Source organism: Akanthomyces muscarius, chromosome 2 (assembly GCF_028009165.1).
Source record: "Akanthomyces muscarius strain Ve6 chromosome 2, whole genome shotgun sequence".
In the NCBI taxonomy this organism is placed as follows: domain Eukaryota; kingdom Fungi; phylum Ascomycota; class Sordariomycetes; order Hypocreales; family Cordycipitaceae; genus Akanthomyces; species Akanthomyces muscarius.
The window spans coordinates 3265614-3729866 of record NC_079242.1 but is presented as its reverse complement, the minus strand read 5'-3'; the positions used below and the strand labels follow the sequence as shown (position 1 = coordinate 3729866).

The window sequence follows — 464253 nt, the reverse complement described above, 5'->3', positions numbered from 1 at the left end:
CTAATCATATATATGTTAAATTAATTTTTATTAGTACGCTTATACCAAAGTTTTGTATGTGGGGGTGGTGTGCCGGTACGCGGGCATTTATAGGTAACTAAGGAGGGTGCCGCCATCTTAAACTTAGCCAAAAGTTGATTTTGTGAATTTTGACAAAAGGGTAGCTCCACTCGCCCGTACCTGGCACTGAGAATCCAGAGTACGCCGATCAGCGCCCTGCCGATGTGTCGCCAGCATTTCAATCCTTCTTCCTCGAGCGCGATGACTCTGCAGATGTCGATCCCGAAGAGGATGCGCAAACAGACCAGGATAGGCAGTGGTGTAACGAAATGGGTCCGGCCATGGTTGTCGGTGTGTGCCTCATGTCGACAGGCCAAGTATGGAGTCGATACTAAACGATGCATCGCATGTCATCGCTGTAGACGCGAGCTTGTACACTGGCGATCACGTGGGATATCTTGGGCACTTCAAAATTGCCGTTGATACCCTCATGCCGAAATGTTATGCTGCTCTCCGGCGCTGCGAGCTAGTCAACATTTCCGTTGCCGTCAACACAGACGGCATATAGAGAGGGATCGAGTCCTTTAACGTTGATCGGGATTTTGAGCACACTGGCAGGTTAAAAAGAATGCTTCCACCTACAAACAAACTGCTACCGTCGTATTGGTATCACTGGGGAATATCCCAGCTTTCCTGTGCACAGTTTGGGGAAATAACATTGGTTTGGCCAGAGGAAGCCCGACACGATGCGATCGTCACATGTTTGATTTGCATGCTCTGAGACCGCCAAAGCTCACACTCGGCGACACATCAGAGTGTTGGCCACTCATGGTGTAGATATGGTATCAGCGCGAGAGATAATCCGGGCAGGCTTGCGGCGCACATTGGCAAAGGGGGGTGACGGAACGGAATCTGGTATGTCTTGCGCAAGGGCCGGGATGGGCCGGGATGGGCCTGGATACGTTGTTGGAGTGACCCAAGGTGAGTCGTTATGACGATACTCGCGCGACCGAGGTAGAAGTGACGTCGAGTGAAACGCGACCTCTGTGGGCTTGACAGATCAGCGATGCAAGCTATTGTTTCTTTGGAGGAGCAGAATTCCCATTGCACCGACAGGGCTGGTCGCACGCAGCGTACCGGGGTTCCGGGGCTGTGTCGTGCAAGTGTACAGCCAAGAGCGCCATGCTGCAGAGATGGGGCCAGTTTATGACGAAAGCCTTCATTGCCGAGGGCCTAGACAAGAGCAATTCTCTTGGATTGAACCAACTTGTAAGCCATTGGTAATAGTATTGAAGTCAGCATTGCAAATGTTGCATCGAGAACAGCAGCTGCCTGTTTAGTAGCGAATGCGATGTCTTTCGCATGAAGAGGATTATGGTCCAGGGTTCTTTTACAATGCCCAGACCTGAATATCTTTCCGGTGATCCAATGGCAGCATTCTGATTATCCACTACGTCGACGTTGTAGGGTTGCATTGCATCGAGCTCGGCTTGGTCTGTAGCAGCGTGGCAGCCTGGATCTTGAGCTATTGCAATCTAGGTCTCCATCGATGCAGAAGGGAGTTTGGTCCGCGCTGCAAGGATCGAATTGGCTGGTGCGGGGTTGAGTGAATTCTCTGTATTTCAGTCCATGGTTTTTCAGCTCGAGGATGGTGCGGGAATTGACAACAAAGGTGATGCCAATTTTGTCCGTGAAGAGATGAAGGAGGCTGGCAAACGGCGAGTACCAAAAAGCACAGACCTCAAGGTGAGAGATCTGCTGAGACTTGCAACCGATGGTAAGGCAGCACTCTTACAGCGGTGTATGGCGCTACAAGGCATGCGCTATCTGGTGCCACAGCACTGCGTGCCCCTGTAAAAGTAAATCCTCTCCTCCCAGCCAAACAGACAAGCAATGGCCCATCGGCACAGTCTGCATTTCAGCCCTCATGCATTTCATCTAATCCATCAGCTGCCTTCGGACGAAAGCTCAAGCCACTCCCGCAACAGACTCCGGATCAGGCCGTGGAATCATAGCCGTTCAGCGCGATCTTGGCCGACCATGGCCTGACCATTAACACAATCTACCAGTAGATGCTAGAGGTACACGGCCAGCCGCACCGTCACCGTCACCTCTAGGGTGCAGCAGACGACCATTCGGCATCCATCATGTCTCGTATAGATGCACCTGCATATGCCAGAGTGGCAAAGCTGCATGCAGACACCCTGGTCCTACGGTGAATCCCACGCGCTGTGCACAGGCTTTTTTCGCTCTGCTGCACTGTTGCATGTCGCCCGTATTTGCTTTGTGCATTCGTCCCACCAAGCCAAGCCGCTGTCGCCTCCATGGTCAGGCTTGTTACATCCGCCTCACCTTTACTCGCTTCTCTTCTTCGTCAATATGCACGCAGATCCTGCTGCCACCTTCTGCATTCGTTCTATTGTTTTGTTCTCGCAGCTCTCGCTCTTTACATAAAGCGTTGATGTGTCTCGCTTTGTCCTCGGGCTCTCGTGCCATACCGGTCCAAGCGCACCCGCTGTGACATACTTTTCCCTCGCGGCCCAAAAAATCGCAATTCCTTCTGAGCTTCGGTTTCGATCTGGCAGACTCCTTTACACATCTTGTCATATTTCAAAATGATCAAGTCCGTGGCTCTGGCCTTGCTGGCGCTGGCTAGCTTGGCCGCCGCCGACCCGACATGGCCTGCCGCGACCGACGACCTCGAGGAGATCATGTACCAACTCAGCTCCTTCAAGGCGCGCAAGTTCTCCGATACCGTCTCCCCTTGCACCAACGAAGCCTCTGGGCCGGGTCGCCAAAATGCGGCCGAGTGGCTCCGCGTCGGCTTCCACGACATGTCGACTGCGAATACATACTTCAAGACCGGTGGCCTCGATGGCTCGCTGCAGTACGAACTCGACAATGGCGACAATACCGGTCCGGGACACAAGACGACGCTGGAATTTATGTCCAAGTACGTCTCTCCGCGGACTAGTCTTTCGGATCTGATTGCCGCTGGTGTGTATGCCTCGGTGCGCTCGTGCGGCGGCCCCATCATTCCCGTTCGTGGCGGAAGAGTCGATGCCACAGAGGCTGGCAATCCTGGTGTTCCGCAGCCGCAGAACTCTGCTACAATGTTCAAGCAGCAGTTTGATCGCATGGGCTTCAACAATGTGGAAATGATTCAGGTCACGGCTTGCGGCCACACACTCGGTGGCGTCCACAACACTGAATTTCCCGAAATCGTACCCGACGCCAGGCTCAACAACGGTTTGGGTGGTAGTGACAGCACTCCTGCGGCTTTTGACAATAAGGTTGTCACCGAATACCTGGACGGCACCACCACCAACCCACTCGTTGTCGGACCCGCGGTCAAGATTAACAAAAATTCTGACTTTAAAGTTTTCGACTCGGATGGCAACAAGACCATGGAAACTCTGCGCGACAACACCAAGTTTAAAGAGGTCTGCAAGAATGTGCTCCAGAAAATGATTGAGGTTGTCCCCGCCGGCGTCAACCTGACAGAGCCCATTGTCCCATACAAGGTCAAGCCTGTCGACTTGCAGCTCCTCCTCGCCGACGGCGGTGCCAACTTGCACTTTTCCGGCTATATCCGCGTCAAGACCACTGATCTTCCCCAAGGCAGTATTAAGGATCTCACCATTACGTACAAGAACCGCAACGGTCAGTCCGAGTGCGGAAATAACGGCTGCGGCATCACGGCCAGCATTCATGGCCTCGGCAAGGGCTTTGATGACACTTTTGGATTCTTTCCCATTGACGCCAAGATTCCCGTCAACACCGGCATTTCCTCTTTCACCGTTGTCATCAACCATGCCGACGGCACCAAGCAGACAGCCGACAACAACGGTCACGGCTTCCCCATTCAGGACACGATTCTCTTCCAGAAGCCACAGAGCTGTATTCTGGGCTCTACTGGAGCCACGACCCTCGTCGCTGCTGTGCGCAATGATGCCGTCGTCAACGGCGCCAAGGCCACAATTCACTATAAGACGGCGCAAAAGGACAGTCCTGTTCCCAAGATCAGCTCTACCACGTTGGACATGACAAAGGGACAATGTGTGGGCCGATACACTTTGTTCGAGGTCGAACATAGTATTGAAGGCGGCATGGCGTACCAGTCTTTTGTTGAATTGAACAGCGGTGACGCGTTTGATTCTTTCAACGGCGTTACTGACATTGGCGGATCTTGCTCTTCTTTCCAAAACCCCATGTCTTGCAACACTAAGAGCAACCGCTCCCTGAACCTGGCCAATCGCGCCAGGACCGCTGATCCAGCTTCGCCTCTAGTCTCAGTATTTGTCGACCCTACTCCTAGTCCTACCCCGACGCCAGGGCCAACTGACAATTCCACTTCGCCTACTCCCCCGAGCTCCACGCCGCCCTCTACGCCCACGCCTGCTCCCACTCCTACGCACAAGACTGCGCTTGGCGGCTATACCATGCTGTCTTGCTGGGCTGAGGGTAGCATCCGAGCCCTGTCTGGTGCCTTCACTGCTGACGACACCATGACGAATGAAAAGTGCCTGGCATTCTGCAAGAGCTACAACTACTGGGGCACCGAATACGGCCGCGAATGTGAGTTCACTTTTACTACTCTTCTGCGTCTTTTTGTAATGCCATACACAACGATTTATACCCAGGCTAATGCAAACTCTAGGCTACTGCGGCAACTCTCTTGGCGCCGAATCCAAGGCTGCACCGCTCGAGCAGTGCAACATGCCCTGCGGCGGCGATCCCACTGAGTACTGCGGCGCCGGCAACCGCCTGGAGCTGTTCTCGACCACGGCCAGCATCACCACGCCCACGGGTACGCTCGCACACAAGCCCACGATCGCGCCCTACACCATGGTTGGGTGCTGGGCCGAGCCACCCACAAATCGCGCTCTTAACAGCGGCGGCAGCTCATCCCCGGCAATGACCAATGAAATGTGCGCCGATTATTGCAAGACTTATCGTTACTTTGGTACCGAGTACGGCACCGAGTGCTACTGCGGCAGCTTCCTCGCTGATGACAGCAAGACGGCGCCGCTCACCGATTGCAACATGACCTGCGGGGGAGACCAATTTGAGTACTGTGGCGCCAGTAACCGCCTGGAGCTGTACATGAATCCCAACATTACTGGCGGCGCACCCGAGCAGCCCCCGGCAGCGGGTAATTTTGTGCTAGTCGGGTGTCAGACGGAGGGCAATGCCACGCGTGCGCTTGCGGATACGTCCACGGCGGCGGATAACATGACGAATGAAGCTTGCGGGACGTTTTGCAAAGACTACGAGTACTTTGGTACCGAGTACGGCCGCGAGTGCTACTGCGGCAATGCGTTGGCGGCCTCATCGGCGGTAGCTCCCAAGGGCGAGTGCGTCATGCTGTGCGCGGGAAGCAACGTCGAGTACTGCGGTGGCTCGAACCGGTTGTCCGTGTATAAGAAGAAGCCACCGGTGACGCCGCCCCCACCCCCGCCGCCGGCGCCGGCGCCGGAGAAGGGAACGGGGCCGGGTAGCTAACGGCCATGATGTCTGTACATAGATGATAATTAATGTGAGCATGACTAGCAGTGTGCAAATAGTTTGTCACGATTTCTGAGACCTTTCCCGGCTGGTGAATGTAGTTGGATGCAACAAGCCGCCCGCCGTGCAGGTGGGGGGAAAAGGCGCGCCGCTCTAGTAGGCTAAAGACTTGTCATATGGATAGTCTTCAGTAGGAATTAGTAGGGCACTGTTTTTAGTTTCAAATACAGATTTGGATTTCTTTCCTTGTTCCTCACCATTTCACCGGTCGTATTTTCCGCCTTTTTTTATTTTGGTATCTCTTGTAGCGGGCCGCAGGCCGCTTCTCTTTCGCCGTGGCCGAAGCACTTTAACGTGACCCCACGTCGAAAGACGCGTCGCGGGGTGGTGCGTTTCTTCAAAGCACCATCAAACAGCACGGCCAATCTGCAACGACAGCACCCGCTCATACTGAGAGAAAAAAAAGAGCAAGTACAATGGCCGACACAATAGAAGACGACAGAGATGTAAGAGCTCCATTACTGCAGAAACCTCGAGAGCGGATGGCGGTGGTGGCTAACAAGAAGAGAAAAACAGCGTCTCAAGTCAGCGCTCTGGTACGCCGTCGGGCAAATCGTCGACGAGGAGTGCATGCGCCGCAACCGCAACGCGACGCCCCAGTTCATCGGTGCCCTGACCGAGCTCGTCTGGACCCAAATCGGTATTTTCTTTTCCTCGCTTCGCTCGATTTCGCTGGATTATAGTTTAATTCTTATTCTTCTTTTCAACTGCAGAGAATGTCGCCATCGACCTCGAGTCGTTTGCCAACCACGCCGCCCGCAGCGTCGTCACCACCGAGGACGTGCTGCTGCTGGCGCGCAAGAACCCGGATCTGCAGCAGCTCATGAAGGAGTACATTGACGAGCGCAAGACGGAGCGTGGCGTGCGCAAGCCGGCTGGCGCTGCGGCGTCGTCGGGGAGAGGAGGACGAGGAGGACGAGGAAGGGGGCGTGGAGGTGCGACGAGGATATCGGGGCGGTGAGATGGCTGTTTCATCCAATGCCTTTTGCTACGATAACGAATTGATGATCTTTTCTTTGTGAATGATTTTAGTGATTTTTTTTTATTTTATAAAAAAGTAATACAAAAGGTAAACAAGGGGAAAGTAAACCAAAAAGCATGTCTCGGAAGCATGCTGCGCAAACGCGGTTGGCTATCATGAAGGCGGCGATAAGCGTCCGAGTCGGAGCGTCAAAGACAAAGGTATGGGAGCAACATCAAGGGTCCAGACACGGCCGATCTCCGTATCTCGAGTCGTACACGTATTTCCAGCGACCAATGACACATGTCATTCCCTTGTTTGTTTATTCCTGGATACGAATTGACTTTTTTCTTGTTTCCTTTTCGCTCTGGCAACCCGTAATCGTTGCGGTGACCGGGAAAGTTCTGAGTCACTGATATCAGAGGCGCGGCAAGCCAGGGCAACGCTTCCTATCTGCGTCACACAAGGTTCATCTCTCAGAATAGACCAATGTTATCTCTTTCATTAGCAAACAGAAAAAGCCTAAATATCCCCAAACCGAGATGCACACCCCGATATAGCCCTGTCAAACGTGAGCACTCCCCACACGCTCAGCCCCCGCGCGACCGATAACACTCCCCCCCCCCTTCCAAGCATCCCGCTATCTAACCTCGTTTTCCTATCTCGATAACAAGGGGGCGTGCAGACAAACAACAACATGCAAGGTTAAGTCTTACGTCGTCGACCGATATTTTAGGATGGCTTGTGCCTGTCATCGACGACAGACGCAAAACCACCCATCCTAGATTCTCCTTATTTATCCAGAGAACATTTAAATCGGTCTTCGTGCGACACATTTCTACACGGGCGTCACTTTTATTAACTAAATAAAAGAAGAAGGAATTCCAAAGGAAAAAAAAGTCGTGCGAGCCGTGTTTCAGGCTCGCGAAAGTCTCTCGTTGCGGTCTATCCTCCGTCAGACCAAGTCCTCTCTATGGGGGGTATCTCTATATCGTATATCATAAATCGTAAATCGTAAAACAAAGGGGTATCCCTTTTCCTCCAACCCTCCTTTTGTCGTAAAATAAATGCTTCTGAGGGATCCAGCCCTGCAGATGAAATGCTGAGTGAGTATGGAAAACATTGGTCCCAGAAATGCTCGTAGTAGTTAAACCGCGACATTTAAATCCAAGACTCTGAACGGTCTTTGTCCGCATTAATACCTAAGATGAAAAGAGGAAAACGAAGCAAGAAAAAAACGCCTGCCAGTGGTTTTGTGTCTCGCAGACACACAAAAATGCAAAGATGAAAAACAAAAAAGCAACAAATCTTTCTCTAAAAGTTCTTTCCATTCCGGTGGGGTGTTTTCGGTGCTCACGGTGAGCACAAAGTAGACGGTTGTCGTCGAATAGTGATGCCTCGCGGCTCCGAATCATGGTCGTCGTAGGTGATCTCTCGTCATTAGTTGAAGAAGAAAAGGAAAGAAATCGAGTTCCGGGAGAGATGTGTCGTCGAAAGTGTCGTGAAAAGGAAAAAGAGTGGTCAAGCTCTTTGAAAATGGGGTATAGGATTGAGTAGGCATGGCATCCCTAGACTTTGATGGCGGACTGAGGGCCGTACTCCTGGACGTAGCGGTCGAGGAGCTGCAGGGAGACGCCGGAGCCACCGCAAACGATGAGAACAACATTCTTCTGGGCCCACTCGGCGTCGGACAGACCCTTGCCCAAAGAGTCGCGGAGGTCGCCGCGGTAAGCTGCAGCCAGGGCGGCACCGCAAGAGACCTCGACAAGGAGACGGGCATCGTCGGCGAAGCGAACGCAGGCCATGGCGGCATCGGCGTCGGAGACGACCATGCTGTGGGTGTTGGGGTAGTGCGCCCACTTCCACGTCTGGGCGGAGACGCGGGAGCAGCCAAGGGAGACGGCGATGGAGGTGATTTCGGAAAGGGTGAGGTGTTCCTTGGCAGCGAGAGAGGCGTTGAGCGAGTCGGCGCCAGCCGTCTCGACGCCGACGACGTGGGGCTTGTTGCCGGACCAGGGAAAGGTCTCGATGCCCTGCATGAGGCCGTTGAAGAGGCCGCCGCCGCCGACGGAGCAGACAATGGCGTCCATGGGGACGTCCATCTGGTCGCGGAGCTCGGGGATGAGGCTGGCGGCGCCGTCCCAGATGTCCGGGTGGTCAAAGGGCGGGACGAAGACGCCGTCGGGGTCGTTGGCGACGAGCTCCTGCTTTACGTACTGCTCGGCGGCGAAGAGGTTCTTGCCGACCTGCTGGACGTGGGCGCCGAGGGCGATGAGCTTGTTCTTCATGAACTCAGAGGTGGTGAGGGGCACGACGACGGTGCAGGGGCGGTCCAGGGCAACGGCCGACGTGGCGCAGGCGAGGCCGGCGTTGCCGCCGGAAGCACAGTAAAAGTGCACATTGCCGGGGTGGTGGGCAACGGCTCGGGTCATGAGGTTGCCAATGCCACGGGACTTGAAGGAGCCCGAGGGCTGGAGGTTGTCGAGCTTGAGGTAGATGTTGCTGTTGTTGGTGTTAGTGTGGGCTGCTTATGCAGGCAAACGGAACGAGCAAGACTCACCAGCCAACGGCACGAGAAACGGCAGTGTTGTAGACGCAGGGCGTCTTGACCCAAGGCAGGGTGCTTTCACCACCGAGAGATCCCATTATGTGAAGAGACGTGTGTTTGTGGGTGAGGGTATACGGGCGTTGAGGAGGGCACGTATTAGTGTTGAAACTCGGTTGACGAGTGTTGGAGAAGACTAGAGGACCAAAATAGTCTTGTTTTGTTTTTCCAAGAGGTTGAAATTGGATAACAGAAAGAGAGAAAATGTAAATAGGAGTAGAGGAGGGAGAGGGAGGAAGAGAGGAAGAAACTGGGGAAATCGAGAATAAGTAGGTCTAGAGTGTTGGGGAGGTGGCCGTTTGCTTTGGTGGTCAGAGAGTCGTGGGCGTGGCCTGCCGTGGCGGGAGACGAAGAAAAAAATAGCGAGGGCGGCGGTGCGAGGGCGGCGACGGAGGTGTGCGGTTACGAGGCGCGGAAAAGCTAAGTACCTTTTATATGGCATCGAAGTGCAAAAGATACTTGGCGGCATACGGCGAAGAGGATCCGTGGGAAGCCGACCCGGGGGGGCGTGTGGCTACGCTCTCGTTGCTCGCCGTGGGATTGTCATGGTGTGTGCCAGGTGTGGCCATTAAAGTGGCTATCTGGTGGAGAATGAAACAAGAACGATGTGAGAATAAAGTTGGTATTATTATTGCTATTAGCAGTATCATTACCCATGATTTTCTTGGCCGGATCACGGCAGGTGTTGAGCGTGGCATCTGGTTGGGTGGTGGTGGAAGCGGTGGTGGTGGTGTCAGTGATGGTGGTGTCGCAGTGCAAGCCTATCTGTGTAAATCTCAGGCACATCTCGCAGCTGGTTGCGCATTACTCCGTATGTACCGTGCTTGTTGCAGCGCGTCAACAGGAAAAATCAGCAGTCTTGCAGGGCCAATTCGGATACCTTGCCTCCCGTCAGCAACTCAGAAGCCATGCTGCGAATAATCCGTACCCTCGCCTGCTCGGTTTAAGCCAACAGCGGCGCAGACCTTTCCACTCATGAAGTACTCAGTAGTTAGCTTCCGAGCCTGGGTAGAATTTTTCTCGCCTCTTCGTATGCACAATCAGAAATATGTTAAGCCTTTTTTGCCGCTAGCAGAATAGCACACACTCCCCCCCGCGTGATTCCCTTGGCTGGCCTCGTTCTTCCTGGCGGTCCAAGTGTGTGAGAGAGCGCGGACCGAGTCTAGTCCCAATCAGGTAGCACATGTCAGCGACGCGGCAACAAAAATAAAAATCGAAATCGGTGATGCTTTGACCAAAAAGTGTGACAAGCAAGACAAGACAGACACATTTGACTCAGGAGTCACAGGCACAGGGAGGCAGGCCATCGCCGCGTATCGGAGCACGGCGGCCGTGTCTGCTCCTCTCCGAAACCATATCTATATCAACAAGGACAACGGCGTCTGATGGCTTGACCAGCTCGAGTGCCACGAAAAAGCTACGGGCTGAACTCGTTTGATCTCGCACCGATCAGGTGACCGGCCGACGATGCTCGTCGTTTCCTACGCTCAATTCATAACAGCGAGATTACTCCAGACCGGGACCGTGCCTACCCCAGCTTCACACGCCAGAGCGGTAAGACGACTTTCCATTCCACTGCGCCGCCGACAAACGGCACTGGCTTTGCGATGGGTGGTCTGGTGATCTTGTGATGTTGGGAGACGGAAAGTCTAGGAAGCATCTAGCATCTCACAAGCGCTTTTCACAAGCTTTTGACTCTGACTATTATAGCTCGCGACGTATCGCTGCACGTCGGATCACACATGCAAAATGTCATTATCTTTGTTGTCAATGGACAGACGTTGTTAATTTGTGACTACAAACAAAGCCATCGACATCCATCTCTCCGTCTACTCCGCGCTCGCGACTCCCCCACCTCCCCCAGACGCTGCAGCGGATTAGTCCAAACAAAGCAAGCAACAGATCTGAATTATTGACGTCGCAATAAAAAAAGTATTTTTTTTCCACTCGCATGTTGGACCCGGCGTTGGTGGAGCACACACCCGTTGGCCCCGTCGATTTTGGTTACGTATTACGTTGTTATAGGGTAACAGCATTGACAAGTGCGATCCACACAAGACTTCGCTTTACACACATACATGGCACGCAGAGCTGATACCAGCTTCCAAGTTGTTCCTGGTACGTACTTGGTTCTATTATTCTTAGCTGGAGCAAAGCTTCGCGCGCCATGTGCCGTCGCGGGCGGACCAGTGCTTGTATGCATGTCGTCGGGCTGCAGCTTTTGATTGGCCACAGGCGACCAGAAAAGCATGCTCCTAGTGTCGACATGGCAAATCCAGCTTGCATCATAGTCCGCCTGCCATTGCGCCTCATCGGCCAGCTGCGACGCCATCCGCGTCGTCCATCTTATCTTCTGAATTCTCCGCATAGTTGAATAATATATTCGAGTACAGTGACTACCGAGCTATCACTGCTCGTGTTTGTTGTTGTTAACGTTATACAGGATCAAATTGTCACCTGCCGTCTTGGTCTCAGCGCACGCTCTCCTCTCACATAGCACCAATGCTTTGCCTGGGGTTGATATAGCCTTGTCAAGTATTTAGTCGCTAACCTGCACAAAGCCACACCTACCCCCGGCGCTGTCCTCGTGAGCCAGACCGCGGCCTCGACCGCCCATGCTTTCATTGCTTGCTTCTGGAAACACTGTCCTCCAACAGCGGCAATCGGGGCCCCCAGGCTGTCGGCAGCCTGTCTCTCAACAGTCTCACTTGAGCATGACATTGCGGCATCCCCTGTGGACACGACCGAGATTCCATTTGCTAACAAGTTGCCCATTGCAAGACAAACCCCCTCACTTTCGCAATTCATGACTGTTCCGTTACTTCAAGAACCCCGCCCGCCCATCTACAAATCACGAAACGGTTAAAGCAGAAAACCAGCTGTGGAATATCCGCAGGCGGGCGTCGGCGGAGCCTTGCAACCACGCAAGACACACCCACCCGGACCCATCCGGGGTTGGAGACGGAGCCGGTGGTGTGGATTCCCTTTCTTCTGGAAGTCCTTACTAAAAAGTGTGTGCTAAGAAGAATGCGTGACCAGTAAAAAAGCCTACGGGTAGATTGGAACGAGACTAAGAAAAAAAGGCGAAAAACTAAAAGATGCCGACCTTTGTCCGAGTCCAGGCACCGGCCCAGCCAGCCCGAACCGTGTCTAGACTGTGACACGGGTACTGTATGACGCCCGCGCGTTTCCCACATGCACCTGTAGAAGTCGAGCAGATAATGGGGGAAATGAAAAAAATAAGACGCAGATAAAGGGGAAGGAGTAATGGCGTCAATCAATGCATTTTCAATGACTGATAATACGCCTGTCGTCTTGGACCGCTTCTGTGGGTGCAGCAGTGCTTTGACTTTGTGACCTATATGACCCTCCTTTGCTCCCTCGGCAGTTGAAGTAATAATCCATGTGCCATTATTATCGTCATCTACCATCAAGGTATCGCTTCTACGGATCGGAAAAAGGGAGCAACCCGAGAGCAAAGATACGGAACAGAGGGAGGGTCGCTGGGCGAATCATGTGCAGCTGCTGTCGCGGCTCTGGAGTGCTGCCGCCTAGTGACTGCTGAGTGCGCCGCGGCTAGCAGGTGCTGGGTGTAAACAACCCAGCTGGTTGTGCGTTTGCACCAGATGGGAGCATACTTGAACATATGATAAATAGTTTTTTTTTTTTAAAAAAGAAATCTCCTTCCAGTGGAATTAGCGACTCGATTCTAATTACAAAAAAAACCCAACTGCCATGCGTGTATAAAGCTGCGCATCAACGCCGAGCCTGCAACCTCCCACCTCCACCTCTCAACCACACTTCATGAAGATGCCACTTCTTCATTTCTTCTTCACCACCACTCATACAGGCCTTTTTAATAAATCTTCTGCATATTAAGCAGCTCTTTTTCTTTTCCCTTTGCCACCGTCTTTGTGACGGTGATTTGCACTGAAGCGGTGAACAACCATCCTACATCCAGTGCATTGTCTCGAGTCCACTTACATCGCTCTGACATCTCACATCACCGCACCTTTGTCCTTTTATTTCTTTCTAATTTTTCGCCATTTTTCTCTCTTCTTGCATTTCTTCCTCATCAGACTAAGCCACTTCAAACTTTGCCCATTTCTCTTCCTACATCTACACCATGACTTCGACAACCACCACGTCTCGGCGATTCAAGCTCTTTGGCTACTCAAAAAACATCGAGCCATATACCAAGAAGCGCATTATCGAATTTGGGATGTGCAACCTTCATGCGAACCTCAACAGAGAATACGATCCCGACCGTGACGATGAGCTCCGTGCGATGCGCGCAGGGTCCAACATTTCCGACTTTGACAACACCGAGTTCCGCATCCAGAGGCAAAAGGTTGACCTCACCTACGTCTACGAGAATGTCGACATTGAGATGCCCACCGCCGCGCAGCTCCGTCGCATGCCCGGCCCCGTGCGCCGCAACATGCGCGTCGTCCCGCAGACCCCGCGCGCCGAGCTCTACAACCGCGGCCCGGCCGTGGCGCCCACGCCCAAGATTCCAGATCCCTACGACGACTCGCCGCTCTGGGGTTTCAGAGACAAGTACATGTACCGCGCGAGGATTGATCCTGAGGAAGCAAAGGAGGCGAAGAGGCAGAAAATGCCAAAGGAGAACAAGAAGAAGCGCAAAGCGCGCGGCCGAAACCAGTCGGAGCATCCAGAAGAGGCCGACATTGAGATTGGACATGGTCGGAAGAGGCCTCGCGTTGATGAGGAAGAGCAAGCGCAGATGGAAGAGGAGCAAGTGCAGGACTACAACCCTGTGCATCTTCCACCTACTCCTGCCACGACGCCCGGCTTTACAGCTCCGTGCGACATGCCTGTGCAGTCGATTGAGCAGACCGACGGGCAAGTGGAGGCTAACATCGAGCTCCTCGCAAACTTCAACAATACCCATTCAGCGCCGACTGCGCCTACCGAAGCCAGAGCTACTACATCTACCTCTTCGAGCTCGAGCACCAGCCCGCCTACTCGGTCGAGGGCCGCACCATCCTCCAGCTCCAGCTCCAGCTCCAGGCCCAGCCCTACTGTTGCTGTTAAAGGTGGAGGTAGAGAAGCAAGAGGAAAAGTGCTAAGAGGTGGAGGCGCCGCACCTGCACCATCCTCGCCTCTAAACCCACCATCCCTAGGTTCTCTGGAGCCCGTCGTCGAGGCGTCGTCGTCGTCGTCGTCGTCGTCTGCGCCCGCCGCGACTGTAGACCAGGGTCCTCCGCAATTCGCCAGGCAAGGCTTCCTCGCGCTGCCGAACGAGGTGCGTCTGCAGATATACCGACACCTCCTCGTCCGGACTGAGCCCATCCGCGTGCACGCCAGCTAGGAGCTGGTGTACCGCAACCAGAGCCTCGGCCTGCAGCCCGCCATTCTCGGCACCTGCACGACCATCTTCCGCGAGGCGGCGCGCACGCTCTACGGCGAAAACGAGTTCCTGTACCTCCTCCGCGACGGCGCCAACCACGTCGCCGACGTCACGGCCGTCGGCCAGGACGACGCGCCCAACCCGGCCAGCGACGCCGAGGAGGACCCCGAATGGGGCCCCGCGCGCCGCGCCACCCGACGCGGCCGCCGCAGCGCGGTGAAGCCGCTGGAAAAGTTTGACATCAACCTCGACCGCTACATCAGGTACGTCCGGCACATCTGCATCGAGGCCGAGCACAACCGCTTCGACGAGGCGGCGCAGACGCGCGCGGCCAGCGCCGTCAAGGTCTTTACGGACCGCTACCCGGCGATGCCGGCCGGCAGCTTCTCTACGCGCCTCGCCAGCCTGGAGCTGCGCGTGGTGCCCATGTGGGAGGCCAACGTCGGCGAGCTCGGCGGCGGCGGCGGCTTCACCTTTCTCGACTGGTTCGACGCCGACACGGGGCTCATGCGGAGCATCCGCGACCTCTCGTGCGACCAGCTGACGGTGCGCGTCCTGCCGCCGCCCGGCAACCAAGCACGGGGGTCGCGCCGCTTGCGTAACGCGGGCGGCGGTGCCAGCGTCGTCGGTGGACCGCCGACGTTCACGCACCATGTGAGCATGCACGACTACCAGGTCGGCCGGCTGGTGCGCGACTTTGGCATGGTGGATGTCTGGGCGGGCGACGGTGCGATGCAGCTCGGGAGGGAGGCGCGCCTGGGCGAGATGGAGGCCGGGTTCAGGAGGCTGCAGCGCGTGCTGGAGGGGGTCTGCCGGGACGCCACGTATGGCGAGCGTGGCTGTCCGCGGGTCGTCGAGGACGGGGAGGATGGGGATGGGGATGGGGAGGGGCAGGATGCGGACGGAGGGGATGGTGTGGGGGACGATGGACCAGCAGATGACGACTTTGAGGAGGAGTTATTGCTGCTTGACAATGATGATGAGGATGATGAGGACTACGAGGACTAATGGTGAAATTTTGGGAAGAGAGATGGCATTGGTTGCTTCCGTTTATGAATATGGTTTTCGCTGTTTCATTCATGTTCCTTGTCTTTTGCTAATCCGTTTATTTCTCTCATTTTTGTTATTTCTTTTCTTTCTTTATCCTGGTCTAGATTGAGACAAGAGGCCCACTGCATCACAGACTCGTCTTTTTTTACACCCATTGATAGCATCTTGGCTGAATAGCTTTACACAGAGTTTTTACGGAGCAACAGGTACCAAGTTAGATGAACAATTTTTTTCATTTCAGATTTTGAAATCATCATAAATAGTCATGACCACATGTAAAGCTTTTTTCTTGCTTCTTCCACTACTGCCCTCCCCTACGACGTCTCAATCTTGACCTTGCTCACGTCGAGCGTCTCCATGTCCACCAGCACAATCTCCTTGCTTGTCACAAACGCTGGCACCGCGACGAGGCGCACGCTCTGCCCGTCGGGTCCGTGGATCATCCGCGTGCCAAACTCGGGCTGGTTGCCGACAAAGTACAGGTGCGGGCAGGCCTTGAGCACAAACGGGTCGTCATCCTGGAACGGGTAGCTCCCTGCCGATGCCATAATTAGCACAGTCTTTGATAATGGCAAAAGAAAATCCAGAAAAGCCGTCACTTACATAGTGTGTCCGGCGCAGTCGGCGCGCAGCACCGCCACCGGCACATGGCCTCCATCATGCCCAGCCTGTCGTCGCTATCGACATACTTGAATACGTCGTCTACATTCTGACCACCCGTGCCCAGCACGCGCCAGCCCTCAACCTCGGCCTCCCACGGGTTCGTCACGCTGTCAAACCACCCCGGCACGCCCGTTTTCGTCGGGTCCGCGCCAAATGCACGCGCCGACGGGAACAGTGCCGTGTGCAGCGGCTGCTGGGGGTAGCTCGCGTTGGCCGGGTCCTTGGCGCCGGGGAGCAGCGTCACGGGCATCGACGGCAGCAGCTCGCTGACAAACTCGTCAAAGAGCTGCGAGGGCAGCGCATTGTACGCGCTCGCGTCGTAGCCGTACTTTTTGCTGCTCGCCACCGACTTCTTTTCGTCCTCGGCCGCGGCGGCGACGGCTTCCTTGGTCGTGCTCACCTGGCTGATGGAGTCGCCTGCAATGATGAGACGGCCAATATGCGAGGCCTGCGACTGGGCACCGGCGCTGAGGCTCTCGCCGAGAAGGTACTCGAGCAGCAGGTTGACCTCGACGGCAGCCGAGGCGTCGACGCCCGAAAACGACAGTCCAGACACGATGGCTATTTGCTTGTGGTTGTTATTTGGCGAGGATATGCTGCCGTCTGTCATTTCCGTATCTTCTTGCTTGTGCTTGCCGTTGGTCTTGGCGCCGGCGCCGTTGGACGCGCCGCCAGAGAGCGCCCAGCGTTCAGGCTGGGGCGGCAGATCGGGGAACTTGAGGTCCAGGACTTCGAACTCGCCGCTCGTGTTTTCCGTACCCATCACGGCAATGATGCAGCCCGTCACCAATGGGACCGTCTTTAGAACGTCGCCGACGAGCCGGATGCGGCCCGAGTCGTCTTCGAGGGTGACCTGGTCGCTGCCGTCGTCCGAGTAGTATTTCTGCGTCGAGATGGGTGCGGATAGCCAGCGCTGCAGAACGGGTCAGTCAAAGGGGCCAGGTTTAGTTGATTTGCGCCACCAATGCGCAGCTTACATCTTTGGATACGTCTTCCAGGATATTGGGCTTCAGCGCCATGTCCATGTAGACGGTGCCGGCCACCCAGCACAGCTCGCCCTGCCGCACGTCGAGGACGCGGTCGACCTTGCTAGCCGTTTCGCCGCCAATGGTGGTGCCGTCCCACGAGGCGGCCGCGACCTGCTCGACGGCGGGCTTGATCTTGGTGAGGCGCAAAAAGTACATGTCGCCGTACTGCTGCTTGTAGGAGCGCTGCTGGTCGAGGGTAAAGGTCGAGAGGGGCTTGTAGGAGGATTCGTCTCGGGGCGGGACGGAGAGGGGCGTGTCTCTGGAAGGGATGATTTTCGTCAGTACAGTTGTCATTGTCGGGAGTTTGGCGCCGCGCAAAAAGCGTCGGCGCACTGGGGATGGGAGCAGCTCACGATGGCTTTTGGAGCAAGCTCCCAGACACCTCCTCGAGGGTCACCATGGCGGGGTGATTTGGAAATGTGCGGTGGAGATGTAGAAGGCAGAGAATTGTTCAAAGGATGAGAAGGAAATAACACAGATTTCAAGGTCACAAATTGTTGTTGCAAGCAAGCTACAGTCGCAAGCTGGGTGGTATAAAGAATAAAGTGCAAGGTACCCGCGTTTTACGCGACGCCGGGTTGGCGCGTAAAGTGGCACCGCGGGGAGGCTGGCTGGGCGCAGGCTGTCAAGACAGACGATAAACTACCTCTGTGACCGACTCAATTTTTTACAGGCTATTTTCTGCTTTCAGTCTTGCATAGATAATGCTTACTTTGGGAGCGATAAGTTCTTGTTTGAAATTTATCCCCAACGGTGGCATAGTAATCGCGACTGAATGTCCGCTTCGTTGCAGAACAGCTCCTTGCAGTCATTGGTAGCGTTCATGCATCATCTGTGTAAAGGAAGCCCTGGATTTATGAGGCTTCCCTTTTCTGAAGAAGAAATAAGAGGTTTATGTCGAGGGATTGATGGCGCGGTTTCAATACGACCCCAAGCTTAACTGAGAAGCCTTGCAGGATGGACCCTGATCTGCATGCATCAGACGAACTGGACCAGAAATGGTCTCTGTCGAATTGGCAAATATAGTCACCAATTTTGCACCTTGGCCAATTCCATATCATCCCACAACTACCTGTGCCTGCATCACAGTGACTGACTTCTGCCGTTCTCCCAGCCTGAATCGTAGTGTCGCCGTCACTGCCCCGCGTTTGCTACCCCACCACATTGACCGCCGACGATGGTCTGACTGGCAAATTTTCTCCGACATCGAACGACTCCTCTACAAATCTTCTCCCTTTCCATCTTCTCACCATCGTCCTTTCACACCTCCCCCCCCCCCCCCCCCCCCCCCATCTCCTCCTTCCCTCAATCCTCAATTCCCCCCACTGTCGCCGCCACCGCCATCATGCCCTCCAAGCAGAACCCGCCGTCCATCGCGGTCAACGACCTCTCCTACACCTTCCCCGACTACTCGACCGGCGTGTACAACATCACGCTCGACCTCCCCCCGCGCTCGCGCACGCTCCTCATCGGCGCCAACGGCGCCGGCAAGACTACTCTACTACGTCTCCTCGCCGGCAAGCGCCTGTGCCCGCACGGCACCATCTCCATCGGCGGCGTCGATCCCTTCCACCAGGGCCTCGAGGGCGTCACGTACCTCGGCCTCGAGTGGGTGCTGAACCCGATTGTGCGGACCGACATGGGCGTCGACGAGCTCCTGCGCAGCGTCGGCGGCGACGCCTTCCCCGCGCGCCGCGACGAGCTCGTCGCCATGCTCGACATTGACACCAACTGGCGCATGCACGCCGTCTCGGACGGCGAGCGCCGCCGCGTGCAGCTCGCCATGGGCCTGCTGCGGCCCTGGACCGTGCTCTTCCTCGACGAGATCACCGTCGACCTTGACGTGCTCAGCCGCGCCGAGTTCCTCGCCTGGCTCAAGCGCGAGACGGAGACGCGCGAGTGCACCATCGTCTACGCCACCCACATCCTCGACAACCTCGCCGGCTGGCCCACGCACCTCGTCCACATGCACATGGGCGCCGTCAAGGAGTGGGACACGGCCGACGCCATGCTCGCCACCATTGACGGCACCGTCGGCGATACCGGCAACTCGCGCCTCGGCGAGCTCGTCATGACCTGGCTCCGCGACGACTTGAGGGCCCGCGGGCCCCGCAGCGGCATCAACCGCGGCTCCGAGGGCAAGACGTATGGCTTTGGCGGCATGCGCGTCGGCGGATACGGAGACGAGTCCAAGCCCAAGGCTCATTAGCCCTTTTTCTCCTCTTCTCTTCTTCTCTTCTTGTTTTATTCAACACATTTTATTCGGCAACGCATCATGACTACGGACGTTTCTAAACTTTAACATTAGAAACACACAACTTTTTGGCATCTCGGAAACAACAACAACCTGATTTTAACAATAGGCTTTGCAGCATGGGAAAGGGCATAGACAAACACGGCACACATCATTCAACGGACGGTGCTTTTTGACGGGCGTTTTGACATCTTGGGCGGGCGGAGCGCAGACCTCAACACTGCAGACTCATACGCTCTCCATGATTTAGTTTTTGGAGTTCTTCAACATTTAGCATGATGCGTGGGTTAGGAGCGATTCGGCTTGCATTTTCCTTTCTTCTTTTTAAATGATACCCTGTACTTCAACAAGACGGGCATGGAACATGAAAACACATGACAGATATACAACATCTCGTCCACTTCAACTGGACACGTTAGCGGAACCTCGACTTCCAGCTTCTCACATTTCTACATAGCCACAAATTGAAACACCATTCACGAGCATCTTTTCATCATTCATCGCATTACATCATTATACCGCCCTTGATAGTCTACAAGAAAGAAATCAAGTTCCCCCTCTTCACGAGTCCTTGCCAGCCCAGCTCTCAATCGCCTTGGCCACCGACGGCATGCTGACCTTGAGCAGCTCCTCGACGCCGGCCATGCCCTTGGCGCGCAGGGTCTCCAGCACGCTAGCCCGGTACCCGTTGAAGCCGATGCGTATGCCGCCCGACGTGCCGAGCTTGCGCAGGCTCTCCTGCGAGACGGGCCCCGCGTGGCGCGTCTCAATCGCCGCGTCCACGTCGGCAATCTGGCGGTCCTCGAGCACGCGCAGCGTCTCGATGCTCTGCAGGCAAAACAGCGGCGAGTACGACAGCGAGAGCGCCGCCGCGAGCGCGAACCCGCCGCGGTCCACCGCCGCCACGTACCGCGCGAGGCGCGCGCGCGCCGCCCGCGGCAGCATGCACCCCTGCTCGACCTCCTTCTCCACGTCAAAGGCGCGCATGCGCCAGTGCAGGTTGACAATGTCGAGCAGGTTGCCGTTGTAGCGGTTCACGTCGTCGTTTGTGTACGATGAGGCGTCAATGGTGGGCGTGTCGGGGCTGCCGCGGATCTTCATGGCCGTCTCGAAGCCCTTTTTGTAGCTGGCCATGATGTGGCACAGGCGCGCGACCGTGGCCAGCGACTGGCTGAAGACGAGCAGGTAGATGAGCACCGACGGCGGCAGCCCGATGCAGATGTAGTGCTTGAGCGCGTCGTCGGTGAGCAGCGCCAGGTTCTGCTCGTAAAAGGCGAGAATGGCCGACTCGCTCGACAGCGTCGGGTCCGTCTGCAGCAGGGTGAGGGCGAGCGTGCCGGCGTGCTGCACGGTGCTGGTGATGGTGCGGCTGGCGTGGGCCGGGATGTTCTTGTTGGAGCGCAGGACGGCGGCCCAGTGATGCACCAAGTTGGTGTACATGTTGAGCAGCCCCAGCTGCGTGGCAGGCTGGTTATCGGCGACGGCGGCTTCCAGGGGTTGAAAGACAGCCCGGTACAGCTCTGGTTTGGTCTGTCATTACTACTCGTTCTTGGCACAAGAGACATGGAGAAAAATACTTGCCTTGGAAGTCATGGAGGGGCGTATACGCAAGAATCTCAAAGATGCAGGCTTTATTCCCCGAACCGCTCCAGAGCGAAAAGAAGCGTGCAAAGAAATTGAGCACAGTAGACGGTAAGTTCTGCACCGTTAGCAAAAGACAGATACTTGCTAGGCCAGCGGCGGTTCCGCTTACCTTGGTCTGCACCACAAAGTCGCGCACAACCTCCATAATCTCCCACAGCATCGCATCGTCCGCGTCGCCGTCGAGGACATCCTGCAGCGCCGCGTTCAGCCAGTTGGCCACGCGCAAGAACGACTCGGCGCTGGGCCGCAGCAGCAGCAGCTTCTGCAGGAGGGGGTCGGCCAGCACCGCGACCAGCTGGTTGGGCAGCTCCAGCTTGTCCATCTTGTCCACAAAGCTCTGCACGTTTTCAATTTCTTCCAGCGTCACCGAGTCCTTGCCTCCCATGTTAGTGCGCTTGTCCACGACCATGGCGTAGAGTGCATATCAAACGTTACCTCTGTAGCGTGCGAGGTGTGCACAGACGGGAGGGCCTTGTTCCTCTGGCCGCGCCCGACAGTCTTGTGCACGCGGAAAGCATCCCGCGGCCGCGACATGCGCTCTTGCGTCTGTTGCAGATGCGCCTCTTGTAGTGCAGCCAGTCTTTCCCCCCACGACGGATCGGGATGCTTTGCTCATGGGTCAGCCCAGTCACGCGGCCTCATCTGACAAATGCCCATCATACCTTGAACGCAGAAGCTCGTCCGCGCACTGCCTCGCCGACAATAATTTCCGGGTAGTAGTCTTTGTATACACGCAGCAAACCGACCAGCGTCGGATCATTACCTGTTTGCCGTGACAAGTTTAGTCTTTTCCAATGCTGTTAGTCTCAAATCTCACAAATCCATCTCTTTACAGAGAAGACCTACAAATTCTGGATCCGAAACGGCCGCACGTGCTTCCGCCTCGTTATCAGCGCCAGCAGATGCGTCAGCTGGGGCCGTATCGCCGCCGTGTCAAGCAGGTTGAACAGCACCGGGTACGCCTGCGACAGCACGCCGGGCGCCTCGAGCACGTGGTGCACCATGATGAGCCAGCGCAGCAGCAGCGCCTGCATCGCCATCGACGGCTTCAGCCGGCCGTGGCCTAGCGCGCCCACGACGCGCAGCGCGCAGGCGCCCGACACCCGCGTCACCGGGTACAGGCTGCGCAGCAGCACGCCCAGGCTCGCCTGGTCCAGCAGGTTCGGCGTCGTGATGAGCGTCAGCAGCTCGTCTAGCGCCTCCGGGAGCAGCCCCCGCTCGTACGCGAGCGACGCCAGGCTGTTGACCGACGGCTTGACGAGCGTCGCGCGGGCCTTAGGGGCCAGCTTGGAGGCTGTTAGAGGTAGGATTTTGTGTTAGCAGGGCTCGCTTAGAGAAAAACGATGCACAAGTTGATGGAATATCTAAGAGGGGATATATGAAATGAGACTGGGGGTAATGGGTGAGTGAGCGTCTCATACCAGCGACAATGTCCGCGACCAAGTTGGTAATCTCATCGTCTCCAGCGGCCGGCATCGTGGCGCGCCGCCTACGACGGTGGGGAGGTTTTAAATCGGTAAATGAATGAAGCTTCCGGACGCTATAAAGGATTATGCATCGCGAATGTGTTTAATCGCCGTTTTAAGAGAGCGTCTTTGCCGTTTCCGACGTTGACGGATGAGGTACGTGTAGTGGGCGCCTCAACGCCAAAGAAGACGCGTTGGTGTTTAATGGGCCGCCGCCCAGATTGCACCAACAGACACTGCCTACCCTAGAGCCAGAAACATCTGTCAAAGAGTCAAATCAATCAGATACAGTGCGTTCATTCTATTATTCTACCTAGTCTCAAGGACGTCTACATATACTAGCTCAGATTCCGCTAGTGTGATTCTTCACAGGGGAGCACAACATTTCAGTAGCACTTCTGGAATTGGTAAGAACTGATCGTGCCAAGTCAATACCGCGTCTGAGCTTATGGCAAGGATTGTTTCTACAACCGGAAACATTCTCATCCCTGATTCCTGTCGCTAAATAAATACAGACCTCTCCTTGTAGAAGCTAAGTGGTATAGTATGCAAAACACAAAGTTTTGAGCACGATTCTAGAAGGACAATACCCGAGACAATTGTACATTAGCCGCTAAATTTCAACAATCAAATCACTGTACGCCTCCCAAACTTTTTGTCTTCTCTGAATGCAACCCGTAAGCAAAGTTCCGACTACTCTTTTTCCACCAATAAATTCAAAGAAAAAATGAGCCCTAATCAAGAGGCCCATTTCGTGAAATCTACAGAATCCACAACAGAACAGGCGGGATTGGTCAAGAAACCAACCTCCGTGTCGTTCGTAGTGGTAGACGTAGACAACACAGACGACCGGTGAGAAGTCTGTTCGCTGGTGTTGGTAAAAAACGTTGCCACGCTGGTGCGACGAAGACTGTTGAGACTGTCTCGTACGCTACTGCCAGGCCGTGAGGCATCTCCAGGTCCTAGAGCTGGACCACCTGACAAGGACGTCCCAGGAGGCGACGACGCGACGGTCGCGTTCTTGGTTCCATACCGTTCCCGCAGACGTTTAATTTCGCGGAGACGACTGGTCCAAGACGAGATGTGCTCTCCGCCTTCCTGACTATGCCATACCATGGCGAACATGGTCGCATTCAGAGCCAGCAGTCGAATAAAACCGGGTAGTGCTCTCAACGATACCATCTTGGTCTCTGACGCTGGCGAGATTGGCGGAAAGCCCGGCTTGCTCATGACCTTGACCATGTAGAATGGCTGAGCCGACTCCGCCTCAGGCTTGGTCTCTCTCCGGACGATAAAGGACGCTCGCGAGGCTGGGGTGATCACAATGTTGACAAAGTTAAACTGGCTTGGGAACGTGTCAAATCTGAACGGATTGCCAGAGTCGTTGAAAATGATGTTGACAAAGTCATTACCAATGTGCCGCTTCTTTAGGGTACACGAAGGGTCCCGCTCGAGGTTGGTTGGCATTTGCGTTGTGACGTGAAACACAATCTCAGTCACTCTATCACGCCAGCAGAATGTGTACTCGCCGTCCGTGTCATATTCGCGGTCCAACCCTTGAGTATTGAACGTGGCCCCCCTCAGTCTGGTCAGGGTGCCCAAATTGTTGAGAAACTCAATGTAATCGCTGCTTCCAGACACGTTGGCCAGAATTTCAGCCTCGTCCGTCTGACCCTCGCCGATGTAAATGACGCCGACCTTGTGCCCATCAAGACTGGAGCTTCGATCAAAGACACGAATAGCTCGATCGACGGCATCGTCATCAGGTAATGCAATAGGTCGTGCAGCATCGAAGCTCTGCGGGATGGGTGACAGGAGCTGCACTAGGATGTGGTTGGGCATTATCGCATGGCTCGTTGACTGGCCTTCTCTGGCAATGTCCAAGTGATTCTCAATTTGATGCAGCGGCGGCGGCCGATAGGCTTCACGAATTGTATAGGCTGAAGTACCTGACGGTTGCCGCTTAACGATGTGCGCCCAGCCGGTGAGTGTGGCTTGTTTCACGGTAACGATGCTATTTCCAATGAGCCAACGCTTCTTTCCAATCTGGCCAAACCGGTCTTCCGTAAAGTACGGGTCCTTGGCAGATTCGTCCGCATCAGCATACGTAACACGCTGCATAAAGTCGACAGAAGTGATGGCTTGTTCTTCAACTTGTTGCGCAGGGCCGTCCACATCGGTAAACAGTTTTCGAACGATCCACGATACATGGTTGGCTCTATCGGGGAGTTTTAGGGCCAGGAACCAAAAGATGATTGCATGATAAGCAATGGCATGCACGTATTGTGGCAAGTCGTCCGATGGAGGATTGTGGCTGCTCTCGGGATGACCAGATTGCGGTGTCACCGGCGTCGACACCTCGCTGGTTCTGCTGCTTCGGTTGGAATGCCGCTTTTCTCTCGCGTAATCAAGGTATCGAAAACAGATGCCGAAAACAGTGCGAAATTCTTCTTCTCTAAAGTTGACATAAACGTTGTGCATTCGGCTCAAGCATGAGAGAAACTCCAAAATATGGACCGAAACATGAGGCTGTGTAATGATTTGCGCCATCTGCGTCAAAATTTGGACCAGAGACTTGCTCATGGATAGTGGAAGTTCATGGCAGCAGATAGAGAGTGCGTGGATGCATGCTTTGGCAGAGCGTTCCCACCCTGAAATACCCTGCGCAAAAGTCTTGACAATTTCGTCCTCGTCTGACTTTTGAAAATATTCATGATAGCTCAGAATCACTGTCAAACTCTGATATAGACAAATGGCTACATCTGCCTTTCTGAGGCCATGAATGTTCGGAGGCTCTGGAAGCGTATTTGTGCGCAAATGATCACAAACTACCTTGCGGAGCTCTTGGATTTGCGAGACTGCACTTTGAAAGAGGGCGTGGTTGCTCAACTGCAGTGGCAGGTGTACCAGCACGAAGCTATAGATTTCCCAGTCTGCACCCTGAAGTATAGCCAGGATACCATCAAGCCAGGCAGAAATGTCCGGTGAGTGGGTTGTAGTAGGTGTTGATGAGCCCGAGGAAGATGAATCCGCCGAAGTATCCTGCTCTACATGAGACAGTAATATGGGACTTATTGCCGTCGGAGCTTGGCAGGGCAAGGCCTTGGGGTCGGGATACTGCCACAGCTGCTGGTGCTTGGCAGTTGCTCTGACGCTCGTGCCACTTGCTGCTCGAACAGGTATGCCTCGCTCGCTGTGGCTGAATGAGACGCCTCTGGATGGGCGAACCTGAACTCCATGATCGTTTCGAGAAGGCCGCATCGTCTCCGCGGCCTCCTCGGTCTTTTTCTTGGCTAGAGCTGCCTCTGTGCGACATATCGAAGACGCTAAAAAGTCGACATCTAAATCGTCGGTGACATATATTCTATACGCCCAGTCTGCACGAAGTCTGAATAGCAGCTTCATGGCACATAACCGCGCGTCAACCTCGCAGTGGGCGGATTTGGCAATGTTAATCAGGACGTTGAGAAGAGCAACGCTTTTATCCTGGTGAGAATTCATCAACTGCAGAAACATGGTGACATAGGCTCGGGTCACAGTGTTGGACGGCGATTCGTAGGACAACAGATCGCGCTTTTCAGCGTCACCTGCGATACTGGGGATTGTGGGAGCGGAACCAAGGACTGGCGACATGAGCCTGTCATTAGGAACAATACCTTTGAGGATGTCCATGATGTAGTTGAATAGTTCCATATCGCAAGATTTGGCCACAGAAATGATGAATGCCATGATGGCATTGAGGACAGGAATATCATTTTCCTCTGCAACGTCTTGAATGATTCGCTTGGTAAGCCGAGGAATAAAGTTCTGCTCGGCTCCATCACCGACAAGTTCCACGACATCATATGCGTCCATGATTGTGCTCAACGCGATGAGACGCGTCTTGGAAGGTCGCTTGCGGTTAAGAAAGAAGGCGTTTAGTACCAAAGAAATGTTTTCCTCCCAGTCCAAGTCGGACGGCGAACAACACCTAAACTCTTGGAAATAGTTGAGGACCGTTATCGCAGTGGCATTGGGAAGCAGCTCTGGAGCTTGTGTAAAAAAGTTGACAATTGTCTGACGGGGAATATAGTTGGCCGTCTTTTGGTTCATCAAAAGATCAAGACGCGCAATTAGAGTTGTCAACTCGGCGACAAGAAATTCTTCAGCAGATTCTTCCTTGGCAGTTTTATCGCCGACAGCCGCAGTGACACGAGTGTAGCACTGGGCGCACACGCGCAGGGCAATGGACCAATCTTCATCAATAAGTAGCTTGTGCAGTTGACCAGCTCCATCGTCGAATAAAGCGTTGAGAATCTGTATGATAGACCCGTATACCCTTGTAGAATTTGACGCCTTCAAAGCGTTTGCCAAACCGTCAACCAGCAGGGCATACGGAACAGTTGGGTATCCTTTATCTGTGCTCTTAGCCAGAAGCTTTTGAAGTACCGCAAGTGCACCACGAATTTCCCTGCTGGTGTCTCTGTCGTTGGAAGAATCTGATGATAAATTTCGGAGGATATCAAGCAAAATACGCACAGTAGCCTGGCCATTGTGAGACTTGAAAAGATTGGCAAGTGTATGCCAAGACCCCTTGTGAAGGCCGGGAACAAGGCAGAAAATGGAACCCAAAACCTGAACACATTCTTTAAGCTTGTCGTTGGGAATAGATCCAAATGTAACAATGACATCGAGGATAGAAATACAAGATTTGAGATCGTCTTCCACGCTCGTGCTCATGCAGATATTGAGCAGCATATCGATAAGCTTAGACACGGTGGCCTCGCTGGCCGTGTTGTAGCCGAATTTCATAACGTCGTGAACAAAAGAAAAGAGCTGTGCTAGATTTTGGTCCTCGCCTGACGCGTTTGCTCGTTTGGCTGACTTTGAGCCCCTTGCTGCATTTTTGCGCGCCAACCGGGCAGCGTTGTAAGCTTGATGAAGCCACTCTATCAATAACGGAATGGTTTCGTAGTCAAAGCCTGCCAATTTGCGGCCGCCATTGGTTAAATCAACGAGGGCGGCTAGCTGCAGATGAAAGTCGTCGGGGTGGGCCGGGGCGGTTATCGTCTGGAAATATTCTTGCCGTTCGAGATCTGTCGAGGAGGTGTGCTTCACACACTCGGTCAAAAGCTCCCACCCGGCAATTCGGACAGCTTGTGGCTTCTGCTCGTCGACCAAGTCCTTGGCGGCATACCATATATCAAGGACAGGATTCAATGGGTATTCGGAAATTGCGTATCGCAGGGTATCGGCGGCGGATATACGCTCGGCGGGGGTACCCGAAATCAGAAGCTCGAGGGCGTCCATGTGGTTTGTGGCAAGACCCCGAGAGTGTATGGGGGTGGCATTTACAAACTCAGTCTTGGGCTGAGCTGCAGCGGGCGATGGGATATGCGGCGGCGAGCGTGTACTTTTGGAGCTGGTAAGTCCCCGGAGCACACTGCTGAGGCCGCTAGGGCGGACCGACTCTGATGACGGCACATCATTGTCGGGCTGTCGAGACATGTGCTCGTCGTCTTGGGCGCAACGTGTCGAGGAAAGGGACTAGAACGGAGGAGGGTGTTGTTAGCTGTGCTAGCCGGAATGACGCAGAAATGGTTACACGACAAGCATATGCCGAAAGTATGGGCGCACACAACGAAGGGCGCAGACACAAGAGCAAGCTTCAGGCTGCTCCCCGCATCACAGACAGCACTGGCTGCTTGGCCAGGGACTGGCTGGGGTTTGCGCAAAGTGCATTGGGTAGCGGTGCAGGTGGGCTGCTATGCGACGGCAGAGATGCGTACCTGTTGGCGACCTTGAGAATTCAAAGGCCGACAAGAATTTCAGATTGTGTAAGCGACCGCATAGAGGAGCAGGGTAGAGAAGCAGCGATCGGATTGCTGGACCGAGACGAGACGGGAGACAAAGGTCGAGGATCGGGAGGGCGGCGGGGAGTAGGATTGATCGCAAAAGGAAGGAGGAAGAGGTGAGAGGGTGCCGTCACTACCACACTAGCTGCGATGCTAGAGAGCTATAGCAGGATCATCGGCGGGGGTGGGGAGGTGTTGGACGGTAAAAGAGAAGCACGGCAGCTGTTTCGCTATCGGTAAAGAAAGAAGAAGCAGTCGAAGATGCGAAACGAAATGCAGAAAGACGAGGCGGAAGTGGCGTGGTGATGGGAGCAGGTGACGAACGAGATAGGTAGGATCCTGACTAAGGCGGCGATGGGTACAGCAGTAATCTGTATCCGTAACTTACTCACTGGTAGGTGGGCAGCGGGCTGCAGAGAAAAATGAAGCAGAGCTTTTTCTGGGCAAAAAGCTTAAAGCGGCGAAGGAGCTGGCGCTGCGGGTGACGGCGGCTCTAGGTAGCTTAACGAACTACCCTGTGCCTAACTAGAGAAGGTGCTAAGATACCCTGGCCATGCTGTTTATGGCTGCTGCTGCAGGGGCGTTACAGGGGGAGCTGCGGGAGGCACGGGGCAGCTCAATGGCGGCTGATGAGCAGACGTGATGGCAGGGGTTCAAGGTCCAGCTGTGACACGAAAAGAAAAGAAGAAAAAGAAGAAAAAAAGGCTCTACCAGGTATTCAAGGTACGGGCTCTTGCCATCTGTACATCCTTGGCCGTCTCCCAAAAATTCCGTGCCGTCATGTCAAATGGCTTGCGTGACACCTACCTACTGGTACCTAGGTAGGTACCTAGATAGACATCTACCTTATAACATGGTTGTCTGCAAGCTTCAAGTACCGCAGGAAACAGGGGCACTGTACCCACCTACTGAGTACGTAGCTTATTATGGATACTTTGCTACCAAACTCGCCGGCTGTCCATGTATTGACCTGCAAACGCCAGCGACGAAACCTCTATCTGACCTATCATACCGTGAATGCTCAACAGGACGCTAGCTGACGCCCGTCAAACGGCAAACGCAGCTTCGAGCCAGATCTGCGACTTGGTCGGTGCCTTGATGCAATTACCGCTGCTAATACACCCAAGAAGCTGTATCCGAGTAACACATCTGCCGTGCCGTGCCTTGCCTCGTGTGTTTGAGGCGCCTGCAAAGCCGTGAAGCTGCCCTGTCTGTACTCCGTACGGAGTATAAGTAGCCCATTCTACCAGCCGTTCGATTGCCGATGTACCAAGGAAAATATAAGACCATCTGAAAATCGACGACTCTGGCCCGGTCCATGTACATGTCCTATGCCACAGAACTTCTGCTCTATGAATAATTTCTACACTCGTTTAAATATCGGTATCCAAACATCTTGCTTGGTGCGACAAGATGACCAGTTTCGACTCGGCGCGTGCTGGCGCTGGGTAACTTATTCTGTAGCGGGGTAGTTATTGATAGCTCGACCGAACAATGTAGCTTCTGCTTCACTACCTTGGCTTATAAAATGGAAAATACAAATGTCACAAACAATGTTTTGTAACTTCTTCAGCTTCCGCTCGGTACCATAGCGCAGTCGCACGAGGCTTTCACCGGAGCTTGGGCCAACTCCAGAGCATCTGTTGCTGTACTGGCAGTTAATAAAGCACCGCCTCCCCCACTCAGCTGCCTGCGTTGTCCCGCAACCACGAAAAGTCCACAACACTGCCATCCAGCTTCTGCCTCCATCATCTTCACCACGCCCTGGTTGTAGCCCGCACACGCTTATTCAAAATGGCGGCCGAGATGGAGCAAATCGCTCAGCTGCTCAATGCTACCCTCGATCCTTCCCAGCACAGAAAAGGTAGCCAGCCTCCAGCTCGCACCCTGGGCCCCGCCTCTGTTCTCCAAGCTAATAAACAAACGCCGCCAGCCGAATTGGCCTTGAAGCAGGAGGCTTCAAAGCCCCAATACTCGCTGGCTCTTCTTACCATTGTCAGCAACGAATCTGCCCCGGCCAACACGAGACTCGCCGCTGCTCTCGCGTTCAAAAACTTTATCCGCACAAATTACGTCGTACGTCCGCCGTCCAACGCGCGCGCCCTCCTCGGTCCACGCAACCAGCCTCGACGCACGCGCCCAGCTAACATACCCTAGGACGAGGAAGGAAACTACAAAATCTCGGAGTCCGAGGTTCAGACCATCAAGGAGCGCCTCGTCGGTCTCATGATTGCTTGCCCTCCTAATGTGCAGGCACAGCTTGGCGAAGCAATCAGCGTCATTGCTGACTCCGACTTTTGGAGGCGGTGGGAGACCCTCACACAGGTACGCTTCCTTGCTGCGTCGCTCATGACAGGCAACTAACCATCTGTCTGAAGGACCTCGTCAGCCGCTTTTCTGGCACTGATCCCAAGATCAACGTGGGCGTTCTCGAAGTTGCACACTCCATTTTTAGCAGATGGCGCCCTCTAGGAAAGACGGACGAACTGTACATTGAAATCAACCATGTGCTACAGACCTTTGGCGAGCAATTTTTCCACCTGCTTGTCGTGCGTATTTCCGTCCCCATCCCTCTCTAGTGACCCGCTAACGGAAGCAAACACAGACTACAGACAGGAAGATCCAAGAGCATGCCAACGACAAGCAGGCCCTTCAAGGCTGGTTCGAGACCCTCGATCTCCAGATCAAGATCATGCACGACCTTTCGAGCCACGATCTCCCTCCCATTTTCGAAGAGAACCTCTCCAGCATAGCCGAACTTCTCCACAAGTACCTGACATACACGAACCCGCTGCTTGACACCGACGACGAGTCTGAAGTCAGCGTTGTCGACACGGTCAAGGCCAACATCTGCGAGATCCTTGTCCTATACACCTTCAAATACGACGAAGAATTTTCCCAGTACTGCCAGCCGTTCATCACCAGCGCCTGGAACTTGCTGTCAGCTACTGGCACTGAAACGAAGTACGACACGATTGTCAGCAAGGCTCTGCACTTCCTCACGGCTGTCACTGCCACGGCGCAGTACTCTGGATTGTTCAATAGCGAGGATGTCATCACGCAAATCGTCGAAAAGGTTATACTGCCCAACGTCACCCTTCGCGAATCCGACGTCGAGCTATTCGAAGACGAGCCGATCGAGTACATTCGTCGCGATTTGGAAGGCTCCGACAACGATTCACGCAGACGCTCTGCCACTGACTTCCTCCGCAAGCTGCAAGAGAAATTCGAGAGCCTCGTCACTACCGCAGTCTCTAAATACATCAACCACTACCTGAACCTCGGAAAGACGGACTGGAAGGCCAAAGACACCGCTATTTACTTATTCCTGTCTATTGCCGCCAAGGGAGCCGTTACCGCTGCGCAGGGTGTCAAGACGGTTAATCCCCTGGTCAACATTGTTGACTTTTTTCAGCAACATGTTGCCTCGGATCTTGTCGCCTCTGATGACTCGGAGCCGATTCCCAAGGTCGATGCTATCAAGTTCCTGTACACATTCCGAAGTCAGCTCAACAAGGAGCAGTGGAAGCAAGCCATTGGACCTCTGGTTCAGAATCTCAACTCGTCCAACTACGTCGTTTACACGTATGCCGCTATCGCCGTCGAGCGTGTACTTTTCTTGACAGACGACAATGGTAACCACACGTTTAACCGCCAAGACGTTGAGCCTCTATCCAAGGATCTGCTGGACCACCTCTTCAAACTCATCGAGAAGGATCCCAGCCCGGCAAAGCTGCAAGAAAACGAGTTTTTGATGCGCTGTGTTATGCGCATCCTCATCGTCATCAAGGATGGCGCCGCCCCGATTCTCGACAACGCGCTGACTCACCTTATTGCTATTACGAACATTATGAAGCAAAACCCCAGCAACCCTCGCTTCTACTACTACCATTTCGAAGCCATGGGTGCCTTGGTTCGTTACTGCGCCGCTACCAATGCCCCGGTTCTCAATGCCAAGCTTTGGGGCCCCTTTCACGAGATTCTCGCCGAGGACGTGACAGAGTTTATGCCCTATGTTTTCCAGATTCTCGCTCAGCTTCTCGAATCGAGCCCTGCGGAGACCATTTCGGACAATTACAAGGGGCTCTTACAGCCACTGCTTGCAGCTCCCATATGGGAAACTAGAGGCAACATCCCCGCCTGCACCAGGCTCTTGTCGGCCGTTATCCCCAAAGCTTCTGCTGACATTGCGGCGAATAACCAGCTGGAGCCACTACTGGGCATTTTCCAGAATCTTCTCAGCAGCAAGAAATTTGAACTGAATGCCTTTGACATTCTTGATGCCTCTGTCAAGGCTTTTGAGCCGTAAGTAGACTAGCAACATCGCCTCTCCATCCCTCTACTAATTTTAAATCGCAGAACTGTACTCGACCAGTACTTTGGTACTATCATACAACTCATATACACCAAATTGCAAGGCAACCCTGGCCAGGCTCTCAAGCTTCGTTTCGTCCGCTTCTTCCACCTTGTCAGCTCCCGACTCGAGGCCGGTTACGGCACCGACTTTTTCATCAAGCACTCGGACAAGCTGGACGAAAAGGCGTTCGCTCAGGTATACCCGCCGTTTGTGCTCGCCGAGACGGAAAAGCTTGCTCGACCTGTTGACCGCAAGCTGGCCGTTATCTCACTGACCAAGACACTGTGCGACTCGACCGTCTTTGCGCAAAAGTTCATGAAGGGGTGGGGCAACACTTGCCGTATCCTGCTGTCTTTGCTGGCCAACCCACCAGCCGTGGCGGCCGGCGGTGGTGACGAGATTCTGGCCGAGTCGCCCGTGGATGATATTGGCTTCGGCACCTCGTACACGCCGCTCAACACTTGCAAACCTCCGGCGCGTGACGATTTTCCCGGGGTCCAAGATGTACCGAAATGGGTCAAGGAATACATGGTGGGCGCCAACCAGCGCCACAACGGCGCCTTGCAGGGCTTCATCTCGGAGCGCCTGCCCCAGGACCAGCAACAGGCGATTGCGCAGTACCTTTATTAAAGGAGCCTGTGTACAGATACAACGAAGTTGAGATGTTCTAAAAGAAAAGGAACATGAAGCATTTAGGAAAGTACAGAGCATATTTGGCAGAGGAGGGAGTAAAATTACCATGGGCATATCATGTGGAGCGACTTTAATGCAACGGGATGAAGACCGGATTCCGGGGTCGAGGGAGTGAACAAGGTACGTGAGAAGAAAAAGGTTTTAGCTACGTGGCGCCAAATCTACGCAGAAAATTTACAGAGCGTTTTTGCATCTTTCCAATAAAAGATAAAAAAGTTTACCATACGAGTAATTGACGAGCAAAGACGTAACTTGACAGACAAACAAGGGCAAGATGAAGAAAATAGTCTTGTGGTATTCGAGCTATGTACAACACTTTGTGTATTATCCCCATATATGTATAACGAAAAAGAGAGAAGCCTCCAATATTCGAAGGTGTATATCACAAAAAAAAAGTAGAACAAATCATTGTTAAAACAAAATGACCAGAGATAAATGAGAATCCGAGTCAGTCGAAAAGCGCAAAGGCTATCGGGATATGGGGACGGCGAACCAAACACAAACGCGACAACGCAGTCTTTCATAAAATCAGGTTCGTAGCGGTGCGGATAAAGAGGTAAAAAATATAGGGTTGCTGTTCTTGGCGTCGTGAGTGTCGTGATTGGAGAGGAAGAAGGAAGAAGAAAGGGCATGATGCAAGTAATAAAAGACAACAAGGTATAATAAATGCAGGATTGCTAGCCAAGCGCAACAACCGTCGTGGTGAAGATGGCATCACTTTTTTGCTGTTGGTACAACTCTCGTCGCCAAGCTCGTGCAGTGACTTGATGCATCGCATCCCGAGTAATAGGCCCAAGTCATGATGGAGCGGTTTACAAAAAGCCGCCCTCGGACGATACGACGTTGACACTGCCTCGCCAGCCGCACTTTTGATCTTCCCGGCTTCTGGCAGCCTGACTGTTTCCACGAATGGAGAGATTGGTTCGCGGCGCAGGAGGGTTGACGTCGACTTCGCTGCTTCGACGACTGCTGGCACCACTGGCGTTTGTCTGCACAAGCAACAGACTGCTCGTGCTCGAGAATCGTTTGGTTATATCATTCAGACTCAGTCTCTTTGAGCTTGAGCCAGAAATGCGCTTCTCAGCTGGGGGCTTGCGCGGATCCTCGTGGATCTTGCTAGGCAAATTGGGTACGTCAAGGGTCCCCGGTGAGGCGACGAGATGAGGAGTGCTTTGTGTGCGCTGCGCGCCGGGTCGGCTTTTGGCGTGAGCGGTGTGAGGACGCACCGGCGGTGCCGTGATTATGGCAGCTGGCGCCCTATCGGCATGAAAACTTAGGTGATTTCGAGAAGCTGAGGGTCGGTGGCTAGGATGGCCTTGGGCCTTTCGCTCAGCTATAAAGTCTAGAGCCCTTTGCGCCGTTGGTGAAATCAACTCTGCTTTCCGAGATTGCCCGTATGCGTCGTCTCCGGTAGCTGCACCGTGAGAGCCATCGGACTGTGTCTCTTCCGAGGAGTCGTTATCATCAAATCTGCTTTGAAGCGCTAGACGGTTTCTCTTTTCGGCCGCCTGTTTTTGTAAACGTCGTTGCTCAGCGTCCCGCATCAAGGCATCGAATCTGGCAATGGAGCTCAGCTTTTCCTGCCCAGGAACATCTGGGATTGCGAACGGAACATGGCCGAGTTTGAAGGCTCGATCGAGAATGGTTTCGCCTGGGGCTGGAGGTGCGTTCACGTCGGGCATCTCGCCGAAATATCCGTGGCTGGTCATGCTGTCTCGCATGTGGGCGGGTATGTTGGCGGGTATGTTGGCGGGTGAGTTGACGGTTGAGCGACCGTGGGTCGAGCCAGTCGCCCACCCTTCTCTAGAGTCGCCGTTGTGCTCGCCAGAGGGGCCAATGTCAGTCGGCAGTACCGTTGTGTACAATTGGCCAGGAATAGGATAATTATGGTTTGTAGTAGAAGGAGAGGAGAGGTCGCTGCGTTTGGAACGCAAGCTAGGGGACTCGGAGCTGAACGTCACAGGGCGATCCCTAGGACCTGTCGAATATGTTGCGGTAGAGCTCTTGTGCTGCAGGCGGTTGCCACTGCTTCCAGGTCTTTGAAAGTATTCTGGCATATCTCGGCTGCGCGAGGTGAAGGGGCTGGTGAAAACGGGAGATACGGGACTCTCCGAGTTGGACATGGACTTTTTGGACAAGATGAACCGAGCCCAATCATCAAGAGTGTGCTGCGGGTTGCCCGAAGGCGTGCGGAACCAGAGAGCAGTTGAGCCCGAGTCTTTATTTGAGGATACAAGTCCAGCAGCACGGCTAGAACGGCGCTTGCGCTCCTTGTCGGCAAGAGTTATGACGAGAGTGGGCTGAGCAACGGTTTGCTTTCGGTGGGAGACATTCTGCACCTGGCAATCGGTGATCAACGATGCGCTCCATTGTTGAATGGGCTCAAAGTCATCCTGAGAATTGTTAAGCAAGAAGAGCGGCGTGGGGACTCAAGACGGGGAAGCATACCTTGTGCTTGTATACAGATACGAAGTATTCGTCGCTGGCGGCTTTGGGCAAGTTTTTGGGGAGCGTGCGATTCCCATTGTAGCAATTGTGAGCATTGTCCCGGAGGACTGGTGCTTTTCGACCGACGAGAACGTATCGCGCCTAGAATCAGAGGGGGGCTATTAACAAAGGCGCATGGGACGCGAAGACGGAGCAAGCACGCACTTTCCAGCTAGCTCTTCCAAGTATTTGGCTGCGATCGGGAGGCACAAGCAGGAAGCCCTCGAGGATGTCCATTGTGCTGTCTGTCGCAGGGCCGGGCCGGGCCGCAGGGAAGTCGTTGGCGCGGCGTGGGGAGCGAGTGCTAAGATATCATGCTGGAGGAGGCGTGAAGTCAAGCGACGCAGGGTCCACAGGCGGGTTCACAGTGTCGTCGTAAAGTCTAGTCGCAGATTCTTCCTTTTCTCTTCGGACTAGCGGTTGTGGTAATCGGCAGCTCGATCGGTGGCTAGTCAGCCGTTTGCAGAGGCGTCGAAACAACGGCGGCGGACGGCGAGGAAGGGATTGGACTGGAGCGGTCTAGGGAGGAATTGGTAGGGAAGGATGCACCAGAGGTCAAGATGAAGATGCGTACGAGGGACGGAAGACGGCGGGAGCTAAAGTTAATGTAAAGATTGGCGATGGGGTGGTGCGTGCAGCAGGACGAATGCGTGGGAAAGGGATGCAACTAAGAAGTCGTTGCTTGGAGGAGCGGACGAAAGAGGTGAGGGCGCTTGGCAGGCTTGTTTGGGGGAGATGCAGTAGCAGGGAAGGAGGCCGGGGTGCTTGTACTGGTAGGTAGAGGCAAAAAGGTACCTGTGAGTATCGAGTACAGTGGGCGTGGTGGATGTTTAGTGGATGGTGTAGGCCGCTTGGTGGCATTAACAGGCCCGCAGCATGCGCATCGGCTAGGTAGGTAGGTAGGTAGGTACCTGTAGGTAGGTAGGTAGCTAGCCAGGTGTCTTGGTCTTGGGGCTTGGTATCTGAGCATGCGGGCAATGCTGGCAAAATAGAAAATATTCCCGCTCTCTTATTACTTGCGTGTTTTACTTTATTCAAATTTCTTGCTCTGATATCCGTACTTTTCTTATCTTCATCATCTTTTGCCATTGACCCCGCTGAGTTGCGGCGCATGTCAGGGCTGATCGTGGGACTGGAGCGCAACGCCCGGACTGCTCATCTCCCAACCCGGCCGGGGTGTAGCAAAGTAGTCAGCAGTACGGAGTAGAAGAGAGAGAGAGAGAGAAAGTAAACGAGCATATGCGATGGTGAGGAAGCAAAAGGAAAGAGTCCATCGCAGGCTCAGTTCAGCCACCAATTACCTGGGGATGCAACGGCATTTGGTACGTACAGGTACATACATGTTTGCATGCCTGCATGCCTAGCTACTCAGTATCAGCATCCGTGCCTGAGATGGCCTTGCTGTTCCTGACTGATCCCCAGCTTAAGCAGCCAGCAGCCCAGCCCAACCCAACTAAAAGAAAACCAGCTCATTCTGGGGCAGATTAGCAGGCCATGAAAGAGGCCCAACAAGGGAGTGGAGGGCAACTTCAGAGGAACAGCCAAAAGGAGTCACGTTGACGGGACGTGGAGCCGCTGTGGGTGCAGATGGGCCGTACCGATGGAACTGGTCACGGCCTTCTACCAGAACTACTGTTTACCAGCACAGCGGATTGCACATGAAGGACAACGGACGGCCAAGTTGCTTGGATGGCTGGTAGCTCAGGGTTGCTCGCCTTGGCCATGTATGTAAATTGGTATTTATGCCAGACATCAATATTGCATCTGGCAACTCTGCTGCGCCCACCACTGGCTAATTGCCTGCCTGTCTGCCTGTTGCCTGCCTGCCTACCTATCTGCCCATCGATCACCTCTACCTACGGCCGAACCGATCTACGAGACTGCGGCAGTGGCAGCGGCAGTGGCACGGCGTGCCTCATCAGCAAGCTGGCAGGCTATCCAGATTGCCAGCCAAGATACCACCAACTGCAGCCGCCGTCATCGCACGTTCATGTCCTCTGCCTCTCAATGCGCTTCCTTGGCCGCCTCACAGACATTTCTTCTCTCGCATTATTGCCATTAGTCAATCCACATGGTAACGGAATGCTTCCATTCTTCTTCTCTTCTCTCCCTCCCTTGACGTGTGCGCCACCAATTGTGGCTCCTCCTTTCCCTCTCCCTCGCACCAGCCAAAGCGTCCACGAGTCCACGACAGACAGACGGGTCCAGAGTACCAGCCAGAGGCCCCAGTCAGCAGTCAACAGTCAGACAGGGCCAGTGTCAGTGCCCGCCAGGCTACCAGGCCCAGTCCAGTCTTGGTGCCCACCAAACCGCCTTCTAGGTCCCCCAACCCGCTTCTTCTCCTTCACCTCTCCACCTTCATATCCCCGGCTGCTGTTTCTTTGATAATTACGGCAGAGACATACGTTACCCCCATCCATCGGCATCCGGCCGACCTTCAACCTTCATATCCATTTGTCTAATCTGCACTCCGTACTCTGTACGCCCATCAGCTCGTCACTTGCAGGGTCTTCTTGGTCCTCGTCGCCAATGGCATCGCTTTAATGTACTTGGAGCCATGCAAATGCTGCTCCGCCCGCTCCTCCCACACCAACTCCTCCTGCGCGTTGGCGTGCGGCGTGCTGCTCCAGCGGCACCGTTTCAGCCTTCGCTTTGACCTCAGGTCCGCCGCCTCGACGCTTAAAATGCCAGCAAAGGCCTAGCCTGCAGGAGACGGTCCACGACCACGCCAACGCTGGTTAGCGACAGGGGATCAGGGACGGCTAGGGGCGTCCCCAGGAACCAAGCACGGCGTGCCATCTGCACACCACCACCACCTTGCTTCGCTGCCATAGTTACTGGTAACTGCCATGCCATGCCCTTGGATGCTTGGGCAAACGCCAAGCTGAGACTGATGAGACCAAGACACCTTACCTGCAGCCCGCAGTAGCCCTCGCTGTTCGGACGGACTTGCACCGCACAGACTAGCCGGCACTGAATACAACCCTCTCGCTGCTTCTGAGTCTTTTCTACACGACATGCACCCCGTCGACCTTTGCCAGCTGGATTATTATTGGGCCTGCTCTCTGCCCACAGCTCGCCTCACACACACCACCATCTCCCTGTCTCCGACGCATCATGTACCCAGCCGGCCAGACGCCAACTCATGCCCCATACTCTGGCCTATCATTTGCCTAGATTCGAACTCATGCCATCGGCCTCTTGTCTCTGTCGATTTGCTCCCGGCGGGGTAATAAACCAAATGTCCTACAGACTGTCCGGAAAACCACCACACAAAACACACTTCCGTCACTGCCGACCAAGAAAAGGCTGCCCAGCCAGGCCGACAGCGGATGCCGCATATCAAACGCCACAACGACGCCCGCAGTTGATCCAGCTCTCGTCAGGTTTCCCCTCCACGCATTCTGATTTTGATGCGCCCTTCCGACGGCCACGGCGTAATTCATGACAGGCTCTCTATTTTGTAAGAGTGTTTCTGCGAGCGTACCCCCGGCCAGCCCGTCCTTGTCTGACACCACTCTACGCCTCCTAGCCTATTTATGATGATGTTTCATTCGTTTCAACATGGCTTTTGTATTTGTAATTAAGCCCTGGATCAGCAGCTTATGGCTAAAGTGATCATCGTCTTTCAGTATTTCCCTAACAGTAGAGCCATACCCAACCAACAAGGTGATTGACAACCTACACAAGCTGGTTTTGGAATAATTGAGTCTGTCTCCTATCCCGTCCTTCCGTCAAACTGCCGGCGGGACACCCTCACTCCCGCTCATTGAACACAGCATCAACAAGCCACAGCTACAGCCCGTGCAACCCTACCACAGGATAGTGCATTTCTCGGGCATTGAAATCAATATGCACTCAAACTCATGCTAGAGGACGAGAAAAAGAAAACATAAACCTATACTTGCACGCCCACTCAAGACATTTGCTGCCAGTGGCGTCCACTAAAACCGCCCGGCCCACCTCCTAGGCAGAGCCCAACGCAGAGAAGCTGCACTGCCTATCACAGCCTATTAGAACAAACGGCGAGAAATCGACGCAGTTCAGCATTACAGACACAAACAGCGCATCGTTACCACGCAGGCACGCTTACAACTGGGCCCTGGCTGTCACTGTCCAGCCCAACCGTCGGTCCGTGAGGGGGCCACCTCGTCAATCATCACCACCAATGGCTGGCTGGTACTGGTCGTTGGCTCGTTCACACCACTCCATCAGCATCCCCGTCCTCTCGACCCCTGGAAGCGCATCCTCCTGGCCTCGTACTCGTTCTATCGACGCCTTGTCCTCCCTGTCAGCTTCACGGATAACAGCAACAGCGGGGCAGGCTGCTTTAAGTTGCACGATGTAAAGCTAATATTAGCTTTACTTGACGTCTCGAGAGTGTGTCATTGAAACCACTGTCTCTGACCTTGACATCTGCGCTATCGAATGGGCCGCTGCCAGCCCGACGTTCTAGAAACCCAGGTGCCAGTCTAGCGAGCGTCTGCGCAACCTTCAGACTGGGGCAGGGGTTGCCGGCCCATCAACCAGACCCCTGTTCTCCCTTGTCACAGTGCATGAGATTCGTGGGACGATGGCTGAATCAGGCTGTCACTTTCCGTGGTCGAAACCTCGTACGCTTTCATTCTGTCGTGGCTAGACCGCCACTACTTCCCAATTGAAAAAGAGCACGATGGCAGACTCGAATGCAGCATCGACTACTGATGGTCCTGCAGAATGGCCAGCCGAGGACCCATATTCATCATGGAGTGCTTATTGGACCAGATATGGAGATCCTATCATATATCCGATCCCTCACCGAAATACCAGCGATGCAGCAGCTCAGCGAATCTGTTGTGGACTATGATTTCCGGTTAAACTCCCAATTCATATACGTTGCAGCTTACCGGAGTAAATGTCCTGCGGAAATCTCACATGTAGCTCAAAGAATCTTGTGGTACAAGGCCATCACATGCTGCCAGTCCTTGTGTAATGCCTCGTTCAAAGGTGTGGTCAGGGCTCATTTACGCAGCCGGCTGGTCAGTGCCGTGCTTCATGCAGACGTGCCGGCAGCCTGAACAAGATGCAGCTGTACAGACCCCAAGGCCGCGGAGCTGGTGTGGCCAAAGCTACCAGTAGGCGCCACGGAGCTGGCCGCGATGGTGCCAGCGACGCATTGGTCAACGCCGTCACATAAGCATATCGGTTCCGTAAACGAGACTCCGGTTTTTTGTTTGCCATGACCCCATGCACAGTTGCAGCTGAACGCAACCTCGCAACCTGGTTTCACCTGTCGACCTCAAGTCCTGCAGTGTCCTGCAAAGCCGGAAGTGAAAGGAATTGGCAACTGCCAGATCGACTGGTCCCAGCATAAATAATTCGGCATGGACTTTGAACACGCGGAAAATTATATTTCCAGCTGCACAAGTAGGATGTCTTCGCTCCGCTTGCTATCATCTTCTTTTTTCCTTGCTGCCTTGACCGAGCACCTCGGCCACCTGTCTATATGCAGCACGTTACACCGCAACTCCTGTATTACCCGTCACCTGTCGTTGACAGACTCTTCTTTGTCCATGGCTCCCCTGATGCTCGATTTAGTCGATCCGGCGGTATCTCGGATCGGTGCTTATTTTTGTCTGGCTAACCCCTAAACAGCACAATGATCCTTGCTGAACCGCCACGCAAAGGTCCCCGGAGCCGGACCATGTAACGTATTATCGTGGAGATGCAAAAAAAAAAAAAGTTACCTTTGTAGATGGCGTGTCTATTTGATCTTGTCTGTTGCCGCGGCGGGACCGACAAAAGGGCCGTCAACACCATCACCCCTGGTTCTCCGAGCCTGGTTGGCCACGACCGAACTAGCAAGCGGTCGCATGCGCCGTCATCCCATACTGGGCAAGGCGTCCATCAAAGGCGTTCAGGGGAGCCAGGGGCATCAGGGGGAGCTTTTGCTCTCGTGATTTTGTTCCTGGCTTGGAAAGCTCTCTCTCTCTGGCGTAAGGGCCGGGATGTGTCCGAAGCCGATGCCGATGACGGGCATGGCGCAAGCCCTCTCGGCGCACACCGACGGCCGAAAAGAGAAGGCGGCCCCGGGGTAAGGGGGCAACAGCCAGGGATCTGGCAAACGGCCGGCCTTTATTGTGGCTGGCTTGACTCGGACCTGGCGATTCTTCATCTCAAGTAAGACATTCTGAATCATTTTGTTCCTTCTTGGCCGGAGATGAAAAGCACAAGCACAGAAGAGCGCCACAGGACTGAGATGTCAGTTGAACACACGTTACAGAGACACAAAAAGTCATTGGTACTGATGCATGTTGGGTCTTGACTTTTCGCCCAGTGCCACGCGGTAGGACCTGCTGTCGTGGATCATGAAAATATGGTACATTATTCTTCTATCCAAGAAATAAACTAAGAGGGGATGGGCGTTGGGGGATGGCAAGTCTAAAGGTGTAGCAACTACCTGATGACTAGAACAGCAAAGGAATGACGTATATCCCAATAAACAACAAGTGCGCAAAATGGGGGGTTCAGTATTAAAGAAAACGACGGGGGGAGAGGGCCAGGCAGTAGAAGAAGGAGAGAAAGAGACGTAGAAGCAGAGGCAGACAAATCAACTCCGGGTTTGTGATGGTTCTTCCTAGATGAAGAATACAAGTTATGCGTCGGTGTGTGCGTTTTCTGTTGCAAGACAAGAATATCCAGCAGATTCCAAGCCCCCCAAGCACTGTACAAAAACAAAAATCAAAAGCGCCCTTTGCCTTCCCTCGCTGCTTTGCCCTTCTTTTTCCCCGTCTCCCAATGAGTGAGTGTGGCCAGAGGACGATAAAGAAAAATCCAAAAAGAAAAAGAAAAACGACCCCGAGGAACAGAAGAAACGAAAAAATACCAATGCAAGGCGACTGCTGCTATTTCACATTTCTTCATTCAGAAATCTCTAATAAATGCCCTCCTCTGAAATGCGCCATCCCTCCTCATTGGAGGGCACACGTGCGTGCAAGGTTCGTAATTCAGCGGCGCGCGCTTTATTGCTCCAGCTATATAGACGTCAATCAGTATCCCTGCAATTGATAATGGGATGCCGTTCAGTGGCATGTAACAAAACTCACATTTTGACGCGCTTATCGTCGCCTCCAGATGCCAGCATGCATGGATCCGTCGGATTCCACGCCACGGCGTTGCAGCGCGGATGGTGTCCCGGCAGGCGCTCAACCGCCGCTCCCGTGTTCTTGTGCCAGATGAGAATGTTGCCGTCCTCGCTGCCGCTGACGACGAAACCTTCATTGGCACCCCCGAATGAGCTGCGGATGAGAAACTCGCCACCCGTGTGGCCCAAAAACTTTTGCTTGTGCGCCTTGGTCTCAATCTCGATAAGCTGGGCCTCGCCGTCGCGCTTGTTGAGGAGCATGTGCTTCGAGTCTTCGCTGATGCTGACCGACGTCGGCCGCGTCTTGAGCTCGTGAGTGTAGATGAGCTCGCGCGTCTTGGCATTGTAGACGTGAAACTTGTGCTGGTCGTCGAGGGCAACGAGCCACCGGCCATCGGGGGAGAGAGCAAGGTCCTGCACGCGGTGGTCTTTACCCCATTGCTCAATCTCGTCGCTAGTCACGAAAAAGGTGCACAGCCCGTGTGCGCGCGAGAGTCCGCCCAGCACAAAGGATTTGCTGTCGGGAGCCCACAGGCATCCGCTGACGGGTTGGTCGAAGCTAGCTAGCTTCTTGATTAATATGCCCGACTATATCTCATTAGCGGATGCATCACAGATCACAAGACGCGTGGTACTTACCCTAACATCCCATAGACGGGCAAAGTTATCTTGTGAGCAAGTAACAAGCATTGTGTCATCGGGGCTCCACGAGATATTACCAACCCCAGCATCGTGGTCAGAAAGAATGCAGGTCACGACAAATGCCGTCGTCTCCCAGATCACGACGGCTTCATTACTGCCGCACGCAGCAAGTCTACTGCCATCATGCGAGAACTGGACTTGCCAGGCTTCGCCGATGAGGTCGGAGAGCTCGAGAGCGACTTCGGTAGGAAAGTTTCGTCGCTCGCACGAGTGATCAGAGTATAAGGAGGGCGATGAGGCGGCCGTGTGGTAGAGGCAAGTATCTATCTGGCTTTTCTTCACATGGTCTAGTAGAACGGCGAGGCGGGTTTCCGGAAGCATGACGGAAGGTGATATACATTCTATGCCAAGTTAGCGCTGCTCGCTGAGCACAGCATGGCTGCAGAGCAATACGTACTGGAGAGTTCTGACAGCAGTCTATGACGAGACCGGCCTTGTGCGCCGTCCCAGTTTGCTTTAGCCATGAGATCGTCTGTTGAGCGGCACATGAGCAGACTTGATAATAAGCGAAGCTTTTCTGTGTCTTGTGACAGTGGTGTCAAGTCGTTGCGCAGAGCCATGAGGGCACTTGTGGTGTCTCGTTGCTCCAGTAGCTCCAGATACTTTTGTTGGCGGACCCAGAACCGCATCGTGCTTCGATCTGATCCGGCCGCGAGAACAAGGCCGTTGCCTGGCTCTCCCTGCTCCTCAAACGTAGTGGCACCATTGAGCAGCTTCTCCGTCTCATTCCAGGCGCCTTGCAGTACCGAAGATCGAAATGCAGCCACAGTAGGGCTCTCTAGGTTGAAGCCACTTTCATGGCTCACATTCTCGGCCGCGGTTTGATACCCCATATCTGTCAAGGCCTGGATGAGGATGCGAGTTACCTCTTCTCTGTTGTGGCCGAAATAAGTATCGGTCGGGCCCGCCCCTACTCGCTTCCCTTTTGTTGACGAGCCATTTGTAGCTACTGCAAGCTTAGCCTCTCCATTTGCTGTGCTGCCATTTGCTGTGCTGCCATTTGCTGTCCGTAGGGGTGATGAAGTCGATGTGCCATTCGCTCCGTCTTGCGTCGCAGCTCCGTTCGAGGACGTGCCTTTGTCCTCGGCGGCAACCATGTCTGTTCGGGCGTGTCTTCTCCGCTTAGGATCTGGTTCTGCCTGGGTGTCTGCACCCGAAGCTGCAGCAGCCGAGGCGTAAGATATTCCCTGATCTTGACTGCGGGAAGAGCGTCGACGACGTCCGAGCAGCTGGCGGAGTGGCGGCGGGGAGAGACGGGTCGAGGCCGAGGAAGATTCTATGTTCGCTCTGGCAGCGTCTGAAGCAGCAGGTTGGATGTGGGAGCGCAGCGCAGGGTTATTTGATGATGTCTGGGGCGGGGGAGCGGCGGCAGTCGTGGAAGTGGCTGGCTGCTGTGCAGCAGTCGTCGTCGTCGAAGCGTCGGAAGCGTCAGCGGGGCGGTTACTCGAATCTGAGAGTCGATCCAGATCGACCTCACCGCGGCGGGTGGCCGCAGGGTGAAGAGGCGGAATTTCTTCAGGAGCCGGCCGACAGAGGGCCTACGGCTCAAGCGCGTATGGTAGAGGCGAAGAGTCGCACGGATGGCGGCCGTGGTCGGGACAGGTGCGGTTGTGATGGCCTAATCGTACCCCAAGAGCGGGTAGCGGAGAGGCACATGTGAAGTGTCTGGCGGCGTACGGTGTGCAGCAAGGCAGGCTGGGTCTGGATCGAGACGGACAGGTTGGTGTGGCACGGTATGAAGCTGCCAGGACGGTCGTGATACACAAGTCCAGGGATGGTGAATGTTGGACGAGGCGAGAGGGAAGGGCGGTGCTTGGAGTTGGAGTAAGATGTTGGAGGCCAGAGGAGCGCCTGGCGAGCTTCAGGGTCGATATGCCGAACCAGCACAAGCGGAGGTGGAGGTGGAGGCTGGGAGTTGCACTTGTCAGCTTCGGGTAGCTTTTAGCGCTGTTTGGTGGACTTTCAGGGAGCTCTCTCGCACCTAAATGCCCTGTCGACAAAGGTCACAGCGCTGTTTGCCTGGCTGATGCCGCTAACTTAGTTGGGCATGGAGAGCGCTGCTTCCGTTTGAACGGACATTTCAGCAGCCTTCGGCGGCTCCAGGGCTGCTTTTAGTGGACAGAATAACCATCAGGTGACTCGCCACAGCGCCGTGGTGGATGTGCACAGGCTACCTAGTAGAGCAGTTATAATTACTCTGCTTTTCTTATCAAGAGATAATCGTTGCTCAACTGCTATATTATCTCTATTGGACGGGCCAAATAGGGGCAGATGCACGCATTACGGCTCCTGCCTGTAAGACATTCGTCATTGTCTGCAGCCATGGCTCATGCGGTCGGTTTGGCGACTGCATTAGCGCAGCTCCAGGTCGATTTACAGGCGGCTACTGTGGGGTTCAGTGCTCTACGGTGGCTGCCTCCCAACATACCTACACGAAAGATAAAGACAGCCATTTGTGGCTTTGGACCGCACAGATGGATGCTAATAAACGATGGGCAATCGATATAACTCCCTCGTTATCAACTCGGCTTATGGCTCGCGCCCCATATGCCTCGTCAACATCCTAATTGTCGCTTTTGTTGGTAGATGGCATGGCTTGGTCTCAACTAGACACTGGTGGAAAATTTGAAAGACGGCTCGATTCTGTCCATGGTCTTTCATCAAAACATATTCGCAGGACAAGTTGCTGCAGCGATCCAAAAGGGTGTTTTCTTTTGCATGTGTCGCGTGTGGCGAAGGTGAAGCTTGTTCAGCCAGGTAGGTACCTCAAAGTACATCTGTCTCTGGACACGACTGGGAGGCTGAAAAAAACGAGACATTGGACCGTCTATTTTAAATCTCATGGTAATGTGCGGGTTCCTCTCTCGGACGAAAAATTTTGGTTGCCAGAAATAATCTGGATGCCTGGACCCGGCTTGGACGGGCAGACATGCCAGTCATGCCTCGTGTTAGACATGACTTGCCGCATCACCAGATGACGTTACCACGCAACGGATGGTACGCGAGAGTCGGAGGTTCTGGAGCAGCAGGACGTATTAATTCCATCTCTGTTGCCATCTTGGAAGTTGTACAACCCCATTCTTTTTTTATACTCTTTTTCAAATTGAATTTGGCAACCAGAACTGTAAGTACAGGGTACCACGATATTGGCGGCATAGTTTGGCTGGCAATTCATTCACATGTGGCCCGTGGACCCGCTACCTCCACTGTCCAGATGCCCAATTGTGGTTGCCTGAGCTCAGCCACAGTAGCTTTGGCCCTCGCACCGCCAGTGGGCACTAAGACAAGCCTACCTAATAAACTCTGGCTATTCGCTGCCCTGGCATCCGGCCCCTGGCACGCGTGTGCTGTGCTTGACCCTCTGACCCTCTCAGCCTTTGCTCGCCAGCGCGCCCCAGCCACACAGCCACACAACCGCTGAGACTGGTTGGGCTCGCCTCGCCTCTTGCTCTTGGTGGGACGGGGCAACTTGCTGTCGTGTTGCGCAGCGTCACCATCTTGCCGCAAACCTCCCCTTCACCATTTCTCCTACCGACAGCTCGTAACTGCGCGCCACCTCCTCCGGCTTCAATCTGTCTCCGACTTCTCTGCCTTCGTACCGTCATCTCCTCCGGCGAGTCGCAACGCGCAACTTCACCAACCTTTAATCTCGGACGGCGGCAGCCCACCCCACCTCCCCTTCTAAACAAACGACACCGCTCCGGGTCCCGTCGCCAGCTGCAGACTCGCCTTGACACGACTGCTGGTCCGCTGATACACACACTGCAAACCCTCGCCCATCATGAGCGGCAACCTTTCTACGCCGGGCGGTATTTCCGACCCCGCCCTCATTACGTGCGTCCTCGCCTTGCGCTGCCTCCTCCCTGTCCCCTGGTCGACAGCTCGCTAACATGACGATGCCCGTCTAGTCTCGTCAACAAGCTTCAGGATGTCTTTGCTACTGTCGGCGTCAACAACCCCATCGATCTCCCCCAGATTGCCGTCGTAGGTAGTCAGTCTAGCGGCAAGTCGTCGGTATTGGAAAATATTGTCGGCCGTGACTTGTAAGTCTGCTCCGTCATTGCCACGCGGCCACCTTTTTGTTCTACTGACAAGCTGCTGCAGCCTCCCCCGTGGCTCCGGTATCGTCACCCGTCGACCTCTCGTCCTCCAGCTCATCAACCGAACTGCCCAGTCCAACGGTACCAATGATGGCGACTTTGATGGCGGCAACGACAAGGCCGCCAACGCCGACGAATGGGGCGAGTTCCTCCATGTTCCTGGCCAAAAGTACTTTGACTTTTCCAAGATTCGCGATGAGATTGCCCAAGAAACCGAGACCAAGGTCGGCAAGAATGGCGGCATCTCGGCCGCTCCCATCAACCTCCGCATCTACTCTCCCAATGTCCTGACCTTGACCCTCGTCGATTTGCCCGGTCTTACCAAGGTCCCCGTCGGTGATCAGCCCCGGGACATCGAGAGACAGATTCGCGAAATGGTTCTCAAGTACATTGGCAAGTCCAACGCCATCATCCTCGCCGTTACCTCTGCCAACATCGACTTGGCCAACTCGGACGGTCTAAAGCTCGCCCGCGAAGTCGACCCCGAAGGCCAGCGTACCATTGGTGTCCTCACCAAGGTCGATCTGATGGACGACGGCACCGATGTCATCGATATTCTTTCCAACCGCGTTATTCCTCTCCGTCTCGGCTACGTCCCCGTCGTCAACCGTGGCCAGCGCGATATCGACAACAAAAAGGCCATCAACGCCGCCCTCGAGGCCGAAAAGAACTTTTTCGAAAACCACAAGGCTTACCGCAACAAGAGCTCCTACTGCGGTACCCCCTACCTTGCCCGCAAGCTCAACCTCATCCTCATGATGCACATTAAGCAGACGCTACCCGACATCAAGGCCAGAATCGCCAGCTCTCTGCAAAAGTACACCGCCGAACTCGACAGCCTAGGCCCTTCTATGCTGGGCAACAGCGCCAACATTATCCTCAACATCATTACCGAATTTACCAACGAGTGGCGAACCGTTCTCGATGGTAACAATAACGAGCTTTCCAGCACTGAGCTGTCGGGCGGTGCCCGTATCAGCTTCGTCTTCCACGAGCTCTACTCCAACGGTGTCAAGGCCATTGATCCCTTTGACGTAGTCAAGGACGTCGATATCCGTACTATTCTCTACAACTCGTCGGGCTCGTCTCCGGCTCTGTTTGTCGGTACCACTGCCTTTGAGCTCATTGTCAAGCAACAGATCAAACGCCTCGAGGACCCTAGCTTGAAGTGCATTTCGCTTGTCTACGATGAGCTGGTCCGCATTCTCTCTCAGCTGCTTGGCAAGACCCTGTATCGCCGTTATCCTTCCCTCAAGGAGAAGATGCACGGCGTCGTCATTGCCTTTTTCAAAAAGGCCATGGAGCCCACCAACAAGCTCGTTCGCGATCTCGTCAACATGGAGGCATGCTACATCAACACTGGCCACCCCGACTTTTTGAACGGTCACCGCGTAAGTAACAATGGCGTCTCCACGATCCGTAACGGTAGACTAATTCTCCACAGGCCATGGCTGTTGTCAATGAGCGCCACAACCCTAGCAAACCGGTTCAGGTCGACCCCAAGACCGGCAAGCCCCTGCCTGCGGCTGCCACCACTCCCGCTCGCACAACTAGTCCTCCTATCCCTGATGATGGCAACGGTGGCTTCTTTGGCAGTTTCTTTGCCGCCAAGAACAAGAAGAAGGCTGCTGCCATGGAAGCCCCTCCTCCCACGCTCAAGGCCTCCGGCACATTGTCGGAACGCGAGAACATTGAAGTCGAGGTCATCAGTATGTCGTGCCAACATTTTATGTGGAACACCTCCTAACTCATCATAGAACTGCTCATCTCTTCATACTATAACATTGTCAAGCGTACAATGATTGACATGGTGCCCAAGGCCATCATGCTTACACTTGTCCAGTAAGCATCATTTAGCAATCGTTATGACTCCTTTTACTGACGATGCCAGATTCACCAAGGATGAGATGCAGAAGGAGCTCCTCGAGAACATGTATCGCACCGATGCCCTGGAAGAGCTGCTAAAGGAGAGCGACTTTACCATCCGCCGACGAAAGGAGTGCCAGCAAATGGTGGAGTCACTCTCGCGCGCCAGCGAGATTGTCAGCCAGGTGCAGTAAAGAAATGGGTGCCGACCCTGTTGCCAAAACTTGCTTTGCGCGTCTTGATCCGCCATACGGGAGCGCAGCGTCGTGCTGCAGCGCGGCGCTCTGCAGCTCCTCGTGCGGATACAGGTAATACCAAAAGAAAGTAATTTTTAAATTTCCCTTTTCGATACCATGACTTGTTGGGCCGGGGGTTTAGAGTAGATATGAAATGACTGGGTTTTTGTTATTATCTTTGCTTCTTCTCCCGTGATCATATGCACAATGCTGCGCAATGTACATGGCAGGTCAGCTTTCACAAACGAGAATACTATACCTCTATACGTATGCAATCTTGGCAGTCTCGCGATTGATGATGGATCTCGTGAAGGGATGCATTCGCTATGTACATGCTCATCAAACCTGGAAGCGGCTGCGCAGCCACATCACCACATGTTTGTCTCTTCTCTACTTCAAATCTTGGCCTTGTCGTTTACCAACGCCAAGCCTCGTCCATTCTTGTCCTCGTAGTGCTGCCCGCGCTTCCACCCCAGCCAGCTGCCCAGCACCTCGTCACCGCCCTCGCCCACGTCCAGCAGCGTCGGGAAGTAGCCCCCGCCTTCTACGCCCTCGCCCTGCCCGCGATCCTCGTCGCCCACCTTGCCGCGCTCCTGATGCACCGCCTTCCACGGCGTGTCTCTCAGCGTCACCGCGGGCCGCTGGTCGCCCTCGCGCGCGGGATCCGTCTGCAGCTCCTCGTACTCGAGCACCGGCGCGACGCACGCGTCCGTGCCGTCAAAAACGTCTTCCCATTCCGCCCGCGTCTTGGCCTTGAACTTGTCGGTGAAGATGCGCGCGAGCTCCGGCCAGCGGTCCTCGTCGCCGCGGTCGTCCTCCCACCCCTGGCCCTCCATGCCGAGGCCCCTGATGAGCTGCGCGAAGAACTGCGGCTCCAGCGCGCCGACCGTCACCCACCTGCCGTCGCGGGTCGCGTAGCACCCATACCACGGGCAGCCGCCGTCGAGGACGTTTTCGCCGCGGGGCTTGTTGCCCATGGGGGTGACCTTGCTCATGCGCGGGAAGCTCGCGAGGTAGGAGCTGCCGTCGACCATGTTGGCCTCGACGACCTGGCCCCTGCCGGTGGTCTGGCGGGCGAGCAGCGCGAGCAGGATGCCCTGGAAGAGCGTGGCGCCGCCGCCGGCGAAGTCGCCGAGGATGTTGATGGGCGGCTGCGGGCGCTCGCCGGCGGCGCCGAGCATGGACAGCGCGCCGGAGACGCCAATGTAGTTGATGTCGTGGCCGGCCATGGAGGCGTACTTGCCGTCGCGGCGGTAGCCCGTGATGCGGCCGTAGACGAGCCGCGGGTTGAGCTGCAGGAGGGGCTCGGGCCCGAGGCCGAGGCGCTCGAGGACGCCCGGGCGGAAGGGGTCGATGAGCACGTCGACGCCGCCGCGGGCGACGAGCGCCTTGAGGAGCGCGATGCCCGACGGGTCCTTGAGGTCCACGGCCACGGAGGCCTTGTGGCGCGCGAGCATGTCCTGCGGGGGGTCGTTGTGGCGGTTGACGCGCAGGACGGTGGCGCCGGCGTCGGCGAGCATCATGCCCGCAAAGGGGCCTGGGTTGTCACAGTTAGAAGGCGGTGCTCATGGGTTTGGGATGAGAGGTGGTGTATCGTGGGGTGAGTGACGTACCGGGAGCGAGGCCGGCGAACTCTAGCACTTTGATGCCTGTGAGAGGGGGCGCGCCAACCATGATGTATGTATGGTGGTGGATGTGATGAGAGGGGGGAAAAAGCAAAGGGTTACGTGATGCGAGTTGTCTTAGAAAATCAAAATCAGAAATGTGTAATTGAGAGGTTGAGATGGATATGTTGAATGGCTTGCAGTTACATGCAGCCGTGTAGCCGAGGGACATCGGCTATGTGGGGTAAAGCTGGGGTAGAGCTCCGAAGCCTTTATTCACAATGATCGTCGGACAAGTGTTTTTAGCAATCTGGCTAGGCTTTTCCATTTCATTTTTCATAACCAGTTTGTTTCAATGATCTAGAATGAAATAATTGCACGATCGAATGTCTTCTTGTGCCGGCGCCTCAACATCTCGACTTGACAGATTCAGTCCCCGATCAAGTAATGCCCTGTTTCGCGTGCTAATAAACCATTCTTACTAGAGCAAGCTCGTGGCATGCCTTCAGACAACTGCAATGGTATCATAGATACCTAGTGATCATCACAGTTCACTTGTTACAACATGATGAGAATTACTGTTAGAGTCTTGATTGAACAACGAGAAAATACCAAGGATTCTGAATATTCAGTCCACTTACATCATGACAGCCGCTGCTACAAGCAGCCACCAAGACACAAACCCCCATCCTACCGTCCGACTCCCCTTTGACTCATTCCCGCTCTGCGTCGTCCCATTCAACGTCGCATTGGCCTGATAGCTCACCTCCACCGCCTCGTCCACATCCAGAAACAGGCCCGCGGGCAGCTCATCCCCTTCCTCCCCAGCATCTACATCCACATCCGTGATATCAAACTCGACCACATGCTGCCCACTCTGAACCGCCGCGTTGCTCGCATAGTGGTCCTCGCCGTCGCTATCCGTCACCTGCACGCCGCGCACCTCACTGCCGCTGCCCAGCCGCATCTCGATGCGGTAGTGCCCGTTTTGCAGCGCCGGCAGCGGCACGTACATGTACGTCATGTTGTCCCACGAGTACAGCACGTTGCTCGAGGCATTGAACGTGTTTTCCTTTTCTTCCGCACGGGTGGCGAGCTGCTGTGGTGGAAAAGAAGCGGGTGATCGCTTGTCGTTGCGCACGTTGCACCCGCCGTTCATGCGCACGACAAACTGCGTCCCCTTGGCCGGCGCGCAGTCGCTCACGAACCGTCGGAACAATTTCCCCTGGGCGCCCGAGTTCTGCGAGTTGGGAATGCACACCTTGAACGCTCCTGCACCGCCCTCCCCCGCCATGGCTTTTTTCATTCCTCAGTCAGCTCTCTTACACGGGGTACCTTGGGGCTGTGAAGGAAACCATACCTGGAGGATACTCGTCGCACTGCAGACTCGCCGGATCGTTAAAGATGGCCCTTTGCGCCGCGCAGTAGCCCTTGCACCGCGCCTGGCTGCGGCGCAGCGCCTTGCCGTCCGCCCCCTTGTACGTCAGGATGTCAAAGCTGCGTCCGTCCCCGCCTCGTCCGGACCCCGTCGCCAGAATCCCCGAGCACATGCTGAAGAAGAGCTGGTCCGTCTGGCCAGGGATGTTGGGCACCTCGACGACGGGCAGCGTCTGGCCGTTGTGGCACTCGTACACGCAGTTGGGGCGCAGGTTCTGCCGCCTCTGCAGCGTGGGATCGTGCTGGTCGCCGCGCCGGGCGACGCCGTTGACGGCGCATGCCGTTTCGGACGTCTTGGCCGTGGAGGTTACCCGTGAGCTGCTGACGACGGTGGTCCGGGTGGATTTCGATGTCGATACCGAGATCGATTCCGAGACTGTAATGGCGCGGGTGGACGTCTTTGATGATTCGACGATTCTGGTGCTGGTGGACGTCTGCGTCGACTGCGTGGTCCGAGTGCGCGTCGTGGTGATTTGCGTCGTCGTCTTCGTGAGGACCAGACGCCGACAGTAGCCCGCCTGCGCTGCGCATTGCGATCCCGCAGGACAGCCTGTCTATCATCAGTACCCATCCACACCAGCCCCCCGAAGCTGTGACCAGAAAAGGACTTACAGGTTCCTAGACACTTGATCTCACCGGGCAGACAGCACGACACACGCCCACCATTCGTATTACACTGCGTCCCAGACGGACATATGCTCGTGCCGCAGCAAATCGACCCTTGCTCGGCGCAGAATTTCCCGCCGCACGTCACGGCCGTGTTGGGGCAGCAATTATTCCGGTCCAGCCGGCATGCGTACGCCGAGGGGCAGCACAGCGGCGGCGCTCCAGCGTTGCACTAACAAAAACATTCCGCCATTAGCAAAGTTGAAGAGATTCCATGAGGATAAGGAAGGAAGAGAAAAAATCGTACGCATTTATAGCCAGCAGGACAGCAAGACCGCGACGAGCACATGACCGGATACGGACACCGCTGCTGCTGTCTCGCCTCTACACCTCCGTCACCACCACCCAATCCTGGCATCTCGGGCAGCAGCAGCACCGAGACGCCAGCAAGTTCACTTGTACGGTCCCTTTTGGCCAGGAAGACATCTCCGGGTGGCTGCGCCGAAGAACCCCGGAATAGTGCCGAGTCATCCTGACTGCGTTCACGATCAAAAGCATCGTCTGCCTCTGCTGCATATACAGCAGGCACCAAGATGGCAGCAAGTATACAAATAAAGCGTCGCATGTTCAATGGAACGACCATGTATTCAATGAGGGCATCCCCGTGATTGAAGAACCAAGAAGAGAAAGAGAAAAAGAATCAACATGATATCGTATATATCGCATCCTGCCAAGCCAAGAAGTGGTTGCCTCAACAGCTCATTCACACTACTATTCAGCTTCATCCAGCTGCGGCACTTGGCAGCATACTAGCCTCCCCTGTTCAGCCTTGCAGCTTCAGCCGCACTCTTAACCCCGCGCATTTCATTTTCGCCTCGTGAGACTAATGAACAAGGAATTGCTTTTCCACTCCGGATACAGAACTAGCTCTTCAGGTCAAGAAAACTATATATAGGACGCACTAGAATGTTGGTGATCGGCATACACCACTTGCACGTGAACTTGAGTCTGCCTTGGCAATGTATTCTAATTTTATTTTTATTTTAGATATATATTTATCGTAGCAAAGAAATGAACCGAAATCCGACGCCCGTCTATAATCTCAATCTCAAATGCTGTGGCGTCGTGGGAATCGTGAGAAAAATATACCATGCAATGCCTTTGTAGCACCTTTCCGACGCATAAACTCCAAAACATGTACAATATGAAAGAAAGCAAACCCCACCCTCGTTTTTATCGCGGGATTCACTGGGTCCACCAGTCGCCCTGGTCGTGCATGGCCTGGGCAACCTTGACGAAGCCGGCAATGTTGCTGCCGGCAACCAGGCTGGGCAGCTCGCCCTGCTTGGCCGTGACGTACTCCTCGGCCGTCTTGAGCGCATTGTCAAAGGCCGCCTTCATGATGCCCTTGAGCTTCTCGTCAACCTCCTCGGATGTCCAGGTCAGGCGCTGGCTGTTCTGGGCCATCTCGAGACCCGAGACGGCGACGCCACCGCAGTTGGCGGCCTTGCCGGGGGCGTACCAGATGGCCTTGTCGCCCTTGCTACCGCGCTCGGCCTCGAAGACGTCAATGGCCTCCTGGGTGCAGCCCATGTTGGAGCCCTCGGCGATGGCAATGACACCAGCAGCGACCAGCGCCTCGGCCTCTTCCTTGCTGACCTCGTTTTGCGTCGCAGACGGCAGCGCGACATCGACCTTGCCGACGTGCACCCAGGGGCGGGCACCCTCGATGTACTTGAAACCGCTGGTGGTAAAGGTCGTCAGCGCCTGGCGCTTGATCTTGAGGGCGGCAATCTCGTTGACGTGCTCGGGGGTGAAGCCCTCGGCCGACTCGGCAATCAGGGCACCCTTGGAGTCGGAGAGCGAGACGACGGTGGCGCCGAGCTCAATGCACTTGAGCGCGGCGTACTGAGCGACGTTGCCGGAGCCCGAGATGGCGACGCGCTTGCCGGAGAAGCTGCCACGGCCGGCGTGCTTCAGCATGTACTCGACGTAGTAGACCAGGCCGTAGCCGGTGGCCTCGGGACGGATCAGGCTGCCACCCCAGTCGAGGCCCTTGCCGGTGAGCACGCCCTCCCACTTGTTGCGGGCCTGGCGGTAGGCGCCAAACATGAAGCCGACTTCGCGGCCACCAACACCGATATCACCGGCGGGGACGTCGGTGTCGGCGCCAATGTGCTTGGAGAGCTCGCGCATGAAGGCCTGGCAGAAGCGGCGGATCTCGCCGTCACTCTTGCCCTTCGGGTCGAAATCGGCACCACCCTTGCCACCACCCATGTTCACTAGTCGTGTCAGTATGAAGCTAGCTTGACAGCGATGAGACGTCTACTTACGTCCAGTGAGAGCATTCTTGAAGATTTGCTCAAAGCCGAGGAACTTGAGACTAGAACACGGTTAGCGTGCGCCGATATTTGGTTCTCCAAGTCAATTGACTTACATGGACAGGTTGACAGTGGGGTGGAATCGCAGACCACCCTTGAAGGGGCCAAGAGCCGAGTTGAACTGGACACGGTAACCGCGGTTGACGCGGACCTGGCCCTTGTCGTCCTCCCAGACGACGCGGAACTGGATAACACGCTCGGGGATGGAGACGACCTCGAGGGCGGTCTTGTACTCGGGGTGCTTCTGGAAGAGGGAGCTGTTTTGGAGGGTGCTGGCGAGCTCTGATGACAGTACATGTTAGTCAACCAGTCAAAGCTTGAGCCAAGGTATTCCCTCGCTGGGGTAAGCATACCGTTGTAAGCCTGCTCGAACTCGGGCTCGGAGGGAATGTTGGACATGGTGGGCAGGGAGCTGCTGTGGGCAGACTTCTTGCTGGCGGTGTTGTCGGCGGGCGTCTGGTTCTGAAGGATCTGGGTCGGCGTGGCGTCGTGGGTGCGGACGGGATCAGCACGGTTGTAGTCGGTGGTAGGAGGAAGTGTGACGGGAAGAGGTGCCTCGAACATTTCGGGGAAGGAAGGATGGAAAGAGGAAGGTGAGACGGGAATATAGATAAGATAGCAAAGGAGGATAAGAAACTTTATAGGTGCCTCGAGATCGACCCGAGGGTATGAGCTTAAGCTTTTTTCGTTTCTTTGTCTGTGCCACGGACAGGTGTGATTTGCTTCGGAAGGGAAGAAGACGGGGTCAACCCCAGCTCTTTATGATAACGATTACAAGACCAAGGATTCACACTACGACTGCTGGACTGGTAGTCGGCCCGTGATGGGATGGGCGAGGTCGGACATTAACTTTTACTATGGCGGGGGGTTGCTTTGCTGCATCCCGTTGTCGTCCGAAGACTCGACTCTGGGAGGAGAATCAAGAGCAAGTTCAAGGGCTAGTACAAACATGGGACGTTACCTGGAGCATCTACCAATCTGAGGCAACTGATAAGGAAAAGTGGTGGTCTGTGGAGAGAGAGTAGGAAGAAAGGGTAGCTGAGAGCAGCCACAAGGCACAGGACAAGGTACGTACCCAGTTCCGGCGGCGCCATTTGGGGTCCTCGGTCGCAGGCGACATGCGAGCACTGCCAAAGCTAGGAGGCAAGCCACCCAGAGCAGCTCCGATGGTCGCAAGGCACCACGAACCTTGTTGCCCTTCCTAGAGACCATGTTTGTGGGGTATCACTGATAATCGTCGCGCTGGACAGCGGTGCTGTGCATCTGTCGCGCCCGGGACCCCACCGCATCTGGAACTGCGTCATTAAAAAAAGACATTTCCGTCCCCTAGAGCAAGCCCATGGAGCGAGACACAGGACCCCATTCCAAATGCCGCATGGGAGACTGGCTGGCCGCTGGGCTGCTGGGCTTGCGCGAGACCCCTCCCTGCCGCGCAGAGCCTCAAGGGGATCAATCTACGTAGTTGGCTATAGACTCGACATTGAACTGACCACGTCTTCTGAGCAGCATCGCTCGGGGCAGTTTTTTTCCTTCTCTGGGTGTGCGTGTCATCTTCCGAGTCGGACGCCGCCGCCCGAGCCGGACAGAACACGGGTGGTCGCCCCGGGGCAAAAGAAGCACCGCACATCACCGCCGGAATGGTCGTTTGTTGGCCCTTTCACAAGCCAGAGGCGAGGTCGAGATAAGGAACTCGCGGATCCAGCCAAACAGAGTCGCCGCCCGCCCCAGCCCCAGAGATAAGGCGAACCCTGGCTAACTACATGTGTGTGCCTACTTCTCCGCTACGACAGCAGAGTTGCCCAGTAGCGTCGTTGCAACCACTGCCAGCGTAACCGGCGGAGGGTCCCGCAAAGCCCCAAAGGAACAAGGGCCACGCAAGATACGATCGTCCCCTGTCGCCTTCTTGCCGTGCTTGCTTGTTCAATGGGACGGGCTTGGCTGGTGCTGTGGTACCAGTAGACTCGGTGTCTCCTGTCAAACCAGGTCCAGCCAATGACGATGCATGCTAGGCACGCGGCCGTTTCCACAGTCTGCACCTATCTTTTGACATTACTCGATAGTAATTGGTCGTACAAACCAAAATCCCCGGCTAGGCCCCAGACGTTACTACCATGACATAGCCGCCGCCGCCGCCGCCGCCGCCGGTGGTCCGTTTCACACTTCCTTATCTCTTCACCAAATATCCCGTTCCATGATAAGCATCCCCGGCACCTTATTGCATGCACCACTTCTGGTTAATAAAGCCCTCACTCTCAGCCCGTCTCTCTCTTTATTGCCTCCTGCCGCCGTTACCGGCGAAGCTCGGCCGAGACTCTCTGCCATCTTCACACCTAACCCCTCCGGACTCCGAGAGAGACACTCGTTTACTTCCGCCCTACTTTCCCCGATGATGTTGCCTGTTTTCGAGGCGCGACACGCACGGCTTGGCCCCGCCGATATCGCAATTCACATATATATCGTCTCCCTCTCCCTGGGCCACGCCCGGCATTATTGTCGGTGAAAAATGACCGAGATTAAAATCACTCGTAGTCAAAGTGAATCAAAATGACGGCAGATGGTAGCCTCTTTTGTTCAGCTCGGCACGGATTGCCATCTACGGGTATTTGCTGCCCATTCACGAATAAATACCGAGATCGCCCCAGGCGAAACTACGTCATTGCGACCGCGAAGCCATTTCTCATCCTCCTCACCGTATTAATTCACACAAAGAAAAAGAAAAAAAGACGAGACGCGAGAGAATGTGACGCGCGGGCATCTCTTCATCCTCGTTTACAGAGTCGTCCAAGAACAACCCAACCATGGGAGGTTCAAGCCCGGAATTCAATCACACATCGCACTAGCGAATCCTGCATCAGCAATTTGTAACGTAACCATCAAAATATATATATTGAAACCCCAGAGATGTGTCCCCCTGCCTTTAATAAAAAAAAACGCCACATTACAGATGATATCGACCACTTCTCAAACATGACCCCCACACGTACTCGACATGTTACCCTAGCAAGTGGGAAAAGACAACAAAACCCGAATTGTAAGCTCTCGATGGCTTCTCCCTCCTTCATTAAAGAAAAGAAGCAAGACGTTGCAATGAATTTTCGCCCACCAAACAACCATTCCCTAGCCAGTCCACTGGAGATGCAAATAAAAAAGCAAAGTACAACAGCGCACAGTCCAGCTACCAAATAGCAGCCTGGTCAGCGTCAAACCTCGACAGCTCCTTGCCAGCATCTTCCAAGTCCTTCTTGGCCTTCATGCGCATGTAGAAGATGGGACAGTCCTTGCTGCTGCAAATCACCTCGCAGTGCATGCTGCCCTGGCACCGCTGGCACTGCGTCCACAGCCGCCCGAACCGAATCTCGAGATCCGACATGCGGTCCAGCGTCCGCTTGTAGAGCTCGCCCACGCGCGGCCCGCAATTGGAGCACACAGCGCCTTGGCTCTCCGTCTTGCCATTCAGCGGCTTTTTGCAGCCCATGCACGTCTGCGTCTTCTTGGCAAACTTCATCAGACCACCGACGCTCGGCGCCGCTACCGAGATCGTGCGCGTGTGGTCGCCCGTCAGGAGCGAGCGTGCCTTGGTCTCGCCCAAGATCGGCTCAAAGATGCGCGTCAGCGGCTTGGCGAGCTGGTTGTCCAGGTAGTACTTGGTGTCGATGGGCACATTGTTCTCGAGCACGTAGATGGGATCTTCCGACTTCTCAAAGTTTTTCGCGCCAGCCGCTCCTCGAATCATGACGTAGGCGACACGGTCTCCAAGAGCAGGCGCCGAACCAGCATCACGCTTCTTCATGCGCGCGGCCAGCTCCACGTGCGCTTGCTTGGCTGAGTAGTCTTCCTTAGTCAGGGCCTTGGTAATGACTAACTTCGACATGTCGACCTTGTTCTGGAGTAGGTCGGCAATGGTGTCTTTGACGTAGTCTTGAGCGCCTTGCACGTCACGGTTGATGAGAATCATGCGCAGCACCTTTTCGATAACTGTTTGTGCCAGCAAGCAGTTGTCTCTTCGTACCGTCTCCAGACCCTTGGTGTCCATCTTGTCGTACTTTTCCGCCTTGGTCCAGTACAGACCAGCATAGCGCTTCTTGTTGATGAGCAGGTACGGAAAGTAGACCTTTTCGAATTCCAGCTTGATCGGTTTGATGAACTTGGACGAGACAAACGAAGCCGCTTCTTCGCCCAGCTTCATCGCCTCAGCCAGCTCTTTGGTACCAAATTTGACCATGACGGAATCCGTGTCACCGTAAATGACTTGCGCATCGTGTGAATAACCGTTGGCGATGCAGTACTTCTTCTCCACTTCGTCCTTGGTCTTTTCAATCATTTGACGGCCGAAACTTGTTGTGGAGCTGGCAATGGCCAAACAAGGCAGCTTGCCAGTTGTAGCGCCGGTGAGACCGTAGACCGAGTTGGCGGAGATTTTCAGAGCCAGCTGACGACCGTTCAACACAGCCTTCTTGAAAGGGTCGGTTTCGACTGCAAGCTCGCGCTTGGCCTGTTTTCTGGCCGACAGAAGTTCTTCCAAAATTTGAGCCAGCAGACCCTTGCGCTGTTTCGTAGTCACAAACATGTCACCGTTCGGTGTGACAATGTAGTCTTCGTCCTTGACCAGCTTAAACTGTGCTATTCTGTCCTTTCGGGTGATGAGCGTTGTGTAGCAGAGATTGTGTGCTTGCATGATACTGGGATATAGCGAAGCAAAATCGAGAGTCGCAATCGGCACGTCATAATAACCTCGCGTGGGTTCAATAACGGTTGCACCTTCATACTGATCATCAGTAGGGTCGCCCTTCATGTTGGGAATGACCAACTTCTGCTCCAGGGCTTTGCGGAACAGCTGGCTGACAAACTTGATTTGTTGGCCACGCGAAAGCAAAAAGTTAAAAGGAACACCTGTGACACGAGCCATTTCGGTATAGTTTTCTAGACACGAAAGCTTGTCCATCAATCTCTGTGGGAGGTATGCATCCTTCAAACAGTAAATGGCGAGACGTCGACGAGATTCGGGGGTACCGTTAAAGAGTTCTGTAATCATGGTGTGGTGTACATCCTCCTTTTGCTCGCCGAGGAAGTTGGCGCAGACCGAATTTAGCGTATAGCTACGCAGATGGTGATCGCGTTGAATCAGCTGAAGTAGATCAAGCTGCAGGCGCCCGTTGGTATTTGTCGACTTGGTATCACGGTTACCAATCTGCTTGCTGGAGAAGCTGGTATCCTTGACTCTGGAGGGAATGCTGGGTAGTCGAGTCCAGTATTCAAAGCCGCTGACCTTGAGGTGCTTGGCTCGGTTGATGAGGTATGGGAAATCAAAGTTGGCAATATTGTAGCCAATGATGATATCGGGGTCGACTTTGATGAGAAACTGCTGCCACTCGCTCAGCATCTTGGCCTCTTTTTCATATTCGAGGACCTGGGTTGCGACAATAGAGCTCGTCGTATCGAGACAGAATACGTTTCTGACGAATGGCTTCTTTTCACCATAACGAGTGACGACATTGGCAATCTGAATGACTGGGTCATGTTCAGGCTCTGGGAAGATACCTTTGCGACCAGCGCACTCAATATCGAACGACAGAATACGAAGCGGTGCCATCTTGGCCCAGTCGCCTTCTGGCTTGTGTGCAATCAGATCATGGTAGTTGATTTCGGCCTCAATCTGGCAGTTCGATTGCCTGGCGTGCTCCGGGATAAGCTTGTATGAGCCTGCAGGTGCCTCGACCCAGGCCATGCCCCGAACGCCGCAGTCCACCATGAAGCGGAGGACGTATTGGATATTGTCGTAGGTCATGATGCCGCCGTCGCTGCTGCCCCACATGCCCTTCCAGTTGGCATTACCGGCTTCGATCGTCGATCGTACGCTGTTGATGAATTTGGGGTCGGTGACGGTGACCTGCAGGAACGGGCTCTGGACGTTGCCGTTGAAGCCAAACATGTCCTCACGCAGACGCAGGACAACCGAGTGGATCGCGGGCTGGTGCTGGGCGAGCTGCTGCTCCAGGAACGCCTTGTACGCGGCACAGTCCTTGGGCTGAAAGGATGTCGGCGCAGGAACGTAGAGGTAGTGTCTGAAATCGGTAACGTGGAGCATGACCGAGTTGCCCTGCTCCGTGACGCCAAAGAGCTTGACCGTCGTGCGGCCGCCGTGCAGCGTGCCCTCTTCGGCATCGATCGACTGGAAGCATATGTTGTCATTGGCGATGTCTAGGCTCTTGACCGGCGGGCGGTCCCAGGCCTGGTCCTTTTCTGTATTGTTCTGTTTGCGCTCGGAAATGTCCTGGCTGAGCTTCTCGAGCACCTCGGATTCAAACACGCTCTTGGGTTGGCTGGAGCCTAGCAGCCTGGAGCGTGGGTCTTTTTTCGACGCTGAATACACAGCTGGCGATGATGAAAAGATGTCCGTCTTGCGCTTCTTGGCGGACGAGGGCGTCGTGGGCGGGATGTTCGGCCCAGTCTTGGACTCTCCCAGCACCCGCTTCTGCGGGAGGACCGCGGTCGACATGCCTCTGTGTTTCTGTATTCGTTCGAATGATAGATCGAAAAATCGACAGCGACTGCTAGAAGTAAAAAAGTCTCAAAGCTTAAGTATCTTGCAATAGGATTGAAGCGAATCAATGGCCAGTGCTGTTGTTGTGGCTTCTTGCAACAGGGGAAGGTTGTCAATGGCCAATGATGGGCAAAAAGTACATGGCGATTGGCTTGACACGCCGGTTTGGCACGCCACTTTAGAGACGCGCCTTTCGCACCGTGACGTGACAGACCCACTCAAGCGTTAATGGCCCGCACGTGATTTCGCGAGGCGAGCGACAGAGGGATATTACAACAGGCGACCCCTGAAATAGATGATTTAGTTTCGATCTTTTTATCAGACTTGTGGAGTTTGTGAGGTTTGTTGTGTTTTGAAATTATCTGGAGCACGTCCTTGTGCTGTGGCGGTGGCAAACCGCCCTGGGAGAATTCGCGTTGACAGTCCACCCGTATAATAATGATAGCAACGATAATAACGATAGTAGTGGCAGCAATAATAATGATGATCACGATAAAAGCAAGGACATGACGATCAAGACAGTTCAACGACGGTACATTTACTTTCAACTATTCGTGAATTTAGGTCAAATCATTCAAACTACCTATGCATGACCAAAGCCATACAATGTATTGCCCAATAGAACGCCAACGCTGTGCAGCAATGCCAACCTTGGCATGCAATGCAAGGGATGAAAACAGCAAACAGAAGTATCCAAGTACAATGGCTTAAGATAGACCGATCAAGAGTCCTTGATCGCGCCAAGATCACACCAGTCCTTGATGGGCAGGCAACTCAAGTACTTGCACCACCCACACTGCTCGCCAAGTTTGTAAAAGTTGTTGAGCAGCACAATGAAGACGACAATAATGGTGATGAGAACGGCAACTCGCACAATCCACCAAGCCCACCAGAGCGGCTTTCGCCCTTTGAAAAAGCCCAGAGGGCTTTTATGGAAGGGCGGGTGTACTCCTGAGCCGCCGTGTACAGCGGAATAGGCCGAGCCCTCGTCTAGGCGTCTTCGCAGCGCATTGGGAGAATGCAAGACACAAATTCCAAGCGCCAGTCCCATCAGAAAACCACCGATATGTGAAAAGTTGTCCAAGCCAGGCAACAACCCGAGGACAAATGCAATGACCATGTCCAAAATAATAAACATGAGATCCTTGACGGGGCTGCGACGTTCCGACCACGAGTACAGCAAATCCAAAAGAGTAAGCGCAATAATGCCAAACAAGGAACCAGAAGCTCCAGTCGATGCAATACCAGGTGTGGCAAAATTACCACCCATGACGAAACCAAAGATGCCAGCGCTCATATAAACGAGGAAGAAACGGATAGACCCAATGGCCTGTTCCATCTCCTTGGCCACTGTCAACTGAAGAAGCAAGTTGAATCCAATATGAATGATTCCAGCATGCATAAAGATGGGGATAATAAACCGCCACCACTGATCGGGTGCCGGGTGCTGGTCCGCGTTTCCGTCAAAGACGGGGTCAGGTACACCACCGAACCCACAGAGCGTAGATAGAGGGCAGATCTCGTTGTTTGTCGTCGCGTTGGGGCAGAGGAAATAGATTGGTCGGTCCGCCGGTGCACCCTGAATGGCTTTGATGTTGTGCATACATGGCGCATATCGAGCACCCATGTTGATGAGGACCTGCGTCGAGGGCCCGATCATGGGGTTAAATTGTGGCTTAATCATGATAGGAGAGCCGGTCATTACACCTGAAGAGATCGTGTTAGCAGAAACGAACATGACACCAAATCGAGTAGTCAGCTCCGTGCGACTCACCATTCTTGGCAATTTCGGCAATAAATACAGCAGCTTGGACCAAGCTGAAGAAGTATACAACAAAGGGAATTCGTTTCTTGTCGGACCCAAGCATGCCCAGCTCTCCCACGCGAACTTTGCCTCTGCCCTTGCGGGAGCTTTGCCCGGGGGCTGCCGAGGCATCGTATATGTGGTCGTTGGGTTCGCCGTCCTTGGTCGGACGGTCTTGCAGAGGAATATCCTCAGCGACGTTTGGCCGGGAAGACATGGGGGAGGCTCCGGCCTGGCCGTAGTAGCCCGTGTCTTGGTACAGGCCGGGCTGCGGTGTGCTACCACCGGGCACGCTGCCATGCCTGGAGCCGGACGGGTAGGCGTTGTCGTCGAAGACGGTGTCAAATGGCGAAGGTCGGCCGGGTTGGTTTTGGGCGTGCTGTACGTTGTAGTCGTAGTCGTGGCCGGGTTGGCCGGCGTGGTATGACGGCGCAGGCGTCGCCTGCTGCGAATGCACCTGCAAAGATTCAGGGTCGTAGTATGGCTGCTGTGCGTGGCCGCCAGCGGCGGGATAAGGATAGCCACCCGACGCCATGGTGTCGACAAGTCGCTTTTCCCTTGAGTGCTAGGTCGACGACGAGCGAGGCAGGAGGCGAGTTGCCGATGGAAGGTCTGAGATGGGCGATACAGTATCGAGGGTGAAAGCGCGATTGTTCGGGAGCGGCCAGGGACCAGACGGCTAGAAAGTTTAGTGTCTGGGGTGGGTGGGCGCTAAGAGCTAATGAGGCACAATGGGCGGCCTAGCAGGCGTGAAATTGCAGGCGTCGGCTCGTTTCAGAAGCGTAGTAGGAATTTAGCTCGCACTCTGTAATATGCGCAAGCGTCTGTGTGTCGAAGAGGAGACGGTCGATGGAAAGTAAATTATGCAGCAACAGGAGCGGGCGCGATGATGAAGGAGCCAGGTGCCTAATAAACAAGGGCAGCAATTTCAGCAGGGGATTTGATGGGCAGCGCAGTGGCCTTTTCAGGAACCAATGTGCCTGACTGACGCAACAGAGCCCGCTCGCGGCTGTGCACTTGTTGATCGGTGCCACAGTGACGGAGTTGTCTCTCAGGTACAAGGCTGGTGGTGTGCTCTTTGGTGGAAGAGTAGGTACCGACATGACAACAGCCAGCCACGGTGGCCAGCCACGTACCCGTTTCGCAGCGCAGAGTGGGTGACAAAAATAGGGAGAAGAGGGAGATGCTTCTCGGAAGAGTTTATTTGACTTCACTCATGTGAGTATTTTTTATTTTATTTTTTAAAATCTTTGACGCTGTTGATTATTTCAATTCCTTTAGGACATTTTTAGGTCTCTTTTCTCTTTTGTTTTACTCGAACTAATAATGGCCACCACCGGGGTCTTTGTTTGCACTGGTAGCAATCTTCAGTGGTAGTGGCTGGGTCGGGCTTGCTCTGAGGCGCAGCACCCGTGGTGGGCTGCCGCGCCTCTACGTATTTTGGGGGCTATTTTTGGAACACTCGTACTGGTACTGTTGTCGTCGTCGTTGTCGTCGAGACAGGTCGGTGTTTTATTCCATGTGCTTATTTTGGCTTAAGAAACTTGGCACCACTAACTATAGCTGCAGCTTGGGCACCTCGTGCTTGTGGCCACGATCATACGAAGCGTCGGAGCCATGGCATCCACTTTCACGGCATTCATGCACCAGCGCACGTGTTTCTTCATCTCGTTTCCACACAAGACGAATGAGGAAGAAAGCATGGACGAGGCAGACAAAAACACTGAAGAAACCTAATAATCCTCACTCTAGTATACAGCTGATATCTCGTCTTGTTGGAGCGCCGCTCCTTTTTGTCACATGTATGGCAAATAAACTTTCCATATGGCCTTGCTGGGGATTAGCTTGGTAGCACACTGTTTTGTATCAGGAACTTCGGTGTCGGTGATATCAACTTCCTTTGGTATATATACTACTTTACATTAAGAGGTGGTGTTCCTGCGATATTCATAGCTTGCGTCTGTGGCTTGATTTCGCCGTCGACTAGTTTGGTACATGGTGTTACATTGTCGTCTCCGCCATTCTGGGCATGCCTCGCCTCTGCTGCAATGGCGCTGGTCGTTTCCCTTCACGGACTTGCCAGTCTTATTTCTTGCGATTGTCCGCGTCGTCCTGTTTCGTCGGCTCCATCTCCTGGCTCTTCTTCGCACCGCCCCAATTACCACTAAAGACGTCCGCAATCTGCTCCATGATGATGTCGCTCATGCCCTTGCCCTCCTCGAAGCTCTTCTGGTGCTCCTCGGCGCGCTTCTCCTTCCAGTCCTCCTTTTCGCCGCCCATCCAAATGTCCTTGAGGACGTTGGAGCTGCCGGCGGACTTGTCTTGGAGGCCCTTGGCCGCCGCCTCGCGCTCTCTGTGTTCCTTGAGCAGCTGCTGCGTGCGCTTGGCGCCGTCGGGCAGGCCATTGTCAAAGGCCGAGGAGACGCGGTTGTTGAACCGGGAGTAGATGGACTCGCCCGTGTATGACTTGCAGAGGTGGTTGGTGGAGAGCGAAAAGGTGGCGGCGAGGGCAAAGAAGCGCAGGTCCATCTTGCGCGGCGGCATGAGCATGATGAGCGGCGTGCCGACGGCAAAGACCATGGCGACGTTGTCGATCAAGGGGTTCTGGCCCGGCCGTTGCGGCGGCTCGGGTTGCGCGGTCGTCGTGGCCATGGCGTAGGGTTCTCGAGCTGGAGTTGCCCTCGTCTCGAATGGTTTCTAGAGATGACGTCGTAGAGCCGTGCTCCTGCAGTTGTAAATGCGTCTTGGTGTGCGCAGTGATGGATTTTCGGGTGGGTGGGCGGCCGCACGATTCGACTCGGTTCGACGACTTGTGCAGGCGAGATGGAGACGGGAGCGGAGAAGGGAGACTTTATGACGATTGGTAGTTTCTGTCTGAGATGATCGATATTGTAACGTGCTGCCTTGCGATGTGGTGGCGGCAGGATCTCGGGAGACTGTGATAATTAGGCATTCTACGACAAGATGCCGCGAATAATTCTGCACCACCGTTGGCGATGGCGGCTCTGCCGTTGTGGGGCCTCGCCCAGCCGCCGTCAGTTACGGAGTACAACACTGTCAGTCAAGCGAACAAAACCGCCTACTCAACAGTCCTGCCCTTTTTCTTAAGATATAAATGTTGATTCCCGTATGAGCACGTCCCAGAATGTATCAAATTAGGACAATGGTTTTTTGGGCTGCGCCTCCGCGCATTGCGCTTGACGACCGTATTGAAGGAGCATAAAGGCAGCAAGAGTCAAGTTCACGACTGGCGAGGGGCAATATGCTCGCATAAATTGTGTCAAGGTGGACACCATGTCCATGCTGTTCGATGACAATCACGCACGCGATGCTCAGGTGCTGTTATCAGTCTGAACAGCCGGCGGTAATCGGGGTGCGCAGATGAAATGCCAACTTGTCTTGGAATCGTACGATTTCCGTTGACGCCATTTTGACATGGCGTGCAGAGGAATTCAAAGATGCAGTGCGACTTTTTTGCAAGGCTGAGTGACCGTAAGTTGGGGGACCAGCCTCGGCGGAAGCAGCCGTCAATGGCCCTCATCATTGGGACGAGGCTAAAACGTCTGAGCGGTGATGAATGGAACTGCCGTACCAGTAGATTAATGTAGGGTCTGTGGCATATATCTCATTTAAGTCGGCAGTTGGATTCTAGTGTGCCTAGACATGAACATCGCACCACGCTGGGGCCAATTGGCAGCGACCTCTTTTTAAAACATAATCCAATGCAGGCTCATGTGTCGCGAAACTATAAAGAATTGGACATGGTTTAATGGCTTAAACCCCCCCCAAAACTGCTCTACGCTATTGCCGTGCTGCTGTGTTATCCTTCTGTAGGACCGGTACGCTAGGTAGAAATGACACTATCCCACCCAGGCTTGCCGAGCAGTAGCGCACTTTGCTAGGTAGGTACTAGGTAGGTAGGTAGTTCCTAGCGGAGTTTGCAGCGGATATCCCACCAAAAACCCCCACCAACTCTGGTCGGAACCCCCATGCTCAGCGCGAGGCAGCACTGGCCAGGTACCTGATGCCTGGTAAAAACTCCCGAGCTCACCATCTCACCATATCGTCGTCACCTCCACTCCCCAAAACGCCGATCTCTCTTTGCAAGTTCAACGCTCTGCATCCTCAACTTCCAAGCCTGCAAGACCAAGCGCATACTATGTGCTGCTGCATTCGTCCTGGTTTGAGGCGTTGACACCATTGACTGACCGACCAGTCGCGTCGATAGGCCTCGGCTTCTCACCACCCCGCGGAGATATAGCTTCATGACGCCGTCGAGTCGTACCTACGCCTCGTCTTGCCCTTCCATCTCGTTGGCAGCACTCCTTTTTGCTTCGCCTTGACCGCGGCCATTTCAGTAAAAGATTACCGCTGCACAGTATAGTCTATAATACATCCACCGCACACCCCGACATAAATTACGCCTCTCACTCAGCCCTCCTCCCTTCAATGTCATAGCCTACCCTACAAGCCGGCCAACATGTCAATTGCCCCCATCAACGCACCAGGTTCCCGAGGCACCGACTATCAATCTTCCAAGCCTGCCAACGACCCTCAATCTTCTTCTGCCTCGGTGCCACCGGCTCTTGACCCGGGCCAGCCTGCCAAACGCGGGCGCAGGAGTAATCCCAAAGTCAAGACTGGCTGCACCAACTGCAAGTAAGTTTTCCTTGCTAATGCCGCCTTGTTCCCGGCATCTCTCCTTTCGGTAATTATACTTATCCTCTTTCTCTTCTTTCTCACCAACAGGAAACGGAGGATCAAGTGTGATGAACAACGCCCAGAGTGTACGCAATGCATCAGGAGCGGCAAGACCTGCGTGGGCTACCCGCCCCCCAGTCGCAACTCGCGGCCGGCCATGGAGATTCGCATTGCCCCCAAGCCCCTGGCAGCGATACAGACTGCCATTGCTCCTTCATCAAATGCCGCTGCTCAGCCGATAGGCATAAGCATGCTTCGGAAACAGACGATCTTGCCACCTCGGCGTGCTGGTCGCCGTCGGAAGATGGTGGAACATTACCAACCACTACTTGCTTCCGCAGCACCTCTAGCTATGCATCGACCTTCTACGGCCGTATCCGTTTACCCTGTTGAAAATATGTATTTTGATCTGTTCAGGCTACACACAGCCTCCCAGCTCTCGGGCTACTTCAACTCCAATTTTTGGACGCAGCGAGTCCTGCAAGAATGCCACAACGAAAGCGCCGTTCGTCATTCTGTGGTTGCCCTCGGCGCCTTGTACAAGACTCTGGAGCAGTCTTTCGAGGTTCCATATGGCGTGGATATGCAGCAGCATACCGATTCCATCATGTCCCATTGGCAGGTTGCCATCAAGCAGTACTCTGACGCTTGCAACGCCGTGCTGTCCGTCAGGGGCGACACTGTTCACAGCCACAATACACGTCTAATTGCCATCATCCTCCTGGCCTGCTTTGACTCCTTCATTGGTGATCACAAGCAAGCAATTATCCAGATACAAACTGGCCTCGGTATCCTGGGGCAAGCTCAGGGTAGCCGTTCATCAAATCTGCTAACAGCACTGAACACGACTCCGGACGAGTTGGTCACCCTCTTTGGCCGCCTTGCCATACAGGCAAAATCATATGACCTGGCCTTCCATTTTCCTCAACCATATGTTGTCAAACTGGGCTCGACATCTGAACACGCTGACTCTCCGGGGTCTGATAGGAGCTCGCCCTCGGTTATCGGCAGCCCACCCAGAGAAGGCATCTTTGAGAGTCTGGCCGAGGCACGACTCGCCTCCGATAAATTATGCATGGCGCTACTGATGTTTGTCGAGCAGCTCCATGCCGCCAAAACCGACCCCAGCTATGTCCTCCCTGCCGCGTGGAAGAAGTACGGCATGGGTCTGAAAGATCGCCTGACAGCCTGGTCCGATGCATTCGAGCCCATTCTGGCCTCGCGCATGAACCCAGACATGCCGCTCATTGAAAGAGCAGGCATTGCCGCTCTCAAAATGTTTCAGGTCAACACAAACATTATTTTCCTCATGCTATTTTGCGACAACGAAGTGCAGTTTGATTCCTTCATGCCGCACTTTAAAATGATTGTCGACCTCGGTTGGGAAGTCGTCGGCGCCGATGAGAGCAGATTCGCCGCCGAGCGCCATGCTCAAACGCCGGACGGCCAGCCGCCGCACTACGCACACGGCACCAGAGGGGCCTTCAAGGCCGGCAAGTACGGCCCAGGCCGTCTGAAGCCCAGTTTCTCGGCCGACCTGGGCATCGTACCGCCGCTGTTCGTCGTGGCGACCAAGTGCCGCGACCCGTGGCTGCGGCGCCAGGCCATCCAGCTGCTCAAGAGCAGCGCCCGCCGCGAGGGCATGTGGGACAGCGAGCTCACGTCCAACATTGCCACTTGGGTCATGCAGCTCGAGGAGCAAGGCGTCCCCGGCGGCGGCGGCGCCGCGGTGCCGCCCGCGTTTGACCCGCGCAACCCCCTCGCCGGCTACACAGATGCCCAGGGCGTGGTGCAGCGCACTATCCCGGAGGACCGGCGCATCATGCTCAAGGCGGCGGATTTTGACCTCCGCTCGCGCTACGCCGACATTACCGTCGGCACGCGGGCAGTCTTCAACGGCGGCCTGGATGTGCGTCTCAAGAAGACGCGCATATCTTGGTAGAGTGGGCATGCACAATGACACTCAAAACGCCATTTTATAGCCCTGTATATAGTACTATTTAGCGTTGGTTCCCGTATCTTGGACGGGTTCTATTTTGGAAACCGGGCCATCTTGATCATGCTATGATTGTACGGATCCGCCTCCCAATATACCTGTCACATTTTTCACGTCCGCCATGCTCCTGTACAAGCCTTCCTTCCACATATTCAATGCGTAGAGCATCATGCCATGAGCAGATCGTGATTGTGCAGTGCTATTCGTGAATCTATACGTTTCTTCAAGCAAAAACGCTAAAGTGGAACACCCCGTATCTATGTACATTGCAGTTCTTGGGTTATAAAAACGATTCATCGTCGCCTCCCTTCACAGCGGAGGCAGGTCCTCTCTACATATCGGGCACTGCAGCCGAAACTTCATCCAGCTCTCCAGGCACGCCGTGTGAAAAATGTGCCGACACGGCGTGACCATGTACATGCGCCGTGCAAACACGCTCGCCACACCGCCTCCCCTTCCGCCGCCTTCGTCGTCGCTGCCGGCGCGCACGACGGGCACCTCGAGAATCTCCTGGCAGATGGAGCAGTCAATGACGTGCATTGAGCCACCACTGCCGTACTTGGCCGACTTTTCGGCGCCGGCACTGCTCCTCCGCCGTCCACCAGTAGCAGCAGCATCGCCATCACCAGCATCAGCGGCGGCGAGCAGGCCAATCGGCAGGCCGCCCGCCTCCACATTGTCCTCGCGCAGCACGGGATGGTAGTCCCAGGCCTCGGGCACCCAGCGCGCGGGCACCGCGAACCGCGGGCCGAGGATGTCCTGGGCGCCGAGCAGCACAATCTGCAGCCAGACCCAGGCGGCGAGAACGGCAAACGCGCGGGGGCTCGTCTGCGCAAAGAGAAAGTTGTCGGGTTTTAGCCAAAAGTACGCAATCGGGGTGATGCGCAGCAGCGACTGGCCGAGCACAAAGGACCAGGTGAGGGCGCGGCGGCAGTTGCGCATGACGTTGCGGTAGATTTGCGGCGCCCACAGCGAGAGGTAGGCAAAGGCGCAGAGGTCGAGGTAGACGGCGCGCGCCGACGGGTACCACGTCGCCGAGGAGAGCGTGACGAAGCTGAGGACGAGGCTCGAGAGGATGAAGCGGCCGATGATGGCTTGGAAATTTTGCCGCGGCGAGGCGGGGGTTGTTGGTGCGATGAGCGTGGCGCGACCGGGGAGGGCGGTCGCGCCGTCAGTCATGTCAGCTTCGACGTCGCCGTCTAGAGGCACAATGACAGGAGGAGCAATAGCAGCAAGACCGCCGACGCGGCTGCTGGCGGTGACGGGGCCGGGGAGGAGGGACCCGGAGGTGGACAGTGGTGGTGGTGCGGGTGAGGGTGCGGTGTTGGTCGACGGCTCCGAGCGCGGGTGGTTCTCGGGGAACTGGACTTCGTAAATCTTTGCGAGGAAGCTGCCACCAATCGTCATGGAGAGGAACGCGGCAAACATGAGCGCCATGGTCGGCAGGAACGTGGCGCCGGCCGACGACACCCACGTCGCCGAGGCCGTAAAGGTGATGCCGTCGACCATGACCATGGCGCCGACAGTGCCAAAGCTCACGCGGCCCATGGTTGACGGCGTAAATGTCTCCTTCATCTGGTTCTTGAGCAGGAAGACCTGGCCAAAGACGACGCAGGCAAACACCAGCAGCCACGTCTTGATGCGGTGAGTCTGCACCTCGGCCTTGACGCCCTCGAGGTGGTTGGCCTCACCGGGCGGAAACTCTGGCGGGCCCTTGGACTCTAGAAAGAAGGCGCAGTCGGGCGAGTAGACGACCGCCGACATGCGCAGCTTGGGAATGTGCCCGACGGGCGCGCCCTGCGGCGCCGCGAGCTCGTCTTCGATGGCGCCAATAAGCCGCGCCATGTCCAGATTGTCCTTGGCCTCCTTGCCACGGAACAGGCGATCCCGATCCAGCGGGTGCACCTGCGCGTAGAGGACGAGCTCGCACTGTGGCGCGGGGCTGAGGAGGAACTGCGGGCTGCTTTGGACCTCGGAGCTCCACGGCACCGTCTGGTCGGTGTAGACGTTGCGCTCCTTTGTCTCGAGGACCTTGTTGAGGCGCTGCGCCAGCAGGGCCTTGCTGGACTGGAAGTAGTCTGGCCCAGGCGTGAGGTGCGGCAGGCCAAAGATGCCCTCAAACTTCTCACTCGTCGTCGTCATGACGACGACGCCCTGGCGTGGCCAGTGTACGCCCCAGAGGCGCATCTCCCACGTCGACTGCGAGCCGTGCGTGTCTTGCAGCGACAGCGCGCCTTTGACGTGGCGGATCGCGCCGCCCGACAGCGGCGCCTGGTCGCGCGGCAGCTGCTCGTACGCCGTAGTCGTCTTGTTGCCCTCCATGTGCAGGTGCATGCGGCCCGACCGGCCCGTCAGGTTGCGGCCCCAGTCGATGCGGTCGCCGATCCAGTCCATGCCGGGCACGCTGTTGCTGAGGTTGTAGCTCTCATAGCTCCGCGAGACGCTACCCGGACGGTAAATCCAGTCGCCCTCCAGGCTGCCAGACGCCGTGCCCCAGACGGGCTCTCCCTCGGCCGTGTCCCACAGCGGCGGCTGGTCGGGGGCAGACGCCACCGCGTGCCGGCTCAGCTGCACGCTCTTCTCTTTGAACTTGCCGAGGTCCTCCCAGGCGAACCCGTCAATTTCGCGGAATCCGGTAATGTTGACGTAGGACGGTGCCTCCTTCGCAGTCGGCGCAAAGTCCCCCCACTGCGTGCTGTTGAGGACGTCGAGAGCGTCGCGATATCTGGCTAGTCGACGCGCGGCAATCACGGAGAGCAGAGGCCCCGTCTGTCCAGCCATGTCTCCCATGGGCATCAGGAGCCATATCATAAGCATAAGCAAGGCGAAGCTCGCCCCAGTCTGTTGTCTCGGTGGCATCGTGAAGGTGTCGTCGGCTTCGAACTCGATGGGTCGGCTATGCTGTACTTTATGTGGTTTGTAACGTCACCATTCTATTGCAACTTTATCCGTGACGGCATTTCGATTGCCCGAGTTTGGCTCCCGGTAACTCCAGAGAATTTTCAGAGACTATCAGCCGTTGAAAGAAAGAATGCAGTTGAAAGATGCAAGATGGAAGAGGCGAGGTTGAGTTCCAGATGACGCTAGCGAAGCATCTGGGCGCCGATTGCAGCAGCAGCAGTGGAGCAGCGCTGTTGAGCCACTCGCCTCATGCATCGTGCGCCAATGCATCCAACTCTCCCTCCACCTTTCAAGACGCCGTTGAACAGGGGATTGAGTGCCTAGATTTCAGCCTCGCAGCGTCTAATCGAGATATCACAGCAGACATGTCTTCAAGTAACCGCGATTCCAATACACCGGTGCAAAACAACGTGAGACAACCCTGATAAAACGCCCCGCGCAAACGTGCCACACACGCCCTTAACTCCAACAGCCCAGGAATGGCCCATTTCCTGGAGAACAGCTCAAACTTTTTTTTTTTTTTTGTGATTTTACCTTACTGATCAAATGAGTGGTCTTTATAGTCGGGTGATGACGCGCCTACAGAGTTTAACGCTGCTGTAGAGGAGCTTCTCAATACCATTCAAAACAAATTTGCGGGTGTATCTTCAGAAATATTCGCCAAGTGTCAGTCCCCATCACTCAATTCAAGATTCGTTGCAGAATGCTAAAAAATTGAAGTGGACGACATGTCGTCAAGGTTGGATAAGCTGGAAGCAGAATTACGAGCGAACAACGCCAAAGACAACGGTACTTCCAAGTCATGAACAAGGGCCGCTTTCGTGAGGGCCACATCACATAATGATGGTGACGGTTCATATTTACGATCATGTAACGATAATACGATTTCGTTTTCAAAACGTCCAATTTTAAGTGCTATGATTTGCTAATGCAGCTACTATTGTGTTGTACATTCAAAGGCACTGCTCTACAGCTCATCCTTGGCCTCCTCAATCTTCTCGGCAACGTCCTCGACGAACTTCTTGAGGATGTTGGCCTTGGTCTTAATCTCGTCGCGCTTCGAGGGGGCAAGTCCACCCTTGGTCAGGATGCTGTCGAGTCTGGCCGACTCCTTCTTGACCCAGCCCTCGTTCTGGCTGAGCTTGTCAAAGACGCGGACGTAGTACTCGGCATACTTCAGCTCGGCAGCCTCCTTAAGCTTGCCAGCCTCCTTCTTTACCTCGGCGGCGACCTCGGCGAGCGAAGCGCCACCAGTCAGCTTCTTGACGAGGGCATCGAGGACAGCGACGGTGCCAGCGGTGTTGTCGAGCTCACCGCCGGGGAGACGGTGCGTACCAGCCTTTTCGTTGATGTACTCGAGAATGGCGGCCTCGGATCGGGTAGTGTCGTAGTCGACGCCCTTCTTGTCGCCAGCGGCAAAGAACTTGATGGTAGGGTAGGACTTGACACCATACTCGGCGGTCACGGCCTTGCTGTTGGGGGCCTCGGCATCGACCTTGGCAATGACGACGTTCTTCTCGTTGGCGAACGCGGTAGCGACGAGTTCCCAGACGGGGGCAAGCTTCTTGCAGTCTAGCAGCTCTGGTTAGCAACATGGCTCATGCTTTCTGGTAACGAAGCTACTTACGTCCGCACCACGGGGCAGTAAAGGCAACAAGAACATGCTTGTCGCCGCCAACAGTCTCCTTGAAGGTGTTGTCGTGGAGCTCGACAACCTCGGACGGGGCCTGAATCTTCGTCTTGGCCTTGACACCAGTCTTCTGGGTAATGAACTCGGTGAGGCTCTCGAGGTCCCGGCCCGAGTTGTACTCCTCGGGCTTGTCACTCTTGCCATCGAAGTACTTAAGCGTGGGGAAGCCCTGGACGCCGAAGCGCTTGCCGAGGTCGCGCTCGGCATCAGCGTCGACCTTTGCGATCTGCACCTTGTCCTTGGCGTGCTCAAAGACGCCGGCGAGCTCCTCGTACACGGGAGCCAGAGTCTTACAGTGGCCGCACCAGGGAGCGAAGAACTCGACCAGTGTAGGCTTGCCGGACTTTAGGACCACATCGTCAAAGTTCTTGGGGATCAGGTCAATAACGGCGGACTTGGCGGCGGCGGTGGCGGCTAGCGCTCCGAAGAGGACAGTCTTGAGCAAGACCATTGTGGATTGGATAATTCTAGAGAAAAAAAAAAAGTCAATTCAGTGTTGCACAGAATAGAGTAGTTCCCAATCTCGACCAAGCCGTTGAATTGAATCGAAACGGCTGGTTGGGAGTGCACGGCAAAGACAGCTCTTACAAATCAGCGAGTTTCAATACACGTATGGCGTATCGAAGTTCGCCCTAGTTAGACAATCGGGAGCTCCCCATCAACAGTGACGCCGCCCCCCACTAGGGGAACAGCTCTTAGGAACGGGCTTTATCACCACGTGATGATAAGACGATCCCACCAGCCAGCGTTGCCGCCCACGTGATCTGTCCACCGTGGACCTGGATGAGTGGGCTGGGGTTGGGAACCCTCCAATCGGTTGCCAGATTGGGGCGAGGGAAATTCACACAAAATTTACGCCCACCTTAATCCTCGCGAAATCTCCTTCCAAACCAGCAAACCAGTTTCCGCCAACACAACCGCAATCATGTCTCACGAAAGCGTCTGGAACTCGCGCCCGCGCACTTACGGCAAGGGCTCTCGCAGCTGGTACGATTAAAAACCCGATCGCTTCAAAATCCGCATTGTCAGGCGTTGTCTCTTTTGGAGAGAAGCTGCTTGAGCGGCCGGACCGATATCCGAATGCGAAAATAGTAAAGGTCGAAATGCTAACAACCTGCGTCTTTCTGTAGCCGCGTCTGCAAGCACACTGCTGGTCTCATCCGCAAGTACGACCTCAACCTCTGCCGTCAGTGCTTCCGTGAGAAGGCCAAGGACATTGGCTTCAACAAGGTACGCGATAATCGAAACCACACAAACCCCTCCGAAGGCTCGAACGCCGAAGCAGCCCCTCCGCGCCCCCAATGGCCGATTGCTTAACCAGAGACGGACGGCGCAATGCGATGCGATGCGCTTGATTTACGAAGAGACGATTTACTAACGTGTCTTTCCTCCTGCAGTACCGCTAAATGCAAACCCTTTTTTGTTCATGACATAAAAAAAGTCCAAGCCGAATCTATTTTCGATAACCCTCATGGGCAGAGATTAGGAGAGCGCGGAATAGCCATGGGGGTGGGAAATATGGGGATGCATTTGAGTGATGGCGTCGCAGAGAAGAAAACTAGCACTCGAAGGGCTGCCCGCTTGGAACCGGAGTTTTAATGGCTTGCTTTGGTTTTGAGGAATATCGTGCGTCTGACGATTATCCTCCGTGGATAGACGAATACCATTACGATGGAAAAATTACAATTAAACAAATGGTTCGGTGCCGAAATTTGTGACTGGGGATCTGCTGCCTGAGAAACTGAGCTGTTTTGCATGCGACAAGACCTGGAAGAGCTACCATTCCACGCCAAAATTGCTCGTATCTAAGATTGTAGATAATTCTTGTGTTGATGGCATTGCATCATGGCATCTGGCAACGCGATAAATGTCTTATACCAAGCCTCGTCACTTAATTCATGGCATTGCATCATGGCGTCTGGCAACACGATAAATGTCTTACACCAAGCCTCGTCACTTGATTGTCCATAACTCCCAAATCCTTCTAGAATACATTGAGTTTTACATTGGTCTGTCGCTACCTCCTTTCAGCCAGTCTATAGTACAGATTCAAAACAGTATAAAAGAACCAGAGTGGAGATCCTCAAGGAAGTTTCCTAGGGAATATACAAGAGCATCCATGCTCGTCAAATAACTTTTGCAACTTTGGCACCTCCTTAAATATTGGAGCCTTTTTGTGCCGTTGGCTTTATACACCCTCCGGTGGAATACTGTCGTTGTAATCCGCTTTGCGTATGTTTTTCGTTTATTTCATAATGCGGGTAATCAGACCAGTGGCAACGGTTCTGCCACCCTCACGAATGTTGAAGCGCTGGCCAATCTCGATGGCGTTGGGGTTGGTGAGGGTCAGAACCATCTCGACGTTGTCACCAGGCATGACCATCTTGGTGGAGGAATCCTCGGTACCCTCGGGGAAAGTCAGGTCAACGGAGTCGTCGGCAGTACGGAGGTAGATCTGAGGGCGGTAGTGCTCGTGGAAACCAGTGTGGCGACCACCCTCCTCTTTGCTCAGGACGTAGAGGGAAGCAAGGAACTGGCTGTGAGAGGTGAGAGAGCCAGGCTTGCAGACGACCATACCACGGCGAATGTCCTCACGGCGGATACCACGGACGAGGAGACCAGAGTTGTCACCAGCCTGAGACTGGTCGCAAGACTTTTTGAAGGTCTCGATGTCGGTAACCTTGGTCTTGATGGGCTCGCTGCCCTTGCCAACAATCTCGATGTCCTCATCGCGCTTGAGAATGCCACGCTCGACACGGCCAGAAACGACGGTACCACGGCCAGGAATGGAGAAGACATCCTCAACAGACATGAGGAAAGGCTTGTCCATCTGACGCTCAGGGGTGGGAATCCACTCGTCGACGGCCTTGAGGAGCTCATCGATCTTCTGCTGGCCCATTTCCGGGCGCTGGTTCTGCATGGCCATGAGAGCAGAGCCCATGATGACGGGGGTGTCGTCACCCTCGAAGCCGTAGGTGGAAAGCAGCTCACGCATCTCCATCTCGACGAGCTCCAGCATTTCGGGGTCATCAATGGCGTCGCACTTGTTGACGAAGACGACGATTCTCTGGACACCGACCTGACGAGCGAGCAGCAAGTGCTCACGGGTCTGGGGCATCTGACCGTCAGAGGCAGCGACGACAATGATGGCACCGTCCATGTTGGCAGCACCAGTGATCATGTTCTTGATGTAATCAGCGTGACCGGGGCAGTCGACGTGGGAGTAGTGGCGGTTCTCGGTCGAGTACTCGATGTGGGCAGTGGAAATGGTGATACCACGCTTGCGCTCCTCGGGAGCCTTGTCGATGGCACCATACTCGAGGAAGTTGGCGAGGCCCAGTTCGGCCTGTCGCTTGGTGATGGCGGCGGAGAGGGTCGTCTTGCCGTGATCGACGTGACCAATGGTACCTAGGCGCGACCGGTTAGCATTACAACGACGCGAAATAGGTAATTGAATACTCACCAATGTTGACATGGGGCTTGCTACGGTCGTGAGTAGCGTATGTGCGGTACGCGTTCAGAATGCTGGCAGCGTTCTGCGTCTTGATCGAGCGAAGGGGGTTCGCCGTGAGACCCTGTCGCGCCGTGCGCATAAACGGCGCAATGGACCGGAAAGCGACAGACATTGTGAAGGATTTCGGGTATTAGAAAAAGATAATAAAGGTACAGAAGAGAAACAACGCGACGACGGGGGAAGGAAGACAGGCGAAGGATCAGGCGAAAGCTCTCCTGTGCAGAAATGCGCTCTAGAAATTTTTATGAGCTCCAGCGTCGCGCCATTGGCAATTGGCCAGGGGTCAGTGGCAGGCGGAATTAGTGTAGCCCACTTTGCTTGAGTGTCAGTCACGTGGAGCGCCAAAACTGTGCGCTTCTGCAGCATCAGCTTCCCTTGACGACAAGGAAAATCGCATTGCATTGGAAGCCTGGAATTTACTCCTCGTCTTCTCGAAATCAATTAAAGCATCTCTGGTGGACTGCAGCTGTCGGTGTAGCATTTGTCAGCCACAACATCCTGCCGCAGCGCCACATACGGAAACCCTCCTCGGCGGCCCCGGAGTTCATTGAAATCTCCCTCAAATACCTCACAAAAATTTCAAAAATTTCACCAAAGCACACTTCAATCATCCCAATGGATCCTCTAATGGAAGACACCAACGCCGATGCGCCTCAGCTCAACATGCTCGGCCAGGCCGCAGCCAAGCTGCTGGAATACGGCAACAACGCCACCAACAACCTCCAGGACACCTTTACCAATATGTCCATTCAGGGATGGCTTCGCCTCACCGCGATTGTTGGCGGTTACCTTTTGCTACGTCCATGGATCCTGAAACTTTCTGTCAAGACGGCGGTGTCGAAGCTGGAGGAGGAAGATGAGAGAGACAAAGCCAAGGCTGCCCTGACCCCCAACGAGCTGAGGGGCGCCAAGCAGCAGCTGGAAGAGCATCTTGAGGACGACAGCGGCGACGGCACCGGTGCGGACTGGGGCCAGAGAGCCAGAGTGCGTCAGCGAACCCTGTTGAAGGAGATGCTGGAAGCGGAGGAGCAGAGACGGATGGAGGAGCAGGAAGACGACAGGGACATTGCTGAATATCTGGAAGACTAAGCGCCGGACTCTCGGGGCTTGCAAGCTCGTTACATCATGTCGCTGGAGTGCGGCTCTGTACTATTACGAACAATAGACTTGTTTTCTAGCGCTTTAGATTGGCTGGGCACGGAGTTGCGTGTCTTGGCATGGCACTATTTGTACTTATGGGCTTGACTTTGGCAATACATCATATTATTTTCGTCACATGTGGTTTTTATATCCACCTCTGGTTTACGCCGTGGACAACGACTGTAGTGAAGGGAGCTTGATAGGGCCCGAATCCGTCTTGCATTGGATCTTTGTCCACGGCCTGTGCCCGCGGCCCGCGCGGGCCAGAGCAAACATGGCTTTTGCTACCCGTAGCACTTACGGAGATGGAAGATATGTGGCCAGTAATCTCTCATTATTGCCTCTCGCCAACTCTGCTAGCAGTGCCACCATTGCACCAGGCACTTCTAGAAACCAGACGAAGACGAAGTCGCTGACGCCAAGCTTCCAGGCGTTGTGGCACTGGCGGGGCCGCTGAGGGGCCGCTGCTGGGCGCTAAAAAGAAGCACAACGTCAGTCTGGTTACAGTGCAGCTGCAGCGCTAGCAGACAGCCCTCTGGTGTGCTGGGAAAGCGACTTACAGTGGTTGAGTGGGTGTGCGGCAAGCTCCAAGCTACTGCTAGGTAGCCCGCCCGGGCTGGCTCCCCGCTGTCGATGTCATGCCGTCGCCGCTGCGCCGCTGCGCCTCAGCGTTTCCCGCTTGCATGCACCAGGGCAGACTCAAAAATTGTGAATGCTTCTGATTTCACGTCTTCTTCTTCGTTCCTTCATTTCCCTTGCATAGCTGAGCGTTGCGCGCCTGCGTTCCTCGTTGCGTCCCTGTTTTCATTTCCATTGCGTCACTTGCAGATCCCTGCAAGTCAGCCGTTTGGTCACCGCAAGTCATCACCCATCGCGGCAAGCCTGCAGCCTGCAGCCTAAGCAACACCACAGGCGAAAAAAATATCGTCATAACCTTATTCGCACTGCAGCATAGCTCGTCAAGAGCCCGACTTGCACGGCAGGCTATTGGTGTCATGCATCAAATACCCCGCGCCAAGTAACTTTTTTTTTGAAAATGGGTGACTCCGTCAACATTCAGAACCTGCTCCAAGCGGGGTACTTCAAAACCTCCCGCAACAGAAGCAAATCCCCTGGTTACGACCACCTGGACCAGGATGAAGAGCCTCGCCGTGTAGGACGGTCACGCGATGACTACGACTATGAAAAGCGACATGATCGACCACGACTGAGCCCCTCACCTATCCGTCTACCGCCGCCGCCTGCGCATGCCCGTGCCGCCTTTCGAAGCAGGTCTGGTCCTCCTAGGCCTGCCGTTGACGATGAGGATAGCATCCTCAAGAAGGAACATGGCTACAGAAAGACTCCTCCTCCTGAAGAGGAGGCGGCCTCCAGGGGTGATGCCGATCAAGAACATGTTATTATGGAGGTCCATGAGTTTAACCCCGAGCGGCGGTTCGTTATCCTCGACGACGATGAACCGGCGACCTCTACGATCGGCGGCAAGCCAAACTCTTCCGAACAAAATGCTGAGTCCAGGCCCAAATCCAACGAAAACTTGAAGCCAGAAGCCTGTCCAGATGGGTCAAGCAAGTATCACCGACGCGCTCCAAGCGCTGGCCTCTCGCCCACGCCACCGACAGGCCGACGGCGAAGTAGACAGGATTTACCTGTGCTGGAGACAGAGTTCGGTGAGCGTCGTCACACAGAACATCACCGGAGTAGATCCGCTGTGAATGGTCCACGACCGGACTACTTCAACCCCTCGCGATCTTCTCGACCCTTTGGAGACCAACTGCTCTCTCCCGAAATCATGAAGCAAACTTCTCGCGGGAAAGAAGAAACTTATTATGGTGGGGAGTACAGAGACAGACCTCGTGAGAAGAGATATTCTAGAACCAACCTAGAAAACTCTGCCAAACGGTCAGACACGGCCTCAGAGTATCGAACACCCGGGCGTACCAGCTCAACCGACAGGGGCAGCGATCGGAGGAATCGCGAATACTATTCAAGTTCGTCTCGGGAGGATGCTTATCCCAGACCATCTCAACCCTCTTCAAGAGAGCCCACGAAATCATCAGCGCGCACGTCTCGCGAGCCGAGTCGCTCCAAGGACGAGTATCTCAAGACCTCGCAGCCTTCATCAGCGCCGCACAAGCCTCTTGTCGTGCAAGAGGACACTCCGTTGAGCTTGCCAAGGGCACCAAGTGCACCAGATTCTGAGCGAAATAGTGTGGGAAAACCGTCAGCGAGATCAAGCACTCTGCCTCCAGAGAGAATACCACCACGGACAAGTACGATGCCTGTTCGTTCCGCAGAGAAGCCTCCAGTGCTTCGTTCTGCGGCCACAATTAACCCGGCCAAGGAATCTCAGAATTTTGTACAGTCCCCTCTTCCATATCCCGAGGAAGATGTTTTCCATGTCGACCCTCTTTCTGTGCCGCGCGATGCAAAGCGCTCCGCCAATGGCTTCGTTCCGACAGTTTCCATGCCTACGCTACCGCCCGAGCCGACAGCTGGAGCTACGCCAAGACAGAAGTCCGGAGATGCAGATGCACCTCGGCCTGTTTCCCCAGCACCCGAGGCTAAAGAATGGAAACCAGCCAGCTTTGACCCAGCGAAGGATGGTGTAAAGCCTGAGCGGCCTGTCGGGACATATCGAAGATACTCGGAGAACAAAAATGCACCGGCATCGGATCAACTTCCCAATTGCCCTCGGATAAACCCAGTTGTCGGAAAAGTTGACTGGCTCACGCTCCCAAGGACTGATTTCAACATTTGCCCCGAGTGCTACGGTCAAGTGTTTTCCAATTCGGACTATCGAACCGATTTCCATCCCGTCTTGCGTCCGACCGTTGACGCCATTGCTTGTGACTTCGGGTCGTCGCCGTGGTATAGAATTGCATGGCTTCTTATTCTGAAAAACAAGGATCCAGATCTACGTGTCTTTCACGACATTGCCGCTATTTCCACGGCGGCGCGCGGCTACCGCTGTCCTGGAGATCGCAAGACGACCAGAGACTGGTATACAATCAGAGATCCCTACACCAAGCGCCCAGTTCCAGAATTTACCGTTTGCTACCAGTGTGCCAAGACTGTCGAGGCGCTCTTACCCAACCTGAGTGGCATTTTCGTCCCTCTGGACTTGAGGTCAAGCCTTGTGCGCAGCACCTGCGCACTGCACTTTGCACCTGATCGGACAGATTTTGTTTTGTATTTTGATTCGTTCGAGACTACCGCGGACAAGGCACACAGTTCGAAAAAGAGTCCCGATCTGGGCTATTTGGCGCAGAAGCTGGAGCGATTGTCGGTCCACAATGCTTGCCGGGAAGACAAGCCCATCACAGACGGATACTGGCACTGCATGCAGTACTTGCCCCAGTTTACAGTTTGCGCAGACTGTTTCGAAGACGTTGTGCAGCCACGCCTCTCAGAAGACAATGTCATTGCGCGCAACTTTTACATTAAGCCGCAAAAGATTCAGCTTGCGACCTGCCAGCTGTATTCACCGCGCATGCGCGATGTTTTCAAGCGAGCCTGTCGGCGGGATGACCCCAAGTATCTGGAAGGCAAGGTCAGAGAGAGGTTGGATATTGAGTCGAGCATTAAGAGTAAGCTGGCGAAGCTTGATAGGGACGGGAAGAGGGATCCACGAACAGAAAAGCAGATTGACGACTTGATTGAGGAGTGGAAAGAATGGGAATAAAAGGGGTGAATGTAACATCACGAGTTATGATGAGCATGGCATTATGATGTATGTGTAGATTACACTATTTTTGCATAATATCCGCTTCGAATGAGAAATTGCGACTCCTTCTCTCTACAAGTATTACGATGAGGAACGCGCTGTTCCGTGAATCAACCTGCTTTCTTCTTCCCCACTGCAACATGTACCATTCTACCACTATAAGACCGCCGATTCCTGCTTCTCTGCTTCGTCTAGCTCTTCGCCCCTTACCGCTGGGTTTTACAACCACTCTTCGCGGACCCATTTGGAGAAGCTGGAACCAGCGCGCTGCTATTGGTGTCGTCTGCTGTGTTGATGATCCTGTATGGACTCGGTATCCGCATCTTCGAGAATGCGTCAGTGCCCACTGTACGAGGGTTAGCCGTGAAGAAACCACGATGGAATGCCGACGGAGTAACGACTCACTGCACAGCCAATAGCAGTATTTGCATATGACCGGAAACCAAAGGGTAACAGCAACCACTTGTCCAAATGACCAGCCCTTCCAGTCAATCAAGTTTGTGTACTGGGAAAATACTTGCATACTCACAACCACGGCAGTGAACAGTGCACAATCGGCGAAAGGCTTCAAGCAAAATGTCAAAGGACGGACAACGTGACTCAAGAATGGGGGAATCGGTGGTCGGGTGAGCATAACAGACACCAAGCGCCCAGGAGACAAAGCAGCAGATGTGTTGACACAGGCCAAGCCCAAGAGGCGCCGTCTTACCCAGAGCAGTACTGTGACTCCGAAAATAGTGAGGCAGATGGGATTGGACGCTTTCAAAAAAGCAGAGGGAAAGGCAATAGGACCGGTCCCCTCCGTAGCGAGGCCACAATAGATAAGCGGTGGTGCATGCCCGCCGCAGCTTGCCGGCCAGCCGCGGTAATCGACAGTCGCCATCTGGCCTCTGACGGACAGGCCCTTTGACTTGTACATGGAGGCTTCGGAAAGCGCCACGGTAGTGACAGAGAGCAGCATGGTGCACGCGCAGAACTCGTGTGCCATCTGCAGAGACCACATGGCAATCACGACGGGCAGGATGCCAATTGTCGAAACCAGGTACGAAGTCGTCATGTTTTGCAACGCCGACCGCAGAGTGTACGATCCAAGCACGGCGGCGTCGCCCTGCGCGATGAGGATGGCGAGCTGCGCGGCGATCAGAAAGAAGCACTGCGCCTCGTGGAACTCGATCAATGTGTGCTTCAGCACGGCATGGTGGCGATGAAAGATGCGGTGCAGGAGCCTGGACCCGGTCGGGAACCTGTGCCTCCAAGCTCTGAGCACTGGACGTTCTGGCAGTCGCAAGTGCCTGCTAATCTTGATAATGGCAGAAGACACCTGGATCAAGAACCAAAGAAACAGGACAAATGCCATCTGTATCATGTACGAGGTGTAAACCTGTCGCCGCATTAGCCTTTACTGCTCTTTGCCACTTGAAAAATGGCTGGCCATCGCTGGGCCGCTCCCTCACCCCAGGTCCTGCAATGTCAGAGCTGGGGTCGCCCACGACGCCCTCGCACGCGGCTGGACTATCAAAATAAGTGAATCGCGACAGGAAAAACGCCGTTTCGCGGACGGCAAAGTTGCGCCCAGTCGGTCCCTGCCATGCTGCACACCCTCCGATCCAAGGGAATGGGCTGTTGCAGTAGTCGTTGACGCAGGCGCTGACGAGGCGGGCAAAGGTGCTGTTGCTAGGATTGCCCCCAAACTCGTCGTAGCAAGCGTGCAGAGTGTCAAAATCACCAAATATGGACTTGGGATCTGAACAGTTACGCTGCATTTCTGTTCTTCTTTGAGCTCGAGAAAGATGTTCCAAAATGAGACGGTTCTCAGCAGGCACATAGACTACGCGTTTGTCGAATTATGAATAAATTCTGCACTACTAGCGCCTGGGCAGGGCAGATTGGTGTCTTTGTTGACTGCTTGCACACGCAAGTATACTGTGCCTATGAGGCTGAGTTTTGGCGGCCGCAGCTGATGTCCTCGTGGAATTGGCCGAGGCTTGAAACAGGCGCACTGCACCGCCTCTCCGCATCGGCCCCCGAAATCTTTTCTCTCATTTTGGATATGCAGTCAGCAACAACCCTTGCGTAGAGGCAACGCCTCTGATGCAGCGGGAAACGTGAGGAGATGCTGTTTCGCCGGACCACAGTCGGCGTCGGAAGAGACAGTCTTGGCACCTCCAGTAGTAAGGAAAACTTGAATCAACGCGCTAAAAATCTCTTTGCGTAGCCAGAGAGAGCCCAGAGCCGACCGGACAGTGTTATTGCTAAGCAAGGAGCGCGAAAGGGGATGGATCGGCGCGTTCAAGGCCGAGGCTGCTTTCAGTCAGCCACCGAGGCGTCAATGAATTTTGAACGTGACCAAAAAAGAGGCCTGGAAAGCGGCCTGAGATCGAGCTTCAATATTCAGTATTAGTGGAATATTACTTGAAGCAACATTGAATTGAGAATCAATGTGAATGTGTCTCTGTAAAAATAGTTGTTTGAAGTGAGAAGTTGTGTTGCAATGAGGAAGCGTACTGAGGCGAGACACGGCATTGACGAGTTTTCACACAGATAATACGTCGTTTTTTTTTTCAATTTCCCACCATAAAAAAACATCATATGCTAGATGTGAGCCATGCTACACTTTCTCCTACGTCTTGCATTCTGCTGCGCTCCCGTATGCGTTTCGTAAGTTGCGTCCTCCCATACAGTCTATGCTTCATCTTGTCGGGGACGAGATTCTTCTTCCGCACAAGCTTCGCAACAGCCGTTGGATCCGGCTGCTCGGCCTTTACCATGTGCACAGAGCCAAAGGACTTGAAGTAATATCGGCCTTGGTGCACGAGCTTGCCGACCGCCGGCTGAGGTGCCACACCCTCATGGCCGACGGAAATCGTGACGGCCGTCTCAAGCAGGAGAATAGTGCTGCGCCAAGAGCAAGACAACTCGGCTTTTCGGCACCGATATTCCTCCGTCTCGAGGCAGTGCGGCGAGGCATAGGCAAATGTCGCGCAGTCCTCCGAGTCGGCAAGAATTCGCGCCCAGTACGATTCCTGCTGGCTGAGGTTGATCTCAAGGCACTGATACACATCACGGCCGTAGGGCCATGAAATGAGAAGCGACTCTCCCTTGTGGTCGATTCCACTGTCTTTTAGTATGTTGAGAATGCGGCGGATCATGCGCAGCACAAAGTCATGATGCGATGCGGGGAGGTCCCGCAGCCACTGTTGAAGTTCAGTTCCTTGAAAGGCCGTAAAAATGGCATCGTCGGCTCGAAGACTGTCCCAAGTCAAACAGTCATCCTTGAATGTCATGGTATTGGCAAATACGGGGAGAAGATCTGCCACCATTTGTCGTAAGGGAACTCGTCGCGCAATATTCGTACATAGGCTGACCTGCACTGCCCAGCAATCCTCCAAGAAGGACAGAAGCTCTGAATCTTCTTGCTCTAGACGGTAATCCTTTAAAGTACGTCCAGGGTACTTATGGTATCCCGCATTTGCATGCACCACGCCATATTGTCCAGCCTGGATGCCTATCTGTGCTTCGGCAAGCTTCCACCCTGGCGTAAATGTGCCCAAATACCGCAAAAGTCCAAATTCTTCAGAGAGGGCGCGGCACAGACTCTCATCTAACGCACAATCGCTATTGACCGACACTGGCGATCCGATGCGAATCTTGCTCGTCAGATCTATATTACCGTCGGAGATGTGTACCGGAATGCCATCCCTGCTCCAGTGAAATTCAGTGCACATAGAATTGGAAGCAGAGATGATGCCACCCCCAATCCTAATAGAGGAGGGCAAAGAACTAGTTGAAGTTGGCAGAATAAACTGCGCTGGTCCCCAGGTATCAACCAAATCTTCTGCACTCGTGAACAGGTCAAATTTTGAAGATGAAATCCAGTCTGTGGGCATAGAGGGTAGCGCCGGTCCGGCGAGCTTAAAAACGAGAACAGGGCCTTGAAGCATTTCTCCCAGACACGTCAAGTTGACTAGCGCGATCTCGATTCCTATAAACGAGTGTTCCTTCTCAATCCTGTGGCAGCCAAAGAGCTTCGCTTTTTTTATTGGCGTGTCAAGGAAGACTGGGTGAAGAGGCCCAACATGAGCTTGTAGATACGACAACAAGCCAAGGCACATCATCTGTATTGACAGAGAACATTCATGGATAGCTGTCGGTAAATCGACTTCCTCTGATATTCCCGCAAGATACTCTTTTTGGAAAATGTCTTCCAGTATTCTTGTAGCTGCTGGCAGCCTGCGACTCGTGACGTCTTGAGCTGCAATAAGCACTCTTACTTCTTTCAACAACTGAAATGCGACGCAAAAGTCGATTCGATGTACTGCGACTAATGGCCGATCGTGAAAACCACCATCAGAGAGCATCGGGGAAAGTGTGATGATAGTGAATGAGTCACAGCACAGCTGTTGTGCCTGACAGCGTTTTATTGCAGTGCTAAGTAGTCGAAGTGTGACCTCGAGACGACTGAGAACTTTTCGAACATCAGAATGTCCATAGGTTATCAGCGCAGCTGAGTTGTCTTCCTCGAAACTGACGGATCCATTCCATTCCTCGTAATTACGACTTGACGGCGTAATACCCGCCAAGCCGCAAAGGCGATGGATCTCCGATAGGCAAGTAGATTCGCTAGAACTCGAGACCAATATGGGCGTATGGACCTGTCTGTCTTGATTGAGAGGAGTCTGAGTCAAACTATGGACGCATCCAATTATATGAGAGTCTGACAGAAGGCTAATTGTGGGATCCGGTTCCGGGGGAGGTGTGAAATATATCCATGGTGAATCGTTTGCCTCTTCAAGCAGAATTTCGGCGATCTCATCTCGTGTGTATCCTAGATCCTCCAGGTCTCGAAGCCAAGCATACTCATCTTGGGCAATATAATCAAACCGTTTTCGAAGTAGTCGCCTCACGGCTCGGAGACTTTTTGTGTTCAAAGCTTCAGCTAAATCAGTGGGTGGGTGCGCAAGACACGCTAAGTTCGATTTGAAAGTTTGATAGGGCGCGCCCGCAATGATCCGATTGAGTACTTTTTCGACGTCAATAGCTGCCCCGGGCTCGGAGTCTTCAATGTCGCCTTCATCGTCCGTGTCTTCATCATTATCACTGTCCTCGTCTTCATTCATATCTGTAACAGCCTCCGCAGGCTGCTGCGATCGAAGAAAGTGGTTGAGGCTATAATTTCGATCCTCTTGTTGATCCAAGAACCTTTGCAAAGATGCAGCACCTTCTCTCGAACTATCCAGTTCGATCTGAAAGAATCGTAGAATGTACATCGTCACCAGACGTCGTGATTGCCGTTTTGCCAGTATTCTCGCTAATAGCTCCAAGTGTGGTTCAGTGGTAACCTGGAAGACGTCTTTCCAAAATATTTTGAGTAATCGGTCGTGATGTAGTGAAAAACGAATGGATCCAAATTCTTGAACCGCGTCTGAGTAAAAGGCATGGATAGCCGAGTCCTTGTATAGATACTGAGCAAGAGTTTGAGCGGCCGTTTGAAGAGGATCGCGGCTTTGTGCTGGAGCTTGGCTAAACACCGTCAAATCAGTGGCCTCGGTGAAGACACTACTAACGTAGCTGACGTCAGACACATCAGACTGCGTGTCTACATTGGCAGTTGAAATCTCAGAATAAACATCAACCATCAACTTTGCTAGTGCACGTTTGGGCGCTAATTGATTAGGGAAGTCTCGAGCAAGCGTCTCTTCGTCGAAAAATGTCGCTATTGAGGGTGCCAATCGATGCGACTGAAGGTATTCTTGGACCGAAAAATGCACAAGCTGAATTTCAGTCACAGGATTGCCCGTAGTGTCATGAAATTTCGGTGTCAAGCAAACCAGACTTGAACATAATCGAGCAAGCTCTTCTTCAATGAACATTCGACTTGCAGGATCGAATCGTGGTTGACTCACGATTGTGTTAAGAGCCTCTTCGATCACCAACGGCCCCTTCGAGCATACCAAGATCTGTAAAAGTCTGATTGCTCGACCTTTGTATTCGTGAGGCAGTCTGTCTAAGATTCGTGCGTACGTTTGGTCCAGTGCTCGGGGAAGCTCTGCCAGTGTTCGGCTTACATCTGCAGGGCTAAGACATCGTTCCAAAGAGTGGAGCTGACAGGCGACCCATCGGAACCTGGTTCTGTTAGAAAACTTAATAGACAGATATAAATTCTTGACTCACATTCCATTCGCGTGATTATTTAGTGTAGTCGCGACTAGTTTCTGAATATCTGGTCGACTTTGCCACCTGATCATTTGTTCCACCTTTGCGTGGATATACACCTCTATATCGTCTGCCGCCAATTCGCGTGGAAAGAAGAACACCTCTTCAGAACTAACCCATATATCGATGGATGATTTTATATCTTGTTCTGGTCGACTCGTGATAAGGAGATGAACACCGGATGTTAAATTTCTCAGAGTTTTTATCCATGATATGACACCATCGACTCCATGTCGATTGCGTGTTTCGCACTCGTCCAGCCCGTCAAGGACAATCCAGATCTCACCAAATTCCTGAATCGCAGTATTGAGCACGGTTTGCAATACTGCATAGGTGGGTTGCTGACCAGACTTATGGTATGAGGTATATAGTAAGTCTACTGTATCTCGAACACCTGCCCTTTTGCGGTATAGCTGGTGTATGAGCGATCGAACTGCCTTCTCGGTTGAATTCTTTTCTATATCGGTGAAATCAAAGTAAAAGTAGAGTATTCTTTGAGATATTGCATAATCTTCTTCCAGATCAGCAATAATAGCGGAGCTAAGAATGGTTTTGCCGCAACCTGGCAGCCCATACCCGCATAGGAAGGACAGCTGGCCTGTCTTCCATGACAGATATTTGTCACTATCCAGAAACCATCGACACGTCCCTGGTTGGTGCAGCGCTCGAGCATGATTCAGGTTGGTGGATGAGTCTGGCGCGGAGAGCCATTGCATGGCCTTGTTAAAGTGATGAACAACCAACTGGCCTATATTCTTCTGGGCCTCCACTTGAGGTGGCGGGATGCTTTTGAGAAGCTGTTTGGCATATGCGGCTGCTGTCATTGCCGCGTAACCTTGCCACTCATTGTTTTTATGCGTGTCAGAGTAGTCACATATGCCTCGGATGACCACGCACGGAAAGTGACTCATCAATCCGCCTGCTTCCATCTCAAAGCAGAGAATATCTCTTTCGGTCGCATACTGATCTCGAAGCTTGGCATCCTTCATCAGCTGGTTTGCAGAGGCAATCACGCCATAATGGACAACCGGGTTATCCTCATGGTCGTCTCGGACAGGGCGTACGACTAGAGACGCAACATCTCTGCCACAACTACTCAGACAAGATGCTTCGCTTAGCGGATGAACAACATTTGAGTGGTATAGTCGATCTGTCGCTCTATCCGGGCGGCCATAGCTTTTTTGTAATCTTTTCTCAGCTACTAGACGAGCTTCGACATCTTCTCGAATGGTATTGCCATTCATCTTGTGTATAGCTCTAAGCTTATCAATAGCTGTAAGTAGTACTGGCGGCGGCATAGCTAAAAAGCCCATACTCTCGATTGTCGGATCCTGGATGTCCCTGCCGAAGTCATATTGAAGCACTCCTCCTAGACCATTATGAGGTTTGCTCACGACAACATCACCAAGGCGAATGTCATGCTTTGAGCTCGGCGCGCCACCCCCAATGCCAACCATCAATCCAATTCGTATGTTAGGGAAGGTACATAGCATGTCGCGAGCCACTCCTGTAGCAGACGTCGTGCCGTATTCACCATTGGGTAGCACGGCAATGGCGACATTATGTTTTCCGACACGGCCCAGTGCATAGTGGTTGTTATCATAGATGGCACTGTAGGCAGGGAGTGGTGCGTGCTTCTGGTCAAGGAAGACCTCGGCGGCGACATATTCCTTTGTCAGCGCGCAAATCCAGCCGATGGTATAATCATCATAAGAGAACTGGCACTGCTCATGGCCTTCGTTGGTAGCAGTATCATCCACGGAAGCCATATTGCCGATTACTACAATAGTAGTTTGTTTAAAGAGAAGGGAGATATGGGCAAGCACAGCAAGTGCGTCACAACGTCTACCCCGCTTTGGCGCTGGCTACAGCCTCACTTTCTGCAGCCTTACTAATACAAAGCTTCGCTTGAAATGCACTACCAATCGCATCATGGCTATTCCCTGTTAAAGGCTGCCAATCTAAACCGTTACGTTCACTCACCGATGATCGGGCGCTACCGCGGTACGCTCAGGTATAAGGCCTGCACTTTGGCCGTTGGCGGTATGATTAATCTTTCTCTACAAAAGTATGCGTCCTTGTTCAGTAAATAGAAACCCGCCTGGAGCTTCCGCATCTCCAATGCCGGGACATATGTACGACAGTGAGTCGTGCGGCTATTGACTTGTTAGCCTCTAACAAATAAACTCCGGGGATGCCTAAGCGAGGCGGCTATTGAGATATCCGTATCTAGCCTCGAGATTGACCCCAGGTCCAACTGAGCGAGGCTCACCGCCGCGGCGCCACGATCGAACCAGCGTCAACAATGCAGAATATCACGGCGAGTGTCTAGACCAATCACACTCGTATTTTGCTACTCGTTCTGGCCTGGACTTTGGATCTGGTTTTGAAGACAGCGGAAGCGGAAATGCGGCCGCTTCCGCTTCCGCTGCTGCGTCTAGAGCCTTCAGTGGCACTCTTACACGAACAAGTATTTGACTCGCTTTCCTGCCATCGAGTGGTCGCGTTCCCCAGTTGGGAGAATAGACAGGAGGCGGTGTTATTACCGCATTCAATCCAATTTGGCCGTAAGTTGATGCTCTCTGATGAAGACCTCGGCTACACATGTTCTATCCGGCATATAATAGCATCATGGGACTCGGCAACAAAAACGATCGAAACGTGATTTGAGCGTGACTTAGTCCCTCAGCACCGATCATCTTGCGTGTGCAGGCTTCTTTCCGCCACATAGCCAGCTTTCAGCTTCTAAAGCAATAATTGGTATAGTAGATCATACTAACGACGCTGTATTCCAACGCGATTGGAGAGCGATTCTCGGAATTTGCATTGTGAAAAATAAGTCGATTCGCGGTTGCGGCCGGACGGAGGCCTGTGACTGCATCAAAACGCCATTACAGAGACCCCGGCCTTGGAAGGACAGCCTATTTGGAGAAGCGGGACTTTGCATCTAGTTACATGTCAAGAAAGTTGCTCATCAAGTGAACAGAAAAACTCCAGTGAAAGATGCTCGTATCCATATTTGCAGACTAGAGAAAGAACCACTTGCATGTCTGGTGCTTGACGCCTGGGGTTTGTTCGAGCTGCCTTGGTTTGATAGCAGTCTGTGGGATCTGCCAGGTGTCGATCAGTGCTCGCTGCAGGGACCTGGTCGTCCCACTGGCCGTCTTTCAGTCTCCAGTCTCCAGTCGCCCAGTGCCCTTGGCGCAAGATGGTGGCCGATCAATGGGATGCTGTGGCTTATCGCTAGTTGACTAACTTCAAGTTGAAACAAAAATGCAAAAGAATCACACAGCATCGGAAACAAATTCTCAGCCCAGCTTGGCGTGAATTGGGCGCGTACCTACCTGGACTGGAGGGCCACTATGGGGGGGGCTAGTGGCGCCACATAGCGGACTCCAGGGGACTACAGGGGACGACAAGGCACTAGCTCCAGGGGTAATGCAGATGCTGCGCCTGGCAAGGATACGGGACGGTCAAGACGGGAGGAGATGGCTGGGGCTGCATTGCAGTCCAAGAAGAATTATGAAGAGGAAAAGAATTATTTCTGGTTGCGGAGAGAAATCAAGATACGCAAGCCAAAATAGTAAAGAATTATTAACAATTTCGCTGGTCAATTCCGTTCCCGTTGCCACGGTGGGCCGCGCCGTACCCCAGAATAGAACAACGGGAAATTGAGAGCGCCGCGACTTCAAACCCACAACTACCGTATTGTGTTGCTCCGGGCGCTTATTATCATTAGTAGATGCTCCGTCGAACTGTTTGTCCCAGGAGAATACCAGGTTAGTAGGTGTTGCACCGATTCCGACCATCGTCATTGGGCTGCTCGAGACGCCCGTCGTCACTGTCTGAACCCCCCTTGTATTCAATACTGTTTTTAGAGTCTGCAGTTACGGACATGGGATCCATTGGCCCAAAAAAAGTAGAGACATTGAACTGCTCAAAATCAAGAAAGATTTATATAAGCTTGTTTGCGTCACAACCCCCTCCGATGAGCCTTGCCCCCGCCCTTTGCCATACAGTCTCTCCCTCGATGTCTTCTTTTTTTTAAGTCATAATTCTTTTCTTTTCTTCTCTTCTCTTTTCAATATCCTTGTTTTTTTACATCGCGTCTCCGGCCAGACATTTTCGTGCCCCTGCTTTCCTGTCACGGCACGGCCGACGTCGCGCTGCAGACACCCGCACACGCACACCCGCGCCATACCAAGCCAGAGTGCACAGCCAGTGATTCCCCCCAAATTGGTTCAACAACAAAGAATCTCCATCTCAAAGCACTTTTATTCTACTTTCTTTCTGGCCTGTTTGCGCAAGACCCGCCTCTGTCCATCTTGCCCCAAATTAGCCTGCGCCGGTACCAGCATTACAGCCCCAGGCTCGGTGCCTTGTTCGCCTCGCGCGCCCTGCCCGCACTTTGCTTGCCTGGCCTGGCCTGTCCTGGCCACCCCGCGTTCCTCTTTCCCCTTCAGCTCGCCCAAACCTGGCCCTGCACGTCAGCTGCAGCCCAAGGCCGCGAAAATCAAATAAAAACGACCATCAAGACGCTTCCTTTCTCTCTCTTTTCCCGTTATACCCATCATCCTCATCACCATCGTCATCACATCGGCGCAGTCCTGGACCTCTTCGTCCTACGACGTTGCCAAGCGCTGGTCCGCTTTCTCCATCCCAGCTTGAGCCTTGCCGCAACACACAGACGCCCGTCGCCAACGACGACGCAGCCGCCATCATGAGACTGCCATTTCGCAAAAAGGACAAAAAGGGCAGCGTCCAGCTCGAGGTGCCCCTCGAGTTTCGCCCCGCCGGCGCCGGCCGGATGCCTCAGTTCCCGCCCACCCGCGACTCGGCCTTCAAGCTCGCCCAGCTGCCCCAGCCCGTCCTGCAGCGCATCTTTGCCCACGTCTGTCCGCACGCCCGCGACGAGTCCTTTGACACTTGCGAGGAGAGCGCTCGCGACGATAACTGCGTCCTCTGCGACCTGCGCGACCTGTCCCACTGCGCCCAAGTCAGCCGCGTCTGGCGAATCGCCGCCATCCAAGTCCTGTGAGTTATCCGCGTAGCTACAACTGCCCGTCTTGAGCAGTGTGCTAACATTTCGCAGCTACCACAGCATTCGTATCGAACCCGTACACTACTGCAAAATGGAGGCTTGGCTGGCCGAGCGCCGCAAAAAGACGGGCCGCTTCGACCGCAACGGCGTCCCCGAAGACACAGCCCAGACGCGCCTGCGACTCCTCCGTCGAACCGTCCGCGATGATCCCACCCGAATCGGCAAGCTCGTCCAGTACCTCAAGACGCCCTACATGCTGCGCGAGTTCTGCTACGTCGAGCTCGCCCAGACTATTGCCGTCCTGCCCGACTTGCACTACGTCGACCTCCCCGAAGGCATGTTTGCCGACGAGCCCGCCTACGCCACCCTGCGGCTCGAGGTCCAGGCTCGCTGTCCCAAGCTGCGCAAGATGTCGTACGCCGCCGGCTCCGAGAGGAGCTTTGCCATGCTGGCCACGGGGCAGGTCTGGACGCGGCTGCAGGTCCTCGAGCTTAAGCGCCTCAATGTTGACCCCACAACCATGCGCAACGTGCTTGGGTGTCTCGTGAACTTGCGCGCTCTCAAAGTCAGCCAGACGGACAGTCTATCAGACGAAGTCCTGCTCTCCACCGAAGGCCTTCCTGCGCTGCCTCCTCTCGAGGAGCTGGTCCTCAAGGATACACCACGCGTCACCGCGGCCGGCCTAATCGAGTATCTAGCCTGGCTCGAGACGCAGCAAGCCCTCAAGGTCCTGACACTCAAGGACACGGGCGTGCAGCCTTCCGGTCTAGCAGATATTCTGACCATGGCCACGTCCCTGCGTACCCTCGCAATGCAGACAAAAATCTCCGAGCCCTTTCCGCAAAACGCTGGCATCCCGCCTCTCGCCTCCCGGTCCCTGCGTACACTGCGCTTCGAAGTCTCTGGGCGAACATCCTCCGCCCAGGACGGCAGCGCTGCCAACACGTACCACACGTACGTTGCCAACTCGATCCTCTCCAGCAACCTGCCTCGCCTCCGTAAGCTCTTTGTCCACGACGACTCCTTTCCCGACAAGCTGCAGTCCGCCATGCCCGTCCCTGGTGGTGCCTTGAGCGGCGGCGGCCCCCGCCACCGTCACCAGAGCTCCTCCATGTCTTCGACCCGCGGCGCGCCCTCCCTGCGCGTCTCTCCACCACCGTCCAACACCAGCAGCCCCCCTCGCAACGGAATGGCGAGCCCCGGGTACATCAGCAGCCCCATGGCCAGCCCTCGCGCCGTCCCCCGCTCCCCCGGCCTGTCCAACCCCATGGCCCAGAACCGCCTCAGTTCTAACAACCCCTTTGCACCCCAGCTGCAGGCCACGGCTACCGGACGCGTACCCATCCAGACCCTCGAGGTCTTTACTAAGAGCGACGAGTTTGGCCAGTGGAATTTTGCCCGCGTCCACGCCCCGCAGAGCCGCGGACACGCCGCCACCGCCTCACAGTCTACGGCATCCCGCCGCGAGAGCCAATATGGCCTCGCTGCCGACGTCGAAGGCAAGGGCTGGGACCAGGGCGCCGCCCGTCGCAGTGTCATGGTCGGCAACGCCGCCGGCGGCTTTTTGACCCTCCCCGGCGACGCTCCTTTTGCGCCTCCTCCCGATCTCCTGCCGCCGGTGAATCCCAGCTTTGCGAACGACGACTCCAGACCTCGCAGCAGCGGTAGCTTCACATCACGCTTTCGTCGTTGAACGCAAAACTGCATTTTCCTTTTAAAGCATTCATTCAGCATATGGAGGATCTCTGGGCATTTATAACGCAAAGGCCGTGTTTTTTTTTTCACGTTTTAGTTTTAACGCTTTGTTTTTGTTTTGTTTTGTGGACTACTTGAATTTGTCGTGTATAGCATGTGAAGATACCTCTTCTTTTTCTTTCTGTTGGCGAGGATGAAAAGCCCGGAAAAAGGTCTATTTTTTTGGGAGCGAGAATGGATAGCCATATCATGGAGGTAATGATGAGAAAGATATATACATTGAAATGTGAATCATGCAAAAAGAAAAAATAAGAATGGATTCTCAAAATGAGACTTTGGGGCCAAAAAAAAAAAGCTTGAACTTACATGGCGGAACGGGAAACCTCCCGAGATACGTTGTAATCAGCTCAGTTTGATCTTGTTGTGGCCACCATGTTCAAAATCTTCAAGTTGTGCAAAATAATGCGATGGAATCAAGTATTCAATTCGTACAATGAGTTGCGAGCAGCGAAGCATCCAACACTAATAAGCCGTCAGTCCCTTATCATGTTCCTACACATGTTTTCCCTCCCGCACCCCTTTCCAGTTCCTTGTAGTATCAGTTTGAAAATCCATAAGCCGCGAAGCATTTGACGGCACTAATTACCCGTCGGTTCTATATCAAACTCCTCCACGTGCTGTTTTCCGCCAAAAACGCTTCCCATTCCCAATCATATCAATCCAGCATTCATTTCGTACAACAAGTTGCGAGCAGCCAAGCGCTCGACAGCTCTAATAAGCTATCGGTTCCAAATCAAATCGCTCGACGCCTTGTCCCTACCATACACGCTTCCCATTCCCTATCATGCCAATCAAGCGTTCATTTCGTACAAGTCGCGAGCAGCCAAGCACTCGACAGCTCTGATAAGCCATCAATTCCAAATCAAACCCCTCGACGCGCCATCCCTACCATACAAGTTCCCAGTCTCCCAGTATATCAGGACATTTACATCTCATACAACTCCAGCTGATGGTGCAGCAACTCGGCGCGCATATCCATCTCCTGGTCCTCCGCAGTCCACGGCTCCTCAAAGGCCCAGATGCCGCCCAAGATGTCCAAGATCCCAGGCTCACTGTCTCTTTCTCTCTGCTCGAGATAGCGCCGTGCCGTGTTGCCGTTGCAGTCGCGCGCATCCTCGCTCGCCCCGTTGTCCAGGAACCACTGCATGGCGCCTCTCGCTGCCGTCAGGTCCTGGGACAGCGTCGCCGTGATGCACGGCGTCTCGTCACGGTCGTTGAGCGTGTTGATATCAGCGCCGGCCTGCACGAGCAGATACGCGAACCGCTCCCTCCAGTACTTCCATGGGTTTCGCGCCGTGTGGTGCAGCGCGCTGTCTCCGACGGAATCTGCGGCGGCCGGGTTGGCGCCCCGGCCGAGGAGGATTTGGGCCACTTCATCGCCGTTCGGGGAGGACAGCCCCGCGAGGATGTGCAGCGCCGTTTCGCCCGTCTTCATGGCATCATTTACATTTGTTCCAGTGTCGAGGAGCCGCCGCACCTCGTTGCCGAGCAGTAAGCTTGTGGCTAGGTGCAGTACCGTTGCCCCATTCTCAGGAACAACGCTGGCCGCAGCCACGACAAGCTCTGCAGCCGCCTGGGTCGATCCCGTTTTCTGGGTGATCTCACGAATCTTCGGCGCTTTGATCATCAGTTCGTCGATATCGAGCACCGCACTGGTCGGCGGCTCAAGACACACGCGCAGAACGCCCGCGCGCCGGCATTGCAGCGCGGTCCACAGCACCTCATCTTTCCACAGTTTCTCGCCCATTATGCACGCGCGGTACATGAAGCCCATCGCTTCGGCGATGCTATCAACATTGTCGTCCCGCTTTATACGCGCGATTATGAAGTCATGTAGAGTGGTGCACGCCTGCCTGAGCAAGCCCTCGCTGGCACTGCCGTCGACGGCCACATCGAGGCCATGCAGCAGGAGTTGGCGAAAGAGGTCAACTCGGCCGTGATCCAGTGCTATGCAAAGCAAGTGGCGGTGAATGCGCTTCGCGAACTTTTCCTGCTGGCAACGCTGCACCAGATGGCGCAAAACCACGTCCTCGTTGTGCTTGATGGCGAGCCCGAGGAATGCGATCAACCAAGGGCTCGTCATACTTAGGTCGGGCTGTATGCTGGTGGCCAGGCTCTGGTCCCAAATGACTGGCGAGTCACTCAGAAAGCCGCAGTAGCTGCAGTAAGACCCAACATTGATTCCTCCTGCGCGGTCGGCCTCTGGCATTTGGCCCATCATTCCTATGCTGAGCCACATATCGGTTTCGGGGACGGCTGTGCAAAGAATCAAGAGGTCGGTCAGATCGACAGGACTTAGTTTGAGCTGCACTCTGCTTGTGTCGTGAGTAGTGCTCAGCCGCGTCCGAGCTGCGGTGTCGTTGGCTGTCGTGTTATGCGTTTGATGATCAAGGGAGTTGGCTGCCATCGGTCCTATTGGTGTCGCGATTTGATCCTGCGAAGCAGAGGATGAACCATGCGGTCTACTCTGCCTGCCAGATGTGTTTCCCGACTCTGAACGCGGAGGGGTGTTGTAGGTTATATATTCTGGCGTCGGTCCTACTGTTTCATCGTGCGTGAGGATTAGTCTCTTGCTTCTGTTGTCAACTTTCAACAACCGTCTTTCAAAATAAACCTGACAAACGTACAGTGCGGCGTATTTGTGTTCGTGGTGAGGCCTTTTCTTTTTATAAACCTCACGATATTAACGCGGGACACGGGACGATTCTGGACTCTGAACTGGGTCTCTTTGCCTTCGTTCTCCTTGCGCCACTGCATAATACGGACGATTGTGCGCATATCGAGGTCCTTGACGTTTTTGGCAAAACTCCACTCCTTTAGATGACTTCTGTATTGTTTCACGCTGCGGAATTCAGACAGGGTCAGAAGTTGTAATAAATGAACGAATAGTGTTCCTTTGCTCACCTGGCATAAAAGCCATGCCGATCTTGCATGATGCGGGGAAGTTCTTTGGCTTTATGATCCCGATACAGAGCTATGATGTTCGCTTTCTGGTTTTCCCAATCCAGCTTACTGGGCTGCGGCGGAGCCCGGGTGTCATTGGCACTGTTGCTGGGCGGCGGCTCATCTGCAGCCTGTTCAGGTACAGCGGGCGGCTCGTCTTGTGCGTCTTGGGTCGGTGGGATTGATTGGGTCCAGAAGCTGACATTTTCATCGCAGGCGTCTAAATCGAGAAAGTCAAGATGCTCGTTTGTAGAGGAAAAATTGACAAGGCTATTATCGTCTGCGTTGTCGTCATCTCCGAACATCTCGTTTCCGTTGGGAAAGTACGAGTCAGCCATTTTGGATCCAAAAGCGCACGTATTGTTGGGAGCTTCCGGCTATCAAAAAGCTTTTCAATCCGTGTAGATACATGTCCGAAGAGATGAGCCAAATCAGCACAAGGGAGTCCGGTCGTTCTTATACTTGTCCAATCCGCGATGCCCAAACCTGGTACGCCACATGGTTGGGTCCAGGTAGCTACACTCTGGAGCCATCAGACCTGCTCGACCATGCGCTGCGTCCTGCCAAATGCTGCAGCATAAGGAACCTGAGAAGCAAAATACCCCGGCGACGCCACATTTTCCTAAATAGTCGGTGGAGAAAGCGGTCGGGTCGATCTAATGCTATATCTTGCTGGTAGGGGTTCATATTTCCTCTGCCGACCGCCACTGTACCTACTTGCCAGCGAAATCAGGGCGCTGGTATGCATCCGTATAGGCGCATAACTTTCAATCAGATAGTTCGAACGTCCAGGGGTTACGTGAACCCATTAGCCAATGATGCAACGAGTGGTGGCGTGGCCATGGCTTACATATTGGTAGTGCCATCGCATACCCGCCCGCACCGCTGGGCGCCACCACCGCGACAGCACTTTTATCTTGGTTTCGACCTGTCAGCCTGCCTCGAAAACTTTTGGTCGTGAATACCTTCACTGCGCGGGATTTCTGTAGTCAGCCTTGTCCAGTCTCGCCCCTTCACCGCAACAACATGTCCTGCGCTGGCCGCCTGTTCGGCGGCCTAGTACGTTTTACACTGATGTCATTCGCCAGCAGTGCACAGCGGCCTGCGTCTTTTCTCTAGGCTTCAACTAAGCTCAAGCCTCGCGGCCTAAGCCTCGGGATTTTTATACTTATAAACGATGCGGTGAAGCACCGCCCTGTGGTATGATTGTCTGCAGCTCCGCGACAGCTCTTTTGCTGTGAATCAGTGTGACGACCACTGCGCTCCTTACTCCACCAATTTTCTACTTTGATTCACTTCAGGATCCAATACGTGGCCAGGACGCGGTCATCTGGTAAATGAAGTATCTTTGTTTGCTCACGCCTCTTGGCTGTGGCTCAGCCCTTGAAGTAGGTGATAGGCTGTTCTGGACCCCAAGCAAACAAGGCTGCGAGTACAGCACACTGGGCAGTGCCCAACGACGGCATATACACTCCTTTCACCGCTTTTATTGTGTAACCTACGCCTATACGCTGTAGCTGCTGCTGCGTAGGAGGCCACTACCGAGGAGACCCCGGAGAATAAAATCGCTCTCGGATCTTTCGGCCGGGGAATCCGCATTTTTTATGCCGGCTACTCTAGTAGTTCGCGATGATGGTTCAAATAAATTGCTATCCTTGCCGCAAGAATGATATCTGATAGGGCTGGATCAACACCTTCAGAGACTAAACCCATGATGAATGTTGCCACTTGGCGTTTACTCCAGTGCAGATGTTTGTTGACGGATTTGAGGGTTCAATCTAGGGAAGATAATTTCGCGACTTACTTCCCATCAGAAAAGCTCTTGACCAGCTTCTCTTTATCAATGCTATGGCTGACCAACGCCCAAAACTGCCCCTTCTGCTGATACAGCTCCGATGGCTTACCAAATTCCACCACTTTCCCATCCTGCATGACCAGCACTCTGTCTAAATGAGCGACAGTCGCCAGCCTATGAGCAATGACCATGACTGTGGAATCGCGCAGTCCCTCCCGGATCGCGATTTGTATCGCAGCATCTGTCTCCATGTCCACGGCGCTTGTCGCCTCATCCATAATCACAACCTTCTTCCGAGAGAGGACCGCGTTGACGAGACACAAAATCTGTCGCTGGCCCTGAGAAAGATTGGCGCCGCCGTCACTGACGATGAATGACAGACCAAAATCTACTGTGTCGATCTTGTTTTCTGTGTCTGTAGAGAAAAACCGATATTGCTGCAACGAGGCAACTAGTTCCTCATCGGAATATGCGCCATCTGGGTCGATCACATCTCGGAGTGTACCTCCAAAAAGGTGTGGATCTTGAGGAATGGTGAGGATTCGCTTGCGCAGCACTTCAAGTTTGATAAGTGAAATGTCCACCGAGTCGATGGAGATGGTTCCGCCTCGTTTCTCAAGAAGTCGGGCAAAGGACAGCGCCAGAGTCGACTTGCCAGCGCCTGTTCTGCCAACCATACCAACACGCTCACCGGGCTTGATGGCAAAAGTAACTTCGCGCAAAGTATCAGGCAGTCCAGGACCATAACCAGCCACATACCTTGAGACTTGAAGTTCTCCCGCTTCGGGCCACAAATCTCCAACATCTAACCCATCAACTGGCTCCTGCTCAATCGAACCATACTCGTCAACCTTCTCGGCGGTCACGAGCCCGGATTCCATTGCCGCTATTTGTTTCAGGCAGCCTGATACAATTTCGCTGAGCTGTACAGCAAAAGACAGTGCTGCGCCCGCAGTGCCGGGTCCGACCCCCGACACCACAATAGAGTAAGACGACAGCGTGACGTAGATAGCTCCCAGAAACCCAATATGGAAGTCTGTCGCGACTCTGTGGAGATCATTATACCACGTGGCCGATGCCATTTGGTCTAGTATGTGGTTCGCGCGCTGGAAGAAGTAGACTTTCATTCCGTACGCGCGCACGGTCGACACTCCGTCCGGAGCGTACAACGAACCGCGATGCTGCACAAATACCGAGCTCGTCGTGGAAGAAATGGCAGTCAAGTATTTTGTCGCCGGAATGAGATTTCTTCCAACAAGAAAGAATAGATAGAACAGCCCGGTCAGGTGAGGCGTGCTGTACCAGGAAAACGAGGCACTATGTCGATGTTAGCATACTCGGAAGGGACTATACGAAGTTTCTTCACAGGTCCAACAACATACCTGCTCCATAGGACAGTGATAAGTTGACTGGCTAACCCAATAAAGGCACTTAGCGCGTATGCCAGATTTTCGTCAAGACTTCTGATGTCCGGATCACAACGCTGAAGAATCTCGCCGTGCGAAGTCGATTCAAGCCACTGAAGCGGTGCACCGAAAATACGCTCAGTTACCTGTGTAAACAACTTTTTGGAAGCTGTTCTGTAGATTCTGAACATCAAGACTCCTCTCATTGATATAGTCAGTGTTGTCAAAGCACTCATGAGCATATACGCCTGCCCAGAGGACAAACGGGACCTCATAGCGCCTGGCGAAGCTTCGCTCTCGGAGACCCATTCCTCAAGCCAAGTAGACACAGCGATCCTGTTCCATTCGCAGAGAGCAAAAGAACTTAGAGCGAGAAGCCAGCTTGCTGCACCACCGCTGGCCTTGAAGTACATTATGTAGGGGGCTACTCGAAAGGTCTCATCCGCTGCATCTGGTTCCACAGCTTGCGCCGGTGGTGTAGTAGCCTCTTTTTCAGACGAGCGACCACTTTGCACGCGGTGCTGTGAATAATTGAAGCCGTCACTTGCATATGATGTTTCAGAACCCTTCTCGTTCGAGGAGGGGGTGTCCTTCGAGACCAGCTCAGCCGTTGCCGTCTGGTCGCGAATAAGCAGTCGGTATGAGATTTTGGAGCGTACTTGCTCCTCGTGATGTGTAACAAGAATACGTGTTCTGCCGCGCGCAAGTCTCCCACAAAGGGCTTTTCCCACAATCCATTCGCGGACTTCGGTGTCGACAGCGCTCAGCACGTCGTCCATTAACAAGAAGCCAGCTCGAGAGTAGAGAGCCCGTGCCAGAGCGATACGAGATCGCTGTCCACCGCTGAGAGAAACGCCCTTGATCGTAATCACAGTCATGTCCCCGCCTTTGAAACTGAGCAGGTCTTTATCTAGCGCACAGCAGTAGAGGACATGAGTATAGCGTTCTTCATCCATGGGCAGACCAAACAGAATGTTGTCTCGTATTGTAGCATTGTCCATCCACGGATTCTGGGATACCAACGCAAAGCTGCCAGGTTGGATCCAGTCTTTCGCAACGCTATCTCCGATTTGTTCCCTGGTAGAAGAAAGAGGACGACAAATGTCACCAGACAAGATCTTCGCTTCGCCAGCAAGAGCGAACAAAAGCAGAGACTTGCCACAACCCGTCTTGCCAGTTATTATACTCAGCTCGCCGGTCGGGAAATCTGCCTCGAGGTTTTTCAATTGAAATACTTCCTTTTTACTCGCTTCGCTGTGCCAGGTAATGGTAGCGTCGCGCAAGGACAATGCATCCGACGGGACAAACTGAGAGTCGCTCATCTCTTTATTTCTCAGAAAAGCATCCAATTCGTCGGCGCTATCCCATCCGGCTTTAATTCGCGGAAGCTCCTGGGGAATGGCCCATAGCTTTGCTTGAAGCTCCTTAAACAGGCTGATGAACGTAAACGCCACCGAGGCAGTCAAAGGATGACCCTGCCAAGCATAGACGTATATTGGGACACCACTCAGGACGGCTGGGCTGATGTTTCCGACGATTACAGTCCAAAACATCAACCAGGCAATGTCGTTGTATTTTTTTGCCTCTTTTTCTCTGATGTTGTAGATTTTCTGCTTCCAAGCAGGCTCGGCGGCAGAAAGTTTTATCTGGCGAATAGCGAGGAGCGCGTCCTGGAGAACCGCACTGCGATTGCTCATCAACTTCCAAATTCCCAAAAGCAAGGCTGTCCAGCGCTTCATGAGTACTGTTGTGAGGGGCGTTATGGACAGTGCAGCTGCAATGGCAATAGCGACTGACTTCCATCCGACAAGGGCGACGAGGACGGCGGTTGTGGAGACGAGCTGCGTCAAAAGCCCGACGACCTTGTAGCAAATCGGAAACGCAGAACATGCCCGGGCGCTGTGATTCAATGTTAGCAGTTTTCCAGTGGTTGTCTGGGAAGTTTCTTCGAACCTGAGAGCGTTCATGTAGAGCAATGTGGCCATGCTCTTAGCCTCTCTGTCCTCGGGACTGACTGGAATAGTGGGCAGGGACAGGACCTTTTGATACGTCAAGGCCGACAAGGTGTAGCGCATCGGTATAGCAATCATGCTAGAGCCAACCCATCTCATCCAAGCGGTGAGAATTACCGGTAAAAGGCTGGATGCACCGAGGAGCGCTACCAGGAAGATGGTGTCGCGGTTGCCGCCCTCACGCTCGCCGCTGAGATGTTGCAGTAGTCGATATGTGACCAGGTTTGGACCAAGAACAGCTAAAGAGCTTGAAATGGCTAAGATTGATTGAAGGGCAAGTGGGCCAAGGTAGCCCCTTAGAAGAACGGAGCTGAGCTTGTGCGCAGCAAGCTGGGATGCAAGACGTTGATGACGTTCCGTCAACGCTGCTGTCCGAAGGCCTGCGGGAAGCGCCGGCAGAGATGCGACATTTTTTCTCTGCAGGTTGTCAAGTCGGAACGTTTTTCTGGGCCAGAGAAACGTCAAGAGCTCGATGACAGACGCGGTGTGTTGACGGTCGACAGGCGAACCTTTGTACGACTCGTCGTTTCCTCTTGGGACGAAGAGGAAGAATACCAGCAGCAGGGCAGACTTTGAAATACTGAAAACAGACAACCATGTATTGCCTGCAACTTCTAATTCTTGACTGTAGTGAATGCTCTCCAAGACAAGGAGAATCGCAGCCGAGACAGCCCCGTTGATCACTGATCGAGACGGCTTCGCAGCCTTTGATTCGTAGTATACATTGAAGACGTGGCTGGTCACGATAATCTGACTCGTGTTAGCAACAGATACCATCGTGGGCCACAAGTTCTCTACTCTCTCACCCAAGGTAGAAGTCGCCCGGCTGAAGCTGCAGAGCTCCCACTGCCAATTACAGCAGCCCACGATGCGACAATAGCGCTAGCTGTCACGATGAGCCTATCTCTAGAGCTCTTTGACAGGCCGTCCCGGTACAGTGGCCGGATTATCAGACTGAAGACACCATGCGAGGTCATAATCCCACGCAAAGTTATCTCAGTGTTGGCCCAACGTGGGAGTACACCCAGCAATAGCCAGTCCAAGCCGGCTCTCATATTGGCAGCGTCAGCCAGGAGGGCGCCAAGCTGACAGAAGAGAAAGTAAACAAAGAAAATGTTCGTCGCGGCACCTTTCTGGACTATTTATGTGTTTCCTTTGCCGGTCCAACTGTCCAACTTCCCCGCCCTGGATGTCGCATCCTACGGACGCCACATAGTTTCCCGAGCCGGATTCTAAGCGCCAGCCCTACAGTCTGTTGATAACGTAGGAGTAGCAAAAGTTCCACGTCATAAAGTGGACGCCTAGAGAGGCTTCGATTAGTTGTTTCATACGCGTTGCGCATAAAATAAGAGCTCCGATTTTGAACTCGAACGATGTGACTCGGTCCACTCTGAAGCTGAGCACCATGTCTTGCAAAGCAGCGCCGTGTGCTCGGCCGCGATCATGGCTTACATGAGAAAATGCATGCTAGTCAGCAGCCCAACAATCAGGCAGCTAAACCTACTGCCACAGCATCACGCTAGATGGTAGATTGTCCGCACTAGACTAGCCTTGTAGGATTACCCAATCCGGTCCGATCGAGCGCTCTCGGCCGAGTCGTCCTTGCTTGGTGCCATGGCGATTGCATCCATTGACAATTATATCACGTGGATGGCAAGGTCTGTCCGGCAAGGACGAGCGCGGGGGTGAGTTAATCAATCATTGTATGAATATTGGAGTTGTGGACGGTGAAATACCACCGGCCTGGCATATGAGAACCAGCAAAGTCACAAAAGCTGACATTGCAGCATTAGCCATCAATAGCTCAACCAAGACTCTCACCAAGACGGCAATTAGCTCGGCCTACGCTATTGGATTGAAGTACAATGTATTTTTTAATTAACGACCTGCGTCTTCTTTCGATCCCATGGTGTAGTTTGTGACTTTTAGTTGTCGTACAATATGTCTAGGGTAGTGTGCATGCGGATGCAACTATGATTTGGCTATTTCCGCAGCCTGCGACTGGGAGTGTGAACAAGGGTAGAAAACATCTTTATTCTCTGCCTACTGAACAATAAAGAAGTTTCGCAGAGTAACCCGTGGCATACACATTACGATCGGACTATACTCTTGCTCGCAGAAGCTCATCGGTATCACCACCGAGATCACGTGATCCCGGCGGGAAGACCGCATTAGCCGATGCCGGTTAGCTTACGTACTGAGTCACTTGTGTCACTTACAAGTAGAGCTTTTCGAAGCTCCATTTTCACAGCTTCAAACAGCTTCAAACTCATCACATCACCATCATGGCGCCCGTTATTCACCTTAGATCCGAGACCAAGCCCTTTGAGAGGCGCTCTCCCTGTACATACTTTGAATTTTACCCTTCTCGGAGCTCACAACTGACAACATTTACCAGTGTCTCCTCAGACTGCCAAGGCTCTCATTGACGCTGGCTACACCTTGCGGGTGGAAGAGTCGCCCGATCGCATCTACAAGGATGACGAATTCAAGAACGTCGGCGCCGAGATTATCCCGGCCGGGTCATGGACTAAGGCACCGCTGGAGCACATCATTCTGGGCTTGAAGGAACTGCCCACAGACGGCTGTATGTACTGCATCCCGGAGGAGGGGTAGCTCATGTCCTCACTAACACCAACGAAATCAGCGCCTCTGCCACACAGCTATATCCACTTCCACCACTGCTTCAAGAAGCAGGATGGATGGGCCACCGAGCTGTCCCGCTTCGCTAAGGGCAACGGCATCCTCTACGACCTTGAATTCCTCATCAACGAAAAGGGCCAGCGCGTGGCCGCTTTTGGCTGGAGCGCTGGCTACGCTGGCACGGCCCTCGCCCTGCTGTCCTGGTCGCACCAGCTGCTGCACCCCGGCGTCGCGCAGCCTCCTGTCCCGGCCTTTGACTCGGCCTCGGACCTGATGGCGCTCGTCCGCTCGTCCATTGCCGAGGCGCTGCCGCTCAACAAGAACGAGTACCCGCGCCTCATGATCATCGGCGCGCTGGGCCGCTGCGGCAACGGTGCCGCCGCCGCGTGCGACGCCGCCGGCATCCCCGCCGAGTCTCTCATCAAGTGGGATCTGCCCGAGACCGCCAAGGGCGGGCCCTTTCCCGAAATCACCGCGGCCGACATCCTCGTCAACTGCGTGTACCTGGGCGCCCACCGCGTCCCGCCCTTTACCACGCTCGAGACGCTGTCGACGCCCGAGAGGCGCCTCCGCGTCATCTGCGACGTCAGCTGCGACCCCAACAGCGAGAACAACCCGATTCCCGTCTACTCGGGCTACAGCTCCTTTGACAGCCCCACCGTCGCGCCCACGGCCAAGCTCGAGGGCCCGGAGCTGCGCATCATTGCGATTGACCATCTGCCAACCATGATTGCCCGCGAGGCTAGCGACGAGTACTCTGGCCTGCTCCTCCCTAGTCTTCTGGAGCTCAAGGATCGCCAAACTGCTGGCGTGTGGACCCGCGCAGAAAAGACATTCCGAGACCGTGTTGCAGAGCTGCCTTAGATCGAGAGGGCACAAAATGCTTCCGCAAAAGTTCTTATTGACTTAACTACGAACAAAAAAGAATAATGAATGTAATTGTGCTGCCTTGAATTTCTTTCCACTTCTATTGCTGTGCTATGTACGTGGCTGGTGCTAATCGCAACCACTTCTGCAGCTTGAACATCCGCCCATAAATTGCAATTGTCGCTGACCACCGAGTATGGAGCACAGAGTTCAACAACTCGGAGGGGCACGCACTTCAACTTCCCATCGTTTGTGTGGCTCGGATCCTACAGATGTTCTGAAATTACGCCGATATTCAAAAAGCCCCATTGCGTGTTCTGTAGCGTGTCAGCATAAGTGTGGCAGTTGGCAATACGCTTGAGCAACGCACATAATGACCATATAGACCAGTGATGGTTGTTCCGGGGGCAATAGTAACGTCGCGAATGTCGAACTCTTCTTTTTTCTCGCCCAAAGTCATTGTCCTGCCGCGATTGGTGGTGATCTATGTTTTGTGTGATTGTGTCAGCATTCCTCTCCTTCTCAACCGGGGCGGTACATCAAAATCTCACAGCAAAATACTGGGGCTTTCCGTGACGCAGGAAGTCTAGGCCGTGGACGTTTTGGGTATCCTGCTCGAGGCCCACGGAGAGGGAACAGATGCGCTCGCCGCCTGCGCCGTCAATAGTGAAGAGTGGCAGCTCACTCTCATCAAGACGACCGAGTCTCACCGGCCTGGCATCACCCATCTCATCCGCAGTGTCATCGTATTTGAATTGCAGACCGTGTAAGCCATAGGCATGCAAAGATAGCATACCTTGCACTAAAGGGAGTCTGTCCCCTCGATCACCGCCGAAATGGACCCAGGAGATGGGTTGATAGCCAGTAGTAAGAGGATCCATGCCAGTGAACGAGTCTTCATTGACCAATAGGTCATCTGGAGGCGGGCTTGGGTACCAGATTGCCGTGTGTCTCAAAGATGCTGCTTGTGCAACTGCTTTTCCATCGTCAGGCTGCTCCACTTGTATTGCTAGAGCGGTGATCTTATATCCCTATCAAATTCTGTCAGAAATTTGTTTTTACGAATAGGAAGCCTTTTACCAACGTCAAGTGTAACTCGCACACTCGTTATCTGTCTATTGGCCACAAGGCGCTCGGATATTGGTACTTGGTCAATGCGACCAGCCCAACCGCTTGCTTGATGCTCGGGCCCGATGACTTGCAGTGCTCTCACTCCATATGGACCCATTGCAACTTTGAGTCCATGTAGCGCAGAAACATTGGATAACTCTTCGCTATTATCGAGTAGATATCCCGCAAATTGCGATTCCCCATCTGCGTCAATTAGTCGGATACCCGTTATGTAATCCCAAATACCCGTGTTCATCACAGCGATGCCGATCTTGATAGCGCCGGGTGGAACATTAATCTCCGTCGTCGTGGTTGGATAGCGTGGTATATCTCGTATTCTGCCTTGTAATGATGAATCTGCCTTCTGCACGAGGCTCTGGAGCGAAATCCACCCCCTTGAGCTGTGGTCGTTTGCTTGTGAGCACGATGAGTGGCCTATCAGAGACGGTTTGATGAGTGGAAGCAGTCTTTGCGCCAGATGCCAAACTCGCTCTCGGTTCAAGAGTTCCGGCGTCGCAACCGACTTGCGAGTCAGACAGTACAGGTTCATCAGTGCACCAATGTCGTTGTATATTTCGCTGTCCCGGGCTTCAAACAGAAACCCTCTCTCACCATCAGGATGGAATCGCGACTGCCAAAAGGCAAGGCTTGAGAAAAAGGGATGAAATGCCCGGGACGTCAAACGCAGAGTCAAAGCATCGTTTGTGGGGAGAAGAACGAACATCATCTCACAGAGCTCCCACGGGAGGCGCGAAAAGCAGTCGCCTTCATTTGGTGGCTGGATAGACTTCCCAGGTGGAGGAACTCTCCCCTCCAATCTGGATAGTGTGGATGCAATAATTGGGCCATTAAAAGGATTGTGAGATGCTCCAATATCGCTCGAATAGTCTTCCGAGACCGCAAACCTCTCTAGCCAGGGGTAGAAGACGTCCGGCATTAGTCTCAGCAGACCTCCATAGTCGTGGCCCCAACAAACTCCATTGAACCATATTGGTAATGGTAAAGACTTGCATACATGCAGTAGTCGATCTAGCGAGAGGCCTGCAGCACCAGGCATCTGTTGGAGCAGGTCCCAGCAGGCATCGTGCAAGAGAAAGCCGTGTAGATCTCCAACAGCTGGAGCTTGCATGACTGGAACTTCGAGAAGACCCTCTTCATTGGCTACCTCGTCGTATCGAAGAAGAGGGTCTGTCGGTACGCGCCATGTCGGATAACCGCCGTCGTACAGGCCAACTCCACTGACGAAGGCACTTCCACTGTTGCGATAGACTGATGCCCATGTGAGTACAAATTGCACGTGTCATATGCGCCACACTGTTACTTACCTGCACGATATTCACTGGCCCATTTTTCCAATCCTGAGCTGGACCTTTCTTCGATGCCAAAGCCACAGAGAATGCAGCTGTACCTCGTAGCCATTGTGGGCTGCTTGTTTTTTTGATGCAGTCAGGCAGTAAAATGCTGGTACAGCACCTTCCAGCAGTTACATAAACAAAAATCGGGAAGCTGAACAGCCATAAGTCGTTGGTTTGGGAGGTATCAAGAAAGATGAGAAAGGTTGCTCAGATAGGTGGACTTGTGAAGTTTGTTGAGCTGGGTTGCCAGCGATGCCAGCGACGGGGCACGCTAACATTCGCCTGAGGCGAGGATCCTCATTACTCGTCACAGTTCAAGACTGCGCTTTTATTCCAAATAATTCAAGTAGACTTATCGATGACATCTAGTATCGATATTTTGAGATCAGATATCTCGCTGCTCGAGAATTATATCACGCAGTTGAAGCTAGAGCGCCCATAATTCTTCCTCATCGTCTGCCAGCTCATACGTGCAGCCATCTGCTAGTTACCGCTTGGGTCGCCCTGGGACGAAGCTCATAGAAGCGTGAATTAGCGCCGACATGCACGGTCAAGTACAGAGGCTGTCCCGGATCCTGGCCCTCTTCGCGGCGGAGCTTTAGCGCATGAGGCACGACAAGATGCAAGATGTCGTCCCACACGGTGGGGTGGCTATCAAGATCCCGCTTCCGAGCATGGCAGAGGACGACATGAGTCACCTTGGCCAAAGGGCTTATAACACGGTGGACGACGACATCCGAAACCTCTTGGGACGCCGATTTCGCCATGGCGGGGAACCAAACTGCAAGCATGAATAGGTCGTTTCGGGGGAAAATGTCACGCAGGAACTTGTCGTAAAAGTGGCTGACTTCATTTGCGTCCGAACCTGGCGCGACGATGTCTCTGTAGCACATTATTTGTACTATGCAATTTAGGTACTACGGCATGTTTAGCTAGTTGTCACGTTGATGGTAATGACGCTTACGTAGTTGAAGTCGGTGACTTTCAAGGCCAATGACTTATCACGACACGGAGCCATTTGTATTGACGAGGGCGTCTCGCTGTTGGTGCGGTTGGTACGATTGGTGGTGATGTAGAGAGTGAAGACGGGCAGGGCAGGGAGGGTAGCTTTGTTGGTAGCATACACGTGACTGAGTGTCGCTGCAAGCTCTTGACGAACGGAAATTTGTATCGAAATTATCTAACAAGATTTCAAAAGGTGCGAAAGATTGGTGCTCAAGCCTCTCGCTGTTCGTTTTCCCGCTGCTGCTGTAGGACCGTTTCGTGGAGCTTATACCAGAGCCGCCAAAGCTCCTGCTCATCGTCCGCCAGCTCGTAGCAGCGCCCAGCAGCAGGCTGCCGGGTCCCTGGCAGTGCCATGCCCTGCAGAAAGCACATAAAACTTGGAATACGTGCCAGTGTGTACCACCAAGTACCTGGCGCTATTGATCTCCTGCTTCTACTCCGTCGCCGCGCTCCCGGAGAGTGCGTGGCGGTTGGCGGGCCGGCGCCTCAGACCTTTCGCCTGTGCAAAGACCGCGCGGCTGACCAGGTGCTTTAGAACACCGTCCCAAGCCAACGGGCTCGCCTCGAGATCTCACTTCTGGCCCTCGTATAGAAACACTCTTTTCCTTTTAAGATCGCGCACGCAGCGGATAAAGTAAGGTCCGCCCTCGATGTCGGACGGGGAGACGGCCTCGCGCATTTGGAGGAAGTGGTCTTCCACGGGAAAGATGAGTATGTGTAAGTTGCTATGGAACCGGTTTACATGGGTCCTGGTGGAACCTGGCTCTTGAATTTGTTGATAAGTGTCAAGAAAGACATCCACGTTCAGATACTGTGCCGAGGTCAACGACCAAACACTTACAATGCCCGGCAGGCCGTGCGGGTTCTACATGATTGAAGTCGGTAGTCTTCAAAGCCTGGGTAATGTCGCTCAGCTTTATCGAGGCTTTAGGCAAGCCATTCGAGAACCGAGGCACGGTTTCCTGTGGCTTTTGGTAATTGAAAGTGTGTATGAAGAAGCGAGAGCTGGCTCAGTGCGTTGGTAGTTAAGCGCCCGCTGTAGAATGCCCCACGATGAGGTCCGCTGCCTAAATTCGCGGTATTCATGGTCATTCGTATGCTTGTGCGGTAACCACTGCTCGAGGAGTGTAAGTTCTGATAATCAAGCCTCGGCCGATTTCTCTCAAAAATTGAAAAAGAAAATCGACCTACAGTCGCCCTGCAGCGTCAATCATGGACCTACAGCCATCTTTACCGACCCCTAGCCGACCAGCAGCCTGGTAAGATATGAAGAAGAAAAGACGCGGATGCAGCGTAATGAAGAGTCTCTCTTGTAATATTAGGCGAGTCTCGGTCATGATGCCGCTCTGGGCCTGCCAGTAGCCAATGGGTCAGCGATGGCGGCCTAATTGCATGCTTCGTGACTGACAGCCAATAAGTGAGTCTCTAGCAGCCAGTGACGAGACAGACCTGAGACTAAGAGTTCTTAGAGGTACAACTTCGGCAATATTTTACATGGGCAATTTTCAGGAATCTCCCGTCAACCAGGGACCCCAGAGAATGATGGCTCAAACAATGGCATGCCTGAGCTTCACCGCGAGTCGGTTAAATATGTCATACAAAGTAGCAGACTTTCTTTCGGCCATTATCTTTCGCTTCTTTTTCGGTAAAGCAGGGATTGGAGGGCAATTTCTAGACATGTAACGTGGATTTATTGACACCGAAAAAAATGTCTTGGGCCGGACCGATGGGCAAGTCACAAGATAAAACAGTTGACAGGCCTGAATAGGGAAGTGGCCCCGGTAAAACCAAGACACAATGTGTCGATCCAGAACTGGCTCTTCGGACAGATGTATTTTTAAAATGGAACATGTTGAAAAGGGAGTTTTCCCTTGCTGTAGATGGCGTTTCAGCATGGCTCTTGGTATGAGAGCACTGGGCGGTTAGCCCGACGCGACGTGAACGGGCGCCTACAAAAACTCGCGCAAAAGTAAACAAATGAAATATGAAGCAAGAGCAAGTTATTATGTTGACAGGGGAAGAAAAGTCTATTTCAACTGAAAGTGTCACGGAGAATCTGGGCCAGGGGCGTGTTTACAAGGAGTCGTGAGGTGGTGGAATGATATTGGTACCACGCGCATTCCAGACACACCGGACGGGTGCAAGTACACACAGTGCTGGGTCGCGCTCAAGTGGTTGGGATACTTGGAGCCCAAGGTCAGAGAAGAGGCCTCTCTGTTTTCAGGTGAAGGGACAAAACTCGAAACCCAGCCTCATGATTGTCAAGTGGCAAAAAACGAGTGGGTGTCGGCGACTGATATAATTTTCTCGTGTAGATGGTTGGCTGGGATGAGCTGCACAAACAGCGTGGCTGGGCCAAGGGAAAACAGGATGGCAGAGGGAGCAGCACCAGCCACAGCAGCCACGAGCGGCCCACGTGTGGTTCTGGTGGGGGCCGGCGGGGGGATTCCAAGCTGTGGCTAGTGCGCCCCTCCCAATCGTGGAGAGAGCAGGCGCTGTGGCTTGTGCTCCTGCGACAAGGCAAGCTGCAGGCTGGCATGTGTGGCTTGAAGCTCTCTTGCGGCAAAGGTATGACGCCATCCCCCACGCTATCGTAGGGCAGGCTGGGACAAGACCTAAAAAAAGGTACCTACGACACTGTGGCGCCAGGCTTTCGGGCGCATCCATTTGGGTAGGCCGATCAGGCATACTTTCTTACACTGTCATGTTGTGTCTACAGCACAGGCGGCACGATGAGCAGTTTCGAGTAACGACCAGCGTCTGCCGTGAGAAGGCTAATTCTCAATGAATTCCAGATTGAGGGAAAAAAAAAAGAAAAGAAACGAGCCCCAAGTCTGCCACAATGTCTTGGTGTTGGTTGGAAACAATGGGAGCTCAACCCCACCACACCACCCTCTAGATTTGCGACACCACCGCAACAATAGGACGGGCGGTGCACTGTGCGCTTGTTTTACCCTGGCAACACCGAGTGTATTAGACAGATGGCTGCTACATGCAGGAACACTACATACTTTTTATGCTGAGATGTTGGTGGACTGGCAACTGACTACGAGGAAGAAAGGAAGGAGTTGTGGATAGCACTAGCTAAAGCACATTGTTTCGACCACAGAAGCAAGCAGGAAACAAGAATCTAGAAAGCCAGCCGACAACAAGTCATTGGACGTCGGAAAGGTAGTTGATAAGGTTCCAACCATTTTCCGCTGTAACGCAATCATGATTTCCGGAGACCCGAGCGCTGAGGCTTCTTCTTCTTCGGAGAGCAACACTTCGGACGAACTCTATACACACCGAGTGAGAGGCGCCGTTTCGTCGTCAAAGTGCTTTTTGGTCTTGCACAGTGTGCGCTTGGGGCTCAAGGGCCGGAACGGCGCAAGGGGGAACTAACACCTGCGCCCCCTCTCACCAACGACACGGCTTTCCAAGGAGCTAGGGACAATTGCCAACGGAACAAAAAGAAAACTCGAGGCCGAAGAAAGAGAGACGATCAGTGAGAGCGGAATGACACTACACCCACTGTAGATGCGCTGTAAGAGGGTACGATGGCGCCTCTGTTCAGCCTTGTTACAGCTTCCTGCGCCCCAAACCTGGTTTAGCGATTTTCGCCACTTTGTGCTGTGGGAAGAAATAGGTGGTCAGCAGCTGGAAACAGGGTCACCGTTGCAGCATTCGCCGAGGTGGACGGGACGAAGATCCAAGGCAGAATAGACAGAGAGACAAGGAAATATCTGCTGTAGATATTTTGTATTACATCACTCTTGTTCGTCGTTGATGATTTGAACAGGCTCGTTTGGACAGACACTGTGCGGCAGTACATGGCCGTGTGAGTAAACGGTGGTGAGCCGCCGCCCTGCTGTAGGAGGGGGCATAAGTCGATCGAGTCGTTGCTTTTTTGGCCCTTTGCCCTTGGCGGCTTAGGGCATGAGAATGAGTCCACGACGATAGCAGCACGACGGCTTAACCAGCGCCGTTTTAGTGGGAGTGAATGGCTGCTTGCGACTCGCGACCATCACGGGCACACCGAGAGATGACGAGCCATGGCTCGACAAGAGGGCAATGGACACTCGGCCGATTCATGCACCATTAACACTATACATCCACCACATTTCGTTTTTAATGCTTCTGCAACCATACTACGTGTAATGTTAACTTATCAGGAACAATGGACACGTTCTGCAAGTTTTTAGTGTGGGCGCTAATAAGCATGAGACGGGTGGACAGGCCCTCCTTGGCCGCAGCTATTGCCCCAAAGAGACAAGGTCCAGGGCGAATCTTACAGCCCGGCGCCGGATGCCGTTCGGCGGCATTTGAGCTAAAGTGGCCAGGAGGGCCATTTATCGCCGACGATATCTGTGCAAGCATTAAGATGGTTGAATGGCTAGCGAGTCGGACATCTCTCATGCAAAAGATGCAAAGATTTTGCAGAAACAACGGCGATAAGTGACAGCGTTGGGGAGGCGCTTTGGTTGGCTGCGCGCCTGCACGCTGTGTGTCGAGCAAGGCCAGGCATGGCTCCAATCAGAGCCCGTGGACAGTGCGCGCATCGAAGAAGAAGAAGAAGAGGGTGAGCGTCGATCCCTTTGCTGATAAACTACCAGTTAGCTCCTCGCGACACGGCGCTCCTGGCGGAACTAGTGCTTCAACCCTCCCCCCTACTTGGGTCAGGTGGGAAGCTTGCGCCAGGAGGGGCAACGGCCGGCAGTCATGATTGGCGAGGACCATGCAGCGGGGGGAGGGTTTGGACAACGTGTGTGTGAAGCTAGGAAGAAGGCGGACAGGCAGTTTTTAAACTACTTTTGGGCTGGGAGGGAAAAACCTTGATGGCGGCCTTGGATTGGTGTAGAGTTGCTAGACTGGGTGGCGGCGGTGGTGGGCTGAAATGCGAAGAATACATCTCAGTCGAGGAATACGATGAGATTGAAAGACACACTGGGTACAAGCCCAGTCGCTGCAAAGGGCAAATACACACGATAAATCCAGATTGGTTAAGAGGACAGCTCTTTGGGCTGTAAGAGCAAAGAGCGGTAAATGGAATCGCGATGGCCAGAGGAGTGGGTTTGGATGGCACGCCGCGAAGTATCTACGTGGTAGAGAATAGCCCGCTGCTCCCCGTCTTGGGTGGCGTGCTGCCAGGTGTTCCTGGGCGTTGTCCTTTTTCGTCTCTGGACGGACAAAGATGCTTTCGCTTTTGGAAGTCTAGTGCATTTTTCTATCTGTCTCACGTGAAGCCGTCCTGGCTCCTTTAAAGGAAGATGGGTGGTGAGAAAGTTGGATCCTATTTGACACCGGAAAGCCGAGCTCAGATACAGCGAAGCCAAGGCATAAAGTCTGCTTACCCATTGAACGCCTTTCTAAAAAATCCTCCGACCAAATTGTCTCTAATGTAACCAGTAAAAAAGGTGAAAAGGATCGCAACAAGTGATCTAGTGACGTGCATGGGAATATGAGCCTAGGCGGCGGCTCCGTAGGATCGGAATAGGATCAAAAGGAAGCAGAGCCTGATCTTGATGACTTTGGTTCCTGGGGCAAAAGAAACCGTCAGGGCAGGGGGCAGAGCACGACGGAGATTTTTTCCAGGGACAGTACTCAGTAAAAGAAGAAAGGCAATGTTTCCAATGTCGGCAAGGGAAGAGGCACGTTTGGGATGATTTACTTTTTCCCAACCCCAGACTACTGCAGCATGCAGCCACACAGGCGCCACCACCACCAATATCACACCGTAAGAAGGGCCAGGACCAAGTTGAAACAGCGCACACGGGTTGATAAGAAGTGGTCAAGGGCGGCACAGTGGTGAGTGGTTGAGGCAAGCCTGCGACGGGGGAACAGGATACTTGAGTTTAATGGTACTGAAAGTGCAAGAAAAAAAAAAAGCTGTTACAGAGTCTGAGACGACGGGCCAAGGAAAAGACGAGTATTCACTGGTGATGGCGGCATTCATGATTGCAACGGCCGGCCAGCCACTCATGGGCAGTGGAGTCGCCACACCTCACCGGCCGTCGTTTGGGTGAGGGTTGATGGAAGAAGCCCCTTGTTCTCTTGCCGGCCCACAGCAGCCAAAGGGGGTCATTCATTCATTCACTCACTGGCAAAGGGCAAAGGGTGCTCTGCGTCACCAAGGATTCCCTCAATGAATGGCGCTGCAAGGAACGAATTCCAGCGACGCGCTAGTCTCTTCCATTTCTTATTTTATTTTTATTTTGTTTTATTCTATTCCCATTCTTATTTGATCCCAAGGGGACCCCACCACACCAAAGAAAAGGAAAAGGCTCCCTTTGTGCAACTCCTGTTCGTGGACCAGGGACCAGGGACCAGGGGGACCCCCCGGCCAGCCCAAGAAAGAGCCCCGTATGTACACAGTGCGTCTTGGCCGGCATCTCGCACGGCGGCATGCACCACCACCACCACCACCACCACCCACCCACACGCACCCACCGGCATACCAGGCGGTGGAACCGCATATCTGCCCACTGCCCAGTTACCCAAATTGATATACAGCCCACCCCTCCGCCGGCCACCCTCCCCCAGCCCTCGACCTCTGGCTTTGGTATTCTTCTTCATCCAAAACACTTTTGCATTCTTTGCAAAGATCCTCTATCGTTTTTTTCTTTCTTCTAATTCTCCTCTCGACTTGGCTGGGCCACTAAGCGTCTGCCTTGGTTTTCCACTCTCAAAGCCGTCTACATTCCTTTCCGTTTCTCTCGTCGTACCACCACCACCTCCGTCGACTCGCACCTGCCACTCACGACCACGACTCGACTTAAGCCACGCCGAAATCAGCTCATTGCCATTCCCGAGTTTATTTCGAGACCGCGTCGTCACAACGAGGCATAGAGGAGAGAAAAAATAGGGCGAAAAAGGGCAACCGTTTACACCCGTTTCTTCGCGTCTCGCCAGCTGGCCGGCTCCCCGTTTACACCTGGATGCACCAGCATCACCACAACAAGGTGTATTAGGACCGACCCGTTGAGTGTCTGGCCCTCACCTCCTCGACACACACACCATAATCGAACAAGACTAGTCTCTGTTTCCTCCCCCAGCCGGGCCGGCTCCCACACGTCAACATGTCTCTCGTCGAGCTGCCGCACCCTGCCACCCTCCCCGCCGCCTCCATTCCAGACGACCACACCGCGACAGAGCTCCCGTCGACTTATAACCCGTCGTCCGCCTGCAGCTCGCCTCGTCCGCGGTCGCTCACACTGTCCATTGAACAAACCACATCCACCACCTCCAACAGCCCCGTCATTGACCAGCTCCCCGACGACATGCTTTCGATACACTCCACCAAGAGCGAGTCCTTTGTGTCGGCCGGCGGCGCGCCCGCGCTGCCCGCCAAGAGCGCCCTCCGCGCCTCGAGGCTGCTCGCCACGATGCCGCAGAAGCTGCCCCAGGACCGCCCCGTCCTCACACACGCCGCGCCTCACCTGGTCTACCTGTCGTCCGAGGAGGACGGCTCGTCGTCGGCCGACGACCTCTCCGACCTCGAGTCGTTTGACTCGGACAGCGAGGAGTCGCTCGACGGCTACGTCGCCCACGGCGAGTTTGCCCGCGCCGTCTCCGTCATCTTTTCCGGAAAGCCCTCTATGATCAACCTCACCGGCCGCAGCGCCTCGCTCGCGTCGTTTCGACGCCCCTCGGACGACGGTGCCCTGCGCAGCACCCTGACGGAGCCCATGCTCGGCCGCATCCGCTCTGCGTCGTCCACCACCTCGAGCCTCGCCTCCAGCCTCAACCATCCGCCTCGCTCCAGCAGCATCAACACCGCCAGCCTGGACAAGCGCCGCCCCAAGTTCCTGCACGTCGACCCCTTTGCCGCCAGCAAGACGGACAAGGACGACAGCGACAGCCTTCGGACGCCCAAGACGCCCACCGCCATGTTCTCTCGCGCCTTTAGCAACCTGGTCAAGAAGCGCAGCCGCCCTACCCTGAGCCCGGCGACCCGCGACAACGAGCTCACCCACATGGAGCAGGTTGGTGAGGAGGCGCTGGAAGAGCTTCGCGAGGAGCCTTCCTCGCCCAGGTCGACACCTGCCGGGCCCGTCAAGTACCAGGATATCATGGCAGCCGCCAAGAAGAATGCTCAGCACAGCACGCCAGCACCCGCCACGCCCACATCACCAAACAGTGCCAAGAATGGCCTGCGCAGTTTTTCGCTCAGCAGACGGATGAGTGTCCGTGCATAAAAGCACCTGCTTCGGCCTCACTGTATAATGATAATGTGGCGTCTTTTATTGTATTTACTCATGACGGTATGGCGCTGGTCGGCACCTCTTCTCTACACTGGTTACTCTACTACACACTTTTTTTTTTCGGGCGCATTTGGGCACACAGGACAGCACAGCGCGGTGGGAACATGGTTTATCAAGCACAGGAATTTGTGCGAGGTTCGGATCCGAACTCGGGTTTTACCGACGGCGTTTTTTATTGATTTTTTATTTGTTGACAAGAATGACAACTGGGAAATGGCATCTCTGAGGAGGCCAGGCGTTTTATAGAGGTTACCCGTTCTGGGGCCTATGAATTGGTAGATTTGAATTGACTCGCCTCTGCGACTTTACTCTGACTTGTATCATCGCCTTTGTTTTATTTGTGATGTGTGCTGTTTCGACGACATGTGATGAGCTTCGTGTTATGCAGGATGAAAGCTTAAAAAAGGCAAGCTGGTGGGGTTATCACGCGTTGGCAAGTATGTGGTATAAGCGAGGAAGCTCCTTACTAGGCAAGAAGTAAAAAGAAAAAAAGAGAAGAAAAAAAGAAGAAAAAAAGGCCTTCCCCATCATGCGGTTATTGTTAAAGATGGGTATATTGCATGATGAAAAGGCAAAGAATCGAACATTGAAAGAACGTTTTCTGTGTAACACGAATGAGGAACCCTAACTGAGTATGCATGGTAGCGTTACGCATACGAGATGGTTGTACAAGTGGGCGGCAAACACAGTGTGTGGAATTTGACATTTTTGCGCCAGCAATAAATCTTATGAGCTTTTTTTTCCTCCTTGCGTGCACCGGCGGTGAATTTTGGATCGTGGTTGGCTTGAGAATTCGTATTGAACGCCGCATCTCGGCCGGTGGGCTAATGCAGCTCAGCCCAGCGGCGCGCCCGTGTATGCAAGCCCCATTTTGTGCATGTGGTGCATACGATGACGGCGTTGCGCATGATACATGCGTGGGGGATTTTCCCTCGATGCAGATTTTTCTTTCATTCATTTCTTTCCGGAATAAAGTCGACGATTCTTTGTTTCTCGCAGCTCATGCCGATTGTACAAAGTAATGCTGTGAAAGAACATTCTCCTGGTACAAATACTTGTGTCTTTTTTCCTTCTGACGAGGCTGCAGCGACACGGCTGTGAGTACCTATGACCCCGCTATGCAAGGAACAACAAAAAAAAAAAAAAAGGAGAAGCAAAAAAGAGCTATTCTTGTCGTACAAAGTGGGGTGCACCCATTTCAACGCCGACGCGAAAAACGTTGGTGAAAAGAAAAAAAAAAAGAAAAAAGTGCATCGCTCAAAGCCCTCGTGGCATCCAACAATGAATACCCATAAAAGAGCGATAAGCTCGCGTGGCAAAAAAGAAAGCGAATGAGGTCATTGAGCTTTTCCTTTCTTGCTTTGTTGGTCTGTTCTCTTCTGGTATTCCCACGTGCCTTGGCTGTCCAAGCGCGTTCCTCGGTGGTCTGTGGTCTGTAGTCTGTGGTGTGGTGAGAACTTGTTGGCCGATAATGAATCAAGAGGTTCCTTTGTTCCCGGGCCAGCTTTGGCTGCTGTCCAAGCTCCCCGATTGCACTGTGTACATCTGAAGCAACAGTGCGCCTCTCTTCCGCTGCAAATCGATCGATTTGGTTGTTTCTGATGTCACTCTCTTGAACTTTTTGGTTCCTTGTTCCAGCTCCCGCCATGTCTGCGTTCGCGTGGTCAGCCCTGTGTGCACAAAGGCCGGAGCAGCCTCTCCCGTCTTTTTCAAGTGGTCTTTGGGGCTCAAGTAAAATCCTGCCTTCTTTTTTCCAAGTTCGAAACATTGCTAAGAATTTCACGTTGCTGCCTGGCCATCGGCGAGGACGAATTCAAAGCCTGGCGGCAAACTCCTGCTGATGCAAACGAGGACAGGGCGAAGCAACGCCATCAGCAGAGTCTAAACCGGCATGCCTTTAGTCTTCTTTTACGCCGACTTGGTGATTTGCTACGTATGGTCCATGTCGAAAACGTGTGATCAAGTTACGGAAACAACGCCGCAGCGTAGCACTCGGGCCCTTGGAGCTGGCACCTTGGAGCTGTCGTCGTTTGTTGGCCCGGGAGCATCAAGGCTTCTCGAACCCGGAATCGGAACAAACGACGCTAAACGATTGGCTTGGTCGATTCCATGTTTCCTTTGCTCCTAGTGCAAAGGCTATCTCGGCTAAATGATGTATGATATCTGGAAAAAATGATACACACAACTTATCCGTACCAGTACTCCGTAGTTATCCGCAAGGACAGGTCATGCCCCCGTCGGTTGTTCGAACAAAGCGCAGGCGTTAATTTATGGGTTCCCAACGAAATTACCTGAACCAGGCCCTGGAGGAGAACAATGGCCAGGATGGGCTTTTTAAAATGCGCTAGACTCATCATGGGATTGAAGCCATGTCACACACCCTTGGCAGCACCAGTGATGTGCATGGAGGATAGTCAGGGGTAAATTGAACGGGTACAATGGTCTGGGTGTTCCTGGTGGCTTTTTCGGGCCATCAGGGGCCGTGCGGTACGGTTACCCTGGGCAGCCCTTCTGTCCCTCACACAGTGTGATGCGACTCTGCGCAGCGGAAGCGGTACATTTTCCCTCTCAGAGCTGCAATCTCAGAACCCAGCAGCGTGGCTTCCCGGCTGCAGTTTACAAGTCACTTTGTGACGGTGAGCGGATGTTGCGGGTGATCAGGCTAGATACCCTGCCTGGGGGAGATGAAAAAGGGTCCCTGAGCGTTTTATGACGACGCCTCATCAATTGAAGAACAACAGCAACAACAACAACAACAACAACAATACAACACGAAAGTACCAGTAGAAATGTGATTGAATTTGCTTTTGCCCAGGCCACGCGGGTTTGCCATGTGCGACTATACGTACGCACACCAGGCTGCAGATTGCAGTGCGGGGGTGCAGCAGCCGGCACAGCCGCAGAACCACGGGGCGCAACCATCTCATTTTAAAATCCTGCGGCGTGCTCAGCTGGCGCACAGGACGCAGGACAAAATCCCTCTCAGAATTGTGCTCCGATGCGGTGCATTGCTGCGCATATCCGATTCCGGTGCACGGCCGATGCGTTCATGCAGGCCTGTCGAGGGCGACGCATGTACCCAGCTTGACTGCGGACACTGTGCTTGTACACGGGCTGGGCTGTCGCTCAAAGTTTCCAAGTTTGTACCGCAAGCACTCTACGAATTCAAACTACGGGGGGAATGATTAAGATTAAGTTGTTTTGCGACTGTTTTGCAGAGGTGATCCAACCGTCAAGCAAAATCAAGCCGGGCAGCGGGCTGCTGTCTACGGCGGGAGGGCGGGGGTTCAAAACGGCGTTTCATCTCTGATACTGGTCGCGTTTGCACCATATAGTATAAAACGATAGCTGAAATCGATGCCGATAATGATGGCATCTTATTCACATTGTGATTCATGAGTTGAATTACGATTTATGCAGCATCTGTTGGCGATCGGGTCTTGTGGAGAGAACCTTTCTCCTGCTCGCGGCCTGATAAGGCAGGGGCTGCTAATGAGGAAGAGGCTAACAGCACTTATTCTGAAACTCGTGTAGCCCCATTGCGGATGACTTGATTAGGGCATGCAAGAGACAAGAAGAGGAAGAGATTTTGGCAAAATGGAATCTGGAAACGAGCACGTGGGACAAAGAGCACAGCACTTGTACGTAGAAATCATCTCCTAGCAACTGCCACTAAAGGTTGAGGGATTCACGTGCACGGTCAGAGAAGCTTCATCAACTGTATAATGCATATGGAATACATCGTATATCCATCGACCATGACTTTACCTGAGCAAACGACTTCGATGCTAGTTCTGTGACGAACTCGATGCCAAAATGACCGCTGGAACATTTCATGGAAACCGCACGATGGACATCATGGCCAGTATGCTCGCGTTTGCGCTACCAGTTTTTGAGAAATAGACTTATCTCGAGTCGATCCATTGAGTGAATCAAGCGCTTCGTGCTCTTCGAGACATTTTACTGCTGAAGGCGGTATAAGCTGGAAAAGCTCTCTCGTCGCCCGGGGAAAGAGAAGGGCAATGGCTCCTGCGGCACAGGAGTATGAACTGTTTTCTTCATTTTAAACACCAATGCCATATGCAGTTTTGCATTGCTTGCGATGTAGCAAATGACTGAGCCTTGGAAGATGAATCGGCCTTCCAGGCGCAGTGTCACTTGTCCATCCTTCTTTCGCTTCCATGCCATGCTCGCTGGGCCGGATATAGAAGCGAAGACACGAAGCAGATACGACAAGGAAGATCTCGTCTTTGACGGAATACGCTTCGTAAATCCTCGGCAGCTCATCAGTCCGTTGTCATGAGTTTCTTGAAACTCGATGGAGACAACAGAAGCTGTGTCAAATACTGGTAGTAGCCAAGTCCTGTTAAAGGGAGGGAAAAGGAGCAGAATAAAAAAATACAGCTGGCGACAGAGACGAATATGCACGAATAACGACGTTGGTCATGACAGCCAGGTGAGGCAAATCACCAACTCCGAAAACGCGGAATCCTGCCGGCCGCGCTAGCAGCCCCTCAGTGGCGCTGGCTCCGGTGGTCGGCCGTCATGCGGAGAATGGAACCAAGCATGATGATGTCTCTGCGCCAGCAGCCGATATATACATGTCAGCTGGTGGATTGACTCTGTGAGAAGAAGAGAAAATCTTTTGGCAGACGCCGTGGGATATGGGCGGGCCGCCTGTTGCCGTCAGAGGCACGGCCCAGTGCCGGTTGCTGGAGTTTGCTGGAAGAGCTCAGGAGAACAAAGCTAGTTGGAGGGAAGCTAACCACGTCGAGCGCAGGTGAGCAGAATTTGGCCGAGGGCTTGCAAGCTTGGTCCAAGTTGGAAATGTAGACGCCACTGCGTGGCCCAGAGAAGAACGCCCCGGTGGCGAGGTAACCATCCACCCTGACGGGCGAAAAAAAAAAAAAAAAAAAAAGCCAACGTTGAAACCCGAATAATGGCAACAATTGAGTGAGGAGAAATGAGGAGAAATAGGGCAGCCAAACAGATCTAGCTCCGGCCTTGTTAGGCATGATCCCCAGAGTAAGCTGCCGCCCACAAGTCGAGCGACTCAGAGAGCGTGCTTTTGGCCTGGCAATGGGCCTGGTTGCAGCGAGCTGCAGGCGCTAAATACCCCAGACCCGCCCTGGAGCTCCCCGCTAAAAAGGACCTCTCGAGCGCTGTGGTTCGCTGCGGTCGGGGGCCGTCTAGCGTCATTTAGTGGTTCGCTGGGGCGGTCGTCTGGTGATTTGTTTAGCAGTACCAGTAGCGCACCACTGCAGGCTCCCCGTACTGGTAGGTAGCCTGTACCGGTGACGAGACTTGTGCCTTGGTCCAGCTGCCAGAGATTTCCAGCCTCCATCTTCTCCATCCCCCATCCTTGTCAGCAGCAGCTTCTGAGCCCAGCCTCGACAGCGCCCGCCCCTCCTCCTCCTCCTCTCCATCAGCGCTGTCGTTGTCGTCTGCTTTTTCTCTCCGCATCAGACTGTCGTCCTTTGCATTCTTTTGCCTCGTCGGCCGCCTACCAATTCCTCAAACCTGTGACGCACCCTGCCACCAAAGCTGTCCGCATCCGTCCTCCGCACAAAAAGACGACACACTCTGCGTGGCGTCCTCTCTCCCCCTCATCTCGACCTGACCCCAAATTCGCCCCGACCCAATCGAAGACGAGGCAGACCACCCGTTGCTAGTCTCAGCTTCCCCTGGCTTCAAGCCAAAGAATCAAGCTCGCAGTAAACGCCTTCTTCGCATAGCTCGTCGCAGCTTCGCTGGCTGTCCGCATCCGTCGCCATGGCTTCCAACGGCGACAAGCCAGTCCGTGACGTCAAGAACCACCTCCTCTTTGAAATCGCCACCGAGGTTGCTCACAGAGGTAATTGCCTCGCTTCTGCGCTGCCAACGTCAATCGCTCTGCTAACCTAGCCAGTCGGTGGCATCTACTCCGTCATCAAGTCCAAGGCTCCCGTCACCACGGCCGAGTATGGCGACCGCTATACCCTCATCGGCCCCCTCAACCACCAATCGGTAAGGCGTCGCCTCCCAGTGGCTCGGCGCGTGCATGCTAACCCTACCGCAGGCTGCTGTCGAGGTGGAAGAGATGGAGCCCAACACCCCCGAGCTCGCCGCCACCCTCCAGGCTATGAAGGATCGCGGCGTTGGCTACATGTACGGCCGCTGGCTCATCGAGGGTGCTCCTCGCGTCCTGCTCTTCGACACCAAGACGGCCTACGGCTACCTGGACGATTGGAAAGGCGACCTCTGGAACGTTGCCAGCATCCCCGCGCCTCCCAACGATGACGAGACCAACGAGGCTATTGTCTTTGGCTATCTCGTAGCTTGGTTCCTCGGAGAGGTATGCCTCGCCCGTACCAACCTAGTGTCCACACCTCCGCTAACATGACCAGTTTGTGTGCCACGAGAAATCCAAGGCCGTTATTGCTCACTTCCACGAGTGGCTGGCTGGTGTCGCTCTGCCCCTGACCAAGAAGCGCCGCATTGATGTCACCACCATCTTCACCACCCACGCCACCCTTCTCGGCCGATATCTCTGCGCCGGCTCCGTAGACTTTTACAACAACTTGCAAAACTTTGACGTCGACGCCGAGGCTGGCAAGCGCGGCATCTACCACCGCTACTGCATCGAGCGCGCCGCCACCCACTCCTGCGACGTCTTCACCACCGTCTCCCACATCACCGCTTTCGAGTCGGAACACCTGCTCAAGCGCAAGCCAGACGGCGTTCTGCCCAACGGCCTCAACGTCACCAAGTTCTCCGCCGTCCACGAGTTCCAGAACCTGCATCAGGTCTACAAGGAAAAGATTCACGACTTTGTTCGCGGGCACTTTTACGGCCACTACGACTTTGAGCCCGACAACACCATCTACGTCTTCACCGCCGGTCGCTATGAGTTTAGAAATAAGGGTGTCGACATGTTCATCGAGTCGCTCGCCCGTCTCAACCACCGCCTCAAGGAGTCTGGCAGCAAAATCACCGTCGTCGCCTTCCTGATCATGCCCGCCAAGACCACCTCGCTCACCGTCGAGGCCCTCAAGGGTCAGGCTGTCATCAAATCGCTCCGTGACACTACGCACGTCATTGAGCAGAGCATCGGCCGCCGCATATTCGAGCGTTCCCTAAAGTGGCACGATGGCGACCCCATGCCCGACGAGAAGGAGCTCATCTCCAGCCAGGATCGCGTCCTCCTCCGCCGCCGCCTGTTTGCCATGAAGCGACACGGCCTTCCCCCGATCGTCACCCATAACATGGTCAACGATCATGAAGACCCCGTTCTCAACCAGATCCGCCGCGTGCAGCTCTTCAACCACCCCACCGACCGCGTCAAGGTCATCTTCCACCCGGAATTCCTCAACTCGGCCAACCCCGTGCTACCCCTTGACTACGACGACTTTGTCCGCGGCTGCCACCTCGGCGTCTTTGCGTCCTACTACGAGCCCTGGGGCTACACCCCCGCCGAGTGCACCGTCATGGGTGTCCCCAGCATCACCACCAACCTCTCCGGCTTCGGTTGCTACATGGAGGAGCTCATTGAGAACTCGAGCGACTACGGCATCTACATTGTCGACCGTCGCACCAAGGGCGTCGACGACTCGGTCAACGAGCTCACCGGCCACATGTTTGACTTTTGCGGCAAGTCCCGCCGCCAACGCATCAACCAGCGCAACCGCACCGAGCGCCTCTCCGACCTGCTCGACTGGAAGCGCATGGGCATGGAGTACGTCAAGGCTCGACAGCTCGCCCTGCGCCGCGCCTACCCTGACTCCTTTGGCGCCGAGGACGAGGCTGACGAGGACTACATCCCCGGTGTCGAGCAAAAGATTTCGCGCCCGTTCTCGGTACCGGGTTCGCCCAGAGACCGCACGGGCATGATGACGCCTGGCGACTTTGCGAGCCTGCAAGAAGGTCGCGAGGGGCTGAGCACTGAGGATTATGTCGCCTGGAAACTTCCGTACGTACACTCCTTGTAAAGGAAAACTCTCACTTCAATAATACTAATATTGATCGCAGCGCCGAGGAAGACCCCGACGAGTACCCCTTCCCCCTCACCCTGCGCGCCAAGCCTACCGTCACCGACGCGCTCAGCCCTGCCGCGCCCGCGCCCCTGCAGGACAACAACTAGTGGCATTGAAAACCCAATGACGAAGGCTCAGAATGGACAGTATCATTATACTGGCGAACATCGGGGATGTATGGTGAGAACGCAAGGGAAAGAAATTTTGCTCTTCCAATATGGAGACTGAGGGAACACGATGAAAGAAGGGTTTTTGTATGTCTTGTATCAGGTACTTTTGTTTACTTATTACTGCTACTATTATCAAATCAAGCGACATTGCATCTTTGGCATGTTATTATAAATGCGACATAGACACTCGCGAGGTGTCTGTTGTGTATGCGTGTGTTTGTGTGACGCAAAGAGTGGTATATTGATATGAAAATATGAAACAAAAGACTGCGAGATTTCTTTTTGAGTCCCATTCCGAGAAAAAAGACACTATAACTAGGAAAATGTACATGACAAAGTCGACGTAGACAATGGGTATTTACAGGGCATAATTCTCCGTATGCAGGAAAATCTCCTCCAGCTCGTCGTCGCCCCAAATCTCGGCCTGGAGCTGCGCGACGGTATTCGCCACGCCGACGCGCATCGCCGGCGGGCCGCAGACAAAGACGGCCGTCCGGCGGCCGAGGATGCCGCGCCCGTCGGCACCGCCCGTCGCCCACTGGCGCAGCATGTAGCCCAGCTCCGGACGGCCGTACTCGAGGCTCCAGCCGCCGTCAATCTCGTGCGGGACGGGAAAGGCGGACCGCATCAAGCTCTTCTGGAACTCGGTCGGCGTCGCGGGGAAGCCAAAGTCGAAGCCCGAGGGCGGGCCAAACGTAGATGTCGGCCGCGGCTTGGCGGATGACGGCATGGCGGGGTTGGCGATGTTGGTGGTGCGCAGGTGGGCGAGCTCGGGCGGGTGCGGCACGGCGTCGCCATCCTCGAGGTCGTGGCTAAAGGTCCCCGGGGCGTAGTTGAAGTGCGGCGGGTTCTCGCGATGGAGAGGCGGGAAGTGGAACTCGGTGTCGTGGTCGGGCTTCTTGTCAATGGGGAAGCCGTTGGCATTGACCGGCCGCTGCGCCTCGTCGTCGTCGTACTCGTGCTGTTGCTGCTGCTGCGGGGGAGGAGGCGGCTGGGCGTGGTGTTGATGCTGGGGTGGGTGTGGCTGCAGGTACTTTTGCGGCGGGAGCGCGGTGATTTTATCCTCATTCTCCGCACGCAGCTCTCGCTCACGCTCGGGATCGCCCTTGGCCTCGTCGTAGATAAGCGCCGAATTGCGTTTCGACGCGACTCCAGCGACGAAGCCGTCGAGCTTATTGTGAAGGAGATGGGACAGCTGGCGTTTGTGCGAGGCGGCCGCCGCGCCGGCTCCTCCGTTGATGGGCGCCGTCATCTGCATGCCGGCAAAGTTTTGGCGGTCGCGCACGGCGGACGTGACGAAGAACTTGCACGTCACGCTCTCGGGCGGCGCCGACTCGCGGCACAGGCTCAGCTCGTCGCGGAACCACTGCATCGAGTCCATCTTCTTCATGGCCCAAACGACGACGACCTTGCGGGTGATGGCCTTGCCGTCGCGCATGCGCTTAATGAGGTTCAGAAGCTGGGACATGAGGGAAGTGATGCCACTGCCGCCAGCAATCAGTATACAGGTATCAAAAGCAGCGAGATCTCGCCGCATGCCACCGTAGGGTCCATCTAGAAATGCACGGTATGTGTGGAAGGGGCCGTTTTGCATCGCCGTGTCAAGGACCTTCTTTGTGAAGCCACCATAGGGTCGGAAGACGAGAACACAGTCTCGGTAGTCTTCGCCATATTCTGAGGGAAAATCCTCACTGCAGAGAGATGAGATGGTAAATGGATGGTTTTCGAAGACTGAAATGGCAGGCATACGCAGATAGACGTATTGGCCAGGTCGCCAGCGCATTTGTGTGGGAATGGTGACTTTGACGCAGTTCTCTGCCATGAGTGTCACGGCAGCTTCATCGCCAACCATAAAGGACAGCCGCCAGGGCCGCACCCAGTTGAGTCGGAAGAAACGCATGATGTAGCAGACGAACCAGATGGCAAGGGTAGCGTAAAGATAACTCCAGGACATCAAGAAGTTCTTTGTATGCCAGAACAGCAGAGCAGTATAGAGGATACCAGCAGGAATGTGCAAAATCACAAATGTTTCGTATGCAATTCTGCGAATCCAGGGCAGAGACGCCACGCAAAGCCAAATAAGAGGAACGATGCAAGCAATGCCGGTACCGTAAATCATGCCGCTGCCGTCGGGGAAGAGTTTGTAAAAGACCGACATGCCATTATCTTTCCAAACAGGCTGGATATAAAATGGGATCATGTGAACGAGGGCCAAGAACAGGCAGAGGTAGCCAAGCCAGCGGTGTAGAACGTTGAGCCTCTCTGGACCGATGCCAATAACAAGAGTCAAAAGGTTGGCCTTCATGCTGGTGGCAATGATCCAAGGCGTCAGCGCCACAGATATCATGCCCGATCTGATTGCCAGAGGAGGCGACCCAAATTGAATGCTCTGCCAATATAGAGGTTGCTGAAGGAAGCAGTAGAGTGTCACAAAAACGACGGCAATGAATGAGCATGCTAGGACGGCCAGTGACGAAAATGTGAAGCGATATTTAAAAATGACAACGTCGGGAATAGGTCTGTAGAAGACCCATCGAAATAACGCCAGTGTGTCGTTGATGATGCCAACCGAAGAAAAGTGCGCCTTGGGACGAAATTGCTTCTCGCCGATGTTGGGGCCTTCTGGGAAAAACTGCGTCCCTTGGCCGGTTCGGAGAGCCGAGAGAAAGACTTCCGAGTCGACATTATATGTTGTTCTGTAATGGTTTTCCAGCTCTTGCTTATAGATGGCCTGGCGGATCTTGTCCTGCCAAAAATGCCAGGCGCGCACCACGACGACGGACACAACGAGTGCCAGCGCAAAGTAGGTCCATCCTAGACCATATTTTCCTGATTTCGACCAAGGGTCGACAACGTTGGCTTGTACAAGGCCAGGAGGGCTGGTGGGAGTAAGTGGTATATTGATTCGTCTCGAGAGCTTTGAAAGTGCATTGTGAACCGCATCGGCGACAGAGTGGCCGTAGTTGAAAGGAGCCATTTCGGCTAGAGATGCGGACTCGGATTATTTTTGCCGCTATAGAGAAACACGAGTGAACTCTGCCCAGTGATCGTGCGTGGGTCGAGACTATGCGCTTTCGATTTGCGCAAAGTGCTTTTATTACTGCTCGGTGCAGCGCTCTAGTTGAGCTGGTCCGCCTGGGGTGCTCATGTATTGCGGCAGCTTCGTGGCTGGGTATGCAGGGCAATAAAGAAGCAAAGTAACAGCCGGGGACGGCCGCAAGGCGAGAATCGTCATGCAAAGACGTACGGGCAGGGAGAATGCGTTGACACTGGAAATAAAAAGGAAGAGCTAGCTGCGGTGAGCAAGGCGTGGCTAGGCGAAGAATATATGAAAGCTCAGGCCTCAAGGCTGGGCTGGGCGCAAGATGCACCCCTCAGAGACATGCCGCAGAGCGGATTCAGCGGGCATAATGGAGGAGCTAGATCGGATGCCAATGAGGATTTCACTGGGGGCGACTAAGCCGGATGCTGCCAAGACGTCAGGTTGGACATGCTGAGGCCAAATGTGACGAGGGGCCGGGGAGGGACATGAATGGCTCCGTCGAGAACGGTCGGACATGCATGGCCAACTGGCCGAGACAGGTCAGCGGCTGGGAGCTCGTCGAGATTGGCTGCGACGAGGGGGGCTAACGTGGTGGGTGGTGGTGCTAGCCTGGACGACTCGCAGGGTTCCAGCGGCTTTGCAGGGGCCGAGCGAAGTGATCATCACACAGAGTAGCGGTGCGGCACGGTGAATGGTACACTCCGCGGGGCGAAAAGGTGATGAGGCTTGCATGTGCAGCAGTAGCCAACGGGTAATGGTGTGAAGCCCCATACTGAGTATACCCTCTCTCTGCGGTAGAGGCGTTGTTGACTTGCAGAGCGTTGAGTCGATTGTTTTGCTTGACTAGCGGCGCTGGATCGATCCCGGGGCCAGGATATGTCGTGTATCTGATGAACAGTATCCTATAATCTCGCCTTGGGAAAAAGAAAAGTATAGTCTCGCCAAACGACAAGCCCATGCTTTTTTGCTTGTTCTGTTAGCATTACGTGCCACAAGAAGCATGTCCGACCCAACAAACAGCGCCTGATGTGAGTGCTCAGCGAGACGGGTGCGAAGGCCAATTCATTTATCCAAGTGGAGTAATATTATCCATGATGTCGGCTCGCAGCGAAGCCGCGCTCGAAGCCAGCCGGCAAGGCTGGGTGATGCGAACTTTTGAGCCATGTCGTGGTGTAAACGGACGACCCCTAGAGGCAGGTATGGAGATGAAGCTTGGAGAAGAGACTCACAAAATTGGGGGTGGCGGGAGCTAAAGAAACGGGCGGCTATAGGCGAGCTGTGATTCGTCAGAGGCGGCCAGGATCATGCCAACCCAGATGCCAGCCAACCAGCGAGCCACACGCCCACCAGTGCGAGAGGGGAACCTGGAGGTAATATCCTCTCGTAGCCTGCACAGAGTAATGATGATCAATAGATGGATACAAGTGGCGTCGAAACTCAAGAATGAAAGCTGTCACTTTGGGTCTTTCTTGTTGCGTAACCAACACAGCGTCGCATTGGTGGCGTCATGCAGCATCGCCTGGCTTTTGAGCCTGCAAACGGCGCGAGACGCGGGGGCGGCCTCGCTGGAAGCTTCCGACTTACCAAAGATATTGAAAATATCTGCATTATTGACTGTTTGCCACTAGGATCTTGCTTTGAAGGTTTTCTAGTTCAGGACCTCGGTCGGTTTGTGCATGGCGGTTTGTGCACATGCACAACTCATGCGTATTAAGCCTTGTCCAAGGTCTCACAACTAGGAGCTAGCATTGTTCACGTATCAGCTAGCTGATAGTCAGGATGTCCTCGGATCGTTTACCATTGGCAACGACACAAACAAACAAAAAAAAATGTAACAAAGCTTTCCTTTAAAAGGACTTTATTCTAACATGGTCGCCCAACACACCCAGTGATGTCTTCAGTTGGGGCGCACATCTTCCACGATTGTGTAGCCAGGTGCCCAACTTCGCGATGGTCAATTAATCCGAAAGATGTCAGCACCAGAAGAAGAAAAAAGTGCATGTTATTTGATCTTTCTAATTTACCCCGGATCATACTTTGGAAATGATGAGTACGGATACGGTCTGGCTTTTCCTGTTGCTTCTCGCCTGCAGCGGATCTAGCCTTGCACTGGTTGAGCCCGTCAAGAATGATATGGTGGTTTATTTCATCAAGTCAGGCCCTCGATAATTCAGCGTTCAGTTCAGACCTCAATGAGTATTCTTCATAATTCTTCACTTGCAGACACACTGAGAATAATCATCTACGGTTGCGCTTCACTGGCGCGGGCATCGGGTCCATCTACCATGGCCCCACCTAGCCCACCCAGGCGAACCGGCGACAGTCGAGTTTTCTACAGAAAAGAAGCTTGCCCAATTTTCAAACGGCATAATCATCCTTCTGCGCTACGCTACGCCTTAGCTTCAGGACTGCCTGTATTCCATATCGTTTCCCAAGATCAACTTCACACCCAAATCACAATAACAACCATGGCCGAGGCTGGCCTGTCCCGCGCCACCTTTGCGAAGCTTTCGCCGCACCCATATCTACTCGCCAACCTCGAGCCCTCCAACGAAGACGTTCCACCGGCGCGAAGCAATGGCCGCGCCCCAGACGAAGCCCGCATGCCTGAAGTCAATCTATCATCGCTTTCGCATGCTCATGGCAGCTCTCTGGTGAGAATTGGCGACACGACAGCCATCTGTGGCGTCCGCGCCGAATCCATCTTGACGACCAATATTCCCAACTACCGCGCCTCCAATACCGAGTCCGAGCTGCGCGACTACGACTTGCTCGTCCCCAATATTGAACTAGCGACCGGTTCCTCTCCTCAAAACCTGCCTGGTGGCCCGCCTTCGACGCTGGCTCAGACTCTCAGCACAAGAGTCTACTCGTTACTTCACAGCTCCAAGCTCCTCGATGCGTCCGACTTTCGCATATGGCATACACAAACGGCAGACCCGACAACGGCTGATGACGAGGAGATGAAGGACGCGGATGGCGAAAACGATGATCAATTTGGCGATGAGCGCCAGGTCATTGCCTACTGGGTGCTCTACATTGATATTTTCTTCATCTCGCTGGACGGAAACCAGTTTGACGCCGCGTGGGCTGCTACGCTAGCTGCTCTGCGCGATACAAAGCTGCCGCAAGCTCGCTACGATCCGGACAGGGAACTAGTCGTCTGCTCCCGAAAGAACCCCAAGCCGCTCTCAATCAATGGCTTCCCCATTGCCTGCACGGCGGCCGTCTTCACCGGCAAGGAAACAGACCGCCCGACCGAGGGCAAGTACTGGGTGCTGGTCGACCCTGATACGTTGGAGGAGTCGCTCTGCGACGAGAGCCTTACGGTAGTGGCAGACTGCACGGGGGGGACTACGGCCATACTGTCCATTTCGAAACACGGCGGCACCGTGCTGACGCCGAAGCATCTACGGTCCAAACAGCTACTTGGCTTTGTCGAGAAGCGGTGGAAGGGATTTGCCGATGTTATGGCAGTGTAGCATAGCATCAATAAAACTAGCATGATACCCGATTGGCACGCCATCGCAAGTTGGAGAGTTCGTGAGCTTTGCTTTGGTAGAAGTTGCAATCATGTGCCGGGTTGTACTGCCCCGGCAAAACACTCATGATAATTGTGTGTAGTAAAAATGTATCAACCATTCGAACCACCCTTTCAGACTTTATTCTAGGGCAGTAGATACCGGCCGACGGCTTGCTCTACCACTCAGTTCAAATAAAATCGCAGCGCCACGGGCCAGAGGCCAAAGACGCCGCGGAGGATAATTTGAGGCGAGCGGATAGAGAAGAAGAGAAAAACGAGACCGAGTTCCCACAGCAGCGACAAACTTTGTGGGCGTTGCAGGGGAGCTGGAGACACCGCCTGAGGCAGCACCCCCACTTCACTAGACTGCCCTCGTACCGCAGAATTTCAAGCCAATTTTCTTCTCTTCCTTCTCTCTTCCTTCTTCCACCTCGTTTCATCACAGCTTGGCCTGCGCAAGCATGGAATCCCTCTCAGACACTGATTGGGATGTAGTTATCAGCGGCACGGGACTGCAGCAGTCTCTCTTTGCCCTGTAAGCTTGGATTCCATCGGAAAAAAAAGGCGCTCAGATGTCTACCAAAAAAGAGAACCCTGAAATTTTCTGACTGACCCCGTGTTGGAACAAAAAAGGGCTCTCTCGCGATCAGGCAAGAACATCCTCCACGTCGACCCCGAAAGCTACTACGGAGAACACGAAGCTGCTTTTAGCCTCCAGGAAGCCGACGCCTGGGCCCAGAAGCATGCATCGCCCGACGCGCCGGGAATCTTTCGCGCCGCCAAGGTGACCACGGCGGACGGCCCACCGTCGCCGCGTGGCTACAGCTTGGCCCTCGCGCCGCAGCTCATCCACGCCCGGTCCGAGCTCCTCAACAAGCTCGTCTCCTCCAAGGCCTTTCGGCAGATTGAGTTTCAGGCCGTCGGGTCGTTCTTCATCTTCCAGGCCGAAACAGAAGACGCGACCACGCCCACACTCGCTCGCATTCCGTCCACGAGAGAAGATGTCTTCTTGAGTACGGCAATACCGGTCCGAGCCAAGCGGTCGCTGATGAAGTTTCTCAAGTTTGTGTTCGACTTCGAGTCTGAGTCGCAGGCTGAGGTTTGGAAGCCCCACGCTGACAAGCCGCTCGCCGAGTTTCTAAGCTCCGAATTCAAGCTTGATACTATGCTACAGTCTTACATCATCACCCTGACCCTCAGCCTGGATGGAAACATCTCGGTCGAGAATGGGCTGGCCGTTATCAGCCGCCACTTGGGCTCCATGGGCGTTTTCGGTGCTGGCTTCGCGGCCGTCTACCCGAAATGGGGCGGCTTGTCCGAGGTATGCCAGGTTGGGTGTCGTGCTGCTGCCGTCGGCGGCGCTGTGTACATGCTCGGCACCGGCATCACACAAGTGGCGAAGCGCTCGGACGAGGCGGTCAAGCTGGACATTTCTCTTTCCAACGACATGGTGGTAAGAGCCAAGACACTGTTCCGTGGCTCAGAAACCAGCCCTGCAGATGGAGTGAGTCTGGCGCGAACCACGGCTGTGATTGGTACTGCTCTACCGAACTTGTTTGAAACGGTGGTGGAGGGGTCTCCAACCCCTTCTGCCATCGTCGTGGCATTCCCAGCCGGCTTGGTGGCTGGTGGCAACGGGCATATGTCACAGTATCCCATATACGCCATGGTACACTCGAGCGACACGGGGGAATGTCCCGTTGGTCAATGTAAGTTGTCTTCTTTTCTCCTCTTTTGCCCTCGCAAATTCCTCAGTGTCCGGATGAACCTACGAATACGAATACTTATCTACATTGTCTGAATTACAATGACGATCAATCTTCTGACAACCTGATTGACACTACTCAACTCCACTTCTTTTGCATTCATTTGGAATGGGCACATTTGCTAACCGCATCTGCTATCAGGCATTGTCTACTTGAGCACCATTTCGACACCATCGTCCAGGGCTCTCTTGGACACGGCACTATCGTCTCTTCTGCAAGCGGCCTCCGGGAACCTAGAACCTCCCGAAGTTGTTTTTAGGCTCCAGTACGAGCAAAGAGGCGCGAGATTGCCCTCTTTGAACGCCGACGATAGCATTGTAACGTTTGGCGCCCCTGTACTGGACTTGGCGTTTCGCGACGACATGCTGCAGCCTGTGCGGCAGGCCTGGGAAAATTTTACTGGCCAGACTGGTGAGCAAGCCGACGCCGAGTACCTTGTATTTGAGGACCGCGAAGTTGTAGATGATGACGACGTATTTGACGCTTAGTATATACCACGCATGCCGTAAATTCGTGTGCACAAATGAACAAATCTTATTTAATTCTTGACGAGTTCCTGATAGACTGTGCCGTGCTTGATTTGTGTGCTGTTTCTCCAGCAGGTCTTTGTAAGCTAAAAATGTTCACCCAATATCATAGTACCAAATATCGATCGATGTCGTTTGCCGCCTCTCCAAATCCCAATATTTCCACCCGGTATCAAAGTACCAAGTGTCGGCTGATCTCCTTTCCCACCTTCCCCAGACCATGCATAAAATCCGGGAGCGAATGTATGTATGTCGTAGCTTGCCGCAGAACAAAAACAACCGAAAGAAAAAACCCTTGCCAATCCATATAATACCAGTTGTACCCTCACCCCCAATCGGAATGCATTTCTTCCCAGTAGCAAAAACGTCGAAATAAAAAGAAAAATGTAGAGTAGATGCCAGCGATGCCCATTTGTAACTGCCAGTATAAAAAGCCTCCCAGAGAAAACAAAAAAAATGGCAAACGAAGCATAAAGAAGAAAACAAGGAAGGATAAACCCATAGCAATTATTTACTCTTCTCCGCCCCGGGAGAGATTGATACCCACGTAAATGGCACCAAACGGCTGCGTGCCCTGCTCATTGTTGTCCTGACGAACCGAGACGACACCGCGCGTGGCCAGCGCCAGCACGTGCAAAAAGGCATGCGCCGCCGTGGCGCCGTCGTGCTTGAGCGGGCTCGCAATGTACTCAAAGTCGATCCAGCGACGACGGTCGCTTCCCGTCCCTGCAACAACGTCTCCGTGAACGACGGCGCGCTTGGAGGCGTAATCGAGAAATTCCTGGCTGGCCGCGTCCAGGCCGGCATAGGCAGCGTCGCCAAAGTCGAGCACGGGATCCACGTCCACGGCAGAAGAGTCGAGGGCCGACAGGTTGTGGAGCGCCACCAGCTGGGATGGCGTCGGGGGCTCGACGGGGTCGCTGCGGCGATCGAGGCCCGCGATGAGGTTGGTCCTCTTGCGCAGCAGAGGGCTCGAAGCGGCGGCTTTGCGCGCGCTGCCGGGAGGGCCGCCGCCGCGGACGGAGGAGCCGGGGGCCGCGGAGCCTTGACGGCTCCAGGGCATGGCGGAGGAAGAGTGGTGGTCGGCCATGTCCGGGAGCGCGTCCATGCCCATCTCAAAGTACGAGTCGTCTTGGCTGGGTAGCATGGGCGGCTGCGGCGGCGGCGGCATCTCATCAGCATGCTGACCGCGGCCAGTTTCAGCAGGGTCGTCCAAGTCGTGTCGGGGGCGAACGTTGCGCTGCTGCTCCTGTTCCATAGCTGCCTCGTCGTCAAAGGCCTCGGCGGACTTGCGGCGGCGCGAGCGACGCGGTGTCTGAGGCTCGGGCTGGCCGAAGACGTCGGGTTGCAGCTGCGAGAGGACGTTCCAGCCGCTGAATGGGGCGGCGAGAGGATGGACGATGCCGCCGGTCATTCGGGATGAGAGGCCCACGTTGGCGACGCCGTTGTGCAGGACAAATGCGATTGCATTTCTCTTGGCTTGGGCGGGCGCGGTGCCGTCCCGGAGCCTGGTGGCAGTGGCCATTATGTCGACGTAGTGCTCCATCCAGTATTTCTGTTCTCCGCGCGGCAGGAACGGATCCTCGTCGGCCATGAAAACGTGCCGGGTGATCTTGCGGCGTTTCGCCGGCGCCGCCGCTGCCTGCTCGACTTCTGTGGTGGTGACTGTATCGCCCTCGTCGGACAGCGCGGGCTGCTTGTTCTTATTGGACGTGGCGAGTGGCGGCGCTGGGAACGCTTCCGCATCGGGGAGCACCTGCTCCTCGCCCATTGCGATGAAGGCGTCCTCCATCGGCGGGAGCTGCTGCTGTGCGCCCGAGGCGGGCATGGAGATGTTGGAGGGCGTGTCACCGAAGAAGGGCGGAAGCTCCGGCTCGTCTACCACAGCTTCGATCAAATTGCCGTCGCCGTCAAAGTTCAGGCCGATGCCTGCAATGGCGTCGAACTCGTCCTCATTGGTTGGGACAAACTCGGGCACGTCGTCGTAGTGACCGAGCTTGGCATAGGGCGAGCTGCTCTGGTCGAGATGGGACGGTAGCCTGTAGCTTCCAGGCGAGTGGGAAGACGGTGGGAGCTCAAGATTGATGTGGGACGTGTGGCGGTTCACGGAGCCGTGCCTGCTCGTGTAAGCCTGCAGAGGAGACATTTGCGAGAACTTGGTGGCGGAGCCCTGGCTGGGTATCGCGAGCCAGTCGGCGTCAATGATGCTGAGATCAAGCGGCGGGAGCTGGCTCATGGGGTCAAAGTTGGGATCGTCCTGGAGAGTAATGCTCACGCGCCTGATAAAGAAAGGGAAAGGGGTTAGCAGGTGAGCAGTGAATGTGGCTGATCGGGCCTGTTCACGGAACTTACTTGGTCTTGGTGTCTGGCAGATCGAGGTGGCTCGCCTTGATGGCGCGGAAAAAAGTCATCATGTCATTTTGCGTCTTTTCAGTGTCGGAGAGGAGGTAGCCGCATTGGTCTGCAAAGACTCGCGAGACGCCGTATAAGAGATTGCCCTGGAGGCGCAAGGCCAGAGGGGCGCCCGGATCGAGAATCTGGTCGCAGGCCCGGGGGACGTCGACATCCTGGATAGTCCTCTTGTTGACGCGTTTCTGGTGGGACTTGCCAACGGTGGCAACGAGCCTAGCGTCGTGTTAGTCGCGAGAGGATAGGTTCTCGTTGGAGGATGCTCACCAGATGGTGGAAACGCCATATTGCGTGCTGGTCAAAACTGCGCCGTGTCAGTCAGCACCGCGAGCAGAGCACGGAATTTATAAGCGCGTACATACTCTGATTACTGTAAAACATTTTGAAGTAAAGATGGAAACAAAGAAGAAGTGATAGGTATTGTATGCCACGGCACTTAGTGGGAGCGCATGGCTGGGGCGGAATGTGAGGCGGGTGCGGCGTTTGAAGATGCAGACATCATGAGCTTTTGCGACGGTAGAAGCACAAAGAAGTTAATGGCTGCCAATTACGCGTTTGAGACGCGCCGTTTGCAACTTGAAAGCGGCCGGCTGACGGCGACGCTGGTCGAGTGACTGCCAGCTGGCAGCTCCGTTGGCCACGCAGTAGGCAAACGCCGGGCAATTTACAACTAAGACGACAAGTTTCAGTCAGGCGATAAATGCCAATTTTCGATGACGAAAATACTTCATTATAGTTTATTGATTTACTTCTTTTATGCGCTTAGTCAAGTATGATTCAACATCTCTCTCACATTAAAATGTGCTCGTATCCGCGGCGCCGCCTATGTCAGAGCTGCGCGCCCCCGGCGTACCTAGATTCTGCCACTCGCGCGCTGGCTGAGTATAGAATGCAGACACAGATAAATACTACCTATATACAGCATAACTATATTGTAACCCAACGCCACTGACAAATGACCGTGAAAACAAAATCGATCGCCTGCACTCGAGGTGGGTCAAGTTGGGACATCACGGTGCACAGTCTCGGTGCAGCTCGGCGGCGTATCAAGTCGCAAGTGCATGGCCCAGTGTATCATCAGTTCCGAAAGATATGACGTGAAACTCTCGATTCTTTTTCTTCTAGCTGAATCATCTGTCTCTTATCTGCTCACGTAGGTAAAAGCCGAGCTGTCCAATTGATTCTCCCGTCTTACAGCCTCGCACGCCCTCCTCCCCACTTCTGCTGTCGGGGTCCATCGATCTACGAGCAAATTCACGGTCAACCATTTTTTACAATGGACAACTCAACTTATTCACTGCCTTCTGACGCCTCTATCCATCTTGACATTAAAATGGCCGCCCGAACATCGGCGAGATCGCAGGCTACCGCCGAGTTCCTGAGCGCTCCCTGGCGATTCGCCACGAGACAGACCTATGACAAGGATACAAATCCCGACGGCGTCATCTCATTTGCCTTGGCCGAGAATGTGCGTGAAACCCCTCACCAGATAAGTTTCGGCGAAAATCAAACTACACACTAAGCATCTGGATGTAGAAATTGGTTGTTCAAGACGTACAAGACTTTGTCAATCGCAATGTAAGTCATGTCACTAGTCGGTGTATGCGTCTGATGCGCATTGCTAACGCCGACCCAGGTCACGTTTGAGAGCAACGACTTCAACTACGGCACTACAGATCGCTTTCCTAGAGCGCTGGCCGCACATCTCACAGAATACCTGCACCCGTACCTTCCCATCCAGCCAGAGCACATTCGCTCGACCAGCTCGTGCACTGCGCTGCATGACATGCTGGCATGGGCCATGGCCGACCCCGGTGACGCGATCCTGCTCAATCGTCCCATCTACGGACGCTTCGAGCTAGACTTTACCAATCGCGAGCAGGTCAAAATTTTGTACGCGGACACGGATGCTGAAACGTGTCTGAAAGTGAGTGCTATCCAAAAGTACGAAGAGGCCCTTGCCGATGCCGCAGCGTCGGGCATCCACGTGCGCGCTATTCTCATCGTCAATCCCAACAACCCTCTTGGTAAGTTCTGAGCTCAAACTCGCTTGCTTACAAGTCCTGATTACTCAATTTTCTCCATAGGTCAATGCTACCACCGCAACACATTGATGGAGCTCATGAAGCTGTGCCAACGCCACCAGATCCATCTCATCAGCGACGAAGTCTACGCCTGCTCCGTCTTTGACTCTGACGAGCCCGAGGCCACACCCTTTACCTCGATGCTCTCCATCGACCCGCGGGGTCTCATCGATCTTGACCTGCTGCACGTCGAGTACGGCTTCGCCAAGGACTTTGCCGCCGGCGGCATGAAGCTCGGCGCGCTCGTCAGCCGGAGCCGGCCGATCCTGCGCGCCATGGACAGCCTGATGCGCTTCCACACGCCGTCGGGACCCGTGCTCAACATGGCCTGCGCGCTGCTCGAGGACCGCGCGTGGTGCCGCGCGTACATTGACACGATGCGCACCCGGACGAGGGCCGCGCATGCGCACGCCACGGAGCAGCTGCGCGCCGCGGGCGTACCCTTCCTGCCGGGCTCCAACGCGGGCTTCTTCCTGTGGATCGACCTCTCGGGGCATTTACCCGCGGATCTGGATGGCGAGGAGAACGCCGAGTTTGCGTTTGCGAAAAAGGCCCTGGCGGCGGGGGTGTTTGTGCAGCCCAGGGAGGAACACGCCAACAAGCCGGGCTGGTTCAGGCTGGTGTATACGCAGGATCCTGCCATTGTTACAGAGGGAATAAAAAGGTATGTTTTTCCCGCGCGGCTTACCTCTATGGCAGCCATTGACTATAGCTGTACAGGATCAAGAGTGTCATCACGGCAAAGTAAGCAGTAGTTTAATTCTTCCTATTTCCTCTTTCTTCTCCTTATTTATCCTATTTTTATTTACTTTCCTTCTGTCTTTTTCTTTCTTTTTATAGCAGCTCGTAGTCACCGACGTCTGTCTTTGCTACCCCCCTGCACGTGTAGTAATGAGGCTAGACAGAGTGGCTGAGTAGCTTTTATAGCTTTGAGGATCATTTTTTATGGCTAGGCTCCTTAGGACGTGAGAAATGAATTTCTATGGCGCAACATTAATGCACTTCAGTCTCTTCTATGGCACTTAATGAATATTAAGGGCAGACTACTGTTAATTTAAAAGCCCCAGACAGACTTCGAAACTTAATGGTCGGAAATTATGCGGTCGATGGATGTCGAAAATGAGGAATGGGCGGGGGGGCCTCCCTCATCTAACTCAAAAAATGGCCGCGATGCCCGACTATGAGATGTTTGCTAGCACAGCCGCCTACGCTGCGGTGTTGGTGGTTTTCATATATTTGACGCCGACAGGCGCAAGTGCTGGCTAGGGTTCAGCGTATGAATTGTTTTGTCTGAAATAGTTTCCGCACGATTGCGTTGAATGCTGATAAATTCTAGTGTAGGGTAGGAGTCGCACATGGAGTCGTGTGGGTGGCAGTGTGGATTTGTATTCTCGAAGGACGCAATGAAGAGTTGACGCGCCTGCAGCGGGGTTGATCGAGCCGTTTCGATGGTATGATGAAACAATTTGAGAGACCTAAACAACAAGCGATCCCGATGACGAAGGAGTGTTGCGGGATACCGCGTTGGATGCTTTGAAAGCCGATCGGCTTATTAGCCGGGCAATGGGTGACAAAAAAGACGCCGCTTAAAGTAGCAGAAGTAGTAGCTTATTATTTATTTTACCTTTTTTCTTCTTATTTAGTCTTATTCTCCCTATTCTCTCTTAATTCTCCTTATTTGCTTTATTTGGGCCATGTGCCCTTTTTGTCTTATTTTTCTCTCTTTTTGTAATTGCTCGCAAACACCGGCGTCTTTCTTGGTAGCGAAGTGCGGCAACCGGGTCTCGCTGTTTGCCATCTGCGGTGGGCTAGTGCGGATTGGCACCGTGTAGATCACGTGATGGACTTTTGTTGCGAGAACCCTGCTTCCCCCGATGCAGGACCACGGGAAGGTTGCAAAACTTATCAAGAGTTTCATTTGCGGCTGGGAAGAAGTGAGGAGAGCTGCCGGCCGTCAAAGAATGCCGTGCCGCACAACCGTTTCTTTTTTTTTGCACTATTTTCTTTGACACGCGCCATCGGGTAGATCTTCAGCCGCCACTCCATCTGTGACAGGCGGGATCCCGCTGAAGACCAGCTGTTGCCTGCCGCCGGAAACAGCCCCCAAGGGCCCCAAGGTGCGCCCTACCTCAGCAGCGCGAACCCCCCCATTTCATTCGCCGGCAGCCCCCGGCAGCCCCCAGCAGCCCCTCTGCGGCGCTCTTGCCGACCTCCCAACGGCGATACTCGACAACACTCTACACTCCCCGGCAGGCAACATTTCGGCGCCCCTCCCAACCACCAGCAAACAACACCAAGGGACCACAGTTAGCCTTAATCATCCGGCAATCGCATATCTTTAACCGCGTTGTTTCAGAGGGACAAAGAGAGGCCCTGCGGTCGTTGAAACATCGGCCTGGCGTCTGAGCCACTCACCGTGATGGATCCGAACCCCAATGTCTCGTATGCCAGCTCGGCCTTTGGTTCCACGGCTGCCTCGTCGATTGCGTCCACATCACCAGCTGCCCATGTCTCCGGCAGTCCATCCACATCCACCGCAGCCCCTGCTGCGCCCGCAAAACCGGCCATCAAGCGGAGAGCTGCCATCGCCTGCCGCGCGTGAGTCCACCTGGCCAGGCCCATTGCCGAGACCACTGCACTCTTTGCGTTGTTTGCTAACCGCTCCCGACATATGTATAGCTGCCGACGCCTGAGGAGAAAATGCGTCCATGACAGGGGGAAGCCGCCTTGTAAATCATGCAGAGAAACCGGCCCGGAAGCCGCCAGAGAGTGGTGAGTCGCATTAGCGTACACCGTCATGATACACGACGAGAAATATTGGCCGCTGATATACCCCCACCAACTACAGCGAGTTCCCGTCCCGTGGACAGCCTGACCTTGACCGTGACTATCGCCACCCTCGCACGAGGGCTGAGCGGCCCAAGAGTGCCGCCGTCAGAGCAAAGCGCCCAGAAGAGCCTCCTGCTGACTCGTGGGACGGCTTGCCGCCTCTAGACGAGCTCATTGATGGTGTCAATCGTTTTACCCGCTACTACTTTCAGCTTGGCTTCCTTCCCAAGAGGCAGTACCCTGAAAAGCTCCGCATGAGCCATAAATCGTGCAACTTATTTCTCTTGCTGAGTATACTGAGCGTCTCCGCCCGAATGACCCCGGCTTTACGCACCAGATACGGCACCGGCGTCAGGGCCGCCGAGTTCTTCATGGACCGTGCCTCTTCGATAGCACAGGAGCAGGTCTATGCTGAGCCTTCTTTAGAGCGGTGCCAGGCATTTTACTTGCTCAGCATTGCCCAGCACGGAAGTGGTTTGAGAAATCATAGCTATGTAAGATGCCTCACGGCCACCCTCGCTCGGCGCAAAATGCTAACACAACACAGATGAACATGGGTGTCGCTATCCGCATGGCTACTCTCATGATGCTGCATCGAGAGGAGACGTACAAGCTTAACAACCCGACTCCAGAAGCAATCATGGTGGCCGAGTCTGCCCGTCGCACCATTTGGATGCTGCACAGCCAGGACAATCTGCATTCCGGCCCAGTTTCACCTGTAGCGTTATCCGCTTTCGATATTACCACCCTCCTACCATGCGATGAAGACGACTTTGCCAATGGTGTCTTGCCAGCTTCTCGCGCTGCACTAGCCGGAACACAACCGGCCAAGGATAATCCTGCTCTCATTTCTGACAGAAATCGCTCTCTCTTTGCCACTCTCATGCAGATACACAATCTCTGGGGAACTGTGGGACGGCGTGCTGTATATGATAGTCGCAGTTTGAAGCCATGGGACTCCGACAGCCAGTTCTCGAAAATGGCCACAACCCTGCGCGAGTGGGAACGTTCTCTTCCGCCTAGCCACTTATTTAGCCACGAGCTGCTGCGACGATACAAAAGCGTAGGAGAGGACTTGGCTTACCTATGTGTCACAATGATGACGAGACTGTGCAATATTGTGCTTCGGCGCCCCTATCTCGTCGATTTGATACAGCGTAAAGAGACGCGACAGCAAGCCTTTTTCTCGACCCTGTCTTTGGACCTATTTCGCAATGTTCATGGGCTCTACCAACAAATTGAGGCTCAATTTACAGACCGCACACCCGACGAAAGCGTTGGTGCCCAGATCGCCACCTTTTGTGTCTATAGCTGCGGCTTATTTTCTACATACCTTTGCAAATACCCGGAAATCTGCCCTGATGCCTCTATCGCGGAAAAGGGCCCCGCCATGCTGAACAGAACAATCAATATTCTCAACGAGAGCAAAGAGGTCTGGCCACTGGCAAGTCGCTGGGCGGAATCCTTGGAAAATTTCCACAACAATCCCAAGGCTACGCTATTAACAACCGAGGGAAGTATGGATGAGGGGAAGGACCCCATTCCACGAGCTATCCATCCTCTGCCGCCCCCCATTTCCAAATCTGCCGAATCTGTGGCTGCTGTTGCGGCCATGCCCGATAGAGCACTGCCTGTGCCCGGCACACAGCCAGGTTCCGCACCCTCCGCGGTGATGGGCGCTCTTCGCAATGACCAGATTCAAAGCTCACTAGGCCCTGGCACTCACGGACAGGCACCAGGCAATCAGCTCTACACCAACCAGATAAGCCAGCCGCACTCACCACCACTACAGCAACACCAACCGCCGCAAAATCGCTCCTATCTCAGCCAATACCAGACCAGCCAATCCCCGCAACCGCGGGCAGACGTGCAACCTGCCCCGCTTCAATTTGGCAACCAGCCTCAGCATAACCCGGCATCGACACTTCGACCCGTAGCCAGTCCAGTCAGCAACATCCCCGGCACATTGGGTCAGCCATTGCTCAGTGCGGCCGACTTGGCATCGCGTTGGCCACTTGGCGGTGCTGGTGTTCTATCACCCCCTGTTCCTACCAACCCGAGTCGCCGGCCGCAGCAGCCTGACGGAGTGGGCATGCTGGTCCCAGGCTTTGCCAACTTGACCCCGCAGCAGCAAGGACCGTTCATGGAAAATAACTTGATGCCATTGGGCGCCAATGTGGCTGACCTCTCTTCACAGCAGCCCCTGCTGATGGATGGCTTTGAGAATGAGCTGCTCTTCCAATTCGATGGCGAGCACGATGCTCACATGAGCTTGCCGTTTGATCAGTGGCAGCCGACCAACATCTACACGTATTCGCCGTACGACCTCACCATGGACACTGGCTCGTAGGACGATACAGCTGAATATGAATACGATATTCGCCGCTCCTTTCCTCCCTTTTCTACTTTTGTTAGGTATAGATAGACAATTGCCTGGAGTCGGGGCGTTGGATTGCCCCTTTACGGTGTATATGGCATTGCTATTCCGAGCTGCGGCGTACATAATTATAGACATGCTCATGTTCAGTATAATTACCTGAATAAATTGCCTTGTATTCCGCTGCCAATCTGCAGTTTGCAACGTCCAAGTGAGAGGCGAGTACTCGCGCCGACTGACATACCACCAGGTGCCCAACGAGAAATTAGGCCTGCCTACAGCGTTCACAGCATGCCGCTCCCCGGCTGTGGGTTCATAGGTCAGAATTAAGTGGCGACAATGAGATCACTTGATTCTCTAGTCTAGATATCTGCTGCTGTTCTTGTTTTCTTGTTTCTTAAGTCCTCAAATTCATACCTCATGGGAGCAACCCCAGCCATGAAACAAGACAAGTTGCAAAAGAACAGAGTATATCGTATCCATCGTTCCTCCTTCGGCTTTCCAGGACTTGCTGTTCCAATCCCGGAACCATCACCATCAATAAACAATAAATAAAGGGGGGGGGGGGGAAAACATTGAAAACTTTGAGAAAAGATGCCTGGAAACAGAAAAGAGCCTCTTTGTGAACAACCAGAATTAAAATGGACAAAAAAGGAATGGGGAGAAAAACACAAATTGTCCAGCCGCCAGTACTCCCTTGAAAAAAAAACTCTTTTGTGATATCCTTCTCTACATGACTTTTTGAAATTGACTGGCCCGAGTCAAAAGCTCGCGGGGCAGACATACATGAACCATCTCTATTCCTTCGATAATGCGGGACTGCTGCACTTAAAAAAAAACATATAAAAGTAAATGGGGGTCAGGGGAAAATGGGGAAAAATTGGGTTGTATTTTGGGGAGAAAAAAGAATAGAAATTCTAATGACGTGATATGTAATGAGATAAGGTATTGGTGATGCGTCGTGACAAGGGGGGTATTGCTTCAAGGTAAATGTTGTGTCAAGGGGGTCTATATACACGTGAAAGGCGTTGGCGATCGTGGGCTATGCAGTGATGTGAAGTGGGGAAGGGAGGGGATTCGCCGTGGTGTTTCAACCTCGGAGAGTAGATTGTGGTGGCAACCTAAGAGGACATGGCATTCTGACCACCGGCAAGCTGGCGCTTGACTTGCTCACGAGCCCAGCGAGCAGTCTCGATGGTGCGAGGAGAGAAGTCGCGGTTGCTCTTGGTTTCCTTGATCATAGTGGTTACCCAGTTCTGACGGAAAGCGTCGACCAGCTCGCCATTGGGGTAGGCATCGGCAAGATCACTATATATGTTAGTTCTGTGTCCAGTGAAAATATGGCAGACGACTTACCCAATGACGCCCATGCACGAGCGCAGCAGACCTTCGCTCTTCGTGGAGTCACTAGCAATCACACCGAGGAGCTGGAAGATGGTGGGCACATATTGCTGCAGGGCTTGGGCTAAAAGCAGTCGGTTAGTATGTTGCTTGCTTTGTGCTTTTGATTTTGGCGTACTCTTGTTGCTGGACTTCATGGCACCAATGATGCCGCCCCAGGCATCTGTGATACCCTCACGGAGCGAAATGACATAGTCGAACATCTCGTAGGGACCCTCAGGAGTAGCCGTAACGGTGGCGGCCTGCTCGAGAACCTGAGCAACCACGGAGAGATAGGTCTCGAAGTGGCCCGTAATGGCAGCAGCAATATCGCCAAAGCACTGGAGAATAGCGGGTTTGAACTGGTTGCCAAGAGTTGGGCTCTACAGACTGGTTAGAATGGCAATGTCACGTAATGGGATTGTTTCACATACTCTCAGGTTGTTGAGAAGGTAGTTCATAAAGTTGTCGCAGAACGGTTGGCTCTGCTCGCCCAGGGATCGGGTAATGTCGCTGACCAGGCCAATAGCCATGGAGCAGAGACTAGCCTCTTCTTGGTTGCCAAGAGCGTTGTAAAGGAAGGGAGCAAAGGCCTCCATATACTTGACAAAGTCCTCCTCGATGGCGGTGGAGAGAGCGCTGATGACAGCAAAGACGGCCTCGGGGACGCTCGACTTGCCACCGACGGTGCTGAGGATCTGAAGAAGAACCTGCATGATGCGGTCACCGAGGGGAGCAATCTCTCTCTCCAAGCGGGCGACAATGGCTTGCAGAACAGTGCAGAGACTGTTTTGCATTTCCTCCAGAGTAATCTTGTCTTCGACACTAACGACCTGCTGCTGCAGGGGAACAGTCTCCTCCAGGCGCTTAATGATGACGTCAGAGAGCGAAGCGACGGATTGCATGCTCTCAGTGGCAGAGTTCTGGACAAAAACGTTGAGGACTTCGTAAGCGGCACTGCGAACGGCGGTGTCGGCATCTTGGCGGGCGGTGAGGTCGAGAAGCGAGCTGACGGCGTTGTTGAAGTGAGGAGTAATGGGGTTGGCAGAGACACCAAAGTCGCCGGCGAAACGTTCGGCCAAGTTCATGAGAGCCCAGCAGCAAGAGGGAGCCATCTTGGCGTTGCTGAGGAGACCCTTGAACAGAGACTCGATGAGTGTGGGAAGGTGGTTCTGGGGGTCAATAGCCTCCGAACAAGCTTCGGTAACACGGCCTAGAGCATAGGCGGTGGAGTCTCGGACCTGGAGGGACGGGTCCTCCATCATTGAGATGAGGATAGGCAGGGCCTGCTTGACGATGGGGTCAAGGACCTTCTCGTCGGGTCCCTCCATAATGGCACCAAAGGCCGAAACGGCAGCATCACGGTGGTGCCAGTCTTCAGCACGGAGATTGGTCTCGACAAACTGCAGAACCGGGGCGATGATGGTAGCACCGACGGCCTGAGAGTAGAGTTGCAGACACTGGTAGGCGGCTCTGGACACGTTGTATTCGTCGTCGGTGGCGTCTTCGTCTTGCTTGGTCAGGAGTTGCAGGAGAACGGGGATGACCTCGGGGGCGGCAACACGGGCAAAGTTGTAGAAGGGGCGGGCCTGCTCGGAGCTCTCGACCTGGGCGTTGTCATCCTCGATGGAAATCTCCTCTTCGCAGACGGTGCTCCAGAATTCGACAGCCAGCTTGGCGACGTCTTCATCCTCAGACTTCATGCCGAGGATGGTGAGACCGAAGAGAGCCTTTTCCATGTAGAAACGCATGTTCTCGTAGTAGAGGGCCATGATTCTGTTGAGACAGCCAAAGGCGCCCTGCTGGATGCGGGCGTCGGAGGCCTGGGTGGCCTCGCAGACAACCTGCATGATGTAGTTTCGCTCGCCTTCATGCTTGAAGTTGTTGTGAACGAATTCGAGGGAGTCGCTCAGGGCGGTGATGGCGGCGAGTCGGACTTCTTGGTTGGTCTCCTCCTTGCGAGCACCCTGCACGACGGCGGTGAGGATGGCATTGGAGTGCTGGCCGAGGGAGAGACGGAGGTCTTGATCTTGGCTCTCGCAAATGTAACCGATGGTTGTCAGGGATGCTTGTTTTTGGTGGTCAGCACCTTCGCTAATGTTCTTGACGAGAGCGGGCATAAGCTCGGCCCATTGGTTTCGGGGCAGCTCGATGGCGGCGATGGAAGAAATGACCTGGGCGGCAGCGTTGCCAGCCTGCGCGTTGGAGGAGGCGAGGGTCTGGAGGGTCAGCTCCTTGACGCGGTTCTTGGTGTCATCGTCTGTTTGCTGGAGCCACTTGGCCTGGAGCTCCTGGTGGCGGGCAAAATCTCTGGTTGTGAAGGCGTTCTTGAGAGCGATACCGGCGGCAGCTCGGATGGAGCCTTGTGCCTGTTCGTTGGCGAGTTCCTGGACGAGGGTCGCGAGGTAGAGAGGCTGTCGAGAGCGGTGAGCATGTGACTGGGCAGAGACAGGCGTGCAGGGCGTGCAGAGCGTCGTTGAGGGGTAGCTGGAGGGCCGTTACTTACAAAGTTGCTCTCGGCAGCTTGAGTGAGCTGCTGCTCGGCCGCACTTCGCAGTGTCGCATCTATCGAGAGGGAGTCGAGTTAGAAAATGATCGTTTGGAGCGCGCGCAGGGGGCGGTCGGGGGCGTGATGGCGGCCGTCCTGGGAGCCTGCGTTTCGCACATGGAGGGGGGGCCACAACATACCAGGCGACAGCGAGTTGGCGAGCACTTGGTTGATTTCGGCGCTCGACATGATGGCAAGATGTGAAGAAAGTCGTCATGCGGCTTCAAAAGAAAAAGTCCTCTATTACGGCAGACAGGCGAGGAGAAAAAGGAATGGTGGGGAGAAGTCAAGAGTAAATGAAGGAAGCAGGAAAAAAAGAGAACGGGACGCCCAAAGCGGAATTGGGGGGTTGATGGTGCAGCAGGAGGAGAGCGAGGATGGCAGTGGAAAGCTGGGGCGAGGCAAGGCATTAACGCTGGACGCAGCCAGGGCGGAGGAGGTACCTGACACAGTCTGCCCTTTTGCGGGAATTTCACAGCCAACTCTGCCGCTGATGCAAGTACCGTTTCCACTTTGCACCGTAGCGAGATGCAGCGCAGTTTCGCTGCGACACACACTGACAGGGCGCTGCGGGTTGGGTGTTTAGGGGGCGTTTACAGGGCATCCAGCACCTCGGGCACCGCTATTTTCACGTCAATTACAGGTCGCAGAAGCTAATCGAAGGGCGACAAGGAAAAAAAGCTAAAACTTGCTGTCTCCCAGACAGACCCAAAACCGCTGGACGGGGCGTCGCGGAGACAACGTCGACGGCAGAACGCGCGCGGGCAGGGCAAAAGTACGGGCTGCAGCAGGTTGAAAGTCGGTGGAAATGAAGCTGCTGACTATTTTCGACACCGGTGAGAAAGAAGCAAAGTCTGGTCCAGGGAGCCTGCCTTGTCCAACACCTCTCCTTAATTTTGGGGTCGGCAGAACAGCTGCATTAAAATGAGGCGCGGCAGGGCAGGGCAGCAGAGGCGACGTAATAATTCCACAGGCTTCGACAGGCTGTCAGGGCAGATGCTACAGGCAAAGTACCTAGGTTCGGTACTGTAGGTACCAGCACCACGTACGTGCAACGGTACAAGTACCCCAGAGAAAGCTGGGCAAAGCTGGCACGCCGCCGCGTTGGCCCGTGGCGCAGGGGCCCTCCAAACAAAACACTGCACGCTGCAAGCCTTGCCAGGGCACCACCATCCGCTTTGTGCCCACGCGACGCTCTCCCGATTTGCTTCACGGGCTGTTCCTAGATCTACGATGCATCTCCTTGATCCCCAACAGCATAATTTTTCCTCTTGTCCAAGAAATACGGCCGACACGCCTTTTCCGAGGTCTTTGACCTTTGTTGTTGAACTGGAAATTGCAATGTCAACAATCAATGAGGGGCACAGCGGGACCTCTCCGGGCAACCAGACGCCAGACCGGGCCTTGTCAGACAACGCGCTCTTCCTCGCACTGTAGATTCTGTGCGCGTCGCCGTGGCACAACCGGCACAGTGGCGGCTAGAAACTGCCACCGTACGTGAAGGGCCAGAGTGGACAAGGGTTCAAGCACAAGTGCGGTGCACTCTTCACACTGTACGCCACACCTGAGCACAGTGCACGCTGCCAGTGCAGAGTGTGCATGCGCCGTCGTGCACAGCATTAATCCTGCACTAGCCCATCGTGCACCGCGATCAGCCTAATGCCAGCCACGCCTTGCACATCTGCTTGTGGCAGTTTAGACCAGCTTGCCTATTCAAGCACACGATTTCGCGACTACACATCTGCTCGCCTACCAAGAACCTCGTCGTTTTTCACTTTCGTATGATACCTTGTCTTCATATATTCGCTAAATCAATGCTTTTAATGCACCATCTAAAATGTCAAATCACCGCCCTATCCTCCCCTTCACGCGACTCAAGGCGAATAAGGAGGCGGTGGATCGTCGTCGTCCTCCAGGTATGGCTCCTCGTCATTTCGCCATTCCTCCCACTCCTCCTCCGGAATAACGATCGGTTCCGGCGTTGCTATTGTGTCCCATGCTCCCTGCCGCCTCCGTCCTTCCTCCGTGTCGCGATTTGTCGGTTCCTCCATCCACGCAGTGACCGTTACCCAGCGCCACCCGTACTCGTATGGTACTTGAATCCACACGTAGTTGTGTTGGCATTCCCTGCAAGGTTCGTCCACGAGTTGCATGTATACAATCTCCTCTCTTGGACGGGTACAGTAGCCCTGGCACCGACGTCCGCAATACTCGACTGCATACATTACATCCTCGGAGTGCTCGCATATGAACATGGCGTGGTGAAATAGTCTTCTGCACATGTTTCCCTGTATTTGCGCAACGTAGATATGATCAGCCAAATGATTTATCGCGACCTTTTGTAACCCAGTCGCTGGAATACTGTGCCCGATTTTGTACAACACAGCAACTGTAACCGCTGTGTGAGGTTTTTGTTTTCGGCTATGCGCGGGCATTGGCTGGCATGGACTGTCAAGATACTATGGTAGGCAAGAGTCAAGAACCTGAGATGTGTTGATGTTTCCATTTATATATCTGAGAACAAGAAAGAAACAAGGCGCCATGTGGCACCATGCTCGACAGTATCACGAAGCTGCGGTGGCGCTCGCGTGATCACCCGATGCGCAGTCCTACCGTGACTGAGTGCATAGCTTCCTAGCCTCTCGTCACTAGATACTGTATTAGTCCCGCAATCTGGTCTGCTTTCAAAGTGACAGCTGTCCATCAGGCATCACAGCCTGCCGGACGCCTCACGCCATACACGCCGAGTAGTACGGCGCTCAGTCCGATAACGGCTGTCGCTTTGCACGTTGTCTCAAGCAATCAGAGTTTCCGGGCGAAAATCTAGACAAGCAAAATCAACGAATAACTGGAATTGGGATAACGCACCTATACCTCTTCGAACCCTAGCCATACAGGTCTTCTTACACAGTTTCGCTCAGCTTCACCCACATCGGGTTGCCATTTTCGTCTAGCTCACAGTCCCATTCAGGTAGGCATCGTGTACAAGGTACACTACAAGTTCCGCGGTAATATTTGGAGGCCTTGACGCTGCAGTTTGGGGCCGCCGGGCAAGGAACGTCAATGTTCGCCCTTCGACTGTGCTCGCAGACCGTATACTTGACGACAACCCTCCTGCGGAGACACATTGCGAATGATAATCAATGCTTTGTAAAGGCCAAAATAAATGTCTCGGGTGATGGCGTGGGTGCGTTGAGAGCTGGGAGAAGTTGTGGATGTTGAAGAATTTTTCGTCGAAGGTGAGGGAACGTGCTCTGTTATATGTTTCAATGACTGTGCTTTGTCTACAAAGTTTATACTAGATTTCGAGATCGCACTACTATTTTGACAAAGAGAGAGATCGGTTTGTTGCTACCAATGGCTTTTGATGGGGTGTGGGTTGAGTTGCTTTTTGTTGTGGTACACACTTGTGTTTGTGCTCATACTCAAGATGGCAGGATACAAAGAACAGCATCACGGCACCGAGGCTGCCTGATTTGAGTGCCATTCATTTTTCTTTCTGCTGGATAGCCATAAAACACGGTGGTCATCATAATACAAAAAGCAGCCTTTTTACAACATTTAATCGGGGCTGGAAGAGAGGGTTTAGAAGACATTACGAGACATGGTAGCACCATGCACCCGCGCGCATAAGTGGTTACAGGTGGACGGGCTCCTACGTACGGCCCGTAAGTAATATGCGTAAGCAATATAAATTTTCCTTCGCTTCTTGTGCGTTACCACGCGTTTCTGATATCCTGGCGTAGTGGTAAATGCAACACTGCCCTCGAGTCTAGCTGAGGCCGGGCCGTGTTGGTTGTTCACACTACCGGTGACACCGACGCCGAATCGCCTTGTTCCAACTCCAATCCTGTGCCTCCAGATAATGGTGCGTTGACCTGAGTCGATCCCAGCAAAGCCTTTCATTGACAGAGGTCTGATGCGTCGCTGTGCATCGGCGACCTTCGACTGGTGCAGAGTCACGCGAAGCGCGCTCCTACGGCGGTCGACTACATGACGCCATCGCCGACTATCACAAACGGCACAATTTACAGCCATTAAATCCACCGCAGCAGAGAAATAGCATCTTAAGCGCTGAAAGAGCCGATTACAGACGAACTCAGCGCTGAGAACACTTATACTTTTCGCTTCCATGGCGGAAGGCCTGGCCTGTTGGGAGATGCGCTTTTGCTCTGTCGCGCACTTACACTGAAACGCCATCATGTATGTAAGGATGGAACACTTAGCGGAGGTGCTATAGCTTACCCGCTGGGATTCTTCCCCAACGGAAAGAATGACGAAAAACGTGTGCTGTTAAATGACAGCCGCACTCAGTGAGGCAAGACACTTGGCTCCATCATGATCCTCGAGTCAAGGACAGCCACTGTGCGAGAACCTGAGCGATACGCTCTCCAACTCTTTTGCAGACATGTACCGATTTGATTTCTGTTAGAACTTGGACTGCGAACTAAAATCGTCTGTGTTAAACAAACCATTTCTCTCTTCTTCAATTTTGAAACAAGACTGGCAGGAGTCTCACAATTGTGATGCAGGTTACAAATGCTAAATGAAACAGCTAAAACTGCAAACTCACCATGAATATGCCCAGATATTTAACCTTTCTTCACGTCTGACGGCCATTTTTCTTTACGAAATGGAAGTCTAAACTTTTCCCAGGGCTTCCGGATATCAGATTCCCCATGATCAAACGCGATCGGCGTCTGTGCCGACCACTTCCCCTTTCCATTCTTGTCCATGAGTAGGAACCAATGGCTAGTCTGCTTGCACGACAAGCAAGGCTCATTCAAGTCTTGAATCTCGGTTTTCCACTCGGCGAAGTCAACTGGACAGTAAAATTGGCTGGGCTTGTAGGAGTTGGCGATTTTGCAAGGCGGGCCGACCATGCGGGCGGGAGCCACGGTCGAGTGGCCGCACATTTTGTAGTTGTAGTAGAGCTTGAGCGTTTGGCACATTTTGGCCGGAGCTCAGAGTGATGTTGTGTAAGATGTTGTGTAAGACTCATCGTGGCCGCGAGAGGCTTCGGCGTATAAATAGTGTTTATTGGCATGCACTGTCCTAATCTTTTACTCTTTGATTCTTTCATTGTACCGCGAAAGCTACGGCAGGATGCTACCGAAGTAAAAACCTACCAAGACCAATGAGTTACATAGACCCTTTGAAAGGAGGCGACATTCAACAAAGAAATACTTCAACTAGGCATACTTGTAAGAGCATCATTCAATTGAATATTGGCTTAATGGAACCGACAGTCTTCCTCCACCGGACTTGCCCCTCCTTGTCTGTGTATTCGACCCAGGATCGATCCATCCTACACGCCTTGCACGGGACGGGTAGTTTAGTAGGAGCAATGAGCGGGTTCTCAGGACCCTCCCACAAATTACCACAGGTTTCCCAGTCCGATTGCTCCCGCGCCTTGAGGCATCGCCGGACGACAGAGGTCGTGGATTTGCGAGGGTGTCCGCATCGGTGCTCGACGTAGTTTGGGACTTGTTCGCACATTCTGTGCCCTTTCGCTACTTTCCTTCCAAGAAGGCGTATATGCCGTTGATCTCGATAAGAAATAGGGCAAATGCGTCTTGTGGTGCTTTTCTTGAAAGGGATGCAGGGCAGTGGCGGTGCTGGCAAAGACGGGAGATGGGATAGCTTACCTCAACCAACATTTAGGCAGAAAGAATCCCGTGCGCAGACGGGAAGAAAGAAACCTGAAATAAAGAAAAGAAAGCGACAGAATCCGTTTTTGACCCAAGCTCCCGGCGCTCCAATGTAACCATCGCACAATCACAGCAGCCCAAGTAGCACATGAAGCAGCGTCTACCGAGATGCATCGCGACATCGGCCTGGATGAGGCGTATGTTTTGGCTTAAATCAACCAGTAGGAATATAATTGTGTGGTATCTATAAAATCTTGGAAGCCACCCAATGAACGCAATGTCAGCCATTCTCGTCGCTAATAGTCAATTTTTGTCCCGAGATATACACCCCGTCCTCTGTCCATTTTTCTCGTAAAGGAACCTAGTAACACAAGTTAGCATACATCTCTCTCATCACGCTGCAATGTCACCACTTACTACCCCCGACCTCATGACGTGCCTCTTCCGCCCTCTCAGCCGCATCCTGCCAGATGCTGCAGCACCACAGCGCCACCAGCGCATCCACCTCCTTCCTCGGCATCGCCTTCATCAAGATCAACCGCTGCTGCTCGTCCGCCGCGTCCTCAATCGCGACTGTCTCGTCGCCGTCCGCCGCCACCCACTGGGAGCGGTCCTTGGTCCGGCGGAGCGCAAACAGCGGCGGCTTGTGCTCCGCGAAGCGCGCCTGGCTTGTCGTCGCAACGCTTACGGGCACCGCGGTGAAGCCCGCGGCGAACCCCCCGTGGCGCGACTTGGAGAGCCCGACGTGGCCGAGCGTCCGCCGGGACGACATGCTGTGGATGTAGTACTCGGGTGCGTCGGAGTTGGAGCGCGAACGGGAGAAGCCGATGCGCGGCTGCTTGACGGTGCGCCGGAGGTCGTAGAGGTGGCGGCGGCGGCTCTTGACAGTCGGCGCGCCGTCAGAGGAGGCGGCGCTGATGACTTGGTCTACACGCTGGAACTCGACCTTTTCGGTCGACTTGGTGAGTGTGGCGACGGCGCGGTTCAATTCGTAGGCGGCGGGGGAATAGGCCGTCTCTGCGTGGATTGCCTGTCCGGCGAGAATGAATATTGTCGGTTCGACAGTGGGATCGTCCAGGACGTCATCATGGGAACGGACTTGGTATGGTGGTGCTGCGTTGGGGGTCGCCTCGTAGGGAGGCAGAGTATCGTGCTCCGTCTTGTTTTCCATTTTTAATTCTTAGTTGCTACCGTTAAGCTTGGATCCGACCTTGGCGGTGCTGAAAAGAAAAACGCCCTGGATGTAGTCTGCTATTTAAGTTTTGGCCAGGGCGTTGCAGTAGAGCTCTGCCGTTGTCATGTCTTGGCAGGCAACTTATAAGCTGGGCCGAGGACACCGGGGGCGCAACTGCAGGGCTTAGCAGGGCGTGGAGGGTCCAGCTAGTTACGGGGCGGGCGACGAGAAACCACAGGGATCATGGGCCTTAGAAGGAAAGCTGTTTATAAGAAGACGATTGAGTTCTCCAGATTGATGGGGCGTCGGCGACCGAAGAGGCTTAATAGCTCGCAGGGCCTAGCGTGGCTTAGGCGTCTGGTGACGTTTTCAGTTTACCGATTTCTCAAATCATTTACTACTCTACAAAACACCGACGGAAAGTAATGATAGAAAATCACTCTTCACTAAATTGGAGGTCGCTAAGCAACGTCCTTTTCAGGCGACACACCCAGGTTCAGAATTACCTAAGCAGCCGGCCTTGTCTTGCGGCTCCAGATGCCTTGCTCATCCACGGTCCAATCGTAGCGACTGACGCAGCGGGTGCATGGAAAAGGGTACCATCTCTCACCGATGCAACGGCGCCGCCGGATCACGCCGCAGTTCCTACAGTCATCGGGCTGGGTCGAATCAAAGTCGCGCTCGACGCATCCGCATATATAACTGGTCGACGTGAAGAGCTCTTTGCACATGTTTCAGCTTGGCTCGCGACGGGTGCTGTATAAGTGTTAGTTCCGTGGCTCTCGGCTAGCTGCTGTAGATGCTTACAAAACAGAGGATGTAAAGATGAACGGTCCACTTGTCAGGGAGAGGTTTCTTCTTGAAGCAAAATGCAACTTTTCGATTTTTAAACCCAGCTATATGTTTATTTGTGTTAAATATTGTTTCATTTTTGCAGTGTTGTCGCGCACAAGATCGTTACGGGAGTTGCCAGGACGGGTACTTGCGGTACGGGATCTTGCCGGCGGTTTTACATTGGTAGTATCAGGACTCTGTCAGACTATGAGTGCCTGCGAACCAATATTACAATGAAATTGGGGTTCTGTCCTCGCTGCAATCTGAGCCCACGGAAGCCGCCACCATAATAGACTAGATAGTGCTGGAATCCGCTTGCCGCTCTATATATATTAATTCTGTACCTAGCGACTGCAGTGGTGAGTACCCTATACAAACGCATGACTATATGATTTGTAACACCATGCTTCGAGCTACCAGAAATCCACAGCTGAGTAACAGTATGATTCGTGTGATGCTACGTAGTCAAAACAAAACGGTGAGTGTTCCAATACAGAACCATTGGGAAGTGGGCGGCAAAGGCCTTCTTTTTGGAAGAACACAGGGACAATGACGGCACACAAAATAAAAATAAAAAAATAGGCCAATACTTGGAAAATGTACGAGATTAGTAGACAGCAAACAGCAAACCCATAGAGTAAATGCTTGGGTGTATTGTCAGCTGTACTCATTAATGCTAGTAGATGATAACCTTTCAATCACAACTTAGATGCTACAGTATATAGAACGAAAACTGAAAAAAATGTTGCATTTTTTTTCCCACAACTAGCAAATCAGCGGGTATATCCATGTTCCAACCTAAAATATCCCAGCCAAACATCCCAGCCAAACATCCAGACCAAAGGTTCCACGTGAAGGAGGCGATGGGCAGCACTGCCATGCGGACATCTGGACTAACTTGGGGCTCATCCACCAGTGCCAAGAGCGCTGATCCGGTCTGACGTCTCTTGGTGTGCTCTCTTTTTTCCCTTGAGATTCTGAGTGCGCAGAGCAATGTTTGTTCAACATTCGCTCATCTCGTCCATCGCCTCGAGCAGTTGTGTCCAGCATGACGCCTGGTCGACCCTGCCAACGAACGTTTGAATATCTGAAATGGTCAGCTAGGCTCCTCAAAAGCCCAGGCAAGCCAATTTCCATTCCTTCAAGCTCGTCGACCCTGGTTAGAAACTTTTTGAAACTCTGAAACTGTCACCTGTGCTCCTCAAAAGCCCAAATAAGCCAATTTCCGTTCCATCAAGCTACCGTTAGCATCAGCCCTCCGAGCGTCCGGCGCAGCCAGCTTGCCGAGCAGACATCTCGGCCAAGACCTGCGCTCGCCGATCCGGCAAGGGCTTCCCAGCCACGACCGAAAACTGCCCTCCAGCGCCTACCCACAGAAACACCTGCTCCTCCAGCTGCTTCCCCTTGAACCTCACGCACTTCGCCGAGTGCACGTCCTCCTCGTTTCCCTGGCCGAGCTGGCCCTCCGATCCAAAACCCGTCGCGAAGACCATGTTCTGCCTGTTGATGAACAGGGTGTGATCCGTGCCGCATGCTACGTGCGTCACGGCGCCTATGGTCGGGATACGCGCCGGCACGAGGCAGATGCGCGCCTTTCCGCGCTCATCGGACCGAATGTAGCGCTTGTCTGCCAGCAGCTCGGCGGGGAGCTCGATGCCTATCTGGCCACCGTCCAGACGGCCCCAGACATAGCAGTCGCCGTTCTTCGTGACTGCGGCAGAGTGGTGCGCGCCGCCGGCAAGCTGCGTCACTTGCTTGCCGCACAGCGCGGGGATCTTCACGGGCGCGGGAAGAAGCGCCTCGTCGCTCCCGGCAGTCTTGACGTCGCCGGCCTCGCCGAAGCTGTTCAGGCCCCAGCCCCAGACGTTGTCGCTCTTGTCCACGGCGAAGCAGTGGTACTCGCCGCAGGCAATGTACACGGCCTTTCCGCGGCAGATGCGCACAATCTGCGGGCGGAGGGTGTCCTGGTGGCGGCCAAACAGGCGGCGGCCAAATTGGTTCTGGTGGCCGCACCCCCAGCCCCAGATGTTGCCCTTCACGTCAAGAGCAAGAGCGTGATTGGCGCCGCACGCAATCTGGGTAATCTTTTCCAGCCCTTGGATGAGCAAGGGCGTGGGCTGCTTCTTGATGAGCGCGCCAGTCTCAGAATACCCAAACCTTTCGTTGCCTTCGGGATCCTGAAATAAAGTAAGAATAGAGAATAAAAGGAAGTTGAAAAGTGTGGAACATACTCTGAAGGTGCCCCAGCCATAGACCAGTCCAGTGCTGGTCAGAGCAAGGCTGCAGCTGTCCCCCGCAGCGACACTCACGAGCGTCGTCTCAGCGCCAAAGTGCTCAGACGCAATCGCCGTGGGAGTCGACTCGAGGGGATTCAGCTCGCCCTCGGAATCGTCCGACTCGGCATCCACATCGCGAAGGCCGTCATCCCAGTCCGTGTTCCTCCCCAGAGCGTCGTTGTCGTTCACGCCCCAGGTCACGACCTTGTTGTCCGCTGTCAAGGCCACCGTGTGCATACCACCGCATGCAATTGTCGTTACATGCAGGGCCGAATCCTCAGTGGGATCCAAAAAGAAGTTTTTGCGCGGTCGAAGCGCTCCAGTGTCCTTTGGGCCCAGCCCCAATTCACCATTTTCGCCACCACCGAAGACAAAGACATTAACCGTCTCGGTGGCACGTTGGTTGATGACAGGGGGGGAGGGCGCTTCGGCCTTCCTCGCGCGGCTCGTCTTGGCCCTCTTCGCTGGCCGGGCTTCTTGCACCGGCTGCGCTGAGCCTTGACGGCCCTCAGTTCCACTGGGCACCGCCTTTCGCTTCCGAGAAGGGGGAATTGGTGCGTGGGCTTCTGAGGCCGTCTTTCTACTCCGCTTCGCAGAAGTGTTCTGCTTCGAGGAGGTAGCCTTCGACTTGGCTACAAGATTGTTAGAAAGCGAAGCACACAAACTTTTAATACAGAGAGTTACATACCTTTCTTTGGCGCCGTCACCTTTCGTGACACTCTCTCACTAGGGCCAGGCGTTGGGGAAAGAAGGCGCGAATCCATCATGAAAAAGCTCTGACAAGTATCAATTGAAGGATATGTAGTGATAGTTCGTTGTGTCAGGAGTTGATGTCTCTTCTGGAAAAATGCGAGAGGGAGGGCTCTGGAGTGAGCCTCTCTTTATACACCACTGCTTCCAATGAGTGCACGTGCGCTGCTGTGCGAGGCAAGGTGTATTGTGTTTGTGTAAAGTCGCACCGGCGCTTAAAAATCGACCATGAACAATGTATTGGTTCCTATAGGATCTGGGTACCTGAACTTGTCCTGCTGTGGTTGTCTTGCGTTCTACACAGGGGTTTGTTGTGCTTTGGTTCATCTTCGTGCGCGTCGACCTGGCGCGCCAACAAATGTTTACCCTTGTCCCACGATATCACAGTCGTATGCCGTGTATGCACGGCAATAACAAGAAACGGAATTGGATTTTTGTGCAGATCACATATGCACAAACACTCTTCTTGTTAATTGAGAACTCGCACGCCCGCGGCCAACGCTGGTGGCTGTTGCCAGATATCCTCTTCCTTACAATGCACTGGAACAGACTAAAGCGGAGGAAACGAGGGCTGCTCTTCCGTATCTACGTGATAAAGCAGAATCTGAAATGCTTATCAAACGAGTAAGGTTCTCTTGTATGGAGTGAAGCTAAGCGGTGGCGCTTGGAGAAAGTACTAGGAGGATAAATAGTAATTGGTGCTCACTCTGAAGAAAACAACTTGGAACTTGCCACTTGGCCTCCTATTGTTTGCGCTTCCCGACACTCGCTAGAATTAGAAGCGCAAGAAAGCCGTTACTGTCGAGGCGCTCTACGACCGTTGCGTTCCCATTGCCCTCCTATCCATTTGTTATCTTCCTCCTAGAGCGATAAAACAGACGTGAACGTGGCCATAGTGCCTCATCTGAATCAGGAAACACGAGCATTAGGTTGAAAGTATTCTCGAGCGTTACTCAGTACTTTCTCCCTCAAACATGTAGGCATGATATGCAGGCACCCCTGCCTGCTGTAGCCTCCGCACAGCGCTTCCTTCGGCCGAAGACAGCCCTGTCGAAAGGAAATTGAGAGCAACCAGCTACCGTGATCAACTTAACCACATCTCTAAAGACCGGCGAGAGTTGCTCTGCGAAATACCCGTCGAAACCAAAATTTACAGCGGCGAAATGGCTGGTTCCTGGTATGAACGATCTGGGTAGAAGTGCTCAGAAAGATCAGGGGTGGGCGCTTCGCCACACCCACAAGGCTGACGCTCTGCATGAAAAGCAACAAGGCAGACTGTGAGGATTATTGATGCTGCCGCCTGCACATGCGGGGCATGGAGGCAGCCTGTTGAATTGACCAACTTCTAACATCCATCACCATCTTATTGCCTGCCTGTGTGTGCAACGATGTCTTCAAAGGCAAATGAAGATCTGGCACGATTGACCGAGCTCAGTCGAAGATACCGCATCGTGTTCAGTGCCGACCCAAGCCAGGTTCAGGTTCACAAGTGCCATGAGAAGTCAATCGAAGCCGTGTTCGAACTTGGTAGTAAAAGATTTGCCTCCTACGCCAGTATTCCGGAAATTGCTGAAAGCGATCCATGGAAAGCAACAGCAAAGAGCCTAGCTCAGATGCTGGTCGAAAAGGCAGAGCGCTGCCGACAGCGAAACGAGAGCTGTTGGAGGTTTGCGTGTGAGCCTCTTGTCTTTGCCAGACTGTCTGGCGATGTTGTCTGGTGAGTTTTGCGGGCGCATCGCCAATTTCCGAGTGTCGAACTGACAAGAAAATAAAGTCGCAACTGTCGCAAGCGCGTATGGCGATCGGAAATTGAAGTCTGTCGTACTAGTGGTAACTCAACATCTGCTGAGAACCTTGCGAAGCGGCAGAATGCTCGAGAGCCCTGTCGGTGCCCCCGTGTAGCACGGAGCCATGATTTGTCAGTCCTGATCCCCAGAGCCGAGTATTTGGCGTTTGCTGACCGTTCTGCGATTGTAGGAATGAGGCGGTCGGCCTCAATCGCATGTTCTGCCATCGCGAAGATGAGGAGGTGCACTTTGAAAAGGATCTCGCAAAACAACTACGAAAAGAGTTGCAGAAGCCTGATGCTATATACGGGCTCCGAAGAACAAGAAATATTGAAAACTTGCTGTACGACTCACGAAAAAGGATGCTGGATGAAGACGACGACCCTCGTCAGCTTCACGAGTTGCTGGAGCCATCGCCGTCCGATAATGCCATAAGTCCTACCGGAGACCCGCTCCTCTACCCATTCTTGGTAATTGAAGCCAAATCTGGACAGGCTCAAAAGGACTGGCACTCTATCAACATGCAAACAGCGTTTCCGATAAGAGCCTTTCTTCAAATACAAGCTCGGCTCCAACACACCGCTGATCCCCGCGGCAGTTTCGGGCCGTTGGTTTGGTTCTTCTCGTATAAAGGTGAAGACTGGAGGCTTTCGATGGCATTTATGCAAGAAACAACCACGGAAGAAAACCGAATAGGAGATGTCATCTATGTGAGCCATGCCTGTCCCCGCTATTCCCGAACTTCATAACTCATATTTTATAGAAAGTGGTTGATGTTTGGAGAGGCTCCATCCTGACGCTCGATGGTTCCCTCCAGCTTCTACTGTTGGTAGATTACATATTCGATTGGGCACGAGATAACTATAGACCCAACATAATTCGACTCTTGCGAGGCCTCGCAAACGGTGAAAATGACGCAGCCAGCATGAGTTACGCCGATACGGATATATACTCAACACGTAGGGAAAATACTGTTCCCATACTGAACGAAGAATATGAACGTCAGACATTTATGGACCGTTTGTCGATGAAAAAACAATTCGCCCAGCTGGATACAGATGACTGTGCTATCCGTCATGCTGCCCTGTCAGAGACACGTTATCGCTGCCTGTATCTCACTGAGGATACGTATGATCTTTTTCTGAGGTCCACAACCGCCTCACCAGAGCATGCAGCCAAGCTACGGAACAGTCTCTGCCGACAAATTATAGATCCCGTTTTGGTCCATGCAAAGACGCTCGAAAATCTGGAGCAGACATGGACAGGTAACTGTCGACTGTCTGGCTCAAGAGACTCTCTCTTTTACGTCAGTTTGTCATTTTCGACTTTTTTGTCTGCCACTTGGGATGTCATCCGCGAGATCCATGTCATAGCCTTTGCTCAATCACTGATAGGGAAATTCTACCCGAACTGCGGGACGTTAGCGACAGAGACTGAGGACAATATGATGCTGGACATCGTGCAGTCACTGCGGAATGTTTCAATGGCGACTCAACTTGCGGCGGCAATTTCGCGTCATTGCTTTGTCATACACGACCAGTTTCACGCAGCGTTCTCGCCCTCGGAGATGTCGGCCGTGAGCGACATAGTCGGAACACAGCTAAAGGACACGGATGTCTCCGTGGCAGCAGCGGACAAAGGCGACAGAGGGAGACAGGCGTGTGAGCATTGCGAGAGAGAATTTTACGGTGTTCCACATTCATGTGGCCCGCATTCTATCTCGAGATTCTATCTCAGGGATGCAATTGAGTACATATATCGGGCATGCAAGAAGGGCTCCACTGAGCCAGAAGAACCTTTTTTGAGAAGATCTGAAAGGCTCGATCAAGTCCAGCATACGGGTCTTGATACAGGAAGCCCAACCAGCGCGGAGGCTGATACAATAGAAGCTTCTGAAGACGGCTATGTCTTGATCTGGTCATACAAAACTATTCGAGCGACGGAAAAGTCAAAAGCCAACATTTGTGTTTACGTCATTACAGAGAAAATGGCAGCTCCAGAGCGACCAGAGCTTATGGAGAAAACAAGACGGGCTTTTGAGACGGTTGATGTGTATCACACAGCCCGACAGATCGACAAGAGGAACTTCACGGCGGCCATCTTGAGCCCTGGTGGCAGTGTCTGGAATTTGAGCAACACATACGGCGTCTACTCCCTGGGTTATGAATTCTACGCGTTCTTTTTTAGAGAATGCCATATGCCAGAGTACCCAGTCATGCAGGGGTCGGCTCGTACCCGCCACGAAACCGGGCGCTACGTGTGGCAGCGCAACCTGAGCCCAGGATCGGAAGCAACACTGCAAGGTGCGAAGCACAGTGTTTTTATACAGTTTCAAGTTTTGGTGCAGGAGCTGTCCTTTTGGTCTGCCAAAGCCGTGGCCAAGAGCGAGGCCGGCATCGACTGTTGCAGGTTGTGCGGAGTCGAAGACCCAGCCCGAGAACCGGGGGGTGATCAGCCAAACCTGTGTAGCACATGCTACTATATCCGGTTTCCGAAGAGAAGGGGCAAATGGGACCCCGATTTTAGCGTTCGCTCGCTAGTCTGGGCGCATCTCCTGCGCCAGCTGAAGGCGTCACGAAGCTGCAGCGAGCACTACTCCCACCTCAGAGACCCTGCCATGCTCGTCCACGGAGACCCAGACAATGCTGATGTCAAGGGTGGGCTTTCTTTGCTGGAGACTTGTGCCGAGTTTCGAAGACCATTTCGAGATCTGCGTGCGCTGATCAGTGAGTGGTTCTTATTCCAAGCCTTTGTGAAAGACGGCAGGCGCAGCAAGGTACCAGCGCGGGTACCTTTTCCTATGCGCAGGGACGACAGCGGGAAGTTGCGATTGCGAAGAGAGCAGTGGCAAGAAGTGGCGGAAGAGACAGAGGATAGGGGCAGCAAAGCACAGAAACGAAAGAGAAGAAATGGAAGAGAAAGCAGTGGCAGGAGACTCAAGGAGGCAAAAAGCCACACCGGTGAGGAATAAAGCTAAATAGGTTTTCTTTTCTTTTTTCTTTTCAGGAGCTGAAGACATTTTTGTCTTGGCACGCGCGGGTGATCTTATAGTTTCATGAATGCCATTCCTTTTCTATTGCATTTTTCTACTATTGTTCCCTTTGCCGAGGATTTCATTGTAAAGCTTCAATGGCCTCTGCCTACAGCAGCTTCAACAGAACCGTAACTTAAATGCATTCATCAAAACAAACTAGGGCTATCCTTGATTTCCATGTTATATATTTGCTTTCCAAAGCCATGCAGTCATAAGTTCATCCATCATTCAATCTCAGTAATAGTACCCCCCTCGCGGCCGCCGCTCATCAATCGACACCTCCAGGTCCCGAAAGTGCTCGTCCAAGTACCCCGACGACCGGCGGCGCCTCCGCTGCAACGGCCGCTGAGGGTGGTGATGGTGGTGGTGCGTGTCGCGATCAATCTCGATGTCAAGCTCAATCTCGCGCGACGAGTGGTCGTGCACTTTACGTCGACGCGAGCGGCGTAGGTCCTCTGACAAATCCATGAGTTCTGTCACAGCGTCCTATGTTGCGTCTTAGTAAACCTGATGCTGTCCAGAGGGTTGGCGTAGAAGACTTACCGATGGCAGAAACATTTGGATATAAAAATAGTGCTTCGACTCCTCAAACGGATACCCCAGCCTCTCAATCGCCTCCCTCGAGACCAAGCTCCGCGACACCTCGGTCCACGTATCCCTCGGCGCCACCACCTTTGGCCGCGACTTGCTCCTGTGCCTCCTCCGCCTCTCAATGTCAATCTCCGTGTCGCGATCCACCACCGCCACGCTCAGCCTCCGCTCCCGGCTCTGGCTCTCATGCTTGTGCTTCTTCTTCAGAATCGGCACCAGCGCGCCCGCGCTCGCGCCGCCTTCAAACTTGGTCTGCCGCTCGCCGCTGTACTTGCTCCACGTGGTGTCCGTCCGCCCGCCGCCGATGCCGTCCATGCGCACGCGCTCCGTCCCCGGCGGCACGTCGACGAGCTCCCAGTCGCGGGTGGCGCCGCCGCGGGCCTCGCCCATGCGGCCGCGGGCGTCGATGCGCGAGGCAATGTAGTCGCCCTCGGAGGAGCGGCCCATCATGGACCGCGTGCGGCGCGGGGGCCGGCCGGCGTCCACGCGCAGACGGGTGTTGCTGCTGTTGCTGCTCTCGTCGTAGTAGTCGTCGTCGTGGTAGTGCCGGTGGCGGGAGCGGCTGCGGGAGCGCTTGCGGATGTCGACGTCGGTGTGGTGCTTGTCGAGGTGGATGTCAATGTCCGTCTCGCGGACGTCGTCGTGCGCGCGGTGCGGCCGCGGCGGCGGCGGCAGCGGACTGGGCTGCCGGGCTCGAATGACGCCTATTTACACGTTTAGTTCATCGGCCTTTTGAAATGTCCCGTCGACCTAAACTTCGTTCGCATCAACCTACCGTGATCGATGTCTGTATAGTGCGTTATCACCTCCCTCTCAATTGTCGGTGCTTTAATCACCGCTGGCTGCGGCAGCGGCGACGGCGACCGTTCCGGCGACCGACCCCTCTCCCGCTCAACGATGCGAATGTGCTCGTGGTCCACGACATCATCGTCATCGTCATCCGGCGAGCTGCTCCTCTCGCGTCTGCGCTCCACGAACCGCACCGTCGGGCTCGGCGAGCGAACGACGCGCCTCCGCACGGGGCTCACCGTGCGCTCCGTTTGCACAATCCGCGTGCGGGAGCGCTCTCTCCCGTGCGGCGGGGGCGACTCGCTGCGCGCGCGCCGCACCATGCGCTCCTCGACGATGCGCTGGTGCGGCGGCGAGGGGCTGCGGTGCCGGTCAAAGGACTCGACCTCGCGCCGGCGCAGCACCATGGGGCCCGGCTCGCCGCGGCGCGCGCCCTCGCGGAGGAAGGCAGGCGTGCGGTCGCGGTGCTGGTCAATGTAGACGTCGTGCTCGCGATCTCGCTCCATGACGCGGACCTGGTCGCCGCCGCCGCCGCGGCTGCTGCGGGGAGGCTGCGACATGTAGTCGGCCTCTTCAAAGTCTGTCGTTCTCCTATACGACATTTCTTTTCCAACTGTTTTTACCCGCTTGGCGTGCCCCTTCCTCTGTCAAGTCTCAGATTCCTCGATGCGAGGTTCTCCCTCAAAATTGTCTCTGTTGGTGAGCGATCGACCCTGAGGTGACGTAACGGCGTTTTCCGTCCCGCGTCGGGCCGCTATGGCGGGGTCGCAAGGTAACGACTGTCTGTGGTGTTGATGCCAAAGCGAGGCTGCCAGGACGAGAAAATGTAGCAGCACGCTTGCGAGAGAAAGAGAATGAGAAAGTGTCTTTTATTTTAAACGCTCGCAGTGTATGAATCAAACAAAAAAATTGTGTGAGCGCTTAAGCCTCGTGGTGGAGAGTGGTCACTGGTCAGGCCTCTTGTGCCTGGGGGACTAGCTCACTGGTGGTGGTCGTAAAGCTATTGAAGGTTCAGGTGGGGCAAAAAGGCAAAAAGCGGTGAGTCTTGACCGCATATGCAATGCATATGCAATGGACGTACTGTGCGCTTGTCGGAAAGCTCATCTGCATACGCCATGCATATGCCGGCAGCCAGCTCTGCATATGCCCCCGGCCATAAATACGGTGTAGAAGAATTCTCATGCTATGGCGCAAAAGACGGTCAGAAAATTGAGTGAAGAGATAACAAGGAGAAAAATGATAAAGCACATAAGCCTCGCATATGCCATACATATGCTATTATCACACACAACAAAAATCAACTTCAATATTATTACATGATGTCATCACCAGAGTCAAGCGCGGTGAACCCTTGGGGGCAGCTGTTTCAGCATAATGAGGTAAGAATACCCTAATAAGGCTCTGGGCATATGCTAACAACATCAAGGACCTATTCGCCAACACTCTCGAAGACGATGACCCTACAAGCTTTTTTAATATCCCGAAAGAGATTATTGAAGAGTCTGGGCTTATGCTCAGTGGGCGCGGAGCGCGTGCTGTGAGCGTTCGCAAAGTGATTGATTGCATTGCTCTTCCAAGCTATCCAAAAGCATCGATGGATGGATTGGTATATATTATACCAAATATATCCCCGACATATGCTGGCGATAAGGTTGAGGAAGTGACAAACTTCATACAAGAGCAAATGAGTATTGTAAGTAATACTGGGCATATGCCAGTGCTATGCTCACTATCTACTAGGTACAGTTTGGTTCAACTCGGGTTGGCAAATGCACAACTGTTTCTCTGGTATTCTTGTGAGTAAATTCTTCAAGTGTGCAGATGCTGAGCATATACTGACTAGAGATAGGGAGCAGATGCTTGGAAAAGGAGCGCAGGCACAGTGCTGGCATATGGCCTTCAAATGCACTGGAATACGAGTCTGCTCAAAAATCAAGCAAGATCTTATAACCTACCAAGACGACTGGAATAATGGTTTTAACCCAGAGAATATTGGCCGCATACGCCAAACATATGCCACAAGTATTGATACCATGGAGATTGACGAACGCACACGAATGAAGACGGAAGCAGCATACCTGGCATATAAGAAGATATGGGATAGTTCACGACGCCCTTGTCGGCTACTCCCTGTATCAGAAGACCCTGAGAGTCTACCAGGCATATGCTGCGAAGAGCAACTAATGACCTGGGTCCAGACTGACGGGCAGTACTTTATTGGCTGTCCACAAACATCGAATGAGGCCTGTCAGCACACACAGCTCCGAGTTGTTATTGGTAATATTGACCTAGCATATCTTCAGCATATGGTCGAGTATGGGTTACACGAGCCCGAGGAGCCTCTACGCGATACTTGCTCTTTTTGGGATGCCTCAAATACACGGAGAAAGGACTGTGGTAAGTGATAAGAATATATAGAATGTAGAGTGAGCATATGCTAATAATATATAGTATTTCAGCATAAGGATATATCCCGCCTACGTCCACACAGTTGCCGTGTTAAATTTGACGTCTACATACCAATTAATAACCGCCGTTTCCCTTGGTATATGCTCAGCACACGCGACGTCCATACCCACGTTCCACCGCCACCAAAAAACATACCACAAGATATTCTTAAACATCTTATTTATGCCCTCTCTGAGCGAGATGATTTATTATATCTAACTGCTCGTAAGTATTATTCTATACTATTTAAAGCATATGCTAATAACATACCCTATAGGGAAAATATTTTTAAGCCCTTTACTTAATGAATTCCTTAAAAAGTATAAGGCTAAGAATATTCGGAGCATCCACCCAGCATTGAATTGTGAGGATAAAATACATGCAATACTTATACGTGCACGATTCCTTAAATACCCTGAGGGTAATGATATTGCAGGTAAGTGCTATTTAGAATGTTGTGGGCATATGCGCTAACCATGCTAGGTGTACAACGAGAATTCTGCCTTGACCAAATCCGTGAGCCAAACCAGCAATGGATACGTGAGATCAAATTCTACGGCTCTGAGTATTGGATCATCATATGCTCAAAAAGCCAGGCTTCTGCTGCTCAGAAGGCAAGATGTATACAAATTGATCTATCTTTTAAGATGATTCGAGGGAAAGCAAATATTCTTAGCATCTCAAGCTGGAATGACACTTCTAATCGTAAGCATATGCCCAGTCCAGATAATACCTATCTCTAACCTACATATCTAGTTCGCGAAACATATATTTATGCTATAACAACAATCACAACTACAGAGGCATACACTGATGTAAGTAAGTGCCCAGCATATACCCAGGACACTACTGATCTAAATAGATGTTCGCAGCAATGTTTCGGTGGCTTGGTGACATTGGTGGCTTTAGCATACGCTGGCACCATCTCGAGCATATGCCACACGGAAGACCTCCTCCTATGTTCTATACAGTGACGACAGATATGGATGGGAAGCAAGCACATGGTGAGCAGCTACACAGCATATACGGAGAATATAGCTAATATCATTAGGACTTGGCAATTACTTACAAAGTCTTGATTCACGATGGACCTGGCAAGAACATTTAGAGCATGTGCTTATCTTCTGCCAGGTACATGTCCAACGGAACTGGCGACATAACCATCCTGATGCTCCTGATGAGTATACATATATGTCGCTCCTAGACTCACCATCTGCTGAGATCTATAATGAGGAAGTACGTCAGCTTATTGAGGCACACCCTGAGAGAGCAAGTTGGTTTAAAGCAAAAACAGCTCCCTGGGTTGTTGCTGGGCTTGTTGCAAGTGCCTCAAAGGTGCCTCCAAAATGGCGATTATATGCTCAGAAGAATACGAATATCGCAGAGAGTGGCCATTGGGAAGACTACTCTGCTGTAGGACAGCACCGCAGCCTACTATCAGGTATCCTAGGGCTACGTCAGCATGTGCTGGAGAAATGCTTCAAGGTCCAAACACAAACAGACCTAGGAGTAGCAGTAACATGGCATAATCGAGGGCCTGTTGCCCGCATAAGCCGAGCATATCTTCGACGAGATACTACTAATCGCATAGCGCAAGATCGACGTATCTCTCAGCCAAACCTACCCCTTAACCCACGGAATCCCTACCATGTTCGACCCGAAGGCTCAAGCCCTGCGTCAGCATATGCCTCCGATACACCAACAACTCCTGTCCCACAAAGATCCTTGCAACCCTCTGAGCCCCCGTCCTCAACAGGTTCTGGGCACATGCCGGCAATCTCTTCGTCACAACACACAATACAGGCCAACAACGTAGGCCTATATGATGCCGAGAATACACGTATAACACCACCTACTCCATCACCACAAAATATACCACAAGAAGATGTGCAGACATTGGCGGAGCATATGCCTGCACAACAACCGGCATATCCGCAAATACAGGGGACAGGTACGCCCCGGCCCTCCTCGGCAGTCGGTAGGCATACGCCCAAAACCGATGGGGCATCAACTGCATTACTAGAGCCTCTCACAGCACCAGCACTAGTTAGGCATATGACTGTAATTGAGCTTAATAGCCTGTTAGATAGTGATCAGTTGGAAACAATCGATCTATCTACAGTCCCAGCCGCGGGCATATGCCAGGATGATGATCTATCAATCATCAGTATAAGAGCTTTAACACCAAGCCGTATTAGACCAATTACTGATGCAGATTGTAAACCAGTAAGTAATAGACATAATATAGGCATATTCCCAGGACTAACTTTCTCTAGGAACCAAAAACACCACAACAACAAAAACGGGATCGCTCTAGCTCATCAGCAACGTGCTCACTACCATCAATTTCTCAGATATCTCTACGACCAAAACGGCCCCGGCATATGCCAGAGATAGATCAATTTGATGATGCTGAGATTTCTGCACTTCTTCTACAGCAGAAGGTGGTCAGAGAGGAGTATAAAGATCTTATTCAAGAGGATATTCAACATATAAAAGAAAAGTGTCAAAGACTCAGACAAGGTATATGCTTAAGAGAGTTTTAAAAGATACTTAACTAATTTATATATAGGAAAGGAAAAAAGAATAAGCTAGTTTTTTTTCGTTTTTTTACGCTAGATTGAAAATTAGATATTAAATAAGTATATGCTAGGAAAATGCTAAGTGGCTTACTTGTGATAACTTTTGTAAAGCCCGGGTAGTCTTTTTAGGTGAAGTAGTTGCGTAGCATATGCTCTGCGACTTATTAACTCTTATCACGGACTCTGTAGAGGTAATATCCTCAGGCATATGCTGACTGCTAGCTGTGTACATTCTGGCTGTGTCCTCAAGTGAGGAGTCTGTGTTAATTGTGGTGTCTGGTTGACCGTTGTCTGAGCATATGCTGGTTTGATCCCGCTCTGATCGTGTGGTTGTAGGATCTAATGTGGGAGAGACTGGCACACCGTGAGCATATGCACACGGTGTGTTGAATGTATTTTCGAACAACATCTGTCGGAAACTTGAACGATGGAATTGTCTACCATATTTCTGTGCAAATGCTAGGTCTTGTTGGCTATAAGATTATTAGCATATGCGTATAATATGAATAGTAGATACCTACGCAAGATACTCAAGCTCAGTCGCTACCTTATATAAAAATGAGGTCTTTGGTAGGTTTTTTGGCTCACGCTGGTACCGAGCATCACGCCAACCGCCATTGAGAACCCAGGCGCGAATAGTACTACTAAGTGTAAGCATATGTCACGTCTATTCTAAAAGAATACTTACTTCTCTCCAATTAGGCGTTCTTCGTCTGATATATTCGCCTTATTTGGGAGGCGGATATGGTAGGGATGTGCTGTTCGAATGTGACGATAAAACTAAAGTATTTGATAAGTATATCCCTAGCAAGCGCCTGGCATATGTTAGGCCACCTACATTCACATTCTCAGTATATACCCTTCCACACATTCTGCCAGTACTGTTGACAATAATATCACAAATGTGTGTGTTGACACGGGAGAGAATTTGTGTGTTTTTCTTCTCAACTGGTCCTAAAATAGAGTTAGCATATGCTGATAAAGTGATATAAATATTCTGACCATGATGGAAGCCAAACTTTGATGGATTTGATGCATTTATCACATCAATATCTGTATACTCTAATAGAAGTTGTCGCGCCATCTTACAGGAATCTCAGTAGAAGATGTAAGGAGGAAGAGGGGTATATGCCTGATTAATTTCTATACTAGGCGGGACGGATTATTATTAATCCATAGCTTACGCATTTTTCCTCCGCATAGAAATATCTTTATAGTAAGCATAACTTATAGCGAGCATATGCTAGATTACGAAATAACCTAGTAAGTGTCCAGGGGCTGCCTGCCCGCTACTAGCCCGTATTATGTATTGGAATTTCAGCATATGCCGAAAAAAAGTTGACTGCCTCGCCGCGCGGTCTGTAGGGTAGCCTGCCTGCCTTACGCTAGCTAGGCGCAGCTGGCAGCCTGTAGCCGTTTAAATCTCTCGGCATATGCTCACAACATGCACATGAGGGACAGAAAAGATTGGGAAATGACTTTTTATTTTTCGGCATATGCCGAGGGTATCCTTCCGGTCTGCTTGCCGGGAACAAAAACATCGCCGCCTGCCTCTCAGCATATGCTGAGCACCCTCCTGAAATTCACGAAAACAACAAAGCAAAAAACTGTCCAAGTCCCGAGGAAAGGCTGGGCATATGCTCAGGCCTTGTTGGCGGCAGCCTTCTTGGAAGGCTGGGCCTGGCGCGTGGAGGTGCGCGTAGCAGCTATTGATTGTCAGAATGCTGTCAGCATATGCTCGGCGTACTACTTACCAGGGGCGGCACCCTTGGTGCCCGTGGCCGCCTTGTTAAGGCGGCGCTTCTTCGACGGGGCTATTTGTCGAGGGTCAGCCTAGAACCTTGTGGGCATATGCTCAGATACTTACGGGGGGGGCCCTGGGAGGGGGAGGGGGAGCGGTCCGGGACAGCAGCCTATTACTCGTCAGCATATGCTCAGTACATGTTCGTAGTGATTAATACTTACACCGCGGCCGCGCTTGCGCGGGGTGGTCTGCGCCTAGAAAAAGTATTATTATCTTGAGTACTCGGCATATGCTCAGACTAAAACTTACAGCAGGCGGGGAGCGGTGGAAACGACCAGTCTTGTCGCCGGTCGCGGCGCGCCAGACGGGATCAGCGCGACTAACATTAATCAGCATATGCTCAGCTTGTTCGCACAGGATTCTCTACTCACGCCTTGGCCTCCAGAAAATCCGCGATCTTCTGGATCGGGCCGCCAAGGGGACCGGCACTAGAGGTTGTTAGCTCAGCATATGCTCAGACGGTTTCTTTCACTTACCCGGGCTCGTCCAGGAAGGCGGCCCTCTTCCACTCCTGGGAGAGGACATACCAGAGGAGGGAGCTATCACGGGTCAGCATATGCTCAGCATCGGCCTGAAACTACTTACCGGCGGGCGGTGGCCTTGTCGGCGGTGGTCAAGTTGCGCCGACCGGAGGAAACGGCTACTGATGTCAGCATATGCTCAGAACTTACTTGGGCTTACTTACGGTCGAAGCCGTGCATCGTCTTGATGTGCTTCTTCATCTATTTTTTTTGTTAGCCCGGCATATGCCCGGAAGATGCGCAACACTTACTTGGCCGGAGCCACCCAAGAAGGCAATCACGGTGCCACACATGACGCCAAGCTCGTTCTTGACGCCGCACCTTTTGAGAATTAGCTGGGCATATGCTTATGCTCAGTATTACTTACACCATGGTGTTGACCTTGGCGATCTGAATCGAGCCTAAGAAAATTGGTCAGCATATGCCTGGAATCGGTTGACAGGGAGCTTACGGAGGGGGGGGTGGTGGCCTTCGATGCCCATGTCGCCTAGAAAAAAATTAGTATGTGGGCTTTGAGCATATGCTCAACCCGTGCTTACCGCAGTGGATGCCAAGGGCTGTCTCGCTGGGTGCCCCAACGCAGTTGACCAGCTCCTGGTCAGTGAAAGTTGCTGGGCATATGCTCAGTACATGTTCAAGTTATTGTACCACACAAAAACTTACTTCCGAAAGAATCCATCTGCATTCGTTAGCATATGCTGAGTGTACTCTAGGAACAGGGGTAAACTTACCTTTGATGATGGCGGGGGGGCGCGCGCAGTTGTTGTATATCTACTACCTGTCTAGTCAGCATATGCTGGGTGCTTGCTTCGGGGGCAGGGCCTGCATACAGAATTTGATGATGATGAAGAAGAGAGAAAGGAGAAGAGGAGCAGGATCTAGGCATATGAGTTAATTGTTCCTAAGCACTGGCCAGGGCACGTGAGGTATCTCAAAGGAAGTGAATTCATTGTGATCTTTTTCATTGTCTATTGCTCAGATCAACTTCAGATCAGAGTAACAAAGAGGCATATACTAATTTGAGTGAAAAGGCGGGCACCTTGCATATGCAGAGCATCTGCAGCAGAGAATCATTTTTCTGCCGCTTTTTGCCCCACCCTAGCCTCCAATAGCTTCGCCACCACCACCAGTGAGCTTAGTGCTCCTTGTGCCTTATGACAACGCTATCAAAAAAAGAGGCTGGGATGGGCGGCAAGCGGGCCACCCATCATGCACCTGGTGCATCAGCTGGCCTCCAGCTGGACTCGCTGAGCATCGCCTTGGATGCGCTGTAAAGCCCGGCTATTTTTTTTTATTTTTTTTTTTGAGTCTCGACACTCAGGGCCGTGGACATTGGCTTGCCTGCTTGCTTTCCACCATGTTCCCTGCGCCAGCAGCCCATCACATCATGCTGGACGATCACCGGCAAGTTGGTGGCATGCGTCGACAGCTCCAAGGCAGCACCCATGTACAGCTATAATACGTCACAATGGCCATATATGTGCTACACGGTCCAGCGCCTTGAAAAAAAAAAAACAACTCTTCTAGTAATGTCCATTAAACAAATTAAAAAACGCCTATGCCAATCCCCGCTTAATATCCTTTGCCAGCAAGCCCTTCACATTCGACTCGGGGCGGGCGTGCTGTGGCCGACCACCAAGTACGTCAACAATATCGCGCATCCTCAGCCACTCGGACTGCTTGGGACGGCGGTTCGGCCAGTCCGTCCCGTGCTCCTCCAGCTCCTGCACCGCCGTAAATACGAGCTCTGATCCCTTGATGCCAATAACAGAGGTGCTCAGAGCATCGGTACTTCCCGCGGCAGACTTCTTGCCGTAGCCTTGCAGGTGCTCCATGCATTTTATGGCATGGCGAACAGCTCGGCATCGGTCCATGGGCGAGGGAACACCGCCCTGCTGTACGTGGCCCGGAATGCTCTCACGGCTTTCGAAGCGTCCGTGGGCTTCGTCGCGAATAATATTGGCAATCAACTTGGCGTCATAGACACTGCTAGCCTTTTCATTGATAAGAATCAAACGTCCGGCGCGAGACTGGCCAGTGTCCTCGGCAAACACCTTCTTGAGATGTGTCACGTCTGTGTTGAGCATACCAAGGCTGATGCCTTCTTCCGGAATGTAGACGGCTGATGCGCCAACAGCCAGACCAGCGAGCGTAGCAATGTAACCGGAGCGACCACCTTGCGTCTCAATGACAAAGACGCGGCGGCGAGTGGCAGAGGCTGACTGCTTGATTTTGTCGCAATACTGTACGAGCTCGTTGAGACATGTATCAGATCCAAGCGAGTACTCGGTTCCTGGAACGTTGTTCGAAATGGTAGCTGGTAGTAAAACCATGGGGATCCGCAGTGCAGGGAATTGCCCCCGTGCAATGCGTAGCTGTGATAGTGCATGGAAAGCTTCGAATCCACCCACCATGAAAAGGGCATCAAACTCGTATTTGGCAATCAGACTAGCAACGTGCTCCATGCCAGACTCAGAAGGCAGCTCTCGGTTTGTGCCAATCTCGGAGCCGCCCTTGCTGGCCCAGCCGTCGACTTCTAGCCAGTCAAATTCACGGACAGCGCCAACGGGCTTATCATCATGATGGCGGGCAAATCCAGCAAACCCGTTGTGTATGGCCATCGGGGTGTGCCCGCGCGAGAAGCAGTAAGCGACAGCTGCACGAACAGCGGCGTTCATGCCTCCAGCAGGCGCTCCGACATTGATGAACCCAATCTTCATGCGCTCCTTTTCGGGAAGCTTATGTTCGTCGGTCTTGACGTTGGTTGTGGTGAGATATGATTTGTACTGGTCAGAGAACTCAGTGTCACGGAGAGACATGGCCTTGTCAAATTGCTTTGCTTCAACAGCCTGGACCACAGACTTTGTCTCTGCAACAGCTTTCATGAGAGGCTTGCGAACAATCTTGTTCTCGTTGATGGCGATGAAGCAGGTTTCAGTTTCGGGAGTGGCCTCGAGAACAGCCTTGACAGCTTCGACACCCTGCAGGGTACCAAGCATGCGATCGTATGCAACGGCGGTGCCTCCGCGCTGCACATGGCCTAGGGTGGTGATTCGAGTGTCGAGGGCTAGTCCGCCTTCTGACTTGTCGGCCAGCAAGTCTTTGATTTGTTCGGGAGAGATTTTGTTGCCGTCCTTGTCGTTGGCGCCTTCGGCCACAATGACGATGGTCTTGCGCTTGCCAAAGCTGCGGTGTCTCTTGACGACCGCGCACATTTCTTCGTGCCAACATTCGCTGACGGGTCGCTCGGGGATGAAAACAAAGTCGGCACCCGTGGCGACGCCGGCGAGCAGCGCCAGCCAGCCGCAGTGACGGCCCATGACTTCGATGACAAAGGCTCTAGAGTGAGAGGAGGCGGTAGCCTCAATGTAGTCGACCATTTCACAAATTCGAGAGAGGGCCGAGTAGCAGCCAATGGTGGCATCGGTGCCCGAGAGATCGTTGTCGATGGAGCCGACGAGGCCTACAATGTTGAGATGCTGGTAGGGCTTCACCTGGTCGGCGGTCAATTGACCAGTCGAGACGAGTTCCTCGAGCAGGGAGGGCCATTCGCCGCGAAACTTGTCGGCACCGGTCAGGGAGCCGTCACCGCCGCAGATGATGAGGGCGTCGATGCCATTCAGCACCATGTTCTTGGCGGCCGTTAGGCGGCCCGGTCGCTCGTAAAACGCCATGCAGCGCGCAGTGCCAATCAGCGTGCCACCCTCGGAGAGATAGCCGCGGACCTCTGCCCATCCCATCTGGCGGATCAGATCGCCGCCCTTGACCAGGCCCTCGTAGCCTTCGTACACGCAGAATGCATCGCAGCCCAGGTGAATGGCGGTGCGGACAACGGCGCGGACAACGGCGTTCATGCCCGGGGAGTCGCCTCCCGAGGTCATGACGGCAATCTTCTTTTTCGGGGCCTCCATTGCGGCGGCGCGTGGGAAAGAGTCGATGATTGTGGCTGTAGGATGCAGGACGTCGAGGGTCGGATCGTGCGGGAGCAAAGAGCGTGGGCCAGACAGCTGGTAGCTGTTTCCGAAGGTATAGTGAATAAGCCGCCAAGGATGTAGGTATAGATCAGGCCACTCAGCAGGTGGTTGCAGCAGCAGCAGCAGCAATAGGAGCTGCCAATAGCTTTTCTTTGAACGAGGATAAAAATGGCAGAGAAAGAATAGCGTCGTGATATAGTCAACGGAAAAAAAAAAAGTCGCAGACTTGAGTTGTGCCAACGAGGGGCAGAGCTCTTATCGGTCCGGAAACAGCTACCCTCCCACCTCGCAGCACTTATTGTTATCGCTATCTGGAAGCCAAGTTTAGGCGCGTGGGGCAGCCGAATTCGGTGCTTTTTAGAGCTCTCTTAGTGGCTGCTTAGTGGTCTTGCAGCAGTTCTGACAGCGCTAGTCCACTATAAACTAATGCCTCACCCTACCCAGGTATAAATAAGATGTGTTTGGTAGAGAGATTTAACTAAGAGAGTGATTTTGGCCGCATCTTGCAGCAGTGGATGGTGTTGTGCCATAGCAAACTTGTATATCCCAAAAAGAAAATGTATTTCCAAATGAATGGGCGCTATTGGAGCCGCCAACAACCAACAAAGAGGGGTCGCTGCACCTGTACATACCTAGGTACTATGCCACGATAGCGGTTGAATAAGATACCTAGGTACCTACCTTAATTACCCCGCCACGCCTCCGATGGACACAAAACCAGTAGACACAACATCATCACCACCATCTTCTCAATGTGCGCACACCCCATGTGAAACATCGACAGAACTTGTCAGCTGGTCTGTATCCCTTCACAGCAACCGCGGATACCCTCTGTAGCCTTCTGCGCCCCAGCTCAGATCATCGCCGGCGGCTGTGTACCATCCTTGCCTCTCCGTACCAACAAGAACCACAGAATTCGAGACGCCTGTAGTGTAGGCATGGTTAACCGCGATTCTGTGACGCCCTCACGGCCCTGTAAGTTGCATGTATGCCAGGCAAGCAGGCTCTGCATTGATGCACAGCCCTCTACGCGGACCATGGGCATCCACACGCTGCAGTGAGATCCAGTGTAGACAAATACGGCATCGTAAAAATGCTTTCGAGAACTGTCCTCCAAGTCACTGCTGAAGTAATTTTTCCACGTGAAAAATGTAGTAACTTTCCTAGAATTATCTTTCGTCCACAATTTGGCTTTCAAACTCTGTATTGCGTCACAGCCATGGCTATGTTCTGCGTCGTGGTTTGAGCGCTGAAGGACCTACCCTAAACTTACGTGGCTGTTTTAAGGAAGATGCAAATACACGTTGAGGTTGCCATATTATTCGTCTGACTTCTTTCAAAGTACTACGGTATAATAGAGTCTATCCGTAGTGAAGGTATTGCTAATTTAGTTGAAGACATGCCGTGTTCGTCGCAAGTCATCCAATATCAACCCCAAAAAAACTGGTGTTGGCCAAAACCACGTGAGCTCGCCCGACGAATCGTCGCCAGCGACACGTCTACAATGGAACTCGATTAGTGAGAGCAGAAAAAGAACAAAAATAATAGCAAATCTATGTTGATTCTCTATCTACCAGCAATTTTCCAGTCTCACCCAGCACGAATTAAGTTGAGCTGGCAACAAACTGCGTATGATTCCAGAAGTGACCATCTTCCACACCCCTCTCTAGCGACTTCCACTCAGATTTTGGAGGATATGGCGAGGGATCAAATACCAATCGCAGATTGAATTTCTTTGCCGACTCGTCCGCGTACCCAACACGGCACGGCTCCATGAAGCGACCCTTTTCGACGCGAACAGTGTACGACTTGGTCTTGTACGCCTCGTCCGTCAGACTGTACTCGTTCACCAGGGTACTCTGTGTCAGAATGGACGATTGGGCCTTTTGCGGAAGCCGTTTTGTAAGGGTCATCTGAATCTGCAGCTGGCTTGTGATCTCAGCGTCAGCTGCAGATGCAGTGGCGGACGGCCCGACTGCCTGCGCCTCAGCCGCAACGGAAATCTCGGCACTTTTCCATTCAATATCGGCAGCAATCCAATAGTTAAAGTTGCAAGCACACCATAGCTGTGGGTGATTTAGTAACGATGGTGTCGAGGGTAGCAGCTCGTGCGCCGTACGTACCTCGCCTGTTCCGTCTTCTCGAAAGACGATATATCTTCCTTCGCTGTCAAAGTACCAGGCCGGCACCGAGGACAAAATAGCACTCGTGGTCTGGCTCATTTGTACGGTGTGTGTTATCCAAAGGTAAAAAATCCGTGTCTCAAGCAGAGAATGATAGATCACAGTTCTGTTGTCGGGACAGATGGCAGCAGAAGACACGGATGACATGGGACACCGAGGTGGGGCGATCCGGGCTGTGTCGTAGTCTCGTACGGTTCTACGGACGACATGGCACCTTGGCGCATAATCATTATATCAATATAGTAGTAAATTGCTAGGCATAGACGCCCGAGACAACCTTAATCGAATGTTGCGTCCTGTTGTGGAAGCGATCATTCGCCGCTTTTTAGCAGACATCGTTTCTCACGCCAAAGAGTCACCACTAGAAAAGCACCGTTTAATACATAAAACTACACAATTAACTAATTCAATTGCCAAGTATTTAAAAAGTCAGGCGCACAGTTGATTGCTTTTATAAGATTTTGCCAGCGTGGCATGGCTAATAAGTGAGCTCGAGTCTGCTACCTGGGCGAAAAGCGGCGGACTTTCCGTACGTGTATCTGTGGGCGGATTATGGCGTACGAGCCCACTCCATACGATGTGGCTCATACATGTTATCGTTGAGCGGCATAAAGATATCACCGGCAATTGAAATGATACGACCCAAATTGGAAGGCGCGGGGAAGCAGACCACTCGGCCAACTTGAGTCGTCATCTACTATATATACATGCCAGCCACTCCCCTGCAGTATCTGGAACCAACCCTCCAATTCAATCAACCAAAATTGCTTTAGAAACTCTCTGCCAGCATGAAATTCCCCCTCGCTCTTACCTTGGCCAGCCTCGGTGCTGCCGCGCCGTTGGCCGAACGCGGGCCAAGTATCGTCGTCGGATACAGAACGGTCAGCAAGGTATGTCATGTTTCCACCAATCCAGATTGGATTCCCCGGCGGTACTCTTATATAAAGTCCTGCAGCAAAAAGTGGAAGATCAGTTCTTGTTGGTTAGACCGTGCCTAATCGAGTGTACACATAGCAACAAGCCGCGGATTACAAGGCTGCTGGCAACACGTTGGTCTACACAGGTTCCCAGAGCTCCGACCAACTCGGCCCTGGAGTGTACATAAGCCCCAAGCTTGGCGAGTGGCCCGGCCCCGACGACGGCTGGTACTGTGCCATCCTTGCGGATTCCACGCCCTGGAACCCGACCAACAAGGCCTGGGTCCCCAAGACGGACAACAATGGCAAAGCTCTGTGGTGGAAAGCAGGCGGTAAGCTCAATTTTGATTTCGCATTCGCGAAAAGGGCCAATTGGTTCTTCTCTCATTTCTCGTATCGAGGCAATTTTTGCTAACAATCCTGGTAATGAAGAAACAAATAGAGCCGCGTATCTGAAGCAAATCGGCGGTTCTGGTTTTAAGCCAGAAAACACTATACTGCTGAGCCAGATTGAAGGATTCCCGCTCTTGCAGCTCCTGATTCCCCCGCAGCTCATCAAGAACCCAAAAGTCTTGAAGACCACGACGCAGTGCGCTGCAAAGACGGACACGGCGGGCGTCAAGGCAATTGCGGCCCATGGCAACGTGGACTGGAGCAAGTGGCCGAACGTGAAGGGCACCCCGCAGAAGCCTTAGGCTCTGTCAGTGTGCTACAGTATATGCCAAGCTGGAAGCTTAAGGCTCATCACTCAAAGAATATGCATCTTCTTCCAAACCACTGCGCATTCGCGGCAATCGTACTTTTGGTCTACTGTGGAGGAGTGGGCGACGTGCCTCAGCTTGCCAGCAACTTCATTGTGTGCCGAGTTTTAAGCAACAAGGAAAATCCACTAGTAGCACATATCTTTCAAATACCACTTTTTTACGATTTGTTGGAAGTTAAGCCTATAAAGTTCATTCCAGGGGCGCATCGGTAAGAGAAATGATGGCCACGTCGACACGAGATGACTGGGGAGATCCAGTGTATAGTAACGGGCAAAATAGTTCTCAACTGGAAAAACACTGTCAAATTTCTACCAAAATTGTATCATATCTATTTCGAGAGCCAAAATGCCTCCACAGAACGAACACGTCATAACATCCATTTTTGATGTGGCAGACTGGCAGGAATAGAGACCTTCGCCCAGAAACGCTGTCCGATCAGCTTCAGAGCTATGGTCGACATGCTATGAGATCAAACCCCGCTTGGACGCTTCGGCTTTCGCAGAACTTCTTGCAGTTTCGATGAGTTCTACTGCAGGCCCGAGAAACGACAGCTGTTGCAGGAGACGTTGTGGCGCAGATGCTAGGAGGATCACCCGGCAGATCGACCCTTGGCAATCCATACCCATCTACAATTGAACGAACAAAAGGCTGCTCACAAGTCCTGGTGAGTACGAGTAATTACCCGGTAATTTCCTCCGGAGCCTCGTTACAGTTGAACAGCTGGCTGACATCCACTCCGACCGCAACTCCTGTCGGAGTATTCCCCTGAGTCAACTCGCCGCAGTCCGGATCTTCACAGGGCAAGACTGATGCAAGACGAAAATCACTAACTGCTGCTCGACTTAATTGGAAGACATGTGCTCTTTTCGTGCCATTTCCAGCTGCTAGTCCATCCAACGTGGCACAAAACCACTGGGACGCTGGCGCGGAGCGGATCTCATATCGTCATGAGGGTGTATAGTGAGTGTAACTTGCTTCTTCATGAAACTGCACGTGTATCTTGAAGCATGTATGATGACATATGAGGCAATTGTGAATGAGGAAAAATATTGCAGCTGGTCGCAGGTCGCAGATCGACAGTCATTGGCCTCTACTGCAACAGTGGCCTGGTGTTGAAGTGGTAAAAGTTGGATAAGGATCGACAGTATTGGAGCTTGTTAGAACAGTCTCTAAGTAGGAAAACTAGGGGAATTTCCCAATGGATCGACATCTCCTCAGCTCTGTTGCAGATGTAGACTGTGGCCCATGGCCAAGCGGTGAGGTAACATAGTCTCTCGAGTGTAAGATCGGGTATGAGTGGGATATAGCTGAACAACGTACTTCCATACCTCATTGGTCGCGAGCCTAGATTTCGTGCTGCATTAATGCGAAACGCGACCCACCTCTTGCCGGGAATAGTAAATCCTGCATCCATCATTGAATGCCAGCTCTTGCATGCGATGCAGCACTCCCTACTTGCACTGCCACGTCCGAGATGCGCTGTTACTCCCGACATACAATGTTACGTCCTGTGTATATCCACAATTACAAACTTCATCATGGTCGGAAATGACATGATCTACATACTAGCCATTGACACGATGCATCTCAGACCGCACCTTACGTAAATCATCACTTCCACTCAAGTGCTGGCAATATCCAAGCTCGTCATATTGATCGACAGTCCGTGAGGATGGACTAGGAAAGCATATAATTTTAAAAATAAGATAAAAGGGAGCCAAGAAGCTATCTCTTGTTATCTTGTTATCTTGATTACATCAAACCCCAGTGCGAGCAAGCAGCACAGTTCGTCAATACATTTTGTAGCTCCTCTTTTCTCGGATTTAGTTCTCAACACTGCTCCAAGATGCATGTCGGTATTGTCGGCGCAGGAATTTCCGGTCTTTACACTGGACTCCTTCTGCAGCGCGAGGGTCACAAAGTGACCATTTTCGAGGCAGCCAACCGCGTGGGCGGACGCCTCTACACCTACCGCTTCAAACCCCATGGCGATTCCAAAGAAGAAGCATACTTCGAGGCCGGTGCCATGCGCATACCTCGTTCCTCCCTGCACTCGCAGGTATTCGACCTGGTTCGCTACCTCAACACCTACGGTCCCGCCAGCTGCAAGCTTGAGCTCATCCCGTACATTCTCGAGCACTGCAGCAACTCGTCCTTCTTCCGCGGCCAAAAGGGCAAGGTCCAGGACGCGCAGTGGGCGGCCAACGCCGGCCTGCCCGCGCCGTACCACGGCAGGACGGCTCAGGAGCTCCTGGGCACCATTGTGATTCCGTGGCTGGAGACGCTCCGCAGGGACTTTGACGCTGGCTTCAAGCAGCTGCTCGAGTACGACGAGTACTCGTTCCGGGCATACCTGCGTCTGGTTGCAGAGTGGCCCCACGAGGTCATTGAGTTTGTCGAGCTGTTTTGCTCACAGACCAATCAGTATGATTTGTCTTTTACGGAGATTATCATGCAAAATCTCGATTTCGACACCACAGAGGTAAGACGCCGAATCCACCACACTTTCCAGGCTCGTGCTTTCTTGCTGCCCAATCGATTTTCCTAGTTCTGCTTCGTGCCAATGTGGTTGGAGATATACTGACTTACACTATAGTGGGCAACCGTACAAGGCGGCATGTCTCGCATTGCCGAATGCGCAGCGGCCATCCTCGGCAACGACAACATCAACCTGGAATCACGAGTGCATCACATTGCGTACACGGACAACGGCTGCGTTCAGCTGTCCGCCCGCGGCCCCGATGCTGGTCAGGACTCCACGGGAGGAGTTTTTGATGCCGTGGTCCTGGCGACACCGCCCTCAGCGTTGCATAGCATCGTGGACAGGCCCACATGGTCGTTTATGAAGGAACAGTCCATCCGCGGAACCCATTTTGAGCCTCTCTACAAGATGGGTCTGCATTTCCGTACCAGATTCTGGGAGCGATCGGCGACCACGCCCATGCTCGGCGGCCAAAGCACGACGGATCTGCGGTTCCGATGGATCGTGTATCCCTCCAACGACATTGGCAGCGACGGGTCCGGTGTACTGCTTCTCTACAGCTGGATGACGGATGCTATGAAATGGGCAGGCCTGTCCCAGGAAGAGCGTATCCGGCTCTGCTTGCATGACCTTGGTAAATTTTACGCAGACGAGCCTGACATCGACGTCTATGAGCAGTACATTGAAGCATTCGATGTGCTATGGATGAATGAGTTTTGCGGCGGCGACGCCATGTTCCTCCCCGGCCAATTTTCTCGTTTCCACCAAGTTGCAAAGAAGCCGGAGAAGAACATTTACTTTGCTGGCGAGCACCTTTCAAAACACCACACGTGGGTAAGTGTCAATGACGAACATCTCCTGCCCCGTGTTTCTTCTTTTCCGATTCGTTATGCCCCTGTTCCGTTCCCGCCGGCCAGTGTGTATACCGTTGCATTTTACTGACAAGGTGCGGCTCTCGCGCAATAGATCGCCGGTGCAGTGGACTCCGCTCTGAATACTACCGCCGAGATTCTGGGAAGGTGCTGCGCTCCACCGCAGCATGTCCTAGGTACCGGCGTAGAGAAGGTGCTTTTCCCTCTCGGCCGAGAATTGTTGGAGTCGGGGGATGAGAGCAGCACGCCAAGCACGCCACGCACACCTAGGACGCCCACGACAGAGAAGAGCCAGGTGAAGACATGCATCGTTCCGAAGCACATGAATGTGCCGTATGTGGAAGTACTTGAACTGTAGAGAATAGACACTAAAATAGACGGGCGAAACATGCAGCATGTGTGTTGATATAAGTGCCTCATTGTGGATAGGTCTTGTTACCGTGAACAACCCCCATGTTCTCGGCACATGTGCCGACAACAGAGCTAGAAGTGCGCACAGACATGTAGATCCGATCACAAACGAACGACAACCGCTTGAGCACACCATGCTGAGCAAAATTACACAAAATTGCCAAAAGAGGGCAAATGGCCAATACTTTGCTCGTGGGCCCGCCATGAACGCCACGATCGTGGTGGCCATGCCGAGTTGCGGACCCCAATTGTCGGATTCTACCAACGCATCGAGAAACATGCATTGACACTTTCCTGAACCGATGCCGGGAGGGCAAAACGGTAAAGATTCGCGTCCAACTCGCAGCCTCTGATGCTTTTTGCTAGTGTCGTAGCAGCTGAAGCACCTGGTGGATGCAGCCGAGGGAGATGAGGTCATTGTCCGCGGCGACCGAGTGCGGCTTTCCTAATTCGATCAGCGAAGATACTTCGTGGGCTTTACCCTTCTTTTTTTTTTTTTTTTTTTTTTTTTTTTGCTTCTTTTTCGGACCCTAGTCAACAGTCTCAAGGCTCCAGATCAAATAGAATCAAATGTGATTTCTTGACGGAAAAAGTAGAATTTCAGGTGTAACACACGGTTGCAATAGTAAAAGCGGACTTTGTGGAAATCGCCATGGAAACCAAATTAAGAACCGAAATCATCATTCTTGCGTAGCTTCACGGACGCACTCTCTCAAGGTCGGCTTGAGACAACTCCTGCAGCTCAGCGTGGCCGGGCAATCACGGAAAGGAAATAACAAGGGGCGTATTACCGCCTCAAACCGAATACCAGCAGAAGTGGCCCAGCCCAGCTCGGATGCCAGGCCCGTCTGCCGATTTCCGGGACGCTTTACCTCATCAGCGGCTAGCTTGGCGGACTTTGTCCACCGCGATTGATGCACGACAGTGACGATCGTAGCTGGCTGAGTGGCCATGCAGGCAAATACATATGGTTCGTTTAGACCATATGCTGTTATTTATCCAACCTTTTTGTCATACAGCCCCCTTTTCCTTTATTTTTGTTTCTTTGGTGGTTATATATCTCAGCCAGCAAGCTTCGCTTGAGGACTGGCATACCGGTGCTGGGCAAGAGAGATTTCCAGCATATATCGGGACTGTAACGTTAGAGGGAAAATATACAGTGTAGATGCGATCAAAACTATATCAACTTCAGAATTCGACAAGTATACTCGATTGTTTCTTTGGGCCGCAACGAACGTCTCGAAGGCAAAGTTTGTGCCATTTCCGGGGGTTATTGTCAAGTAATATTGAGGTTATTTTGTATTCGTTCCTCATTGGAACCTATATACTGAATAGTAAAGCTCTAGAAGTCTTTGCTAGAATTATGATGAGACTATTGAGAAAGAATATGTGTGTTGACAGTCTGAGCAGTGGTTGGCCGTGGCTCATGGCCAGCTTTGTCTCGCCGCCGCCGAGTGCCAACAGATTGATAAGTTCCCAACAACTTTGCAAAAGAGTGCACACCCGAAGATCTCATAAGCCTATTGGGAGTAGTGGCATTTTACATTTACCACTTTCTTCAAGTGTTACCATTGTTGTACAAGAGTGTGTTCTCATACCAGTAGACCTCATGAACCAGCATAAAAGTGGTCCCAGTACAGTGCGCATCTTGCTTCCACCAGCATCGCGGGGCTTAGCTTGGTCCGACCCAAGCTTCACTTCTCCAACCACGCGACAGCTTCACCACCTACCACTTTTTCAGACTTCCCTGCCACGCATCGCAAACATACGACTCCAACTACCGGCGGCATCAATCTATTCGCTGGCTAGACCTTCCGATAACTGGCAGCCATGGCTTCGGGCGATGGCCCTCCGCTGTCCATGCGACCCTTCCCCGTCGCCGACAAGAGCCCCAAGAACCTCGCCGACTTCATTGCCCGCGTCAATGCCCTGCCGGGGGGCTTCCGCTCCGTCACGGAGACGAGCCTGGAGGAGGACATCCACGCGCGCAACGAGACCGATGGCGAGGACGTTGACATGTCGAGCGATGCCGACGACGACAACGACGATGATGACGACGAGGATGCGAGCGCCAAGGATCCGGTTGTCGCGCGCATGGAGGTTCTCAAACACATAGAGTGAGATCACCTAGCCACTGGCCTCCGGACATGCGATCGTCCCGGCTAACTTTGTTTTCTGTGCAGCATCGCAAGCAACACGGCCATGCTCACGCTCGACTCCCTCTCCCTGCTGCTCTCCAAGCAGCACCCGACGCAGGCCGGCCTCACACTCAGCCAGCAGCTGCGCGACATGGTCGGCATTGGCACCCTCGGCGCCGACCGCCTCGACGACGCCAACACGACGCCCGCCAAAACCGCCGATCAGGCCGCCGTGGCCCTCGGCTGGACCCTCACGGAAATCAACCGCGCGCGCGACGCCGCCGACGACGCCACCGCCTTCCTGACGGCCGAGATGGCCGCCGAGGGCCGCTACTGGGAGGGTGTCATGGGCATCCGCCAGGCCGGCTGGTCTGTCTGCCGCATGCCCCAGGAGCGGCAGACGCTCGGCGTGCGTTTCGGCTTCTCCGAGGCCGCCGCCGACTTTAAGCGCAACGGGCTGGCGCCGATTCGGCGCGGCGACGACGGCGAGGCAAGGCTGGACATCGGCCGGCTGGGCGGCACACCAGAGCGCCTCGTCGTGACGTATGAGCGCAACGGGCAGGTCGTGGGCCGCGCGGCGCCGCAAGAGCTTGGCGACGAAGAAGAGTGTCTCGAAGCACGCGTGCTGGGTGCCCGGAATACAATCTTTGCACAGGAGCTCTGGCACGAACTCACCCGCGAGGCGCGCTCCCTCGCAGCGTACGACGTACATCCCGACGGCGAGAAGCGCCTCGTGTGCGCCGTAGACGGCGAAAACGCGCGCATCATCATCGAGCTGCTTCCCGTCGCCGACTGCCAGCACCCCGCCGACGAGAAGCAGCTGCCCGAAGACACCACCGCGCAGGCCATTTCACTCGCGCTGCACATCCTCCTCACCTACGCCCACCGCTGCAACGAGCTCCTCCGCATCCGCCCTTTACCGCCACACATCCCGCGCACGCGAGGCCAGCAAATATACACCCTGCTGCGTCCCATTGTCGCGCGCCTCCTGTTCGCGCGGCACGCCGCCGCCTGCACCGCCCTCGTCGGCAGCCTGACGCGGACGCTCCGCAGTGCCGGCCTCGCCGCCTCGTCCTTCACGCTGCGCACGCCGCAGCCCACCGTCGCCGACCTCGCCACCGCGGGGCCCAACCAGCCCTCGGCCGCCGTCAACCTCGTCCGCGCCATGCTGCAGCCGACCGACTTTGCGCTCGAGATTGCGCTCCTTCCGGACGTTGCATTCACCGTCCGCGGCCGCACGTACCTCGCGCCCGTCACGGCCACCTACTACCACGTGCTCGCGCCCGCCGACGCCGCCATCCACACGCTCTGCGCGCCGTACGCAGACGGCTATCCGGAGCTGCAGGCGCTGTCCGACTATCTATGCATGGCGGCGACGCGGGCGCTCGCCGCGCATCACGGGGAGAAGCTCAAGGCGGCGTCGACGGGAGAAGGGGGGGAGGCGTGGGCGCTGGGCGTGCACGGCACGAGAATCAGAAATACAAAGGACCTGGATAGGTCGCAGCTTGACTTTGCTGTCACGCAGGAGGCGGATGGCAATCTGCAGCTAAAGGTCTCGAGTGTGCCGAGCGGCGGCGCTGCGTCGTTGTCATCAACGGACGGTGAAGCAGCACCGCCCAAGGCCTCTGCCGCCGCCGCTGCAGGGCAGTCGTGGACGTGGACGTCCAGCAAGGACAGCTCTGCACAGGAGACGCTAGAAGCTGTGGTGGAAAAAATCCTCAAGAACTGAGAAAAGGTCACCATGTAGATTTGAATTCATCGGCAAAAGGCACATGGCGTCATTATTAGGCATTGTAAAAAAATAAAGCCTAGGAGTTTGTTGTTTTGCATGGTATCTATCCTTCGTCTCATCTAGCTATAAACAGAGCAAACCTTGAAATTTATACTATACCCTTTATGTCATCATGGCATCGTCCCAGAAGAATAAGAGAGAAGACGCTTAAGCCGTGAATCATATAAAAAGAAAAAAGAGGTCGACCCTCAAATCAGCCACTGTGTTGGCCTGTTTCGACCTAGAATCAAAACAAAAATAAGAAATACCGAGCTATCATCAGCAAAAGATATTCGTGCAAAGAAAAATCAAGACACCCGCTAGAAATGCCACGTCTGCTCGTCGCGTCTGTTAAACAAAAACTTGAGCTCGCTGACACCCAGTCTTGCAATCCGGGCACCCTCCGCCTCGTCGAGAGCCGCCTCCACAATGGCCTGCTTCTTGTCCTTTAACTCCACGATGCGGTCTTCGACCGTCTCCTTGGTCAGGATGCGAAAGACCTCGACGGGCTGCTTCTGCCCGATGCGGTACGCGCGATCGACTGCCTGCATCTCAATGTACGGGTTCCAAAAGGGATCCATGATGATGACGCGCGTGGCCTGCGTGAGGTTGAGGCCGGCGTTGCCAGCGCGCAGCGAGACGAGCAGCACCCTAACCTGCTTATTTCCGGGATCCTGGAAAGCCTTGGCTACGTTGTTGCGCTCGTCGCCTGACATACCGCCATCGTAGCGCTCCGGCTTGGTCGCGAAATTCTCGTGCTCGAGGCCGACTTGAATGAGGTCGAGTAAAAGGGTCCACTGTGAAAAGACAATCGACTTGCCGCCCTCCTTTTCCGCCTCTTTGAGCAGGCGGATGCATTCGCTGACTTTCGCGGAAGGGAGCCAGTTCTCTCGGAGGTAGTTCATGTACTTGCGGTAAGCCTCACGGCTCTTGCGGGCCTCGACGCGAAGTTCTTTGAGCATCGACGGCTTGATGTCCGTTTTGATCACCTTTTGTTTCTCTTCTTTTTGGTCCTTTTTCGCCTTTGACTTGGTCTTCTTGGGTTTCTTTTCCTTGACCAGTCGGGCACGCTTGCCCTGTTTTATCTTGGCTTTGCGTAGCTTCTCCTTCTCCTGCTCATCTTCTTCCGACTTGACTCTGCTTGATGTAGAAGCCGCAGACGACACTTCCGCCTTGACGCCTTCCGCCTTGATGCCCTCCGCCTTGATATCGGCGACATTTGACTTGGTGTCCATAGTATCATCAGAGTCGCTAAAAAAGTGGTCATCGACAACGAAGCCAGGCAAATTGCCCTTTTCGTCCACAGCATCGTCAGAATAGATGTCGTCATCGCTAGCTTCGCTGTCTTCGACAAGATCGTCGTCCGACTCGTCTTCCGATTCATCCTTCAGCTCCTCTTTGAGCGCCTCCGGCATATGCACCTTTTGGAATGCTTCCAGTGTAAAGCATTGTTTGGGATCGAATTGTCCACGGCAGACTGGGCATTTGCATTTGTCGCTCTCGTTTCCGTGTTGAATATTCGTCGATGTTGCATTGTCGACGATACGGCTCAGACACTGACTGCAGCTGTCGTGGCCGCAGGGAATAAAGAACTGAGGTGATATAACGGCATCATAGCAGATAGGACACTCGAATCCGTTTGCGGCTTTGATTCTGGCAATGATACTAGGCTGCAGCTGTTTGACCAATTCGAGGACCTCATCTTCGGTAATGGGAGTGGCGTCAGTAACGTCGAGATTGAGATGAGGGTGGCAACAAGCTTGACGGAGACGCAGAAGGAGCACAAGAATGTTGGAATAATTCCTTCCAACACTTCCTTCACGCAAATACTTGCTGAACTGTACCTGGGCCTTGACTTCCAACTGGTCGTAATAATCACGCTCATCATGTGAGAGCTCTGCATACACAACCTGTTCAATCTTGGGTGGCAGCGTCAAGATGGGCTTGCCATCCAGCAATGAATTCTTCTTGCGTCTGAGCATAATGGCTTTGAGAAGTGCACGGAGCTTGGACATGGCGACACTCTTCTCATCACCCTTTTTGCCGAATAAAACGCCAAACTGTTGACGGAATCTATCCCAAGCACAGTAAGGCCTAATGCGCAAAAATGCAAGCAGCGAATAAAGCTCCAACACGCCATTCATCATCGGAGTGCCTGTTAGACACCAGCGATAGGTGGCCCGGAGACGGTGGCAAGCCTTGGCGGTCTGTGTCTCCTTGTTCTTGATGCACTGGGCTTCATCAAGGATGACCCGATGGAACTTGGCCTTTGTTGGGTGCAGCAAAGGGAACCTGACTGTAGTTTGGTTGTTGGTGTAGTCAGCGCTTCTCCCGGCATCAGCGTTCTCCTTCATGAAGTTTTCCAGTCTTTTGAGCTCTGCAGCAATGGTGCCGTACGTGGTGAGCACCACATCGTACTTGAGAAGCTCATCAGTGGTAGTCTTCTTGCCGTGGTACACATACACAGACATCTTATGGGATGCCGATATCTTAGTAAGAATTTCATCCTCCCATTGACGAACAAGGGCCAGGGGTCCAATGATGAGGTTGGTTTTAGGTCGCTGGGTAGCAGGCCTTGTCACCATCAATGCCATCGCAGAGATAGTTTTGCCTAGACCCATGTCGTCCGCTAGGATACCACCCTTGTTTGAGCCATCTTCCATGGCTTGCATCCACTTGAGAGCGAGTTGCTGGTGGTGATAGATGTTGACCTTGAGGCCCTCGACTGTATCTTGGCGCTCCTCAAGAGGAATTTCTACGTCCGGACGAATATTTCCCAGCAGCTCTTCCAGTTCCTTGTCGCTCATCTTTTCCTGATCCTGAGTCAAGTCCAGGAAATATTTCATGCGATCGGACACGGGAGGGTGACCAAACCCAGCCTCTGCGCTGCCATACGCAAAGCCACTTGTGCGGTTGATGATCTCGCCCATCTTGGAAGAAGAGCCCATACTGGGAACAGTAGGCCAAGTCGTCGACGCAAGAACATGGGGTGATCTCTGGGTAGCAGGCGGGCCAAGCTGAGAGGCTGGGCTAAAGTATTCGGAGCCCGGAAAGGCACCAGGCAAGCTAGGATACTGCGGTGGCATTGCCGGAAACTGAGCTCGTCGTCCATTACGTTGCTGGTGCTGTGCGAGGCTATGTAGTCTATACTGCTCGCCCATACGTATACTACGCACAAGGGCGTCGCGGTCTGCACTGGACCAGGCGTTGGGGTCGAACTGTGCCCTGGCAGCACCAGAAACCTTGTTCCTGTTTTCGTGAGATGGGTACTCAACTTTGAATTCACTCGAGTCCTGATCAGTGAATCCAGCTCTAGGGGCCCCGCTCGTCCGAGCACTCATCATGAGTCGCTGCAATGGATCAGTTCGGGAGTCCCGCGTCTCGTTGGGAAGAGGGTGAGGCTGCCGCGGTGCATGCTGCTGTTGAAGGCTTCTAGCCATTCCGCGGTCACGCTGTCTTTGTGCAGCCAGACTCTCCTGTCGCATCTGAGCGGCAATGTAGCCAGTCGTATCCGCGAGGTCGTCCCTGAGCCATGTTAGCCGGTTTCTATTCGGCTGGTGGGGGCGAGGTTGCGCACCCTGTGAGGTCAATAACCTCCAGGTTATCCGAGTCTAGAATATCATCCATCGAGTTCCTCGGGTCCCTGTTGCTAGCACCCGACATTGGTGTGGTTTTTTGTGATTTGGGGTGTATGCCTGGGCTGGTAGGACTTCCACGGTGTGCAAATTCTCGCTTCCTGTTGGGCAGATTGACGGGTGTAGTAGGCGGACCTAAAGGGATTGGGTTCCGCTCTCGTTTAACTGCCATGGGTTTAGCTGTCAGTATAAGTAAAAGGCCGGGTTTCTGTTCTTTGTCCCGGCAACGTACCACTTTGGGAGCCTGTTGGTGTTGGGGCGGAGCGAGACGGGCTTGCTGTCGGACCTTGTGAAGCCGGTTAGCAAGTAGAGATTATGTGGTGGCAAGAGATACTTGCTACCTTCAAGCTTTCGGAGCTTATCCAAGAGCAGCTGAATCTCCCGCCTGGCGCCGATGCGCACCCTCTTGGAGTCTGCATCCTGTGCGTTGGCAAGCGAGTCCAGAATGGCCCGCTGGAAGCCAATCTCCTCTCTCAACGTATCCATTTCCTGTGACCTCGGGCTGGCCATGCTGTAGCGCGCCGCATGTCGTGCACGGCAATGAACGCCGCACACGCAGAATTATCGTGGGGCGCAGTGACGCGCAGTGCACGCCCGAAAAAAGAGGCTGTGATGCGCCCAACCCAGGAGGGGCAGGTTTCGAAGGGTCCCGGATGAAGAAGCGACCGAAATTACGAGACGCAGGATTCAGAGGATCGGTTCGAGATGTCGGTGATGCGTAGATGTGGAGATTAGTGTTGGGCGGTCCTGGTAAAGTCGAGCTCAGCGCTGGGTCAAATTTTCTTCACTGCAAACGTCGTGATGCTGCTCGGGCGCTCTGGACGGCTGATGTTGGACGCGTCGGAGCGTGGCGATGTCAATTAAATTTCAGTGGAGACGGTCCGCTGTGCCTCTCCCCTGTGCCTGATCTACGGGGCGCCGAAAGTACCACAGATAGTGCTACCTTAGCGTCTGCCACCACTGTGCTTAGGTGGATGGCACGATGGGCACCTGCCAGGCAGCCATTCACCATTGTTCTGTCAAAGCTTCAGCTCGACGTCGCACGAGGGCAGCCGTCAAACGAGAGACTATGCCGGCATCCGTTTCTTTTTTGTTGCCTGGTCTCTTGCACAACCTTGACCTACTGGTGTGACCGTCCTCACCTGTTGTTCACCTTGCCCTCAGACTGCGGCACGTGCTCAGATCCTCTCTTGTAACGCTCTGTATTGTAATGACTGTTCCGCTGAGCCGCTATCTCGCACAAACGCAAGGCTGCTTGGAAAATGTATACCCAAAACTCCAATCTTGTACAAAACAAATGTTCCAAAAAAAAAAAAAAAAAAAAAAAAAAAAAAAAAAAAGACAGTGTGCCACATATTGATTTATCCTCACTGTGGACCACCGATAATGCCATTCCAGACCTTGCCAGCCTGCCCTGTGATCCAGTCCCAGGCATCCCCCACAGCGCCCACAATCGAACCTACTAGACTGGGGTTTTGCTCATCGTTGGCTTCTTCGCCATCGTCCCCGCTACCGGTTTTAGGTTGCTGGGGTTCGTCCGTCGCCGCGGGTGCCGCCGGCGCTTCGGTCGCGCTCACTGGAGTCGGAGAAGGTGACGCCTCAGTCATGCTGCTACTCATGCTCGATGGCGGCACACTTGCGGATGACAACACTGATTCAGTGTCACTTTCCATCGGCATAGGGTCTTGTTCCTCTGCAATCTCTTCCGTATGTGTGCCAATGGGTTTCAAAGGCAGCCTTAAAGTGCCATTGTTTGGCTGAGGTGTGAGACCAACCGAGTCGCACAGCAGATTGTACAGCTCAGTGTTTTCTGGGTATCATGTCATTAGTATTACGATGATTGATTCGCCGTCGTGTGTATCGACTCACGGAATGGTGTCATTTCGCTGTTCGCCGGGTGCGGGAATGCTGGTCCTCTGGCGATAAAGATAGCCCTCATCAAGGGATGCTCATGGTCGTAGCCGTGCAGGCCACGCGGGTGATACACCTCGTCATCCGCAACCGTTGCGAGATCAAACTCGTCCTTCTTGACAATGGCCCAGCCTGTTTTGGGCACAATCCAAAGTGGCGCAATGCGCTCATTCTTGGAAAAGTGGTAGCGCTCAGGCATATCTACGTCTCGCATGTACACCTCGATGCCGGGGGTCGACTTCGCTTTTTCCTTTAGCCCATCGTACAGTGATTGCGTGTCTTCGGGGTTCTTTGGTCGTAATCCCATCAGCGGCCAGCCGTCTGTGTGTTCAATCTTGCCCGTATCGACCAGGTCCTCGAGCTGCAGCAGTCTCGTCCTATCGGTTGTGGCCATGCCGTGATCCGAAACGACCACGACATTGACAATGTGGGTAAGGTTGCGCGTCTCTAAGCCCTGGAATATATTGTCCATCATCGTATCCACGGCTTGGATCGTGGTGCGAATTTCGGTGCTGTTAGGGCCGTACTTGTGTCCGTCTGCATCAACATCGGGAACGTAGGCAGCAATGAGCTGCGGACGCCAGTATTCGGGATCGGCAGATTCGTCTTCCTTGCCGGGCATGTCTAAGAATTCCATGATTCTTGTCACCTTGTTGTCAAGTTTCTCGTTGCCGTTGTACTTGTCCAGTACGCTGGGCTCAATATCGAGAATGTGAGCTTCGCTTCCGGGCCACATGTGAACAGCACTTCTTACTCCCTGTTTCTCTGCTGTGGCCCAAAATGGCTCACCTCCCCACCACTTGGGATCCAGGCTGCGTTCGGGATCGGTGTAAAAGAATTCGGCCTTGAGCTCTGGGTCCCAGAACGTGTTGCCGACGACGCCATGTGCTTCGGGGTAGAGTCCGGTTGCCAGCGTGTAGTGGTTCGGAAACGTCACCGATGGAAATGACGGAAGCATGTATTTCGGCGAGATTCCTTCCTTGACAAAGGCATTCAAGCGTGGCGTCAGCCCGCGGCTCAAAAAGTCAGCGCGGAACCCATCCAAGCTAATGACCAGGGTCGTCGGTCCGAACAACGCCGTGCCATTGCTAACAAAGCGATCTTTGACAATGGCACCGTTGTGCTTCTTTGCCTTGGATAACTTCCAAGCGACAAGCACAAGAATGGTAAATCCAATCGCAATCAGCGCATGGATAAGAAGCCAGCGCCTCCAGCTGCGTCGCCTCTGTACATTCTCCTGCGCCATCATCCCTAGATGTCGCCTATCCATCTCGTCGCTGTCGTCTCGGTCGCTGCTATCGCCGGTGGTGCTGCCGTCCTTCATACCCCCCTCCTCCATCTCGTACATGAGCTCGCCGTCCTCTCCGTGCTCCGCACGCTCCATCAGCGCCGCTCTCTTACGCTGGCGCCTCGAGCGCCGGTGTTTGCGTTTCTCTGCGTGCAGGTCCTCGGTGGAGCTGGCCGCCGAGGATAGAGACATGCCGGACAGGCTAGGACGGCGGAAGAGGTTGAGAGGGTTAGGCACAGCGAGGCCGGACCCGCGGCGCTCACGCTCCTGCTTCTTGCGGGTGTCGGTGACGAGGCGATCAATGTCCTCCTCCTCCACCAGGACGATCCGGTCGTGGGCGCGCAGCTCGCGGCTGTTGCGCGCCGCCTGCTGCAGCTGATCGTCGTCGCTGTCCGAGTCCTGGTCACTACGCGAGTGGAGGGACGCGGCGTCGTCATCGTAAGCAACGGGCGACAGCAGCGAGCCCTCGCGCCGCCGCATAGGTGTGTCTGTGTTGAGCCGATTCATAGACATGATGAATGGTATGCGCTTTGCCGGAGCTCAAAAGCCCATGATGAAGATATGATGATCATGCAAAGCCGGGGTCTGACAATCGATGGGATGTGGACATTTTGCGGCCCCTGTAACCTTGCTGAGTCCAGTTGCCGCCAGTCGGTGGGTCACCCCCGTCTGCCCTGTCTGGCCTGGCTTTTGGATATTACCTTGGAATGATTCATTATTCCCCTGTTCACGATGATCTGCTCTGGATTTGACTTCCATACTGTAATTCACCCGCCTGTACCCTATGTCATTAATGCGTAAATTTCTAGACCATGCTCGCCGATATGTGGCCGCGACAGTTGCCTATCGCCGAGCATTACCGACCTAGCTATCCCATGCACTTATTTCCATGTCAGCCGCTTATCATTTCAAGCACCAGCAAGTGTAATAGGCCCCTAACTTTTCATCAGCCAAATGATGACCAAGACCCCTCTTGCTACGTATTAGGCTCACAAGCTACCGCCACGAGTGGCAGCTCCCCCGATCCTCGATGGCTTCCTCAACTATACAACCATCGTCAGCCCAATACATTTGGTCGCGAACAACCGTATCAGCAGAGGCCTGTAACACGTATTCGCCTCATCCTAGTCTTTTTTATCTGATGAGTCAAACAAACAAATAACGGAAATAAAATAAAACATCGCAGTCTGAGCGGCAATGGCTCTTGCCCCTCTCTTCTTTCTGCGCGCCGGACAACCGTCGCGGCGGTCCAACTGGGACCAAGCAATCGTCGCCTTGCCAGACAGCGCGAACCGGACCTTTAGATTCCACTTTGAATGGCAGCGCGGCCTCTTTGTCAACGTGCAGCACTTCCCCGCCGCCGCCTTCCCCGACGCCCAGCAGAACAAGGGCGATGGCGAAAAGGACACGCTCTACTACCCGCCGCCGCACTATCACCTCTTTGCCGACGAGTACTTTCTCGTCACCCAGGGCGCGGGGACGTGGCACCTGTGGGATCGGGACGTCCGTCTAGCGGCAGGCGACAAGGTCAAGGTGCCCGCCCGCGCGTGGCACTGGTTCGAGGGCGACCCGAGCCCGGACAGGCCCCTGACGACGGAGATTTACTTTGACAAGGGCGACGCCGTGATGGAGGAGCGCTTCTTCCGCAACGTGTTGGGGTACCTGGCCGACTGCCATCGTGAAGAGGTTGAGCCAAGCATCTGTCAGCTCTTGCTCTTCTTTTACAGCTTTGAGATGGTCCCCGGGCTGAGGATTGCGAGGTGGGAGACGCTGAACTTGGTTCTGAATACAGCGATCATGTATGTCGGAAGTGCCATTGGAATGTTATTGGGCTACCGAAGTTCCTATGACGAGTACTACAAGGCTCAGAAAAAAAGCCAATGATGCACTCTGCATGTCTCTTTGAATAGCTTCTACAATAGCGATGCCCCCAAACTCAAGTCCATGTGTGATACCCCCAATGCCACGCCGTGCATAACTCCCAATGAGGGCTCCCTAATATCCCCATTCCATCAAGTACTTATCCAGAGCCTCCGCAGAGCCTTCTTTCAGCTCGTCCTGCTTGCCCTTGGCAAAGGTCTCCATCATCCGCGGAGTCTGCCAGGACGGCTGGCACAAAGAATTAGCAGACAATCTCAAAGGGGAGCTCTGGGCAATAGTGTTTCCCACAAGGGATGGCCGGGGAGCTTGGCGCTCATGGGTTAGCTAAGTGCACCTGGCTTCTGGCCGAAGAACTTTGGATACATCTTATGCTTGGCGGAAATTGAATGTTTGAGGGTTGCATATTCCATAGTAAGCGCGGAAATGGCAATACGACAACCGACAACCGACAGTGACGAGACGTTGGTCCATAATGTGTTACCGCTCAGTACAGTTGGTTATCTCAGTCAACTGCAAAGGCAAAGCACAACGCGCGAGAATTATTAGAGCATACTCAACTGTAAATGTATATTTAAACCATGACCCCAGTAACCCTTGTCCATAATCTTGCAATTGTTCATACCAAAATAAAGTATGCTAGTGTACATTCTCATTGACCCTCAGGACTTTTACTTTACGCACTTCCATTTTCGCCATCCACCACCATCTTGTCCTTGGTCGCCTCGGCCACAAAGGCCGCCTCCACCGCCGCGCGGCGCCGAAACACGCGCAGCCAACGCTGTCCCCATCTTCGAATCAGCGTCTCGTCCGTCTCGCTCCCGGCATCCTGCTCCATCAACTCATCCTTGCTGCCACTAGCCCACGACTCGAGCGCGTCATTGATGGTGCGGAACAGCTCGGTCATGTCGGCAACCTCCTTTTGGCGCGTCTCCTCGTCGACCGCCACGTCCTCGCCGCTGCCAGACGGCACTGCGAGGATCTGTCGCACCCGCGCCGTGACCTTGGAAACGGTGTTGAAGATGGCCTCGTAAATGTGCGGCTGCGCTAGCGCCGCGCCGGGTGAGCCCCTGTGCGAAGCACTATCGGCCAGGATCGCCCAGTCGGCGACGGAAAAGGGTGTGAGGATCGAGTAGTTGAGTAGCTTCTCGATGATGGACAGGGCCACGCCGGGGTGAGCGTGCCAGTAGGCCATGACGGAAGAGATGATCTGGGCGCGAGCTGCCGGTGAGGTGGCCCCTGCGTCGATCAGGCGAACCTTGCTTCTGTCGATGCAGGCAAGGACATGGCTCATCGACTTGGAGCCCACCCAGCACATGGCCGTCACGAACACGTCTGTGCTGGTGGCGACAGGGTCCAGAGCACGCTCCTTGGCTTGCGCCTGGATGGCATCAATGGTAGGCTGGATCTCCTCGTCCGTTGCCTTGCGGCGTAACAAGGCTCCTAATTCTTGGCCCTCGGCGGAGAAGGGTGTGTCTGGATTCTTGTACTTGAAGTCGGGCACATCCTGCTCCTTCTCGGGACCGATGAGATGCTGGTACGCTTCGGGGAGCGTCTTCTGGATTCTTTGAGCAAAACTCAGGCGAATCTCCTTGTCCAGCGCACCGTTAAGGAACCACTTCGCCGGGTGCAGATCTGACAGCGCCGCGTCGTCTGACCACTCCGACCACTTCCAAGTGAAGCCAAAGTTGCTCAGGTGGTGCGAGAACCAGTTGAGGCAGCGATATGACAGCTCCAGATCCATACGCGGGCTGTTGCGGTACAGGTGACGAATGGCTCGGCCCAGACTGGGCGCAACGGCAGCTGGCGCCAGCTTGCAGGCCTCCGTGAGGACCGAGTGGTAGTAGACGAGCTTACAGTCAGGCGTCGGCAGCTGAAGGAGCTGCGAAAAGACCGTGTCAATTGTCACGTCCTCGGGCTTCCATGTGGAGCGGTTGCCGGCAACATTGCGCAGCTCGTCAAACGGTGTCGCGCGCTTGACAAATGTGCCGTCAGCAAAGTAGCAATCAATGTCCATGAGGAAGCGAGCGGTGGCGTTTCGGTTGTAGTTGAGGCCGTTGACTGTGTCAACGAGCACATCGCGGATGAGCGATGAAGCAATGTGCTGTGTGCCCGGCACAGACTCAATGTCGTCAGTCTTAGGATAGACGGATAGGTACACCTCGGGAAAGAGGGCGCGGGGTCCAGCGACCATGGCAGCCGGAATAGAGATGGCGGGAATCGCATGCTTGCGAGCATTCGTCATCTTGTCCTGCGTTTCCACGTCCTCGAGCGCCATTTGCCATGGGCGAGGCAAACATGCCAGCTCCCAGTCCTTGGCAGCCTCTGCTTGCAGTTGCTTCTGAAGAAGCACCAGCACACTGGCAGAAGCAGTCGGGCTCTCTTCGTTGCTCTTAGTAAAGTAAGGGTCGACCAGCGCATGCAGCGCGTGGGGTTCAGAGGCGATGATGTCGGTCTTGTCCATGAGCTCGGCGGCCTTTTGCTTGAAATCACCTGGCGCAGCGACCATGGCGTACGGGATCGTGAGGAGAATGATCTTGACGATTTCAGTTCCAATAGTCTACATTGTGTCAGTATATACCATTCACTGTGTAGATCTCCCAATGGGTACGTACATCTTCAGAGCTCGCCGTCTGCAGTCCAGCAGCGCGGTCGAAAAGCTCCTCCAGCAGAGGAAACACTCCATCTCCTTCCAGATTGCGTTGCAGACAGGCCAGAAGCTTCAGATACAGCTTCACCTCCGTCCACTGGCCGGCGGCAATGGCGCCTTCGAGGTCCTTGGCTAGGCGCTCGAGGACAATCTCCATGGCTTCGGGTTTGAGCGCGTTGGCGACGAGCACCACGGCGGCCACAAAGGGGGTCTTAAGAGGCTGCTCGAGCGCCATCTGCAGAACCAGGTTGACGTAGATACTGCGCAGATGCTCGTCGTCATAGTTGTCGGCAATCATCTGCGCGAGAGACAGCACCTCGTCGGCCCAACGTCGCAGCAGCGATTCGGCAATGCTCACGAGCTGTTTTCTGAATCGGACAGCCACTGGAGCTGGCTCATGTCGCTTTCTTGGACGTCGGTCGTACTGATCATCATCATCTGCTCGTTTTGATTGCCAAGGGTCAGCTTCTGGTTCCTCGTCGCAGAGCGCTAGGAGCTCTCAAGTAGCTTCAAATTCAGGATTCATACCTCTATAACGTCTCTTGCGATTGTGTCCGCCCGATTGTCTTCTGTCGTAGTCGGCCATGGTGCAGGTTGACTAATTGATGCTCCAAAACCGGCGGGTTCTTCAGTGTCGCGGCGTCAAACAAGTCTGGATATCCAAGCCTGCAAACGCCTGCGCTACGCGTTACAAGCTGTCGCAGGACGCTAGGCAAACTAAATTGCTGCCTCAGGCAATAACCATGGAAGCACTAGTACTGCAGACTCAACGCCGCGCAGCGAGATATTTCTTTGTTTCTGGTCTGCCCATTCCTTTAAATATTTTGCTTAGAAGCTATCGTTATCAGGCGTTTCACTGGCACCTTTCATGATTGCGAGATTAGCGAAGCAAAGCGCCCACAATATGATGGCAAAGACACACGTCACCCAGACGTGAGCACCATTTGGAAAGTAGAATGCAAACACAACCTGAATTCATTTTGGTATTCGAATATGCAGCCAAATTCCGACTTGTATCAGCATTATGTTATACAAGCGGCAGGCTTGCGCCACTTTGCCGTAAGAAATGCTTCTCGGTATAATTGCTCTCCGCCTTGAAACAAAATCCCCCGTACGTAATTCATCATCCATAACCAGCACATCAAGCAGAAGTAATAGTGTTACCAACAAATCTCAGACGGTTGACGCTGCTTCGAGTTCATCACAATCGGGGCCATCCAAACTTGACGCAGCTCATAAAACAAAAGAAGAAAAAAAGGACATGAGATCTGCTACTCGGCTCGCAATCCCTTGCACAATGGACAGCGGTCAGACTGCCACGGGACAAGCACGCTTCCGGCAGCAGAAGTGCTCGTTCAAGCCGCTTAAGCCCCACGCAGTGAGAATATGAAGACCACCAGGCATGTAGATAATGAAACAGAGTAACCGTCGTTTGAAACACGCAACTTCATCAGCCAACTTCAGGGTCTGTGGACAACTTTTCACCCAGTGCTCCACTGCAGCCTAGCCAGTACACCGGAGAACTTCTCCAACATCGGTGCTCTATGCTGACTTTGCTGCCGAGACCAGGCTATGGGCAGAGCATTAGACGCTGGTCCTACCATCCCATGAAATTTGGCCAAGCCACCCAATAACGAGTTTGAGCAGAACAGTTGCATGTTCGCCAGATTGTCGAAAAACAGAGCTTGCATGGGAAAGAAAGCAGCGCTCCCCGTTGCCATGCAAAGCTTCGAACCAAGATGGCCAGCCAGGGCTTTTCGGCAATAAAAACAAGAGAAAATCAGCACCATGAACACTTGAAGTGTTCAATCAAGCTTGGCCATCATCTCCTGCTTCGTCATCGGGGTGAAATTGTCAATATCGAGACCGCTTGCTGCGAGGACAGAGCGTTGATGCGAAGGGACTAATTGGCTGTTGAGGTCGGGAGCGATGGACAGTTCTGTAGAAGAAAAATTAGCATTCTTGACAGGGAGTAGAGTAAGGGCAGGACGCCTACCATGACGAGTAAAGTCAAATAGGTTGGGGAGATCGCGGAGCTGGCCAGTGCCGTGTCTGGAGTCCGGCAGTTTCGTCTCGGGGTCGCGTAACTCATCAAAGAAGGGGTGAACCATGGCATTGACGGCAGCCTCTCTCTCCGTGGGAGTGTATTCAAGCAGCTTGGTGATGAGGTCAATAGCATTCGCATCAGCCTTTCGGAAGACCTTGTTGAACGGGTGAGGCTTAATCTGAGGGAACTTGTGTTCCATGTAGTTGGGGTTCATGGTGCGGATCTGTTCTCTAGTAGGAGTGCCGAGTACTTTAATAATTTCGACCAATTGGTCGATGCCAGATTCACCAGGGAAGAGAGGCTGGCCAAGCATCAACTCGGCCATGACACACCCCGTTGACCAAACATCTGGAAGGGAATAAATTAGCAAGCAGGATTAAACGGCGGCGTATTTTCTAATCTTACCAATCTTGGTGGTGTAGTTTGTCGCGCCAAAAATGAGTTCAGGGGCGCGGTAGTATCTGGAGCAAATATACGAGACGTTGGGCTCATTCTCAACAAGAATCTTAGCGCTGCCAAAATCGCAGAGCTTGAGAATGCCGCTGGTCGGGTCGAGAAGGAGATTTTGCGGCTTGATGTCGCGATGGCAAATGCCTTGCGAATGAATGTAGGCGAGGGCGCGGAAGAGCTGGTAAATATAGAGCTTAACTTCGAGGATGGGCATGGTAGTCTTCATCTTGTTGAAGAATCGCGAAGCTCGGTAAACAGTCTCGGGAACAAATTCCTGGACCAAGTTGAGGTAGACTTCATCCTTCTGTAACATGTCTCGTTTAGCTTGTGTAGTAACGAGGGGAGAGCGTACGGGGTGCTTACTCGTTCGCCGTTGGAGTAGTAGAAGGCCTTGAGCTGGACAATGTTGGGATGACGGACAATGCGCATAATTTGGAGTTCACGGTTCTGTCAAGGTCTATTAGATCCAGATTTCCTTTCTCAAGAGACGCGGTCGAAGAGATACATACTTTGAAACGTTTATCTTGGAGGACACGCTTGATGGCGGCATCCTCACCAGAAGGTGAAAGCTTGGTCTGGAAGACGACACCGAAAGAACCATTGCCGACGATTTTACATTGGGTATACTGAAGCTCTCTGGTTTCGCCAGTCACTCCATCTTGGACGCGCTCACGGATTACTTCTGCAAGGGGATTAGTAGGTGCGTGAACGGCGTTTTCGCCCGGGGCAGCGATGGCTTAAGGACAAGATTGCTCACCTCCCATCCGTAAGCTGTTAAACGCTCCGGGTCGCTGCGATGACATGCTGCAAATATCTAGGCCAATTGGCGACTAGGATACTATTGGACGCAGGCGCGAGACCACCAGTGTGGTATATCAAGGGGTTGGGTTGCTTTGGCGAGAGCCGTGTTGGGCGGCAGGGTCCTGAGAGACCCGTGTCAAACTGGTACGCTGCGACGCAACGTATGCCTCCGAAGTGCGGGAGACGTGAATAGAAGCCACCGAAAGCTTGGCTACTGGGCGGAGGGCTGTTAGCGAGTCGGTTCGGTAGAGCAGACGGAGTACGAGGCGGAGAGGCGAGGCAGCACAAGGGTAAGCAGAGTAGGTGATGCGAAACGTCGCCAAGATGCGACAAATTCGGCCAGGCGAGCGCGAGGATATTGAAAAGAGAACTATCGACGCACCGCCGAGCGCGCGCAAGAGCCGGACAGAGGTGTGGTTGAAAAGGTATAGGTAGTAAGGAGATTGGCCTGGTATGTAGAAGCAATTGTGGAATGATGATGGTTGGTAAGGGACGCTGGCTGGCTGGGGCTGGGAGGGGCGCGAGTGTGATGCGGGGCATTGCAGCGTAATGTATGGGACGTGGGATTGGAGCTCATCTGGACGCAGAAGCTATCCGCTCCAAGCACAACGGTCCATTGGGGGTCAAACAGCAATGCAGAGGCGCAAATAAGCCGAGAGATGAGCGTATCGGAGGATATTTGAACGCAAGACGGGCGCGGCGGAGGAGGAAGCGAGCGGCAGGTGAGGGCAGAGATGAGGAGCAGCTTACCAGCACGAGGGTACAGAATGGGCGCGGGATGCGGCGACGGCGACTCCGATACTGTATAGAACAGGAACGGAGGCAGATAGCGTATAGAGAAAAGAAGATTTGACGGCGACGAGAACGCAAGTGTCGAGAATATGCACGGCTGAGCGATGCTCGTAGCAGCAGCGGCAGAGGTTGGCTGAAGATAGAAGAGGCCAGGCGAGAATGTCGTCAAGAGTCTGGGCGTAGCTGGAGCTCTCTTCTTTTTGCGTCGATCGAGTACGGCGGGCGTTTTGACGTCGACGAGGGAGGGAGGCGATGCACAATGAATAAACGGCGGGCAACGGGGAAAACAATGGTTGCTTGGATGGATGTAGAGGCAGATGCGAGATGTAGATGCGCTCACGAGAGGGTGGTTATTTTTTTGCTGGAGTTGGAGGGGGAGGGAATATTAAACTGAGAAAAGGGAAACGGGGGGTGGGAGTGGTCTTGGGAGGAGGAGAGACAGCGGGCAGAGGCTGTCCCACGCACAGTTTGCGGGCTGTTCGTGGTGCATCTACAGCGAGGCATTACTTGGTCAGGGGAGCTGGGCAATCATGGCAGGGTCGGGCAGAGGCGCTGACAGCGCTGGGAGAGGCGGGCGAGCCACTAAAGTTGGGCTATCGCCTCGCCATTGGAACTGGGCTGCGGGCTGCAGACAGGCGACAGGCCACTGGGGAGAGATACCCGTACATGCGGGTACAATGAGCCAGGTGATGTGCTTGTCGAGGGGTACATGGGGCTCTGCTGACAGTCTGGGCCAGTCCTGAGTACCAGTCCGACAGCAGAGCGAGGGAGTCCAGGACAAGGAGTGCATCCGTCCCAGTAACTTATTACCCAGTAGGTAGGTAGCGTCTGCTCGGTACAGCGGGGGCGCTGCCAGCCGGGAGTGGGAGTGGGCTTTTGCTTGCTTGCTGGGCAGTGGGGGGGGCCAGCATGGGAGGGGCTCCTCTCCTCTCAACCGCCGCCACTCAATACCGCCGCCGCCGCCGCCGCCGCATCTTGGGCTTCGGATTTATTAGCTGCTCAGGTGGTGCTCATGTGCCCATCTTTGAGACGGCCTGCCTGGCCCCAAAACTCGGCAAGCCAAGGTCAAAACATCTCCACCGTGTCAACCGCTAGCCAGCCATCTTGTCTAATCCTATTCTTCTTGTGAGGGTCTGTTTGCATGGTCTCTTGGTTCTCATCCGTTTTCCCCATCTCTCGTGACTCTATTGGCATCGTGGTGGACCAAAACATTGTCGGCTACGTAATATGAGGAACCAGTGTTTAATAGCTTGCAGCGAAAGTAATTTTAGGTCGTAAACTACCTGGCGTCTGCCATGCAGAGCTCCTCGCCTCTCGCTCTCTCTCCCTCTGCCTACTGGTACACCACCAACACCAGAACCAGGCACAGGGTCACATTCTGTGCTTCATCTCCTGCGCCTCAAGTCAAAATTAATACCTCTCCTTTCTCTTGCTTTCTTGCTTCCTTGGCTTCATTATATCGCTCACCAGTTCAACACTCTTCTCCTGTTTTTTTTTTCTCTCACCCTCCTTCACACCCTTGCTCGGCCTGAGCCTGGTTGTCTCGCGCGCCACGCCTGTGTCTTCCAATGAGGCCTTTGCTGACCCTCTCCCCCCTGGCACCACCTCCAGCGGCGTGTATAATAAAAAGAATAGCTTTGCAGGGGTTATTAGCAGCCCAACGAGAAGCTCCCAGATGCGGACTAACAACATGCTTGTCGGTACATTGGCACACAGCACCAGGCTGCAAGTGTTTTCGGTACCTCTCCTCAGCCTGCTGGAGACGTCTGGTGGGGCCTCTATTTACAGTGATGCAGCATGTCGTATCCGCCTGGTTAGCGCTCTGCACAAGGCCAAATGCAGCAGCTTGAGCATTCTCGATGTCTTTACAGCGCTGCCCGCTCGCTGAAACTGCCAGCTCCCAACTGGCGCCTGTGATGACCTCGACCAGCCTCCGTTTGCAAGTGCCAGCTGCCAGTTGCCTCGCCGTTGCGATACCCAAGTACTATTTTTTCCTCCCTCAACTCAAATTCTCCGTCTCATTTCAAGGTTTGCCTCTTCATTTCCGTCAAACGATTTGTGGTGCACGCTCTGGAGCATCTTTCCGCAGAAGCAAGCTCTACTTATTCGCTCCCATCCAACCTGCCAACCTCCTTCTCTCACACCATCAACTTTCTCGATACAAATGCTACCCCTGCTGCACGGCTAGAGCTCTGGGTGCCCTAAGACAATGGTGCTCAGCCGCTCATCTGCTGCCAGCATTGCATTGACCACCTTCGTTCCCATCTACCAGGTTGCCAGGTTGCTAGGTTGTCATTCTTGCAGTCTCGACTAATGCCCAGCCAGAAAAGAAAAGAAAAACCAGGCACATCACAAGGTCGCCCTCTTCAGCTCTCTCCAAGTGGGGGCCTCATCCGTGGCGCCTCCAATGATGGCACTAGCCTTTGCGCTGATCAAGAGATGTGCGGCGCTGACAACCTTGAGCCTCCCATACGCTGTTACGCTAACCAAGTCTCTCTCAAGGACGCTTCGCCTGTGGCCCGGTCCCTGGCCGACAGCGCCAGCGCCAACGCCATCTTGTCTCTGACCCTGACCAGCACAGGGCTGGCGCTGCCATCACTGCCGTTGTACGACATGACCATTCCATTGCCAGACAGTATCGTCAAGCGCTAATGCTAGCTCGCCAACCACATCTGGAACACGGCAACACGGGCGACGGGTTGCTCAAAAGATAGTCGGCCGGCCATGGATCCGTTCACCTCGCACATGGCAGAAATGGCTGCAGTTTGCAAGTCCCCTTGCCATCTACACGCAGCACTGTGCATCTTTGAAACGGTTCTAAAGACCTGCTGCCCCTCCTCTCCTGCCACGCAGAAAGGCTAAAACGGGATCTGGCTTACTCCCTGTCGTGCCATCGACTCGGCGGAAAGATGCGCCATCAAAGACCAGGTCTTCCCGGCCACCCGCCCACTGGAATTGGCAGCCGGCCACCCGACACCTGCCACCCACGAGTTGTTTCTTTGCAGCAATGGCGCCGCCAGCAAGCTTTACACTCTACAAACAGCAGTTCTCGCCTCGACTCGCAAATAAGGCCGGTGGAGAGAAACGTCGCCCGTAGAAACCGCAAATGGAAGATGCATCGGCGGGGCGTGGATCCGTGTGGTGGAGTTTCTGAGATGCTCTGAACATGGCCTGCAAACTTGCAATCTTTTGCTTCTGTTCCGTTGGCTCCGTCTACCTTGGTGCTTCGGCCGGGCTGATTGGGGGCCTGCCACACCACCACGTTGGGACACGGCCATGTTGCTACGTCCGCCGGGGGCACGAGGCCTCGTGCCCTAATCCCATATCCACTGCCATGATCCATCTGTGCCACCGCCCACGGGCTGGTGGAGAGCCGCCTGGTTATATGCATGGCTTTCCTCAGGGATGTACAGAGCCATGTCGGCGGGTTTGATGTGCTGCAAGCCTGCAACTGAGCGTTGCGTGTGCACATTTTGGTCCCCTACCGACGGCTCATGTACTCGTATGCACCACGCCTACAAGACGTCTGCGCATCACGAGACACTGAGTGCATGGCAAAGCATGTCGACACACGCACACACAATTCGCTGCATGGTTCAGACCCTGCCGTCATTTCCTTGAGAAGGCTTCTGCGATTGTCAAAGCTCGATGCAATTGCCATCTTCGACAGTTGAAGACCTCGTCGGCGCACAATGCTGCGGACCAAGGTCAATTGGCGCACCGCAACACCATGCCACCGAAACACACCTTGAAATAATTACCGCGACCTCCAGTGCATGGCGTCCATCTAGTGGTGGGCACAACGGGCGCCGGTAGCGTGGACACCGGAGTCTGCAACCCCCTGCCTTCTGGTCACACTGGGGCTCGACGTCATGCTCCGCCTGCTACAGTAGCACATTCCGTCTTGTACTCCGTAGGTAGTGGAGGGGTAATTTTGAAGCGCTCATGGTTGAAAATGGAGGTCTCAGGCGCTGTACGTCGTACACAGAGCAGCCGACGACTACAAAGCGCTGGTCACATGAGCCTTTTCTAGCAGCCCAAGGACTCGCTGGCTGGCGAAATCAGTCCACAACATGGCAAGTCGGTATACGCGCCTTTGTACGAATTACTATTCTCCTGGAATACAGAGGCTCCTGCTTCGAGCAGTGGCTGGCGGCACCGGAAACACTAAACAAAGCCAGCCAGCAACTACCCTCCGCTCTCGCAGCATTTCTGGGCTAAAATGTCGCTGCACCACTCACAGCGAATGCCTGGGAGACAAAAGGTGGAATGGGATGTGGTCTCATGACCATACCCATGCAGCGCTAACGCCTGAATTTGGCTCTAGAGCTAGGGCCACTGATGAACCCATCACCATCTGATCAAAAGATGCGTCGTACGTCTTTGGCCCGAAACTGTCGTGCCTGGCCAGCTTACGCTCGCTGAAATCGGTCCAGATTCGCTAATAAATGGCAGTTGCCAGACGGCCATGCCGTTGTGAGACGCAGGACCAGGGAATGCCTACCACGATGCTTCTTTTGTCAGCAATGTCATGTCAGTGATGGTGGCCGCCCCTCCGACGGACCTGTGTCTAAATCGAAGCCATTGACGACGCCATGACAAGCTACTGCCTTTGGGCTGCTGTCGAATTGCCACCGCCATTGCAATTGCTGCTCCTGTCCTTGATTGCAGAACGAACGGCTCGCCTGTTGTCTTCCATCCTTGCTTGCCTCAGCGAGTCAACCAGCCTAGCGGCTTGCCGGACCCACCACAACGCTAACTTACCATGTTTGGGTTCCTTATTTCGTCCTCCACTTGTTCGATTGCGACCCTCTGGTCTTGTGTTGACGACATGGCTTTTTGATCGTGACAGCTCTGTGCCAATAATGATCACTGTAGTGATGCAGTTGATTCACCTGCAGACATGGGAAGCAAGGCAGAATGCCAAAAAATGCCTCAACAGACGCATCGCCGTGCACCGCGGCGAAGTAGGGGCCTGCCGACATGATACCAATAACGCTAGGCTGCCGACTTGCTAAATCTCGATTGGCCACGACCGGTGTTGCAGACACACGAACCAGGGTGGCGTTGACGAGTCACCGAAATAGTGTGCTTGATATGGCTTATACCCGAATGGCTGGCCTGGCATGACCACTGTACTTAGCCCGCGTCCAAGGCATGGTTGGTCGCTGCACACGACACGCCTGTAGCGAAATGGACGGCATCACACACCCTCCCTACCTAGGTTTCTAGCAAGGGTCTCATTCAAGCCATGTAATGGTTAGCAAATCGCACCAACAGTGCCTCAACTGCTGGCAACAAAATCAACCGGTTCTGCCCAATTTCAAGGGATATATGCGCAAGGGCACATGTGGTCAAGGGCTGGTCCAAGGGCTGTCAAAAACGAGGCAAGACATGGAGCCTCATCTTCGGCGTTAGATTGTATCTCATCTGCAAACCTGCAGAGTGCCCTGTGTCATGCGGCCGGAAATGCGGCCTACAACGTGTGCGACCGCTGCAGCCGGCTCCATTTGTCCACTCTCCGTGGTGAGCGCGCCGGGCCTCCGCAGTGCAGCCGGACTTGAGGACATTGTTGTGCGAGCCGTTGCTAATCCTGACGAGCTTATTCCAAACAGGAGGTCTGGGGTGAAGCCATCATACTTTGTTCGGTTGAAAAGGCGCACAGTTTGATCACTGCTGATACGTTGTTTGGCAGCGGCTAGTCAGGCTGGGCGAACAGTAATGGTGAAGTACAACTGGCGCTGCCTCAATTGAGGCGTGATCAGCCTCACGCCGACCAACCAACTTCTTGCTGGCTGCAGGACCGGCCGCCGGACGACCGACCATGGCGGCGCCACCACCAAAGCAGCTGATGAATTGCAGGCCATGCAATAAAACGCCCGCGAATTCATACTGATGTGCAACAGACACGCCAAGCCCCCCTTTTCATCCACTCAACGAAGTCGGCGCCGCACCACCCTAACCCATGACCCCTGCCGCCGTTCCTGATCTTGTGATGCCTCAATTCTTTTTAAAGGAGCAAGCCTTGAATCGACGCATGGGTGCGCACAGCCTCGAGCCACTTTTTCTGACCTGTCTCAGGCCAGTTGCTTGGGTGCTTGGGAAGGATTCGTGAGCTATGGTGCACAGGCAGCACATCACTAGAGCATCTAGGCCTGTACGGGTATTGGGACCTGGAAAGTTTCCCCTGCTCGTGTTGGTCTAAGCTCCAACTTTAGCTCTTCGAGGCCATCTTTCATCATTCTCCCAGTCAATATCTGCGCCCCTGTCGTTGTAATATTGCCAATTGACAACGGCGGCGATGATATTAGCCGTTATATTAGCAGACGAATAACCAATGTCTCGAATCACGCGAGCACGTGGCTGTCCAAAACTTGCAGGCCGCCCGGTACCTCCTTGGACCCGAGCTTCGTATCGTCATGTACATGATGACAGCGCACACAGCACTATGAAAACAAGAAAGATTTAACTTGTTTAGGACTGAGACCCCTGCTGCCGAGACTGGGCTTGCCAACTTATCTCACAGCATCGCGAATACCCACTTGGCTCGCGGAGCCTCAATATTCAGCGCCATGATTCACCCTCCGTGTAACCGACGGCTTCACTTTCTACAACTCGCCAGCTTTCCGGCACGCTAACTACCAGACCGGCGCCACGCAAGCCCGGTAATATCATGCTCACATGGCCCGTTTCCCCTGCTGCACATCATGCAGTGTTGCCTTCGTTGTTCAAACCCTCCCCCTGCATGCACGTCTTGCTAGATTAGGGGGGAAAAGGGGGGGTTGAAGTGTAATCCGAATCCTTTGCGCTTTTCTTTTCTCCGGGCCTATTGTCTTTCATTACCAATTGGGAAAGTTACCTCACATGGCTTGAAAAAAATTTTAAGAATGAAAATGGATGTGTCACAACGGTGGCAAGGTGGCAGCTGCGCACACGTACATCTCGGGTGTAACCTGAAAGAGAAAGTAACGGGTAGATATCCAAGACAGCTGAGTTGGAAGAGGAATAAAAAGGAGAACTCTGATTTATGCAGTACTGGACAAAACAAGTATTTCTATCGAAGCAGCAACGATAACGAAAACCATGACTTGATTCGTCGGGAGAACAAATTCCATCGTAAGAAGATGTTCGCCATGCGAGTTGTTGTCGTCTTACAATATCTGTACTACGACAACCTTCAGCCAGAGGACACAGCCAAAAAAAAAAGTTGAAATCTCTTTTCATGCACATGACACATAACCCATGTCCAGGTAGGAGACCCCTTTTGCATGTTCTCCGCCGCCATGCTCTAGTCCTCGTCATCAAGCTTGTCAGCGACCGTCTCCTTGGACTTGTTGATGACCTTTTCTGGTGCCCGCTGCTCCAGGGGCGCAGAGGTCGTCGTCGCTGTCGTCGTCGTCTCGATAGGGCCTGCCGTCGACGACGTTGCCACCGCGGCGGCCACCACACCCGCCAGGGGCGTCATCTGACCGCTCGCGGGCAGGCTGTCCGGGCGGCTCGCCGATCCGCTGGGCGGGACGCTGCTGCCGGCGGCGAGGAGCTTCATGCCGTCGGGTGAGCCGGGGATCATCTCCGGGTCGAGGCCAGGGATGTGGATGCGGCGTGCCTCGTTCTGGTACGCGGCGGGGATGATTTCGATGATTTCGTCGCGCGGGAAGCGCAGCGCGGGGATCTCGACGGTCGAGCAGTGCATGAGGTAGGCGTAGAGGACGCGCAAGACCGACTCGTGCGCGATGATGAGCAGGTCGTTTTGCTCCCGCTCGAGCTCGAGAATGATGGGCTCAAGACGCACAGCGAGATCGTGATATGACTATCGAAACAGATGATGAGCTTATGTTTGTATGATGTGGTAATGATGTGGTAATGATGTGGTAATGATGGGGGTGACGTACCTCGGCGCGGGGATACCGGTGGTGATATGGATCAACTTCATGCTTTTCAACTTCTTCGGGGTACAGTTTGCGAATAACGCGCTCTGACATCTTCTCGCAGATGCCAGGGTTGAGCTGGCTCATCTGCGATCTCTGACGGACTTTGTAATTCATCTCCCTCAGGGTGTCTGCGGTTTGGATGGTGCGTAGTCGAGTCGAAGTCCACACCGTCAGCGGCGGCAGCGAAGCTAGGTTCTCGCCAGTTTCTGCATGCTCCTGCTCGCGGTGCTTGAGTATCGTCTCCGTCATCTTCTTTGCGTATGTACGGCCGGCTTCGGACAGCGGGGCGTCTGCGCGCAGCGAGTCTTCGTCGGTCGTGGTGCCCGCGCGGACAAAAAAGGTCTTACGGGCCTTGATATGGAGATTAGTGAGATAGAAGACGATTCGGTGAGAGAGGTAGCTGAAGTTGACATTGTTGTAGAAGAACTTTTGGCCGGCGTTGATCATTTTGATGTAGTTGAGCTCTTCCTCGTCCATGGTTTCGAACACAGGAATTCGAACTTCAATTCGCTTCAGATAGAGCTGGGCAGCCTCGTCGGGATCCATGCCAGCAAACTTCATTGTGTTAGTCTGGTAGCATGCATGGGACCGAGTAAATACATACATCTGGCGATGAGATCTTGACGTTTCTGGCATTTTCCCGCAGAATGCGCTCGTCATCAACAAACGATTCGATGAACAGTGTCTAGAATTGTCAGCAAGCTGGCCTTTGGGTCATGTCTCCCTTCGCTTACTTGGACGTCATGCTTGGCCAGTTCCTTTGCCAAGGAGCGGCGACCGCTTGCTGTCGGGTTGACAGCGTCGTAGATGGCGACCTGGCCGTTCTCGTGGTTGAGCCAGCCGTAAATATCCTCGCGACACTTTTTCAGGATCTTCTGACGAAGGATGACCGATTCCGGAGAGGCGTCTGGGAAGAAGTAGTCTTTCGGAACGGCGCTTTCTGGACCAATAGTGGCTCGTCGATAGTCGCCCAGGTGGAAGATGCGCGTCTTGACACCTAGCCACGAAAGGTAGCGAGCTAGCGACACGCAGACGTGGCTTTGATGGTCAGTCGGGAGACAAGTTTAATTACCTGGGAGCTCTTACGTCTTTCCTCTGGCAGGAGGTCCAACCATGACAATGGCTATCCGGCCCGAGTGGAACAGTCGGCCAGACATGGTGCTGTAGAGCTGGGCCGGGGCCATGTTGGAGTCTTCGGTCACATCATGGATGCCGTCAATGAAAGTCGAGCTCTTTCGACGGTATCGGGGTGCATTTGCCGCAATCTCGGCGGTTCTGTGTCGGTTAGCATGTGTTTGTCGTCGGTTCTAGGTCGCAGCATCACCCCACACGAGTTGCTCCGATAGCTGTGCACAAGCCGCGGCGCAAGTGGCGGGATGTGACGGCCGAGATGGCTGTTGGCCAAGTGTTCAACGTACAATAATGTGTCCATTTTGAGAAGAGCCAGTGAGGCGAGATCCAACGGCGGGCTGTTGTTTGACAATGGCAGGTTAGGTTTACCGCCACCGTTGCACAGCCAAAAAGAAACGGCGTTGCTGTGTCTCGTTGGTGGGGTGCGGGATGACAGCGGCTTATCGTCACTTGCAGCAGCCCAGTCTTGGCCAAGGGAAATGAATTGTACGGGTATCAACAAGGCCTATTAATCTGCTCAAATAAATATCGAGAGCACAAAAACGCGGATTTGTCCCACTGACGGAGAGACAAAAAGATCATAGGACAGAAGCAAGCATGCACCGTTTGCTCGGCTATCCAGGGTAAGCTGCTCTACCGCGTGATGATCCAAGATCTCGGCTTTGGCCAATCGCAATCATGGTAGATTTTGGCGGGTCCAAGCCATTAGGTAAGCTTCTCAGACAGAACGTCGTAGTCACAAGGGATGACAGCACCTTGGGAAAAGCCAGTTAAGCTTGGTAGTGAAGATATTCAAGCAGAGAGTATAGGCATGGAATCAGACTAAAGCATGTCCTCATACATTATTTCGCAGTTCATCGTAGTTGGTGTGCACCCTGCATCTGTGCTGCTTTTGTGTCAATAGCACGTGCCCAGCCACAGCTCTCATTCCCCGGAGCGGAACATTCTGGAGGCCGACTTTCAAAGCAGCAGCTCATCCACAGTGTGGCGCGTCCAGCCGTCATCAGCTCTGGGGAGCCACCTTTTACTCACCAAAACGCCAGCAGCCCGGGGCCGCTGAAAATTATTCTCCTGCTCTCGTCGCTCTCCCTAATTGAATAACTGATCCGAGCTTCGCCCATCCGCCCCTGCCCCTTCGACCATCCGGCGGCAAACGAAAAAACAAAAAGTCCATTGTTGCCATTCTCTAGCTCTTCTAGTGGCCTAGGCCTCGTGGACTTGTATTTTATCCTCTTTCTCCCAGCGTTGCATCGTGGGCTCCGGCTTCTTTCCTTGGTTTTCCGCGCATTTCCCCTTTGATCGAATCGGCCGTCGTCGCTTTATTTCTTACCACGTTTCGTCCAACACCAGCTCACAATGGCCGCTGCAGTCGAGTCGCTGCGCTCCATCCTCTTTGGAAACCCCATTGCGCTCACCCTCGGCGATGCGCTCAACTCCTTTTCAGAGCGCCGCGCCAAGCTCGGCCTGGCCAACCCCGGCACGATAGAGCACCTGAGTAAGGAGGTCCAGCGCGATGTCTTCCTCACCAACCACATGTTCACCGGCGTCCGCGCCGACCTCACCAAGGCCTTCAGCATGTCTCCGCTGTTCCAGGTGTCGCACGGCTTCGCCATGGGCGAGAAGCTCAACCCCTACACCTTTGCCGCCATGTACGGCACCTCCAACGTGAGTTGATCCCGTCTTGACACACTCCCTCTGCTCTGCGCCTTTATTGCTCACGCTTCGATTATCCAGGTCTTCTGCCAAGCCAACGTCGACAACGAGGGTTCCGTCTCCGGCCGCTTCAACCTCCGATGGTCGGACAGGCTCATCTCCAAGGTCCAGGCCTCCATGTCGCCCGATAACCAGGACATGGCCCAGTTCGAGCACGAATACATGGGCAACGACTTCAGCGCCAACCTCAAGATGCTCAACCCTTCCTTCCTCCAGGGCGGCATGACCGGCATCTTCATCGGCAGCTACCTGCAGTCCGTCACCCCCAAGCTTGCGCTCGGCCTCGAGACTGTCTGGCAGCGCCCCTCGCTTGGCCAGGGCCCCGAAACCGCCGTTTCCTACTGCGCCCGATACAAGTCTCTCGACTGGGTCGCCACCGCTCAGCTCCAGGCTGCCATGGGCACTCTCAACACCTCTTTCTGGAAAAAGATCTCTGAGCGCGTCCAGGCTGGTGTCGACCTGACGCTCGGCCTCGTGCCTTCTGCGGGCATGATGGGCGGTGGTCTGCAGAAGGAGGGTGTCACCTCCGTCGGTCTCAAGTACGACTTCCGCATGTCGACCTTCCGCGCCCAGGCCGACTCGAACGGCAAGCTGAGCTGCCTGCTCGAGAAGCGTGTTGCCCCTCCCGTCATGATGACCTTTGCTGCCGACATTGACCACTTCACGCAACAAGCCAAGCTCGGCCTCGCCGTGTCCATCGAGGCCGCTCCTGAGGAGCTCCAGGACCAGCAGGAGGCGCTCACCCAGAACGCCCCCAACATTCCCTTTTAAATAAAGGCCATGTCGACTCCCAATGGTAGCCGTCCCCAACGCAGCGATACCTCGACTCTACTGTGACGAAAAAAAAGAGAATCGACAATCCCAGTAAAACCGAAAGCCGCGAGAGAGGCGAGGCTGCCCATCCTTCTTCCCTTGTTGTTTTAACTACTTTACCCCCCCATCACCTTGTGCTTTTAGTAACGAATGATGGCTCCTCGCTTTTTTCTACTGCTTTGGGCACTTGCATACGGACGTTTTCATCATCTTTTTTTTAAAATAGACTTTTGGGCGGCGCGGGGATTCCCTCTGTCATGCGGTCAGGGTCGAATTCGCTCGACCCGTGTATATTATACTCCTCTTTCCTTCTCCATCTTTGCCTCATTCCTCTTCTCACTCCAGCGAAAGAAGCAAAAGGGAGAAGAAGGGCCTACGTGGGGGGAAAAGGCATATTTGTTGGCATATTTTTTAGTTGTCCTCGTTTCAGAGAGGAAGGATTTTGATCCGATGTAAAAGCTGGCATCGATTACTGTACAAGAACTTACGGAGGGCAAAAGGAGGTGAAAAAAAAGGGCTGGATGAAGAGAAAAAAATGCCACAAAACGCAGAAATTTTTATAGAAAGATTCAATGAATACGTTAATTCCCCCTTCTGAATTTGTCAAAACAATGTGTATTTACAGGCAGGATACGAGTCATGCTTGGTAAAGTCTGTAAATGCTACTTATGGAAACGAAGGCAAACAACCAACAATGATGGAATGGTTGCCCGGCCGTGCCCGTATGAGCTGGAAACCAATAGTCTTTTTCCGTGCTTAGGTGCCAGGAGTCAAGTTTGGTATCCAAATTGTGTGGGAATGGCGCAGATGGAAAACAAGAAAAAGGAAGACAATGCTCTAGAGCCCCCAAAACTTGCACCTCGATGGTATCTATCCAAAAAGCAGCAAATCCTCCTCTTGGTCCCTTCTAATCATTTTAAAATAGCCAAACTTATAACAGAAGCGCCGCTAAGTTTTCATAATAGTTCATCAAAGTTTGTGATGTATTTCGACTGTTACATCAGAACGCATTCACGATCAGGCTGCGAGCTGTCCTTTTGCTTTCCTGGCTTGAAGGTCTTCTCTCGCGACTTGCTCTTGCGTCTCGACTTGTTACGCTGAATCTTTGGTTCCGGTTCTAGAGCGCTGGTGGAGGTACCGGCCGTGGCAGCCGTCGTAGCCGTGTTGGCTGTCGAAGGTGGGTGGTGCTGGTGGCCGTCCACATTGCGAAAGACTTCGAAACTAGCATTCCTCGGCGAAGGCGAGCCTAGAGGAGTCGTTCCTCTTTCATCGCCAGTTTCAGTACCAGGTAAAGCCTCCCTATTCTGCTTCATGAGGCCACCAAGACGAGAAATCGTCAGACTAATACGACCCTCGCCCGACTGACTGGTTGGTCGGCTTTGGCGACCGAGGTTAAAGCGGGATGCCGCGCGCGAGAGGCGGGGCGTCTTGTTGTCGCTTGGTGATAGTATGGGAGAACTGGCCTCTGGCGTGCGAGCTGGTGTCATGATCGGAGTAGCAGCGGAAGAAGCAGTAAAGATGGCGCTATCGCGACGAGAGTCGGCCGGCACGGAGCCAGAAACTGATGGTCGCGCCGACCTATCAAAGGCCTCAACCGTTGGCCGCTCATTGTCCATAGATAGGCGAATACTGGGAGGCTTGCTCGGGAAAGAGAGGCTGCCATCGGTCGCCGCTTGTGATATCTGCATCTCCAGGCTATTCTTAGATTCCTGGTAAGATGGCGGACCCGTGGCCGTGCCATCTGTTGAAGGGCAGGCCAATTCGACCATGGGCACAACCTGGTAGAAGAGCAGATAGGGCATCTCTTCGGTGAGAGACTTCTTGATGTTGTCGACATAGGTGACACGGGGTTCTTCTAGATCATCAAATTTCACCCATTGAGCTTCTTCATAATCCGGGGGCGGATCGAAGTTATGCCGTCTGTTGGATGTGAGAACCTTGGGTGCCGCTCTCGCAAACGAAATATAGTGTCCGCTTTGAAGGGAGTCACCACGGTGACAGATGACTGATTGTAGCACAAGCTTGAAGTCTGGAGCTGAGAAGGAATCATCAGTCTGCGTGCTAGCGCCGTCGGCGAGCATGAAGTGTGGTAGACGCAGACTATCGGGAATGTCAATATAGGTGTTGAGTCTGTTTGGCTGTCCAGACTCTGTCATGGCATAGCGCTTTAGGCAGATGCCAACGACAGGGCGCTGTTCGAAATTGAGCACGACTTCGGAATTACTGCGAGGCTCGTTTGTTCGAACAGCATTCCAAGCTGTGAAGGTCAGCCTTATTCTCACTAGGGATTTTAATGATGTCAGAGCAAACTTACGAATAAGCCGAAAGAATTGCCAAGCAGGTATCGTCACGGCCTTGACGACCACGGAGCCTTTTCGCCGTGGCTTACGAGCGTCTTCGGCATCTGTGATTCTTGGCTTCCCGTCTGCATCGAGAACAACCCTTTGGATAACGCTGGCAGATCTGTGCCTCAATGACAGCCTCTTTGGCATGGTGGGGGTCTCAATCTTGGGCACTTCGTCTGAAGACACGCCTGTAGACGTAGCTGGTCGCTCAAGGGCGGGAAAGTCGCTTGCAATCGATGTCTGGCTGGGGAATTGGTGCAGAGGTGACAGATCCGACGGAGAGGCACTTAGGCTTGTGGATGCACCGTTATCTTCATCTCGAACAAGCCGTAGCGTGTTTCGGTGGACAAGAGTAGGGGTATCAGGCCCCTTGTCTTCGGAATACGATTTCTTGGCCTCTTCACTATCCCGCAGAACATCGACCTGAGCGTTGAAGTACTCTTCAATACAGTCCTCTAGCCTGATGCCTTTGCCATCAGCGTCTTCCGGGACGGCCAAATTTAGTAGCCGCTCGTAGACAACCTTGTGGTCATCCTTATCCTTCCTCCCTTGATGGAAAAGATCGACTTGTAAGGATAGTAGTGGGAGTTGGAGGGTCTCAGTGAGAAATGCAAACGCTTCAGATGTGTCCTGTTGTTCCAATAAACGGGCGTCTGGCCAGCCGCTGTCACCCATAGCTTCTTGAATTAATCGTGTCTGTTCAACACATTAGCGTGATGTAGTGCGCATAGCTTATACACTGTGCTGATGGCTGCTTACCAGATCAACGTTAATGAGTTTGCCAGACCGAAGCAGGTTGACCCACACCCGCAGCAGATTGACGAGCTTTGCCTTTGGGTCGCCAACTGGGAATTCAGCTTTCAACATGCCTTCAAAAGCATCCAACTTGCAAAACATGGAAAAGAGGAGAGCGTCGAGGTAGCAAGTGACACCGCCGCGGTTTTCAGCGCCGAGCATCTGTACGTTGGGATTGTATGGAACAATTGTACCGGCAGCGGATTTCTGTTCGATGTTGATGAATTCAGCAGCATCTTTGGCGTCGCCGTCGCCGAATCGGGTACCGAGCATGCCTCTGATATGTTCACTGCTGACGTTGGTGATGTTGAGTTCGTCGAGGCGGCGGAGGATCTCCTCAACCTAGAGACTGTTAGAGGGCTAATTTCTGGAGGCTATCGCGGCGCGATATTGTATGATTTACCTTGGCATCTTCTTCAGCCTTGTCGACAGTATCCTTTGATTTGGCATCGCGGCTGAATAAAGCTAAGAAAGCCTCGGTCGATCGGGGTCGGCTCTTGAGGAAACCATTAGCATCGAGGCCGGCCAGTCACCGGGTAAACAGAGGGCACGAAGCTCACCTTGGAAGGCGGCGCCGATTTGCTTCTGCTGTGCGAGGAGCTCTTGTCCCGAAGGCTCAAGAACTTGCGAGGAAACTCCTTCATGCCTGATGTGCGCTCGAGTTGAGGCTCTGCCGATGAGGACACGGGCGCGGTTCCGGGTGTGCAATGCCTCGCAGATCTTAGCGAGGCAGCCAGAGGTGATCAATACTCATGTTACGAGAAGCGCGAAACAGAGCGAATTGTTATGAAGGCTAAACGATCGAAGCTGTCGGTGGCGCGCGCGACGCGGGGCCAGCAGTTAGACGCTGGCTAAGGTTTCGGCGGCGTAGGGTGGATGTCTTGCGGGAGCGACTAGTCGTGCGGCGCTTGGACTGATTCGGAGGCTGAAGGATGAGAGCAGAGATGATGTTGAAGCCGGAGCGAGGCGTAGGTGAGGAAATGTCCTAGGGAGGCGAGATGCAGAGTGGGAGCTTGTTGTCGCGAGGTTTCCAGGGACCTGCCAACGACGGACCCAGATGAGGTGAGGCAGGTGGGGGCGGGCTGTTGGGCTTATAGCGGGGTTTAAGCTCGGCGAGAGCCACTAAACAGACGTGATGCAGCGCTGTTTCAGGGCCCTTGAGCGTCGACAGTGATAATCATAATAACTACCTAAGCTCGGACACTCTAGCAAAGAATTGCTGGGGGAGATCGGGCTGTCTAATTTTAGCTTTGATGACCCTTTGTATTTCACGTTTGCCTCGCGTCCACCATCTGCGCCCGCTGTGGCTTGCAAGGAAAGCCACTGCCAACACCTACCTACCTAACCTAAAACCTGGCTTAAACTGCTGCCTCCGGCAGTCGGCTGTCTGTCGCCGTCTGACGACCTCATCTGATGGGCACGTAGGTAGCGCAGCTTTAGTGTGACCTGCAGATTCGTCAGACGCATATATGCAGAACGTATGCCGTCACAGGTTCGGACTGCTGGGGATATCCAGCAGCGTTCAAGCATTGCTAACTGACCGGCGCGGGGAGCCGCTGGCCGCGTCAGTTGATTACGCCATCGTATAGGCAGTCATATTTGACACTGCTGGTTTGCCAGAAATTGCACCCCAAACAATACTTTGACATGTTCCAAAAGCAAGCTTGATCATCGGGGTCCATTCGTCCAATACCCAACACACTTGTTTGTCTTGCTGTCATTAGCAGTGTGACACCAGCCACAGCATTGGCTAATCTTACAGTAGTGTCGCCTGTCAATTTTGAATCAAAAAACAAAAAACTCAAAGCCACCATTTTTATCGTACAATGCACTCAAAACTCTGCCTCCTTTGCACAGCTCGCGGATTTACAGTTTCGCACCGCCACGCTAATGTGGCTGACCGCGCACGAGCCACACCCCGTAGCTTCTAGTAAATTTGCAGGCTTGCACGGGCAGACGAGCCTGCACATCCCCTTTGCGACGTCCTTCTTCACAACCCTACACTCGATCAATTGTCGCCATGGCTGGTGCACGCGAAGGAATGCGCGCACTTCGCGCTGTTAGCGGCAAGCAATTGAGCCGACCGGCCGCGCGGTCGTGCTCTCGCCGCTTTGCTTCGTCCTCGGCGGCTTCGCAGAGCCCCTTGGCTGCCGTTGAAGAGTCGACGTCGTTTTCTACGCCAGGTCCCGACGAGAATACCGTCAAGTCTTTCCAGGAGGCCAGGGCCAACAGCACAAGAGACAAGCAATTACCCGGTAGTCGGTGAGTCCCCTCTATTCTTTTTGTGACTGCGTAACCCCCAAGTTACTTCGCAGCACCACCTCATTCCCACTTCAGACAAGAGATGCTAAGACTGGGCGAATAGGTACCAATTCCACCCTCCCAAGTACAACCGCGGACCCCTGCACCCCATACAGTCGCCGCCGTCGTCCGACCCGACCGCCCGAGACTTTGTCCCCGGACCGTTCAACCTGCCGCGCCTCAAGCACACCTACGACAGCATGATTGCGCCGGACCTGATGACGCTCACCTACACGCACAAGCCGCCCGGCTACGAGGCGCCCGAGTCGAGCAAGGGCGAGCTGCGTGAGTGGGACGGCTCCTCGCCGTACCACAAGAATCGTCCGCGGCGCGGCCCGCGCGGTGGCCAGTCGGGCCGCCTGGGCCTTGTCGAGAAGGACATGAGCTGGCACAACCTGCCCGAGATTGCCGCCGTCACCGTCAACTCGTACGCGCCCGAGGCCGCCGACAACAAGGAGTACCTGGACGTCGCCCGCGCCGTGGTGCAGGCCATCACCGGCGAGTTCCCCGAGGTCACGCGCACCAAGTCCAACGTCATCCACTGGGGCGTCCGCAAGGGCCAGAAGACGGGCGCCAAGGTGACGCTCCGCGGAGGCGCCGCGTACGAGTTTGTCGACAAGCTCGTGACCCTGGTGCTGCCCAAGATCAAGGACTGGCCTGGTGTCAAGGGCAGCTCGGGTGACCGCGCAGGCAACCTGGGCCTGGGCCTCAACCCCGAGTGGATGTCCTACTTTCCCGAGCTGGAGTATAACTTTGATGTAAGTTGTCCACGAAACTACCAGTAGCATAATTGAGACTAACAATTTTCCTCAGATGTACCCACCTAGCCTGATGCCTGGCTGCGACATTATTATCCAGACGACTGGTACATCGGATAGACAGGGTCGTCTTCTGCTCGAGGCCCTGGGATTTCCATTCTACGGCAAGGTTACGTATTGAGAGGCGTACTGCGAGGTGGAGAACAGCCATGGAGAGGAGGACAAGTGTTATTTGTCACCAGCATAGACATGTCACATGTACCAATAGTTGTATGTATCAACAAGGAAAATATATTTTCTCAAAATAGATCCCGCGTCTATGTCCCATTCAAATGGATCTGGTATTTAATCCTTGAAACTTTTTTCCATAAGCATAAAACGCCCCAACACCAAAGTCCATGCAATAGTTTGTCCGCCGTGAGCTTTTGTTACCCATGACATTTGCGTGGTTCATGCAGCAGCGCCCTTGGCCTTTTCGCGCAGCGGCGTAATGATGGTATCTACGGCCTCCATGTCCGTGGCGTCAACTTTCTCTGCTGCGTGCCCGGCAGCGGTGAGCTCGGCCACGGCCGCGTCCAGCGCGGGCTGGTAGTTGCGAATCGCCGAGCTCAGGGCGTAGACGGCCTTGCGGCGGACCTTTTCCGTCTCGGTGTCGCGCGTGGCCAGCGCGACCAGAGGCTTGATGCCCTCGACGGCGAGCAGCTTCTCCTGCGTCTTCTCGTTATTCTGGACGGCGGTGCCGATGCACCAGGCGGCCATGGTGCGGAGCTCGGCCTCGTCGCTGGCGAGCTGCGCCAGCAGCGGCGTCCACAGGCCCAGGTTGGCCAGGTTATTGGCGTTGTCGAGCGACTCGATGAGCTGCTCAAAGTTGTCAAACGCGATGAGCTTGTTGTCGAGTGTCACGTCGCTGGCCGTTATGATCTCCATCGACGCAATCATCAGGTCGGCTTCCGAGGGGCCGCCCATGAGCGCGGCCATGACCTCGGGTGTGAGGTTCGACGCCGCCGGGGCCTCGCCAGCAGGAGCAGAGGCAGCGCCATTGGGTGCGCCGGTTTCAGTGTTTTCGATGCTCCAGCGGAGGAGGTCGTTGAGGCGCTTGTCATCCATTGTGGTGGGATTGATTTTTTTGGAGGGGTTGGTTGATGGCGGGGCGTGGATATTTCGAGGTATGTCTTTAAAGTAGAAATGCTCTTGTAGGTTGAGTATGAAACAGATATGTCGCGAAAACGGGATAAAGGAGGAAAAGAATAAAATTCCTAAAAAGAGCTTTTCAAGAAGTTTTGGGCGTGGGGTTAATATTTGCATCACAAAGCTCTGATCGAAGTTCCGCCAATCTTCTCGAATCTTCATGACGGCGCTAGCCAAGTCTGGACTAGTCCATCTACCGGATGAGATGCTGGAGAGGGTATACGCTCCAGTATCGAGGACGAAGTAAAGACATGAAGATACGAACAATAAAAGGAAGGGGGGGAAGAAGAAGAAAATGAAAAGATTAAATCATACGATGAGTCCCATTATTATGCAGATCTGAGGCCTGCCTGTTCAACAGTGCGTCTGTGACGATGTTGATCATGCGTTTGCTCAAACTGGGAGGCCTTGTACGTCGCAGCACCTTACAGGCTGACACGCCTCTTTTCAAGTCCATCTGCCAATAAAATCCTAATCTGATATTACGGCGTACAATGGGCGATGAGGCTATTTTACGTGTCATCAGCACTTCCGTCTTAAGCGTGCGATTGGGATCCTCAAGCTCCGTGTAGCACCTCTGCAACCTACGATGCGGACGCCGGAGTGCCTGGGCTCGGCGTGCAGCCCATGTTTGACGCCGCAAGCTGAGACTACTTGTTTGCACATTTGAATCGCATGAAAAGCAAAACAGAAAATGGTGTTGCGTCCCGACTGGGAACAAAGCCGAGCTGTCCGGGTGCCTCTAGTGCGACGTGTTGGTGTTTGCGAAGCTGCAGGAGCAAGCAGCAGGAAACTGGACAAAGACTTTGAGAAATGTGATAAAGGAAGGATGTCACAAGGCTGAAATCATTTGGACGTTTCCAACAGGTGGAAAATGGAGTCTGACGAGGCTTTTGGGGCTTTGATGTGAGGTGCTGGCAAGAGGATGAGATGACGTAATGACAGCTTAAGGGTCGGTAAAGTGCAGTTCGCGATGTTAGTTAGATCTGTGAGTAATAATTATAACGTCGTGCTTATTGGATGCACCCCGCCTCGCAGAATCATGTTCGCTTGCGCGTCTTGCGAGGCGAGGCGAGGGTTATGGGCCGTTGTGGACTGGGTGACGACGTCAGGTTACGCCACACCAGAGCCTTAGGTGAGGGAGGGCAAGGCGCTCGGAAGGGCTTGCTGATCTGGATGCAAGGTGCGCGCGGGAGGTATTGCATATGTAAAGATGGTTGGTGGTCAGTAGTGTGGTGTGTATTTTTAGCACCGCTTTAGGCGAGCACATTCTGGGCAGTGGTTGAGACATGGTGGAATCTTTTGGAGGGGTCCTGATTCAGGCATGGAAGCAGAGGAGGCCGTCGATTTTGATCGAGGCTGCAGAGTGTTCAAGTTGAGATGATGGATGGACAAAAGCAGTGTCCTGCTGGATGACGACATGGCATGACAGCCAGCCCGTTGCAGCCGCTGGTGAGAGATGCAGCGGTGCATGCCGCAGCAATAATAAGCAGGTCCGGTGCAGCAGTACGGATACCGTGTACCTTGGGCGTCTCCGGGGCGGCGTGGCTCAGCAGCGCAGCCTCGAGTCCACCGCGGACATGGCCAGCCAATCGGAGCGAGACGAGGGCTGTTAGTGAGCAGTGGCAGCTGTACTGGTACTGGTAGCGTTGCTGAAGATAGCGGTAGCGCCTCCTGAGTGTGACAGCTGAGGCCCTGCATTCCTGAGTGTGTAGAGGGAGCCGCAGGGTGTGGTGTTCAACCACCGCATGTTGTAGGATTTTGACATGCTGGGCCGCTTGTCATGGCTGTAAGAGAGACGGCATATTTTTTCTTTATTTTTTCTCTTGCTGACTGAGGGCAGCAACATCGGCACCGGTGATACGATGGTAGTAGTGCACACCCCTCCTCGTTGGATGCCCCCGCCCACAACTATTTTTTATTTGGCGCCTGTTTCTTGTTGGCCTTTGTGCTTGGCTGGCTGGCAACTGGCGGCGGGCGGGCTGCCACCAAGCTCCAGCCCGCCACCCACCCACACGCAGGCCGGTTAGACAGGCATTGGCAGGTAATTCAGCGGGCTGGCAAGCTGGCTCAGCGTGCCCGGGCAGGTAACTAAAGCACTGGGGCGGCCACGCCAGGCGGCGGAGATACTTGACTCCTTTCCCTTCGCCCCTCTTCCTCCACACCTTCCTGCCTTTCCTCTCGTCCCTCTACAAAAACATTCAATTCCCACTCCATCTTCCATCTCCCCCCGACTCTGAGTCTTTTCCCCTTTGGCCCATTCTCCATCTCCTGTACTGCTCATCTAGCTTCGAGGTCCACGTCGTCCTTTGAGCTTCCAACTCTTCGCATCCCACCCTCGACTCTTTTTCTCTCAACTAATTCAAACTCGCAACCATGGAGGGTACGTTGTCTTCGTCAGCTCGCCGCGTCTACGCAATCCCGCCCCTCCCCGCGGTGCATGCTGCTGCCGCGGCCTGCAGTGCCATTGCGTTGCTCGACGTCTGGAATCGTCACTGACATGCATCTTGCGGGTTTACAGAAGAAGTTGCTGCCCTCGTCATTGACAATGGGTAAGCTTGAACCCCCACCGCCTCACCGACATGTTCGCCAGCCTGAGCCCCCTTACCCCTCCTGGTCCGATCTGCCATGTCGACAGAGGCATCCGATGCCCGCCCGCGCTGCAACCCGCACAATTTTTGTCTGGCCGACGCAGGAAAGGGAGAAATTCGGGCTCAGCTTGAAGATGGACGTTTCTCAATTCTTTTTCGGATACTGACCAGCGCTGCAGTTCCGGTATGTGCAAGGCCGGTTTCGCCGGTGATGATGCGCCCCGAGCTGTTTTCCGTGAGTACCCCACTTTAGCTCCTGTCGCCAGCTTGCACGCTTTTTGGCCCAACGGCCGAATTGCGCCTGATGGCTGGCGATGCTTTGCGCCCAAAATTTGAGCCGCTGCTAACTCGCTGTCGCAGCTTCCATTGTCGGTCGTCCCCGTCACCATGGGTAAGTCTTCACCGAGAAAAGAAAGATGCGATGGAAGCATCTACGCGCATGCGCCACTCGCAACGCCAGCGCCAACGTCTAACGCCATTTCGCAGTATCATGATCGGTATGGGTCAGAAGGACTCCTACGTCGGTGACGAGGCTCAGTCCAAGCGTGGTATCCTTACCCTCCGCTACCCCATTGAGCACGGTGTTGTCACCAACTGGGATGACATGGAGAAGATCTGGCATCACACCTTCTACAACGAGCTCCGTGTCGCCCCCGAGGAGCACCCCGTCCTCCTCACCGAGGCTCCCATCAACCCCAAGTCCAACCGTGAGAAGATGACCCAGATTGTCTTTGAGACCTTCAACGCCCCCGCCTTCTACGTCTCCATCCAGGCTGTCCTCTCCCTCTACGCCTCTGGCCGTACCACCGGTATCGTCCTCGACTCCGGTGATGGTGTCACTCACGTTGTCCCCATCTACGAGGGTTTCGCTCTGCCCCACGCCATCGCCCGTGTCGACATGGCTGGCCGTGATCTTACCGACTACCTCATGAAGATTCTCGCCGAGCGCGGTTACGCCTTCTCCACCACCGCCGAGCGTGAAATCGTTCGTGACATCAAGGAGAAGCTCTGCTACGTCGCCCTCGACTTTGAGCAGGAGATCCAGACTGCTGCTCAGAGCTCTTCTCTCGAGAAGTCGTACGAGCTTCCCGACGGCCAGGTCATTACCATTGGCAACGAGCGTTTCCGCACCCCCGAGGCTCTCTTCCAGCCCTCCGTCCTCGGTCTCGAGTCTGGCGGTATCCACGCCACCACCTTCAACTCGATCATCAAGTGCGATGTCGATGTCCGCAAGGATCTCTACGGCAACATTGTCATGGTAGGTTTCGTGCTACCCTCGTTTCCACGCGCTCTGCTAACTCTTTCAGTCTGGTGGTACTACTATGTACCCTGGTCTTGCCGACCGTATGCAGAAGGAGATCACCACTCTTGCTCCTTCTTCCATGAAGGTCAAGATCATCGCTCCCCCCGAGCGCAAGTACTCCGTCTGGATCGGTGGCTCCATTCTCGCCTCCCTGTCCACCTTCCAGCAAATGTGGATCTCCAAGCAGGAGTACGACGAGAGCGGTCCTTCCATCGTCCACCGCAAGTGCTTCTAAGGTGAGTCTCTAAATACTGCCACAGCTGAACGCCTGACTGACTTGTGTCTAGCGAAGGAAAACCAAAACAAAAACCTCCTGTCCTTCAAGACTGGCAAGGACTGCGATGGTGGCGAACGGCGCAGAATATTGTCGGCCTCGTATGTGCCACAATCGACTCTCATATTTGCAACGTGTTTTTGATAGGATTCAGGAGGTTGGGTGCTGGTTCTTAGGGGGAATGGTAATGGCCCGTGTGATGTAGCCCGGCTGGGTATTCACGAGGCTACGGACTAGACGCTGAAGTTTCACACCAAAAAATTCTTTTATATCTTTGCTAAGGGTGTAGTCCCAATGGAAGAATGCGACGGTTAAGTTTGTATACTTAGTAAAAAAAATGCGTTGTGATTTTCCAAGTCTGGTACTTGAGAGTGCTTAATTATCGCGGCCGGTAGAAGCCAACACTGTCTGCTTGTATTCCAACTATGATCCGGTCGTAGACCTTATCGACGTGCTTGGTGCTGTATCGAAGCTTGTTTGCAACGGGTTGCCTTTTTCCGCCGACGTGTTCATTGCGGTAGTCTGACTTGACCGTTCTCCCGCTTTACCAGTGCTATCTAGAGATGCAGTGCCTGCTTGCCCTGCCTCTTCTCCTTGCTCTTGCGCCGCCGCCGTCTTTTCATCTTCCAGCTTCTTGTACTTGCGCCTGCTCTTCTTGGCCGCGCTGTCGGCCCTCTTCTTCCTGACGGCGCCGACGATGCCGGCGCGGCTCTGCTCGCCATTCTGCAGGTCGTCGAGGCGCTGGGCGAGGATCTCGCGCGCGTGCTTGCGGTTCTGCGCCCGCGAGCGCGTGGCCTGCGACTTGACGACGATGCCGGTGGGTATGTGCTTGAGCTGCACCGCAGAGTTGGTTTTGTTCTAGGGAGGCAGCGGATTGGTCAGTCTGAGGGAGGGAGATGGAATGGGAGGGGAGGGGGAGAGGTGTACGATTTTTTGTCCGCCGGGCCCGCTGCCTTTGAGGTACGACTCTTCGAGGTCGCTGTCGGGCGGAGGCTTGGGGCGCGAAGGCATGGACTTTTGCAGGATCGGGGGCGTGCTGCTGAGGAAGCGAGATGGATGGGGGAGAGAGGTGGTGGTGATGCGCGCGCGGCGCAGGAGGCACTGCATGGTGGCGACGGGCGCGGGGCTCGGCTGATGAGGGGGCTTATGAAAGAGTATGAGAATGGATTTTGTGAGATTAATTGAATTGAATATGAGAGGTGGTGCCGTGCAAGGAGGGAAATCAGTGCTGGGATGATGGATGAAAGTAGTTTGGTGAAGCAGCGCTGACCGTTGAAGATGTTAGTGGGTCGCCTCTTCGTTCCGACATGGGCGTGACGTGTGACGTGCAAAAGAACATGTATCTTTAAAGAAAAGCCACTCTATATCTTATAGAATGGTAATATGTGTGTACCAAATCTCGTATCTTGGTAAATGTGTTTTTAATTTGGGGGTTTCCTTCTTGAGTCTTCAAAAGTCGGCATCATTACGCTCTTGTAAGTGACTATACAACCTGCGCAGGTCTACCATTGTTCAAGAGGACTCCTGGTAGATGCATATATCGCTCTTTTTGGATCCCCTATCATCGGGAATCATGCCCCGTTCAATCATACTCTTTACATGCTCGAAAGCTGCGGACACTGCCTCGGGCACATCATCGCCTTTTGCCAGTCTTGCCGCGATGGCAGCTGGTCACAACACCATCAGTTTCTTTTCAGTCTCGTTTCTAACCACGCCGGATCTGTTCTCTCCAAACTTACAAGGAATAGAAAAACTTGCTCCGACCACCAAACCTGGGTTTGCGCAGCGCAGTCGGTCGTACGTGGGCTTCTCCTGCGGCCCGCACAGCACGTACAGTAGCGTCGTTGTCTGCTCGTCCTCATCGAGAAACTCCTGCTTGATGACGACGTATTCCGGGCCGAGATGGCGCAGAGCGATCCCGATGAGCTGGATATCGGGGATGCCACGCGGATGTGGGACCGGCGCGCCGGCATCGTCGAGGAGCGCGAGGGCCTCGTCGACGGATGTGCAGAGAACGGTGGCGTGCGGGAGGATGAGCGTCCGAAACTGCGTCATGGCTTCGCTGTGTGATGCAGGGAGCCGTTCTTCTTCCATGTCGACGACGCAGGTCCACTCTCTGTTTGAGAGCATATTCGAGAGTATCTGGATAGCGACGGGCTCGAGGACGGCCCCTGTAGGCAAAGGCTGATGTTAGGACCGCGCGGCTATGCTTTTTTGGGGGGACTATAGAAGCTTGCCAATCTTTGTCACGACATGGCCGGGTTTTGAAATTTCGCTCTGGGAAACCGCTGCTGCGATTTGGTCCTGGAGGAGAGAGGGAAGAGTAGGGACAATGGCCTGGCCGCGGGCAGCAGTAGCGGTTGCCACGGTCGTGGCAGAAACATGCTGGGAGATGATGGCACGCTTGTCCGCTTCTACTCCACTAGAAGGGTTGGAGTGTCAGTGGCAATCCCGAGACTAAGCTGTCGGGAAACGGTGAGATGCCTCACAAGGACCGTGTTGGGCCGGCTTCGCAGCCGAAGACGAGTACAAGGCCAGGCGACATGCCGTTTGGGCGGCCTTCTGTATCAACGGCTGATAGAGACGACATTAGAAACAGAGAGGTATCAAGGTATTTGTCCGTCCTGGCTATCTTTTCGATGTACTAGATCGTTGGTACAGTGTGTTGAGAGGACGATGTTGAAAGAGGCTGCATGAGACGCAGGTGTGGAGTCCAGCCTCGTCGAACGCTGCTCTAGGACATTTCATCATCTTTCAGATTTCCGACTTGGTATTCCAGTTCTCCGCGCCGGAAGTATTCCCCTACGTATTAAATTACGGGACGGCATGGCTGAGCGACATTAGATAACATTGGGTTCAGTGACTGACGCAGTTGCCGAATACTAGGCATTGCGAGAGTGTAGGAGTTCGACACCGCAAAATTTGCTATTGTCTTTAAAGAAAGAAGCATGTGGTAAGAATATGCCAATAATGAATATACATCATGTCGAGTCAATTGAAACCTAGCATCACATTGTTCTGCGTGAAAGCACGCCCATCCTTTGCGATAAGCCGCGCAGTCTGACAGGGTGCTCGTACAGCTACGCCTCTTTCTTCTTCATTGGGTGCCACCCCAGCAAGGCCGATGCGAGAATCGTCGTAACCGTCAGCCCGACGGGCAGGTAAAGTGTCTGCGTGACGGCCTCGTCGTACCCAAGCTAGACATCGCGAAGACGATCGCCATCGACAATCTCAGCAGTTTCAGAGAGCTCAGCATGCGAAAGAACTGTAGCATTGACAGATGGAGAATGCGTTGCGATTTCACTGACGAGTCGGCTTTGGAACAACGCTGCAGACACGACAATCCAGATGGCGTCACCATGTTGGCACCAAAAACGATGGCTGCAATGCCATCGGAAGATCCTTGGATTTCATCATGGCTTGTAAGGCCAAGGTCGAGGTTTGGATGCCGATGCCGGTTGCCATACCGAGAAACCCGAGAAGACACGCTGCTTTCGCTACGCCTCCGTCGAGGCCGATGGTTGTCAGCAAGCCAGACGCTATAGGTGCCAGCAATGTACTGGCAATCATGAATGCTAAGGCCATCTTTTCAGTAGAGTTCTTTTGGATTCAATTTGAATAAAGACGGTAAAATTGCAACTTACGGCTGCAGTAGCCTGTTCATGCGCTACCCGCACCGCCACAAAGGTTCCCGAGTGCGATGCCAACCAGCATTGGGACCATGAGGAGCCCAGATCGTGTTGCGGAGTAGCCCTTGACTCCTTGAAAATAGATGCAGACGTAATATTCTGTGATTGACAAGGTCGCATTGATGCAGGCGCTGAACCAAGTCGCGGCCAGGACAGACCTCATGCGAAGGATCCGGGGTGGAAGAGTGGCGTCATCTTACAATCGGTGCTGGCGCCAAGCAAAGGCGCCGAGCAGCATCAAGGAAAGGGCCAAAAGCACAATGATGCGGGCGTCACTCCAGCGGTACGTGTTGCCGCCCCATTGCAATGCGAGGAGAAGACAGCATATGGATGGGACCAAGCAGAGCGCTCCCACCCAGTCGAACCATCTCAACTTATGCCTTCACGAGTCTTGATCACCACCAGCGACCGGCTACCCCTGAAGGCCAAACTGAATCAAGAGGTAGGCTACGACACCGAGGGGAACATTGATGCCAAAGCAAGCCCTCCACCCAATCCAGTCAATCAAAGCACCGCCCAGGAGCGGTGCGCTCACAGTCCCCATGAATTGCGACGATCCTACCACCGTAGTCCACACGGCTCTTTTTCTGGCTTGGGAAGCAGTGTGTAATCGTCATTTACGATCCCGACACCAGCCCCGCCGACCCGATGCCGGCAACAGTACGACCAAGGATGAACATCCACGACGTCGCGGCCGCCGCGCAGACGAGCGATCCCGCCTCAAAGATGCACAGCGACGCGATGAAGAGACTCTTCAGTGGCAGGATGCTGTACAATTTTCCTGCGGAGAAGGAGAGGCCGGCCGTAATAAGGGCGTAGGCTGACGAGTACCACCCAATGTCGGCCACCGTCTTGAAGTGGTTGGTCGGGCTGGGGACGGTTGCGGCAACAATGGTGAGGTCCAGCCCGTGGAGAAAAGAGACGGTGCAGCAGGACGCAACTACCATCCAGAGAAGCAGGCCGGATGGATAGGTGACTTGATCGGTTGTCGTCGCCGTGTCTACCACCGTGAGCTGTTCTTGGGGCCGACTGGTCTGCGCAGTGGAACTTGGGGCTGCCTGCGACCGGTCTGCCTGGGCTGGTTGGTCTTGGATGAACATGCTGAGATTGAAAGTTGACACACGAGATTAGTGCGCGGTCTGAGGGTCGGGTCCTTTTTTCTTCTCTTTTGTTTATGATGGGAGATTTACATAATTTTCGTTGCAGAGGAAGAGTTGCGTGGAGGAACACGACAGGCCACAGCGCGGGGTACCCGGCCTCATGCTGAGACGTCACTAGAGATGCAAGTGTTTGCAAGACAATGAATGGGCAATGGTTCGAATACGTTGGTGGCTTGAGAGAGAACTCATTCTCGAGCCAATCGAGTATCAAGGCAGAGAGGCAGGAGTGACTGCTATTTCTTGTCGGCCCGACGAGAGCCTTTGTACTTTGTTTCGGTCCAATGGGATAAGGTTTTAGGCACTAGACTGAGCCGACTTTGGATGGAAAGCCTGTGGTTGTAGGCATTCTCCATCTTCTCATGGTCAATCCGCAGCCTTGTCGGGCGTACCATATCATTAGTAAAGGTACACTTGAAAGCTCCAACACCAAGATGACGCAGGTCGGCGATCGTTGTTGATCCCCCGCCACTGAGAAGTTGAGATTTCTGCGTTTGTTACGCGTGGCATCTCGGGAGGTCATGTCTCCAGCAAGCTGCTCAAATCAGCCAGACGTCCCCTTCCACGAATCCTGATTTTGATGACTTTGTTGATGCGATTTTTACGTGCATGACCTCTGCGTCGTTTCCGCAACCGACCACTCATCATGGTCGAATGATCCTTTCGTCGTCTTGGAGCCCGAGCCGAGGGCTGGCTATGCGTTTCGGGAGCAGGAGCTCCTTTGCATACTCGGCATCTCGATCCTCCAACGTGAACTTCGTCGAAGGGTATGGAATCCCATCCAGATCCGTAGACTTCACCCACGGCAACCGTAACACCGGCTTTATGCCATGGCGTCTCTGGAAAACTTGACTGCTTCGACGCCCCTGCGTCCGGTCTCTCACATATCAAAAGCTTTGACCGTCCATCACCGCCGCGGGCATTGCAGTCAAAGGCCACCATGCCCCGTTCCGGGCAGCGTCCGTTTGTGACGAGGACGGTCACGAACGGTATCTGTGTCGCAGGACATTGTACTCGAATCAGATACCCAACGCCAAAGTTGAGCATGTCCATGACGCACTGGGACTGCAGCTGCATGAAATCAGCCCATACCGACAGATACCGCTCCGCCGGAAATATCGGACGAAACTTGGTCTCCATATGCTGTTTGATGAATCGCAAAGCACGTTCGTAGTTATTGGCAAGTGTTTGCGCAATCATAATGAGCTGTTTGTTGGTATAACGCCCAGCGCCGAACGCGACGGCTACATCAATGGCAGAGAGCCAAGCACCCTCTGCGTAAAGAATGAGCGTCAAGTCCCGATGAACCCACCCGGCGCCACCCCGAAGCACGGGCCCAAGTTTACGAAGAATGACACACGGCCCAATGCGTCTTGCGGTAACCGCAACTGTACCGTCCTCAACAGTCACAGGCCCATACGGCGTTACAGTATCCAACCCAGACGCCGATGATAGCAGATGCCGCCCTGAGCAAGCAACTTCTGCGCATGTCAGCCCAGCAGCATTATTCTCTATGCGCATAGAGGGAGGCAGCATCAGCCATCGCAGGTGCCCAGCAGTCAGCGCAGCCTCAGTCCACCTCTTCCATGCACTCTCCCTCGACTCCTTAGGCCGGACGCTAATCTCGACTGTAGAAACGGCCATGGAACCGTACACCTCGTCGACGGGGAGAAAAGCCTGCCGATTTCCGAGCATCTCCATCACGCGCGTGCGATCGATGGCACCAGTGCGCCGAGCGGCCATGCCGGAGAAGTGCGAGAACAGCAGTTCATACTCGCTGGTGGCCGGGTCTTCTCGGTGTGCGCATTCGGATATGCCTAACTCCTCGCAGAGCCGGGGTATAGCGACAAAAAGCTCATCATGGATCAAGATTGGCTCCAAGTCAGCGCCAATCCATACAACAGTCGTGGCCAGCAGGTACTCCTGCAGCGTCCAGACGCGGGTGCCCCAGGCCGCGTTTGTAAAACGCGCAAGTATGCCCATAGCCTGCACGAGCGTGCCGCGCCCGCGCCCGCGCCCCCAATACTCTTGCACGCCCTCGTCCGTCCATGCTTCTTCGCGCCAAATCGCAATAGCCTCGTCGAGCTGCGCTGTGCCTTGGTCCACTTGCTCTTGCGTGAGATTCAGCTTGCTTGTGAGCATAATCAAGACGGCTTGAGCGTCGCCGTAGATGTGGCTCATGAGCGGAATCTGCTCGCACATGTCCTCGTCGGAGTCTTGTATGATGCAGAAGAGGTCGATCCAGCAATATCGCACATGATGCAGACCGCGTTTGTGGATCGTCTGCGCGATTGCATCGCTGCCGAATGAAGGACTGAGAGGCAGTTTTCTGGGAAAGACGGCATCTGACCAGGCGTGGGATATGGCTAGGTACGGCGGCGCTTGGCCAATCTCAAAGACCTCGACTGCCCAGGTCGCTGTATTAAGGAGCCGGAATGTCTTCATCGTAGCTTGTAGGCTTTCTGCTTGACCGGGTGAGACCGATGTAAGTGGAGGGCAAGATAAAGCGCGTGCAGACATGGGGCGTGGCTGGTCCTCATGAGTGTCACATGAGTGCATAATTGTGATAGATTCGGGAGACGGTTCTCCTGGTCCCAAGCTCTGCTTACCAGCTATCTAGATGCAAGGTGCCGTTCCGGGATGGCGACTCAAGGAGGAGAAGGTTGGTTCTCGGAAAGAGCCAAGGCTTGAAAGACATTGTATTCAAAACCTTTCTCCATTATAGTATATTTTTCTGGTTGATGTAGCAATATTATCGCCATGAGACCGTGGCTTGGTGTTGAGACCCTTTCGATGCTGGTGTAAACGGCGTGTGTGTACGCTATACGCCTGGCGTTTGGCTTAACGTCTGAACCCGATCGCTAGGATAATTACTGTGATGGACAGTAATTGATCTTGACATTTCGTGAACTCCCCTTTTGACAGGCTCGAGTTCCTTGATAGAGTGCTGGCGAGATGACGGGTCCAAGTTGGAGGCGACCAAACGGCCAAGGGCGCTAGCATCACAGTGTCGCGACCCCTGGGCGCTGGCGGCGATACAGTGGGGAGTCCCTTTTAATTTTTGACATGCTCGTCCCGCCGACTCCGAAGCATCACCATCTTCGACAAATCTCTTTGCAACAACCGCACAACTACGATAGCGCTGGCGAAATCTCCTTCAATAGCTTGATACGACGCTTGCGACCCGACACCTCTCAACCTTGCGCTGCCGGTATCCCCCTTCCGCCCCCTACGTCTGGCAACACGCCCCTTCTCGACAACTCCCACGATTGCGACACATCACGAGCTTTGCCCTCGGAATCCGCGACACCGGACCGCAAACTCTCGCCCTGTTTCAAATATAAAATCGACCCACCGCCATCATGTCGTCCATTGCCCAGTTCACCAAATGGCTCCGCAAGAAGCAGATCCAGATCGAAGTCACCTTTGCCGTGTACATGTTTACGCCCTGGGAGAAGTTTGCCTTTTGTACGTTTCTTTTTCCGCACCGATTCGTGCCAGACTCAGTCACCAAACCGAAACGTCGCGTCGACATTTCTAACCGCTGCCAAAAACAGACTCCATCGTGTTCCTCCTCTTTAGCCTGACATTCATCGCCGCCGTCCTCTACCTCCCCCACCACATCACCATCCTTGCCGGCCGCGTCTGGTACTACATCAACGGCGAGAGCATCGACGTCGCGGCCTCGGCGCGCGGGGCCGTGCGTGAGGTCATGTCCTCGGGCGTGCTGGATGCCACCATTCCCATCATCACCGCCGGTGCCGTCGACACACCGCCCGTCAAGGCCGAGCTGTGAAGCGCCCCTTTTTTTAAATTCCGTCCGAGACCGAGGCACGCATCAGGAGCACATAAAAACATGAATGATGAACTTGGGGGCTGTACATGCACCCTGGAAACCCTAAAGAAGACTTTTTGAAAGCATGTGTTGTTGGAATGGCACGTGGGAAAGAAAGATGAACGGGCCGGGTCTGCATCCCGCGAGGGCGACTGACCGGCCTCACATTGCTACGGCGTTGATTACATGAATTATAGGCAAACCATATGGCATTGGTTTACGTTATGCATAACTATACACATTCCAAGGGAATGGGACCTTAATGATAATAATTTATACCGCATATTGACATTTCCCTAACTTCTCGCGGGCCTTGGACTTTAAATTATTCAATTCATTATCATATATGCTTTTTATACGCCGTGCAGAAAACCATCTTTAAATGCATAGAGCCGCAGCGAAGAGTCCTCACCCGCGACGGCAAGCTCTGCGGCCGCAGCCTCCCCCTTTTGCGAGGAGCGCCATGCGAGCTGCAGCACCGTCTTGGGGAGGTGCATGCCGACAGGTAGCGGCTGCTCCTTGGCGTCTGTGCCGTCCGCCGACACCAGATACGTGCCGACGCACCCAGTCTCGGTGCCAAAGGCCAGCACATACCGGCCCTCCCCGACCGCCCACGGCAGAAAGTCGACGGCCGTGACCGGCACGCCCGTCGACACGGCGGCTGCCTGCGCAAACTCGAGTCTGCCCTCGGCGTTGACCAGGGCGCGCCAGACGCGAATCTGCTTGTCGCGGCCGGCGGTGGCAAAGAGCAGCGGCCTGCTAGCATCACCGCTGCTCGCAGGCGCCCAGGCACAGTCGAGGATCATGCGGGTGTGACCCTTGGGGTTGGCTTGCAGCAGCTCGTACGGCGTCGTCGTCGCCTCGCTGCCGCCGACTGTCCGTTGGAAGACGGCCCACTGGCGGTCACGACCCACGCTGAGAAGATGTCTGTCGTCCGAGGAGAAGCGCAGGCGGGTGGCCGTGAGCGTGTGCGCGGCGAGCGGCGGGCGAAGCTCAGTCCAGCGCTCCGTCTCGAAGATGCGGATCACGGCGTGGTTGAGGGAGCTGGCCTTGCAGGCGCTGGCGACGAGCGTGCCGTCGTGGCTGGCCGCCAGGCACGAGAGCTCGTAGCCGTGACCGTACAGCTTCTCGGCCTCGGGCCAGAGCGTCGCGCGCGACAGGATCTCTTCGTACGGGGGGCGGTCCAGGTCGAGCTGCGACTTCTTGACAATCGACGCCGGGTCCATGGCCTCGCGGTCGCGGTCGTCGACGGGCTGGATCTCGGCGTCGTCGTCGACGGCGTCAATGGCCTTGTTGGAGAGGCCGAGCACCGGCATGTTGGCCGCGTCAGGCATGGCGGACACCTCGCCGACGCTGCCAATGCCGCCGAGCTTGTGCAACATCGCGGCGACAGACCGGGGTTCGCTAAAGACGCGCATCAGCTTCTCGTCGGCGCCCGACACGAATTGCGTGGCGCTGATGGAGTCGATGCAGTTGAGGTCGTAGCCGTGGATCTGTGGCCGCGACATTTCGTGCCAGGTGTTGGCACCGGAGGAGGTCCATTTGGTGTGCAGGCGTGTGGTCTGATCCAGGCTGGTGGAGAGGAGGTACTCGCCGTCCTTGGACCAGGCAATGCCCGTGACAGCCTTGGTGTGGCCTGAGGTGGCGATGCATGGGCGCCACAGGTCTTCGGAGACGTCGTACTCCCAGCGGCGCCAGCTTCCAGTGCGACCAAGGCATGCGACCGAGTTGCCGTCGGGCGACCACAAGCCCGTCCAGAAGCCACCAGTGCTACCCGTTGCTGTCGTCGCGCCCTTCTCGCGGCTTATTTCGCCCAGTCGTACCATGCTCACCCAGATACCCGATTCGGGGTCTGCTTCCCAGATGGCGAGCGAATTGTCCGCTGAGGTCGACAAGAGCTGCAGCTTGCCGTCGGCGTGCGCGTGCCACTTGGCGCTGTAAATCCAGTCTTCGTGGCCGAGCAGAAGCGCCTCAAAGGTTACAGAAAAGTCCTTGCCGGCAGCCTTGATCCAGTGTGCCTTGTTCGACGGCGATTTTCCGGGCATGTAGGCACCGCTGGAGGGGTCCGCGCCCTCTGCGGTCGCTGCGGGCAGCTCCTGGCCCTGATGAAACCTCCAAATGCGAACGTATTTATCCTGGCTGGCTGATGCGAGTAGCAAATCGTTCCCTGGTTTGCTGCTTTCTCTCGCAAAGCTTAGCGACCTGATCCAACCTTCGTGACCGCGCAGGGTTGCCTGCGTCTGGAACTGAATCGCGTCGCTCTGGGTTTCCGTCGTAAGAATCTGGATACTGTCCTTGGTGCCGGCCGCAGCCAGAGCGAGAACATTGCCACAATCATCGATCCAGCTCAGGGACAAGCAAAGGGGAAAGAACTTGGGTGTCGTTTTGATAGTTTGGAGCAGCTCAAGCTTATCCGCCTCAAAGCTCCAGATGTTAATCGTAGCATCGGCAGCACCGCTTGCGATGAGCCATCTTGCGGGCTCGTTGGCGACGCGTATGGCTGCAATGCAGTTAATGGCACCGGCATGATCGTGCGATGTATGTAGCAGTTTGAACCTCGTTTGGTCGTGAGTGGACTTCCAAACAATGAGAGACTTGTCGTTGGCGCCGCTGATGAGATAGCTGGCTTCATCGCCATCGTCATCCGGGAGAAATGTCACGGCCTTGACAACATCTCCATGTCCACTCAACAGTCCCGAAATTCCCCGCTGAGAATTCTCCTATGATTTTTGCATCAGAATTCATGTGTTTACATGATCACACCGTGGATTGGGAAAATCGTACCTTGGGAGCCCAAAAGGCAACATTGGTGTCCGCGCCAAAAGCCAGCAGCCCTCCCCGACTCCAGTCCGCAACCGCGGTTTGCCTGTTGGCGCCGGCAGACAAATACTCTACAGAGACGTTTTCGCTGCCCATATCATCAGCTGTCGCCAGGCTTGGCTGTTGGTGTGAGTCTGAAAATTGTGTCCGCCTCGTACTCTGATTGGCTGCAGCTAACCAAGCTCCGATTCAGTGAGGAACAGGATATTAGTCATCAACTATCTGGCACCGTTTGCTGCCCAACGTCAAGCATGGACAATCAGAAAAGCTTTCGAATTATTCGGACCTCGAAAATTGTTCAATTTTCTTTTAATTACGACCATATAGCTACGTTAACTTGCCAGCGTGAGAAAAGCAGCTACTTGGACAATTCTCAACATGGCGGCCTCTGCAGAGCAAATATCCTTGGCCGTCGAGTTTTCGTACGTTTACCCCGTCTGCGAGCATAGCCGTCAATTCCTCAATGCGAGGGGCCATATCTGGCGTCATCGCATCAGAATTACCTGAGTTGTTATGACCCGACAAAGCCTACACCAACTGACTTGAAAAAAGTGGCGGACTAGAAATGCTATTCTCAGACCAAAGACTACATTCACTAGCTCTGCCAGCTCACGACAAAGATGGACTGCCTGCCACCATCGCCTTTTTGATAGCCCATCTCTGCCAAGAAGTAATGAACGATACCAGAAAGGAGCTTTTCGTCCTGGACGACCACCTGTATGTCTCGAACGCCGCATACACTACCGGGCACCGCTAAGGGGGCGGCGATGCTGCCTATCTTGCGTGCACCTCTCCCCCAGTTGAGCCGCAGTAGTCTTGTTCCCTCCACTATTCGCTCCGCGAGGTTTTCTCTTACAGTTTGGAAGCTAATATGTAATCGGCGAACCAGACGACCTGGCATCTTGGTCCTCATCAATGATGCTGATTGGGAGCTCGAGGGCGAGGAGGCGTACGAGCTAAAGAGTGGCGACAATATTTTGTTTGTCTCAACGCTCCACGGTGGATAGAGTACTGTCATGGCATCACCCTCCGGCGATGACTCGGGCGCTTCCCAAAGTTCTTCGACGGCACGACGGCTCATGACTTGGAGAGAACTGCTGTCTCGTATCGACACAAGGGAACATGTGCGAGTGGCTGAGGTCCTCACCATGTCTCAGATCCATCCACTGGGGAAAAGGTCTTTCAGCATCTGCGTCAACTCAGCTGTACAGGGCAGGGAGGACCATCACCTGGGGAGGGGAAAACGTCGCAGTCCTCGGCCTATCTATTTCCACTCCAGCTTTGCTGTCGCTGGCTGCTCCCCCGCACCTCTCTGTGCCACGGCCAGCGCAGGGCGGCCTCAAGTGCCCCAGGGATTCAGCGACTGGAATGCAGTATAGCACAACACGTGCAGTTGAACCAAAATAGAAAAAGCACTCTAGATTTGTCCCCGCTACAACCGTCCCCGTCATCCCTTTGTCGTCTGTTTCATGCCAAAAACTGGCTCTGGTGTGGCCCCCGCCCCGCGCGGTTGGCTGTCTCGCCTTTTCAGCACAGCTGGCTCCCGGACTTCTCTCGCTTTTTCGCTGAGATGTCTTTGGGGATGGCGGGCTACGATTGTCGATGGCTGTGGGGATGCTGGCAACGCAAGAGGTCTCAAGAGCAGATCGACTTCTCGTGGACCCGATGCAGCGGTGACAAAGTCGCCTGTCACAGGGATCTCACCGAAAGCCTCTTGTTAGCCGGATAACAGTGCCTGCAGAGGGCAACTCAGCGTGCTGTGTCCTATTTTAAGATGACCTTCCCGACATTTACTTGTCTCCAACTGCGGCCCGGCTCTCTGCCGCTCTAGTGGCCAAACCGTCCGATGTGAGGAAGGGCTAGGGGACCGGTTGACCACCACTATCGAAGGACCCGAAATCTCGGCGCATTATCCCCAAATGGTCACACAAACACTACCATTCAAGTTCAAGTTGAAAAAAAGCGCATACTCAAGATACTACGTTGCTAGCTGGCACTGGGGCAGTGACATTAGGGCGAGTAGCTGCAGAATGGGGTCTCAGATCGGTCCGTGAGATGTAGACGGGCGGCGACGCACGATGTCCGGTCGTCCCGGCCAACTTTTTTTCTCCATGGCCCCCCCAGCACATAAAGAAAGAAAAGAATCAAGTCTCTTCTCGGGCGGGACTGATTGTAGCAAGCTACAATGCAAGCTGTGCTCACCGGTCGTCTTGATTGTTGCGGTGGGGGAGAAACAAAACCCAGCGCAATGTCTCTATTCCGTGTCAAAAGGTCAGACAAGAGGACCACCCGCCCCCGCGCCCCCGCCATTGAAGACCAAGAAGGGCCATACAGTCACCATATCTTGTCAAGGTGTTTTGCCGAAGTCAAGGTCATCATCCCAAATGGAAAGTGATATCGGGACCGAGACCTTTAGGGGCTCTCTAGAACTTTGTCCGTGTGCTTTGCTGCAAGGCGACGTGGCGTTGGGGCTGAAATGATGGGCCGCACGGCACTTTTTGCCTGGCTTTTGTTGGTTATTATTTTGTGTGCACTTTTTTTACTACTATTCTGCCGTGCGCCTTTTGTATCAGCATGTGGACTAAACATTTGGCTGACAAGCGCGGCCAGCGTGTTGACGCCACCTCGCGTATGGCTGCAGCAACAATGCGCACAGCTGGCTACCGGTCAAGCCATGCAGCAGTAACACACGTACACACAGCGAATGCGCTGATCAGTAGACATGCTCTATTTTACTCTACCAGAGGGGTGGGCGTGACGCATCTCTACCACGGCGCGTTTCTCGCAAAGACTTGCATGAAGCTAACCCAGCTCCCTCCCTCTTCTTTGTTTTCATCGCCTTGTCCCAGACCCCCCCCCCACCACCACGTCGCCGAAGTCTGAACTGTCCTTGAGAGGGGAAGAGGACGGATTCGGCGATTCTTGCAACCTCTTTTGGGACCAAATTCTATGCAAGGGATAGCCGGAAAAACTTGAGTTGGAGGAGGGGTGCGTGTGGCCGTCCCGAGGCTTTGTCTCGCGGGATCGGCCACCCCGCCTTCTTTCTTCCTCCCTGCAGCGCGCAAAACCGGACGGCAGTTCTTTCATCAGATGATTGCCTGGTTCCCCCCCCCTCAACCTGGCCGATATCGTATATCCGTTTTCTTAGTGCTGGGATCTGATAACGGGGTCGTCACAAGTCTCCTGTCCCCTTTTTTATTCGACTTGTTATGTAGGGGTCAGGGGAGCGCAAAAGCGTCTGTGGGTGGCAAGGGTGGTGGGTTGGTGTGTAAGTCCGTGTGTGTGCGCGGCCAACCCTCCGCGGATAACGTGCCACTCGGCTTTATCTCGAAAAAAGGCCATCTACGAATGTGTATCTTGGCATCTGTCTAAATCCCACCCATGATTCCTCTAGTTTAACCGTCTTGAAGTGCGACTTATTTTTCTCGGTGTGTCAATGATAAACGAACAAGAACGGCCCATGGCGAGAGCCGACTCGCCGCCCTGGATTTTCATGGCTTGTGCCAAGTTACACAGCATATGCATGCGTCGTATGCGAGATAAATTGAGAACTGACAAAAAAGAAAATAACCAGGCGAACAGGTATACTATGCGGGCGGCAAGGATAGGCAGGCCCCAGAAACCTCGCCACAGATTCTAGAACGCCTCTTTACCGGACAATCACTGCCCGTTCCCATTTTACGCTTCAATTACTTTTTCGTCGCATGAATCATGCACATATTAGCAAATCAAGCTTAGAAATGCACTTTCACTTTTACAAACGCAAGGAATCTTGATGTGTTACAAATGTATTGTAATTTCTGTCATCGTACCAACTATTTCCTTGGAGTGCGGGCTCAGCTTCTCCCAAGTGCTGTGTAACTTCCATGGGTATCATCGCTGCCCTGAGAAAGCAACTCCTCTCAATGTCTTCTCGTTTTTCATATATATAGAAAAGAAAATTGTAAAAAAAAAGTGATAGGCAGTAAATAAGATATGCAGGTGCTGAACATGTAGAGGAAACTCCTAAGAGAGTTCGCCAACAGGCAGCCAAGGAAAAGAAAGTGGTATAAAAATTCAATAGTTCAAACAGCCAACCAAGAGCAATAATCAATATCGTAAAGGACAGAGGACCACCAACTTTTTCCCGAGAATCGCGTTGCTGTTGCAATGCGCCACGGAGATGCAAAATGTTACAGCCACTCCACGTGTGTGCCGTCCCCAAGGACCAATTTTTTTTCTGATGTACCAAATTTGCGTAAGAGCAGAGCAAATAAAAGCGCCAAACAAAAAACTTCCTAGACTCTGGACGGGATCTGACTGTTGACAGAGTATCATGTCCCCGCCAGGTCAACCATGTGCAATCATAAGTATATTCGTCAATTCATGTCAACCCCACCGCTAGAGTCGACTTTTTGTGTCCAAGCGTTCTTTAAAATGTTTTCGTAATCGTAATCGTCGTGTTTTAGTACAGGCGGTCGGTAAAGCTCATGTGGTGACCGTGCTCGTCCTCGTAGAGAACATCTGCCTGGTCGAACATGGTGTACTCCGGATTGTGCGTTCTGGGGATACTTGCCATGCCGGGAGCGGTGGCCTGGCTGGTCAGGTCGTAGGCAGACAGGCTGTGGTGTCGGGGAATTTGAGGCAAAGGCTGCTGCTGAACAGCGCCAGAGAGGCTCTGGGATCGGGGTTGACCCTTGGGCTTGCGGGCGGCGACGGTGCGTGCCTTGCCACGGCCCTTGACACCCTTGTTGCTGTTCTTGTAATGCTCGTTGAAGTACTCAAAAAGTTCTTGGTACTCCTCGGGAATATCGCCCTCAGCGGCGAACGTGGCAAACATGGGAATGAGTCTCTTGATGGTGTCCTTGTGGAAGTTGTTCTGGTGCGTCTTCATATTTCCGAGTTGGGAGAAAGTTTTGTTGCAGTCATCGAGCTTGCAGACAAAGGGCTTCATACCCTTGTGCGTCTCCTCGTGGGAGCGGACATTGCCTCGCTGAGCAAAGGTCTTTCCGCACAGACGGCAGGAAAAAGGCTTCTCGCCAGTGTGGCGGCGCATGTGCGTCTTGAGGTTACCTCGCTGAGAGAAGGTGAGGCCACAATTCTCCTTGGTGCAGACGTAGGGCTTGGCGCCGGTGTGTGTGCGGCGGTGGATGTCCAGATGAGTCTTCTGTACGAAGCTCTTGTTGCAGCTGGGGCCATCGCAAACCCACTTCTTCTTTGGCTTGCTCTCAGCAGGTGCGGTGATGCTTCCGGGAGTGGAAGGTTCAGTGTGGTCAGCACGTGGGGTATGAGCAGGAGTAGGGCCCTGAGAAGCCTCCATGTTGGCCTCGGCCTTCTTTCTCTGGATAGCCTTCATGAGCTCGTCGACTTCGGTCTCGAAGTTGACTCTGTCTCCAGGGTTGATGGTCTCGTTGTACGTAATCGTCTTGGCGTTGGCAGTAGGGTGCGAGGAAACGGAAGAGCGGCTGTTGGACGCCAGAGAGTCGCTGCGAGTGGAAGGCGAAGGAATTTGCATATCGTGAAGAGACTTGGAGTCGCGCTGAAAGATCATGCGGCCCTGGTCAAGCTGGGGCAGTTGACGCTCCTGATATTCATTGTGGAATGGCGAGCCAACGGGCGAAGTTGGCGACGGGCTGTGATAAGGCACATATTGGAAAGCGGGAGGAGCCTGATACTGAGGAGTAGTGAACGTGGGAGGCGCCTGTTGCGAGTGGTAAGCCGGGCCAACGACATAGTGAGCCATGTGGCGTTGCGGCTGCTGGTGTTGCATCTGAGGAGCAGGAGGGCCGCGCGCGTCGTAAGGCAAGTAGCCCTGACCGTCCATCATGTTGAAGTCGTTGGGCATGTTCTGCGGCCAGCGACCCCAGTTGGGATGCGTGGCAGGTTGAGCAGTGAGTGCCATTGTATGAGAGTTATTGATGATGCTCATAGAAGCAAGACCAAATATGTTGATATACAAGAGAGGCCAAGAGGCGAGCAAGGCAAAGCAAGCAGGCAGTAGAAGCGTGAATGACGATGCTTTGCAGTATGCAAGTATTGTTGTAAAGGGCCTTTTGCTTATGATGAAAGAATGAAGTAAGGAAGACGATGTGAAGAAGGGCGGAGGGCCTGAGGGTATATATGTTCGAGATGCTTTGCAGAGACGGGGACATGGAGGTGGTGGATGAGGGGGTTAAGTATGCGGCGAGGCTGCAGAGCAAGCATTCAGGTGTAGAGTGATTAAGAGACACAGACGCAGTGGTGTAAGTTTTAGGACAAGGGAGTGGACCAGGATTCTGGGTCGGAGATCTTGGCTCAGAGCAGGCCTGCATTAGACCAGAGGCAAGCTGTGGCTGTTTTTCAACCACCGGGGGGTCAGGCTCAGGTTCCATCGCGGCCGGGTGGGTTTGCGATGCGCAGCACCCATTCACGTCTTTGTTGAGGTGGTATCTGAGGCGAGAGGGTCTGGGGCGTGTGATGAGATTCCGGCGTTGAAGGCCATGAGTGTGGGAGAGGCGTGGGAGGAGCCCAGGGTGTGGTGTGTAACGGATGAGAGAGAGGGCACGGACGTATTGCCCACTCTGCCTCAGAGAGAGAGCAGGTGTGGGTAGGAAGGTGGGACGAGTTGCGATCGAGGTCGCTGGCCGAGCCAGGCTGGGAGCTGAGCGGGTGAGTCGCGGGCTGGGCTTGTTAGTACGCACGAAGAATGGCACAGAAGACCCGAGGATGGATCGAAAAGGCCATGGCTATGGTGCTAGCAGGTAAGTAGTCGGGGAGGGGCGTGGAGAAAGGAAGAGTACTGAGCAACAAGAGGATCTTGCGGGAACAGCACTGCCAAGGCCAAGATGGGACCGCAAGGTACCGGCGCTCACAGACAGATGCGGAGCCCATTGTACTTGGTAACTTGGGACAGCTGGGAAAGAGACCAGTCTTTCGACCTGTCATCTGCGTCTGCTAATCGCGCGACTGAGCGCAGTGACTTGTAGAGAGCTAGAGGCGGCGGCGTCGAGACAAGTACCTCTTGGGGTGGGAGCCAGCCTCGATGGAGCAAGACAAAGTGATGGACTAGCAGGTCGGTGGACCGAGACATTTGGCTGGACAAGTCGTCCCGTTTTGGCGTCAGAGGCCAAGCACCCCGCTACCTGATGGAGGAGGCAGCCACCCAAAAACGGGCTCTTTGCGGCGGGTTCTGGGCAGCTGTGGCCAGAAAGGGTCCAAGGGAGAAGAGGCTTGTGGCTGGGCCTGTGTGGATGCGAGGCGTCGTGGAGGACAAAGGTCAGACTGCCGGGACAATTGATTCCGGCGGGCACAAAAGAGGAGCCGAGCAGACGTTGGAAAGCCTCACGGGCGTGACGGGTTGATGGGGATATCACGCTGCCCCGAAATGAGTGGATGGGCGGGCCGGGCTTGGAGCAGCTCTGTCAGTCATGATATCTCGGGGCCGTCTCGAGCCGTCAAGAGGCGCCTGGCACGCATGGGTTGGGAAATGACCTTTCGGACCGTCTGGCAGTGATGGCATTGAGCTGGCAAACAAAGCTAGATAGCATCGTGCCGTTTAATGCGTGTCTTTGAATAGTGAGGGGACCAGACCGACCGAGCGTGGCAGATCAGTCAAGATGGTGAGGCCGACGGACGGCGATGGGAGAGAGGCGCCACACAGAGAGAGATCAGAGCAACACGGCCAGGGCAGCGGGCGACGATGAGTCCAATGGGCGCAGAGACGGCCAAAATCAGGACAAGGGAGAGCGGATGGGGAAAGCAATTGCAAGAGAAGAGGCAGCGCAAGGTGTGGTGTGGTGTGGTGTGTGTGGTGTGTGTGTGTGTGTCCAGTCGTGGTCAACGTCCGTGGTTTGGCTTTGGCTGGACAAGGGGCGTGGCGTGTGGTTAAAGTAGCCGGGCGGGGTGACGCTAGGCTAGCACCTAGCAGCACCGGGATCTATGCGGGGCCAACTTATTTTTGGCAGGGGCCAGAGGTGTGTGTGTGGTGGAACCGACAATTCGGGCCAGATGACAAGTTGACTACTTTGCACTGGTAAAATGATGATGATAATAAGAGGCATTGCATAACGGAAAAGAGACGAGTATCATTGCAGTGTTGCGTTGGCGTTGAGGCTGTGGCAGATGGGAGGGGTGACGAGTACGAAAAGGACTGTCGAGCCAAGTCTGCCTAGGTACCTAGGTATCTACGGCGTACCTACTGGTAGACCAGAACAGAGCAACACCGAGGGCTGGCCAGCAGGTGGTACATTGCGACAACGTATCGAGGTGTGTGCTGGTTTTTACTCACTGCTGAGTATCAGTAACAGTACTGGTAAATTTAGCAGCAATAACAACATGGGCCATGGATACTGATGCAGAGGATCTTGCGTGTCTCAATGCTGCCGTGGCCTTGCAGCTTCCAGCCGCTGCCAGCCACTGCCAACAGCTGCCTACAGCGGTCCCCGGCTCCCTGAAGTGGCTGTTCCAGGGCTCTTCAGCCACCTTCCAGCACTCACCTTCCAGCGCCATGAACCTCCCTACAACGCTCTCCCCAGGGCGCCGCAGCTGCCTGTGTGCGCTGTATTGCCAGTACGACTGCCTGGTTCCCCTTCAGCCTCATTCCAGTCCCGCCTGTCCATCTCATGCTGGCTGCACCATCGCCACCTGCGTGCTGCACCACATCGCTGCACTGGGCAACACTGCATCGTCTGTGCTATGCCAGTCGCACGGCTCGAGCATCCCACTGGCATCTCTGCATCTCATCGTCCTCATCTGCCCTGCATAACACAATGTCAACATGCCGGCCTCATCGGCTCGCTTTCTCGCGTTGTCCAGCAAGCCTGCAAACAGACAAAAAAGCCACTGTCTTGCTGCTACCCAATGTTCGAGCCAATCGCCACCGCCGAGTGCCTTTATCCGCAGTTGAACGGGACAGCTGAATCTGGAGACTCTAATGCAGCTGGCCCCCTCCGGCTCGGAAAACCTGTCATATTCTGCCAGAAATCCTAGCGGCACAGGGCCTGCGTCCGAGCCATGAATCAGGTCCGTAGCACATCCCGTCTCTCACTTTGGCCCTCCACCTGCTCGACCTTGCTAATAACGCCCACTTGCCTCATGACAGGCACTAAATACTATGCTGATAGCTTTACCAGTATGGCATTATCCCGCGTCCCTCCCGGGTCCGGAACGCCAGCCTCATGCACCTCGATGGTGGGCTGCACCGCCGTCGCCGCCGCAGCTGCTGCACCGTACATCCGTGGAGACCGGAAGAGAGCTCGTCTGCATTGGCGGCGTCCACCCTCGACGCCCTGCCATTGACTATCAGAAATTTCATCACTATCCAAATATCGTGATTCTCGAGACCGTACCAGCTGCTATGAATCATCTTTTCTCGAATCCCGCTTGGCAGCCTCTGCCTGTTCCAAGCCCCGCCAGATTATTCTTTGACCTCGAATCTGAATTTGTCTCTTTGCCCACTTGGGGCGCACGAAACAACCAGTGCCACCCGCCTGTGGACGCTGCCCGTTGCTGCTAGGCCGATTCCACCGTTTTCCAAGTGGCGCTGTGCCGTCTCGTCACCCGCGCCAACACAAGTTAGAACAACACGACACTGTCCCGCATATTGGCCAGCTCATAGTGCCAGACACCGCATACATAGTCCTCACTGTCCGTGTTCTATTCATGATACTAACTCAAGGGCCTAGCACGAGGGTTGAATATAGCTAGCACCCCGCGGAACATACACTGGTACCGCCCTCCACGACAGTTGTACGAGCCCTATAATTCCGAGGTGTACCCAGGAGCGTCGTTGCGGTCAGCCAGTCATTGCCATATGCTCGTTCTGCCACAAGACTTTGCCTGTCTGGTTCCGCAAGCAGCTCAAATCCCCAGAACCCGATACGTTCCATCATGTGGTTCGCATCACAAGTGCCGTCGGTGTGGGTGATTCGAATTATTTGTGTCTGACAAAGCCTATAAGCTGCAAGACGCGGATTTACTGGCCAATCGCTGCCACGGCATCCAGACAGTCGGGACGGGATCGGCGTGCCAACTGATCACCTAGCTTTGTACGGACGGAGTACGTGCGCCATTCTCCTAGCATACTAGCATCCTAGCAATCCTGGTAGGCGGGCAGCTGGCAAGCTGGCTGCAAAGGTCATTGCCCAGTTGGGCTTAGGCTTCTTCTCTCACACACTCAGCCACCACTCTGGGGAGAGAGTTTTGGCTGCTCTTAAAGTGGCGCTTATGCAGCCAGCTTTGCTGTAGCCGCGCCATCCAGTACAGCGAATTCTGGGCGCCCCTCTAAATACCAAGTCTCTGGGTAAGCAATCTCGTCCGCGCGATGAGCCGGGTGGCTTGCACCGATTGACGGTCACCATCAGCTTTGTGCGAATCACGCTTCGCTCACGACGGTTTCCGCCGCAGACTCTCCTCGTGCTGTCCACTGGCTTGAATCATTGTTACTCTCTTCGGATGCTGGGAACATTGGTGGAAGCTGTGCCTCTGCGGTGCCCGTAATACCCAGCAAGACTCCATTCATCAGCAACGGCAAGTGGGCTCCGCAGGGATACCGCGTCGAGGCCGCCTCAAAAAGTCTTGTCACTTGTAACATGTAGGTAACATGCCCTCCTGTGTCCAGCTGCACAGCCCAACTCTAGGTGTGGCACACTTCAGGATCAGGGATGCGTAGGTGCCTAGATCCCGCTGCAATGGGCTTCGTCCCCCATCACACAAGCGGCCGCTGCCGTCACTACCAAGCAAAGGGTCGGCGCGCCCGCGGGGCACCGCCAGAGGGCTGACTAGCCAGCGGTCGCCAACTAACTAGAGGTAACTGGTAAAGCTCTGGTTGGAAAATTTCATGAACAGGCCAGCAGCGCCACGGGCGCGGAATTGCTGCTTTCCGTTCAGTAGAAGCAATTGATGGGAACAACTTCAATTGTTCGCGAGAGACAGGTCTCTCCAATCCAGCAGAGTCTAATGCGTAGACCTCATCAGACAATTGCGATTACTGGGCAACAAGCTAATCCGTGCTGGTAGATCAGAGGCCGTACGGAGCACGGTTAAGACTGGGCCGCGCGAGCCAGGCTCAAGAGCGCCTGCGAGTGTCAATGTGATGCGCCAGGCAAGTAGATGCGCCTGTACGAACAATTGACAGCCACAACCTCCAAATGCAGCCTCAAGGCATGTACAACAGCATCGATATATGTTCAGTCACAATCACAAGGGGCAGTTGCATTCTACAGCGTTCACGCCGCAACGTCTGAAGGAGGGGTCATTTCCAACAGCGTCCCGTCAAACGGCCTTACCCGCTTCGCATCTAAACGAGAGCAGATAGGTAGAGGCACCCGTTTGACGGGTTTACAAAATGACCCGTTCCTTTTGCTCACAATATATATCACCTTGCAAGAGGCGTCACAGTTGCAATTCTTGGGGTAATTTGACTCGGAGGCCCATTGCACCGGTATTAGACTACCCGCGTCATGTACAGGTCGCCAGACAGCCACAGCGTCGTACCCATGAGAACGCGACTCTGTTTCTATGACATGGCAAGAAACATCGACGACGGCGTAGTGCTCTCTTTTCGCCCTTTGTCAATCCATGCCTAGAGAAGGCGAGCTAAAAGGGCGACTAGCTCCCAAAGCAGCCAGCGCCATAGAATTGAGTTTGATGCCAGGCACAAAAGAAATGACAAAATCTACCCGCCATGCCAAGCGGATACGGAGCAGCACAACGCCGCTGTTGTTAGATCGTGGAGAGCAAATGAATGACTAGCAGCGACATTCATGTGGCAGTCAACGGCTTGGCCGAATTTCCTCGGACATGGGCCATTGATTGGCTCGTCCGGTTTCCTGGTGAGGTGAGGCCTCGCTGGCAGAGGGAGGGTCTCAGCTCCCTCCGCTGGCTCGGTGGTGGTTGCATGGCGCCACAGGCCGGAGTACTCAGTATGGCACACATCAGAGCATCCAGCAGACCAGAGCCATTGTGGCTTGCAGCGGCGGCTCCAGTGGCAATCCCGTCCAGCTGGCTCAGCTCTGTCGCCCTGGCACGGGACGTGCAGCCTGAACAGCCAATTGGGTCAGGATTGTGGTGCCCACCACGGCCCGGGTATTTGGAGAGGAGGCACACCACACGACGCCTCGACCACAGCCTAAATCGCCTAGCTGTGGTGATTGACGGTATGTGGCTTGCTCAACAACGCCAGCTGCAGTCAATCACGATGAGACGTCAATTTCCTCAGAAGAGTCAATTTGATATGTTCTCCCACGGACGTCCAGAGCCTTGTCATTGCTCGACGCACTACTTCAATTCATCAGCTACCAGTAGGCCACCCAAGTGAGTAGCCACTGCCCCATAACATGGTGCTGCTAGCTTGCAGTTTTGAATTTGCCTGATTGGGTGCTAGGCGCACCCTCTCACCAAAATATGATATGTCGCCTACATTGGCTGCTACTCGCTCCGAGAACGTGGGTGGATGGCTCACGGGCTATCGTTCCTGCTCAGTACGCCGTCCTGGGCTGGTGGCCACCTGGTGGGAAAAGTTGCACAGCTGCTATCGGTTCTCTCCCTCTATTCCAAATTCTGTTGGATGCCCGCTCGACCCATTGCGCAGCAGTGTGGCAGACTTGCTGCATAATTGGCGGCAGATCCTTTCATCCCACCCTCACAATCCTCGATGAGCTGAATGGCTTGATCTTGGCTGCCGCTCACTACTGACTGATACGCTCGAATTAGCAACTGCAAATCACATGACTCAAAGATGGCATCATTCTCCCAATGTGGCGTGTCAATCTTTGTCTCTCTCAACCCAGGAGCATTTGGCCGCTTACGGTTTTAGTTCGGTGGCCGTTGACTAAATGGCCGAGACAGATCCCGTGCGACAAAAATAGGCAGGATTTCCCGTGTGTGCGCGATAGGGAACCAGCCAGCTAGCGACGCAATGCTAGCCCCGGATGTCAACGTTGCGCCTCCCGGTCTTGATTAATTTATTGGCAATCATCTTCAAACAATATACGTGACAGCAGGCCCAGCATGATGTCAATTGTGCCATGTAGACTGCGGATTGGGGACCAGGAGCCCGGCTCCTGGCGTCGTGTGCGTCCATGTTGACATCCACATTCGTCGCGAACGCACAAAAATATATTAACTAATATCCATGCCAGGTCAGCAGCCAGTAGGTGTATTAACCGGACAACAACTTGTGGGCAGGACAAGGTAGCTGCGCGGTCCCTGTCCGTACAAGGTAGGGGGAAACGTTGCTGGGTCCCGGGGAGACCAGGCCCCAGTATCCGGTTCGGTGGGAGCCGAGTCTATGACGAGCCAATACACGAAGCCCTTCTCAGCCATTGTGGCTCTTCGTCTGTCTTTCATAGTAACCCCGGCCGGTGTGGGCAGGTGAATGCTGTGCTTGTCACAGAGGGCAGCACGCTGCGGGTTATCTCGGCACAGCCTGGAAAGTCTTTGAGGGCGAGCAAGTGAACCATGACTTCTTGACAAAATGATTACGCCTGCAGCGAGACATCGGCATCCAAGAACCGTTGTATTGCGATCCTCAAAACTGATTCAGCGTCAACTAGTGACTGCATCGGGAACAGGGAGAAATCACATGCGTGGCAACAATTCACAACTGACCACACATTCACGCCACGGGACAGCTTCCAAAGACAATGAGCCAACGCCGACGGCAGCCTAATTAGACACTGATTAGCGAACTTAGGCTGCCTTTCAGAGGCTTCCTGCCCCTATAGGCCACCTTTGCTTGAGAGGTGCCCAGGGGAGTCACCTACGCAGCAGCATTATCCGCTGCATGCGCATGCGATCATGAACGGCTATGGTCCTAGTTGGTTTTCCGCACACAGACAAAAGGGTAGGCCCGTAACTCTCTCCAGTATTTTATCATTGTGCGGAGTAACAGTAGGTGGCCGAGGGTATCGCAGCCGCAATTATACAGCCCCAATGACGATCCCCGAAAAACCGAGGAAAGCAGCGATCGGACTGCTGTGGGACAAACCCTAGACAATGCAAGTCTTACCCAGCGCCTATGGAGATCTATGACAGGCCCTCGGTGACATTTTCCGCAGTTTTCAAATTTGATAAATGTCGCAAAGTAGACAAAAGAGAAGAATGGGCAGCAGCCTCTTGGCCAAACACGAACACCAGGCAGGCGGACCGGAAAAATCGAATGGCTTGCGTTGCATTGCGCCAGAATCCACCATCGAGGGCTAGTGGGAGAGAAAAAGAGAGAGATCACAATTCGCATCAGGAATCCCCTGTCTAGCGCAAGCGATGGACCAACCGGAGGCTCACGCTAGCATTAGTACAAGCGACTAACAATGGGGTGGTGGTTGCGTGGGGCCTGCCCGTCATCTCAAAAGAGACAGAACGGAAATCCAGGCGAAAAATCTCACATTGCTGATGTGGGAGGGGGATCAAGCCATGAGCCATGAGCAGGCCGCTACGAGAGAGGCAGAGAGGTCTCCGCGAATTACAGGAGGCCCATGTTGGTGTGGACGCCACAGCGACTGAGAGCCGGCCACCGCCAGCCAAAACGCCTTCTCTTTTGCGCCACATGCCCATAACCAGACAAGCGGTACAGCGAACAAAGGCGCTACCTTGCCCTTGGGACGACGAGGCTGGAGATGGAGGAGGAGGGCCTCATCCCAGCACCCACCATTGCAGTGGGATTTGCGACTAGCCATGCACGCGTGCAGCGAGAAAAGAAAAACTCGCAGGCTGTATCTTGCAAAACCGAGTAGGTGGAATTATGGCTTGGGACCCGCATGCACGGCTTCGCAGTCCGTCGTCTTGCCGATGCACGTATGTACGTGCAATGCATACACATGGTGGCCTCGACTCCGCTCCCTCTTCCGCTCTCACTCGTACTGATGATGCCACATAGAAAAAGACGCAAGCCAGACTGGTGACATATCAATGAGGCACCAGGACCCGGGTACTTGGTCCGCCAATTGCAAATCCTAGACCGTGCTTGCGCATTTGATCTAGTGCTATATCGGTCTTGTTTTCTCAAATGATAGGCACACGTCATATGCAACCTTTGATCACTAGCAAGTATCGAAATATGACACATTACTGGTGTCCAACGGGCATCCGGTTCGGCGTTCGACTATCGCTGCGTAACACGGACCCGAACCAGGTACGGCAACGTAGCCAGTTGGCGAGGGGGGAAATTGTTGCACCAACGATTCTCTGCGTCGTCTACTATATTTTCGGCCCCCCTTCTGCCGTCACTCGCCCGCTTTCTCCAGCGGGAGCGGACATGCAAGACGGGCTGGCTTGACTTGTGCAACATTGCACGCAGCAGAAACATATGCACGTCAACAAACCGGTAGTACAAGGAGAGAAACAAATACATTGAAAGACAAAGAAGAATTGTGCAGATGTTCTATATCCAGGCCGAGCACGGTTGGGGTTTGGACAGCCCGAGACCCCTGATTGACAGCAGGGACTCCCCCGGCAAATGGGAAAAGAAATGTGAACACTCTGTACATAAAATTGGAGTTTCTACAGCGCCGGGCAAAACGCGGACGGTACGGATCGCACTCAAAGAAGAGGATATGGCACTTGTTCTCTTTCACTTTTAAAATGAAGAGGGTCTTGCCACTTTACAACGAGGCGGAAAAGTCTAATTGTAGTGCGAGACATTGTTTTGGCAATTTTTCGGCAGGTGGGGTGGGCAAGCGGCCATGGACAAGGACCGAGTAGAAACATGTATCAAACCACGCTGCACGCAATCAAGTTTTCACTCTATTCTAATTGCAAATGCTCTTCTTTTCGGAGAGTAACATTCAAAAACATGCACAATCGACACGTTTGTTTTAATGCGGTAGAGTCAGTGATTTGCAGTAGTCTTCATTTCTCACACTAAATAGCTGAGAAAACAACAAAACAAGCCCGCCCTGCCCAGCTAACACGCACGCCCATACGAAGGTCACGCTGAAGCGAAGGCAACCTGGACGGTCGTCATTTTTGGAGGAGGAGGGGGGGGGGGGGGGGGACTCTGAGTGATCGACTGCTGGGAATAGCAGTGATATCCCGCTTCTTTCTGTTCCAGACCCTTCTTTTACAAGGAGGGAAAGCGAGGGAGCTGCAACCACACGGACAGTTGGGGGCTTGCAGCGTCGTGGGCTGACGAGGACGACTTCAGGCACAACGGCTGGGCAGATGGAAGAAAAAGGAACTAGAGAAAGTGATAGGTGCCGATTCCATCACTTTTCGCACTCGATATAGTTCTAGTAGACAGGAAAAGAACAAGAAAAAGAAAGAACGGGCGTTGCAAAGCCCACCCCCCAATCGGTCCATGACTTATACGGCCGAGTGAGTGGGCTTTCTTGGCCACCCGTTTTTTTTTTTCTTTTCTTTTTTCCCGTCTTTGGGAGGGCGCCGCTTGGCTGTATAGTGAGGGGTACTGTATATATACACGCACACCAGTTCCGGCGACTCTGTTTCTTCTTTTCTTTTTCCTTCCTTTTCGTCCCCGCGTTTCTGTGTGGGTGTCTGTGTGGCGGGCGGCGGCGGTGCAAATCCCCCGACTCTCCTGTGGCCATCGCGTGCCTGGACAGAAAGGGTTTTCTAGCTGCATAACCTATCAAAAAAAACCATCGCAGCCGCCCGCTCTCTCTCTCTCCCGCGACCATCTACTGCAGGCACACAGACGTTCAAAAAGAAAACACAGGCGGGAAGCTGATAGTCCAAGGTCACCAACGTTTGCCTAATCAGGTACACCACTGGGCGATCCTGACGTTGTCAAGGGACGTGTCCAAGGTACTGTTTTCTTCTGGTTTCTTTCTTTTTTTCTCCTCGAAGAGATACACCTATGCAGGGGGAAAAACCAGGCCGCTTGCTTCAGAGTGTGTACGTCAAAGTAAGACTGAAACACGTTTCAAGGGAGACAAAGAGAGAGCGAAAAGGAAAAAAGGGCAGAAGATGGGGGGGAGGGTTGTGGAATGCTCGCCAATCGAAGGGTCAATGGATGGTCGAACGGGTGTAGACGGGTTCGATTGCCAAAAAAGAATGTCGAGGTCATCGCAAAGCTCGAGAACTGAGCACAAGAACTAGTCATCATACAGACGTAACAAAGCAACGGGAATATTCTTGATCTGCGCACCGGTGCTTAGAAAGAACCAGGCCGATGATAAATCAGCACACAGCATTGCTTTGCACGACTACTAGTCATAAGTCTTTGGACAGAATAACTGGTCGGGAAACCCCGGTGCTACCTTAGCATCGCTTGGCAATGGAAAGATCTGGCACTTTATTTTTCCGTCGGAAGGGTACCGTCTGTGCTGTGCTTTATGTCACCTTGTAGCTTCGTACCGTTCCGCACCGAACCGCACCGTACCGCAGTCTCGGCGGATCATGTCCGGCACGGACGGGCGGCGCGGGACGGGGCCAGAGAGCTGAACAGAGCAAGAGGGGCGGGCGTTTTGCGTATTGCCGCAGCACAAACCCGCAGAGCCAGCGAGTTGGCGAGCTTGTAGCCCAGTCGTGCCCCGTCAAGCTTTCCTTTCTTGCTGCAGCCAACCTTTTGTGCTGCATAGAACCACTCACCATAAGCTCACAAGCGCTTATTTGTAAACCAGCAGCCACTAGAACCTCGTCTTTTCAAAGGGCCGCCAGCTCGTCGATTTTTTTTCCTCCTGGAGCTCTTCTCTTCGTTTAGCTCTTTTAAGAAGGCGGGGCGATTGAGCCGTGGCAGCATTTCCAGAGCCATTGGTAGGCCCTACCCAAGCCACAAGCTAATAACGTTATCTAGTACCGTCTTGGTCTTAGTGAGGAAAAAATAATAGCAACAGCTGGAGCCTTGCTTGGGCGGCTTGCGCCTCCTTCCCCGTCTTGTTGCCTCGACGCCCACGCCCGCAGGGTACACCCCCAGAAGGGCAGGGTGCTCAATCTCAGGGAAACAGGGGTCCCCTTTCCGGGCCTGCTAGCGGAGAAGACGCTCACTCACCTTTGGGAGTGAGCCTAAAGAGGGTGAGGACGGGCGTAGGTGGTCCACGGGGCGTGTGCAGGCGTATCAGGTGTATCTTTCTGTCCTGACTGGTACACTGTATTAAAAAAGAAAGAGGGAACGAAAAACTTACCAAGGTTGTGGGGAAGACACACAGCACGCCACTACACACCAAGGACAAAAAGGCTAAGCAAGAGGGTGTGATCAATGGTTTATCCTCCGAAAAGCTGGGTCGGCGGCGTAATAGATCATGGCTGTAAATCACAGGCTGAGGGGCCTGTCTCGCCTGTCCCTGTCCTTGCTTTCCGTCCGTACCTGGAACCCGCATCATATCGAGCAGGAGAGTTCCGCTGCACAGTGCAAGAAACAGAGCTTCCGCAGGCTTGCATCGCCAGTGTGGCGGCTCTCTTTTTTTCCTTTTGGGTCTGTAATAGACGTATCTTGTTTACTTTCTGTTCATGTAGAGACTGACTCGTACTTGCATGAAATGTTTTATCCGTAGGTGCAAAAGAAGCTGGACGGACAGGCTGTCAAGCCGGCGTACATGATGTGAAGGAAGGCAACCTGAGTGAACGGGACCGCGGCTTGTCTTTGCCCCCCTCCTCTCCCGTCCGGGAGCGGCCAAAGAAGTAAGCATGACGAATTCCCATACAAGTAAAACTTTCCGGATACCGGGACGGTTCGAGCAAAAACGCCACAATAAGTCGAGACGGGATGAGCAGGTGGGCACATGGTTGAAACCCAGAAAAGGATCCCAAATAGCCCAGGAGTTCGCACAGACAGACTCCATTCTCTGCATGTACTCCGTGGTTTGCAATATAATGACTCCCCAAGCATCGTAATAAAGCGCCTCGTTTTACCTCGGGGGCTTGGAGGCGACAAGGGAAAACAGCGTGTGCATGAGAGTAGCGGGCTACCAGTTGCCAGTATGATGGATACCAGCGCCAGTTGTGGCTAATACATTGATGCGTGAAAAGAGAGTCGGCGATAAATTGCTACCGGGCCAGGGTGTTCAAAGATCGAGCCAAGCAAAAGACAAAGCAAGAAGGTATGGTCTTTGCAATCTCATGGGTATCCTTGTCAAGGTGATCACCGCCGAATCTCTTCGGGCAGCGGCTGGATGCCACATTGTCGAAGCGGCGCGAAAGACTTGGTCTGGCTTGTTGGATAGAAAGAAAGAAAGAGAAAAGGAGGTTTCTCCTAGCGATAATGGCATGAGCTAGACGACCAAGTTCGAAACATCATATTGCGTGTGTGTCTGTGCAATGGACTCGGCGCAGCGGTGGGCGATGGAGCCCTGCAGCTGTGGCAGACGCGCCAGCAGACAACTCTGGTCTCACTGTCTCCAAAGGCCCCCCCGCCTGCGGCCTCTTTTGCCTGTCTCGCTTGCGGCTGGAACTCGTACAGCGACAAGTTCCACCACGCAGGGGACGTCTCTGTGGCTTGCGCCTGTCAAGACTTTTCTTTTTGATACCACCACCGATGGCGAATCAACGCACACCAAGGCAGGGGCTCTATGACTCGAATACGGAGATCACGATGCGGTCGATTTCATGTTCATATTGAGTGCACCGAGTATCTCCTGCACCGCGCTTCAACCCCTGTAAAACAGAAGTGAGTGCAATGTTCTTTTGTCGTAAAAAATGTAATTGGCCCTGGTGGAACGAGCGACATCCTAGGGTCTGATGACGGCAAAGACATTGTATTGCGGTGCAGGGGGTACGTGAGAAGATCCATGACCTATAATGCAGGTTGTACAATGCAGCCGTGGTACTTGCAGCTGTGAGCACAAAGCGAGGCGGACAAACCCGTAGTACAAATGTAAGGCCGAGCCACGTAACCGGCGTGTGCCGCTATCAACGCCCGCCGCCGAGAGCAGCATCAGGACGCACAAAGAATTTTATTCCGGCCGAGGCGACAAATCATAGTGTAGAACCTCGAAATTTTGCGCACGGCGGAAATTTCTGATGCCTTTCTTGCCGCAATTTCTCGATCCATTTAGAGAGGCCAAGCACTGGCCATGAAATTGGTTTACCCAAAGTCCGTCAGTCCGTTTGAAAGCATACACATATCTCCTGTAGCAGCGCGCTAGACCGAAGAGCTGGTAATAACGGTCGTGTGCGGTAACCAATGAGCATGTCCAATTCGCCTTCTACTAATCTGTACCCGCAACAGTAAACAGCTGCTGCTGCTACCAGTTGGCAATCGCTGGAGCTTCTGCTAGCTGACTCTGTTACTAACAGAAACTGGACGGGCCGACATGGATGCGTCCACTTCGAGCGGCGCAGAGTCTGTATGACCACAAGTAGGGAGCCTAGCTTCCGTTGGACTGGGTAAAAATTAGATGATGGGATCCCATCATAGTTGCTCTCGTTGTGTTTATTGGTAGGCAGCAGTTGTGTGAGTGGAAACGACAGTCGTTCGGTGTTGTGGAGAGCGCGTTTTGGGCAATGCACAACACTATCCAGCTCACCAGCCATCAGCCACCAACCAGTTGGGTGTGGCTCGTCGGCGCCGAGCCCAGCCTGCACCAATGGCTTGGGTTGCGGTTACATTCGTCCATCCATCCCAACATCGAACCACTGGACAATCGGCTCATTGGCCAAGGGGAGCAAGGCTTCTTCGTTGTTTATATCTGACTTGTAACCTTTGATATGCCTGCAATTCTAAGCGAAGCAGAAGACTAAGGACGTCACCGGCGGTTCAGCTTCACAGTCTAGTTTCGTAGAGCCTGTCCCCCACTCGTCATAGTACAGAGAACCGTCGGCCGACGGACGGTTTATTCTGTGGTGTAATGCAAAGTAGTACTGGGGGTTTGGCCCCTCATTCTTCCTTGGTTGCCGCAGTGCGGACACTAACTCGCAGCGAGCTCAGGGCATCGAACAAAACTCCATTCGCAGCCTTGCCATTCGGTCCGGTAATAGTCATGCTGGCGCACACACTCGGCGAACCCGCAGGGCCCTTTCCCGGAAAGGGCTCAATTTCCAGCTTACAGCCAGACAGATTGCTGAGAGTTCGAAACTCGATCGTCTTTCGGCTGGTACTTGCCTGCATAATAGAATTGAGAGAGATCTCAAGGCGAGTATGGTGTTTTTCCAGATGTTGTTGGTATAATGGCCCTCACCTGAGTCCTCAAGACCTATCCGTTGTAGCCCTGCACGCGTTTAATGGCAAGCGATTCAGAGGGCACTCTTCCAAGTGACGACAGCGTCCACTTGCCTGCCCACTGTCTCACTTCGGCCGAAAATAGTATTTCATGGAGCTTTTTCAATAATTTTACGCCGTTTCCGTGCGCGACGTCACTGTTTGACAAGTTTGATCTCGGAATTCCAGACGGAGCGTCCAAGGTCATTTGGCATCTCCGGGCCAGGTGTCATGCTACACCAAGGAGTTATTAGGCGACGCGAAATTCTAGCAGTTGGTTGGCAGCTATGGGTCGTGCCAAGTGCTGTGGGCAGCATCTTGCCAAGAGACCACAGGAATCGGCACTTGTTCATCAGACCATGCTGATAAAACAGCGTCGGCGAGGGATTGCTAGATGAGTCCGGCAATTGGCGCTGCACAGAGCAGCCTGTGGCCGTGGCTTGTACTGAGTATAACGGCAGATGGAACACGGGAATGCAAGGGAAACGGATGCAGAATTGCAAATCCCATGTGTGCTTAATTGTTCGAGTGCACTGCCCTGTCGCGTTCTCCCTTGGTGGCAGTCTGATGTCATTGGCGATCGGCGCTGCGATTGTCAGAACTGCAGACTTTGGTGCCAACTCTCAGCTTTACAGGGCAAAAATACAGGTGCAGGCCGCTGGCGGCTAAGTGGGCATCTCGGCACTTGTGGACAAGAGACGATAGGAAAGAACGCGGTGAATTTCTGACTGCGTTGCCAATAGTTGATACGTATGAACAAATGATACAGAGTGGTAGGTAGGTAGCTGGCAACAGCAGCACCGATGTAGGGTGGCAGTAGGCATTGGGAAGTGTCGGCAGAGGTGCTTGGGCGTTGTCAGCTGCCAGCTGCCAGCTGTGAGCCCGTTTGTACAAGGCCAAGGCTGAGCATTGCACATCTCCTGCCAGCTACAACCTCGGTTCTCGCCCACCAAACAGTTCAATTATCTCGAGTCTTTTCTCTCTCGCCGCGGCGTAGAGCCTGCCATTACCGTTGGTTAGCATAGTGCACACCATTTCCTCGGAATCGTCACTGTGATCGCTACCTAGGCCCGACCTAGAAGAACCGCCCGACGAACCGTGGCGGGACTAGTTAAAACACCACGCCGAGACGACGAAGTCACCCGTCCAACGCTGATTACTTTCCCGCTAGAGGAAAGCCTGTTGTTGTCCTCGATTTTCCTGGCCAATTCCCAGCTGCTGCCGCTGTCTACATTTACGCCTCTCGTATCCTCGCTCCCCATATTGGGGCCTATCGGCGCCCGATTCGGAGTCGTACCATAATGCCATCTCCAGATGGCGCAAACTGCCTAATTCTCGTCGGCGTCGCCGGAACAATCGCAACGGATGATACTGCTGCTCCTCCGAGCGACCAGGGCACTGGCTAACTAGTCACTGCTCCAGCCTCGCTCGGGCCACTAAATTCACTTATTATGTGACTTTTCTTACAAGTCCACCTCGCTATCCGCACTTTCATGTACGATCCGGCCCGCCGTCCGTCCAAGCTGGGCGAGGGAGTGTCTCTATTGGCGGCGCCCCAGAGTGCTAATGCTGGGACGAACCATTCCGACCTCCCCGTTAAACCACTGCCTCAGCGCTGCATGGCTTCTCTCACTTGTGCCGTCGCCTGATCTCCTCCTGGCCACCCCGGTTTACGGTGCCACTTTACATCAAAGCGACAGTACATATTGACGGTTGCGACAATTTTGCTTGGCTCTCAGCTTGCGCCATGGTCAATGCTCAACCAAAATCATGGAGCCCAAATCTATCTGCCGCAAATCCACGACAGCGATGCTGGGGCCTTCGCTAGCGACCCTTGAATTCCACGTCGGCGCTGCGACGCAAAACGTGCCGGGTCTCGTTCGACTTCCATGCCTCGTCATCTTCACTCGTTTATTCGCAACCACCCGTCAATCTAGGGATCAACTTGCGTCCAATATCTATACTCGATCTGTTCCAATACTCGCTTGGCCCGGGCGCCCCTGAGCCCTGCGCATCGTTTCGATGTTCGGGCCACGCACAGCCACCGCTAGGTACCCTGCATGCCTGACGCCGCCATGGCCCGTCGCAAGGCAAATGGCTGATCATACAGAGCATCGTTACTCGGACTTTACCGCAATCTGCATAGAACATGTCATTTTCTGTTGCCCATCGTGTACTGTGAAACTCCCTCGCAGCAAGGCCGGCCAATTCATAAACGTGCATCCTTCTATATTCAATCATCAGTAGGATCAGTTCAGACTGGGTCAGTATTCAGGCCATGGCAAGCAAAGGCTACAAGTCGGTTGGTCCCGCAATCTCAATAGACCTCTGGCTAAGGCTCGCACCAACGCCTCTCTTTTACGTCAGACAGGGTAACTCTACCGGTGATGCCCGAGCCACTCCTTTCAATGCTCTCTTTGCCTGTTACAGCAATGCATTCGCAAGTGAAGCACTAGAAATCCTGCAAATGTTTCTAGCCGAAAGAGTACTGCGCTGTTACGATCACCATTGTATATCACCGTAGCAGAGTTGGCCACGGAGAATATCCGAACTTCACACACTCCATTCCAGCATATCGACCCTCGTTCAGCTATAGGAATTCTAGTACCTCGTCTGCCGGATTATCAATGACAAAACTATTTATGCCTCAGCTACTCGGATCAGCCGGCTGGAGTGAAATTTTGCCACTTTTTGCGGCGCTTTGGTGCCATCCAGGCACGCTTGGATTCTCACTTGCACCGTCTTGCTCTAACGTCTCGCTACCACAAGCCCACGGTCTATGAGCTTCCAGAAGCAAATATTGCAGCACAAGTCCAGGTACATGGCCTCAACCGATAGAAGCGGGGAAGAGAGGCGTTGTGTGTGTGCCTGGCTCTCCCTGCTTAACTTGGCCAGCATCGCCTCCCATATGGCGCAGGAACCAGACCATTCAGCAGCTGCATTCTCCACAAATGGAACAGAAGCTCTACGCAGAATGACCAAAAGAAGTAGAAGCGAGATGATACTTGAGCTGTCATTTTCTTTGGTTGCCTCTTTTTCTGTCGGTTTTTCGGTGCGGCGCTGCGTTCAACCCAAGCCCACCAATTTAGCTCCTGTGTTGGCAATTTTCGGCGCAAACTTACTGCGGGCTTCCAACCACCTCGCCCCCTCACGCCGATGCCACCCTGTAACTGATTACTACTGAGCAGCTACAGAACGGTAGCAGAGCGCTATTATATTGTTGTATGGATAAGTAGGATCATACCGTAGCCCGGCCTGGCGCTTTGCCTGCCGTGGCTGTTCGGGCTTTTTATCAGCCGTTCGAAGCAAGACTGCAACCCAACAAATCTTCCAACCTCTCCTCTGCCTCGGTAAACTCGCGAGGCAGGGCTTACACGTTCGGCGGTTTCACTCGTATTATTTCCCGCTAATGCTGCTCCAGGGTATCTCTTCTTTCTCGCGATACCAGTACTAGCTGCCGCGCTTTCCGCCTGCGCAATTCGCTCAAGCTAAAGGCCCTACCTGGCCATGGCTTGTCATGGTGACCTTTTCAATGCTACCCCAGCTGCCTCCGCAAGCAGATGACCCACCGCAGCTCCCGGGTTCTGGGAAATCTTGGTTCCCACGGGTAGTACTTGCCAGTCTGCCCGCATTGGTGGACCGCATCGTCTACTACTGCCATTCGGATAACTCTGGAGTAGTCCGCCGGTATCCTCTTTTGATGAGCTGGCAAAACTAAGAAAGGCGTCTCCGCCTCATTTGGACCTGATAGAACGGAAGAGAAGGGTAAACTGCTACCACAGCTTCGATGGATGATCTTTATGCACAGCGATGGATCGCCCTATGTATCCCAGTCGACCCGCCAGACCACAGCTGAGGTCCCGGCTATCTGGGTGGCTCGACAATTGCCTCCAGTTGGCTCTGTGGACTTTTGAATGGCTGATGCGAACACATGTTTGTCATGCGTGACCTTTGTGAGTTCGTTTCCTGCATGGTGCGTACCGTGTCTTTTGATTGCACAGCGACTATTCATTTCTCGCGGCGCGTTTCGTGTAACTCACACTGGCCACTTGACTACAATGCTGCAGATGCGTGTGTGCAACCGCTGGCTCGCTGCAGCCGACGCCAGTAGCCGGGTCGCATTTGCCTCGATAGGCCAAGACGCTCGCTGCTACCGAGCCCCATCTCCGGGCTTTTGCCCTCACTGCTGTTTTCTCCCGGAAACCAGAACTAGAGACGTCTGTGTTACCTTGAAGTAGATCAGAACAAGTTCGTTGCGACTCCCCTGACGTCAATCGCCGCTTTCTATGGCGCTCGTCTGCCTGTGCGTGCAGTGGCTTGCAGTTGCCCACTCTTCTACTAAGCTGAGTCCCCGTCAGGTTCCGTAATACTGCGTTGTGCATCTGCTACATTGCATCACAGTGCTAGGCCGTGCATTACGAATCTTCCTTTTGAAATCTCTGCTCCCTGCCCGCGCATTGAGTCATCTAGGGCCGGTATCTGGCGGCCAGGTACCGTAGCACTCAAGCTGCCTGGCGTGTACTACGCAGTCCGAGCACTCGTTGGTCAGTCCTATCTCTATCTGCCGTGCTCCAAATGATCACCACAGAGTAAGAGCTACGGGCTGTTGTACTTGCACTTCGTATAATCTCTGTGCTTTCCTGAACTGCACTCCTCCTCAGCCACTGAATTCTCGGTGGTATTGATTGTGGTCCTACCACAAAGCAAATTGCTTCTTCAAGAACTCCAAAGTCACATCGTGTCTTTGGATAACCTGGGACTGGTACTCAGGGAGCATTTTGTCACTCAATGGCCAGAGATTCGTAGCTGATGTTGAGTTACATGATCTTATCACGGCCAGCACGTGAAGCACCGGTACAGCAGCTCCGCAAGACGACCTTCTCCTCACGGTCATGCCTTGGAATGGCCAAACTGCTATCGCAAGCCGTGTATCTTTTATGCTATAACCTCTGGGCAATTGAGACGAACGAACTAGCATGAAATGGCTCTCCTGGAACTGTACAAAGCAAGTTGCGACAAGCTCTCCATTGCCAAACTTGAAACGTAGCGGCTCAATGAGCTTTCAAGTGTAGATCACCATATGATTCATTGGTCAGGCCGCTGTCGCAAAGTGATACGGGCATCAATGTCCTCCTTTTCATAGCGCTCCCGCAGAATTGAACCTGAGGCAGGGCCACGGGACGAGAAGCGCACAAATGCAAGGCAGAGCTGTCGTCAGCCCCATCCTTCACGACTCTTTTCTCCTTTCTCAACCATTCCCGATACCCGTGTTGCAGTCGGCCAGTGTATGCAGGCCAGCAGGGTCCAAGATCTCCTTATGCAAGCACGCTCCCGTCTCGTGGTCCTCACCATCAGCGGCGCACAGGAAGGAGTGCTATTCCTTCACCGCAGTTTTCGTACAGCGCTTCGAATCTGGTAGGCTATCGCATCAAAGGTAAACAATACTGTCAGTAAGCATGGATGCTATGTCTTATGCCACCCGGTCGCACTCTGTGTATAGCTGTGGCAGACCAAAGACCATTGCACAACTGCTGCCAGCCGGAAAAGTCGGTCCGTGATTTGTGATGCCAGCAGGGGCTGGATGTCTCTTTTCTGCTTGCGACCATAATATTAAGTTGCCGTTCCTCGCCCGCCCGAGAAGAGACAGGCCAATACATGTCTGATTGGACGCAGACGTCGCCCGGTCATCAGTTCTAGAACATCTTGCCTTCTGTTCAGAGCAGACGAAAAAGAAAGGTTCAAAAAGGCGGCAAAGTAGACAGAGACATGACCACTGGATATCTCTCCTCGCTTTCCATAGGCAATAGCATGACTGATGCCCCAAAGTCCGGCCGCTTTCTTTCTCTCTAGTCTCTTTGTCCTGTGCTGCATGTAGAAGACTTTTTCGGCGCATCATTTCTCCATTCGTGATAATGTACTGCTGTGAGCCTCTTTGGCACACATCGTGGTCTCAGAATCCAGCTCAAGATGCGGCTGTAGAATAAGGAATGCGAAAGGAAGCAGGAAGATATAATTCAAAACGATTCGACTTCGCCGTGCGTCTTTTTTTTATATATATTTGTGCACCCTCGTCTCCCGCACAGCCTCCCATTCAAGTGATGAAAATTATGGTGTCTTCTCGTCGTGTGTCTCGCATTCTCGGTTGCTGGCCTAGACACGTTGTGCATGCGACTTCTCGCCTGCATGCTGTCTCTTCATAAAAAAAAATCGAAATAGAACTCTGAAGAGACAATGCTATGCATACAGAAAAAACCTTTTTTTCAATTTCTCACAGCGCGACACAGACCGTGAGCCTTTTACCCATGAGCGGATGACACAATGTCTTGCTCATCACCACAGAGGCGAGATTATTGTGCCGTTGTCGCCGTGGATTTGCGGCGACAGGGAAAAGAAGCAGACAAAACCGAGCTAAAGCCGTCCGCTTCTTCTAGGTTCGTGTATACTTTAATTCACTGAGACGATGCTCATTTCGTTTCGGTTTCTTCTGCCCTCACGATTTTCTGCCCGCCGAGGGCCCCTTTTCTTTGCGAGTAAGCTTCCGGTTTTTTGGGGGCGAGATATCAATGAAAGGAGGGGGGTTTTCGAGGAAAGACGGACTTCAGAGCCCTGGAGATTGTCGAGGGACACGGCATGCTGCTAGCTGCGGACCATGAGAGGGTGTCCACTTCATGACCATGACGATCATATTCCGAGACTACTCTTTGGGTATTTTCTACTGTAGTCACGGCTGTTTCTGCCGAAAGTAGAGGGTTCACCGTTGGATTAGGAAATCGCTTGAGCTCCCAGCTACCATCGAGACCATGCGGGAGAGACATTTCAATCTTTCCGAGCCGATGGGATCAGCAGATAAATCGGTTCTGAATAAATTCGAACGCCCTTATCATAATGTATCCAGACTCAGCCCGTTTCGTGCGTTCAGGAATCTGTTTACCCTCTGGAATAACAGCATGTACGACTGGAATGCCTCGTCCGAACAATTATGATACTAACCAACTTCTAGGCATGGCACATCCAACGTTTGCTTGAGTATTATCTGTGCGGTACTCAAAGTACACACTCGGACCGTTGACATAACTTTGAATTCGCCAGCTACTTTTGATGTAGACCGAGGCGCTCCTGCGAGAACACCCATCAACACTCCGCAAATAGTAGTATAGGGTAGGCAAAATAGCTTCTCACTGCGAACCACCCAGGCATTCTTGAAAAAGAATACACATATCCAAAAATGGTTCAAAGAACCGAATAAGTAATATTCCCAGGGTTCAGCCAAGTTATCAGCTTCTGTGTGCGACCTTGCTCGGACTCTGTCCAATCTACTTCACCATGAGTAACTACTGCTGAGACGTGACGGGATAAACAAAAATTCAACACAATTCAGCCGAGGATATCGGTCCACGTGGGATTGGCTAAAGATATAAGAAGATATGAGACAAGGTCCTCCACATATTGCTCCTCTGTCACATATATGATGTTTCATGAGTCAATGCAGTATCTCTCAAGAGTAACTCGCCAGCAAGCCCACGATTTGGCAGCGGGTCAAGAATTATTGCTGCTCGCTTGCTCACCTCTTAACTAGCCATGGACTGACGAAGTGTGACATCGAATCATTATCTTACGCAAATTTCCATCCCAAGAGTATGTAAACCTGCAGCGACAGGGTTTTCAAAGCTGGCAGGAGAAGAGCTCGGGCTACGTGGTTGCCTTTGGGTCTCCATCGCCATCATCAGCCATTGCAAGTGCAAGCTCTGTTTCGAAATAAAGTATCTGAGGGTTTTCATTACAATGTAGAGCGAGTTTAAAACTATTGCGAGCGTCATACGAAGCAGAGCAGCACTTGCATCCTACTATAAGAGGAATAGATTCTAAAAAAATCCTACAAATTTCCGAGATAGAAAGCATCACAAACAGAAAGCATGACTAGTTCAAAGTTATTGCTGTTATAAACGCCGGGGGACTGCGCGGCTCGGCGCCGCGGAATATCGGATAAATTCCATGGTCGTACTCAGGATCCCACAGCGCACGCAGTGTGCCGTAGACATGCAGCTCATACCGATTCTTCTATCATTCTACATTATCCATTGCGGCATATCTTCTAGACCAACCAGCAAGTGCCAAGTGTTGCTCAACTTCATCTGAAGCTCTTCATTTGGCGCTGCAATGGCCATCATTCTAGCCTTGGCTCTTTCGGCACCCAAGCCTGCAGAATCTCACTGTGAGACGAGCGCCTCTTTTTAGAAATACGTAACGTAAGAACTGAAATGTTTATTCATCAGTGCACTTGTCTGATTGCTCATGTCGTCTAGTTGAGCGGCCTCGACCAACCTCGGACTCCATTCCGGCGCCGATTCTCAGTCGAATCGTACGTAGAAGGTGCGGAGAATAACAAACCCAATGTCCAATCAGAGCACGTACTGAGAATCAGCTTCTGGAGAGACGAAAGCGGATGGTGCATTATTTATTATGATTTGTTATTTAAATAATAATAAAGCGGATGGTGCAGGCCCGTACCCAATCACAGATTGCCTAGAGCGAGGCGCCAAACTGCTAAAGGAAGGCCAGAGGCTAGGCTCCAAGTGGCTTGCAAGGTGAGATTGAAAGGCCCCAGCATGAATGTACTGGTACTTTGATTGAGCACATTCCTACCAGTAGAACTGTAGCGACTTGCCCTATCAGAAGTTACGATTGCGCGGTTTCATGGCATGGCTGCCTGGATAAGACTTATTATTAGGGGTCAAGGTGCATGTCATGCGCTGACTTTTGACCGCTAGCTCTACAGAAAGCACGATTCTAGTTGGAGCTCAATACGAAAATTAGCGCTGGCCAAACAAGCCCGTCCTTCACCCGCGCTCTCTTCCCTCGTCCCCTGTAGTCGCGCCGCCCACGTCTGATGGCTTCGGGATCAAGAGCCATAAGTAAGAACTAGGCAGTCTGCCATCCTTGCCTCAAAGTCCAGGCAATACTGGACCAGTAATTACACAGTGACAGTGCCAGACTACCAGGGGTTTTGGTGTCCCGCACCTGATGGACACACAACATAGTGCGAGAGCCGGCGACAGTGGGTGAGGTGGCCTGCCACCATAGCAGTTGCCGTTTGTTAGCGACACGGTGCAACAGAATCGCAGTATGCCTATGCACATCGCATATTGAGAAATAAGATTCAAACGTGCCTTCGAAAACTACCAAAGAAGAAGGGGAAAAACTAAGAACAAATAAGAGGCAAATAGTGGCGGCCATGGTCTCGGATATTATAATCTGTACAGAGCATCCTTATCTGTGCAATGTGACGGAAATAGCGCCACGTCGAGTCTCGGCAGAGGCTGGCTTCCAGACCCTGTGACGAGCCAGCTTGCCACACGCAAAAGTTCCACGCGCATCTTGTACGGATGTGGCCGCGATGCAATGTTTCCAAAATGCGCGACTGATATCACATCTGCGAAGTTTCTACCATGTACTTTGTCATGCATGTGGCCGGTGCTGATACTAGCCATACATGTGGTCATACATCTCGCTGTAGCCACCGAACAAAAGAAACATTGTCGAGTACAAGCTAGGCTCGACTGCTGTTGCTGGCTTAATTTACATTTCTTAGGCCGACGAGAATAGCAGCTCGCCGCAAAATGGCATGTAATTGCTTCACCATGATTTGGCACATGGGGGGTAAGTCCTAGTGGCGGATTAGGCCGCAAAAGGGCGAAGAATTCGAGCGAATCATCACCCGGATTGCTGGGCGGAGGAGCACTGGGATCGTATCGCCAGACTTCCTCAGGCCGAGTCGCTTGTGGAGCATGAACAAAGTCTCAGGCGACGCAAAATCACTGCCTATCGTTTGGGGAGGGGGCCTTTGTACACGCGCCCATTGACACACAGTGAGGTGCCACTGTGTTAATTGATTCGCCATGCTAAAACGCTCTGCACGAAGTAGAGTCCCTGGACTTGCCCTGATAATTCGGGTCCCTAGCTTGGCATGAATTAGTATCCGCATAGTCGGTGAGGAGACTAGAATAGGGCTTAAGCTTCAGCCATGTCAGAAGCACTTGCACAGCACCCGTTCGCTCGTTCTCACAGAAGGGGCAAAAGTTCGCCAGTCGCCCGAGGGGAGCGTTCGGCCATTTATGCACAACTGACCCATCGTCCCATTCATGGTTTTCGTCATCCTACACATCTTCCAAAGACGTGCAGAACTTCTCTCATTCAAGTGCCGACGCCATGTTACCCTCAAGATTTTTATCGGCGAGCTGTCTGGCGCTGTCTAGTCTACTCACATCGGGTACGTCCCTCTCTGCCTGATGCACATACGTAATTAAACACTCATCCTCCTGCAGCGTTTCCCGTCAACTATATCGCTATGGGCTCGGGGTACGTTAATGCCGCCGCCGATTACCGTGAAAAGGCGGAATTAGCAACGCCTGAAGATGTCTTGGGCAAGCTCGAGACTACCCGCTGATATGGCTGTCACATCCGCCCGCCCCTGCCCTGGCTGCTGCGATCATTATCGCTACCGTCTCCTCTGGCGAACGGACCGGCGATATAAAATGATGTCCAGAGGCTTGATTGGCACCACTAAAGGGGAACGCACACATGCTCCATGCCTGCAGCTACTCTACTGTATCAAAACAGGGGACAGGCAGACCATTAAATTGAGAATTTCCGTTAGTAATAGAATTTCTATAGATGGGCTACATCACATTGTCACAATGCAGCCGGAGAGTCGTATTGAGGCTGGGGGTGCCAGAGTGCTTACCACCAGTAACGTAGCTAGCTATCTGTATTACTAGTACGTACCAGTACTTTACTGCGCGTACTGGGTAGACGTTGTGTTAAGTACTCCGTACGGAGCAACGAAAAGACCGCCTGCATTAGTTACCAGGCGGCCTTACCGTAACAGGTACTGTGGCCGCCGCCGCCCGCCTCTCGGCCGGGTAGGCTCTCCTGTTGCAAGTAGCTATACAAGTGCAAGTAGCTCTACCAGTAGTACAGTCTGCCCAACAGCGCCCGTTAGTTACCCTCCTGCCTCTTCAACTCTCAAATCAGGGCATTGCCCCGCAGGCGATGGAACCTGGATCTTTTGAAGCTCTTCCTCTAGCCCCCATCCTGGCCCGGGCGGGGTGGCTTGCGTTGGATCTCATTTACCATTACCCCAGCGCCACCAACAAGGACTTTTCTCAACAACCATCCTCCTACAAGCCATTTTCTGCCCAGTCCACACTCAAGCTCTTGCCATCAGAGCCTCTTACTGCTGCTCCAGACATCGCCTTTGCGTACGCTTTCGCGCAGTCCTTGGGGTTGCGCAGCTAAAATGGCCAATGCCGGTGCGGACGGTGTCTTCTGGCAGGAGCTCCCCGGGGTCTCTGACTTCTCGTTGCATTTCGAGGAGACTATTCTCGACCTCGCTCCCTCCTGCTTGCTCATCGTGCTGGCACCTGTGGCTGCCATCTACTACTTGCAACAGCCAGTTCAGGTCCGTCGCAGCCCGCTCCTGTGGATTAAGCTTGTGAGTTTTCTGTCGCATTCCCATACTGCTGTTTCGTATCAACCAACCATCATGACTAGATCGCAGCAGCTGCTTTGGTGGGAGTTGAGATAGCTAGCCTTTCATTTCGCGCTATATCTCATATACTTGTCACCGAAACGACTCTGCCAGCTGCTTCCGTCGACCTTGTCGCCGCTGTTGCCGTGACCTGCCTCCTTTACGTTGAGCATCGACGCGCTATCAAGGCCTCTGCTCTTCTAGGCATATACTTTTTCATCGGGATCGTTTTTGAAGCTGTCAAATGCCGCTCTTTCTTTTCCAGACCCGGATTGGCTCCGGCTGGGGCACTCGCCGCTACGTCATGCAGCATACACTTGCTTCTTTTGATTCTCCAGGAGATCAGCAAGCGTGAGCTTCTGATTGATCCAGCTCTGCGAGAGTCTTTAGGAGAAGAAGGTACCGCTGGATACTGGAAAAGAATGTTCTTCGCGTATCTGAACCCGATGTTCATTGCCGGGTTTCGTAAAGTTCTCAGCTTGAAGGACCTAGACAACATTGGGCCCGAATTCTCCTCTGCACTCTTGCATTCGAAACTGAAACGGCACTTGCAGGGGGTACGTTGGGCATCGAAGAACACACTTCTGCGCATCTGTGTCGAAGCTTGGATGTGGCTGCTCCTGTTCGCTTTGATCCCACGGATATGTTTCACGGGGTTTTCTTTCTCACAACCGTTCATTCTGCATCGCGTCATTGAAATTCTCGATGATCCGCAAGCGAGCACCGCAGAAGCTGGCTTTCTGTTGGGTGCGACGTTTTTGTCCTTCACTGGCGCGACTTTATCCAAAATGGCCACCAAACACTTGAGCTACCGCATCGTTACTCGACTACGAGGCGCTCTTGTTACACATTTATCCGAGAAGAATGCACGACTGCCTCAATCCGAAGCGAAGAAATCTGCTGCAATAACTCTTATGAGTACTGATGTTGATGGCATTGCCGGTGGCTTGCCTCGCATTTACGAACTTGCTGTGACCTTTTTCGAAGTTGGTCTAGGGATATACTTCTTATCAGACTTCGTTGGGCAGTCATGTTTTGTGGTTCTCGCACCTCTAATTGCTTCGACCTGTGCTACCTATTTCCTAGGACGCTGGATAGGAGTGGCATATCAAGCATGGAATCAAAGCATAGAAGAACGTGTGGGGAAGACTTCGACAATTCTTAGCCAGCTGAAAGCGATTAAGATGTTTGGTCTCGGTCCCATTATCGGCAACTATCTGCAGCGTCTTCGCGAGGCCGAGATGAGAAAATCGAAGAAGTTTCGAATTCTTGAAGCAGTGGCAAGTATTCCAGTGATCTGCGCTGAGCAGATCACGCCGGTTGTGGTTATTGCTGCTGCCTTGTTCTGGAACACGATTGGTGGCAGGCTCTCTGCTGCTACCATTTTTCCTTCTCTTTCGATCATCATTTTAATCAAGACTCCGTTGGCCACCCTCTTGAGTGCATACCCGACGATTACGTCCATGTTTCGATGCTTCAGACGTATCCAGGAGTTCCTGCAGCTCCCCGAAAGAAAAGACCCTCGAACGCTGCGAGAAAGCCCCGATATCGCGCCGCTTGATGAGAAAGCTGACCCAGCAAACCCAACCACCTGGCCCATTGTTGAGTTTGTTGGGGCAAAGATTGCGCCACCAGGCACTCAAATCCCCATTCTCAGTGATGTCAACTTCTCTGTGTATCCTGGCTCGATAACCCTAGCAATTGGCCCGAACGGTGCCGGAAAGTCTTTGCTTCTGCAGAGCATACTGGGCGAAACTTTGCTGATCGAGGGCGCCATATACATCAGCAGCATGTTCATGGGGTTCTGTGGTCAGCTGATCTGGCTACAAAATGTCTCTATCAAAGACAATATCATCGGTTACCTACCGTACGATGAGCGGCTATTCCGCAGAGTCGTTCGCTGCTGTCTACTGGAGGAGGACATCGCTGCTTTACCAGACGGAGAAAATTACATAGTCGGCAGCGGTGGCTCGAAACTCAGTGGCGGTCAGCGCCAGCGAGTGGCACTTGCTAGAGCTTTATTTGCAAGAGCGTCTATTATTGTTTTAGACGACATATTCAGCTCACTGGATCGCAAAACAGCAACTGCTATTCTGTTTCAACTTTGTGGTAACAACGGACTCCTGAAGGAGCTCAACTCAGCGGTTGTGCTTTCTTCGTACCTGCCAGAGTGCCTCGACGTGGCGGATCAGCTTCTTGAGCTGAATGGTAATGGGATCGTCAAAGTGGAGTCTAGCTTCAGATCAGGCACATCTCGTGAGAGAGCTCTCCAGATCATGAATGTGCCAGGTCGTATCAAATCTGAAGAGGAGATCACAAAAGAACAAGCGCAGTTTCGCAGGTCTTTGGATGCACAGCAGCCAGTGAAGATGGAAAACACAGGAGCAGATCTCTTGCGGAAAGGAGACCCGAGCTTGTATTGGCTTTTCATTAATCCGATTGGCAAGTTCAGATTGACACTCTGGTGTGCGGCCATGTTTTTCTGTTCCGCGGGAGAGATTTTCCCAGATATCTACATGCGTCTATGGATCGAGCGCCATCCTGACGACAACACCTACTTCATCGGATATGCCGGCATCGCTATTGCCACATGTCTGCTATTTGCCCTCACTTGTGGCGTTCTATTTGCCTATTTGATACCTCGCACCGCTTTAGGACTGCATGATCATTTGGTCCAAACGCTTATGCGCGCGACGCTTGGTTTCCTTGGCGTAACCGACAACGGAGTTCTTACCAACAGATTCAGTCAAGATATGAGCTTGGTAGCTCGAATGTTACCCATTGCTTTCATGAGAACATTCTATGGTATGACTCATGGCATCCTATCATTCACAGTTGTTAATATTATCGGCAGTCTTGTTCACAACCTTGGTACAGAGCGGCGTTGTTGTCTCCGGAGCGAGCTACATGGCAGTGGTACTTCCTGTTGTTTTTCTGGCTGTGTATTCGATCCAATGGTTTTATCTGCGAACGTCGCGCCAACTACGAGCTCTCGACCTCGAATCCAAATCACCATTGTATACTCACTTTGAAGAAACAGCGGAAGGCCTGTTATACATACGAGCCTTTGGGTGGCAGATTAACACTCTCGAGGAAGGTTTCAGTCTTCTAGATGACTCCCAGAAAGCCTTTTATTATATGTACAGTATCCAGCAATGGTTAGGGCTCGTCCTAGGCCTGCTGGTTGCAGCAGTCGCCACTATTCTCATGGCATTTGTGCTCTTTATGAGAGGTTCCACCTCGCAGACAGCAATAGGTTTGGCATTTTTGAACCTAATTCTCCTGGCTCAAACCCTTGAGCACCTGGTTTTGGCTTGGACGTCGTTGGAGACATCGATTGGCGCGCTCGCGCGACTTCGAAGCTTTATGGAGGAGACGCCACAGGAGCCGAATGATAGGCATCTCCAAGTACCTGAGAACTGGCCCTCCCTCGGACACATCGAGCTGCAAAACGTATTTGCTGATTTTGCGTAAGCGATTACCGCCATGTTACACGTCTGAGTCTCAACTGCTGATAATCTCCAGTGACGACACAACACGACAACCCGTACTCCAGAATATATCGCTCTCCATAGATGGGGGCCAGAAAGTCGGCCTTATAGGACGTACTGGCAGGTAAATATCGACAATTAAAGAGGAATCTGTTCATTTACGCTAACTTAATACCCTAGTGGTAAGAGCTCCTTGCTCCTCGCACTCCTTGGCTTCCTCCAATGCCAAGGCTTGATAACCATCGACGGAATCGATATATCGTCGATTCCCTTGGACGTATTGCGCTCCCGCATCGTTACCGTCTCCCAGGATCAAATCAAGCTTGATGCCTCTGTGCGAACTAATATGCTGCCATTTACTCTAAATTCGAGCATAGAAGAACTGGATGCGCAACAAAGACAAGAAGTCGAAACGAAAGATATTAAACTCCGAGAGTTGCTGGTCCGGTTCGGTCTTTGGTCGCACTTGAACGGCATAGGCGGTCTAGATGCTATGCTCAACGACGTTGGCTACTCCCACGGTGAAATGCAATTATTTTGCTTGGCACGTGGCATCTTGCGCTACGAGGATACGGGCAGCAAAGTTGTGTTGATCGACGAGGCGACAAGCAGTGTCGAAGAAGAGAGAGAGAGAGCGGCCCAAAAAACCATGCGAGATTATTTCCCAGACTGTACGATCTTGATTGTCGGGCATAGGAAATCGAGTATCACCGGAGTCGATTTTACTGTCGAGCTATCGAACGGTAGGGTAGCGCACATCGACCAGACTTTGCCGAGCTCGGAGGGATGGGGTTACGGGGACTAAGGAGTCGATATTAGTATCTGACTTGGCGTAAGGAATTTACAATGAAATTGGCAGTATTTTTTCCTTATTTTGTATCTTTCTCTTGGAGAGGACGGAGGGCAAATCAGCAGTTGATGTAATCTTGCGTCTACTGTGTGTGTAGAAACGTCGGGGGACGACGTAAAAGGACAACACCGGTCCCAGACAGCTCACATCCAAATATATGTCCGCTGCACTGGATTATCGCCGCCGATTTACTAGCACGACTCGAATCTACCCCCGGCGGCCGACCTCGCCTGCGTCGAATATTCAACAACACGATGACGACCAGCCACCGCCCAACATCAGAGCTACAGAATGGCATGCGATCAGCCGCACCAATTATTTGTAGAAGGGCCGCAGCTGTACTAGGCACTGTGTGAACATAAATGGCACCGGCACCGCTGGACTCCAGTGACTCCGAGTCACGGAAGGGTGTTGTCAGCATTGGGACATTATCCTGTTTGAAGTTTCTATTCTCTGCCATTGGTCACTTGGAAGCAAGACGAAAACAGGAATTCAAAGCAGAGACTTCAGTCAGATCTTCGGAGCTAATTTTGGCCACACCGATCCGGGGGACTACCTACCGATTGTCAACAGGACAGTCGCAACAAGGAATTACGACTACGGGACGCCGCCGCAGGTCGCGAAGGGGCACTGGAGCTGCTGTTGGTGGCTTTTAGAACAGTCCGCGACTTCGTGCCACTGGGTACGCAGCCTGCTTTTTAGCGGCCTGGTAGGTTGCAGCACAAGTGGCGACTTGGAGGAAGAGGATGGGATCATTAGGAGTAGGCCGTACGTAATGAATCCGCAACGCTGAAAGCATAATTAATTATTGCCAGTGGGTAGACCGTCTGAACCGGGAATATTGGACTTGTTAGCCGAGAATTTGTTGCAGTCACAGCAGTCTCTGTCCCAAGCATGGGTCGAGATGGGTTCTGTTTCCACAATTGCCCAGATCCTTCACGGGTTGACCTCCCCGCCGACAGGCTTCCGGCCAAGCAGTGGCAGGGTATCTGAATCGGGTGCTCCAGCCGTCATTAGCATGAAATAATAGTGCGGTTAGTGCGGAGAGCTGCAGTACAGGCACAAAAGACCCTCGGACGTCAAGGCCCCCCACGTCCCCGTTGTCACCCACAAATTATTTATTAGCGGACCAGGACAACGAAGTACCAATACACTTGGTTCTGGCTTGTGCCCCGTCTGTGGCGTTGCCGCTAACTGCTGATCACCTGCTTGCCAGGGTGGTTGGCTGGGAATCACAAAATGCAACATGCAACATGTAGGTAGCTACCAACAGCCAACCCAGTTCAAATATTCACCCAAACACAGCCCCCCTCAATCCTAGATGTTGCGACAGACAACGCTTATAATGCCCATCGCCATCTTTATTTATTAAAGCCTTTCTTAAGAGCACTTATCGTGCGGCGGCGCCGACTGCGCAATCTCGGTCACAGACAATCTACCCTCATCCACAATCAGCTGCTGCTCAGCCGTGCCAACGCAGGCGCCATGGTTTTCCCACCCCAGACAACGCCGTCGGTGTTTTACGGCATCAACAAAATCAGCGGAGTCATTTTGCACTCCAACGGCGTGATTGTTCCTGTGATTACATCTCTCTTGTTGCTTGGGGCCATCCCAGCGTCCCTGATTCACTATGCTCAACAGACGGCGTGCGATTGCCACCGCCAATACCCACGAGCCAAGCTTGTAAGTTGAGCAATGAGCGTTCCTGATAAACCTCTCTAACTGTGACATGTCTGTTTCTGTAGTTATTATCCTCTATCCTTGTCGTTATTGAGCTGATTGCCCTCGGGCTTCCCGTTATTCTCGCGGTGCCGTGCGACAATGAGATTCCCGCAAGTGCTTTTCTCAGTTTCATAGCCGCCGGTGTCGTTCTGGCTGTCATTTTTGCCGAGAATAGACGCAGCATCGATGCGCCAGAATTCTTCAACAACTACTTGCTTGTGGAATTTGTGCTTGATGGTGCCAAGAGCATCTATTTTCACGACCAATGCTCTGCTAATGGTACACTTGCTGCCGTAGCTGGCGCTACTCGCTTGCTGCTGCTCGCTTTCAACCGAGGGCCGCGCACCCGACCTCCTGGCGGCAGAACTCGCCATGACCACAGTATCAATGGTTTGGACTCTGGCCGCTGGGGCTACTTGAACCTTGCATTCCTCAACCCCATGCTTATTTTCAAGCTTGACTTGCCGACGCTGATGGGGAAATCAGGAAATCTCAACCCTGAGTTGTCTCCAAAATTTCTGCATCAGAGGCTGAAGCACATCTGGCAACAATCTGATCAGCATTGCTCCAAGAGTCTTGCGCGAACTTGCCTCAGAACGTGGAGTGGTTCGCTGACTGCATCGGTCACCTTTCGATTCGCCTATACTCTCTTCGCGCTTGCGCAGCCTTTCGTGCTGTATGAAATCCTGGCTGCTCTCAATCGAAACGAAACGGATCTCCGGGAAAATGTGAAACTGTTTTGCGGCCTCGGCTTTGTACTTGGCGGAAAGGCAGCAATGAGTTCTACAGCCACGCATGCGTTGAATGGCTTGGTATGCCGAGTACGCGGAGGCTTGACGTGCCTTGTCTTGGAGAAGCATCAAAATCTGACACGATTCGATGCGAAAAGTTCGAGAGCTGAGATGCTCTTCATTTTTGATATCGAAAACATTGCAAAAGGCTTATCGCAGGTCTTGAAACTCGCATTTGTCTTCATTGATGGGTGTCTGGGTATGTACTGCCTGTCCTACCTAGTCGGTCCATCCTCCGGAATTCTGGCCCTCTCTACCTTGGCTGCCACTCGTGCTGCCTTCTTCTTTGGCCGTCAAATCGTTTCGTCTTTGGCCACCTGGAGACAGGATCTCGACAGACGCATTTGGAAGACGTCAAACATATTGAAGCAACTATCAGCTATCAAGATGATTGGACTTGGTCCTTCGATCTCTGACTTCATCGAAAAGCTACACGCTGAAGAGTTGGAAAGTTACCAAGCATTCCGAAAGGTGCAATCCGCTTTTGAATTGGTTGTCGCGTTTTCTAGTCTGATTACGCCACCCGCCGTTGTTGGAATTGCTTTACTTTGCAACACCTTTACGGCCGCACTCTCTCCAGCCATGTTCTTTTCAACCTGGAACCTCATTGCGTTGCAGTGCAACCCCATGTCTGCCTTTTCGCAGGCATATTCGGAAGCGATTGTAACGTTGGAGTCGTTTGATCGTATACAAGCCTTTTTATCTCTCGACGACAGAACAGACGATAGGGCATTGATAACCACAACTCCCACGGCTTATCCCGTGCGAGCAACGCCTGCATTTTCCAGGCGGGGAACAGCTCAAACCCCTGTGGAAGCTCTGCCACACTGTATTGAGTTTCGAAATGTGACAGTTACGCCATATGGCTCGAAATCACCTCTATATCGCAATGTCAACTTGAGCATCCGAAGGGGCCAAATAGTAGCGCTAGTTGGGCGACGCGGATCTGGCAAATCGGCCTTGCTAGAATCCATGCTCGGGGAGTCCAAGCTCACCGAGGGCTTTGTTTATTTTTCTGCAGGTGTCATGGCGTACAATAGCCAATTTGCGTGGCTAAAAAACGCCTCCGTCCGTGACAATGTCATCGGGCCCCTCTCTTTTGACAGTCAACGTTTCAAGAAAGTGATGAAGTGCTGTCTACTCGATGAAGATCTCAAGAAACTTCCCGGGTCTGACGGATACATCGTTGGCATCGGTGGCGCCAACTTGAGTGGTGGTCAACGTCAGCGGCTAGCCCTCGCGCGGGCTCTTTATCCTAATCCAGCCGTCGTCTTGCTTGACGATTTGTTTAGCTCTCTGGATCGCAGAACTGCAGCATCTATTTTATACCGATTGCTTGGAAATGATGGTCTTCTCCGAGTGTCGGGATGCACTGTCGTTTTTGCCACATCCCTTGTCGAGAGCTTCGATGTGGCCGACCAGTTTTTGACTCTCGATATCGCAGAGAACATCGTTAAATTGGAGCCAAACACTCGCCAAGCGCATATCACAAATTTCTTACTGGCACAGCACGTCAGCGCTCCTGAAGCGTTGGAGGAAAGAGAACAGGAAGCTCTTCGCCGCACATTCGATGCGCGTAATCTCCCGAGTTTCAATTTCGACCGTGACCTTGTTCCGCACACCTATCGGGAGCCCATGGCCTTCTGGTTGCTTTTCAGTTCCATCGGGAAAAGGAAGCTGCTTTTCTGGTGCAGCCTGATCCTACTTATCTGCACGCTAGAAGTGTTTTCCAGTGAGTTTTCTTAGGTCTGCTATTGCAGGGTCACTTCCTCTCTGACTGAGTGTAGAATTAAAATTGCAAGCTTGGAGCGATAAAGAACGAAACGCAAGCGGCTTTTTTCTTGGTTATTCTTGTCCATTCTTGTTTTCATGCTTTGTTGGCCTGTTCTTGTTTTGGTATGTGAATCATATTCACCTCCATCAACTTTCCTCTCTGACTAATGTGCCAGGACAACGCGAATAAAAAATACCTCCAATGCTAGCGTATATCTTCACCGGCGGCTTCTCGAGGTGACCATGGGGTTTGTAGTCGAATGTCATTGTCATTTACATTGCTAACACTCCGCAGATCAACGTCGGGCTTCATGACTGATGCTGGTAGCAGTAGTATCGCCAACAGGTGCAGTATTCCCTTCTCGGCTGGGGATGTATTATTAATTTTCCATGCAGGTTCAGCCAATCTGTGAGCCATTTCACGGGCTCGCTACCAACGTGTCTGTTGAAGATCCTCTACTGTACATTGGAATCGATGGCAATTTTCCAGAACGAGAAGCTAATGTGTATCTCCAGATGGTACCGCTCTAACTTTAAGTTGCACTATTATTCTCAAAGGCCCGACGAATCTGGCCTATGTGCTACTGGCTCTCATAGTCTGTGTTATGCGCGCCTATGTCAAAACATCTGGTGAGCTACGGCATATGAAAGCCAAGGAAATGGCGCCGCTTCACACATTTTTTCAAGAAACTGCGACTGGACTTGTGCATTCCCGAGCTCTTCGGTGGCAATCCCATCACATGGAGCATGGCTTCCGTCTCATAGACAATCAGCAAAAAGCCTTCGTTTACTCAATTTATGTTGAGGAGTGGCTCCAGGCGATGTCGTCAGTTGTTGCCTGCGTTACTGCCATGGTCATTGCTGCCTCCGCTCTTTTCGGAGGAGGTGGAGGTACAACCGCAATGGTCGGTCTGGCGCTGCACCAGGCGACACTTCTAAGCGACTTAATTTATGAAACAGCACAGTCTTGGGCCATATTTGACGACACATGGGCGGTTATCTCAGACTTTTTTCTATTTATGAAGTCTGTACCTCAAGAGCACAAGCCTCCGGAGCTTCAATTGCCTAAGGAGTGGCCAACTCTGGGCATAATTGAGTTCAAGCAAGTAACGGCTCGCTATGGGTATGCTGTCTCTCTTATCATCTCTCTTCGCTTTTTTTCTTCAGCAAATCCACCTTACAAAACTGTTACTCTCTTCTGATATTGCCCCTGCTAGGCCCGGTGAATCGGACGTTCTAAGAGATATATCTCTTACTATTGAGCCCGGCCAGAAGGTTTGCCTCTTTGGTCGGACTGGAAGGTAAGTTTGGCAACTGGGGTTGATCTACTTCGTTTCGACGCAACTAACTAAACACAGTGGGAAAACATCCTTACTTCTTGCACTTCTTGGCTTCCTAGAATATGAAGGCACAATCGAGATAGATGGAATTGATATTGCGACCATACCCCGTCAACTGCTTCGGTCGCGCATTGTTGCTCTTTCTCAGGAGCCAGTGCAGCTCGAGGGGTCCGTTCGATTCAACATCCTCTCGTACGAGAACTTGGCTTCAGCTGAGATCGACGCCGAAGAAGACCAAAACGGTACGACGACTGAATTCGATCAGGAACTCATTGATATACTTTCAGGCATGGGTGTTTGGGACGAGATTGAGGCCCAAGGGGGCATGGAAACTATCATGGCAGATGCTGGGCTTACTAGAGCCGCTCTTCAAATGATTTGCTTTGCCCGTTCCGTGGTTCGCTATCATCGATCAAATGGCGCCATTGTCTTGATAGACGAAGCAACAAATGGCATAGATGCAAAGCGCGATGCAGCAGTTCAAAGTGCAGTATGGCAGTTTTTCGAGGGATGCACTATTTTACAAGTTGCTCACATCGAAGAGAGTATTCGTGATGCGGAGCTCAGCGTCGAACTCACCAAGGGAAGGATTAGTCACATGCAAGTCAACCAGACCTTGCCTCCTGGCGTCATATCCCGAAGTCGCGAAATGTTGTCTCCCGAGAGCTTGATAGGTTCTCCTGGCCCTGCACCACCATCCCCAAGCGAGCCGGATTCATCCTTGGAAGATGATGAGTTGTCGCTTAATCGCGACGTTCCTCCCCCTGCATCCGATGTGATCTCTATCAGTAGGGTTCTCCAGCAGGCATCTGCAGGCGTGGCATCTCTTCGAGATAGTATTATGTCTCCACGGCGTGTTCTAGCGCTCGCGAATGATACGAAGCCTCCAAGCACGCTGAGACTTGATCCAGCCAGGGCGCCGACTCAGGTCGAGAGATCACTGAGTGGCGAAAGTTCTGTTCAAGGCGACGACGAATACCCTCAAACACACACCGACGGTTTTCGTAGTACGCAATTTGGCAACGCTCAACAGCCGATTCATAGCCTCCCGCAGCGGCTGAACGACTCTTTCCCGGATATCCAGTCGCCGATGCATAGCCCCATACGAGCATTTCATCTCCCTTATACAAATGTACAACAGAGAGCAACCGGGCCGGTGACAGGCAATGACCAGCTGTTCTCAAGCATCGAGCGGCCACTTCGTCACCGGCAAAACCCTTTCCTTCAGCAGGCAACGAACGCCCCACAGCAGATGTTCCTACACGGCCAGCAATCTGCCCCAGGAACACAATTGTACGGCCAGCAAGCATTTCATGGACAGCAATCACCCCACGCCCAGCGATCGTTCTACGGTCAGCAAGCAGCTCATGGTCAACAAGTAATTCAAGAGCAGCGGCCGCCCTTTGGCCGGCAGCCATTCTACGGCCAGCAAACAGTCCATGCCCAGCAAGCAGCACACAACCAGCAACCAGTTCACGACCAGCGACCATTCTACGGCCAGCAGGTAGTCCGTGACCAGCAAGCGGTTTATGCGCAACATGGAAGCCATGAGCAGGTAGTATACGGTGGGCGTGTTAATGAGTACGGCTACCCTTCAAATATGATGTATCATTCTGAGCCTCATGAAGGCGACGAGACATCACATTCAGGAAGTTATAGCACCGACTCGGAATCGACATACTTGAGGTCCAGCATTGAAACTGGTTCTTGACAGGATTGTTTCCAGTGCTATCAGGGAAGCGTGTCATCTTGGCTGACTGGTTCCTGAAGTCGAGGATTGAAGCCTCTCCGCCTTGGTTCCCATATTGTCTGCATCTAATAGTATAGTTTATTTCACGTCTTAACTAAATGCATTACCACCATTCCCCGTTCTGACCTTGGTGCCAGCGCGGACTGGTTAAGGACTTGTAGACTAGGCAACAGTCAAAGGTGCTTGCCTAAGAGAGCATAATTGCAATTCTGATCATAGCGTGCGAACGACTTTTTTACTGGACATCGCCTAGATCCTGCCATTGCGTCAGAGTTGAAATAACGTGAAGCTGTCGGAGAATGGGGAAATGATTGCCAGCGTTATGATAACCGTGAGTTTTTCGGGACCGAGACCTCGCAGTCATGATTCTTCTACTTGGTTGTATCAGCGTCGGACTGGTCTAGGAGTGGTGAAACACTCATCTGAAGTGCATGAGAAATGAATGATTTTATACAGTAGAAGATAACATGCCGAACGCCGAAGCCCTTGGGAGTAGTGTCTATAGTTTCATCCGATACGTTGATAATGTGAAGTCTTTACTTTTGCCTACCCCGCAGTTGTGACCATGCCCATGCTCGAGGTGCACGGTGCGAGATATGAAAATACAAGTCCTCCTCGTCTACTTTTGTACCAAAATCTGCAAAATGCTACCCAAGATTTCTGTGCGTCTTATAAATACAACCACATTTCGACTTTGATCGCCTCCAACTCTCCACGAAATCATGCCCCGTCTGCTACCCAACGAGGTAGATGGAACTTGACATTCTCGTACACCAAAAACGTCACCCACGTCGCCGGCATGACACGCACCACGCCCGGCACCACGCCCCGGTAGAACCCGCGCAGGCCCTCTTCGCGCCAGATCCGGGCGACGACACCCCGCGCGCCGCGGCCGAAGCGCTCGTCGGCGTGATAGTTCTGCAGGCGGCTGCGCACCACCTGGTAGGGGTACGTTGCGGCGCCAGCGATGAGCTTGGCGCAGCTTGAAATGGCGACGGTGGCCTCGGTGCTCATAGGCGACGCTTGGCTGGCGACGCCGCGACGGCGCAGCCGACGGCCGTAGTAGGCGCGCTTCAGCGGCTCGTAAACGGCAAACTGCACGGCGCCGTGCAGGACGCCAATCAGCGAGACGCCCAGCCCACGGTAGAAGCCCAGCGCGCCCTCGGTGCGCAGGATGGTGCGCGCGCCGGCCGTCATGGACGGGTACGCGCCCTGCGCACCGTGGTCCGAGGACAGCATGCGCGTCTTGAGCACCCACACGGGGTTGGTGAGCACCGAGGTCGCCGCGCCGGCGAGGGCGCTGGCGACAAAGTAGTCGCCCGCCGAGGGGCGTACCTCGTCATTGGCGGCGGTGCCGTGGCGCTGGGCGAGGAGTCGCTCGAAGCGCGACTTGAAGAAGAAAAAGGACGCCCAGCTGCTGGCGTTGCCGACGAGGTTCGGCGTCAGGCCGCGGTACAGCGAGGCAATCGGTCGCGGGTTCGCGGTGAGCGAGCGGAGGAGGCGGACGGTCGTGGGCGGTTTGGAGAGGGGATCGCTAACGCTGCGGTAGACTGGTGAGGCAGGTTGATTAGCTGGTCTGGTTCAGCGACACCGCGGGGAAGGTGCAATGGTCTTACTTTGCATGCGCGTCTTGACAATGTCCAGAGGGTGCACAACCAGTGTCGCTATGGTGCCGGCGCTGAGGCCGGCGATGGACTCGACGACTGCGGGATGGAGGCCCGCATGGCTAGAGTCGGACATATACGGCCAAGCTTGCTCTCAAGTCGTTGCAAGTATGTTGAAGAAATCCTTCGCTCAGCTCATGGTGAGCTTGAGGATACGAAATACCAGCGTGGCGATGGAGAGAAGGAGTGAAGTTATTTGTGAGATGTCGATGTAAAGATGTCGTAATAATTTTTTGGGCGGGCCGCCGCCTTTGTCGGAGCTCTCGGCCGCGGCTGGACGCGGCTTCATCCACAGAGGCACCACGCCCCTTGCTGGAGATGTGCGCGCGCAAATATATACGGGGCATACTTGATTCCGTGAGCTGCGATGGATTGACATTTACATTTGTATAAATTCATTTCGGAAACTTTGGGGAGACTCGCGGGTCTTCGAGGACAAAGTGTTTGCATTGTCCTTGGTGTAGCTTAAGCGACAGATTTCTAAAACAACCAGCTGCACTCATTGTTTTTATAATCAAAAGCAAGTATTTGTACTGATATTACGGGATGATCTTCTGCAAGATACTTCGGGGCTCCTCGACAACGAACGTGATGCAGTCCCGCTCTGGGAGGCAGGTTATGCAAGCAAAACAGTATAGAGACTGCTGGGCAGCAACAGTCTGAGTGGTATGGTTGATTTGTTTTAACATTATGATTCCATGTTGGTACAGATTTCATCAGGCCGCAATACTGCACCCGATCTTTTTTACATGGCGGATATCCCTTAGCCATTTGCGGAGACCCTAGCAGAGATATCCCAACGCCAGAAAATGCCTAGTTTCTTCGTGTCCGTCTTTTTCTCAGTTCGAGAACCCTTTCTATCATCATTGCTTTACCCCTAGCATGTAGGGGCTTTTATTTTGGTGTGAGGTGCGGGTGATATTGTGCAAAGGGATGCTGATGTTCGCATTCCAGAATGTTGATTCGCCATTTAGGAGAGGGGAGAGATGAGGCTGCTCATTGTCAGTCGAGGATCGTTCAAGAAGTTTCGGCATGTATTTATGAGCTTCGTACCGGATGAGGGAGGGCTTGGGGTCGCTGCGGGTGTAGCCTGTAATGGGTCAGTCAAGCGTTCGCCGTGCGCCGTGCGCCTTGCGAGTCGATTCGTACCAAGGTAGAGAATCAGGGGAAGGTAACCACTGGGAGAATAGTTAGCAACAAGAAATAAGTAAATCCAAGGGCAGGTAGGCGAGCGCAACGTACTAGTGAACGGCGACGCGGGAAATGTCAATGAGCTTGCCAATGCGCTCCTATTCGTCGCAGAAAAAGGGTCAGTCAGTGGGCAGCTCGCAGCGGCCAGCTCGCAGCGGCGAATTCATCGTGGCGGCAACAAACCTTAGACTCTTCGGACAGGGCAAACATCTTGGCGACTGTGAATATTATTTCGGAAAAGACGAAATGACAAAATTACTGAGGTATTGATCAGGTGATGAAATGGAGCGGCGTACAATCGCGGATGATGGAGACATTGAAATTTTGGCGCAAGAGTGACAGGCTCTACTTTTTTTTGGCCGGATCAACCCCGGCAGAACCGCTCCTATTGTCGGGAGAGCTTCAACGTCCAAAATTTCCAGACGACGGCATGCTCTCTGCAAACTCAGCTTCATTACAGCGATCCTAAGCGCAATTCACGAATACTTTAGCTTCTCTCGGCCCAGATCAAGCAATTCTCCAAACACAACCTCCCTGCGAAGAGAGACACCTCTCTCTCCCAGGCGCAAATCAAGATGGCGCAAAACAGGCACTGGTACCGTCTTTCCCACCCTCCCCAGCTCCCAAACCGTCCCCCTCTCTCCCCTTGAAGCTAACCCCTTCCACCTCTGCAGGGAGCAAGATAAAGATGCCACCATCTACATGGGCAACATTGACGAGCGCGCCACGCCCGCCATGATGTACGAGCTCATGCTGCAGATGGGCCCCATCCACAACATCCACATGCCGCGCGACCGCGTCACGCAATCCCACCAAGGGTTCGGCTTCGTCGAGTTCCGCACGCCGTCCGACGCCGAGTATGCCGCAAACGTCATGAACGGCGTCAAGCTCTACGGCAAGTCGCTCCGCGTCAACAAGGCCTCGGCCGACCGCCAGCGCGCCACCGACATTGGCGCCGAGCTCTTTGTCGGCAACCTCGACCCCATGGCGGACGAGAAGATCCTCTACGACACGTTCTCGCGCTTCGGCCCGCTGCTCTCCCTGCCCAAGGTTGCGCGCGACGACAACGGCGGCTCCAAGGGCTTCGGCTTCATCAGCTTTGGCGACTTTGAGAGCTCCGACGCCGCGATTGAGAACCTCAACAACCAGTACCTGCTCAGCAGCCAGGTCACGGTGCAGTACGCGTTCAAAAAGGACGGCAAGGGCGAGAGGCACGGTGACGACGCCGAGAGGGAGCTTGCCGCGCAGGCCAAGAAGCGCAACATTGCCCCCGAGGCCCAGCCCATGCCCGCGGCGTTCCTCAATGGCCCGCCCGCGGGAGCGGCAGGAGCGCCGCCTGTCGGTGGGCATTCGTATCCCCCGCCCGCAGCGTCCACGACGCCGCAACCACCGGCCGGGTTCGCGCCGCCGCCTGGCATGCCGCCGGGGATGCACATGGGCGGCCCCCCACCGCCTCACATGGGCGCTCCTCCGGGCTTCGCGCCGCCAGGCTTGCCGCAGCACCCGCGCGGCCCATCACCGTATAATGCGACCCCCGGCCAAGGACCACCTCCTGGTGCTGCCGGCCGCGGCGGCAGCGGCAGCATGCCTCCTCCTGGAAGCATGCCCCTACCCCCAGCGCCGTCCGGCTTGCCGGCACGTCCGCCCCAGAGCCAGGCCGGCTACACCAACCCGGCCGACTACCACCCCAACGGCGGCAGCTATCGCGGCAGTGGCTCACCCGCGCCGCCGCCACCTGGGTTTCCCGGCGCGCAGCAGCAGCAGCAGCAGCCGCCCCCCGGGTTTGGTGCGCCAGGTGGCGCGCCTACTCCTCCTCCAGGGTTCATGCCGCCGCCGGGCTTCCCGCAGCAGCAGCCTCCTCCGGGGTACCCCCGTCGATAGAGAGGAGTTTGTCATTATCCGTCGGGCTCATTACATAATACCAAATGAGAAAATCCAACGTTACGGCGTTTGAGTTTTCGGATCTACGGGCGAGAATCAATGCCCTTCATCATGCATGGGACAAACGGAAGGCGTTTCACGGCTACTTTTTTTGAAACTATAAAAGTAATATCAGGATTTGTTTTAGCCATGTAGGGATTGTAAAACAGATGTGGAATACAAAAGAGTAAACATCTTCATGGTATATATAATTTAGTCTTTGACCCATCGCCATCGTGCTGCTCAACCGTCTTCTCCATTCTTGTAATTCCACAACAGTAACACCTTGAAACGCCATACATGAATCTTTCTACCCCATCCTCCACAGCAAATCAAAAAGACAAGCATTTACGTTGTACATATATGCCAAAGGTTATCTGGGGCCGCGTCGTCTTCTCTTACTCAACTCCTTTTAAATGCATCTTTGGCTTCCATCGTCGCCTTTTCCCACTCCTGTCTCGATTCGTCCCTCTGGCCCTGCACGTCGTACGAGTGCGCCAGCATGCCGTCAGCGACACTCTGCCAGAGGACGTTTCCGCTTCGCTGGGCCTGCTTGGCCGCGGCGCGCGCGCTCTTCAGTGCCTGGTCCCCTATGACGTTTTCAAAGAAGCGGCTGCGCATGATGCAGAGTGTCACGGCGGCGCCGACAATGTTGTTTGTGACCTTGGAGCCACCCATGGCTGCTTGGATGTGCTGCTTCTGCTGGTTCAGCTGCTGGGGCGGATCGGTCACCAGAGTGGCCATGACATTGTGCCACGCCGTGCGTAAGTCAATGTTCCAATGATTATTGCAGAGGGGCTGCAGCTGCTCAATGAGATCAACCGTGTCCTGGTCGTTGCGGCAAGAGTCGTGCTGCATGATCCAAAGCCTGTTGAGTCCGGCTAGCATCGCAACTTCCTGCTCGCCAACTTTGAGGCCGTGGCTTTTGCTGAGAGGCTCGGTAAAGTTCTCGCTTTGAAACATGTTCAGGGCACTTTGTAGCTCGCCCAGGCCTTGGTGATAGACACCGGATAGATAGAGCCCCAGCAGCTTCAATGTCGGTTGTGACTCATCCGACAGTAAACCTTCGAGCCTGTCCATATAAACCTTGACTGTAACCCATCGACAGTGAGTGGCTTCCAGTAGTCCAAGCATGACGGCTATGTATGCCTGGCCTTCCGTCCGCCACTGACGTTGCTTGATCGCCGTGTGCAGTGACACCGGTGGCCCGTACGGGATGCCCAGTGTAGATTCGTCCCACGTCTCTAAAATCTTGGAGCCTTCGCGCCAAAAGTCTGCAGATTTGGATGACGGCTTGTGCAGCGAAGAAAGGCCGCTGAACATGAATCTGCAACATTATTAGTACAGGGCATGCAAGAATCATCAAACGCTACTTACATCAGAGATCGCAGCTCTATTTTAGTCATGAACGTGATCACCAAGTTGTCTGATTCCGCGGTTCCATCGCCAGGGTCAACAATGGAAGCCGTATCCTGACCAACTATGTTAGAGCTGGCGGCTTGCTTCTTTATCGGCACCATGAAATCGGCCTGAACATTTTTCCAGTCTTCGCAGTCGTCAACTTTCCTCTGCAGGTCTCGCAGCTTGGCTGATGTCGCATCCGGGTTCTGATGGTGTAAACTGGCGGCAAAATCCAAGAGAAGCACCAAAATATCCAGTTGCGTGATACGGACCGCAGGGTCGAATTGGAATTTGGCAGCCTGCGCAATGCAGCCTTGCACTTTTTCGATGCTGCCTTCCTTGGCGGTTTTGAGCAGCGCCAGGCCCTCAAGGACAGAGGCAAAAATGCTGAGCGCCTTGTCGCCGCGAGTGGAAGCCACAGTCTGAATGGCTCGAATGTTTTCTAGAGCAGAGGTATCGGAAGCATTGCCCATTTCCATGTAAAAGGTGGCCTTGAGCAGACGAAATGCGTAGTACCATGGCACATGCTTGAAGGCCTCACAGTTGGAAATATGGCCATCAACAGCTTTGAGTGCGGCTTTGTGGTTTCTTTGGAAGAGGAGCTTCAACATGGAGTATTGCATGCAGTATTTCAAGTCCATCATGCGGTGCTTGTCACACAGCGCAATGCCCTTGGTCAGAGCAGTCTCCGCCTCCATGATGTTCTCCGTCTCTTCATGTAACACGGTGGCATAGCGCAGGCGGACCCGGGCCTCTTCCCGTGGTGCTAGGTGTGTGCTCTGCAGCATGCCCTCGAAGCAAGAAAGGCCCGTGGATATCAATCTTTGATATTCAGTCACATCTTCGGGTTCCAGACACATGGCGACGTCGTGCGCCTGGGATCGCGCCTTGCTAATGCACTCCTCCGCCACCGCTGCCATGATGGGGCCTGTGTTCACTGGTCGTTGCTTGTGCTGGAGCGCAGGCGAGCGCTTGGTGATGCTGGGCGAGCGGGCTACCGTTGGTGACTTTGGTGGCGGAGGTTTCGGGCTTGCTTTGAGCCATGGCTTCGGCGGCTCTACCTTAGTCTCCTTACGCGGCTTCGGTTTTGGCGGTTCAGGCTTCGCTTCGGGTTTCGCTTCGGGCTTGGGCTCTTCCTTTGGCTTTAGTAAAGGCTCTGTTTTGAGCTCTAACTTTGGCTCTAGCTTTGGCTCTAGCTTCGGCGACGGCACGTTTGGCATGGGCGTATCCTTCTCTTCGGGTTCTAGTTCCTTTTTCGTGGGGAGAGGGTCCAGCAGCGATTTTGAGAAGCCAAGAGTCAAATCTCGCGGGTCGATACTCTGAAATTCCATCGCCGGCATAGGGGGCGGAGGCGGAAGGCTTTGGATATCCTGGAGGTTAACAAAGTGGTACTGTTCGCTCTGCAGCTGCTGTTGAATCTGTAACTCGTCCTGGGCGGAATCTTGAGTAACGCTGGCTATGGCATCGATATTGCTCGGCTCGTCCGGTATGGGTTCTGGCTCCGGCTCAGACTCGGGCTCAGGCTCTGGCTCGGGTTCGGGTTCGGGCTCAGGTTCCGGAGGCATATACAATTGCTGTTGCTGTACATGCAGCTGGTGCTGTGGTTGCGTTTGCTGCGGCAGTTGCGGTTGCACTTGCGGTTGTGGGGTCGTCGGCGTTTGCGGTGTCAAGGACTGGCGCTGCTTGTGCAGGTGCTGCTGGCTTATTATGTGCGGCGACTGTTGCAGCTGCGGTGAGTGGCCCATTTGCGGCGACTGCATATGCGGCGAGTGCAGATGTTGGTGGTATGCCTGCTGAGGCTGCGGTTGGTGGTAGTGCTGCTGTTGGTACTGCTGCATCTGCGCCTGGCCGTGCGCTGGCTGGGCCAAATGATGAGCTTGGGGGGTCGGAGGCGCTTGCCGCGGCGTCAGCTGTCGGGATTGCGGCGACGGCTGTGGGATAGGCGACTGGGAGATGCGTCGCTGGTACTCCTGGATGTGTTGCGCCGGTATCGAGGGCTGTCGTGGGCGGGGCGAGGGTCGAGATTGGTTGTGTATTTGGGGGGAGGCGATGGAGCTGTTGTAGAGTTGAGGGGATGATTGCTGCGAATGCTGCATCTGCTGCAGTTGCTGGAGGTGTTGCTGTTGCGAGTGCTGCTGCTGCATCACCGTGGCCTGCATCTGGGACGGCGTCATAGCGTGCTGAACAGACGGCGATTGGGATTGCCGCCAGACATCGTTTGAATGCGCAAATTGCCGAGCATCAGGCTGCTGCTGCGCCTGTGGATGTTGTTGATGTTGCTGGAGATGCTGCGGGAAGCCTTGCTGGAAGCCGCCGTGGTACATGCCGTTGGCGCCCATTGAGCCGCCTCCACCGGCACCAAACTGCTGTTGCTGCGGTTGATGTTGCTGCTGCTGCTGGTGCTGCTGCTGGTGCTGCTGCTGGTGCTGCTGCTGGTGCTGCTGCTGGTAGTGCTGTCGTTGCTGGAACTGATGATTGCTCTGCTGGGTTTGATGCTGCTGTCCGTATTGCCCCTGCGGCGGCTGGTAGAACTGAGCCTGGCCCATGCCGGTCGCGTACGAGCCGTTCGGCTGCTGGTGCGATGTGTTTTGCTGAGCAAACTGGTGCTGCTGCTGCACCTGATGCTGCTGGTCATGGTACTGCTGTTGCTGCTGCTGTTGATACGCATAACCAACCTGCTGGCCGGCCGCGCTGCCACCTCCGCCGGCATACATGTCCCCTTGACCAGGATAGCCCTGGCCGGGCGGGAGCGCGCCTTGGTATGTCATGATGACCGCAACATGGGCTGCCAAAGGGCCAATCCGTCGGGGCGACTGTGCTGGGATGTTGCGCTCTCACTCTCTCTCGTCGCTTTAAGCCTCTGGCTGCATCGCTATCGATCGCGACCGAGGAGGGACGGCGACGGCGACGACGCTCGGGGAAGGCGGCGCCAAGGGGGTCCGTGGGGGTTTTTTCGCGTCGCTGATCGCGGCCAGCGAAAAATAAATCGAGCCCGCTGGCTGGGTTTTGATTCGCTGTCGCGCCGCACCCCTTTTTGTCGATGATCGAGTGTCGTTGGATTTAATGATGGGGATTTGGCGAAGCAAAAAGACTGGTAACTACGGGTTGGAGTCGACTGGGTATGTCGGTAGGCAGGTAGGAATGGGTGGCGCTCGTCTTTGGCACCTTGGGTGCTGCTGCAGTAAATTAAAAGGGACGTGGGTGGCCGCGTCGCGAATTTGGACGCCACGGCGAATAAATGATGTTATCGCTAGCACGCCTGCTGGTTCGTCTACCGATGGAAATCACGGCATGAACTTCTTTCTGAATTTCAACCACTGGTAACAGATTCTGCCTTTGTACCGCGCCCAGTCTATGCAAATGGTTTGAGCGCCCGCGTGACACGCCATCGAAGCCGCCGTGTCGCACATTCGCTGTACCTACCGTAGAGTACGCTGCTAACCACTACCAGTCGGTAGAGTCGCTCAGGCGTCGACGCCCCGAGTCAAGCATCAAGATAGAGTTTCAAGCTGCACGCCCAAGATCGCCTTGATTTCGATTTTACTCGCACCTTCGTTTCAATCTTGTCTACTTCACGCGGCTGCAAGTGTCTTTGAAAAAATAGCATTAATAAAGATGTACTTCATAACAAATCATACCCGCCCATACTCCCCAACTATAGTTACAAGATTCATCCAAAGCATTCTAAATACAAGCTTCATTCAATCATGTCTTACTCCCTTGAAATAGTCGAGTCATTCGCAAGCTTTCTCCTTCTGTATGTGCCGCAACTCCGAGATGATGCAGGTTGTGTCCAACATGGCAAGAAACGAAAGAGAGAAAAAAAAAATGAAAAAAAATGAAAACAGACTTGTCAGCCCGTGGACTGTTCTCAGCCAACACAGTGCCATTCAGCAAATACGCACCAACGAGCCGTCCGGTCGGCCAGGACAAGACCTCTCCAAATACCCGTCTCAGAGCACTTGATGATCGTTTCCCACGTACCGCCGTCGCACATCTCGTCGTCGTCGCGCCCAGTAACCGTGATACCCTTGCGATCCTCTTTCCTCATAAGACGAAGAATCTTGCCGCCGGGCGTTTGAATAGCCAACTTGGCTGGCTTCTGGCCCGCCACGGTTCCGCTTGCCGAGCTGGGGTTAGAGCCATTGACGCTCGAAGCCGTCATGCTCATAGCTGAGCTGGGACGCGCAAAAGGGTTTGGGCTGGTCCGGCCAGGGTTCGAAGATGGCGTCAGGCTCGACTGCATTCCACCAGCTGACAGGCACGGATGCTGGCGAATCGCAAAGACAAACGTGTTGTTTAGCGCTAGCCGCTGACACTGCGGCTGCACAATATAAATGTCGTTGCGCTGTGCGTGAGGCGTTGGGTGTCGTGTCACAAACTGGTAAGGAGGGTTCTCTCCGGTGTGGATGATTGGCAGCGCTAAGGCCAACGGGTGTGGCACGTCCTTGATGCTGTGCATCAATCCTCTTGTGCCCGCGTATACTTTGAGCACTCCCTGGCCCTCGTCACCAGGCAGCAATGCCTTGACTGTGTATCTCTTGACACCACCATACCACTCTGCTTGCGCCAGCGCTTTTGTCTTGATTACCTCGCCGCTCTCAAACACATCCCCATCAAAGTCCTGAGAGTAGGCGCGAGTCTCGACTTCGGCTACAATCTCAATGTCTGCTGGAACGTTCATCTTCAGGTGAACCATTTCCAAGTCCTCGATGCGTGTTGACGAAGTATTGTAGTCTACCATTTCGACTCCATCCTTGAAGAAGGTAGGGCAGACACAAGGTAGATTGAGAAGGATTTCATGTGCTACCGGGGGCACAATGTGCTGCTGCTCGTGGTGTTCTGGCACATGCGTCCAGCAGAGCTCTGACGGTCTGGTGAGAAACCACCAAGGCTCTGCGGCGTTGCTGTTCAGGGTCGAGTATCGGCTTCGCTTCGGGTTCGATGGGCTGGCGAGGCAGCAGTCCATCATGCGCCACTCACCATCCACAAGCACTGCGTTCCACCAGTGATTGGGTCGTGGTATCATACTGCCGTCCATTAACTCACCAGGGGCCTTGAGGTATCCTCGTACCACTTCGCACGTAATGCCAACAGCCAGGCACATCTCCATGACAAGAACTGCGTACTCTTCCGCACAGCCACGTTTCGATTGTATGACTTCACGTGTGTTGATCTCGCCTTCGAAGTCTTCTTCCCAGACGATCTTCTCGCTGACCCATGTGAAGATGGCTCGTAAACGCTGTACATCGCTGCGATAAGGTCTGCAAACGTAGGTGGTTGCTAGAGATATTGCTGTCGTCATCGGAGAACCTTCGTTGGTGAATCGGGAATTCTTGTCGACTTGTGTAAGATTAATAGATTGATAATTGAGCGAATCCAAAACAGGATTCCCATCCGCTGCCTCGTCACCCTCAACGCTTTCATAAAGCTCGTCGACTGGGTTCAAAGCCGGGTGATCTTGAATTTGGCAGCGGTCTCGTCGCTCTGCTCTCTCAATCTTACTTAGTGAATTCGATCTGTTAATGTCGCGGCGCACTTGGACCCAATCAATCTGGCCCGACGGCGTTTCCCGTAAAGTGTCCAGATTCGAACGCATGCCCGTCATGCGGGTAGACTCCGTTGCTCCACCACCATAAGAGCGGTTAAATGGTGACGAATTGCCTGGTTCGTACCCTGATCCACCGGCGACACTTCCGCGATTGTTCGCGACACCTGTTTTGGCGGATTCGAAAATCTTTTTGAAAATATTGCGCTTGGGAGCTTTAGGTTGCACGAGTCCACCCAATCCTGCAGCTGGATCCTCGTATACGGCTTGTGACATTGGTCTTGCTGCGCCGCTAGCATTAGTAGCATGGCTGCTGTGATAGGAAACACCTGTAAATGGCGAGTCTGGTCGTTCAAGATCGGCAGCGTCCCGCATACCCATGGCGCTCTGGGCTCGGTGATGTTGGCTTCTAGCCATGCTCCCCGCGCTTGTTGAGCTGAAGCCACTTGCCGATGCACCACTCCACAGTGTTCTACCACTACTTTGTGTCGCATAGCTGGTGTTGCTTTGGTTGCCGGAGGACGAATTCGTCGCATTTGTCTTTGTTGTATATGTGCGCGCGATGGTTTCCTTCGCTCTCATGTCATACGCCGATTTCCGCAGATTCAATGCTCTTTCAGGCACGGCACGGTCTCCAGCTGAAGAGCTGGGTCGCGTATAATGCTGGTTCTTTGGAGGTGGTAGAGGCGGCCCATTGGTTTCTACCACAGACATGCTGGCGCTATGTTGGTGCATCTTCTGGAAACGTTTCTCCATTCTTTCGACATAGTTGCTTAGCTGCGGCAGCTCTTGTGTCTGTTCGGGTCGGCTCCGCTTGTAACCATCGACTTGAGAAGATTCACCACTCCAAGTCTCGTAGCCTTCATCGGATTGAGCGATACCCATAGAGGTTCGGGGTCTGCCAATCTCAGGTTCGTATGCCCGTGGTGCGCGAGTCTCCAGGCCAAAAGACTCGGGCGCCCAAGGATCAAGTTCGGGTTCCGGAGATTCCCCTGCCCGGCTTCCGAGGCCTTCTAGCTCATCAAGTTGTTCCATTACACCATCCATTGCTTCACGGAGTGGTGAGGGTGTCATGCCATTGCTGCCGCCAGGTGAATGCTCCATGTATGAGCCAGCTCTTCGGGGAGTATTGTACTGGTCACCATGGCCACCATGGCCACGATCGTCATAAGACACGTTTGATACGTGTCTTTGAAAGTTATCCGGCTCATTATATGAGATTTGTGATCCATGACGAGCCAGTTGAGTGGGATGCGGTTGATAGGAAGCCACCGAGCCGTGTCTAGACATGGCAAGCGGGGCCTCGACGTCGATTGAGCCAGCTCGGACGACGTGCTTATGTGGTGGAGGTGGTGGGGGTGGTGACTGCTGTCGAGTGTGACCGTTCGTCATGGGCGGTTCTTGTCGGCGGAATGACGGAGCAGGAGATACAGCTCTGGGGTCGTAAGGTCTTATGCGAGGCGGTGATGGAGTATGATGCGGTGCCGTTATAGCGCCACTCTTCGCTCTGGCGACAGCGGCCGAAGAAGCTGCAGACTTTACAGGTGTCGCTGGTTTTGTGGTGGGTTCCTCTCGAAATGTGATGGGCGTCTTTGCGCTGGTGTAATGCGGAGCCTTGGCGTATGCCTCAAACGGGCGTCGGAAAGGTTTCGATCTCGATGGACTCGGCGCGATGCTGGGTGGTACAGGGCTGACGGAGCGATTTGCAGATGGTCGGAACTCTTCTGGCAGAACTCTGACAAAGTTGGAGGGAAAGGAGCCGACCGTTCGACGGTCGCGATACAGTCGTCCAACCCACCACGAGCCATCTCCGGCATTGAGACATTCGATTAAATCTCCTTCAATGAACCCAAGATCACGTTTTCCCTATATGACTGTCAGCATTCAAACGAGCAAGATTTTTCAAACAGAACAGACCTCTCCGCCCCATGAATAAACAGCTCTGCACCAGCAGGGGAACTGCGTGGGCAGCGGCAGTGGTGCTGGCACCATGGCGCTGATAGTGTGAAATGTTGTTGTATGAATATTCGTTAATGATCTCAGATTGAAGAATCGATCGAGGTCAAGCAAGCGGTCGCACACGCTGCTGTATCACGGTTCGTTTGTAGCAATAGCGGCTCGGGTATCGGGCAGCTGTCGATGCGCGTTTGTTTAGGTAGGTACGAGGTGGGCGTGCACAGTACGTACAGAGTCTCAACCGGTCATGTTGATTGACGGACTCTTCGCAGCACGGATGACGACAAAAAAAGATCAAAGAATTGGTCGGAGCAGGAATGAATGGTCTGGTAAGGAGAAGCTCATTTACGCCGGGATCCAGGTCGTCAGGCCAGGGTGATTGGCTGGCGTGACGAACCAACGGCGTCAATCAGGCGTTGGCAATTGATTCAGAGTGCCAAACAACAGAGGGGCAACGAGCCGTGTTGCCAGGGCGACGCAGGCCTTGATCGCTGGGCAGCGCCTGGCGATGAGGTCGATCCACTATGAGACCGCTAGAGGGCCCCGAAGCAGCGCCAGGAACGGCGCTGCAGCACCGCGCTGCGCCCTGTGGCGGGCCCCAAAACGCCGCTAAAACTGCCCCGGGCCAATGGCGGAAACCACCCATTTCAGTTAAGGTACCTACTTACCTATTCTTAGCGCACACCTGCTGCAAGCCTGCTGGGGTGCCTGTACTAAAATGATCAAGGCCGTCGTCGCCCAGCTGCAGCCCGTGGCGACCAGACTGGCCGCATACCACTGCATACCAGAGCTGCTGTCACCTTATGTTCCCCAGAGACTCGATGGATGCGCCGACCCAAAAAGGCATGCGTAGTACCTTTTTCGACGTAGAATGTAAACTCGCTTTTCAACACCACAGTTTCCATCTCGCGATATCAGAAAAGAAGAGAAAGTTACCCTCACTCTGTCCTGGTCGTCTCCCTCCAAATTTGAACCCCGCTGACGGACGTCACAGCTGTCCCAAAGCGGAAAATTGTAAACAAAGGCCCAAGCTTCACCTTTGCACTCTGTCCCGGACAACCATCATTTGCGCATCTGCCATCTGGGTCGGCCAAAATAGCCATTATTACAGCACCCTGCCCAAGGGCGGAGAACGGTGCCTCTTTCCTTTCCCTCCATCGAACACCATTCTATCAGTTTATCAACTCGACGGTTGCTGCGCGCGCATTGATATCCGGCCGCTTTCCTCTCAATTTTTGCCGCCAACCTCAATAGCCGTCGAGCGCCTCACTACCACCGTTGCCGTCTGTGACACCGGAGCAGATTGAGCAAGGGCGAGCGTTGCACAGACGTCCTGGCAAAAATGGCCGACGAAGGACTTGCAGACCATTACCAGGTGTTGGAGGAGCTGGGTCGTAAGTTTGGTCAGGGCAGTACGGCATCCTTCGCACGCTAACAACCCTTTTAGGAGGAAGCTTTGGTGTCGTCTACAAAGGCATCGAAAAGGCGACGGGCGAAACTGTTGCCATCAAGCATGTAAGTCAGCCTGCCACAAAAGTCACCGAACTTCCCACCATATTAATCTCACTTTGCTTTAGATTGATCTCGAGTCCAACGACGACGATATTCAAGATATTCAGGCCGAAATTGCTGTGCTCAGCACATGCGCCAGTCCATACGTTACGCAATACAAAGGTTGCTTTCTGCGAGGGCACAAGCTATGGATTGTCATGGAGTACCTTGGCGGCGGATCTTGCTTGGATCTGGTAAGCTAGCCTAGCGAACCGTAGCATCTTACTGGACTAACAATGTGATGCAGCTCAAACCCGCCAACTTTAGCGAAACACATATTGCCATCATCTGCCGGGAACTGCTGCTGGGCATTCAGTACCTGCACGACGAAGGAAAGATTCATAGAGATATCAAGGCTGCCAATGTCCTTCTCTCGGAGAGTGGCAAGGTCAAGCTGGCCGACTTTGGCGTTGCTGCGCAACTTACCAATATCAAGTCACAGCGCAACACTTTTGTCGGTACGCCATTCTGGATGGCGCCGGAGGTCATTCAACAAGACGGTTACAGCTTCAAAGCCGACATTTGGTCGCTTGGCATCACCGCAATGGAGATGGCCAACGGCGAACCGCCGCTGTGTCATATTCATCCCATGAAGGTCCTCTTCCATATCCCGAAGAACTCGCCTCCAAAGCTAGAAGGCAACTTCAGCAGAGATTTCAAGGACTTTGTCGCCCAGTGCCTGACCAAAGACTACGACCGCCGACCGACCGCCCGCGAGCTTCTCCGTCACCGCTTCATCAGAGCTGCCGGCAAGATTGAGGCCCTCCAAGAACTAGTTGCCGGGCGCCAGATGTGGGACGCCAACCAAAACCGCCAAAAGCACCCGATATATTACCAGGAGACCTTGAGAACAATGTCGCCCAAGTGCGGAGACCAGGAGTGGACCTTTGACACAGTCAAGTCTATTGCCATTGTCCCCCCCAAGAGACAAACGATCAGGGTCAGACGGACTTCTGCCATGCTCGGCGCAGAGGAGGGTCTTCGCAAGATGGACCTCAACGACGGACCACTCGGACCTTCTTCACCCGCGAGTGGTACTGTGCGTAAGGCGACTGCTCGACGAGCCCCATCACTGGCACAAGTCTCGACGATGCACTCTATCGGCTCTGTCAAGGGTAACCTGCCTCCCAAGAAGCCTCTCCAGCCTGACATGTCGTTTGGAAACTCTGGATCGACCATGAGACTCTTCTGTCGTGTTCCGTCAGACAGCTCCACGGGCGGTCAGCTTGGCCGTCCTGCTTCGCCCGACGATGTGTTTTGCGATGAGAACCAGCCACTTTCGGCAGCTGCTCCTGTTGTACCGTTCGGTAAGGAAGCCGTCATTGGTCGCCGACTATATACCAAGGCCATTGAACCAACTATGTCTGAGCTCCACGCGCAAACATCTGCTATGCAGAAGCGCGAGGCTCTAGGCAAGGTTTCCGATGCCCTCGCCGCACTCGACGCCATCGATCCCGAAGGTGCCTACCACCTCATGGCCAACCTCATCACATCCATGGCTAAGGATAACAAGCTTGACGCCGCGTTTCTGCGCCAAACCAACGTCAAGGTGATGCCCGACGATGGTACCCCCCAAGGCACTGTTGTGATTAAGAGTAGCACACCAGCCAGCGACGGCACCATCAACTCCGTCTGCAGTCCCACCAAGCTTATTCTCAGCTCCAACAACCCGCATCTCAAGAGCCACCGACGCCGCCAGGCCGACTCTCCCACTCCTTCCAAGCTCAACGAAAAGAGTTTTGAGGGAGAGAGGTCGATAGTCGACGAAAAGTACCCTGGCGGCGAGGCGCGCCCGGGCATGGAGCACTGCAAGCAGTTGGCTGACGTCTTGTACAATCGCTGGTCTGACGGCCTTCGTATCCGCTGGCCTCAGGTCTAAGCACGAGCCACGACTCAACGAAAACAAAAAGAACAAAAAGACCTCTGAGAAAAACTCAAAAACGGAATATCATTGTTTTGCTTCATTACCGATGTACCAACATTCCTTGGCATCCTTTTCCCTCACAAAAAAGGGAGAAGCAAAGGAGACTAGCGTTGATGTTGATTGCTTTTTACATGTCACCAAGCGTCTTGCGGAGTTATTTCTTCCTCCTCTTTTTTTCTTCTACTTCTTATTTCTTTTATTTTTTATTTTTTATTTCCTTTCTTCGTTTGAAGAATGTACGACTTGGATGTATGAGAACATGTACTCTTGGATTTTTTTTCTGCATACCGCGAGCGGGAGGAAGACTATCAGAAAATCAACAACACGGATTTGATGCAAAATGTGGATGAGGCTAGAACCGGCCAAAGGCCAAGATGATGGAAGCTATATACGAAACAAAAGGCTCTCCACCTTGGCTAGGGCGGTTATGAGCACGGAGTTTTTCAACATTTTCAACATCCATCTCGTCTTGAACCTTGCTTTTCTGGAGAGAATCTGCCCGGCTCTGCTGGAGCATTCGGCGTTTTTAAAGGAACAAATCTAGGATTTCCTTTTATTTTTATTTTTTACCCTTTAGACAGATAGCTATAGTGTACCACTAAGTGGTAAGGACTTCAATTGGTCAATTAATAAAACATGATTACCAATAATAACGGTATCCAGGATCATTTTACATTGTGACAAACGCGCCGCGAAAGAGTACATTTACATGGGTTGACTGTCTGTCCCCAATGACAGTTTGATACGCCAGTTTTTAAAGTCGTCGGACAGTATATCACCATGCCCAGTCTCCTCCACCTTGTACACTTCAATCATGGGCGACTTGGGCTGCCGCCTGATCCGCCAGACGCCTTCGTCACTGATGGTCTGGGCGAGGACTGCATAGCGTTAGTAGCTGGCTCCCGTGGTGAAAGTACGGATATAGGAGATACATACATTCTAGAAAGGCGGCCGCAAAGTTGACGCACATGTCGCCGTTCCAGGATGGGTTTGGCCGCCCGTTGACCGTCTCGGGAATCTTTTGCGTTTCGATCTCCTGCACGTTAAGCAGGATGCCGTCGCGCGAGCGGAAGCCTACGATGATCTTGGGCACGCCGAGCAGAAACGACTGGATCCAGTACTTCATGAGCTTTCGGTGAAAGTTGTCCATGTCGCTCTGGCTGCGGATCTCCGCGCTCGTCTTGAGCTCGACCCAGTTGATGGGGCTGCCCTTTTGCGCCGGCTTGGAGTCCCATATCGCGTCGACTTCTCCGCCCAGGCACAGGATGGACTTGCCGATTCCCGTGCGCACGACGGAGCAGTACTGCTCTTTGTTGTTGACCACTTCGTTTTCCCGGTTCTCGATGAAGGCTCGCTCCGTGTCGCCCCATGGCGCGGGCATCGTCGCCAACGTCTCAAACTTGTATCCCCAAAACTGCATGACTTCCAGCGGCGGGCCGTGCCTTCGGCGATTTTGACCCTCGTTTTGCCGGGAAGCCACCTTGTATGCGTTGTTTTCCTCGATGAAGATGCAGTCCTGGTAGAGGGTGGCGTTCATCTCAAAGCCGTCCTGGTTGTCAAACGGCGTCGCCATTATCTTGGTCATCATGCCTCTCCACGTGACGAAATGAGCGTCGATCTTCTTGCCCGTTTCCTTTTCATGCGACATGATGGTTGTGAGTAGGCTGTCGAGATGCTCATCTTTGGAGTCGTCGAGCTTTTGAAAGGTGTCGAAGCCTTTGGAGAGGTCAGCGCCGAGCTGAGGCGTGTAGTACCACTTTATCGAGGCGTCTCCTAGCGAGAATTCATGGTTCTCGTTGTAGGAGAAGCACGCGATTTCCTACGACGTGCGTTTAGCAACTCAATCGCGTCTGCAAGTCGTCGTCGCCGCTTACCTTGGGCCGCCGGACAGGTTGGCTGGCGCCGGCGAAGCGGCCAATTGGCTGCACCGGAAATTGCACAGACATGTTCTATAAAATGTTCTTCATGTAGGCAAGTGTCAAGCAGCAGATTCAAGCAGATGCAATATGTCTAGATAGATACAAAAGCCACTGCGTTTGGAGCATGTGTCGAGAATGGAAAGGTTCAGTGAGGCCCACAGAATGTAGGCACAGTAGGTACCTAAGGTAGGTAGGCAAGTACTGGCAGTGCAACAGCCTACCAGACAGCGGCCAGTCACTAACACTGGCGGTTTACCTGGCTCTCACTTGTAGCTACAGCCCAACCCTATACTAGAGCTGCGGAACATGTTAAGCCGCGTATCGAGTCGCATGCAATAGTTATGATTGTAAATCATTTTTGCCTTGGCCACATTCTCATTTTTTCATTTGCCAAATTTGGATTAAAAAAATGATCCGGGCACAAAGGCTTTGAGACAGCAGGTAGCAAACATAAGCCGGCTACCTGCCGACCTAGTCACGTAATGGATGGTCATTGCTCTTCCTATAAAGGAGCATTGCCCAGAACACCTGGAACTGTGGCCAGAGTTCTTCATTTTCTAAGCAAAGCCCAAATAAGCAACGCCTTAGTCTCGTCGATCCCTGTGATTTCTTTTGGCTGCCTTTCGCTTGTGCAATCGCATACTTCACCTCACCACCAGATGCGACCACGTGATAGCGCTTCCTCGCTGCACCCACTAGGACGCTTTAGGATCCCTTGCTTCCTGCATCTACGCTGCATTAACGCGCCGCAGCCCGTCTTATATCCAGCGTCCTCGGCTGCGCACAACGACGACACAGGCCCCCAGCCTAATGCCAAAGTCAAAAAAGCCAGCGCGGAACGGGAAGCAGCCAGCAGCGCAGACCTCACAGGCAGGGTGGTTTACCATCCGCCGAATACTGGACGAGAGGCGCATCGGAAACCGAATCCAGTACCTTGTTGACTGGGACGACGACGCTGAAACCGGCCACACTCACGAGCCGACCTGGGTCTTGGTAAGCCGCCTCGTATATACCTTTCGAGCGATCTGCGCTAATCAGCTGTCAGAGCACCGACGTGACGGCCCTCGCCAAGAGAGAGTGGAAGAATAGCAAAGCATCGAGCGACGCCAAACCACTCCCTGCGAGATTGGAAACCCCTGCCAGCCACGGCGATCAATCCCCGCGCCCTGCCAACTTCCGCAAGCTAAAGCGAACGAGATCAGAGAATCGCGTCAGATCATCCTCTGCTGCTTCTGGCATCGAGGCTGGGCCTGCCAGGCAGCGCTTGCGATACAGCCCCAGTCCTTCTACAGAGCCCGTCCCTTCCATTATATCGGGGCCTTCTCCAAGCCCTGCGTTTGATTCACCTGAAATAGAGGGCCCAACCCATGCTCCTACCGAGCTTATTGTTGGTATTCCAAAGGAGCCAAACTTTGACCGCTCGGAGTTCTTTAGCGTCGCTGGGTCGCAATCGCAATCCACCAGCCACCCGTCGCAGTCGTTAACTGAGCTTGAAGAGCAGGATCAGCGAATTGCGTTTTCTAGTCAAATCAGCCTTCGAACTGTCCCTGACTCTCAAGAATACTCTGGTCAATCACTATCCACCGCCTCTCTGCACAAAACTATCGAGAACGTTGTCTCGTCTTTGCCGGAATCTGATTGCGCTGTGATCCCAGACTCGCTGGAACGAGAGACAAGTCGCATCATCGTACCAACCGAAGCAGGGAATCTTCAAGAACGCATTCCAGAGTCTAGCATCCCGGCTGAACCCAACGCCAACGCCAACTTCGTCATCCCTTCCGGACAACAGGAAGCAAGTGATCAGTCGTTCTATAACATCCCAGGACTCAACAGTACCCAAGCCAGTCCGAACCAGTCGTCCAAATCGCCGCGAATCACAGTCGGCGATTCGCTCCCAGCAAGCTTAGCTGAGGCGCCCGAGTTTCTTACCCAGGTTGAAATACACGTGCCTTCAACTTTTCTTTCAAGCTCGCCTCGCCGAGAACAATCATACCCACCAAGTCAGGCCGCCGCAAGCGCGGCTCCGCAAGCCAGCCACCGAGCATCGCAAGACGCTCAGGTGGTTCATAATTTTTTCGACACTGTGTTGGAAAGAGTCACCGACAGTAACGAGACCGACACTACCTGGGGCAAGAAAAATAGCAGGCATTCGCCCAAGAAGCCTTTAAACGGCCCAACCGGAATTTTTGACTTTCATCTCGAGCACCAGATCAGCATGGCAGATGGCATAGGCGACAACACGGGCACTCAGCGGTCGGCTGTCGACGAGCTGAATGAACTGTTTACTATCAACCCCGCGAGTCAGGTGCCGCTACAAGATGAATTCATTCAACCTCTGGGCGGAGCGGATATCGTTTCTGAGCCAGCCAAGGTACAGGCAGAAGCGCAACAAAATCCACCATCGACTGCGGGTTCCCTTGACCCGAGCCATTGGCACCCGCCCACGGTTGAGGCTGTCGATGAATCAGACCTCACTGGTACAACAAGCGGCATCGCTTTCAATACCCAACCGGACGCAAACACGCAAATGCTCATGCCTATGCATCTCCATGAACAGCAGCCGGGTACCATCTCACCATCGGATATCTTGGCATCTGCTGGACCAGTGCTAGGTCATCCTGCAGACCCGATGCTTGACACGCTCGGGGTGATACCGGCTGCAGTTTTTGGGAGCTCTGCTGAACATATTACCGTGGGACAGCAGCCGCCAGGCTCGCCATCGTCGTCTACCACCAGCGACGATCCTGTGCTGATGCACCATAACATCACATTACCGTTCCAAGCGAGCTTGCGGCCACAATATGATGACATACTGCTTGCTCACAGGAGACAGGTCAAGGAATTTTCCGAAGTCTTCAGTAATGAAGAGTACGTTGAACCTAATGCCATTCTGGTCGGCAAGATTGATGGTCTGTTTATTGCTCTCCGCAACCTATGTGATTACCCACAAGATATAATCGGATCAACACTGGAACAGTTGTCTCCCCGTGAGCAGGTCAAATACGCCTGCGATGCCAACCCTAAATTTTGTTTCGTCTTTGAGCTTTTACAAGGCATAGAGACAGACATTCGCGTTCTCATTGTTGCCCAATCTGTCGAGCTTCTGCGTCTTTTGGCGCATGTAGCGGCGACCCTGGATATAGATTGTTCTGCGCGCGCTCTCGGGCCATTGGGCAAGGACTCATACGACTCTGCGTGTAACGTGACGCTGGCACTACCAAATGAGGAGTTTGACATTGATGACTTTGAGGTTGTCATTGGTTATGATCACTCGTTCGGGGGCTCACCAGTAGCCCGGGCGTTGTCGCCAGAAGGACAAGCAGTACGCCCTCCTATGGTGCTTACCCTTGTCACCACGCATTCTATTGAGCATATCGATCAGCAGCTCCCGGAAGAACTGGGTCCTCTGGAAAGAAAGAACGCTCTACTGGCAGGGATTGTCAATGCCAGGAAGCTTACAAGCGACCCAGACCACGGCTATCCTGAACCCCACGAAATTGCGAGCGGGTTTTGCGACTTCCTCAACGGCGCTGTCGAAGGAGTTTTGTGGGAGCCCATTCCATTGCCAGAAGATGTGCTCGATATCTACATGAGCTCACAGTCACAATCGCAGCAACCTGCAGTAGCTGAAGCAGAGTGCACCCGTAAGCGCAAACTTGACGATGACAATGAAGAAGAGGCAAAGAGGGTTCGCACGATTTCCAAGGATACTACAAGCAGCAAAGAAGCAGTGCCGCTCCCTGACGATGTGCGCTGGCTTCTCGACTCATTATCAGCGGTCGGCCAAACGTTGCCCGGAGCGGGTGTCTCTATCCAGGTTCCATTATCAGTACTTCAAGCCGTCGCTGAAAAGATGTCTGAGCTCGAGCGACGAGCTGCGGCGAGCGAAGTGCAAACTCAATACACGGGCGTTATCGAGAGCCTCGAGGCCCGCGTGAAGGAATACGAGCGAACCTCCAGCAAAACCTATCAGGCATATCGAGCAGCAGTCGAGGAGCGAACCAAGTTTGAGCGAGAGAAGAAGAAGACGGACGCGGCACTTCAATCGACACAAGAAGCAGCCCAAAAAGAGAGTGCAAAGTTACAGGCAAAGATTGGTGAGCTAGAAGCCACTGTTTCACGGCTAACGTCCAACGGGGCGGGAGCAGGAGAAAGCCCACTAGCAATCTCTGAAAACATGCTGAAGGAAGCTCAAGAGACGGTGAAGAAGCTCGAAAAGCGTCTTGAGAATGCCACACAGGATGGCGAGTATGCCAAGAACGCATATCAAGACGCATCCAACTCGGCAACGGTGTTGCAGTCGGAGAACAAGGAGCTCAAGGAGCAGAACGAAAAGCTTCTCAAGCGCAGTTCAGAGAACGTGACCAAGATTCATGAAATCCAGAACGCGTCCATGGGCAAGGCATACCTGAAGCAGATTGAAGAGCTCAAGACTCAGATGCGCGAGCGCGAGATGGAGCTGGATCGCGCACGGGAGGAACTGCGGCAGGCAAGGACACGCCGAGAGACGCGGCAGGCCAGCGTCCCTCGAAGTCCTCGCATGGGCTTGATGAGCCCCCGCACCGGACGTTCGTACGCGAACCCCGCGAGTCGAGGCACGAGCCCGACGAGCACGGCGGAGGGAGCCATGATTGGGGCCCTCCCGACCGGAAACGGCAATGGGCGATGGAATCATCTCCGGGAGTAATAATATGGCGTTTTTATAAGCAATGAATAGCAGGAGCCTAATTTATGTATTACGGAAGCTCATATGAGCTGCAGAGCTATCTACCAATAGGATACAGGAGTATGATGTTTGTTTCATGCCAGTCGATGTATACAGCAGAGCTCTCTACCGTTATTTAGCAGTAATTAAATAATAGCATTCAAATCCACGAAGCAAAATAATTGTATCGATTCCGCAGATACAGTGTGTCTCTGGAGCTGTCGTTCCAGGTATCTTGAATGACAGCACTTGGCCTCATCACGCGTGGTGTTCTTGGATATCTTTGTCTCTTTACTTCTATAGCTGACCGGAACCCCTCCTCGGTTGTGTCCTCCGCCGTAATAGCAGTGGAATAGTACTCTTCCATATTTACACGACCAAGTATTTATACCGATCCACAGATACAATTTCTGGAGCTGATGTTCGAGACATCCCGAATGGCATCACTAGGCCTTATAACTCGTCGTGGGTTTCTGATATCTTTGTCTCTTTACTTTTACAGCCGATTGGAACTCCGCGTTGTGTCTCTCTCACGTTCAGGTTTCTATTCTCTCCGCCATGATTCGGCCGCAAAACAAACAAAACAAGAGAAGAAGAAAAATGAGTAAAGTGCACACCATCTGCCCGCCACACTGTCCCTTCTAGTATCATATACAATTGGAGCTATGCTTGCCCTCATGCTCCTCCCTCGCTCATGCCTCTCCCCGTGGATAATAATCTCGAGCCATTACATGTAGTCTTTCCATATTTTTTTCTTGGGTAAAGAATCTGAATTCCTGCCTTCTTTCTTTTTCGTTATTTTGGTTGGTATGCTCCGAGGTATGGATTTATTTCTGCTCGGCGGCAAAGAGGTCCTCCTTCAGAGGAACGCCAAGCTCCTCGCGGAGGGGCTTGAGCTCCTGGAGGTATTGGTCGTACTGACCCTTGGAGTCAACCTTGGCCTTGATGCCTGCATTATCAGGTAGATTAGTACTTTGGTCCTGTGATTTTCTCGGCTTGCAAAGTGACCATGCTGCAGAATATACGGCAAGAATCACGGCAGGAAGAGTTCATGTCGACGTACCCTCGAAGATGCGGACGGCAGTGGCAAAGTCGTTGACGCGACGGGCGGCCTTGAGAGCAGCGGCGATGACGGAAGGAGAGGGGACGAGATCGTAAGCGAAGGCGTTGTTCAGGTTGCGCTACAGAAAAAAAAACCGTTAGCTTCCAATTGATATGTGATTGTCCGATTTTTTTTGGTAAATAAGTACCTGGAGCTCGAATACATCCTGGACTCCGTCGAATTCCTTCTCGAATCTGGAACGTGGTAGGTTAGTCAAGAATTCCGCGCAGTAAGCTTCCCTCATCACGGGCCATTGCGAAGCAATTCCAAGTCGTCGGGTCGAGCATTGATCGGACTCGAGCTCCAATTGACACGCAGGAGCTACACTGGCAATCAATTGGACAATTTTCGGCGCGGTCGCCGATGACGAAAAAAAACAACGCCATCAGCGCGAAATCCCGCGATGAATCCCCCCACGCACCCGCCCTTCCGAACAAAGAATTGGTTGCGAAAAAAGCAACCCATGATGATATGTAGAAAGCTCTTGGACATCGGATTATGGCTCACCGGGCAGTGAACTCCTCAAACGTCTCCTCGGCGTGCTCGCTGCGGCGGGGGACCGAGGTGCTGAAGCTGGCGACGGCAGCGGAGCGAGCCATCAGGGGCGTGGCCACGACGGGACGGGCGACGGAGGCGGCGCGGACAAAAGTCGCGGAGCCGCGAGCGGCGAGGCGGAGGAAAGCGGTGGAAGGCATTGCGGGCTCGGATTGGGATGCGCGGGCGGCTGGAGATGGTTGTGATGCAACGGAAAAAAAAGCTGGAGAAATTGTCGCTCGGGTGAATTTGCACAACGTGTGACTGGTTGCAGGAGGTGTTTTGCGGCAGAGGCGGCTGGCATGACTAAGCCGAGCAGGGAATGGCTGTAATTACAGTGCGAATTGAGTAGAGGGACTGTGGATTTTTGGTAGTACATGGCAGGACAGAAGTACAGTGCGGCGGAAATCTGACACAGTGGGGATGACCTGAGTTTTGGGGGAGCTTGCCATTAGCCCGGTTCCAATTCGTCGCTGGGGGGCCTGGCTGAACTTCCGGCGCTGGCGCCTTGCTGGCCGGCTGGAACTGAGAGTAAAAAAAGCAGGCCACTTGGGATCCAACATGGCTTGATTTTTTGTTGCGCGCTGCGGGCTGCGCCGAGGAAGGTCACCTATTGACGAGACGTAAATATAAATGGTCAATTGAGTGGTGAGTTCTGTTTTGTTCTTCTATTGTTGTCTTTTTCACCTTTTTCCCCCAGCATCTTTCACCTGTCTTTGCTCCCAATCATTTGACCTTTAGGAGCTCCACGTGTCAGTCCTGCGCCGTGTTGGCCTCTAAAGCTAAACAAGCCCACGAACACTACGACCGGCTAGACAATTGGGATGCAGTCAGCACGATCGATACATTCAATGGATAGTCTGAAATAGCCGCGTTTGCATCAAGCCATGAGTCGGCTCCTCGCTAGCCCGACGCTCTTCTTGTGTTCAAAAGTCCGAAGCTCCGTTTCGCGCAAGTCCATGCACGACAGCCGAGATTACGGGCTCCTCCCTTGATGTCCAGCCAGCGAAATGCTTACAGCCGATTCAACAGTGACGACAGCGCTGAAATTATGAGCCACGACAACAGAGCAGCGGCGCCCCCGGCTGCTCCGGCTACAGTGGACTCGCTGCGGCCGCGAATTTCCAGAGCCGGCCCAGTTTCGCGGACGGCACGTGACCTGAACTTTGTCTCTTCCGTGCCGCCATTGGTTCTGGCATGGCTCACCCCAGCAAATCACATGCTGGCGATGGCCAGATGCAGCAGCCCGGAGGTTTTGATGGACACTGATGAGCGCTCCGCCCATGCCCCCTGTGGCCCCCGTAGCAGGAGGCCACCAGTACCTGAATTAGCGCTGTAGCATCCCAGGTTTAGGGGCAACGGGAGTGCATGCAGCGCCCGCCCATCCACTGGGGCACCACTGTAGGCGTCACTGGCGCTCACCTCACATTATTTCGGTAGGCCAGGGCCAAGCCTACGACAAGCCTAGCGCAGCCTCTGGCAAACTCTCCGCAGTCCTGCATGCCAAATTTCCCCTTTTCGATGGGCCAATAACCTTCGAAAGGCTACTACTTTTTTTCCACGTCTTCCCCCTTGGAGGAGCCCTTTTTTTCCCTCTCTTTTTCTCCTCCCCCATCATCTCTTTCTTCTCTTCCCCCCCTTTCACATTGGTTACTTTTGAATCAAGGTGATTTGGTGATTGGCAGGTTGCACGTTTGAAGAATCGTGACCTCTTGGCTTTTTGCGTCTTCTTCTTCTTGTCACTCCTTCTTCTACGATTTCACGTCTAGAACCCCTCGATTATTACGTCGCAAAAGACACCTCGGTATCGTCGCGTCGCGTCTTCACCCTAATCACACTCGGCACTGCACAACTACTGTCGCTCCTCGAGTTCTCGGAAAACCAACCTACACGGTCTACCGAATTTAATACTACATCAACACCTTCGCAATGGCTTCGATTCTGGACCAGCTCCCTATTCCCACCGTGGATCGCCCCTTTGGCATCCACCTGTGGCCCATCTTCGACAAGGCTTGGACTGCCGTCGTTGGCTACCCTGCCGACGACTTCAAGTTCGTGCCCTTTGAGACCCCCATGTCTACTCTCAAGTCGACCTCCATCTTCATCGTCGTCTACTATGCCATCATCTTTGGTGGCCGCGCCCTCATGCGCAACCGCGAGCCCTTCCAGCTCAAGACGCTCTTCCTCATCCACAATTTCTACCTCACTGCCATCAGCGGTATCCTCCTGGCTCTCTTCATTGAGCAGCTCGTGCCCACCCTCGTCCGCGGCGGCATCTTCCACGCCATCTGTGACCACTCAGGCGGTTGGACCCAGCCTCTGGTTGTCCTCTACTACGTAAGTCTATCGCGACCGTGGGTCCTTTTGCATTGCCTGCTAACGCGTCTGCGTCGCAGTTGAACTACCTTACCAAGTACCTTGAGCTCCTCGACACCGTCTTCCTTTTCCTTAAGAAAAAGCCTCTTAGTGAGTAGATCTGACGCGCCCACGTCGCGCGCATGCCGTTGCATGCTCTTGCTAACCGCGCACAGCCTTCCTCCACTGCTACCACCACGGCGCCACCGCTCTTCTCTGCTACACCCAGCTCATTGGCTCGACCGCCGTGTCCTGGGTTCCCATTACCCTCAACCTGACCGTCCACGTCGTCATGTACTGGTACTACTTCCAGAGCGCCCGTGGCATCCGCATCTGGTGGAAGGAGTGGGTTACCCGTCTCCAGATCATCCAATTCGTCATCGATCTCGGCTTCGTCTACTTTGCCTCGTACACCTACTTCACATCGACCTACTTCCCCTCCATGCCCAACGCTGGCAGCTGCGCCGGCGAGGAGTTTGCCGCCTTCGCCGGCATTGGTATCCTGTCTTCGTACCTGGTGCTCTTCATCTCCTTTTACTTTGCCACCTACAAGAAGGGCAGCAAGCAGACCACCCGCAAGTCGCTGCGCCGCATGTCGCAGGCTCCTCTGCCCGATCCCCTCGCCGTCGCCGCTGCCACCAACGGCCACGCCAACGGCAAGACCAACGGTGCTACCACGACTGGTGCCAAGACCAATGGCACCACTACCCGCTCCCGCAAGGCGTAAATGCCGTGACGAGTGGACAGTGTGCCGCGCGACAATGCTGCAACTTTAAAACGCACAGTTGGAGCAGTGTCGATGTTGGAAGCCATCTCCGTTTGGCTGCGAACGTCATCAAAGATGATGGATAACAAGCAAAAAACAATGCTTTCATAATTTTGGACATGACGGTGTAGATTATTTTTTACAACATACGACGGGAGTTGGTGGCCAGGTCAAAATCGCCAGGGCTAGGCGAGGTTAATAAGTATCGGTGGTCATGTTTACGGAAACTTGAAAGGCAAGATAAGAAGAAGAAAATGATAACAGATAAAAGAGGAGGGTCGAGAAACGGGGCTGAGAGGCGCTGATTACTACATTGTGTAATACTTTTTAGGACTTTCTGTGTACAATTCATCTACGCGGCGCCTTTTGGCTCGGGGAGGGAGGGCTGGGATAGACGGCAAAATGGAAATGTAATCCGTTAGATTTCTACATTGTTATGGTGCCTTTCGTGTCATGCATGATGTACTGGAGCAACAACCGGGCCCTTGAGGACGGTAGTGCTTGACTAATCTCTTCACAGCTGTAATAACATACATAGCAATGGCTGCCATAGCTGAGCAGATGAAGAAATGATAATCAACCATTGAGCAATTTGGCACTTGATTTTCCAGTGATTACGATAATGAAAAGCTCTGGCTTAGTGTACAAAAAGTGAACGCTGAATTCACAAGCGTTCTCATGTTCCTCGGCGGCGCCTTGAGCTACGTAGCCAGCCAACTAGGCCACCCAAGGCGGTCGCATGGGTCCCGTGGCTGAATGCTGCACACCATCACGGCGCAGCCACCAAAAGACATGCTCAACTTGAGCTCTACATCTTCATGTTTGAAAGATTTGGGCCTACAAATTATAGGAAAATGGCAAAAAAGAAAACATACAACAGCCGGTGTTCGCTGGTCGTCACCGACCCAACTACTAATCTGCCGGTCAATAGCTTAACTTCAGCGGAGCAAACGGGACGCGGTGTATTCTACTGCCTGTGGTCGTATGTATCAGTTGAGGAGACAATTCACCTTATATTCACGGTAGGTGAGAACGCTTGGCCGTGATGGGGGTTCAAGGACTCTCTTATTGCGCGCCTGTGCGACACGACAGACCGCGAGCCATGATGTGGTCAGGCCATGATACTTGTGGAGTCGCCGCTTTCAGTTGCATAAAAAACTATGGCGCTCGATCTTCACTTACACGGCCATCGACGTCAAATTACGACGTCTCTTCCATGGTGCACTTTTCCGGTTGGCAGCGGCGATGACCTCTGTCAAGCTCCCAGCCGGCAAGAGCAATTCCAAATGTACGAGCGCAACCCGCATGGGAGGTCAGGAAATTGTGCCATGGCAGGCCGTGTGTCGGCGAGGCTGCGAGAGGGCAAGCGTTGCTAGAAAGTAGCGAATGGTGATTGGCGCCGCCTCGAAGACGGAATGCATTTTGTAATTTCTGGTAACGAGGGGAAGACCAGGTTGGGAATCTGTGCTCAGGTTAGTAAATGAGACGTGGCGCGTCGCTCGTGAGGATGCGAATCGTCAAAAATGCTGTCTACGACATTTCCCTTGGACAATACGAAAGCTACAAAATTCAAGGAACTTGTAGCATCTTCTCCTTTTGAGAAAAAAAATCAATAGTCCTATCGCTGTGACTTGTCGCGCTGATCTTTGTATTGTATGCGAGTTTTGTGACAGTAGCGCTCGCAACTGCGAGTGGTGTCGAATGTTGCTGGCTAGCCGCCACCAACAACACCGTGATCACTGTGTGGTGCTTGATTCTGTCGCGCCCATTATTGGGTAGCGATTGAGCCCAGTAGTTAGTTCCCGCAGGCGGCGCAAAGCGCAGCTGCGATGACATGCAGATTTCTCAGTGATCACTCCGGGCTCTGACATGGTGGCTCTGAGATCTGGTTTGGCGGCCATGCAAGTGATGTGCGCGATTCTGGTTGTGACGAATCCAGAATGCAAAATTGGTATTCGCAAGCACTTTGAGAAACGCGGGAAACCGAAGACTCTAGCTGGGAAGGGGAAGGGGAAGGCAAAGAGCATCATATCAACAGTGCCAAGTGCCAACAAGGCTGCGCAGATGGGCGACTGGAGTAAGACAGAGACAGGGCCGATAGAAAGACAGCCCGCCAATTGGTTTGTCATTGTAACGACATCCCTCGAGTTTCCTTCACTAGCCTTGGTATGAGAATGTTGTTTCGGGCTTGGCTCACATGAGCATGCAAGACACCAGAAACTACCGCACGAGATGAAATGTAAACTCCCGGCGAAAAGAAGACCTAAGACCAATATACATCTTCTTAGTTCAAGCACAGACATGGTTTGCCCCCTCGCAGAAAGTGCCATCTCTCCTTAGCTGGAAGATTGGCGTACGAGGCCAGTGATTGATTGTCGCGAGTCGAGCCAGTCTTTTGTTTGAGGTTCGTTAGAATGGTTCTAGAACGAATGTGCGACGTGTAAATTATCAAAATACTGTAAAACATCATGTTCCGTCGTATCAACAGGCCAAGATAAAATATAACTGATGAATGGTGACGGGCAGTCCGGCTGGTAGCATGGTGAACGTCGGCACATCTAGCAAAGCAACCTTAGCAAAACACGGGGCTGTCAATCACAGCAGCTGTGCCCAGATTTAAGGTCGTGGCGCAGCGGAGAACGACTAGATTTAGCTCGTCATTTTGAAGTTTATGCTCGACTATTGGCAGCTCGCTACTTCACCGCGCTGACCGCATGATCGAGACCCTCCAGTACGTATGTAGGCTTGTCTCATCAGTTCATATCCTAGAGTTAATCACTTCAGGTCACCCTCCCGCTATCTGTTGGCGATCTTGGCCAGGGCGCGGGTGAAATTGTTTGTTCAAAACTGGACAAGGGACTCGGTGGCGATGGTTGATCAGCCATTACTGTGTCTTGTACCCCTAATTGAATATAAGTTATTTGTAGGGGAAATAATAGTAATAGTGTCATCATCGCCTAAAAACTCAATATTAGTCGCTAGCTAGTATAATATACTAGAGTGGTATAGAGGGTTCTTATTAATTAGGCAATTAGTATCCTAGACTGAATTATAGTAAGTGGCTCCCACTATTATAGAATCTAAAGAAGTTCTCTAGTGTAATTAGTTGCCTATCTACTTAGAGAGGCGAAATATAAAAGGTAAAGACGCTGCAAAGTCGACAAAATACATACTGGTAGATATCACTGATTCATTTTTCAGTGGTGTCTCCTCCGATTATCTGGGACGAGAGAGCGGCGCGAGCGTTTGAATCATGGAGGAGTGGGCGCGCATCGGCCCTAGCCGTGGCTGCCAGCGGCTTCGTTTCCTAAAAGCATGGCCGGGCCGAAAGTGCTCGTTGCTGGCGGATACGGATCGTGGCGTCGTGGCCAACACCGTGCTAGAGCGCATTATTAGGTAGTTAACAAGCTAGTGAAGCCACCAAAAATTGATTTCGTTGCACGTACAGATTATACATTGGGGGACAAGCCAGCGAGCTACGAGTAGGTAAAAGCAGCAGATGTGAGCGGGGAAGCACACCCGTTTGTCCAGACCGCCGGCTGCGGAGACGAGCGATGGTAATTCGTCAATAACGTGGCGCGATTGGCTCCATCACAGAGATCACCTGTTTATTACCAGTAGCATCGCTCTGGCTTTGAACTGGGTTGTCTAAAATGTCTATGTCTTGTTGCAGCCTCTGGCTACAGTCATTGAATGCAGGGCTCTCATTGGCCCAAACCAGCGATAGGACCACTTTTGTACACCTCGTTACTGGTGCCTCCGCCACCAGCGTAGATAGAATCAACAAGCAGCTTTCATCACCACCGCCAGAGCCCCGCGATACGTAGCGTACGAATCGAATCCTTTGCGGTTCCAGAAGTCTTATTGGCCTGCGAGTCTTACGCCATCGCCGACAAGAACGATTGGAGCTCTCGGCCATACACGGGAACTTTTGCGCAACTACTGGTACAGCGTTGCCAGCCCCAAACCGACCCTTCATTCCGTAGCTGCATAAAAATATCCTGGTAAGCGTACTTTTGTCCTAATCTCCATAGCCCTCACCTATCAGCACATTAGCACGAGCCGACAATGTTATATTCCAGGGAGCCACGTTGCTCCGTGCGCTGCATCCAGTAAGCTGTAGATTGGGGCGATCCGGGTGATGCTACCAACGAAACTTTTGCCAGTACTGGAAACCATCCCACGCGCCAGCGATACTCTGCACGGTTCCTCGGGAAAGGAAGAGGACGAGTGTTTGATGCGACTCGCCCTCCTAGCATGAAAAGTTTACGGACAAAAGAAAAACTGCCAGCTTGAAAGCAAGCAGCTTACTCAGTAGGCGCTAGAAAGACGTCTGTATCATAGGAAGCTTCACGAGCCTGTCTTCCCTTCCAACCAGGCTCCGGCTAACCGCCCCACGTGAAGCCATTTCTCCATAACCCTGGCTAGTTCTTTAGCCCTGGCGCTCATTTACCCGAAAAGGCAGGACAAGAAACTCTACACATAATCGGTCGACACAAAGACTCATGTGCGTCGGCAATGTAGCTCAGGCCCTGTCTTGTTGGTACTTCCACAAATGCATGGGCTGCAGTGCCCGACCGAGCTTATTCTCCCTCCGTCATGACATTATGACAAAGCTGCCCCTTGAACGACATGCGGCAGATCCTAGCCTTTTTGTGTGTAGTCGTGGCTCTCGCCAGCTCCGCTTCCGCTCGGCCCCGTGAGTTTCGTAGCGCATCCCGCTATTAACCCCCAATGTGCTAACCACAAACAGGATTGGCAATTACTCTCGGTCAAGGTGGAGATACTTACAAAACCTTTGGAGATGAATCTCCCGAAGAAGTGCTGGGGCTGGGGCCCGACTCGTAGGGTTCTAATTTTATTTGCTCTCGTTTCCAAGACGCTCTGGCTAGATTAGAAAGTTGGAATACGCGCAATGTTACATCCTCCCCGATTCCTCGTAATAATCTGCGACGGCAAACAGCAGTGCAGCGTTATGAGGACCACTAGCACAGCGTTGCTTTGGTTAGCCTAAGCCTTGCGTTTCCCCGCATTCGCCCACTGTAAAGGCATTGGCGGCACACCCCAATCTTATCCCAGCCCTCAGAAGTGAACCTTTCGCAGACCTTGACATCTATACCAACGTTGACGTCTTTGGCTGTTTCCGCAGGGCTTAGGTGTACGATGTTATTCGCTGGGGACGGCTCGTTCTGGCCGCTCGTGGCTATCCCTGATTTGAGCTTGTACTTTGAAGAATCAATTCTCCAGATTCTTCCATCTGCCTCTTTCATCTTCTTCGCGTCGGCTCTCGTTCTATACTACTGCCAAAATCCTGTTCAAATTCGCCGCAGCAGACTGCTATGGGTCAAACTGGTACATGGCTCGTTCTGAAACTGTCTTCTTAACCGAGAGATGTGAAGCTAACAGGTTAAGTGCGTCTCTCTCCTCATCATTCTGCTAGAGAGTACAGGTTTGGCCCTAAGATGTTCATCCTACGATCGGACCGAGGCTACGTATGCGGCTGTCTCTCTAGAGCTGGCCGCTGCTGTAGCCATTGCGGTTGTTGTCTATGTCGAGCACCGGCATGCTATTCGAACCTCTGCCATTCTTGGCCTATATCTTGCCACTGGAATCCTCATTGATGGTACCAAGGCTCGTTCCTATATTGTGCGCAACATGGCCGCTTCTGGAGGTGTTGCAGCGGCCACAGCTGCAGCCCGGCTCATTTTGTTGGTCCTCGAAGAAATACCGAAGAGCAGCCTGCTCATCGATCCCCAGGTTCGCAGCAACGCTGGCGGCGAAGAGACAAGTGGATTTTTTACGAGGACCTTTTTTCTTTTCCTACGGCCGATGATGAATACTGCTTATCGAGGCGTGCTTACCATGGACGACTTGGGTAAGCTGGGACCGCAGTTTCATTCCGAACGGCTCTCTAATGAGCTATCGCGTCACTGGCCGCTGCCTAAACAGTCCAAGAAGCACTCGCTGTTCATATCCTGCTGCATGGCATGGAAATGGGCCATACTTATTGTTGTGCTTCCGCGCCTTTGCGTGACAGGGTTCACGTTCTCTCAGCCATTCGTCATGTATTCCGTGATAGGCTCTGTTGACGATTCATCTGGCAGTGACGAGAAGAGCGGCGGTCTTGTGCTTGCCACAGTCTTTTCATTCGGTGGAGCTGCAGTATCCCGAGCAGTGACCACCCATTTGAAAAATCGCCTGGTGGTTCGAATGCGAGGCGCGCTGCTTTCCCACATGTCAGCCAAATCGTACCGGCTAAAATTGTCCGAGGCAAGGAAGCAATCGGCCATAACTCTCATGAGTGCCGACTTCGAGAGTATTGTCACGGGTTTACCTGACTTGGTTGAAATCCCGTTCTCTATTCTTGAATCTGGCCTAGGAATGTATTTTCTGGCCTTTTTCACCAAGGAGATCTGCTTGGTTATCCTCATTCCACTTGTTACCACAACAATACTGGGCGTCATATTCGGCAAAAACCTGGGGCCAGCTCTACGATTTTGGAATCTCAGCATTGAGGCTAGAGTGGCAAAGACCTCACGGGCACTCTCGCAGCTCCCTGCAATCAAAAGTCTAGGACTGGGGCCTAAAATAGCCGAATACATACAGCATCTCCGAGTTGCTGAGACTACCGCCTCCAAGAGATACCGCGTCATTCAATCCTTGTCGCTAGGGTCAGCCATCATGGTGGACATGATAACACCAGTGATCGTCGTTACGGCTGCACTGTTTACGAACACATTCGGGGAGGAGATGTCAGCGAACATGGTGTATCCGATACTTGGTATCGTTTCCCTCGTACAAGATCCCTTGGCAAAACTGGTCAAGATGTACCCTTCCGCCATGGCGATGTTAGGGTGCTTTGAAAGAATTCGCGGCTTTCTTTGTCAAGATGAGAACACTGATCCGCGAGTCCCATGCGACATTGGGAGTCCGGAGTCTCCAGCCTTCTCGGATTCGCAAAACGTGACAGGACATGCCATCGGTCGGAGTTCCGTCCTTCTGCGCTTCGAGAACACATCAATCGCCCCGCGGGGGGTTAAAGAACCATTACTTTCTGGTGTCAATTTTTCTATTTTCGAGTGTTCGGTTGTGGTAATGCTTGGTCCTACAAGCTCCGGAAAGACTACCCTTGCACATAGCCTGTTGGGCGAGACGGAAATTCTTGACGGAAAGCTTTATATGGACGAGACTGTCAAATCTATTGCCATTTGCGGTCAACAGACTTGGCTGTCCAACGTCACTGTCCGTGACTGCATTGTTGGGGCCTGCGAATATAAACCGACTTGGTATAATCTTGTGCTTGAGTACTGCAAGTTACTCGATGACCTTCAACGACTGCCCAACGGCGATTTATACGTCATTGGAAGCGATGGCATTGGCCTAAGTGGCGGACAGCGTCAAAGAATTGGGATTGCTAGAGCTGTATATGCTGTCGATGCCGGGACACGGGTAATTGTTTTGGATGATGTTTTCAGTGCTCTTGATAAAAGAACCGCTCTTGACATTCTTTTCGGTCTTTGTGGCGAGCGGGGCCTCTTACGCCAGAGGAATTGTACAGTTGTGCTCTCCAGTTACCTGCCCGAATGTCTCGACATTGCCGACAGTCTTCTTCTCCTCGACGGTAATGGACATGTTTCATATAGAGCCTGCGAGCCAAACGGCAACGTTCGGATGGAGGTCAAGCAACTGCTTCATGATGGCTTTCTCGGACACGGAGGTGGTTGTACCAATGAAGAGGGTGAAAAGGCAGAGGAAAAACCAATTCAAATGCCTGCCAGTCATACTGTTGGAGTTCAACGTGCGAGAGATCCTCGCCAACGGGGAGACGCGAAGTTGTATTTGTTATGGATCGATGCCATTGGACGTATCATATTGTCTCTGTGGATGCTGCTTCTCATGGTGATGTCCATTGCGGAATCATTTCCCACCATTTACATGAGATTGTGGATCGAGTTCTTCCCCGCCAACAGACAATATCTTGTCGGCTATGCCCTTATATCTGCATCTGCTGGTTTCTTTGCTGCTCTTTGTTTGCTATCTCTATTTCTGATACTGGCACCGCGGGCTTCTAACCGTTTGCATGAACAACTGACCGGCGCTGTCACGCAAGCTACATTGGGGTTCTTGAGCACCACCGACACTGGCTCTCTTCTAAATCGATACAGCCAAGACATGGAATTGCTTTCGAAACGCCTACCCGGTGCGGTTTTCTCAACGTTTTACTGTCTTTTTACTACACTTGTTCAAATGGGAGCAATTCTTTCTGGCGCGACCTACATGACCGCCATTCTCCCTGTTGTAGTGTTCGCTATCTACTTGATACAGCGATATTATCTCAGGACATCACGCCAGCTTCGCCTTCTTGATATCGAGTCACAAGCGCCACTCGTTACAGCATTAAAGGAAAGTTCCACCGGCTTAGTCTATATACGAGGCTTTGGTTGCCAGCAGCACTGCTTTTCGCAGTTCCTACGGCTGCTTGATCAATCACAGCGGCCTTTTTATTTTCTCTTGTGCGCTCAGGCTCTTCTAGGTCTTGTTCTAGACCTTCTTGCTGCGTCAGTTGGAGTCATTCTTGCTATACTGTCGTTGTATATCAAAAACTCAAGCTCTCAAAATGCGGCAGGTCTTGCATTCCTAAATCTGATTAGCCTCGGCACCAGTTTTAACAGGAGTGTCCTGCGTTGGACAGTCATGGAAACTTCGATTGGATCACTGTCACGTTTGCAGGACTTCCTGAACAACACCCCGACAGAAGTCAGGAAGGAAACAATCGATCTGCCAGAGAAGTGGCCTCAGACTGGCAAAGTTGAATTCCGCAATGTGGTCGCGCGATATAAGAGCGACAACCGAGATCAGCAGCCTCCTGTCCTCCAAAATGTGTCTCTGCAAATTCCACCAGGAAAGAAGATCGGTGTCATGGGACGCACAGGAAGCGGCAAATCTTCGCTGTTATATTCACTATTGGGATTCTTAGAGTACGAAGGCACGATTGAGGTTGACGGAGTGGACATATCCACGGCGCAGCCCGATCAACTTCGCTCTCGTATCATTACCATCTCTCAAGACGTGGTGGAATTGGACGGCACAATCCGGGACAATCTACTGCCTTTTGAAAAAACCTGGCCTGATAAAATGAATCTAATTCGCGATGAAAAAGAGAAGGCCGAGTTAGAGAGAAAGGACCAGATCGTTCAAGAGACTCTTGTACGCTTAGGAATCTGGGAGCAGCTACAACCGAAAGGTGGGCTGGAAGCTTCCTTAGAAGATGCCGGCTACTCACAGGGAGAAAGGCAATTATTCTGCATCGCACGAGCTGTTGTACGTCGTCGGTTAACTGACAGCAGGCTCGTGTTAGTGGATGAGGCGACAGCCAGTGTGGACACCTGGCGGGACCAGATAGTACGACAGATGATGGTGAGCTATTTTCGGGGTTGTACGATTATCGTGGTCGCGCACCGCGAAGAAACTATCGCCGATTCCAATCGCACAGTACACATGGCAAGCGGCCACATTGAGAAGGTAGAGGACTGGGACAACTACCAGGACTAGTCAAATTTGCATCTGCCATCTCCTTGATTTATGAAGAAGTACATTTTTCCACGCCTGCAGCCTTCAGTCTTCATTAGAGCGTCAATTTTATTCTTATCTCTCGATGTTTTTATTGCGAGCGGACCATTATTTTTGTGTCATCAGATATTATTCGAGATGAGCCATTGCTCGTCGCATTGAGCGATATATTAGATGCAAGTACTGGCAGCCTCGATTTGTGGTCACTGTCAGATCCAGGCTCACGATGAAACTCTGCAATTTGCAGCGTCCATGTGCTGAGTCGCTGGCGCTAGCCCATTTGCCTGGCACTTACCGACCGTATGGATAACTGCTGCTCTCTACCTTGTTTCTGAAACTTGTAGAGTACCTCGTCTTTGGAAATATCCAAATCGATCAGTTGCGCGTTGTTTTGCCCGCAAGAGCATGTAAGCTTCATTTAGTCTCAGAGTCATAGCGTTATTCAGTTTACGCATGATGGTGCACTTGGCCGGCTCGATTTTTTGCCAGTCCTGCAGAACGATGGAGTCTCAGTCTGTCGACCCTTTCACGCCAGGGAGCTTTAGGTTTCATACTACATGAAACTGTCTCGAGCACACTTTTACTAATGGCTTGCCTGCGTATTCCTCGCTTCAACAAATAGCACAGCAATTATCACATCATGTCTATTGAAGTTCTAGAAAGGTGCCAGGCGATGGGAAATGGATAGCTCTCCCCATAGGCGCAGAGAGGATCGGAAGGTCTAGCAGTAATCGCGTAGGTGATGTGGACATATTGTAATCGACTGCTGAGCTGCGCGATGACGCGGATGCGGACTGGTTGGCTATGAAAAGATATCACTAAGCCGAACAACGAATTGCGGACATCGGCTTTGTAATATTTGCCCTCGATATAGCAGGCAAGTAGAAGAGCTCGGCGTGAGGGAAGAACCTCTGCCAACCGTTCAAACCCGTCGCCATGGATTATCGCCGCACATTCTTACGCTCGAGGCTTCATAAACTAATTCATATCTACACTTATTTCTTATATGCGATAAAAATCGGATTCAGTATAAAATTAACCAAGTCCTAATTCTCCAATTCTGGCACGGTGTCGCTAGGCTCTTCGTAGGATCCTGCATCAGGCTTGGCGCCTCTTGTCCTCTCGTCCAAGATATTCGACTCGCTAATTGCCTCCTCATCATCTTGTTCTGGAACTTTTATTAGCAATGTACACAGATTTTCGCAGAAGCCCGACATCTTGTTGACTTACCAAGTTGCTTGTCCGTGTCCGCCTCTGCCTCATCGATAGGGTCCTCTACCGGTGCGTCATCATTCTGCACGGGGATAGACTCTTGCCCCTTTGTAACGTAGTCGGCGGTTTCGGCAGCCGGCTGGCCAGAGGAGCGCTCGTCAGACATAATTTCTTCGACGTGGGGAGAGGATGTTGCAAGGTTTTGGGATAGGCGGCCGACTCGGTGGGAAAATGGTTGGAGAGAAGTGAAGGTGTGGATGCGTTTAGCAGTCATAAGAGAGCAGCAGAGCAAGAACCATTTATACTTTGATTGCTATGTACCAATTTACAAAAAGCAATGTCTTACAGCTCCTTCAGATGTCGTCATGGAAAACGCCGACAAGGGACAAAAAAGCGGCAGCGCATGCCCTTTGCCTGCACGATCTGCATGTGATATCCTTTGTTCAGGATCGTAGGGATATTTTGGCACTCTGATTTCCTTTTTTCGTCATTACTTTTTTATGGCGATGCTCGATGGCCCGAGTAGATCGTGAGTCGTCATTGGCAGTGCTGTACATGACGTCACGTTAAAGATTCACAAGATGCTCTCGCACTTTCATGATCGGTCTTTGTGATTCAATGTTGGTTCACCTCTCTTCATGGTAATCGTTTCTCGCCGTCTTTGTTTGGAAGACGCATTGGCGCCGGCAGGATCAGATTGCGATTTTCGAGGAGGCATGCAGGACGTTTTCACGGCTGAGTGTTCCCCGATCTCAAGCTTAGATATCTATACTTTGTTACCTCGTTTCTCAAACTAATTTTGAATCCGAATATACAGGTGCAGAAGATCCCTACCCAGGTATACGACGTAGCTATGCTGCGTCGGGCGCTTCTCACGATCCTCAGTCTCGTCGCATCGGTCGGCGCGAACGTCGTGCTGAATGTTGCCACAAGTGGACACCGATAGCAACAGAACGCATGCAACAATGTTATTCGATTGCCATATATGGTCCCATGATTATCGATACGCCTATGGCAGTTGTCCCAGCGGAAAGCGAATAGAAGCGACCCGACTTGGCTAGTACAGATCACGCGGCATCTACTGCAACACACTCCCTGTGTTACAAGACAAAGAAAGGCTTGGGTATATTAAAGTAGACATGGAACGTTATTAGTTGCCTTGCGGTTTCTGTCTAAGCAACATACATCAGCCACAGCGTATACTGCCCTCTGTGCGCGGATACGTGCGACATCCACGGCAAGAGCTGCGCGGAGAACTGCGTCGTCTACAGGGTGGAAGCACAGGCAGTGATTGATGCCACTCATATCGGCATCTCTGGGGTTTCATATTACTTTAACGGCGCCCATTACCATAACTTTTCTTTTCTCACTTTCTTTTTTTTAAAGTGGTCCGAGTGCGTGTTACGTCGAGGGTACAGAATCCCTGTTCGTTCCGTTGCACACAGCGATGGTGCCATGCTTGACTGCACATTTCACTCCGAAATACGGTCAAATAAGTAATTATCATCGTCTAATTAATCAGACATAGTTTTCACCAGTAATGCTTTCGCCAGTTCCGGTGTGTGGCACAGTGACGAATCCAGGCGGGCATGTAGAAAGGCGTCCTCGCGCCGCCCAACCCTCACCGGGCGCCTCATTCTCTTTTTCACCGGTCGAAAACAAACCCGACATACTAATTTTCATCGAAAATGACTGGCAGATTTTTTAATTGTATGTGCCAGATTGCGAAAGTCCAAGCCTCAGAACTAGCGGCTGCCGTTATCTGTGCGCCACACATTCGTCCATCGGCTTTCACTCTTGCAGAATACGATTTCCACCGTTTCCTCGACTTCGGGATAGCCACATCAACTTTAACGGCTCGCAGTTCCCTGATGAACGCATTTGGCACGCACAGCAGGCAGCCGAACTCTCCTACCTCCGGGATATGATTGACGACGATGCTGTTTACAGATTGGCGCAACGCCTCAATGGTGGCAAGCCTTGCACCATTGAACATAACATGCAGTTATCTGGTACTGGAAATCTCACTGGGTGCACAAACTACCACGCCCGTCTCCGATTCAAAGGCAGTCCACCAGCGTGGCTGCTGCGCGTGCCTCGGGTCACTACTTTGCCGGTTATCCCCTTGACCTAGTCGGCTACCTCGTGAAAAGCGAGTATGCGACTCTGAAGTTTCTCGGATATACGTCTGTGCAGGCTCCTCAGGTCTACGCATACGGCGTGGCTGGTCATGACCACGGCGTTGGCGTCAGCTTCGTTCTCATGGAAGAGCTGATAGGGAAGCCCTGGATCCGCCAGACGGCAACAGCAGAGGAAACTTCCAAGGTTTGGAAGAATCTTGCCAACTTCATGGTTGAAATCGAGAAATATCCGCTCCAACTGGCAGGGTCTTTAATCATTCACCGGGACAATTTCCAGCTTTCGGCGGTTGCAAGCGACAGGTCCCTGGTGCTGAATCCGAGAGGCCCATTTGCGGACTCAAAAGCCTATTACACTGCATTTATAGACCAGCAATTGGAGCTCATCGCAGACAGACAGCTTTACTCAGAGTAATCCGTCGATGCAAATCTCATAAACCGCTTTCTAAAGGGCAGCATCCCGCAGCTAGTACCCGAAGAAGACACCCCGGAACAGTTCTTCCTGAAGCATGTCGATGCCAAGGGCGACCACCTGCTTGTCGATCCCGAGCTCAACATCACCGGCATCATCGACTGGCAAATGGCCAAATTTGTGCCCCGTCGAGAAGCTTTTAGGCCGTCGCTCATCACGGTGGACATGCCCCGGTCGTGCCACGGCCAGGTTTCGCTCAGCGCCGATGGCCACCTCCTCGCCAACGCCATGCGCGAAAGCGGCATCTCTGAGAAAAGCTGTCATCTGGTTGCCGTCGATGAAAAGGTCCGACGCTTCTTTTGGGGCTTGGCCCACGAGCCGAACTGGTCAGACGCCTTGCCTCTAGCCGTGGCCATCCTGAAGGTGTTTGGTGTCACCACGTTCTGGGCAGACTGGAGGGAGGTGGCGTTGATCAAGTACAGAAAAGACACACGATTACACAAGCTTCTTACAGAGGCACCACGTTAACGAGATGGCTGTATGTAGCAGATCATACAACGCGCACTTTCGCAGAGAGGTTGCGAGCAAAAGCCACTCCACTCAATTGGCTAATTGCATGTCTGGAGAGAAGTACCTTGGAAATGAGTCACATCTCCAAGTATCGTTCAGAAGAGAAAAAGTTAGCAAAATTGAAGAAGCAACCCTAAGTTGACTAGTTTCGTTTACTTAAAGTTTAGCGTCAAAGCCCCTTCAGCTAAGAAAACCGGCATTCGCCTAAATCCAACTTTTCCCCGGGTTCGCTACCCAGATCCAATCATATCGACCATATATTAAACACCAGGCTTTGACAAGCGGGGGGACTCGTAACATCGAAAGGCGTGCGTGGTTGAAGGTTGCCATATTTTCCCCCAATACCTCACTCTCGACATTTTTGCGCTGTACAAAAAAGACTTACATCCCTTCTTTACCTGCCGACTCTCGTAACACCATCATGAACCAAACCGAGCCTCTCAGCCAGGCCGGCGACCCGACACTAGACATGGGCGAGGCTCTGCAGGTGATGCCGATGGAGGAGGCGCCAACCATGGAGGGACGCAGCAGCCTGCGCGTCTTCCTGGTCATGATGGCACTGGCAGTACGTCCCCCTCGCTTCAGGCCCGCCGCCTCCCGCTAACAATACCAGCTCGTCCTATTCTGCTCCGCCTTGGACAGCTCCATCGTCTCTACCGTGCTTCCGACCATTTCGTCGGATCTGCACTCCGCCGCGGGCTACGTCTGGATCGGCAGCGCGTACATGCTCGGCTACGCGGCGGCGTCCACCGTCTGGGCCAACCTGTCCGATATTTGGGGCCGCAAGCCCATTCTCCTGTCGGCTCTGGTTCTCTTTTTTGGGAGCTCCATCATCTGTGCGACGGCGGTCAACATGCCCATGTTGATTGCGGGACGGGCCATCCAGGGCACGGCCGGAGGTGGCATGCTGCAGATGGTCAACATCATCATCTCCGACATTTTCAGCGTCAGGTACGTTTGCAACCTACTTCAGTACTGCGATTCAATCATTACCTATTTTTCTCATATTTCTTATACCACTTTTCCCAATTTTTCGGGAAATCGATTAACGCCGAATACAGACGCCGCAGTCTCTTCCTCGGTCTGCTCGAGATTGTCTGGACAATCGCGGGTGCTGTAGGACCAATTCTTGGCGGTGCCTTGACGCAGAGCCTCTCCTGGCGCTGGATCTTTTGGATCAACCTTCCCCTCACTGGCTTTGCCTTCCTCGTACTCGTGCTCTTCCTCGACGTACACAACCCGCGCACGTCGCCCATGGTTGGCGTCAAGGCGATTGACTGGGGCGGCACCGTCTGCGTCCTCGGCATCGCCCTCATGCTGCTTATCGGACTCAACTTTGGCGGCGTGACGTTTGCGTGGAACTCTGCGCAGGTCATCTGCCTCCTGGTGTTTGGTGTCATCACGCTGCCGCTCTTCATATACTGCGAGGCACGCTTCGCGAGAATGCCTCTGATGCCTCTCGACATATTCAAAAAGGCGCACAACTCGGCCATATTCATCATCACCTTCTGCCACTCCGCTGTTGTCACCGGTAGCGGCTGGTTCTTGCCGCTGTACTTTCAAGCCACAAGACTCGCGTCGCCCCTGCACTCTGGTGTGCTGCTTCTTCCCATCGTGATCAGCTCCTCGTTAATGAGCGGCGCCGTCGGTTTCGTGATTCACAAGACAGGCCGCTACATTGAAATCATTCGCCTTGGAAATATCCTTGTACTTCTTGGCATTGGTCTCTTTATCGATTTTGATAGTTCCTCGTCTCTCGCCAAAATCATCGCCTACCAAATCATCCTTGGCTTCGGCATGGGCATGCTCTTCTTCCCGCCACTGCTGGCACTCCAGGCAAACGTCTCGAGCGGGCAGACAGCCGCCGCGACAGCCACTTTTGGGTTTATCCGAAGTATGTCAGCCTCTGTGGCAGTCGTGCTCGGTGGCGTGCTCTTCCAAAATGGAATGAACGTACAGCAACCGCGTCTTGTCGCTGCCGGGCTCCCTTCCAACATCACCGACGCCTTTAAAGGCAGCGATGCCGGCGCCAATGTGCTTTTGGTGGCGACAATTCAGAACCCAGAGCACCAGCGCGTGATGCAGAATGCCTTCTCGGATAGTATCCGCCATATTTGGTATCTGTACACCGCGCTCGGCGCAGTCGGTGTCGTTTCGTGCATTTTTGTCAAAAAGCATGTCATGAGTGAAGTACATACAGAGGTCAAGACTGGCCTTGATGGCAATCGAGCCCAGGAAAAGAAGCTGTAGGATGCAAGCTTTGAACTATAGCATGGTTCGTGTGGCTATAAAAGTCTCATGTATAGATTCTGAAGAGATGCGCCAGGTTTATATACAAAACAATACCCCATACAAAATAAACTCCAGATATTATGCAAACAATATCGCTTATGCCTTGTCAAATACACTTTTCCGGTTCTCCTTCGTCTTCACCATTAGAGCCACTAAGCCTCGACAGTTTCGAAATCCCAGAGCTTCACCAGCAGGTTATCAGGGACTCCGGAGTCTTCTTCCTGTGGCAAAAACACCTTCTTCGGGATGTGAAACTCGACAACGGGCGCCTTCCTTACTTCTTTGCCCATTTCAGCCTCCAACAAACTGGCATAGGAGTGGTCCAAGAAATCCTCCATGTTGTACGAGTGCTTGGTGAACTGTTCCGATACAATCTTTGCAATCGTGGCGACGTTGGGGTGGTAATGTGACTGCATTTGGACAAGCTCCCAGAAACTGCTTTCGATGGCGTTCGTCTTCATCGGGTCGCTTTCGTCGGCCAGAAAAGGGTCCTCCATGCCATGCTCCCGGAGCTCTTTCTTCACTGCATCATCTGTCGTTTCTCTGTGCAACATGAATGTGCACTGGGGGTGCTTCTTGAGCGTATTGTATATCCATGGAATGACAAAGGCCACGGCACTTGGAGGCGCGTTCAGTGACAGGCGGGCGAGTCGTTTCAAGAAACTGGCAACGAGAGCTACAGGCAAATGCGTCGAGCCAAGGAATGTGTCCAAAAGTCGGAAGAAGCGCGCGCGGTATTTTGAGTGCAGAATCTGGCTGTTGAGGAGAGAGTACAGCTTGGGGTAGAAAGAAGGGTAGTCAAGATTGCGCTCTCGGATGAGATAAAAGACACCAGAAAGGGCGAGCAGTGCGATGGATCCACTTGCGTCGTATGAGCTTGTCAGGAAGTCTGAGAGCATTTCGGGCTTCGCAAACCATGGTGCGATGACATCTGAAATCAGTGCCAACAGGCGTTTGCGTTGGTCGTTGGTTTGAACAGTATTCATCAGGGCAAGCCAAGCGTCTTGGCCTTGCTTCTTGTGTTGGTTGGGCTGTCGCAAGTAATGCGACTTCTTCTCGGGCTTGTGGATATAAAAGTCCTCCAGCTCGTCTGCTGATTCCGGCACACCATCCAGTACAGAGATGAGAGCAAAGGCGCTTTCAAAGAGTCTTGACTTCAGGTCACCCTCGTCCTCTGAAAGATCCTTGATCGCAGAACTAAATTCCATGGTCAGTAGAGATAAAAGCCGGAGGGGACATCGCAAATACTCACGCAACAGAGGCAAATGTATAGTAGCGGATGTCGTCATACTGTTCGGCAAATTCTTCGATGTAGATCTTGCGAATGTCGTCGTTCTCGCTTGCAATAATGTTCTTGACAATCTTTCCCAGAAAGTCGCGAGGGAAAGCATAGTCTGACTTGTCTTTGAGGCATTCACCTTCCGCTTTGAGCGTTCGCATGCAAAGCGTGAGAGCAGTAGCGGCAACATCGTCTTCACTGAGCAGATCCAGCAGGACGTCCTTGAACTGGCCATACTGGTCCCGCAGCCACCCAACGACAACCTGGTCCTTTTCCGATTGAGATTTCTTAGACACAAGGGATCCCTGAGCCATGAGTCTCATAAAGATGCGACAGAGGGCGATGGTGGAGAACATGGCCTCTGGGTTGCCAGACTCAAAGTCTGCGGCCTTTCGCAGAAGAACAGCAATGTTGTTGTAATTCTTCTTTGACTCAAGAATTCCCTGCTCCATGAGGAGGATTTCGGCATTCGGGTCCTCCTCATCTTCGCTGGAGGCGGCGCGCTGACGCTTGCTAACCTTTTCAGCGGGAGCGCTGCGTTTGCGCTTGACGCTGCTTGCCTGGCCGGAAGGAGCCATGGCGAGAATTCAAGCTGCGAGAGCAGTCCGAAATTGGCGAGTATAATTATTCCGGTACAATGCAGCAGCTGCGCCTTGGATCGCTACAAGCCCTCTGAAGATTATTGAGTAATGCTGCTGAAACTGCAAATAGAGGGAACTGGGATGAAAAAAAGTTGAATCGATAAGCCAAAAATTCATTGAATTCTTTACCAGGCACTTAAGTTTGGGCCAATCAGCGACGAGGCCGTAGAAGTGGGCCAACTACGGGAAAGGATCGGCTAAAGTCGCTGGAACACAGTGCTGAAGAGCGCTGAGTGCCGGTCATCAGCGCCCAGCCGTTCGGCACAGTAAACAAGCAACGACATCACGTGATCCTCCTCAGCATCCCGAGAAGTTAGCGCGATAAAACCTCAAACCTCATTACCAGCTCCCGGTCATCGACACGTTTACCCCATACCGCCACCCCCGTCGAAATCATCTCACAATGGCCTTCCGCTTGGCGCGAAGCGCTGCCGGTATGTCAATCCGCGCGCCCATCGACTTTTCCGCGCCCAATGGGCCGCGATACTAACCAGCTCGGCCTCGTACACAGGCGCTGCTCCTTACCTCCGACCTACCGTCACCCGCCGAGCCCTCCCTGCTCTCGCCGCCTCCGCCCGCCACGCGAGCAACGTGCCCGCCGAGGAGCCCAAGAAGAAGGCCCAGAGCATCCTCGACAGCCTCCCCGGCAGCAGCCTGGCGAGCAAGACGGCCATCCTCAGCTCCGGCGCCGCGCTCAGCATCTACGCCCTCAGCAGCGAGTACTATGTCATGAACGAGGAGACGGTCATCGCCGTCTGCCTGCTCTCCGTCTGGGGCGGCCTCATCAAGTACGGCGGCCCCGCCTACAAGGAGTGGGCGCAGAGCCAGAACGACAAGATCAAGAACATCCTCAACTCGGCCCGTGCCGACCACACCGAGGCCGTCAAGACCCGCATCGACGACGTCAAGCAGATGAGCGGCGTCGTCGACATCACCAAGGCCATGTTTGAGGTTTCCAAGGTAAGCGACAGACTTGTGACGGAACTTGGATGGAAAAAGCGATGAGCCGAGGATGATAGATTGCTGACCGTGCACGTGTGTCTTGCAGGAAACCGCCAAGCTCGAGGCTCAGGCTTTCGAGCTCGAGCAAAAGACTGCCCTGGCCGCCGAGGCCAAGACTGTCCTCGACTCCTGGGTCCGCTACGAGGGCCAGGTCAAACAGCGCCAGCAGAAGGAGCTCTCTCAGTCCATCATCGCCAAGGTCCAGAAGGAGCTTGAGAACCCCAAGGTTCTGCAGCAGATTCTGCAGCAGAGCGTCGCTGACGTCGAGAGTATGTTACAACCCGCACAAACGCGCTTCGTAAAATGACCCCTCGCTAATCGACCGTTTGCTTTTACAGAGATTGTCAGCTCCAAGGCCCAATAAGTGGGCAGCTTCGTCTAGAATAGATTCCAAGGTCCACCTATTCCTTTTGTCACAACACCCTTTGTGCATATATCAACACTTGTGCATTAGCAATACAACGAGACTCTAGTCTCACTTATAATATTTTGGGCGTTTGACAACGTGCATGTATCGTGTATGGTGTGGCTGATGTTCCGAGTGCCTACCTTCTGGGCGAAATCCTGTCACGAGATAAAAGACAAGTTTCGGCCTCACAGCATAAAACCAGAACTGAACAAGGATCAACATGGAACTTGCACCAATGAAGAGATAGATTTGAAAAATTAAGATTTGGTAATATAGAATCAAGCTGGTAGCAATACAGTGATACAACCATACAAATGTACATTTACGCCCAACAAAACACAGGCCCGGAACCTCTACTCTGCTCTCCAATTAGTAGATGGGCCTCGGCTCCTCCCACTTTTTTACTTCGATGTCTGGCTTCGACTCAGGCGTGTCTGCGCCCATATCTGAAGGCGCCCACGAGACTCGCCCGCTTCGTCGCCGCCTCGCGCCTTCGCCCTTGCTGGGGCCAATCCATTCCCAGGCGCGGCCGACCTCGCCACTGCGGCCTTCTCTTTGGCTTGTGCGAACATTGCTGTTCTGCTCAACCACAGCTCGCACACGCTGCCAGATGCGGTCTCTCTCGGCCAGCGAGTGTACAGAGCGGAGAACGTCATCGCGCAAGTTTGGTAGGAACAGGTACGGCTCATCTAGATCCTCATCGCCAAGCTCCTTTTGGTTGGCCAGTCTGCCTAGCACGGTGTCCACAAGGGATGGAATCTGAGCAGATGTGGCGCGGTGCTTCCGGTAGCTGGCTCTTAGATATAATATACCAAGTGCAAGCATACTCAAAAGTCCAATTGGGAATCGATATCTTGCCAGTCCGCTGCGGATGGATCGTTTGATCGCACAGCGGAACGGAAGGCGAGCGAGAGAGGTGGACGATATTCTTCTGTCTGGAACACCGGGGGAATCGGGCGATCTGTAGGATCAGGTTGGTATCTGATTAGTGGATCTGGTCAGAATGTAGGCTTTTCGGGACAGGCGCTGCTGGAAGGGGATACAGCGGAAACATAAAGAACAATGGTCAACTTACTCAGTCGCTTGAACCTCGACCTCATCTCGGCCAGTAATCTCGCCAATGGCGGCTTCCCAGAGCTCATCAAACTCTTGGCTGTTCATACGCTTGTTGCGCTTTTGGCTAACAGTAGCCTTAAGCTCCTCCTCGGCGATCGTGGGGGAGTCTTCCTGCTCGCCAGCGTCGTTTGTCAACTCCCCGCACTCATATCTTGCGCGGCGATCTCGGAGCTCCTCAATGGCTTTGTCTGCAACTGCCTGCACACGCCGAGCCTTCTCACTATCAGGCTCGCAAGTTGGCGGCAGAGGGACAAGTCCGCCAAGGGCGAGAGGATGCGGCTTCAAGATGAAATCCTCCTGGCAACGGACGGTATAGTCCTCGTAGCAGAAGGCGTGTTGGGGACACGTTTCACACTCAGGCTCAATGAAGGGCATGATGACGTCTGGAACAGGAATCTCTGGCGGAATCAGCTGCTTCGCAGGCCGACCAAGGCCACAGTAGCCAACAGCCATCTTCTCTTGACGATACCAGGCAAGGTAGGCGCCAAAGAGTGAGACCAGGAGCACAAAGAAGGGTGTCTTGATGTTGCCTCGGCGCTTATGTTTGACAACGGCCTGGCGACGCACAGCTGCCGCGTCACCGCTAGCTGCTTCATCCTCAAGCTCGAGCTGCTCGTCAGGAGTGAATTCCTCGCCCGGCTCAAGTAGATAATCGGGCGTTTTGTAGCGACTAGGGGGTGTCGCCATCTCGAACCGCCTGGCAGCTCGGGTCGATTCTGGGCCGGCCGCCGTGCGACGACGAGCGGACTTTGCGCTCTTTACGGGCTCGACGCTCACAGTTCGTCGGCGATTAGGCGTTTGCACAGGAGGTGGCGAGCTTCCGCCTTGGAAGGGATTGTCGTCGGTAAAGACGCTCAAGTCTTCCTCGTACTGTGTTGGCTCCTCTTCGTCGTCATCTTCTTCGTCTTCTTCGGATTCTTCAGAGTCTTCCTCTTCCTCGATTTCGGGCTCGAGTTCGCGTTCGGGCTCAGGCTCTGGCTTTATCTGGGGCGTGACAGTCCGGCGGCTGGAACGTCGAGAAGCGACCGACGTAGCGTAGAGGTGGGCATCATCCTCGGGGCCATGGGAGAGCTGTCTGCTAACGGAGCGCGAAGCGCGGGAACTACGCTTCGGCTCACTGCGGAATATAGGTGTGGCCGGCTCCTCTTCCTCGACTTTAATGCGCGCAGAACTTTTGCGCGGAGACTTGGAACGTCGGGAGTTAGGACGCGGAGGCGACAGCTCGTCGTCATCCCAAAGCCCGTTGTCCTGTGCGCTGCCGGCATTGACGATGCCCAGACTGGAACGCTTTGCGCGAGCGCGCTGAGCTCGCAGCTTGGGGACCTGGGGCAGAACATGCTCCTCGACCAGAGCAACGAGCTGTGTCTTCTTTGCTGTGGATGGATAATCAATGTTGTGCGTGACAAGGATGGATCGCAAACGCGGGATGGTGACGCTGCGCGGGTTAAACCCATCCTGCAGGTAGTCGTCGGCGTCGGACATGAGGGGCAAATTCTATTAGACGATGATGGCTTGGAAGGATTAGGCCGTCGTATCGCGGAGGTGATCGTAGAAATCAGGAATGGCACCTGCGTAGCGTGGCCACTCGATGTGCAGCTCTGGGTTGGGGAACCTGAGACAAAGCTAAAGCACACGGGTCATTGACGGGCTGGAGCTGATTGGCAGCCTATGGAAATGAAGGGCGGCAGATGAGGAAATCCTGTCCTCTTGAAGAAGACAATTCAGCTGCTCAGCAGAAGGAGATGCCAAAAGGCAAGAAAAAGGCCAGCGTGCGGCCAGGTGGCGATGAAATGTTGGGCGAGGCAAAAAGATAAAAAGCACCGTGTGGGCAGGCAGTCAGCCTCTGGTGTTGTTCGCTGCACTGGTGAACAAATAGTGCCGTTGTCTGTGGCAACAAGCGGCGCACGGTGGGTGGGCTGCGGGCTGCTGGCTGCTGGCTGCCTGGCAGTGGCACGACTGGTTGGCTGGTGGCGGTTGTCAGTGGAACCCCTTCAATCTGCCAGCTACATCACATGTGCTTTCAGAAGTAAAGGATCTGAATTTTTTATTTTTTTTCGGTCTTTCGAGATATGCTATAATGAGTATTTCATCCCTCGAATGAATGTGGTGCGAACCAGAAGTCGATCAAAAGCCAAGGCGACCAGTGCACAATCAGGCCGCGGTCCAACTAAACAGAAACTTCGATACTGTCTGCCATGGTCCAACAACTTGCGACGAAGGTCTCTTCCCATATTAAGAATCCGTCTCAAACATCTCTAGCATATCAGGCCTTGTATCGAGTTGATGTGTGTTGTTCCGGCTTATGTAGCAAACATGCTCATTCTCACCATCACAAAGCAAACTTGGCTATACACGGCGCATTCTTGATGAACAGTTGTTCCTCATCATGCTTGCTCCCAACGTCATCATTTGCTTGGTTTAAAAGTAGCCACTGCAATGTACAAAGAGATTGAGGAACGGCAGGCTTGGAAGAAGAATGGCTGGGTGGTACTGTAAGCCGTGTCAGAAATGATGCAATTCATATATTCTCAAGACTAAAAGCTACAAACATGCTGGGGAAAAAAGCTTCGCTTGCGGAAAAGACATGTTCCCCTCTTCATCTCATTCGTCGCCCCCGTTCTCATACGGGGGTGGTCCATCAGGATACGCACCCGCCGACAAGACACTCTCGCGAATTTCTGCCTTTGTCACGAGCGCAGTCATATCGACAAGTCGCATCACCACGACATTGTTTAAAGGAGCAGGCACCGTGGTGCTGGAGCGCAGCTGGAAGCACCTCGCCTTCATGCATTTCCCCTGATCGCCATCATGCCGCCAGAACTTCTTCGGGCATGCATGCGCCTTGCCTCTCGTCTCCGATATGGTCAGGACGCGGCCCTGCTCCTCTCTGTCCCAGCAGAGCTCATGCATCCGCGTAATCTGGTCGGTTCCAAACAGCCTATACTTCTTGTACTCTGACACAATGTTCATGGCGCCCAGGTAGCGCTCCTCTGTGAGCCACATCTCCAGCGTGGGGATCTGGTAGAACTGCGCCGCCACCAGCAGCTCCAGATACTTGGCCGTGTCGTAGCCCGACGCCTGGTCGTAGAACAGCGGGAAGCGGCGCGTGCGCAGGAACCGCATCAATTGGCTAAACATGTCGGGGTCGGCATCGAGAAAGTACTCGCCGTCTTGCGTCGCCTCGGTGCTCAGCAGCGCCGTGAGGAGATGGCTCTCGGCGAGAGTGGCGCGCGTGGTGAAGAATTGCTTCTCGCCTACGCGGAGGACGACGCGGCTGTCCAAAACGGGCGTGGGAGCTGGGTTGATGGATGCCACCTCTGAGGCTACGTTTGAAGCTGGTGCGCCGGTCGCTTCGGTAAAGGACGGCAGGCCATCAGCACCGGACGCTCTATTGTCCGAGACCGACAACCGGCTCGCCGAAGTACTCTGCTCTGGGACAGGTACTGTGATGTTTGCAGGTGTTTGCGGTATGCCGTCTATTGTATCCGGGCCTGCGTCGGGGTCCGAATTGCTGCTCCGACTGCGGTGCCCATGGTGGTGGTGGTGGTTGTGCGACGAAGGAGTGAAAAAGGCACCGTTCATGTCGGCGAGGCTGGGTAGGTTTCTGAGGAGGTGTTTTTGCGCGGTTCAAGATGGAACAATGCCTAGATGAAATGAATATGCTACGATGTCGGTGCTAGCCGCGCGGAGTATCTAAACTGCAGCAAGGCTGGCTCGTCGTGTGCCACTCCGTCATACCAGGTACTTTGGACGGGCGTACAGCGTCACTACGCAGCCTGATTGGTTGCTTGGGGAGGCTGAGTAGTAGAAATACTTGGATGTGAGAGCCACAAGGCTGACAACGATCCGAGGTAACTGGGCATCAAGCACGGGCATTGCAGCAATAATAGACCATTGCCAAGAGGAGGTAGAGTTTTTCAAAGTGCGAATTCAACAAAGCCTAAGACGAGTCCAAGATATAAATTGCATTTTTCCCTATGGAGCAGACCGCAGCGCACAGAATGCTTGTTCTTCCATGAACGCTAAGCGTCCGAGGTAGTGGTACCTCGGTTAGTACAGAGTTGCTGCCTGGGAGTTTGTACCTGTCCTCTCTGGGGTAAATGCGCTCAACCTCTGGTCGTGATTGGCCATATCCCCACGAATCAACCGTTTTCATTACGATTGCGCCTCGGCTACAATGAGGCTGGCTGGCTGGTTGGGTGCATGCCCTTTGGTCACACTGAGGCGTCACTACGGACGATTTTCACACCTTCTGTGTTTATTAAACTGCACTGTGAAATATTTTTCGTGCATTTGCTGCAGGATCGCTCATCAGTAGACAGAGAGAGAGCTGCTACGTTCCTCTGAGTGGCGTAGAAAGCAGTGCATTTGCCCGCCAGAAAATAAATTCAAGGATGCAAAATGAACGTGATAAAACTATTGCGTTAAATTCTCACGTCTGCCTTTTTTCTTACAAGACAAGGAGTAACGAAATTAGACACTGCCACGAAAGCCACCTTCTTTTGTGTATCGCTCGTCTTTCCATGTCCCCCACATCGCGTCCAGCGTCGCCAACGAATGGAGCTGACATGCCAAAAGGGCAACTCGGTCTTCTCACCCACAATAAGCATAAAGCATACTGTTAAGGTACTTTTCCCCCCCTGCCCACCCCGACCGGAAGCCACGGCACCAGAGAGGCATCCTTCCAACCCAGGGTGGCTTCCAATCGAAAGACCATTTACACACCACCCCCTTCCATGCAGCCACTGGGCTTTTTTCTGGAGAAGAGAGTAAGTTTTTAGTGTGGACTGGGATCGGTTGGGACGGCAAGGCTAGCGACGCAAGATGACCGTGGCCCGGCGTCTCCATTGCATTACGAGAAAAGAAAAAAGTACGAAAGAATGAAACGTTCGAGGGTCGGGCGTCTGGTCGTAATGTAGCAGGGGCTTGGACCGAATAGGGCATCATCTCCCGAGCCGAACCGAAGGCTCGAGTATCGAAGCCAGAACGCGTGTAAGAGCTGACAAGGCCTGCAGCTGCTGCGCAGCAGAGCGAAACGCTGCGCATAAGAATTAAGGGCCGTCAAAGGCTCGTGTAAGCTTAACTCGGCACACGGCAAACTAGGCTGCTGGGATAAACCATGGCCGAAATTGATGATGCGATGATCGCGCTTCGGGAGGGTGTAAGCCTAATGGACAAACTTGTAAGAGAAGAGAGATATGATGCATCACGACCTTGGTCACCGCGATAACAGACATGCGTTGAAACCCAGCTACCAAACAATTTCCACGTGTGTGAGAAAAGGTCTGATGAAGATATACGCCGAGTATCCCTGTCGGAAATATTGCGGAATGATGCCGAAACGGGAACCCGAACACCGAGATTGCCTAGATAGTCGGGACGAACTTTCACAAATCCCCTGCAGAAAATGGATTTTGCTCCTGCTCCCCAGCTGTGTGGATTCCTATCGCCAACACTGCGAAGAACGAGGGATCCGTACTTTTGCATGACCGGCACCGGTTCCTATTTGCTTTCCAGCGACGCCCCATCCGTTGCAGGCAATCTCGCGCGCCATCCCTGGCCAACATGCCACGTTTCGGCCAACCTTCATCCCAGTATGTAGACAAATACGTTTCGGCCATGACCCCGTAAAGACAAGCAGGCAAGGAGCGCTGGTTGGGTCGGCACGGCAAACTCGGAATTGCGCAGCCAATATTCATTGTGCCTTTTTGCTGGCTTCTTGCACAGCCACCACGCTGGATGCCCTATTCAGCCTGGTTGATCTCAAAACCGCCGAGCCCACAAAGTGTCTTTTATTACTGGTCCAATAGCGTTCAGTGTATAGGGTCTCGTCGGCAGGAAAAGCCGTCTTGTTCCCTTTCTGAGCGGCTTGCAGCCCAAGACTTGTGCGGAAGTCGGCATCCGACGATAGCCAGCGAGTCAAAAAAGAAGTTTCGCCCTCTGGGCTCGATCTCTTCGGTCTAGGGCTTGGAAATGCTGATGTGGTGTCGCTGCATGCAATATGGGAGTCTTGCAGCAGCGGGGGGTGTATCCCGCCCCATTGTGTCGTCTTTTCGCTGATTCGCGGCGGCCGAAATCAGGATCAGCCAAACAACCTACTGGCATCGCGGTACGTTGTGGTCAATGATAGCGTGTCAGTTTGCAAAGCAGCCAAGAACGTAGTACAGGAAAGGTTCAGTGTTCTGCAAGCTTCTCTAACAACACCTGGACTGGCTCAGACAGCATGCAGAGCAATACCGCCAGTCAGAGAGAAGAAAACATTTAGTTGTCCTGATTAGGGGTGTGATCAGACGGTGCTTTCTTCCTTTTTTGCGACTCTATAGCAGCGTTCGCTCAACTCACAGATATGTCCAATCTTTCCCGACGGGACCACGCATTCATCCTCCCCACAGCGCGGCCCGTGTATATTACTATTGATGCAATACATGTCAGTCAGGAAGGCAATTCAAAACGTAAGAAACTCTTCAAAATTCGTTCAAGATGAGGAAGGAACTTTGAGCCCTCAGTAGCGGTATTGAAAAAGTCAAGAGAACCCTGCCGATGCTCCGGCCCGAAGCGATCCATCATCTAAGCTAGCGATGGACGGGCCGGTTCCATCGGCTCACCACCGCCGCATTGCAGCCACCTACGCATACAAAGGGAAAAAGAAAAAGCTAGGGGGCTTGTACGAGGTCACCTTCCGTATGCGATTTTGACTGCAGCGGCTCCGCAGGCCAGAGATGATAATGCAGCGAGTTAAGCCTGCGCGCCATTACGAAGAAGAGAGTAATATTCGTACCCGCTTCGGGGAGCTCGAGCCAACACCAAGCAATCGGAAGCATGCGGCGCCCAGCTGATGCGATGTTGGGGTCAGGTAGTACGATACTACCACTTCAATCGCTTTTTTTCGGGGAGGTACCAGTAGGCAGGCATGGGCTATCGAGGTCCAGGGTTCTTGGCCTGCCTCCCGTTGCATTGTCTTCGGCAAGTGGACAGCCGATGCTGTGAGAGAAACGTGGATTTTAGTCCTGAACAAGACAAGGGCGACCAGAAGCGTTGCTCTGGAAGCGGCCCCTTTGGTGTCTGCAGATTCAGGATAAGAGGGAACAAAAATTCGGTGTTTCATGCACACGCCCTTGGCACATTTGGGGGCCCTTTTTCTGTTCGAATTGTGAGAAATAAGCTTAAGCATTGGCCACGATAACGAGATGTCGTGAGCCGAGTGTGCCGATTCGTTTGGAGCACATTGTGGCGGTGTTCGCTGAGATGAAACTTTTAGGTCACGACGTCACCATGCCTTGATACGGAGCTAGACGTAGAATAGTTCGGAAAGAAAACGCTCATAGAGAGCGAGGGATTATTAACCCGCGGAGGTCGCATTACAGGATGCCGCGGAGGAAAATCGAAGAGCAGGAACAGATATCGGCGGATTCGCCACCACTAACATGACCATCGTTCCCATGGCGAAGTGCGCAAACGGGGCCGCAAAGCCGATCGGTACATGTTCCACGCACCCACTAGGTTTCTTGAGCGTGTTCGATGCTTCTCCCTTGCGAGAGCCGCTTCCGCTGCCAGAATCACCTCATAAGAGAGGCCCGAGGGAAAGAAACAAAGATGGTGGTGGGGTGGGCGGAAAGCCGGCCGTCCACGAAACAACTCTGCAGGTCGGAGTGTATCATGGGGGCGAAAAAAATGACCGCAATCCAGAAAACTCCCGTCAGCGAGTCAGAAGACGAGATTGCCTGCTGTATCGTGGCACGTCTGTGCCGATGTGGTCATGCGAGGTCCGTGCCAATCGTGATGGGCCGGGAAAACAGTGTTGATGCGATTAGAGCAACTGACACACATGTGTGTTTCGGAGCCGGTCCAAATTCCCATGCCATCCGAGCCGTTCCGATCAAGACGGAAAAAACAAAGTCTATTGTATCAAGTGAGAATCTAATTCGATGAATGGACCGGGGCCCATCATGCAAGTACAAAAGAAGAAGGTGCGGTTCTCGCAGGGCCGTGTAAGCCCGTCCGCGCGATGAGCGACACCAAGGCCGCCAAAGATGGCGATTTACCATTGCACTCTTCCGTTGGAAAGAAAAAGAATGCATAGGTGGACAGGGGAAATAATTGGGTCTGTTGGCTACGAAGTACAGTCCATTGTGATGCATCAGTCTTGTGCACCGAGATTGGTAAAATAGAGTTGCGGAGCACGACTAAGCTCGGCCAATAAGACATGCTGTATTACTTTTTTCAAGCTTTTTGTGCAGTTTGCAAATTTACTAGATAAGACGCCATGAGCCAGAAAAGACTAATGAGAGGGCTTGGCAATAATGATGAACGAACTTCTTCCCGCGCGCACATGCTGAAGAATCTCACCTGCTATTTTTCTTGACCCCGTCCGCTGCTGGGCTATATTTCGATAGTGCGTGGTGAAGAGAGTAATGTTGACGTGCGCGACTAATAAGCCTATCCACTTGAAATCAGAGGCCATTGCTGTTGGTGAGGGATGGTGAGAGTGTCACTGTTGCATCCGTGATGAGAGCTATTACTGCGTATATGTGGTGCAGAAACTGCACTAGCCCGTGTAGAATGTGAAGTGCACTGGAGAAAGAGAAGTACCACAAGTAATAGCCTGCTAGAGCTTATTTGTCTCTTCCATGTCCGTAGACTGATACAAATAGTGTACACTTGGAAGTACGCTGTAGACAGTAGTGTCTTATTGGCCGAGATCAAGATACTAGTACATCAACCAGGTCCCAGGCAGGTTCAGAATTAATCTCTCTACTTGAATCACACACCAATCTCAGTACAGCGAAGTGCGCAATCTCCATTGTTCATTCGAGTCTGGGTTTCGGCAGCGTTGCATCCAAATCTCTCGACACCCCAGAAATGGCCAAGGGCAAGATGCGGGCTGACATAAGATGGTGTGATGCCAAGCACGATGCGGAATAAGCCAGGCTCTGTAGTGTCTAATTAGGGTGAATCAAGCTGAAAAAAGGCAATCGGGCACGACATGTGTGGTATAATCTTAATTTTATTCAGTTTCCTTCTTTTATTCATTTTATTCTTCTTTTGCGTCGCACGCTTGTCGAAAGATGTTACCAAATCTCAGACAGGTTGATGCATGCACATGCAGGTTGGCTGTAGCCACAAGCCGCTTAATGACTTGTCTCTATCGCGAGGAATGAATTTGTACAGTATGGTGAGCGGTGGAACGAGCATTAAAGCAAGGTTAGTGCGCGGTTTATTCATTGTGCCCGCTGCGAGGCAACTCGCAAGCCACGCGACCTTCACCTCTTTGGTACACGATGCGAGGCCATATACTGACTCATGACGAGAATTTTTTTTTGGATGAACGAGAGTATCGTATGGGGTAGAACCCCCCGCCAAGGCGGCGTATTTTTTTTTTTTCTTTTTCCCTTGTTCGTTCCGCTCAAGCTCTTCCCCCTCCCCCCGTCGTCATGCCAAGCGTTGCAAGCATCATCGTGGTTATATTGGCCCACCGGGCCTCAAAGCTTGGCATAACAGGTAGGGATAGCAGGTAGCAGAGAGGGCGCCAGTGGCTGGCTGTCTTTGTTTTCCTCGTTCATCATGCACCAAAAGAGGATTGGTTGGATTTTTTGGCTCGCTCCTGGCGTTGCTTGGAAGCGCTCTTGGCAGCGTAGGGCTGGTTGAGACTTCTTTGGTCAGAGGGCATGAGAAGTGAAGGGGCGTCGGTGGCTTGGGGTTGGATGGGACATGTCCGCGGAGAGCATACACGGCTACCCTGGAATTGAAACGGCTGCATTTATTAGTCCGTCTCTGGCTTGCGTCAAGGCCGCGTGGGCTAGGATTCTCGTTGCGAGCAAACCTACGATGTACACCGGTGATGACGACAAGCACAGCACGTAGTCTTTTAGCAGGTGGACTATTGCCTTGCAACGGCAGCAAACTATCTGTAGGCACCCGTTTCATGGTAGTGGCAGCTAGCTTCCCGTATTTAGCAGAGGCGCAAGAGCGCACTGGAGATTTGAGCGGAATGAAAAGGGAACAGGTACGTACCGCCGATAGAGGCAATTCGTCACTCGGAGCCAAGCAAAGGCAGAAAGCATGTACCAGCAGGTGGAAGCAAGGCTCCCGGAAATAAGGCCCGTCGCCGTGTGTCGTTGCTTGTCTTTGGTGGGAGCCAAGCAAGCAAGGAGCCCAGGCTGTCCCCACAGTAAATCTGTGCTGTGTTCCCTCTCCGCGCGGAAAAGCGGAGACGGGTGGTCTGGGAATAATGGCAGAGACAAAATAAAGATTAAAAAATAAATAAGAATTGGCCAAGCCGGCTGGGACGGCATCTTGAAATGGCGCTAATGCAAGCCACTAAGCTTGTCTTGCCCCATCGGCGGAGCACCCCTGTCGCCTAGGAGGCCAAGACTCCGGGCAAGGAGGGGGGCCGCTATCACGGCTTTCCCAGGTGAGGTTTCGAGTTGGGACCAGAGCCAGAGTACGGCAGGACAGCGCGCAGGATGCGGATGAATGGAAAACGGGAAACTGCCAAGGGCGTGGTAGATGGTGGAAAGCTGCTAGAAATAGTACCTTTCCATCTTGTCGGCTTGACGAGATGGGTGACGCGATGGGCTCGCTCCCCCTGGCCCGCGATACTCGGCTGTGGATCAGCTCTGGCCTGTCTCGCCGCGCCAAGACTAGTGGCTGGCAACGTTTAAATTCATGCTTAAAATCCGCAAATTAAAACCAGCCAAGGGGGCGTGTCAGTGGGTCCTCGTTGCCGACTTTGCCGTCCAGGTACCTTTGTATCTTTTTCTTTTTTTGGCTCGGTAATCCAGTCTCGTCTCGTCATGTCGACCGCATTTCTGTCCTTGCTTTTCGTTGCTCAGACTGGCCCGAGCCCCGCGGACTTTTGACCTACCCGAACGAGTGACCGGCTCTTGAATGCTGATTACCTGACCGGAGGAGAGGGAGAAAAAGCCTTGTTCAGCTGGCAGATGAGTAATGCCGCGTCCGCGTGGCACACACGCCAGCTACTGCCCAGCGCACAGCGCAAGCAAGCCCATGTGGCAGTACACGCCGACACACACGCACACACATACACACAGATGCACGTACGCACAAAGGCAAGCAAAAATGCAAAAAACTCGCGCAAGGCTTGGCTTGGTTGCAGAGAAGTGTCTCGGATATTTTGGATAAAATCACAAGATGGAAACAAATACAATCAAGTCAACAGTGAATGCAAAGGCGTCATGATGCCTACCAGCACATGCACACACGGACACACACCTGTCGCACAAAAACAACCAGTTTTTGGCCAAGACATGCCAACTGAGTACATTTTACTCAATCGCGTAGCAGCCGGCCACACACTACGTTGCAAGGTCGGCGCCGGGGGGGCCCAAGAGAACCCTTGATCGACATCTTGGCAGCCCACAAGGCCAGCCAACGAGAGCTCAAGTAAAACCGAGCCAGGTAAAAACCGCGCAGATTGAGTGTTGACTGTCTTGTCTTTCGCCATCACCCAAGGCCGACTTTGCCGTGGTTTATTGTTCTCATCACGACCCGTGCGATGGACGCATGCGTCAAAGTACATGTCCGAGGCCGCGCAGATCGCAGAGACTGAACAAGGGAGCCCGGACTGTTCTAGTGACAGAAGCTAACGAGTAACTTTCCGTCGATCCTATTGGATTCTTACTGAAACCTTGCTCGATAGCATGGGCCGGGTCACTCATTCCTGCCTCTTGTCTTATGCTTAACAAAAACAGAGTTGACCCGGGGGGGGGGGACCAGGGTAAACGGCACAACGGGTACCGCTGGCCGCAAGTCGCAAAAAGGTCAAATACGAAGTGGCTAACAAAAATAGACGTAATAAGAAATTAAACATTCAAACAGACTAAGTAGATAGGCTGCTGCTCATGCACCCCGCTCCGCCGCGCCGCCCTTGGTTGATTCGCAACAACGAAAAAAAAAAAGGAGACGCGGCCAAAGGATAAGTCGGCACCGGCTCGGCCTCACGCGACGTCATTTAGCAGAGCCCGGCGCCGCCACCAAGGTTTTTTCGGCGGGCATAGCTTAAAAAAAATGGAAGGTGAAAAATAGAGGTGGAAGCTAAGGAACATTTTAGCAAAGACTAGTGAAAAAATCATTAGTCTCCATCGAGCAAGGGGTGTGCGCGCAGCAACGGCAACTTTCACATTTCGGAGCCGTGGACGGCAAGGCGGCCTAGAAGGGAAAGCCGGGGGGGTAGGGAAAGCCTCTTTTGCTTTGGGGCTCGCGCTGCAGATATTACCACCACCCTGAGATTGCTACAGGAAAGACGAAAATCCTGTGAGAAAGGAATGCTGGTAGGCTGGACCTCGTTTCTTTGGCAGGCGAGACCCGGATCTAGAGATGCCGATGCCTGCAGTGTGTAATAGTCCCATTTCCTAAAAGAGCGACGTGCAGGGCCACCGGTGTTGTTTTCGATAGCCTGGCAGCAGAGCAGAGCAGCGGCTCTTGTTTTTGGCTGGCATGTCGTCATGAAAGTGCTACGCTACGCTGGGGTGCGTTGACAGTGAGTACTACGTAGGCGGACGTCCGCGGAAGGAGCGCTTTGCCAATTGGTAGAATCTGAGCAAAAGAGCAACCTGCTTTTTTTTTTATAAAACCAAAAAGATTGACGGGGACGTCTACAGTGGGAAGAAATGAACGAGGCTGGCTGGCTGGCTGACACTCTGCTACAAATCGTGAGACACCTTTTACTGGTAGTTACATGGAGGGCCCGTGGCACCTGAAACTAGCCAGCGATTAGGTATTTCGCGGCGCGCATAGCAAGTTTCACGAATTTCGTGGTGGAAAAAGGGCAAGCCAGCCGGGTGAGCTACTGGTAGAAAAAAGCCGACTTTGCCGGGGTGGTGGTTGTTGTTTTGTGCCAAGACTTTTTGATTTATTTCGTCCTTTGATTGTGCGACGATCTTGATGTCACGCGATGGTTGGGATCGGGGGTCTCGTCTTGTTGTCCAAGACAAGGCGAGACAGGACTAAAAAAAAAAAAAAAGAATGCATCTCCGGCATGCGCGTGCTGCAGAAAAGGACCTTGGCCCCGTCGGTAGAATTGTGCCAAGAAGAGTTGTACATGGTAATAAAGTGAAGGGTGAGGTACTGCTAGTACGAAGGTAGGTTTTTTAATAATAAGCTTGGTTTGGCCGCTAGATCATCGAGATGAGCGGGCTAGGGGGGGGGGCGGATTCCTGTAAGGACGTGCATGCATAGCAAACCTACCCCGTCAAGTGACAATTTTGTGCCTCATCAGTACGTACACCTATATGGACCGTATATACAATTTGTATCCGTATGTTGCATGCCGCCCGCCGCGCTCAATAGTGCTGGGCGGGGGAGGCCAAAGGTTCCCCTTTCGACAAGGGAAGCGATAAGGCTCTCACGGGAGGCCCCCGGCTAGAGCGGCAGCAGAGTGGAAAGGAGAAAGGTGCCGAATGAAGCAGGGGATCTTCTCTGATAAGGAGCCAGATGTTTGCGTGAGTAAGATGAATGCCAGAAACTTGTTGCATCTTGTATTGCAGCTCTTGGAGGGGGATGGGCTCTTGGAGGCGAGGGAGGCTGTGTTGAGAGGGATGAAACCACATCCGGTGGCCAGAGATGCCGCCCATGAGTTTGGTTTGACGATGGAGACAAAGTATTCAATAGAGCAAGAAAAGGTATTTTAGCATGCATGTCTACCAGTAATGGGCAGCCGCTTACTCACGGCAGCGAGTGCTCTTACATGTCCGCAAAAGGCGACCAAGTGCGGCAGGTACAAAACACACGCACACAGCCTCTCTCACACTCTCATCATCGTAGAAATTATAATAAAAACACTCAAACTAAGATAAAAGATGAATAAAAACCTGGGGCGGAAGCCGGCACCACACCTTGTCTGTAAGCTTGCTTCGAACCCAAGCCGCTAGTGGCTTCTTCTGTTGCAGTCAGCCCATGGGGGTGTGTGTGGGTGTGGGTGTGGGTGTGGGTGTGGGGGAGGCCCTTCTCGCCGTGCCGATTTATCCAGCGGCTGACACGGCACGCTGCCAAAACAGGCGTCTTGGCCAAATTTAGAGTAGAGAATAGGCTATTGCGGTGCGGTGGTGGCGGGTTGGTGCTGCTGCCCTCTCGGTGTCTTTGGTGGTCTTGCACGCGGCGCGCGGTGCCTTGCTCGGCCGCCCATGGGGGGGGGGGTCTTGGCACGCATGCGATCGGCCGTCTTGTCGCTTGCCCGCTTCGGATTTTTAATATGCCACGGTATTGATCAAGCAACCCAGTCTTCAAGTCGGTGATTGCTGTGTCTTGCTGTGAGAGTTGATAGTCAAGTGTGATGCGTTGAAAGGCAGCTAAACGGTAGCGCTTTCTAGACAGTGTACTACCAGTACCAGCACAGTCTACGCATGTCAGCAGGCACAACGCCTCTGTCTACCAGCAGCCCCCCCAGCCCGTTCGTCGTCTGCTGTCTGCCTCTTTTTAACAAAGAAAAATATAAGCTTAGCTCGGCTGTGGCACGTACCCCTGCCTGCCCTTTTTTTATTCTTCTCTCTTTTTACTAGGTTGATCCCAGTAGTTTGTCCGTTCGTCTCTTCTGCCGTCGCGTCTTCATCGTCTATCCGTAGTCACTGTATCCGCTGTCCTCCAGTGGCTTGTACTCGCCTCATCTCTCTCAAAAAGACCTTGTGCTTCTTCTTCAAAGCTGCCCAAACACGCAAATTCACAACTAGAGCTCCGTTTCCAATGGTACGTGTCCTTGCGCTGCCGCAGAGCCTCCACCCGTTTTCCTCTGCTGGCCAGGCGTGGCGCCAGCCACACATGCTGGTACAAAGCAGAGTTACCCAGCCGTGCCCGGTAAATTGATTCGGCCGACACCTGGACGCGGCCACCCGAAGTCCTATACCCAACAGTGACATGTCCCCGCCATACTCCGTTGGTGGTGGTGCCTTGTATCTCGTCGTGCCAAGTCTACTATTCCCGGGAATGGGTGGGCGCCCCTCCTCCCCTGTTTCTGGGTTTTTAGTTTCTGGGCTGGCTCGCTGGCTCGCTCGCCCTCTCGCGCTCTTCAGGCTGGGACCCTCTCAACTCTGTTGCGAAAACGAGCCAAATAAAAGAGGGATTCCGCTCTTCCCGCTCTTTATTGCCTGGCTGTGCTGTGGCGTATCTACCTCCGCTCCGCGGGGAGGGACCTCGAGAGACAAAATTGTCAATAATGCCATCGGCATGTACTCGGATCATCTTGCGTGTATATGCATTCAACTATAAATCCTACATGCGCAGCTAATCTCTTTCCATGATGAGTCCAGTGTCGCATGGTGTCCTGCCCGTAGTCAGAGTCTACCTGCATCGCTTTCGATTTGCCGTTTGTTCGCTGCCAGGTTTCAAACCTACGTGCGTCAGGCGCCTATCGAAACGTGGCAGGTCAACTAGCAGCTTATCTTTTTGTGCTTAATTTTTGCCTTGTTTCCCGTGCCCGTCCGTTCGGCCCTCTGCCACCCCCTTGGTGCTTGTACTGCTTCACACTTGCAGTTCTGTGATGCACTACTCGGCATCTCCCAGCCGTTGGTGGGTGCGGCAAAGGCCAAGACCCCGTTTCTAATAAGGCTTGTTCTACGGATAGTAACGCGAACATTGAGTTTGTGCTTGCCCGACGCAGCCGTAGTCCTCGTGCTCTATTCTTTTTTCCCCTTCTTTCTTCTGTATAGTTGCGCGTCGACCAGCCGCCGACTCAATTGGCTTTGGGTTCGGCAGCATTGCAAATGACACGAGGCGAGTCGCGGACGAACCGCTATCAGTGCTGTAAGAAACTCGGCCTCTTTCTTTGCGTGCCCTGTCTCGTACAGCACACAGATGCAGGCCGCTCTGCAAACAGAAAGTTTGATACGCTGTCTGTATCACGGCTCGTAGATACGTAAACGTAAACGGTCCATGTGACAGTCACGGACCAAAGCCGGAAGAGACGGCTGCGAAGAAGCATACCAGGTAGCATATGACGGCTGATGGTGACTGATAACCACAGCAGTTTGAGTCGATGGCTTGCAATCTGCACTGGCACTGGCACTCAGTAGTTCCTGGACACACACCCCGCTCGCCCTCGCGCTCAGCACTGTCGCACCCCTACTTAGGGCTTGGTGACGATCTCTTGCTCAGTACGTCACGGTCAGTCTTTGGGTACTCTTGGCTCTCGGCACCTACATCCGAGTCGCTGTTCTTGGCAGACACACACGCACACGCACACGCACACACCAGGCAAGCATCCCTCGCGGTCGCGCCAGCAGAGCCACCGTAACATGGTGATGCAAAGGCAGAGCAGATTCCTGTTTCTGTGACGAGTTTGGCCTTTTGAGTTGGCAACGCTTGCTGCTGCTACAGAGCACTAGTTGTTTTCTGGAAGCAGCAGCTTGGCTGTTGCTCGTCTGCCCTGCTGTCGACGGTGGACGTAACGGTGCTGAGTAGAGCGAGGGCGTGCCAGAGAGAGAAAGATGCGGGCATTTCGCGTGCCGATTCATGCCATTCCGTGTGAGGGAGCCTGAGCCACCACCACCGTAACAGTGCCAGACACACACCCTTGATTAACTAGCGGCTTTCGCTGGCTGGCCCCCTGCTTCTCGCTGGCTGGCCCATCTACGCTTCTTTTGAGCCTTGTTTGCTGACTGGCGCGGGCTCATGCTCCATTTCGGAGGATTTGGGCAAGAGAGCGGCAAGTAGATTAACAAGAGAATAAGCAGAGCGAGCCGAAGAACCGCTTATGGGAGACGAATCGTCATCTCTACTGGTAGACTTGGCGGAGATGTCCAGATGATGTACGGTCTAGCTAGGTACGTGTTTGCAGACGGATAGCTCGGGGGCATTTTGGGGGGGGGGGGGCCTACAGGCGGCGTGAGCGCTGTAAATTGTCGACGTTGCTGCTTCAGCGGATGTGTCTGGGTGCAAGTGCCCTGAACAGCCCGCTGTAGCAAAGTGCGAGTGCGCCGTGGGAAACGAGCGCTGTACTGGTAGAGGGCAGAGGCGCACCCCCCGCCGCTTCATTTCGCCACGCCCCCCTTCGGACAAAGTTTCTGTATTATTTGATTTTAATAATTAATAAATTCTTGCCGCTTCCCTTTCCAATTACAACGAGTTTTAGTGCCGTGGGGCAGACTCAGTGCGGATCGGTTTTCACGGCATCTCTAGTGCCACAGGTGGCCCGCCAAAGTAAGCCCCGGCCTGCGCCAATGCCAATCCCATCCTGGCCAACGGCCGTGCCCGCACCGCAAACCACCTTGTGCTGGGCTGGGCTTGGCTTGGCCTTCGCCTGGGACCTTGCATTGGCAGGTAGGTAGGCAGATTATATATTATATCCAGTCGCTCCTCGGCCGCCGATCCGCCTTCTGAACCCTCCCTCTCTTCTTCCAACTCGATCTCTCGTATACTATCTATTCGCTTCTTCTTCTCTTAAACGTCTTCTCGTCGTCTAGCCAAATACCACCCACGCACCCACCCACCTCTTCAACTCCAAGCAACACGCAAACCACCAACTGCAAACACACCTCTCTACGCCTGCCGTTCTTCAAATGGGAATCACCACGCTAGTCCTCTCTCGACGACCCTGCCTGCTGCCTCAACTATAGCGAAACAAACAACATTCAGCCATTAGAAACCTCCACCGCCTAACACAAACTCTCCTACGACGACGGCGTCATCTTTGTCGCCGAATCTTCTTTACGCCACAAAGTTAAACGACCTCGGCCTCTGATCAAAGTCCGAAATTGTTACAAAGACAAATTTATCGACCCTAGCAACCAATATAAAAGGCCCTGCTGCCCCGAACAGCAGACGACGCAATGGAAACTGTTCCTTCAGAAAAGATGGAGACGTACCATGGTTACGTACGGACGCCCGCCGATGCCATCAAGCTGTTCGAGGCCTGCCGTCTAGGCCTGCTCCCTCGTGTACAGCGACGCCTCTCCGAAAAGGAACGCCAGTCGATTCGCTCCGGATCAGTCTTTGTCTGGGACGAGCGAGAAGCCGGCATGCGAAGATGGACCGACGGCAAGTCCTGGAGCGCTTCCCGCGTCTCTGGTAGCTTCCTTACATACAGAGAGATGGAGGGTAAGCGAGGCGGCGGCTTTGGAACCGGCCGCCGCGCTGGCAAGGATGGCCGCATTAGCGACGATGATATCGATGACGGCGAGCCCGAGGGCTACCGCTACAAGGCCGACGGTCTCATGAAGCAGTCCTTTAGCATCACCACCTCCAGCAACCAACACCTTCACCTGATCTCCTACTATGCTCGCCCCCAGTCCGGCCAGGCCGAGCTGGTCCAGCCTACAAATGATCCCAACCTGCGCAGCATCGTCCCTGTCAAGGGCATGTACCCCGAGTCCAGCATGGGCGAGGCCAACCAGACTCCTGCCCTGACCCGCGCTCCCATGCAGCAGCCTCCCTACATGATTGCTCCTCAGCATCATCCTCACCAGCAAGCGTACGCCCACTATGGGCAGCCTGGCTACGGCTGGCCTCCTTCACCTGCTGCCACGCCCCCTTATAGCCACTACACCGCCGCGCCTTACGCTCCTGCTGGCCTTCCTCTGCAGGCCCGTCACTCTCACCAACAGCCATCCGGCTATGCTCCTCCCCCTTCCGCTCACGGCGCCCACCCTCCACACTACTCATACCCTGCCCACTACGAGGCCTCGCTACCTCCGCTGCACAGCACTCCCAAGACTGCCTCGCCTTACCAGGGCTTCCCTGGCCGTCTGTCCCCTCCTCACGAGCCTCTGCCTCACAAGGAGCATGCTCTGGCTGCCATCGACCACCGTGGTTCGCTAAGCAAGGGCCCCCTCCCTGCTCTCAACTCAGTGACCAACGCTGGCTCTCCCCAGGTTGGTGCCGGCACCCCGCCTACGAGACATGCCAGTGTGAGCCCGCCTCGCACTGCCAACTCGGACCTGCCCAACATCAATGGCCACCGCCCCAGTCTGAGCTCTATTCTGCATCCTACTCCTGCCGCGAGCGAGTCTGGCAGCGTCAGCGGACACAGCAGTCCTAGGAACAACAGCATCATGAGCGTCGATAAGCTCTGTGGCAACGAGGATACGCGAGCGCTTAGAATGCTTGACCGCCGATTCTGCGTATAGACATTCTATTTTTATATTCCTCACTTTTGTCTTTTGTACTAGCATAGCGTAGCGTTTGGGATTGTTCATCAGAAAGGTGCGCTAAGCCGCCTCCTGATTTGGCTGATTGATTATGTTGCTTGGGATCTTGATATCCTCAAGTCATTCGTATATAGACATTGTGAATCAAGTTAACTACTTGTTGTACAAACACATCTCGCCTGTGATTAAGCACGTCTTGCGTAATACTCCGACCAATATCGGACTCTGTCTTCGGTGTAACCAGGCAAGATATGGTCTCTTACGTTGATGGGCATGCGCACGTGCAAAGTCATAACTTTCCTCGTGAGGTGATTGTGCAGACTGCACCCCTTTGGCTTGAAATCAAAACCAAACCCGTGATTTTCTTTGTACATGTGAAGAGCTTTAGGTCTATGATAAAGTTCTGGCGATGCCTCTTCTACCAAACTCACAATTGAGCTAGATTGTATAAACATCTTCAACATTTACCGTCTTCATACTTGTTCAGACGCATCCTAACCCGTACATGACGGCTTTTGCCTCTGTGAACTCTGCTTCAGCCGCGAACGTAGTCTAGAACAATAATAACCCAGCCACATGGAGCACCGCCACATGCAAAGCTAAAATTTGAGAAAAAGATGACACTAGGCCGTCACAAGGCGACGAGTCGTCATATATATTGCCAGATTCTCGACGTAGCCGCGAGAGGAGCTGAATCGGATCTTGTTCACGCAGGGGCCGGCGTCAAGCCACATAACTTTAACCCATAAAAATGGAAAGCGTGCGACATGCAAACGCGGCTGAACAGAAGAATCATGACTTTACATAAGATGGTAAAGTTCTCATCGCTTGTGTGTTGAATGGACAAAGAAAACCAGAAATCTCGTGGTGCTCCCGAGGCCAACTTTGACACGTCGCCTGCCTTTTACTTTGTGACGCTGCGACACTGCAATCGGATGTAAGGAATGCTTTTCCCGCTCCTCAGTGTGTGTAGACATAGTTCTCGCTCCTAATAGATCTAATTTAAGAATTTCACTGGTGTTGCCTTTGCCAGGCCAACATCTGAAGCAGCTCCAAGCTTGTTATTCCCGCGGTGGCCCATTCGATTAATCACTACCGGGTAGGCTACTTTGTGTTGGTAGAAAAAGGCGTAGCACGGGCCCCGCTGCATAGTTGTTCCGGCCTGTCGCGCCGCGCTGGACCAGCAATCAAGCTACACTTAATGTCGCGGCTCTCATTGAAGGCCTTCATAGCGACGACACATTAGGATTGTCACCATCGGGCTTGCCCACTAGTTGCTCTCTTCTCCGTGCTTCCATGACACCTCCTAGTCCGCCAATCCCGCATACGATGACGTGACATGCACTAGACAGCCCGGATAAAGACGAATCGCAAACAATCAATTCGAATCGCCTCTGGCGACGCCTGCGGGCTCCCCCACCGCAACAATGTTCACGTTTTGCTCCCTCCAGGGTGCGCAGTCCGAGTCGCTGGCATCGCAGTCCCTGCTGGAGCTCGATGGTGGCGTCAAGGTGCTCGTAGACCTCGGGTGGGACGAATCATTCGACGTGGCCAAGCTCGAGGAGCTGGAAAAGTAGGCATCTTCGCGAAAAAGCTCCTCTCCCCAAAGCTATTGCTAAACAGTCCACGGCAGACAAGTCCCGACCCTCTCCCTCATCCTGCTGACGCATGCGACCGCCTCCCACCTCGCCGCCTACGCACACTGCTGCAAGAACATCCCCCTCTTCACGCGCATCCCCGTCTACGCGACTCGACCCGTCATCGACCTCGGCCGTACCCTCACGCAGGACCTCTACTCGTCGACCCCCGCTGCGGCCACAACAATCCCGCCGTCTGCGCTCTCCGCGTCCGTTTATGCCTACGCGCAAACGACAGCGGCAGCGCACAACCTGCTCCTGCAGTCCCCGAACACTGAAGAGATTGCGCGCTACTTCTCCCTCATCCAGCCGCTCAAGTATTCGCAGCCGCACCAACCGCTGCCGTCGCCCTTTTCGCCGCCGCTCAACGGTCTCACAATCACCGCCTACAACTCGGGCCACACGCTCGGCGGTACCATCTGGCACATCCAGCACGGGCTCGAGTCCATCGTCTACGCCGTCGACTGGAACCAGGCGAGGGAGAATGTCTTTGCGGGCGCGGCCTGGCTGGGCGGCGCCGGCGGCGGTGGCGCGCAGGTCATTGAGCAGCTGCGCAAGCCGACGGCACTGATCTGCAGCAGTCGCGGTGCGGAGAGGAATGCGCAGGCCGGCGGTCGCACCAAGCGCGACGAGCAGCTGCTCGAAACGATCAAGGCGGCGGTCGTCAAGGGCGGCACCGTCTTGATCCCGGTAGACTCGAGTGCGCGCGTGCTCGAGCTGGCATATCTACTAGAACACGCATGGCGGACAGATTCCACATCGGTAAATGGCGTTTTAAAAGCTGCAAAGCTCTACTTGGCAGGTCGAAATATGGCGAGTACCATGCGCTACGCACGGAGTATGCTAGAGTGGATGGATGACAGCATCGTACAAGAGTTCGAGGCCTTTGCGGAAGGCCAGAAGAAGACGAATGGAGCCAGCGACAGGAAGGTTGGTGGTCCGTTTGATTTTAGATTTATGCGTCTGCTGGATCGCAAAGCACAAATCGCAAAGCTTCTCTCGACGGTTGTGCATCATGACGAGTCGCATGGGCGTGTGATTCTAGCGAGCGATACTAGCATGGATTGGGGATTCTCTAAAGATCTGCTCCGAGGCCTGGCGTCGGATCCGAACAATGTTGTGGTCCTCACCGATAAGCCTGGCCTGGCGCAAGAAAGCGGCCCATCCATAGCCAGAACGCTATGGAGCCTGTGGAAAGAGCGCAAGGACGGAGTTGCTACAGAACAAACGACAACAGGCGACGTTATCGAGTACGTCAACACAGGCGGCTATGACTTGGAGATTCGCGATGCCAAGCGTGAGCCCCTAGAAGGCGAGGAGTTGACCGCATATCAACAATGGCTTGCCACACAACGGCAGCTCCAGGCTACACAGCAGACCGTCGGCGCCGACGGCATGGAGGCATCTGCCGACGTCGTCGACGATGTATCCTCAGAATCCTCGTCAGACTCGGAAGACGAGGACGGCCAGCAACAAGGCAAGGCACTGAATGTGTCCGCTGCTCTTGGCCAAGCGGGCCGCAAGAACGTGGTTCTCAAAGACGAGGATCTCGGTATTAGCATATTAATCAAGAAGAAGGGAGTCTACGATTTCGACTCACGCGGGAAACGCGGCCGTGAACGATCTTTCCCCATTGCGGTGCGCAGAAAGAGAAACGACGACTTTGGCGAGCTGATTCGGCCAGAAGACTATCTCCGCGCCGAAGAGAAAGAAGACGACGCCGTCGACGGCCCGAATGCCGCTGCCGATGATGAAAACCTGGGCAAGAAGCGCAAGTGGGACGATGTCCAAGGCGCCGGCGCCAACAAGAAGCCGCAGCTTGGCAGAGGCGTCGCCGGTGGCGCGTTTGCAGGCGACGGCGGCGAGGACGGCAACATGACGGGCATGCAGGATGGCTTTGAGCCGGACGAACTGGATGCCGCCGAGGATGTCCAGACCGACGAGCCGGACGGCCCTTGCAAGCTGATTTACACCACAGAAACCGTCGCCGTCAACCTGCGCATCGCCTACGTCGACTTTGCCGGCCTGCACGACAAGCGCAGTCTCAACATGCTGATTCCGCTCATCCAGCCGCGCAAGCTCATCCTCACTGCGGGCACGCGCGAGGAGACGTTGGCGCTGGCGCAGGACTGCCGCGCCATCCTCGGTGCCGATGCTGCTGGGGGCGGCGAAAAGGGCGCCGGCAGCAGTGCCGACGTCTACACACCCGAAATCGGCGCCATCGTGGACGCCAGCGTCGACACGAGCGCCTGGGTCGTCAAGCTGGCCGACTCGCTCGTCAAGAAGCTCAAGTGGCAAAACGTGCGCGGCCTGGGCATCGTCACCGTCTCTGGGCAGCTCTTCGCCGCCGCCGCCGCCGCTGCTGCCGCCGCCGCCGGCAGTGGAACCACAAACGAAGACGCCGAAGACGAAGACGCGGCCAACAAGCGCCAAAAGACGAGCGACTCCCTGGCGCTCACGACGACGCACTCGGCCGTGGTCGCCGCGGCGCCGGGCGTCATGCCGACGCTCGACGTGGTGACGGCCAGCCTCGCGGCGGTGGCGCGCACGGCCGCGCCGCCGCTGCACGTGGGCGACCTGCGCCTCGCGGACCTGCGGCGCGCGATGCAGGGCGCGGGCCACGCGGCCGAGTTTCGCGGCGAGGGCATGCTCGTCGTCGACGGCGCCGTCGTCGTGCGCAAGACGGCCGAGGGCCAGGTCGAGGTGGAGAGCGTGGGCCTGCCGGTCGCAGGCCGGAGGAGCACGCTGCACGAGGTCAAGAGGGCCATTTACGACAACTTGGCCGTGGTGGCCGGCGCATGAAGATGGGGGGACAAGGAAAATGTAACTTTTGGGGAGGGATGCGGGAAAAGGCATGTACAATAATTAGAGCGGTTGATATCTACGATAGAAAATCATGCGAATCACAGCGGTTCATTGTAGTAATAGGCTGAATACCGACTACAACGACATTGTACTGATTAGTACGACAGCGTACTGGCTTCTACCAGCCGTGCGCTTCTTCAGATGCGGCACTGCTTCGTGAAGACGACGTTCGATATGTAATGAGTAGCAAAAGTCAGCAGAGAGAGAGAAAAAAATGATGTCATGTTTCGTTTAGAAAAAGTAACACACTGCGGGCGGTTTTCTATGCGTTTAGCCCCAGCTCAATCAAATCCAGTATACATTGCCACCACTTCGCCTTTTCCGTCCTTGACAATAATAAAAACACTATAGATACAACGTGTTACATGACACGCGCGCCGCATCCTATTCCAAAGATGTGCCTCTGAGAATCGTCAGCACAAGCCCTTTGTGTTCTTGAATAACCCAGGTCCGGCCATTGCGCGGTCAATACCGCGGAATCACGCTGTGATGACCAAAACCGGGGGGAGGTAATATACTCCATACAGCAGTGTACTTCGTGCCTACTGCCATATTTGGGTAGTCTTGACAAGGTTGGTCGCACGAGCAGAAAAGCCCAGAGCGCCACGTGGGTTTCGCCCCGGCGCGGCGTTCGACTGTGTAGCCGAAAGAAGCAACGGAAGCATTTCCCGAGTCAGGCAACACTAGACGAGCACAACATCGTGGAAGCGCTCTGCCAGACTGTCATCGCGTGTGACGAGACACCATGCCGAGATGGCACCGCACCGGACCCCTTTGGCGACAAAATTACTCTTACGGCACAAACTTTTGGATCGCCCTTCTCAACAGTCGCAGCGTTCGAAATGGCGTGGAAAGGGTACCACATCACGAACGTTGGTGACGCCAGTGAGGTAGCTGAGAAGTCGGTCGAAGCCGAGTCCGAAGCCGCCGTGCGGTGGGCACCCCCATCGCCGCAAGTCCAGATACCAAGAGAGGTTGTTGCTTCCGGGTTGGCGGGGATTAGGCACAGGTAACCCGTGTAACCTCATGCTCTCCTCCAGCTCCGGCAAGCGATGCTCGCGCATGGAGCCTCCCGCAAGCTCGCCGAGACCGGGCACCAGGAGGTCAAAGCAGTCGACAGTTTGGCCTTGGGCCGGCGATTCGGTCGCTTTGAGCATGTAGAAAGCCTTGATCTCGCGAGGGTACTGTGTGATAAAGATGGGGAGGTAAGCATCGTTTGCTTCGTCGTAGCCGATCTTTTCGGCAAGAAACTTTTCGTGCTCTGACTGGAGTCCAGCACCCCACACAGGTCTATGGTCGAATTGATCCGCTACCGGTTGCAGCAGCTCAATAGCCTCCGTGTATGTGAGCCTTGGCCATGCCTTTGTTGTCATCATGCCGTTCCACCGGCGTGTGAGGACCTCGGCACTCTCGAGATCCTCAAAGGCCAGCTTCTCGGCACGTTCCTTGGCGTCCAGTCTATTGTATTCTAGCTCTTTGGCTGCACGAAGGTCCTTTAGACCGGTTGTGAGCGACACGAGCATCCTTTGGGCCAGGTCCATGACATCATCCATGCTATTCACGAAGCTCATCTCTGCCTCTAGCATTTGGAATTCGCTGAGATGCCGAGATGTGTCGCTCTTTTCGGCTCTAAAGGTAGGAGACAATGTCCAAACATCGCCGAGGGCTTGGGCTAAAGACTCGAGATGCAGCTGCGTCGACACTGTGAGGTACTTGGGGTCTCTAAAGAAATGACCTTTGCCAGCGGCCTGCACCATGAAAGCCTCTCCAGCTCCCTCGCAATCTGATGAGGTAATGATAGGTGGATGTGTTTGCTGAAACTGCTCGCGAAAGAAGAACTGCGTCAAAAGGGCAGTGGCGTCAGAGCGAAAGCGCAAAAGGGTGCTATTCATCGGGGTGCGAGATCGCAGATGTGAGATTGTCCGCAAACTTTCGGGAGTTTGATACTTATTTTGTATAGGATATGTCTGGAGGGTTGAATGAGAACATGTTTTTCAGTGACGAGTGCACCGTGACAAGCTTCCTACCTGCGGATTTGAAGAACCTAGAATGTCGACTTGCTGAACTTGGAGTTCATACGCAGCTGGTTCAGACATGGGCAACTCCTCGGTGGAAGAAGCCGGTTGGCTGTGCTTGATCTCGGACCCGTCTTTCCAGGTTCCAAGAAAGCGGACTGCCGAGCCTGGGCGGATGCTGCGTTGCAGTGTGTGGTTAGCAGCTGGTACGCATTGAGACGATTATGCAGGCGGACAAACTCTGTAGCAAGTGACTTGTCGACCACGGCCTGAACTGGGCGCATGGAAGAACCGTCTGTCACATCGACAAACCGAACGCCGGCGCTCTTCCTAACCGACCTCACCCAGCCACAGACCTGGACGTCTGAGACAGGCTGGGCTGACTGGAATTCTTTGAGATCTGCGATGGTCTTGACACGGGCAGGTCTGTCTCCTTGAATAGACACCGAGTATGCTCGTCGCGTTGCGGCATATCGATACCACTGAGGCCCGCGAAGGGCACGGGCTGCAAGCATGGTACGGCTCACAGCACTTGGGGGACGTGATATCTCATGAATTAGCAGTGTCAGGGGTCTCGAGTCTGTGAGGTTGCAAGAGCAGCTGGCAGCGTGTGGCTGAGGATCAATCGGAAGCAACAGCCGTCAGAAAGAATGTCACGGAGTACAAATACATAAACGTGATGAAAGCTGTTGTGCTGTAGTGGATGTCGTGGGCGTGGCCCGTCGTCGACCGGGTTGAGGAAAAATGGTGATTCCGGTGGATGCCTTGTGCCTGGCACCTGGCTACCTCATTACCGTGAGGCCGCACTGGCGGTGCTGTTGGGCGTTCGTCCAGGGGCCACGGCACGGTACACCGAGGGCTGGTCCGCTGTAGCCACAACTTGTGTACCTATCTACAGTGGGTACGCCGCAGGAACTGGCACTGGGCCGGAACAGGTGCTGAAGCTCTCGTGCTCGTGGGCCAGGTCATGGCTACATACCTAGGTAAGGTACCAAAGGCACGGAACTTGCCGCAGCAGCCGCCGATGCCCGTTTGACAGCTGTCTGTCCTGCATTTACTGTGGCTTCGAGCGATGTATCACTATTTCCCTGAATTCAATGTCTATCATTGTCTGTGAGCAGACCGGCGGCGAACGACGGGCAAGCGCCTCCATCGTTTTAGCGGCGACGATGGGCCTAGATGCGCTAAAAGGCCCCTCAAGGGAAGGTGGCTGCAATTGCTACCTACCGAGTACACCCGCCTGCAACTGCTGCTGGGGCCTGCAGGAACCAGCGGCGAACTGCGCCATGGCCCCCGTAAAAGTCTCTCTTTATTATTAATTTGTATTTGTATTTTTATTTTTATTTTTATTTATCAATTTAGAAGGAGCCAACTACAGCAAGTTTCTGCAGCTCCAACTTAGCCTTGTTGTCTCCGCTAGCTGTCTTAGCACACCAAATCTGCTGTGTTGTCTGGCTCGTGGCTCCTTGCTCGTGGCTCCGTTTGCGTGGCAAGTGGCTTCTTCACACCACAACTTCCCTGGCTTACCAGTAGATGCAACTTGCTCGACCTTGTCCACCATCAGCCAACTAGGTTTCTCCTCAACAGATAAGCTAGACCAGCATGTGTACCATCAGTACCTAGGCGTACGTTGTCCTGCTAAATCATCCACCGCTAGTTCATAGCCATTAGCTAGGGAGCCACTAAGGACGGCGTCCCTTCGCACCGACTGCACCAAACCCCGCCAGTGTCGACACAAGCCTTGCCGACTCCAATGCGCAATGCCCATCAAAGCCGACTTTGGACATCAGTTCGCCTAGAGGCAATACTAGCAAGCTCGCAAACATGTTGGCTTTTCCTTCGGGTCGCTCACCCGTTTGACTTTATGTACCTACTGTACGGAGTATACCAGTACTGGCACCTACCCGGCGGCCGCCCACGCTCAACCATTTTGTCGGCTGTTGTCTCAGGCCGTCTCAGATTACCGCTCGAATTAGCCGGGTCGCAGAACACGCAAACCATTCTTCGCCAGATGCCGAACCGTCAACAACGGCCGGGCAAACGCCATTCAACTTAACCCTGTCGACGGATCGCCCTGACCACACAGACACACACCCTCCCTCCCTCCCTCCCTCTCCTCCACTTCCCGCTGCACCGCCTAATCTTGCCCGCGTGTTGGACAGGGCGAGATGATGTGCCACAGATCTTTGCCAGGGTGCGGCTAGACCTGCAACAGATGTCACCCTCTGCTCCTCAGTAGTCAAGCCATGCATGTGTGGACGAGTGAGTGTGGCAGGCAAGGAGGGTCTTGTCTGTCCGGCCTTGACCTGACCTAGACTGCTCGGTGGCAGTCGCTGCCGGCCTCGCATTCCGCCTTTGCTACCAACCTTTTTTGCCTACTAGTACGCCGCCGACGCTGCTCTGCGCTTCCGCCACCTACCTGGTCGGAGTTGTCTGAGATGATGCCAGCTTCGACTTGTCCCCCCGTCACATCTCGCAACCATGCAGCCTTTGCCTGCTGCCCGCCCAATCTCCAGAGTGGGCTGCCCACCATGGCAATGGCTCGTCGAACCCCTCTCGACAACACCTCGGCCTACACCTGCTGCCTCCTCAGTCCCGCCAACCTGGATGCCGATGCTCTCGTGCGTCTGCAGGCCCCCCAGTGTTTTTGTCTCGCCACCAAGACAGGCATTCGCAACCAGCTTCTCGTACATGGGGCTTCTTGTGCATGTAGAAGCAATGCAACTAACTGCCCCATGCCCGTCTTTTCTCGCATCGAGCCCTGCCCCTGCCACGCTTCTAGCTCGCTTGTCGGGTTGCTCCAAAACAGTAGCGGTATACTTGGCCCGTTTTCGACTTATTGTGCTGCGTGACAGGTCTTTGTCTCTCTCTCACTGCTCGCTTCGCCATTGCTTTGCTTCCGTTGGCCGGCATCGAACATGCACCACGCGCGCAACACAAGTCACTGCCACACGCTCCTCATATGCTATATAAAGACTTTGCTGTCACCTCACTTGCAAATGTTATCTTTATAAGTTTTCTTGAAAGTTTATTGCAAGAGTGTATTGCCATCATCATTGCTGCACTTATACAAACGCTACGCCTGTTTAGCAAGATGGGTTCCAGCAAAACTGGCCGAAGTAGCCGTCCAAAGCCGTCCGACGTCGCCTTGGACACGAAGCGCAACTTTATTCCGCTGCTCAATGCCAGCTACGCCGACTCATATCCGCCTTATTCCATTCTCTACAGAGAGCCTCTCCTGCAGTTGCCCGTCAAGCGGCGGGCGAGTATCCGCCCGCCATTCTTCCGCGTCGAGCACGGCGACCCCGTCATGAGAGCCATTCACTATGCCTCCGTGGACTCGCAAGCGAGCGAAAGCACAGGGGGGCCTCGAATTCGCATTCCATTTATCTGTGCTGCTAATGAGCGCCGACCTGGCGGCGATTGGGAAATCGGCTCCCTCCTCTACGAAGAGAAGCTGTGCAGGCGCAGCAATCTGTGGGCAACCCTCTCAACGCCGCTACCGCAAACTGGGGAAGAGACCAACTATCCAATTCCATCGACTGGGGGGGTGTTTTCTGATGCTGTAGTCGTCTGCCGTGGGCCCCATGACCGTTACGAGAAGCTTGACCGCTGGTACGACTTGCCAGTGCTATCAATGCCACCAACCCGTTGGCCGAGGCTTAAGGACAATGGAACATCCTACTCGTTCGAAGCCGAGCGCCAACAAATGAAGGACAAGATTCGGGGTGCTCTGCGAATATGTCACTATAATGGCTATGATCGCGTCGTTGTTGGAGATTTTGGCTTGGGTAACGGCTGTCGCAATCCACCACAGCAGCTGGCCGAAATTTGGCGTGAAGTTCTCCTCTTCGATCCCGATCTTCGCGGCCAGTTTGTCTATGTCATGTTCATCTTCGAAGACGCTACACTGAACACGACAGAGTACATCCTGGAAGAGTTGATAAAAAAAGAGCAAAAGTCAAGGACATATTCAAAAGGCGACTTGAACTCGCTCCTGCGACACGCGCCTACCGACATGTCCATCTTTGAGAGGGTATTTGATGCAAGCGAGATCGAGCGCGTCATTAGCGAGCCAGACCCTCGGTACGGCCTCCAGATGATCACCAGCTGAGCCAGTCCATATGCCTGCGCAGCTAGCCACCAGGGTGCAAAGGGCCGGAAGTGGTGCAACAGCATCACAGCCAGGGCGGGAAGATGGCCCGATTTATTGCATGCATGAGGCTCCACGACACTGCGCCGGGGGCCTGTATGATATCTGAGAGCGGCTCGTTGAAACCTGCAGGATACGTGGGTTCCCACCGACCGAGGGGCTTTCTGTCTCTCACCTAGGTGCCCATGGAGGATGAGGCACACAACCCAGACGACATTTCCATCGACGGAGAGGAGGCGGAGTGGCCAGGGGCTCTTGCCTCAACCTCGCTATCTTTATCCTCTTTTCCTTTTTTCCGGGTGTCAAGCCATGCCTGGCGTCCCGCCACGGTATCTTTCTCCGTCACCACCGACGTTGCAAAGTGTGGACATGAATGCAACGGGTAAGAGGGGTGGTTAGTCGTTAGTGCGTTGTCCAAGTCACTGCGGAAGCTAAGAATGTGACGACCCGAGGCTGAAGCCTCGTGCTGCTAGAGTGAGACTGTCGTTGGGGTTTTCTTTTCTTTTTTCTTCCTTCAACGGAGGCCTTTTCTCTTTATGGCTTTATTTTTATGGTTGTGTCTCATGTATGTACCAACAAGAGCTTTTTGAGCCTCTGTGAATGCACAAGCGGAGGCGACTGGTCGGCATGGTCTTTTTGAGCTAGGAGTCGGCGGTGGGTTTACGGTGATGAAGAAACGGTTACCGTATCTGGAAGGAGGCTGTTAATTATTTACCTTGTTTTTACATTTTGGTAGAATATAGATATAGAAAATGGCACGGGTAAACTTTCTCGGCACTCGTCTGAGTGGCTTTTTTACACTTTCCCCCTCTCCAGGCCCTCCAGGTTGCGCCGTAGCCGCCACTGGAGAATGTGATGCCAGCAGGATCGGCAGGCCGTCCCCCCTGCCCGCTCTTTTTCCGGTGTGCCCTTGCTCCTATTTGCTAGAATGCGAGGATTTACGAACGGCAGGGACCGAGATTATGCATGTAGGGGTCCTGTATGCGCATGCATGCAGATTGCAACATGAGATGTTATTTTCCGTTCTCGCATCATCATTCCGCCGTCTCTGCGACGTGCGACGAAGTCGAACGATTTTCGAAAGATTTGGTCTGATAAGGAGAGAAAGGGGGAAGAAAGACAAGAGGCTAGAAGAAATCCGACTAATCAAAACATGACAAAAAAAAACTTGAATGCATGTTTCATTCACCCTCCACTACGGAACTACAACACGACGAGAGAGGGGGGGGGGAAGGTCTCAGTAGCCCCGCGTCCGCCCTCCCTCCCCCTGGCCATAATTAGTCGTTTTGTTGTCATGTATGCACTTGGCCCTCTGCATGTCCTTTTACCTGGTTGGTAGAAAGTAGAGAATGGGCGCAGATCCAAGGGCTGGAGAATGAATGGTATGGTTCCATGTCTCACAGCTCAAGAAGAAGAAAAAGAGAGACACATGATGGATGCGGGAAGCGGGGTGTGTGGCTGTCTGGCTGTCCTTTGCTCAACGACGGGGATGAAAATGTTGCAGAAAAAAGAAAAAAAAAACACATGCAGACTCGACACGTGCCCGAGACTTTTTGTCTTTCCTTTCTTTTTTTTGTCTTCCTGCGCATGGATGCGACATGCGGAAAAATGGACTTGGGGAGCACGCACCGGGAGGGCGTCGCCGGGGGCACTTTGACATCCCGGAGGAGCGGCTGTGCCAGTCAGTAGTCGCCACACCGGTGAGCAGGGATGCTTGCTGCAAAGTTGCGGCATCTCAAGCAAGATATTTGCTAATCAGTGACAAGATGGAAAATGCACCGTAGCGGAGCAAACGCTGCCCATGCATCATCGTGTAGAAAAAAAAAAAGTGGCTTTCGTTTGAAGTTTAATAATATACTATTGGTCTACCCAAGGCAGCAAAATGCGATGCTTCTCACTCCCCCTCCCCTCTCCCCATCGCCAGCACAATGCATTTTTGTAATATTCTTGACACGCCGTCCTGTTTAAGAAACACCCCTATATAGCCTCATCACTCGCTACTGTATCGCATACAACTTTTCCTTGTTCCTGTTTTTGGTATTTTTTTTCATCAGGTCGTGACATGTGCTCCGCGCCTTTACCAGTACGACGGACGGAGACCGGCAAAATTGGTCAGGCTGTTAGCTGCAGAATCGCCCTCGGTCTCCCGTTTTCTCTGTCCGCTCAACTATGGAAGCATTAGCACAAATACCCTGAAAATATGTCCGGGAGTGACGTACCTCGAGCTGAACTCCCTTGTGAACGTGCACAAGCCAGTCCACGTAGCTCTGAGCCTCATTGTTGCGGTCCTCTACGAGAAGACGTGCAAACTCAAACTCGGCTCCGTCAATGCCTTGTCTGGCAAGCTGAATGTTCATTCCTTTGGAGCCCCGCTGGGTCTTGAGGAATTCGATAATGTTGCGGACCTGCGCGTTCAGGTGGGTGTCCAACACGGGCAAAGACGATGTGTAGGCGTCCAGGCTCTTCAGATTGTCTTTGCCCTCACCAAACAGATCACTGATAAGATTCGGCGACGTCTGAGAGTGGAACCAAATCAGGCACTGCTGTCCATTGTCGACAAGGTAGACACCACCGGGTTCAACGCGCGAAAATGAAGCGCGCGCGCAAGGGGGCATCTTGAGGTGGCCAGTCTCCGCATCAGCAAAGCCGTCCTCGGGCTGAAGATTGTGTAGAGGAATCATGCGCGGGTATAGGTACAGGCTGAGCTCCAGAGCGCCCATCGATCGGACCAGACGCATCTCGTACACTCTTCGGTCAGTGTTCTCAATGCCGCCCTTGTACGCTCTGCACTTGAGCAATCCGAGCATGTACATGCAGAATTCCTTTAGTCGCTCTGGCATAACCAGCTGCCCAGGAGGGTGTTGCTGGGCGGAATGTTTGCGGTAGCAGGACATGATGTCGATGGTTCGCTCCGTCAACCAGTTACGGGTATCCTTGAGGCTGCTCGAGGTAGTGGACAGCTTGGTGCTTGCTTCCTTGGCGAGCAGGGCAATGACAGCATCTTGGTCAACAAACTTCATGCACGCACGGATGCCTTGCTCGCGCACACCAGCCTCCTTGGACGTGTCACTGACACTAGCAATAATGTTCGAGCATCGCACTCTGCGCTGTCCAGAAGCAGTCGTGTACAGAAGAGCAGACTGGAAATGCGCGTCGAGCTTGGCGTCGAGCTTACCATCGTAGGAGAAGGAAACGCCAAGCGCCTTATCAGCATCAATAACGCCAATCTCAAGATCGGCACCAAAAGTGTGCTGCACAAAGTTGCCGTGGTAGGCCGCAATTTGCAGGCCGTTCGAGCATCGAACCTTCATCAGCGCCTGGAAACCAGTCTCACGCGTGACGGCATGCGCGATTTCCGTGGACATCCTAGGGCTATCGCGAGGCGCAATAAAGTTGGGGTAGTAAAATGTTTCACCACCGGTGGTGGCGGCAACATGCCCAATCGTGCCAATGTCAAGGTATCCACCAGAAGGAGCGGCCAGGAAGAAGTCAACACCAACACCGTTGGCAGCCATCTTCTCGGATACCTTTTTCCATCCAGGGTGCTCAGTAGTATAAAGCTTCTTGTCCGATTCGCCGCCAGGGTGACTGCCATCATCGCGCAAGAACAGCCTGCCAGGACCCCAAGTGGGCAAGGCAGCGCAAGAGCAGATGATCTTGCCACCAGTAGCCTCCAGAGCGGCCAAGCCAGAGCTGAGTGCTGCAAGCATGGCTGGCTCTGGGTTTTTGACTGTAGAGAACATTTCGGGGAGGCGGTTGAGAAGCGACGTGATAGTTGACTTGCACTCGTAGGGGTCAACAAACAGACCTTCGCCAAGAGGCAGGAAGGGATCTTCGAGGTCAGGCATAATCAGCATCTGCGCCTGATCGAGACCGGGCTAGAGATCAAGTTAGCAAATAAAACCGTACGAGACATGCGACAAAGAGGCATACATTGATGTTGTAAAAGTGAATGTCTTGGTCGTATGTGACGAAGCCGACCTTGGCTCCTTCGGGTACACGCCTCTTGGGTTCGCCGTCTTCGCCAACCTCACCGCCATAGAGTGCGGCCTGAATGCCATCACAGAAGCTTTCCAGGAAGCCCTTGTTGAAAGACTCTTGTGTGACGTCGATGAGGAAAAGGAAGCGCAGCCCAACGGGCTCTCTTGTCCAGTATTCTTTGGGAACCACAAATTCGACCGTTCCTCGGTGAAGCTCCGGTCGCTGGTCACGGTCGACGCGAACGCCTTGAGGGCTCGTGGCACAGAAGTATTCGGGAGGAGTGTCGTTGGGATATGTGCAGAGGTTGCAAACGAATTTGTTGCCTCCGGACCGGAACATCATGAAGGGGTTGATGTAGGCACGGCACCTGCGACAACGGGGAGGTCCGGCCTCACCGAAATCGAGGACGGGAATTTCGGTTTCGCCGGCCTGGAGAGGAGCTAGAGGTTGTAGGAGGAGACCGAGCGGGAGACCAGTAGCCTGCAGGCCGTCGGGGGTAGCAGGCACATTGTTCATTGTCAGTCGAGCGTACTTTGGCGAGGAGTTGCCCTGGTCGTGGGCGACAAAGGAAACTGCGGCAGGCGGCGGAACATGCTTCTCAAAGGTTGGATAAATGTTTCTGAGGAAGTACTGCTGGATGGCATCACGAGCCGCGGGTACGCTGGGCAGGTCGTCGGCAGAAACCTTGCCCTGACCAGATGCCGAGACAGAAGCGGCAGCATCGCCAAAATCGCTTCCTGGGATGGGGTTGATAGGACCGGCAGGGTTCATTGGACCGCCGCCGAGCGGTGTCGGAGCCGGTGCGCCGCCGTATGGTGAGTGAGGCGCTCCTTGGCTGTCGAACTGGTTGCCAAAGGCGGGAATGGAAGGGCTCCCAGCGTTGTTGAGGAACTGGCTAGCACCAACGCCAGCGGCTGGCATGCCATTAAAGGCCTGCGATGAGCCTGTTGGCTCTACAATGTGGTGGGCGTGGCGATCCTTCTTCTTCTTGCGAATCGTACCCTGAGCATCGGCGCCGAGGCTCATACCGCCCATTTGTGCAGCCAATGCATCCTGCTGAGGCGGAGCAGCGCCGCCGTGAAATGCCGGAGGCGAAGGACCGCCCATTTGGGGAGCATGCCCTTCTTGGTAAGGGGGAGCACCATATGGCTGTTGTTGCTGGTAGGGATTCGGGGCCACGGGAGGCATAAACTGCTGAGAGGCCGGAGCGGATGTTTTATTCGGATCGTTGGGGTCGTACTGCTCGCCATGGCCCAGGGCGTGAAACTGGGTGTAGTCCGCCATGGCTGTAGCTCGTGGATGGCGGAATCTGTCGCGTGGAAGTCGGGGAAGAAGAAGACGTCAAGCTCGGGACGGTGCAACAGGGGCGGGCCACGGTGTTTGGCGATGAGGGGCTCCCCAGTCGGTGCAAGGTGTGTTTAGGCGGAGAGAGCACTTGTGGCTGTTTTTACAAGAGAAAAAGAAGATTCTGACACGGGAGAAGATGAAAGGAAACTTCCCATGATACAGAGTCCCAGACGGAACAATTGCTGCAGAAAAGCACCAGCCAGAGACAAGACACAAAGCCGCGGCGCACAATTATCGATATAAAATGTTGGCTCGTAGCGACGTGTCCAACAGTAGGGCCCCATAAAAACCACAGCACCTCACAAGCTTCCAGCACGTTAGTTCGCGAGCAACCTCGCGCAGGGGCGATGAGCTTTGTGCCTGCGCACCAGCCACAGCTAGTTGTGGCACGGCGACTACATCGCCACAATACTTGGTTTCAGGCAGGCATCAGTGGTGCTGGTGCATCACAACACTACGCAGAAAAGAAGTGGCCGAGATTCGTGGAAGAGCTTGAAGTTGTAAGTTCCGGTGCAGTCATCAGTTCCTTTCAAACAGCTGTTACAACATAGCTTGCGAGCATGATTGCCACAATACCAACAGTCGGTGCTCTTTGGCCCAGGCGCTCGGGCAAGCAGGATGCTAAAAGCCTGCTGGGTCACTCCCGATGGCTAAAATAAAATCGCGATTTTGACGGCACAAGAAGCGTGCCGCACCGTACTCGGCCTCAATTCATCGAAAGGCTGATATGCACAAGGGAAGACGCAGCGCCGTTGCAGTTCACTGTCGCTCACGTGATTAGTCAGCTGACTGGAACGTCGTGTAAGTGATCAGGCGTCGACGAACCTCATAGCTGTCGAACCGAGGCCAGATGTACCGGGTTCAAAAGTGTACTTGCGGTCAATTTATGTATTTAGAATAGTTCCACGTAGACTTTTGAGCAGCATGCATGAATATAGTGACCGCAAAAGCCTATTGTGGGCTGTTGCGCGACTTGGCACTGCGGCGCCTACATTATCGTGCTGACCAGGCCAAGCGGCCTCACAATTGCCAGATGACACCAGCGGTTGATGGAGTGTGACAGAGAAGAAGAAAATTCTGTAGAAAGTGAGTCTGTACTCTCATCAAGGCCGCCAGAAGCTCACAAATTCCATTTTCAGGCGTTGTGGTGATTGCTGCCTGGAGCAACGTCTTTGGGCGTGCAGCACGTCAGCGCCACGTCGACTTTGGCCATTTGCCCCTCGCACTGACAAACGAGTAACGATTACGGCCTCTCAGACAGCGCAGATGGATGCTAGAAAGACGTGGATCTTGGGTAAATGTTCTTCAAATATTCCATTCACGATACTGTGAAGTTGCGAAGGGGCTTGGAAGAGAAAATCGGTATAAGTCAACTTGCCGAGGTTTTGTTGTGAATCAGGCGTCGCGGTCGGAAGCGGTGACGACAGGAATGGTCAACTGAAGGTCGTAGCTGGAGGGAAAGTGCATATTTAAATAGTTTTACCGTGAAAATGAATGACTTCTGATCGAATGGAGATAAATTTGGGAAGATCCAGACCACGTGGCTGCGTGTGCGGACTGGTTGTGTTGCAGGCCATGTTTTCAACTTTGCAAACGCGAGCAGGAAAATCGACGATGTGAACGTCTCGCACCATATCTCGGCGACCGGGGCAGATGTTGATACAAAACTGGCACTGAATGTGCTTTTAGCTACTATAGTGATTTTAAACACTCGAAAGGGCAATAATGAACTGAAATGCGGCTGTTTTTGATGAAGACAATATCGAGGGCCAGATTCGCGGATAGCTTCAGGATGGAGTCGCGGGCGGGCTACGAGCGACGACGAAAAAGAGCAGCACACGCGCATCAGCCATTTCAGTGTCAAAATGATTTGAATCGCGTGCATTTGAGCGCTGAAACGAAAGCGACAATGATTCTGCACAGAATTTCAAGTGACAGTAATTAATGCGACAGCTGGCAGAACGACAATTACGAATGCGCCCGAGGGTGTGCCAGAGAATTTGGCATTTTGGTGGCAAGGTGGGCGGAGCGGGCATACGGACAGGACGAAGCTACGGTTGGGACAGCCCATGTTTCCAAATCGCGACCGACAAGCTAGCACGAAACTCTGTGGACGAAGGAGGGGCTGAATTGAAAAAATGACTCACGGAAATTGTAATGGAGGGTGAGCACGAAAAGAATGAAGAGAGACAGAGGACAGCAAACAACGAGGGATAGGAAAAAAAAAGAGAGGGGGGAGGCCGGGTAGCAACATCTGGCGAGAGGCTTCACCCAGAGAGGGACGAGGAGGACGAGATGGACGAGATGGAACAGGGACCGGCTCAGCAGATCAGAAGGGGATGCCAGGGAAAAGTGACCTGCGAGGTACAAGATGGAGGAGAAGCAGTTGGGGTGGCGCTGGCCAATCAGAAAAATGGTCACGAGGCAGACAAACAGAGAGCCCAATATTTTGGGTTGATGGGAGGGGCGGGGTTGAGGAACCGGCGACGAGATTTGGGTGTGGCTGCTGGTGGCTCAATGTATATGCTTGGTGTGATCAAGGGCAAAAGGTACGCGAGGGTTTGTGGCTGAAGCTGCACCAGCGAGGCCTAGCGCGTGGTGCTCCGGAGGGAGCTGCCGTGAGCCCTCTGCACAGAGCAGAAGGAGGAAAAAGCGGGTGCATTTCTGACAAGAGCGCAACAAATAAAAAACAGATGGCGAGTGGGGCAGGCCTCGGTGCTGAAGCGAGGTATCTCTCAAGTACCAGACCTAGCCAAGGTACCGACGTATATACAGACTTGGTCGAAATGGGGAGCCGTTCGCGGCAGCTGTTTGTCTGGGCCGCTGCTACGTGCGAAGCTGGCGGTGCTGCCATAGGACAGCGACGAAGCAGCGAACCCAGAAGCACGAGACAAAAATTCAAGACGGCCAGAAAAAAGACGAGAAGTCGTTTCCAAGTCCGTCAATATTTGTAAATTCGTGTGCTCGCTGAAGAAATTTACTCGAGTCGGACAGATTCGATTGATTGCCCCGTCTGGCCCAGCTGGCTGGCTCGTTGCAACAGTCCTCGTGCCACAGAGCCGCCGCACTTCTCACGCAGGCACACACACACACACACCACACCACACCACACCACACCACACTAGCCTGGACCCCCCAAAAATATGCTGCCACACGGCTGCCCGCCAGGGCCAGCGAAGCTACTGATTGCGGCCCTCGCCCCGCCTCATATATAAACATCCTCCCCGTCCCTCCCACGCGCCCGAACTCGCTTGCTCTCTTGCTCTTGATCTCCTCACTCACGACTCGCCTTTCCAAATCTCACTCACAAGTCTCTCGACTCTTCAACGCGCTCTACAACGCTTTTTTCCAAACAACAAATAAACTTCTTCAACATGCCTCCCAAAGCTGCTGCTGCTCCCAAGGCCAAGGCCTCGCACGCTTCCTACCAGGTTTGTTTTTTCCCTCGCTGCGGCGCATTCGCGTTCGCCTCTCCCCCACGGCAATGAACTCATGCTAACAAATTTCATTACAGGACATGATCACTGATGCCATTGTCAACGTATGTATTTTATGCCATTCATGATTATTGCAATGCCCTCTTCCTCCTGTTCGCCGCTGGCACTCGCTACTTGGTCGCGCCGTCCACCCCATCGCGCTCACCACCACCGCCGCCGCCGCCGCCACCAGCTGCTAACAATTTCCCCAACAGCTCAAGGACCGCAATGGCTCTAGCCGTCAGTCTCTCAAGAAGTACGTCAAGGCCAACAACTCCTTGAACGTGTCGGACAACATGTTCGACTCCCTCTTCAACAAGGCCCTCAAGGCCGGCGTCGAGAAGGGCGTCTTTGCCCAGCCCAAGGGCCCCTCGGGCGGCACCAAGCTGGCCAAGAAGCCCGCCGCCCCCAAGAAGGCCGCTGCCACCACCGCTGCCCCCAAGAAGGCCGCTGCCGCCAAGCCTGCCGCCAAGGCCGCTGCTCCCAAGAAGGCTGCTGCCCCCAAGAAGGCCGCTGCTGCCAAACCCGCGGCGAAGAAGGCTGCTGCTCCCAAGAAGGCCGCCCCGAAGAAGACTGCTGCCAAGGTACGTTTTCTAGATCATCGCCCCGACTCACTCTTGTTCCTTCGCTAACGATTCACCACAGGCTGAGAAGCCCGAGACGGTCCTCACCAAGACCAAGTCTGGCCGTGTCGCCAAGGTGGCCAAGCCTACCGTCAAGAAGGCTGCCCCCAAGAAGGCCGCTCCCAAGAAGGCCGCTGCCGCCAAATAAGTCAATTCATATTGAAGTGGCTTTGATGGTGTCGGCATGTTGCTTTTTTGAAGATGTAATGAAATGATCATTGGCGTTTTTGGGGTTTGCTTTCGATATCTCTGTTTGTTTTACTCAATGGGTCGGTCTACGAGGGGGGGGCTTTTACAGCGACTGGGATACATTTTTGGTTCTTTTATTGTTTGGCTCCGTGGCTTTGGAGGTGCATCCAACGGAATTGGAGTCGGTGTGGGATTGGCGCGGGCAAAGGCGAAAAAGGGAAATGAGGTTTCTACTTTCTGTGTGTGTTGTTTATACCTCTCCTGACGCGTGTTCGCGCATGAGGCACCACAGCCGTTTTTTTACCTTTTCTTCATGTATGATTTTTGAAGGAAGAACGGGCTTCTTTTTCCTTTGAGCTAATGGTTTGGACGACGCGCCGCTGGAAATGTAAAAATACGGGTTTACGGACACGACTTCTTGACACACTGTCTTGTCTTGCTTTTTTTTGGTGACTTGGTCTTAAATTTGGCGCCCTCGGGACGCACGCTTCCTCTTGCGATTGTCGCTGCCAGCTGTAGTGAGATGGCCGGACCACCCTTGGCATGTCCTGCGCGTCGCCTCGGTCCCTGGCCCTGACGCGCCCGCTCTCGAATTTTTTGTTTACTTGTCCGCATCGGGATAGAGCTTGTCTTTGGCGCATATGCGTACAGGCACCAGTGGATTCAGTTTTTGCACGTGTCCACTGATGTCCCTTTCCATTCTTTGGGCCTTTTGGTTGGCCATGGCTGACAAGATTCGTTCCCGCTGGCTCTGACGTTAAGGTAGCGCCGTAGCGGCATGTGAAACCTCTGCGATGCATCTTGTGTTTGCGACGTGACGTTGGGTAGTAACATGAAGTAATGTAGGGAATTAGCGTGTGCTCTCGTTAGCTTACGTACCGTCGTCTATTTCTGCATTCCACGATTCAGGTTACGACAGATGGGTACACGATGCTGGGAGGTGACCGAAATTGTGCAGCTATTGCATGGTGATACTATCACCAACATAGTATGTGTAAGAGCTCTGGCCAACAACGTATCAAACTGCGCCAAGAAGTGACCTTACTGAATTGTATATGACTTAGCACTACAATGAGGCAGTTTTCACACAACTGGCCGTGTGTTCAAGTCTGACATGCCACAAAATACTGTCATGTTCATTTCACTCTAGGGTGGGTGTAGCTGACGATGGCTGCCTTGGTAGTGTTGGGTGTATACACGTGATTCCGCGCATTGTGCACGAAACTAGAGGTACCTCAGTAACGCACCCAAGCCCGCACTGCCCCGCTCGTTGCAAGAGCTCCGGCCGATGTACCAAAGTACCTTCTTCGGACGTCAGAGGCTCAGACCCATTGACAGCAGAAGGAGGGGAAGCAAGTACGCAAGCTAATGAGCTAACCGCTTCTTCCGGCGCCAATCCTCGCATTAACGCCTTGCTGGCCACCCGACATCTCGCTGGCTATTTCCTCACGATCCGGCACACGTCACTGCCCGTCTTTCCCAGCGAGCCAGCTAGAACGAATCGTGGCCGCATCATATTATTATCGCGTCTTTCAAGGGTGGAGGGTACCATCCTGCACCTACGCCAGAGCTTGTCCCTCCACATCTCCCTTTGAAGATGGCATGGAAGCTCTCTGCCCACACCGTCTGAGCCTTCTTGCCCTGAGACAGCCCGCCTGCTTTACCTCCCTGCGCTCGGTTCTGCTACATTGATTAACAGCGTCCGACCTGCCGACTTTGGCGGAAAGCTACACCACATCTACTAGCATATTGAGAGTTTTGGCCCATGCGCCAAGAGACGCCCAACCGACATAATATACAGAAAAGACTACAGAGTCAACATATATAACGCACCATGGCGTCATCGAACCCGTTTCGCAAATCTGTCTTGCAGCCCAAAGTCGCTGACTCGACTCTTCCTCCCCTCGATCCGATAGACACGACCCAGACGCACGACGCCCCGCCGCGTACCTCGTTTCGCGCCCCAGAACCCAGCGACGCAAACGACGAACCCCAGCCCGGGCGAAAGCAGAAGCCGGTGAAAAAGGTCAGAGTGTTGACGCCGCCACCGCTCTCACCCGACTCCCCAGAATGGCCAGAGGTCGAGCCCATGTACCGGACCGGGGCAGGCCTGGTGCCGCCGCCGGTCGACTACGACCCTTTTGGCGGCTCGGCGACGGATGAGAGCGATCGAGATAGTACGGTAACACCGCCATACCAAAGACCTGCGGTTGGCGGTTTCGCGGCTGCTCCTCCGGCTCCAGGAGGGCCTCCCGGCAATCCGTTCACTCGCACATTGCAGGATATGGAGGATACGGCAAACAAGGAAGAGCTAGACCTGCAGCAAAGAGAAGAAGGCGAGGTCCTCAAGGCTGCCAATGCTGACACGCCAGCGCTCAATGTGGATGCCTTCAAAAGGCTATTATTGACGGGCAATTCTGGATTACAAGGGAGCCAGCAATCAGCTGACGACCAAGGGCTGGCGTCAGTCAACGCAGAAGCCAATAAAATAGTGGCTGCTCCCGATAGCGCACCAGAGGATAGCCAAGCCAATAGCGACAAAGGTAGCCCTAAACAGGACCAACGCGTCGCCTCACCTTCAGCGTCTAACAAGGACAAGAAGCTTGTGCCTCCACCGCCACCAAGTTCTCGCCACGGCAAGACCATCAAGGGCGAGCAGACCAAACCAACACAGTCAGAATCGGAGCACCAACATGTGCTACTGGAGACCAAACCCACACCACATATTCCAAGTGTCGATGGTATAGAATCCGCTTCGGATGAGGACTCATCGACTGACTCACCCCCTCCCGAGGCAGCGACGCCGACCAGCGCCAAGAAGCCAGCACCAGCGCCACCCCCACGTCGTGGCCACGCGCGATCAGACACGAGGTCCAATCTGTCACCATTGAAGCCCGCCGACGATGAATCCGAGTCTCGCTCCTCCCTGGACTCTACGCACCGACAAGATGCTGGCGGCGGCGAGAAGCCTCGCGCCCAGATTCCCGTGCCGCCCCCGCCGCGGAGACCGCACGTCGCGCCTAAGCAAAGCAACAGCACTGGACCGTCGCCATCTGTATCGTCGTCATCGATCCCGCAGCGCAACCAGGCAGAAACGTCTGCGGTCTCCCCCAACCCCACTTCCAAACTTGGCAAGTCACCAGCACCACCGCGGCCGCCGGCCAGAAATCCGTCATCGGCACGACGGCCGCTCGGTCCTGGCGGCGCCACCCTCGAAAGGAGGGACAGCATGCCGCCGCCGCCGCCGCCGCCGCCTCCGCCACGGCACCGAGGTAGCAGCAGCCCAACGCGGAAAACCAGCGCTGACCGGCCAGACGTCGATTCCAGCAAGGGAGCGGATATCCTGGCGGATCTAGACGCGCTGCGACGCGAAGTCGAGGCGCTACGAGGCGGAAGGTGAGAGGTGACGGCAAATTAGCGTAGATGTACCCTTTGAACTGGGCCGCAAGAAAACAAGGTATAATCTTGTTCCCATGTAGGTGGCCGTGTAATATACAGCACAATTTACGTCTCAAACCAATCATTTCTCCCGTGTTGGTCTTGCTCGGCCGGCCCAACTCAAGACTATCAGGCTCGGGGTGGACAGTCAGCGTAAATGCGCGAGGTCAATAGTGCTTTCTATCTCTGAGAAGAACATTCAACATCTACCGAAAAAGGAGAAAAATCCAACGGCGGAACAAATGGTACTAGTTGTGATATATTCATTCGCTATCTACAGAGCGCAATGTTCGTCACGCTGGTGCCGTGGCGGGTGCCTGCAGGGCAGCACACGCCTCAGCCGCCTCACGTCCTCTGTAGGCTATCTTCTCGTATTTTCTGTTCTACTGACAAAAGGAGATTCGATTAGGTTCTCATCCTCATGTACGGACAAAAAATAAACAACAGAGCGTTGAGGATCAATGGAGCGTTGTGGCTGCGTCGCTATCAACCCCCGCCACAGCCGCGAGGTACACGTCTAGGCAGTCTCAAAGGTTAAAAAACCGGATTTTTTTTTTTTTGCTTCAATGGATGGGTATTTCGAGTAGTCATGGTAAAACGATGAAAACAATACATCTTTACACCGACGTTCTAGCTCTTGGTGGGGTTTAGCCAACGGTCGACGCTATCGATACCCGCCCTCCCAAAAAAAATAATAAGTTTCCACCAAGCTTGTCGCATCACTGCCCAAGCCTTTTCCCTTTCCACCACACGCCATATATTCATACGCACACTTACAAAAGCCCGCCTGCCAATCTTGCTCCCGCTGTGCGCAATGGCTCTCCTCGGCAAGCGCAAGTCGCGCGACGGCGAAACCGCCAGCGCCGACGTCTCGGAGCTCGACGCCGCGGCCATCTTCCGACGCCACTTCGAGGCCCAGTTTGAGCCCCTCGACGAGGAGGACGAGGCGGCGCGGGCGCAGCGCGAGCAGGACGACGACGACGAGGTCGACTCGGACCTCAATGGCGACGACGATGACGACGACGATGACGATGACAGTGACGACGCGGATGAGTGGGGTGGCTTCTCGGGCGCAGAAGACAAAGACTCAGAAGACAGCGACGACGAGGACACGCAGACAACAGCAGCAGTCGAAGTCATAGACCACTCGAAGCCGCAAATACCAAAGGAGCCTCAAATGAGCAAAAAAGAACTCAAAGCATTCATGGTGCGCCCACAAAACCTAACCCTCCCTCTCCAAAATACACAACCACTAATCTCTCGCTCCAGTCCTCCAAGGTCATCGACCACACCGCCCCTCAGCCCTCCCCGTCCTCCTCCTCCGCCGCCGCCTCGGCCAAGCCCGCCAAGGCCCTCCCCGAGGACGCGCCGTCTCTCCTCGCGCAGGACCTCGAGCTGCGCCGCCTCCTCTCCGAGTCGCACCTCCTCACGCCCTCGCACAACAACGCCGCCTCGGCCTCGGTCTTTTCCTCCTCCGTCGTCCACGGCACCGCGGCGGAGCCGAGGGCCTTCTCGTCGGGCCGCACGCGGCAGCGGGCGACCGACCTCCGCCTGCAGGCCCTCGGGTCCAAGGGCTCGGTGCTGGCGCAGGAGCGCATGCCGATGAGCATGCGCAAGGGGATCGCGGCGGCGGCCGACGCGCGCGACGCCAAGCGCAGGCGAGAGGCCAAGGAGAATGGCGTGATCCTGGAGAGGAGCGCGCAGACGCAGGGGAGGAAAAAGGGCGGCGGCGGCGGCAGCAGCAGGGGGAGAGGTGGTGGTGATGTGCACAGCCCGGGGATTGGACGCATGAGAGGTGCGGAGCTGAGGATTAGCGAGAGTGATGTGAGAAAGATTGAGGGAAGTCGGGATGCGTTTGGCAGAAAGGGACGGGGTGGAGGTCGGCGGTAGATGGTGCATGGAAAGACAAAAGGACGCCAAAAAAAGTGGCAAGAATTTACTGCATATACAACAGGCGCAATGGTACTGAGACTTACAGGGCTGGGATATATATTGACAATCCCATCATGTTTTACAAGGCGAAAAGTAAAAGTGTATATACGGCCCTCGCATTGTCTATCGCAACCGCACAAGGTTCGAGTATATATTGTTCCCATCATGTTTCACAAGGCACAGTGGATTGGTTTTATAGCTTTTGCATTGTCTATTACAGCCGTACAAGGCTTTCCAGCATAACGCTGTCCCATAGATTCCTCCTCGCCAACTTAAATAAGCAGACAACATATATGTACAGTGCGCCTTGTGGTCTTGCCGCGACCGCATCCAAATGCGCCTCCCTTCGTCGAGGGCATACTATACAGATGGTAGTGTTTCCCAAGCAAGGTCTTGTCTATCAGCAGCCGACATCTGAAAATTTTCAAAAACCACTTGAACATGAAAAAAAAAATAAGATAGAAATAGCGCAGATTGAAGCATAATAAAAAAAGATAGAATAAAACAAGGAAAATGTGCAAGTGACGTGTATAGCAAGCAAATGAAGGTGAGTCGTTACTTCATAGCCGCTTGAAACGAGGAAACAGAAAAATCAACTGCAAGAAAAGTGCGGGCGTATTTAAATCATTGACGGCTGGCTGAGCGTCATGGGCATACTTAGCGTTTGCAGGCTGTTATATGACGAGTTGGACATGGATGAAGGGGGAGCCATGCCATTTTGGTTGACCTCGCCATTCAGAGAACCGGTGATGTAAGCCATCTCTGATGAGGGAGAGGCCTCTTCGAGGGAACCCAGGGGTTCCTCACCAGAGTACTCCTCTTCCTCCTCGGCAGAGAGATGGAGGGAGCCTTCGGCGCCATCCTCACGGCTGTGCGTGCGCTTGTGCTGTGCCAGGTTGTCGGAGCGAGAAAAGGCCTTGTTGCACTGAGGGCAGACATAGGGCTTCTCTTGCGTATGGGTGCGGACGTGTCGCTTGAGGTGCTCTAAACGCTTGAAGAGACGACCGCAAGTGGGAATCGGGCATGAGTGTGACTTGTGAGGGTATGGGCCCAGTTCCATGACAGTCGCGGAGCGAGCACGGCGAATCACACCAGCAGGGCCAGAGATGGCTCGGCGGTGCTCGTGGAAGGAGCCGTTGCCAGACATGTCATCGCTTCCAAAGCTTTGCTGAAGAGCAAGAGGGTTGAGACCCGAGTTGGACTCGACAGTTGAAAGGGGGGTACCGTGTCTCGAGATGTCATCGAGGGGCTTCTGCTTGGTCATGGACATGCCATTACTATAAGACAGACCAGGAGGAGAGTTGTCCTCGGACTCGTCGCCTTCGGTAACGGGACCGACAGAGACAGAGATGGATCGACGGAGGTCAGAAGGTCTGTGAGGCGCATTGGGGTTGGACGAAGGAGGGGGAGCAATGGCAGCCATGCCGGGAGGAATAGAGGAGCGGCGTCTTCTCTGCTTGTATGTGGGAGAGCCCTCAATAACAGAGTAGACATTATTGCTTCCGTAGGAGCGGTTGAACTGATGGCCGGCCATGGTCGAGGGGGGCAGCTGAACCATGCCATTCAGACCGTTCATGCCAGAGAGGTGATCAGGTATGGCCGAGTATAGGCCAGTTTCCTCGTTGGCAATGTATGCTGGCTCAGCGGAGACGCCGAGAGCCTGCTGAGGAGGGGTAATGGGCTCAAAGGACAGACCGCGGTTGCCGTAATCGTCGTACTGCGAAGACACAAAAGACGGAGCAGGAGAGTACTCGAGGCCGTAGGCGGGCATGGAAGCATGGCGCTGGTGGCCGCCATGGACGGGAATGCCGTTCTGATTGTACTGGACACGAGTAAAGTCTGGCTCGCGCTTGACAGCAGCGATTTGCGGAGGAGCTACGGGGGCCATGTTAACGGCGTCGTAGGCGCCCATTGGGTCCATGGTATCGGGCATGTGGCCCATGGCCTGGTGCATCATGTTGGGAGGAGGCATGGCTTCCATGGCCTTCATGATGGGAGAAGCAGACTGGCCCTGCGTGAAGGAGGAGTGCTGGGCGTTGAAAGACGAGGAGTTGACTTGTTGGGTCTTTGTCAGCTGCTCGTAGAGCGACTGCGAGGAGTCGTACTGGAAGGAGAGGGCAGGCTCGCTGACAGCGACAGTGGTGGCTTCCTGGCCCATCTTTTCTCTCTTGAGATCGCGCTCGAGAGCATCGAGGAAGAGGCGATCATGGGGAACGCTGTACCAGTAAAAGACCTTTTGCTTCTTTTGGGTGCGGATACAGTTGTTCTTGTAGAGGAAGTCGAGGAACTGGCTCTTGGGTTCTTCGAGCGAGGCGTCGGTGCCGGATTTGAGGTTTCGGAGGTCGGAGAAGATGCCCTCTTCGAACTTTTTGGAGTTCTTTACGGGACGGCCGAAAGCCTGGAATCTGAAAGACAGGCAGCGGACAATGTCGGTACCAGAGATGTGGAAGAGCGTGTTCCAGAGAACGCAAGAGACGTATTCGCCGGTAGGGAGCAGAAAGCGGCGAATGTACTGATCTTGTTGCCAATCGACGGGAGCAGAGATGAGGAAGTATTTGACTGGAAAACATGTCAGCGGCTAGGAGATACGCGTGGTGCGCCAAGGTACGTACGGTTGTCAACCTGCTGGAGGGCAACTTGCGCATCATGGGGAAGGGCCTGCTGAGCCTCCGTGCTCAGCATGAAGGTCTCAGGTTTTTGAGGCGCGGCCATTCCGGGGTGTTGTGAATACATAATGCGCAAGGAATCCAAGTGGACTGTGTGTTATGGCCGTCGCGCAGTGGCCTAACAGGGGTGAAGAGGCGAAAAAGGTGCGAAACACGATAAAATGCGCGTCGCAATCTTGTCAATCGGTCGAAGTAGTCGAAAAGCAGGCGTATTTAGAAAGCGGACGGATTCAGTCCGGCTGTAGATGGCGTCGGCGGTTAAGCGCGCGAGGGTTGGGCTGTGAGGGGAGGGCGCTTCCGGAGCCGAAATGTGGCGTAAATGCAGAAATAAGATGGGAAATTCGAGACCAGCCCGAAGAAATAGCGACACAGAGAGATATGCAGCACGCAACACAAGCGAAAGGCCAACAACTGCTTCAAGCAAACTGTTGGGAGGTGGCCGGACAGCGATTCCGTCGGCGATGACTTAGGGGGCGCGAGCGGAGGCGGCTTGATGGGCGCAGAATCGGGCGACGAGTGCAGCGTCAAGAAGATGGTATAAGAAAAGATTGGAAAAGGAAACCGAAACGGTTAACCCGGTCGAAGGATCGTCTCTGTGGCGCGGCCGTTGGACAAGAAGTCCGTTGAATCTAGTTCGTGTCGAACGGAGCTAGAAAAGGGCGAGAGGGAAGAAGACGAGGTTAGCACTAAAAGGCTGCGACCAAGGCGACAGTGACAGTCGAAGAAAGAAGAAGAAGAAAATAAAGGGGGACAGCCGGGCCCTGGGAGGATAATGTGAAGAGAAAACGCGAGAGCAACAAACGAAGCCCGTGAAGAAACAAGATTGAAGAACGGAAGCAAGAGGGGGGTGGGGGGGAGGGAGATGAAATATAAGGTAGAGGAGAGGGTGCGAGCGAGCGAGAGTACTGGAGAGTGGAAGGCGACCAGCAGCAGCCAGCAGTGGGTAGCGTGGACAGGCCCCAGGCAATGGCCCCAGAGATTTGGGAATGGGAAGCGAAGAAACACCAGCGAGAAAAGCGGGCGCCGGGCGGGAAGGGCCAGTCAACGGTGGGTGGTGCCAGTGGTGCCAGGCCAGAAAAGGGCCAACGAGGAGCCAGTCCGTCAGTCAGTCAGTGGCCCCATGGGTGATGGAGTGGTGCGGGTAGGTCAGGTACAGAAGAGGGACCGCCCGGAGAGGGCAAGCCTCAGTGGCCTGGAGGCTGGAGGCTGGATAGCAGTAGCCTGGAAGAGCAAGGGTGGGGTGTGGCGGGTGGATGCCATGTTCTACGCCAAACGGGCGGTGGTTGTGCTGCTGTGCGTTGCTGACAGCTGGAAGCTCGGCCAGTGGTAGGCACCTAGGTAGGCACAGCAGCCCAGAGCCACTGCGAACCAGGTGAAGAGGCCCTGAGCGCGGGTGCAGTGGGCAGACCGACACCACAGGGCACCAGATTGCGCTGGGCAGACAATCCCGAAAGCCAGTGCGAAGCCAGGGGGCGTGCGTCCAGGCACAGGTCCACGCGCCCACGGCCCAGGTTCCAGGGGAGGGGAGGGGAGGGAGGACCGAGGGGGGCGTGTCGGGCCAAATAAAAATAAAAATTCAAGATGGGAGAAGATGAGGAATTAAAAAAAAAAAATACAGACACACTCACACACACACAACGCACACTGGTGGGTGATTGTGGGAAGCACAAGTGGCCCATCGCTACCTCTAGCCGCCGGGCTGCCAACAAAGAGCCAGCGCTGCCAACACCTGCTGGCCAGTCGAAGCGCCGAGGTGCTGCGATTCGCACTTGCATATCCAACTTTGGATATTACCATTTTTCCTCTCTCGTCTTTTTGCAGAATTCTGTGCATTGTGGCGCCGCCGACGATGTCTCCGCCCCCTCGCCAGTCAAAAAAATAAAAATTTGCAGGTGATAAAAAACAGGCAGCACGTTGCCGGCCGCTTCCAACGGGCAAACAAAAAAAAAGCTGCCGCCACACAAACCGGGTAGAGACAGCAAATAGAATAGAAACAGAGCCGCAAAAGGCTCACTTACCACAAGTTTTTCTTTTTCTTTTTCTTTTTTTTCTTGTTGTCTTTCTCTGCTGTCGTCTTTCAAATACCAGCCAGTCAGATCTAGCCAGCATAAACAGACTGACTCTTTTGCTGTATGTATTATCGTCGGTGGGTCCCGGCTGTTATTGTTGGATATGCCAGTAGAGGTACGGGTTGGCCGGTAAAAGGCAACGGAGGCTGGTAAACGGAAACTGGGGGTGCGGCGAACAAACGAACGAACGACGCTTTGAGCTCCTGTCCGTCTTGGCCAAAGTATAGTAAATTAATTGCAACGAGCAGTCGGCTTCTCGGCTGGCGAATAAACGAATCGTAAAAAGAAACAAGAGTGTCGAATAGAGTGCAGCATCTAAAAGCCGGGGCAATCCGCGTGTGTGCTTTCTTTTGCTTCTTCTTTTCCCCAAGATCGATCATGCAAGTCAGCGAGACAAGAGGCTGGGCGCCTGCATCTTAAGTATCCTGTCCCCAGAAAAAATCTCTCCAAAGCCACGACCTCTTTTAGGCCTCGTTCCTCTTTTCTTTTCTCATCTACTAGACAGGAAATGACGATCGAGACACCGGTCTCCCTCTCCCCGCAGACGGGCGCCATCTTGGCCATCAGGTGCAGCAGTTGCAGGACCGCACCGGCCACTGGGCGCCCACTTGGCTGCCACTCTCTCGGCCGTCGTGTTGGTGGTATTACTCTTCGTCCTGCAGTAGTAAACAGGCTAGATAATGCGAGCTCTGCCCCTCAAAAGACTTCTTTAGCCAAGTAGCTAGCTATCCTGCATGTCGTAGTGCTAGCCAGGGCTGCCATGTCAGGAAGCTCGGAGCTCGACCGCCTTTATCAGCGAGTCGCTTGGCCGTGATGCAAAGCCCGGCTTTACCTGCTCCCTCGCCTTGTAGTTTCTATAAGCAAAATGCCTCCACAGCCAGATTCTAAAGTGAAACGGAAAGGAATATCTTCTCTGCCTCTCTCTCTCTCTCACACACACACACACAAACAGCCACTAGAAAGGATACCCTTGTATGACCTCTGGTCTGGGGCAGCCTTGACTTGCGCTCAGTCGTTTTAGTCCCAAGCAGGTCTGGGAGCTGGGGGGGACGAAGCAGGGATGTCATGACTGGCGGCATGATTGGCGAGCACAGGTAGGGCGCGCCGGCCAAGAGTGAGACCAGGTTGATCGCCAAAAAAAAAAAAAAAAAAAAAAAAACCCCCCCAAAAAAAAAAACACCTACAGAGGCGAACCTCTCACACCGTAGAGATGGGTGCTGTCTGTGCTTGCCAATCGAATGTACGACACGACGGCGGCGGGGTTCGCTGGATGACGAGCATGCGCCACACCCAAACTAGCATGATTCTGAGTGCGCGCGCTGTGCGATGACAGCAGGCAGTGCGTCCACGCTACGTTCTGTACCGGTGCTTTAAAAGTCAATCAGCAAGTACAGAGCCCTGCCGCAACGACAATGAATGGGCTGCGCAACCAAGTCAGCTAATACGACTCTTTTCTCGTCTTTTTGCGTGCATCCATGTGCGTGTGCGCGTGTGTGTGTGTTGCCCTGCCCCTTGGGGTAAGTGCTCTGCATACCAGTACGCCGCATCTTCTTTTAGCACTGCCACGCCACTATTCCCATCAGGTACCGCCTGCATTGGTGCTACCGTCACTATCCCTGTTCGGCCGACCGAAAAAGAAAGGAAGAAAGAAAAGGCCGCCTTTTCTTGCCCTTGTCCACCATCTTATTATTTCATAGTCGTACAGAGAAACGCCAGCTCGCCATGTGGCCTCGTGGGACCCTGCAGCTAGGAACCTTTGGCCTGCCTGTGTAACACCATTCTCCTGCGCCACGCGCAACCACCTCTAACTGCTAGTCCGTCGCCTCTTCCAACGTGATGTTCTACATCTTTTGGTCCACATTGCGAAGGTTGCCAGGACTGGAAGACTAAATAACGTTAGTCCATCACAGATAGGCTGGTTTTGTGCCGCCTGCACGCATTTTGTCCATGCTAGTCCCGTCATTCTCGGGTGAAAAAGCCGATGATGAACACCTAGCTGTGGTTCAGGGTAGTGCGCAGTCTGCCGCCAACAGAGTCGAGATACTCCCCTTGGTTCACACGCATTGGCTACGAGGCAGTACACGTCTAGATTTTACCTCTTGTTCAACTTTATAAAGGATGCTCCTCTCCAATTTTTCAGATACACATTGATCCATATGGGAGCCTTCTTTCGTATCCGGGACAATTGATGCTTGCCCAGCTTCGGACTACAAACAGGCTAGCTGGTAGCCCTCAAACATGATGTCGACATCAGCCCTGATTGTTATCAGTGCATCCCACTGCTCTACCGCCACTCTTTCCACCCAACCTGACCGAGTTCATTCATGAGACGGCGCCGTCGTCTGGGCCGGCCAGGTCCTTCTACCCCTGCAGATAGGCGTCGGCGGCGCACGCACCGGACCCGGACTTTGGGATAGCTTGGTGGTTGGTATAGGCAGGGCCACCGCCGACATTGCCCATCTCCATCCCCGGAGTCAGCGCCGAGCTGATGAAGGAACTGCATGCCACTGGAGCCAGTGCTCTAGTGTTGGACCAATGCCTTGCATAAGCATCATGGCTTTCTGTAGCTAGAGCACAGAGAGCTAAAGCTCCGGCTCTAAAGCAATGCTAGTTGCTAGCTTGAGCTTGCCACGCGACAGCTGTCGAGCCTAGTCGCGATGCAACTCCGGAGAAGCTCGTTCTAGCTCGACTTGGGTTCCCTTTTCCCCAAACTACCAATTGCAACATTTTATTACTCTTTTCAGCACTTTGAAACCCACTGCGGTGTAAATGCCGAGCTCTGGTAGCCTTTTGAGAGAATGCTGTAACGAGATATCCAAAGCCCAGTTTTCTTTCACTACTAGCTGGAAACGAGCCTCTGCAACACACCTGACCTGCGTCTGTGTGTCTATATCGTAGATGGGCGTAGGAACCTTGCTGAGAGCCCAATATCCGTACCAAGAAGCTACAAGTCGCCACACAGCCAAGAGGCGAATGGTGGCGGTGTGTGCCATGGTGGCAGGCTTGTCCATGCCAGCCCTCTCTACGATTCCCCGCCACGCACGTACGCCCGCACGCTTGTCCATTGGAGAGCGATGCCATGGTTTTGGAAAGAAAGTGTGCTTTGACCCCCTCGAGGCTAGCAGCGGACACAATGCTCAAAGCAGAAATCGACCTGCAGTTGTGGCTAACGAGAGAGCCTCGTTGGTTTGGGGGGCAGGCAGACTGGCCCGGCACTAATAAGACAGGTGGGCTCTGGAAGAAGGCTAGAAGAACGGATGCCAACCACGAGTGTGGCGCGGAAGGAGTGGAAGAAAAGGCTTGAAATGGCGTACAATCCCAGCTTGTAGGCGCAGAAACTATTAGAACTGGCCTGCAAGATGGAAATTGCCGTCACGACGCCTCGTCTCGTTCAGACGACGGCTTGTCATGCTACGATGTGGCCCGTGAAGAAGCCCAGTGTATCATCATGTCCACCATTTCTCTTGTAGCTCGCTCGACTACGGACAGCAGAAGGCAAAGACTTGCTACAGTTCCAAGGCTGCGAATTGAGGGCCGGAGCTCCGACTCGCACAGACCTGCTGAGGGTCTAGCCGTGGACTTGGGCCAAGCTGGATCGAATGCGCCGATGTGAAAGAAAGGTGTCGTGGTCGTGGCAACCCTGCTCGTCCTGGCCCTCTAGCCATGACTGAAGGGACAATCCAATTTTTTTTCTATCAAAATCAAGTGCTTGTGGCCATTGCGGCCGAGTGTACGGCACGAGAAGCTGCTGCCCTGAGACGGCGCAGTCTTGCTCACCAGGTGGCCACGGCTTTGCGTGCAGGCTCGACGCAAGCAACACACCATGACAACTACCAGCTTTGGTGGGCATTCTGGCAGCGCTGCTTCGCATGGTTGATCAGCGCCACCAGCAAAGGCCACGGACGACGCCGGAGCGCAGCAGCTGCAGAGTGCCCAGGGAGTCTCGCCCGTCGAGCTCCGAGTCGGGTTGGTGGGAGCGGTCCATGCCAGCCAACCGGTGTGCTAGAAAACCCAATGGAAAAAGCGGAGAAATTCATGCCAAAGATAAAAATAAAAACAGCGAACAGTACTGGTAATCCCCAGCCAGTGCATTTTACACTGCAGAATTTAAAATGAGATTGAGTAGGGAAAGAGGGGGAATATTGGTGTGTGGATGGGAGGACGAGCAGTGAGTGGCTGTTTTGAGTGGGCATGAGACGATGCGGGAAAAGATGAAACACGCCTGGCACCTGCACACTCTGACTCTGCAGCAGCGCGACCAGGAAACCCACATGACACACCCCCCCTTGATGCTCTTTGTCGCTCTGCCTCTTGCTCGCTCGCTCGCTGTCTCTCTGTCTCTCGCTCCCGCTCTGGCTGGTCCTCGCTCTTCTCGTCTTGCCTGTGCCACACACAGCCTCTCTCCCCCTCTCTCTCTCTCCCCTGGCCCATGTCGCAGAATTCGGCGCTAACAAGATGCCGACCGCTGACTGGCTCCCTCAGAATTACCACTCTCCACTGGGCCTGCTCTCGTGTGGATCGCGGCCTGCACGCCATCACCTCTACCAGTACCGATACAGACACAGACCCAGAGTCTCCCGAGGGCTGCGGCTCATTGTTTGCAAGCAACAGAGTTGCACCGTACAGGACAATGGGCGCGCCCGTATTTGGTTGATGCAGCCCTCTCCGCCAGTCAGTGACAAGAAGCTTGCCTTGGTCACTGACGGCCATCTATCCGTACAGCCAACGCTAGATTTTTTTTTTTTTTTAGAGAGACGAAGCTGCTTGCTACCAAAATCAGCATTGGCCCTCTGGAAATCTGCCGAGCTCACAAGCCTCGAGCAATGGAAACGACTGGTCTGCAGAACCCTGGCCATGCGTTCCCGCCTCGATGCAGCTGTCTGGTCATCTGGCCCAATTGTGCTGGGGCGCATTGCCATTGCCGCCGCCGCCTCCCAGTGCGAATTGGCTGGCCGTCGTGATCCCAGTCCAGCAGCCGTGCATCGCTAGCTATAACACTAACGGCCTAGCTTATCTGCAGGCTAATTGCTGCCGCTTCCTTTCTGCCCAGTCAACACCGCATTTTGTCTCCCGAGGAGGGGACTAGGGCCGCCAGGACGCTGATCACTTGGTCTCTCTCGCTCCCTTTGCCGGGCTGATGCAAGGCATCGACCAGGTTACAGCCGTAGAGAAAAAAAGATGAATGGGCTCGCCGATTGCCCTGTGCATACATATGCCAGCTTTCCCGTCAGTAATCGAAGCAACCCCGCTGGCCTGGCTGGGGAGTTGACGCCGCCACAGGAGATAAAAAAAGGCATCAGGACAAAAACCTCGTATCGAAGCAATAATCCACGGCAGTACGTTACCGAGTAACTTACTTCAACGGCTGGAACGTGTTCGCCGACGCTGTTCTACTTCCGTGGCCGATGCGCTGGCTAGCAGAGGCCGATCCCGCCCTACCCATGCCGCATCAGGACTGAGCCTCCGTCGACCGTGGCAGTCAAGAGAGGCTCCGCACAGGGCTCTCCATTTCAAACCACCTTGTAAAGGGCTGGAGTCGTGATAAACGTGCTATATGGGGATGTTCCCCACGGTGTTTGACCTGGCAACTAGGCTACTGCCCAGCTGCGACAAGAAACGCTCAGGGCTCGACTAATTGGATGAACATGTGCCCCAACTCCGAGCCCTGGTGAATTCCGGCCAACACTGCACAGGCAGGCAAGCGTTGATGGCAGAAGCGTCACAGTATTGCTGGCTTCAATACGCTTTATTGCACAACTTGCAAAAAGTCACACCACTTTGCCAAGTCAAGATCCGTTGGAGGATAATGTACACCCTAGGTGCACAGAGAAGGCCTGTTTGTAACTTGCCGCTCACCTGCATGTCGGCCCGGGTCAATGACAGAGACCAGGAATGCCAAGCTTACCTGCCCAAGCCAGTCACGTCTTTTTTTCCCAGTCGCTCCCTGTGCAGCGACCACGAGGTCCATGCGACATGAGACGCTTGGGTGCGGCAGGATCATCGCTGCACGCATGCGCTGCTGACCTACTGGTAGAGTTGCGGCATTCAGACATGGCAGATGTGATCTGAAAAGCGGGTAGATGATGCTGTCGTCCGCGCTCGCGCAAGGGCCGCCTGGTGACTTGTGTGCTGCTTGGAAGGGAGGGAGGGAACCGTAAATAGAAAAGAACAGAGATGGGATGTGTAGCAGGTTACTGCCCTAGTCCTGTTTGACAAGCTTGATAGCGCCGTCTGCATCAATCCTGGGGCAATTTCATTCCATGCACGGTTTCATGACATGCATATCTAGGCTTCGCTCGAGATGTTGACTAAGAATGCACAACCACCACCCAGCTCTAATCCTGTGTGTCATTTTTACGCACGGCCTCCAGGGTTTAGAGGAAAAAGAAAAAACTCCGTCGTCGCTCCGTCCTCGAATCTTGCTTCCGTCGGCTCTTAAGGAAGTTCTGTTTTGTACCTGGAAGCATCTGTTCTCGATATCTCGTTCCTCACATCATGGGCCCTGCGTGTATCAAGTCTTGACGGTGGTCGGGTGCCAACGAGTCGAAGACTGGTGGACTTTTCCAACCTAGATAGTGCTCGCCATCGAAACAGGGCACGATCAAGGTAAAATCCACCAGATTGTGCGTAATCGGGTTTGCTCTTTTGGGCAGCGGACAAGCTTTCGTCACTACCCAAAGAAGCCGATGATGCGGTGAACGGACCAAATCAATCTTGCTAGCCAAAACCTTGTTTCTTAATCCTCCGTGATTGTTCCCCTCATTCAGTCAAACTCGTTCCGTTTTGTAAACAGAGTTCCGAACAATCATTGTGGAATGTTCTTTTACAGCCCAAATTTCCCATTACTATGATCATCGTTCGACGGGGGTTGGCTGGCCATCGAGACCTTTGCCTCCAATGCCCGGACCGGCCAGAATGAACCTGCCGGGGCATCATGCACCGCGGATCCGTTTTGAAAAGGAGAAACTTTCCCAGGAACAATACTCCCAACCTACGGATGTAGACCCAGTCCATACTCTACAAATGCTGGTCAATAATACGCCATTCTTACACATGACAGGTCGACCACGACGTATCTACACGCTTTTGCTCGCGAGAAAACGCTGTGTTGCCAAATATAGGGCCTGTCCCCCTCCCTCCAAGGCTGAAACAGAACCAATCAGCCCGCCCACCAACCCTCTCACAAGGCGATCTCAAACTTGGATGGTGTGCTGCAGGGGCGCGGCGCCGCTGATTGGTCCAAGCCCTTTTTTTTGATCGCGAACCAGTGTCACAAATACAGGCCTTTAGCGTGTCGAAGCCTACAAAGCTCGGAAGCCTACCAGGGACCTGCACCAAAAAAAAGGAAAGGAAAAGAAAAGAGAAAAAGAGCATGCATATCCGTGATGAGCGGGTTGTGAAACATGAGAGATGATGGCACGTTTTTCGTTCTGGTGCGGTCTGGGCTTTCTGTTTATTCTTGCACCTTGTTTTCTCTAGTCTTGTTTTACTGGGTAAACGGTTCGCTGGATGTGGTACCGTAATAAAACTAGAGAAAAAGCAACTGAGACAAAAAATAACAACGCTCTTTGCCAGCCTTGCGCTTGCCTTGCGCTCGCGCTCCCGGTGGCTCCATTTACGATCCCAGACCCAGAAAAAGCAGATTACAGCAAGAGTCAGTCATCTTTGTATCGCGCAGACCGACAAGCACGTTTCCCAGACAGTGTCTTGTCTTCTCTCTATCTCGCCCACTCGGGCCTCTATTTTTAAATCACGGGCCAAGTTCTGTTCACGATGACATTATGCACAGTTTCTTCTCCACAGGAAGGCGACTAGCACACGCCCTCCCCGAGAGAGCAAGAGGGAAGAGGAAGAAGAAAAGCTGGAATTTGCAGCGCGGTTCTGCGCCGTAGAACCGTTGTTCTCTGTCACATTCCGCAAGGTTCCTGGTTCCTGGCGGCAGACCGGGCCCCCCTAGCCTTGCAACCTTGTCCTCTGCATCCATATTCCACGCTACTGGGCATCGATACTACCGTTTCACCATTTCTTCTTTCTTCCAACTTGTCTCTCGCTTCTTTTCTCTATTGTGGCCCCCTGGCCCTTGTCACGCACTCCCAATCAGGAAATGCGGCCGGGTCCCCTGGCAGCAAGCCACGGCAGAGCTTCTTGCGAGGAAAGCCCCCAGCCACACCACACACTTGAAGCCGGCGATGGCACTCAATCAGGCATGGCTTCTTGCTGTCAGGCACCTGCAACCACAACGCCTGGTTTCCTGCTCCGGAGAAGCCTCGCGCTACCAGGGTGAGAAACTCTGGTCCAGGCTCTTTTTGTCTCTCTCTAGCTTCTTCTCCAAATGTGATCGCAAGGTCTGATGTTGACAGATGACTTGCAGCCCTGCGCGCCACTGCGCCGCCACTATGCATGTTCGTGCCCATTTCCCGAGTCTCGTCGTGATTTGAGTCTTGCAGTGCCCTCTCGTGGTCATCGTAATTATGCCCAGTGAGAAAGTGACTGTTGAGACTGCCGCTGTCAACCTGAAACAGCAACTTGAATCGACTGGCATTCTGCCCCCATCCACAAAACCGGGTTGTGTGCTTTCTTACTTGGCTCTTCTTCGCTTTCTGTTGCAGGCTTGGCTACCCTAACAGAGACTCTTGCATTCAATCACAGTGCGTCAGTTACGCCACTGTATGAACGACAGTTGCACGGACGATTTGACGGAATCTGCGACAAAAGGTCAAAAGAATATATAGATATGCCAACTCAAAACACATTCATAGCGGCAAGTGCCGTTTGTATTGTACCATGTTTCATGAATGGTTTTCTGTATAGCAATGTCGAATAAGTCTTGTCCAATGTGACTAGCTCATAAGACGACGCCCTTTGAGGTCGGCACTAATACCGTCCAATCCAAGCCCTCGAGGGCAGACCGCAGATTGAATGTGAAACTATCGTGACATACCGACCGAGTTGACGCTACGTTGCGGTGTGATTTAAGTTTGCGCATTATCGAGTGTCCTATCTACGATGGCCATGGCTGCCAACCCCCATCAGTCCCTCAGAAAACTTGATTTCGAGGAAAGATCGTATCTGACGACACCAGATGTTCAGCGCAGCTGAAGTAAAGATAACGTCGAGTTAATCGCGTCACATGAAACGTACAGCGGCATGAAGTCCGCCATCAAGACCAGGTACTCGCGCAAATTCAAAGCTAGAGCAAGAAGTAGAAGCACGACCGAAGACAAGGCGGTTTCAGAATCAGCTTTCCTCTCTTCTCCAAGAAAATGGCTGGGTTCGGCGAAAACTTCTGACGTGAGGCTTCCCTTCGACCTGTGCGCATCCACAATAACCAATGGGCAAGGGCTATTGAAGGCCGACAAAGGCCGTCCAGGCAAAAAGACGGCATGAATCATAACTCCTAGGACAGTTTGGACGAGAGCGGCGAGTCACGACGGGTTGGAGGCCATCCAAGTGTCAACTCGCCCAATCGGGCAGCCTAGTGTTTCGGAATACCTTTCGCCAATCGGAGACGCTATGATGCGCCCTCGCAGGCGGCCAATGGCGCTGATCAGAGCTATTCTCGGGGAGCGAGACCAGCGATTTCGAAATGCAGAAGCGAAAAACAGACCCTTGGATTGAGTCGAACTGGCCGCCAAGTGGTTTCATCGTCGCCCGGTGGCCTGGGCCGGGCCTCTCTCATCCACTTCCCTCCTTGGGTATAGTATCCCGGTCAGTACTTGTGGCCACGGCCTCGGTCACGCACATTGTACCCTCGCGGCCTGTTGCATTTGCCGCCGACATCACGGAGATGTGAAACAACGCTGGGTCAGTTCTCTGGGGAGGGCGTGTGTGTATGTGTGTGGGAGGCTGCATTGGTGCCATCTCACCGAGCAAAATCGTTCTTGCCGTGTCCTGGGTCTAGAACTGGGGGTTTTCAATGACCAAGTCCGATGGGTAGATCAATGCAGCGAAAAGGTCCAGACACAACTCACAAGACGGGCGGTTATCAGTAAGAAAAACCCTGACCCCCGGCAGAAGGCTAGAACAAACCAACACGCTGTCACAGAGAGGCCAATTAACAGCAAGCAAAACGCAAAGAATAGCATAGGCGGTCAAGAGATCCATGTGCTGCAGTGCCCAACCTTCGAATCGGAATTGGACATCTGCATGAAGAAACGTTATTTCAACACCCTCGGGGGCTGTGGGGATTGACAAAAGTCGTTGGTCTGAGCGCGAAGTTGCTTCAACGTGGTGACATTCCGCCAGAGAGATCTAGCCCAAAAAGGGGGATTTTTTATTTTAAAAATGCATGTTGACAAAACAGAAAGCGCAGATTTGAGCCTAGATCTTTACGACTCTTTCGTGAGCCCTATCCACGGCGCCCACCGCTCACTGTCCATGCCACACCCCTGACATCCCGACCAAAATCTGCACAGATGGACCGGCATCAGATCCAGCATAGAGGCGCAGCAACAGGATAAAGCGGGTTGGAGAGGGAGCGGATCTACTTCTTTTTTCTGTGCTAGTGCGAAAGTGAGGGAAAAGAGGAATAGCCACCAAAGGGCAAAAACCTCAAACACACGCGGTGGCCCAACCTCTTAGCCCATCGTTTCAGAATCACCCTTTCCTGCTTCACGGTTTCATGACGGTTTCCGACATTTTTTTGGCCAGCTTACAACTGACACCAGAGTGCCAGCCACCGACCGCAACTCACAGGTTTCATCCCAACCATGCGCTTGTTGGCCGGCAACCAGTCAGCGCGCTGTGCGAGAGGTTTGTGCCGGTAATGGCAATATCGCCGGTGGGAAGACAGAACAGCATAACGGAAGATCAGCGGGAAGCCGGCAGCCAGACTTCCCGCCAGCCGCAGAGAGAGAGAGAGAGAGAGAGGCGACGCCCGCGGAGATCTGTTTTCCGGTCATGCACTTTCTTGGGCAATAGGCCACTATTCTGTGATGGTGTGCAAAAGGTATCTGAAACCGCAAGATTGTGAAGCTGATGATCTGCTTGCTTGTGTGGGTTCATTGAGTCCAGGTCATGCTCTCATCTATCTCGAAGAGGGTGACGGAAAGAAAAAACCAGTTACCGTAGAAATACACCGTGAAATAGTTATATTCGAAACTATGAAAGCATTCGGCTGCTATTTTTCGGAGTTACAGTCGTGTATACTCTTCGTGAGTCGCGTCCTTCCATCTAGTCAAAAAGCCAGTCAGTGAGAGTTGGCATAAAAATAGCGGCAAATGTCCGAGTCATTGTAGACCGAAAGCCATCGGAACTCGATTTATGCGAGTGCTTCTCCCGGCGACCTCCGATTCCGTCGTGGTCTAACCGCGACGGAAATCCCATCGCGTGTTACAGAGCAGCAGACCAGAAGCGAGCTAGCTCCCGCAATTTGTTCTAGCGAGAAGGCGGGTAGAGGGGATCCGAGCTTTTCTGTTTTGCATGAAAAACACCCGATTTGTTGGTTCCATCTTTTTTCGTCTTTTGACAAGCTGCTGCGACCCTGATGTCGGTGCGTTGAATGTACGAAACTCGGGGTCCATCCTCTCTATACATCGACATCGGAAGCTCCAAGCTCAAAAAAAGACTTCGTCCTGCGCATGCACAACTTATCGCCATGCACCCCGCAGAATGGCGTATCTCTTATGCACATACCGTTGTGTCAAAAGATCTCGTAAAGTTCCTCAGCTGTCCATCTGACAAGATAATTCGCACGGACACGAGTTTGAGCCTGGTAGTTTGAACCAATGACGGCATACTCTCGTCGCAAGATTCAATGCCAATCTGTAACAATCGCTTTGTCCGCCTTTTTTGTTTCTTCGTTAGTGACTAGCATTATCAGTCAAAACATGGTTCTTTGTTGGCGAGAAAGCCATTCCAAAGATGCTGTTTCATCGTCACTTTGCCACCTTTACTAGGTCGACCGCATGACACTGGACCTTGGCGCATAGTCCCTCTTTGCGCCAATCAGTCGGCGGCGGGGTCTTCATTCATCCCGATTGCACAATTGATGAATTGCCAACAGAGATTCAAGTAGTAGTAAAGGGCTACAGGGTATGGCATTTTTGTTGCGCAAAAATATGTTTCAATTTGAACTGGCGGCATTGGTGGCTGCCACAATCTTGGTCCATACTAGCTGTCTTTGTACATCGTGCTTCGTAGATACTTGCAAGCTTTTTCCGTAATACTTGTAGTTACATATGGCATAATTCCATCAAAAAAGTCATAAAATGGCTGTTGTCATGTGAAATGCTTCGTTTTACCGATTTGTGCTGCTTTTCCAGTGCAGCGTCCGTTGTGAATACGGGCTTTGCGGCGATTCGACCGACTCCGTAGAGTATCGTCTTGGTATATAAACCACCCTAATTGTCGGGCTTCTGATGGGCCCCTTTGTCCTCATTATCGGGCTGATTGGGCCGAGTATTCGGTCGGCGCTGCTGGTATCATCTACCGGGCTTTCCGACCCGACAAAGCCCAGCTCCTCGTCGTACTCGTCCCGACTGCCCCATCGCGGCACTGCTGGTTTGGGACAGCCCCATGAGTCCATTTCCAGTCTGAGTGGCGCATTTGAATGTGAAGATGAAGGCACCATAGTTGTGTCTGTATCCTGTGATGAGTTCTTCGACCGTGTCGCAGCTCCTCGCAGCCTCGCGGACACTGCCTTGACGGCCGGCGGCAGTGTCGGAATGGACGCAATGATGATGCCCGTATCGGTCTCGATGATGGACCATATGATAGAAATGGCAGAGTTGATGTAGTTGGAAAGGTTTTTGATGGTGTCGATTCGGATAATTTGGATGATGGTGACGAAGATACCCAAGACGAAGAGCGCAAGGAGAATTAGTTTGCGGGGCGTTTGTATTTGTGCTTTGATGAGCACGGGGAGGGGGACGATCATGCTATATATATGTGTGAGTTGATGGAGATTCGAGAAGAATGGAAGTAAACATACACCGTAGCGTCGAATACTATAGTGAGAGCTGAAAAGCTGAGATAGAAAGGCAGACCTGCTGCGCAATGTCCCCATGTGATGCTAGGATCCCACTGTTTGGAGATCTAGTCGGCGTCAGCTAATGTTCGACAAGTCAAAAGGTCAAGAGGTTACAAACAGGTGTGCATAGAAATAGGAAGCCGCATAAGAAGGCAATATGCGCCGTCGTAATGATGACCATGATTGCGATGATGACCTTGCGGTACATGGGCATGGGGATAAACCTCAGGAAAGAAAGCAACAGGCTTATCTTGAAGCCCCATATACTGATAACATAACTTCAGGATGGTTAACACTGAGAATAAGCATGGCCTGTCTGCTGACTTACAGTGGCGCGCCAATATATTGTGACTGCGAACATCTTTGTCAGCGCTTGCTGTGACTATTCACCGCTGGCGTACTTACAAGCTGAAAATAAAATAAGTTCTGCTTCGGCATGTCATCAAGACTCATAATACCCAATCCCCATTTTGTCTCTATTATTTGTGTTAGAAAGTGACGCGATTTCGACCGACGCTTCAATACTCACGGATGACTGTGGTAACTGTGTAGCCGCACGCCCCCAGCTAGGAAGAAAGTGTTAATAGTCGCAATGTCGCATGGGAACAAGATTAGCCATACCCAGGAAATGAAAATCAGGAGATCGTCTATGAACGTGTTAGCTGTGTAAACTTGGCGCGCCTGACCGCTCAGAATCACCACCGTACCGTATCCTAATGCCCTGACTAAAAAGGCGCGAACATATAGTCTTGCGAGCATAACAAAAAGAGACCCTCCAGTAAAGCTCATTGATACAATCGCAATCTTCGGACCCCAAGTCAGCGTGTCATCGTGAGTATTGTAGGCCCAAGCCATGGTCGGCGGTTCATGGCGACAGCTACAGTTGGGAAGCTTTCGTATGCGCAAGCACAATCTCGAGCCCGTTGTCTGTATTTGAAGCAGAAGAAATGCGAGTGCTAAGAAAAGCGCGAGCAAACTTCAGAGATGGGCTAGATGGGCTTTCTGTTTTGGATCCCAACTGGCATTGGAGTAACTCCCGAGTGAGACACCGAATCGACGGCGCTGGTACAAGCGAGCAGCGGGCGAGACACTAGAAGCTGGGCTGTTTTAGAGGTTTTCTCTCTCCCCGGCTGCGTGCATAAATGACTGCTGAATTTTGAGATGAACCGAAATAAATATATAAATCACAAACCTCTGTAGATTGCCACTTCAATAGGGAAAGTAGGCGCTTTTACAGAATCCTGGCTTTATGAGGGCAGACAGAGCGTGTCTCGAGATTTTGACACCATTCCAACGGGCTGCCAACTTTGGAGATGTAGCTTCTTCTCCACCTACATAACAGACGATAGATGCTAGCTTAACTCGAGCAAGCCCTCTTCCTCCCTTGGCTCGGCACCTCGACGGCTAGCTGCTGAGGTGGTGTGGCTGTCCTGTGATTTTTGGACTGATGAAGTTGACGACAGATAAAGCTGCGGAGAACATAGGACCCCCCTACTTAATGGACGATGAACACATCGGCTTGACGCTTCTAAGGGAGCTCCTATTTGGCCTTGAGTCAACTGCGCTCTTGAGGACGCTTTTCCAAGAGGACATTTGCTTTTCCATTCAACATGACTAGTACATCTGCACTTTGGAAGACGTGCGCCACATACGACATCTCAGTCACTCTAGGCTGGCCGAAGGTACTATCCTAAGTTAGTAGGTGAACCAGACAGTCGCACTGAGGCAACACCGCCATAAAATAATTGCCCGAGACGTCCATCTTCACAGCGGGTGGCCATAGGTAACTACATCGGAGATCGAAGCAGCGGCGCGCCGTAAATGCCACTGAGCCTCGCGGCTGTACTGTCCCGCATCAGTGGTGTCGACAGCAGCTGTGAACGGGCAATGCCGAGTTCAATAGAGCCCTTGGAATCTTTGCTCAAGACACTTCCAACTGTCCCAACTGAATGGAGGTACCATATCAGGTACAGTTTCCCCTGTACTAGAGGAGCTGGCGACAACCGGGGCACTGTAAGAGCCGGACCCTTGACATCATTGCACCAGAACCACGGTCTCGGGCTGCAATCGGACAAATACTGCTGTGCCGGTATGCCAAATCGGTCTCTAGCGCTTCATTACCCATTTGAGTACTTTTGGGATGTTGGACGGAAAATATTACGAGCCCAAGAGCCCAAGTATCCGGTGCGGGTGCCCGATCTGCTCGGGGTGGCGAAGCCGACAACCCACGGCGCGACAGAGCGGAGCACCCTGCATTCCAGTTGATATCTCCCTGCCACCATATAGTGACCTGTAGTAAACGATCGACGAGTGCTTCGATTTATACCTGCTAGTAAAGGCGACCCCGTCCTCGTTTAAAGCGTAGCGTTGAATATTCAGGTGCCATAGCCATGGGTTCAATCTTGCGCGCGTTCGATTGGATCATAAGGTCTATTGCCGGGGCTTTCATAGCTACCTTCGGCATATTGCATATATCTAAAGTGCCGTTAATATTGCAATCTGAAAATACGGACCGCATTCTGTCTTGAGGGGGGCTGTCTTGTTGGCTGATTGCAGTTTGCCTGTCGAGAATGGAGAGCTCGAGCTGCAAATAGGCCTGAATCGAGCTTTGAGTGGCAACAAATATAGCGAAACAGATATATATTGGAGTGGAAGAGTAAAGAGTGAGTTTAGGGAAGTATGCACCACATAACGAATTAAAAACTAGAGAGATGGGCGTAAACAATTCTTTTGACCCCTCCAAAGCTTCATGGTTACTCACCCCACATGAAGTTCAAAACACGCTCGCAAACGAGGCCATATAATTGATATTTACAACTGTCTCTTATTTAATGGCCGCAAGCGCGGCGCTCCTGTCGGCGGCCAATAACTGCTGTATGGCAGGTCGGTTGATGCAGCGCTCCCACCATGTCTTGACTGCCGTGCGGCTGAGAACGACGTCTCCATATCCGCAGGCCATGAGCCTCTGAACCAGTGGAATGTAGTATATGTCTACGACCGTAAAGACATCCCCAGCCATGTAGTCCCTCTCCTGCAAGAAGCCGTCCGCAACAGCAAAGAAGGTCTCGACTGAGCCGAGGGCCTTTGCGACGACAGCATCGTCCGCCGGCAGACCCATGAACTTTTTGGCAAACTTTTCAAAGGCGATGACACCGGCTGATTCGGCAAAGTAGGCCATCTCGACACACTCAGCTTGTTCAAACAGCGCCGTGGCTTCGGCGTCAGAGGCGGGGGGTAGCAGTGGAATGGCGTATTTCCTGGAGAGATATTTGCAGATGGGGCGGCTCTCGTAGAGCGTAAAACCATCCGGGAAGACCACTGCAGGTATTTTGCCCCATGGATGGCGCTTCATGTGCTCTCCGGACTAGGGGCGGTCATGTTAATTTCCATGTATTCATGCCAAAAAAATTGATTGTTACTGTACCTTTTGCTCTCCTCTTTGCAGATTGAGAAGCACGAGCTCATAATCCGTAAAGCCTCCTTCAGCGAGGGTCAAGCGAACTCGGTCCGTGTTAGTGGAACCACGAGCGCCGTAGAGAGTAAATGCTGGCATTTTCGAATGATGAGGTATTTTTATTCTCGTTAAGAGCCTGCTTGTATTCTTGAACATGATGAAGTCCTTTCCCCAGAGGTCCCGAAAAGCAAAGGAATTATATATCATTTTGATGGCAGGGGTCTGCACGATGCCATTTACCTTGAGGACCCATGAAGGCTCAGTAGCGTGTACTGCTGTTGGCGAGTTCGCTCTCGCTTCCTAATCGAGGTAGCGCCGGCGTCGTGTCTGTCAGTCTGTCAACCCTGTAGCGTGCATCGCCTCGCTTTTCCAAATCTTACTCGCGGCAGTCGGAGGACGCGGGCATCTACCAAAGCCGAACTGACTTCCTTTCAGCCTTGCTGATCAATGCAACCTCGACTCCTGATTCGCCAGCTCGGACTCTTGACCTACTGCGGCTCCTTTCCATCGGACCCCAACCCGACGTGAAGAGCGTCATTCACGCGCCGTGATCCCACCATGGCGGGAAATGTGGATGCACCGCAGCATAAGCGTATTCTCAAGAGCAAAACCAAGGTGAAGACAGGCTGCAAAACGTGCAGGTGAATCCCCAACGTCCCGTCTCCGCGAAGTGCGACTGTGCTTATCAATTTACAGAATTAGAAAGATAAAGTGTGATGAGGGAAAGCCGTACTGTAAGAAATGCGTCAGCACCGGCCGGACTTGCGACGGTTACGAATCCATCTTTAGATTCGCTCCCAATCAGTTACCAAAAACCGAATCAGAGACTGCCCTGCCTCTGGTCCACGCTGGGCTGCCTGAGATTGCTCCGCAAGATATTGAGCGGCTCAATCGCTGCTTCTCAATCAAGACCATGCTGGATGTCAAGTTGGGATGTGGCGAAGAAGCCAAGCAGCTGCTAGAAGCCAGCCGGACTGACCCGGTAATCCAGCACGCAATAACGTCTCTCAGAGCGCTGCGAGAAGACCTCGATGCGACAGGCGACGGGAAAACGGCGATTACGCAGCAGGCACCCAGCTACGGCTACGGCCTGAAGCAGTATAATTTGGCCCTAGGCGGATTGGTATCCGAGATGTCCTTTCAAAACTCCAATAAGCTGAAGTCGGCGTTGCTATGCTGTCAAATATTCATCAGCATCGAGCAGCTGCTGGGAAATTACGACGCCATGGCGCAGCATATAATCCGCGGACTCATGATCATGCATGAATCCCGGGCGAGACCGACCCTGGATGGCAATAGGAAATTGCTCCCGGCATGTCGAGATCAATTACCCATGCTGGATGTCTTCATAGTCAAACTATTTGCTGCGCCCTGCAACTTTGCAGACGCCCCCAAGGCTGGTGCTCCGGCGACACCTGCCGAGTCCCCCGACCATCGCACAATAGTCCCAGATACGCGGAGAGACCTGACCAAAATATCTGAATCTGTACTGAAATTCCTCGACGAGGTCTCACATGTGCAGACAATAGGAAATGCTCTTCAATTAGAGCCCAAAAGATCAGCTCTGTTGCATTCGCTAGAATCCTGGCGGATTAATCTCGATCTGGCTCAGCCAGGAACGGGGGAACATGATCTTGAGCCCATTTCAGCGTCTTTTCAGCGCTTATTCTACCATATTATGCAAATTGTGCTAATAGGCACACTGGACTCTTCACCAGAGAGTCGTCTCCAACTTGTGGCCGAGAACGATAAACTGCAGAGCCTCGCCAACGTTGTGGGCCAGCGAGTCAAAGATTACCGAATGAGCTAACCCTCGAAACGGAAACTCAACGGAGACATCTAATGTATGTTAATGAATATAATAAAAATGGTGGAAACTCCTCTTAGCCGGGAGACTCGCAATCTTCTCGGTCCCGCCACGGTCCTGCCCAGCGTTGAAGTACTAGCTCGGCGACCAGGGGAAGGCCGGTGGCGCTTTGTAGTTACGTTAGAAGAAAAACGAAGCTGGCACGTCTTTGCTAGATTACAAACCAATTCCGATTGCAGTATGAGGACCGAAGCAGCCAATCAGCAACCGCGAATCTCGACTCTACTTTGGGCAACTTACTAAAATGAGTATATCAGATCTACGAGTCTCGAAGTATAAAGGAAACCAAGAAGTACAGTTGTTTCTGTAGATTAGAAGCTACAGTCACTATCTTTGACCAGACAGATACACCAACCAGAAAAGTAATCCTTACTTACAAAGTCATGCATTTCGTACTACTTGGCGCCAGTGGCCGCACCGGCCAAAAAGTCGTGTCTGAGCTACTCTCCGAAGGCCACACAGCAGTAGCCCTCGTCCGCTCTGCCAAGAGCGTCGCTGCTCGTCCCGGTCTCACAATTATCACCGGCTCGCCACTCTCGCGGTCTGACATCCACGCCGCCTTGTCCGCTGTGCCAAACACGCCTCCATCCGCGGCCATCTTTACGTTGAACACGGTGCGCACGTCCGATAGCCCGTTCGCGGCGCAAGTGTCGCCTCCTCGCTTCCTGGCGGACTCGTGCGCCAATGCCTGTGAGGTACTGGCGCAGGCAGGCGTCACAAGAATCGTCGTCATGTCGACTGCGGGCGCGGGAGATTCCTGGGCGAACCTGCCGCTGCTCAGTAAGGCCTTTTTGGGGTGGACCAACGTCAAGCACGCTCTTGAAGACTACAACATTCTCGACCAGGAGATTCGCAGAACAAAGATGGACTGGACGTTGGTGAGACCGGTAAGATTGGATTTCGACAAGGAGGACATCGGCAAGGGGGACGTGAGAACACTGGGCAGCGACGGGAAGGGCATGCGCATGAGTGATAGCGTGACGCTGCCAGCTGTGGCAAGATTTCTGGTCAAGCTTGCGACTGAAGGGCTCTTTGTCCGGGAGTCAGTTGTAGTGAAAGAGTGATTCGGGATGTAGTTTGATGCTCAGAAGTAAAAAAGCCCTATTCTTCCTTGTTTTCTAGCAGGGTCTCACATCGTTTACCTCACTACAGATGATACATTATGAGAACAATTTGTTCTATCATATACATTACATCTGGTAAGTTGCGAATTAAGAGGCAATTCTTGATGAATCCACAATAGCCAGAACGACTAGGTCGCCAATAGCAGTCCTTGCCTGGTATATGTGTTGACGCCCTCCCGCGATAAATCATCATCGTCGACACTATCCAACCTCCATTTCTCTGGAAGCTTTGATAATATGGCGAGGAGGATCTTCTCCGTTTTGTCCGTTATCCAATCGGCTAGTTCATCGGCCCACATCCAAGCCACCCACTGGCCAGCCACCGCAAGGGGCAATGCGATGAAGCAGGGCGCCAGCACAGCCGGGTCTGGCCACCTCGTGATGATGAAATACAGGGCAGTTCCTGCCGCACCGACCCATAAGCCCAGGTACACGAGAAGGAAGCAGAGAGAAGCGACAATGACGGCGACCACGGCCGTAACCACGACGCACAGAAAGAAGAAGATAAACTTGGCCACGGCGCGGTTGCCGACCGTGTTGAGGCGTCGCTCGGCGGAGCCCGACTTGGCCGACGAGAAGCGGTTGATGATGGTGGCACGGCAGTGTAGGATACCGATGCGCACAGACGGCGAACGAAGCATGATGCGGATCAAATATGTGGTCAGAAACACGAGGCTGAGAGCGAGGCCCCATGTCCATATATGCGGTGGCGCCGAGGTCAGCTCCTTGACCTGCATGGAGAATACAGAGGTGATGAAGGAAAGTGGGACGAAGAAGAAGGCTAGCTCGGTGAGCTTGTTGATGCCCGAGGTCTGGTCGATGACAAGGGACGACTGCGAGAGGCCCATGGATGATGCTAGCATTGTGAGGGTCGACTCTGCGCGAAGCTGCAGCGCTTGTACGTCCTTGATGAGCATCTCAACTTCCTCCGCGATGATCGGGTCCATCGGTGTCGCTTTGATAGAGAGATGCAGGTGCATGGCCCATTCGTTGAGCTCCTGTAGGCTGCATCGCATCCAGGACAGGTTCTGGCGAACAGAGTTGCCAAACGACTCTACTAGCTGCGAGAAAAGAGCACCGCTAAAGTCGCCGTCGAGGTGGTCAAGCTCTGCGCGCATCTCCGCCAGCAGCTGCCAAAAGTCGTCGAGCACGATGCTGTTGAGCAGAGAGGATATCAAAGCGTCGCCATCCTTGGCTACATCGGCCGGCGACAGCGTGCTCAGGCGGCGCAGAACCAGCTCCTGCGTTGATAGACTATATTTTCTGGCAAAGGCACGATCACGGGAATACGGCTTTGGGTTTGCGTATTCCTCCCGCAGCTCCTCTTCGTACTCCTGGTCATAGTCGTCGTCGCTTGTGTATGAGGATTCGGAATCACTATGGTCTTGCCCCGCAGACTCCTCATGGTCAGTGTGGTCCAATCCACCCTTGGTTTTGCGAAAACGGCTTCTCAGAGTGTCGCGTTTTTTCTTGAGGTTCTGCTTGGTGGCTTCCTTCTTTTCGGCCTTGATTTGCTTGTTTGTGATGGGTGGTGGAGGGGGGTCCAGATATGTCTCTTCGGGACCGGCACTGCGCCAGAGTTCCTCTTCCGAGTAGCTTTCAATCTCAATGGCCCTGGGCATAAAAGTCAAAGATGGGGTATGTTCCTGTGTGCGGAGGTTCTTCATTTTCCGCGTCGGGTCAAAGACAAGAACGACTACACGGGAGAGTGGCTTGTTAGTTCTCAAGCTTGCGCAGGGGAAGGGACAAGACTCACCGATTCTCTCTCCAGCTTCATCGGAGCCCGTCCAATGACTGAAGCCCTCCGGCGCTAGAACACGCAAGTCTCTGTTGTACCAAGAGTTGAGGTTCTTGGGAAGGCCCTCAAAAGTACTGTATGGACGATAGACATTGCTAGCTTTCACCTTTGATGGCGTCAAATTTGCATCCGATGACGGGCCTGGCACTGGCGGGTAGTGTCCTTTGTGCTCCTTCTGCTTCTTCTTTTGTTTCGCCTCGGCGAGGACCTTGGCTTTGGCCAGTTTCTGTGTCGTCATGTACCGTCCCCATTTGTCCAGGACAACGTCTCGCTCTACAAGCCACCGCCCGTCGCTCAGCCTCACCTCAATTTCTGCCTCGTTGAATCCCTTCTTGCCCAAGTAATGCATGAGACCCAGTCTCGCCCATTTGACATGTACCCAGGATCTTGACTTTACGCGCCGTGGGATATTCCACTCTGTGCGTTGGCCAGTTCCCGGCAAAGGACGGTGTCGAAAGCGCGTTTCTTCCTCGCTCCAGTTCATCCAGATAGCGTTGTTGAGTTTGAGCTGGCTATCGCTTGCAGCGTATCCCGAATTCGCTAGATGCTCAAACCAAAACTCGGGATCTATGTTGTACATTTGTCCAACTGCACCCATCGTGAAGCGGCTCAGGTCGGTGATCAGGACCACTCGCAGGTCGCATGATTTTGGTCGATCCTGTAGCAGTGATGCCATGTGTTGTTTCGTCGTTGCTGCCGTCACAGTGCTATCAGGCTGACCAGAAATGTAGTCGATGACAGTGATTGCTGATGACGACAAACCGCCATAGCGCTCGCGATGTGTGACGTTCAGCCAGCGTGGATCCCATCTGGCGCGGTTATCCAGATTGTTCATGTAGAGCTCTGACAGGGTTTCCAACCAATGCGACAGATTCCCCAAGTCTTCTGGTTGCTCAGAGTCCTCGGCTTTTGGCGATTTCTTCTCGTTCTCGGAGCTTGCTTTGCCATTGTCTTGAACGAGGGTATTTTGGTGACTGATGGAGCCTAAGGAAGCAGTGGCAGCGTCAGAAGGCACTGGCTTCGTTTCGTTTCTTGACGCGAGCCTCGCAGAAAGCGGCCGCTCCAAGGAGTTTCTGGGGACGCTGTAGCTTGGGTTCCAGCGCATAGACCGAGGCCACGCTAGAGCGTATCCGTCGTCTGTGGTATCTTGCGCGCCACCCATCCTTCCAGTATCAGATCAGGCTGGCGATGCCGATTGCATCCTGCAGTTTTCTTCTCTCGCGCAGCTGAGCTGCAGATGATTTTAAGAAAAGAGCAGCGCAACCCCCATTCGAAATTGCGACGACGCTCAAAGGCCTAGACCGAGCTGGACCTTGCTGCTAGTCAGCCCAGATCAGCCTCTACCCCTGCAAGCTCCTCTTGAGGTTGCTGATTACTAGGACTTGGCGGGTAAACCGACCACCTAAAACAAGCCTGGCGTGCCACCTGTCAGCCGTCTAAAATTATCAACAGGCAGTGAGCTAATGAGGGCCCGGCCCGCAGCGGAGTGGTGCAGCCCTATGTTAAAGCTTCTGCCAATGTACAATGAACGGGCTGAAAGTGGCGGCTAGATTTGGGAGACAGAACAAATCCGTCGCAACTATGGATAAAGACTGTAACAGTTTACAGCAAACACACGTATGTAAGATACTTAGTAGCAGGGACATTATCATACATTGCCACATCTCCATCGTGATATCTACAGCGGACCCCAACTAGCTTCTAGATCTTTTAATTGTCTTATACTGGTAGCACGGTTGCTATTTCGTTCTGCTCTAGCGTCAACAGAAGCGAAGGCACTCCATGAATGCTGTCGGCCTCGTAAAATTGACGCATTCAAGATTGATTCTCCGAGGCCTTTGCGTCATTGTAGGCTAAGCATATCGAAACAATGCCAATGGAGTTATCGCGAGGCTCGTCCACACAAATGGCTGACCGAAGGCTGGTTGGATTTCTGCCTGCGTTGCAGACATTCCACCACCTGCGACACGCCCACCAGCCTGCTGCACTACGAATAATTGTCCCTGAAAGATCGATTTCGCCACGACGGATTTCTCCTCAAGGCTCATTACTTTGATACTACTTCGAGCTACCATGAGCCTGCGAGGCGAGTCCAAAAGCTAGCGGCAGAGTGCCTGCACTGTACTCTTCGTAGTTGCCGTTGCTCTGGTTATGCGGTACTTCACCTTCATGTTCATTGGGTCAATTCCAATTCAGGAAATTCCCGCCTACTCTGGAAACATTTACTGTCTCGCTGCGCAATCTCGACTTGAGCTCACGGACTGCCGACTTCTCGGAACACCACAATTATACAAGCCTTGATCACCAGTTCGAATGGCTATGGTAAGATGGTCTATTGACGCCGGACGGCGGATACTTGACAGCAGACAAGAAGACGCAAGACACGTATAAGCTGGGTATTTCCATGTTTCATAGCATTTACACCATATCATCGAAACTTCCAAGACGAGCAGCACTGGACATGCCGAGGCTCACCCAAATAACCGCAAGCATAATGGTGGGATCATCCTGGACACTGGCCGACCTGCACATCATGACCAGGGTCACACCATGCACTGCTTTGATTACTAGCGACAGGTAAGCTATTGCAGTGAACGAGGAGTACACCTCTGGATAATGCTGCTACTTCTTAGACTATACTGTGTCTGACAGACTCAACGATTGAGCGCTTGAAGCAATTCCCGAACGCAAAACCGTACATCAATGGAACGGGTCAGAGAAAATGTAAAAGTGGGAGCTTCTGTACGGGGCATCAACGAAATCGAACGTTGAACCCTTGTCTGGTGACGAGCTGCAATGAAGGAATTCGGGCCAGCAATGCACACAAAGTAAAGAAATCGAAAACGCGAGTTTTAAGAGGCCTATGAGTTTTAAATAACAAGAGCTTTGATTAACCAGATGCATATTCCAGTTCCATTTCTCAATTTATGCTTTTACAGAGCCCATTTGCCAGTGTATCTTGCTGCCATCTGCCGATCACCTCTAGTAGCCCGTTCAACCTCACCAATGCACCCGTGAAGACGAGAATGTGCATCAGGTTATGGCTCTGGCCGAGCAAGTCGAATGTTCCGGGAAACCATCTCTCTGGAATTCTAGCCGCATACAAAGCAGCGCCAGAAAAGTTAATCAACGCGAGACCAAGAAACGACTTGAGGCCCATCATGTCGTCCAGGGCCGCAAGACCAAATCTTGACCAGCCGTGCAGGACAGGCGCAAAGAGACTAGATCCGAGGAAGCAGTACATGAGAAACCTCATCGTGCGGTACGTAGGCTGTCGGAACTTGGGGCGCATCGTGAAGACCCCACAGCCGATTGCCGTGGCCGTGAGGGCGATGTGGTACAGCATTTGAAGGCCCGGCTGGCAGTAAAAGGCGAAATGCACACCAGACACTCCGGTACCCCACATGACAAGAACAATGCCCAAATGATCGAGTTCGTTTCCAAAACGATGCATGTCGGCGCTGTGATCGGCAAAGGTGTGGAAGATGGTGGACAGCACGAAGCAAACAACAACGCAAAGATAGTACACACTCACGGCCACGATGTCTGAGGAGCGTGAGCCGGCCTCGCCGGCGAAGGAGCGCAACCGAATGAAGTTTACAAGTCCAACGAGAAATTGCACAGCGCCGATGAGATGTGACCAAATATTTGCTGTAGCGAGGGTCAGTCGGCAAGATACTTGGGCACTCCTCTACGCGGAACACATGCCTGTTTCATTGTGCACCGCCAATATACTTTTAATGGATCGACTGAATGAAGATGATGCGTGGCTAAGCTCGGGTTAACCGTTTGTGCCTTGGCTGACATTCAGCTAGCATACTGACCGATACCCAGTGAGAATGAACTCATTGTCCCTATTCACATGTTAACATTGAGGCAACCCCTCAGCGAGGGCTTGTGTAGTGCGCACCTTTGCCACGGCTCTAGCAAAATTTTCATTAGCAATTTAGTCTTTGCGTCGGGTAAATGCGCGCCTACCTATTTCTTTCCATGTCAGAAGACGTGCTTTCCTAGAACCGAGGGCCTTGGCGGTCATGGTGGTTGCTTCGACGTTGTTTTGGCTATCGGTCTGGACGAGTAGGCGATCAGATTCGGCGCTGGCGTCCATCAATGAAACAATTCTTGGGGCCGGCAAAGGACACTTGATATGCAAGGAGTAAAAAATGAGGTGGCAGTTTCAAACCCCTCATTAGTCTGCATTCATTAGGAGAAACTCTTGCCCCAGCTGCGTTGCAGGGATTTTGCAGCTGCCACGGGCGGCTAGTAAGCTGCGGGACAACTCCAGCCTGTGTGAGAGAGGCTGGGCGGCTAAATGCGCACAGCTGATAGGCAGCCCGTTGGTGGCCTGCGGCGCAAATCACAAGCTGCTATTTTCATTGGAAGCGGAATTGAGAAATCAGGCTGTTTGGGCTGGAGGGGTGTGAAAACACCTGCAGGATATTTCTAAACTTGTCAACACCACGGCCCAAGAAGGCCATGACAACAGAGTCTGTAGCCGCCCATGCTCCCAATGGGGTCGGAGGACAGGGCTCTCAGCAAGGCTTCAAAAGCTGCAGCTGCCCACTGTTCGACCTTTGTACGATGTGCCGCAGAGGTTTCTACTCCGATTGAGATCACATTTGGCGAAAAAGTGACGTCCGACGATGCTTTGGCTTTTGCTCGCCTTTGCCTTTACGCAGTGCACCAACGCGACAACATCCCGACGCAACGCCTCAAACATCGCAGCGAACCAAAACAAGGATCAATACGTTTCGTACGTATCAGACCCGGATGGTCGTGGAACTCTGTCGCTGGTTCTGTCGTGTCTCTTGACACTGATCTTGTGCGTGTGGTCCGCGGTGCACCCCAACGTGCCTGCACAAGAGCGCCGGGGCAGTCTCAAGGCGACGATTTTATTCACCACAAAATGGGTCCTCGCCGGCATATACGCACCGGAGCTCGTCGTCTTTGTAGCTTGGCGGCAGTGGTGCTCGGCGCGCATGCTCCAGAAGCACATTGATCAGCTGCCCGACGCATCGTCAAAGACAGACTCCAACAGCGGCAGCGCAGAAGCTGGCTCGCATAGGCCAAAGTGGACCATGGTGCACAGCTTCTTTGCCTGCGCAGGAGGATTTTCTGTCGAGTTGGACAGCTTGCGTGACGCGATCCCCCCATTGCAGAGCGCCGCCCATGGCGGCACTGTCGACGAAAAAGCGAAGCCCACGCGCCTGACGCTGACGGCCCGGGGAGTGCTGTTTCTCGCTGAGAATGGCTGGCTTCCCACTGTGTACCGAGAAGAAATTGACGACAAAAGCAAAGCGAATGATCTGGCCAAGGCGACGGTCATCATACAAGCAACGTGGATGCTTGTGCAGGTTATTGGCCGCCTTGCTGCAAGACTGCCCGTCACCCTGCTCGAGATCAACACTGTCGCTCATGTGTAAGAGATTCAAACGCTCAAGAAATTCTGGGTTCTAACTATAAGTAGGCTCTGCGCGTTCGGAATGTACGTATTTTGGTGGAACAAGCCCCTCTTGCCGACCGAACCCTTTGTCCTACGCAACGAAAAAATGGCACCGCTTGTGGCTTTCATGTATTCCAGCAGTGAAATGAGCGGGCAAATATCCGAAAAGGTCATCAAGTCTCAGACACCAGTGAAAACGCTACTAGCAAAACTATTACAGTATTCCACAACGCCAGAACTGGAGAGTCTCTGTGTCCGAATGGATACTGCCAGCGATGAATGTGATGCATCGGCACCAGTAATCGGGGTGCCCACTATGAATTCGCCATTAATGACTTCGATACAGGGAGCTTTCAGCAGATCTGATGTTCTTCACGGCGCGGGAACTATAGCTTTGGCGACGAAGCCCACCCAGATCGAAGGATCATCAGCATTCAGGATCCAACCGGCACCACAATCCTGTCTACAAGTTCTTCGCGAATTAAAAGAAAAAGAGGAAGGGACAGCTTTCTTTGAGCGCAGACCGCGTGTCATCTACCACTCAGCAACGAAGCTAAAGAATGCCCCCGACGACAGGCGATGGCAGCTCATGGGCCAGGTTCTGCAATCAGCTCCATGTCTTCTGTCGGAGCGCGTCCTACTGTCGCACAAAGTCCCAAGCACATCATCTCCTGGGACGTACATCTCTTGCATCCACCTGAGGCCAGAGCAGCTCGTGGCTCGTCACATCTCCAACTGGCCATCCAACGATTTGCTGCGCAACGTCGACGGCCTGGTCGTCGGCATCATTCTTTGGCTGGCGAATCTGTTTTACGGCGCCTTTCACGCCGCGGCCTGGAACGAGCATTTCCCGAGCTCGACGGAAAAGTGGCTGTGGAGAGCATCGGCCGCGTACATTGCCAGCTGCGGCGGATTCTGGGTCGTCCTGAACTCTGCGGTGTCGAGATGGGCGCGGCTCAACAGCTTCTGGGAAAAGTGGATGGACGGCGAAAAGTCGTTGCTGGGGACCATGGCCCTTGCGGCTGTGGTGGTGCTCTGTGGTTCCAGCTTCGTCCTCGCCAGGATGTACGTGGTGATGGAGGCGTTTCTAAGCATCCGGGAACTCCCCGCGAGTGCATACCAGACACCACAGTGGGCAGATGTCTTTCCGCATCTATAAAGATCAGCGAGTTGTCCTATCCACACATTTTTACTTGTGCATTTTTTTTTACCACGGATTTACTTTCTAGAGTTGACGCCCTAATCGGAATGTTCGTCCTTTGCCCTAAGTGCAACTTGTTCCTGCGATGCAGTAGAGTTGTAGATAGTACTCGACGACAGGTAACTAGTCTGCGCTTGCTGCAGGTAGTCTTCAATTTCTTTGTCTTTTTATTCTGCTCACCTTAAAATCAGCAGACTCCGCCGGGCATCTCAAGAAATGCCCACCAAGCGTATTAGGTTCCGATAATGCATCGCAGGCCAATTCGGTGGCGAGTCAGATGGGTTTGCTAGAGGCAGACCTACCGTGTCATGTCCCGTGGTGATTGGCGACTGGCTGCACTAACGCCGTCATCTCATCCTGTTCTTCATCAAGTTAGTTCATTAGCTCCGGGAATTACGGGTATATCCACCTACACGGTCCAACTGTCATGTTCAATTATTGCCATCGTTATTCCGCAAACGGACAGTCTTCTACTGCCAACCATTATTCTACCCGCCATCACTCTCGCTCGCCCGCCACGATGCATCCTGAGCCTCTGAGCTGTCATGGATGCTCTTGTTCTCTGTCGCCCACCGCTTCAAAGAGCTGCTAGAGCGCAGATGCATCTCGCCCAGCACGAGACAAAAAACATCATCTCGTGCATTCATCACATCGCTCGTTGAAGCGACTCATCCGCTGAAGCCGACCAAAATCGATGATCGAAACCCGTGGCGAATATAATCATCGAGGCTCTCTGGAATGTTGGAATAGACTTCATCTCATTGCCACCGCAGTACCGCCGCCGAGATGCGCGAACCGCATCAACTAGTTATGGCCTTGCGCTAAGCCAGTCCCGGGTCCCAGGCCAGCTCATTATTGTTCGACCCGATTTTTGTTTCTATGCTGCCATGCATACTTGTGTCTCATAAAACGGCATTGTCCAACTGTTCTTCGTCGCATGTCTCAGACTTTTGTGCCTGCAAACAGAGCCAGCCATTGTACTGAACAAAGCCTTGTTCTGCGACGGTGACATAATCTTGCATAACGCGGTGAGGAGACAATTTTACAGCGACAATCAAAGGGAAAAACATCAAGCGACGAAAGCCGCAATTTCCTAGTATCGCCACCCTTGACTTTAGTATAAGATGCTGTCGGTGCGACATCTGCTGGTGGCCGTCACATTGTTCACTGTGGCAGCTGGTGCAGCTGAAGGCAGACGACTGAGATTTCCTCTCAACAAATTTCAAAGCCCAAGCGCCGAGTGTAAATGCTTTCCTGGCGATGACTGCTGGCCGAGCATCGAGCAATGGAACGATCTCAACAGCACAGTTGACGGCAACCTGATTGCAACAGTGCCTCTGGCATCGCCTTGCCATGGCTCCAAATACAATGAGACTGAGTGCGCAACACTTCGAGATGAGTGGCTGCTTTCTACTGTTCAGTAAGTCTATCATGGTCATTCCCATTGTGACCTATATGAACATCCGGCACTAACTTGTGCCTAGCATGAACTCGCCGTCTTCCATCATGGCTCCCATCTTTGCCAACCAAAGCTGTGATCCATTCCAGCCGAGAAACGGTTCCTGCACTCTTGGCAACTACGTCAAATACGCCGTGGAGGTGCGCAACTCAGCAGACGTCGTCGCCACCGTGCGATTTGCGGCGCAGCACAACATCCGTCTCGTCATTCGCAACACGGGCCACGACTACAACGGCCGCTCCACCGGCGCCGGCGCCCTGGCCGTCTGGACGCACAGCTTGAAAGACACCCAGGTCGTTGACTGGAAAGACGACGTCTACGATGGAAAGGCGCTCAAGGTCGGCGCCGGCGTTGCCGGGTACGAGGCCCTCGCTGCCGCCCACAAGGCCGGCCTGGTCGTCCTCACCGGCGAGTGCCCCAGCGTCGGCATCGCAGGCGGCTACGCGCAGGGCGGCGGGCATTCGGCCCTCAGCACCATCCACGGTCTCGCAGCGGACAATGCGCTCTCCTACGACGTCGTGACCGCCACGGGCAGATACGTCACCGCCACCCGCGACCGACACCAGGACCTCTACTGGGCGCTCAGCGGCGGCGGCGGCGGCAACTACGGCATCGTCGTCTCCATGGTCGTCAGGGCGCATCCCGACGCCATGGTCAGCGGCGCCAAGTTTGCCGTGCAGGCGTCCGAGGACGACCCGGACAGGATCTTTGACGTGATTGACGCCTACCACGCCGCCCTCCCCGCCATTGTCGACGCCGGCGCCATGTCCATCTACTTCTTCGGCGGCGGCTTCCTCCAGAGCCCCGCCACGACCTTTTTCAACAAGACCGGGGAGCAGGCCGCGGCCATTCTCCAGCCCTTTGTCGACGCGGCCGCGCGGCTCAACGTCACCGTCACGCCCAACATCACCCAGCACGCCAGCTACTACGACCACTACGACCACTACTGGGGCCCGCTGCCCGCCGGCAACATCCAGGTCGGCACGACGCTCTTTGGCGGGCGCCTCATCGACCGCCCGGCCCTCGCCGGCTTCTCCGCCACGGCCCGCGGCCTCGCGCGCGCCAACGTCACCTTTATCGGCGTCGGCCTCGACGTGTCCAAGCCCAGCGGTGGCGCCGCCGCCAACAGCAACAGCAACGCCGTGCTGCCCCAGTGGCGCCGCTCCATCGTCTCCGCCTCGCTCACGCTGCCGTGGAGCTTCGCGGCGCCCTTTGCCGACATGGTGGCCGCCCAGGACCGCATCACCAACGAGGTGCAGCCGCTCGTCGAGGCGGCGACCCCGGGCGGCGGCGCGTACATGAACGAGGCCGACTTCCAGCAGCCCGGCTTCCAGGACGTCTTCTTTGGCAGCAACTACGGCCGCCTGAGCGGCGTCAAGAGCGCGTGGGACCCCGACGGCCTGCTCTACGCCATCTCGGGCGTCGGCAGCGAGCAGTGGGAGGTGCGCAGGGACGGGCGCCTGTGCAAGGTGGCGGGGGAGACGGCGGCGCAGAGCAAGGTGGCTGTCAATACGCCGCAGTTTCTGACCATGCCCAACGTCTAGCACATTTTTGGTGTTGTCCTTTCTTTAAGGTCGGCTTGGTTTCTGTATATTTGGTTCGGCGTATGGTGGACAAATTGACCGGTTGTATTTTGCTTCACTAGATTGGAAATGATTCTGTCAAAAAGGTTATGAGTTCCGACTTACGGGCGCACTTGTACACGATGAAAAGCAGGTCAAGGAAAAACGTTCCCATTTAAATAGCACGTAGTTTTATGAGCCCATTCGTGTTGTCATGGCCTCAACCATTGAGTTTCACTTGCACACTCGTATCTATATACATGGACATACCACAACGCCAATAACATTTATTCATGTTCAAGGCCAACCCTTCTGATCCTCGCTGGATACACACATGTCGCTGCAGAAAAAAATAATCATATTTTCTAACAAGACGCTGCTGCTGCTAGAGGATAAAAAGAGATTGTCCAATCCTCCTCTCGTCATCTCCTTCACTCAAATTGACCACCACCATGTTCTTCTACTTTTTCTTCTTCTCTTTCGCACGATAAAAGAAAAGATACATTCATTCGTTTCGTTCTTCGGAATATAGAAAAACAAAATAAGATAAGCAAAGAATAACCCCTTCAATCGCATAGTGTGTTTTATGCATTCCCTCTTACTTCTGCTTTTTCTTCTTTTTCTACTTGTAGTTTGGACATCCGGTTCATGAGCGAGCTTCCTCCAGTTCCAGCTCTAATTGGCGGATGCGCTCGCTCTGGTCCTGCGAGCCAGCGGTGCCGACCTTGCGCTTCAGCAACTCGACCTCCTGCGTCAGCTGGCCAATCTTGTCGTTTTGCTGTGTGATGATCTTGGTCTGGTTCTCAATCAGCTGCTTGATCTGCTCCAGGGATGACTCGACGCCGCTGCCGCCAGGTGTCGAGGTGCTGGCCGGCGTCGTGCGGCTAGGGGTCGCGGCCTTGACCGGCGCAGCGGGAGCGGCAGCTGGTGCGGGGGCAGGCGCAGAGGTCGTCTTGGTAGGCAGCCTGGGTTCAGCGGCGGCGCGAACCGGGACGGGGTTGCGCTGGGCGGGACGGCCAATGTCTTCAAAGCTCGAGGTCGTGTCGGCATCGTCCTCGTCATCCTCCTCGTTGTCCTGAAACTTGTTGGCCATGTTGGAGATGGAGCTCTTCTGGTCCTTTATGCTGGGCGGGGGGGCGCGGGAGACGACGGCGGCAGGCTTGGGCTCTTCGCGCTTGGGCGGCTCTTCACGCTTGGTCGTCTCGGCCTTGGGGGTCGTGGGGGTCGACTGGGCGGCGGGGGCCTTGTAGTCGGAGGCGACCTCCTTAGGTGCGGTGCCCTCGTAGACGCTCTCGAGATCAATCTTGCTGGGGATGCCAGTCTTGCCGTCGAGCCAGTCCTTGGCGGAGCAGGCGGGCTTTGTGCCGACGGCAGGAGGGAAAATGTCGGCCTGGAAGGTCTCGGCGCGGCGCGGCACGGTGAAGGAGATGGGCTCAATGTAGCTGTCGTTGACGGTCTTGTAGGCGCGCATAACTTCGTTCTCATGGACCTTACTTCGGCGTTAGCTTTGGCAGTTTACTAGCAGTGTGGACGTCGTGCTCTTACATTGATACCGCGACGGGGAAGGAAGGCAATGCCGCGCTGGGGATCGGGAGACTTGTATTCGCTGAGGAACTCAAACTTGTCGTTTTCATATTCGTAGTAGCGAATGTTGCCGTCACTGGAAAGTGGTCAGCCAAAACTTGTCTGCGGTTGTAGTGCAGCATGCACTTACCCCTTGCCAGCAAGGTACAGGCAGTTGGAGCCGTCATCTTGTATACTGTTAGCCATTTGCCGCCTTTTGCTAGACTCGAACCGCACTTACCCCAGAAAGGCATGCAGACACCAGAGATGGAGTCAATCATGCTGAACCCGCCGATGGGCTCAGGGTTGCCCGGCTCCCACAGGGCTATTTGGCGCTCGCTCATCTTGGAGAAGCCCGTCGTGGCGAAGCGGTTGTGCTCGCCCATCCACACGGCCCTGCTGTTCTTGGCGCCGGCGTGGCCGGGGGCCTCGTGGACTGGCTTCTCCTGGCGCACGTCCCAGACGCGAATCTTCTTGTCGCGCGACGTGGTGGCGAGCATGCTGCCGGCGGCGTTCCAGGTCAGGCTCTGGACAATGTCGCCGTGGGGCAGGGCGAGGGGCGACTGGCCCGTGGTGACATCCCAGATCTTGATTGTGTAATCGCCCGAGGCGGAGGCGAGGATGTTTTCGGCCGAGGGGTTGAAGAGGACCTGTCCGACTTTTCTGTGCGCGCACGCAAGAATAATGGTGTTAGCATGCGGTTCGTCACGGGAGAACTGGTTGCGCACTCAGTCCCCGAGCGGCCGAGCAGGTGAGCGCGTGCTGCTCCGGGAAGAAACATTGTGCTTCAGCCTTACCTGGAGTGGCCCGCGAGCTTGCTCACAGGCTCAACGTTGGGAATTTCTTCGGCGTCGGTGTAGAGGGTAAAATCCTCGGGGACCTCCCAGAGGAAGACCTTGCCATCTTCAGAGGCAGAGGCGATGATGCGGTCGTTGAAGGGGTGCCTGTAGCGGTGGGGTTAGCATCACAGAGCGCAGGACAAGAAGCCCAAAGTTTTGGGTGAGTTGCTGTAAGCCAGCTCCAGCCAAGGGTGTTGTTTACCAGTCGGTGTCGAGAACGGCAGCCGTGTGGCCGCGAAACAGAGGAATCTGGTCGGGGAGCTTGCCGCGCTCGTTGAGCGGGATGACGGCAAAGGCGCCACCACCCGACGAGTCCCAATTGACAGAGAGATACTCGGGGTTAACCTGTCACAAAGTTGTCAGTCAGCGTCTATCGGCTTCCTTCTTTTGGCTTCGTCTCATGCCGCCGACGGTCGCAACAGCAAAGTGGGGGGCTGCTTCGTCCCATACCTTGATCAGGTTGGTGTCCCAGGCATTGCGGCTAATGTGAATGTTGTCGTAGCAAGAGTCCTTTCGCGTGGGCTTGCCAAAGACGTGTCCTGTCGAGAGCAAGAAGAAGAAACATTGTCAGCTTCATGTGTTTGCGCAAGCCTCTGAGGAGGCGGGGGTTGGTGGTTGCGTGGCGGGCTTACGGTACTTGGACGCTCTGACGAATCGGCCAGCCATTTTGCTCCCCTCGTGAATGTTGGTGCGAAAGAGAGAAAGGGGGGCGAGGGGGGCAGGTGTAATGTGTGTTTTTCGGTTGTCGTGCGTATGAGCAATGCAGAGAGAAGAGTTGCTTCGAGAGAGGCAGGGTTCCGAACCAAGGTTGGCAGAGAATTGGGGCCAGACAAGCAGAAAGCGGCTAGGGTGAGGCTGTGGAAATAGGATTGGGGTTGGTGGTGGTGATGAATGATTGCGCCTCCAGTTTGGGCCTAGGGGGGGGGGGGGCAGCTTCTCACTAACAAATTCACTGAAGGGCCATCCCCCGCTGTCTCGCTGTTGGCGTTGATAGCGGGCGGATATACGACAGCGGCCCCCTCCTGGCCTAGCAGCGTTGTTACTGGCGCCTGTGGCAGTCCAGCACCCAGACAACGACAGCACACAGCAGCTCTTCAACTGTGACGACGACAACTGTGCAAATGAGAGGGATCACGTGCTCCACCACCCCTCGAAGCACTAATCTATATCTCTGAACTGGATTCGTCCCGTCTGAAACAACCCCGGAACTGAGCCTTTGAATCGCTCTGAAGCATCTGAGCATACGAGCAGGCAGCATGAGAAAATGGCGTTTGTGAAGTGCCCCCCGGCGCAAATTACAGCCCCTTTCGAAACAGCCATCCCATTGCGCTCGCAATGCGTAGCGGCGCACGCGACAACCTGTTCTCAAGTCAGCTGCACCACACTACGCACCGCACGCGAGCTCGCCTCTCCAGTCCTAATCAAGAAACTTATCATTCATTATAAAATCTCTAGCGTAATACAAGCAATCAATCGAAAGGTAAAATAGAGAAATAGAAGCAAGAAAAAACATCATATCATGCTTGATAAAAGACCGAGCCAAACACCAACGCCATCGTTTTGCTCAAATGAGGCTCCAAATTTCCGACATTGCTTCATCCCGTCTTGACAAAATGAAAATGACCACCTATTTCGCGCCATGCATAAAATCAGACAGCAGATCCCAGTAGTCCCTACTCCAACACTCGAACACGCTCAAAACGGAGCACCGCTGCTCTGTCCGCTCTTGGTGCGAGTATGGCTCGATCGGCCTTCCGCTCGTCGCCGAAGCTGTTCTTCCCTCTTAAGGACAGCCTCGCACCACTTTGCGCGGGATCGCGGACCGCCGTCGTCATCTGCATTGCTGGCGCCTCGGCCAATTACTTCTTGCAGCACCTTCATCCACCCTTCCTTGTCCTCGGCGGTATCCGCATAAAAGTCAATCACTTCGCCATTGTTGAAGCGAATGCGGAAACCTTCCTCGACAAACATGTAGCCTTCTTCTTCTTCCGCAAACGCTGATCTGCGACGCTTGCCACCCTTGACGGTCGTCTCCTTCTCCGTCAGTGTGCGTCTGTCGTCAATCAAGCGCTTGGCATTGCTCAGGTTGATCGTAGCACGCGGCTGTCGCGTCGCCTCGTGGTAAGCAGTCAACCGTGCGCCAGTCAACTTGAAGTATCTTCTGCGCCAGTACTATTCATTCAGTTAGTCTTTGATCGCAAAGTTAAGAGTATTTCAACTACACTTACAGGGCAATCGCCTCCTTGTTGGCTTAGGTGGCCTTCCCAGCTTCTAGCTAGTCTTTCTTCGGCCGCTCTAAGCTCACGGATGCATGCGTTCATACTCTTTGGCATGTCTTCATCGGTTATGTTCTTTGGCCTGGGCACAAACAGCAGCTGCAGCTCCAGTTTACCAATCTTGTACGGGGCTCTGCGAACAACCGCACCAGGCCCTCGCTTGCTCTTCACGCTAGAAGCAAAAGCCTCTTCCTCTTCGGCCCACTCGTTGAAGCAGACCACCTCTGCCATGTAGGGCCGGCCGTAGCATCGGTTCTCGTGCTCCTTCAGGCACACGTAGGAGCGAGCAAAGCTACCATCCACCTCGGCAACGAGAGGGGACAAGAGCTCATAAGCAGAAGGCGTGCCGTTTCTTTGGCGGGCAAGCGCCTCCTGGTGCTGCTTTGCGATGCGGTCCTCTTCTCTTTGACGGAGCTCAATCTCTTTACGCTTCTTGGGAGAAGCAAAAACCTTGCTGAAAGCCGACGTCTTGGATTTACCAGACTTGGAAGGAACAGGATAGTTGAGGTATGCAGGCTTGTCAATCTTGACGTTGAGGGTAAGCTGGAACTCCAGATCGTTGGGTACGACAAGCTCGAACTCCTGGCCAATGGGCGCATTGCGGGCGAGCTCCAACCAGGAAGTAGTGACACAATGGACGCCATTGTCAAGCGTCAGGCTGAACCAGGTGCGTTCATTTCTTGGGAGAGGCAGGTCGAGGTCCTTGACTCCCATCACCTTGACGAAGAGACGACCTCTCTCGGCACCGTCCAATGTAGTCGCATCCATACTCATGTCCTCCTCAGCAATGGAGCGAGTGGCCACACTATTGCTCCCTTGACCAGGCAGAGGGGGCACAGCGCCAGTGCTGGTAGCCTTGGAGCTAGTACTCTTCTTACGGACAGCGGGGTTCCAAGGCTCAACAGTCCAAGACTGAGGCCTATCGTGCTTGATGGGAGAGTTGTTGACAGAGCGCGTCTTGCGGCCTTCCTCGCCAGCGTTATCGCTCGCAGCCACCAGTTTGGTATTTTGACGCATGAGATAGCCGCGCTTTTGGCCTTCGATGACCCTCTCAAAATCCTTGTCAAGGCTCAGACCGGTTTCAAGGTCAAGAGTCAGGCTGCGGTTTTTGAAGCTGGGATGACGCTCAATGAAAGGGTCCTCTCCGTCAGCGAGGTGCACAGACATGTCTTTGGAGAGACGGTTCTTGTGCTTTTGGGGAATTGGAGGTACAATGGGGACCTCCTGGCTAGCTAGGCGACGAGCCTCGCGCATAGCAGCAAGGTCGGACGGAGTGTTGGACACTCTGGTCTTGAGCTTGGAACCGGACGCCTTGATGGTAGCAAGCTGCTCGGGGATGACGGGCTTTTCGACGGGTTCCTCAAATACATCATCATCATCTACCGGATGATGAATCACAGAACCAGGGCTCTCAGGCTCGTCCGCATATTCATCCTCGCCCCAGCCACTGCCGTCGTATTCAGGCTTAGCGAAGCTCTTCTCTGGCGTCGCAGCTCGCTTTGTGGGTGAAGATGGTTTCGGAGTTGTCTCCTGGGGCTCAGCAACAGGCTGCGGCTGAAGGGCAGTAGGCTCTGACTTCGGAAGCGAGGCTTGCTCAGAAGGCGTAATGGGCTGAGGAGTGTCCTCTGCAATAGTGACTTCTGTGACCTTCTCAACTTGATGTGCAGACACCTCATAGGTACCAGTCCGCTCCGTCTGGTGCAGGGACTCTTCATAGGTCTCAACCCGCTCAGTCTGGTGCAGAGACTCTTCGTAGGTATCGTCGTCGGGCAGGATGCTGATTTCATCCTCCTCATCGTACATGTCTAAGACGTTATCTTCGTATTCGTCAGGATTTCTAGTAATGATGACGCTGCCATCCTCCACGATAGTCTCGTCCTCAATCATGGAGTCTTCTGTGGATGGAATGGGGACATCAGGATCCTCTGGAATCATAGGCGTCCCAAACTTCTTCTCAGGGCTGCGCGAAGGGCTTTGTGCAGGAGAAGAAAGGTTGAAGTCGGATTGTCTCTCAGTGGCCTGGTTGCCATTGACACGTCGCAAGATGGATTCGCGAGAGATCTTGGCAGGCATCTGGAAATCACCAAGCGCAGACATGTCGCCGATTGTATCATCGGCCTCTGCCTCTTCAAGATCTTGGTGCTTGCGCTCATCCGCCGCAGGGCTCGCCATGCGCTCGCGCGGACTACCTCTCCTAAGGCGGCGCTCACGCTGCTGTTCGGCTGCCGTTTTGGCGTCGCCGTTGTCGGACATCATCATGAGTTTAAGGCGCTCCTCGAGCGGCATCTTGCTGTGGCCGAAGCTCTGGATATCAGACTTGCTGGCAGATGCCGGCGGAGGAGTGGGGAGGTTGCGCTGGCCGGAGTTGATCATGCGCTCCGCAGTAGCAGACAGGCCAGACGAGGAATCGCTCGACTTGATGCGCTCGTGGCCTCGGTTAGGCACAGGAGGTAGAGGTCGGTGCTCAGCACTGGAAGAGACCGAGCCCGGGCTATTCTTGTGGTTATGGTTGTTGTTGGACAGCGCCATGGTAGGGGTGCCCTCTGGCATAGGGCTAGCTTCGTAGCGTCCGTGGCCACGGCCGTAGGCGCTGTAGTCGTCGGGGCCGACGACGGGGGTTTTCATAGTGTCCTCGAGTGATGCGTCAAAGCTATCGTCGGGGTTTTCGCCGTGCGCGAGATCGTAGTAGCCGCGGTCGCCGTCGGTATCGTCAGATTCGTAGCTTCCTTCGCGTGAGTTGCTTCCGATGGAAGAGAGATCAGGTGTGGCCATTTCATACTCATTGATCTGGGGAGGAGCAGCGTCAAAGGTCACGCTCTTCACATGGCGATGCGATGACCTGCTCGAGGAGAATTCGTCGTCAATGTAGGATGAGCGGGTAGACCAAGTTCCGGTGACGGGGTCAAAGGTGTCCTTGAACTTGGAAGGCGAGAGCGACGACTTGGTCGGCGAGTTGGACGGCTGATCGCGGCTGGTGCAAGGTGTGGCGGGAGCTGCGACAGGCCCAGTAGCGGTGTTTGTGCTCATAGTAGAAAAGAAGGATGTAGTGGTGGAAGCAGTATCACTGCGCTTGAAGTCGGGGATATTGTAGTCAGAGTCGAGCGAGCGCAGACCGCCGCTGGAGCTGCCGCTGGAGCTGGTGGACAGGCCAAGGCTGTTTACTTGGACCTTTGCGAGCGGTCTCTCGATTGTCGGGATGCGAGTAGGATCATATTCCTGCTTCTGTTCCAAGGCCAAGATGTTGCTGTTCTTGACTCGGGAAGCTCTCTGCAATTTCTCAATCGAGGAGCGGCGTTGGGGCGACGGGGAGGTGGCGGTATGGCCTCCACCGTAGGGCACGTTTTCCGAGTTGCGGTTCTGCCAGAAGTGACGTGGGGAGGAGCCGCCATCGAGGGGCGACGACTGGAATGGGGAGGAATCATTGCCAAGTGTGGCCTTCTACAAGAACGAAGGCGAGTTAGACGGGCGTGGGCGAGCAGGATGGGTTGGATGGGTAACAGCAGCATTCCACGTACCTTGGGAGAAACCATGTGGTGCCAGCTGGGCGAGTTGCGACGCCTCTCCGTGGGCGAGAGCTCGGACAAAGGGCGGGGAAGACCGCTAGCCATCTTTGTCGGCGATGATTTGGGTGTGGCGCCTTTGGCGATGCGCAGAGGATGCACCTGGTGACCCCGAGTTAGCGGTTGATTCATTGTCTGGTGGGCGGACTCGGGCAGAGGAGAGCAGCCAGGAGCAAACAGCCGCCTGCCGCCGCCGCCTCGTTCTGAGGGTACACAGCATACCTGTTCTGAAGACATTCTCAATGGGAAATTGATCGCTGGTTAAAGTGATTGCGTTTAAGCCGAGCGTGACGGCATTGGAACGCAGACTGATGTTGGCACAAGGTTGTAGAGGGGTAGAGTGGCAGCGATGACTGGAATGTTGTCGCAGACTATGCTCTTGTAGATGGGGGGAGGATGTAACTGGCGGATGGTTGTCCCGGTACAACACGGGAATCTTGGTTGTGTTTCCCTACAACGCAGATCAAGCAGAAGAATAAAAAGAAGGTATGTTGTTGAACCAAAGGGCGGCCTGAAAACGAGGCCTGCTCGAGAATTTTTCTTTGGTCAAAGACTGGTTTGTTTGGTGAAGCCGTTTGAGCAAGTGAAAGGAGAATGGTCTCACAGCAGGCGGAGGACGAGTCCTGGTATGTAAACGCACTGGAATGCGCCCGCGACGGCCGCCCATTGGCTGGCGAAAAATAAACAGTGCTGTCAGTGGGAGGTGGCAGGTTGCCGTGGCAACACGGGCTCTAGCAGATGCAAGTGGGCGTCTTTTTTCACCCAGTGCTGCAGCAGCCGCTGCAAAGGCCATCGCTGGCAGGACATTGGCCAGCAAACTCAGCACCAGACGGCGCTAGACAAGCCCCTGCGACACAATGCTCGAATGCCTTGCAGCGCTACCCCGCCTGCCCACGTCCACCCAAGTCAGCGCCCCATCCTCCCCCTCCAGGCCGCTAACAGCCAGCTAACAGGACGAGCACGCCCAGCGCCCGGCGAACCCCTACAGCCACTGTTAGCGAGCTGTCAGAGGACCGCTACAGGTAGTGGCTTGCTCTTGAACCTCTCCTCCCGAGTCGCCCCAGCAGCCATGCAGGGGCCCGCCCGCTCTCAAACATTGTCGTCGCCAGCGCAGATCTCGCTTCTCCAAACAATGCATGACATGACGGGCACTTTGTTATCCCACATGCCAGCCAGAGCCAGTCTGTCTGCTTCGCCGCCATGTCCTGCTCCACTGCATATCCGTTTCCTGTTAATAGACCTTGCTTCCATCCTTCTCGTATACGCCTGTTTTGTTTGCTATCCCATTGTCATGGTGGGATCCGCCCCCTCTTAGATCGTTCGAGAGCCGGTCATCTCATGCACACAATGGGCTCGGCATTCCGTTCTTCTCTGATAGGCAGCCCCGATGTTTCTCTCGGCGTTTTGCTTTTCTTTTTTCATACCTGGCCATCCTGAACTATTGATTGTCTATGATTGCTGTTTATTCCACTCAACGCAGTCGTCAAACTTGACTCCGCTGCCTCCAAAGCAATCCAGAGCACTGCCTATCGTCAGATCGACCTTGCCTCCACTGAGCTTCTTGACGCGTTCCAGGTCGTCCAAGTTTCGACCACCGCCGGCATACGTCACGGGGATGGAGCACCACTCGGCCAGGCGCGATACGAGCTCCTCATCGATCCCTTTCTGTAGCCCCTCATTGTCCGCCGCGTGAATCAGAAACTCGCAGCAATAGGGTTCCAATTGCTTGATGGACTCTGTAAAAATATCCATTGGCATCAATTGCTAATCACGTCAAAGTAGATGGCGTGTACTGACCTTCGTTGACCTCCATGTCCGTAATCGTCTGCCATTTGTTCATGGCGACGAACCACTTGCCCTCGCCACGCCGGCGACAGCTTAGATCAATCACGAGCTTTTGCTTGTCGCCCCCCAACACCTTGAGGATAGAATCCAATCGGCCCTGGCTAAACTGCCCACCGGGAAACAAAAACGAAGTCACAATGACCTGCGCAAAAGAACTTGCGTTAGCATATAAAACGACGGCCTCGATGACTCAACCCCCACCACGTACCTTTTCAGCACCAGCCGCAATCCAATCGGCTGCATTCTTGTCGTTGATGCCGCCGCCGACCTGCAGCCCATTGGGCCAAGCTCCAATCGCTTGCTTCGCTGCCTCGTCATTGCCCGGCCCGAGCATGATGACGTGGGCTCCATCGAGACCGTTGTCTCTGTATAATTGCGCATAGTGTGCCGCGGGCTGCTCTGATACAAAGTTGGTCTGCAGCTTGGTGGCGTTGTCGCTGTCGAGCGTACCGCCCACGATCTGCTTAACCTGTCCCGCGTGGAGGTCTATGCATGGTCGGAAGCGAGTCATTTTTGCCGGTATTTCAAGGGATAATATCCGCGCGAACTGTGGTTGAGATTGAGAGGTTTCGATGTCTGAAGTGAAAAGGTTGAATGTGGGGCGGACCTTGCGACGCAAGTCTATCGGTAACGTTGAGCAATGACGACAGTATTACTGAGAAGCTGAGACTTTACCACATGATCGTACCAAAACTATGTTTCGAATTTCATTTCCAACATCAAGTTCCAGATTAAACGTAAAAGCGTGCGTTGGGCCTGTGGAATATCGGGAAACTACTTGGCGATCTGCATGCCGGGTAGTCTACTACAGAGGTGAGATAGAAATGAGATGTAACTTAACGGCTTCACTCTTCAGCACGGCTTCAAGACAGAATGACGAAACGCTCAGAAATTGTACAAAATTAGGCTACCTATTTCACATGTTTTAGACTCTTGAACAAATTATATGCATCGCCTGCCCCCCTCCCCCATTCGCTATCCAATCTCATTTACCCAAGTAGAATCTCCACCTCATTCGCAGCGTGCGCATCCCAGGCCTTTTGTATGACATGGCCGATACCTCTTCTGTAGCACACCCCTGCGATCCTCTCGATCCACAGCACATTCACCACGTCCAGGCGATCCGAGACCGCATGCTCCTCGTACCGGTCCGGCGGGAACACGAGCGACCCCCAGCGCTCCGTAACCGACGAGATGGCGATGAACTCGAGCTTCTCGTCGCCGTCGTAATTCGATGACTGGATGCCCAGCCAGCCGTCGTGTGCGCGAAATTCGCCGATCCACTTGCGTCCGCGGCCCCAAATGTTGCCCACGGCCACGGGCGGGTTGATGGTGTCCTTGGGTGACAGCGTCACCGAAAAGTCCACGTCAAAGATGCCGCCCGTCGTCTTGAACGCCAGCAGCGGGCCGGGATACTCGAGCTCGCCCGGCGGCGGCGGGTGCTCGCCGACCTCGGGCGGGTCCGCGACGGGCACCGGGTAGCGGAAGACGGTGTCGGCGTCGCTGTCGTGCACAAAGTGCTCGCCGCTGCGGGACCAGCCCGGCGGCAGCGCGGCCGCGGCGTTGCGGCGGGAGCGCAGCTCGCGGAACTGCAGGCCGTCGTTGGGCGCGGGCACGTCGCTCCGGCGGTCGCTGAGGCGCCACACGACCGTCGGCCGGATCTGGAACGCGCTCGGCGACTGGAAGCGCCGCACGAGCTGGCCGCGCTTGCCCGTGGTCCGCGTGTCCTTCACGTAGTCGGCGGCCGCCTTCCACAGCGTCAGGTCAACGCGGATGCCGTCGAACCACCAGCCCATCCACGACCAGGAGGGCAGGAACGGCGCGCGGGACAGCGCGCGCCGCCGGATCGACGCCTGCGGGCGCCACAGTAGCGCGCTGTCGAGAAACATGAGCGGCATCCCGTAGATGAAGCCCCCGGGGAAGACGCGCGCCAGCACCGTCGTGATGCCCGAAAACGCCCGCAGCGTGTCGTCGACCTGCGTCACCCGCCGCGCGCTGTAGTCGGCCGCGATGCGCGCGTACTCGTCCATGTCCGGCCACGGCGAGTGCTGGAAGCCAAAGGCCGACGAGGCGATGCGGTTGGTGCACTCGGGCTTCTTGCCCTTCCACAAGCTGCCGCGCCCAAAGCCACCACCACCGGCGCCGGTCCCCTGCCACAGGTCGCAGTGACACTCCCACGTCACAGTGTCCTCGAAGAAGAAGACGGCGCGGCGCGAGTACAGCAGCTCCTGCAGCGTCCAGCCACGAGTGTTCCAGCGCGACGCCAGCAGCAGCTCGCTGTGGTCCACGTTCGTCGGACCACCGACGCGCGGCGGCCGACTGTTCCGGCGCGGGTTCAGCGCCAGCAGGCCCGTGTTGACGTCGTTGTGGGCCGCGACAATGGTCAGGTAGGCGTTGGCAAAGACGTAGGCCATGTGGCGGATGTGGTCCTCCTTGACGGCCTCGTCGTCCTGTACGATGCACATGCGGTCGATCCAGATGTGCCGCAGGCCGAGCTTGCGCGCCAGCCAGATGGCGTCGACAATAGTCCGCGGCACGTTGTCCTCGGGCAGCGCCGTCAGCCACGCGTCGAGGTTGCTCTTGAGCAGCTGCACCGGCGCGTCCGGCCCGCTGTGCCGCAGGGTCGGCCCCCAGACGTAGCTCAGCGCCACGTACCGGTCCTCGGGCGTCGCCCGCACAAGGCACTTGTCGGCGGCGTCGATGAGGAACTGCGGGCGAAAGGTGCCGGGAGTCGAGGACGACTCGCTCTCGCCGTTGCAGTGACGCCCGTGCTGATTGTTGCACGTGTCCAGCCAGTCGCGGATCCGGTAGACGGGCGAGCTCTTGCTGCCAGACGAGCTGCCGCCTGCGTTGGAGGAGGAGCCGCGGCGCGCCGTGGGGGACGGTGGTCGGCCGTCCGGGTTTGAGCTCCTGCGCAAGAACGTCCCCTTGATACGCTCCGTCAAGCTGATGCGGCGACTTGGCGGCGACGCTGGCGGTGGCGGCAGCGGCGCGCTGTCGCGGGGCGCAAAGCTGTCTCGATGACGACGCTGCCTCACCCGGTCCCGGTCTCTGTCGCGCTCCCGGTCCCGCTCGCGCTCCCGGTCCTTTTCCTTCTCTCGCTCATCCGCCGTAGATTCATCTTCTGTAGACTCCTCCTCGCTCACGCTGCGATCCCTCTCCCTGTCTCTGGTGTCCCTCCGCCTGTCTCGTGCGCCTCGCACCGGCGAATCGCGAGGATCAAACGCCGGGCTGGGCATTTTTGCTCACCAAATCGTTTCTGCGGTGTGCTTGGTTCATATAAATGCTCTCATAGCAGGAGCAAAAGGGATATGTAAAGGCTTGAAGGCAGGTGTCGCAGCGTCAGGCCTTTGTTTGACGCACAAATGCGCGGGCTGCAACTGTTGGCTGTTTGTCGTGACCAGCTTACACAGCGTCCGTGGCGCAGGCGGCGGCGGCCTCTGCGAGGCGTACAACAAAAGGCGCGCAGCAAAGGCGAACAATGTAATGCATCAATGACGTGTCAGCGTGCAACGGCTCCAAGATATGCAGGTTCGCCCGACAGCCTCTCTCGTTAAAAAAATATTCGTCGCAGGAAAAGCAGAGGGAAAGTTGAAGAAAACCTGGTCCGTGTTGTAGCAGGGGGACCATACTTTGGTTGCTGGGGTGCGCGGGCTGGCGCAAAGACGATGGCTGATGAGCTGCATATTGAGAGGGCTGGGGAAAACGAGAGGGAAACGCAAGCACTTGGTCCGCCAGTCCAGCCTTGGAATTTCACAAGCTAGCGCAAAGTCTACAGACGTTAGTCGGAATAAGGCCTAAATACGGCTTATAGAATCATGTGCAGTGATATATGGAGGTTGCAGAAAGGTTTCCGCAGCTCATTGCTATTGCTCCTTCACATGACATCACGCGGCCGACCTTGGGTTGCCAACTTTCCAGTGTCTCATCTCAATCGCTAGTTTTAGCACAGACACCTCAACACTGTCTTGAAATGTACTACAACAACAGAATACGAAGGTCGGTGATGATCACAATCAGCGCATGGCAGCCCAATGTGCCCAGGTCCAGTGAAATTGCCCATCGTCCGAGGCCGAGCCGTTGATGCCTGACCAGTCCTCGCCACCAGTCGCCACCAGGCTTAATAGTTTTGATAGCGCACGACCCACCATCGAATAGGTCGAGTAGTATAGTGGTTAACACGCCACTCTCACACAGTGGAGTCCCGGGTTCAATTCCCGGCTTGACCTCATGCTTTCACTTTTGCCAATTACTCAAAACTTCGCACTTCTAAGATGTTCATTTTTTTTTAACAATTCCCACCATTCATGAGCTGTCTGAGTTGGATTGCAGATTTAGTCGCAAAGCTCGTAGGTGTCGGACCGGCAGCAAACGGGCGCCGCCTCGGCAAACGAGAGTCGCGTAGTTGACGCACATAGCTCAACAAGAAGAACATGAGGTCTTATCCTCAACGAATTGATTGAACATACACCGATTTATTAGAAACACCACTCACAGAGGACTAAGGCCAGTCACCATGAGCAAGAGGTAGCAGATTGGAGAGTCTGTTCAAGTATCACAACAGGTATAAACACACTGCTATGCCGTGCTATCCCTCATTCAAGAAAGACGCAATTAAAAACGATTTGAAAATTTCAACCCATAGCCTCCCATTCGCCATGGGGCTCACCAGTTCCCAGTTCCCAGTCCCAGAATATTTTGTTTCCTTGCCCATGATCCCAATTTCCCTTCCCATCAACAACACCAGAATAAGCAGTCGCTAAATTGTCAACACGAAAAACATCAATAATAATCCTACACCAGGCATCCCTCCCACAGCATGAGAGAAACCACAGCACACCCATTCCTTAGAGTGTGTTATCCCAGGACTGGCCTCTAAAAACCGAGCAAAGACCCAAGCAATGTAATGTAAGTCAGCGCCGCTCAAGGTGGGCGCGGCGCAAAAAAGCAGCAGACCGGAAAATGAACAAGCCATGCTGTGCAATAAAATGATTCGTACCATGAAAGAAGAGCAAACGCCTGTACATGAAATGAAGGCTAGAAGAAAATTTGACCAAAAGAGTGACGGGGTATCAATGTACAGGGGTGTAAGAGTGGTGTTGGAGGCTGCAGCTTAGTTGGCAGCCTCATAGGCAGGGGGCGGGGGACGCTCAGCGCTCTCTTCCCACCCCTCGCCGGAAACGCCATGACGCTGCTTTTCGTCGTAGACGCGGCGGGCAATCTCGCCGGCCATCTTCATGATCCAGGCCTGCTCGAGAATGACCGACGACGTGTCCGAGGTGGCGGAAGCGCTGTCGCGCATGGCGAGCTTCTCCTTGACATATTGCGCGGGGCCTTGCTCACCCGCCTCGTGAATCTGGGAGAGGGGAGACTTGGAATGCTTGGCGTTGCGTTGGTGCGATTTGATGTGGTCGTTGCTTGTCTTTTCTTGAGCCCGCTCCTTCTCCGAACTGAAGCGAACCTTGCTGGCATGTAGATCCTCTGAGACGGCCCGGCTATCCTCGGATTCTTCGGGAATGGACGAGGTGATCAGCGGCTCAGAGCAGGGAACATTGACAGAGGCGGTATCCGATGTGTCGGACATGTTGTCGCTGGAGCCAGCCTCGGAGCGTGAGCGGCGGAGATTGACAACACGAGTCTTCTTCTTGCGGCCGGGACGGGACCGGTACGCCGAAGCAGCAAGAGGAACATTGCTCGAGTTGAAAGTAGACAGCGACGGGCGGACAGGCATGTAGCCATGGGAAGCGCTGCCCGTGTCGGAAAAGGTGTATGTGGTGCTGGCGCCGCCCGTGAGCGAGTACGTCTTGGCCAAGCTCGGCGTAGCCACAGCAGGGCTTGTCGTGTCAGAGTGGTCGGCGTGGCCAGACCAGGCACGAAAGACAACGTCACGAATACCCGGCGTGAAGAGCGACAGAGTGCGATGCGAATCGGTCAAGGCGGCCAGGCGCAGCAAGTTCTTTTGCGAAAAGAGATATTGCATTTCTCCGCCGTGTAGAGTCAATTCCGATATAGCATTGATATCGAGAAGATTGCCATGGGAATCGACAGGGTCCTCGGGAGGACTAGAGAAAGGATCCATGCCCTGATTGTCGACATCGGCAGCTGGTGTCTCGGTGCCTTTCTGGTTCTGATCCGCGCACCAGAACTGCAATGACAGACGATGGATAATGGCAGGCAGTTCTTCCATCATCAGGTTGCGCAGCTGCTGCTCAATGGTTCTTTGGAGGTAGTCGCGGACGAACTGAATCGAGTCGAACGTCGATGATACCTTGAGGGATTCGAGGGGATCATTACGAAAGACCAGGGTCAGGCCTTTTTGCTTGGAGAAGACCAGGATGATGAATGCCGATAATTTAATCTCGGACAGGGAAATGGCGACGGGCATTGTAAGGCTGGAAGCGGCCGCCAATGGTTGTGGCGAAGTGAAGGAAGGCTTCGAGTCGAGGTAGGTATTGAGTGGGTTTGCCTATATGATGGCGTTGTTAGTCATTGTTGCGCATAAAGAGGTGCGGAAACTGGATGTGGGGATGGTGTAATATGTGATATAGATGATTGCGTATGCGCAATCAAACAAATTCATGCACGAAAAAGACGCGCTGTTTGTTTGACAGGTCTGTCGTGAAGGAAAATGGGAAACCGGGAGGTTCGGCTGGGCTGGTCGCGGGAGCGCATCGAAGACGTACCTGAACGCGGGTCTTGAGCGTCAAAAAGGCATCACCCGAGTAGCACATTTTGAAGATGCCACGAAATCTGTCCTCGGCGAGGTCGCCAATCTCGAGAATCTCCAGATCGGGGGGCACGGTGCCGAGGTTGAACTCGCTGACGAGAATGTCGTCGACGATGATGGGAGGCTTAGGCGACTTATTGAGCGCCTGTGTCAGGAGGTCCCTGGCGCGCTGATAGAAATCAGCGTCGGCCGTGAGAGGCGACCAGTTGAAGTTGAAGGCCATGTTGAAATGGCAGTTATGGGCTCGCAATCATTGGAGGTTTCGCGGACGTTGATTCTCGGGGATCGTAATCGAAAATATACGGTCCGTTTTTTTTTTCTTTTCTGGGCGCGACGGGGGCGTGAAAGCTTGCTGGGTAGTATCGGCTACGCTGAGCAAACAGGTAGTCGGATTCAAAAGTCGGTGCTGGCAGTTGTTCCAATGGCTGCGCAGACAGAATGAGAATGATGCAAAATTCGCCGCGGCGATGGATGTTGAAAGTGTAGTGAAGGAAGGCACTCGAGGGAGCAGGAATGAGTCTTGGCTGGGAGGTGGAGCGAGATGACGCTGGAGAAGCCGAGACGAGCAATGGTATGGCACAGTAAATTGGAGCTGCGTGCTTGGAACCTCGGGCGCCAGGCAAGATTTTTTTCTTCCTAGCGTGGTAAACACTGGCAGAGGTACCAATGTAGCTGCTAATCACAGCACGTACCAGCTGGGACAGAGGAGAAAAAATCGGCGACGTTCGGAAGCAGGGGTCAAGCGATTGCAGGCTGTCAAGTACCTTTTGCGTCTGGTTTTGCCGGCGTGTGACAAGACGGAGCTCTGGTTGTGGGGGCACAGCGCTAGCCAGGCCCTTGTTGTCCCTTTTTAACCCGTGGAGCTGCACTGGAGAGCCCCTGTACCGAAACGTTGTTAGGACAGGTTCTGTAATGGCTAATCGTTTGGTGCATGCGAGCACTTGAAGGTTGTGGAGAAGGAGAGGCGGGTTATAATTAAAAGAAAGCAAATTTTGTGATGCACTGGCAGAGCGCGAGAGTCGAAAAGAAAAAGGAGAGAATAGCACGAGACAGGGATCGGGAGTGTTTGCAGCAGCATGAGCAGGATGCGCTGATTTAGTAGCAGCTTTGCGTGTTTACTTGCTTGCCCAGCTGGGTTCATCAGGTGATGGCGGCGGCGCGTGAAAATAAATGCTGCTATGCTGAGCGTTGCCCTTGTGACGGTGCGGGGGAGAGCCAGCCAGCAAAGCCTACCTACCTACTCCTATCAAGGTATGGCGCGCCGCCGCTCCAAAGCCAAGACTTCGACCTACACTACTGGTATAACATGGCCACCAGCTTTCTCCATCAGCCTGCCCCTCCAGAATTGCTTGTTCTCATTCTGCAGCACAGTGCCTCGCTCGAGGACTCGTTGGCTTTTGCTTTGACATGTCGGAACATGACCAACGCGTGGCACTCCCACGCGGCTGGCTTGCGAGTTGCATGAGGAATAGTAAACCGTGAGGTTCCGGCCGCAGAGGAGGCACTAATTGCAGTCAGTAGTAACACGTTTCGACCGGCCCCAATGCTTAATCTTATTCAACCTGGTGAGTTTGTAGTCTTGTTCAGCCCGCATTGTAGCAGATGCCGAGAGAGAAGGCAAGCTGCCTCCCGACCTCGTACCTCTAAAAGAGCTGGGCAGCCGGCAAACTATGCCCCAAGCGCATGAGATGGAGGCTGTACTGCAACGCAAAATTTCTCGCATGCCCCAGAACACCACTTTATAACAAATGCTTTTCAGTTGCCTTGGATCGGGGGCAAACCTCCTGGCGGCTAGGAGAGTACAGACCGGAGGAAGCCTGCCGCATGCTTCAATGGAGAATAAGTCTACACAAGGCTATTTATCGAAGCCGGATAGCTGGTGCAGCTCTGGTGGGAGTATATCACTACTTTCTGGCTATGGCACCAAGATAGACGGACCCCGATATATAGATGCTCCCAAATGTATCAAAGATGTGACAGAAGCACTTCAATTTCGCGCCGCAATTCGGAGTATTCCGGCGACACACTGAGGTGGAATCGGAAATACCAGCTTTTCGAGCCGCCGCCGAATGTCTGATTTACAGCATACTAGAGGGTACTGCAGCAAAGGAAGGCATGCAAGAGAAATTCACATCACCACGTGGGCGCGCTGTGGAGTGTCCTGGTGAGCAGAGTTGTTTTGTGCGACTTGCGGACGGCGGCGGCCACTCTAACGGCCATTTTATCGCTTGGGAAGTCGCAAAAGTGCTTTGGGCAGCGGCAAACATTCATGATGCTGTACGGCTTTCTGGCAGGGGCCCTGTGGCTCTTGACCAGCGCCTGGAGTGTGACCCGATTGCCATACTCGGGGAGTTTGAACTAGATGTGGTACAGTTTATTGCCCTGGGGGCAGCATGCAGAGGGGTCTCGGCGTTCAATACACGTTATGCGGGGCTTGTTCAGGAGAGCAGTCGTATAGTATCTTGGCTTTTATACTCCATGAGGCCCAGCAGTGAAGAAATCGAGTCCCTGCATCTCGAGTTCTTTGGGTATGTCCTGCGTGGATTTCTCGGCCTTCGATTCAAACCAGATCTATCTCGCGAGGACACTGAATACGAGTCTCATGACAACCTGACGCAATTTCTTGGATGCTTGACCCTGCTCTCATTGGATGATGTTGAAGAGCGGGAACCTCTTCACCGCGATGAGGGGGGAGGTTCGCTGCAAACCTTTGTCATGCCGCTTTTCTGGATGGTCTAGAAATTTTGACGAGTGGAAGGGCTTTCTTAATGCTCGGGAAAAAAGGGACTGCTATGAATAAATTATAGATAATTTCTGCAAGACCGAGTAAATTCGTCGTCAGTCGTCGTCGGGCGGCGTGGCCCTTCGTAACGCCTGGCCGGCCGGGAACGTGGTAAAAAAAAAAAGTAAAAAAAAGTAAAAAAAAGTACATATAAATCACTGTGAGTGGAAATCAAAGTAAGAAGAAAGAGAAGGAAAATTAAACCGCAAAAACTTAGAGAGCTCTTCAATAATTTGGACTTGTGAACATGTAGCTGAAGTATCTCTTTCTTTTATAGTGGCGCCTTGTCTTGTCACATATTCGCCAGCCGCACTTGCAGCATAATAGCTCCATGTTTAGGTATATTCTGCTTGCACGACCACGTCGAGCACGCCGCCAACAATGGAGCGTTCGGCCTGCAGCCATACACGCATCTCCCTTTGCTTGGATTCTTGGATGCAACGCTGTCACCACCCCCGCATATCCGTCTGGCCGAGGTAAACACAGCGTGTTGTGATCACGAGCTTGGTCGGGGCTGGCTGGCTGGCTAGCTGTCTTGCGCTAATTTGTATCCAGGGCGGCTATTTGGAGATACCACTGGCCCTTTTTTCACGATAGTTGTCAACTTGTCTAGTTGGCTGTGACGAGCTGGAATCGGCGCGCCGTGTCGTACCACGAAGCCGGAGCCTGTCAACGTTGACACACCTTGATGCGCATTCTTGCTTCGTAAATGCTACATGCATACTGAGTATATACCCAGTAATAGAGCCAGAGCTGTTACACAATCTTGTCTTGGGTGCAAAGCGTTACACATACTCCGTCGAATGCTACCTACCTACCTCAGGTAGCGTTGTGTGCGCCCTAGTATGCTGATGATTAGTGGCCGCACATGGCACCTTCCTCGGGGCGCCGCGACTCGAGTGAAGCCCACTTCCCCAGAGCCCAGAGCCCAGAGCAGATGGATGCCTCCACACATTTGACGATGCCCATCACCAAGATAGACTTTTCTTCCTCCGACGCCGCCCAGCAGACCTCATGCTCCTGCCCGTTCGCCTTCGTCCCGCCCTCTCAAAAGACGCATCATCTTTCATATTTCGCAGAATATTCCATCTCATATCGAGCATGCAAGCCACCGAGCGCCCTCCCACCTGACCTATTGCTGCCGCCGCTGGGAGCCCCAACCCACCTCTGTGACAGTGCCTTGCATCTCGCGCCTGCATACACCACCACCACCAGCACCACCACACCCCCCCCTTGTGAGAAAAAATTAAGGCCTCGCCCTCGCCGCCCCAATCATGGCCCTGTCCGAGCTGCCACAACGTGAACCGGGGCCCGACCAGGGTTACACAGAGGCGGCGCAGCATCAGCACCAGTCCAAGGCCGACCCCCCGGTTGCCCCTCCGATCGAGGTCGCCAGGGCTCATCATCCTGCAGCGAATCCTGCTGCTTCGACTCCTGCCTTCCCAGACCAGCAGCAGGCAAACCATGTTGGCTTCTTGGCGGCCAGTTTACTGGCGGTAGAAACACCGGCAGCGGCAGCAGCAAACTACCCTCTCCACGGTGATGAAATGTGGCAAAAGCACTTCAAGCACCTGCCCAGGGGCTCCAAGCCTGTCGCGTTCGTCGGTGAGGGCGCAGCCAACGCCGTCTTTGAGATCAAAGTCCCCCAGCATGGCTTATCAGATCAAAATTTCAAGGGTAAACGGCTATTTTAAGCGTCTCCTGCTTCCCGTAACAAAGAAATTCAAGCTAACGAGCTCCACGCAGGCCTGCTGCTACGAGTGGCCAAGGTTCCAGCACTCGGCCAGCCCACCGCGTACAACTACCTCTTTCAGCAAAAGTTCTACCAGACCGCCATCCGCCCGCTTCTCGGCAATAATGCCATCCACCAAGAGCTCGTCATCCTTCGCAGCTCGGGCATCATCGACGAGCTCAACCGCCTCCTCCAGGAACTCGACCATACCCGCAAGGCCAAGTTCCGCGGCTCCTTTGTTGGCCAGTCGGACTGGGGCCTCCTGATCGAGGACATGCGCCCCGATACCAAGGCCCCGGCGCCGCGCATTCTCGTCGAGTTTAAGCCTAAGTGGCTCTCACAGTCACGCAGCGCCCCGGCCCGTGCCGTCCGTTGCCGGCAGTGCGCTCTTGAGCTCCAGCGCAAGCTGACCAGGCCAGTCACCGGCACTGGCCTGTTCACTCCCGAGCGCAAGCCATGCCCGTTGGCACTGGTGGACGATGAGCCGCCGCCGCCCGCTGTGTCGTCGCCCTTTCGCATCGCGCCGCAGTTGATTGATGCACCGGAGCGGGAGCACCTCCAGACCTCGCTGGAGCTTCTCCTGCACGACCCGTTCTTGGATGACCTGCGCGCGCAGCAAGAGGAGTTGGACACGACGGGCCCGCTGAAAGCCATCCCAGAAGACGAAAAGTTTGGCATTGCTATGACGATTCGTGACTGCACGTGCTTTGCGCTGATTCCCAAGGACGCGGCTGCCCGCAGCGCAGAGGACATCAAGATCCGCCTCGGTGACTTGGATTGGAAAGACCCTCACACCAAGATCCAGCACTGGCGCGGCACCGAGCAAGCCCTCATTGACGGAGGATTCTACACGGCGGATTGGATCCTTTGCGATGGCGTCTACTATTACCCGCCGACGCTGTGCTTGCTCGAGTGGAAGCCGAGACTCTTCTCAACCGGCGCGACTGACGTCATACAGCTGCTAGATGCCGATGCAAACCGGCCCACCAACGGATATGCCGCTGAAAGACATGTATACACACATGTGGCAGAAACTGCCTCGCTGCGGGCAAAGTTACAGCCATATGATGGTGGCGACGCGACGCCTATTAACCCACACCACCCACCGCCCTACTAATCAACACGCCACATACGCACATACACACACACTCGCATTATGAAGATCATGGCTAGAGGTACCACAGGACAGAAACTTATACAGAGATTATGCTCGTTTTGCACTGCACTCATAATACACGGAGACATGGGCTCGTTTACATTGGATCGGAGCGCTTGACATTTGCCAATCATCAGGAGTTAATTTTGCTGCTTCTTCGTGTCTTCCTGATTTGCCCCCTCTTTTAGAAAAATTATATTCGGAATAAATTTACATTAGCTTCATAATAATAATAATCGTTATAGAACAAGAAGCAAGGCGGCTCCTTCCTTCAAGCGTCATATAATAATGCACGCTGTTGGGTATGCAATGTTTACGTAAAATGCCAGATCTGGAGGAAAACCTTTAGGCTCTTAGATGCCTGCGACAGAAAAGCTCAGCAAGCTACCGGCCGCGAGACCAATAATCAGACACAGACCCATGAAGCCGCCCGCCGCCTCGCGCTCGCCCGGATCGACCCAGCTGCCCGCCGACGTCATCAGCCGCGAGCACAGCCAGCCGTTGGTGAAGCCAAAGGGCACCTGCACGACAAACAGGTAGAATAGGTCCGACGGGACCGCGGCGCCGCGGTTGCCAATGTTGCAGAGCAGGTACAGCGGGAGCTGGACGATGCGCAGCGCCGCGAATTTGAAGAGCAGCTTGGGGCGGCCGCCGTGGGCCGAGTTGGCGCCGAGGCCACCGCCGCCACGGGCGCCGGACAGGGCGGTGGAGAGACGACCGGTAAAGTCGCCGAGGTTCCAGAAGAAAAAGGCGAGCGGGATGAAGGCGTCGGGGGCAAAGAGGCCGCCCTGCCAGCGCTCGGCGGGCTCCTGCACGGAGCGGATCTTGGCGGTGAAGACGGGGAAGAACATGATGGTGGTGGTGAAGACGAGGATGATGCCGAGGGCCAGCCAGCGCAGCTTACTGAAGAGCACGCGCATGGGGACGACCTTGCGGGCGCCGGGCTGGACATCATTGTCGGCATTGCTGACGGTGATTTCGTCTTGGTGCACAATGCGGTACTCCACGTTGCGGTTGTGGTGCCGCACCAGAGGGACCAGGGCGGCAATGGCCACGACGGATATGACGACGGCGGCGAGAAAGTAGACAAAGGCCGACGTCTTGCCCTCCGCGGCGGCGGCGGCAGCGGCACCGCTCCGCTCCGTGTGCGACGGAAACAGCAGCACGCTGAGCACCTCGGACAGCGCCGGCAGGATGCCCGCGACGCTCTGGCCCGTGACGAGCGCCTGCATGTACTCGGGACGGCCGAAGCTGGCGGCGAAGGCGAGGGCGCCGTTCTGCAGCAGGCCGGTGGCGACGGACGTGGCGGCGACCATGGCGAGCACAAATGCAAAGTAGGCGCGCGGCGAGGCGCCGAGGACCAGGGCCGTCGAGGCTGTGAGCAGCGCGAAAGTGGCGACGTTGACGACGAGGCCGCAGCCGATGCGGAACGGATACGACGCGGTGCGCTGGATCTTGGTCAGGACGAGGACGGTGGCGAGGCTGGTCGCCGTCGAGACGGTCATGATGGTGGGCTGGAAATTGGTCTCGATCCAGGGACTGCCCTGGAAGCGGGAGGCAAAGTATGGCGCGGCGGCGAGGAACATGTTCCTACATCGTGCCACATGACGGGTTAGCAACGCGCTGCGAGAAGCTCGTGCCGAGGAAGAAGACGGGAAGGGGGTTGCTTACCACGCCCAGAGCATGGCCATGCCGATGAAGCCAAACACGCCATAGTCGACCCACGAAAAGGGCGGCAACGAGTCGTCCTGCGCACCGCTGCTGCCGTCGTCGTACTCGTCCTCGATGATGGCGCCGGGATGCATCTCGGTCGGCACGTCGGGGCCGTTCAAGGGCTCGTACTCTGCCGAGTGTGACGACCCGCGTCGGGGCAATACTCTGCGGGAGTTTTTCATGGCGTGCGACAAGGAGATGTGCTCCCGCAAGCGTTGCGTGGGAAAGAAATTCGAAATCGAGGGCTCGATCGAGGGCTGCAGATGTATCTAGATATAAGATGAGGCGACCGTCGGGTAAGAAGGAAGTCGATTGCCGCTGGGGTGCTTTTGCGCCGGTCCGCGCTGAATGGTGTCGCTCCGCTTGCGGCGGCAGCCAAAACGTCGATTGCCGTGTGTGGAGAGCCGAGGAGGCAAGAAGGGGGAAGCAGAAAGCCCCTTTCCACGTCAACCAAGCTCCGATTGAGAGTAGATGGGCCTTTTGATGCGGACGGTTCGAGATGCTAATAAAGCTGATGATGAATCGGAGTGCAAAGCGCCGGGCCACGAGATCTAGTGGTCGAGGACTCGAGGACGCCCACACCCACACCCCCCCGATGGGACCCTGTGACTTTTGCGGAGGGTCGTCGCCGGACTCTTCGGGCGCTGAGGTCAGCCGTTGACTGGCAGCTGGCAGGCGACGGGGCGGGGCTGGGGCCTTTCTCCACAGCCGGGGCTGCACCAAGCAGGAGAGCTTCAACAAGCCCCTGTAAAAGCTCGCTGGCAGCCCTAGAAGCGTGTACCCGTGGCTCCCTATAAATGGTGGGCAGATGTCACGCCACAGCAGGCTATCCCGCTTGCCCACTACAAGACGTTGCAGAAGCAAAAAACGATTTTGGAGACCTGGTCATTGAACACAGTCGATGACGCGGCGAACATCTTGTACAACCGTCTGGTCTCGGGTCTTTGACGGAGAATGGGCCGCAAAAGTTGCCGACGGGTGAGACTTGACGCGCGCCGGATAGAAATAGCATTGAGCCTTCCCATAAGAGCTCATGCTGACCCTTCCCGTTTCACCAGGTATTACAAGCCGCGGCAGTCTCTAGCATAACACTCGGCAGCTGTTTACCAAAGTTCTTTTTTTCTCTCTGGATTTTTCTACCATTTAGGAAAAAACAGGATGCCACGTCGTGATGGTCATAACTCTTTCCCGTCTTTATCACCTCTACAGTATGATTTCTGTAGTTGAGGGGTAGTGTTAGACACGGAAACGAGGACTGTTGCAGAGAACTGTTACACAAGACGATAGATGATATGTTTCTGCTACAGTCACAATGGCGTTGTCGATCGTTTTTGCTTATCAAACAGCAAAGGTACGGTATATATTGGCTGATATAGGTGCACGAGTATAAACTCAGCAATGATGCACAAGACGGCCCCGAACATAGACTTGGGCTATGTTTCGGTCATCACCTGTCATGATGAACTTCTCCAGCATCGTTCGCAAGGCATCGACGTCTTCGAGCGGTGCCGTAATTCCACCTCTTGCCTCGCTTATATCAACTAGGAGTGCATCGAACTGTTTACCAACCCGAAAGTCTCCAACCTCTTCGCCAAAACCGACAACACGAGCACCACCGATTGTGGCCATGTGGAATGCCTCTTCCATCGTTATCGCAGCGCTGCCGTCGCGCGCATCCAGGAAGTCACGCGCAAAGGAGTTGATCAAAGAGTGGCGCATCGCATTGAGCATGGAGATGGAGTAGCCGCCGCCGGAATCCGTGCCCAAGCCGACCTTCATGCCGCGGCGAAGAAAGTCCTTGATGGGCGCGGCCATGAAGCCGCCGCCAACCGTCATATTGGACGTAGGGCAGTGCGCCACGCCACAGTCGAGCTGCTGCAGCCGCTGCGTCTCGTAGGGCGTCATGATGGTGCAGTGGGCCAGGATGGAGCGTTCGTTGAGGAGGTTGAACTTTTCGTACAGGTCCGCCTCGTTGGTAAATTGCGGGAACAGTGTCATGGTAAAGTTCTTTTCCTGCTCGGATTCGTCAAAGTGTGTTTGGATAGCCATGGTCGGGTGTTCCTTGACAATCTCGCCGAGTCCCTCTAGCAGAGTCTCATCGCAGCAAATGGCGAAGCGCGGCGTCAAGACGTGGCGAATGAGTTCGCCTTTGAGATCGAGGTCCTTGATGTGCTTTATACAGTCGCGCGTGACCTGCAATGATTCGGCGACACTCGCATCGACGTAGAAATCCGGTGCGTTTCGGGCCATGTTGCATTTCCCGATGAGTGCCCGCTGGCCCATCTCCAAGCAGACGTCGGCCAGGATTTTGGTGGCCGCGCCGTGCAGGGAACCATAGTAGCTCGCAGTCGTGACGCCTTGACGAAGCATTCCTTTGACGACCATGGGATATACTCGTCTTGCGTGATTAGGATCTTTGAATAGAGACTCATTATGAAAGGCAACTTGATTAAGCCATTCGAGGATATGGAGGCCCTGGCCCTGGCCGCGATGAAGCCACTGCGGCGCATGGTTATGTGTATCAACGAAACCAGGCATGATGAACTGTCCTTTTTTTATTTCAGTGAAGCTGAGCTCGGAAGCATTGAGGGCTTCGAGTTTTTCGGAGACTTTTTCTTTCTGCACGTCTGCTTCGAGAGCGGCGATGGTACCGCGGCCGTCGACCACCAACAAGGCATTTTCGAGGATGGAAATTTTCTTCAAGCCTTCGGAATGAATAACAGTGCCATAGAAGGCTTTTTGTAGGCTAGATTTCGGCATTCTTATTTTCTTGGTTTGCAGCTCATGTTGTGATCAAAAGCAGGCTCTGACGATTGCGAGAGGAGATGCTCGTAAAGGACCGAGTGACTTGTGGTGGGGTAACACATCTTACCATTTTGGTCGCCAGTTACGATGGGCAGCCTTGTTTCTAAACCAAGCTCAGTCTAGGCTATTCAGTCGAAAAATCGGATTTTATTCATCTAATGAGGATATTGAAATGCGGGCGCAATAAAGCACAAAGTGCCAGACACCATTCAAGACAAGATCGATACGGTGGAGCTGTTGCCTGAACAGTGGCGCCAAAGTCCCTGCCCGGATGTGCAACGGCGGACCTTCAGCGCTGTAGCGTCACGTGGAGGCAACTGCAAGGCCCGCGTTTTCAATATCCAGCATCATTTCCGCACGACATCGCCAACGCAGAAACGCATCTTCAACCTAAATTCACACAAGGTGCTGCTGGAGCCTTGCACGAGTTTGTCTGCGGTAGAATTCTGAGATTAGTTTCGGAGTACCGTCGCTGCTGCCTGTTCCACCCGAAGAATTTTCACCGCCAAACCATCATGAGCGACGACAACAAAGATGTGCTGCGCTTTGCAGCCGAGTACGCCGAAAAGAATGTTGATCTATACGACCTCCTCGGCGTCGATGCCCTCACGGCCAAAGATGACATCCGCCGTGCCTGGCGCAGGCGCTCCCTCATGTACCATCCTGACAAAGCCGGCGACGACTTTGACCCAGAGAAATGGGAACTCTTTGAGCGCGCGCGCGATATCCTGTCCGATGACAGCGCCCGCACCACATATGATGCGGCCATGAAGGCCAAGCTACTTCGGAAGCAGGAGCGCGACGCCATGGACAAGGAGCGCAAGCGCTTCGCCGACGATCTCGAGGCCGCCGAGAATGCCGCGCGCCAGCAACAGCAAGCCAAGCAGCAGCAGGACACGGAGATGCTGCAAAAGGAGCGCCAGAGGCTGGCCGAGCTGCAGCGCATGCGAGATGAGGAGAACGTTCGCCAGGCCGCGGCGGCGCAGGAAATGGACGACATGGCGGAGGCGCGCCGCCGACTTAAGGAGCGGAAGGAGGAAAAGGCCAGGCGCAAGGAGGCCAAGGATCGGGTCAAGGCCAGTCCTCTGTTTAAGAAGCAGGGAAAAGGCCCCGCGAATGGTGCCATCGATGTACCCGGCGACTACCTTGTCGATATTGGCGGCGAGAAAAAGATGTATTGGGAGCTTGTCTGCGAGAAGCTCAGAGCTCGACAAGCACTGACCGATATGAATAAGAAGGAGGACATGCCAGATGAGCATGATGTCGTGATGGAAGGTCTCCAACAGACCATGTCTACAGCCAAGCAGCGCATTTACGACGCAGAAATCGCATATCAGCGCCAAACTGCAGCATCTTGAGACAACCTTTGGTTTTTATTCGAAACAAGCGACTATTTACTCGGCCTTGAGATTCAAAACGCGAACAGCGTTCAAGCCCATCACGGCGGCAGCGTCGCTGGAGCCTTGTCCAACGGCTTTGCTTACGGCCTGGGCATTCAAACGGGAGCTATCCCAAGGACCCTGGACGTCCTCTTCAATTGGTGGGAAGAATGGATGATCCGTGCCAAACATGAGTCTATCTGCTCCGCTCGATGCAATTGCCGCCTGGAGTCCAACCTCGGAGTAAATGACAGCATCGAGATATATTTGCTCTTTCAGCACAGTCCAGATTGTGCGGCGGTTCTTGGGTGCCTTGCCCGACTTGACCAGATATCCATCATGTACAATGCAGCTTTCAATGCGGCCGGCAAGGAAGGGCAGCGTGCCGCCGCTGTGCGCCAGGAGCATCTGGAGGTTGCGCACTTGATCGTACACGCCAGCCATGTACATGCGAGCAACAGCGATGGTGGTCTCCATGGGGAAACCCAGCGCCAGTGGGAGGACATGGCCGAACTCTTCGCTACGGGGGCCGTATACCTCGTTGGGCAGGCCATAGTGCGGATGCAGAAAGACGAGCAGATTGGCATCGGCAATCGCCTTGAAAACAGGCAAGAGATTGGGGTCGTCCAGGCCCTTTCCGAGACCAGAGGTTCCTAGGATAATGCCCCGACAGTACTTGAGCTTCCTGACATGCTCGATGGATGCCTTGATGGCGTCGACAGGCGCGCTGAGCGGCAGGGCGGCAAAGAAGAAGAGGCGCCCGACATGTTCCGCGCACATGTCTGAAAACTCCTTGTTGACCGAGTCTGAAATGCCCGCCGCCTCGGACGGATCCAGGAAATCAAACCACGGGTTGGCGAGGGAGATGACGGACACGTCGATGCCGTTGGTGTCCATGAAGTGCATTTTTTGCGACAGCGAGGCAAAGTGCGTGCTCAGCGGCCGCCCGGGCAGCTTGGCGGTAGAGTCCTTAAGGGCCGCATCAAGAGACTCGAGCTCTGACGACAGGAGAATGAGGCGCGGCTCGTCGGCCTGAGGAAACTTTCTGACGAGCGGGATGGTGGTGCGCTTCTCGAGCATGGAGATGTAGGAGGGCGGATACATGTGTGTGTGGATGTCCACGACGGGGTTCCCGGAGGCCGCCATTGTGCCTGTCACGACTTGCTGCAGTCTGATAAAGTTTTGCGATGAGATGGAAGTTTGGCAAGTCGAGTCGCGCAAGATGGAGGCGAGAGGGGGTTGGGCTTTATGGTGGTGTATGATGAGGTGGGCTTGCAGGCACGAGGCGCCCCCACTCGCTATCAGGCCGTGATGCAGTGGAGGTACAGGACTCGTCTAGTTAGATGGGGGCTTTGTGATGTCAATTATAACTACATGAGCAGCTGGTAAAACATCTTTCACTATACTGATCGGTTTTCTTCTTGTCTAGTAAACAATTAAGGCAGCTCGAAATCATGACCGAACTTGTGATCACCACCATCCAAGCCTGAAGACACCACCGGTCTTGCAGGTACTTTGACGCCCTTTGCATTAAAATTGCAACCGTGAATTCTCTCGGCCGTCTCCGATGTTGGACGTGGCAATTTTTTTCTGCGCATACATATCATCATGGTGCATGATGGGTATCACGGAGCTATCAATATCAACATTTGATTACCCCCTCCTCTCAGGGATCGTATCTGTGGTGGAGGAGGGGTAATTCAGGCGGCTGTTTAGTGGACGGTTTATGGCGGCTTTCAGTGGGCTTGGATCGGCTTACAGTGGCTCCCCCCCCAAATCCGGCAAGCCGGCGCGGGGTTCTTATTGTGAGTGTGTGCTCGTACGGCCGCTTGGCCCTCGAACGTGCTATCGAGGTTACATGAAAGACTGCATGGCCTATCTACTAGCCTAACCGCTCGATAGCTGGGCGATGAGGGCCAGCCCAGCTAGATAAAGTCGAGCTACTCCTACCACCTCCTACCTCACAGCACATGGATAACTGACAAGACATCATGATTGTGACGTGACGCCCTCTCACCATCGTACTATAAATGAACACTCTGCATCTACGGGCTGATTTAACTACCATCATCCTCCTCATTCACATCACATCATGAGCATCGAGGCCGCAGTTCAGGATCAAGGGCTCGTCATCCCAGTACCATCCACCCCAGGAACCCCCCTCACCACAATACGCGCATCTCACTAACATCTCTCTCCCTTCCCAGCTCATTGACTTTTCCAAATTCCTCCACGGCACCGCCGCCGAGCGCGCTGCCACCGCCGCTGCTATCCTCGGCGGCTTCCAGACCGCCGGCTTCATCTACCTGCGCAACCACGCGATCCCGGCATCCACCGTCCGCGCCGTGTTTGCGCGCTCCGCCGACTTCTTCGCACAGCCGCTCGACGCCAAGACGCCGCTGAGCCTGACCGATCCCGCCGCCAACCGCGGCTACCTGCGCCAGGGCCGCGAGAAGCTCGTCCCGCCGGACGACGGGCGCGCGAGCGCCGACAGCACCGTCCGCAAGGAGATTGTCGAGCTCAAGGAGAGCTTTGAGATTGGCCGCGAGCCGGACGACACCTACGAGAACCACTGGCCAGAGGACGGCGCGGTGGATGGGTTTCGGGAGGAAATGATGGGCTTCTTTGCGACATGCAAGGACCTGCACGTGCAGGTCATGCGCGCCATCGCCATTGGCCTGGGGCTGGAGGAGAAGCACTTTGACGGGTTTGTGGACGGAGGGGACAATACGCTCCGGCTGCTGCACTACCCGCAGGTCAGGGCCGACGTGTTCAAGACCAACGTCGGCCAAGTCCGCGCCGGCGAACACTGCGTGCGATGAGTTCCCGCAACGAGAGACCATGGAGCGTGATGCTGACCAGACGATGACAGGACTATGGCTCCATCACGCTGCTGTTCCAGGACAGCCGCGGCGGCCTCCAGGTAAAGGCCCCCTCCGGCGCGTTTGTCGACGCCACACCCATCCCCGACACCATCGTCGTCAACGCCGGCGACCTGCTCGCGCGCTGGAGCAACAACACCATCAAGAGCACCATCCACCGCGTCGTCGAGCCCCCGCACGGTGCGGACGTCGAGGTCTTTCCCCCGCGGTACAGTATCGCGTACTTTTGCAACCCCAACTTTGACCGGCTGATCGAGGCCATGCCGGGGACGTATGCCGACGAGACGGACAAGAAGTACGAGGGCATCACGAGCGGCGAGTACCTCTTTCAGCGACTGGCAGCCACGTACTAGGAAACTTGACGATGGAAAATGTCTAAAAAGAAGGACCCAGTTCGCAAAGCAAGTTTAATTTTATTTCACATCTTCTTCTTTCTGGTATATATATGTACACCTAGATTCACTACTGCGACGCCATGTAGCCCTGCTCCTGCAGCCACGCCGCCAAGGAGGCACGCTCCCTCTTGCGGAAACGGCTCGCGCTCAGGATGCCATCTTTGATCTTGGCCAGCGTCATGGCATACCCGTCCGTGTTTTTGTTCGCAAAGAACGCATCGATATCCGCCGCCTCGGCCTCGTCCGTGCACCCCGTCAGGCAGCCGTTAAGCACGCGGGTGACGGCCTCGGGCGTGCCCAGCTTGGCCGCGACGGCGCCGTCCCAGTGCGCCTTGACGTGCTCCCACTGCAGCCCGCGCTCCGGCCACTGGAGCGCCAGCGTCGTGACGAGCGGGAACATCTCCGTCGGCCGGAGCGCCAGGCCCCCGGGCGCCTCGCCGTAGCCAAACGGCAGGACGAGGTCGCGGAGCACGTCGGGGTCCCGCGCCATGCACACGCCGCGCACGAGACGCCCGCGCTCTTCCGTCGACGTCGACGTCTGCCACCTGGCGAGCATGGCCGGGACGGCCGTCTTGGGCGAGGCTCTGGCAGTGGCACCCCAGGCGATGTAGCGCAGCGCGGGATCGATGGTGCGCTGCTCCGCGTCTGCCTCGTCCATCATGTTCTTCATCAGAGCGGCTTCTTGAATTCTATGCAAAGGCGAAAAAAGTCAGTCAACCATCTTCCTGCATGGTGGGGTTGGGGGTTCAAAGAAGAGCTTACTCGTCGCTATCGCAATAAAAGCCTGCTTCCAACATGGTTCTTCGCAGCGCCGATCGCAGGTGCGACTCTCCCTTCACTGGCTGCCAGCCCAGCTCCTTGACCATGTTGCTGATGACAGCACATGTCAGGGCTTTGATCCCGGGTAGGATTTCCGCATCGTCGTTGAAGCGATGCCGCAGTCGCGAAAAGTCTCGCATCATCCGGAGCCACACCTGCGAGTCCGTCTCGTCCGCAAAGGCCTGCATGAATCCAAGCAGAGAAACGACGGAGCCGGAGCCGGAGAAGGCGAGCGCAGACGCCGAGTTGAGAATCGTGAGCTTCTCCACGGCGCTCAGCGCATCCTGCCTCCGGCCAAGCTTGGTTAGGTGGTCTGTGGGGTACGCGACGCGGTAGAAGCCTGTGCCGGGACCGTTGAGCAAGTACAGCAGCTCGTCCGGCACGTCCACCGACGTTTCTCTTTCTGAAAGCGTCGGTATCATGGACGGCACTTGCTTGTCGTCAGGCAAGCTTCGGAAGCCGAGCGGAATCCACCAAATCGTCTCGTCTTCTTCCGGCTTCATGTCGTCGGCGGCAAGAAAGCGTGATTGCTTCAGAGTCAGCCGGCCAGACTCTTGCGTCACGGTCAGCACCGGGTGTCCAATCTTCTCGATCCATGGCTTGATGTTGGCGACGATGTCGTCTCCCGAGACCTCGCCCAGAGCCCGCCACAGGTCCTCCGCCGTGGCATTGCGGTGGCTGTTTTGCTCCAGGTAGCTCGACACGCCAGCGAGAAAGGTACCCACGCCCATGTGGCTCGCCAGCATGTTGAGCACCGCGCAGCTCTTCAGGTAGCTGATCTGGTCGAATATCTCGTGCACGTTGCGGGCGTCGGGGACATTGACCTGGATGGGGTGCGAGGAGCGCATGGCGTCGCGAATCAGCGCGCCCTCCATGCCCTCGCCCATGAACGTTGCCCACGTGTTCCAGTCAGGGTGCAGGTGGTCGACGGCGTAGGTGCCCGCCCATGTCGCAAAGCCCTCGTTCAGCCAGAGCTCGTCCCACCAGTCCATGGTGACGAGGTTGCCGAACCACTGGTGGGCCACTTCGTGCGCGATGATGGATGATATCAGCTCTTTCTTGGATGAGCCGCTCGTCTTTTCGTCGAAAGTCAACTGTCGAGCGGTTAGCGGGAAAGTCGACACGCCAGCGTCCTGCTGTGAGCACTTGCAAGATTAGCTTTGCCAGTGATGAGGCCCCAATTCTCCATTGCCCCAAAAACAAACTCGGGAATGGCAGCAATATCTAGCTTGGCCAGTGGATACTCGATACCAAAAGTGCTGGAGAAGAAGTCCACGGCCTTGGCCGCCTCTTCAATGGCGAAGCGACCTTGTTCTTCCGAGCCTGCCGTTGCATAAAACCGCACCGGGATCTTGCTGCCTCTGTACATTTGTTCTGTAAACGTTTCTATGTACTTCAAGTCACCGACAGCCCAGGCGAGTAGATAGGTGCTCATGATTGGTGTCGTCTCGAAGCTCACGCGTTTGCGGCCCGAGCTTGTCTCTTGCGTCGCCACGACGGGCGTGTTACTGATAGCCGTCTGATCGGACGGGAGCTCAATGTCCAGAGAGAAAGTGGCCTTCATGTTGGGCTCATCAAAACAAGGAAATGCGCGGCGCGCGCCAGTGGGTTGAAACTGCGTGCACACAATATGAGGCGAGCCATCTTCGCCCCGAGCTACCGAGGCTGGTGGCTCGGAGATCGCCTTGTATTGTGCGCGGTAGAATCCCATTGACTGCGCATTGAGGATCCCCTCGTAGCTGATAATCAAGGTGTAAGGTTTGGCAACGAGGAGCTCTGCATCGAAGGAGATTGTGACACTGGTGTCATCCTTTCGGTGGCTGTGGCCAGCGGACGGGATCACCCGTGGCGCGTTGCCATTGTCGTCATGGAGCTCAGCCTTTATGACTTTGAGCTCCTCTGCATTCAAGGCAAGGCTCTTGGTTGCGACTGTGATTTCCAGATCAATGCTAAAGACACGTTAGCGGGCGCTGTAAGCTGTGCGATGGCGCGGGGTGGCGCAACATGCCTGACGGTGCCTTTATAAGTCCATGCTTGAAAGTCCAAGTCACTCAGCGAGAGCTTGTAGTGAGAGGGCTTGTAATTACGAGGGAGCGTAATCTTGTCTGGCATTTTGAAGAATTTCTTTATTTCGAATTCGAGATGCGCAAAGAGCAATGTCATGCCGACTTCGTGTCGCTTTTTATATTACCCCGCCGTAGCCTAGTGGGCTAGTAATAAGCCCGCATTGTGTAAAGGCATTGAGGGGCCGCTGTATATTTACTCCGAGCCTTTCATTGTCTTGACCTCGAAGATTCATCATTCCTACGATCTTGGGCGTTCATTTGCGGAGAGTCCTGGGCTCCTTACTTTTTGCGGAAGCGAGGCTTTGGTTGTCTGGTGCCATCCTGCCCACTCCAACGTCTCTCGCACGCGGCTACCTGGTCTCAAGTCGGCGTCGAACTAAGACAATGCAGCTTCTTCTCAGCCTTGCGATGTACAAAACAGCGGAAGCATTCCTCTTGAGCAGCCCGCACAAAAGTGGCATAGTCGCAGCCGGGCTGACTGCATAGCCGTAGCCAAACGGCCAGCGCCACTGTAAGCACGGAGGCGCCATCTCAGCCTTTCGATTAAACGACGTCTGTTTTCGGCAGCAAGTTTAGAGGCCGCTGCGAGGCTGACCAGAACGATGTGCCCATGCTTGGCAGCTGAGCCATCATCAGGTCGCGGTGGACAAGGCGTCTCGCATACTTTGGAGAGTTTAATGAAGCTTCTGCAAGGGTCAAGTCGGCCGCTGGCTCAGCTCAAAACTCAATATATTATTAGAACCACTGCGGCGCGCGGGCGGGAGCATCGCCGATGCGTCATGCGCCTGGCTGGTCCGCCCGTGGTGCGCATGCCCGCCACGGCAACATGATTCGGACCAACCGTAATTAGACAGCAAGTGTCGCATAGTTGTACTCCAACCCTTCCTCAAACACATCATGTGCTGTGATCAATTGAGTCATCAAAGCGCCCCTGTAAAGAGTACAGTTTCCACATTCACCAGCGGGCTGGCTCCCTGCGCCGCCGCAATGGTAAGCAAGGCGCAGTTCTGATGCCGCTGCCAAGTCCTGTCAGGCAGCCCCGACCAAGGTAACCCTAAAAAGAATCTCATGATGCAGCATAGTATGAAGACACGAACTCTTTTTCTTTCTATCGATACCATAGAAAGTTAGAGGGTATCAGAGATTGTTACTGAATGGACGGGTCAAGGCACCAACCGAGATCATCTGGAACCTTGTAAACTGGGGCAAGAGGGAAACTCATCTTTCTGACGTTTGCTTCGCCGAACAAGGCTGCAGAAGTCTCATGCATCACACAATACCCCTGACAGCGCCCACAAGGCTTTTCACCCACGCACAATTTCGGGCGCCCTCTTGGCCCTCTTGGGGGCGAGATCGTCAAGCTTATCGGGCGGCACCGTGTCGGTGCGCCTTGAGCTCATTGGGCGGGCGCCAGTTCCACTGCAACGGTCAGTTCCTGTCAGGGCACCTTTTTTCGAAGCTAATTGCTTTCGGAAGTAGAAATGATACGTGTATGGATCTGGTGACTGTTGTATTTTTAGCGTGGTAATAGCATAGTACCCGAGACGAGTATATATAAGTTCCGACCGTGAAAGCGTGAGGTGCCCACACCGGTCATCTCGTGGTTTAACTTTTTACGCTGGTGCTGCTTCTATGATTACATTGAAAGAAATCTTCGTTCTATAAACTTCACTAGTCGAGTCTCTCTTAGATCAACGCCCTTGTTCCCACGGAACTGGCATCTTCGCTCTCTCTTCGTTTCACATCACCCTACATCATGACACCTACGACGGAACAACCAACGCCTGACAAGGGCGCCAAGAAGCGAATTATCCTATGCTGCGACGGCACCTGGTTTGACAGCGATGATGGGTTCAACAAGGCCACGCGAAAGAACAAAGCCACGCTGCAAGTGGCTTCCAATGTGACGCGCATCTCGCGCTGCTTCAAGCGCCGATGCAGCGACGGCACCCTGCAGATCATCAACTACGAGTCGGGTGTGGGCACCGGCAGCAACACTGTCGACACACTGACTGGAGGTGCTTTCGGGCTAGGATTAACACAGGTATGTAATGTCTGCCAATTTCCGTTCTCGGAGAACTATGTTGCTAACGTCTACTCGTACCCTGGTGCAAGCGTGTCCGCGAAGCGTATGCCTTTCTGTGCGCCAACTACGCGGACGGCGACGAGATTATCCTTGTCGGCTGGTCGCGCGGTGCCTTTACCGTACGATCCGTCGCCGGCATGATAGGCAAGCTGGGCCTGCTCACCCGCGAGGGCATGGACTCGTTTGTGCCCGTCTTCAAGGACATGCAGCACTGGAAGGACGACGGCTACGAGGATGCGTTTCCGGAGATGCCCTTCCCGGACAAGCCCAAAGGCGCCGGCGCGGCCAATATCTACCGCCAGAGGCTCGAGAAGATGGGCCTCACACGCGTCACCCAGGCGAGCGGCGAGCTCATCAAGGTCAAGGCCATTGGTGTCTGGGATACCGTGGGCAGTCTGGGCATCCCTAAAATCGGATGGCTGGACGCGCTGGGGATTCGAGCCACCAACAACGAATAAGTCTCCCCCAAAATAAAACTTACTAGTGGACTGATGAAGCTAACCTAGTGATACGTTCAAGTGGCATGATACGGATCTTTCGGACCGTATTGAGCACGCGTTTCACGCCTTGGCCCTGGACGAGAACAGATCGCCGTACTCACCAGCCGTGTGGGAACGACGACCGGAGAATAAACTGACGACCGACCTGCGCCAAGTTTGGTTTCCCGGCACGCACGGAAACTGCGGCGGTGGAGTCGAAGACGTCGGCATGGCCAACATCACACTGGCGTGTAAGTTGAACAAAGCCCAGCGTTCGCGCCTCTCTCATACTGACAAAAACCACATAGGGATGATGGATCAGATGGCCTCTGTCGGTGTAGAATTCTACCCTCCATCTGCTCTGCGCATGATTTCCCAGCAAGTCCGCCAGTATGAGGCCAAAGCCGCCCAGCAAGCCGCCACCAGCAGCAGCACCCGCAAAGCAGCGCCTCAATGGGCCGTCGATGCCATCTTCCAGGCCAACGCGCCCATCCGGCCGTGGGCCATGGGCGCCATCCTGAAGCCGCCGAGCGTCGTCGACTGGTTCACGGGGCGCACGACCCGCACGCCGGGCCAGTACCGGCGCGTCGACCCCGTCACGGGCGACGACCGTTCGGGGCCCCTCCTGCTCGACACCAACGAGCGCGTCCACAGCTCGGCGCGCGTGCGCCTCGCGTGCCGCGGCCTCGCCGTCAACGACCAGGGCGGCTGGACGGCGCCGACGCTCGCCCGCCGCTGGCGGCTGCGCCGCACGACCGTGCAGTACGCGGACCCGGTCCCGCGCGATCCGCTCTGGGACCCGGCTAACCATGCGCAGGTGGCCCAGTCCATCGCGGGAGAGGGAGCAGGTGGATGGGGGCGCAAGCCCAACGAGGAGGCGGGCGGGGAGCGCTGGGTGTGGGAGTATTTCGGCCCGGACGAGGATGCGCCGACGGGTGCCAGGGTGCTCGTTGAGGAGCCGCTCGGCCCGTATGAGCGGTTCTTGCTGAACCAGACGGGCGGCACGCCGAATGTGTATGTATTTGCAGAGGGCGAAAAGATGGGCAGTGTGATGGCGGGAAACGGCAACCAGGGTCGTGAGCAAGACTCGGGGACGGAGACGGACATGTCGGGTGCAAAGTAAGACACCACTTGATGGCAATGTGAGAGAGCAAGACCTGCGGACGTTGGGCGATGAAATTAGCTTTTCTGTTTTGTTTTGTGTTTCCTGCTTAGCTTGCTGTCTCTTGATTTTTCTCTCATTCACGATACCAATTCATAGGTCACAGCCTCTTTCTCTCATTGCCCTCCTTTCGCTCTCCACCATTGGCGCGGCCATCTGTGGTATTGCTGGGTTTACATTAGCACAGTTTCACCTGTCCGGTTCAACGCGATATGGCGGAATAAGATAGCCTAGGAGTATTGCATCGTCTTGCCATTGTACCCGCTCAGGGCTAGGGAATGTATTCATCTTCCATGAGTCATGCCTCCGTCGACATATGCAGTAATATACAGTTTTGCAACGTGCTTTCTAATGTACAAACGGCTTCATCTACTTCTTCAGCCCTTCTTCCATGCCAGCACGCAGCCAGTCGGGCACAAATGCCTTGATCTTGACACTGCTCTTGACGTCCTCCTGCCCTCCCCACTCGAGCACAAACTCGTCTTCGGGATTGTACGTCGCCGCCGCCTGCTCCCCGGGCAGGACCACGTCCGTCATAATCTCCAGCCGGCACAGCGCGAGGCCGACGTTGCCCACGCCCTTGAGCCACTTGCCCGCGCTGCGCCCGCGCTTCTCGAAGCGGCCGATGCCCGTCTCGCCCGGCACCGCCGCCGCCGACAAGGATGCCAGGCCCTCGGGGTCGTAGGCGAGGGTGGCAGGCGCCGGCCTGTCGACGTCGTACAGCACGCACGGGAGGACGCGCTTGCGGACGACGCCGCGGTGCTTGGTGCGGATGGTCAGCTCTTGGCCGACGTAGCAGCCCTTGTGGAAGTCGATGCCGCGCATGTGCTCCATGTTGCTCTCGAGCGGCAGCGCGTGCTCGCGCAGCAGCTCGTCCTGGCCCTCGGGCACGCCCTGCAGGTAGCGCCGGATCGTGTAGGCGTCCTCGTCGGCGCGCTCGGCGTCGACGCCCGGCGCGCCGCCGCCGAGCTGCAGCACGCGGTATCCCATGGCCGGGGCGCGGGGGTCGCGCAGCGTCATGGTGGCGGTGCTGCTCGGCAGGCTCAGCGCGGCGCCGTCGGCAGCAGCAGCGGCATCATCCCAGGCCTGCCAGACAGACACCTCGTCCGGCGCCAGGCTGCGCACGCTGACCTTGGCGCGCAGCTTGTAGCGCTTAATGTACTTTTCGAGACGGGTCGCCTGCGCGGCGTCGGCCTCGACGAGGAAGCCGTCGCCGGATTCGAGAGCGGCCAGGCCGCCGGCGCCGCTGCGGAACGGGTAGATGAAGGTGTCGTGCATGACGCGGCCCGTGGCGTTGAGGAAGCCGGCGTAGAAGCCCTCTGTCCGGGGCGAGGCCGGCGTCGTCGTCTGTTGGTTGCGTCCGTGTCCGCCGACGGTGGCGACGTTTTGCGTGACGATGCCTTGCAGGAACTTGGTGGCATCGGCGCCGGCCACGGCGAGGACGCGGCGCGAGGAGAGCTCGGCCAGGCCAGAGGCGGGCGGCTTGGGCGGCGCTGCTGATGAGGCCGTCGTGGCGAGCCGTCGGCGACAGGACCGGCAGACGCCCACCATCGAGGCAGGGCGCTGCTGCAGAGACAGCACGCGGCGCGAGAGCGGTTGCATGGCCGATGAGATTGCTGAGCCGGTCAATTCGATGCCGCGCGGGTGCGGAGAAAGCGGAGTGGTTGGTGTTGGTCACGTCAATAAGCTCTACCTGCTTAGTCCATCGGAGCTTGCAACTTGAGTGGTAAGGTTTTTCTTAGCGGAGCTTCCAGAAGCTTGGTGGCCTGCGGATTTAGGCGACGGCAACGGCGCTGCTTATTTGCGCAAGTCCGCCCACGCGGAACCTCCGCACGCCTCTCCTCCGCGGCCGTCAAGCTCGAGTTTCCCGAGTCCGAGGAAATCGGGTATTCCGTCAGATTTAGTACACATTCAATTTTGGCCTATATTGTCAGAGCTTGAATTGGTCAGAGCGGGCGCTGGAGGTCGCTGGCGGATACTGATTAGCGGCGATAAGGTTCGCTCCAGTTGGTGGCCAGATCACACACAAAGTATTGACAGTCTATGACGGTCCCAATCGGCCAATTCACTCTACAGTGCCAGCTACTTTATCGCCGTAGAACGCTGCCTCGCCCCTGCTCTAGCAGGAATCGGACTTGGTATCGAGCCTGTCGGCAAGGCGAAGAAACCAAAAAAAAGCACACACTGGGCTGTATCATTGCCTCTGGCGTCGAGGAGCGAGCGATCTCGGGAATAGTGGGGTTGCGTTTTACATCGATGTGCAACACCGGCCAGTGGCGAGGCCATGTCAAGATGATATCATGCAATCAAGCTTTATCGATGATTTTCTTGGATTACATCAATGAGTGCGTCGCGGATGGATGAGAGCGCGGAATAGGCCTTGCATCGGGCTCGAGCGGGACTACATCGACGCTGTGCCTGTGCTATTCTTGCGCTGGGAGGGGGCGGTAAAGACCCTACTTCTCATCGGACGGCTATGATGCAGATATGATACGGGGCCCTGGCTGAATAGTTGAGCGGAGGCATGTGCCTGCGTGTCTGGGAGCAGAAGCACATCACTCAAGTGCTGGACGCATCATCAGCTCGTTGCTTGGTCTGGCGTGACCGTGAAGGTCCGTCATTGGCCGCCGCGGCCGGTTATCCGATGAACTGGTTGGCGAAACACGCGTGCTGTGTCTCACTGCTGATATCTATTTTTGATACGCATCTCTCCGTAGTCACCGGGATCTGTTGATAGGCAAGCCCGAGATAGAAGCAGAAGAGAGTTTCCTAAAGGCTACCCGAGTTGCCGTGGTTAATGATACGTAAGGGGCGGCGGATAAGGAGCCGGAAGGAGATGCTCGCCATTTTGCCCGTGCCTGCGGCAGGCGAACGTGTCCTAGAATTCATCATCGCCAGGCACACGCAGAAACTAAACCAAGGTTGATTTACGGCGGTTGACTTGGCTACGGGCTTGGGGGTGGTGGCTGTGTCTGACGTCTCCAGGGACTTGGGCCCCAGCGGCCAGCCAAGCAGCCAAGCAAGGCACACGTACGAATGCGAGGCTTGTACGCGTCACAGCTGAGAACGTTTCATGTACGGAGCCCGAGGGAGGGAAGAGGACAGCTCATCAGACGGGAGAGGGACGAAAGCGAGACCAATCAACTCATAGAGTCAACTCGTAGAGACTGAAGTGTGTCTGCCTGCTGCCACATTTAATCCTTACCAGTAACCCAAGTAGTGGTGTCGAATTAATTAATTGGGCTGCGCGGCCGTCCTCCCGTGCCGGCGCCGGGTGCAGGTACCGGTGCCTGCCAGCGGGTACGCGGCCCTACGCCGTCCGCCAACGGAGCGACAGAATTGGCACAAACTACACCGCTGCCGCAACGGCAGATGGGTTAATGTTGAGACAGGATGGAACACGTTGGATGCGCGCAGAAACATCCAAAGCCAGAAGCTAAAAAGGATCGCTTCAATTGTGCTTTTTGTTGTTTTGTTTTGTTGCATGTGAAAGGAGCCGGGGGGTGATAAAGGGGAGGGGGGGTATTTTGTTGAGATTCGTCTGAGATGAGCCGATTGGGCTGGCCGCAGGGAATGTTTCAAAAATCACAGGCCAAAGTCTAAAATGCTGCTGCCTTCAAGGCATCTACTTGTACGCAGTAGATCCATGAAATGCTGCCTAGCAAGATAGGGCTCCTCTGTCCCCTGGTTCACATGGCCCGAGAATGGCTGCCTGACTTTTGTTATTATTCCAGGACTTGTAATATTCGATGAAGAAGACATGATGTAAACCTGATGCGGTGCGAAAAGGAGTCGCTTTACTGGACGATATTGCACCCAATCTCCCGGCGATGCCTAGTGTCAACCGGCGCGATGCTACGAGGGTAGAATTTCGTTAATAAGAAAGCCAAAATGAGGCAACGGCAAACGCAGCCCAGGGTCCCAGTCGCATTCCACCAGAAGGTCGAGACAAAAACTCAACTCAAAAAGGTGTCGTGTACCAATTGCGTGGGGACCCGCCCGCAAAACTCCGCGGCTCTAAATTGGTATTTTTTGTACCGGGATCATGACAGGGAGCAGCCCCAGTTGAGAGCAGGAGAAAAAAAAAAAGGGAGTCCGCATGACATTTCAAATCTTAAAATCGGCAAACGGAAAGAAAAAATAAATTTCCTACGGGCTGGAATACATTCGTTCGAGGATAAGACACGGGGAGATTAAAGAAATCACGGACCGGCCTGGAGAATTGTCACGAGGCCATGCACGCAATTCACAGGCGGTACATGTCAAGCATGTCACCGGTAACGGCGCGTCACGGTTGAAGCGTTGCCGGGCTGACAAACTCGAGTTGCTGATGTGATCAGATAAAAGCAGACAAAAAGAGAAAGGGAAAAAAAAAAAGAAAAAGAAAAAAAAAAACTTGCACCAGTAGAAATCGGGCAACAGCGTGAATGCGATCCAGCGCCGCGATTGGAGGAAAAGAATGCGGCGTCCGGCTGACGAATCCATAACCCAGCCAAGCATGTGCCGTCGAAAATCAAATACTACCACGCTAGACCCGTTGCGGTATTATAATTTGGCATCGACCGCCGGCAGTGTGGATCGGGGCGACGCCTTGTTCAACTCGCACTTTAATGCCAAAGTCCGGGCTGCCGATACTCATACCGAGTCCGGAAAGGCGGGGCCTTCTCTTCTCTTTTTTTACTTTTTGTCCTTGTAGCTGGTGCAGAAGGAGGAATAGGGGAGAGTGAAAATAGAAGGGGGGGGGGGCGGCGAGGCGAATGAGCAATTATGAGAGAGAGAAAAAAGGGAGTCGACAGGAAGTGGGTGAAGAGATGACAAGGCCGCATGTTGCTGTGCGCATCAGGATGAATCATGGACGGCCAGTCTGCATGCAGGGCGTACGTGGCTTGGAGGTGGGAGTAAATGGTGGTGGTGTGCCGCCTCGCCGAGCCGGAGCGGTCTGAGAGCCGTACGAGTGTCGGAGCCCTTTTTGACTCACGCGGCCGTAGGGACAGGTTTACCGAATTATGAGCCCGACTTTGTTTATTCTAATTCGTAGTCACAAGGCAACTAAAGAGATCAAGTTTTTTGTAATAAAAATTCCAACATGTTTTTGTTAATCTAAATGATTGGCTTTCTACACTTTTTTTCCTGTAGAATCCCAGCTCTCTAATTCGCAGTCACAAGGCAATTGAAGAGATCAAGTTTTTTGTAATAAAAAAAAATTTAACATGTTTTTGGTAATCTAAATGATTGGTTTTCTATACATCTTTTCTTGTGAAATCCCGAGCTCTCTGCTCGTGCTGTTTGCAGTGGCGCCACTCTTACCGCCTCGAGGGGGGAGCGGATCGCCAGCTTGCTTGTCCTGTAGAGTGGTGGTTGTATCCCTTTATATATATATCCCAATTGTAAAATGATGAAGAAAACAAAAAACGCCAGAAAATGGTATTCGAAAATGAGTTTTGTGCCAACGCCGTGTAAATGCCCAAAGAGATGCTGAAACAAGTTTCGCTGAGTCGCTAAGAAGAAGAAAGAGTAGGTTTGTTGTGGATGGCGCTTAGTAGACCATGATGGCGGATACCAGGCCAGCTGCGTTGCGGCGGCTGTAGTACTCTTCTTCTCCGTACACTTGTTGCTCCTTGGCAGTGTGCTGCTTGCTGTCGGCGGGCAGGGGCAGCGAGGCCTCGGCCGGCGAGGGCGGCATGGACTCGTCGTCGGACGAGTCCGAGTCGTGGTGGTCGAGGAGCAGCTCGGGCGGCGAGTTGCTGTGCGAGGGGGTGCGGACGAGCTCGAGCTGAGCATAGTCCTCCTCGAGATCCTCGTCCTCCTCCTCGACCTGCGCGACGGTGACGGTGGGCATCGTCGTCGTCGTCGTCATCCTGGCATCCTCCTCCTCGTAGTCAAAGTCAGAATCCGAGTCCGAGTCGGACGACTCCTCGTACTCGTCGTCCTCGACGGCCTCCTCGACGATGCGGTCGGCCCACTGGATGTGGCGCTTCTCGGAAGCCTTTGCGGACGAGGTGTTGCGGACGGACTGGTTGAACCAGCGCTCCTGCTCGCGCTCGGCCTCGGCGAGCTCGACCATCAGCGAGTCGAGCAGGTTGGCGTGGCCGACGAGCAGGCGCAGGTCGTGGTCGGGCTGGGCGGCTTCGCGCGACAGCTTGGCGCGGGCCTTGTGCGCCAGGTAGTAGGTCTGGGTGACGGACATGCTTTTGCGCGAGGGAGCAGCAAAGGCGTGGCGAGTATGTGTGGTGTTGGTGGTAGTGGTAGCAGCGACGGGCTTGCTGTGGATGGGGGTTGGTCGAAGAGTTGCGGCGGTAGACATGGTGAGAGAAGAAGAGAGGAAATACGAAACAGTATATATGGGCTGCTTGTAGTATATATTTTTTTTTCCTTTGTTCCCTTGATGGGCGTGGTGGTGTCTGTTTTTTTTTTTTCTTCCTTGTGAGTCAGGTCCCGGTTGCGGGTACCGTTGTGGGTTTAGGCAGGGATATAGGTGTGTGTGCCGTTGCGGTGGTAGACGTATGAATGATGTGCTCGTTGTGTGATTGATTGAAAGCGTTTATGCAAGTCTGATGCAATGGCAGTGGAATGCTTTGGTTTGTTGGTGAGGCTGTTTGTGTCTGTTGTCTGGATTGGGATGCAAAGGGAAGGATGTGAGGATGGTGTGGGCATCGGGATTCTTTTAATCTCGTCTTGGATCTTGCAGAGTCGTCCGTCCGTCGTCGCGCCGGGGACAAGCCAAGGCCCGGGCAGCGAGAGCAGAGCGAAACCTTGCAGGGGATTACACAGCCCGCGGCGTTGGGCGGAGTTTGGCATACGCGGACCCGAGCATAACGAGTGTGCGAGTCCACCGGCCACAAGACTCATCACCCACTGAGCGCCAGTGCCAGTGGGGCTGACTGGTACTGAGTTGATGACAAGGCCGTGGACATTAACAATCCCCGGCGGGCCGCTGACAGACTGCTGCGAGCGCGGAATGGCGCTAGCCCATGTCGGGCCCGAGAGTTTTCTTTTTTTTTTCTTTTTTCCTTTTTTAAATCGCTGAGGTGTCTTGTACACTCTCGCTCTCGCTCTTGGCTCGGACTTTGTCGTGGCTTGATTACCCAGCAGCATCTGGCGTGCTGGCCTTGTCACTCGCCCCGGTTGCGGTACGGCGTGCGTGGCTGAGACACTGCGCCCACTGCCAAGTACCCTCACGCTGTCTGGTACGCACCCGTGCCCGGGACCGACTGCAAACGCCCTGGCACCTGGCAACTACAGGCACCCGTTACAGGGTGCACAACGCTGCAGCTGCTCTCTCCTCTCGGACTCTGCTCGGAGACGACGGCGAGCTTGTCATGTCTCCCTTTTTCCCAATACCTTCCTTCATCTCTACTCGGCTGGAGTCTATCGGGAATACACTGATACTCTGCCTCTGTAAAGCACAATGACGAATTGTTCACTGAATTGCAACAACGCCAACGCTCGCCCCATCGTGCATTCTCGCACACTTGGTGTTTTGTCGTGCCGTGCTGATGAATCTGCGACTCTAGCCCAACGCTAGCCCCTAACGCCGTCAAGCACCACCCCGAGCACACCATAACGCTACGCTACGCCATCTACAGCTCACCGTGGTGTTTTTTGAGTTGTTGGATTCATAAGCGGCCCCCCCCCCGCTCAGCTTAGAAACCTATGTCCGTCTAGGTCCGCCCGCCAGTCTGTTAATAATTCAAGGCTCGCTCGAAAACGGATGTGGAATTAAGCTCAATTTCGTCACATTGAATTAGTCAAATTTCTCTTTTTTCGAGTCATTTCGAATTTAATCCCTATAGCAACACGTCTTACCAGTAGTGGCATTTTCCAACATGACTGACACATCCAATGCGATAAAGCCGAAAAGGCGACACACACAAGCCATCTACGCAACCATGCCTCAAAAGGCATCAGCATGTAGTAAAACGGGCGCGCACGCAAGCGTAGATGGGCATGCGTAAGGCTGGGCTGGCTCTACGCGTATGCGTATGCATGTGCCGCTGCGACTGCGCCGCTCGCTCAATCAATCCCAAAAGGGGTCGTCAACGTGCCGTCAACCACCACACCCCTGAAGAAGAAGAAAAATGCAATCTGGCGAAACCGAAATAATCTCATCTCGCCCAGCGTGGCCCGTCGTCGTGGGCTCTTGCGCGTCCCCCTTGCAGGTGCGTGGTGCGTGGTGCGCTAGCGAGAGCAGACGTGTGTCGATGTGCACAGCCCTGCGAGCGAATGCGACGACCGGGCGAGCCTTGCTGCAGCCTGGTGCCTGCAAGCCACAGAGCGTCGGATTGAATCCCGGCGTTCTGCACCCGGCATTCACGCTTCTTGCTGTGGCTCAGCCAGATTCAACCTCGCATTCCTTTGCCCAAGAGTCCACGACCATTCCCGATCCAGTTGCTTTTCCCCTACAACATCGTGGCTGTACACTTGCACAATCCCTTGTTGTGCTCTCCAGCCTCGTCTGCGTTGCCCATTGTGTTGTTTGCATCTCGTTGCGATCGAACCGAACCAAGCGAATCCCGCTTCCAGTTCTACATACGTACACATGTCAAAAACAGTCGCGCAATAGGGCTGAGCGGAACACGTCTTCATTCTCCGCCGACTACCTATTTACCTTTTTTCTCTTTTTTTCTTTTTCTTTTCTAACTAACCCGCGCTTGACATGTCCGTTCCGCCGTGACTCTTTGCGGAAAGCCAAAATACATAGAAACCCCACGAACTAAATGGAATTCCGCCGTGAAGCCCGTCGAATGATGCCGCTTTAGGCCTAGCGTCGGTCCTCTCCTCGGTACCGAGACTGCGTCCAGCCAGTCGGGAGACTAACTCGCTGGCACCAAGGGCTTGTGTGATGAGCAAGAAAAAAAGCTTGTCGACAGTTTAGCGTCCAGCCTTGTAAAGCCCGAGGGCCGACAGGGTAGAACCGTTCGGCGATATTGACTCGACGCACTGCCGAAAAGGAGCGTTGCCCAGTCATCACTGAGTCACCAACATTCGGCTTGCAAGCGCAGACTGGCGGCGTTTGGCTGCTCATGTCCGTCTGATCAACCAGAAGAACTGTAAACGAAATACTATTTTTTTGGTTTGTTGGCAATCTCGGCTGAAACATCCATCGCAAGTGCTCAATGGAGCGAATCCTTGTCTGCAATCGTTTTCTGTGACATCCGGCGTGTCCATTCCTCGCCATGGCCAGTCACTTCTGTAAGCCAAAACCACGCAGAGTCCCAAACCAAAAGTCTTTTGTTCCTGCCTTGGCGAGCCTGCATTCAGCACCGTTTATTCTGCACAATAAACCCCAGCCTTGCCTATCATCCCTGCTGGGATAAACCGGTTCATGCCGAAGCGACCGACACAAGGGTATTGTTGCTTTTTGGCTCCCCACGCCTTGCTCCGGTCGCTGCCGGATTCCCCATCCATGTCCCTGATGAGTAGCGCTGCACAGGACCTGTCGCTCACACACTACGCTCTCACACCTTGAACAGCCTCATTCGAGGCGCATCTCCTTGGACGTGGACGTTTCTGTGCGGTCTGCATTATGCTTGCCAACACAACAGTAATGCTTACTCTTTAATGTTTCCAGGCATAGTTAGAAAGTCCCCATGATAAACCGCCCACGCTCCGCTGGACTGTATTTGCACCTCCAAATGTTCTGCTGGTCGGATCTAGGGTAACCTCCGCCTTTCAAGTCCTAAGGCCGACCATGCCACGCCCGCAGCAGAGGAGACAGAGTCGCCTTCTAGAAGGAGGTTTACATCGTGGAGACCCAAATCGTAGCTTCGCTTGTCCGGCAGCCCACCACTACTCATCACTCGCCGTCTTGGAGCCAATGGACCCAGCCCGGGCGGCAGAGTGCAAAACTCCGTGGACTTTGCTTCCCTCATCTCTCCGGGCCTGGGTGAGCCACTTACACGCACACAACCCGGGAGGGCACGCAACGCAAGGCTACTGACAGGGCTGCAGGAAACAATCGGGTGCGGCGCCGCCCACTTTGACGGTCACAAGGCCTGGCTTCTCTTTTTTTCTTCTCTTTACCTCGATGGGGCTCGTGACGGGTGTGGTTCCGCCGTACCCGTCTACGGTCCCGTCTCGCGGGAAATACGCGGAAGGAAAGGAAGCAAAGAAAATACCCTTTTTTTTCTTCTCCTTCCATCGGCGCCAGTAAACCGCCGTGGGCCGTCACACCCGTTGCTCCCGACGCAACACGCACTGCACTCATCATTGCAAGTAGTGGAGCTCCGAACGGCGGACCTTGACGGGGTCACCAGACATGATTGAAAATCGAGTGGCACAATTTTTATTTTACTTTATTTCTGTTTGTATGAAAAAGTGTAGAACAAAGTCCGATGCAGGAGACTTGACGTGCGCGGTCATCGCTGGCCAGCAAGCCATAGACAAATGACACTCGCTCGCGACATCGTGAGGTCTCTCGCCTCTGAGACTTGCACTCCGACGATGAGCTAAGCGGCATTTGCAGCATTTCAGAATAAATCGCATTCACAACCGGAGCAATGGATGAACCCCCCTTCATGAACCCTCGATGCCAAGCATTAATAACTAAGCTTAGATTTACTAATCACACAGGTGTGGACTGTTCTATGCAACAGACTCGCTCCGCAGGCTCAACCCTTCCAGATCCGCGTAAATACTGCCGACAGCCACAATCGCCTGTCCTCCCATTATTCGACTGCCGTATACTCTGTTCCCAGAGATACGAGCCGTTGTCAACCACCGAGTATTGATAGCAGGACTACCCCCCGCTAGTAGGTCAGGGAAATACGCACATGGAAACGGAGTGTAGTCGACCTGTTCGCCCGCCGCGGCACGCGCGGAACCAACCCTCAAACTCCCCTTTAAAAAGTCTAAAATATCTGCTGAGTGCGGAGAAGACACTTCACAAACGTGGTCACGCAATGCCGGTTCAAGGATGTGAGCGAATGGCTCGTCTTGGTCACGTCTCGCCACTGGAATTTCGGTGTTTTGTCGAGGCCCGTCGTGCGCCAGCTGGGCCAGAACCGCCACGCACGGCTGATCATGGGACTGAAACCTCCCATGCTTCGATGAGAATCGAGGATGACTTGGCTCCATGGCGCGCCCGTGTGTTCCGTCTGCGTTCAAGACCATTCCATGACCAAGCATGAGCCGGATCCCTAAGTGGTGGCTGCATCCAAGGGGCAAGATGATGCTTTCGAGCCGGCAATTGTAAAGGTG

General features: G+C 53.9%; 135 protein-coding genes across 139 annotated transcripts; 62 read left to right on the top strand and 73 right to left on the bottom strand.

The window, feature by feature from the left end:
- Window positions 1-2615: 2615 nt before the first annotated feature.
- LMH87_004355 (uncharacterized protein) lies at window positions 2616-5505 on the top strand (the record flags this gene model as incomplete). The annotated part of the gene is made up of 2 exons (XM_056195561.1): window positions 2616-4578; window positions 4661-5505. 2 exons carry the CDS (start codon window positions 2616-2618, stop codon window positions 5503-5505), a joined length of 2808 nt encoding a protein of 935 aa, XP_056049177.1.
- A 479-nt stretch (window positions 5506-5984) lies between these two features.
- Window positions 5985-6529, top strand: LMH87_004354 (uncharacterized protein; the record flags this gene model as incomplete). The annotated part of the gene is made up of 3 exons (XM_056195560.1): window positions 5985-6014; window positions 6085-6208; window positions 6282-6529. 3 exons carry the CDS (start codon window positions 5985-5987, stop codon window positions 6527-6529), a joined length of 402 nt encoding a protein of 133 aa, XP_056049176.1.
- A 1568-nt stretch (window positions 6530-8097) lies between these two features.
- On the bottom strand, window positions 8098-9175 carry LMH87_004353 (uncharacterized protein; the record flags this gene model as incomplete). Its single annotated transcript, XM_056195559.1, has 2 exons — window positions 8098-9031; window positions 9090-9175. The coding sequence occupies 2 exons, from the start codon at window positions 9173-9175 to the stop codon at window positions 8098-8100; spliced, it is 1020 nt and encodes a 339-aa protein (XP_056049175.1).
- Window positions 9176-11212: 2037 nt separating this feature from the next.
- LMH87_004352 (uncharacterized protein) lies at window positions 11213-12208 on the top strand (the record flags this gene model as incomplete). Its single annotated transcript, XM_056195558.1, has 4 exons — window positions 11213-11252; window positions 11696-11721; window positions 11963-12107; window positions 12174-12208. 4 exons carry the CDS (start codon window positions 11213-11215, stop codon window positions 12206-12208), a joined length of 246 nt encoding a protein of 81 aa, XP_056049174.1.
- Window positions 12209-13260: 1052 nt separating this feature from the next.
- Window positions 13261-15516, top strand: LMH87_004351 (uncharacterized protein; the record flags this gene model as incomplete). Of its 2 annotated transcripts, XM_056195557.1 has the most annotated exons (3): window positions 13261-14403; window positions 14470-14993; window positions 15049-15052. In XM_056195557.1, the coding sequence occupies 3 exons, from the start codon at window positions 13261-13263 to the stop codon at window positions 15050-15052; spliced, it is 1671 nt and encodes a 556-aa protein (XP_056049173.1). The 2 variants fall into 2 exon arrangements, with proteins under 2 accessions (XP_056049173.1, XP_056049172.1); XM_056195556.1 differs by having other exon boundaries at window positions 14470-15516.
- Window positions 15517-15872: 356 nt separating this feature from the next.
- LMH87_004350 (uncharacterized protein) lies at window positions 15873-17649 on the bottom strand (the record flags this gene model as incomplete). The annotated part of the gene is made up of 4 exons (XM_056195555.1): window positions 15873-16093; window positions 16162-17134; window positions 17199-17508; window positions 17603-17649. 4 exons carry the CDS (start codon window positions 17647-17649, stop codon window positions 15873-15875), a joined length of 1551 nt encoding a protein of 516 aa, XP_056049171.1.
- A 945-nt stretch (window positions 17650-18594) lies between these two features.
- Window positions 18595-19458, top strand: LMH87_004349 (uncharacterized protein; the record flags this gene model as incomplete). Its single annotated transcript, XM_056195554.1, has 1 exon — window positions 18595-19458. One exon carries the CDS (start codon window positions 18595-18597, stop codon window positions 19456-19458), a length of 864 nt encoding a protein of 287 aa, XP_056049170.1.
- Window positions 19459-20064: 606 nt separating this feature from the next.
- On the bottom strand, window positions 20065-22623 carry LMH87_004348 (uncharacterized protein; the record flags this gene model as incomplete). Its single annotated transcript, XM_056195553.1, has 7 exons — window positions 20065-21023; window positions 21085-21202; window positions 21257-21520; window positions 21583-21753; window positions 21810-21933; window positions 21994-22441; window positions 22569-22623. 7 exons carry the CDS (start codon window positions 22621-22623, stop codon window positions 20065-20067), a joined length of 2139 nt encoding a protein of 712 aa, XP_056049169.1.
- A 728-nt stretch (window positions 22624-23351) lies between these two features.
- Window positions 23352-28100, bottom strand: LMH87_004347 (uncharacterized protein; the record flags this gene model as incomplete). The annotated part of the gene is made up of 1 exon (XM_056195551.1): window positions 23352-28100. One exon carries the CDS (start codon window positions 28098-28100, stop codon window positions 23352-23354), a length of 4749 nt encoding a protein of 1582 aa, XP_056049168.1.
- A 2141-nt stretch (window positions 28101-30241) lies between these two features.
- On the top strand, window positions 30242-33434 carry LMH87_004346 (uncharacterized protein; the record flags this gene model as incomplete). Its single annotated transcript, XM_056195550.1, has 6 exons — window positions 30242-30311; window positions 30381-30523; window positions 30605-30772; window positions 30826-30996; window positions 31053-32752; window positions 32807-33434. The coding sequence occupies 6 exons, from the start codon at window positions 30242-30244 to the stop codon at window positions 33432-33434; spliced, it is 2880 nt and encodes a 959-aa protein (XP_056049167.1).
- Window positions 33435-34309: 875 nt separating this feature from the next.
- Window positions 34310-36221, bottom strand: LMH87_004345 (uncharacterized protein; the record flags this gene model as incomplete). The annotated part of the gene is made up of 3 exons (XM_056195549.1): window positions 34310-35890; window positions 35946-36086; window positions 36150-36221. The coding sequence occupies 3 exons, from the start codon at window positions 36219-36221 to the stop codon at window positions 34310-34312; spliced, it is 1794 nt and encodes a 597-aa protein (XP_056049166.1).
- A 6676-nt stretch (window positions 36222-42897) lies between these two features.
- LMH87_004344 (uncharacterized protein) lies at window positions 42898-44906 on the bottom strand (the record flags this gene model as incomplete). The annotated part of the gene is made up of 4 exons (XM_056195548.1): window positions 42898-42997; window positions 43070-43695; window positions 43747-44150; window positions 44207-44906. 4 exons carry the CDS (start codon window positions 44904-44906, stop codon window positions 42898-42900), a joined length of 1830 nt encoding a protein of 609 aa, XP_056049165.1.
- A 2684-nt stretch (window positions 44907-47590) lies between these two features.
- Window positions 47591-49969, top strand: LMH87_004343 (uncharacterized protein; the record flags this gene model as incomplete). The annotated part of the gene is made up of 6 exons (XM_056195547.1): window positions 47591-47643; window positions 47718-47852; window positions 47914-49300; window positions 49354-49618; window positions 49667-49751; window positions 49801-49969. 6 exons carry the CDS (start codon window positions 47591-47593, stop codon window positions 49967-49969), a joined length of 2094 nt encoding a protein of 697 aa, XP_056049164.1.
- A 437-nt stretch (window positions 49970-50406) lies between these two features.
- Window positions 50407-51847, bottom strand: LMH87_004342 (uncharacterized protein; the record flags this gene model as incomplete). The annotated part of the gene is made up of 3 exons (XM_056195546.1): window positions 50407-51548; window positions 51625-51660; window positions 51823-51847. 3 exons carry the CDS (start codon window positions 51845-51847, stop codon window positions 50407-50409), a joined length of 1203 nt encoding a protein of 400 aa, XP_056049163.1.
- A 312-nt stretch (window positions 51848-52159) lies between these two features.
- On the bottom strand, window positions 52160-54301 carry LMH87_004341 (uncharacterized protein; the record flags this gene model as incomplete). The annotated part of the gene is made up of 5 exons (XM_056195545.1): window positions 52160-52169; window positions 52257-52911; window positions 52976-53602; window positions 53665-53890; window positions 53966-54301. 5 exons carry the CDS (start codon window positions 54299-54301, stop codon window positions 52160-52162), a joined length of 1854 nt encoding a protein of 617 aa, XP_056049162.1.
- A 602-nt stretch (window positions 54302-54903) lies between these two features.
- Window positions 54904-56603, bottom strand: LMH87_004340 (uncharacterized protein; the record flags this gene model as incomplete). The annotated part of the gene is made up of 4 exons (XM_056195544.1): window positions 54904-55940; window positions 55992-56041; window positions 56096-56321; window positions 56393-56603. The coding sequence occupies 4 exons, from the start codon at window positions 56601-56603 to the stop codon at window positions 54904-54906; spliced, it is 1524 nt and encodes a 507-aa protein (XP_056049161.1).
- A 2611-nt stretch (window positions 56604-59214) lies between these two features.
- LMH87_004339 (uncharacterized protein) lies at window positions 59215-62535 on the bottom strand (the record flags this gene model as incomplete). The annotated part of the gene is made up of 1 exon (XM_056195543.1): window positions 59215-62535. The coding sequence occupies one exon, from the start codon at window positions 62533-62535 to the stop codon at window positions 59215-59217; it is 3321 nt and encodes a 1106-aa protein (XP_056049160.1).
- A 766-nt stretch (window positions 62536-63301) lies between these two features.
- On the bottom strand, window positions 63302-64919 carry LMH87_004338 (uncharacterized protein; the record flags this gene model as incomplete). Its single annotated transcript, XM_056195542.1, has 2 exons — window positions 63302-64287; window positions 64355-64919. 2 exons carry the CDS (start codon window positions 64917-64919, stop codon window positions 63302-63304), a joined length of 1551 nt encoding a protein of 516 aa, XP_056049159.1.
- Window positions 64920-66469: 1550 nt separating this feature from the next.
- LMH87_004337 (uncharacterized protein) lies at window positions 66470-67036 on the bottom strand (the record flags this gene model as incomplete). Its single annotated transcript, XM_056195538.1, has 1 exon — window positions 66470-67036. The coding sequence occupies one exon, from the start codon at window positions 67034-67036 to the stop codon at window positions 66470-66472; it is 567 nt and encodes a 188-aa protein (XP_056049158.1).
- Window positions 67037-68864: 1828 nt separating this feature from the next.
- Window positions 68865-71027, top strand: LMH87_004336 (uncharacterized protein; the record flags this gene model as incomplete). Its single annotated transcript, XM_056195537.1, has 2 exons — window positions 68865-69043; window positions 69134-71027. 2 exons carry the CDS (start codon window positions 68865-68867, stop codon window positions 71025-71027), a joined length of 2073 nt encoding a protein of 690 aa, XP_056049157.1.
- Window positions 71028-71390: 363 nt separating this feature from the next.
- LMH87_004335 (uncharacterized protein) lies at window positions 71391-73940 on the bottom strand (the record flags this gene model as incomplete). The annotated part of the gene is made up of 1 exon (XM_056195536.1): window positions 71391-73940. One exon carries the CDS (start codon window positions 73938-73940, stop codon window positions 71391-71393), a length of 2550 nt encoding a protein of 849 aa, XP_056049156.1.
- Window positions 73941-74347: 407 nt separating this feature from the next.
- Window positions 74348-74788, top strand: LMH87_004334 (uncharacterized protein; the record flags this gene model as incomplete). Its single annotated transcript, XM_056195535.1, has 3 exons — window positions 74348-74392; window positions 74546-74648; window positions 74703-74788. The coding sequence occupies 3 exons, from the start codon at window positions 74348-74350 to the stop codon at window positions 74786-74788; spliced, it is 234 nt and encodes a 77-aa protein (XP_056049155.1).
- Window positions 74789-74949: 161 nt separating this feature from the next.
- Window positions 74950-76123, bottom strand: LMH87_004333 (uncharacterized protein; the record flags this gene model as incomplete). The annotated part of the gene is made up of 2 exons (XM_056195534.1): window positions 74950-75554; window positions 75610-76123. The coding sequence occupies 2 exons, from the start codon at window positions 76121-76123 to the stop codon at window positions 74950-74952; spliced, it is 1119 nt and encodes a 372-aa protein (XP_056049154.1).
- Window positions 76124-77917: 1794 nt separating this feature from the next.
- Window positions 77918-79298, bottom strand: LMH87_004332 (uncharacterized protein; the record flags this gene model as incomplete). Its single annotated transcript, XM_056195533.1, has 2 exons — window positions 77918-79080; window positions 79136-79298. The coding sequence occupies 2 exons, from the start codon at window positions 79296-79298 to the stop codon at window positions 77918-77920; spliced, it is 1326 nt and encodes a 441-aa protein (XP_056049153.1).
- Window positions 79299-79801: 503 nt separating this feature from the next.
- LMH87_004331 (uncharacterized protein) lies at window positions 79802-80275 on the top strand (the record flags this gene model as incomplete). The annotated part of the gene is made up of 1 exon (XM_056195532.1): window positions 79802-80275. The coding sequence occupies one exon, from the start codon at window positions 79802-79804 to the stop codon at window positions 80273-80275; it is 474 nt and encodes a 157-aa protein (XP_056049152.1).
- Window positions 80276-80623: 348 nt separating this feature from the next.
- Window positions 80624-81198, bottom strand: LMH87_004330 (uncharacterized protein; the record flags this gene model as incomplete). Its single annotated transcript, XM_056195531.1, has 3 exons — window positions 80624-80800; window positions 80887-80942; window positions 81195-81198. The coding sequence occupies 3 exons, from the start codon at window positions 81196-81198 to the stop codon at window positions 80624-80626; spliced, it is 237 nt and encodes a 78-aa protein (XP_056049151.1).
- A 164-nt stretch (window positions 81199-81362) lies between these two features.
- Window positions 81363-84011, top strand: LMH87_004329 (uncharacterized protein; the record flags this gene model as incomplete). Its single annotated transcript, XM_056195530.1, has 3 exons — window positions 81363-81996; window positions 82538-82599; window positions 82671-84011. The coding sequence occupies 3 exons, from the start codon at window positions 81363-81365 to the stop codon at window positions 84009-84011; spliced, it is 2037 nt and encodes a 678-aa protein (XP_056049150.1).
- Window positions 84012-84075: 64 nt separating this feature from the next.
- LMH87_004328 (uncharacterized protein) lies at window positions 84076-85816 on the bottom strand (the record flags this gene model as incomplete). Its single annotated transcript, XM_056195529.1, has 6 exons — window positions 84076-84095; window positions 84264-84399; window positions 84459-84515; window positions 84583-84618; window positions 84763-85434; window positions 85508-85816. The coding sequence occupies 6 exons, from the start codon at window positions 85814-85816 to the stop codon at window positions 84076-84078; spliced, it is 1230 nt and encodes a 409-aa protein (XP_056049149.1).
- Window positions 85817-86638: 822 nt separating this feature from the next.
- LMH87_004327 (uncharacterized protein) lies at window positions 86639-87202 on the bottom strand (the record flags this gene model as incomplete). Its single annotated transcript, XM_056195527.1, has 1 exon — window positions 86639-87202. One exon carries the CDS (start codon window positions 87200-87202, stop codon window positions 86639-86641), a length of 564 nt encoding a protein of 187 aa, XP_056049148.1.
- Window positions 87203-94986: 7784 nt separating this feature from the next.
- On the top strand, window positions 94987-97000 carry LMH87_004326 (uncharacterized protein; the record flags this gene model as incomplete). Its single annotated transcript, XM_056195526.1, has 2 exons — window positions 94987-95300; window positions 95359-97000. 2 exons carry the CDS (start codon window positions 94987-94989, stop codon window positions 96998-97000), a joined length of 1956 nt encoding a protein of 651 aa, XP_056049147.1.
- Window positions 97001-97987: 987 nt separating this feature from the next.
- Window positions 97988-100343, bottom strand: LMH87_004325 (uncharacterized protein; the record flags this gene model as incomplete). The annotated part of the gene is made up of 3 exons (XM_056195525.1): window positions 97988-99603; window positions 99690-99904; window positions 99967-100343. 3 exons carry the CDS (start codon window positions 100341-100343, stop codon window positions 97988-97990), a joined length of 2208 nt encoding a protein of 735 aa, XP_056049146.1.
- Window positions 100344-101805: 1462 nt separating this feature from the next.
- Window positions 101806-106195, bottom strand: LMH87_004324 (uncharacterized protein; the record flags this gene model as incomplete). Its single annotated transcript, XM_056195524.1, has 4 exons — window positions 101806-103117; window positions 103183-105105; window positions 105160-105968; window positions 106025-106195. 4 exons carry the CDS (start codon window positions 106193-106195, stop codon window positions 101806-101808), a joined length of 4215 nt encoding a protein of 1404 aa, XP_056049145.1.
- Window positions 106196-107503: 1308 nt separating this feature from the next.
- LMH87_004323 (uncharacterized protein) lies at window positions 107504-108725 on the top strand (the record flags this gene model as incomplete). Its single annotated transcript, XM_056195523.1, has 3 exons — window positions 107504-107561; window positions 107617-107805; window positions 107866-108725. 3 exons carry the CDS (start codon window positions 107504-107506, stop codon window positions 108723-108725), a joined length of 1107 nt encoding a protein of 368 aa, XP_056049144.1.
- Window positions 108726-108994: 269 nt separating this feature from the next.
- On the bottom strand, window positions 108995-111257 carry LMH87_004322 (uncharacterized protein; the record flags this gene model as incomplete). Its single annotated transcript, XM_056195522.1, has 5 exons — window positions 108995-109045; window positions 109099-109212; window positions 109280-109759; window positions 109813-111107; window positions 111164-111257. 5 exons carry the CDS (start codon window positions 111255-111257, stop codon window positions 108995-108997), a joined length of 2034 nt encoding a protein of 677 aa, XP_056049143.1.
- Window positions 111258-111657: 400 nt separating this feature from the next.
- Window positions 111658-112211, bottom strand: LMH87_004321 (uncharacterized protein; the record flags this gene model as incomplete). The annotated part of the gene is made up of 2 exons (XM_056195521.1): window positions 111658-112110; window positions 112158-112211. The coding sequence occupies 2 exons, from the start codon at window positions 112209-112211 to the stop codon at window positions 111658-111660; spliced, it is 507 nt and encodes a 168-aa protein (XP_056049142.1).
- Window positions 112212-119256: 7045 nt separating this feature from the next.
- Window positions 119257-120375, top strand: LMH87_004320 (uncharacterized protein; the record flags this gene model as incomplete). Its single annotated transcript, XM_056195520.1, has 1 exon — window positions 119257-120375. One exon carries the CDS (start codon window positions 119257-119259, stop codon window positions 120373-120375), a length of 1119 nt encoding a protein of 372 aa, XP_056049141.1.
- A 5838-nt stretch (window positions 120376-126213) lies between these two features.
- Window positions 126214-128560, top strand: LMH87_004319 (uncharacterized protein; the record flags this gene model as incomplete). The annotated part of the gene is made up of 5 exons (XM_056195519.1): window positions 126214-126295; window positions 126350-126447; window positions 126500-126775; window positions 126828-128389; window positions 128449-128560. The coding sequence occupies 5 exons, from the start codon at window positions 126214-126216 to the stop codon at window positions 128558-128560; spliced, it is 2130 nt and encodes a 709-aa protein (XP_056049140.1).
- A 421-nt stretch (window positions 128561-128981) lies between these two features.
- LMH87_004318 (uncharacterized protein) lies at window positions 128982-131600 on the bottom strand (the record flags this gene model as incomplete). The annotated part of the gene is made up of 1 exon (XM_056195518.1): window positions 128982-131600. One exon carries the CDS (start codon window positions 131598-131600, stop codon window positions 128982-128984), a length of 2619 nt encoding a protein of 872 aa, XP_056049139.1.
- A 2534-nt stretch (window positions 131601-134134) lies between these two features.
- LMH87_004317 (uncharacterized protein) lies at window positions 134135-135148 on the top strand (the record flags this gene model as incomplete). The annotated part of the gene is made up of 1 exon (XM_056195516.1): window positions 134135-135148. One exon carries the CDS (start codon window positions 134135-134137, stop codon window positions 135146-135148), a length of 1014 nt encoding a protein of 337 aa, XP_056049138.1.
- A 502-nt stretch (window positions 135149-135650) lies between these two features.
- LMH87_004316 (uncharacterized protein) lies at window positions 135651-137443 on the top strand (the record flags this gene model as incomplete). Its single annotated transcript, XM_056195515.1, has 3 exons — window positions 135651-135724; window positions 135823-136898; window positions 137097-137443. The coding sequence occupies 3 exons, from the start codon at window positions 135651-135653 to the stop codon at window positions 137441-137443; spliced, it is 1497 nt and encodes a 498-aa protein (XP_056049137.1).
- A 550-nt stretch (window positions 137444-137993) lies between these two features.
- LMH87_004315 (uncharacterized protein) lies at window positions 137994-140272 on the bottom strand (the record flags this gene model as incomplete). Its single annotated transcript, XM_056195514.1, has 4 exons — window positions 137994-139761; window positions 139835-140107; window positions 140159-140195; window positions 140254-140272. 4 exons carry the CDS (start codon window positions 140270-140272, stop codon window positions 137994-137996), a joined length of 2097 nt encoding a protein of 698 aa, XP_056049136.1.
- An 895-nt stretch (window positions 140273-141167) lies between these two features.
- Window positions 141168-142723, top strand: LMH87_004314 (uncharacterized protein; the record flags this gene model as incomplete). Its single annotated transcript, XM_056195513.1, has 5 exons — window positions 141168-141359; window positions 141428-141469; window positions 141528-141918; window positions 141979-142639; window positions 142696-142723. 5 exons carry the CDS (start codon window positions 141168-141170, stop codon window positions 142721-142723), a joined length of 1314 nt encoding a protein of 437 aa, XP_056049135.1.
- Window positions 142724-144394: 1671 nt separating this feature from the next.
- LMH87_004313 (uncharacterized protein) lies at window positions 144395-147154 on the top strand (the record flags this gene model as incomplete). The annotated part of the gene is made up of 4 exons (XM_056195512.1): window positions 144395-144573; window positions 144655-144747; window positions 144824-145298; window positions 145352-147154. The coding sequence occupies 4 exons, from the start codon at window positions 144395-144397 to the stop codon at window positions 147152-147154; spliced, it is 2550 nt and encodes an 849-aa protein (XP_056049134.1).
- A 1148-nt stretch (window positions 147155-148302) lies between these two features.
- LMH87_004312 (uncharacterized protein) lies at window positions 148303-151298 on the bottom strand (the record flags this gene model as incomplete). The annotated part of the gene is made up of 6 exons (XM_056195511.1): window positions 148303-148489; window positions 148538-148646; window positions 148701-148944; window positions 148996-150975; window positions 151068-151126; window positions 151250-151298. 6 exons carry the CDS (start codon window positions 151296-151298, stop codon window positions 148303-148305), a joined length of 2628 nt encoding a protein of 875 aa, XP_056049133.1.
- Window positions 151299-155701: 4403 nt separating this feature from the next.
- LMH87_004311 (uncharacterized protein) lies at window positions 155702-156061 on the bottom strand (the record flags this gene model as incomplete). The annotated part of the gene is made up of 1 exon (XM_056195510.1): window positions 155702-156061. One exon carries the CDS (start codon window positions 156059-156061, stop codon window positions 155702-155704), a length of 360 nt encoding a protein of 119 aa, XP_056049132.1.
- Window positions 156062-157056: 995 nt separating this feature from the next.
- LMH87_004310 (uncharacterized protein) lies at window positions 157057-157931 on the bottom strand (the record flags this gene model as incomplete). Its single annotated transcript, XM_056195509.1, has 3 exons — window positions 157057-157121; window positions 157178-157790; window positions 157860-157931. 3 exons carry the CDS (start codon window positions 157929-157931, stop codon window positions 157057-157059), a joined length of 750 nt encoding a protein of 249 aa, XP_056049131.1.
- Window positions 157932-158177: 246 nt separating this feature from the next.
- LMH87_004309 (uncharacterized protein) lies at window positions 158178-158757 on the top strand (the record flags this gene model as incomplete). 2 transcript variants are annotated; one of them, XM_056195507.1, is made up of 5 exons in its annotated part: window positions 158178-158356; window positions 158416-158428; window positions 158502-158530; window positions 158673-158700; window positions 158749-158757. In XM_056195507.1, 5 exons carry the CDS (start codon window positions 158178-158180, stop codon window positions 158755-158757), a joined length of 258 nt encoding a protein of 85 aa, XP_056049129.1. The 2 variants fall into 2 exon arrangements, with proteins under 2 accessions (XP_056049129.1, XP_056049130.1); XM_056195508.1 differs by adding an exon at window positions 158586-158608 and having other exon boundaries at window positions 158416-158530.
- A 1261-nt stretch (window positions 158758-160018) lies between these two features.
- LMH87_004308 (uncharacterized protein) lies at window positions 160019-161281 on the bottom strand (the record flags this gene model as incomplete). The annotated part of the gene is made up of 2 exons (XM_056195506.1): window positions 160019-160945; window positions 161000-161281. The coding sequence occupies 2 exons, from the start codon at window positions 161279-161281 to the stop codon at window positions 160019-160021; spliced, it is 1209 nt and encodes a 402-aa protein (XP_056049128.1).
- A 1901-nt stretch (window positions 161282-163182) lies between these two features.
- Window positions 163183-165018, top strand: LMH87_004307 (uncharacterized protein; the record flags this gene model as incomplete). Its single annotated transcript, XM_056195504.1, has 7 exons — window positions 163183-163321; window positions 163385-163511; window positions 163569-163712; window positions 163772-164291; window positions 164345-164406; window positions 164837-164887; window positions 164976-165018. 7 exons carry the CDS (start codon window positions 163183-163185, stop codon window positions 165016-165018), a joined length of 1086 nt encoding a protein of 361 aa, XP_056049127.1.
- Window positions 165019-166849: 1831 nt separating this feature from the next.
- Window positions 166850-168597, bottom strand: LMH87_004306 (uncharacterized protein; the record flags this gene model as incomplete). The annotated part of the gene is made up of 3 exons (XM_056195503.1): window positions 166850-167101; window positions 167159-167910; window positions 167982-168597. 3 exons carry the CDS (start codon window positions 168595-168597, stop codon window positions 166850-166852), a joined length of 1620 nt encoding a protein of 539 aa, XP_056049126.1.
- An 8309-nt stretch (window positions 168598-176906) lies between these two features.
- Window positions 176907-179261, bottom strand: LMH87_004305 (uncharacterized protein; the record flags this gene model as incomplete). The annotated part of the gene is made up of 1 exon (XM_056195502.1): window positions 176907-179261. The coding sequence occupies one exon, from the start codon at window positions 179259-179261 to the stop codon at window positions 176907-176909; it is 2355 nt and encodes a 784-aa protein (XP_056049125.1).
- A 1667-nt stretch (window positions 179262-180928) lies between these two features.
- Window positions 180929-181546, bottom strand: LMH87_004304 (uncharacterized protein; the record flags this gene model as incomplete). The annotated part of the gene is made up of 2 exons (XM_056195501.1): window positions 180929-181390; window positions 181448-181546. 2 exons carry the CDS (start codon window positions 181544-181546, stop codon window positions 180929-180931), a joined length of 561 nt encoding a protein of 186 aa, XP_056049124.1.
- A 749-nt stretch (window positions 181547-182295) lies between these two features.
- On the top strand, window positions 182296-183119 carry LMH87_004303 (uncharacterized protein; the record flags this gene model as incomplete). The annotated part of the gene is made up of 3 exons (XM_056195500.1): window positions 182296-182397; window positions 182522-182756; window positions 182857-183119. The coding sequence occupies 3 exons, from the start codon at window positions 182296-182298 to the stop codon at window positions 183117-183119; spliced, it is 600 nt and encodes a 199-aa protein (XP_056049123.1).
- Window positions 183120-183181: 62 nt separating this feature from the next.
- On the top strand, window positions 183182-183561 carry LMH87_004302 (uncharacterized protein; the record flags this gene model as incomplete). The annotated part of the gene is made up of 2 exons (XM_056195499.1): window positions 183182-183396; window positions 183468-183561. 2 exons carry the CDS (start codon window positions 183182-183184, stop codon window positions 183559-183561), a joined length of 309 nt encoding a protein of 102 aa, XP_056049122.1.
- A 1473-nt stretch (window positions 183562-185034) lies between these two features.
- LMH87_004301 (uncharacterized protein) lies at window positions 185035-186900 on the top strand (the record flags this gene model as incomplete). Its single annotated transcript, XM_056195498.1, has 3 exons — window positions 185035-185670; window positions 185785-186504; window positions 186637-186900. The coding sequence occupies 3 exons, from the start codon at window positions 185035-185037 to the stop codon at window positions 186898-186900; spliced, it is 1620 nt and encodes a 539-aa protein (XP_056049121.1).
- Window positions 186901-188783: 1883 nt separating this feature from the next.
- LMH87_004300 (uncharacterized protein) lies at window positions 188784-190820 on the top strand (the record flags this gene model as incomplete). The annotated part of the gene is made up of 2 exons (XM_056195497.1): window positions 188784-189070; window positions 189137-190820. The coding sequence occupies 2 exons, from the start codon at window positions 188784-188786 to the stop codon at window positions 190818-190820; spliced, it is 1971 nt and encodes a 656-aa protein (XP_056049120.1).
- Window positions 190821-191182: 362 nt separating this feature from the next.
- Window positions 191183-195007, bottom strand: LMH87_004299 (uncharacterized protein; the record flags this gene model as incomplete). Its single annotated transcript, XM_056195496.1, has 4 exons — window positions 191183-194387; window positions 194440-194662; window positions 194730-194783; window positions 194839-195007. The coding sequence occupies 4 exons, from the start codon at window positions 195005-195007 to the stop codon at window positions 191183-191185; spliced, it is 3651 nt and encodes a 1216-aa protein (XP_056049119.1).
- An 857-nt stretch (window positions 195008-195864) lies between these two features.
- Window positions 195865-198209, bottom strand: LMH87_004298 (uncharacterized protein; the record flags this gene model as incomplete). Its single annotated transcript, XM_056195495.1, has 2 exons — window positions 195865-196307; window positions 196367-198209. The coding sequence occupies 2 exons, from the start codon at window positions 198207-198209 to the stop codon at window positions 195865-195867; spliced, it is 2286 nt and encodes a 761-aa protein (XP_056049118.1).
- Window positions 198210-198893: 684 nt separating this feature from the next.
- Window positions 198894-199580, top strand: LMH87_004297 (uncharacterized protein; the record flags this gene model as incomplete). Its single annotated transcript, XM_056195493.1, has 1 exon — window positions 198894-199580. One exon carries the CDS (start codon window positions 198894-198896, stop codon window positions 199578-199580), a length of 687 nt encoding a protein of 228 aa, XP_056049117.1.
- Window positions 199581-200250: 670 nt separating this feature from the next.
- Window positions 200251-202810, bottom strand: LMH87_004296 (uncharacterized protein; the record flags this gene model as incomplete). Its single annotated transcript, XM_056195492.1, has 3 exons — window positions 200251-202134; window positions 202190-202662; window positions 202753-202810. 3 exons carry the CDS (start codon window positions 202808-202810, stop codon window positions 200251-200253), a joined length of 2415 nt encoding a protein of 804 aa, XP_056049116.1.
- A 480-nt stretch (window positions 202811-203290) lies between these two features.
- Window positions 203291-203614, top strand: LMH87_004295 (uncharacterized protein; the record flags this gene model as incomplete). The annotated part of the gene is made up of 2 exons (XM_056195491.1): window positions 203291-203335; window positions 203402-203614. 2 exons carry the CDS (start codon window positions 203291-203293, stop codon window positions 203612-203614), a joined length of 258 nt encoding a protein of 85 aa, XP_056049115.1.
- A 415-nt stretch (window positions 203615-204029) lies between these two features.
- On the bottom strand, window positions 204030-205524 carry LMH87_004294 (uncharacterized protein; the record flags this gene model as incomplete). The annotated part of the gene is made up of 6 exons (XM_056195490.1): window positions 204030-204163; window positions 204221-204619; window positions 204677-205025; window positions 205085-205168; window positions 205231-205403; window positions 205479-205524. The coding sequence occupies 6 exons, from the start codon at window positions 205522-205524 to the stop codon at window positions 204030-204032; spliced, it is 1185 nt and encodes a 394-aa protein (XP_056049114.1).
- Window positions 205525-208523: 2999 nt separating this feature from the next.
- LMH87_004293 (uncharacterized protein) lies at window positions 208524-208880 on the top strand (the record flags this gene model as incomplete). Its single annotated transcript, XM_056195489.1, has 3 exons — window positions 208524-208586; window positions 208640-208755; window positions 208817-208880. The coding sequence occupies 3 exons, from the start codon at window positions 208524-208526 to the stop codon at window positions 208878-208880; spliced, it is 243 nt and encodes an 80-aa protein (XP_056049113.1).
- A 1875-nt stretch (window positions 208881-210755) lies between these two features.
- Window positions 210756-211147, bottom strand: LMH87_004292 (uncharacterized protein; the record flags this gene model as incomplete). Of its 2 annotated transcripts, none has more annotated exons than XM_056195488.1 (3): window positions 210756-210825; window positions 210879-211006; window positions 211079-211147. In XM_056195488.1, 3 exons carry the CDS (start codon window positions 211145-211147, stop codon window positions 210756-210758), a joined length of 267 nt encoding a protein of 88 aa, XP_056049112.1. The 2 variants fall into 2 exon arrangements, with proteins under 2 accessions (XP_056049112.1, XP_056049111.1); XM_056195487.1 differs by having other exon boundaries at window positions 210815-210825; window positions 210879-211014.
- A 2455-nt stretch (window positions 211148-213602) lies between these two features.
- LMH87_004291 (uncharacterized protein) lies at window positions 213603-215677 on the bottom strand (the record flags this gene model as incomplete). Its single annotated transcript, XM_056195486.1, has 6 exons — window positions 213603-214124; window positions 214207-214800; window positions 214850-214930; window positions 214980-215283; window positions 215332-215520; window positions 215664-215677. 6 exons carry the CDS (start codon window positions 215675-215677, stop codon window positions 213603-213605), a joined length of 1704 nt encoding a protein of 567 aa, XP_056049110.1.
- Window positions 215678-216732: 1055 nt separating this feature from the next.
- LMH87_004290 (uncharacterized protein) lies at window positions 216733-217860 on the top strand (the record flags this gene model as incomplete). The annotated part of the gene is made up of 2 exons (XM_056195485.1): window positions 216733-217041; window positions 217111-217860. 2 exons carry the CDS (start codon window positions 216733-216735, stop codon window positions 217858-217860), a joined length of 1059 nt encoding a protein of 352 aa, XP_056049109.1.
- A 1037-nt stretch (window positions 217861-218897) lies between these two features.
- On the bottom strand, window positions 218898-221686 carry LMH87_004289 (uncharacterized protein; the record flags this gene model as incomplete). The annotated part of the gene is made up of 5 exons (XM_056195484.1): window positions 218898-220159; window positions 220217-220943; window positions 221007-221384; window positions 221446-221538; window positions 221603-221686. The coding sequence occupies 5 exons, from the start codon at window positions 221684-221686 to the stop codon at window positions 218898-218900; spliced, it is 2544 nt and encodes an 847-aa protein (XP_056049108.1).
- Window positions 221687-223062: 1376 nt separating this feature from the next.
- On the top strand, window positions 223063-224282 carry LMH87_004288 (uncharacterized protein; the record flags this gene model as incomplete). The annotated part of the gene is made up of 3 exons (XM_056195483.1): window positions 223063-223304; window positions 223408-224101; window positions 224157-224282. The coding sequence occupies 3 exons, from the start codon at window positions 223063-223065 to the stop codon at window positions 224280-224282; spliced, it is 1062 nt and encodes a 353-aa protein (XP_056049107.1).
- A 269-nt stretch (window positions 224283-224551) lies between these two features.
- On the bottom strand, window positions 224552-225451 carry LMH87_004287 (uncharacterized protein; the record flags this gene model as incomplete). Its single annotated transcript, XM_056195481.1, has 1 exon — window positions 224552-225451. The coding sequence occupies one exon, from the start codon at window positions 225449-225451 to the stop codon at window positions 224552-224554; it is 900 nt and encodes a 299-aa protein (XP_056049106.1).
- Window positions 225452-227665: 2214 nt separating this feature from the next.
- LMH87_004286 (uncharacterized protein) lies at window positions 227666-229418 on the top strand (the record flags this gene model as incomplete). Its single annotated transcript, XM_056195480.1, has 6 exons — window positions 227666-227672; window positions 227811-227841; window positions 228060-228115; window positions 228241-228271; window positions 228367-229138; window positions 229188-229418. 6 exons carry the CDS (start codon window positions 227666-227668, stop codon window positions 229416-229418), a joined length of 1128 nt encoding a protein of 375 aa, XP_056049105.1.
- A 462-nt stretch (window positions 229419-229880) lies between these two features.
- LMH87_004285 (uncharacterized protein) lies at window positions 229881-230564 on the bottom strand (the record flags this gene model as incomplete). Its single annotated transcript, XM_056195479.1, has 2 exons — window positions 229881-230315; window positions 230385-230564. 2 exons carry the CDS (start codon window positions 230562-230564, stop codon window positions 229881-229883), a joined length of 615 nt encoding a protein of 204 aa, XP_056049104.1.
- A 405-nt stretch (window positions 230565-230969) lies between these two features.
- LMH87_004284 (uncharacterized protein) lies at window positions 230970-232047 on the bottom strand (the record flags this gene model as incomplete). Its single annotated transcript, XM_056195478.1, has 4 exons — window positions 230970-231124; window positions 231197-231628; window positions 231695-231879; window positions 231947-232047. 4 exons carry the CDS (start codon window positions 232045-232047, stop codon window positions 230970-230972), a joined length of 873 nt encoding a protein of 290 aa, XP_056049103.1.
- A 1716-nt stretch (window positions 232048-233763) lies between these two features.
- Window positions 233764-234246, bottom strand: LMH87_004283 (uncharacterized protein; the record flags this gene model as incomplete). The annotated part of the gene is made up of 1 exon (XM_056195477.1): window positions 233764-234246. The coding sequence occupies one exon, from the start codon at window positions 234244-234246 to the stop codon at window positions 233764-233766; it is 483 nt and encodes a 160-aa protein (XP_056049102.1).
- Window positions 234247-234822: 576 nt separating this feature from the next.
- On the bottom strand, window positions 234823-236862 carry LMH87_004282 (uncharacterized protein; the record flags this gene model as incomplete). 2 transcript variants are annotated; one of them, XM_056195475.1, is made up of 1 exon in its annotated part: window positions 234823-236862. In XM_056195475.1, the coding sequence occupies one exon, from the start codon at window positions 236860-236862 to the stop codon at window positions 234823-234825; it is 2040 nt and encodes a 679-aa protein (XP_056049100.1). The 2 variants fall into 2 exon arrangements, with proteins under 2 accessions (XP_056049100.1, XP_056049101.1); XM_056195476.1 differs by having other exon boundaries at window positions 234823-236748.
- Window positions 236863-237665: 803 nt separating this feature from the next.
- LMH87_004281 (uncharacterized protein) lies at window positions 237666-238099 on the top strand (the record flags this gene model as incomplete). Its single annotated transcript, XM_056195474.1, has 2 exons — window positions 237666-237771; window positions 237861-238099. 2 exons carry the CDS (start codon window positions 237666-237668, stop codon window positions 238097-238099), a joined length of 345 nt encoding a protein of 114 aa, XP_056049099.1.
- A 392-nt stretch (window positions 238100-238491) lies between these two features.
- On the bottom strand, window positions 238492-241054 carry LMH87_004280 (uncharacterized protein; the record flags this gene model as incomplete). Its single annotated transcript, XM_056195473.1, has 2 exons — window positions 238492-240858; window positions 240923-241054. The coding sequence occupies 2 exons, from the start codon at window positions 241052-241054 to the stop codon at window positions 238492-238494; spliced, it is 2499 nt and encodes an 832-aa protein (XP_056049098.1).
- Window positions 241055-241336: 282 nt separating this feature from the next.
- Window positions 241337-241965, top strand: LMH87_004279 (uncharacterized protein; the record flags this gene model as incomplete). The annotated part of the gene is made up of 3 exons (XM_056195472.1): window positions 241337-241380; window positions 241511-241675; window positions 241848-241965. 3 exons carry the CDS (start codon window positions 241337-241339, stop codon window positions 241963-241965), a joined length of 327 nt encoding a protein of 108 aa, XP_056049097.1.
- A 3437-nt stretch (window positions 241966-245402) lies between these two features.
- LMH87_004278 (uncharacterized protein) lies at window positions 245403-246839 on the bottom strand (the record flags this gene model as incomplete). Its single annotated transcript, XM_056195471.1, has 2 exons — window positions 245403-245926; window positions 246011-246839. The coding sequence occupies 2 exons, from the start codon at window positions 246837-246839 to the stop codon at window positions 245403-245405; spliced, it is 1353 nt and encodes a 450-aa protein (XP_056049096.1).
- A 3089-nt stretch (window positions 246840-249928) lies between these two features.
- LMH87_004277 (uncharacterized protein) lies at window positions 249929-250430 on the top strand (the record flags this gene model as incomplete). The annotated part of the gene is made up of 2 exons (XM_056195469.1): window positions 249929-249937; window positions 250017-250430. The coding sequence occupies 2 exons, from the start codon at window positions 249929-249931 to the stop codon at window positions 250428-250430; spliced, it is 423 nt and encodes a 140-aa protein (XP_056049095.1).
- A 2718-nt stretch (window positions 250431-253148) lies between these two features.
- On the top strand, window positions 253149-254070 carry LMH87_004276 (uncharacterized protein; the record flags this gene model as incomplete). Its single annotated transcript, XM_056195468.1, has 4 exons — window positions 253149-253228; window positions 253299-253395; window positions 253967-253987; window positions 254056-254070. 4 exons carry the CDS (start codon window positions 253149-253151, stop codon window positions 254068-254070), a joined length of 213 nt encoding a protein of 70 aa, XP_056049094.1.
- A 9956-nt stretch (window positions 254071-264026) lies between these two features.
- Window positions 264027-264528, top strand: LMH87_004275 (uncharacterized protein; the record flags this gene model as incomplete). Its single annotated transcript, XM_056195467.1, has 4 exons — window positions 264027-264055; window positions 264115-264177; window positions 264252-264302; window positions 264372-264528. The coding sequence occupies 4 exons, from the start codon at window positions 264027-264029 to the stop codon at window positions 264526-264528; spliced, it is 300 nt and encodes a 99-aa protein (XP_056049093.1).
- A 224-nt stretch (window positions 264529-264752) lies between these two features.
- Window positions 264753-265636, bottom strand: LMH87_004274 (uncharacterized protein; the record flags this gene model as incomplete). The annotated part of the gene is made up of 3 exons (XM_056195466.1): window positions 264753-265064; window positions 265127-265192; window positions 265574-265636. 3 exons carry the CDS (start codon window positions 265634-265636, stop codon window positions 264753-264755), a joined length of 441 nt encoding a protein of 146 aa, XP_056049092.1.
- A 7664-nt stretch (window positions 265637-273300) lies between these two features.
- LMH87_004273 (uncharacterized protein) lies at window positions 273301-277827 on the top strand (the record flags this gene model as incomplete). Its single annotated transcript, XM_056195465.1, has 5 exons — window positions 273301-273495; window positions 273555-276336; window positions 276386-277001; window positions 277057-277146; window positions 277203-277827. The coding sequence occupies 5 exons, from the start codon at window positions 273301-273303 to the stop codon at window positions 277825-277827; spliced, it is 4308 nt and encodes a 1435-aa protein (XP_056049091.1).
- Window positions 277828-279118: 1291 nt separating this feature from the next.
- Window positions 279119-285209, top strand: LMH87_004272 (uncharacterized protein; the record flags this gene model as incomplete). The annotated part of the gene is made up of 10 exons (XM_056195464.1): window positions 279119-279127; window positions 279178-279555; window positions 279618-282117; window positions 282173-282281; window positions 282335-282406; window positions 282454-282504; window positions 282555-282619; window positions 282675-283281; window positions 283376-283459; window positions 283517-285209. The coding sequence occupies 10 exons, from the start codon at window positions 279119-279121 to the stop codon at window positions 285207-285209; spliced, it is 5568 nt and encodes a 1855-aa protein (XP_056049090.1).
- A 759-nt stretch (window positions 285210-285968) lies between these two features.
- On the bottom strand, window positions 285969-286988 carry LMH87_004271 (uncharacterized protein; the record flags this gene model as incomplete). Its single annotated transcript, XM_056195463.1, has 2 exons — window positions 285969-286798; window positions 286865-286988. 2 exons carry the CDS (start codon window positions 286986-286988, stop codon window positions 285969-285971), a joined length of 954 nt encoding a protein of 317 aa, XP_056049089.1.
- Window positions 286989-288678: 1690 nt separating this feature from the next.
- Window positions 288679-289984, top strand: LMH87_004270 (uncharacterized protein; the record flags this gene model as incomplete). The annotated part of the gene is made up of 2 exons (XM_056195462.1): window positions 288679-288698; window positions 288778-289984. The coding sequence occupies 2 exons, from the start codon at window positions 288679-288681 to the stop codon at window positions 289982-289984; spliced, it is 1227 nt and encodes a 408-aa protein (XP_056049088.1).
- A 441-nt stretch (window positions 289985-290425) lies between these two features.
- Window positions 290426-292344, bottom strand: LMH87_004269 (uncharacterized protein; the record flags this gene model as incomplete). The annotated part of the gene is made up of 3 exons (XM_056195461.1): window positions 290426-291350; window positions 291401-291495; window positions 291559-292344. 3 exons carry the CDS (start codon window positions 292342-292344, stop codon window positions 290426-290428), a joined length of 1806 nt encoding a protein of 601 aa, XP_056049087.1.
- Window positions 292345-295295: 2951 nt separating this feature from the next.
- Window positions 295296-298964, bottom strand: LMH87_004268 (uncharacterized protein; the record flags this gene model as incomplete). The annotated part of the gene is made up of 2 exons (XM_056195460.1): window positions 295296-298838; window positions 298890-298964. The coding sequence occupies 2 exons, from the start codon at window positions 298962-298964 to the stop codon at window positions 295296-295298; spliced, it is 3618 nt and encodes a 1205-aa protein (XP_056049086.1).
- A 1306-nt stretch (window positions 298965-300270) lies between these two features.
- Window positions 300271-302358, top strand: LMH87_004267 (uncharacterized protein; the record flags this gene model as incomplete). Its single annotated transcript, XM_056195458.1, has 4 exons — window positions 300271-300322; window positions 300376-300443; window positions 300506-300673; window positions 300727-302358. 4 exons carry the CDS (start codon window positions 300271-300273, stop codon window positions 302356-302358), a joined length of 1920 nt encoding a protein of 639 aa, XP_056049085.1.
- Window positions 302359-303108: 750 nt separating this feature from the next.
- On the bottom strand, window positions 303109-304349 carry LMH87_004266 (uncharacterized protein; the record flags this gene model as incomplete). Its single annotated transcript, XM_056195457.1, has 3 exons — window positions 303109-303281; window positions 303340-304222; window positions 304278-304349. 3 exons carry the CDS (start codon window positions 304347-304349, stop codon window positions 303109-303111), a joined length of 1128 nt encoding a protein of 375 aa, XP_056049084.1.
- A 783-nt stretch (window positions 304350-305132) lies between these two features.
- On the top strand, window positions 305133-309009 carry LMH87_004265 (uncharacterized protein; the record flags this gene model as incomplete). Its single annotated transcript, XM_056195456.1, has 2 exons — window positions 305133-305315; window positions 305368-309009. 2 exons carry the CDS (start codon window positions 305133-305135, stop codon window positions 309007-309009), a joined length of 3825 nt encoding a protein of 1274 aa, XP_056049083.1.
- An 845-nt stretch (window positions 309010-309854) lies between these two features.
- On the bottom strand, window positions 309855-310824 carry LMH87_004264 (uncharacterized protein; the record flags this gene model as incomplete). The annotated part of the gene is made up of 4 exons (XM_056195455.1): window positions 309855-309976; window positions 310091-310208; window positions 310278-310323; window positions 310637-310824. The coding sequence occupies 4 exons, from the start codon at window positions 310822-310824 to the stop codon at window positions 309855-309857; spliced, it is 474 nt and encodes a 157-aa protein (XP_056049082.1).
- Window positions 310825-312592: 1768 nt separating this feature from the next.
- LMH87_004263 (uncharacterized protein) lies at window positions 312593-313745 on the top strand (the record flags this gene model as incomplete). The annotated part of the gene is made up of 3 exons (XM_056195454.1): window positions 312593-313000; window positions 313060-313129; window positions 313195-313745. The coding sequence occupies 3 exons, from the start codon at window positions 312593-312595 to the stop codon at window positions 313743-313745; spliced, it is 1029 nt and encodes a 342-aa protein (XP_056049081.1).
- A 5202-nt stretch (window positions 313746-318947) lies between these two features.
- Window positions 318948-320824, top strand: LMH87_004262 (uncharacterized protein; the record flags this gene model as incomplete). The annotated part of the gene is made up of 3 exons (XM_056195453.1): window positions 318948-319136; window positions 319197-320638; window positions 320728-320824. 3 exons carry the CDS (start codon window positions 318948-318950, stop codon window positions 320822-320824), a joined length of 1728 nt encoding a protein of 575 aa, XP_056049080.1.
- Window positions 320825-322478: 1654 nt separating this feature from the next.
- LMH87_004261 (uncharacterized protein) lies at window positions 322479-323336 on the top strand (the record flags this gene model as incomplete). The annotated part of the gene is made up of 1 exon (XM_056195452.1): window positions 322479-323336. One exon carries the CDS (start codon window positions 322479-322481, stop codon window positions 323334-323336), a length of 858 nt encoding a protein of 285 aa, XP_056049079.1.
- A 1064-nt stretch (window positions 323337-324400) lies between these two features.
- Window positions 324401-324732, bottom strand: LMH87_004260 (uncharacterized protein; the record flags this gene model as incomplete). Its single annotated transcript, XM_056195451.1, has 2 exons — window positions 324401-324522; window positions 324585-324732. 2 exons carry the CDS (start codon window positions 324730-324732, stop codon window positions 324401-324403), a joined length of 270 nt encoding a protein of 89 aa, XP_056049078.1.
- A 1522-nt stretch (window positions 324733-326254) lies between these two features.
- Window positions 326255-327644, top strand: LMH87_004259 (uncharacterized protein; the record flags this gene model as incomplete). Its single annotated transcript, XM_056195450.1, has 3 exons — window positions 326255-326276; window positions 326572-326891; window positions 327156-327644. 3 exons carry the CDS (start codon window positions 326255-326257, stop codon window positions 327642-327644), a joined length of 831 nt encoding a protein of 276 aa, XP_056049077.1.
- A 463-nt stretch (window positions 327645-328107) lies between these two features.
- On the top strand, window positions 328108-329936 carry LMH87_004258 (uncharacterized protein; the record flags this gene model as incomplete). The annotated part of the gene is made up of 3 exons (XM_056195449.1): window positions 328108-328251; window positions 328300-328637; window positions 328748-329936. The coding sequence occupies 3 exons, from the start codon at window positions 328108-328110 to the stop codon at window positions 329934-329936; spliced, it is 1671 nt and encodes a 556-aa protein (XP_056049076.1).
- A 194-nt stretch (window positions 329937-330130) lies between these two features.
- LMH87_004257 (uncharacterized protein) lies at window positions 330131-331835 on the bottom strand (the record flags this gene model as incomplete). The annotated part of the gene is made up of 2 exons (XM_056195447.1): window positions 330131-331175; window positions 331231-331835. The coding sequence occupies 2 exons, from the start codon at window positions 331833-331835 to the stop codon at window positions 330131-330133; spliced, it is 1650 nt and encodes a 549-aa protein (XP_056049075.1).
- Window positions 331836-332301: 466 nt separating this feature from the next.
- Window positions 332302-333264, top strand: LMH87_004256 (uncharacterized protein; the record flags this gene model as incomplete). The annotated part of the gene is made up of 4 exons (XM_056195446.1): window positions 332302-332332; window positions 332410-332858; window positions 332947-333169; window positions 333239-333264. The coding sequence occupies 4 exons, from the start codon at window positions 332302-332304 to the stop codon at window positions 333262-333264; spliced, it is 729 nt and encodes a 242-aa protein (XP_056049074.1).
- A 414-nt stretch (window positions 333265-333678) lies between these two features.
- On the bottom strand, window positions 333679-335907 carry LMH87_004255 (uncharacterized protein; the record flags this gene model as incomplete). Its single annotated transcript, XM_056195445.1, has 2 exons — window positions 333679-334270; window positions 334385-335907. 2 exons carry the CDS (start codon window positions 335905-335907, stop codon window positions 333679-333681), a joined length of 2115 nt encoding a protein of 704 aa, XP_056049073.1.
- A 1119-nt stretch (window positions 335908-337026) lies between these two features.
- On the bottom strand, window positions 337027-338007 carry LMH87_004254 (uncharacterized protein; the record flags this gene model as incomplete). Its single annotated transcript, XM_056195444.1, has 1 exon — window positions 337027-338007. The coding sequence occupies one exon, from the start codon at window positions 338005-338007 to the stop codon at window positions 337027-337029; it is 981 nt and encodes a 326-aa protein (XP_056049072.1).
- Window positions 338008-352202: 14195 nt separating this feature from the next.
- LMH87_004253 (uncharacterized protein) lies at window positions 352203-353498 on the top strand (the record flags this gene model as incomplete). Its single annotated transcript, XM_056195443.1, has 1 exon — window positions 352203-353498. The coding sequence occupies one exon, from the start codon at window positions 352203-352205 to the stop codon at window positions 353496-353498; it is 1296 nt and encodes a 431-aa protein (XP_056049071.1).
- Window positions 353499-354946: 1448 nt separating this feature from the next.
- LMH87_004252 (uncharacterized protein) lies at window positions 354947-357958 on the top strand (the record flags this gene model as incomplete). Its single annotated transcript, XM_056195442.1, has 2 exons — window positions 354947-355092; window positions 355153-357958. 2 exons carry the CDS (start codon window positions 354947-354949, stop codon window positions 357956-357958), a joined length of 2952 nt encoding a protein of 983 aa, XP_056049070.1.
- Window positions 357959-358842: 884 nt separating this feature from the next.
- Window positions 358843-360551, bottom strand: LMH87_004251 (uncharacterized protein; the record flags this gene model as incomplete). Its single annotated transcript, XM_056195441.1, has 3 exons — window positions 358843-359988; window positions 360049-360214; window positions 360277-360551. The coding sequence occupies 3 exons, from the start codon at window positions 360549-360551 to the stop codon at window positions 358843-358845; spliced, it is 1587 nt and encodes a 528-aa protein (XP_056049069.1).
- A 2579-nt stretch (window positions 360552-363130) lies between these two features.
- On the top strand, window positions 363131-364150 carry LMH87_004250 (uncharacterized protein; the record flags this gene model as incomplete). Its single annotated transcript, XM_056195440.1, has 1 exon — window positions 363131-364150. The coding sequence occupies one exon, from the start codon at window positions 363131-363133 to the stop codon at window positions 364148-364150; it is 1020 nt and encodes a 339-aa protein (XP_056049068.1).
- A 2116-nt stretch (window positions 364151-366266) lies between these two features.
- LMH87_004249 (uncharacterized protein) lies at window positions 366267-369454 on the bottom strand (the record flags this gene model as incomplete). Its single annotated transcript, XM_056195439.1, has 3 exons — window positions 366267-366356; window positions 366409-368067; window positions 368123-369454. 3 exons carry the CDS (start codon window positions 369452-369454, stop codon window positions 366267-366269), a joined length of 3081 nt encoding a protein of 1026 aa, XP_056049067.1.
- Window positions 369455-372891: 3437 nt separating this feature from the next.
- Window positions 372892-373764, top strand: LMH87_004248 (uncharacterized protein; the record flags this gene model as incomplete). Its single annotated transcript, XM_056195438.1, has 4 exons — window positions 372892-372948; window positions 373032-373058; window positions 373209-373577; window positions 373639-373764. The coding sequence occupies 4 exons, from the start codon at window positions 372892-372894 to the stop codon at window positions 373762-373764; spliced, it is 579 nt and encodes a 192-aa protein (XP_056049066.1).
- Window positions 373765-375639: 1875 nt separating this feature from the next.
- LMH87_004247 (uncharacterized protein) lies at window positions 375640-377205 on the top strand (the record flags this gene model as incomplete). Its single annotated transcript, XM_056195436.1, has 1 exon — window positions 375640-377205. One exon carries the CDS (start codon window positions 375640-375642, stop codon window positions 377203-377205), a length of 1566 nt encoding a protein of 521 aa, XP_056049065.1.
- An 852-nt stretch (window positions 377206-378057) lies between these two features.
- On the top strand, window positions 378058-379133 carry LMH87_004246 (uncharacterized protein; the record flags this gene model as incomplete). The annotated part of the gene is made up of 2 exons (XM_056195435.1): window positions 378058-378450; window positions 378513-379133. 2 exons carry the CDS (start codon window positions 378058-378060, stop codon window positions 379131-379133), a joined length of 1014 nt encoding a protein of 337 aa, XP_056049064.1.
- Window positions 379134-379794: 661 nt separating this feature from the next.
- LMH87_004245 (uncharacterized protein) lies at window positions 379795-381887 on the bottom strand (the record flags this gene model as incomplete). The annotated part of the gene is made up of 2 exons (XM_056195434.1): window positions 379795-381734; window positions 381788-381887. 2 exons carry the CDS (start codon window positions 381885-381887, stop codon window positions 379795-379797), a joined length of 2040 nt encoding a protein of 679 aa, XP_056049063.1.
- A 14261-nt stretch (window positions 381888-396148) lies between these two features.
- LMH87_004244 (uncharacterized protein) lies at window positions 396149-397735 on the bottom strand (the record flags this gene model as incomplete). The annotated part of the gene is made up of 8 exons (XM_056195433.1): window positions 396149-396788; window positions 396842-396945; window positions 396999-397158; window positions 397209-397231; window positions 397286-397356; window positions 397410-397446; window positions 397502-397527; window positions 397588-397735. 8 exons carry the CDS (start codon window positions 397733-397735, stop codon window positions 396149-396151), a joined length of 1209 nt encoding a protein of 402 aa, XP_056049062.1.
- Window positions 397736-399704: 1969 nt separating this feature from the next.
- Window positions 399705-400433, bottom strand: LMH87_004243 (uncharacterized protein; the record flags this gene model as incomplete). Its single annotated transcript, XM_056195432.1, has 2 exons — window positions 399705-400244; window positions 400305-400433. 2 exons carry the CDS (start codon window positions 400431-400433, stop codon window positions 399705-399707), a joined length of 669 nt encoding a protein of 222 aa, XP_056049061.1.
- Window positions 400434-400892: 459 nt separating this feature from the next.
- On the top strand, window positions 400893-402144 carry LMH87_004242 (uncharacterized protein; the record flags this gene model as incomplete). Its single annotated transcript, XM_056195431.1, has 2 exons — window positions 400893-400975; window positions 401031-402144. 2 exons carry the CDS (start codon window positions 400893-400895, stop codon window positions 402142-402144), a joined length of 1197 nt encoding a protein of 398 aa, XP_056049060.1.
- Window positions 402145-402584: 440 nt separating this feature from the next.
- Window positions 402585-403265, top strand: LMH87_004241 (uncharacterized protein; the record flags this gene model as incomplete). Its single annotated transcript, XM_056195430.1, has 1 exon — window positions 402585-403265. The coding sequence occupies one exon, from the start codon at window positions 402585-402587 to the stop codon at window positions 403263-403265; it is 681 nt and encodes a 226-aa protein (XP_056049059.1).
- A 188-nt stretch (window positions 403266-403453) lies between these two features.
- On the bottom strand, window positions 403454-406285 carry LMH87_004240 (uncharacterized protein; the record flags this gene model as incomplete). The annotated part of the gene is made up of 2 exons (XM_056195429.1): window positions 403454-405021; window positions 405082-406285. 2 exons carry the CDS (start codon window positions 406283-406285, stop codon window positions 403454-403456), a joined length of 2772 nt encoding a protein of 923 aa, XP_056049058.1.
- A 1758-nt stretch (window positions 406286-408043) lies between these two features.
- On the bottom strand, window positions 408044-409231 carry LMH87_004239 (uncharacterized protein; the record flags this gene model as incomplete). Its single annotated transcript, XM_056195428.1, has 5 exons — window positions 408044-408774; window positions 408832-408893; window positions 408948-408977; window positions 409034-409046; window positions 409102-409231. The coding sequence occupies 5 exons, from the start codon at window positions 409229-409231 to the stop codon at window positions 408044-408046; spliced, it is 966 nt and encodes a 321-aa protein (XP_056049057.1).
- A 535-nt stretch (window positions 409232-409766) lies between these two features.
- On the top strand, window positions 409767-410958 carry LMH87_004238 (uncharacterized protein; the record flags this gene model as incomplete). Its single annotated transcript, XM_056195424.1, has 3 exons — window positions 409767-410542; window positions 410591-410608; window positions 410913-410958. 3 exons carry the CDS (start codon window positions 409767-409769, stop codon window positions 410956-410958), a joined length of 840 nt encoding a protein of 279 aa, XP_056049056.1.
- A 197-nt stretch (window positions 410959-411155) lies between these two features.
- Window positions 411156-411725, top strand: LMH87_004237 (uncharacterized protein; the record flags this gene model as incomplete). Its single annotated transcript, XM_056195427.1, has 1 exon — window positions 411156-411725. One exon carries the CDS (start codon window positions 411156-411158, stop codon window positions 411723-411725), a length of 570 nt encoding a protein of 189 aa, XP_056049055.1.
- A 1166-nt stretch (window positions 411726-412891) lies between these two features.
- LMH87_004236 (uncharacterized protein) lies at window positions 412892-414770 on the top strand (the record flags this gene model as incomplete). Its single annotated transcript, XM_056195423.1, has 2 exons — window positions 412892-413187; window positions 413252-414770. The coding sequence occupies 2 exons, from the start codon at window positions 412892-412894 to the stop codon at window positions 414768-414770; spliced, it is 1815 nt and encodes a 604-aa protein (XP_056049054.1).
- Window positions 414771-415434: 664 nt separating this feature from the next.
- Window positions 415435-417856, bottom strand: LMH87_004235 (uncharacterized protein; the record flags this gene model as incomplete). Its single annotated transcript, XM_056195422.1, has 8 exons — window positions 415435-416277; window positions 416334-416448; window positions 416503-416539; window positions 416593-417014; window positions 417149-417295; window positions 417393-417535; window positions 417641-417729; window positions 417823-417856. The coding sequence occupies 8 exons, from the start codon at window positions 417854-417856 to the stop codon at window positions 415435-415437; spliced, it is 1830 nt and encodes a 609-aa protein (XP_056049053.1).
- Window positions 417857-418885: 1029 nt separating this feature from the next.
- On the bottom strand, window positions 418886-423263 carry LMH87_004234 (uncharacterized protein; the record flags this gene model as incomplete). The annotated part of the gene is made up of 5 exons (XM_056195421.1): window positions 418886-419362; window positions 419419-422188; window positions 422246-422904; window positions 422982-423128; window positions 423249-423263. 5 exons carry the CDS (start codon window positions 423261-423263, stop codon window positions 418886-418888), a joined length of 4068 nt encoding a protein of 1355 aa, XP_056049052.1.
- A 1212-nt stretch (window positions 423264-424475) lies between these two features.
- Window positions 424476-425382, bottom strand: LMH87_004233 (uncharacterized protein; the record flags this gene model as incomplete). The annotated part of the gene is made up of 3 exons (XM_056195420.1): window positions 424476-424762; window positions 424824-425013; window positions 425080-425382. 3 exons carry the CDS (start codon window positions 425380-425382, stop codon window positions 424476-424478), a joined length of 780 nt encoding a protein of 259 aa, XP_056049051.1.
- A 478-nt stretch (window positions 425383-425860) lies between these two features.
- Window positions 425861-428110, bottom strand: LMH87_004232 (uncharacterized protein; the record flags this gene model as incomplete). Its single annotated transcript, XM_056195419.1, has 1 exon — window positions 425861-428110. One exon carries the CDS (start codon window positions 428108-428110, stop codon window positions 425861-425863), a length of 2250 nt encoding a protein of 749 aa, XP_056049050.1.
- Window positions 428111-429984: 1874 nt separating this feature from the next.
- Window positions 429985-431821, bottom strand: LMH87_004231 (uncharacterized protein; the record flags this gene model as incomplete). Its single annotated transcript, XM_056195418.1, has 2 exons — window positions 429985-431337; window positions 431555-431821. The coding sequence occupies 2 exons, from the start codon at window positions 431819-431821 to the stop codon at window positions 429985-429987; spliced, it is 1620 nt and encodes a 539-aa protein (XP_056049049.1).
- A 3833-nt stretch (window positions 431822-435654) lies between these two features.
- LMH87_004230 (uncharacterized protein) lies at window positions 435655-437229 on the top strand (the record flags this gene model as incomplete). Its single annotated transcript, XM_056195417.1, has 2 exons — window positions 435655-436057; window positions 436127-437229. 2 exons carry the CDS (start codon window positions 435655-435657, stop codon window positions 437227-437229), a joined length of 1506 nt encoding a protein of 501 aa, XP_056049048.1.
- Window positions 437230-437621: 392 nt separating this feature from the next.
- On the bottom strand, window positions 437622-439163 carry LMH87_004229 (uncharacterized protein; the record flags this gene model as incomplete). Its single annotated transcript, XM_056195416.1, has 2 exons — window positions 437622-438858; window positions 438940-439163. 2 exons carry the CDS (start codon window positions 439161-439163, stop codon window positions 437622-437624), a joined length of 1461 nt encoding a protein of 486 aa, XP_056049047.1.
- Window positions 439164-440373: 1210 nt separating this feature from the next.
- On the bottom strand, window positions 440374-441741 carry LMH87_004228 (uncharacterized protein; the record flags this gene model as incomplete). Its single annotated transcript, XM_056195415.1, has 1 exon — window positions 440374-441741. One exon carries the CDS (start codon window positions 441739-441741, stop codon window positions 440374-440376), a length of 1368 nt encoding a protein of 455 aa, XP_056049046.1.
- Window positions 441742-442301: 560 nt separating this feature from the next.
- Window positions 442302-443144, top strand: LMH87_004227 (uncharacterized protein; the record flags this gene model as incomplete). Its single annotated transcript, XM_056195413.1, has 1 exon — window positions 442302-443144. The coding sequence occupies one exon, from the start codon at window positions 442302-442304 to the stop codon at window positions 443142-443144; it is 843 nt and encodes a 280-aa protein (XP_056049045.1).
- A 36-nt stretch (window positions 443145-443180) lies between these two features.
- LMH87_004226 (uncharacterized protein) lies at window positions 443181-444311 on the bottom strand (the record flags this gene model as incomplete). Its single annotated transcript, XM_056195412.1, has 1 exon — window positions 443181-444311. The coding sequence occupies one exon, from the start codon at window positions 444309-444311 to the stop codon at window positions 443181-443183; it is 1131 nt and encodes a 376-aa protein (XP_056049044.1).
- Window positions 444312-445257: 946 nt separating this feature from the next.
- On the top strand, window positions 445258-446400 carry LMH87_004225 (uncharacterized protein; the record flags this gene model as incomplete). The annotated part of the gene is made up of 3 exons (XM_056195411.1): window positions 445258-445302; window positions 445373-445978; window positions 446038-446400. The coding sequence occupies 3 exons, from the start codon at window positions 445258-445260 to the stop codon at window positions 446398-446400; spliced, it is 1014 nt and encodes a 337-aa protein (XP_056049043.1).
- Window positions 446401-446509: 109 nt separating this feature from the next.
- Window positions 446510-449373, bottom strand: LMH87_004224 (uncharacterized protein; the record flags this gene model as incomplete). The annotated part of the gene is made up of 4 exons (XM_056195410.1): window positions 446510-447131; window positions 447205-448355; window positions 448412-449210; window positions 449270-449373. 4 exons carry the CDS (start codon window positions 449371-449373, stop codon window positions 446510-446512), a joined length of 2676 nt encoding a protein of 891 aa, XP_056049042.1.
- A 1710-nt stretch (window positions 449374-451083) lies between these two features.
- Window positions 451084-453236, top strand: LMH87_004223 (uncharacterized protein; the record flags this gene model as incomplete). The annotated part of the gene is made up of 7 exons (XM_056195409.1): window positions 451084-451371; window positions 451443-451867; window positions 451926-452143; window positions 452201-452487; window positions 452547-452654; window positions 452710-453011; window positions 453161-453236. The coding sequence occupies 7 exons, from the start codon at window positions 451084-451086 to the stop codon at window positions 453234-453236; spliced, it is 1704 nt and encodes a 567-aa protein (XP_056049041.1).
- A 187-nt stretch (window positions 453237-453423) lies between these two features.
- Window positions 453424-454656, bottom strand: LMH87_004222 (uncharacterized protein; the record flags this gene model as incomplete). Its single annotated transcript, XM_056195408.1, has 1 exon — window positions 453424-454656. One exon carries the CDS (start codon window positions 454654-454656, stop codon window positions 453424-453426), a length of 1233 nt encoding a protein of 410 aa, XP_056049040.1.
- A 3934-nt stretch (window positions 454657-458590) lies between these two features.
- Window positions 458591-459358, bottom strand: LMH87_004221 (uncharacterized protein; the record flags this gene model as incomplete). The annotated part of the gene is made up of 1 exon (XM_056195407.1): window positions 458591-459358. The coding sequence occupies one exon, from the start codon at window positions 459356-459358 to the stop codon at window positions 458591-458593; it is 768 nt and encodes a 255-aa protein (XP_056049039.1).
- Window positions 459359-464253: the final 4895 nt, after the last annotated feature.